The sequence below is a fragment of the Cervus canadensis genome, chromosome 14 (assembly GCF_019320065.1).
Source record: "Cervus canadensis isolate Bull #8, Minnesota chromosome 14, ASM1932006v1, whole genome shotgun sequence".
Lineage (NCBI taxonomy): Eukaryota > Metazoa > Chordata > Mammalia > Artiodactyla > Cervidae > Cervus > Cervus canadensis.
The window spans coordinates 53,814,231-54,390,946 of NC_057399.1; the positions used below are offsets into that span (position 1 = coordinate 53,814,231).

The 576,716-nt window shown below is 42.0% G+C and overlaps 6 protein-coding genes, 1 long non-coding RNA gene, 1 other non-coding gene and 1 pseudogene across 13 annotated transcripts; 3 read left to right on the forward strand and 6 right to left on the reverse strand.

Moving 5' to 3' along the window:
- The first annotated feature begins 12,633 nt into the window (after window positions 1-12,633).
- Window positions 12,634-117,527, forward strand: TEK (TEK receptor tyrosine kinase). Of its 2 annotated transcripts, none has more exons than XM_043486706.1 (23): window positions 12,634-13,205; window positions 60,097-60,408; window positions 67,093-67,203; window positions 68,314-68,466; window positions 73,356-73,487; window positions 74,138-74,278; window positions 76,051-76,179; window positions 78,322-78,473; window positions 80,208-80,352; window positions 87,029-87,190; window positions 89,352-89,486; window positions 93,696-93,983; window positions 95,977-96,276; window positions 98,735-98,889; window positions 100,268-100,478; window positions 103,018-103,128; window positions 105,306-105,496; window positions 106,044-106,157; window positions 110,600-110,670; window positions 111,955-111,995; window positions 113,513-113,609; window positions 115,218-115,317; window positions 116,532-117,527. In XM_043486706.1, the coding sequence occupies exons 1-23, from the start codon at window positions 13,154-13,156 to the stop codon at window positions 116,604-116,606; spliced, it is 3,378 nt and encodes a 1,125-aa protein (XP_043342641.1). In that variant the 5' UTR covers window positions 12,634-13,153; the 3' UTR covers window positions 116,607-117,527. The 2 variants fall into 2 exon arrangements, with proteins under 2 accessions (XP_043342641.1, XP_043342642.1); XM_043486707.1 differs by having other exon boundaries at window positions 12,635-13,205; window positions 98,735-98,886.
- A 3,605-nt stretch (window positions 117,528-121,132) lies between these two features.
- LOC122452907 lies at window positions 121,133-133,020 on the reverse strand. The gene is made up of 5 exons (XR_006272879.1): window positions 132,910-133,020; window positions 128,584-128,702; window positions 126,532-126,647; window positions 123,584-123,720; window positions 121,133-121,251 (listed from the first exon to the last, which is right to left on the reverse strand). It is a non-coding gene; the product is annotated as an uncharacterized LOC122452907 (long non-coding RNA).
- A 29,433-nt stretch (window positions 133,021-162,453) lies between these two features.
- On the reverse strand, window positions 162,454-238,950 carry EQTN (equatorin). Its single transcript, XM_043486435.1, has 8 exons — window positions 238,827-238,950; window positions 175,166-175,285; window positions 171,507-171,593; window positions 169,285-169,344; window positions 167,767-167,817; window positions 166,257-166,316; window positions 163,419-163,572; window positions 162,454-162,947 (listed from the first exon to the last, which is right to left on the reverse strand). Exons 2-8 carry the CDS (start codon window positions 175,275-175,277, stop codon window positions 162,674-162,676), a joined length of 798 nt encoding a protein of 265 aa, XP_043342370.1. The 5' UTR covers window positions 175,278-175,285; window positions 238,827-238,950; the 3' UTR covers window positions 162,454-162,673.
- On the reverse strand, window positions 168,346-168,521 carry LOC122453414 (annotated as a pseudogene).
- On the reverse strand, window positions 194,612-410,016 carry MOB3B (MOB kinase activator 3B). 4 transcript variants are annotated; one of them, XM_043486439.1, is made up of 4 exons: window positions 409,888-410,016; window positions 333,652-334,268; window positions 238,827-239,029; window positions 194,612-196,064 (listed from the first exon to the last, which is right to left on the reverse strand). In XM_043486439.1, the coding sequence occupies exons 2-4, from the start codon at window positions 334,067-334,069 to the stop codon at window positions 196,035-196,037; spliced, it is 651 nt and encodes a 216-aa protein (XP_043342374.1). In that variant the 5' UTR covers window positions 334,070-334,268; window positions 409,888-410,016; the 3' UTR covers window positions 194,612-196,034. The 4 variants fall into 4 exon arrangements, with proteins under 4 accessions (XP_043342374.1, XP_043342371.1, XP_043342373.1 ...); XM_043486436.1 differs by having other exon boundaries at window positions 409,875-410,006; XM_043486438.1 differs by lacking the exon at window positions 409,888-410,016 and adding an exon at window positions 409,157-409,813.
- IFNK (interferon kappa) lies at window positions 404,299-404,935 on the forward strand. The gene is given in 2 exon segments (XM_043486440.1): window positions 404,299-404,718; window positions 404,720-404,935. Coding segments are annotated over 2 exon segments (636 nt in total).
- Window positions 410,017-426,644: 16,628 nt separating the features above from the next.
- LOC122453436 lies at window positions 426,645-426,751 on the reverse strand. Its single transcript, XR_006273059.1, has one exon. It is a non-coding gene; the product is annotated as a U6 spliceosomal RNA (small nuclear RNA).
- Window positions 426,752-432,090: 5,339 nt separating this feature from the next.
- C9orf72 (C9orf72-SMCR8 complex subunit) lies at window positions 432,091-459,015 on the reverse strand. Of its 2 annotated transcripts, none has more exons than XM_043486978.1 (11): window positions 458,881-459,015; window positions 452,547-453,034; window positions 451,250-451,309; window positions 445,072-445,167; window positions 444,255-444,319; window positions 442,929-443,001; window positions 441,112-441,228; window positions 438,110-438,345; window positions 435,294-435,351; window positions 434,190-434,299; window positions 432,091-434,084 (listed from the first exon to the last, which is right to left on the reverse strand). In XM_043486978.1, the coding sequence occupies exons 2-11, from the start codon at window positions 452,988-452,990 to the stop codon at window positions 433,898-433,900; spliced, it is 1,446 nt and encodes a 481-aa protein (XP_043342913.1). In that variant the 5' UTR covers window positions 452,991-453,034; window positions 458,881-459,015; the 3' UTR covers window positions 432,091-433,897. The 2 variants fall into 2 exon arrangements, with proteins under 2 accessions (XP_043342913.1, XP_043342914.1); XM_043486979.1 differs by lacking the exon at window positions 458,881-459,015 and adding an exon at window positions 453,137-453,229.
- On the forward strand, window positions 439,348-439,998 carry LOC122453127 (GTP-binding nuclear protein Ran-like). The gene has a single exon (XM_043486980.1). It carries the CDS (start codon window positions 439,348-439,350, stop codon window positions 439,996-439,998), a length of 651 nt encoding a protein of 216 aa, XP_043342915.1.
- Window positions 459,016-576,716: the final 117,701 nt, after the last annotated feature.

Consider the following 576,716-nt stretch of genomic DNA (forward strand, 5'->3'; position numbering starts at 1 on the left):
CTCATGGCAATTACTAAAGGAAAATTTCAAAATGTTATCTAACATCTATTAGTGTTCTTCCTATCAATAGGAGCACTTTGATAAACTTACCAAGATTCAGTCGCTTAGCGGTAGCACTTCTGTGCCTGTTGTATTAGGTAACTCTAGCCCAACAAGTTTTCCAGCTTCTGAAACTTTGTGGTTTCTGCCTTCTCTCCAGTTTCTTTGGCAGGTTGGCTTTGCATCCTTAAAGAATTCATTGAGTCTATTTTAATGATTTTGAGAGGGAGGAGTAGTTACTGCATGTGACTATCCCACTGTCTCTAAACTGAAAGTCCAGTTTCAACTCTATTGATGTTTTTTGTTTAATATTTTGAGGAGAATGAGGTTACCCAACATTTCTTGTTTCTAAAAGAGGCAATCAAGGCATAAGCCACACTTGAGTAAACCATTACATTTGGGAATAAATGAAAACAGAAGTATACTTGAATTATTTATGATAGTTCCTTTTTCTTGTGATTACTTAAAATTATGTGCACAGTTCTTATATTATTTCATCTTTTAAATTAATCACTAAGATACATTATTTCGAGCTTCATACAAATGGCTATTAACTTCCTTTTTGAAGCTTTAACAATATTAACAGTAGTATTTATTTTGTACATACCCCGTCTCAGGCACCTTGCTAAGTATTGTATATACATTATCTCATATAGTCTTTATAACAACCTCATAAGGTAAGTACTTTCAAACTGCTATTACAGATAAAGAAGCAGAGCTTAAATATCCAGTGCAACATGCTAGGAAAAGGTGGGCTTAGGCCTTTATGCTTCTTTTTCTGATTTTGAGGTTTGTTCTCTTAGCAATATGCTATGCTGTACTGGGGAGAACCTTACCTGTTCAACTTGGAGACAGTCTTGTTTGGTTATATCCGCCATAGCATGAATTGTGTATGGGTCTGTAGGTATTATTAATATGTATCTGCATTTTCAATTAAATGTATATACATGATTAAGTGAATTTCTTTTTATTAAATAAACTTTTCCTGCTTATAGACTTTCTGTCCTTTAAGCCAGGTTAAAGTCTTGACAGATAACATCAATTAATATTATTAACTTAATGTGATGCTAGAATGCCAATTTCAGAAGTCATTTCAAATATGGACTTTCCAGTGTCAAGAAATTTATAGCACAGACAGACTCTGTGTCTCTGCCTTTTATAGAATATTTTGCCAAATGCAAGAGAAAAAAAACTCTCCTTACTGAAAAAAATAGTTTCTATTTTGAGTTGTTTTGTTAAATTCCTCTTTACAATTTTTTTTGTTTGTTTCTGTATCTAACAAGGACTATGATTGCTATCTCAGTGGATGGGTGTGGCTGAAGAGACGATACACAATCTAAGGTTAATTTGTTCTCTTTCTCCATCTCTTTGCCACTTCACTGAAGTGGTTAAGAGAAAGAGCTTTCAAGACAAAGGGAAAATTTATTATAAAGGCCCCTGGGGAGAATGGCTTACAGGGCTATGAGTTTAGAATGTTCCGGGAACAGTGAGGAGGCCATTGTGCCTGAGTGCAGAGGCCAAGGGGAGGCTCCGATAAAGCTGGAGAGGTTGGCAGGATGGTTCCTGCAGGGCAGTGCAGGCCACACCAGGAGTTCACAATACAGAACTGATGAGTGGCCATGACTCTCAGCGTCCAGAGCCCTTCATGGGGCCGGTGCCAGGCGCAAGAGAGTATCTCATAACCCCACCACCTCACCACCCTTACTGTAACCCTCAAGGAGGCAAAAGCAGAGATTTGGGCCTGAACCTCTAGCAGTTTTGCAGGCAGTTTTAGAAGTCAAAGAATTTACTGTTTAGTTATTTTACAGTGAGATGCCTGCATTCCTGACTGATCTGGTGGGGGGTAAATTCAGTTTCATGTATGGACACATACATGTTGTCATTATAAATATTATGTGCAAAAAGCTGCCTCTTCAGAAACCTTCTCCTGGACGCTTCACCCATCAGCACTAGCAGCACTGAATTGAATAAACTTTTGCTAATGTAGGAACCAGTTAAACTACCTTTACTTGATTTTCTAAGATCGAAATATAAAGTTCTCCAAACTGGAATGTCTCCTACATAGAGTTTAAAGGCTCTGTAAATTTCATGTTTCAACTCTATAAATCTTTGTAAAAATAGCTTCTGGAGATACGTATGACATGATTCGCAGTATAAGAGAAAGATGGGCAGACAATTTTGTACAAGGAAGCATGGTAGATTTATTTCCCAGTAGAGTCAATTCAGTTTTTTCTATAGTTGTCACAGGTTGTGGTGGTTGTTTTGAAACCTGTAAAAAGCATGAATTATATCTGATGATAATGATGATGATAAGAGCTGTCATCATTTTTAGCCATTATGCTGAATGCTTTACACAAATTAAACATTATTTCCAAAGAGAGTGCCCTTCCATCTTTACCCATTTAACAGATGGGGAAACTAAACTTCAAAGAATTGAGTTAGCCAGGGTGAAATAGCCAGTGTGTGGGGTCTGTGTAATTCTTAATTTGGCAATTCTGAAGCCCTGTACTTCTTGCTTTTCTGCCAGCTCCTTAAAAGCTGGTTTCTATAGTGTTTATCTGGACTGAATCAGAGACAATTTAGTAACTACTTTACTACCAACCATCTAAGGACATTTGCATTGGTTTTGTTTTGAATGATCAAGTTGTTCTCTAAAATGTGGGCCCTTCTGTATTCATTTACCGAAACTTGATTTAGTTATCTGTGAGTGAAGCCCTGTGCTAAATATTGGATATCCAGGGATGACTAAGACCTGGTCCTTGCTGCTGAAGAATTCATAGCCTAGAAGGGAAACAAGAATTGTAAGCCAGAGCGACAGTACTCTGTTAGAGTCATTGTAAAGAGCCCTCTTCCTGCCTCTCGGAGTCATGTCTTTCACACTCCTCTACTCACTCTTCTTCCCCCATTGACTCCTTACGGTCCAGGCTGCTCTGCATGCCAGGTTAGCTCTTCAGTCCCCGTGGCAATACTCAGATCCCTCTCATGAGTTTCATACCACTGTATCCACTCACAGCAAACTAAGCATCTATTTGGACTTGGCTATCCCATGCCCAATCCAAGCCAATGTATGTATAATAGAATTTCATATTGAATTTTTTTTATTTCCCCACAGAAGAGCTTCATGCCCTGAGGCCCTTTCATAGTGAGTTCTACCATGTCCATTCATCATACAAAGCAGCAACCTTGGATTTATCCTAGTCTCCTCCCTCTGTGTGAAACCTGGTCATTAAAAGTAATATTTCTAATCACTGTAACACTTGTCATTCTTTCTACCTCTGATGTGATTACAGCCTTAATTAAGACTTATGATCTTTAAATAACATATTACAATAGTCATCTATCATGAGTTTTCCTGACCTTAATCTCTACAAATGTAATATGTCTGTTGATCTCAGAGTGATCCTCCTAAACTGAAAATATCACTTAATCATGATATTCTTTGATTTAAAGCCTTTTCTTTCCCATTGTTATAGACCTTACTAGGGTATTTTAAACCTGGACCCAGTTTGTTTAATGCACATTGTCTCAGGCTAAGCCCTTTCTCACACTTATTTCAGCCTTGCTCATTACATTTACCGTAATGTAGTGAAGAAAGGCAATGCCAAAGCATGTTCAAACTACCATACAATTGTGCTCATTTCACATGCTAACAAGGTAATGCTCAAAATCCTTCAAGCCAGGCTTCAGCAGTATGTGAACCAAGAACTTCCAGATGTACAAGCTAGATTTAGAAAAGGCAGAAGAACCAGAGATCAAATTGCCAACATAAGTTGAATCATTAAAAAAAGAAGAGAATTCCAGAAAAAGTCTACTTCTGCTTTATTGACTATGCCAAAGCCTTTGACTGTGTGGATCACAACAAACTGTGGAAAATATTAAAGAGATGGGAATACCATATCACTTTACCTGCCTTATGAGAAACCTGTATGCAGGTCAAGAAGCAACAGTTAGGACCGAACATAGAACAACGGACTGGTTCCAAATTGGTAAAGGAGTATGTCAAGGCTATATATTGTCACCCTGCTTATTTAACTTATATGCAGAGTACATCATGTGAAATGCCCATGTGGTTGAGGCTCAAGCTGGAATCATGATTTCAGGGAGAAATCAGCAACCTCAGATATGCAGTTGACACCACCGTTATGGCAGAAGGCAGAGTATGAATAAAGAGCCTCTTGATGAAAATGAAAGAGGAGAGTGAAAAAAGCTGACTTAAAACTCAACATTCAAAAAATTAAGATCATGGCATCTGGTCCCATCACTCATGTCAAATATGTGGGGAAAAAATGGAAACAGTGACAGACTTTATTTTCTTGGGCTCCAAAATCACTGCAAATGGTGACTGCAGCCATGAAATTAAAAGACACTTGCTCCTTGTAAGAAAAGCTATGACAAACTTAGACAGCATATTAAGAAACAGAGACACAACTTTGCCAACAAAGATCTGTATGATCAAAGCAATGGTTTTTCCATTAGCCATTTATGGATATGAGTGTTAGACCATAAAGAAGGCCGAGCACTGAAGAATTGATGCTTTTGAAATGTGGTGCTGGAAAAGACTCTTGAGAGTCCCTTGGACAGCAAGGAGATCAAAGCAGTCAATCCTAAAGGAAAACAACCCTGAATATTCATTGGAAGGACTGATGTTGAAGCTGAAGCTCTAATACTTCGGCCACCTGATGTGAAGAACTGACTCATTGGAAAAGACCCTGATGCTGAGAAAGATTGAGGAGAAGGGGGCAACAGAGGATGTGATGATTGGATGGCATCATTGACTCAATGACATGAGTATGAGCAAACTCCAGAAGATAGTGAAAGACAGGGAAACCTGGTGTGCTATCATCCATGGGGTCGCAATAGCTGGATACAGCCTAGCAACTGAACAACAGCAACATGGTATACTATTTCACACCTCCATGTTTTAGCTCAGGCTACTGGCACATTTGTCAGAAATGCCTGTTTTGCCCTCCTCCCTGCCATTGTCATGGCTCACCTGGTGAACACTTTAGGTTTCAGTACATAATTCAAGATTTCCTTCTTCTCTATGGCCCTTTTGGGGTAGAGCTATGGGTAAATAAGTAACTGTGAAGAACAGAGAATAAGTCTGCTGTGATCATTTCAAAAGTTACCACAATATTAAAGAAGACTTCAGAACAAGAAATATTATCAGAGATACAGATATTAATTAAAGATAAGTGAGCCAATTTACAAAGACACATAACAATCTTAAATATGAATGAAACTAACAACCTTTAAAATATATGAAGAAAAATTGATGGAATTGAAAGCATAAATACAAATCGATAATTATAGTTGGAACCTTTAACCCTCTGCTTTTAGAAACTAGTGTAACAGGTAGAAAATAAATAAATGGGGATGGAGAGGACCTAAACAACACTATGAACCAACTGGACCTAAGTGTAGTTTTTGGAACACTCCAGCCACCAGTAGAATACATTTTCTTTTCAAGTGCACATTAAAAGAGCTGAGGCCCTGCCTAAAGGGCTTATAGTCTATCTACAAAGATGCCACGTGTGCCAAGGAAATATCAGGAGAAGGAAAAAAAAAGGCATGAGAATTAGTGCCTTGAGGGCTAAAGGATCCCAAACAGACTATGACAACTTTTACTGCCAGTACCACCCTTCGGTATTTAACCACACAATGTCTAATTTTTATTTAACTTTTCCTGTTTTGAGGCATTGTCACTATGCTGGGATTATGTAATTGTGAGCTTCAAAAGCAGAGACCACATCATCTATATCTGTGTCTCTTCCTACAACAATTAGCACAGTGCTTGCCATTTAGATGCTAAAAAAAAAAAAAAAGATTTAGAGTAAATGGGGTTCAGAGAGGGTCAGGTATTTTCCATGGCCATCAACTCTGCTCCAGACCAAAGTGGGTGTTGCCACTTTAACTGTGGTGTCTGGGCTGAAGACCAAGACTTAATTGTTGATGACCGTCCCTTTACTGCTAGCCACTGCTAGGTACAGTGGGTTCACAAAGAGAGTTCACAAAAGTCCTTAAGAAGCCAGATGTGATGGCTGTGGTGCTTCAGTGCCCACAGCCCTGCAAAAGGCAGAATGCCAGGGCTGCACTGCAGGAAGTTGACAGTCCACTCTGTTTGCTCACCTCCCACAGGCTGAAGTTCACCTGCATTCTGTTGCATATTTGCCAGTGGATGTTTTAAGGTACATCCTACTGCCCTGGGTCAACTGTCTCAAGGATTTTCCCCCAAATGTATTCATTTATGCATATAGATTCATTAGTTCTTTAAAGCTGAAAGTATAGAAAATTATAAAGAAAAGATCGGTTTTTCAATAATCCAGAAATAGTAACTTTTAAAATTTTGCTATGTGTTATATAGAGATCAAATTGCCAACATCCGCTGGATCATCAAAAAAGCAAGAGGGTTCCAGAAAAACATCTATTTCTGCTTTATTGACTATGCCAAAGCCTTTGACTGTGTGGATCAGAATGAACTGGAAAATTCTGAAAGAGATGGGCATACCAGATCACCTGACCTGCCTCTTGAGAAACCTATATGCAGGTCAGGAAGCAACAGTTAGAACTGGACATGGAACAACAGACTGGTTCCAAATAGGAAAAGGAGTACGTCAAGGCTGTATATTGTCACCCTGCTTATTTAACTTATATGCAGAGTACATCATGAGAAACGCTGGCTGGAAGAAGCACAAGCTGGAATCAACATTGCCAGGAGAAATATCAATAACCTCAGATATGCAGATGACACCACCCTTATGGCAGAAAGTGAAGAAGAACTAAAGAGCCTCTTGATGAAAGTGAAAGAGGAGAGTGAAAAAGTTGGCTTAAAGCTCAACATTCAGAAAACTAAGATCATGGCATCCGGTCCCATCACTTCATGGCAAATAGATGGGGAAACAGTGGAAACAGTGCTGACTTTATTTTTTCTGGGTTCCAAAATCACTGCAGATGGTGACTGCAGCCATGAAATTAAAAGAGCACACTCCTTGGAAGGAAAGTTATGACCAGAGACAGCATATTAAAAAGCAGAGACATTACTTTGCCAACAAAGGTCTGTCTAGTCAAGGCTGTGGTTTTTCCAGTGGTCATGTATGGATGTGAGAGTTGGACTGTGAAGAAAGCTGAGCGCCAAAAAATTGATGCTTTGAACTGTGGTATTGGAGAAGACTCTTGAGAGTCCCTTCGACTGCAAGGAGATCCAACCAGTCCATCCTAAAGGAGATCAGTCCTGGGTGTTCATTGGAAGGACTGATGTTGAAGCTCAAACTCCAATACTTTGGCCACCTGATGCAAAGAGTTGGCTCATTGGAAAAGACCCTGATGCTGGGAGGGATTGAGGGCAGGAGGAGAAGGGGACGACAGAGGATGAGATAGCTGGATGGCATCACCGACTCGATGGACATGAGTTTGGGTGAACTCTGGGAGTTGGTGATGAACAGGGAGGCCTGGCATGCTGCAGTCCATGGGGTCGCAAAGAGTCGGACACAACTGAGTGACTGAACTGAACTGATATAGGTGATAAATATACATGTATAGAGAGTGTATGCATGTGTGTAAATTTCATGCTGTCCGAACTGTTTTTTCTCCCAAACAAATACACCATGAAAGTTAAAGTTGCTCAGTTGTGTCCAATTCTCTACACCCCCATGGAATATACAGTCCATGGAATTCTCCAGGCCAGAATACTAGAGTGGGTAGCCTTTCCCTTCTCCAGGGGATCTTCCCAACCCAGGGATCAAACCCAGGTCTCCCACATTGCAGGCAGATTCTTTACCAGTTGAGCCATAAGGGAAGCCCATAATATACCATAAGTGTCCTTTAATCTTTCCATGTCAGTATGCTTCCATCATAACATTCTGACATTTGCCTGGTATTTCACTGCTTACCATAATTTATATTAAAAAATCCATTTTTTTGGCTGCTTAGAATGTTTCCCGGTTTTGATATTTTTAACAGTGTATTTATTTGTGGCTGCACTGGATCTTCGTTACTGTGTGTGGACTTTTTCTGTTGAGTGTGGGATATTCTCTAGTTGTATGTGGGCTTCTCATTGTGGTGGCTTCTCTTGTTGCAGAGCATGGGCTCTGGAGCGCGGGCTCAGTAGTTGTGGTACACAGGTTTAGTTGTTTCGCAGCATGTGGAATCTTCCCAGACCAGAGATCGAACCCATGTCCCCTGCATTGGCATGCAGCTTCTTAACCACTAGACCACCAAGGAAACTTCAGGTTTTGATTATTATCAACAATACTTCAGACATGAATGTTGGCGCACATATTTGCTTTGGGCTTGGGTTATATTGTAATTGGAGAAGGAAACGGCAACCCACTCCAGTACTCTTGCCTGGAAGAGCCCATGGATGGAGGAGCCTGGTAGGCTGCAGTCCATGGGGTCGCTACGAGTCGGACATGACTGAGCAACTTCACTTTCACTTTCACTTTATATTGTAAAAGTGGGCCAGAGACTATGCATCTAAGACTTTCGCTACATATTTATGATAGTGGCCTCTAGACAGGCAGTACTAACACAGTAGGAACATTGTGTAAGTTATTTTCCACGCCTCATCATGTTTTAAATTTATCCATTGCTACTTTTGTTAATCCATCTGAAAGAATTTTACTGTTTTCTGTAGATGTTTTTTCACATATTAAGTACAAAAAGGAGAGATGAGAAAATGAACCATAAGCCAAGTGCCTCATTTCTTTGCTTATTTTGTTTGCTTGTGTGTTGGTTTGGTTTTCTCTCTTGTTCTGCCATAACCGTGTCTGGAAAAATCACACATAGCCAGCTTGACTAGTGAGGAAGTCCCTTTCCCTTCCCTAGAGCATGGCAGTGGGGTGCCCACAGATTCTGATATTACTTCCTGCTAGTTTGGAAGCACAGTGATAAATGTCTACATTTGGGATTCCCTGGGGGCTCAGTGGTAAAGAATCTGCCTGCCAATGCAGGAGACATTGGTTTGATCCCTGATCTGGGAAGATCGCACATGCTGTGGAGCAACTAAGCCCATGCACCACAACTACTGAACCTGTGCTCTAGAGCGCCGGAGCCACAACTACTGAAGCCCAGCTTCCCTGGAGCCTCCGCTCTGCAATAAGAAAAGCCACCCCAATGAGAAGGCAGTGCTCTGCAACTAGAGAGTAGCCATTGCTCTCCACAACTATAGAAAAGCCTGCATGACAATGAAGACCCACAACAGCCAAAAATAAATAAATAAATTTTTTAAATGTCTGCATTTATCAGTGTCATCAAACTTTTCCATTACCTGTCAAATTTCAAATTCTTTCCTAAGGCCTGATTTCTTTCCTAAACACCTGGGTTGGTGTTTGTGATGTTGGCTACATTTCTCTTTATCTACTTTTTTGCACATTGTGGTCTACTGATGAACTGTGAAAAAAGAGAGCCATATATGAAACTTTGCGAAAAATTGGAAACCAAGAGACCAGGATTCTAACACTCCCTTTGCTAGTACTTCTAATACTCCCTGTGCGACCCACAGGTGCGCAGGTTACTTAGCCTTCGTTGGATCTTGCTCCCTCATTGCAAATAACTCTATTGCAGTCCAGGGGTGGTATCGTGGTTGTGGATGGAGAAGAAACCTATAGAAAGCCCTTATTAAATATGTACTTGTGCCAGATACTATGTATATGTTATCTCATGAATTAGACATTGTTTACTTCCATTTCAAAGATGAGGAATCTGAGGTTCAGAGATATGAGTTAAATTTGCAATCTAAGTTTGCCTGACTCCAAAGACTTTTCAAGGTATGAGTATATAAACAATGATGGGAGTCTTTTCATTCATGTGTTAGTTCATTAAGTATTTATTCAAGACCTACTATGACTTACCAGGCACTGTGTTTAGATCTAGGAATTCAGTGGTGAATCAATTAAATATGTTTCCTGCCTCATGAAGGTATCAGTCAGCTGAGGGGAAAAGAGACATTAAAAAGAAGAAGACACAAGTTATATGATTACCAATTGTGATTAGTACTGTGAAAAAAAAGGAGAGGATGGTAGGAAGGAATAGCAGGGGAGACGTGATTCAGATTGAACAAGTCCGGGAAGATCTTTCTGAAACTGAGACCCAGAATATAACTAGGTATTAATCAGTCAAGAATGGGAAGAGCATTCCAACGTTCCTGGGTGGGTGGAACTGCTGAGGACAGAGAGCTGACCCAGCTGGTCCCCAGCAAGGCTCCTTAGGGTATGGAGATGCCCTGATGATGGCTGCAGCCAGCTTTCAAGAGAAGGGTTGTGGCCATGTCCAAGTATGTGGTATTTCCTTAATACGTTATGTATTGGGGAAAGTCCTGTCCAGACATGGAAATGGCCTCTCCCTTCCCTTGGAAATTCTGGCATGCCATCCAGTTTTGCAACTTCCCAACCTGTTGCCAATCAGCTCTGCTGACCTATTGGCCCCACACTTGGTAGTGAAGCTCATACTGTTGTTCCTCAATTGGTTTGCCATGTTCTAAGACCAGTAAGGCAGAAAATGGGTCAGAGCACGTCTGGGAACTTTTGTTCACAAGTTACCTGCACTTTACACCTGGAATTTACACACCAAAGGTTCAGACGTCCCAGAGAAAAGTTGCTTCACCTTTTAACTAGCTGTATAATCATAGACTCAAGAAACCCAGCAGTGCTTATTATATGGAATCAATATTCTGGACAACGGGAAAAAGGATTACAGGGAATAATATTTCTGGATCCTGGAAGATGAAATTAAACTACATAGTTCTTTTGGATAATGAAAAAATAAACTGAGCAACATTTCTGGATAACAGAGAGAAGAGTGAAAATGAGTCACCCATTCCAGATAATGGAGGAAAGAACATGACTGACAGCTCTGGGTAGGAGGAGATCATTCTAGATGATGGGGAAGGATGAAGCTGGACAGAGGCAGGCAGCCCAGGTAAGGACGCAAGGTAGCAGCACCTTCAGCCTGCAAGAACCAGCAAACAGGAAGGAGAAAGAGCAATGACAGCTTCCTTGTGTGCCCATCAAGCACAAACAGGGGAAGCTGTGCCTGGGGAGGAAGGTGCGCTGGGACTTGTTTGTTTCCAAGGCCTTCCTTCCACTGCTGCTCCATATGGCTTGGGGCCAGTGGGGCTCACAAAGTCTCAGATACCATGTGCTTAAATAAAGCACTTTTGTGACCCTCCCACCCCTTAGGTTTTCACAGTGACAAAGATACACAGTTAGCATCTTCTTTGAACTGCCCAAATGAAAGGACCTAGGAATCAGCATGGGGATGCTGAGTGGGACAATTTAGTCATTGAGACTATGAGATGTTACCATCAGAAGGGAAATTAGTCATATCCAGTCTAAATCCTTCACTTACATGGTTGAGGAAACCGAGGCCTAGAGATGGGAAGTGAATGGTCCAAGGCCTCACAGGCAGATCATGGCAGACCTGGGACTAGTACCCAGTATCCCTGACTCCTAGACTGCTTCGTTAGGATGCCAGACTTGAAGCCATCTCAGAGAAATAGAGACTAGCCTTCTGGAGGAAGCTTTTAGAGAAAGAATGGAAAGATGAAAGGAAATGAATATGTTAACACAATTAACAAAAGTCTCCTATGAATTAGACACTGTGCCAGATGTTTCTATGTATTTTCAAGCCTCATTTAATCCTCTCAAAAATTCCCCTTGATGGAGATATTATTGCTATTTTACAGCTACTGAAACTGAGACTCAAAGTTTCAGTAACTTGCCTCAGGTTACACATGGCTGAGCCAGTGTTTGAACTCAGGTCTATTGAAAACACAGCCTGAGCTTCTCTACCTTAGCTGCCTGGAAACATCAATCGATTCTCAAGATCATCACTAAAGTGATAAAACCCAAGACACAAATCAGGCAAGACTACCAGCATCTGCCGTTTCCTGTGGTGAGTAGGAAAAAGAGCAGAGACCTCTTTCCTAGGGCATAAAGGCAAGGTGATGACTAAGGTACGGACTCTCTGTGCTAAATTCAGAATTTGTATTTTCGTGATATCGTCATCTGGATAAATTTAGGGTCTCTGATCTTGTAGATATTGTTACCCCAGTGGTTATTTTCTTTTTGGTCTATGTACTCTCTCTGCTTTTATAAATAATATTTTTATCCCCACCTAAATCTTAAACTATTTATCCCCACCTAAAACTTACACTATTTGGTTTTTACACAGGTTATTTTAAAAATCTTGGACATAACTTACTTCTGAAAGCAAGTTGGCCAGTAACCACGAAATCCCTCCTAGTTATTACTGAAATCCTTCTCTGCCAGTTCTTTAAGAAATTAGATCATCTCCAGATGAGTTGTTAATAAAAAAATAAATGCGGTAGCCAGTAGCATAGATATCTTTGGGCTCTTGGCCAAAAAAGAAGCCATCTGTATAAAGGAAAACAGGCTAACAATTTTGGACTCTGGTCTCTGTGGCCACATTGAGCGTTGACCTCACTGTTAATTAACCCACATTAATTGTTTTGGGCGGGGGGGTTGTGTTCTCTCATCACGAAAACGTCTTTCCCCCATTGAAACCACGTGGGGTTAAAGCAAGAAAACAAAAGCCAAAACTGCTCCCCACACCCAAAAGCCCCTTCTGTCAGGGCTCCCAAGTAGACCCGTGAGAGCTGTTAGAGGGCTGAGAAGGGCCGGTCGTCAGCACATACCATACATAGGTGGAGGGCTTGTTATTCTCAGTTTCCCGCCTCAGAGAGGATACCCCTATTGTTTCTGAAAGTGCTGACCAGGACCCACACTTCCAACTAAAATTCCTCTACCCCTGCGGCAGGAGCAGCAGCAGCAGCCGCCATAGATAAGTGTTTTGATGAATTGCAAGATGGACAGGGCTTACCATGCCCCCAGCCCTGCTGATACCAAACGCCTTTAAGATACAGCCTTTCCCATCCTAATCTACAAAGGAAACAGGAAAAAGGAACTTAAACCTCCCTGTGCTCAGACAGAAATGAGACTGTGACTGCCCGCTTCTATGCTGTTCCTTCTTGCCTCTGACTTGTAAACAAGACCTAGTGGGACAGGCGAATGGAAAGTCACAAACCTCTGGGTGTTTGAAAGGATCCTTGGGACCTCATGCATGTCCGCAGAAACTGGATGGAGAAATTTGGGGAAGCATGGATTCTTTAGCCGGCTTAGTTCTCTGCGGAGTCAGCTTGCTCCTTTCTGGTAAGGTTTGGCTTTATTATTTTTTTTAAAAAAAGTTTTTTTAACAGTTAGTGACTCTGGGCTCTCTCACCAACGCTTATTGCTGGTTAACAAGGGGCAGCTGTGACACGGACTGTTTCTCTGTGAGTCTCCATTCAATATATGGAAGGATTCACCTGGAAAGTCCTCGTGGTGTGAACTGATTTTTCTAGTTTCTCTTCTGGATTATTGCCCCTTGTGTCACCACAGACGCTGTGGGGACTGATTAGGTCACTTTATCTGAAGAGACATATTTGCTGTGGGACATTATTTTACTGCTCCTCATTCTAGCTTGTTTCTTTTCTATACAAAAAAAGAACAAACCTGGCTTTACCTGCGTCAGAGAAAATCTTCAGTCATTGGAAAAAAGTCAAATTTATGCTGAGAATGATGGGGACCCACTTAAGGCACTGTCCAGAGTGTCATTTTTAAAAATGAGAACAAAAATGCTTTTCTATAAAGGTTTCGTATTTGCATCCTATTTTAATCAAAGTGGTCAAATGCTAGGCTTTTTGGTTTGTTTGTTTTTTTTTTTTTTTTACTGTAGTTGGGGTCAGGGAGATAAGGGTTATATAATTTGTATTTTATTTTAAAAACTATTTGGCATATAGTGATTTGTAAAGTCTTCACTGGCCCAGTGAAATGAAAGTTTAGGCAATTACCCAGATCACTGGCCTCGGGAGGGTATTGAAACCTATTGTGGGTTTAAGGAATGGTTGGCCTGAGTATAGACTTAAGGTGTTTGTTGCTCAGATTCTCTAGATGGCGGCGTGGCTCGTCCTTTACTTACCCTATGGGATACCTATGAAAGTGATATCAAATCATGAAATACAGATCACAATGTAATGGCCATCAATCTCTCTCCTTCAGTTTGAAAGCATTAGAATTATTATAATGAAAATAGAATTGATATAGGAAATGAATTTGGGAAAATTTACTGAACTTAATGATGTAGGCTATGTTATATTAGGTATACTTGGATCAAATTCTACTAAGTATCAGCTATACTATTTTATATTTTTCATATGTTTTCAATATTATTAAATATTCAAAAATTAATCCAATAAGATAACAGAAGTGTGTGGAAAGTAGTTTGTTTATAGCTCTTCAGTTTGTTGTCAATAATCAATATATTGAGGATATAGTAATATTTTAAGACTGAGTAACACAAATTGCCAGGAAATGAAAGATTATCTGAGATAGTTTCAGTATTTATGTAGAAATTGTTTATATTCATGTAGAAATAATGTTGATTTCTCCAACAATATGCTCGTTTAAGCCAAATAATTGTCATAATTTCATTCTCGATTTGCTTTTTTTCTGTGTGACATCTATTAGTGACCTTGAAATCTGGAACTGCTTCTTTATCAGGGATTATAGTAATGCAAAGCTCAGGCATATACAGTGGCTCGGAAATACTTCTTTAGGTTAAATACTACACACACACACACACACACACACTCTCTGTTTTAATTCTTTTCCCCCCTTACTGACTATGTTATGGCACTTTGCGATACAGGCTTAGAAAAGCTGTCATAAAATCAAACAAAGAAACTAAGACAACAATGTAAAGCAACTATACCCCAGTTTTGTTTTAAAATACCTTTAAACAAACACACACATGCACAAAAGTTATGTGGCAAAAGTTACTCTGTGTCTGAACCTTAGTTTTCTTGAAAGTACAGTGCTAACCAGCAGGCTGAGACTCAAGGAGAGGGGTTTCATGCTCTTGCTGAAAATGAAGGTTAACATCAATAATGTGGGTTTCTGGAGTAGATCTGCTGTGCTAAATCCTAACTTACATTTTCCATCTAAGCCTTTGTGAATATCAATACTGAAGGCTTGAGAGTTGCAACAGCAAGAATCCAGTAAGATTATGTCTGCAGGCATAGGATCCCATTCTTCAAACCAAACTCCACTGGTGGACTACAGTAATGGAGCAAGGGGCTCTTGACTTACAGACTTATCTCTCTAGTTCAGTGGGTTGTTCCTCATTCCCTACTTCTGAACAAATAGAACTAAAAGAATGTCACATTTGCCTCAGTGAAGGTGACTCTGGGTGGTAGACACTAATGCATAAGAGGAAGTATGTAGCTTTTAGAAGACTGCTATCAAATCCACCTAGATTCTGGTAGATTTCCCTCCCAGTGGAGGATCATGGCCAATACCAGCATACAAACAAGTTCTCAGAAACATACTAAATTTCCCCTTCTCTCCCATTCTCACCAAACCAGGCTGCTCTCTCTAAAGCATTGTATAGAAAGAAAAACACTAAAACAAATCACTCTCTCTGCTTTATCATATCAACATGATCCAATGGAAAGTCTCTATAGCATGCCTTCTTGCCTCTTTCCTGTCTCATTTGGCATTTTGAGTAACAACCTGGGTTCAGAGATAGTGAGTATCTTGTCTGGAGTGGCAGAGGAGATTCAGTTCTAAGGTCAGGGAAGGGGTCACAGATGGAACCTCTTGATTAGGGTAGGTCTTAGAAGGCTAGTAGCAAGCCTGAGGAATCAAGGGTGGAGGTGTGGAAGCTAGGATCAGAGACACACCTGGGAATTATTCTCAGAGGGAGGAGCTTTGCCCTCTCCCCAGACTCTCTCCTAAACACTGTCTTTGGGAGGTCTCAGCCTCTCCCTTTCAGTCCTACCCTGGGAGAACTTCCTTCGAGAGTTTGGTTCTTTTAAACATCTCTCCTGCAGAGAAGGACTTGTCCAGTTCATCTCAGAAGACTATGCTATATATCCTCCAGGGATTCAGATGGGTGAGCTCCAGGTTTTTCTGACATTATCAATTCATCTCCTGGAACTTTATTCCTAAAAAAATGTGTGTGTGTGATTGTGTCACCAATTTATTCCCTGTAGATGGTTTGTTGGTTAGAGCGCAGAATCAGGATTCAGATAGATTTGTCTAGGCTGAAACAAAGCCAAAAGATACCACTTCAAAATAGATAAAAGTCAAGTTATGCATTGGTGTTCAATAAATAGCTATGTTCAGTATCAGAGAGATCTGGTGTTTTGAGAGTTCTATCGGTGACATCTAAGTTTTGGTGATACACAAAATTTACAGGAGCCAACACATGCTTTACTTGCTAAAATGGTAATATATAGCTGTAACTGTTTGCTTAGTAAAAATATAAAATCTGACTTAGAGATGGCAATTGCTTCAATCTACTGCTCAAAGCATACCCATTAAACACTGGTGACACTGAGAAATTTGACAGCAAACAGAGTAGACAGGCAGAAAGATACGTGCTTTAAACACTTTGTCATATGAGCACATTTAGTCAAGAGAGAAGAGATGAAGGAGCAGTATTTCTATGGGTTTCCATTTAGATGACACCATAGATTGATGCTGTGTTTCTCCAGGTCTGGGATGCAGGGGTTGAGGGAGCTGCACAAAGGATAGAGTTTGACTTTATTGATAGAAACTTTCTAAAAGCCGGATCACCATCCCCCCGAGGAGTAAGTTCCACTCTGAGGAGGGATCAGGTTGGATGATGGATAGGTTTTAGGAATGTGAAAAGAGGATCCTTTTCGTTTCACTATCTGTGGCTTCTCATTGACCACTTAGGTAGATAAGGGTTCCGAAGAGCCACAAGATCTTTGCCTATTGAAATCAAACTGGGTGTGTTTTCTGAATGTGGGCCCAGATACGCTCTCTTTACACTGAATTGTAACTCAATCAACTTGGCTTAGGAGAAGAAAAAGTACATGCCCTTGGGCTGTGATGAAGCCACTGCTCTGAGACTGAGGTGGAGCTCATCAAGAAGGCAGGAGAAGGAATACGGAGTACGGATTGTGAGGTTACACGCCTGGTTGTTGTTGTTTGGTCACTAAGTCGTGTCCAACTCTTTTGTGATCCCTTGGACTATAGCCCACCAGGCTCCTCTGTCCATGAGATTTCCCAGGCAAGAACACTGCAGTGGGTTGCCATTTCCTTCTCCAGCGGATCTTCCCAACCCAGAGATCGAGCCCAGATCTCCTGCATTAGCAGGCAGTTTATTTGCTGCTGAGCCAGCAGGGACTCTCTTACACAACTGGAGTTAAGCTCAAATTGGGTGACCATGGACCAGTTATTTGACTGCTCTAATACACAGTTTTCTCATCTTTTACATTTGAAAATGCTTTTGACCCCTAGAGTCATTATAAACATCAAGTGTGATAATGCATATGCATTAGTCAGCCAGTAAGAACTCTTAGCAAGTGAAGCTAGTATAATTGAAAGAGAAGTGTTGCTCTGAGGATCACTGTGCTTGTTTAAGACCAGTCTAATCTTTTCCAGGTGGAGGGGGGGGCGGGTCACTTACTACGCATAGAAACAGTCTCCTTCTAAAAGCCCTCAACATTAGCTGGTTCCTCAAATTTCGTACTGGTCTCTCCCCACTTGACGAGCCAGAACACTGGGCCTACTTTCCCGTGCTTTCTCTCACCTATCCCATTCATGGCTGTTCCACTTCAGCCACGTCCTTCTCCGTGATTGATGTATATTTTCCTCTTGGCTCTTGTTCATGCTGTTCTATCCATTTGGAAAAGACATCCCTCATACTCGCTCTGCAAACAAAATTCAACCCAATTTGCCTAGGCCAATTCTTCATGATGTTGTTCTCCTAATTCTGAGTTCCCTTACCACACAGGCTGTGTCTTTGAGCTCTGGGTACATGGATTTAGCCCAGTTAACCTCTAACATCTTTGAAAAAGGGTATTATTTCTTTACTATTCTCCGTAGTGCTTGGAGTTTAATATGCCACAGTAAGAAACTTTTGATATGCCACAGCAGACCTGAAAAAAAGAGAGAAAGCGTTTGTTGTTATACGAAGGGTTTTTAAACATTGAAATAATAAAACAGTAATAATCAATTTCATATATATATTGCAAGTAGTAATCAATTATATCTTAAAACATTGGCTTATGTTAAATATTTGATGTAAATAAGGTCAAAAGAAAATCCCTTCTCTCAGGTGTGAAACATGAAAGGTATACTCATGAAAGTGGGTTTAACAAGAGCTTTACCTAATACTATGTATTCTATGATTGTTGAATATCACTTTAAAGATATCATAGTTTTTATTCAATAGATATTTATTGAGTTATTGCCTGCCCATATTCATTCATTCACTCAACTATCATTTCAGTCTGAAGACATATTGAGGACTTACTTTGTACCAAGTATTGTGTTAGATACCAGCAATGCAAAAAAAGAATGAATCATTTTTTTCCCCTTGCTAAACTCACATTTTGGTAGGAAAGATAAATATAGGAGAATTAACTATAAGATGCTATGATAAATAATGTAATTATTGCTGTTGTTCAGTTGTTAAGTCGTGTCTGACTGTGACCCCATGAACTGCCACATGCCAGGCTTCCTTGTCCTTCACTGTCTCCTGAAGTTTGCCCATACTCATGTCCACTGAGTTGGTGATGCCATTCAACCATCTCACCCTCTGTCACTGCCTTCTCCTCCTGCCCTCAATCTTCCCTAATATCAGGGGTATATAAAAATCTAGCTTTTCAAGAGCTGTAAAAATACTTATTGGATTCAGTAATTTAAAAAATGGAAATTTAGAAAGATGGTAATGATAACCCTATATGCAAAACAGAAAAAGAGATACAGATGTACAGAACAGACTTTTGGACTCTGTGGGAGAAGGCGAGGGTGGGATGTTTCAAGAGAACAGCATCAAAACATGTATATTATCAAGGGTGAAACAGATCACCAGCCCAGGTTGGATGCATGAGACAAGTGCTTGGGGCTGGTGCACTGGGAAGACCCAGAGGGATCGGGTGGAGAGGGAGGTGGGAGGGGGGATCGGTATGGGGAACACATGTAAATCCATGGCTGATTCATGTCAGTGTATGGCAAAAACCACTACAATATTGTAATTAGCCTCAAACTAATAAAAATAAATGGAAAAAATAATAATAAAATAAAAATTAAAAAAAATTAAAAATACAATTCTAAAATCCAAATTAAACATAAGTGACTAAAAACATATAATGCTAACTTCATTAATTGCTAAATTTATATGAATATAATTTAGTATTGAAAATAATCTGTAGGTTAGATTTTCCTCACTTTCCCAGAACTCCTAAATAGTAATGAATAGTGCTCAAAATTATGGCTGATGTAGTTATGAGTTATTCATGGCCAAATGATTTTTAAACAAAGTAGATAAAAAGGAAAAGGGAAGAAAGGATTTCCCATCAGAAGGAGCATGGGGTGTGAAACAGCAGGGCAAGCTCAGGGAAGTTGAGTAAGACTGGAAAATAGGGAGGAGGTGGTGAATGAAGGTTGGGTTCAGATCAGGAAGGGCCTCACTGGCCATATTAAGTCATCTGTACCTCTTTCTGTATGTGTGGAGATTTAGTATGGTGTTTGTTCTATTGTATCTGATATATGTCTTGGAAAATTCACTCTGGTAAGAGTGTGGAGCATGTATTGACATGGCAGAGACTTAGGCCTGGACCAATTTGGCTTCCCAATTCTCCAGGCAGGAAGGCCCGGATGAAGAGGGGAATTGAAAGTGTTTAGGAGGTGACACTGTAGGGACTGGTGATGGGTTATTTATTGGAGGTTGTGGGAAGAGAAGGTGGTGAATAAACATTGCTCCAGGCTTCTGGTTTGAATGATGGTGCTGCCATTCACTGTGTTGGGACACATGACAGAAGGAACCTGGTTGATGACAAGCTGGCAAGAAACAAACAGTTATTTTGCACGTGTTGATTTTGAGTTTCCATGTTAATGGTGGGTATTTAGCAAAACTGGGCTCTCTGGGTCTGAAACTCAGAAGAGAACTGGGCAAGGGACTGAGACATAGGAATCTTTGTGTGTAGTAAGTAAGGTCCTGAACATGGACACATACTGAGATTTAAGTGAAGAGAAGAGAAAGAGGAGATAGCCAAGGGTTCCATGAAGAAGCAGTCCAGGAGCTGGCAGGAGAGGCAAACCCGGACAGATTCCTTTCCTGGGATTTCAGAGCATTGGTGTTGCTGTGGCTAAGAAGGAGAGAGTTTAAAGAAGGGGACAATAGGATGGGGGCCGCAAGGGGACAGCGTCCGGGCTTGGCCTGGGGGCACCAGACTGCAGGTGTGTGGTTTCACAGAGAGCCAGCTGCACTGACAGCCAGCTGAGCCAGAGCTGGAAGGGATGTCAGAGGATCAGCTGGCATCACTCCCAGCCTTCAGGAAGGGGAACGTCTAAAGTTGCCTCCCTTAGTTCTGGAATTGTAAACTGATAACCCAATTCCCACCAGTCAGACGGTTCCTTAATTCACATCACATTGCAGAATGCTTTTTTAGATCAAGACTTGCCTGCTTTCCTCTACATCCCTCCCCCGTTGCCTCCTTTTGTCACTCCAGGACTCTGATCACCCTTCTCCCTTGTTCCTTCCTAAAGGCCACAGAGGCAGGTGTGGTCACATGAACCTGCCAGACGGACAGAGAGAGTCCTGACCCTTTTTAACACAGCTGTTGATTAGAGGGTGTGCGTTCCCACTGCCTAGAGGTGCTATGTCTAACATGGTAGGCACACACTTAACAGACGGAGGGAGAAAAAACCTAAAGATGAGCCACGGGAGCCCATCAGGCAGCCAGCAGAGGGGCATGTGGGCAGCTGCTGTTTGTTCCCTGCTGGCCACAGCCCCCTGCCCAGGGCTTGACCAGTGAGGTGTGTGCGGTGGGCACACCCATCTCAGCAGATCTGTCAGCTTTCCCGCTTTTGTTAGAGGGTGATATCATGCTTCCTGGGGGGAGCACTAGAAGACAATGCCCGGCCACTTTCCTCCAGATACAATAGGCGGAGTCAGGAAGGCAGTATTGACATTGCTGGGGCCAGGGAGGCACTCGCTGCTCCGCGGCCGTCAGATGGTGAACCAGCTTAACCTTGGCACATGGAGCCTGGGTTGTACAAGGCGTCTGGCTCCAGAGCCAGAGGGGACTCCACCCCAGGGACAGAAGTCCTTTAGACATCTGGGAATCTGAGATGGGCCTCGAATTCCCATCCCCTTGTCAAAAAAACAACCATAAAACAATAACAGTACCAGGAATAACAAAAATGACTACCGTAGGCTGAATGTCACCAAGTGCCAAGTGTTTAATATGACTTTTAATATCTTACAATAATCTCGTACAATTGGTATTACTATTTGTTTGTTTAATATAGATGGTGAAACTGAGGCTCACAAAATGTTAGTGACTTCACTAAGGTTAAAATATTGTGGACATTCATTATCTGGGACTGCCTAGCATTCCTATTTTTCAAAAGCCACCAAGCTTTCCCTCCAGTGATGGGACTGCCAATCACTGATCCGTGTACTGTCAGTCTGATGACAGTGGTTGGTTCAGATGGAGGATGTATGACCCAACAGGGCCACATGGACTGTCCTCTGGGAATTTTTGAGCAAGATGTTCTCTTTCTTCAGTGAGGACACTGTTCACTTGGAGCCATCAGCTTCCTTGGGTGATTCAAGGCAAGAAAACTAAAGTGGGTTGCCATTTCCTCCTCCAGGGGATCTTCCTGACGCAGGGATCAAACCCATGTCTCTTACATCTCTTGCATTGACATGTGAGTTCTTTACCACTAGTGCCACTTATTCAGTATCAGTAATAGTTCAGTCACTCAGTTGTGTCTGACTCTTTGTGACCCCATGGACTGCAGCATGCCAGGCCTCCCTGTCCGTCACCTACTCCCAGAGTTCACCCAAACTCATGTCCATTGAGTCGGTGATGCCATCCAACCATCTCATCCTCTGTCATCCCTTTCTCCTCCTGCCTTCAATCTTTCTCAGCATCAGGGTCTTTTCAAATGAGTCAGCTCTTCGCATGAGGTGGCCAAAGTATTGGAGTTTCAGCTTCAACATCAGTCTTTCCAATGAATATTCAGGACTGATCTCCTTTAGGATGGACTGGTTGGATCTCCTTGCAGTCGAAGGGACTCTCAAGAGTCTTCTCCAACACCACAGTTCAAAAGCATCAATTCTTTAGCACTCACCTTTCTTTATAGTCCAACTCTCATATCCATACGTGACTACTAGAAAAACCATAGCCTTAACTAGAGGGACCTTTGTTGGCAAAGTAATGTCTCTGCCTTTTAATATGCTGTCTAGGTTGGTCATAACTTTTCTTCCAAGGAGTAAGCGTCTTTTAATCTCATGGCTACAATCACCATCTGCAGTGATTTTGGAGCCCCAAAAAATAAAGTCTGCCACTCTTTCTCCTCTATTTGCCGTGAAGTGATGAAACTGGTTGCCATGATCTTAGTTTTCTGAAAGTTGAGCTTTAAGCCAACTTTTTCACTCTCTTCTTTCACTTTCATCAAGAGGCTCTTTAGTTCTTCTTCACTTTCTGCCATAAGGGTGGTGTCACCTGCATATCTGACGTTATTGATATCTCTCCCAGCAATCTGGATTCCAGCTTGTGCTTCATCCAGCCCAGCGTTTCTCATGATGTACTCTGTATATAAGTTAAATAAGCAGGGTGACGATATACAGCCTTGATGTATTCCTTTTCCTATTTGGAACCAGTCTGTTGTTCCATGTCCAGTTCTAACTGTTGCTTCCTGACCTGCATACAGATTTCTCAGGAGGCAGGTCATGTGGTCTGGTATTCCCATCTCTTTAAGAATTTTCCAGAGTTTATTGTGACAACTTCGCATAGTTCAGGGGGAAGATTTTAAAAGATACGACTTTAAATGTACACTGTATGGTATGGGTACATAATGAGCACTCAGTAAAAATCTGATGTTCTTGTTTACTTATAAACAAAGCTAGAGGCTCTTATGTCACTTAATATCCATCTTTTTAAAGCACATCTCTATCCATGAGGGCAGGCAGTTCATTCTATGCCGGATGGAGCTCCCCACCTTTCCTTGAGGTAACTCCCTGTTGTTGAGTTATTACCCCACTGCCTCCTTTTTTCCTAAGCCTGGCCTTGTCTCAGAACGAGGGGAGAAAACCTTAGAGCTGTGTGTTCTTGGGCTCTGGCTGAAAATCTGGAGTGTCAGCTGGGGAGTTCCTTCCCATGGCCCTACCAGCTGGCAAGATGGGGCTCCCCGTTTTTTCTCCGGCCAGCCCCCAGCTTCCTCTTTCCTCAGATCCTGACCAAAAATTGGCTCCAGGATGCTTTGCTCTAGATTGTTCCCACCTCATTTATCCCAAACCTATTAATTCCTAGTTCTTGAAAATCTTATGTGGCATTGTCAGTTCCCAGTGCAGTGTGCCTCACTTCAGACTGAGCGCATTCCTGGTAGGTTATTTGGGAATTGATCCTAGGGAGCAAGAATGAGGGGCTAGGGGAATGGAAGCATACATGCATGTACTGTCATGCTGGCCACTGCCTCAAAAGCCTGGTGAAGTGAAGCGTTAGTTGCCCAGTTGAGTCTGACACTTTGCGACCCCGTGGACTATAGCCTGCCAGGCTTCTCTGTCCATGGAATTCTCCAGGAAAGAATACCGGAGTGGGTAGCCATGCCCTCCTCCAGAGGGTCTTCCTGACCAAGGGATCAAACCTGGGTCTCCTGCATTGCAGGCAGATACTTTACCGTTTGAGCCCCCAGGGAAGCCCTAAATACCTGGTGCTCTATACCTTCTAAGGAGCTTCATGAAATGTGGCTCTGGGCCTTCATACTTTGCTTTCCTTCCTTTTGTTCAAGGCTCATGTAGATGCAAGAAGCTGATTAGTTACTGGGGTCCTGCGCTGTTGTGCCATAGAAAGTCCCAGGGGAGGAAGTGCAATATCCTCCCACAGGCTCTGAGTGAGCTACTTTGAGGTTCCATCTGCTCAAAACTGATGGAGGCCGGCTTAGCAGTAATTGCAGAAGCATTTGGAGCTAAAGTGGGAATGGGGAAGATTTGCATTGGTGTCCAAGAGGTGTTGGATGCAGGCACCCTTGCGTTTGTCCCTGACATACAACTTAGAATATTAAATCACACTTTACAGTGTACTTGACAGGTTTCCCACTAGATTATGGGCTGAATGACACATTAGCATTCTCAGCACCAAATATAGTATCCTGGCTGGAAGAGAAACGCTTTAAAAATAGTTTTGCATTGGATTCAATGTTCTGACCTAGTACTTCCCTAAGTGTCCTATATACACTATTGCTGGCCTGAAAGATGATTTTATGAGATGCAATTTAAGAAGAGCATTTTTAATTATGAAATTAATATGTGTATATAGATATATGTCTGTATTGTTATTGTGTAGTTGCTAAGTTGTGTCTGACTCTTTGCGACCCTATAGACTGTAGCTTCTTCTGTCCGTGGGATTTCTTACACAAGAATACTGGAGTGGGTTGCCATTTCCTTCTCCAGGAGATCTTCCTGACCCAGGTTGAACCCAAGTCTCCTGCTTGGCAGGTGGATTCCTTACCACTGAGCCACCTGGGAAGTCCATATGTGTGTATATATCATAACAATCATGTAATTTCATGAGTATTTTGACATTATATGAGGCTAAGAAAAAAAGATGAGTTAGAGTGGTTAATAGAATAATTAATATACAAGTCTCATGTAGACTCAGCAAAAAATCATGAAAATAGTGTATAAATTAATGCAATTTGAGAGATACTGCTCTAAAAGAATGAGGGAACCAATACATTTTTAGAACTCTGTGTGTGTGTTCAAATTAAAAATAGAAAAGTAATTGGACACATAAATAATACTAATGGACTAAGCAGAAGAGAGTCTCTTGGTGATCAACCTGTCTCAGAGGACTGCCTTGGACTCTAATCTTGCTCCTCTCAGGAAACCTGGAAAGGGGACATTTATTAATAAATTACAGTTAAGACCTAGTTTACCCCTTGGGCACCCTGAGCATTCCTCAAAAAAGGCCCAACAGTCAGCATGCAAACTAGTGGGCAGTGGCCAAAGTGGAGGAACAAGTAGGTCAGTTATATGCGTTCATTCAAGCTAACATGTAGAGAGCCCTTTCTGTGTGTGGGGAATCTGCTGGGCATTCAAGTTTACAAACAAGGTTAAGAGAGGGATCTGACCTCAGATGGCTTTTAGTCTGGAAGCTGAGAAGCTCTGCTCTGTTAGAGGCCTGCAGTGCACCTTAGGAGTGTTGAGGCTGGAGGAGTCATTCTGGAAGAAAACATGGGTCTCACCAAGAAGGTGGTGTTTGAGAAGGATGAGCAGGATCATGCCTTGTGGGAAATCAGGAGTGGAAGTGGGGAGGAAAGGTGTTCTAGGCCAAGGAAGAAGCATGAAAAATGAGGGGTAAAAAGTTGAAGAAATGTTTGTGCAGTAGTTCTGTGTGGCTACCCTCTAGGGCACAAAGACCGAAGCTGGGGAGGTGGACTGGGGAGAAGGTAACTTGGCTTTTGAGGTTGGCTGAGTGGGCAGGGTCAGAGTCAGTTATGGGAGTTGTCAGGGTATGGGATAGAAGCCCTGTGAGGGGATGACATTGCCAAAAAGAGGAGAAAGGGTTTGTTTTGGGAACACCTGTGTCAAGGGGTGATGCAGGTAGAGGAAGAGGAAGCTGAAGGCATTCAAGGAGACAAGCCAGAGGAGGAGGGAGTTTCTCATCTACGTCAAGACGTACAAAGGCAGGAGCCAGGATTACGAGAGAGACTGGAGAATTTGGCAATTAGGTTTTGCTGCTAAGCATTTCCAGTGGATGGGCAGGGCCTGGGTTGAAGAGTAAGAGAGAGGTGAGGAAATGGAGTGAGTAAGCATAGATCCTCTCTGGGAGATGTCCCATGTCATGGCAGCTTCCTGTTTCTGTGTGCTTTTTGGTAAACTTGATTCTAGGGTGATCTGGTAGGGGAAGAGGTGAGGTCCCCTCTGCCATTGTTGGCTCAAGGTGCTAGGAGGATATGCTGAGGTTTGAAGGAAATAGAGAAAAACCTCTTCCATCACAGGTATTCTCCCCTTCCCATGGATGTTGTCCTAAATTGCCTGAATTAGATAATTATTTTAATTTCAAAAATGTTTGGTAATGGAGGTACACAGGGGAGCCACACACTGCTACCTGGAATAAGGAATATTAGAACCGACAAAGACTCAAAAGATTATCTAGTCCAGGGTTATTGAATTGTTTTTTCACACAATACTAATTCCAGGAGAATTGTTGAATTCTCCCCCCACCCACTTCTTTTTTTGAGTGTAATGTGGAGCTAATGTTTGATACCTTAAGTAATATGAGTTTGATTGAACCTGCTCATTTTACAGATACTGAGGCCCCAGGAGTTTAGCACTTTGCACAAGCTTACTCAGCTCATCAGAGGCTGTTTCTTCACTTTAGCAGAGAGTGTGGAAAGCAATATAAATTAGATGTATTGTTTGGTCAGACTGCCTGGGCTTGCATTCCATTTTTACCCTTGAATTGGTTAGCTATCGCTGTGTAACAAACTACTCCCAAAACCCAGTGACTAAACCAACATTTATCGTTTGTCACATGTCTCTGTGTGATTTGCGGTTCGCCTGATGTGTGCTGAGTGCAGCTCTGAGGTTCTGCTTCAGATCGCAGCAGCTGCTGCGGCTCTGCTTCTTGCTGCAGGTGCCGGGTGTCTGGATGACCTGCTCACACGCATCTCACCCTTCTTGGACCAGCCCAAGGGGGTGTTCTAATGGTGGTGTTAGAAACACAAGAGCGCTAAGTAGAAACAAATCAACAAGGGAGTCTTCTCAAGGCTTAGGCTGTGAACTAGCACACTGTCATTCCCTAAATCAAGGTCTGGGAACTACGTTCTGCCCATGGTGTGGCCAAAGCAAGGGAATGATGCAAAAGGGAGCTGAAGATTGGGGGTCAACAATTCGATCTACTACAGCTGCTACTAGCTTTGCACTGTGGTGCAAGTTACTTGTCTTCATCTGAAAAACAAGCATCATAATAGCACTTACATTTTGGGGCTTGGGGAGGGGGAATTAAATGAATTTGCTCATGTAAACCATTAAGAACAGCACTTTAACTTAGAAAACACTAAGTAAGTATTAAGATTGCTACTAATTTTACTGCCCCGCCCCCCATCACCATCCATGAGGATATCTGGGGTCTTTGCCACCAGAGTGGCTATGGAAGGTTTAGGGTTGACTTGATAAACTGGCTCAGCGTCGGCCATTTCCCACCAGCAAAAGAGCTCAAAGGAGTGACCTTCTGAAAATCCTCCAAACCACTCATGTATAAAGTCCTTTCTTTGTCTTATAAGTGACCATATGGCCTCTGGCAGCTTGGGCTGGCTTTGTGCTGCCCGGTTCTCCCAGCCTCCGCACCACACACACCCCTCCCCCGCAGTGTATCTCACACCCAGAGTCAGCAGAGATTTTCACACAAACCATCTGCCAAGAGGTGTGGAACTGGAGCCAGAAACACATAACAGCCGCAGAAGCTCAGCTGTATTCCGAGGCCTGTTGTAATCTCACAGTCCTGGACACAGCCCCCTGACCACTGACTGGCTCTAGAGCCCACAAGCCATCAGCGGAGTGTGATTCCAATGTGAGTAATGCACAAATTCTGCCAACTCCTTCTGGAATCAAACAAAAAACTGGTTTCTTTCTCTTTTTTTTGCCATTTGGGGGGAAATCGTTCATTGCATCACTGTCTTCCCTTTAAGTCTGGGGAGAGCCAGTGACTCAAGCTAACTTCTGCTAGAGGCTCTCTTCCTCTCCTCGAGGCCACTTCCTGATGAAACTCAGGGTTTAGGACACCCCCACCAAGCCCACCTTTCACCTTGTCAGGTGGTATTATGTGCCACAGGAATCTAGACTGGAGCCCTGTTCAGCAATGGGGTATCCGTAGGCAAGTCATTTCACCTTCCTGTAGAATGGGGATAGTAGTATTACCACACTAAAGAGTTGTGAGGATTATATGATACAGGTAGGTCAAATGCTTAGCCAACTGCATGTTCATAAAAAACACTCAGTAAGTATTAGCTATCATTATTTCTTCTGTCTCCCTATGCCACTAGCTATTACTCCTAGGAGCACTCTGTCTCCAAGCTATTGTATAAATGTTACTCTGTTCTATTCCATCCCACTATCTCCTTCCTTCCTAACCCATTCTAGTCTTTAGTATTATTTGAGCTCTTACTCTGTGCTTAACACTGGGCCAGCAAGTATAAAGATGAATGAAACAAAGTCTGTTGCTATGGAGGTTGCTGTTGGGATGTAAGTTGCAGATGGACGTACAGTATGTTCTTCTTACTCATGGTAGCTGTATTCTGTAACCATCAAAACTGAGTGAGATTTCTGCAAGTCCAAACATTTTAGTGACCTGATCAATGCATAACCCAGTTTTGCACTTGTGTGTTTTGTTTTGTCTTTGCCAAGAAAAAGCGCAAAAATGTGAAAAAGTGGCACCAAATAAACCCTCCAGAGGACATTGGTTGTCTGTTTGAGAGCCCAGTAGAACAATGCCTTGTTTCACCTCAGTCGGGAACAGATGTGTCTGATGACTCAGGGTTTTCCCTGCTCTGTGTGTGTGTTCAGGTGACTGGGAAGGCAACATGAGTATCAATTTTGAGGTTGTAAACTATAGGTAAATTCATAAATATAGAATCAACTAATGATGCATGCATGCGAACTTGGTCATGTCCAACTCTTTGCAACCCATGGACTGTAGCCCACCCAGCTCCTCTGTCCACGAGATTCTTCAGGCAAGAATACTGGAGTGGGTTGCCATTTCCTCTTCCAGGGGATCTTCCCCACCCAGGGATTGAGCCTATGTCTCTTGGATCTCCTGAATTGGCAGGCAGAGTCTTTACACTGAGCCACCTGGGAAGCCCAACTGTTGATGAGGATAGACTGTTCATACACGAATGCATAAATGACTCAGACTGCAGTAAAGTTTCCATAGAAGTACAGGGGAAGCACAGGAGAGAGAATAACGGATTCCGTCTGGGGCAATCAGGGTTCTTTGGTTGGAATCAGACTTTCAAACGCAAGAGGGCATTTCTTTCTTCTTTTTCTTTTTTTTTGAGATGAGCAATTTTATTTTTTGAATGTTTTTATTGGAGGATAATTGCTTTATAATGTGTTAGTTTCTGCTCTACAACAGAGTGAATCAGCTACATGTATACATTTATCCCCTCCCTCTTGAGTCTCCCTCCACCACTGCCCACCCCCATCCCATCCTTCTAGGTCATCACAGAGCACCAAGAGGGCATTTCTGACAGCAGGCAGTAGAGATGGAAGCATGTGGCTGGGTGCAGCCAAATCAGTCAGATTAGGGCTTGTGGGTGGCAGGATTTCTGTGTACTGTGTAGCCCAGATGTGACTGGATGGCTTGCAGCAGGCCTCTTCTAACCCACATCCAGTTAGAAGCAAGACTCAGCACTCTGAGATGCCAAACAAGGTAAAACGATCCAACTCTGTAGCATCAGCAAGTAAACAGAGCGCTTTCACTGGGTCAAAGGAGAAGACGATTGGTGTTGTCTAGTGTGTAAAATAAATTCATGAGTCGACAACTCCCCTTTCCTCTGGCTAAATTCCTCTCCAGCTCCAAGCCTCCTTGTTTCTCCTCCCTGCCTCCCACGGCCTCTACTCTTCCATGCAATTCCACTTTGCATATACCACTCTGCAATACAACAGCCAGCCTGGGGATCCAGCCCCTTCTCCTCTGGAATCTTAGCAGAGATCCTGTTCCTCAAGTTTGGCTTTCAGGAATTTTCTCTACCCTCCATTCCTCACTCCATGGGGATTATTCAAGTATTTGTCCAGTAAAATATTTCCTCCATATTTTGGCATAAGGGATAAAATACAAGGTCCCAGTGAGTTACCACTTCCCATCACTACCTCTGCTGGTCATTCCTGACAGATAAGTATTTTCTCATGGTAGACATATGTTTTTTTCAGGTTGATATAAATCTTTTTTTCCCCAGTTTTATTGAGATATAACTGACATTCAACATTGTATAGAGGTTTCTGCAGTTTTTAAAGAGCCTAGTCCAGGCCCTAACCACAGTAGATATTCAATAAATGAATAGGTTTCTGCTAATCTGATTTGGGGGAAAGTTACATTTTTGTCATATTTTCTTCTACAAAACAGATACATAATTTTAACTACTATAATTTTCTTATATATTTCTCAGAAAGGTTTTGTAATTTTGATCACATTCAGTTCTAAACATTTCTTCCTAATAATTCTCATCAAAAGATGTTGCTTTCTAGAATCTTTACAAGAGTAGCTATAACTGATTCACTTTGCTGTACAGCAGAAACTAGTCAACATCTTAAATTAACTATAGTCAAATAAAAATTGGAAAAAAATGGAGTCAGCATATACTGGTCCACCCTGAGTTTGAGGACTATATAGAATAATTTGTTAAAATACCTATAAATGATACCTACAATAAATACAAAGTAGCATTGGGGGAAAAATACTGTTTTTAAAAAATTAACAAAATAATTATGATTTTTTTTTTTGGGGGGGCCATGCCCTATGGCCAGGGATTTAACCCATGCCCCTGTATTGGGAGCATGGAGTCTTAACCACTGGACTGCCAGGGAAGTCCCAATAATTATGAATTTTATCATGAAGAATGAGCAGGAGTTCTAGGGGTACAAATTAGCAAAGTTCTAGGGGTAAAAAAGGAGACTAATGTCTTTGAAATACCTCTACTAGATCTTAAGGCAGAGTATCATAGTGTAATAACAGTGGGGTACAGTCCAAGAATATGAACACATAAGTCAACAGACTGGATTGACCAGAACAAAATCTGAATTTATATAAAATCTTAATGTCTTATAAAGGACACAAATCAGTAGGAAAAGGAATAATAGCTCTGGGAAAATTAGTTTGGATAAAAAAAGACTTGTTTAAAAAAATCCCACCTGTTACTATATACCAAAGTTATTTCCAAATGGATTAAAGAACAAATGGGTTAAAAAAAAAAAATCAAGCCATCAAAAGAAGAAGATGGAAGTGAATATTTATTGACTTATTATATGGAAGGGGCCTTTTTAAGTTTAAAAACAATGGGAGAAACCACAAAATCAATACCTTTAGCCATGTAAATACGTAAGCTGTTAGTCCAACAATAAGCAAAATTAAAAGGGAAAGAACAAAAGAAAAATGCTTAGAACAAGTATGGCATATAAGAGATTAAAGTATTTCCATAAAATAAGCTCATTGGAACTGATAGAAAAAATCAAAACATCAGTAGAAAAAAGAGAGGAACAAATAATTCACAAAAGGAGGAAATACAAATGGCTAACATGTGAGAAAGTCTACTCTCTAAATTACAATGAAATCAGAATAAAGATACTGGTTTTCTATATCAAATTAGCAAAGACTCAAAAAAAAAATGAGAATACAACTCCATGGCTGGAGTTGGTTAAATATTCACTCTCACGCACTATAGCTTTTTATATAGAAATATGGCACTATAAAGAAAAATGTTATGATAAGATTAAGTAAAATTCAGTATATGAAATTGTATTTGGTTTTTACCATAGGAAAAAATTACGTATATTGGTTTTTGCAGTTTCTCCTTATATATGTTCTGGGACAAAAGAAATGATGTAAATCAAAATGTTAACAAGACTAACAGTGTTCTTTTTTAACCATTTCTTCCTTCTCATTATGTTTAGATAGGCTTGATCTGGTGTTTGAAAAAGGATTTCATAATGAGGAGATATATTTTAAAATAATTTATAATCTGAATGGACTAAAAGGATCACTAAATATATTGTTTTTGTGGTTTTAGAGATACTCTTTGATTCTTATTATAATATTAAATTGTAACCACCTAACAGGATAAAGATAAATGTAAAAAGACCCATATTTATCAAGACTACTATCTATTTTGAGTGCATAAGATGTTCATAACCGTAAAGATATTAATTAATGCCAAGTTATTACAGAAGAGAGATTCCAGAAACATTTTTATTGGAACATGCAGATGGCTTATTGAAATAAGGCCAAGAAAGACAATGAGAAATGTTTCTTTCACAATATTCAGTTGATTTTTAAAGTCTGAGAATGAAAAACTACTATACTGAGTATAGCTCTGTGTAGTTATTCCAAATTATGGCATTTGGTTTAGCTTCCTTCAAAATGTATATTTTTCTGATCAGAAAAATAATTCATGTTCCTATGGAAAAATTTGGATACACAGGAAAACATTTTAAAAATCCAGCCACCAGAGTTAAATAGACATGCTTCTTAATGATATAAGACATATACCACCTCTCTGTGTATATATATGTTTGTGCATATGTGCATTTGTATATACACAGAGAGAGAGAGAGACAAGTTTGATTGTTTGGTTTTAACATCTGTTAATTATCATCTTTAAACATAAACCCAGTTGTGCAAGCTCCCTTCTGTCATGGGAACTGGAAAAGAAAAATAAAGATCTCAACCACAGGGTCATTGAACATAAGCCAGAAGAGACCCCGTGGAAAGTGAAGTCACCCAGCTCATCCAAGCCTTCTGGCGCTGCCACATTATAGTCAAGTCATGTCTGAAACAAAGAGGTTCCTCTTATCCCTGGACCTCCTCTTCTCACTCGGACTTAACCCTGAGGGATGGAGTGAGGATTCAAGGAAGTGTGAGGGGTGAGGGTTTAAGTATCAGAAAAGGGTTTAGAGTATCATACACACACTCTTTGTTAGCTGTTGTTTGTTAATAAAGAAGAGTCATGACTCATTTTTGTCATTGTTGTTTAGTCACTACGTTGTGTCTGACTCTTCCACAACCCTGTGAACTGTAGCCCACCAGGCTCCTCTGTCCATGGGATTTCCCAGGCAAGAAGACTGGAGTGGGTTGTCATTCCCTTCTCCATGGCATCTTCCCAACCCAAGGATCAAACCCATGTCTCCTGCTTGGCAGGAGAATTCTTTACCCCTGAGCCACCTGGGAAGGCCCAGCTTGTCTTTGGGGTCGCAAAATAATTGGAAATGTCCAAGAATGCCTGGTGTCAGGGGCCTCTTTCAACAGGGTGTGACTTCCTGTGTCTTTAGCTGCTCCACCACCATCTTCCTACTGAGACTGAATGAGGGGAGGGCTGCAGCCCACCACTGCCCTCTACAATCTTGCACCATGGCTGCTTCTGTTATGCTAGTGGCCATGTGACATGTCCAAACTCAAGAACCCATGTCCTCAGTTTATGGATGCTCTTTAGTATTTGTATGCAAACTAGTTATGTGAGTATGCCTAATTTTCTACAAAGCTCCTACCACGCTGTAGGCCAGTGGCTTTCATGCCTGTGTTATAGGACTCTGGGTGTTCCAAGGAGGTGCTGTGTGGCTGCCAGAGATGGTGAGGATGTGGACTCTGCCTGTCAATCCCTGGGCCCTGTCCTGCTGCGGCTGCTGCTGCTGTCGCTTCAGTTGTGTCTGACTCTGTGCGACCCCATAGACGGCAGCCCTCCAGCTTCACCCAGAGTAACTCTTTATTTCATGTATTATCTTCTGTATGATATTACATTTGTTAGAATTATGTCTTGGCTTAAACAAAAGCACATTAGAGAACCATTGACATAGTTGTAGAATTTGCTCTGGCAAAGACCCGGAGCTGGGAGTGATGGACGGGTATCCTGTATGAGGAATTATTGGCTAAGCAGGTAGTGGTTCAAAGTAGTTTTTGAAACTGAGTGAAGTATAAGCTGTGGAAAGCTGGTTTGTTTTTTTCTATTTGCTGTAGACTGGAAACCAGAAAGTCAGGTCTGAATGTAGAGGTTGGTAAAGTGTTGACTAGAGGTTTGAGAGACTCTTCTAGGAGGAAAGGAGCTGTGTCTTAAGTCATGATCTTTATACCACTGATTTTCGTCAGTGTTATAGTGAAGTTTGTTTGCTAGACTGCAGAGTTTTAAGTGGATGAAGTGTTACTGTATGGATATTAATATTATGTATACTTGAATTAGAGAGTTAGCATCATGTCATTTATTCTGAGATTTACTACCTATAAACCTGACGTTGGACAGGTGCTTGGGGAAGCTTGAATGTGCGGCTATTTCCTTCTTAGTTGACCATTGGAATGTTGCTCCCTTTCAAGTGTTAAAAGTTTGAAATTTGCTACACTGGCCTAAGCAATGAAATTCTAATTTCAAGTATGTACAACAGAGGAAATATTCTGGCTTCCGTTAAATACATTTCTACATTCTACAGTCTAAGAACTAAATCAATTTAACATAATTTTCAATTCTTTAGGAGCCAAAATGAAGAGGATCAAAAATTCTATTTGAAACCCAGGGCTTTGGTAGATTAGTCCCGTTTAAAATTCTGAATCCAGGGATTTTTGACTTCAGTTTGTAGAACACATGGTGTATCTATCTTGTTTTCCAGGGATGACTTTAGACCATAAGTGTGTGTCATTCTTAGATGGAGTCAGATTCGTCATTAAAGAAACCATAGATTGAAATTTTATGGCCCCTACTAGAAGTCAAGTCCATTTGAAGAGCTAACAAATTAAAGAGGATGGAAGCTTTAGCAATGCAGCCCAGAATGCCAGCACGTGGATGGAACCAAGTCCCAACTTTCCAGAGACAAATTAGGCTAACTGAGCTCATCTCTGGGCTTCCCAGGTGGCGTTAGTGGTAAAGAACCTGCCTGCCAATGCAGGAGATATAAAAGACATGGGTTCTATCCCTGGGTCGGGAAGATCCCCTGGAGGAAGTCATGGCAACCCACTCCAGTATTCTTGCCTGGAGAATTCCATGGAGCCTGGCAGGTATGGTCACAAAGAGTCAGGCACAACTGAAGTGACTTAGCACCCCCACACACACGACTTCATCTCTTGACCATGTTTGTGTTGCTTCTCTGGGGTATTATGACGTGGAAAAAGGGACCAAAGGGACATGAAATAAATTTCAAAAAGGACCCTTGTCCTACTCCACCGTTATTGTGCTAGCTAATCTTCATTAGCTCACTCTCTGGACCTTATTTCCTCTGGATATAAAATGAAAATGATACTAAAAACATTAGCTTTTTCCTGTGGTCAGCTCTGCAGGCAAGGTTGTCACCACAGGAAGGTATAGCTGTGACTACTTTGTAGGGGAGCAAACCCCATTTTTCTTTCCATCAGCCTCACAACTTCAGAGAATCATAAATCATCACCATTTATTGACTGCTGTATTTCCCACACACATTATTCATAAACCTCACAAGAGATTTTTTATATTGTGTACTTTTTTCCGTCCTCAGTGAAAGGCTTAGAGGTAAGTATCATCACCTCCATTTTGCAGATGACCAGCCTGGGACACAGAAGGCCATGTGCTTTGTGTTTTGTCCTGTATTACATAAGTAGTACTTTGCAGATCTGGGATTCACACCCAAGGTAGCTTGATCCCCTAGCCTCTGACCACACACTGCATCACTCTGTTGCTCAGCCAAGCTCAGCTTCCCAGCCTCCCCCTGCACTGTGAGCTGTTCCTGAGATAGATATAGCCTCGCACAGGGCACCTGGAAGCATGCAAGACAGTTCTGACACCTAACTATGATGAAAGACACCACTGTAAATCCAAGGCTTAATGTGTAGAGCCCAAGTCACTGGCTTTCCTTTCAAAAAATCCAATTTTTAAATTGTTTATCTTTTAATTTAGTGTGTACAATGTAACCACCATCCAGAGGTAGCCAGCATTAACATTTTCTAGATAAGATTGGATTTCATATCTCTCCCTGAGGAATCCAAATGCCCTCCCCCAGGTTTCTCCTGGAATTCTCAGTGCACTTACATTCCCATGGTTACCTCCTACACTGAGCTCTGGCTTTGGTTTTGATTTAAAGCATAGCATGCCCTGGCTCACTTCTGCACTTGTGGTCTCTGTTGAACTTGGTGTCAACCCTGGCATGTAGCTCAACGTTTCACTTCAATTAAAAATAAAAATGGCAACAATTTTCCTGCATAGAGACAGACACACAGGTACAGACAGACACATCGACACAATCACACAGACACACAGACAGATAATGCACTTGTGAGTAAACTGCACTTGACTCCTGAGTTGAGACAATGATGGGGTTTGTCTACGGCAATGCAAACCACTCTACCACAAGTATTAGACAAGCCGATCTGTTAAAGTCCTTTAGCTGACTGCTCTCGTAAATTTCACCCACACCACAGACCAGCTGTTGGAATTTTCACTTTTCTGTTTTTAAGTTGATTAATATTCTTCTTTAGCTTTATTTTTTCTTTCTCCCTGAATCTCTTAAGTCTTATTAGTCCTTCTTACAAATGTTTCCTGAGTACAGTTCTTGATTTTTTAAAATACTCATTTAACAAGAAAAGCTTTTAAAACTATAAATTTGTCTCCAAATTAATCTTTGGACCTGCTGTAGCAGTTTTGAAAGTTGGATTCATATCTTTTATTTTCTACAAATCATCTCTCTTTAGTTATGATTTTTTTGAGAATTAATAATTATTTAGAAGACTCTTAAGATGGTTCATCAGGCAAAGAATCTGCCTGTAATGCAGGAGACACAGGATATGCAGGTTCGATTCTTGGTCCAGAAAGACCCCCAGAGGAGGAAATGGCAACCCACTCCAGTATTCTTCTCTGGGAAATTCTATGGACAGAGGAGCCTGGTGGGCTGCAGTCCATGGGGTCACAAAGAGTTGGACACGACTTAGTGACTAAGCAAGGAAGGAAGATTTTTAGGAGATTGGTTTCTCTTTTTTTGTTCAATGATATGCTGTTACACTTGATTACTGTGTGTGGTGCGGGACTGTTTTGTTGTGATTGGGGATTCTTGCAAAGGCAGTTTCCCTCTGTTGGACTTAACTGAGCTGAGTGTGTCTGGGTGTGTCTGGGAGAGCATGTGTTATAGCAGGGCTGATAGCTTACTGTGTTGCACTGCTTCGTCTTACTGTCAGGACAGTGAACTAACTCTGTGCTATTTGTTTAATAGCTGCTGCTTGGGCTTCCTAAGTTCCCCTTGACCTGCTGCCTGGTTGTCTAGGTCCCTCCTTCAAGACCTCTAGACCTCCCAACAATGCAGCAACTAAAGGTTTCATGTCTGGCCCATCAACGGCTCTCAGAACCTTTTCTGGTGCTTGAATCAGTGTCCACTGGCCCAGGTTGCAAATATTTTGAATATCACCTCTGAGCCATGCCAAGATTAAGTTAAGCAGGTTCAACTCAAACTGCTTGGTCTAAAAGATCTACAAAAATATAAAACAGTACAGGTGATTTCGGGCTTCCCAGGTGGCCCAGTGGGTAAAGAACCTGCCTGCAAAGTAGGAGGTGTTGGAGACATGGGTTCGATTCCTGGGTCGGGAAGATCCCCTGGTGGAGGGCACAGAAATCCTCTCTAGTGTTCTTGCCCTGAGAGTCCCATGGACAGAGGTGCCTGGTGGGCTACATTCTAGGGAGTTGCAGATTCAGACACGACTAAGCAACTATGCACAGCACCTCACCTGAAGGACACATATGTAATTACATATATGTCTGATTATTACTAAATTGTATTTTGATTTTTAGTCAACTTCATCAGTCAAAATCTGAGAGAGGTAGGATACTATCTCCCCAGAACTATTGTGATTTCTTCACGTTCTTCTTGCTTTTACCAGTTGTATTTTCTTTATTTGATTCTATATGATTTAGAGCCCTATGATACATAACCACTATTCTTTCATTATGGAATTTACTTTCTATAAAGATACATGATAGAGTTTGTCCCATCCCATGCCTTCTGTTTTGAATTCCACTTATCCAAAACTAGTATTTGTAATCTTTGTTTTCTTCTCTTTCATCATTCTTTTTTTTCATTTCTTGATAAGTTATTGCCTCTATCTTTGTATTCAAGATTTTAAGCTTCATCTTTGAAGGTTTCATTTTTTTCTGTGATTATCTGTCATTCTGTAGGTGACTTTTAAATTTTTTAAAAAGGTTTTTTTTTAATGTGAACCATTATTTTTTATTAAAAAAATTTTTTTAATTTTATTTTTGGCTGTGCTGGGTCTACTGTTCTCTAGATGCAGTGAGCAGGGCTCCTCTCTAGTTGTGGTGCACGGGCTTCTGGTTGCAATAGGTTCTCTTGTTCCACAGCACAGGCTCTAGGCACACGGGCTTTGTTGTTGCCATGCATGGGCTCAGTACTTGCAGCTTGAGGACTCTAGCACGGGCTTAGTAGCTGTGGCACTTGGGCTTAGTTGCCCTGAGGCATGCGGGATCTTCCTGGACCAGGCATTGAACCTGTATCTCCTGCATTGAAAGGCCAATTCTTAACCACTGGACCATCAGAGAAGCCCCTCTCCAGGTAATTTTAGGCATTTATCTTTCAATCACAAATAATATATTTAATCTTAACTTCTGACATACTATTTTATACTTTGAATTTTTTTCTAATGTAAAAAAATTTTCCTGCTGTTTCCTTTTAGTCTTTTATTTTTTCCTGTCTTTTGCTTACTTGGTCTACATTTTGTTTACATTTACCTTTTTCTCTAGTCATTTTTGTTGTATACATCCTGTTTCTTATTTTGTTAGTGGTTACCCTTATGCTTTTCAAAAACGCTCTTTAACCTATGCCTCTCTGTTTATAATAATAAATAGTGAAACCATATTTTGAATTTCAGTGTATCAGCAAAGAACATAGCACATATTAACTTTCCCCCCTCCTTCCTGTTCCCTTCTAAGTCTTAGCTGCTTTAATATGGAATTGAAGATCCAAGTTACTTTTTACAGCATATATTTTTAATTTTAAGAGGAATTTTTGACATTAAAAATATTTTAGTATTGAAAATCCATGTTTTCAGTCCAATTCATTGACCTTTGTGATTACTGGATGCTGCCAATAGGTAGACTGACTATCTTGGTTAGCTCTGTATTTGCAGGTCTTCACTTTTTTCCCCGTGGCTTTAGGGGGAAGCTGAGAGAGGCTACATCAAAGGTGCTAGTAAGATGTCATTTTAAAGCTCATATCTGACTTCATTATTAAGATATACATTTCCATTTCAGGATGTTAATTAAATATCACCTCATGTTTGCTGTATCTTAAATTCCTTTGTTTTCTTCAATTCAGGAAACAAGCATAGTGGGTTTGAATCTTCAGCTGCCACAGTCTATAAATTTGAGCTTTACTTTTAGAATTGTGCAGCATAATAGAAGATAAATTCCTAGTACCACTGACATTTGAGCTGAATCTTGGAAGAGACTGGACCTGAACAGATAAATGTATGTAGGGAAGGGTATTCTCCGTGGGAAAAAATGATGTCATCAATGGCCAGGAAAGGAAAGCCTGTGGAGCATTTGGGGCGAAAGAGACAACGGCACCAAGATTGTGCAGGAGTTCAAGTGAGTGACTTTGAAGGTGAAGGTGTAAAAAGGAGTTGAATGTGAGAGATAAGACAGAACTAGGATGGGCAGAATGTGGTGATTGGATACAAACAGTGAGGGGGAGATAGATGTTGACAATAACTCAGAGTTTTCATCTGTGATTAGAAAGGTAGAGGTTTAAGAGATAAGGAGAGAGAGAGAAGGTGAAGAGAGAAGATTCTAGATGTATCACAGTTGAGACGCCTACATAGGTGAGCAGGAGGCCTTATTATAATACATTTAATAGCGGGAAAGAGGTTGGAACTAGAGATCTAGGTTTGGAACATGTGATAACTGACGCCCTAGGAGTTGGTGAGATCCCTGTGAAAACGGAAATGCAGTCTTCCGTAGCACGGGTCAGGCTATAATCTCTGGGCTGAGGCCATGGCCACTTGCTGAGTTTTGGCAAGGAGGATGAATGGGAAATTAGATCTAACAGAACACTGCTATTTAAGATGTGTAGACTTACATTTCTCTACTAAGGTACTAAGGCAAATGGATATGCAGTCAAAAAGTGCACATGAGGGACCTACTGTGCTAACCTGTCTGTCAGGGAAAAGGAAGTCATGAGTTCTAACACTGTCCCGGATGTTTTACATTTAAGATCTCCTTTAGTCATCACTGTTGTTTTGTCTAAGTCAGTTTCCTCATCTGTGACATGAGATATAAATGACTAATTCATAGTCATTGTGAAAATGAAGTAACACCATGGATTTAAAGTATCTGAAAGGTGAGAAGTAGTTAATAAACTATAGTTCTTATGTTAAAACTAATCATTTTAGGAATTGTCTGAACATAATTGACAAACTGCGATTGAGAAACAGCCAGCAAATACTTGATAGCAATGATTTGGAAACCTGTCTCCTGCCAAGACACGCGAAGCGTTGTTCACCCGATTTAGTTCTCAGACATCTGCACAAAATTTCATTTACATAAAGGGAATGACTGAAACGTGAGTGATGCTGGAAACAAGTGTAGACCTGAAGGTACGGGGGATGGACTGGTTCTTGGACCTACATAGTACAGTGGTGAAAGAAGACTCCCCACCAAGCTGTAGTCTGTGGATGGCTCAGTGGGGAGGGAGCTGGGAGAACACACACACTGACCATCCTCCCCTCTACCCCCCTGTCTTTTTCTGGAGCCCCTAGTGGCTGATGCCAATGGGACACAGGTAGCCCTCACAACCCCAGAGCTGAGCAGAGGGGGTTGGAGGGCCGCTGGCGAAGGGCACAAAAACCAAAGCCTCGCCTGGACTTAGAAAGTGAGACCCTGTGATACTTTACATTTTTGTATTAAATTTGACGAGAAAATGGACCCAGCCCATGCCCAGGGTATCCAACTCAAACACGTAATGAATTTGCCTCTTGGCTTTCATGTTTTTGAACTGCTTTCCCTCAAGTAACGGGCTCTGTCTCCTTGCTGCCAGAAGAGTCTAAGTAGATCTTAGATTGTCTGCATGGGAAGAAAAAGGAGGAGCTGTTTTCCTTAGTGATAAACTCCCAAGCAGCTGCGGTATGTAGGATCAGGGCCCTTCACACCACCACGCCTACTTGGAACCTCACCTATGCAGTCTCTGGGACACAGTCCCTGCCCTGGGCCATCTGGAAGGTTCCCCAGGGTGTGTGAGAGCCTGGGTCAAGCCTTGGAGCCTAAGCAAGTGTTCGCCAGGTGATGTGGAAAGAAAAGAATCATTGAAGGAAGGCTCATGCAAAGATTCCAAGGGTGATTCCTTGAGAAGAGCTCCCGACAGGTTTAGAAAGATGTCACTGTCACTGGCATAAATGTGGGGCCTGGCAGAGGCCCAAGGAGATGACACGGACTATGATACTCAAAAAGCCACTCTTAACGAAGACATATAGATTAGTACCTCTTGAGGTGTTCAGGCTTGCAGTTTAAGAGGGGAAAACCTGACATAAATTTTATATTTGGAATTCTACCTGACAAATGCATCTATAGTTTGGAAGTATGCAGGATTTTTTAATTTTTTTTTTTTTGATGGAGAAGAGGGAATATGACCACACAAGCTGATTCCCAAATAGGAGACTTCTAATCACAGGAATAACTCAGGTAATGCTAAAGGACAGTAAATTCGAGAATGGTAATAAAGTCCCTGAGCCCTCTTTCACTACTGAGTTAAGGTTGTGACCCCATCAGTGAGTCCACCGGGGCCGATACTTCAGAATGCAGAGCTACTGTCCTGCTCTAAAATGAAACAAAGTATAGGAACTGTACTTTTAATGGACTGTACATTCACTTTCACTTACACATACTCACTTTTAAAGATGAGGGGAAAAATGTCAGGGAGGGTTCTCTGGTCCAGGGATACAACAGGGAGGCTTTTGGGCAGGTCAGTGGTCTTCCCGAGGGTCAGCCGGCAGAGGCCCATGGAGCAACAGTTTGTGTCCACCCCTGAGTAGCACCCTGATCTCTCCAGGGCTCCCTCCACACCAGCAAGCTGGTTGTGGAACTGCTTTTCCAGAGTCATTTGCATGGGCAGAGATTTGGTTTCCTCTTAAGGTCAGTCCTGTAAGAAAGGGGACAAGAATCAAAGGATTTTGGAAGGAAACACAGGGAATCTTCCTTAGCTCATGATCGGCCTGTTTCCTGCTCATGTGAGTTTGAAGTGTGCGGGAGGGTGGTCACACAGCAGGACACAAAGCCATTAGCAGTTCTTCCTCCTGTGGGTGATTTAGCTCCAAGATGACTTAAAGGTTAAAAAAAATATCCCTTCCTCTGGGGCTAACACAGACTACTATAGTTTCATACAGATTCACTTGAACACACTGGTTTTGTGCCACACTAATACTAATTAATCCTTTACACAAAAGTCAATGATTTAGATGTTCTTTTCCCATTTTACAGATGATGGAAATGAGACAGAATTTCAAGACTTCAAGTCTTAACTCCACTATCTTGTTGATGGTGCCCTGCAATTAGCAATTCACAAAACTGTCACCTGGGTTTAAGATGTACCTCTTCGAATATATATAAAATAGCTAATAAGAACCTACTGTGTAACACAGAGAACTTGACTCAAAATTTAATGACTTACATGGGAAAAAATCCAAAGTTGATATACATATATGTATAACTCATATGTATATAGAGGAGTCTAATTAACTCAGTCGGGAAAGAATTTGCCTGCAATGCAGGAGACCCAGGTTTGATTCCTGGGTCAGAAAGATCCCCTGGAGAAGGATATGGCAACCCACTGAAGTATTCTTGTCTGGAGGCTACAGCCATGGGGTCACAAGAGTTGGACATGACTTGGTGATTAAACCACCACCATAAGCATATATATCATTCAGTTCAGTTCAGTTCAGTCACTCAGTCGTGTCTGACTCTTTGCGACCCCATGAATCGCAGCACACCAGGCCTCCCTGTCCATCACAAACTCCCGGAGTTTACTCAAACTCATGTTCATTGAGTCGGTGATGCCATCCAGCCATCTCATCCTCTGTCATCCCCTTCTCCTCCTGCTCCCAATCCCTCCCAGCATCAGGATCTTTTCCAGTGAGTCAACTCTTCACATGAGGTGGCCAAAGTATTGGAGTTTCAGCTTCAGCATCAGTTCTTCCAGTGAACACCCAGGAGTGATCTCCTTTAGGATGGACTGGTTGGATCTCCTTGCAGTCCAAGGGACTCTCAAGAGTCTTCTCCAACACCACAGTTCAAAAATATCAATTTTTCGGTGCTCAGCTTTCTTCACAGTCCAACTCTCACATCCATACATGACCACTGGAAAAACCATAGCCTTGACCAGACGGACCTTTGTTGGCAAAGTAATGTCTCTGCTTTTTAATATGTTATCTAGGTTGGTCATAACTTTCCTTCCAAGGAGTAAGCATCTTTTAATTTCATGGCTGCAGTCACCATCTGCAGTGATTTTGGAGCCCCAAAAAATAAAGTCTGACACTGTTTCCACTGTTTCCCCATCTATTTGCCATGAAGTGATGGGACCAGATGCCATGATCTTAGTTTTCTGAATGTTGAGCTTTAAGCCAACTTTTTCACTCTCCTCTTTCACTGTCATTGAGAGGCTTTTAGTTCTTCTTCACTTTCTGCCATAAAGGTGGTGTCATCTGCATATCTGAGGTTATTGATATTTCTCCCAGCAATCTTGATTCCAGCTTGTGCTTCTTCCAGCCCAGCATTTCTCATGATGTACTCTGCATATAAGTTCAATAAGCAGGTTGACAAGATACAGCCTTGACATACTCCTTTTCCTATACGGAACCAGTCTGTTGGTCCATGTCCAGTTCTAACTGTTGCTTCCTGACCTGCATACAGGCTTCTTAAGAGGCAGGTCAGGTGGTCTGGTATTCCCATCTCTTTCAGAATTTTCCACAGTTTATTGTGATCCACACAGTCAAAGGCTTTGGCATAGTCAATAAAGCAGAAATAGATGTTTTTCTGGAACTCTCTTGCTTTTTCAATGATCCAGTGGATGTTGGCAATTTGATCTCTGGTTCCTCTGACTTTCCTAAAACCAGCTTGAACATCTGGAAGTTCACAGTTCACGTATTGCTGAAGCCTGGCTTGGAGAATTTTGAGAATTACTTTACTAGCGTGTGAGATGAGTGCAATTGTGCGGTACTTTGAGCATTCTTTGGCATTGCCTTTCTTAGGTATTGGAATGAAAACTGACCTTTTCCAGTGCTGTGGCCACTGCTGAGTTTTCCAAATTTGCTGGCATATTGAGTGAAGCACTTTCACAGCATCATCTTTCAGGATTTGAAATAGCTCAACTGGAATTCCATCACCTCCACTAGCTTTGTTCTTAGTGATGCTTTCTAAGGCCCACTTTACTTTGCACGCCAGGATGTCTGGCCCTAGGTGAGTGATCACACCATCATGATTATCTGGGTCGTGATGATCTTTTTTGTACAGTTCTGTGTATTCTCTTGTGTATATATCATTACATATGTATAAACATATGTGTTTATACATATATATGTATATAAAATCACATATAGATATATGTATATGATGTATGTATGATTCACTTTTCTGTACGTTTGAAGCCAAGACAACACTGTAAATAAACTATACTCCAGTAAAAACTAATTTTTAAAAACTCAGTAAACAAAGATCTTTTCAAGAAAATTTATAACAAAACTTGATAAAAGGAGCATTCTTGGGCTTAAAATTATAAAAAGAAAAAAAAAGATGTACTACTTTTAATTACTATTGAATTCTTCAAATTCAACTTAAATATATTAAAAAGACACACATTCTGTCTAACACAGTGCTTGGTGCTGGGAACTGGAGAGAAACAAACAGAGGTCTTTTCTTCTGTGATCTCACCTTCTAAGGAAGGAGACAGGGTGTCAGTAATTAAATAGAACAGTGCCATTGGATTGGTTAGTTACGTGTTTTTGTTCTGAATAAAAATATTTACTTTAAAATTACAAAAGAAATGCAATGCTAAATATGTTAAACAATAAGTGGACGTCTGCTTTCCTCCTCACCCCACCCCTGATCCCTAAGCCTGGCAATTTCATTAGAAGTACCACTGTTATCAGATTAGTGTATGACTTCTAGAATTTTCTCAATATTTGTGCAAAAATGTTCTCCATCTTGTTTTCTTCACTTAATAGACCAAGGATATAATTCCATGCAAACTTATACTCTTCAATCAAATGAATCAATCATCATTTATTTAGCCGTGTTCCTGTGCATAATCTTTGTGTTTCCAGTTGGGGCTGCAGGAAATATCTTCCTCCTATTCTACATATTTGTTCTGGTAATTAAGAAGGTTTATCATAATTTTTAAATTAATATACAGTTTATTTTGGTGTGTGTGCAGCTTTATGAGTTTTTTGGAAATATTTATTTATTTGGCTGCTCCAGATCTTAGTTGTGGCACTCACAGTCTTTTTAGTTGTGGTAGGCAAACTCTTCCCTGGTGGCTCAGGAGGTAAAGAATCTGCCTGCAATGTGGGAAACCTGGGTTTGATCCCTGGGTTGGGAAGATCCCCTGGAGGAGGGCATGGCAACCTACTCCAGTATTCTTGCCTGGAGAATCCCCATGGACAGAGGAGCCTGGTGGGCTACATACAGTCCGTGGGGTTGCAAACAGTCAGACACGACTGAGCGACTAAGCACATGCAAACGCTTAGCTGTGGCATGTGAAATCCAGCTCTCTGACCAGGAATTGAACCAGGGCCCCCTGCACTGGGAGCTCAACATCTTAGCCACTGGACTACCAGGAAAGTTACAGCTTTATGAGTTTTAATGCATATATAGGTTCCTTCAACTGCTGGCACATTAGAATACAGAGAGAGCAATTCCATCACCCCCTGAAAGAGTTTCTGTGCCACCTCTTTGTGATCATAGCTGTCCCACTCCTAATCCCTGGCAATCACTCATCTGCTCTTTTTTTTTTTTTTTCATTTATTTTTATTAGTTGGAAGCTAATTACTTTACAATATTGTAGTGGTTTTTGCCATACATTGACATGAATCAGCCATGGATTTACATGTGTTCCCCATCCCAAGCCCCCCTCCCACCTCCCTCCACACCCCATCCCTCTGGGTCTTCCAAGTGCACCAGCCCTGGGCTGGTGATCTGTTTCACCCTTGATAGTACACTTGTTTCAATGCTATTCTCTCAGAACATCCTACCCTCACCTTCTCCCACAGAGTCCCAAAGTCTGTTCTGTACATCTGTGTCTCTTTTTCTGTTTTGCATATAGGGTTATCATTAACATCTTTTTAAATTCCATATATATGCATTAGTATACTGTATTGGTCTTTATCTTTCTGGCTTACTTCACTCTGTATAATGGGCTCCAGTTTCATCCATCTCATTAGAACTGATTCAAATGAATTCTTTTTAATGGCTGAGTAATATTCCATTGTGTATATGTACCATAGCTTCCTTATCCATTCGTGTGCTGATGGGCATCTAAGTTGCTTCCATGTCCTGGCTATTATAAACAGTGCTGCGATGAACATTGGGGTGCATAAGTCTCTTTCAAGTGGGATTGCTGGGTCATATGGCAGTTCTATTTCCAGTTTTTTAAGGAATCTCCACACTGTTCTCCATAGTGGCTGTACTAGTTTGCATTCCTACCAACAGTGGAGGAGGGTTCCCTTTTCTCCACACACTCTCCAGCATTTATTGCTTGTAGACTTTTGGATAGCAGCCATCCTGACTGACGTGTAATGGTACCTTGTTGTGGTTTTGATTTGCATTTCTCTGATAATGAGTGATGTTGAGCATCTTTTCATGTGTTTCTTAGCCATCTGTATGTCTTCTTTGGAGAAATGTCTGTTTAGTTCTTTGGCCCATTTTTTGATTGGGTCATTTATTTTTCTGGAATTGAGCTGCAGGAGTTGCTTGTATATTTTTGAGATTAACCCTTTGTCTGTTTCTTCATTTGCTGTTATTTTCTTCCATCCTGAAGGCTGTCTTTTCACCTTGCTTATAGTTTCCTTTGTTGTGCAAAAGCTTTTAAATTTCATTAGGTCCCATTTGTTTAGTTTTGCTTTTATTTCCAATATTCTGGGAGCTGGATCATAGATGATCCTGCTGTGATTCAAGTCGGAGAGTGTTTTGCCTATGTTCTCCTCTAGGAGTTTTATAGTTTCTGGTCTTACATTTAGATCTTTAATCCATTTTGAGTTTATTTTTGTGTGTGGTGTTAGAAAGTGTTCTAGTTTCATTCTTTTACAAGTGGTTGACCAGTTTTCCCAGCACCACTTGTTAAAGAGGTTGTCTTTTTTCCATTGTATATCCTTGCCTCTTTTGTCAAAGATAAGATGTCCATAGGTTCGTGGGTTTATCTCTGGGCTTTCTATTCTGTTCTGTTGATCTATATTTCTGTCTTTGTGCCAGTACCATACTGTCTTGATGACTGTGGCTTTGTAGTAGAGCCTGAAGTCAGGCAGGTTGATTCCTCCAGTTCCATTCTTCTTTCTCAAGATTGCTTTGGCTATTCGAGGGTTTTTGTATTTCCATACAAATTGTGAAATTATTTGTTCTAGTTCTGTGAAAAATACCGTTGGTAGCTTGATAGGGATTGCATTGAATCTATAGATTGCTTTGGGTTGTATAGTCATTTTGACAATATTGATTCTTCCAATCCATGAACACGGTATATTTCTCCATCTGTTTGTGTCCTCTTTGATTTCTTTCATCGGTGTTTTATGGTTTTCTATGTAGAGGTCTTTTGTTTCTTTAGGTAGATATACTCCTAAGTATTTTATTCTTTTTGTTGCAATGGTGAATGGTATTGTTTCCTTATCATCTGCTCTTTATCTTTATAGGCTCACTTGTTCCAGAAGGTTATGTAAATGCATCTATACAGCGTGTAACCTTTTTATATTGGTCTCTTTTGCTCAGCATAATGCCACGTTGTTGCAAGTATTAACCGTTTATCCCTTTTTATTACTGAGTATTATTTTCATTGTTTGGATGTACCACAGCTGTTCATGCTTTTGTCTATTGGAGGACATTTGGGTTTCTCAGTTTGGGGTGATTAGGAATAAATGGAGCTGCTATGACTTCCCTTGTGGCTCAGCTGGTAAAAAATCTGCTTGCAATGCAGGAGACCCTGGTTCAATTCCTGGGTTGGGAAGATCTGCTGGAGAAGGGATAGGCTACCCACTCCAGTATTCTTGGGCTTCCCTTGTGGCTAAGCTGCTAAAGAATCTGCCTGCAATGTGGGACACCTGGGTTCAATCCCTGGGTTGGGAAGATCCCCTGGAGAAAGGAAAGGCTACCCACTCCAGTGTTCTGGCTTGGAGAATTCCATGGACTATAGTCCTTGGGGTTGCAAAGTGTCAGACTCAACTGAGCGACTTTCACTTCACTTTACTTCATAAACATTCACTGTATGATCATCAGTTTTCTTTTTTTTTAATCAGTTTTCTGTAGGGTAAATATGTAGTAGTGGAATTGCTGGCTGATGTAGTAAATGTATACTGAACTTTATAAAAAATGATTAAGCCATTTTCCATAGTGACCGAACCATCCATTTTACATACCACAAGCAGTGATTGTTACAGTTGCTATACATTCTAGCTAGCACTTGATATTATCAGGATTTGTTTGTTCATTTGGGGGCTTATTTTTTTTAGCTTTTCTAATAGGTATGTAGTGGTATCTCACATTGTTTTGTTTAGCATTTCCCTAGTAGATAATGATATTGACCGTCTTTCTCGGTACTTATTTGCCATCCACATATCTTCTATGGTGAAGTGTCTCAGATCTTTTGCTCATTAAAAATATTGAATTGTTTTGAGAGCAATTGTTTTGCTGTTAGGTTTTGAGAGTTTTAAAATATATTTTGGATGTAAGTTGTTTGTCATATATGATTTGCAGATATTTTCTCCCAGTCTGTAGTTTGTATTTTGATATTAACAGTGTCTTTCACAAATCAAAGTTTGAAATGTTGATTAAGTCCAATTTATCCATTTTTTTCTTCATAGATCACACTTTTGGTGTCCTAGCTAACAGCTCGCCTCCTAGCCCCAACATCATGAAGATTTTTCTTTCATATTCCAAAAGTTTTATATCTTTCCACTTTCATTTAATTTTTGTATAAGGTAGGAGGTTTTAGTTTAGGGCTTTGTTGCATATGGATGTCCAATTGTTCCAACACTATCACTGAAGAAACTAAACCTTCTTCACTGAATTATTAGGAGATGGGTTTTTGATATGAACTGATGTAATATGAGTATAATTTAACTGTTAAAAGAGTGAGTTTTAAAATCAGTCTGCCTAAATTTGAATCTCTGTTCTACCATTGATTACCTGTGTGACAATGACCAAGTATTTAACTTCTTTTTGTCTTAGTCTCCTTTTCTGTAAAATAAAGATAATCATAGTACATATTCCATAAGATTCTATGAGAATTAAGTTATTACATATTATTGGTGTTGTTTGGTCACTGAGTCATATGCTACTGTTTGCGATCCCATGGACTTTAGCCCACCAGGATCCTCTGTCTTGCCAGGCAAGAACACTGGAGTTGCCGTTTCCTTTTCCAGTATTACACGTTACACACATGGAATAAGTGACATATAAGAAGTGATGAATTAGGGTTAGCTTTCCTGTAACTTTATAGATATTGTAAGCACGTCCCTCCCGTAAGTGCATTTCCAAGGAAATGTAAAATATTGTGACCATGTGGCTATTTGTGCTATTTGTGTTTTTTCCTCTCTGAATTGCTACTAATTTATTGACTTTTTCACTTGGTCTTTCACCCTCCAGTAGATTAGTCTGAACTTTATTTCATGGTGGTCTCAGGATCCCATAGAGAGGCAGAAAGCAGCAAGCCTAGGGGAAAAGCAGATTGAAAGCCTCTGTTTGTGTCTGTCACATTTGCTAATGTTTCATTGACCAAGCCTAGTCTCATGGCCAAGCCTAGAGTCAAAGGGGAGAGAAGTTAGACTTCATTTCTCAATGGGAAGAAATAGAAATTATTATGACCATTATTTTTCAGTCTACTGTAGTTGGCTGATCATTTTACAAAAGTTTTTGACATTTTCTTTATTGAAATCTTAGTGTTTTCCTTTATGGATTTGCATATAGTAGTGACTTTGGATGACCAGACTATAAGCTTCTTAAAGGCAGAAACCATATTTTGTTCTTTTCTTCACCCACTGAAAGCCCAGCCCATAATACTTATTAAGTAAATGCTTATTGAATAAATTTACTCACCAAAAGCCAGTCCAACTTATTCATTTATTTATCCATTTAGTCCTTCATCAGTGCTTATTGAATAGCTTGTTTATATCAGGGTACTGTGCTAATTGTTAGAGATACAATGGTGGACAATAGGCAAAATAGACTTTTCTCATGGTGCTTAGAGTGAAGCATCATGACTGGTAATGCAACTTAGATAGGGGTTCAAATTCTATCTTCCTACTTCACTGTCACTGGGCATGTTACAGAACATCTCAGTTTGTTTGTTTGTTTGTTTGTTTTTAACCTACAGAATGGAATGTAAATGCCTTCCTTCATGAATTCAAGTGCACAAAGTTTGTAAGGCACCTGGCACAGATTCTGTTACATGGTCTGTAATAAACAATGTTTGATTTCTTCCCAACATGTTATGAAGCCTGCTGAGAATGCTAGCCCTCTTTCTTTGCCAGTCTCTTCTTAGAAATGGTCATGATTCTGAACTTCTTCCATTATAGACTCATTTCTTTGCTTTGCTCTTCTGATAGTTCTCAGTGGGTCATCACTTTAAGCTGTTCTTGATTATTCTCTTTATTGTGCAAGCAAATCAACCCAAATTGCCTTCTTTATTGGAACATGGAGAACAGGACACTTAGGAGTTAAAGAGTTTGTTGAATTCTGTCTTGGACAATAGAAATAGTTGGCTGTGGAAGTGGGTTTGCACATTTATGCATATCTTTTGGCAGCAGAAGGGAAGAAGGGAACTTGGCAGGTGATTGAAGCAGAGGAAGAGCCCAGAAAGAGAAGGTGTCCTGGCTCCGAAGATGGATTCCTCTCACTCCCGATAAATTTTCTGGCAGTGGATAAATATGATTCAATTACAGAGCGTCCCTCCCTCAGGGTGAAATAACAGAAAAGAGTATAAAGCAGCACTGTAAGTTTTGGGGGAAGTTGTGCGGTGGGCAAACCTTACTTCTGGTAATTCCCACTCTGTCTGTCCTGTACCCTTCCCAGCATTTTGGTTGTCTCTTCTTGGTGTGTCTTTCCTCCCCTGGCCTAGGTTCTACTAAGTTTCACAATTCTTCAGGTGTCATCCTGTCAAATTAGTAAATATTCCAAATTCCCTCACATTAAGGATTTGTCCTTTTACCCCACTACCATAGGGTGACAGAAGGGGCCCTGGAGAGAAATTCACACTTGAGGGCTGGCTTTGCCATTAGCCTTTGAATGACTACCAATCTGTCTCTTTTCCAAGGGTCTCAGTTTACCCTTTATAACACGCGAGGCTTGCACCAGGCAATCTCTAAAGTCTTTTCCAGTTTAAACAATCCTAGGTTTGATGGTGCCATGCCTCCTCCAGCCCCACCTTTCAAATGGAATTTGCATGTAAGTGTGTGTTTTGTGAAGTTTCACTGTGCGGACGCTCTATTCCCTGTATAAAATAAAAACTTGCTTGCAAATTGGTGCAAATTCTAATGTTCTAACCAGAACTTATGATATTTATCCTGAATTGAAAATTCCTGGTGTTCACAGGTGGGGAGAGATGCCATTTCCTCCAGCAGGCACACAAGGACCCTCTCTGTCTCTGGGAGGCCGGGGTGGGAAACCGGCATGCCCTTTGGCAAAACTCCTGAGTGAGAACAGTTTGTTGTTAGACACAGCCTAGTCACATCAAGGATGTCCTTGTCTAACTCCCAACTGTGCAATTAAAAAGCTAGCAACTTCCTTTGGTTATGTCCAGCCTTGTGCATTTTGGTATCTTCTCATTAATTGCCCAGTATCTTCTTGGAAGGAAGCATGAGGATGAAGTTATTGCTCAGACTTACTACATACATGAAAGGATACTGGAAACAAAGAAAAAAGATTAATGTATTGGAAACATGCCTGGGAACTGGATTTCTTCAGGAGACACAAAAAGTCAGAGAAGATGTTAAAAATACTTTAACATTGAGTTGCCACATAGAAATGGTGCCAGAAGTTCTTGGAATTCAGGATAAAGAAATTAATGTCTTCTTTAGGGCTTCCCTGGTGGCTCAGATGGTGCAGAATTTGCCTGCAATGCCGGAGACTTGGGTTTGATGCTTGGGTCAGGAAGATACCCTGGAGAAGGGAATGGCAACCCACTACAGTATTCTTGCCTGAAGAATCCCATGGACAGAGAAGTTTGGCAGGCTACAGTCCACGGGGTCGCAAAGAGTTGGACACGACTGAGCCACTAACACTTTCATTTTCACTTAGGATAGATTTAAGAAAGAATATTCTAGTGGTGAGTCCTATTAAACATGTATCCATTCTTCAGAATCCTGCTCAGAAGTCTCCCTTTGGGGGAAAACTTTCTGACTGGTTTCTTGTATTCTTTTTTGCTTTGTCCTGGTAATTCCAACTCTCCATCAGGCCAGATGTCACTTCTTCAGGGAGCCTTAGCTGATTTATAAACCATTCCTCCACACCAGCCAAGTTTGACTAAGTTCACTATTATGCTGTCCCATAGTATAATAATATAATTCTCTCTCATGGTACCTGTCATGGTTCCAGTGTTACATTTATTTATGTGATTGGTTTGCCATGTCTGTCTTCCACATTTGTCTATTTACATATGAGTTAAGATCAGATCTGTTTTAGTAATTACTGTGTCTCTAGGGTCAAGTGCATTACCTTAGCACATGGGAAGTACTCAATAAATTAGTAATTGGATGAATAGATATATAAATAACCTAGAGTATTTTTTTATAGCTGAAGGAAAGTATCCTTTTCTGGACACCCTAAAAAATACCTAAACTAAAATCCAAACAATTCCACCAACTAATCCTGGATAGTTTTGAGGTTCTCTTTGCTTCTTTGGTTCATTGCCAGGGCCTTGAACTTTGGGCCAAGACCTTTTCATTCATTGCCAATTACCTGATTTCAAAAATACTTTGGCTAAGTTAGTGCTCCTTGCCATTTTAAATATTTAGAATTTTAATATATCTGCTACTTGGAAGGAGTTACAAAGGTGAGGCAACCAAGGAGACTCTGGAAAAAATTGAAGCATAGTGAATACCACACTTCCAAGAAATCATATAGACAGTTGTTCTGAAGACATGGTATCCTATTCCAAACACATGTTAGTGAGACTCCATCCAACACCACCGTTCTGAGGTAAAAAGAAGCACAAGGGCATAGCCTCACTATGCAATAACTTAATGTTCTTTTGCTCTTAGCTGGCAAGTGCTTCAAATACATGGGAACTGCATTAATCAAAAGTTGACTCTGCTGTGATGAACTTGTATGTGGGTTCACAAGTTGGAGTCTGCAACTTGTGAGGCAGAGAAATGTATTTTCATTGATATTCATGTTTAACCTTTCATCTTCTTCATCTATAATGTGATGACCTTTGAGGTTTTATACGTTTTATTTAAGAAAGTTCTTTTTTTCCCAAATGAAAACTTATATGGAGCTCAAATGTAAAACAGACAAAAGTTGAGCTGATCAGTGAACGTATACATGTGTGGGAGTGCCTGGAATGCACTCTCTTGATTTCCCCTCCACCCCTCTCAGAAAGTTCTGGAATGCCTTCCTTAGAAAATGAGAAATAACAACTCCTTGAAATACAGTTTGAAAAGCATGACTTTGTCGCTCATTTCTAGTTCAGTATAGTTCTTCAATATGGGTGTAGATTTAAGTCCACAACCCTATTTATGAATGTTTTTAAAGAAAGATATTTTCCACATCTTGGATAGTGGGTCCTTACTCAAAATGTCACCCTAAATTAGAAATCAGTCTCAGAAAAGAACCAAGGTCATTCTGAAGCAAACGGGCAGCTTTGTTCTTTGCAACCTCTGCAAACCAGGAGCACTGCAGAAGCTACAGCTGGGTGACTAGTAAGCAAGATGGACATCAGCCCTTGCAGTCCAGCCACAAGTTTCAGATGATTGGCTGTCATCCAAGCTTCTCATTAGGGGCTTTTCTAGGGAGGACCTTAGCAGAATCAGAAGTCCTTATAGGTTTCATTTTGTGGGTTTCCTAAGAAAGACTTATGAAAACCAGTTATGTTTTGACTGCCTAGATCCGTTTTATTTTTGTTTCCTGTCAGCCACACCTGGTCCATTTTCTAAGTTCTTTCTTAGGGGATTTCTCTTATTTTTACTTGTCCTTAAGTGATTCTATTTTATTTTTGCAAAAGCAGTACTGAATACAAGGAAATCTATACCCAGAAACAAAATTTAAGCAGCAGTTTGTGTGTACCACAGTGAGATTTAGTGAGAAAATTTTACTGCAGAAGGTTAGAGGTGTTCAGTACAGCACACAGAACATATAATGAGCAGAACAACATTCTAGGATACTGCTGGGCTGCAACTGTGATGAACAATATTTGTTAACTCAGCAGACACCCAGCATAGCAGCAAGTATTTCCTTACAAACATGACACACTTTTATGCAAATATTGAAAAGTATTTGCGAAATCTTTGCTGAGGGAAAACAGTATCAATTCCCAAAACATGTATGAAATTCCATACACACCTTACATATAGCAGACTCTTAGCCTTGATTTTTTTTGTCTTTATTTATTTTTATTTTGGCTGTGCCAGATCTCAGTTGTAGCATGAGGGATCTTCAATTTTTGTTGTTTCAGAACGAGAATGAGGAATCTTTTTTTTTGCAGCTTGTGGGATCTAGTTCCCTGACCAGGGATCAAACTTGGGCCCCCTGCATTGGGAGCACAGAGTCTTAGCCACTGGACCCCCAGAGAAGTCTCTTAGCCTTGATATTAGTAGAGTAAGTTGAACTAATGAATGAATTTGATCAGATGACTTCAGTTGATTCTGGTGGAACCAGCCAAAGCCAGTCTCCAAGTGGACTTGGAGAGGATAGTTTTGTAGAAGAAAAGGTGTTGGTGTGGGGACGAACATCCATGTGAGCCCAGGGGGGCTCTGTCTCTGGGCAGTTGTTCTCAGGAAAGTGCCAGTGGTAGTAGATTCTTGATGGCGCCAGTCATGCAGTGGCAGTTACACCTTTCACGGGGCCAGTGGCAGAACCCTTTCAAGAGGCCGCAGGCTACGACTGTCCTTGTGACAGTGGGGCCTCTGCTTCTCTCTGCTCTTTGAAAAGTGAGGTTTGGCCACTCTGTTCCTCCCTTTACTTAAATTTTATTTTAATCAATTTTTTTTCAGCACTATAGAATGACATCACATTTCCTCTCACCAGTCCGCAGTCAAGAGAGAAAGAAAATGCATTATTTGGATGTAATCCAAAAAGATTTGGCTGTGTGTACGCATAAATGATGAGAGACATATATATTTCTCTGGTTCTTGATTCCCTTCCAGATGCACCATTTTTAGGGAAGAGAAAAAACATTTACATTTTTACATTTATTTTTTTTTGCAAGTAAGTAATGTTCAAATGGTTCAAAAGTCAGTCTACATTAAGTGTACAGTGAAAAGTTTTCTTTGCATCATTGTCCCCCAGTGACCTCATTCTCCCCAATGGGTCACCCTTGTTCTTAGCTTCATGAACCACCTTCCCAAAATTCTCTGCTGCTGCTAAGTCGCGTCAGTCGTGTCCGACTCTGTGTGACCCCATAGACAGCAGCCCACCAGGCTCCCCTGTCCCTGGGATTCTCCAGGCAGGAATACTGGAGTGGGTTGCCATTTCCTTCTCCAGTGCATGAAACTGAAAAGTGAAAGTGAAGTCACTCAGTCATGTCTGACTCCTAGCGACCCCATGGACTGCTGCCTACCAGGCTCCTCCATCCATTGGATTTTCCAGGCAAGAGTACTGGAGTGGGGTGCCATTGCCTTCTCCGCCCGAAATTCTCTAGATCTATACAAACAAGAAAAAATATAGGCTTTTATTTTAAGAAAGACAAACATGATTTTTAAAATTCATTCCAGCAATCTGGTAGGTACTTCTTCCCATATCTAAAGCTCATATACAAAATTCTTTTGCTATTTTATGCTATTTCATGGCAGTACAAAGGACAGAGAACTCATAGGTGGAAGAGCGCTTCCTGTAACTGACATGCTAAAGAAGGGTAGCAACCTGTAGTCAAATCCAGACTCTGAGTGTATACAATTTCCCTTTCTTTCCCTGAAAGTAATGAGAGAGAGCCAGGAGGAGCAAAAGGAAAAAGAAACTAGACCCGTACCTAGAAACTATTTGCAGATGCAGTGTGGTTGCCTTTTCAAATCAGCTGCCTTTTCTATTATTTCCTAAAGTCATTAAATAAACCATGGCCAGTGCTGACCCAGTTTGGTGAGTTCAGAGCAGAGCCCTTGGTTTTGGCAAATCATTCAGCTGACCCTAGAAATGTGCCAGGATCTCATTGGAGCTGAAAGAATTACTGTGGAGCTGAAAGAATTACTGTGTTCCCTCTGGGAACATATCTGGACCGAGTGAGTGTGGAAGAAGAGGTGGCACTTGCTGGGAGGCAGGGCTGTGTGTGCGTGTGGAAGGGCAGCTGTTCTCTGGTGTTATTTTGGAGGCTGTAATTCCCCTGCTAGGTTTCCTAGCTCATCCTCTCTTGTGACACTTTTCTTATCCTAACCTCTGTTCCCTCTCTTGAAATCTTAAACCAACGAGGCTAGAAGCAACCTAGATGCTTGAGGGTCAGGCTTGGACAATCCATTCTAGTCAAGTTTTCTGCCCTCAGTGTGTTGAGTTAACCTTACAAGAAAAAAATTACAGCACCAACTCCTACTTAGGTTAAGACTTGACTTTGAAATTCTTCCTAGTGAGTCAGATTAAAATGTATCTCCTAGTAGGATCATCCTTAAAACATCACTGCATATATCAAACATTGGCAAATGCCATTGAAAATTATATGAGGACTTCATGGCAGGCACAGAGCTTGGCATGAGTAGGTCTTGTAGATGAATACCTACTCCAAATCCTCAGCAATGATTGACCACCTTTCTATGGAATTTTGTAAAAACATAACATCTGCTTCCCTACCCACATGAGCTCAGTAATTATCAAAACAGTCTTTTTTCTTTTTATCAAAACAGTCTTTTAAATATGGGCAAGGAGTCAATTTAGACTCAGAAAAGCACTTTCATTTTTTTAAAACAATTATTGAAACATGGTTGATTTACAGCATTGTGTTAATTTTTGCTGTATAGCAAAATGATTCAGTTATACATCTATATGTTCTTTTTTCATTTCTTTTCCATTATGGTTTATCATGAAGTATTGAATATAGTTCCCTGTGCTATGCCATAGGACCTTGTTGTTTATCCATCCTATATATATTAGTTTGCATCTGCTAACCTCAGTGTCCCAGTTCATTCCTTCCTCTCCCCCTCTCCCCCTTGGCAACCACAAGCCTGTTCTCTATATCTGTGAGTCTGTTTCTATTTCCGAGATAGCTTCATTTGTGTTATATTATAGATTCCACATATAAGTGGTATTGTGTGGTATTTGTCTTTCTGGCTTACTTCACTTAGGATGATAATCTCTAGGTCCACTGTTGTTGCTATAAATGGCATTATTTCATTTTTATGGTTAATTAATAGTTCATGGCATGTGTGTGTGTGTGTGTGTGTGTATATATATATATATGTATCACATCTTCTTTATCCATTCATCTGTCAATGGACATTTAGGTTATTTCCATATTTTGGCTATTATAAATAGAAGAAAACTTTCCTTTTTAAACTCATTTTTCTGAAAGTGGGAGCCAAATGAATTGGTGAGATTGAATAAGTCAGATCTGGTATAAAATTTGTCCATCTGTCCATTCATCCATTTATCCAACAGATGCTCATTAAGTCTTACCATCTAAGAAAAGAGAGATCAAGTAAAATAATCACAGATTTTGGTAATCTTTATGAAGGAAGCAAATAGAAGGCTGCCCTGAGGATAGTGGGATGAGAGTGTGTAGATATTATAGATAAGATACGTAAAGAAGACCTCCAAGAGATAGGCATTTAAGTTAAGACCCCAAAGGATGAGAAAAGTTAGCCTTGTGGAGAGTGAAAAAGAGCATTCCAGGCACAGGGGTCACCACATCCAAAGGCTTTGGGGTATGAAAGCCCACAGTACAGCTAAGGGATTGAAAGACCAGTGAGAACTGGAATTCTAGCTCTGAGTTAAAATAAGCTACTCAATCTTTTGCACCCTCATTTCTTTATATTTAAAAATGAGATAGTAGGCACATACCTCCTGGGGTTGTTTGGAGAATTTGATGACTATTAAATGAGGTAACACATAAGCTACTTGAATAACTTTCCACCTACACAAAGATCTCTGGGACTCCACTAGACCCTGTCAGCTGATGTGTTTGACCTGTCTAGTCTCCTGATCATTTTTTTATAGACTTGAGAATCAGTCATCACTGGAGCCAGAAAACATCCTCCATCCCGGGTGTTTCTGCATTCACCAAGAGGAGAGACTAGGCAAGATTCCATTGACTTATCTTAGAAACTTTGGAAATGAGAATAGAAAGGGAGAGGGAAAGAGGAAGATGGAGAGCGAGAAAGTGAAATGAGAGGGTTTTCTTTTTGTGAAAGTGCTTTATCACTATTTTGAAAGTCAGGTAGAATTTTGTTTTTACATTTGGGGAGATTTGAGGTTTGGGACTAGGTGTTCAGAAAACAGAATAAAAAGAAATGAAATAGTCATCATTGAGTACCCCATATATTACAGACACGGTTCTCAGAAGGTTATGTATTTTATTTCATTTAATCTTTACAAGAATCCTGCAAGACAGGTCTTTGTCATCGTTCTGTCACTCAGTCATGTCTGAATCTTTGTGACCCCATGGACTGCAGCATGCCAGGCTTCCCTGTCCTTCCATCTCTTGGAGCTTGCTCAAACTCATGTCCATCGAGTCAGTGATGCCATCCAACTATCTTGTCCTCTGCCATTCCATTCTCCTGCTTTCAATCTTTTCCAGCATCAGGTCTTTTCTAATGAGTTGGCTCTTTACATCAGGTGGCCAAAGTATTGGAGTTTCAGCTTTAACTTCCAATGAATGTTCAGGACTGATTTCCTTTAGGATGGACTGGTTGGATCTCCTTGCAGTCCAAGGGACTCTCAAGAGTCTTCTCTAACACCACAGTTCAAAAGCAGCAATTCTTTGGCACTCAGCCTTCTTTATGGTCCAACTCTCACATCCATACAAGACTACTGGAAAAACCATAGCTTTGACTATACAGACCTTTGTTGGCAAAGTGGTATCTCTGCTTTTCTTTTTTTTCTGCTTCTTAATACATTGTCTACGCTTGTCAAAGATGAGGCTCAGGGGGAAATGCAGAGTTCACTCCATTCCTCCCTCACCTTGTAGAATTTATTATGGAATCAGACAATACCTTGCTAATGATGAGAGTCTATAAAGTTAGCATATGGTGTATGTATTTGACATATTTCTTTAGAATACTTTATTATTGGGATGTGTGCTAAGTCTCTTCAGTCGTGTTTGACTCTTTTCAACCCCATGGACTATAGCCCTCCAGGCTCCTCTGTCCACAGGATTCTCCAGGCAAGAAAACTAGAGTGGGTTGCCATGCCCTCCTCCAGTGGATCTTCCCAACCCAAGGATTTAACCCTTGTCTCTTATGTCTCCTGCATTGGAAAGCAGGTTCTTTACCACTAGCACCACCTGGGAAGCCCCAGTTATTGGGATTGAACCACATTATCACTAATTGATTAATAATTATCATAAATAAGATAATAATAATTATAAATAGTGATAATTAATGATAGCTCATAATAAAAATAATAAAGCCATTATCATGAATTTGTCTCCACACTTGCTGAATACTTAACTATGTCTCAGGCACTGTAGTGGTAAAGATACCTTGTGCAAAGCTTGTTTGGGGAATGGAGAATGAGTGACAGTCCATTACAGTGCAGTGGGGTAAGAGTGGTTAGCAGGGCCTAGGTGACAAAGTCTTGATGCCATGGTAAAGAGTTTCAGATTTTGTCCAATGGAAGATAAGCACATGATCAGAGTAGCATTTTAGAAAGACTTGTTCACACAGTTATTCTTAGACAAAGCTTTGTGAAACTACCTTATTCTGTGGGGCCATGTTAATAACCTTCCTTATACATTATGTTCCCTCCTTCCTTTTAGCAACAGTGGATGGTGCCATGGACCTGATCCTGATCAATTCCCTACCTCTTGTGTCTGACGCTGAGACATCCCTCACCTGCATTGCCTCTGGATGGCGCCCCCATGAGCCCATCACTATCGGAAGGGACTTTGAAGCCTTAATGAACCAGCATCAGGATCCACTGGAAGTGACTCAAGATGCGACCAGAGAATGGGCTAAAAAAGTTGTTTGGAAGAGAGAAAAGGCCAGTAAAATCAATGGTGCTTATTTCTGTGAAGGGCGAGTTCGAGGACAGGCAATCAGGATACGGACCATGAAGATGCGCCAACAAGGTAACATGCCTCTTAGTTGTGAGCAGATGAGGTCTACTGAGACACATGCCTGCCTCTTGTCTTGGCAGCTGCTCACTCAGGCTGGGCATGAGCTACCTGAGTGTGGAGTTTGAAGACCTTGTCTGCCTCTTTCCAGGAGTTGCTATCTCTAGCGCACAGAGCATTAGTGATAAGAGATCATTCAGTCCAGCTCTCTCATATATACCCCTTTCACTAGACATTGTGCCTAGTTCATGAAATGAAATGAAAATATATACCACATGTTCTACTGAGGACTCCATGGTCCTGATGGAGATCTGGACATGTTACATGTATATAATGTGATTCACAGCAATGAAGACAGCTGTCCACTGCCAACTCAATTTAATTAGTTACTTGGTGTATTAGTTATCTTTTGACATGGTAATTATGTGTAACACACAACTGAAATCACAGAGGCATACTATAATCAACAGCCCAAGGTTGCGTGTCTAAGTCAGCTGGCTTGATGCGGTGGCTCTGCTGGTCTTGATTGGGTGGGTTTCTCAAGTGTATGGATGTTGGATGGCTGTAAGTTTATTAGTCTGGCGTTGCTTGGGCCTCCTTGGCTCTGTTCCAGCTGACTGTTAACCTGTTAGCAAACTAACCTAGGTATATTCTCATGGAGACGCCAAGGGTACAAGACAGCAAGTGGAAACACATAGGGTTTCTTGAAACCTAGCCTCAGTGTATGCCCTCATTTCTGCCTCATTTTTATTGCTCAAAACAAGTCAAAGAACCAAGCTAAAGTCCAGATGGGAGGGCACTACACAATTAAACAGCCAAGATTTTGGATACAAGGAGGGGTGAAGAATTGGGACCTTTTTATAGGCTGCCATTCTTGTTAGATCGTGGTTTAATTTTAGCAGTCGAGACGGAGGATGTCAAGAGCCTTCTTATGGCTGATCCATGTTGATGTTTGGCAGAAACCAACCACAATGCTGTAGAGCAATTATCCTTCAATTAAAAGTAAATGAATTTAATTATAGAAAAAAAGAAGAGTATTACTCCCTGCTATGCCTCACAAGGCAGTGATGTGATGGCAGTGGGTCACCCAAAGAAAAATAGAAGTAGGTACAAGTTGTATCTTTGGGCCAGTCCACCAAACTCATGGTAGTTGGAGGAGATGTCATTGTGAACATTGTTTAATGACTCTGCTCTGCCCTAAAGCAGCAAGATTTTAAGATCAAAGTGATAAAACCATTATTCATCAAAAATGAGGAAAACGGCTTTCTTCGCAAAACCCTGATATTCACCTTTAAGTGACACCAGGCGAGTGGGAAAAATGCACAACAGAAATTCCCAGGAATGCAGCTCTCCAGTGAGGGAAGAGAGGTTGAACAAAGGGATGTGAGGTGTGCCAAAGCTATCATGGCTGAAGTCGACTCTGTTATTTTTCAAATGTGGCATCTGGGATTTGACTTGTATTAAGAGTTATGTCCTTCCGCGGATATGTCCACATTCTGAACAAAGATGATCTGAGATTTGTGCCCCAGTGGCCTCACAGGAATGAAATGAGAAATGCCTTTTCTGGGCTGTCTTGGAAATGTATAAATAGGAAACCATAGAGCATATTAAACCAAAACATTGGGAGTCTAAAAACAATTATAATGATCCCTCCAAAGTGAGAGTCCTGGTCAGCACAGGTAAAGGATAGTTTAAATTCATTTAGTTAAATGAGGCTAAGGCAGGCATGGATAGTGACAAACAGTGGAAAGAAGGTGGTTTTTTAGACTTATATTCACCTGAGTTTAATTATTTTTCTACTACTTACCAGTTGTATGACCTTATTCAACTTCTGTTGGTCTCATTTTTAATCATCTGTGAAATGGGTATATCTTCAAAAGTGTCTTAGGTTTTAAATAAGAATAAGATGGTACATGCAAGAAGCCAGCTCCCATGAGTGTAAGATTTGATTTACACGGTAGCTATGTTCCTGAAAGCCCGTGTAAAGTGAGATATTGCAGAACAATTTACATAATAATAACAATAGCCATTTGTAAATGGTGGGAAAGGGATTTGATGCCAAGTAGTCTGGCTTCAGAGCCTGTATTGTGCTACCCTTTCCACTCGCACTTAAGGTTAACAACCCTCCCCCATTCTTGAGCACTTGTTTTGTAAAGTACAACAACTCTAATGGAAACCCCAGAAAGCAACCTAGAGCACAGAGACATGGGGGTGAAGGTCAGTCAGACGTGGGGGTGAAGGTCAGTCAGACATGGGTTTGAGCCCAGCTCTGTAACCGCTGGTCTAACCCAGCGCAAGTTACTTAACTGAAATCGTAGTTTGCTCATTTGAAAAATAAATGGTGATAGAGACTTTACCACATACGTTTGAGGATCAAATAAAAGCACCAGCATTATCTGGCTCACACTAGTTAAAGTTGCTCAGTTGTGTCCGACTCTTTGCAACCCCGTGGACTGTAGCCCACCAGGCTCCTCCGTCCATGGGGTTCTCCAGGCAAGAATACTGGAGTGGGTTGCCATTTCCTTCTCCAGGGGATCTTCCCAACCCAGTGATCGAACCCAGGTCTCCCTCACTGCAGGCAGACGCTTTAACCTCTGAGCCACCAGGCTCACACTAGATGTTCAATAATTATCATTATTTAGTGCCTTGGAATGAGCAGTAATTTAGTGGAACTGTCACTTTTCCCATTCAATTATGGAAAATTGTAATATCAGCTGTCGACATAATTGTGGAGGTTTAGACAAAATAGAAAAATAGGTAGTACGTTCTCTCCTATATTTGAATAGCATCATATCAGGCTGTTGAACTGATTTTCTTTGATTGACCATGCAGTGGCTAAAATATGGTGCAAAGAAAGTGATATCTTTTATGGTAAGTCAAGAAAACCTCCAACACTATGTCTTCATGACACTATTAATTCCCTACTAAAACTTCTTGGGAACTCAGGAGCGCCTGTCTAGGGACACAGCAGGATAGAATAAACACCACTATATTCCTGCTTGCTGCTGACTCGTGTATCTGGGGAGGAAGTGGAAAATCCATTTGAGATGTGGCAAAACACAGCTTAAACTGGCTCGCGTAGTCCAAATGGCCGAATGGCCGAAGGATTTTTTTTTGTTTTATCAATGGTATCATCCGAAAAAGTCAAAAGCAGTTTGTTCAAACCTCCTTGAAAATTGCGTTTGGGGGTAGGGAAGTATAAATGAAGTTTGAAACATTTTCACATCCAAATATCTGTTTCAGAGTATTCTATCAGAGGACAGCTATGTTATTTTTCTTCCTATTTTCATTTGAGAAATAGCTTTAAGAACATGCAGTTTCCCAAACATGATTTATGAAGTTGACAGATTTGCCATTTGTATCTGAATAACTCAAATGAGCATGTTAAAAATACAAAGTAAATAGAAAAATTAGAAATCAGATTCATTCATGTATTCTCTCCACAAGTATTCCTAAGCCTCTATTTCTGCCACACATGGGAGGTACATTGATGTTAACATTTCTTAAATACTTATTATGCGCCTGACATCTCCCTAGCAACTTTTTATACACATTGCTGTGTAATTGAATCATTAGCAAATGCATATCTGATGAGGACCATTATGATTTCCTATTAATAGATAAACATTATAACTATTGTAGCTTAGAAGCATTTACATACCTGGTTCCCCACGTTGGACCTGGGAAGGTGTACTGCAGCCAGATCCCAGAGCCAAGACCCTACCCGCCACCCGGTGCTGCCCTCCAAAACCGCCATGAGCCTGCCCTCCTGGAATGCCCAGTCCAGTAGGAGAGAGACACTTTGCGTGGAGCTGTAATTGGGAAGGGCAGAGCATACGGGAGGATAGTACTAGGGCAGTTAACCTGGACTCCTAGATGTGAGAGTTGGACTATAAAGAAAGCTGAGTGCCGAAGAATTGATACTTTTGAACTGTGGTATTGGAGAAGACTCTTGAGAGTCCCTTGGACAGCAAGGAGATCCAACCAGTCCATCCTAAAGCAGATCAGTCCTGGGTGTTCATTGGAAGGACTGGTGTTGAAGCTGAAACTCCAATACTTTGGCCATCTGATGCAAAGAGCTGACTCATTGGAAAAGACCCTGATGCTGGGAAAGATTGAAGGCAGGAGGAGAAGGGGATGACAGAGGATGAGATAGTTGGATGGCATCACCGACTCAATGGACATGGGTTTAGATAAACTCCAGGAGTTGGTGATGGACAGGGAGGCCTGGCGTGCTGCGGTTCATGGTGTCGCAAAGAGCCGGACACAACTGAGTGACTGAACTCAACTGAACCTGGATTCCAGGATTCTGGGAGGCCCCTGGAAAAAGTGATGTCTCAACGGAGACTGATGAATAAGTAGGACTTGGTGAGACACAGGGAAAGGGAAGAGAAGGGAGAAAGTGGATATGAGTGATCACATAGTCTGTTTGTGGCACTGAGCACAGTTCAGAATGGCTGGAAGTGAGAAGTAAGGACATGGGCCTAGGGGAGGATGATTCTGGAGTGCTGATGTCTGGAACAAGGGTGGAGGTCTTAAGTGTGTGTCTCAACTTTCACGCTTACTCATGGTCAGGAGGCCTTCAAGAAGGGACTTAGTCACCCTTAACTCCACTACCCACATGATAGACGTGGATATCTTGTCTTCATAGGGCTGTTAGGTAATTACTCGAAGTGATAATGGACATAAAATGAAACATGTTTCCCATAGATGAAAAATAATTGAGCTAAATTTCAGTTGTCTCCTTCAATTTAATGATAGATAAACACTTAAGAGTAATAATGTCATTTTGCTATCTTGTAGTTTCTTCTCTACTTCTTAAGGAATAAGTGAATTATATTCTCAGGTAAGGTCTGTGAGTTAATTAACCAATCCAAATTGTCTCAAGCAAGTCATCTTCTAACGTAGGCCTCAGTAATCTCATTTTAAAAATAAAATGTTGGGCACTTCCTTGGAGTTCAGTGGTTAAGACTCCACATTGCTAATGTAGGGGGCACAGATTAGATTCCTGGTCAGGGAACTAAGATCCCACATGCCATGCAGTGTGATCAAAAGATAAAGAAGAATTAAATACTTCTTTTTTTAAAAAAAAAAAAAAGGTTCTAGGAGAGGCCTCTGGAACCGAACTACCTGCTTCAAATCCTGGCTGTCCCGTGAACTTGCTGTGTGATCTTGAAGAGAATTCCTGACCTCTCTCTACCTTGATTTCCTTGTTTGTAAAATTAGGATAATTGTAGTACCTGTCTCCTGGAGATATTATGAAAATTAAATATGTGCAAGGTTCTTAGAACAATGCCTGGTTCATAGGAGCTTATTGTTTTCATGATCTGGTCAAGTCACACGATTATCTGACTATGTGTAAAGTTTGAGCCAGATTCTGGTGTCATCAGGAAGCCCAAGTTGCAAAGTTGACTTGTGGATGCCCCTCGTTAGTCCTCAGCAAACAGCAGTGAGCCTAGAGCCATGAAGGCAGGCTGGGTGGCAGAACACGGCCGTGTGACTGTGTTCAGATCCTCACAAATCAGGGAGCTTAAAAGGCACAAAGTCTGAAATAATAAAGAACCACAGAATGGGCAGAAAGAACAACCACGCTGGAGTTGAGCCGAAGGGGGAATCTCGGTTCCCTCTCAGAATACAATGCTGAGTGAGAAGTCCCACGGTCAGCTAAACAATCTTCACACAAAGGAGCAGAAAATATAAACAAACCACAGAGAAAGGAACAACAGCATGAACTGGTCACGAAAAATTCTCACAGGAGCCGAAGGGCATGTCGCAGAGAGTAAGAGCCACTTGGGTTAGGTTGCGAAATGGAGCCTCTAGTCAGGCGACAGGGAGCCCTGAAAAGTGGCCCCTGGGGTCCCCGTCTGCTTTCCCTACCACTCCCGGCCACACTGCACACGTCAGCACAGCAGCGTGGCCTCTGTTTATATCTGAGAAGGATCCTGACCTCTTCTAAGCACCCAGGGCTTTGGCATTCATCCTTTAATGTTCATGTTTGTTGTTGTTTAGTCGCTGTTTAGTGGCTTAGTCATGTCTGACTCTTTTGCAACCCCATGAACTGTAGCCCGCCAGGCTCCTCTGTTCATGGAATTTTCCAGACTAGAATACCGGAGTGGGTAGCCATTTCCTCCTCCAGGGGATCTTCCTAACTCAGGGATTGAACCCACATCTGCTGCATTGGCAGGCAGATTCTACCACTACGCCATCTTGGAAGCTCTTTAATGTTCCTAACAACTGTTTAAGGTAAATACTTTTACTTCCAAATTACAGATGAGGAAGCTGAGGTGTTCAGAGGTGAAGTAAGTGGGTCAAAGAGGTTCAGAAATTGGCAGAGGGTGACCTTAAGCCCAGGACTGTCTAATTCCAGTGCTCACAATGCTCTTTGATTTACACCATTCTCCCTCTGGGTCCACATTCATCACCTTCTGCCTCATAGCATCCCTGTGGGAGTCTTGCAGAGTGCCATGCCTGGGTTGGCAGGTACTAAGGAAAGCAAGCAGATGTACCTAAAGCCCAGGTGCTTTTGAACATGGTTCAGAGGCATCATGTGCCTTCACAGGGTAGCTCTCTAAGCTAACGTGAAAATCCCCTGACTCTTGCCAAGTCCTGGACCTCATCCTCTGATTCAAGTTTCAATTGTTCCTGGAGAAGCTATGTAACCTCATTTTCTCATTTGGTTTTTTCTCTCTCTTTTAATAGCTTCCTTTCTACCAGCTACTTTAACTATGACTGTGGACAGGGGAGATAATGTGAGCATATCTTTCAAAAAGGTATTGATTAAAGAAGAAGACGCAGTGATTTACAAAAATGGTGAGTCCATGTGTTTTGTTTCATTCCCGCACTGTTGTGCAAGACATCAGACAGCCAAGCAATACTGGGTCATTATCTCATTCCAGTCTGGCGGGCAGATGTTTGAAGTCAAGCTGCTAGGTGAAAGTGTTAGTTGCTCAGTCCTGTCCAACTCTTTGTGACCCCATGGACTATAGCCCACCAGGCTCCTCTGTCCGTGGAATTCTGTAGGCAAGAATACTGGAGTGAGTAGCTATTCCCTTCTCCAGGGGATCTTCCTGACCCAGGAAGGGATCGAACCCTGCTCTTCTGCACTGAAGGCAGATTCTTTATTGTCTGAGCCACCAGGAAAGCCCAACCAAATTCTATGATAGAAGCTATCTTAGGTAATACGTTTGGTTACTTAAGTAAATTAAAATGGAGATTTACATACATATATGAATGCACCTATAGTGTGTTGGGTTAGTCAAAAAGTTCATCTTTTCCATAAGATGTTATGGGAATATACAACATGAACTATGAATGTTCAACAAAATTCCATCATGATGTAATACGTGGGGTCTCAAATTCTGCCATGTGATATGTGACTGTTTGCAAGGCTAAGGGAAAGGCCAGGGTGAACCTGGAATGCCAGTTGGCGGTGATTCTGGGGGTCTAACTGTGCAATGCAAATCTCTCTGTGTTCAGCTACAGTTTGGCACCGTCTGGTGGCAATTGTCTCATGCAGCTGAGATATTGCTGGGGACTAGTCTGAGTTCTGTGGATGGGTGAGACTTACAGATGGGAGCAGTAATTCTAGGTGTCGCTTAAGTGATTAGTTGGCAAGGTTACCTGACATTTTCCCCAGGTTTGTCTGCTTGCCTCTCCCTGCAGAAGATAAGAACGTTAGGCTACCCTCATCTTCATGTTCAGTGGTGGCCCTCGTAGACTAACCTATCTGCTCCAACACCATCCTTTTCTCGAGTTTTGGGAGAACATTCAATAGCAACCTTTTCATTCTTCTCCCACATCTAATATTCTTGAGCACATTTTCTATATCAGGTCAGGGAAAGCTGATCAAGTGGTGGGGCCAGACAAGGGAACAGGAGTGTTTGAGGGTGACCCATGGTTCTCCACTCTTCTCCCTTACAGGTTCCTTCATCCACTCAGTGCCCCGGCACGAAGTCCCTGACATTTTGGAAGTGCATCTGCCTCACGTTCAGCCCCAGGATGCTGGCGTGTATTCGGCCAGGTACATAGGAGGAAACCTCTTCACCTCAGCCTTCACCAGGCTCATAGTCCGGAGTAAGTGACGGTGTAGCTGTTACAATTTTGAGTTGTGAGTAACCAAAACTGACTCTGGATACTTAAGCAAAAACTGGGATTACTTGGAAGTATACTGAAGACTCTTAAAAACTGATTTAAAGGCTGACAAGCAAGTTCCAGAAAATATCTTCCAGGGAAGATCTGCAGCTCAGCACTGCAGTGTGGGAGGGTGGACTTTCTCTCTAGGATGCTACCATTACCCTAACTCAGCTTCAGTGATGTTTCACTTACTTCTAAATGTTGCACTCTCAGGATAAAGAGTAAGATTGGTCTGACATTTGTCAGGTGTCTACTTGCCTAGACCAAGGAGTGATAGACGGGGGTGGAGCCACATTTTATAGCGAGGACACTTGGACCTCACACTTGAATAGCAGCAGTTTCCTCAGACAAAATGGGAATTACTGTGAGCTGGACAATCCCCCCAAAAGGTGTCTGCTACTGGGAGATGAGTTAGGCTTTCTGGGTTAGTCTAATATTTAGTTATACACTAAGTCCCCCATAAAATCACACAGTTTTGAGATCATTTAACTCCCAAATGTGTTTTCAGGTTTGAAAAATGCAAGTATTAGAACTAGTGAAAGTGTTTCCCCCTATTATAGCTATCAAGGTGGAGAGTAACTATCACCAGTCATTTATACCAAAAATTGATCTACAGAAAGCAAGAGATTTGCCCTGAATTTTCCCACTTGTGTTAGGTACTCATGATATTAAATGTTCAGGCCTTCGGGTCTCAGTGTTCTGACAGGGATGCTCTGTCATTCCTCTAGTGATTAGCACCCCTGATTCATGAAGACTACTTGTTTTGCTTTGCATTATATTAATGCATTCATTCATTCAGCAAATCTGTGTGGATTATAAGTCTCTGCCAGGCATTATGTTGGTGTTGAGAATACTAAGATAATAAGATGAATGACTGTCCCTCAGGTAATTCTCAAGGAGAGCAGGTACATACATAAATAGATAAAAAGGTATTGCAATATGACAATAGGCCTATGAAAAGTGTGGTTCATCTAGTTTGGGCAAGTAAAATCCCCTTTCATTCATCTCCTTTCTTTGAGAATCTGAACGCAAGGACCCAATTTGCATTCACTTCATTAAGATGGTCTCTCCACCTTTGATATTGAAACTCCAACTAAAAATCTTTAATTTATCTACTTAAATGATTGTAATATATAGTGGAACTATATATAACTTTGTTCTGTATTTTCCAAGTCTCATGTAAATGTGTTACCATACTTTCACAACTTAAAAAAAATTTTTTTAAATAAAAAGATGGTCTCTCCAGTGTGATATAGCACCACATTGCATGCTCAGAGTCAGGGATAACTTGGCAAATTTCCTAACAATATCAGAAACATCAGATGTTGATACATGGTAAAAGGTTTAAAGCTTTTCTTTTTTGTTAAACATCAGAGCAAATAAGGCTTAGCATAGTTTAGAATTTAAAATTCTCCTGAACTTTTAAGATAAAAGACTTCGAACACATTTTGATCTCCAACTTGTCTCCTTTTCAGACTGTCAGAAGCACATTTGTTTTTCTTTTGCTCTCATTTCAGTAAAGCTGTTGGAAAAGAACTGCTAGTATCTAAAATCATTCTAACAAAGTTTGAGCTAAGTCACAACAATCCCATTTAAAAGTCCTTTTCCCTACTTGGGGCTTCCTTGGTGGCTCAGATAGTAAAGAATCTGCCTGCAATGTAGGAGACCCAGATTCAATCCCTGGGTTGGGAAGATCCCCTGGAGAAGGAAATGGCGACTCACTCCAGAATTCTTGCCTAGAGAATTCCATGGACAGAGGAGCCTGGCAGGCTACAGTCCCTGGAATCTCAGAGAGTCTGACACGACTGAGTGACTAACAGTTTCCCTGCTTGATGTCTTTTATGTTTACCAAGAAATGAGCTACAGTTGAAGGCATTTGTCCATTTCTCATAACTAGTATCTTTTCAGGTAAATTTGAACTTTAGGAATCAGTTCAGTTCAGTTGCTCAGTCGTGTCTGACTCTTTGTGACCCCGTGGACTGCAGCACGCCAGGCTTCCCTGTCCATCACCAACTCCCGGAGCTTGCTCAAACTCATGTTCATTGAGTCGGTGATGCCATCCAACCATCTCATCCTCTGTCGTCCCCTTCTCCTCCTGCCTTCAATCTTTCCCAGCATCAGGGTCTTTTCAAATGATTCAGCTGTTCGCATGAGGTGGCCAAAGTACTGGAGTTTGAGCTTCAACATCAGTCCTTCCAATGAACATTCAGGACTGATCTCCTTTAGGATGGACTGGTTGGATCTCCTTGCTGTCCAAGGGACTCTCAAGAGTCTTCTCCAACACCACAGTTCAAAAGCATCAATTCCTTGATGCTTAGCTTGCTTTATAGTCCAACTCTCACATCCATATATGACAACTGGAAAAACCATAGCCTTGACTAGATGGAACTTTGTTAGCAAAGTAATGTCTCTACTTTTTAATATGCTGTCTAGGTTGGTCATAACTTTTCTTCCAAGGAGTAAGCATCTTTTAACTTCTTGGCTGCAGTCACCATCTGCAGTGATTTTGGAGCCCCCCAAAATAAAGTGTGTCACTGTTTCCACTGTTTCCCCATCTATTTGCCATGAAGTGATGGGACTGGATGCCATGATCTTTGTTTTCTGAATGTTGAGCTTAAAACCAACTTTTTAACTTTCTCCTTTCACTTTCATCAAGAGGCTCTTTAGTTCTTCACTTTCTGCCATAAGGGTGGTATTCTGTCATAAAGACTGAGTATTAAACATCAAACTGGTTATACTTACAGGGTTTCTTTTCAGCATAAATTCTCTCCAGGACAGTCTAGCAGATTCACTTTGCTGTACAGGAAACCAACACAACGCTGTCTAGCAACTATACTCCAATATAGTTTTTTTAAAAAGATTTTTTGAAAACATTAAGATTGTAAGATTTCTCTTTGGATACTATGGATCTATAGTTTCCTAAAATAAAAAACCTTTTCATGTTTTGAAGAAAATCACAGAGGCCTGACTGCATACTTGGAGAAGGAAATGGTAACCCACTCCAGTATTCCTGCCTGGGAAATCCCGTGAACAGAGGAGCCTGACAGGCTACAGTCCATGGGGTCACAAGAGTCGGACACGACTGAGTGACTAAACGACAATGAACTGCATACTTGTTGCTTATCAAGGAACTCTCTTCCTGCCTTCATCCCTGAGAGATCACCCCCATTTATGTCCTCAAGCTTAATCCTTTTCTCTTTCCCAGAATTAAGAGTGAAACTGTGACAGGTCTACAGACTGGTACGTAGGTTAATGTAACAGGAGACCCACTTTCATCCTGGGGTTCTGTCATCATTAGTTTTCAGCGTCTGAAGATAATCTGGGGTCTGGCTTTCAAGAAATCACTGACTGTGTAGGATTTCCCCCTTTATACATGAAGGCATGTAAACATTAGCTTTGAGACATTTTGTAGCTTTATCTGTTAGGTGGTTGCCTGTCAGACTGGGTCTGTGTTGACAGTCTTACTGATTATTTTAGAGAAAATACTGATAACCAGGAGTTCTTGCCAAAAATATTATAAGCCATTGGCACAGGTCCAATTTTACCACTGTGAGACTCATATTCGGGGACAAAGACATTAGTTCCTTTCATAAGAAAAATTAAACTAAATTCCTGACCACAAAAGGTCACCGCACCCCACTCCCCTTGAGTTTTCCTTATATTAGAAAGTATCCTTGGGTCTAATTAACAATCTCAAATCACCAAGCGCTGAAGTAGAGGAGCCAGGAAATATGAATCTAGGAAGTCTTTTACCATTCTTGTACTTCCGGTTTTGGATCTTGCTTCTTTTCTTACATGTTTTTACCTGAAAAATATTTGAGTGCTGCTAGCTGCTACTTCCCCATTTAGCTTGTCTCCCTTCTCCACATTCTTCATCTTTTAAAAATTTTTATTTAATATTGAAGTGTGGCTGATTTACTATGTTGTGTTAGTTCCATATGTAAAGTGATTCAGTTATACATATATCTATTCTTTTTCAAATTCTTTGCCCATTTAGATTTTTCTCCACATTCTTTAAACTGGATGTTCCCAAACTTTGGCATGCCTCAGAATTATCTAAAACACCTGTGAGGCATAGGTGACTAAGCTACCTCCAGAGTTTCTCATCCAGTAAGTCATGGATAGGAGTCTGGGGTTTTCATTTCTAACAGATTCCCAGATAATGGAGATGCTACTCATCAGGGGTCACACTTTGAAAACCACTGCTCTTGTCTCTAATTGTATCTGCAGCTCCTCAAACATACCATGTTTTCCTCCCAATCTAGCCTTTGCCCAGAACACACTCTCCAGAATTATCTTCTTTGTCACTTAGGAGGTCTTACAGATTCAACTCACATACCACCTCCTCTGGGAAGCCTTCCTTTATGCCCTATTCCAACCCTAATGCAGATTAGGTAGTTCTCACACTGCTATATTTAAAATGAATAACCAACAATAATCTACTGTATATATAGCACAAGGAATACTGCTCAATGTTATGTGGCAGCCTGTATGGGAGAGGAGTTTGAGAGAGAATGGGTACATGTGTATGTATGGCTGAGTCCCTTTGCTGACCACCTGGAATTATCACAATATTGTTAATCAGCTGTACTCCAATATAAAATGAAAAGTTAAAAAATAATTGGGTACTTCTGTCTTTGTCTTTATCATGTTCCATTACATGTCTGTTTCCCGCATTGGACTCTTAGCTTTTCGAGAGCAGAGGCTGTGTTTTATTTATCTTCATTCACCAGTGTCCACTCATGTGACTAACATGTAGCAGGTGCTCAGTAGAGCTTTGAGGAATGAATGTGCGCCACTCACCAGAGTTCTGTTTTCCTTAACCAAAGGATGTGAGGCTCAGAAGTGGGGACCTGAATGTAACCGCATCTGCACTGCTTGTATGAACAACGGGACCTGCCATGAAGATACTGGGGAATGCATTTGCCCTCCTGGGTTTATGGGGAGAACATGTGAGAAGGGTAAGTCAAGAGTGCTTGATGAGTACCTTGTGGATTTAAAATCCATCATTGCTGAATCTAAATTTTAGATCTGGACACAGTTGGGGATGGAAGCTAAATGGCCTCTGTGACACTATATGGTACCTTTGTGTGAATTCAAAAAAGGTGCCCTTTCCTGAAGGCTCTTTATTGTCAACCACTGGAAAGTTGTGAAAGTCACTCAGTCATGTCCGACTCTTTGCGACCCCATGGACTGTATAGTCCCTGGGATTTTCCAGGCCAGAATGCTGGAGTGGGTAGCTGTTCCCTTCTCCAGGGGATCTTCTTAACCCAGGTCTCCTGCATTACAGGTGGATTCTTTACCAGCTGAGCCACCAGGGGAAAGTTGTAACAGGTGTACAAATCTGTGATGTCATTGATGTGATCACCATTCTGTCAGTTTGTGCAATGCACGACCTGCATACCTGGGAGTAGTGGCTCCTATGTCCTGTCCAAAAGGCAGTTTCATTATCTGTAAGGTGGACCATAAGGGTTCTTTACCCTGACCATTCCATGGCTCAGACTGGACTATTTTCCATGTTCAATGGTCTAGGAGAGACCCTTGAAAAGAAGAATCATGCCTTTCAAAGGGTTGGGTATTTGCCTCTGAATCGTCTTTTTCTCTCCCATAGCGTGTGAACCACACACATTTGGCAGAACTTGTAAAGAAAGGTGCAGTGAACCAGAGGGATGCAAGTCCTTCGTGTTCTGTCTCCCAGACCCCTATGGGTGCTCCTGTGCCACAGGCTGGAAGGGTCTGCAGTGCAGTGAAGGTATGGACCAGTCACACCCTGAAGAGCCAAGGTTCTAGCAGGTATACCTAGGAGACCCAGCTTCCCACACATCGGTGTGTAGGACATACCTGGATTACTCAGTCAACTGTCTATGCTGAGCTATAGGGTTTTGAATCAAAGATACTTTCATCCAAAGTTAATTATGATTTTGTATTAAGACTCTGGACCACTTAGAATGTGCTGCTGATATACTTATTAGCATTGAATTTTATTAGATTTAAGAATCTTAGATTCAAGAGTCTTATTAGATTCTTATCTTATTAGAACACAGATTCTGCTCTATAGGTCTGGACTGAAGACTGAGGGTCTGCATTTCTAACAACCTCCCAGATGCTGCTGCTGGGTTTTAGACCACACTTTGGGCTGGAAAGGCAAAGATTTATTATTTTTTTTCACTACATCATAAATATCAGTACTTTTATGTTAGATCCAGACAAGATTTGGGATTTGAAAATCGAGGAAGTTAAGATCTTATCTTCTGTGGACCTTGCTCAAGCGATACTAGCTTCACCTACTCAAAGAAGCTCAGAGGTGTATGTTTCTCATCTACTTTCCAATAAGCTTTTCATATTGACTATCACACAGTAACTTAATGTGAATGCCTGCATGTTCAGTCATGTCCAACTCTTCGAGACCCCGTGGGCTATAACCCACCAGGCTCCTCTGTCCATGGGATTCTCCAGACAAGAACACTGGAGTGGGTTGCCATTTCCTCCTCCAGGGGATCTTCCTGACCCAGGGATTGAACCCACGTCTCCTGCATCTCCTGCACTGCAGGCGGATTCTTTACCACTGAGCCAAATGAGGAGCCCAACTTAACATGAATCTGTAGCCAAATATGCTAGACCCTCCCTAACAAATGCTAATGTGGTGAGTTAGCCAGAACTCAGACATGTCAGTATTTGCTCCCCAAAGTCAGTTTTTTTCCATATCTGGCACTGCTGGGAGATGGACTACATGGCACTATTCCATTTCTTCTTGTGTTGATTGTATTCTAAACATTGTGAAAGTTACAGTGGGAGACTCTGGAGTGTAGTCTATTCCTCTGAGGAGTGCTTCTTTTGTTTTGTTATGTCCTATAAGGCAGTCAGCTTGGGGCGACTCAAACAGCAAACTCTGACTCCCAGACATCAGCTCAGACTCAGTTCACTCCTTTTACCTTTAGCTGAGCTGTGTTGAGCCTGCATTTAAGATGTGTGGTTCAGGGAGCAGCCAGAAATTTGGGACGTCCTCCCTCTGGTTCTTCCTTTCTAGATTTTCCCTCTCAATTTCAAGTGGCTGCAGTTGCCCTGACTCTGTCCTCTAAGACTCCTCTACCAGTAAGGCTTCAGGTTTTCGCTGGAGTTCTAACATCCCCACATGGTGTCAGCTCTGCCAACCATGAGACTAAAAGCTGGAAAATGGGGAGCACACCATTCCCATATTCCAAGTTTTAACTCCCCTCAGAATTTTCCTGGTCCTTCCCATCCTCCCTCCCACCCCATCATTCTTCAATGCTTTCAGGTAATTATTTCTAAAGTAGTGCTGTGTGGTTATTTTTGGGAAGGGTAGCCTGGTAAGTGCTTATTCAACTTGCCTGGAATCAGAATTTCTCTCACCTTTAAATTCTTGGTAATACAGATATATCACTTACTACCTTTTATCACCAGCAAAGTTGATAGCTTGGAAAGAAGAATAAAACTAGTCACTTAGAGACTGAGTTTTCATCCTTCCCTCATGTTAACGCTAGTTGTTGGTGTCTTTGTTGACAGCTTGCCAGCCTGGCTATTACGGACCAGACTGTAAGCTGAGGTGCAGCTGCACCAACGGGGAGAAGTGTGATCGGTTCCAAGGATGCCTCTGCTCTCCAGGACGCCAAGGGCTCCAGTGTGAGAGAGAAGGTAAAGCAAGGTAACACTGTCACCAGGGCCGAGTTCGGCACGTCTGAACCCGGCTTTGCTGGCTAATTCTTGCCCCACTAGCCCGAGAGTCTTAAACTCCTGTTTCCAAGCAGAAGTAGGGAAGAATAGATCCTCTGTTCTAAAGGACAGCTTTCTGGACCTTCTTTATGGACTCTCACACTGGCCCTTCCCCTAAGGAATGAACCTCCTGCTCTCTGTAGCGCAGTAAGTGATAACCAGCCACTGAGAGCTCTGTCTACCTCTTTGTCTGTCTTTTCTAGGACCAGACTTTTCCCTGGATATGCACAGCAGGGAAAGAATTACTTTGAAGAATTACAAAATTAGATTTTTTTTGGCTGGCTTTCTTCATTTACCATACTGTTTTTGAGGTTTATCTATATTGTAGCACATATCAGTATGTTTCTTATTCCTTTTTATTGCCCTACCATCTGTTCTCATTTAAAAATCTTATTTGAACACAGCCATGCCCCTTTGTTTACCATATATCATGTGAAGCTGCTCTTACAACAAGGTTGAGTAGTTACCACCAAGAACATATGGCCTGCCAAGATGAAAATATTATCTAGTCCTCTAAGGAAAGTCTGCTAACCCCTGTCCTAGAATATACGTTTTAAAATCAAAAGAAGCATATTTTTAAAATTTAAAAATAATAAACGTATATTACTTTTTCAGTCAAACAAATATAAATAACATATGTCCAGTGAAATCTACATTCAGAGCAGTAAGACATTTATAGTCTTTTCTCTGTGAGTTTTAAATATCAGAACGAGTATGGAGAGAAATACCAACTGTTTTCTCAAAGGCGTCTCAGCTTTATACTTTCCGTTCTACCCCAGCATTTGGACATTGCTACAGGGTAGTAATCTGGGAGGGTGTAGGGAGGGGAGGAAAGACTGCGGCTGTCAGAGGACGGACTGAAAGTGGGCAACAAACAAGCTTAATGATTTGCCTTTTCTGTTCCACTTCGACCTTTCTGTACTAAGGCCGATGTTGCAAAAAAATGTGAGAATCTCAAACTTAGACCCAGATTCTGGGCTTTCAGGGGGCAGCCCCCTCTCCCCACACCCTCTACCTGTACCTCCAACCTCCCATCCAACTGCGGAAAACTGCAAGGGGACAGAGAAGGAAAGGCATGGATTGAAAGTGTTAGAGCACTTTGAAGAATTCCAACACCAATACCTAAGTGCGCTAAGTTTGGCACATTTTCTCATTACAGTCTCCCCAGGTCTGTAGATATATCAAAGAATACCTTTGTGGCTATTAGACCTTTTCCTTTCCTGCTCCATACACTTCACCTGTTTCATTCTAGGCTTGAGAGATAGGATATCAATATAAAATATCAATATTGATGCACTTACCTCGACCCCACCTCCTCTCACCACTGCTATGGAGCAGCTTGTAAATGACTGCTGTTCTTTTTTTCTGGAAAAGACTCAGCCACTTTTCCATTGTTTTAAGTGCATGTCCATCTCCTGCATTATTTACTGAATGTTGGACCATTTTCAGTTGTGTCCTACACGTGGTCCAAAACTCTCTAAGACCCCACACACAGTCCAGAATAAAGTTGTTAAATTTCAGGATTATTCATTCTCTACCCTGCAGATATTAAGTAAGGAATCCTGATGCCTTTCTTGATACCAGAGACATTTATTTTCCTTTCCATGTTGGCAGCAGTATTTTTTATTTGGCTACTGATGAGAAATTGGTTAGGGGAATTTTATTCCATTTCACTTCTTGGATGTAAATGTGAATATAATTAATCATTAGCCAGGTGCAGTCTTCCCGATCAAAGAGACATCTCTCAGATATCAAAACTAATGATCACATTGTTGATCAGAGAATCAGGGACTTGCAGAGTGGAAGAACTGGCTTTGGTTTTTGTTTTTGTAAAAATAAATTTCCTTAAAAAGCAAGAGAGGGCCTGGACAGTAAGATCTGCAGAGATGTGGTGATGGGAATTTAGAGCAACTGCCCCCCAAAATTTATTATGTAGTGATAAAACAATAAAATACTTGCCAATTTCTTGCCCAGTACATGACTTGCTAGATGGTAACTACTTTCATAATTTCTGCTTCTGCTGTGTTAAAGATTAGGTTTCATAGTGTTGTCTCCTTCATTCAGGTGTGCCAAGGATGACTCCAAAGATAGAGGATTTGCCAGATCGTATAGAAGTGAACAGTGGTAAATTTAACCCCGTCTGCAAAGCATCTGGCTGGCCGCGACCTGCTATTGAAGAAATGACCCTGGTGAAGCCAGATGGGACAGTGCTCCGTGTAAGAGTTATTCTCTCTCTTTTTCTCAGTAGAACAAAATTATAGCTTTTTAAAAAGTTGAAGCATAGTTGATTTACAGTGTTGTGTTATTTTCAGGTATACAGCAAAGTAATTCAGTTATATTTTTTAAGATTATTTTCCATTAAAAGTTATTACAAGATATTGAATATAGTTCCCTCTTTTATACACTAAATCCTTTTTGTTTATATAGTGGTTTGTATATTGCTAATCCCAAACTCCTAATTTGTCCCCCACTTCCCCTCTTTCTTTCCTCAGTGGTAACCATAAGTTTGTTTTCTGAACTATAAGTTTGTTTTCTATGTCTGTGAGTCTGTTTCTGTTTTGTAAATAAGTTCATTTGTGTCATATTTTAGATTTCACATATAACTGATATCATATGATATGTCTTTTTCTGTCTGATTTGCTTCACTTAGTATGATAATAAGTCCATCCATGTTGCTGCAAATGGCATCATTTTACTGTTTTATGGCTGAGTAGTATTCCATCATGTTTATGTATGTGTGTGTGTATGTGTATCACATCTCAGACAAGACTGGGTATTCATTTCTGGCACTTACCACTGGTTAGGGTGCTACCACAGCATTTTTCTTTGCTTGAAAGAAATAAGGACTAAACTAATTTTCCACGTTTCCCTTCCCTCTCCCAACAATGCCAAATGCAGCAGAGACAGGTACCAGATCAAATTTCTCTGTGTCACCAATGGTCTGCAGAAAATTGATTTATATTATTATCTATCTAAAGACTTTGAACTAGTTATTTTATTTTTCTCCCAAAGATGACCAAAAATCAACTTGACCAGAAGGTAGATCCAAGTGATGTCTTAGGGGCAGAATATGCAGAATATTCACACATCAGATGTTCCTGGTTCCACTTTAACAATTCACTAGGTGTAGTAGGAGCCAGTTGACAGCTTCTAAAATCTTTTTGGCCTGTCCTAGTCACAGCTACCTTCTAGTGAGGGCTGACCACACTACACACGCCTCACTTAACATTAGTTAGTTATTTTGCAGAAGTGGAAACTGGTTAGGTGAAGTTAAATAACTAAAGAAAGTGAGAATCACTCAGTCGTGTCCAACTCTTTGTGACCCCATGGATGGTAGCCCACCAGGCTCCTCTGTCCATGGAATTCTCCAGGCAAGAATGCTAGAGTAGGTTGCCATTCCCTTCTCCAGGGGATTGTCCTAAGCCTGGAATCAAACCTGGTCTCCTGCACTGCAGGCAGATTCTTTACTATCTGAGCCACCAGGGAAGCCCAAGGAATTGGCCAAAATTGGCAGAGCTGAGATGTGAGCTCAGGCCCATGTGTTTTCAGAGCCTTGACTTTTTCCATAATACCATACTCAGCAGCCTCTCAAACACTTCAGAAGCCATTTTGTCTTTTCACCCAGCCATCACTGCCTTGGACCAGAAAGGAACAAATGTTACCAGAAGCAGTTTAGAAGGAATTAGACTTTTTGCTTGGAAGTGTTTATCCCATACTCCCAAACACACAACTACAACAGCAGGATCTGCAAGGGCGTCAATCCAACATAAACTTGCAGGGTTACTACAATAGCTTTGGAAATAAGCCAATGCTTATACAAGCACTGGACTGATCTTCTTAATCTCTCCTAGAAAACTTATTTAACAATGAGATGGGGTCAGTGTTATGAACCTTTGTGTTTATACCTCTGCAGAAGCTTCTTTTTTATTTTTTGTATTTGACATTTCCAGCCAAAAGACTTTAACCACACGGGTCATCTCTCTGTGGCTACCTTCACCATCAACCGGATCCTGCCCCCTGACTCAGGAGTCTGGGTCTGCAGTGTGAACACAGTGGCCGGGATGGTGGAAAAGCCTTTCAACATTTCTGTTAAAGGTAAGCTCCATTTTCCAGGGGAAGAGATTGTATCCTTGATGGTTCTGCATTTATGTATTACTGGGTGCTGCCTTTAGATAGAAATGCCCTCTGACCACTAAAATGCCTTTTGGATGTTCTCCAGGATACTAAGCCTTAAGCAAAAAAAATTACGTGCGTTGAAATGGAAAGGAGGGATTAAGTTTATGACCTTTGGAATTACATAGCCCTGGGTTTGATTTTTATGGCTGACAGCTAGTAAACTTGGGTGTGGCTTTGAATGGCAAATGAATTTGACCTCTCTGTCCAGTTCAGTTCAGTCGCTCAGTTGTGTCCAACTCTTCGCGACCCCATGGACTGTAGCACGCCAGACCTTCCTGTCCATCGCCAACTCCCGGAGTTTCCTCAAACTCCTGTCCATTGAGGCGGTGATGCCATCCAACCATCTCATCCTCTGTCGTCCCCTTCTCCTCCCACCCTCAATCTTTCCCAGCAGCAGGGTCTTTTCAAATGAGTCAGCTCTTTGCATCAGGTGGCCAAAGTACTGGAGTTTCAGCTTCAGCATCAGTCCTTCCAGTGAATATTCTGGACTGATTCCCTTTAGGATGGACTGATTGGATCTCCTTGCAGTCCAAGGGACTCTCAAGAGTCTTCTCCAAAACCACAGTTCAAAGGCATCAATTCTTTGGTGCTCAGTTTTCTTTATAGTCCATTTCTCACATCCATGACTACTGGGAAAACCATAGATTTGACTATTTGGACCTTTGTTAGCAAAGTAATGTCTCTGCTTTTTAATATGCTGTCTAGGTTGGTCGTAACTTTTCTTCCAAGGAGTAAGCATCTTTTAATTTCATGGCTGCAGTCACCATCTGCAGTGATTTTGACCCCCATAAATAAAGTCTGTCACTGTTTCCATTGTTTCCCCATCTATTTGCCAGGAAGTGATGGGACCAGATGCCATGATCTTAGTTTTCTGAAAGCTGAGTTTTAAGCCAACTTTTTCACTCTCCTCTTTCATCAAGAGGCTCTTTAGCTCTTTAGTTCTGCTGCTGCTGCTGCTGCTAAGTCGCTTCAGTCGTGTCCGACTTTGTGCGATCCCATAGACGGCAGCCCACCAGACTCCTCTGTCCATGGGATTTTCCAGGCAAGAGTACTGGAGTGGGTTGCCATTGCCTTCTCCAGATGTACTCTGCATATAAGTTAAATAAGTAGGGTGACAATATACAGCCTTGACGTACTCCTTTTCCGATTTGGAACCAGTCTGTTGTTCCATGTCCACTTCTAACTGTTGCTTCTTGACCTGTATACAGATTTCTCAGGAGCAGGTCAGGTGGTCTGGTATTCCCATCTCTTGAAGAATTTTCCACAATTTGTTGTGACCCACACAGTCAAAGGCTTTGGCATAGTCAATAAAGCAGAAGTAGATGTTGTTCTGGAACTCTCTTGCTTTTTCAATGATCCAGCAGATGTTGGCAATTTGATCTCTGGTTCCTTTGCCTTTTCTAAATCCAGCTTGAACATCTGGAAGTTCACAGTTCACATACTGTTGAAGCCTAGCTTGGAGAATTTTGAGTATTAGTTTGCTAGCATGTGAGATGAGGACTATTGTGCGGCAGTTTGAGCGGTCTTTGGCATTGCCTTTCTTTGGGATTGGAATGAAAACTGACCTTTTCCAGTGCTGTGGCCACTGCTGAGTTTTCCAAATTTGCTGGCATATTGAATGCAGCACTTTCACAGCATCTTTTAGGATTTGAAAGAGCTCAACTGAAATTCCATCACCTCCACTAGCTTTGTTCATAGTGATGCTTCCTAAGGCCCACTTGACTTCACATTCTAGGATGTCTGGCTCTAGGTGACCTGTCTGAACCTTTCTTTATTTGTAAATAAAGCTTAGTTTATCTGCCACTCAGGGTGATTGTGAGATTGTTAAGTAGTGTAATTGCACCTGGCACAATTCTGGTAGTGATTCTATTTTTGTAGAAAGTTTAACTTCATCATTGTCTTGACTTCCGATTCACTACAGAGAAGTTAGAAAATCTTAATTTGCAGACTACTCACTTAATATGAAGCCCAGGCTATGCTATACAGTGAACATGAATGATTTTCTCATATATTCAGAGTTCTGAATATTCTTCCTACTATGAAATAGTATTTCAAAATTCAGAATTATTCCAAGTGGATTTGTGTACATTTGAGGCTTGATGGGAAGGAATAGAGTGGAAGTAAATCCAAGTTCCTTTGGTTGTTGTACAGAGATATAATACAAATTTTAAATTTGAAAGTTACTTTTGAATGTATTTATACAAAAGCACCTAATAACTCTGTGGTATGTATTCTAGAAAGGCATTGGACTAAATGCTTCATTCATCTTATTATTTTAAAAATATTCATTGTATTTATTTATTTGGCTTCGCCAGGTCTTAGTTGTGGCAGGCAGGATCTTTAGTTGTGGCGTGTGGGATCTAGTTCCCTGACCAAGGATTGATCCCAGGCCTCTTGCTTTGGGAGTGCAGAGTCATAGGCACTGGACACCAGGGAAGTCCTATCTTACTTCATTTTTATAAAGACCAGGCACAATAGTATTGTTATCCCCTCTTGATCAGTCCGGAACTAGGTTCAGAGGTTTAGGTGACTTGCCTAAGGTAGCCCATCTCGTGAACAGCCAATCTCAGTTTTGAACCTGGTCCAACCCTGCATCATCATTTCTAGATCATTTTGCTTTCTTAGTCTCTCCTGTTACAGATAAGGAAGCAAGATAACTGAAGGTGATGTGTATGTAACCTACTTCACTACTTGATTAGGAATCTTTGGGTGATCCTAGAGGTAATTTCTGTCAATGAAAGTAAATACCCAGAACATAATCTTGTTTTAAAAAAAGGTCAGTAACAATAGTAACATAAATAGAGCCTCATAGAGTTAGATTCTCTGCCCTGAGAACCCACAGAAACAACCTCAGAATCTTTAACATTTTTTTTTGATTACTGGAAAAGCCTGGATCTATTTTATTCAGTAGAACATTAACACAATCAAAATAATTTCTTACATCATACTTGTTCTTGGAAGAAAGGAAATGATATGCAGACAAGACAAATTATGTTATTTTTGGAATATTTGCTGTCCATGGAAAGTAAATAATAAGTTCAAAAACAAACCATGTTGCTAAGATTCAGAAGAGTCACTGATTCTAATTTTTATTTTTTAAATAAGACACAGCACGCAACATCAGTCCATTGAAATATCTCTAGTTCTAAGTCACTGATGCCTCTTCACTGTCATACTGACTGGTATCCTCAAAATGGAAAATTGCAAGTAGGTAAATTAAGCAATGTCTTTAATCATAATATTTAAAAAGATACAGAGATACAGATCTCTTTCAGTATTTGTAGGGGATTGGTTCTAGGACCTCTTTGGATACCAAACTCCACGGATGCTCAAGTCCCTTTTATAAAATGGTGTAGTATTTGCATACAACCTGCACACATCCTCCTTTACGCTTTAAATCATCTCTAGATTCCTTAAACAATAGCCACCCCCCAGCTGTGGTTTCACTTTCCATGGTTTCAGTTACCCATGGTCAACTGAAGCTCAAAACACTAAATGGAAAATTCCAGAAATAAACAATATGTAATTTTTAAATTGTGTACTGTTCTGAGTAGCGTGATGAAATCTCACACTGTTCCACTCCATCCTGCCTGGGATGTGTGTCTTCCCTTCATCCCATGTATCCCACTCATTAATCACTTAGTAGACATCTACATTATCATTTCCTCTGTCATGGTATCAAAACACTTATGTTCAAGTAACCTTTCTGGTATTTAACAATGTGATGCTAGCAATTTGAATATTCCCTTACTCTGCCTAATTTATACCTCTGGTATATGTGTATGGGAGAAAAACTGGTGTATATAGAATTTGGTACTGTCTGCAGTTTCAGGCATCCACTGGGGTCTTGGAAAGTATCCCCAGCAGATAAGGGGGATTATTCTAACACCTAATACAATGTAAATGCTATGTAAATAGTTGTAACTATAATATAAATATTTTGTAAATAGTTGCTGGCACATGGAAAATTTCAAGTTTTGCCTTTTAGAACTTTCTGGAGTTTTTTTTTTCTAGATGCAGAACCTGCATATAGAAGGTTGACTATACTAGACTTTCCTCCCAGAGTACAAATTAGAACAACCACTGGGAAACTGGCAATATATACTAAAGCTAAGCATACACCTACCCTGTGATGACATTCTACAGCTAAGTTTATGCTCAAAAGAAATCAGTGCATTTGTTAAACAATCTTCAAGAATGTTCTGAGGAGTTTTATTCCTAATAGTCCAAATATGCATCAGCATTAGGAAGAATAAGTAGATTGTGTTATATTCATATGTAATAGGTTTCTAGGGCTGCGGTAGCAAAGTACTCTAGACTGAGTGGCTTGAACAACAGAAATTAATTTTCTCAATGTTCTGGAGGCTAGGTGATCAGTGTAATCTTACATTGATCTGAGATCAATGTGTTGGCAGAGTTACTTACTTCTGAGGCTTTGCTTCTTGGCTTGTAGATAGCTATATTCTCCCTGTATTTTCTCAGGGTCTTTCCTTTGTGTGTGTGTGTGTGTGTGTGTGTGTGTGTGTGGTAATTTGATCTTCTTATGAGGGCCTTCCTGGCAGCCCAGATGGTAAAGAATCTGCCAGCAACTCAGGAGACCAGGGTTCAATCCCTGGGTCAGGAAGATCCCCTGGAGAAGGGTATGGCTACCCACTCCAGTATTCTTGCCTGGAGAATTCCATGGACAGAGAAGACTGACTGGCTATAGCCCATGAGGTCACAAAGAGTCGGACACGACTGAGTAACACAGTAATGAGGACAGCCGTCATATGGGATTAGCAATGACTGTAGCCCTCACTGTAACTGAATTACCTCTTTAAAGGCCCCCATCTCCAAATACTGCAACGCTCCCCTTATACAGCAAGGGTGATGTGCAGGGCTGGCTTCATAGGCTTATGACCTGTCCACACAGGGCCCTACACTTGGTTTAAGTTTCTGCTGTCTTCACCTTGAAATTTTATCTTTGAATTTCATAAGAGTAGTCCAGTGACACCGTGGAGCTTGTGCATGAGCAGAAGAGACAGATTCACAGTCTGCCTCCTTTCTTGGCCACCCCATTCCCAAACATGTTCTCTATGCCCCAGGAGTCTGGTGGACCTCTTAACTCACGAGAGTTCAGTAAGACTCAGTTGAGTAAGTTGAGCTACTTCTATAATTGAGTAAACAGAATACTGACAGCCTGACAAGACATCCTTACCTTTCAAACCAGAAGTTGCTTCACATGGTAAACATACTGTACATCTGTTTATATACCATGCCCCTCATGGGGGCTAAAAACTATTAAAATATCTAAGAATGTTTTCTTTCATCAAGAACCAATTTTTACCTTGTTGGGGGTACTATTTCAGTCCCATTGAGAATACATGATCTCTGGGACATCATTCTCGATTATATAGGTGTGCTCAGTTCCTTACTCATGACTGACTCTTTGGGACCTCATGGACTGTAGCCTGCCAGACTCCTCTGTCCATGGAATTCTCCAGGCAAGAATACAGGAGTGGGTAGGCATGCTCTTCTCCAGGGGAGCTTCCTGACCCAGCAATCAAACCTGGGTCTCCTGCATTGCCGTCAGGCAGATTCTTTACCATTTGAGCCACCTGATTATCTAGGTGGACCCATTCTAATCACAGGAGTCTTTAAAGACTGTCAGAAAGAGATATCACAACAGAAGAAAGGTCAGAGAGACATGAGTTTGTTGTCTTTGAAGATGGACGAAGGGACCATGAGTCAAGGAATACAGGTGTTTTTTAAGAAGCTGAAAAGAAGAAAACAAATTATCCCCTACAGCCCATAGAAAGGAACACAGCCCTGTTAACACCTTGATCTTAGCCCAGTGAGACTAACTACTGACCCCCAGAGACCTCTGATTTCTGACCTCCAGAGCTATAAGATAATAAATTTATGTTGCTTTAAGCAGAGAGAGAGAGAGAGACAGAACATAGCCTGGTGATCTAGTAGGATGATTGATATTAAATAATCAGGCAAAGAATAATGAATTCTGAAAATTACAGTGAAGGAGAAGATCTGTGGAAGTGTGTGGCAAGTGAGTCTAACCAAGGTTCGGGGATAGACACTGGGAGGAGGTCACATCAGAGCTGCGAGTTGAATGATGAGTAAGCGTTAACTGCAGAATTATGGGAGGTCTGGTGCATTCCTCGCAGGAGAATAGTATCAGCCAAGAATCTGAGACAGAAAGGAGCCTGGTGCATTGTTAGTTGAATGAACTGAAAGGTCACTGGGACTGGAGGGTATTGGCTGAGAGGATGAGGGAGCTAAAGAGGCGGCGAGGGCGCTATTGTGCAAGGCCTGGTAGGTCATGGTATGAATTTCAGATTTCATTCGAAATATAATGGGAATGCATGTAAAACTCTTGATCAGAGGAATGCTCATTCTTTAAGAAAGCACTCTGTGGATGGTAGGTTGGAGGGGTGAGAGCAAAACCAGATCACAGAGCAGGTAAGTGCATTGAATCTGATCAGAGAACTCGAAGAGGGCTTTGTTGGGAATGTAAAGGCACTTATCCACTACCCCATCTCAGAACAGCGGTAAAAACCCAAAATGTAAGGACTGATCTGATTCTTGACATTTTATTTAGTTCTTCCAAAGCCCTTGAATGCCCCAAACGTGATCGACACTGGACACAACTTTGCTGTCATCAACATCAGCTCTGAGCCTTACTTTGGGGATGGACCAATCAAATCCAAGAAGCTTCTGTACAAACCTGTTAATCACTATGAAGCTTGGCGGCATATTCAAGGTAAGGTTTGGCAAGGAAATGCTCCAGCGAGAGATGGGACACCAGGAAAAGAAATTTGTCCCCAAATGTAGATATCCTCTCTCTCAATCTCAACCCTCCACCCCAAGGTAGGGGCTGTGGCAGTGGATTCTACTTTGGAGTATTCTGGAGAGAGTGGCGGGATGATGGCCCCTCTGAGTTCTGGGTCTACCTTTCTGAAAGTCATGATGTAAAATGGGACACAGAACCAGCCTGTGTCAGGAGCTACTATCTTCATCAGTACTTCCTGTCCAGGTTTCTCTGGATCCAGTCCCACTTTTACTCTGTCTTGCTTGGTCATGGTGAAAGACACATGTTAATGCTATGAATATAGTAACAGGGAAGTGCAGGACCCACTGGAAAGGCAGAGACTTAATCTGCTTACATCTAAGGGGTGATTGTTGCTGCTGTTTTTGCTGTCCAGTCGCCAAGCTGTGTCCACCTCTTCACGACCCCATGGACGGCAGCACACCAGGCTTCCCTGCCCCTCACCACCTCCCAGAGTTTGCTCAAGTTCATGTCCATTGAATCAGTGATGCCATCCAACCATCTCATCTTTTGTCAACCCTCTTCTTCTGCCTTCAATCTTGACCAGCATCAGGGTCTTTTCCAATGAGTCAGCTGTTACTACTGAACCAAGATTTTTGTGTTTTTTGTTTTTTTTTTTTCTTATTTGAGTTTGCCCTGTCTGCAGTCTCCTAATTCACAGAAATTTGGGGAGGAATTTGGGCTGTGGCAGACTGAACTGGGATAAGGGGAGGTGGGGGTACAGGCCTGTCCCCAACTTTTGAAAGCAAAAGCCCCAAATGTAATAAACTGTCAAACGTTCATGAAAACAGTTACATTTATTTATTTTAAGTTAAATTTACTTTGAAACACAAATTGCAGTCCTGCTTGTTGCATGATGATGTAATAGCACTTTTTTTTTTTTTAAGGCTGGGCACCATCTATTGACCCAGCTGCTTAAATTGTGCCATCTTATCATGAGACATGCCACAGCCACACTTGTAGGGAACATACACACCTCCATCAATACTCTAGTCTCACTATGCCCATGAATTCCTAAAAGGGCCCTCTACCCGTGACTGCAATGAAGGAGACACCAGAGACACTAGTTCTATCCCTGGGTCTGGAAGATTCCCTGGAGATGGAAATGGCAACCTGCTCCAGTATTCTTGCCTGGGAAATCCCATGGACTGAGGAGCCTGACAGGCTACAGTCCAAAGGGTTGCAAAGAGTCGGACACAACTGAGCGACTAAGCTCATATAATCAAGGAAGTTACCAAAAAAGAAGAAAATGAAGGTTTGGGGCTTAATAATACTAGCTGTCCTGAATACGTTGAATAAGTCATGGTAGTATTACGGAACTCTTCACATTCTTTTCATCCAAAATTCAGAATCCCAAGAGCATAAGTCTGATTTGCTGGACTGTTGTTTCTATTGACAATGGCTAGGTCTTTTGAAAAAGCAACTTAAAAAAAAAAAAAAAGATATTGATAATCCATCATCTCTTTATGGACATCCACAAAGAGGTCTTCTAAAAACCCTTAAACACAGTCCAGTATTTTTCCTTACTGACTTTATCATGTGGTAAGGCAACAATCTACCTTTGCAATATTCATGCAGATAGCTCAGAAGAAAAGAAGCACATGTCATTTGTTTCTGGGAGGTATTTTCAAATACTTCAGAACCCTTTATTATGACATGACTATTACAAATTTGTTGTCTGATTAGTGTAAGCAAACCTACAAAGTCTTTTCTCTTGATAGCTTTATTAAAATCACTGTTTGCACTTGAAAACAGTAGACGTTAAGTTATTTTATATTATTCTAATTGAGTTTTTCCTCCTAAATCTGATTGATATTCCCTATAGTTAAGATGTGCTTGATTTTACTCTACAAATGAAAATACAGAAACACTGGAGCAGAAATGTATGAGTGGCACAGAGATACTTACACGAAAAAGCCTTGTTTTCTTTTATAGCAGGGACACTGAGACCCTGAAGATGGAATTGCCTCTCTGTTCCACTCAGACATTGTATTTTTAAAAACCAAATATTAGTTCCCATCACAATAACAGCATTCCAGTTTAAAGAATGTAAAAGATTGCCAACTTAAGTTTCCTGGACTTTCCCTCTTCTCAGTGACAAATGAGATTGTTACCCTCAACTATTTGGAACCTCGGACGGAATACGAGCTCTGCGTGCAGCTGGTCCGGCGTGGAGAGGGTGGAGAAGGCCATCCTGGCCCTGTGAGGAGGTTTACCACAGCTTCCATCGGTCAGCTGAAGCAAACAGGCATTTATTCAGGAGCTGGGTGGGTGGGGGAGGAAGGGGAAAGAGGAAGGAAGACCAGGAAGGGTGGTGGTGGGTGAGCGGGTGGGTGGGAAGGGTGGTGGAAGGGGTTTGCTTTTGAATGGGTGGGAAAGTGACAGGAAGGCTAGAGACTTGGAGCCAAGCCAGCCCTTTATTTGGGCTGCTCTCCTGATCTGTCTCCCTGGGGGAGGGGGCTAGAGTGATCCATGGGGACAGAGAAGGAAGCAGATGAGCCTTCAGGAAGGCAGGGACATCCCTGAGGACTTGGGATTTACTTTGTAGCAACTGTGTTCAGTCTTGGCTCCTGAATTTTACCACCAGCTTCCTGTTTCCATCTTAAGGGCCCAGGCCAGGCTCTTGCTGCATACATACTCCAGAAATCCTAGTGTGTTTATAATTTCTAGCTGTTCAAAGTCATTCACACACATGGTGAACACATCAAATAGATTGAAAGACTTTTCAATTAGTCCTATGCTCTATCCCTCCATTTCCCCATCCTATTTCCTTTATTCCTTGAGCCATATGATATATACCACCCTGTTTCTCTCATGTTATGGGCATGCAGGATCTTAGATCCCCTTACTTCCTGGACTAAGCATTGAACCCATGCCCCCTGCAGTGGAAGTGCTGGGTCCTAACCACTGGACCGCCAGGGAAGTCTCTACCTCTGTGTTTCTAAATCAATGGTTCTCAAACATTATTTTCCATCAGAATCATCTGCCCAGCTTATTAAAACAAATTTCTGGGCTTTGCCTCCATGGTTTCAGATTCAGAAGGTTTGGAGTGGGAATGGGGCTCAAGAATCTGCATTTCTAATAAGTTCTCCAGTGGTGTATGATGCTCTGGTCTTAAGTTTACACATTCTAAGTGTAGCACTATTTCTTGATGGATCAATGTCAGTCAATAGCTATCAGTCTTCTACTGTGTAAACTGAGGAGCCTCTGAATTTGTGAAATTTCCTTGATGCTAGCCTGAACTCCAGCTTTCTGCTACCCAGTTCCCCGCCTCTGATATGTCTGAGTGAGTCCTTGTAAACGTCCTCTTTAGTGTTTAATGTGCCTTGCGTGTAACTATTCTGTTACTACCTCTTGGTCAGTGCTCTACAGTTTCAGGTTCACATTTATTTAATTCTTAGAATTGTCATCTTTCCCATTTTATAGATTGAAAAGCAGAGTCCCAGAGTGGTTAATAACTTGGCTATGGTGATGTATCAGATTCTTCATCATCATACTAGATCTTCAGACCTGATCCCTTTCTATTTCTCCAGTTATTATTAACCTTTTTTTTTTTTTAACCTGGAGCCCAAAGGCACCAAATCCTTTCCCGATTGATGAGTTTTCCTAGTTTTCATCCATTTACTAAAGGCAGAAGGATATGGGATGCTTTAGTGAGAAACTAGGAAGAGCATCAAGCTCTTCTGCAAAGGTTGTGCATTCCTCATACACTCCTCCCTCACACCCCCCGCCTAGTATCCATCTGACCGGCAGCATCGTTAATGAACCAGATGAAACTCAGGAGCTGCTCTGATGCTTGTAGAAGCATTGTACAAGTAAGAGGTGGCTTCCCGGGAACCCACCAGGTAGAAACACCAAAAATAACGCTGGCAGGGACTTCCCTGGCAGTCCAGTGCTTAAGACTTTGCCTTCCAACACAGGGGGCGTGTGTTCGATCTCTGGTCAGGGAGGTAAAAATCCCCTTGCCTTGCAGCCAAGAAACCAACACATAAAACAGAACCAATATTGTAACAAATTCAATAAAGACTTTAAAAATGGCCCACATTAGAAAAAAAAAATCTTAAAAAGAAAATAACCCTGGAAACCACATATGATTTAGAGGATAAAAGGCACCTCCATGACTGTGATGCAAAGGGCCCCTGAAATGTCATCAGGTTGCTGCTACGAAGCAAACGGCAGCTTATTCTCTCCTAGGCCAGTGCTGATGAATCAAAAGGGGAAGGGCACAATCTGACTCAGATGGAAAGTATTTATGGAACAGAACATAAAACACTTAACAGACCCACAGTGTGCTGTCTTCAGCTCTCAGAATATGTTCCAGCCAGGATGTATTCAGAGGTCTCTTGGAATATTTCAAAGTAGTTCTCAGGGGTGGGTGGGAAGGGAATTCTTAAAGGTTCATCTTTTCCCATCATTTGAGTTTTGCTGATGTTTGTTTTTAAATTCATTTGGCAGTCACCCTATTTATAAGTGTGTTGACTGAGTGGCAAAGGCCGGGAAGGCCAGGAGGGGAGGGGACAGGACACACTCTGAACACAGGCAGAAAGAGGGCAGGTAGGGAAGGGTGACGGGTAAGCCATGCTCTCAAAGGGAGGGGAAAGAGGAAACGACCATTTATGGGGCTGCTCCTCTGTACGAGGCGCAGGCTTAGAAGGTTTGCATGTTTGCTCTACACCATCAGCCCTCTTTCCCTCTGTTGTGTTGTTATAAGCCTGCCTGGCCATTCCAGGTGGCTTATTTTGGAACTTTAGAGAAGAGCAAAGAGAGGTGATGGCACCTCGCAATTTGCAAAGGTTATGGAGAAAAGACCAACGAGACCTGTAGCATAGTGCCAAGCAGGTGGCAGACCTGATTGCTGGTTCTCCCTCGTCTATGGGTGGTCAAAGCTGTTAGTGAGGGTCCCTCTCCTGAGGAGTGGAAATAGACACTTCCTGTCACCTCTGACCAAGTTTCTCAGCCTTCCTACTTTATTTTTTTATTTTTATTTTTTCATTTTATTGGAGTATAGTTGATTTACAATGTGGTGTTAGTTCAGGGGTACAGCAAAGTGATTGTTATATATACATTCATTTGTTTTCACTTCTTTATATTATTTGTATTAATTATAACCCTCTAAAGAGCTTCTTAGATAGTTTTGTCCTTAAGACACCATCTCTGTTTTGTTTTGATGTCTCTTCTGCCTTGAATTTTAATACCATAAATTTGTTTATATATTGTGGTCCTTCATAAACCATCGTAATTATCTAAAATTTTCTCATACCCCAAGGACCAATTTTTGCCCCCTTAGGGGCAGTAATGTCCCCACTGAAAATGCATGAGGAGAGGATCCCTATTCTTATGTTTTGAAAATATTTTATATCTGGAGTTTAAAATATCAGTGTGCTGTTATTAGCTGAAAACTTGCAGATTCCTTCTCTGTCCATTGATACAACATAAGGTAGGAAGGAAGGGAGGGAGAAAATGTTGATGGAACCCCTAACACCTTCCAAGCATTTTCACCTCCATTGTCTCATTTCTTCTCGTGAGTCTGGAAGGTGAGTGTTTTTATTTCATGCTACATAAATTTTCCTAAGGTCATGGAACTAAAGGGGCATGCTTCTGCCTCTTTGATTTCACAACTCAAGTTGTTTCCATTCAGTTACCTCTCTGGTGATCCAGGTTCTTGGGGGTAATTATGGCCACACAGCCTGTGGTCAGAGCCAAACCTTGATGTGATCAGAGCCTGGCCCTGCCAGGCTGTGTTGTCACATGTGAAATTGTCCCTGCTAAGGGGATGTAACCCTGAAATTGCTTTAAAACATATTGTTCAAAATGGGAACAGAAACACTGAATGCTCACCTGCAACCCCACAACCTTGGCAAATCCAGTGTTTCCAACTTTTTCAGTTTCCTTCCTCTTTCACCAATGGTAGACATGACTTTTCCCAAGGGGAAATTAGAGTATTTCTCATGTGTTAAAAGTTTTGGAGGGGCTTCTCTACTTTTCATAATAATGCTTTAATCCCTTGGATGGCTATATCATAATTTATTAAAGCATTTCCCTACTTTGAGCATTTAGGTTTCTTATGATTGTTTGTTATTATAAATAATGTTGTAAGGGACATCTTCATGTCCTTAGCCTTTTTGCTTCCTTTGAGTTATTTCTTCAGGATAAATCCCTGGTAGTCAGATTATACAAAGTATATGATCATTTCTAAGGCTCTTGAAAAATATTCCCAAGTTGTCCTTCAGAGGGGTTGTATTTTTGTCTTACAGTTACTGAAACTACACATTAATATTTTAAAGCTTTTGCTATTTTGGTAGGAAAAAAAAGTATTTCATGGCTGCTAGCAGCTGTTTCTTTGCTAGCTTGTATATTATTCTAGAAGCCAAGGTTGTCCTTTGGGGCTGTTGTTAGCTTCACTTCATATAAAAACGATGATCCTTCTGGTTTCTCCTAGGTCTTCCTCCTCCAAGAGGTCTCAGTCTCCTACCGAAGAGTCAGACCACTCTAAATTTGACCTGGCAACCAATATTCCCAAGCTCAGAAGATGACTTTTATGTTGAAGTCGAGAGGAGATCTGTGCAAATGAATAGTGATCAGCAGAATATTAAAGTGCCAGGCAACTTGACTTCAGTGCTGCTTAACAACTTGCACCCCAGGGAGCAGTACATAGTCCGAGCCAGAGTCAACACCAAGGCCCAGGGGGAATGGAGCGAAGATCTCATCGCTTGGACCCTTAGCGACAGTAAGTAACTTATGCTGCCCCAGTCTTGCCTGAATGACGCATGGTGGCTGCCACTTAGATTTAGCTCCCATCACTTCAAGTCTGCTTCTTAGAAACCACGACAGGTAGTTAGTTGTAAGTGGAGGCCAATGAGTGCCCTCCCCTCAACACCTCAAATCATTTTAGTGACCCGCAATATCTATGAATGCTCCATATGTTGGGACTAACAATAATTCAGGCAGGACTGTCCTACGATTTACCTTTCCTTTTTTTAAAAAAAGTTTGTTTATTTTCGGCTCTACTGGGTCTTCATGGCTGTGCACAGGCTTTGTCTAGTTTCACTGAGCGGGGCTACCCTCTAGTTGCAGTGTGTGGGCTTCTTATTGTGAAGGCTTCTCTTGTTGACAGCAGGCTCTCTCAGGGCTTGCCGGCTTCAGTAGTTGTGGCATATGGACAGTAGTTGTGGCACACAGGCCTAGTTGCTCCACAGCATGTGGGATCTTCCCAGAGCAGGGATTGAACCTGTGTCCCCTGCATTGGCATGAGGATTCTTAACCTCTGGACCACTAGGGATCCCTACATTTCCTTTCAATGGAGTTATTTATTAAGCAGATGGTGATTCATTACAGAGAGATCTCTCCTAATCTTAAAAGCCAAGGAACTTTGCTTGAAAATCTGCAAAACAGATAATCCTTAGCATGACAGTATATATTTGAGAGTAATGAAACAACTTTTCTCTCAAACTGTTCTTCAGGCTCTTCTCAATTTCAGAGTGTCCATTAAAAATTAGTTGGAACTTCTAGGGTTCCTTTGTAGTCTTGAAAGCTTTTTCATCAGGAACCAGAGAGTTCTATTTGATTTGCTGCCATAGAACTGTCTGTGCACTTCAGAGTCCTTGCAAAGACCAGATGTTTCTGGTCACACCAACTATAGCTAACACTAGGATCCTGTGGTCTCTTGTCAACTGCCAGAGTCTGAGTTTCTCTTCTGCAGCTGAGTCTCCACTTCCCCAGTAACAGGTGTACAAACTGGCTCTGGGTTTCTCCAACCAATCTCTTCTTGTATCAATAACGTGGAAGTCTCAACCATTTTGTCAGTGTTTAGGCATGTCTTCTTCATCTTTAAAAAAATCCTGTGACAATTAGAAGTTATAGGCCAGTACAGAGAATAATACAAAAAAATCTACATTTCTACAACCCAGAATTAACAGCCGTTAACATCTTGCCATCTTTGCTTTCAGCCTTTTTTATGAAAGTAATTCCATGATACAGATATATCAAAATCCTCTTTGATCATCATCCCTACTCTAATTCTCTCCCTGTCTCCCCAGAGACAACCAAAATTCTGTTTGTTAAATCAAGATTATGTTTGATATATATCTTTCCATTCAATATTGTATAATTTTAATACATTAAGTATACCTGTAAGTGTGTAGATGCATGCATACGCTTCATCTTGCTTTTTGTACATGTCTACTAAGTGCTTAACATATTTTCTAACAAGTGCTTAACAAGGATAGTTCTTATGGGCTGGTGGCTAATTGCAAACTAATAGGAATCCTTATTTCTTCTAGTTGAATCTATTTCTTAAAAGCTGTGTGACCGTGGCCAAGTCACTTAATGTCTCCAGGCCTCAATTACGAACAGTAAGATTGTTATGTGGAGTCAATGAGTTACAATATGAAAGGGCCTATATAAGCTCTCATAATCTTTGTTTTCCTCAGCATCAAGAACAGTAAAATGGCAGTTTGTGGAGTAACAGAATTTCTGAGGTCTTAATTCAGTGTAAGGATGGCAAATATGTGATTTGTGTGTGTTGCCAGTTTCCCACATGTGGCCATGTTGTCAAGTCTGTGTTGAATCCACCACAAACTGATTGGAGTTACCATGAGATATAACACTTAGTAGCCATTCATGGTTTATGGGCTGACATTCACTCTCTCTCAAAAGCATAACAGTCAAAGAGATGGTAATGCATCTTAAGGAAAATATGTTTTTGTTTTTTTAATTTCTAGTTGTTCCTCCTCAACCAGAAAACATCAAGATTTCCAACATCACAGACTCTTCGGCTGTGATCTCTTGGACAATCCTGGATGGCTATTCTATTTCTGCTATTATCATCCGTTACAAGGTTCAGGGAAAGAATGAAGACCAACACATTGATGTGAAGATCAAGAATGCCACCATTACCCAGTATCAACTCAAGGGCCTTGAGCCCCAAACAGCTTACCAGGTGGACATCTTTGCAGAGAACAATATAGGCTCAAGCAATCCAACCTCTTCTCATGAACTGATGACTCTTTCTGAATCTCAAGGTTGGTAGAGTAGACAGGTATTTACATATTATTATTTCTGGGGAGTATCAGAAAAGCCCCACTGTTTTAAGATATTTACTCCATATTCACATCTTGTGATACAATATCACAATATTGTGATACAATAGGCTTGTCCTTAATAGAGATCACCATCTCTAAAGAGATCCTTAAGCTGAAAATTCCCCTTGGAGGGATACCCTGTTGATCCATTTTCTATTATTAAGCCTTAAATGAACTTAGCCCATCAGCACCCCCCATCTAGCAGTTGAGGGTCTGAGGAATCTGAATGTGATTCTGTGGAAAAAGAAGACTAAGGACCCAGCTTATTGGAGGAAGGCCTATGCAGTGCTTCGGTGGGAGGCTCCAGGAACCACACTCCGTTCTTTCTCAAAATGAACTCCTCTTTTAACTTGGGTGACACTATGCTATTCTGAGTTTTCTTTTACTTTTTAGATCCAGGTTATGATGGCTCTGTGTCCATCACTAACCCCTACCTCAGAGAGAATAAGCTCTTTGAGACAGAGATCCTTCAGTGCCAAGCACAAGAGGGCCAGTGTCTGATTTTTTTAAATTTGAAATACAGTTGATGTGCAATATTATGTCAGTTTTGAGGGCACTATGTAGGGATTTGACATTTGCATATATTATGAATGATCACCACAGTAAGGCTAGTAATTCTCTGTCTCCAAACAAAGTTATTATTGGCTATATTCTATACGCTGTATATTATATCCCTGTGGTTTCTTTATTTCATAACTGGACGGCTATACCTCTTAATCCTCTCCAGTGTTTGTGGCTGGTAAAACCTGTTGAATGTAATTAGTGAACAAGGACATCACAGGTGGGAAGGGTTGAAGCTTCTGGGAGACTTCCCTTTGAGATTAGTCTGAAATTGCATTTCCTCGCCCTCTGCACTGTACAGCTTGTTCAAGGGAATGTAGCTAGAGGGACTTTAGAGGGAAATGGTGATTTTTTGCAAATTTATAATTCAGACCAGCTTATTTTTACAGAAAGTATCATAGCACTAAAAACTTCTTGGTTCTTTTGAGGGCTACCTAGGGCTTAAGAAATTAAATCCAATAAGCTCTGTTTTCAGTGCTGATTTTTTAGAATATGTTTGAAATATCCAAGGAATGTTGAGTCTGTAAATTACAGAGAATCATAGTTTTCAGATGACACTCTTAATAGATGCATCATTTCTATAATTACTTGTGTTTTCATAAAACACATACAGGCCCTAAATCCAAGCTATAAATAAAATACAAAGAGAAAAATTTAAAAACAAGATGTAACAAAACTAAAAATCCTCACCATCCCATTTCAGACATCTCTTTATGTACACATGCATGGAAATAGAAGGAAAGATAGCTAATAAAAAGAATAATTGTTAGATGAGATCATGCTCTACATGCTGCTTTTTATAAAAATACATTGAATTTAATTGTATTTTAATTTAAGCAAGGAAAAGAAGTGGAAGAGTTAAACCGTAGTCTTTAATAGTCCATTTTGACCTAAGCCCTAAATTCAATAGTTTATCTGTTTTTTCTCTTCTTTGCTTCCTTCTTTGCTTCTCCCATTGGTATTCTCAGGTTATTTTCAGCTCTTTAAAACCAGAAAAACCCAAATCAAAATATCTTACAAATTCTGTGCTCTTAGCATCATAGAGCTTGCAAGCTTTTCTAGGTGGGGAAATTGTTCAGGGAGGTTTAGTCACTTTCCCAAAGTGATAGATGTATTTAGTCATTCTCACTATTATGAGATAATATTCATCTGCTTGGGCCTGTACTTGGAAATGAAAGTTGAACGAAGGGCAACAATTAGTGATTAACATCAGTTTAGTTCAGTCACTCAGTCATGTCCAACTCTTTGTGACCCTGAGGACTGTAGCAGGCCAGGCTTCCCTGTCCATCACCAACTCCTGGAGCTTGGTCAAACTCACATCCATCGAGTCAGTGATGCCATCCAACCATCTCATCCTCTGTCGTCCCCTTCTCCTCCTGCCTTCAATATTTTCCAGCATCAGGGTATCTTCAAATCTGGTGGCCAAAGTATTGGAGTTTCAGCTTCAGCATCAGTCCTTCCAATGAACTTTCAGGACTGATTTCCTTTAGGATTGACTGGTTGGATCTCTTTGCAGTCCAAGGGACTCTCAAGAGTCTTCTCCAACACCACAGTTCAAAAGCATCAATTCTTTGGCGCTTAGCAGCTTTGGTGATTAGCATGTTGACTTGTAAAAAGCCCTTTTGCACACTCCTTTGAACTTGTTAACAGCCCTGTGAGTCAGACTTGTCTCCAGTGAGTTCCAGAGAATAAATGAGTAGCACTAGGTCACCTAGCCATCAGGTGGCAGGACTCAGGCTGCCTTGATGTTCCCATTACACCATGACTTCTCCTGCAGATGGCCGTGGCCTATCTCTCCATCTAGACTAACCTGCTGCTTCTCCTGCGTTCTGCTCAGCACCAGCAGACCTCGGAGGCAGGAAGATGCTGCTTATCGCCATCCTCGGCTCAGCGGGAATGACCTGCCTGACGGTGCTGTTGGCCTTTCTGATCATGCTGCAGCTGAAGAGGGCAAACGTCCAAAGGAGAATGGCTCAAGCCTTCCAAAACGTGGTAGTGTCTCATCTTCCAAGCAGTATTTTAAAGATGTGGGTCAGAAAATTTACTTGTAAAGGAAGTTATTTCCCTTAGGCAAATTTCATCTTTTCTTTGTCTTCCATTATGAAATGGTAGATAACTAGCATGACTATATAAGTTCTTGTCCAATTCAGAACAATTCTGAGAGTGAAAAGGTTACTCTTAATAATTATGCAGAAAATTAAGCCTGAAGCAGGACTATGGCCCCATCAAAAAGAGAATAGAGTCATCCTAGTGATAAGTCACCAGTGAGAGTAATCTTGCAATATAAAGAACTGACCATTATTGTAATGACGGGCATGAGGGGAGCCACACCTCAGAGTGATAAGTCATGAATATTGATACTAGATCAGTTTTCTTCACTTTTGTTTTCAGTTTCCATTTTGTACTTCTAATAGTATCCCCCATATATATATATATGTATTATATCTACGTGTGTATCTCCATCCTTGTGTACCCTTCAGTCTGCAGTCAGGATTCATGGTACTTGGCACTACTTTTTTCTTTCATCTAGGAATTTTGACCAGTTGCAAAGGCTTACAAATCATACTTTTACCGACAGGCACCGCATTTGAATCCTTGAGATAGTATAGCCTGAACATTTCTCTGTGATTTCGAGTTCTGTAAAATTAATCTGTACCCAACTTTACTGATTCTATATATGAAGCACTAAATACAATTACATATTCCAAATGAGGTAAATCTTCCTGATACGAGTCCCTGAGATGCCCTTCAGTCTGTCACTAGAGAGGAAGGTCCAGCAGGAGGGTAGACAGTGCTGGAGCTCATCATGGTACTGATGCTTCGTCCTGATACTGCCAGCAGCCACCGAAACTCAGGAGAAAAGGAGATACTGTCTTGGGCTCGAGAGACTCTGAGCTTTAAGTCAAGTGGGAGAGAGTGAGTAAGAGGCAAGGAGACCAAGATGAAGCGAGGAAAAAAGCTCTCACAGAGGCATGTCCTGTGACTTCTCCAGATAGATCTCTGAGTTCTTTTCCAAACCAGAACTGAATAGCTGCTCATTCCACAGCAGGGTAGAAACTCAAGTGTGAATAACTCAAGTAACTCAAGTGTGTGTCATGACATACATGCTATTATCCTCCCCTCCCGCATCCCTGCAGACATAACTAATCGATTGTGGCATGCTTTCCCACTGAGGCCTATGATCATGCCCATGCAGCTCTACTGGCTGCCACTTCATCCAAGTGGGCCTATTAGATGAACCCTGTTTCCATCTTCATTCGAGAACTGGGTATACTGTTTCTTTTTTTCACCTAGTGTGGGCACAAAACAGAACGTATTATGTACCTTAAAAATTATGAAAAATCCTGACACAAAACCATTATTTTTGTAGAGGGAAGAACCAGCTGTGCAGTTCAACTCAGGAACTCTTGCCCTGAACAGGAAGGCCAAAAACAACCCAGATCCTACCATTTATCCAGTGCTTGACTGGAATGACATCAAATTTCAAGATGTGATTGGGGAGGGTAATTTTGGCCAGGTTCTTAAGGCTCGCATCAAGAAGGATGGGTTACGGATGGACGCTGCCATCAAGAGAATGAAAGGTCAGTGCATGCCCCGATCAAGTCAGCATTTTAATAGGGTGGGGGGACAGCTTGACTTCCTGTTGAATCTTTCCTCTAAGGTCTCATATTCTTTTAAACAAAAAATTGGCATGATGTTAGATGGAGCTGTTCTATGCAGCTGAAGGTGATATTTCCTTTGAGGGTCAGGATGTAAACTTGAAGGCATGAGCTGTTTAGAGCCACTGTCTGGATTCACTGGGATGTGAGAACACAGACTCTCTGTCCCACCCTGCTGACTTTCAGGAAGCATTACTGTTTCTCTTAATGCAGTGGTTCTCAACATTGATCACGCATCCAAATCACCCGGGAGACTTGTTAAAAAACAGACTCTTCAGCTCTACCCTATGGTTTCTGATTAAGCAGATCTGGCCCAGGACCAGAGGGCTTGCAGTTCTAACTAGTTCCCATGGGATGCTGAGTCTCAGAATTTGGAGACCACACTTGGCAAATCACTATCTTCATGGATTATCTACATCAGCATTCCTGGAAATAATTAGAAATGCATCTACTTGAGTTTTTCCTCCTCGTGGTTCTAATCTATTCAAATTTCTGGGATGATGCAGGGAAAAACTGGGGTCCCTAAACTTGCTCAGCGGCTCTTCTGTACACTCAAGCTTAGAAACCATTGATTTATGGTCACAAAACGAGATCTTTTCCAGTTGTGTTCAAGACTGCTTAGGGCCCACTTATTGAAGAAGATCTTCTGAGAAAGCAGATTGACATGTTCCCTGGCAACTCTAGCTGTCTTCTGTTGCGTGTGAAATGGCAGTTTACGGATGACTTGACTGGGAAGCTGCACTGTTGTTTTTACACACACAGGCTTGGCAAGTGATATATTAGAGCCAGCACTGTAATTGCCACTTGTGTTGGGCAGCTCCACAATAAGGACTTGCTAAGGTTGCTGATGGGTTTTCCTTCTTCTTAACTGCAACATTAAGCCTAGGATGACAATTAACCCTAAATCTTATTAAGTCATCACTGCTTTCTGCATTGCTAGAAAACACATGTCAGGAAATGAACAAAATAAACACAGTATTATTTATGCTTACAGACAGTAGTGTTTCAACACACACACACAGACGCACACCCAAACAAACCCTGCTAGAATCCAGAAATTCCTTTTCCTTTTCGAACTTTAGTCACAGGAGTTTTAGGAAGCAGTAAAAATGGTGAGAGGAGAGAGGGTGTAGAACTTTGTAGCATCAGTTTTTATGCTGATTGGGATCTGACCTGAGCTGATTGTCCATCTCATGTCCATGTAAAGAGGTAGTATAACTTAATAGTGCACCAGGGCAGAAAAGTTTTGCAGGAAAAGTCATGCATGCAAAGAGGGCACTTACTGGTGTGAAGCAACAACCTATTACAAGGAGCTTTGCTTCTAAAATGTTCCCGAGGCATTGACCCTTGGGCTCCGGTGGTATAAACAGGGTACTAGACTTAGAATTGTTACCTGCCAGCCTCGTGGGTCCCCTTAGCCCATATGAAACCTTCCCATAATTTCCAAGCATGGTCAGGCATGCACATGGCTACCAGCTCTCTATCACTCTTTCCCCCAATGTTATTTCCTCAAAAAGCAATCATAGCATACTGTCACCAACTCAAGGCTGACCAACCAGATGCACATCAGCCAAAGAGTTTTCTCTTCAGCCTGATTGGTGGTTCTGCCTCTGATCAAAGTGCTTATGGAGAGACGGAATGACAGGAACAGAAAGAAATGCAACTGTTTCCTGACTACGAAGCAACTTCTATAAAGGTGTCATTGAGATTTGAGTTTTTCCAGCAAGTCTGGCTTATGTGGGCTTCCCTGGTGACTCAGTTGGTAAAGAATCCAACTGAAATGCAGGAGACTAGGTTTGATCCCTTCATCAGCAAGATCCCCTGGAGAAGGAAATGGCAACCCACTCCAGTATTCTTGCCTGGAAAATCCCATGGACAGAGAAGCCTGGTGGGTTATAGTCCATGGGGTCACAAAGAGTTGAACACAACTGAGCACAGTATTCTATTCTGGTTTATGTAAAAAGCTAAGTAAAATTATTATAATAAAGTAAGGTGTATTCACTACTGGCAATGTTTCACTAAAATTTTGGTGTTATTCCTTAGTGTGTTTGTCTCTGGAGAGCCAGGGTCTGAGAATGGACGCAGCTCCATCTCAACCAGACCATTTCTCGGTATATTTGAGGGCTTCAACAGTGGTTCCCAAACAGAGATGATTTGGTTTCCAGGGGGGGCACTTGGTGATCTGGGTACATTTTTGGTTGGGCTACTGGTAACTAGTGGGTCAGGTCAGGGGGGCAGCTAAACATCCTCCTTGCCACAGGACAGCCCCCAACAACAAGAAGCATTGGCCCAAAATGTGGATAGGCCCAGCCCCTGTGTTAGAGTCGTCTCTTTGATTTCTCTAACGTTTTCCAGACCCAGTGACGGCTGAGTGTACCTGAAGGTGATGGGGATCAGAGGGTACAGTTGTTTCTGATGAGGCATCACAGAAAGGGGTCACAACTCTTGACTTTCTTCCCAGAATATGCTTCCAAAGATGACCACAGGGACTTCGCTGGGGAACTGGAGGTTCTTTGTAAACTTGGACACCACCCAAACATCATCAATCTCTTGGGAGCATGTGAACATCGTGGTAAGATGCTCTTTTCCTGTTTCTCCTGCCAGATTTGTTTTAAAAAAAGAAAGAAAATCAGGCACATTCCATATTGAAGTTAGGAAAGATAAGTCATCTAAGATTGCTACCTACTTTTTAAGTTGCAATTTCAGTCTGAATGTCTGGCCCCATGAATAGACTATGCTGAGATGTGGCATGTTTTTGAAGGGCGGTCCCAAGGGTGAGTCTTTTGGCTTCTGATGCAGTTCAATTAGTAATGCCCAAAGATACCCACAGCTTCTACATGCTCCCATCTTTGCTAATCCAGAGGTTTTCTCAAATCACTACTAGGTGGGTGGAGGCTGCACTCAGCACCAGGAAAAGTGAAGTACATTGCTTCTTCTTAGTTGACTTTTCATTTTCCCTCCAAACCCAAGTAACCAATACTCCAAATGTTAAATCTGTGAATGCCAATAACCTACTGTAATGTGAAAGGACTGATGATACTTAGGTTGAAAGAATAATAATAAGCCTATATCTAATAGTACTTTGTTTTTATCCAAAACAATGCCCTGTACAATTACATTGAAGTTTTACAACTATCCTATGTCACACATACTCTTAAGTTCAAATCATATTATTAATTCAAATGTTTATTGAGTATTTCCTATTGTAATGTGTGGAGTTAGCTGTGAATGAGTAGGTAATAAGAAATCTATGGGTTTACCTCTGCATGCTACCTGGGTTTGCAGTTCTAAATCCATGCTTACTCTTAATTTCTCATGGAAAAATTTACTCCAAGGAAAAAGCTCCACATGGTAATTATTTGCAAACTTTACAACCTCTTGTTGACTTTGCAGGACAAATACCAACAATGGAAAAGAGACTACTTCCTTTTCCTCAATTTATTAAACTAAAAATACTGGTACTTCAAACAATATATCATTCTGTGATCCAATAAGGGTGTAATTCTGAAAGTCAGATAATGTCTCTTAGGTTAAATAATGAAGTAATGACACTTATTTTTGAGCTATTTCCTGAGAACAGTAATCAGCATGGGACAGCAGTAAGTGAATGTTTAAAAAAAAAAAACTTATAGTGACAGAAGATTTTTTGCTCTATTGTCACATAATTGGTTGACTCTTAAAATTGTATAGTTCAGTAAACTGAGAAAATACATTCATACCAGAATTGAGGTATATCTTTCCTTATAGTACAACAGGATTCAGTGCTAGAAGCTTTTTTTTTTTTTAAGAATTTCACTTTCTTAGAATATCTTTGAAGTTTACATTCATTTTACATAAAAAGTATATGCCAAATAATTCACTTTTAAAAAATATTAAAACAGAGCACTATACTTTCATTGGCTTCAAAGATGAATAATTGTTATCAAAGCAGATTCAGTTCAGTTCAGTTCAGTTCAGTCGCTCAGTCGTGTCTGACTCTTTGCGACCCCAAGAATCACAGCACACCAGGCCTCCCTGTCCATCACCAACTCCCGGAGTTTACTCAAGATTACATTTCATTAAAAAAAGAAAAGGGAGAAAACAATTTGGAATAAAACTAAGACAATGAACCATACTTTCCTGTAGGAAATATTTTATTTTTTTCCTAAAAGTTTGACATTTCTGGTTTCTGTAAGCAAAATTGCAATCCCTGCCACTAGACTTTGCTGACCAGTGATGCACTCAACAATTGAATTGACTTAGTCTGGATTTTAGGAAGGAGAAGAAGTCAGGAGAGAGAGGAATTTACCTGGTGTGGGTCTTTCTGCTTTGGGTATTTAATCATTTGTTTGTTTTAAAAAATAACCTCAGGTGAAGCTGAATTCATACTGGAATAACATGTCCGGTTCATATTAGGTTCTCAGTCAATATTGAATGAAAAATAAAAGGTGGTGTGGACTAAGTCATCTGGAAGCAGATGTTTTGATTTCATTCTACTTGTGTTACCCAGTAGGTGAAGCATTCAGGAAGCCTGCTGTTTGGTAGGAGTGGAGAGGGGAACCCTAAGTGCAGGCATGGCCCCCTTTTGCAGGAATGATGTCACTTGTTTTCCTTCTGTCCCCAGCATTACCCATATCAGTACCACTAGATGTGTTATTTTAAGATAAAATGGAATTTTATAAGCAGTCCTCGAGGACCAAAGCACATCTCAGAAATATCACCAGGGTTTAGGGCTACTGATAAAGTGATGCTTCCTCCCTTGCCCCACAGGCTACCTGTACCTGGCCATTGAGTATGCCCCCCATGGCAACCTCCTGGACTTCCTACGAAAGAGCCGAGTGCTAGAGACGGACCCCGCGTTTGCCATCGCCAACAGCACCGCCTCCACACTCTCCTCCCAGCAGCTTCTCCATTTCGCAGCAGATGTGGCCCGGGGTATGGACTACCTGAGCCAAAAACAGGTTTGTTCTGGAAACCTTGCTTTGAGCATCTTTCTTCCAAAATTCTCCCTGATATCAGAGTTTAGATTTTTTTCCCCCCAGTTCACCTCTCTTCCTTAATTCCTTCTCAAACTCTCCCTAATTTTATTGCTTGTTAATATTCTATCTCTTTATATAGAAGTTCATGCTCCATGCTAACGGTATGTTTATCTAGTGAATCTCATCATATGTATTTGGTGAGGTGCCTTCACTGGTCTTAGCTTCACGTAACTCCACATAACACACACAGCAGAGACCTTTCATGGTAATTGGAATATTGCATAACCTGGTGCTTCTTCCTGAAATGCTCCTCCAAAGACCTGTGGGTCGTTCAGCAGAATCCACTCAGCATTTAGAAGAGGAACTAGAAGGGAACTGGATTCTGGTAGCTTTTTAAAAACACTTTTTCATACTATCCTCTAGATTTCCCAAAGCTCCTGCTCTTTGTGCAAACAAAATGAAGTGAAAAAACCAAATATGATGGTGAAAATACATGACTTGTTTTTTTTTTTTTTTTTTTTAATTTCAGTTTATTCACAGGGACCTAGCTGCCAGGAACATTTTAGTTGGTGAAAACTACGTAGCCAAGATAGCCGATTTTGGATTATCCCGAGGTCAAGAAGTGTATGTGAAAAAGACGATGGTAAGTTCAGATGTTGATAAGAGCCTTTCGGGGGCACCCCTCCCTCTCCTGAGGTTGCTTCTCTTAGAATTCCATCCTTCTGTGCTGACGGAGGCCTCTGACCATTTCTGCCATTTAATAAGTCCTCAGCCCAGCAAATGTCCTTTCTCAGTTTTGATTCCTAAAATGTCTGGTGTGGTTTAGTTGCTAAGTTGTGTCTGACTCTTTGCGACACCAGGGACTGTAGCCTGCCAGGCTCCTCCTCACATAACTGTGCCATGGGATTCTCCAGGCACAAATACTGGAGTGGGTTGCTATTTCCTTCTCCAGGGGATCTTCCCAACCCAGGAATCGAACCCGGGTCTCCTGCATTGCAGGTAGATTCTTTACCTACTGAGCTATGAGGGAAGCCCCTAAAATGTCTGGAGGGTCTGCATTTACCAGTGAAAAAGGCTCTGTAACATATGGTGAAGTCGTTGAACATGCAAGCCTCGTGCTGAAAGGGCTGGGGTCCATATCCAGCACAGACCCCCAAGTCGGGTTTCGCTCAGAATCTTCTGGGGAGCTCCCACCGTCGCCTTTTACACAGCAAACATAGAAGCGGGGGAAAGACGTTTAACCTACTTTCTAAAACATTAAGGAAGTGAATCAATGAGATTTCCTAAGTCACAAGGATGCTCTAGAAAGAAACTCATAAGTTGTAAATGCTTGTATGAGAGAGTTCCCTCTTTTCTGAATGTTCTCTGCTCATTTGTCAGTTCAGTCGCTCAGTTGTGTCTGACTCTTTGCAACCCCATGGATGGCAGCACACTAGGCCTCTCTGTCCATCACCAACTCCCAGAGCTTACTCAAACTCATGTCCATAGAGTCGGCGATGCCATCCAACCATCTCATCCTCTGTCATCCCCTTCTCCTCCTGCCCTCAATCTTTCCCAGCACCAGGGTCTTTTCAAGTGAGTCAGTTCTTCACAGCAAATGGCCAAAGTGTTGGAGTTTCAGCTTCAGCATCAGTCCTTCCAATGAATATTCAGGACTGATGTCTTGTAGGATGGACTGGTTGGACCTCCTTGCAGCCCAAGGGACTCTCAAGAGTCTTCTCCAACACCACTGTTCAAAAGCATCAATTTTTCAGCGCTGAGCTTTCTTTATAGTCCAACTCTCACATGCATACATGACTACTGGAAAAACCATAGTTTGCTCATTCGTCAAGCCCCCATCAAGTCCACTTTCACCTAATGATACCTAGCCTCCCAAGTAGCCAAATTTTACCTTCAAATAAAAGATCCCAGGGGAGCCTCACAGTGTTAGCAGAGAGAAGCTGGACTTGTTCTGCGCTTGTTGTCCACCTGGAGTCATGAAGCCCTGGAAATGCCACATTCCTGGACATTAGTGCTGGGCTTCCAACATGCCACCACCCTCTGCTTTCCCTACAGTTGGGCAGTGCAGAGTGTTGGGGCTGACACACCCTATATTCTTTGCACGTGTTGGGTAGGTCTCTCTAATGGCATGGCTCTCCCAGCATTACTTGGGCTCAGCTTTCTTGGGATGACTCCAGTTCTTGTAACATATAGAGAGAGTCCTTTTATAGATATCAAATTGCTTCCTAGCAAGGCTCAGGCTTCTGCATTTATCCTCAAACTCAGGTTTCCTTTCTTTTCAATATACTTATTTCAATTACTGACAAGATAACACAGAAACAATATTCAAGAATGCTTTCAAGAAGAAATGATCCACAGCTCACAACCTTGACACAATTTATTTTATTTTTACTCTTTTCCTTCCACAAGCATACAATCTTTCCCCCCCCCCCCCCCCCAATAGTTATGATCACAGTGAACTTAATCATTTTGGAGCTTTCCACTCCCTTTTTTGATGAGGGTTAGAAGTGGGCCTCCTTTGGTTCTTAAAGACTACCATGCCCCTGGTCCTTGATACTTTTTGGCATCAGCACCTCAGGAAGTCTCCAGTGACTCCCTGAAGGTTGGTTGCCAGACAACACTTTTTTCCCTTTTCAGATTTGCCCCACTCAAAGCAGACCTTTCTCTGGGAAGTGGCTGGGCTGGTCTTACAGAAGCAGGACCCACCACTCACCCATCTGCTCCAGCTCTCCCCAATCCTCCTGGGCCACATAGAACCCTCTTATTTCCACTACAGAATCTCTCTCCTTCCTTCACTCTGGCACTTTGGGGATGGGATGCCATGATGAGGGGGTGCCACATGCATGCTGAGTCACTTTAGTCGTGTCTAACGCTTTGTGACCCTATGGATTGTGGCCTGCCAGGCTCCTCTGTCCATGGGGTTTTCCAGGCAAGAGTATTGGAGTGAGCTGCCATTTCCTACTCCAGAAATATCCAGGGGATATTCCTAACCCAGGGATTGAACCCGTGTCTCTTATGGCTCTTGTGTTGGCAGGTGGGTTCGTTACTACTAGTTCCACCTGGGAAGCCCTGTGAGGATGAGAAGAAGAGGTTAACACAGTTTAGCCCCATAATCTACCCATTTAATTTGGTTACTTGCCTCAGTACCCCAAGGCGAAGGTTGGTTTGCTTGACATTTCATAAAGGACAGAGATTTCTGTATCTTATGGAGTTAGGGGAAATGCATACAGGGGCGGAGCACTGGTTAGGGTTCTAGTATATCCCCCGTGGAAGGGCAAAGTGTTCCGTAGCAGCATGGCTTCTGGGGAGGGAAAGGACACGGTGAAGGTAGGAGAAGAAAAGAGAAGGGATTGGAGAGAAGTAAGCTCCCAGCAAGAAGGGTGCAATGTAGCAAGTTACCAACAGAGGGCAGAATGGCTACTTTCTCTGGCCTATTATGGAAGTCAGAGATTGTCAATTCCTATTGCATCTAGATTGTCTGGGAAACTTTTAAAAAGACAGTTGCTAAGCCCTACCACTTAGATATTTTGATTCAGTTATTGTGTAGAGGGCATCCTGCATTAATTTTTTACTTCCAGGGAGATTCTAGTACTGGAAGTGTTGCAAAATAATGTACTTAAGTGATTTGGGGTTTTACTACCATTGATTAATCTATTGATTCCCTCAGCATGGATTTATTTATTACTACAATGTTTCACTCTTGTGCTGGGCTTGGGGATAATATTAAGACACGGTGTTCTCCCTCAAAGAGCTCAGAGACACATAACAAACAATTGTAACCATGGATAAGGCTGAGAAGGAGGAAAGTGCAGGTCCCTCGGGAGCTCAGAGGAAGCACAGTGAAGCTTTCCAGTAAATGTGACATAGATACTGGAGATTCGAGAATGAAATGGAGGACCTGGAGGATGTGGTATATATATAAGAACCAAGAGGCAGAAGAAAGCATGGGACTTAGGGGAATTAAGAAAGTCAATATGAAAAAAAAAGTCAATATGGCTAGAGGATGATGCAAAAAAGAGTTTTGGATGCCAGCTTTTGGGGATTCGGCTAAGGACTGGGGATGTTGTAACAAGAGTGATATTACAGAATTTTTAGGACAGGAACCACATGTTTGGATTTGCCATTTAGAGTGACTGTGATGCAAAGAATAGGTCATTAGGGAGCAGAACCAGAGGCGGGCAGATGAGCAGAGAGGTGGCTGTCAGCAGGCAGGTGGAGATGGCGGTGGCCTGAACCAAGGACAGCAGCAGGGACAGACAGATGTGGACAGATCAAAGCAGGTCACGTAAAGAATGGAATAGTGTGCATGGAAATGAATAATTAGGAAATATGGGGTCAGAGGTCAGCAAGGGGGAGTAAATGAGACAACAAACAGGAAATGCAGACAACTTTTCCCATCCCCTAGTGTGGAGGAGAAGAGAGAGTAACAGGTGGGAGATGGAGGCGAGGACACAGAAGGGAGCAGATGCTGAAGAGAACACAGCATGTAGACGTGAGGGACTTCCCTGGCCTGCACTGGTAGAGGTCATCACCTCCTCGCTGACGCACACGCACTCTCTGCCCTTTGGTCTGAAACGCTCTTTCCTCCCCCCACCCACCTGGTGGTATCTACACATCTTCTAGAACTGAACTCGTGTGTCCCCTCCCCTGGAAACCCTTCCAGCCTCTCCTCCAGGCATTTGGTCTCCTCCCACCACCTCAGCCTTTCCCACGTCATAGCCTACTCCTCGGTTCCTATGCCTGTCTCTTTTTTCAAACCTCTGAGCACCTCTGACAGCCACAAAGTGAATAACTGCATGACCACTGAAAGGTCACACACATCATTATTTTTCTTTACGTGACTCTGTGGTAGTGACCCCCTGAGGTAAGTGGGGTTTACATAATTCACAGGGCTTCGAACTTAAAAGCAGACTTGTGGTGCATGTGTGGTGGCACATGCAAAAATATCCCCCTACTCTGCCATGCCTTCTGTCTGGGGACCTCCCTGAGAACTGGGGTGAGCCCCCCCCAGCTTCAGGTCACCGGCGAGGCTTGGGAAGGGGCCCCTGTTGAGCCTAAGCAGCCTCTTAACATTGTATTCTCCAGGGAAGACTCCCCGTGCGCTGGATGGCGATCGAGTCACTAAATTACAGTGTGTATACGACCAACAGCGACGTGTGAGTAAGCCTCTCACTGCTGAGGGATTTTTTTTTTTTTTGACCCAGAAAAATATCCATTGACAAAGGTTTTGAAGAGGAGCAGGAATATTGCATCCCTCTGCAGAATAAAACTAATCACTAACTAAGCCCAGGAAATAAATTAACAGACTAAACAAAGCCACAGAGGAAATGGTTTCCCCTGACGGCAGGCTTTGGGTTTATTTCTGCACGTGGGGGAGTGACTTCAAGTGGTGAATTCTTTATTTCCAGAGGAGTCAGGGGCATCCTGGCCTTCCTGTGACTCCACTGACCAGACTGACCTCGGCACAAGGACCGAGATCCGAGGAGGTGGCTCAGAGTAGCTGCTGGGGGTCGGAGGTGGCAGGGACAGAAGGCAGTCACAAATGCTAAGCACTTCAGTCGTGTCCGCCTCTGTGCAACCCGATGGACTGTAGCCCGCCAGGCTGCTCTGTCCACAGGCTTCTCCAGGCAAGAGTACTGGAGTGGGCTGCCATGCCCTGCTCCAGGGGATCTTCCCGACCCAGGGATCAAACTCACAACTTTTATGTCTCCTGCACTGGCAGGCAGGTTCTTTACCACTAGGGCCACCTGGGAAGCCCCACAGAAGGCAGTCAGTGGGGTCCATCTCCGCTTGTAGCCTGTGCGACAAGTCTCAGGCTGGAGGCAGGGGAGGAGGGTTTGGGATTGAGACCTGAGCCCTCTTACCCACATTCCCTATTTTCAGGAGGAAGAACAGGCCCAGAGGGTTGAGTTGACTTATTTGGGGGATGGGGGGGGGGGGAGTCGGAGGAGAGTTGCTATGCCTGGGGATGGGGAGAGGTCGGGCGAAGACTATGTTCTCGCTGTGTGCCTTTATGTTATCTCATGTCATCTCTGCATAACTTTGAGGCAGAAATGGGTGTCCTCACTTTTGGAAGAATACAGTCAGAGGTCTCAGGAGTTCTAGTCACTTGTCCCATGTCACATGAGTACCCAGTGGCAGAGATGAGATCTGATGCAAATCTGTCTGGCCTAGAACCCCCTGCTTTCTATAGTATCAGCCTGCATTCTCTGCCTAAAGCAAGTGGGGGCTCTGCCCATGTTAACAGTGTTCCCCTGTTACAATCCTGCCATTGGCTGAAGGGGAGATAAACGCACGCTGTGTGCAAGACCCAATCCTAGGAAAAAGACATGGAACTTTCCCTCCTCTGACCTCGAGTCAGTGGCCCCAGCTTTGGGGGCAGAAAGTTGACTGGCCAATGCGTGTGCCGATTACTGTTTTCTCTTTCATCCCCTCTGCAGGTGGTCCTATGGCGTGTTACTATGGGAGATTGTTAGCTTAGGTGAGTATCCTTGTCCACCCACCAGGGGAAGCTCTGCGCAAAGGGAGCGGGCCCCTCCCGTGCTCCTTCACCATCTACTTTCATGGGTAACATTCGCATTTGGTGCCAACAGATGCCACTTGGGAAAAGAACATTACAGGTTTCCTGCCTGAGTGTGTTTATCCCCGTGGCTCTCTTTATGAAAGCCCAGTGTCTAATGTCACATTTAACACTGATGACCTGGTGGCCGAGAACTTCATTCTAAGTTGTCTCCAAGTGTGCACAGATGTCATAAAGCTGTTATAAGTTTTCTTCTGCAGCTTTAAGAGTATACTGTGCTGCTATGAAAAGTCACATTTTCAAAGGCCATTTATTTTTAAATTTTATTATAGTTGATTTAAAGTTAGTTATAGCTAATTTCTGCTGAACAGAGGTGACTCAGTTTTATATATGTGTGTGTATAATTTTCCATGTTTGTTTCCATTATGGTTTGTCACAAGATATTAAATATAGTTCCCAGTGCTATACAGTAGTGCTATAAGCAGAACCTTGTTTATCCACCCTATATGTAATAGTTTGTTTCTGCTAATTCTGAATTTCCATTTCTCTCCCTGACCACTTTTCCCCCCCTGGCAAGCACAAGTCTGCTCTCTATGAGTCTGCTTCTGTTTTGTAGATAAGTTCATTTGTCATATTTTAGATTGCACATAAGTAATGTGGCAATTGTCTTTCTCTTTTTTACTTACTTCACTTAGTATGATAATCTCTAAGTCCATCCATAGTGTCACAAATGGCATTATCTCATTCTTTTTGATGGCTGAGTAATATTCCTGTGTGTGTGCGTGTGTGTATACCACATCTTCTTTTACCCATTCATGGACATTTAGATTGTTTCTATGACTTGGCTATTGTAAATAGTGCTGCTATGAACAAAGAGATGCATGTATCTTTTTGAATTATGCTTTTGCCTGGATATATGTCAAAAGCCATTTAATACCATGTGAAAATGTACATGCCAAAAAGCATAAAAATTTCGCATATGCCATAATTCCAGTTTTATAAATATCATACATGAAAAAAAAAACTGGAAAGACTACACAGGATTTTTTCAAAGTAGTTTTTTCATTATTTTTTGTACTTTCCACAATACACATATATTGCTTTTATAGTTAACATTGGGACAGTAACTATGCTAGATAAAATAGGAATTGCATTATGTAAATACAGATTTCCTATTGGGAAAAAGATCCATGTCATTGGTACACTGGTGCTGTGTCAAGAGACATGCTGTGTGTAGACGGACCTGGGGACGAGCAAGGCGCCGTGATGAAGCGGCAGCCGCACGGGAGCGCAGTCTGGAGTCAAGTCCAGCTGTGGCGTGCGGGGGTTCGCCCCAGAGGACGACGACTCTGGGTGCTTATCGTCACTTGACTCAGCCCCCTCTTTCTCCCGGTCGCTTGGCTGCAGAGCCCCAGGGCAGGAGACAGTGCCTTCTGCTTCCGAGGGGGGCTCAGGGCGCACCGTCTCCTATCTTCCAGGCGGCACCCCTTACTGTGGGATGACGTGTGCAGAACTCTACGAGAAGCTGCCCCAGGGCTACAGGCTGGAGAAGCCGCTAAACTGTGACGACGAGGTGTAAGTCGGGCCTGCCCCAGGGCCATCCTACCCTAACCTCCCCTCTGTATGTTTCCTGAACTGACTGTAATGAAGCAGCTACCTGATACATACAAAGATGTATGTATGTGCACACACACAAATCCCAACCAGTCAGAAACAAGAGTCTGTGTGATGTGTCTAGGGGAGCATTTCCCTCAGGAAACTCAAACAAGATTTTTGAGTTCAAGATTTCAGAACCTTGAAACTAAGACTGTTAGGCAATGGGCAGGAAATAATGAGTTTTCCAGGCATAGAAATTCAGGAGGAATTTAAGGTGGTGATTCTTGGCTGAATCTTCAGGTTGAAATGAGAAAGGACAACAAATACAGAAAACATTTGTATGAATAATTTATGAATTAAATTAATTACAATTTATAAATACATACATTAATTCATGAAATTATCCATGAATAAATGTATGAAACCTTGAGACTAACTTTGAGGGTAGAGATTTCAGAGCAGTTACACTAAAGAAGATAAGCTTTTCTTTATAAAATCTTGCTTCTACAAGGCTTATTTTCCAGGAATAAATATTCTTATTCCTGGAAAGAATGATTCTCTAGTAATGTTGCCATTCCCAGAACCAGCTGATGTTGTTGCTGCCTAAATGACATAATATGAAGAGTGCAAGGCTCTAGACTGAACAAGGAATTTATTGCCCAAACCGAGCCACTTCTAAGAGTGGATGAGGGTGCTATTATGCTCTGGTACAAGAAATATAAACCTAGACCATCCTGGGAAAAACCTGAATGTACTCGAGCCATCACTGGACCACGTCCCTGAATCCCAACTTTCAGGAGTGATGTTTTTCACTCATGAAACTCTTCTAAAATCTCTACCACCCCAGTCTGATAGCTTGAGAGTCTTCCGTACACTGTGGTTCCCAGTGAGGAACCACCCTGTTAAGCATGTGAAATCTTGAGCCCCGCTCTCAGACACGATGACTGTAAATCTGGAGTGTGTCCCAGGAATCCATGTTTTAACAATACAGGTAGTTCTGGCCACACTGGAGAAAGACCTTAGACTAGCACTTTGTAAACTGTGTTTGTGGAATGTGTGAGACGTAAATAAATAACACAAGGGGAAAGAGTTCTGTGATCAGTTATGTTTGGGAAGCTTCTATGTTAAACCTCGTTTAAAAGGGTGTTGGTTTTTAATGGAATGACTTCAAGATTTCACGAAGTCAGTCACTAAGAGGGAGGCATGATAGGTAGCATTTTGCAAATTTATTTGCACACAGAGCCAGTTTTTAGAATTGAAACACTGACATTTTGAGAGATGTAATATTCTGAGGGAAAACCTACCCTAGACACACAACTCAGTTCTTTCCAGATGATCAGGATAGCTGAGACCAAGATCTCTTGGGAATGGTACCCAAAGTAGGCACTAGATCCCCTTAAGAAAGGAGACCTGGGTGGGGAGGTGGGAGGCCTCCTAGAACCTTCCTCACTGTAGTACTTCTGTCTTCGGCTGGCTAAGCGAGGTGACCATGCATTGTGTGGCTACATTCTCTTTTATTCTAAACCCTGCACCTGGCTGTGCCCAGGACTAAAGCACAGTTGGAGACTAAACCTTCTGTTTTCAAAGGTATGATCTCATGAGACAGTGCTGGCGGGAGAAGCCTTATGAAAGGCCCTCATTCGCCCAGATCCTGGTGTCCTTAAACAGGATGTTAGAAGAACGAAAGGTGAGTATGGAACTCAAAGCATGGGTTCTTTCATTGGAATTCCTCATTTGTCCATTGTGGTTAATAGTCGATACAGGTCAGCAGGTTCTTTTGCACCAACCTGAGGTGCTAAGTGATGAGGTGCTACAGGGACATACAAGATGTGGAGTCAACTTTGAGAAAGTTACAATTTTGGAGGAAACCAGATTCCTATATAAGATATAGTCAGATACTGTAGGACAATGTACAGAACTGGCTTATCTGAGCTAGAGGGAATCTTAAATCTGTCATACAGCCTGGCCCTTTCATTCTATAGATGAAGGAGCATACTTAGAAAGGAGAAAGTGACTTGCCCAAGGACAAACGGGAGAGTGACAAGAATGTGGTCTTCAGGTTACTACGGGGCGGGTCAGGAATTCTGTAAAAACTTGTAGTAGATAGATAATTGGCTACACAGATCTGAGGTTCAAAAGGCAAGTCTAGGTTAGGAAATCTGGAAGTTACGGAAGATGCTGGAAGTCATCAAAACCCAGTTGGTAATGAAACCAGAGATGTGAAGATGAGCAGCAGACAGAGGAAGGGGTCAGGGAAGGTGTGGTGCATGTCAGAAGGGACCTATGCGAGACCATGGGCTAGAGAAGTCAGGAGGCTGAAAAAAGTGAGAGGAAGCAATCTTACTTGCAGAACTCAAGGGATGCCTTTCAGGAAGAAAGTAGTTAAATACAACAGAGGGAATGAGGATAGAGAGATATCCCCCCCCAGTATTGGTATCTGCGGGCTTTTGGAGGAGGGCATGGCAGCCCACTCCAGTATTCTTGCCTGGACAATCCCATGGACAGAGGAGCCTGATGGGCTGCAGCCCATAGGGCTACAGAGAGTTGGACACAAATGAAGTGACTTAGCAGCAGCAGCAGGTGGCGCTAAAGAACCCACCTGCCAATAATACAGGAGGTGCAGGTTCAGTCCCTGGGTGGGGATTCCATCCCTGGGTGAGGAAAACTCCCCTAAAGTAGGAAATGGCAACCCACTCCAGTATTCTTGCCTGGAAAATCTCATGGTCAGAGGAGCCTGGTGGGCTACGGTCCATGGAGTCACAGAGAGTCAGACGTGACTGAGTGCACAGCATCTGTATTTGAGCTGAGACAAGCTAAGGAAACTGGGGTATGACAGTAACTGCCCCCAGCGGAGGCAGGACTGAGCCAGCTTGTGTCTCTGAACCACTCTTGTTCTCCTAGACCTATGTGAACACCACACTTTATGAGAAGTTCACCTACGCAGGAATTGACTGTTCTGCAGAAGAAGCAGCCTAGGACCGACCACTTTGATCTGTATATTCTGTTTCCCCTTCACCGGCGTGAGAGACCCTTCATACCCAGATGCTCAGCAAGCAAGCCTCTGCCGAGGGAGGTGACAGAAAATGGACATGTATATAGATTGTCGCGTGCCTGGGACTTTGACCGTAAGACCCATGTGTGAATCTGTAGCACCCTCTGTCTAGGACTGTATATACTATTTTGAGTAAGAATGTGCTGGAATCAGAATGCCTGTTTGTGGTTTCATATGCAATAATATATTTTTCTAAAAACATGGACTTTATGGGAAGGTGTGAGAGTACAATTACTGCAGTGTATAACTCATTATTGTCCTAGGTATTTTTTTTATATTTACCTATATATTGGATGCTCTAAGATGTTTCATTGTTACTATTAGTAAACCTGTCGGCCCAGGTGAGAAAAAGTAGGGGAAAGGTATGAGTTCTAACAGGACATGGATTTAGGTCTCTTAAATGTTAACTTAAGTGATGTAAGAGAGCTTCTTCTATCTCTGAATATTCCCCCTCATCTGTAGAAGCCATCCTGATTCCCTTGTTAATTCGACAACATTTTCATGTGTTTCCAGAACCAACAAGTCAGTCCTAAACGCAGACACTGAAATACCGACTTAAATCTCATTCCTTAGAAGCCTAAGAACTTTGGGAAGTGTAAGTCTAATAAGCTAATAGGTTTCAGTTTCTCAGATGACATCGATGTGTTTGTTAAGAAATTAAAACAGGAAGCTTGTAGTTATATTTGGGAGACATGTGACATGTATCATAGCAGATTAACATCCCTACCTGTCTTGCACATTGTAAAAAGTTCTAGTTTTGATCAGTTGTTGAGTTTACCATTTATATTGTAGGCACATGCTATACTGAGATCATATGGTAAGTGAATAAATGTCTTGCCTACCCACTTTTTGTCTAGGAATGTGTCTCATGAGTATTACCAACCGTCTCTATTATACTTTCAAGAAAACACTTTAAATTATCATCATCTAATGTGTTGGCAATACGCAGACAGCAATTGGTGAATATATTCAACCAGATGTATCACAAGATTAGAAACATCTCCCAGAAATATTCTACTGTTTTCCTGTACCTCTGGTTCCAATATGAACTGAGGGCTTAAAATTGGAATCTCTTTTAACTGTGTTGCAGTGTTGTACATACTGCGTGATGTTCCATATTCCTGCCATCTTCTCAACTTCATGCATCAGAAACAGTGACCAGGAAACTGCATTTTCCAAAAGCTCTTCATCCACAGCAGGATAGGCAGTGGAGACACAGCAAAAAGTAACCCTGCTGCCGCACCATTTATTCTTCAGTGGAGCAGGGGCTGGAATGAAGAGCCACTGAAAGTAGGTCCAAATATGTATATAACAGTTCCTTTTTGCTTTTTACCCAAATGTTGTGAAGATACTCCTGACAACTCTTGGTTTGTATGCACATGGAACCAAACAAGAACGGGGATGAATGTATCTCTGAAAAATGTAGATAATGTCTTCAAATTTTGCATGTGGCTTTGGAATACACAATAACAGCTACCTTCTCTATAACAGCTTCACCTTCTTGATGATATATATTTAAAATAAATTTACATCATTATGAATTTACTTCACATCAAGTAAAAGGGATGACTACAAAAGGACGGCGTCAAGAAAAAGGAATTCACTGATACTAAGATTTACTTAGTATTCAAAATACTGAAGCAGCAAGCCTAAGGTGTGCTAAGGACTGACACATCATCACAATGAACTGTGAGAAGGCCACGAATTCACTTCTGGCACAGCGGCCGTCCGGCCGACATCTCTGTGCCTCATCCATGCTGTTGACAAAGAAACCTTTACAGCTCTGTAGCATGTTAACAGACTAATACTAAAGATTCATACTTACTCAAAGGTCAGCAATCTGAATGAATTTGTGTTGTTTCCACGGGCCAGTTTGCATATTATCAAAAAGCAATGAAGGGAAGAACCAACCCCTTTAAGGAACTAGATGATTCCAAGTATTGGGAATATAGATTAGACTTCAGGGTACCAGAAGATCCCAGGATACTGCCTTAAAAAAAAGATCAACAAGTGGTTGACAGGAATCAAAATCAAGGAAGAGTCCACCAGTTAGAATGAAAACACCTCACACAACAGCCCAATGACCACACTGTGTTATGTTAACAGCACGCTGAAAGTTTACATTCATTCATACAAAGTATATTCTGTAAGGAAAATCTCTACATCTATTTCTATATCGGCGATCTAAAGAAAACTGTTATGATTTTGTTAGGAAAACATGTTTCTGACTCCTAGCAATATAATGGTTCCAGGTATTTAAAAAGAGGAAAAGAAATTTAAGTAATCTGAGAAATGAACTTTGTGAAAGTCCTGGACTCATTACTTCAACTTTAAAGCGTCTTCCATAGTCATTTGCACACAGACTATGAAGATAAGTCAAATTCCAAACAACTTAATTCCTTCCCCACCCCTCCCCAGACACAACTTTAGAAACTGCTGTGGAAATCCGACCTTTAAAATGTAGTACATAAACCTCGACAGGGCTTTCCTTTCTCCTCTTCTCTGAAAGTGTGGGGAAACCTCATGTTACTATAGATGAAACTTAGCTGCCATCAGTGGAGGCCAAAGAGTCACGGATGCAATGCAGAGGTTTAAGATATTCTTGGGCCAGGTGGTTCCTTTTTTCCTTTCAGGTCATCTTTTACCTTCCAGAGGACCAGTTCAATGCAGGCAGTTGCATTTTCACTGGAACTGAGACCTCCAAATAGAACAGGATAAAAAATAAAACGTTAGACATAGACAACTCCCTCTGAGGTTGCCCACAGATGGTCTCAAAACGGTCTTGAGTTTATAACACAATCAACGCTGGCCGCTTATCAACATATCACTAGTGGTTCACTAGAACCACCACTGGTTGCTTCCTCAGTCACATGGTCACTACGTTCCTATGATGGGATAGCACATCAGTACCTTCTCCATGAACCTCTTTTCCAGGGATATGCAACGAGAAAGTGACAGACACCAGTGAATGACAGATCTGACAAGAAGCCAGAAATAGAGATGTTAGAAAAAATATACCTCTCTAGACAGAGTGACCTTAGATATGACATGGGTTTAAAAAGTAGATGAAATCTACCCAAAATACCAAGCCTACAGTTCCTTTGAAAATAATAAGTGATGTCTGAGATTGAGAAAAATCATATGGGCTACACTTGTAAAATGGTGTATTATTTTTTGTTTCCTTGCATTATTCTGAGAGAACTGTGGTGTTCTTTAACTTTGCTTTATACAGGGCATTTTTTGTTGTTAAGATGAAATATTCTTGTGTCCATGGTCCCAGGCTGTCTTCAGCAGAACACATTATGAATTTTATAATAGCATTTTCTGGGTATTTGAGATATGAATATTTTAAACAAAGCAGATAATATAAAGATCCTGTGTAAGATGGTATTGGTTTAGTGTCTAATAGACATAGAATGAAATAAATACCACAAGATAAAATCTGAATTCTTGTACAATAAATGACATGATCAGAGGAGCATCTGTAGAAACATAGCATTATAACATTTTAACATTCAAAATTAACTTTCTTTTCTATCTTGTGCAATAGAGGGGCCTATATGGGTCTGCATGAAATGTACACAGTAACGAACCTCCATACCTCATGCTTATGGTACATGAAATGTACAGAGTAACTAACCTCCATACCTCGTGCTTATGGTAATGCCACTAGCAGGAGAGCTGGTGGGCTCTCCTGTTTAATGAGCCTGTTTAATGTTGGGCCTTTACATCAGAAATATCAGAAGTAAAAAACGTTCTAAGAGCAAGATCTACCAATCCATTACAAAGCAAGTGCATGCATGATGAATCTACTGAATTTGAGTTACACTTCCTTTTACAAAAAGCTCACTATTTACCCTGGGCGAGATAATCTGCGTGAGTGCTCAGTCACTTCAGTCGTGTCTGACTCTCTGCGACCCTGTGGACTGTAGCCATGGACAGGCTCCTCTGTCCATGGGATTCTCCAGGCAAGAACACTGGAGTGGGTTGCCATGCCCTCCTCCAGGGGAGCTTTCCAACCCAGGGATGGAACTCATGACTCTTACGTCTCCTGCATTGGCAGGTGGGTTCTTTACCACTAGTGCCACTGAGATAACTTGGACCCAATCAATTTTAGACTCTCATTAGGTTTAATGAAAATCACATTTGAAAAGAGGTACACAGCAACATTTAGGATGGAATTAGATCTCTACACCAACAAAAGTTTTCTGTATGAATTCCAAGGTCACCAGTCTGCCCCAGTTTTGATGCCTGTGCAACATCTAGGTCTATGCCAGGTGGTGGGCATGGAACACATTTTACTTAAACAGATACTTGGGGTTTCTCTATCCTAGGAGATAACCCACAGGGAAGTATTTCGAACAGGGGACCTTTACCATGAACCTCATGATGTATTCACTCCCGTCAGACTCAGGAGCTTGATGTTTATCATGAGCAAGCAGGCTCTTACCTTCATGCTGAATGACTCTGCAGGCAGTCAGCCACTAAGCCCTTCCGGGATCTTTTGTGAGGCAAGCCTAGCGGATGAGGGAACAGAACCATCGTGTCCACAACCGAAGTATGAATTAACTGTCAAATGAAAGAGGAAACCTCTTTAGAAATTCTTCCCAAAGAATAAGAAAACTGATGGCAGCAGCAGGAACTGTAGCAGCAGAAACACTACTACAAAACCAAGGAACGTGAGCAGTTATACGAGCTCAGTCGCCAAGCACTTTACCTGGCTTGTCTCACTACAAGTTGCAGACTAACCCAGCACGGTAGGTATTTCATTGTCCCCTTTCTACAGCCAGAGAAACTGAGGCCTGGGGAGGTTAAAGTTGCCTCAGCCAAGTGAGTACATTAGAAAGAAATCCAACCTCAGAGCCTGACTGCAGAGTCTCCTTTCCTACCAAGAGATCCCACTAGGAGGCAGCATGAGCTCAGAGGGGGTTCCAATAATTACTGGCTGGGCGGCGGCAGCCAGGGGGTAGTCAGGCTCCTCCCACCTGTGACTCAACTGAGGGGGGAACACCTCACTCCAGTGCAAGTCCCACTTCCGTGGTTTATTTGTCCATCTCTGGGGAGGGGGCATGGAAAAGGATTAGTCCCATCTAGGTTCAAATTCCCTGTGCTTTCACACGGAAGAAGGGAGTAAATTTTACAATAGGATGGATATGGGGGAGGGGGGTCAGATAACAGAGTCTAGACAGGTGCCATTTGGATTCCTCATTAGGAGAGCTGTAATTTTAAAAGGCGTAAAAGACGGTTAGCCTCAGGACAAGAGTCATTTAAAGACGGATCAAGAAGAAAAAGGTGGGAAATTTAATGTTTAGCACCTATGATGCCCTGTCCAGAAACACTTTATAGATTCTCACTTAATGTATCAGTCACGTCTTAGACACTGTTCCTGGCTGCAGAGGATGGAGCAAAAATATAAGGTGGTTGTGAAAACAGAAAATAAAAAAAGAGACATCTATGAGGAATCTGGAAGGAAGAAACAGATTGATTACAAGGAATAAGGAAACATGGTGGTTTGAAATTTCTGGTCTGGGAGGCAGATGAAACAACAGGTCCTAGAAAATGAGAAGCAGGAACGTCACGGTGAGAAGCTGTTTGAGAGGTGCTGTCGCTGAGGTGACACAGGGACATCTCTGTGAAGACCTTTCCGACAGAAAGCTTACGTCCCCACATCTCCCTGCCCACACGTGGGTGGGGTCTGGTGGGAGGACATTCCGTCTCCTCCGTCACATGCACACAACAGTGCTGTGGGCAACAACTATCTATTCTACTGTGCCCGCTGTGCAGAGAAAGAGGTGGACATTCACTCGGGAGAATTAAAGAAGCTGACTTGTATTCCTGCACTAAAGAACAACTTCTCTGCATGAAGGTTGAGTCCTAGGGATGGCTGAAACAAATAGTCAAGGTCCCCAAAGTTCCAGAGCTTCACTGTGCAATGTGGTAGCCACGAGCCACGTGCAACTATTGAAATTAAGTAAAGAAACTGAAAAAATCATTTTCTCAATCAGACATTTGTATCTGTGATGTCCAATATCCCCTGGAGGAGGACATGGCAACCCATTCCAGTATTCTTGCCTGGAGAATCCCATGGACAGAAGAGCCTGGAGGGCTACAGTCCCTAGGTTGCAAAGAATCAGACACAACTGATGTCCACCATCTTGGATAGTTAAAATAATGGAAAGTTATATCGCAGGGCACTGTTCTAGACCAGGGAAAGCCACCAAACTCTTCAAGTCCTAAATTATAGACAGCTTAGGTGTGCAGCCCACACCACCTCTGTTATAACTACTCAACAATGCCCTTGTGTGAAAACACAACAGAAAATATATCAATGAATGGGTGTGACGGTTATGTTCCAATAAAAATATTTCCAAAAATAGGTGGCTGACATGAGCCAGAGAGTGCAAACTCCTAGAACATGGAGCGAAAAAACAGACCATTTTAATCCAGAGTATATTAAAGGGGAGATCTTCAGGTTTATCATGCCAAGTAAAATAAGTATATCTTTGATGTTAAGCCTACCTATAAGGCGTACCTGACTTACATGAAAAAATGCTTTCCAGGATGTGACTATAACAACTTGTTAGAGCAACTTAGTCATACTTATTTGGATATTAAAGATAATGATCAAAGATCATGTCAAAAAAAAACCCAATGATTTTGGCTTTATCACAGTTGATGATGGACTGACTTTCTTTCTGATCTTGATTAGCCAAATGACTTGGCTATCTTACACTGCTTTTGGTTTACCATAAGTTCGACAGTGTTATTAGCACAGACAGTGATTCTTGTCTTCCTTGTCTCGTCAAAAAAGGGGAAATCAAGCATCAGTGATGACACAACGATAATGACTACCAGGTTAACACACAGAGTTTTGTAAGAAGATGAACCTGTAACTCTTTACCTTAAGCGCAGAGAGACTGTTCAAAGCTATGTCCAATTAGTATAGTGTCAGCACTGAAGAGGTTCAATAAGATAGTTTGCACATCACGGACTGAGGTCTTCATGTTCTTCAAGTCATCTTCAACCACACCAGAAAACCTGCCCCAATAAGATGCACAATGCATGTAAGAATGCAGCTCAGTAGATTTCATCAGTTACAGTTAGACTACATTACTGACTCAATAAGACAAACATTTGATGAACAGAACAAAGATCTTATGACTGTCAACTACCCCTTTATTAGGTTATACTGGTGTAACGGGAAAATTTATCATTTGGATCAATCATGTAAGGCTGGAGGAGACATTACTACAAGCTGATAAAGCTCCTTGTGAACTCTCATCTTTGTATAATCTGAGCTTTGTCAATTACAATTTAGTTAAGTTAGCCTGTCTCACATTAAGACAAAGCTAAAGATGAAACATGGGGAACATGGAGAAGCAAATGATGCCCTAAGCAGAGTCTAGAAAACTTAAGTTTGAACTATGCTATGTTTCTGTCATTTACTTATTATGTTTGATTTTTAACAAGTTACTTAACCTTCTGGTTTCAGTTTTCTCATCTGTAAAGTAGGATTAATTACCAATCTTAATGGCTTAGGATGAACTGAGAGACTGGCATTGACATATATACACTACTACTATGTGTATTGCTTCCCTGGTGGCTCAGAGGGTAAAGCGTCTGCCTGCAAGGCGGGAGACCCGGGTTCAATCCCTGGGTTGGGAAGATCCTCTGGAGAAGGAAATGGCAACACACTCCAGTACTCTTGCCTGGAAAATTCCATGGACTGAGGAGCCTGGTAGGCTACAGTCCATGGGGTCGCAAAGAGTCAGACACAACTGAGCGACTTCACTTTCACTTTTCAATGGCTTAAGAGAATCTAGTGAAAATATATGCATACAGTGAAAATACATGCATAAACCTGGCTATCCTAGTGGTTTTCATGAAGCACTTACTAAATAAGTGTTCAGAAACATGACTATTGCTGTGCCTTAGTGCAGATTAGGAGAAAAGAAAAATACTGCAAAGGTATTTTCAACTTAAGCTTTATGTTAATATTATTGTCTCCCATAAGGAAAAAAAAGACAGCTGGCTCCATCATCTGGCTTAATTAAGGAATGTGATTCATAATCAAATATTTGGATTAAGAGGAAATGATCATGGATAGAGTAGTTGGGTTTGTTTTAAAGCAGCTCTTAAAGAATGTCATGCATTGAATCCTTTCAACCTTTTAAGATTTGAAGGTTCTTTTGTTTTTAATGCGAGCCCTTCTCATTTTGCTGCTCTGACTATCAGTAATTATCAAAACATTTCCTGACTTGTTCCAAAAAGGAGTTAGAAAAGATTACATTAAACCCATGGAAGAACAAGAACCAGTAAGAGTACAATAACTTTAAATATAGTACAATTTTTCTGCCAATTATAGCTCAATAAAGTTTAAAAAAAGAATAAAATAGATGAGGCTATTAGGATATGGCCAAAATGAGTAGGGAAAAAACATCAAATGAGGTCAGGAGAGAGATTAGTAACAAAATGCATTTTCTGATAACAGGAACTTTTATTGAGTTTTTATGTATACAAACATTTTTATGAATGCGAGGGAATTTGCTAAAAACTGCTTATTAGCAGAATTCTCTGTAATTATTCTCAAAATTTATCACAACTTTTAATTCACTCCCATTTTGCCTTGTTGTGATCCAAAATGATGGATGTACACACATATAAATCATGTGTAATATATGTACTATAAATTATATATTACTTAGTGTGTATAATATATACATTGGCTTCCCCTGTGGCTCAGTGGTAAAGAATCTGTGTATATGTGTGTAAAGTCGTATCTGTTCACATACATGTACACACGTGTGTGCATTTATTTATATGTGCACATACAAACGTGTACACACACAGGCTGTGTTGTGCTGCGATTAGTTGCTGGGTTGTGTCTGACTCTTTGTGACCCCATGAGTGTAGCCCACCAGGCTCCTCTGTCCATGGGACTGTCCAGTCAAGAATACTGGAGTAGGTTGCCGTGCCCTCCTCCAGGGGATCTTCCCCACCCAGAGATCGACCCAGGTTTCCCGCATTGCAGGTGGATTCTTTACAGTCTGAGCCACCAGGGAAGCCCAAGAATACTGGAGTGGGTACACACACACATACAAGACATACTTAAGCACCACTGGAAAATTCGTTAAAGAAAATTGAATAAATACAATCATATCAGTAATTAACACTTCTAAATTTTCATTCTAGAATAAGATCAGTGTCTTCTATTTTACATTTAAATAAATATATGTGTTATGTCATATGGCTTATATGCCTTTAGGAAATTCAATTCAATTAATCATTGATATTATCGGGTGTTTTATATGAGGTTTTCAAAAATTAAAGGCATATCTTATACTATCTCCAGTTACCACTGAGTTTGGATCAGAAGCATGCCATTCTTTAATAAAATAGAATTTTCACTGAACCAGTGTTCTGCATGCTGTATAAAAGCTGTGTATACTCGATGACATGTCTACAGGATTACAGAAATCTTCATCTAATGGGAATAGCATAGCATGATATTTTCAGAAGAAACCTATTAATGGTTGAATGAATAAATGAATGAATAATTTATTCAATATTTTTGCCTACCTCTCTAGCCTCCTACCTACCACTCCAACATGTAAACACCATGAGGGTATGAGGCTGTATCTCTTATTTAAAGGGTTACCCAGGGCCTAATACAGTGCTGCATAATTCTAGCAAGGTATTCAACAGAACATGAATAATTTTGAATAAATAAATTAAAACAGTGTAACTCATGCCCTAAAGTTGACTCCAGTAAAGGTACCTAGGCTAAAACTTAAACTACATGTTGAATATTCTATCATTTGAAAAACAAACCCCTTATATAATGCATACCTAGTGTTACAGTCAATGACCTCTTCATCTGGTTTCACAAATGTATCACAGACCACCTGGAGGCTGGGATCCATCACTGTTACTTGAGTAAGTTCCAAACCTTTGGCTGCGTAGCACTATAAATTATAGGCATAGATATTAAATTTATATACCACATTGAATAAACCTATTTCAACATCTTAGATATAATAAAGGACTATTTCTAACTAGAATATACACTTTAATCCTGTCATTCAGTTTTGCCAACAAAAGCCAGTGAGTGGATCTGATAGTCATATCAAAGATGTCCCAAACTTTTAATTTTTTCCTCAATGTTAGTAATATTTCTGCTAATAAAATAATTTCATTTTCTTGGCTTAGGCTTTACAAGTATTTTCATTAGAGATCAATGCTATCCAATAGAAACCTCTGTGAAGATGAAATGTTCTATTTCTGTCCTGTCCAATAGGGTAGCCAGCAGCCACAAGGGGCTACAGAGTATTTGAAATATGGCTAGTATGACTGAAGAACTAAATTTTCAACTTAATTAAATTTTTTACTGACGTTAACATTGTTTTCTAACATCATGTAAATTTCATGTATACAACACTATACTTTGACTTCTATATACACTACAGTACGCTTCACCACCAAAAATTTTGTTTTCATCCTTCACCATACAGGGCTTCCCTGGTGGCTCAGAGGTTAAAGTGTCTGCCTCCAATGTGGGAGACCCGGGTTCGATCCCTGGGTTGGGAAGATCCCCTGGAGAAGGAAATGGTAACCCTCTCCAGTACTCTTGCCTGGAGAGTCCCATGGACGGAGGGGCCTGGTGGGCTACAGTCCACAGGGTCGCAAAGAGTCAGACACGACTGAGCGACTTCACTTCACTTTTCACCATACGGTTGACCGCCTTTACCCATTTTGCCCTTCGCTGCTTCCCTCTGGTAATGGCTACTCTGTTCACTACCTCGACATGTTTGTCTGCCAGTGGGTATCATACTGGATAACACAGTGAGTTATATACCTCGTTGAATGGGAAAAAAAAATCCAAACTATGGTTACATAAACATGGCACCATAGAGGACAACATGGTGATATTTGATTTCTAAGCCAGACGCAGCTTCAACCATCTCCAATTAAAAATATAAGTTTGAAACTGTATGCTGCTCTTCTATATTTATTATAATTATAGTCCACAAGCCTGCTTTCCAAATATGCCACAAGGAATAAAAATTTAATTTTATGTTTTGTTAAAGATGACTGTTCACAGGATGTTTGACACATACAAAGCACTCTGTCATATACCAGTGTATCTGATTTTCACCGTCACTGGGGGATTATCATTAACCTCGTAACTGACAGATCAGATCATCCAGGAGACTTGCCTGATAAGCCGTGGAGCTCCCCAGGTCTCATGATTCCAAGTTCTGCTTTCCCCCTACTATCTAGTACTGATTCGCATATAAAAAAAGATAAATCCCTATAAATATTTTACTGTCTCTATAAAAAATAGTTTGTTAAAAATTAAAGCTTTTATAATGATTTGGGGGATAACATCAGTGTTCATAACACTTTCCACTCATTTAATTTCAGCAATGTAATGAGCAGGACAAGCAGTGATTATGTATAAAAAGAATCAATAGGTAATAGAAAAAGGATCATCAGCCAACTCCTGACTCCATCGCTAAGTGCAGAAAGTAAAAGCGAAGTCACTCAGCTGTATCCGACTCTTTGTGACCTCATGGACTGCAGCCCGCCAGGCTCCTCTGTCCTTGGGATTTTCCAGGCAAGGGTACCGGAGTGGGTTGCCATTTCCTTCTCTAGGGGATCTTTCCGACCCAGGGATCAAACCCGGGTCTCCCATACAACCAGCAGGTGCTTTACCGTCTGAGACACCAGGGAAGCCCTAGTGCCTGGCCCTAAGGGCAGGGACCCGGCCAAGTCACTTAACTCTTTTTCAGCTACAGCTGCTTCACCCAAAATATGTGAACAGCATTGCAGAGCTATGTGGGATTGAGAGAGAAAGCCTGGGAAAGTTCCTTACACACACATACATAAGGTAAAACATACAAACAACGGGCCACCTCCCAGCTCACAGCAAACACACGGTGATTCCTGACGAGGGGTGGGAACACGACCGACGTCTTCACAAAGCCCCCTTGGTTTTCTCTTTGGTTGTGAACATGATGCTGAAACAAACATTGCCAAATAAGTTACCGTATATTTTGGCAAGAGGAATTAAGCTCATAAAAATTTCACTAACTGAAAATCAGTGAATTAATTAGACCGAATGTTCATCGATCCTCTAGGTCTGGCAGCAGACAACAACTCTGGTTCTGACACAAACAGAATTCTGGGCCAACAAGCCCTACCTTGGCGACCTGACACCCCGGGGGATCCAAGAACAGCTCTGTAACAGCTGTACCGCCTTTCTAGGCTGCCAAGGACTGCAAACCACACAAAGAAAAATCAAATGAGCAAGCTTGACAAGGCAGGGTGGCTAACTCTCAGAGCATCTTACCCTCAAAGACCATTAAGGCCTGACCATGCAAGTGATCTGATGTAAGGTCTAAAACTCTGTAGTTACTTTGTATAGTTACTTTCCTAGCTATTATGTAACCAACAGGAAACACTGACTCCTGGAAGCAGAATTCTCCAGGGTTGCTTTTTTTTGGCTGCACTGGGTCTTCCTTATAACACGTGGGGTCTTCCATGCATCGAGCGGGATCTTTTCCGCAGGGCGCACGGACTCGAGATGCAGCACACAGGCTCAGCGCTGTGTGCATGGGCCGAGGTCCCTGACGAGGATCAAACCCCAGCCCGTGCACTGAAAGGCAGATTCTTTACCACAGGGCCAACAGGGACATTGCCAGGGGTTGGACTCTGAAGGTGAGTTATAACTGCGCATGTCCTGAACGCCTTCTTCCCCTCCTGCCCTTCGCTCCCCTATCATCTGTCCTGATCCTCAGCTCCTCCCCTAGTGTCCCTTCTTCACCCTGCTTAACTCTGCCTCAGCCACCCTCTCTAAATATTCTACTCTCTCTCTTTGCTGGAGCCCTGTGGTGGCTCCACTCACCACCCTCTCCCTTTCTGTATCTGAGTAGTTGATCTGACCCAAGAAACATCACCCAGTTACATGGCTTGAGACCATAACACAGATGCTATCTTCAACCCTGGAGGAACCTCCAAAATCCCAACATTCTCTTCTTCCACTCCTTTGGCCAGATACTTTGCACATTTTCACAGCAATAATGCTAAGCCTTCATCTCTTTCTTCTCTCTCTCCAATCTTCCATATCACCTGTACCCTTATTCACCCCAAGCCCTTCTTCCCTCTGGCCCAAGGAAATGTTCCCCCAACTGTTCCCTATAACCCTCTCTGCCTACAGCGATTTCTGCACCAGTTTTTCTATAAAATGCGGTTAGATTAAATGTGCTGCTTCAAGCACATTCTCATTATACTACTTTCCTCAAATGCTTCATTTGTACATTAATGATCAAATGCAAATTTCTCATGCTGGCACTTCTGGCTTATCCAATTTTGACATCTCACAGCTTTATCTTATCTTCTGAGATGAGAAAGAGAGCCAAGAACCAGTGTTAACAGAGCACGGGTTGTAAGCCAGGACACGGGCACATCAGCTCACGAAACTGCCACGCAAACCCTCTTTTTATGAAGGTGGAAATGAAAGCTCAGAGAGCTTCAGAAACCTGCCCGAGGTCTCAGAGAAAGTAAGTGATAGAACAAACCTAAATCTCAGGTCCACCAGCTCCAAAGACCCCTCCTGTTCATGATGTCGTGTGATCCAGTGATTCCACCCGGTCCCAGTCTGCTACCCGTATTCCCTGGCAGTGTCTTCCTCTTTTTCCTCCCTTTTGGAATCTACAGTTCCCCCTACCCTCTAAAGCTAATCCCAAACACTCGGGTCAAATCTAAGTTTGCTTAATCTTTACTTTGCTGTTGGTCAGTTGCTAAGTCATGTCCGATTCTTGCAAACCCACTGTAGCCCGCCAGGCTCCTCTGTCCATGGGATTTCCCAGATAAGAATACTAGAACGGGTTGCCATTCCTTTCTCCAGGGGATCTGCCCAACCCAGGGATCGAACCCTCGTCTCCTACGTTGGCAGGTGGATTCTTTGCCACTAAGCCAGCTGGGAATCTTTACTACATTATTTATTCTTATATTTCTTCTGTTACAATCATATCCACTGTTCCTCTCTACTTCCTCTGCCCTACTTTATTTTATTCATACCACTTATTATGATAATAGCATTTCTATTGGTGCCCATATCTACATAAATGATCCATCTGTTCATCATCTATCCAAATAGCTACCTAAGGTCTGTATATATTAGGTACCAGGCTAAATGACAGCCTGATGATGGGGAGAAAAAAAGAGGGATGGACCCTCCAAAACCTTGCAGTCTTTCAGGCACAGCAGATAAATTACTAGTCATTACAAAATGCAGTCATATGCTACCAAAGCCACTGACAGCGTGTTGTGATAGAAGAGGAACAACCTGTTTATTTTTAACTTTTATTAGAGTACAGTTGCTTTACAACGTTGGGCTAGTATCTGCTGCAAAGCAAAGCGATCAGTTATCTGTATACATGTATCCCCTCTTTTTAGATTTCCTTCCCATTTAGGAGGGAGGGCCTATTTTAGATCATGGGGTTGGGAAAGAACCTTGAGGAGATCATATTTAAGCAGAGACCAAAGGAATGAGGTTTGTGGTGCTGGAGAAGACTCTTGAGAGTCCCTTGGACAGCAAGAAGATCAAACCAGTCCATCCTAAAGGAATTCAGCCCTGAATACTCATTGGAAGGTCTGGTGCTGAATCTGAAGCTCCAATACTTTGGCCACCTGATGCGAAGAGCCAACTCATTGGAAAAGACCCTGATGCTGGGAAAGACTGAGGGCAGGAGGAGGAGGGGTGACAGAGGATGAGATGGTTGGATGGCATCACCGACTTGATGGACGTGGGTTTTAACGAACTCCAGGAGATAGTAAAGAACAGGAAAGCCTGGAGTGCTGCTGTCCATGGGGTCGCAAAGATTTGGACACGACTCAGTGACTGATGAACAACAAAGGATGAGAGGAGACCAGCCGTGTGAAAGGGAGAGCAGATAACGCGTTAGAAGGCACCTTTCGCAGTGGCCAGTGTGGCATGAGGATGCCCATGGAAAGGCTACAAGATGGCAGGGGCAGAGGTCAACTCTGGCAGGGTTGACAAAGCTACTGAAGAAAGTTATGAAAGCAGAGGAGTGAGGTAAACAGAACTGTGATGGGAAAATTATTCTAGGGGTTGTTGGGTGAGAAATAGACTAGGGAGGGGCGGTGAAGCCAGGAAAAGGCATAGCAGATGGAGTGAGCCTGGAAGGCCGGCGCAGTAGTTCAGGGTGGAAATGAGGGTGGTGTGGCTCTGGGAGGCAGCAGAGGTGGAAAAGAGACACTCTGAGGTAGAACAAGCGGGATGTGGCCACTCTGAGATGAAAGGGCTCACCAGGGGATTCCCCGGTGGCCCAGGGGCTACGACTCAGGGCTTTCAGTGCTGTGGCCCCGGGGTTTAACCCCTGGTCAGAGAACTAAGATCCCACAGGCCATGTGGCACAGCCCAGGAAAAACCCTTGCATTCTAAACAGATGGATGAATAAATAAATAAAAATGTTAAAAGAAAGAGGGCACCAAAGGGAGATGATGATGACAGTACCCAGGGTTTTTGGTTCGAGTAGGGAAAAATCACCATCTAAGCGGGTTGTTGGGAGTTTACTGTGCTGCAGAAGAAAACGGGGGCCAGGACGGGGAATCAAGTGTTCGTTGGTTCTCTCTCAGGGTGGGGTAGGGGCAAGAAATTGAAGCTATTAGCAAAGAAATTGCTCTAATGCTGGCCTGTGAGAAGTAGGTAAAGTCAGCAGGTAACTGCTTGATATATATGGTAAGCTCAGCTGTGTCTGACTCTGTGACTCTATGGACTATAGCCCACCAGGCTCCTCTGTCCATGGGACTCTCCAAGCAAGAATACTGGAGTGGGCTGCCATTTCCCCTCCTCCAGGGGATCTTCCCAACCCAGGGATGGAACCCAAGTCTCTTATGTCTCCTTCATTGGCAGGAGGATTCTTTACCGCTAGCACCACCTGGGAAGCCCCAGCTGTTTGAACTGAGGTCCTAAAAAGGCACAAGAGTCATCACAGACATGCCTCTTGAGCCAGCGAGCTCCAACTAAGTTAAGAAGTGACGGTCAGAAGTAGGTGTTTGTAATGGAAACTTCATAATCAACAGTTTCTCTCTACCAGGTTGTATTTAACAAATACACATTGAACTGAATGTCCCACCTTTCTCTCTACTGATCTGGCACCGGCTCAGCTTGTCAAATAAACAGAACCACTAGATACTCACCTTTATGACTCAACACTCGGCCAAAGTGGTAGTGACATCCCTCTGTCCTGCTGTGTCTGCCTGTAGAAGTCACACCATAGATCTTCCCACATTGACAGCATGTCTTCTGAGAAGCTAAAACAGGAGAATTACTCCTGAAGAGATGGCAGGAAAAACGAGGACCTGAGTGCATTCTGCATTCGTGATCCTGACATGAGCACAGACTCAGTGTGATCACCAAGTACCAGGAACAGGAACGGGACTGTGTGAAGGCGTGCTTACAGGTGCTCCATCTCCTGCATCAGGAATGACATGACTTGAAACAGGCATTCTCCTGACCGACTCCAGAGTCAGCCCTCCATCAGGCAGTTGTGGTTTCAGCACCACAATCTGACTGTCACCAACTTGAATCGTCATCTACTCTAGTACATAGTTGGAGAAGGGAATGGCTTCCTACTCCAGTATTCCTGCCTCGGGAATTCTATGGACAAAGGGGCCTGGCAGGCTACAGTCCATGGGGACGCAAAGAGTCAGACATGACTGAGCGAGTTTCACTTTCACTAGTACATAGTAATGCCTGAATTAGGACCCATGCCCTCCTTTTAGACACAGAGATCTGTTCGTTTATTAAGTCACTAAGAGTATATCTGGGCTTTTTCACTAGACCCATTTCTGTTCTAATTTTTTTGCTCATGTTCATGTGACACGTGGGGCCTTAGATCCCCAACCAGGGACCGAACCCGAACACCCTGCACTGGACCACCACGGAAGTCCCTAGACCCATTTATGAATACTTGTTTTTTATTAATAACCCTCAAGCTGGTTCTGATGGTGAGGATGATGGTGACCACTCTTATTTGAGTGCCTTTTTTGAGATTATGAAGCAAGCACTGTGCCAAGCAGTGCAGCGGCATGGTTTTAACGACTCTCCTAAGAACCTGATGGGGGTAGCGACCACCATCTCATTATTCAGAGGCTGGGAGGGTCACTTGTGACTGATCCAACATCCCGGCCCAGATCTGCCTGACTTCCTCCTTCAGAGTCCAGGTTCTTAACTGTTAAGTGCACTGCCTTCCAATGAGAGGATTTAAAGAAGAGGTAAAACAAATGGTGAAAATAATCCCCAGACAGATGTTCTAAAGATGTAAAAGATGGAGATAAATATCTTCTAACCAATGAAAAACCTTTATATAAGTGCATTTCAAACTCTGATGGACCTAAGATTTGACAGTTGTGTTAATATTAAATACTCCCTTGCTCTCTCCTTTTTGCAAGGGGAGGAAATAGGTATAAATATATTAACTAACTATGCCCAGTATTTGGAGAAAATATAAAATAATAAGAGCACCTGTAAGTCTTTCTATAAGAATTCCTAGTGAAAGGGTACGCAGTGTACAGAACACAGCACTGCCTACGTATGTACGGGGTACATATGAAGCCGGAGCTTCAGACTCCTTGGGTTCAAATCCTGGTTCTACCACTTACTTTCTGAGTGACCTCTGGTAAATAATTTGACCTCCCTAACCCTTAGTTTCCTCACTGGTATAAACAGAGGTGGTAACAGTACTTACCTGAAATGGTTACTAAGAAGATTTAATAAAACTGATTAGGTACATAAAGCACTTAGAGACTAGGAACAAAATGAAACAGAAAGGGAAATCAAATGGAAGGCAGTCATGCTTTTACCTGTAGTTTAATGATGCTGGCCACAATTCTTGTTTCCATGGGAAAATATGAGAACATCGGGACTCTTATGGCGCCAGTCTCAGTACCCAGAAAGGATAGTTTTCAGATCCATATACTTATGATCATTTACACAAGTTTTTGTCATGCCTGGGTTTAAAAGAATACTTTCTGATTTTTCAGGGTTGGGCTGGGGGTAGTTATTTTCACGTACCTGTTCTTCAGTTAGAAGGTAGTCTTTAAGATGTCTGTAGAGCATAATTCCTGTGAGTCCTAAGAGACAAAGGAAAGCCATTCAATAAATACAATTGAAATAGCATTTTTTCCTTTTTTTAAGAGATGGTAAAGTTAGAGTCTATCAACCCTTTTGGATATGAAATACCAGAATTCTGATTAATGTTAAGTAAGATGATAGTCTCAAAGAGTCCAAGTCTTTGTATCCTTTAACAACAACAACAAATCAATATTGTTCCCTGGACCACATGATGTCCTGAGCTTTAGGTAACAGATGGGAAAGTAAGAATTACATCAGTAATAGCTGGTGCATATTAAACACACCAAAAAGGATATTGATTTAAACTTTAGAGACTTCCTTCATTGGTCCAGTGCTTAAGACTCTGCACTCTCAATTCAGTGGGTGTGGATTCAATCCCTGGTAGGGGAGACTAGGATCCTGCATGCCTGCCACGAAGCACAACCAAAAAATGAAAAAAAAAAGTTTTAAAAATAAAAAATGTGAAATCTAAATAAATAAACTTTATATTAACTCAGAATGGCAAGTGAACTGACTTCATTTTTATGGATGAGTTAAATGAGGTTCAGAAAAGTAACGACACATGACCAAGTCACACAGCACAGTTGATACACACACCTAGGTTTTCTGGTTTGAAATCTTACTTAACAATTCTTAATATTTACTCAGATAATAGCACAAAAGCTTATAAGCAGGTGATAGTGGGAAAAAATGATGACTCTCACAAGGGCAAAAGAGTTCAAGTTCAAAAAGAATCTCTTTCCAACATCAGTAACCCAGTCCCAGATTCCCTCACTCTAATGAACTCTCAAGGTTTCTCTAATTTATTTCTAAAAACTCTTAGCAGAATTTACTAGACACTCTTTAGCAAACTCTTTTGTAAAAGGAAAAATCCCTTTGTTATGAGAAGGATTGGGAGACTATAAAAGCATCGACATTGTTTCAATCCTTACATAGGAGACCTTTTTTAAAGAGAAGCACAGCCTTCTTGGTTTTAATAAAAACACAATCAAATTCAAATAATTTATTTTCTCTACCTTCTTATAAATTCAGAATTTGAGGCTGTACTCAGACCTACTGAATCAGAATCTTCATTTTTAACAAGATTTCCAGGTATTCCAATGCAGGTAGAATTTGAAAAATTTAAGTAGCACTACTTACTGACTAGACATACATTAACTACAAAAAAAAGTTGAGAATTCAACCCAAATATTATTTAAAAGTCTACTTTTCCATCCCCAATTTATACTAATTCTTAAAAAGGATATATATGTACAAAGTATGCAGTTGATCTTTTATAATAATTTAAAAGCTGTAGTAAACCAAATTTACTTTCCCTTTAAGGTCACAATTACAAAGGCATACCACTACCACAGTTGGCTTACCATTTTTCATTTCATTCTTTTTCAATCGGTTGTCTTATTATCGTTACTGCTTCCAGACATATCTAAAACACACAAGAACTTTTCTCCTGAGATGATGAATTACTTTTGTCTACTTCATAAAAATATACAGAACATAAAAATGTCTGTAGTGTAGTAAGATAATTCTTTTTATTTTAAAACATCCACCAACCTGTGGGAACAAACATCTTCAGAATCAATTCCAAACTGGGAAAAAGTTCAATCTACTCAACTACTAAAAAGGTCAGGGAATCACATTTGCTAAAATGAATACATTTTGACTCCTGGATAGAGTATGTTTAAATTTGAGCCATTTGAGTAACCAAATGCGTTGGCTGATCTGTATTATAGATTCCGTATAAGGGAATGGGTTTTACATCATCATTTACCACAACTGTAACAGCTTGCAAACCATTTCTATTTTCATTGGGAATATTTAAATTATGTATTTAGACCTGCATGGTCTATTTCTATGTGCTATATTTAACATGAGAAAAAGGGAGAAAAGCTAGAATACCATGAAAATATTAATCTAAGAGATCTTGTATATTTTAATACATGTATTTATGTCTACTTAAAGAATTGTACATTTAAAAAAATGCCATAAAGAAATGGTCACAGATGAACAGTTTTTATATTCTTGAGAATGGAATAGCCTTTCAAAGCATGAAACAAAAGCTAGAAGCCAGAAAGAAGGGATTTATTACATTTTGAAAATAACTTCTGTATTATAAAAAAACTTTATAAATAAGGCTGACACCCAAGTGACAACCTGAAGAGAATATCTGCAGCATGTTAAAAGAGAATACAGAAAAGGCTGTCCCGAGTGAGCAGGACAATGTAGAAAGTGGGAGTGGGGGCAGAAGGGTGCAAAGAGGAAATTTATAAAAAGAGAAATAAAGGTCTTCAACTTCATAGTAATGAAAAATATTAAGATAACTTTTTTTTTTTTTTTTTTTACTATATCTTCACACTTTGAAACAGGATAAATGAGAAAGTTTGGCAAGGTGTAAGGAAAATCATATACTTCATTATTGGTGGGGAAATTAAATGGGCAAACCCTTTCTGGGGTGGTTAACAATATTTACCAATTTTAAACATGCAGACAGACCTTCTCTGCTAGCTTCTCTGTGTATAGGAATCTATGCTAAGGATACACAAGCTCAGGTTTAAAGAGTTCACACATATTTATCACAGAGTTTATACTTGAAAAATGTGAGCAATCTAAATATCCCAAAGTGTTTGGTTGATCTATATTACAGATTCCATATAATGGAATATTTACAATATAGGTTCTATACAACAGAGTTTCATGCAGTCAATAAAAAGTATGACATAGATCTAAATATGAACATGGATTCTAGATTAACTGACTAAAGACTTTTAAGATACCTAAGAAAAGTGAGACATACTATACATAAAATGATTGTATTCATTAACATTATTCACATCTCTGTAATCATGTAAAGAAGGGTAGGTATGAGAGATCTGGAAGACAGCTGTCTTTGTTTTTCTTTTTTTTAAAAAGATGTTTTTCTGTATTATTTGAATTCATTGCCATGTATTCTCAATGGGTATCATACTATTTCCAAAGGAGTAAAATTGGCTCCTGAGGAATGAAAAAAATCTTAGCTATCACAATAGTATGTGGCTCTCCAAAACTCAACTGACAAAATATTATCACTCAGTACTTAATTTTACTGGGGGAGGTAGAAAAAATAGGTTTATTAGGGGGACAATAATGATTTTAAAAGTTGAGAACTACTGTTCCACATGGAGGTGAGTTATTTTTATATTCAGAAATCAAATATATCAGTGATAATCTCATCAGTGAGGTCATATTTACATGTCTAATTTCAAGTCTAACTGGTTATTTTCAATAACAACAAAAAAATGCCACCTGAACATTTTACTCCAGAGAATATTTAAAACATACACTTCATTGAATATCTGAAAACAACCCTGCTAATGAAGAAAATATGTTCAGTGTCAGGTGTTAATCACAAGTGTTCATCTTACTATTTAATTGAAATTATCTTGGTCTCTCAACTTCTTAAGAATATTTATTGCTACGTTCACATACATATTTTGACTGCTATAGTGTTCATAAATGACTTTTTCTTCTATTTTAGCCTAAATCACAAAGTGAATAATTAAATGAAAATATTAAACCCCAAATCTATGAAGAATAAATGTCATCTGCAACACATGAATAAATATGACAAAATACTTATCTGACTCAAGGGATGGAGGGAAATGGTGCCACAAATAAAAACAACTTATTTTACATTTTTGTGTTTATATTTTTTGAGAAGAAAAAATACTAAATTTAATCTCATGAATCTAATCCAAGAGCCAGGCACTTATCATCATAAATTAAAGACCACTGTATTTTTGTGGAGTTGTGCCTGGTGCAAAGCTTCTTCAAGCCTACAATGTCATGAACTCATTTGATTCTCAATGAACAGAGAATCTACCGTAACAGAGACACATACTGTTATACTGTTCTCATTTAAAAGGTGAGGAAACTAAGGCTCAAAGTGGCTAAATAACTTGCTTAAGATCACACAGCAAAGGAAAGACATGATCCTCTTTTCATTATCTTTCTTCTATAAGTTACTTTCCTAAACCCCTTAATTACTATTTTTATACCATAACTCAGTATGACAGGTCAGTAAGAAGGGATAAAATGAAAGAACCAAGTAAAGAGTAATAAATTGTACAGTATATTAATAATTTATTGTGTACCTAGTATGTACAGATTTGGTATAAATTTGTTAAATGTTTTCTCATTTAATCTTCATTGTGATTCTATGAGGGTCACCAATTTATATGAGGAAATGGAGGCTCAAGAAAAGTCCGTGTCTTGCCTACTACTGCAGAGCTGGAAATTGAATCTATGTGTGCCCAGGTGCCTAAGAAAAAGACTCTCCTCACTACAGTAAATCATCACAGAGATCACTACGGGGGTTTGGAGAGAGTACCTAAAGATAGGACAGAGATGCTGAAAAAGACAAAGCTGGAAGAACAGGGGTAACATTTCTCTTAGAGAGGCTCTTGTTTGGTTTCTCTTGGCCATTATTCTTTAACGTACACAGAATCCTAGAGGTGACAGACTTTTGCAATGGCAAGACAAGAACCTTCACAAACTGTCCCACAAAAACAATAAAAATACTGGCGAAATAACTAATCTAACCATTTCAAAACTCTGAAAATTAACCAAGTCCAGTTCAGACGCTCAGTCGTGTCCGACTCTTTGCAACCCCATGAACTGCAGCACACCAGGCCTCCCTGCCCATCACCAACTCCTGCAGTCCACCCAAACCCATGTCCATCGAGTTGGTGATGCCATCCAGTCATCTCATCCTCTGTCATCCCCTTCTCCTCCTGCCCTCAATCTTTGCCAGCATCAGGGTCTTTTCCAATGAGTCAGCTTTTCGCATCAGGTGGCCAAAGTACTGGAGTTTCAGCTTCAACATCAGTCCTTCCAATGAGCACCCAGGACTGATCTGCTTTAGGATGGACTGGTTGGATTTCCTTGCAGTCCAAGGGGCTCTCAAGAGTCTTCTCCAACACCACAGTTCAAAAGCATCAATTCTTCGGCACTCAGCTTTCTTTATAGTCCAACTCTCACATCCATACATGACCACTGGAAAAACCATAGCCTTGACTAGATGGACCTCTGTTGGCAAAGTAATGTCTCTGCTTTTTAACCAAAGCCACATGAAAGAAAATTGTCTAAAAGAAACTTCGAACCTCAGTAAGACAGTGTGGTCTCCACCATTTTAGCTTTAGGCTGTTCCCATTTTCCCCCGGCTTAGTGGCATCATAGTTGCAAAAAAGAAAAAAAAAGGGGGGGGAGGCTGGTAGCCAACAGAAAGGACAGACCTCTTTCAGAGCTACATTAAAAGCATCATCCCTAGAGCACAGTCAATATTTTGTATGAACAAGCAGCTCTCTGGAAAAATCTCTATTCTCAGGGGGCAGTCAGTATTTGATTTGACACAGAACTCAGCTTATTAGAGGAAAAATAAAAAACCTATCCCCCACCCCACTGAGATCAATGTTCAAACTACACACAATTGCACTCACTTCACATGCTAACAAGGTAATAATGCTCAAAATCCTTCAAGCTAAGTGTCAACAGTACACTAACCGAGAACTTCCAGATTTAAAAAAGGCAGAGGAACTAGAGATCAAACTGCAAACATCTGCTGGGTCATAGAAAAACCAAGGGAATTCCAGAAAAGCATCTACTTCACTTCATTGACTATGCTAAAGCGTTTGACTGTCTGGATCACAACAGACTGTGGAAAATTCTGAAAGAGATGAGAATATCAGACCACTTTACCTGCCTCCTGAAAAACCTGTATGCAGGTCAAGAAGCAATAGTTAGAACTGGACATGGAACAACAAACTGGTTCAAAATTGGGAAAGGAGTATGTATATTGTCACCCTGGTTATTTAACTTATGTGCAGAGTACATCATGCAAAATGCCAGACTGGATGAAGTTCAAACTGGAATCAAGATTGCTGGGAGAAATATCAATAACCTCAGATAGGCAGATGACACCACCTGCATATGGCAGAAAGTGAAGAGGCACTAAAAAGCGTTTTGATGAAAGTGAAAGAAGAGTGAAAAAGCTGGCTTAAAACTCAGCATTCAAAAAATTAAGATCATGGCATCCAGTCCCATCACTTCGTGGCAAATAGATAGGGAAGCAATGGAAACAGTGACAGACTATTTCCTTGGGCTCCAAAATCACTGCGGATGGTGACTACAGTCATGAAATTAAAAGACACTTGCTCCTTGGAAGAAAAGCTATGACCAACCTAGACAGCCTTTTAAAAGGCAGAGACATCACTTTGTTGACAAAAGTCCGTATGGTCAAAACCATGGTTTTTCATGTACGAGTGTGAGAGCTGGACCATAAAAAAGGCTGAGAGTCAAAGAATTGATGCTTTCGAACTGTGGTGTTGGAGAAGACTCTTCAAAGTCCCTTGGACTGCATGGAGATCAAACCAGTTAATCCTAAGGGAAATCAACCCTGAATATTCACTGGAATGACTCTTGTTGAAGCAGAAGCTCCAATTCTTTGGCCACCTGATGTGAAAAGCCGACTCACTGGAAAAGACCCTGATGCTGGGAAAGATTGAGGGCAAGAGGAGAAGGGGGCGACAGAGTATGAAATGGTTGGATGGCATCATCAACTGAATGGAAGTGAGTCTGAACAAAGAGAGAGAGTGAAGGACGAGGAAGCCTGGCGTGCTGCAGTCCATAGGGTCACAACGAATCGGACACAACTGAGTGACCCAACAGCAACTACGATCCCCTGGAGTATTCTCAGAGCAGGAGCACCTGGGGGGCAACGTGGCAGCTGCCTCAGGCTATGATTTCAGATGGGTAAACAAGAACCTGACTAGAAATTTAAAAGGAAATCTTGGGGAAACTAGAGGACCCCAAGAGACTTTGAAAAGCTCTGACGTATTTCTAGGGCACAAAAGGTGATACAAGAAAGATCTGGAAAAGAGAAGTTCCCACTAACTCATTAACAGCTGACCTTGAAACCCTGCACAAAATGGAAGTAAAAGCTAAGACTGTCTTATAAACAACAAGTTTGAAGGCATGCCTTCTCACATAGATCCCCTAGGCATTTAAGAAACTTTTCTAAGTCACTGGCTGAAAACTAAATTGTGTTGGTACAGGGTCACTCCTAAAATTAAAAGTGAAGTGAAAGTCACTCAGTCGTGTCCGACTCTTTACCACCCCATGGACTATACAGTCCACGGAATTCTCCAGGCCAGAATACTGGAGTGGGTAGCCTATCCCTTCTCCAGTGGATCTTCCTGACCCAGGAATTGAACCAGGGTCTACTGCATTGCAGGCAGATTCTTTACCAACTGAGCTATCAAGGGAAGCCCAGATTTTAAAATGCCACCAGAGAACTTAGAGGCCAAACACTGGAAACAATATAGAATCTACAAGATTATGTCAGGAAAAACAGTAAACAAGTAAGAAGCACAAAGAAAAAAATTAACAAAAACCTAGCAAAAAATAAATATCTATCTGATGTTTGATTTATTTCAATACATTATTTAACTGTATAATTTTCTACAAAAAGTCATGACACATGTAAATAAGCAGGAAAATATATCACAAACAGAGGGAAAAAGCAGCCAAGAGAAAATGTCCTTGAGAAAGCCCAGATTTGGGACTTAATAGACACAGACTTTTGGTCTTTTAAAGAGAAAAACAATAAAGGACAGAAATGGTAGAGACCTAGTAGAAGCTGAAAAGATCAAGAAGAGGTGGAAAGAATACACAGAAGAACTGTACAAAAAAAAAAAATCTTAATGAGCCAGACAACCACGATGGTGTGGTCAGTCACCCAGAGCCAGACATTCTGGAGTGTGAAGTGAGGTGGGCCTTAGGAAATCCACTGTCAATAAAGCAGGTGGATGCAAAGGAATTTCAGCAGAGCTATTCAAAACCCTAAAAGATGATGCTATCGACATGTTACACGCAATATGTCAGAAAATCTGGAAGACCCAGAACTGGCCACAGGACTGAAACCCTGGCCACAGGAAAAGGTCAATCCTCATCCCAGTTTCCAAGAAGGGCAGTACTAAAGAATGTTCAGACCAGTGGACAATTGCACTCATCTCCTCATGCTTAAAATCTTGCATGCTAGACTTCAGCATTATGCAAACCAAGAACTTCCAGACATCCAAGCAGGGTTTAGAAAAGGCAGAGGAACCAGAGATCAAATCGTCAACATTCACCGGATCATATAGAAAGCCAGGGAATTTCAGAAAAACATCTACCTCTGTTTCACAGACTATGCTAAAGCCTTTGACTGTGTGGATCATTACAAACTGTGGAAAGCTCTTACAGAGATGGGAATATCAGACCATCTTACCTGTCTTCTGAGAAACTTGTATGTAGGTCAAGAAGCAACAGTTAGAACCCCGTATGGAACAACTGATTGGTTCAGGGTTAAGAAAGGAGTAAGACAGGGCTGTCTGTTGTCACCCTGTTTATTTAACCTACATGCTGAGTACATCATGAGACATGCCAGGCTGCATGAGTTACGAGCTGGAATCAAGATTGCTGGGAGAAACATCAACAACCTCAGATATGTATGCAGATGATATCACTCTAATGGCAGAAAGTGAAGAGGAACTGAAGAGCCTCTTATGAGGGTGAAGGAGGAGAGTGAAAGAGCTGGCTGAAGACTGAATATTAAAAAAAAACTAAGATCATGGCATTCAGCCCCATTACTTCATGGCAAATAGAAGGGGGGAAGGTAGTAGTAGTGACAGATTTCCTCTTCTTGGGCTTTCAAATCACTGTGAATGGTGACTGTAGCCATGAAATCAGGAGATGATTGCTTCTCAGCAGGAAAGCTATGACAAATCTAGACAGTGTGTTGAAAAGCAGAGACATTACTCTGCTGACAAAGGTCTGTATGATAAAGGCTATGATCTTCCCAGTGGTCACATATGGTTATGAGAGCTGGACTGTAAAGAAGGCAGAGCACCTAAGAATTGATGCCTTTGAACTGTGGTGCTGGAGAAGACTCCGATGAGTCCCTTGGACAGTGAGATCCAACCAGTCAATCTTATAGGACATCAACCCTGAACATTCATTGGAAGGACTGATGCTGAAGCTGAAACTCCAGTATTTTGGTCACCTGATGCTAACAGGTAACTCACTGGAAAAGTCCCTGATGGTGGGAAAGATTGAGGGCAGAAGGAGAAGAGGGCATCAGAGGATGAGATGGCAGGATGGCATCACCAATGCAATGAACATGAATTTGGGCAAATTCCAGCATATGGTGAGGGACAGGGAGGCCTGGCGTGCTATGGTCCACGGGTTCACAAAGAACTGGACACCACTGGGTGACTGAACAACAAAAGACACATACTTAAAATCAGTTATTGTAAATATGTTTAAAAATTAATGGATGTCTAGAGAATTAAAAGAAAGTGTGAAAATGATGTTTCATCAAATAGTACCAATAAAGAGAAACAGAAAAATAATTGAAGTTCTGAAGTTAGAAGGTGCAAAAATTACATGAACAATTCACTGTAGGGGTTCAACTACAGATGTAAACTAGCAGAAGAAATAAACAGTGACCCTAAAGACGTATCAATACAGATTATTCAGTTTGTGGATAAGAAAAAAGAACAAAGAAAAATTAACAGCATGTCAGATGCCTATGGGACACCATCAAACAGACCTATATACACATAGTGTGAGTTGCGCAGAAAGAGAAAGGAGCAGAAAATACTAAAGAAATAATTGTCTTAAATTTCCTGAATATTATGTAAAATATTAATCCATACATCCATGATGCTCAACAAACTCCAAGCAGAATTTATTTACAGAGAGTTACACCTAGGCATGCCACAGTCAAACTGACCAAAGTCAAAGACAAAAAGAAAATCTTGAAAGTATTAACAGAAAAATGGCATCATGCTTAAAGAATCCTTAATAAGATAAAAGCTGATTTCTCATCAGAAACCATGAGAACAGTGAAATGACACCTCTAAGTGTTGAAAGAAAAAAACTATTAACCAAGAATTCTATATCCAGCTAAACTCTGCTTTACAATGTAGAGGAAATTAAGACATTCCTAGATAAATCCAGATGGCACTAGTGGTAAAGAAGCCACCTGCCAATGCAGGAGATGTAACAGACGTGGGCTCGATCCCTGGGTGGAGAAGATCCCCTGAAGGAGGACAAGGCAATCCACTTGAGTATTCTTGCCTGGGGAATCCCATGGACAGAGGAGCCTGCTGGGATACAGTCCATACGGTCACAAACAACTGCACACAACTGAAGTGAATTAGCATGCACAGATAAACTCTGATGGAATCTGTCACTAGCAGATCTATCTTGCAAGAAATGTTAAAGGGATTCTTTCAGTCTGAAAAGGACAGTAAAAGGTTATTTGAATCCACATGAAGAAATGAAGAACACTGGTAAATGTAATTCCACAGGAAAATACACAAAAGAATAAATATGTTTTTGTAATCTCTAAGAGATAATAAAATAAAGCAAGAATTATAAAATTGAATTATAGGTTTGTAATATATGATGCAATTTATACGACAGTAGTGGTAAAAACGGAGAAGGCAATGGCAACCCACTCCAGTGTTCTTGCCTGGAGAATCCCAGGGACAATGGAGCCGGGTGGGCTGCCATCTATGGGGTCGCACAGAGTCAGACACGACTGAAGCGACTTAGCAGCGGCAGCAGCAGCAGTGGTAAAAAGGAATGACAGAAAGGGAGATTTACAAGAGCAATTTCCTGAATACTACTGAAATTAAGTTAGTTTTAATTTGAACTAGATTGTCACAAATTAAAACGGTAACTGTAATCCTTACTATAAACAGTAAGAACACAATTCAAAGATATAATCAAAGAAATGACCTGGGCAATTAAACAGTAAACTAGAAAATATTTAACACAAAAGAAAGCAACAATTGTAGAGGAAATAAAAAGGCACAAGACATAAAAATCACACAGTAAAATCCTATTTATTAGTTATTAGTCACTGAATTAAATGTAAATAGATTAAACACTCTATTTATATTTGGAAGAATGGGGAAAAATACGAGTCAACTATATGCTGTCTACAAGACACACACTAAACTCAAAGACCAAAGAGGCTGAAAGCAAAAGGAAGCAAACTGAGATACTCTGTAAGCATCAACTCAGAGGTATTTGGAGCAGCTACACCAACATCAGACAATATAACCTTTAAAACAGAAGTTGTTACTAGAGACAAAGAAATATATTTTATAATGGTAAGAGGGTCAATCCATTAGGAAGACAAAATGATTATAAACAAACATGCATCTTATACCAAAAGACCAAAATGCACAAAGGAAAACTGACAGAATTGAGTAAACAATAATTCAACAATCAATTGGAGACTTCAATACCACACTTTCAATAATAGATGTAAGTCAGAAAACCAAGAAAAAGTGCAATACTTCAACTATGAAGTGATTATACCTCATAGACATCTATGGAATACTCCACACAGCAAGAAAATACATATACTTCTAAGAAAATGCATATACTTTTCAAGTACACATAGAATATTTTCTATGGCAGATCATAAAGTATTTTCGTAGAGCAGTAAGTCATAAAACAATCCTCAGTAAATTTAAAAGGACTAATATGATACAAAGAATGTTCTCTGACCACAATGGTACTATATTATAGACAGCAGAATATTTAAGAAATTCATAAATAAGTGGCAATTAAATTACACATTCCTAAATAACAAACAGATGGAAGAAGAAATAAAAAGGAAATGATTCTTTGAGATGAATGAAAATGGAAACATAACATACAACTTACAGGATGCACCTAAAATAGTGCTTAGAGGAAAAATAATATTGTAAACGGCTATATTAAAAGATTTCAAATCAGTTGCTTTGCCTTCCACCTTAAGAAACTAGAATTTTAATGGGAAACTAAACCCAAAGAAAGAAAAAGGAATCAAATAATAAACACCAGACTGGAAGTAAAATAAAGAATTAAAGGGGTGGGAGGTAGGAGAGAGGTTCAAGAGACAGGGGACATATGTATACCTATTGATTCAAGTTGATGTATGGCAGAAGTCAGTACAATATTATAAGCAACTATCATTCAATTAAAATTAAACTTAAAAAAATTAAACTTTAAAAAATAATTAAAAATAGAGACAATCAACAAAACTAAAAGTTGAATTCTTTGAAAAAAATCAACCAAATTGATAAAACTTTAGCTAGATTGACCAAAAAAAGGAAGACTCAAATTATTAAAATCAATAATGAAAGAAAACATCACTACAGAACTTGCAGAAATAAAGAGAGTCATAAAGGAATACTATAATGAAGAAAAACGGAAAGCTTTCCCCCCTAACATGAGGAACTTTAAAAAAGATTAAAACACATAGGAATCAACTTAACAAAGGCACTTCAAGACTTGTACTCTGAAAAAAAATACAAAAACTGTTGTAAGGAATTAAAGAAGATCTAAATAAATGTAAAGACATTTTATGCTCATGATTCTAAGACTGAATATTGTTAAATGGTAATACTCCACAAATTGATCTACTGATTCAAAACAACCTCTATCAAAATCCTAACTCAGTATTTTTGAGAAATACAAGCTGATCCTAAAAGTTACATGGATAGGCCAGGGACCAAAATGGTGTTGAAAAAGAACAACAAATTTAAAGACCTCACACTTTAAATTTCAATACTTACTACAAAGCTACAGTAATTAAAACTGTATAGCACTAGCATAAGAACAGAAATAGAGATCAATGGAATGGAATCATAGAAAAAAATTTATGGTCAGTTACACTTATATTTACAGCTACGTTTCAACAGAAGTGATAAGAAAATTAATTGAGGGAAAAAACAATCTTTTGAATAAGTGATGCTATGAAACTGGATATCCACATTCAAAAGAGTGAAGTTGGACCTCTACCTCACACATTATGCAAAAATCAATTCTAAATAATCATACACTTAAGTATAAAACTACAACTGTCAACCTTTTAGGAAAAAAAAATAACTGTGTGACTTAGTTATCTTATATAGGATACCAAGACCACAAGAAAGATAAATTAGAATACATCATGGTGAAAAATTTTGTGCTGCAATTGATAGCATCAAGAAAGTGAGAAGAAAACCCACAGACAGAACTTATGCTAATGTTTATCAAAGACAGCTGTATCCAGAATATGTAAAGCGGGCTTCCCTGGTGGCTCAGCTGGTAAAGAATCTGTCTGCATTGCAGGAGACTTGGATTCAATCCCTGGGTTGGGAAGATCCCCTGGAGAAGGGAAAGGCTACCCACTCCAATGTTCTGGCCTGGAGAATTCCATGGACTGTATAGTCTGTGGGATCGCAAAGAGTCGGACACGACTGAGTGACTTTCACGGCACTATCAGTTATAAAGGTCTTTTTCATATTGATCTGAAAGCTGCCTCTTCCTGCATTCACCCGTGGTGTGTTTTTCAATGTTACCTTCTTTCCTATGTGTCTTTTGGTTGTGCTGAGTCTTCACTGCTGAATGGACTCTGCCTTAGTTGCAGCGAGCAGGGGCTACCCTCTAGCTGTGGTACACGGGTTTCTCTTTGTGGGGGCTTCTCTTGTTGCAGGTTCAGGAATTGTGGCCCAGGCTTAGCTGCTCTGAGGCACGTGGGATCTTTCTGGATTAGGGACTGAACTCATGTCTCCTGCATTTGCAGGCGTCTTCTTTACCACTGGGCCACCAGGGAAGCTCACTCATGGTGTCTAGCGGGAGGTGCCATATGTACACGTGTAGCTGATTCATGTCGATGTATGGCAGAAACCATCACAATATTGTAAAGTAACTATCCTCCAATTAAAAATAAAATATAATTAAAATAAATAAATAACTAAAAATAACCTCCAGAGTCATCTGAATTTGCCTCAGCAGAAGGGCCACACAAAGCCCAAATCTAGTGCTCAGACATGTGTTTAACAGTGTTTTAAACAGAGATTTTTTTTTTTCATTTATTTTTATTAGTTGGAGGCTAATTACTTTACAATATTGTAGTGGGTTTTGTCATACATTGACATGAATCAGCCATGAATTTACATGTGTTCCCCATCCCGATCCCCCCTCCCACCTCCCCCTCTACCCGCTTCCTCTGGGTCTTCCCAATGCACCAGGCCCGAGCACTTGTCTCATGCATCCAACCTGGGCTGGTGATCTCAAACAGAGATTTTAAAATAGAAAGTATTGAAAGATGAGAAACCTGTAAATTCTGAACTTGAATTTCCAAACTGCAATAATCAGATGGAGCTGAGAAGTATCTGCTTGCCTTTAGATGGGACTCACTCTATCTAGAACGGGCTTCCCCGGTGGCTCAGTTGTAAAAAGTCCACCTGCCAAGCAGGAGACGTGGGTTCAATCCCTTGGTCTAGAAGATGCCCTCAAGAAGGAAAAGGCAACCCACTCCAGCATTCTTGCCTGGGAAATCCTCTGGACAGAGGAGCCTGGTGGGCTACAGTCCATGGGTAACAAAAAAGTCAGATGCAACTGAGCGACTAAACAACGACGACTCTATCTAGTAAGCCACAGCCCTCACCTCTCCACACTGCATTTTTTAAAAGTGCATAGGGTAGCAACTATAGCTATTGCCACTGATTTCAAAGGTTTCAATTTGGTTAAAAAAATTTTTTTTTTGAGTAGCAACTACAGAGAATTCCAGAAAAACATCTACTTCTGCTTTATTGATTACACCAAAGCCTGTGACTGTGGGAATCACAGCAAACTGTGGAAAATTCTTCAAGAGATGGGAATGCCTGACCACCTGACCTGCCTCCTGAGAAATCTGTATGCAGGACAAGAGTAACAGTTAGAAATGGACATAGAATAACAGATTGGCTCCAAATCGGGAAAGGAGTATGCCAAGGCTGTATATTGTCACCCTGTTTATTTAACTTATATGCAGAGTATATCATGTGAAATGCCGGGCTGGATGAAGCACAAGCTGGAATCAAGATTGCCGGGAGAAATATCAACAACCTCAGATATACAGATAACACCACCCTTATGGCAGAAAGTGAAGAAGAACTAAAGAGCCTCTTGATGAAAGTGAAAGAGGAGAGTGAAAAAGCTAGCTTAAAACTCAACATTCAAAAAACAAAGATCACGGCATCTGGTCCCGTCACTTCATGGCAAATAGATGGAGAAACAATGCAAAGAGTGACAGACTTTATCTTCTTGGACTCTAAAATCACTGCAAATGGTGACTGAAGTCATGAAATTAAAAGATATGTGCTCCATGGAAGAAAAGCTTTGGTCAATCTAGACAGTATATTAAAAAGCAGAGACATTACTTTGCTGACAAAGGTCTGTATAGTCAAAGCTATAGTTTTTCCAGTAGTCATGTATGGATGTGAAAGCTGGACTATAAAGAAAGTTGAGCACTGAAGAATTGATGCTTTTGAACTGTGGTGTTGGAGAAGACTCTTGAGAGTCCCTTGAACTGCGAGGAGATCAAATCAGTCAATCCTAAAGGAAATCAGTCTTGAATATTCATTGAAAGGACTGATGCTGAAGCTGAAGTGTCAGTACTTTGGCCACCTGATGTGAAAAGAGCTGACTCATTGGAAAAGACCTGATGCTGGGAAAAACTGAAGGCAGGAGGATAAGGGGATGACAGAGGATGAGATGGTCGGATGGCATCACCGACTCAATGGACATGAGTTTGGGTAAACTCCAGGAGTTGGTGATGGACAGGGAGGCCTGGCGTGCTGCAGTCTATGGGGTCGCAGAGAGTCGGACACGACTGAGCAACTGAAGGGAACTGATTGAACTATAAACACAGGTGCTCCAAGAAGCCAGACATGGCTTATCAATGAGCACAGCAGGTGTATGTAACAGGGAGCGGTGAAGACTGTGGCTCACAGACAGTATATAAAGTAGGGAGACACAACTCAAATTAATATACGACTGGCCTAGATAGGAATTCACAGGATGAAGATAGTTTTTATCAATAAAAGTTACCAGAGTACTTTTTACAACTCTCCCAGGTGGCACCAGTGGTAAAGAAGTTGCCTGCAATGCAGGAGACTTAAGGGACGCAGGTTCAATCCCTGGGTTGGGAATAGCCCCTGGAGGAGGAAGTGGCAATGCACTCCAGTCTTGCCTGGAGAAGCCCACGGACACAGAAGCCTGGTGGGCTATAGTCCATGGGATTGCAAGGGGTCAGACACGACTGAATTGACTTAGCACGCACACAAGACCAGAGAAGCCATTCAAGACAGAGGGAAAACCCAGGCCCACAGCCTGGCTTCAAAAAAGCAGTGGAGATAAACCGAATAAATTTCTCTGGTCATTGTGCCCCACGAGTTCTTCATTCAGTGCAATTGTTCCTGAGAGAGAGTGTGTGTGTTTTCAGATATATTATGTAGTTACTGACCTTCTTAAATGCCTCATCCTCCGTTTTATAAACTTTCAAATACTTCTCAAAAAAGAGGTTGACATAACATTGTCTTACTTCATCAGGAACTTTGGGTGCGGATTCTGATGCTCCTAAAGCCTGCTTCCGATGAGCCACTTTGTATTTCACCATCTTGAGAAATATAAAATTACTGATTAGAGGAAAAAAGAATTTGTGTGTTTTCTGTTTAACATTCCAACCATGTGTCTAGGGATAAAGCTATCTTAGGTGAGCTTTATGTCAAAATTAAATTTAAAAATTATTTCAAGTTTTAAATTCATTAGAAGTAGAATAAATGCAAGGTATAAATTATCTATACTCATAAAAGAGGAAATGAGATGGCTGCCTATACGGCCACCATTTTTTTTTTAACTTTTTATTTTGTATTGGCGTAGAGCCGATTATGGAGAATGGCAACCCACTCTGGTATTTTTGCCTGAGAAATCCTGTGGACAGAGGAGTCTGGCAGGCTATATAGTCCATGGGGTCGCAAAGAGTCAGGCATGACTGAACACAGCCGATGAACAACGTGATAGTTTCAGGTGTGTCCACCATTATTAAAGCTGATCTGATTACCCTTCTAATCCCTCTGCTGCTTCCACATCCAGATTAGGTCCTCAGATCAGCATGTAAGAAGGTGCGTAGTTTATCATTCTTAAAACAAATATATATCCTAATGCCTTTAAGTTACCATTGTGTTGGGAAAAAATGTTTGGACTTAAAATTTATGAAAGATCCATGCATGTTCAATATTAAAATGACCACAACTAGGGGCTTCCCTGGTGGCTCAGTGGTAAAGAATACACCTGCAATGCCAGAGACACAGGTTCGACCCCTGATCCAGGAAGATGCCACATGCTGCAGAGCAACTAAGCCTAGGCACCACAACCAGCTCTAAGCCCACACGCCACAAGTACCGAAGCCCGAGTTCTGCAACAAGAGGAGCCACTGCAATGGAGAGCCTGCCCGCCACAGCAGGAGAGAAGCCCCTGCTCACACAACTAGAGAAGAGCTCATGCAGCAACGAAGACCCAGCACAGTCAAAAATAAATAAATGAAAGTTCAAATGATCCCAGCCAGAAACAAGGTGAGCATTCCTTCTGAAGGACTTTATGAGACTGTGGGAATTCGAGGATGAGTTAATCTACCTCACTTTTAGGGAGGGGAAAAAAACCTTAAAACTGACAGTTTCCTGACAAAGAACACTTGGTAAAAAGAAAAAAAATCACTGCCACAAGTAAGGGAAAAATGACTAAAGAGGTAAGGCTGTACTATCTTATTACTTGTGGGCATTATTTTCTGAAGGTCTGTATCTCTCTGTCACATACCCCGGTATCTCTCTCAAATACTTACACATATACACCCCTCACTTCATGTGCCTTGAAAGGCACATTCCAATATCAATCTCTGCTCTGAAAAAAATCTGAGATGGCTTAAATCAATCATAGCTATAGATGCAGGGTGCTTCCCAGGTGGCTCCAAGGTAAAGAATCCACCTGCCAACGCAGGAGACTTGGGGGGCTCGATCCCTGGGTTGGGAAGATCCCCTGGAGCAGGAAATGGCAAGCCACTCCAGTATTCTTGCCTGGGAAATCCCATGGACAGAGGATCCTGAAGGGCTACAGTCTATAGTGTTGCAAAGAGTCAGACATGACTGAGCAACTGAGCACACACACAGGTCTGAAAAAAATATGCCTAACATTTCCAAGGACGCACGTGTGCACATTCAGCAGCTGTTATGTACGACTCTTTGCAATCCCATGGAATGTAGCCCACCAGGGAAAACCAAATTAACGAAAGTGACAAATAGGCATAAATAACTCTATTTAAGGGTCACCAAAAAAGGTTAAAATTTCTCTTCAGTAGTTTTGGCATTTATCTGAATTAGAGATCTTCAAGAGAGAAGAATACAGCCACCCTTTAAGGGGATCAATATGTGGGCAGAATAAGACAGTTTTTAGAGATAAACTTCTCGTCCTCAGACTGAGTTTATAGTACCTTAACAGGAAAAGAAGCAATAGTTTTCACAGCAATGTGTGATCTGTTTGGCTTTGCAATTGGATTTTCCTTTGAAGGAACTACATCCTCATGAAGGCTGCTTGATGTACATGAATTTTCTAAGAAGTTTAAAATGAATGAGAGAAAAAGGAAAACGTGTATTTTAATGTCATTAGTTGCACATGATTTGAGTTTATTTTAACCATCAACTCAGAATTTCACGATGCTTTGCTTATAGGCTTGAGGTATTAATATGTAATCTTCCCTTGAAGAAAACAAAATGCAAAAGGATTCCAAGTGACCAGATCCAGGATAACCTAGAAGAGCAAATTTATAAAGCAACTTGCTTCATGTAAGAATGCATGCAAAATATGACTATTTATTGCCTAACATATAAACATCATGCCAATAATATTATTTCATGTAAAGCTTTAGGTGATATAATTGGTAATATATGGACTTTATAGAAAATATTTTTTAAAATAAAGTAAAATTTAATTTATTAAATAATTGGCTAAAAAAAGATTTTCTCATACCTCCTAAGGCTTTCCTCCGGCTCTGAAAGGCTGGACATACAAAGGTATTTTTCTTCTGTTCTGAAGTGGCAGGATCAAAAGTCTGCCCATCCTTAATGGCAGTCATTGTCTGCACTACTCGTTCGGTCTGATAGATCCCAGTGTGACTAATTAGTGACAGGATTAGTCCCCTGAACAGTGATCTGTTTTCAGGTTGATATCTATAAACATCAACAAAATACAAAGAAAACTGATTTTAAAAATTGATAAGATGGATAATTTCAAGTTCCTCTTTGCACAAAAGCTCTTTGGAAATGCCTACATTTATGATACTACACGGGCTTCCCAGGTGGCTCAGTGGTAAAGAACATGGCCTGCCAATACAGGAGACACAGGTTCGATCCTTGGGTCAGGAAGATCCCCTAGAGAAGGGAATGGCAACCCACTCCAGTATTCTTGCCTGGGGAATTCCATGGACAGAGGAGCCTGGACAGAGCCCTGGGGTTGCAGAGTCAGACATGACTAAGTGAACATGCGTGCATCATACTACATGTGCTCTAACACACACAGAACTGGAGTAACCACAGAAATAAGTTGAAATAATAAAACTGAACAACTATTTAAGCATATGATAAATTTTTCTTGAAATAAGAAAGAAAATAAAATTTTATAAGAAAAAGACACTTTGTCTGCAGGTAGAAGTGTTAATAAGACATATTCTACTCAAGTTACTGGAATTCAAAGTTAAGAAGAGAATCCTCTAGATAGCCAGGCAAACTTATCAGGTGACCCACACTGGGGGTAATAGCAAGGTAGCATCAGACTTCTTCACAGCAACGTTCATTACTAGAAGGGAACATATCACAAAATGTTCAGCTTCACTAGTAATCAAAGAAATGTAATACAAAATAAGGAAATAAAATTTCACTCATATTTACAGGTTTAAAAAAAATAATATCCACTTTTTGTAAGGTTTGTGGGGAGGGGACTCTGAACACCGTAGGACTGTAAACTGTCACAACCCTTCTAGAAGGCAAAATGGCAATGTATTTTTTAAGCAATAAAAATATTTATCTTTTGTCCAGTTACTTCCATGTGTAAGAATTTATTTTTAAAAAATCACTGATAAAACCAGCAATCATTTAAATATAAGAATCTGGAGAGATACTATATGCACAGTAAAATGAAAACTATAAATATCACAGCATTTGCAATGAACAGGAAACAAGATTAGCCTCCAGGAAAGCTTTTTTCATAAGACAGAAGGGGAGAGAAACTAGTTTAGTAAATATCTGTAATATCTGGCTGTGGGATAGGCAAGCATTCACTACCTCCAGTTCATGGACATGGGAAATGAAAACACAGAGAAATTAAATAATTTGTTCAAAGACATTCAACTCTTCTGAGAAGAACTGGAATTCAAGCTGTTATCTGTGACTTGAAAGCATAAATTCTTCTTATGACATGCAAAAGATTCTACTGTGAGTATATACCAAGTACAGGTAACACAGAGATGAGTGCAGAGAAATACAGTTTGCATTAAATAACATTTTTACATCTCATAAAGGAACTTCAACATTTATAATTAAATTTATAAGAGGTTCAAATTACTTTTGAAAAAGTACAGTCAAGTCCCCTTACTCACTCTAGTTAAGTTCGATAGAGTCTCACAAACAAGGGATTAGAGAATACCAAACCACTGCTTCTAGCTGCAGGTATCTGTCACAACAGCTGCATCAGTCAATACATAACCTTGCGATATGTGTGTTTCTGTTTAAAAACACTTCATTTAGTAGGCTGCTGGTTAATACTGAATTTGTGGTCAGCAGCACTAATAACATGCCTGAACAAAGTTGTTTAACACACATTTTCTCTGTCAGGCACAGTGCAACCTTCTTGCTCCAAGAAACAGTAGAGAGGGCTCTACTTGGAGACCATTTTAAATGACAAAATCACCAACAAAGCACACGAAAATGCAGAAAACACGGCACTAAATAGACTCAGATAAGATTAACGGTATGACCACTGCACCAGATGGCCGTGTTGCAGTGTTTAGTCTTAGCTGGGAATGTGTATGCCAGGGAATTCAATTTTTTTCTTTTTTTTTTGCCACTGTGTGTGTCTACAGAGGACCACAAAAGCATGAGTATTGATTTTAAAGAGACAAATTCATTTTACTGCAGATGAATCTGCAAAAACAGAATCTGAAAATAATGAAGATTGACCATATTAATTTATACTTCAAAGGTTATACAAAAACAATATACCTGCTTTTAATGAAAATGTTAGATAATGGGGAAAAATGAAGGTTTTGAAAAATGCTTACAAGTAGGCAATGTATTTATTGACTGCCCGCTTGTGCCCCCTAGTGGATAAAAGGTAACAAGTACTAGAATATACTTAAAGCTTGAAATGACAAAGTGTGTAACTTTATATTAAGTGCTACGAGAAAGCCAGATGCTTCCAGAAAGCCAGAGGCAGGGAGGGAGTGAGGGGGGAGAGAAAGAGAAACAGAATGACTCACATCAACCTTGGCAGTGTGTGCAATTCTCCTTTTTGGTCCAGAAATGTTTTGGTAATACAGCATATCTAATTCCATTTGCTTTCCTGAAGCCTAGTGGCAAACGATAAGAGTTATCCAATTTCAGTGTAGTAAAAGCAGATTTATCATGTTTCCTGAAGAGCCACAGAAATCCAAAATACAAAACACTGGGCAAATTATTAAAAAACAATTCACAAAAAAATAACTTATTTTGGATAATTTGACATAAATAGATATTCCTATAAAAGATTCCTCTAATTTGACAGATCAACTCTCAGTTACTGTACATAATACCATGGCCTCTGGAAACTGTCAGGCTTGCAAGATGTAATGCCTGGCCACTTACCAAGGTTTAGCCTTGTCATTCTAATACATTATTAATTATAATATTATATTTCATTATTTTAATAAATAAATGTTATTTAAATAAAAAATTTATTTTTATTATAGTATCTTAATATATAATAGATGGTATATATATTTTATAAAGTTTAGAATATAGAGAATGTGTATTTAAGAGAAACACTTTTAGGAAAAGGATTAAAAGAGTAAGTGACAACCTGTTTAGTAGTCTCTCCCTCATGATCATGGCTTTGTGTGAACTCACTGAAAATTCGAAGATATTCCTTCATAGTGTCATCAGAATCAGAGGGAGTGTCATCCCCAGTATATTCCTTATCTAAACCAAATTCAACTGCCGTCTTCAAAAATAGTCAAGTCTTGACTATCATCTGGTGCTGTCAGAACTCTTTCAAATGATCGTCTAAATAAGAGAACTGGAGTTGGCTTGGTGAAGACAGCGTTCGGTCTCTTCTTGTTGCGTATCATCAGTTGTCTTTACATGTCTTGCCCTCTTTGGATACCTTTCACTATGACTTCCTGTCTGGATTTCTTTGTCCCTGGGAGGGGCATAAGACATATTTTCTCCTGAAATGCAGACATGCATCTTCTCATCACCAAAGCTTCCCATCTTAGAAATGTGGTTCTGAACACCACACATGTTTATCTTAGTTTTAATATCTCGTGAGGTTTTCATGAGTGATCTTGATGGTTCTGGCTTCTTACTGTCATCTTCTCTGTGTGTGGTTAGTTGGGTTTCACCTATTTTTTTCCTCTTCTATGCCACTGATCTGAAGATTTCTTTCCTCCATTGGCACTAGCTGTACCCTCTCCTCCATATTCTGATATTTAAAGCCTCTGAAATTAATGTAGTTTTATTGTTGAGCTTTAAAGCATTTAGATTTCCTAGAAACAGGAATGATTGGAGGTACATCCATTACAAGGTCATCTTCATTAGAATCTTGAAGATTTATTTTAATTCTTATGGGCGAAACATAAGGTCTTTGACTCTCCAGGGACTTGCAGCAATTTTTATCCACAGATTTTTTCCAGAAGGACTGACTGTCAGTCTCACCCTGCCTTCCTTTAGATGCTCCAAGCAGTGCTACCGAGTAATTGAGCAAGGGATCATATTCAAGGTCAGTTGCCGGACATGTGTGGTCCATCAGGTACTTTGTAGGCTGACTCTCTTTGATTTTTGATGGTTCCTTCCACTTGTGGGAAGAGGCTGTTTTCTGGAAAACCTTGTTTCACATTTGTCACTCAAGGAGGCCATGGGGCTTTGCGATAGCTCTTCAAGTGCTGAAGTAAACCTGGGGAGCATCTTCTGCTTTTCTTCAACTTCAGTCTTGACTGAGTTGATTTCTTTGTTGATTCTTTCCAATTGTTCCATAGTCGTGCCTAGAGTTGTTAATGGGAGATAAGTTTATCTTTAAACATCACTCAAGATGAAGTGCAGACCCCAAAATATCCTGGACAAAGAGCTTTCCTATCACAGGGACAGTAACTTTCCCAAACCCAGCCTTAAACATAGGAACTGTTGACGAACAGGTCAGTTCTTGGAATAAGGACAACGAATATCACTGATTAAGCCTTTCAAATGTCTAGCTCATTCCTATGACTGATTAAAATATTCACGTCTTATTACCAGCATAGCTACTTATCTGTGTGACAGATGTCATGCCTATACATATTAAACTGTGTCAAATATGACATGATTTGGATATACACTATTCACCTTATTATTTACCAGGCAGTGACAATTTGGCAACGTTCAAAGAGCCGAATGCTGCTTACACGGAACTGTACAGTCTCACCAATACATCTCCACCATCGTAAGAAAAAGTTTTTTTTTTAAAGCATGAGTCTTTTAATTCGGTGGTTCTCAACATTCTCACTAAGGTCCTAAGGTCCCTTCTGTCCTACAGAATGCGTCAAACACAAAATGAAGCAAAACACACCGTTCCACAACCAACCATTAAAAAAATCTTAAAAAAAAAAAATTAACAAATAAAACTCGAAAGCAGCTGGATCCACACTCCTGAGGAAACCCAGAACAGTGCCAAGAGATAAGGCTGCCAGCCATGGCCCTTCACAATACCTGGCAGGTCCTTCCTGACTTTTTAAATAAGGAAATTACCATCTCTTCCCTCTTTCCAAGATACACTTTCCAATGTCAATTACGGCATAATTTACACACTTCTCCCTTCTTGAAAACAAGAGATTTCAGATATGAGATATCGTCCAAATTACACTTTTTAAACCTCTTAATTTATTTTAGATAACTTACACCTTTTGATAACACACACGTGCTTCCTCTTTACACAATGAGCTTTCCTTTGGCTCAGGAGCCTTTCACTTTACCATTCTCTATTAAGAAATTAACTCTATTGAAAGGCAAAGCAAAGCGTGTGACAAAGGTGTGGGGCATTTTGATGGAGAAGGAAAAAGGCGAAGAGCAGGCATAAGCATGAGAATTAACCTACGATTCAAATGTAACTATTTCTAATTTTTCTTGAAAGAAACTTGTAAGGGGAAGTAAACTCTGGGTAACCAGCCAGAACTGCATTTTGGCATAAGCTGGGTTTTATTTGGTTGCCAAGATTCAGGAAAGGACGTTTAAGCAGTGCGTTGGGGTGCTATGGGAGCTGGGTGGGAGGGGGGAAAGAATATTATTTCCCTCCATGTCAGAATTTAAAATGATTCTGCTCCACCAGAAGCTAGACTTGGAGGGCAAATTTTGAAGTCAGAGGCAGACTTACCACCTTTGCTCAGGCTAGAGGCGATTGGGAAGAGCTTCTTCTGATTTGTAACTACCCCTTGCCACAAGCCGGGTTCCACCCCACCCACCACCTTTTACCAGAGCTCAGGAAACTCCTTAGATAAGTCCACACTGGGGACGGGCGGCAGAGAGCGAGGATAAACCCACAGAACACGGCGCACGTGCACCTTGCAACCAGCAAACCAGGATCCCGCGTATGCGGAGCAGGAAACTAACTGCACGCCTGCCCACGCGCTCCTCGCCCCGCCCCCAGCCACGTGACCTTGGCCCCGCCCCTTGGCCGGAGCAGTGGGCGGGGCCACCTCGTAGGGCTGAGCGCTCCAGGTGAGCGCTCGGTTAGGCGGGCAGAGTTTCTCTCCGGATGGCCAGCCCAGTCTACCATCTTCCCAAATGTCCCTGGATGTCCCCACCTCCCGGTTTCAGGAACTGTGGGGCCACCCAAAAGGCTCTCAGGAAAACACCCTCAAACAGCATCTCCATGGCATTCTCATACTCGGTATGTCTCGATCTCCAACATACTTTAAGTGGGAGGGACAAGTGAGAGGGATTGGGGACTAGGTCTTATTCTCCGGATCCTAGAGTGCGATGCTGGGAAATTTTACTCATGGAGATTCTTAACTACTTGGTTCCTCGTCCCAAGGCAAAGTCCTTGTTTCCCAGAACAGCCGCTCTATAGGAATTGCCCTTAAGTAGCTATGTGGTGGTAAACAGCCCTCTTGGAGAGCTGGGGAAGGGGCAGGTTAAGAGCATCAGAGAAGGGAAACGCAGGGCTGTTTCTGAATAGGGGGAGAAACAAGTTTTAAAGGAACTGGTATTACTATGTCCTTTAAGAGGAAACAAACAGATCAGAGGTCTAGACAACCTGTATAGGAATTCCAGGTTTAATAGTGGCTTGGAGGGTCAGCAGGGGGCAAATGAGAAGACATGCCCCCTCCCAACACACATACACATCAGTCTGGGCTATAGGACTCTCTCCTCACATCTAGACTGGGGGAGAGGGGAGAAGAAAGTGACATCAGTAAGGACCATCAGACATTCTTCAGGCCCACTGCCCCAGTACATTGACTGCATTTTAAAATGATACCTACAAAGGTATCCACAAGTTATGTCAACGGAGGATGAGGAACCAATTTTGTTTTTTTGTTTTTTTTGGGGGGTGGGTGCATTTTAGCCATGAAAAGTGAAATTCACTCAGTCGTGTTAGACTCTTTGCAACTCCATGGACTGTAACACACCAGACTCCTGTATCCATGGAATTTCCCAGGCAACAATACTTGAGTGGGTTGCGATTCCCTTCTCCCAGGGATCTTCCCCGACCCAGGGATGGACCAGGTCTCCTGCATCACAGGCAGATTCTTTACCATAGTAAATTTACCATACTATGTTAGGCATAGTAATGCTATATTGATTCACTTTCTCAAGCTGCAGTACTTTAGTACTGAAGACAAAAGTAACCCTTACACCTATTTCCAATCAAGAAAACTCCCGGGTTCTTCCAAGGGTTGGTGGAGGGAGAAGGTGGGAACGGTTGGTAGCCAACCCTTCCCCAAACCCACGTGACCTTCTTCCCACGAGCCCTTTCTCACCTATGAATTCACCATGGCTCCCGTGCATCCCGAGCACCTCCAAGCTGTTGCAGCTACCTGCCTCACTCAATTCCCACCGCATTTCCTGGTGCCTCAACCGGCAGTACAAACCCTGGCACCAACCCCTGGGCCTGGCAAAAGTAACCCACGGAGCGTAGCATGGGCTACTGCTCGAGGTTCACCTCACCTGGCTCCGAAAACCCGCCTGCACTGCTGCGGCGACAGGACCGGGAAAAGGCGAACACCCGGCCTGCTACTACTTCTCCCGCCAGAGTACAGCCTTATATAGTCTGTGGCTGCTTGGAGGCGGTGCTTCGTAGCTTTTCCAGCCAATGGGCAGGCTAGAGCTGACGTCAGGGGAGGAAATGGGGGAGAGAAGGATGATTCTGAGAATGGATGGTAGGGTAGTGGCAGGTGAGTGTAGTGTGTGTGTGTGTGCGTCTGTCTTCTATAGGGAAGGAGGTTCATAGAGACCTAACCTACATTTAGGGAAAACAATCTCCCAAGAGCTGAAAGGACATTTGGGTTAAGGAATCTCCTGCCTTGTGGATGCCTACCTTGCTTCTAAACACCCTTTGACTTTTACTACAAGTCTTACTGTTAACCTTCATAGATCAGGGAGAGAACCTCAGTGTCAAAGCACATCTAAACTTTGCCTCTTTCTAGCAGGTGGTCTTAGGCAAGGTATCCAACTTAACCCAAGTTCTCCTTTCTTGGTCAGTCAAATAAACTTGTCTTGCATAGGGTGGTAGAACTCTATGTGATATAATGTATCAAAGTGTGTAGCATAAAGTAGGTGAGAATTTAGGAGGACAATGACACCACCCCAGTTCTTTCCCTCCCCATCATCCACACATATCCACAAAGGATCTGATAACATGTCTCTAAAATCCTTCCAGTTGAAACACTCCTAAAAGGGAAACAGTATCCCTATTCCATTGGTCTTCTCTGTAAACTGAAATACTACTAGGATAGATAGTTTCATAAGTCACTGATAACATAAATTAGTCTTTGAAATGCTTTCCCTGCCCCCAATACCACATACCAAGCATGGGTGCTTGGTGGGGAGAGAAAAGGAAGAGGCCTTAGCCCTAAAGTATTCAGGACCCATAAATCCCCCTCTAGGAAATTAGATGCTGGAATCCCTCCTTCCTTTCTCTTCTTCTGGAAAACAATGATATCTCAAATGGTTATGGATACTTTAAAAATGGAAAAAATATTTTCCCCTAAATCTTACAGTCCCATGAGAGCACCCTGATTTTGAAACAATTGAAGAATGCCAGGAGTCTCTAATACTAGTTTTGTCTCTTGATACGGCACACCTGTTTTGCCAGTAAGCACCAATGGGTATGTTCTTTTTGCTTTCGTGGTGGGGAGGGGCATAGAAGTGTTTGCCCCAAAATTCCCTAAAATGCCCACAGGTAAGTAAAAAAATGAAATACTCATATTTTAAAAAGAGCCAGCCTAGAATGAATACTTTGCATAAGTCACTTTCCAGGATCAATTTTTACTTGATGAATTTTTTCATCCTTATTTCCTTATATTTTTTCCATTAAATAGTTTTTAATAGCTGAGAGAATTTTATTGAATATGCCCTCCTTTGAAGACACTGGAAAATTTGGTCTCAGCAGAGTTTCCAAATTATACTATGAACATCACAAAGATATTTTTTATGACAAAAATATGACAGTTGTCTAATCATCTGTGGGCTCCTCGCTGGGCTCCTCACTCTGAATCATGTCTGACTCCTCATTCTCCTCTGAGGCCGTGGAAGTCATGTCTGTCATCCTAGATTTTGACCTTGTGTCTGATTTCTTTAATTCTGAAGAAGTGGTGCCCCAAAACGTGCTGCTCTCAGCACTCTTAGAAAACGATGTGTCTGATACGCCTTCTGATGGATGAAAGTAAGATAGGGTGGCCAGTTCTGGGTTGACGGAGTATTCACCAGTCTGACATGCTTGTTTATATCTGAAAACAGAAGCATACATCAAGAACTGTTTTTGTGTGTGTTTGCAGCTTGACTTAGAAAAGCATCTTAAAATAATATATGAATTCTGTCCAATATATTGTCTGTTTATTATTACACTAGATAAATGAATGAAAAATGTTAGACCCTACACAGATGTACTATTTAGAACAGAGTTCATAATCCCTTTTGTTTCAAGGCTATTGAAAAAGAATGCATTAGCTTCTCTATCACCTTCCCAATTGACTAGGGTTGTTTCTATCTCTAGATGATTATATAAAATATTGAGGACAAGTTCAAGTGGGATACTCCCTGAGAGACAGCTCCATGGTTCGTTCCAAATAGAGGCAAGGGAGCCAAACTGAATACCTTATACACTTGGGAGTCATGTTTGCCCAGCCCTCTACTGAGGAAAGGAGAGTGGGAGTTTCCTGTCGTGTTTTAAAGGCTCCGGAGGTCTGTGTTAGACTTACTTCATCATCTTCATTTTGTATAGCATGGCACTACAGATCGCCAAGAGGACCACAAAGAGGAAGAGGGTCATCAGTGAGATGCCCAGCATTAGTTTTAACTTGGCTTCCTGTATTCTTGCCGTGTTGTCTTCCCCTGTGGCGTTCACATCGGAGTCTGAGAGGAAAGAAAGAAAACGCAGTGGGAAAGAGTGACTGTGTTCAGCAAGCTTTTCTGGAGGAATAAGGATCACAATGCAACTGAAGAGATCACTGCATACTTCCCTCTACCTTCCTGCGATGCAAAGGACAAGGCTATCGGCGCTTCCTATGGACAAAGACTCTCAACTTTTTTTTTTTTTTACCTTTCCCCTTCACAGCAATCTTGGAGGAGCTGACCCTCACTCCATTTTCCAGGATCACAGAAGTTTACGGGTTTGCCCTCGGCACACAGCTAGTAAGTGGCAAAATCTGGTATCAAATCCAGGGGACCAGATGTTAAAACATGTATCAGCCTTCCTCCTTGTATAATTAAAAACCAATCCAAGACTCGGAAGAGATTACTATTAAAAATGTGATGAAATTACACACATGGGATCAGTCCTTCAGGAGAGAAATATGCATTTCTCTTGTTGGCAGGAGTTGATTTTTCTTTTAAGTTAAAAGGATGATGTACTACAGTGCTTCCTCCACAAGGCTTAAGAACTAAATTTGTCTTTTTATTACTGTGATCAAATCTAGTGTATTTGATGTGAAAGAAATGGAAACTTAGCTAACTTTCTAAAATATATAATTAAAATCACATCTGGATCCAGAAACATCAAGTGTCTTTTTACTAAAGAATAAATATATATATTTACTGCCAAATTTTATATCTTCCTGAATATATGTCTGACTTAATAGGCATGTAATGGTGACTTTAAATGATCATGTTGCTATTTGTCCCCTCTCCCCCAACATCTTTTCACCCAAAAGTTCCAATGATTTTTCATGACTTTTTTCAGGTAATGATGTTTTGGTACTAAGCAATGACAAATTCCTATGTGTGTACTCTCTTATATTAAAAAAATTAAAATTGTCCATGTGCAATCCTAGGCCAAGGGGAGAGAAATGTATATAGTTGTGAATGACTGATACCTTGACTTTGAGGCAGATTATTTTGGAAATAAATTATATTAAAATGGGCTGTGCTCCTGAATTAAAAGGGTTTTTGTGAAGAGGTGTGCTTATAGTACATTTGTTTATCAAGATGATGGTCAAAACTAAAGAAGGGTTTGAAATTCCTAACCATTGGAAATTATAGAAAAGCTAATTACAAGTTGGGACAGTTTTTTTTCCCCCTCTAAGCCACAGTTTCCTCATCTGTAAAATGGAGATAATACCAGCTTTCATGGAATTGCTCTGAGGATTGACATAATAACATATGTAAAGTGTAGTACGTGCTCAATACGCAATAGAAAATCGATCATGCTCACTTTCATTACTTGAAAAGACAAAATATTTCTAGAACATTGTCATTACTGGTTATCACTTTTCTAAATAAAGAAGACTGATGCCATTTTCTTGACTCACTGAAAAGCAAGTGGCATTAAGTGTCAAATAACCCAGCACAGAATTAAGGTGGTAGGCCCTACGTGTATCACCAGATGCTATTTCTTTTTCAATGTATTTACATAGGACAGAGGTTTGGGGAAAATTAATATGATGCTTGTTATGAAATTTTCCATCAAAGTCAGGAGTTCTTTTATTCATATAAATAAAATCAATCCATTAATGAAAACTACATTCAGAACCAGGAATTCTCTCATTTGTTGGTGGTGGGAATATAGAATGGTACAGCCACTTTGGAAGACCATTTGGTAGTTTCTTACAAATCTGCATATAGTCTTACCCCATGATTCAGCAATCACAATCCTTGGTATTTACCCGAATGAGCTGAAAACTTATGACCACACAAAAACCTACACATGAATGTTTATAGCAGCTTTATTCATTATTGCCAAAACTTGGAAACAGTCAAGATGTCCTGCAATAGGTGAATGGATAAACATACCAGTACATCCATATACTGGAATATTATTCAGTGATGAAAAGTAGTAAACTATCTAGTCACAAAAAGACACAGAAGAAACCTAAATGCAGAGTACTAAGCCAAAGAAGCCACTCTGAAAAGAATACATGTATGTTTCCAACTATTTGACCTTCTGGAAAAGGCCAAACCATAGAGACAACAGAAAGATCAGGGTTGGGGAAGGGGAAAATGGCTAGGTAGATCATAGGAAATTTAGGGCGATGGAGCTACTCTGTATGGTTGTAATGGTGGACACAAGATCCTGTAGAATTGTACAACTGAAAGAATGAACTCTAATGTAAACTGTGAAGTTTAGTTAATAACAATGTATCAATATTGGTTCATCAATTATTAAAAAAAATGCACCATACCAATGGAAGATGTTAATAACAAGGAAAACTAAGTGGGTAGAATATATGAGAACTCTTTACTTTCTACTCAATTTTTCTGTAACCTAAAACTGCTCTAAAAAAGTCTGTCAATTAAAAAATACTGCATCCTATGTATTGTTCATTTGCCTACAACTCCATGTAGTTTACTGTTTCTATTTACTTCCAGGACTAGAAGTTACCCAACAGGAAGATGGAAATATTTGCAATTTGTCATTGAGAACACTGTTTAGAAACCATAACTTTCCTAAAACTGTAAATGTCCTCTCTAGTATAACGTCAGTCACCATACTAATCTCTTACATATACCACACCTTACTGAGGAAAACAGTACCACCAGGTAGACACTAAAATGTGTGCAAGTATTTATGTATCCATTTAATTGAAGTATTTTGCTCTTACTTGGAATTGGGTGAAAAAATTGATCTCGTTGGTTGTCCTCACTGGTGGTTGCATTTATAGCTGTTAAAACAATAAATTGGTGTTACGGTAAACAAAATTCACTTACTAAAATTATTGTGTGTGTAGATGTGTGTGTATACTATATACAGTTCATTCTCATTTTTCATGGTAGTCATGGTAGTTAAGTCATGTAAGCACTGAATTAAGTGAATACTGAACCATCATCATTCCTAAGGGAAATACAGGGTTAGGTTCTTATGAGCCTCTGGTCATATAACCTTGTTTTTGACCCAGTAACCTTGTTTTATGTATGTTTCTGTTTAGAGACACTTTATTTAGTATATATGACTAATTGATTATACTTCCCTGAGGCTCAGGAGGTAAAGAATCCACCTGCAATGAGGGAGACCCAGATTCCATCCCTGGGGTGGGAAGATCTTCTGGAGAAGGGAATGGAAACCCACTCCAGTATTCTTGCCTGGGAAATCCCATAGACAGAGCAGCCTGGTAGGTTACAGTCTGATTCATTAACACTGAGCTCACAATCAATAGCATTATAACTCACACCTGTATGAAGCTTATATAACACACACATTTTTCTTCCTTAGGTACGTAACAGCTTTCTCGTGTTTAGGAACCAAACAGCATTGTAATACTATACTTGGAGGGCATCTGAAATAGCAAAATTGCCAGCTGAAAGCACAAAAATGCAAAACACCTTACACTAAACAGACCACAAGAAAAGATATTTTTGTTTATAGCATGAGAGCTAAAAAAAGAAGGCCTTTGTTATACTTCAGCTGGGAACAAGAGCTTCAGGCAATTAAATTTTTTTTTGCTACTCTCTGTGTGTCCATCAGTGACTGTGAAAGATCTGCAAGTATTGATTTGAAGAGTTCCAAAGAAATTTTAAATGTAGGTAAATTTACAAATACAGAATCTGCAAATGAGGATCCATCAAATATGGCATATAATTCACATAATGCATGCACATATGTATGTGATTCATGAATTATGCATGTATGCATTTATTGATAATATACATGTTATGTGTATACATGCATACATACAAATGCTATGTGTGTGATCTATATATGCAGGCATGTACATTTATGATTTACATGTTACTTCTGTGCATGCATATATTTTGATATATACTTTGCATTCATTCATGCATCCCCATGTGCTTATACACATACTGCTCCAAATACAAAGAGGGATACTATTGAGCAAGAGCCTTATTTAAAATTTTTAATCATAATAAAGAAATTAAATGGCTAGATTGTAACATTTGTAGAAGAACGAAACTTGGTGAGAGGATCAGAAAATGTGTGACACTTGATCAACTTTCTGGGTCTGTGTTGCATTTGCTATTACACGTGATGATGGCAGCAAAATGTTGACTTATTAATTCTTAGTATTAGAAAAATTTACACTGATCTTGGCTTTCTTACAGAAGACTTTAGAAAACCAAAACATTTTCCCAGCTACCTAACTACTATGAGTTTACCTTTAGCTAACATTGTCCAAAATGCAGGCTCATTTGGACTCTGGGTTCCTTCTGTTTAAAAAACAAAATAGAATAGGATAACAAAATAAGGCAATTTGACGTTAGTAAAATTTTGACAGACTGTTCATTTTTTTATGTTAGTCTAGTCATGTAACAGTTACACCTTGAGTTCCTGTCATTGCCAGACCCTGTGGGTGGCATTAAAGTTACAGAAATGAACAAGATACAGGTCTTATGTTTAAGGAGCACACTCTTACTTTGAGAGGCAGACAGACAAGAATCACTGTTCATCACATTGCAGGAGGATGAGGGCTTTCATAGCAACGCACAGGTGGTATGCACAGAAGGATCTAAATCACTTTCAAAAGCCGGAAACACTTCGCAAGGGACGCCAAGCTCTCATAAAGGCTCCGAGGACTAGGAATTGTTTGCCAGATAAACTATGTGAGAGAGAGGTCCATCCACTGTGAGCAAACGCAGGTGTTATGAGCAGGTTCAGGTAGTCTGGTGTGGAGAACATGGGTGGGGAATGTGACCAGAAACGAGACTGGCAAGTTCTTCAATGGTCAGATCACTTCAGACTTGAATGCCTGGTTAAGAATTTAGAATATGACCCCAAACCTAGCAGTAAGTTACTGATGGTATTTAAGGGGCATACCAGGATGATAAAATAAATTTCTACTTTTTTTTTTAATTAGCAATAATTGTGCCTCAGATAAACCTCATTGGCTACGATACTGCCACTGTGCAAAGCTAAATTTCTACTTTTAAATATTACTCTAATATGGTTATTCAAGAAAGTGAATAACCATATTAAAGGAATCATGAGAAATAGACTTGGATTGTATGAACTGGAGAATATAACGACAAGTAACATCGTGTAACAACATGTCATGTAACGACAGTTCACTGTCTTCAATTAGACCACTCCTCTTTCAAGACCTTAGAGAAAAGCCGTCTGAGTTGTTATGATTTCACAAGTATGTTATAAGAAACAATACTGTCAGTAAAGTAAAATGATAATTTTGATTTTGTAAACTCTCACACTGAACTCTCCACTAATATTCTTAGGAAATGCTAAAAATCAACTCTAAGCAGAGTTAAGTTTATCAAGTATGTGATTGTTAAAATTATTACTACAATTTAAAAAATTATATTAAAACGTATTAAATATATTTATATAAATGTATATCTATACACACATGATATTTTGTTTAAATATATTTAATATAAATATAACTAATACATTTTACTACAACCCAGGTTGTATTTTGAAAAGAGTTCATTTCCTGTCTTTGTCAGGTAAATCTGAAAATTGATCCCCAGATTTTTACCATTTAAAAGATTTTAGAGTGATTTTAAATTGTAGTAGTATGAATTCCTTAAGTATGTTATCACTTTATGAAATACTCAGAGTAATGAAAGTTAAATTTTTAAGTCATATAATGACATGCTCCAGGTCTGACTACAATGCTGTAAGTTTAATACTGTGAGTAGTTTTTCCAAAAGGTTCTTTACTTTCTTCATGGCTGACTACTTCAGGAGGTGGCACCGTAGTTGTTTCATTGAAGAGTTTATCTAGGAAAAGGCATAATGGATTATCAGCATATAAAAATATTGACTCAACATTTGTAATTAGGTATTTTTTTTTAATTAGGTATTTTTTAAGCTAAAAAATAGAACAAAGAAAAGGAGAGAGAAAAACAACAATAACAACAACAACAAAACCAAAGAGAAAGATGGTGACATTTTCCTGAGATACCTTAAAGGAGGGAAAAGCAGCAGCCGTTGAAGAATGACGTTTGTCTAAGAGGCTGCCTGAGGTGGGATTAATATGCCTATAATTTGTGAGAAAGGAAAGACTGGGAGCATGGGGCTACAGGCTTCCTCTGGCACTCAGGAAGCTCTGTTGGGTGAGGTACACTGACTTCACGTGGTTTCCTGCACAGGCTTTGAAGAAATACTATCAACCTAGGACAACTTGGCTGCTGGTTCAGTGTGATGACATGAAAGAGGGAGGTAACAGCAGTGGCCTGGTAAGCTGGAAACATATGCATGTTAACCACTCAAATCAGTTTGGGCAGTTAAAACTTGGGGTTACAGATCAAGGATTTCCAGGCCTGATTAAGGCTATATCTCAGTCTATAATGCGTCCATCTGGAGGTATGTAAGAGTCAATTTGGGAGAAGTTGTGACTGTAGGGCTTCCCTGGTAGCTCAGCTGGTAAAGAATCTGCCTGCAATGCAGGAGACTCCAGTTCGATTCCTGGGTCAGGAAGATGACCTGGAGAAGGGAAAGGCTTCCCACTTCAGTATTCTGGCATGGAGAATTCCATGGACTGTATAGTCCCTGGGGTCACAAAGAGTCAGACATGACTGAGCGGCTTTCACTTTTACTTTTCACTTTGTGACTGGAGGACCATTTTTTTCCCTATGAAGTTGGCAATTTCAGTTAACTTTGCTGCAGACAGGAATGGATGAAGTGCCATATGAATTACAGGCAATCCCACCCTAGGGAGATTTCTACTGAGCCTACCGACAACATTATTATAGGTAACTTGTTGGAAAGAAAGGATGGAAAAAATTAATCCATTAGCAGAGTTGACATGGACCCAGGCAGGGCTGGAATGACTGGGATGTGATCCTTAAATTCTGCTTTGCAACCCCCACTTGATTTGGGAGAAACATGTATGGATTGCCTCACTACTGCCGTGTTCTCATCATTTTAGGGACTAGAAGAATAATTAGTCAAAATTATTCTGGAGATTCCCATCTCCTTGGGGAGCGTGCTCCTCCAGAATGTCCCCACCACTCAACAACTCTCTGTTAGAGCCCCAGTGAAAATGGCAAAAATTTCTTATCCCAACCCAACCTTGACAATCCTCTGGGCACCTGAATTGTGGGAAGAGAAGTTAGGGTTTTGAAATCTCTTCCATGGGTCATGTGGTCATTGATAATCCATCTCCTAAAGGGAATTTTAGGTACCTGGCCTGTTGAAGAAACAGTTCAAGATGTTGTCTGCTATATGCAAACAAAATTCCCATGAGAGATCTGTCTAAATTAATGTGTGCCCTTGAAATGTCCCTATGTCATATTTATGTTTCAAGTTTTGGAATTGCTCAAAATGTTCCATTATTGTCAAGAAGTTTTATTAATTATTAGGCATTGCTGAGTCTGGTTTTTCCTAATATTAAATATTGTCATAATCAGAAACATTCTCTCTTGCCCTATTTACTTTCATCCTCTTTCCCTTGTCTTCTTGGGTTTCATAGATATGAGCTGTTGACGCTTTAAGGTGAGGGATGTGGTATGTAGACTTTAGAGAGTTTTAATTGCCTCCAAAGTGACATGCTGACAACATTTCGTCATTTCCTCTATCCATAGTTATACTTGGTAAAAAGATGCAAAAAAGAAATAATATTTGAAGCAGAAAGCACAAAGTAGAAAGAAGTAAAAATGTGGGTTTAAGAAAAAAACAATTTTCTGGAGTCCTAAATTTTGTTATTTTCTTTTTCTTTCTACTCAAACCAAAAATATGAGACTAAGAAATGTAAAAACATTTCTGCTTTCTGAATTTACCAGTGCAATGGCTATGGTGGAGTCTCCTTCTTTCACGAATTAAGGCTCCCTGATGATATTAGCTCCACCAAGACCTTTTTCCTACCCAACAGTCTGCAGGGCTACTTTGAAGTCTTGCTTTAAGCGTTTTTCCTATTTGCAGTGCTGCCTTTCAGTACTTACAGTTTCTCAGAGAAAAATTCAGATCGGTTGTTGCTCTCACGGATATTTCAGACTGTGTGCCATTTGGATTTTGTGTTGTGAAGACATCTGAAAACATAAGATCAAAACTTTTCAGCAGCTAGGTAAGTCACTTCTTGTTCCTTTCACATTTTTCCTCATCTGAATTTTTTCCTAAAACATATACACTAATTTAAAAAAAAGAATAATAAAGTATTTGAGACATTCTTCAGCTATGAAATAACAAGTGGGGCAAGGGTCAAAAATAAAATTCATGGGGGAAAAAACCAAACTAGCATCCTTATGCTAAATGATTCTTTCTGAAAAGAAACTATTAAGGAAATTACAAAAAATATATACAAGTGCATGATGGGTGCTGAAGGAGGTTTGTAGTTGTGTAAGATGGCTGGATGGCATCACCGACTCGATGGGCATGAGTTTGAGTAAACTCCGGGAGTTTGTGATGGACAGGGAGGCCTGGCGTGCTGCGGTTCATGGGGTCGCAAAGAGTCTGTCACCACTGAGCAACTGAACTGAACTGAACTGAACTGAATATCATTACTGTTTGCATTAACATTGTTAAATTTTAGCCAAGTAAGAAGCATTCACTTGCCCTTGAACCTTCTGCTAGACTGTAATAGTTCAGCTTAAAAAGCACATATTTCAATAACAATCACGATCTCTCAAATGGATTCACATTTACATATGCGCATAATGAATCCTGCTCTGAAAGAGTTGTCAGTGAGGCTGGTTGTAATTTAAAATTAATGGATGTATCTATCCAATTAGAGTCAAAGTAAAATGGATCAAGATGCCAGACTGAACATACATACACAGATCTCCTCTTTCCAAAATCTCATGAAATGACAGAAAATTTTACACACGTGAATGTGTATGTGTGTTTAGTATATACATATATATTCATTTCCCCCAACACACAGACACACACACACACAGTCACTAATTTTGAAAAATTTCTGAGGTAGATCAATGGAGAAATAGAAGAAAATCATAGGAGGTCAATATTTAATGCTGTGAGTTATTAGAGTATAAAAACTAAAACATTGTGGACCTTTGCAGGGAATGACAGATCAAGGAAACAATGAAAAGGTATTAATAACAATTGACCCAATTTCAAGTGGAATTTAGATTATATTAAATGTGAGTTTCATATCAGTAGGGAATTAGTGTTAGACAACTGGCAATCCTCTTCAAAAAATGTAAAGTTTTATGACTATTTTATACCATATACAAAAATAATTGAATTTAAGACCTAAGAGTTTTAATAAAAATATGAAGTTATTCAAAAAATTGGAAAATAATTTAATATATTGGATTGGATAAGGCTTACCTAAATAAGATACAATATGAAGAAGTTGTAAAGAAATTGATTAATCAAGAATAGATCTTAGAAAATTTTAAATTTTCTCTGTGATTGGAATACTTAAACAGGTTTAAAGGTGAGTGACAGCCTGGGAGAAAATACTTGTTACTTTTACCATAGAGAAAAGATTGAATATACTAAATATAAAAAAGAGCCCCTACAAATAAATGAAAATACAATCTAATAGAAAAAATGGGCCAAGGATATGAACAGGAAAATCACAAAAGTAGAAATAAAAATGCCCAACAAATATAAAGAAACATTCTCAGCTTCACAAGTAATCAGAGTGCAAATTAAAACAGTAATGAAAATTCTCACTTATTCACAAAACATGATTAACGTTATTCAGTATATGTGACATTGTGGAGCATTCTTGATAGATGTGTTTTAGAGTACAATTTGGTATTACTTATCAATATTTTAAAAGATTTATCCTTGATTCAGAAATTTCAGTACTTGGTATCTATCCAAAGAGAGATACACTCAAGTATACATGAGAACAATGTATAAGAGAAAAAACTGCATATAATCTAATTCTTTAATAAGACAGTGGATTAATTATGGTAAATCATTTCATGGAATACTATAAATCCATTAAAAATAATTGAGGTATACATGAAAAAAACTCCAGAGTTCTTAAATGAGAAAAAGCATGTCATAATACAATTCTTTAGTCCCATTTATGTTATGAGTGTCTGTGTGTGTGTGTGAGAAAGATTTTTTAATCAAAGTAATCATCAGGCTCTTGGTTTATTTAATCTCTGGGAATTAAAAATAGAGAGACATCCTGAAAAGGAAACAACTGCATCACTTTGCAATCTATGCATAGTAGACACAGCCTGTGTTGGATAGATTAGACACCACTCCCGACACTGCTTCTTTGTAGCTATGAAACCTGGCGATTGACCTCTCTGAGCATCAGGGATTTTTTTCACCTACAAAAGAGGATAGTGATTCATCAAAGAAAGAATAGAAATACAACTTATATACTAATTATAGTTTTCAAAGTACTTGAATATATGTATATATGTATATCTTCATTGTATTTCTATTTTTTCTTTGGCTAATATTATTAAAAATTCCAGTATAGTTAGATTTAATCTTAATTATTTTTAATTTTTAACAGGAGTTTTTTACGAACTTTTCACATTTTAAAATGGTGGACCTTATAAGGACATGGAAAGCTTGTATGAAGAAAGGTGAATAAGTTGCAGTTTAGCAGACCTTCCAAACATCTCAAAGTCATCTTGTTAAGGGTTGAATTTTGTTTGCCCCAAAAAGCTATGTTGAAGTCTTCACCTTGCAGCACTGCAGAATGTGACCTAATTTGAAAATTTGAGTCATTGACAATTTAACTAGTTAAGATGAAGTCACATGGGAGTAGGTGAGCTCCTAAACAAAAACAGTGTCCTTATTGAGAAGAGGGAAACTTGGACATGGAGACACAGGAAGAACTTGTGCAGACAGAGGCAGAGACTGGACTTCTGCTGCTCCAAGCCAAGGAGTTCCTGGGGCTACCGGAAGCTGGGAGGTGCGGGGGAAGATAGTCTTCTAGAGTCCGGGCCACGTCCCTGGCTTGTTAGGAACTGGGCAGCACAGCAGGACGTGAGTGGCAGGTGAGTGATCAAGCAAATCTTCATCTGTATTTACAGCCGCAGCCCATGGCTCACATTACTGCCTGAGCTCTCTCCTATTGGATCAGAGGAGGCATAATAAATGTAATGTGCTTGAGTCATTCAGAAACCATCCCCCTCCACACCATCCATGGAAATATTGTCTACCATGAAACTGGTCCTTAGTGCCAAAAAGTTTCGGGACCACCGCCCTAGAGGCTTTGGAGAAAGTATGGTTTGACTAAAAATTTGATTTTGGATCTCTGGCTTCTGTGAGAACTGTGAGAGAATAAATTTCTTTTGCTTTGAGTCCCCTAGTTCATGGTACTTTATTTCAAGAAGCCCTAGGAAACTGACACACATCTCCAAATAAATTTTGCTTATCTCACCACAGAATTAGTTCAATTGTTACTAATGTGAATAAATAACCACACTGCTATGATAAATCCTATATGAATTATAGACAGTTACCAAATCTTATTAAACTTCATATTTCATGGAAAAAGTTGAAGAAAATAAGAATGCCATTTCATACATCAAAATGTCTATAAGGTAAATTAAAATTTAAATAGGAGATAAAATGATTATAGAAATTTTAGAGCTTATAAATCAAATCAGTCTAATCATCTTTTGCATATGTATTGCCATGAACTTGGAAAACTTACACTCTTTTACATCTTTATAAGAATCACCAGTTTTCTCAGGAGTATGCTCTTTATTTTCTTCTTCCATTGTATGGGGATTTTCAGCCATAGGCAGCTCAGGTATGGGCGTCATCTCATGCTCTGAAAAAAAGCATGACCAGAGATCAGAAATGTGTTGCTCTCTTTCACTACTTTTTTTAAACTGCATTTTCTTCACAAAGGATATGAGACAGAGATTTAAAATCTAAGTTATAGTTCCAACAATGCACTTTATATCACCCTGAAGAAAATTGCCATGGGCTGTTGGAGAGGGTATGGAGAAAAGTGGACTCTCCTATACCATTGGTGGGGATGGAAATTGATACAGCCACCACGGAGGGCGGAATGGAAGTTCCTCAAAAAACTAAAAATAGAGTTGCCATATGATCCAGCAATCCCACTTCTGGGCATATACCAAGAGGAAACTTTTCATTCAAAAAGATACATGGACTCTATGCTCATAGCGCACTACTTACAGTAGCCAAGACATGGAAACGACCTAAATGTGGTTTGAGAGATGAATAAAGAAGATATGGTGTGTGTATATATACACATACAATGAAATACTAACTAGCCGTAAAAAAGAAGGAAATAATGCCATTTGCAGCAACACGGATGAACCTAGAGATTGTAATAGTAAAGAATAAGACAAATACCGTATGATATCAATTGTATGTGGAATCTAAAATACGACACAAATGAACATGTCTATGAAACAGACACAGAGAACAGATCTGTGGTTGCCAAGGGGCCGGGGTGGAGGGGGAAGGACTGGGAGTTTCAAATTAGCAGATGTGAACTATTATATACAGGAGGAATAAACAACAAGCTCCCTCTGTAGAGCACAGGGAACCATATTCAACATCCTATAATAAACCATCATGGAAAACAATATGAAAAAGAATATATTTGTATAACTGAGTCACTTTGCTGTGGAGCAGAAATGAACACAGCATTGTAAATCAATTATACTTCAATTAAATTTTTTAAAAAATTGCCATGGACCAATTTTCTAGGCTAATGGATCAAGTTTCTTATCTGCTGTTTGAGTGAAAGTTTTAAATGCTTACTCACCTTCATAAGGGGGCTCTATACCACTAATCTCTGGGGTGAAAACCCCAGATAAAAAAATAAACAATATAAAATTCATTGGGAAAACAACGTGATTTATCCAGTGATCTACTCTGTCTCAGAGTTTCCCTTCTGCTGCCCAGCAGGTCCTGTAACTAGCGAGGACATTATGATGTCACTGCCAGATGGAGGTCAGAATGCTGGAGAAGAATTTCCAAAAGCTTCGTGACTTAGTCTCATGACCTTACTGTAGGTCATGTGATGGTTTTTAGGACTTTTTTTTTTTTTAATAAACCATTATAAGATTTTCTTTGAATAATAAGAGGTATGCTCTCATGAAATGATGTAAATCATTGGTCCATGGATTTTAAAGAACCATTAATATTGTTGATAGTAAGACAACAATAGACCTTTTTGGCTTTCAGAGCTTTTACAATACTGTATGTTCTTTTGAATAACCATACAACATCTGTTAAAAAAAAAAAAAAAACTAATAAGATGCCAAGATTCAATCCTAATGCCCTGCAAACTCTGGTTCTTGGGCTATCTTAACTATAATTCTTTAGGAGGGAGTTTTTTTGAAACATTTTTTGGGGAGATTTTAAGACCTATGTTATTTATAAAATATATTTGTTTTGTTAAAAACACTTTTAAAAATGAAACCCATCTTTTACCTCACATACAGACTGAGAAAATGATCAGTCAGATGAGTATTTAGGCTTAGATAACATTAGCATATATTTCTCTTATAATAACTCCGATAATCAATAATGGCAAGAAATCAAATGGACAATACCACCAATATTGCTCTTCATACTAAAGGATCAACTAACGTCCCCTCCCTCAATTCTAATTATTATTAATGGATAGCCTCTCAGCTCTAGAGAATATCCACAACTAAAAAGACACAAGCATTAGGAGAAAGGGGGCATGAGTTTAAAAAGGCTTGAAAGTTTTTTCAGTATAATGAAGGCTCACTAATGAGGTTCAGCCAGTGTGATCTTGACTGGGCATTTCTGAGGAACAAAAGAGTGAATTCGTTAGGAGTCTAAATAGTTTAAGAGAGTGAGGGGAAGCAGAGAGGAATTATCCTAAAGGAAAAGATGGTCAGGTTCAGTCTTGGTGAACTAAAGGGAAACGGTTCTGTGTATAGCACTCATTTTCTTTAAGCCCTCCAGCCCATTCTTCCATGGGTGAAGGGAGGTGGAAAAGGGATGAGAGTAAAGAGCTGTCAGGTCATTAGTTAAGATGAAGTCATACTAGAGCAGTGTGTTTCCCTAATACGGCATGATTGGTACTGTTACTTATTTTTTTTTAAAGGGGTGGGGTGGGGAATTGGTGGACTCTGTGGTTAGGACTCTGGGCTTCCATTGCTGGGGACACAGGCTCAATAGCAGGTCAGGAGACTAAGATCCTGCATGCCACTGGCACAACCCCAAAATAATAATAATAGAAATTTTATTTATTTATTTATTTTTTCATTTATTTTTATTAGTTGGAGGCTAATTACTTTACAATATTGTAGTGGGTTTTGTCATACATTGACATGAATCAGCCATGGGGGAGATGAACACAGACACGGACATCCACACACACGGAAAATGCGGTGTGAAGATGAAGGCAGAGATGGGGATGATGCAGCAGAAATCAAGGAACACCAAAGACTGCCAGGAAACCCCCAAAAGCTAGGAGAGAGAAGGAGCCAGCTCTACTAACACCTTGATCTCAGACATCTAGACCCAAGAACCGTGAGTTCAAAAGAACATACAGTATTGCAAATGCTTCAAAAGCCAAAAAGGTCTTTTCTCTTCTTACCATCAATGACATTAATGGTTCTTTAAACTCCAAGGACCAATCATTCTCATTATTTCATGAAAACAGATCTCAACAAATCTCTTGGTGTTTAAGCAACTCAGTTTCTGGTACTTCATTATAGCAGCTCTAGCAAATTAATACTAGATAAACTCTTTGAGTTCTTGGGACAAGATTAGGGAAACAGTGAATTTGTCCTCACTGGATATCATCATTTTAGGCCATAGTTAGCCTTTCCAATATTTTATCACTCAATTAGAGTAGAGACTTCTTTTTTAAAAAAAAGTGTATATTTATTTTTTACCTATTAAACTATATTTTAAGTCTTTGAAGAATGCCCTAAGGAGGATCCATTGCTAATACCAAAGATGCCATTAGATATACTTTCTAATCTATGGTTTTACTTTGTTTTTTGTTTCTTGATCATGTCTGCAATATAAGTCCCTCTTCCACTTCTGTGTCTTCTCCTACAGGAGCACTGGGCCAGGAGAAAGGAGGAATATATTCGGGTCATCACTCCATCCCTTCCTACCTATGTGATCATGAGCAAATCATCTCTCCAACCCTGAATTTGATCATCTGGAAAATGAGCAAATTATATATCACATCAGGTAGATAATCGAGTCATTTACTGGGTTGAATGTATTTCCTGAATTTATTTACTTCATAAAGAATTTATTTACTTTCTCTACAGATAATTTTTCTTCACGCCTAAAAGGATTAGTACTGGTGAGATTTTCATATATACAGCTTTTTAAGAGGCACAACAAACAAGGAAATATAAATAGAACAAGTAATAAAGTAAAAGACACACAAACATTAAGAAATGAGGCGATCTTGTAAAATGACCCAAAGCAGTTGTATTTTAAAGAACATCAACTGAGTCACCCTAATCTTCAAGAGAATCCATTAAATGCATATAGTTCCACAAGGCACTGGAGAAGGCAATGGCACCCCACTCCAGTACCCTTGCCTGGACAATTCCATGGATGGAGGAGCCTGGTGGGCTGCAGTCCATGGGGTCACGAAGGGTCAGACACAACTCAGCGACTTCACTTTCATGCATTGGAGAGGGCAACGGCAACCCACTCCAGTGTTCTTGCCTGGAGAATCCCAGGGACGGGGGAGCCTGGCGGGCTGCCGTCTATGGGGTCACACGGAGTCGGACACGACTGACGCGACTTAGCAGCAGCAGCAGCCACAAGGCACGCATTAGTTGTTGCAATCCATGAACAGAAGCCTCAAACCTTGCTTTGAATATTATTTTCCTTAAATCTGAAGAGCAAGTTTACACACAACATCAAATAAACAAATGATCAGTTATATCGCTGTAATTTTGAAAACCCAGGAACAATGCTTTATCAGAACGGTCAGAGAACTAAGGTTCTTTAACCTCTTTAACAGGCTTTCTCAAACTAAACAGAAGTTATCATTTCAGGACTATTAATTTTCAAAGAACTAAGATCTTTCAAAATACAAGAAAGTTCTTTTGAACAGAATGTAACCTCTTTCCTCTCTTTGTGGGACTGTCAAGAATTTATAGGGCCTTCTGGGTTAAGTGAGAACCTTGACTGCCAACGTGTGCTTTCCTGTATCATTTTGAGTATCCAAGCTTTTTTTTTTCAAGTCCAAATCCTTTTTATTTATATTCTTTTATTTTATTTTGTATTAAGCTAAAGTGTTTTTTTAGCTTCTAGATAAATAGAAACGTTGAAGTAAGAGCATTTTACTAACATGATGATTCATGTAATAAAAGAGAACTGTTTGTTGATGTTCAAACCTTGAGTTAAAAACCAGATCTTTCATTCACAACTTAACAGAAGAGGAAGATTGCATGGGATCTGGCTAGGCTGAGGATGTTTAATGAGGTTGCTATTCAAAAACTGCCACTTAACCTAAGTCTTAGGAGGTTGCTAATTACTAGCTATCCAAAGATTCAGAATAACAGGATGGATGCATTAGGACAGAGGGATAAGAAAACTGAAGTTGCTAAGTAAAGAGCAGAAAAACTGTTTTATGGTGGAGTCTGGAAGTTTAACATTTCAAAGCTGATCAGTACTGTGTAATAATGAGGTCCAAAGGGCCTGGCATCAAATTGCTAAATTGGAGTAGAAGGGAAGAACAACCCTGGCTCTGGGATGTAAAGTAAGTAAAATGAGAGACCATGATGCACTGTCTGTGTGTCCAGAGATGCTCCCTAGGACATGTGAGACTTGGCAATGAGAGGAACTGTGGGAACTGGTGCCCTGGTTTTCCATGAATGAGGGGGAGTGTTGCTGTTTAGTTGCTAAATTGACTCTTTTGCGACCCCATGGATGGTGTCCCGACTGGCTCTTCTATCCATGGGATTTCCCAGGCAAGAATCCTGGCCTAGGTTGCCATTTCCTTCTCCAGGGGATCTTCCCGACCCAGGGATCAAACCCACATCTCCTGCTCTGGCAGGTGGATTCTTTACCACTGAGTCACCCAGGAAGCCCAGAGGGCAGGTGTAGAGAATGACAAAAAGATGACCGTGGTAGGTGGGGGGGTAGAGAGTTGTTTGGCTAAATGGTGTAAACCTAGGAGGGTAGATGGTTTTTGAGAGCAGAAAAGTCAAGATATTTAAATAGCAAGAATCTAACCACAATTCAAGGCATTGATGTATACTTGGGTCCATGAGATGTAGCAGAAAGGGTTCTAGAAAGTTGCAAGGAAGAGCCAGACCTGGGTGAGATGTTTCACTCATTCTGAATCCAGATGCTCCATTTATAATTTAACATTATAATATAAGCATTCCTATATACTTAATTTTATTGTCTGTATAACATCCAATTCAGTGAATATTCATTACTATTTTGTGTCACTTACCTTATTCTTAGTTAGGTTTCCAATTTTGCTTATTACACACAATAAAGTAATGAGCATATTTATGGCTAAAATTTTTTCAGCATTTATAGTGATTTCATTTAGGATAGTTTCCTAAAAAAAGAATTTCTACCTTAAAGCTTATGAACATTTCCCAGGCTCTTGATATTCACTGTTCCACACCCATCTTGGATTTTCCCAGCCCCGGCTAAGGAAGCAACCATTACCTCTAAGAATTCCTGGTTCCTTTCAGCAGAGAATTGTATCCACATGCCAAGAGCCAGACGCTAGATGTGTTCATTGAATCAGAACACCACTGGGGTCAGGTCCTCTCGGTGGTCAGAGACAGGAATGCAGTGTGTGGTGCAAAAGTGTACTCTGTGTGTAATATATGCATGCATGTGTGTGTGTGTGTGCACACGCATGTGCTAAGTCACTTCAGTTGTATCTGACTCTTTGCCACCCTTTGGATGGCATTACAGGTCCAAAAGGCCCTATTGGCGTGCAAAGAGGTAACCTCAGACACTAATATGTCAGCAAGACTACTTCATCTATCAACAGGCTTTCAGTGAGCTGGGAGCTGGATCCCCAATTCAGTGAGAGGGCATGACAAGTAGGTGCATGCATGCTGAGTCGCTTCAGTTGTGTCCAACTCTTTGTGACCCTATGGACCATAGCCCGCCAAGCTCCTCTGTCCATGGGATTCTCCTGGCAAGAATACTGGAATGGCAGTGCCTTCCTGGAATACTGTGCCCTCCTCCAGGGGATCTTCCCAGCCCAGGGATCAAACCCAAGTCTCTCATGTCTACTGCATTGGCAGGGGTTCTTTAGCACTAGCGACACCTAGGAAGCCCCATATATGTATATATACACACACATATTTACATCTAGGTTTATTTCTATAGCTATCTATATCAAAAACATGGGTTCAAATAGTTACCTTTGATTTTAGGCCAGCCAGTTTACATATTTATAACCCCCTTCTTTGGTGGTGAGAAACCTCACTTCCATTATACTTAATGGAGTATATTTACTTGCTGGATTAACCTCCCCCGTCCCCACCATACTGTAGAATCAGCCTTCCGTTGCTGCTGCCTCTCTCTCCCTGCAGAGATGCCCTTTGCAACCCCCTCAGGCTCTGACACCCTCTGCCAGGCTGCCCTCTCAGATAGATGACCTCCTCACCCCACGGGCCTCTGCCACCTCCTGGTAGGCAGCCCTCCTACACAGATGCCTGCCTCATTTCACCTGGGCTCCAGTAACCCGTGCCAGGCCACCCCTCTCCCACCCTCCTGACCCTGGTTCAGTTCCAACATTCTGCACCGAGCATTCCTTTTCCTACTTGGAGGCCCTTCTCATTCCTGCTTGAGCTCTGACACCCCACCCTGGGCCACATGGCTCCCTCCACCCAACCCTAGCACAGATCCTACTGTGAGCGACCCTACCTAAGGCTTTGGGATAGGAATTTTCAGGAAGATAAAGGGGGAGGTGACAATGTAGTCACTTTCGAATTTAGTGGCCTCGGAAACATTCAGAACTTCTGAACAGTGTGGTCTCGTTCTTTCTTCTCAATGATCACCCTTGCCCCAAATCCTGCTCTGATACCTTTCTCTCCCAGCTCATATCTTCTCATTCAACTCAAAGTGACGATCCACGTTCACATCTTCTTAAGATGTGAACATACACACAAGTAGAAACATACACAAGCAGAAGCCCAAAGACACCAGAATGAATGAAACTTGAGGCCTCTAAACACACACTGAAGTTAAATGTCATTTTTTTGAGTAGGGATAAACTAACTTAAACAAGAAATGACATTTAATGTCAATGTATGTTTAGAGGCCTCTAAGTTTCATTCATTCTGGTGTCTTTGGTCTTTGGTCTTACACTTAAATCTATGCTGTAAGCTTCCCTGGTAGCTCAACTGGTAAAGAATCTGCCTGCAATGCAGGAGACCCCGGTTTGATTCCTGGGTTGGGAAGATCCCCTGGAGAAGGGATAGACTACCTACGCCAGTATTCTTGGGCTTCTCTGGTGGCTAAGCTGGTAAAGAATACACCTGCAATGAAGGACACCTGGGTTTGATCCCTGGGTTGGGAAGATCCCCTGGAGAAGGGAATGGCCACCTACTCTTGTATTGTGACTTGGAGAATTCCATGGACTGTATAGCCCATGGGGTTGCAAAGAGTCAACACAACTGAGCGACTTTCACCCACTATGGTGTAAAGTATAGATTAGTAAATATTCTATAAGGACCAAATGGTAAATATTTAGGTGCTTTTACTGTACATGTAGCACCTGTAGGTGCTATTTAGTGCTATAAGGCAAGAAAATGAAATAGAAGATGTAATGATTGGAAGGGAAGAAACAAAATTGTTATTATTTACAAATGGCATGATGGTCTTTTACTCAGAAAATTTAAAAATCTATGAAGTATTAGAACTGGGCTTCCCTGGTGGCTCAGATGGTAAAGAATCTGCCTACAGTGCTGGAGACCTGGGTTCGATCCCTGGGTCAGGAAGATCCCCTGGAGAAGAGAATGGCAGTATTCTTGCCTGGAGAATCCCATGGACAGAGGAACCTGGTGGGCTACAGTCCATGGGGTCACAAAGAGTTGGACACAACTCAGCGACTTTCCCTCTTCACTTTTCCAGACTCAGACGCTGGCTAGCATGCAGACGATCTTTGGTGCTGCCTGCCTCCCACCTGAGACCGCCTAGGAGTGGGGGCAGGTGGCAGAGGAGGCTCCTTAGCCAAAGAGGAGGCTTGAGGATTCTAGTTCTCTGTCCGCAGATCAGGATTGGACTAGTGGCAGAGAAAGGAGAGAAGGGAGGATGATCTCTCATCTCTAGGGGCGGCCACGGCAGTTCTGTCTTCAGGTCACCCAGAGGCGGTGGCAGCCGCTAGAGTAGGCTGCGTGCTTGTTCCCCTAGGCTGTCCTGGAGCGCAGGCTCCCTGCCCCCCCTCTTACAGATGGTCAGGCAAGCGGGATCACAGGAAGAGTGACCAGACATTGAGGAGCTGTGCTGCCCAAGCAATCGAGTGTCTCTTGGCGGTCAGGACTTGCCAGGAAAACCCGCCACCACCAGCACCAAAGCAACTCACAAAAACATCACATGGCTGTGTCAAACACCTGCCTGACATCCCAAGGTCATCAGTCGGCGTGCGCCTGCAGGTGTAGACGCTTTCACTACTCTAGGGAAACCCAGAGGATGGGCTTGTATCCCAAGAGCTACTCTTTCTATTCTTTTGTTGTTGAAATGTCCTTTCTTCTATGAAATAAAGGTGAGGAGAGATGATGATGACATCATCCATAGATCACTGTCTGTTGTTTAATTTTAAAGTTTCCAGGTCATGAGATCCAAACACCTGAGGATGAGTGCAAGGGCTGTTGGGCTTTCTTTATAACTCATGAGAAAGCTGTGAGAAGCCTGTCTCAGGGCCTGGCTAAAGAGTCTGGGTCCTGCTGTGGGGGTGGGCTGTCAGGCAAGGTGGTCTGGGGGATGGGGAGAGGGGCGCAGGTCTGGGGTTTAGAGAAAGCAGCCCGGCTTCAGCTTGTGAGAAGTGGGAGGGGAGAGTGGATCTGGAGGCAGGGACAGTCGTTGCCTGGCTTTTGTAGAGTGTCAGACATGAGGAAGGGGAGCCTGGGGACAGGCAGAGGCTGTGGCAGTGGAGGCAGAGGGGCCTCTGTGACTCCGAGGTTAATTTTCTCATAAGAGCTTGGGGGAATCTTTCCCCGAAGATTGAACTGAATTGTTGAATCTTATCTGCTCTCTCATCTTTCCACAATCTCATTAAAATAAGTCTGCCTGGGACTTGCCTGGTGGTCCAGTGGCTAAGACTCTGTGCTCTCAATGCAGGGAGACTGGGTTTGATCCCTGGTCAGGGAACTAAATCCCACATGCCACAATTAAGACCTGGCACAGCCAAATAAATAAATAAGTTAATAAATTTTTATTTTAAAGTCTGCCCTTTAGGACCATCTTTCTACGAATGGTAAAGAAAAGGGTTCACTTTCTTTCCCAGTTTTTCTGAATGAAACCTTTTTTCTTTTCTGCTCGCCCAGTGGCCCAGTCTGTTTTAGCAAGCTTTCCATGGGAAGTATCTTCTTTCTCCATTCCACATTCATGGATCAGCTGTGTTTGAACTCTACTAGTTAATGTCCAGTTAATGCCCTGTCATACTTAACCCTGGTATTGTCTTCACAATCTCAGGAAGCTCATGCTAAGGCTGGAAATGTGTTAAAAATTCTTCCTGGAAGTGTGAAATGAGGCTCGACTTTTGGATGAATTTTCTTTAATTTCCATGGTTTAGTAGTTGCTGAATCTAATGATTTACTATTAAAAAATACTCCCACTATCCACTCCTCTCATGACAAATGCTTCTTCTGTGTTTGGTAGTTGAATCATTTCATGGATAATATCCATGGAGCCCTAGGAACAGGAGGGTGAAAGTCATTCATCACAGCATCCGGCCTTCAAACACAGGCCAGCATTGAGTGAGTGCTCAGCCATGTCTGACTGTTTGCGACTCCACGGACTGTAGCCTGCCAAGCTCCTCTGTCCCTGGGATTCTCTGGCAAAAAACTGGAGTGGGTTGCCGTTTCCTTCTCCAGGGGATCTTCCTGACCCAGGGGTTGAATCTGAATCTCCTGCAGTGCAGGCAGACTCTTTACCGCTGAACCACTGGGGAAGCGCAGGCCAGCATTATATCCTGACACGTTCAAGATCTCTGGATAGAACCAGAAACCAGTAAACATTTATGGTATGTCAAAGGAAATGGCAGAAGTCAAGTGGATGGAGTGGACGTTGCTTTTCTGTTTCCCATTCATTTCTAAATTAGCCCAGGGAACACATGCACACATAAATCCCTCAGCCACTCCTTCTTCTAGCCTCTCGGCTACATATTTCTAATGTAACCATATATTTTATATTGTGGCTGAAGAATTAATGCATTAATGTTTTTCACAGAGAAGAAAAATTAGCAAAAATTAACTGTGATAGATTCTCAAATTTCTTAATGTCTAAGTTCATCTTCTGCTTTGGGTATTTCTGTTTAAAAAGTCTGCTTGTTTTCCTCTAGGGAGTGAAATGGCATGCCTTCTCCCCACCTCCCCATTTCACAGCAGGAAGCAAAACCTAGAAGTTTCTTTCTTTTTCCTTTTTTGGCTGTGCTGGGTCCCCATTGCTATGTGTGGGCTCTCTCTAGTTGCAGCGAGCAGGGACTGCTCTCTAGTTGCGGTGCTTGAGCTTCATAATGCAGTGACTTCTCTTGTTGTGGAGCACCGGCTCTAGAGCGCCTGGGCTTCAGTAGTTGCCACATGTGGGCTCAGTAGTAGCAGCTCCCAGGCTCTGGAGTACAGGCTCGATAGTTGTAGCACTTGGGCTTAGTTGCTCCTTGACATTTGGGATCTTCCCAGACCAGGGATCGAAGCCATGTCCCCTGTATGGAATCAACCCCATGTCCCAGCAGATTCTTAACCACTGGACCACCAGGGAAGTCCTCGAAGTTTCTTATGTACCATTTCAATTGATCATAGGAACACCCTACCCCACGCTGGGTGATTCCTTCTGGATTTGTGTCTCCTGCCTACTCAGGGTACTCTTGCCTGGAAAATCCCGTGGACGGAGGAGCCTGGTAGGCTGCAGTCCATAGGATCTCGAAGAGTTGGACACGACTGAGCAACTTCACTTTCACTTTTCACTTTTATGCACTGGAGAAGGAAATGGCAACCCACTCCAGTGTTCTTGCCTGGAGAATCCCAGGGACAGGGGAGCCTGGTGGGCTGCCGTCTATGCGGTCACACAGAGTCGGACACGGCTGAAGTGACTTAGCAGCAGCAGCAGCAGCCTCCTCAGGGACTCATGTTTTGGCCTCCAGTCTTGGCCTGAGGGCCAAGACTTGGATTGGGGGTAGGAGGAGAAGGGGACGACAGAGGATGAGATGGCTGGATGGCATCACCGACTTGATGGGCATGAGTTTGAGTAAACTCCGGGAGTTGGTGATGGACAGGGAGGCCTGGTGTGCTGCGATTCATGGGGTTGCAGAGTCGGACACGACTGAGCAACTGAATTGAGTTGAACTTGGCCTGACACCACTCAACACTCTGTGGACTAGTTATTCTGACCTTCTGGTGTCCCTGTTAGATCTGTTGTCTGACCTGACCTCTGACTAAGGGTCTACTTTGTCATTGTGAATGAATACCTTGTGCCTGGAAATACTCTCTGACCTCAGATGGACTGGTCATAGACTCACTGCTGCAATCACATTAACAAATGACCAAGAAAGGAACTGAAGGCTGAACTGCAAAACTCCATGGACCCGGGATCTACAGAGAAGACACTTTGAGGAGAGCCTGATGCCTTGTGGGTGGGGGTGACTCCTATGGTTCAGAGTGGGGCTCTAGAGACACCTGTGTGACATCACTTTCTTGCTTGTAATCTCAGGCAGATTACTTAAGTAACTTTGACTTTAAAATGGGGATAAACATAGATAACCAACCTCATGGGGTTGTTTAACTGAGATTATTCACCTAAAAGGCTTAGGGTGTGCTTAGACACTTAAATATATACTTTTGGTGTTAGTATCACCAACTGAATATTATCATTATTGTACCTCGCTTTTAATTAATCTCTCTCTGATAGCAGATCTTAATTAGGCACTTGTCTGCCATGTGAATTCATTCATCCATTCATTTATTCATCAAAGGTCTAATGAATATCTCCTTTGTGCCAGACACTCAATAAACAAAATAGAGATCCCTGAAGGCATGGAATTTATATTCAGCTGGAGGAGACAGACAATACACAATAAACCTAACAAATAAATTACATAAAAAAGGGCTTCCCTGATGGCTCAAGAGGTAAAGAATCCACTGGCAATGCAAGAGACACAGGAGAGGCAGGTTCAATCCCTGGATAAATAAATTATATCATGCAGATTATATGGGGAAAAGAAAATCAGAGCAGAGAAAGGAGGGCTGTGAGTCCTATGGGTGGATGTGACCAGCAGAGATCAATGAGAAGGTGACATTCAAGCAAAGACTTGAGGGGGAAGGAGTTGGACATGAGGCTGCCTGGGGCAGATTATCCAGGCAGGGGGACGGCAGTGAGGCTCTAAATGTGACTGTGCCCAGCGTGTGTGAGGCCAGCAAGAAATAGAGGGAGCCGAGGCTTTTAATCTGAGATTCTGAGCAAAGAAAGAACTCTGTTCTCATCCACAGCCCAGGCAGGGATCCCTCAGGTCCAGCCAATGTTAACTTCTCCCACCAAACTTCATCCTGTCTAAACACCCTCAGCATTTTTACCAAGGTTTTTGCCTTAACCACAGACTTTGTGTAGACCAAATGTCTCCCTTGTACCTTCATGTGATTATACTTCTGATTAAGACAAGCCCAACTGAAATAATTAGCCTTCAGATAAATAAACAACTCATAGTATATGACTTTTCTAAATGTTGCTGCCTCTTTTGGAAGTCCGCATGTTGTTGTTCAGTCACTAAGCAGTGTCTGACTCTTTGTAACCCCATGGGCTGCAGCCCACCAGGCTCTTCTGTCCTCCGCTATCTCCTGAAGCATGTAGTTCTTAGCAACATTAAATACATCATTGTTGAGATAGATATATGCATGGCTATGGAGAAACAGTTATTCACAATATTATGTGCTCAGTCACTAAGACATGTCCAACTCTTTGCCACCCCATGGACTGCAGCCCGTCAGGCTTCTCTGTCCGTGGGATTTCCCAGGCAAGAATACTGGAATGAGTTGGCATTTCCTCCTCCAGGGGATCTTCCTGACCCAGGGATTGAACCCACGTCTCCTGCATTGCAGGCAGACTCTCTACCACTGTGCCACCTGAGAAGCCCCATGATACTATCTCTGGGTTAATAAACATAGGATTCTTTTGATACCTTTCCCCCCTATGTTCTATGTATTTCTTTCTTAAAATTTTTTAATTGAAGGATAACTGCTTTACAGAATTTTATGTTCTATTTATTTCCTGAAAATGCTTAGTCTTATCCTCTGCTGATTTGGTTATAGGTGAGGTCATGTCTCAATTACATGATATGATTTCCTCTGGAGCAGATATTCAACTTACTTTAGTATGCAGTAATACATTTTACAAGCTCAATCAAAGTTTAATTACATTAATTAGAGGTCCTCATTTAGATTTTAATTTATTAAGTACTGGGAATTTTTGTTTTTTGTCTTCATGAAACCCAGTTAGTTGATGAATGCTGCATTAAAACAAGAAGTTTCCATTAAAAATAATGTGTTCTGTTAATATTTACTTAATAATGAACTAGAAGAAAAGTCAGATAAAATATGTAATTGTTACAGATGATACTACAATTACTTCCCAATGACAGTTCTTTATCATTTTGGTTAATGTAGCAATGAAGTCTGCTTGGAAGCAGAGTTGAAATTTAAGAATTTAGGATATTGAAAGAGTGGATTGATTTAATGATCAGCTTAGCTTTCCTGGGAAGTAAGCTTCTTATGGGAGTATCAATTTTTGCTGTTGTTGGGTGGAAAGACTAAAGGCATCTGGTTTGAATTTATTGTCTTTAAGACAGTTTTCCATTTATTATCATTAATACAGTATAGGTTTCTAGAGAGAATCTAATAATACAGCAAATATTCAATGTGTATGGGGATACATTTGAAAATTAAAATAGCGGTCTCCTCAGTGGTCCCTCTGGACACAGTAGAGCTGGGGCTGTGACCTGAAATGCCTTCAGGGAAGTGGCGAGAAATGTACAGAGTGAAGCATGCTAGTGTCAGAGGACAGTGGTAACTGACAAGCTGCCGCGTCTGGGCAGCATCAGGGAGTGGTGCAGACGGCAGTAAACTGGAGAGACAACCCTGTCTAAATGGGTCAGCCACCTCTCAGCCAATTCTTGCCACAAGAAAACAAAAGCCTAGTGTGGCCAGATCTTCTGATGTAGTTGGAGAAGCCAGAAATTCTGATTTTTGGATCAAGTTTTCCAGTTTTAAAAGGTTGGCAGCTAGCTAAACAACAGCAGTCTATGTAGATTCAACAAATCATGCCTTCAGGACAAAATCAGTCCACAGCCTGCCTCTTGGTCACATTGTGGTGTACATTTCAGACAGTGAACCTGAGAAGCAGAGGAAGGCTTCATAGGTGAGACTGCATTTCAGAAGTCTCATTCCTCTCTGCTGTGTCTAGAAATCACCTCGTCCCAAACAGCTTTTTTCAGACATAGTATTCTATTGCTGTTAGGAACAGGGGATGTTACTGGAGCCATGTACGATTATTATATAGTGACTGTAAATGTACTAATAATAGGTAAGTATACAAAATTTATGGCTTCTCTGGTAGCTCAGCTGGTAAAGAATCCACCTGTAATGCAGGAGACCTGGGTTTGATCTCTGGGTTGGGAAGATCTCCTGGAGGAGGGCATGGCAATCCACTTCAGTATCCTTGCCTGGAGAAGCCCCATGGACAGAGGAGCCTGGCGGGCTACAGTCCATGGGGTCACAGAGAGTCAGACACGACCAAGCACAGCACACAGCACGTACAGAATTGATGTATTTCTGCTTTTCTGAGTACGCTTATATTTTAATCTTGTTGTTGTTCAGTCGCTAAGTCATATCTGACTCTGTGACCCCATGGACTGCAGCACGCCAGGCCTCCTTGTCCCTCACCATCTCCTGGAGTTCGCCCAAGTTCATGTCCATTGGTTGGTGATGGACATAATGGACGTTTAATCTTATATTATTATCCCCCCAGATTATAAGCTACATAGGAACAAATCTATAAGCCCAGTTGTAGTTTTGAATTCTTAGGGACAGATATACTACCCAGTGTCACACAAATAAGGTAGGGGCAAGCCTGAGATTCTACTTCAGGTTTATTTACTCTGACTGATGCGCTTTTTCTACAATCTAGACTTCTTATCTTTGTATTCCAAGTCATGACCAAACTCAATACCGAATCCTACTGCAAGAAAAAAGCAGTACAACATTAATCTATTGAGAAGCTACACAATACACATGATACCCTCCTGGGAAAACTTGTCATAGAACAAAGGAACTTCTGCTAAAATGCATATATGTGCACGGGTTCTAAAATAAATTCTGAATTCATTTTTTTTTTTTTTTGTAAAATTAACCTTGCTTTTCATTTATCTGTTCCAAGATCATTGCAAGATGAAGAAAATATTTGTTAAAGAAATAAGTCAAACACATAAAAAAGACAAAATAGATCATGGCTGTGTCTTTTATTTGTGACATTTGAATTCTTAAACTCACAAAGAACTAATTTCATAAATATTCTTTAGTTTTATTTTCCATTTTTAATTGTTTTTTATTGTTAGTTTGTTCTTATTAACCAAACCCTTAATTTAATCACAAATGGAACTAAAATTATGCTAAATCTTTTTTCCTGATGCAATTAGAAAAGATACTGAAAAACTTCGAAATTAGAACACTCAAAGCTAGTAAAACAGCTTAATTGTCAGATTAGAAATGCACTCTTCCCTCTAAAAGTTACAGAAATCCTTATTTATTCTTTGAAAAAGTCTTGTCCAGAATTAATAATTCCCAGAGGGAATAGCTTGTTATAAAATATTTTTGTTGATGTAATTTTAAAGCAGAGGAAAAAAACCATTATTTCCCAAACATGCTTTGTTTGGCTAATTCTAGGAGAGAATCATCTATTTCATCAAGAATCACCTATTTCACCAATAAGTAAAAAGACCAAAGGACAACAGTATTATCCAAGTGACACATCAGACTCCGTTCAGTGATTTTTCCTTTGGACGCGTTTCTTGTACTTTTCCTATGATATTTCTTTTATTCACAGTGTGATACCCATGGGATGTGGAAGTGATATAAGGGTAGAGACCATAGGAAGTGATGCTTCCAGCAATGACCAGAATGACATAATCACCACAAATGATGAGAGAAATTATCCATGTCCCCTAATACTTCGCCAGTGAAAAAGGGAATTAAAACAACTCAGTGTAATCTTACAAAGAATGCTAACAGTAGGACTTTCAAGAAGATCGGTCAAAATGGTGTTGCCAAATATAAATAAGGATTTAGTATGGGCAAATATAATAGAAAATTTATGAACGTATGAAATCAAATCCGGAGTTAGCAAAGGCACAGTACAGTGTGGAGAAAGCATGCAGTGATTTCTGACATGGTCACTGCTGGTTATATCTATGACGCACAGTGTCATAGACAGCTTCGGGAAGGCTTCAGATTGAAGTCTAGAAATGTTAGCCGTGGCATAACACGACTTCCGAGATAATTCAGCCAATGCGAGATGATAAACAAGGAAGGCTGAAGGACAACTGGTAAGAGTCTTCAAATACTTAGTGGATGTGCAAACAAAGCTCACATTTAGTATGTTTTTACTTATGTTTTACTTTTTAAAGTTTTTGGATCTTTCTTAATGTGGGACACTAGAAAAGGTGAGCTGAAACTCAGAGACAGTGTAATAGTTAACGCCAGTCGAATGGAAAGGTTTCACACGGAATATGATCCAGGGGTTACACCAGAGGATGCTGCAGGATTTCTGTGCCCGAAGACTGTTGAGAGGAGAATTGGTATTTCACCTGGAACGTTACTGATATGATTTGGAAGGTTGTAGAAGGAATAGCTAAAAAAAAGTCTCTCAAAGTCACTTCCACTTATCCTGGCCCTCAGAAATGAGCAAACACCCCAGGAAGAGAAAATGAACAATTTCAGAAGCAGAAACTGACCCCAGATGAGTATTTCTCAATCTAGTTTTTTCACTATCATCTTCCTAAAGAGCCCTTTTAGACATTCTATTCCTAATCATTCCCCATCCCCATGAAATTTTAATGCCAAATACATACTTTATATCTGTGCACATACTGTGCTTCCTTGGGAGGGCCATGACTCAGTGTAATATCAAAGATTTCTTCCCTACCTAAATCAGTTTTTGCACTCTTGGGCAATCACCTTTCATGAAAATACGTGCTCTCTAAAATAAACCATCAGCCTCAATGGGAGGACACTGAGGATTTGCAGAAAAAAGCTATATATATTTTAACTATGGCTCCAGGGACCACAACAAATTCTCACTATCCAGCATACTCATGCATTACCTGCAGAAGGAAACTTTTAGCTTCTCCTTCCCTCTGTGACACAGGAAGAGAAGAATTCTTTGTCACTGCAACAACATCTAACTGCAATGGCTGTAATCTTTTGGAACTTCTGGACCTCTTTGGCATATTAAGAAAGGAAAGCAGTCTCACACTATAAAATATATGAATATTGAATTTCAGAGGTTTATGATGAATTATGGAACTTAATAATGAATGCATCAGGCAGATGACACCTCAACCCACTGATCAAGCTTAGTAAAAGAGACAACTGAACATTACATGCTTCCTGGTGTGATGCAGAATGAAAGAAATAACACCACTTATGTCGTGTTCTGGCTAAAAATGTTTAACAGAATCTAATAATGAGGAAACAATCAGAAAAAAATTACAGATTGTAGGACATTCTGGAGCTCAAAGCAGCTTGAGCTCTTTAATAATGTCAGCGCCATGAAAGACCCACATACTTGCACACACACACACACACCCCAAACATAGATAAAAGAAGGACTCTAATCCATTAACTGAAGAGATGGACAACTATGGGTATATGGATGTCACTGCAATCTTTTCCTTTTGAAGTTCCCACTTTGACATCTCTCAAAAAAAAAAAAAAAATCATAGATGCATGTATTACTCAACTTTAAAATAAGGGAAATGAGGGGGAGCCAGCCAGATTAGAAGGAAGAAGCCAGGTGTCAACTGCAGATCCAGAAAGCAGGAGATGCCTGAAGGGCCACAGGACCTCAGATCTGCATTTGCCAGGAGATGTTCTCAGGATGTAGTCAAGCCAAAGACAAAAAAAAATCACCTGTAGTGATTTTCTTCACAATTTGCCAAACAAAGTTCTGTGGGAATAGGAACCGTCTATAATTAAAAAATAAGAGTGGCTTGCCAGCACTTTTCCTGGAAGTGCTGATTAACGCAGTGAACAATATAACCATGAGGAAATTGTTCCAAGAAGTTTAAAAAAAAAATCCAGATTTTTTTTAATTGAGTGGAAATTTCATATGCACAGTTAATAGAAAATAAATTTCAAAAGAATTCATAACAAAAGTCTTCAGAGTCCAGCATCCTACTTGATTAGGCACTATCGAAATGTCAGTTTTTTCAAGCAAAACTCCTGTGGTTTTTCATGGTGCCAAGCTTCAGAGTTCCTTCCAGGGACTGGGCTTCCTGCTGTCATTTTTCTGTTCCACTGCTCAACACTCCCGTGTAGCACTTACTGCATAGCGCATAGGTCAGGAAGACGTACTCATTTGTCTGTTCTCTGGATCCGTTAAACCAGAAATGATGCTGAGAAAATCTCTATCTTGTCCTCTCAAAGTTACTTAGGAAGCAAACCAAAACCAAAAAATGGCATGTTTGTTGTTGATCAGGACACAACAATATGAAGAGAGGTAGCAGCATTTGAATTCCATGAGACGGCTTTTGACAAAATACAAAGCAAGGGTTGGTTTACTGGGTTGGGTCAACACAGAATGCCACAGTGCCCAGAGAGTCAGTCCTTTCTTAGTCTGGACCAAAGAAAGATTTCATGCCTTTCCAGGCTCTTGTGGTAGCCCCAGACGGCTTTCACACGTCACATGTAATGAGACAAAGTCAGAATTGTTAAGTTATTCTTTAATCAGTATTACATTAAAATTCACTAATACATTCTCATCTACTTCCCTCCACCAACTGCTATTTTGTCAAAATCAAATGATCACCGGAAGTATCATCACCCCCTAGTTACAGACTCTTGGGACCACCACAGTTTTGCGAATGAATCCGGGAAGGCAACATTACTTCAGCGAAAAGTCAGGTAGCTTTCAAAAGGCAGGATGCAGCACAGAATGAGTCTGTCTGCTGGGATCCAAACATTGGCAAGGATGGAAGAAGGAAGACGGCTCCAGCTTGCCTGTTACCTTGGCAACCATGGCAGGAGCATCACCCTGGCAGAAATTAACTTTGTTTTGTAACGTCAAATGTAATGGGTGGAGGAGGTGGGGATTGCGGAGGAACAGGAAGAAAACATAGGCTGGATCTAGAAGCTCAGAGGGCCTGTTGGGAAGATAAGTCAATGGGCTGGGTGTCTGAGATACAGGCGTCAAATCACCCATTGTACTTTCCCCCCTCCCCACTGAAATCTCAGTATTACGTAGAGACAGCCACCACACCCTTTAATAACGAACAAACACTGCGCTAATCTGGCTCAGTGCTTCTGCTGATCATTCTTGGTCATTTATAACTTCCTTTATTTCTCTCTTCGGAGAAACAGGAAAAAAAAAATCTTGACCGGAAGAGACAAGGAATGGCGTGGTTTAAAAAAAAAAAAAAAAGATACTCTGTTCAGGGTGAACTGGTAACTAGCCAGCCTTAGGCTGGAGACCAGTCTGTTTCCTGCAGTGAGAGTGTGCAGACCCTGTTTGGGGCAGAGACAAGCCGCCCCGTGGAATGGTCCCTGATAAAACTGCTTGAGGGGCGGAAACTGCGCGGATGCTGTGAGCGGGCGGGCGTCAGATCTCCCAGCCGAGACCAAGCATCAAGGGCCGAAGTCTGCCGAGACCGCACAGGAAGGCTTGTTAGAGAAAAATTGGTTGTGCATCCAGAGTTCCAAAATTCACTGGGTACTTAGAACACACGTTACAGAAAAGGCAGACGGCTGACGAGACAGGTAAGTGGAGAAGTAGGGATAAGGACCTTGGGCGCAAAACCTGAATTTCAGCAAAGCTTAGGTGGCAGGTCACCGGCAGAACTGCACAACTGCGCAGTGCGTGTTAAGTGCAGGGGCATCCTTCCTCCAGGATGGGCGAGGGGCGGTCCTTCCCTCCCGGCGGGTCCACAGGTCACGCCAGCAGCACTCAGAGGGTTGACAGACACGAGGTGAGCGGGAACCGCTCTCCAGAGTCACCGCTGGTCTCCAGCTGGGCCTGTTCCTGGCAGTAGGCGCGCCTCTCCAGCCGGGGAAGTCTCCCTCCTGCCCGCCTGGGACGCCAGGAGGAAAACAGCTTTCCTCTTTCTTCCGGAGGGTAAGATGGGGCCGTTAGTGACACATCCTGCTCGTCATCTCTTTCTGGAAAGCAGGGGGAGAAGGATGGTTAGGAGTAACTATAGGCAGAGCAATGACTTGTTGAAGGATTCTGAAAATGCCCTGGCAACCTCTGGAGCCTTTAAACAGGAGGGTACAATCATGGCCCCGGAATAAGGTTCAGTATACAGACATGTGCCTGTTGGCTGGGCTTTTTGTTTCTTCCTTTTTCTTTTTTTTTTTTAATATATCAGAGCAATGTTTAAAAAACTTAGCCAACTTGCCAAAAATCCAGGTTGCACTGTGTTTCAGGAAAAACTGCAAGATCTAGAGCCACTGGATAGCTGGAGTCAAGAATGGCTGTCCTCTGTCAATGGGAAATACTCTCTCTGGTTTGCCCCAGTCTCCACCACTCCCAGCTGTCTGCCCATCAGGAGTCTAAGTATCACTGACTGATTGATATGGTTAATTGGATTTTTCTTAGAGGAGAGCACAATTTCTCTTTCCCTGAGATTCGATCAAAGATGGAAGAACAAAAGCTAGCTTCAGTGCGTACAAGTCAAGAAAAGTGGGAGGAAGGACATCTCTTAATAGAAATGAGGAATAGCCCGGTGTGTCTGCTGGGCAACCATATCAGCTGCCTGGTTCTCGCGGGCATTTACCGATCTCACATGTGCCATCGGTTCTCTTTCTCGGGGCCTCTGCACAGGCGAGACTCTTGCTCGTGGTCTGCTCTTACCAGGCCCTGTCCTCCTTACTCGGCTAATTGCCATTCATGTTCCCACTTCCAGCAAGATGACTCTGACCCGCCTGGGAAGCCTTCCCGCCCCACCCACTGGGGATTGGCCACAACTCCTGCCTTTGCCCACCTGGAGTCATGCGCTCAAGGAGCCGGTTTGTACATCGTGTGTGTGCGTGCACGTGTGGACGGTGGGCATCTGTCTGCTCTACAAAACTGTGAGCTCCAAAGTGTCAGGAAGAAGAAATCCTCACTGAACCCCTCATGTCTAGCCACGCATCTGGCACAGGCTAACGGCTCTTCTTTCATCCCCAAGAATGGCCTGGATTGCAGGCTGGGAAGGCGCCTTGTGCCTTGTGGCATTTAGGACACGTTTCATGTCATTTTAATTAGTCGAAGGAGCTGCTTCTGAGTTCCCCCTGCTGCAGAGCTGATGCAGCTGCTGCCTCTCTTGTGCACTCTGACCCCGGATCCCCCTCCAGCCAACACTCCCTTCCCCACAGGAAACATCTAAGGAAGCAGGGCTTCCCTGGTGGGAATCTGCCTGCGATGCAGGAGACCCAGGTTTGATCCCTAAGAGGACCTTGCAAACAGGCATGCCAGGTGCTCAGAGACTGTAAGAAAACCATACCAGTGTGCTGGTTAAAGAAACAGCCTCGTACACACAGCAGATCGAGGTAAATACTTTTGCACTTGTAATACTAAATAAGGCAATTGCTTCAAGATACATATACTGAAAAATTAAGTGGCCATTTAGTTATGCTCAGTACTTGTACTATGGGCCAGGTACCTGGGAGGTGAGGTCACTCTTCTCAAGGAGGTATACAGTTTATCAGGGAGAAAAAGATATAAAATACAATGATATAAACGTAAGGCTTTAGAGGAGGGGATGATGCATAGTAGAACCCAATCTACCCACATTTAGATCTCACTCTGTCCTCACTGGGCTTTCCTGATGGCTCAGTGGTAAAGAAGCTGCCTTCCAACGCAGGAGTCTCAGGTTCCATCCCTTGGTCAGGAAGATCCGTGGAGAAGGAGATGGCAACTCCAGTACTCTTGCCTGGGAAATCCCACGGACAGAGGAGCCGAGTGGGCTGCAGTCCATGGGGTCGCTAAGAGTCGGACACGACTGAGCGACTGAGCACACAGTCTGACTTTGCCAGCACCCTGAGTGACCTCCCTGCGCCTTTGGGTTTTAGCTCGAGTGGCCCTTTTCCAGGGTTACCTTCCCAAACCTCCTCTCCTGCTCTTTCATGGCACCCTTCTTCACAATTGGAATAGTCCATTATCTGTTGCATTCCTGCTTCCTGGATTCATCCCTTGTAAGATCTTGTAAGATCCATGGAGAAAGGGGCTGCGCCTGCCGTCTGCTGTTTTCCCAATGTTGGCAAGTGATGATGGAGAAAGGTTTGTCTAATCCAGCAGTGAATGGGCCCACAGTGTCCTCATCTGTGAGACGGACCAGTGATGCCTACTTGAGGTGAGTGGGAAGCTTGAAAGTACTGATATGCACGGGCTCAGTACACGTTCCCACAAAGAGTCGGACAGACTGAGTGACTAAGCACACTTGCTGGAGGGAAGCCCGGCCGAAGCGGAGCCTGCAAGCGTGCTTCTGCGGCCGGAGCAGAGGGGCTGGGGCAGGAGGGGGGCCACAGGGCTGGGGAGACAGGTAACCACGCAACGGTGTGAGTAAGAACCCAGGCACTTGGTGTGGGGATGGAGATGATGACAACCTGAAAAGGGATTTGCTGTTCCTCTGTTAGGCTTCCAAAGGTTCTTGTGTTTTTGGTTAACTTTTTAAGAGAGAAAATGAGGTGGGAATGCAAAGTGTGTGCGCGTGTGTGTCTATGTGTGGAAGAAAGAGACAGCGAGGAAGTGAAGGAAAGATCATGGCATCAAGACAATTTTGGTTTTATAACTAATTCTTGTAATTGTTTGCAACAGGTCAGTGTTACAGAAAGAAAAGATGTTTTGGGTGGTTATATCACTGTCTCTGGGTAAAACTTTGACTGAAGAGGAATCCGGGCCTCAGAGCAGAAGTGATGTGCTCAAGGTGAGCTGGTGGGCTGAACAGGTAAGATGAATGGTAAGCTGCAGAGCCTAAATGCTAAGGGTTACTTCCATCAAGTGAAGTCTGCTGTCCACCAGTCTCGGTTTCCCTCATGGCTCCACAGTTATCACTTCGTGTAACCCTAACTCTGATTCCGTGAAGTAAGGTTTGCCATCCCCATTGGCCTGATCAGGAAGCCGGCACAGAAACGGAGAATAATTTATCAAAGTCACTCAGAAAGTGGCAGAAGTGAGATTTAAACTCAGGTCTATCTGGGTGCAAAAGCTGGCTCTTTCCACTAAACTGTGTGATCATGGTTAAAAGTCTCTGAAACATTCTTTTTTTTTTTTTGAAACATTCTTATGACTATGCATTTGGGTGCCAGTGACTTAGTAATTAAAATGTATTAATTACAGATGGTTGCAATCATTCCTGAATGTTCAAAATGCCAAAGAGTTATTGTTTCTTTACCCAGACCGATGCCACTTCGAATTTCAAGTACAGTGGGTAAATACTAAAACAATTATGTCCCTAAATACGAAACAATTATGCCACAATTATAGACACTGGAAATATGGAAGGCTTTTGGAAAGTTTGAGAGGATATGGAACTTCAGCAAAGGTACAGTGAGTCTGTGAAAAGCCAGGACCAGTGCTTACCCCACCACACCATGCAGCCTCACACACAAGAGAAAGACTGTTTACGAGGAAGCTTCTTAACATTCTTACAGGGAATGAATGGTTGAACTAGATCTGAAACTTGAGGAAGGCTCAGTTGGATCCACCCTTCAAAAGCCTATAAGCTGAATGGATAAGGAAGTTCTGGTCCATATACACAAGGGAATATTACTCGGCTATAAAAATGAACGCATTTGAGTCAGTTCTAATGAGGTGGGTGAACCTAGAGCCTATGATACAGAGTGAAGTGAGTCAGAAAGAGAAAGACAAATACCATATATTAACACATATATATGGAATCTAGAAAGAGGGTACCAACAATCCTATGTGCAGGGCAGCAAAGGAGACAGAGACGTAACGGACTCAGTGGGAGGAGAGGGTGGGATGACTTGAGAGAACAGCACTGAAGCATGTACATTACCATATGTAAAAGAGGTAACCAGCGCAAGTTTGATGTATGTATCAAGCAGGGTACCCAAAGCCGGTGTTCTCTGACAACCTGGAGGGACAGGGTGGGGAGGAAGTGCGAGAGGGGTGAGGGGTTCAGGATGGAGGGGACACCTGTATACCTACGGTCGGTTCATGCTGATGTATGGAAAAAACCGTCACAATATTGGAAAGTAATTATCCTCCAATTAAAATAAAAAAAATTTTTAATAAATAAAAAATTTTAAAGCCTATAGGCTTTCACTACTGTATTCTAGTGATTCCCCACTGGGTGGCGCCAATGGGGCGGCTTAAAACAAACAAACAAACCTGGTTCTGAGAAAAAAACCTCAAACTAAAAAAACCGAGCTAATATTGGGTTCCATGGGTTTCCTCTCCATCAGAGCCCTCCTGCAGGCATCTAGCAGGGCCAAACACATTCTTTCTTACAGGAAAAGTGGCCTGAACAACAACTATGCAGTTGGCTCTTTAGGGATGAATTTGCTATTGCAGGAGTTACCTGAAGCCACCATGTCATATTAAGTCCACTATCGAACTCCAGCCTGGAGGAGGGCATGGCAACCCACTCCAGTATTCTTGCCTGGAGAATCTCATGGACAGAGGAGCCTGGCGGGCTACAGTCCATGGCATCGCAAACAGTCAGACACAACTGAAGTGAGGGCATGCCCGTTCGCAAAGAACAAGTGCTTAAGAGGTTTCTGCAAAGGTGGTGCGAATTTTCTGAGAAATGTTCCTAAACTCTGTATTTGGCTTGTATAAAAAGACTTCAAGCACCTGGATTTTAAGAAATCCACACTCCAGTATTCTCGCCTGGAGAATCCCATTGACGGAGGAGCCTGGCGGGCTACAGTCCATGGGGTTGCAAAGAGTCGGACACGATTGACTTAGCGACAAATTCTTAAGAAGACGATCAGGATTTGGCTGTGCTCCCTCCGTGCCACTACTTTACATAAGGCAGTAATTGATTCTGTAAAGAACCCCATTCCCTACTCAGCAGAACAAATTCCACACTTTGCAGCCGGGCAAACCAAGCTCTTCGTAGCCCCACCCACCAACCCTGCTCACCTCCGGTTGAAGCCCCGCCCACTCACCACACCTGCCAGGCAAACTAGAATCTTCCCCGTCTCCAACAGCCCAGTTCTATAAGGCTTCTAGTGGCTTCTCACCGACTGTTTCTTCTACCTAAGAAATGCCTTTTGCCCTTCTATGCCTGGCAAACTTTGACATCCTTCAAGATCCAACCATCAAAATATTCTGATTTAGGCACTTGGAAGACAAAGGAAGGGGAATGGTTACAATTAATAATTAAGAACCAAATTCCAGTTTCCAATAGTATATAGGCTATATTAAACAATTGAAGGTGAATGGATGAACTCTTAACAGAAAGGTGTGTTTGTGTGTGTATGTGTGTGTGTATTTATATTGTGATTGTATATATATAGTTATAAAGTTGTAAAGTGTTAGTTGCTCAGCCATGTCCGACTCTTTGCAACCCCACGGACTGTAGCCTGCCAGACTCCTCTGTCCAAGGGATTCTCCAAGCAAAAATACTGGAGTAGGTTACCATGCCCTCCTCCAGGGGATCTTCCCCATCCAGAGATGGAAACTGTGTATCTTTACATCTCCTGCATTGGCAGGGGGTTCTTTATCACTACTGCCACCTGGGAAGCCCAAAAGTATGTACGGTTTGATCCAGTTACTTTAGGAAAAAAATATAAATTATGAGTTCAGCATGATAAGTTCACCTCTGGGTGAATGAAATAATATATGTTATCTATTTCTGGTATTTGCCTTTTACATATTTGCTAGATTTTTTTTTAATACACATGTAATTTTTCCTAAAAAACAAGCTCCAGTCATTTAAAAAACAAAACCAGAAGTAGGCAAAATCTCCAAATTGAAATCATATTTAGTTCTGGAAATAAAGTTAAAATGATGTTGCCTAATCTTTCTGAGGAAAGGTGGTGATAGATGAAACCAGCATATCTTTTGCCTAAGATACTCTACCACTTCTGTTCTGATCTAAACATTTTAAAATTAAATGAGAGATCTGTGCCAGCCTTTGAAAGAAGTTTTTTTTTTTTTTTTTTAATATACATGGAACAAACTTTCATAAATTCTCGGAATCAAAGCTTATTCTTATCTCTTAGTGTGTCCATTTGTAGAACTGGCCATGGAGGGAATAAATGGTCCAAAGAAGTAAAATGATTTATTCCAGGTCATACAAATAATTTCTTACACGACCAAGACTGAAGAAACCAACTGACTTAAGCTTACTACACCCTACACACCATCATACATTTTAGGAACTGAATTTTCACATGGAATAAAGAAATGTGATATTCATTAAGTGTCAGTCATCATGCTACCATAGCCATATGAATAAGTTAATATTAGGAATTATAAAAACAAGCTCCAAAAAACAGTGACAGAAATCACAGAATCACAGGCTGCTGTTCAACACTGTCGTTCCAGAGATGTGACGATCTCTTGAGAGGGAGGGAGTGACGTGCTGAAGGTCGAAGGCTGGTAATGGCAGCAGCAGGGCTCCTGACCTGTGGACTCTGCACTCCGTGTTGATCTCTGAGAGGCAATTCGTGCAAACGAGGATTTCTCAGAGTCAGCTCAGCATGCCTCAGGTAAAATTCCTCTCGCATTGTTGGCTCTCCTTCACCTAAACCTTAAACCTAAATGTTTCTCACAGCATTCACACCAGTTCCCAGCTACAGCAGCTAGCACTGGTCTGGACTCCCCAGCCACTCAGCTGTCGCTCTCCAGCTCCACTTCTTAAACCCCGGGCAATGCCCATATATATGTTTTCCTTTGCTCCTCTCTTCCTAAAGCACCTCTCCTCCCAACTCCAGCCTCCTTCAAGGCTCTTGATCAGTGTCCCTGCTCAGGGACACCCTTCCCATCTCAGCCCCATGAAGTCTCAGGCGCTCCTCTTTTGGTTTCCCTCCGTGCCCAGAGCATCTCTCACATTGTTCTATGATAGTTTATTATTTCCTGGTTCTGGCAAGACATTGTTCTTGAAGAGATGAACCATGACTTGTTCCTGTTCGGACCCTGGTGCACAAGACCTGGCACATTTAAGGTGCTTTAAAAATACTTGTTAATTAGACTAAAATCCAATGAAGAGGAACAATTAATTAGGTCATAAAGTCCCTGTAAAATGAGAGCTGGAAAGAGATACAAACTGAACACCTCACTATGGGGGGGTGCAGTTATGTTTATTATGTGTGCATGTCTGATTCTTTGAAACCTCATGGACTTGTTGCCCACCAGGCTCCTCTGTCCATGGAATTTACTTCTTGTTTAAAACTCTGTGAAGTAGGCAGTGCTTTTTCTAATTTACAGATGAGGAAACAGAGGCTCAGAGGATTGAAGTAACTTGCCCAAGTTCCCATAGCTAGCAAGTGGGAAGGATAAAGGTTTGAGTCCAGATTTGGTTGACTCAGAAACAAAAATAATTAAACAAACAAATCCTGTTTCCATTACTCCACTGGGAGGGGAAATAAAAGAAAAGGAGTAAAAAAAAAAAAAAAAAGAAAAGGAGTGAGGTTCTTTGTTTTTCTAGTGCTTTAACATATATTGGACCATAAAGAAGGCTGAGAGTTGAAGAATCGATGCTTTTGAACTGTGGTGCTGGAGGGGACTCTTGAGGGTCCCTTTCACAGCAAGGAGACCAAAGCAGTCAACCCTAAAGGAAATCAACCCTGAATATTCATTGGAAGGACTGATATTGAAGCTGAAGCTCCAATAGTTTGGCCACCTGATGTGAAGAGTCAACTCATTGGAAAAGACTCCGATGCTGGGAAAGATTGAGGGCAGGAGGAGAAGGGGGTGACAGAGGATGAGATGGTTGGATGGCATCACTGACTTAGTAGACATGAGTTTGAGCAAACTCCAGGAGATAGTGGAGGACAGGGAAGCCTGGAGTGCTGCAGTCCATGGGGTCACAAAAAGTTGGACACGATTGAGCGACCGAACAACAACAAAACATATATTCGGTTTAGAAATCCTACAGCAACAGCATTTTAAAGCCAATTTCCTGTTTTCAATTCACCAATTTCCTGCTAATTCTGAGAAACAAGAAGGAGAAAGGGGGAGGAAGAAATATTGGAAATAAAGTCATGATTGAGGAAGAACAGGACACAAAGAGATGAAAGAAAGGTGGGTGTGGAAGGCGTAGCAGTGTGGTAAGAATGAGAAGACTGTGCCCAAAGCTTGGTGAAAAAGACCTTTGTGTAAACGGGCCCCTCCCCACACCAGCCACCACTACAATGAGGTAGTTTGAAGTACACAGAATATCTTTAACTGCGGCACTAAGACAGAAGTAAATTCCTTCTCAGCTCAGAGCACACGTACACACACATACACACATGTGTGCACACAAGCATATGGCTCTTTCCTTCTCTGATAATGGAGCTTCACCAACACGTTAAAGGCAATATGTCAAGGTTATAGTCGCAGAAGAGGCAAAAGAAAACCGGTGACTCCACCCCAAAGGGCCCAGGGTGGGGGTGGGGAAGTGCTCCTTTTCTAAAATGCTTCCTTGAGACCAATCAGCGGCACAGCCTCGGGACCCCAGCTCCTCGAAGCCCCCTAACGTGGAGCACGGCCAGGCCTCACCTGTCAACAATCTCCTCTCAGATAAAGACAGATTTGGGACAGTGGGTGTGAACTGCAGCGTGAAATACAGAGACCACATTCCTGGCCAGCCTGGGGGGACAGGATGTGAGTAAAACACCATAACTGGGAAGACTTTTTCATTCCTGACAGCACAGTTACTGCCCCCCTCCACCCAGGGTGGGGGCAGTAGCCAGTCAAAGATGACTTTCTGTTTGCCCTCCACCCTACAAATCCCATTTCTTAAAGACTTCAAAACCTCCAAGTTGTATCCATATTATCCCTTTCTTTCTTTTGCTGTTGGCTATTTTCCCCTCCCTTAACAAGTGTGTGGGTTGACAATGGTGACCATTTCAAAAATTTCATTTCTCAAGGGTCTGCTAACCACGCCCCCCTCTATCCTCCCCCATCCATTCCGGACACTGTGCTGCTTGCTGATGCCTGGGCTAGGACCTCACCAGAATCACCCCTAATCCACCCGCCCCTCAGGGTCCTCAGATCCTGTCAATACCCGTTTCCCTCTGGCCCTGTTTCTACACTGGAGGTCAAGCAGGTATTTTGCTATTTCAGTATCATCTCAGTATCTAACCCACTGGGAGCAAAACAAGTCCCTCCGGAACTGGCAGTTTTCCTGGAGAAGCAGAGAGGATAAGAACCAAAAGGAAAGTTAGCTGGCATCAGCAAGGATGCTGTGATTGTTAGCTAAAACGCGTGGGGCAACATGGGGTAACATGGGGTGATTTCTGAGTGTGGACAGGGACAAGGGTTCAATGAGGACTCTTCTAGCATTATGATGCTATGAGAAGCATGCCACACTGGTGTCAAAACAACTACAGGGGTAGAATTCCCTGGTGGTTCAGTGGTAAAGAATTCACCTGCAAGCCAGGAGACCTGAGTTCGATCCCTGGGTTGGGAAGACCTCCTGGAAAAGGACACGGCAACCCATTCCAGTATTCTTGCCTGAAGAATCCCATGGATGGAGCAGCCTGGTGGGCTATAGTCCATGGGGTCACAAAGAGTCCAACACAACCGAGTGACTAACGTTTTCAATTTCCACTTTCCATTTCTCATCTCACACGCTAGCAAAGTAATACTCAAAATTCTCCAAGCCAGGCTTCAACAGTACATGAACTGTGAACTTCCAGATGTTCAAGCTGGATTTAGAAAAGGCAGAGGAACCACAGATCAAATTGCCAACATCCGTTGGATCATCGAAAAAGCACGAGAGTTCTAGAAAAACATCTGCTTTATTGACTACACCAAAGCCTTCGACTGTGTGGATCACAACAAACTATGAAAAATTTTTAAAGAGATGGGAATACCAGCCCACCTTACCTGCATTCTGAGAAATCTGTATGCAGGTCAAGAAGCAACAGTTAGAACTGGACATAGAACAACAGACTGGTTCCAAATCCGGAAAGGAGAACATCAAGGTTGTATATTGTCACCCTATTTATTTAACTTATATGCAAAGTACATCATGCAAAATGCCAGGCTGGATGAAGCACAAGCTGGAATCAAGATTGCCAGGAGAAATATCAATAACCTCAGATACACAGATGACACCACCCTTATGGCAGAAAGTGAAGAACTAAAGAGCCTCTTGAAAGTGAAAGCTTGAAAAAAGCTGGCTTAAAACTCAACATTCAGAAAACTAAGATCATGGCATCCAGTCCCATCACTTCACGGCAAATAGATGGGGAAACAGTGTCAGACTTTATTTTTCTGGGCTCCAGAATCACTGCAGATGGTGACTGCAGCCATGAAATTAAAAGACACTTGCTCCTTGGAAGGAAAGTTATGACCAACCTAGACAGCATATTAAAAAGTAGAGACATTACTTTACCAATAAAGGTCCATATAGTCAAAGCTATGGTTTTTCCAGTAGTCATGTATGGATGTGAGAGTTGGACTATAAAGAAAGCTGAGCACTGAAAAATTGATGCTTTTAAACTGTGGTGTTGGAGAAGACTCTTGAGAGTCCTTTGGACTGCAAGGAGATCCAACCAGCCAATCCTAAAGGAAATCAGTCCTGAATATTCATTGGAATGACTGATGCTGAAGCTGAAACTCCAATACTCTGGCCACCTGATGCGAAGAGCTGAAAAAGTCCCCGATGCTGGGAAAGACTGAAGCCAGGAGGAGAAGGGGATGACAGAGGATGAGATGGTTGGATGGCATCACCGACTTGATGGACATGAGTTTGAGTAAGCTCCAGGAGTTGGTGATGGACAGGGAAGCCTGGTGTGCTGCAGTCCATGGGGTCACAATGAGTTGGACACGACTGAGCGACTGAACTGAACTGAACTGATTTCTCTTCATCCCCTACCAGATAGTCTCAGCAAGTTCAAGTGACTGCAGAATTTCAGGGCCTGCCCCGCTCATCTCTCCAGCCTGGCACACACCTTGCTTCTGTTTGTTTCTGCAAGGAGAGCCCCATTTCCTGAGCCAGTCACCTGTTCTTCCGTTCAAGCCCTGCCTAAGTGTCTCCAGATGGGAGACAGAGCTTTTAGGGAAAGTGAACAGGGCTCCAGGGGTGAGGGGAGAGAGAAGGAGGATTGGGCGGGCCCCAGAGCTGGCTTCTAACAATGTGCTCTGGCAGCCACCACTCCCTCAGACAGTACTCCCTCAGCTCTGAAGGGCAGTGTTTCATTTCAAGGGGGAACCCAGGAAAATATCAGGCTGCAGGGAAATCCCTGGAATGAGAGAGAGGAGGAGAAAATAAAAGCAAATAAGAAAATACAAAACACCCTCAGCCACTTCTGGCCTGTCCCTGTGGGGACAGCTGGTCTTCAGAAGGTGGAAACAAGGGCGGGGGCAGCTCCCTCCACCTCCAGACACAGGGCGGCTGCGCAGCTCAGGGGCAGAGCGACCCGGCCCTCCCCGCCAGGGGGTCTCTCCTCTTGGTTTCTAGAATCCAGATAGCATGTGTGGCAGGAAATGACAATGACCTTGACAGTTCTGGGGGGGCTCGGTAAGAAGCCTCTGTTCCGCCCAAGGTGCAGGACCGAACCACTGAGGATGACTCGGCCTTCGCTGCAACAGGGCCTCTCAACGCGCTCGCCAGTGCGACCTATTGGGTCTCCTGGGTGATCTGGATCTGCAGGCGGGCTGAGCACTGGGAGCCGCCCCCTGGGTCTCTGTGGCCCCGCCCCCTGGGCTAAGCGCGCTTTCTTCTGCACTGAGGGCCTTGAAGCCCTGAGGATGCCCCGCCTCCCAGTGGTCCTGTGGGCGGGGTTTCTGGGCCGGAAGTTTCTGTCCCTTAGGGCAAACTTAACCACAATGTAAAGAGCAGGTGCCTTGGGCCAGACTCAAGCTCCAGGCCTGAACACTTCTTAAAAGCTATTCCCCCCCACCTCCCCCGCCCCCCCCGCTTTTTTTTCTTCTTTGAACTTTTTATTTTGTATAGGGGTATAGCCTATTAAAAATGTTGTGACCGTGGCCGGTGAACAGTGAAGGGACTCAGCCATACATATACATCAATTCATTCTCCACACTCCCCTCCCATCCAGGCTGTCCTACATCATTGAGCAGAGTTCTGTGTGGTATACAGTATGTCCTTGTTGGTTATTCATTTTAAATATAGAAGTGTGTGCATGTCTGTCCCAAACTCCCTAACTATCCCTTCCTACCAGCAAGCATCAGTTTGTTCTCTAAGTCTGTGAGTGTCTTTCTGTTTTGTAAGTTCATCTGCATCGTTTCATTTTAGATTCCACACATAAGGGACGTCATATGATACTTTTCCTTCTCTGTCTTATTTCACTCACTATGACACTCTCTAGGACCATCCATGTTGCTACAAATGGCATTGATTCATTCTTTTTAATGGCTGAGTAATATTCCACTGTATTCTTACTGTCACTGTGCCTGTAAAGATATAGAAAGAATACCAGGGGGAAACTGATGCACCAGTCACCTTAAATGATTTTTGGAACAAAGCTTTATACATATTAATAACTTGATGAATGAATGAATGAAGTAGTGCCAGATCACAAAATATGGAGCGAGCAAGATAAGCAGTAGTCTCTGAGCCTTAATTAATCAATAGAGGTGTATTGTGTTGCTGAAGAGTAGTGTCCACACTTCCGGCCCTTCTCTCTTTGAGCCATATTGTGCTCAATGCTTTGCCCTCATCACTTCGTTCAGTCCTTATAGCAGTCTTCTGGGGTGAGTGATTTTAACCTCATTTTACAGATGGCAGAACTGGTTACAGGTTACATATCTTGGTAGAAGTCACACAGTTCATTAGGATAGCCAGGGTTGAAACTTGACAATCTGTCTTCCTAACTAGTCCACCTTAGCGCAAAGCATTGCTCTGAACAGATCACTCACATCTGTATGTGCCTTCTACTGAGTCTTTGAGACGGTGGCCATAGAAAACCAGCGGTGGCCACGGAGGGGAGGGGGTTGGGAACCAGGCCATGAAGGGCGGAGTCAGGCATGGGAGGCCCGCAGTGGGGTGGCGTGGGGGGGCTGCAGGCTTTCCTGGCTAGCATCCTCAAGTCTGAAGTCCTGTAGGGCAGATAGGGCAGCCAGACTACAAACACCTAAAAAAATTCTCCCAACTTTAAGTATACTTGTGAGCCAACCATCACACAAGAATTTAAAATGTTCTTTCTGCATTCTTTTCAGAACGTGGATGGCAAATAAGCCAAAAGAAATAAAAATAGAAACATGGCAAGCCAGACCTTCCTACACAGGAAAGAACAACATTTATTTGATTAATAAGGTTCCTAAACAGCAGTCCACATCACGGGCACACAGGGCGGTCCCCCTGGGTGTGTGTGTGTGTGTGAATATGTGCACATATATGCACAACCCCAAGTACATGCATACACATGTTTGCACAGATAAACACACTGACCTGCCACCCACAGAGAGTGTTTATTCATACTCATATGAGAATCAAACTGCTCTCCTTTCCCCTAATCCTGCAAACATTAAAAGTAAGCCACTTTGCGTAAACACATTCAGTCTCTTGATTTACACCAGTTCTTACGAGGGCAGAGTTGCACATTTTTGAAGCTCTCTCCTTTAACCACAGGAGACGGGTTAGAGAGGCATGGCTGGCTGCCTCATCGCGTATCATTAAAGTAAGGGCGTTAATCAAAGACGCTTGGTCCTCAGGACTTCCCTGCTGGTCCGGGGGTGAAGAATCTGCCTGGCAGTGCAGGGGACGCAGGTTAGATTCCCTGATCGGGAAACTAAGATCCCACATGCTGCTGAGTAACTAAGCCCACGAGACTGCAAATACTGAAGCCCTCGTATGTACTCCGGAGCCTATGCACCACAACCAGAGAGTAGGCAGCTTCAAGAAAAATCCCACATGACGCAACTAAGACACATCAAAGTCAAATAAATATTTTTGTTGTTGTTGTTTAAAAAAACTCTTGCAAAAGGAGATAGATTGAACTCAACTCCTCTAAAACAAAGGCAGGAAAATTTAAAAACAGAAACAAAAAGTTTCATCATCACTGCATTTCTCAAGACCTTTTCAGCAGACCCCTGTAGGCCCCCATGCTTTTTGCCATTCTGACTCACTCTGCAGATCTGCTGACATGCCCTCCCCACTGCCATCCTTCTGACTGGGGCACTGTTCTTTAGCACTTGACCGTGACAGGGCATGCATGCATGCTAAGTCGCTTCAGTCGTGGCCCATTCTTCGTGACCCCATGGACCACAGCCTGCCAGGCTCCTCTGTCCAAGGGATTCTCCAGGCAAGAATGTGGTGTGGGTTGCCATGTCCTTCTCTAGAGGATCTTCTTCTTGATCCAGGGATTGAACCTGCATCTCTTAACATCTCCTGCATTGGCAGGGGGGTTCTTTACCATTAGCGCCACCTGGGAAGCCCCTGACAGTGCATGGATCCAGCCTAATTTCTGCTCAAAGCAATCCTACCTATAACCCAACAAGGCACAGTCTGTCTCTCTGGCGGTTGGCTGCCTCCCTGTCTTCCTTCCCTTCTCGGCCTGCCCCACCTCCTCCACACCCAGTATGAGGTCCACACAGTTATAAGGGTTCTGACTCCTGGCCTCCCGCACCCTGAGTGGGGCAGCACTACTGGAGTCGTTTACAGCAGATGCTCCTTAAGCCCCTTGTTTTGAGATGAGCTGAGGGTGATGGAGAGTTCCAGAAAAATATCTACTTCTGCTTCATTGACTATGCCAAAACCTTTGACTGTGTGAATCACAACAAACTCTGGAAAATTCTTAAAGAGATGGGAATACCAGACCACCTGACCTGCATCCTGAGAAATCTGTATGCAGGTCAAGAAGCAATAGTTAGAACCAGACATGGAACAACAGACTGGTTCCAAATAGGAAAAGGAGTATGTCAAGGCTGTATATTGTCACCCTGCTTATTTAACTTATATGCAGAGTACATCATGAGAAACGCTGGACTGGAAGAAGCACAAGCTGGAATCAAGATTGCCAGGGAGAAATATCAATAACCTCAGATATGCAGATGACACCACCCTTATGGCAGAAAGTGAAGAAGAACTAAAGAGCTTCTTGATGAAAGTGAAAGAGGAGAGTGAAAAAGTTGGCTTAAAACTTAGCATTCAAAAAACTAAGATCATGGCATCCAATCTCATCACTCCATGGCAAACAGATGGGGAAACAACAGAAACATTGACAGACTTAATTTTCTTGGGCTCCAAAATCATTACAGATGGTGACTGCAGCAATGAAATTAAAAGACGCTTGCTCCTTAGAAGAAAAGCTATGACCAACCTAGACAGCATATTAAAAAGCAGAGACATTACTTTGCTGACAAAGGTTGGTCTAGTCAAAGCTATGATTTTTCCAGTAGTCATGAATGGATGTGAGAATTGGACCATAAAGAAAGCTGAGCACTGAAAAATTGATGCTTTTGAACTGTGGTGTTGGAGAAGACTCTTGAGAGTCCCTTGGACTGCAAGGAGATCAAGTCAGTCAATCCTAAAGGAAATCAGTCCTGAATATTCGTTGGAAGGACTGATGGTGAAGCTGAAGTTCCAATACTTTGGCTACCTGATATAAAGAACTGACTCATTGGAAAAGACCCTGATGCTGGAAAAGATTGAAGGCAGGAGGAGAAGAGGATGACAGAGGATGAGATGGTTGGATGGCATCACTGACTCAATGGACGTGAGTTTGAGCAAGCTCTGGGAGTTGGTGATGGACAGGGAAGCCTGGCGTGCTGCCATCCATGAGGTCGCAAAGAGTCAGACATGACTGAGCAATTGAACTGAACTGAACTGAGGGTGACTGAATGCACACATGCCCTCCGAGGGATGAAACAGATTTTAGTGTGGCCCGGTACCCACCTGTTGGGTTGCCCAGCTCTTTGAGGACTGTATATGGGAGGGCAGGTAAGGAATTCTCCCCCATTTGCTCCTGTCACTGGCCTTTTCATGTGGATGGGGTGGAGAGGGAAAAGTACAGAGGGAAAGCATTCCCAGTGTAGGTTAGGCTGCAGACTCAGACTTTTATTCATCCTGTGAAATGAGACAATATTAATGGATCTAGCTCTTGATGACATTCAAAAATTCCTGAAGAAGCATGATTTGTCATTCTGGGTGTGACCTGAACTTCAAGGGCATGGGTCCCTGGAGGAAGAATTTACCTCCCCAGGAGAAAACAAAGGACTCCATAGAAGAGGGTCAGCCTGGCTGAATTCAGCACAGGACACAGCTTGTCATCATGTAATAAGACCTCTATCGTGTGTCTGATGAAAACTCTGATGAAAGAGTTTCTTCCTCAGTCGGCCTGTAATTGAGGAAGTTTGTAGTTTCTTAGCAATCTCATTCTTTTGGTGGACACAAAGTATTATGTTGATAGGGTAAATAAACATGAAACAAACTGAATTTTCATTTTAATAAAATAAGACCTATTGCTAGGAATTTACCACCAACTGAAACATGTTCTCAAGCTCCCAAAAAGAGAAAAGTAGCCCTCCCAGAGTTTAGGGCCTGATCACCATTCCCACTTTGTAACTTTCATCTGTATGAGGGTGGGGGGTCATGGTGCCTCCCCTATGGAGAACTGAATTTGAGGAAGGTTACATGGATTACATGATTAATACCTGGCAGAGTGCCCAAGGTTATATGGTTAATGCCCAACGAAGCAAGAATTTGAACCAGGATCCGTCATGTGCATCTTGTCCACAGCCCTTGAAATCCTATTTTTGCAGCTCTTGGCCCAAGTTGAAGCCCACCTATTTTGTTTCCAGGTGGTGCTAGTGTTAAAGAACCTGCCTGCCAATGCAAGAGTCATAAGGGTTCAATCTCTGGGTCAGGAAGATCCCCTGGAGGAAGGCATGGCAACCCACTCCAATATTCTTGCCTGGAGAATCCCATGGACAGAGGAGCCTGGTGGGCTAGAGTTCAGACTGTCGTAGAGTCAGGCACGCCTGAAGTGACTTAGCATGGCACACAGCACATAAGCTAAGAATGATTTTTAAACAGTTGAAAAAAATCAAAAGAAGAACATTTCCTGATGCAAAAACATGACATTTAAATTTCAACCCCCAGCCAATAAAGGGGAAATTGGAACCCAGTCATATCTTTTGTTTTTGTGTCATCTCAGATTGCTTTCCCGTGTTCAGTAGTTGTGATGGCGACCATTTACATCCCAACAAGCCAAAACACTCAATATCTGGACCTTTTCAGAAAAAGTTTGCTGGCACTGTTCTGCACCCTATTGGTACCTCCAGCAGTGGGACTCTATGGTTTTAAAGTCCACGTGATTATAAATGGTCCCCTTTCCAAAATTAAACCTAGCTAAAAAAGTCCAATATCTCTATCTTGAGAAACAGTAATGCTACATGAGGAAGAAAACACATGTGAAATAAAAACGGAGTAAACTCTGTACATTCTTGCCTCCCTGATAGCTAAACTTTGATGACTTTTGGAGTACATCACTTTGCCGACAAACGTCCCTATAGTCAGGGCTATGGTTTTTGCAGTAGTTGTAGATGGATGTGAAAGTTCAACCAAAAGGAAGGCTGAGCATCAAAGAATTGATGCTTTCGAATTGTAGTGCTGGAGAAGACTCTTAAGAGTCCCTTGGACAGCAGGGAGATCCAAACCAGTCAATCCTAAAAGAAATCAACTCTGAATATTCACTGGAAGGACTGATGCTGAAGCTCCAATACTTTGGCCACCTGACATGAAGAGCCAACTCATTGGAAAAGACCCTGATGCTGGGAAAGATTGAGGGCAAGAGGAGAAGGGTGGGTACAGAGGATGAGATGGTTGGATGGCATCACTGACTCAGTGGACATGAGTTTGAACAAACTCCAGGACATAGTGAAGGAGGGAGGCCTGGCATGCTACAGTCCTTGGGGTTGCAAAGAGTCGGGCATTACAGAGTGATTGAACAAGGGTACAAGAGGAGGCAAAGACTTTTTTCTTATTCTTGGATTCCCAATTAATGAACCATGAAAACAAGATGAATTTTACATAAAGGAATGTACTTTATAGGACTAAAGTAATTTTTACTCGTTAGGGCTCCTTCTTCACTTGTTCTTTGATATTTTATTATGAAGGTGCAATTCTAACCTTTTTAGCAACAGAGGTCATTGTTCTCAGTATAAGAGGGAAATCACCCAATGTATTAAAAGGTGGTGGCCACACTGCTTCAGCTAAGGGGAAATGAAAGGAGATACCATCCTCCTTTGCATACTTTTTGTTCTCCTTTCTGACCTCTATTGCACATTCTAAAGACCTGGCTCACATGTGAAACAAAATTTAAAACTATACCTATCACAATGAAGAGTTCTGGAGATGGATGATGGTGATGGTTGCACAACAACGTGGGCTACTTAGGGCCCATGAACTGTACCCTTGAAGACAGTTACAATGGTTAACTTTATATTATCTGTATTTTAACATAATTTAAGGGCTTCCCTGGTGGCTCAGCAGTAAAGAATCTGCCTGCTAAGCAGGAGACTCAGGTTCAATCTCTGGGTCAAAAAGATCCTCTGGAAGAGGAAATGGCAACCCACTCCAGTATTCTTTCCAGGATAATCCCATGGACAGAGGAGACTGGCGGTCCATGGAGTTGCAAAGAGTTGGACACGACTGAGTGACTAAAACGACAACACACCATAATTTAAAGTGAAACCAACCAAACAATAACAACAAAAGACCCCAAAGGTATTGGTTTGGGGAAAAAACAATTTCAAAAGCTGTGAGGAAGGTTTTTATATGTAGTTCCATTAATGGACTTCCCTGGTGGCTCAGTTGGTAAAGAATCTGCCTGCACTGCTGGAAACCCAGGTTTGATTCCTGAGTTGAGAATATCCCCTGGAGAAGGGAATGGCAACCCACAGCGGTATTCCTGCCTAGAGAATGCCATGGACAGAGGAGCCTGGTGGGCTATATTGTCCATGGAGTCACGAAGAGTCAGACACAACTGAGTGACTAACACACACACCATTAGGAAAATGGAAAATAAAAATTCCAGGGAAGGGCTTTTGAAAGAGCTGAAGCTTTTTCAGAAACAAACAAATAAACAAACAAATGACCATCAGTGTGTGTTTGTGTGTGTGCTTGGGCACGTGTGCATGTGTGCTTTCAAGAAAACATTCATGTCAAAAGATGATCATGAATAATTATTAGAAAAAGGCAAATTAGAGGTGCCACTTTACACCAGTCATAATGGCTGTCATTAAAAAGTCTACAAATAACAAATGCTGGAGTTGGTATGGAGAAAGGGGAAGCCTTCTGCATTGTTGGTGGGAATATACATTGTTGCAGCCACTATGGAAAAAAATATAACGGTTCCCCCAAAAAACAAAAACAGGACTTCCCTGTTGGTACAGTGGATAAGAATCCACCGGCCAATGCAGGGGACACAGGTTCGATCCCTGGTCTGGGCAGATCCCATAGGCTGCATAACAACTAAGCCCACGAGCCAAAACTACTGAGCCTGCATGCCATACCTACTAAAGCCTGAGCGCCCTAGAGCCTGTGCTCTGCAACAAGAGAGACCACCACAATGAGAAGCCTCTGTACCACCACTAGGGAAAGTCTGCATGCAGTAATGAAGACCCAGTGCAACCAAAAAAAAAAATAGGCTGCCAGCAACCCAACTCTTAGGGCATATACATGGAGAAAACTATTATTTGAATGGATATAGGTACCCTAGTGTTCACGGCAGCACTATTTACAATTGTGAAGACAGGGAAGCAAACTAAGTGCTCATCAGCAGATAAATGAATAAAGAAGCTATGGCATATATATAATGGAATACCACTCAGCCATAAGGATGAATGAAGTAATGCCATTTACAGCAACATGGATGGACCCAGAGATTATCCCACTAAGTGAAGTCAGCTAGACAGAGAAAGACAAATACCATACGATATCACCTCTATGTGGGATCTAGAATATGACACAAAAGAACTTATTTATGAAACAGAAACAGACTCACAAATATAGAAAAGAAAACTATGGTTCCCAAAGAGGAAAGAGGGGGAGGGATAAATTAGGAGTTTGGGATTGGCAGATACAAACTACTATATATAAAATAGATAAACAACAAGGTCCCACTGTAGAGCACAGGTAACTATATTTTCCCCGGTGGTAAAAAAGAATATATATAAATATATAAATAACTGAATCATTTTGCGGTATACCAGAAACTAACACAACAATGTAAATCATCTATACTTCAATAAAAGATAAATTAAAAAGAGAAAACAATTTATGTCCAATTAATTATATTCCCTCTGTTACTACCATCAATACTATAAATTAAAGTGTTTACAACAGTCCTTCTATATAGAATAATCTCAATCTGTCAATGCAAAATACCAAGCACAACAACAGAAATCAAAGTAAGTGCTAACTATGTCTGGAAACCTCTTAGAACTCTAACATCTTTCAGCAACTACACCAAAAGTAAAAAACCACACCCAGTGAACACCTGTTAGGATTCCTCTGTAGCATCTATTTGGAGGAGAGCATGGCAACCCCCTCCAGTATTCTTGCCTGGAAAATTCCACAGATAGAGGAGCCTGGAGAGCTATAGTCTGTCTGTACAGAAGTTGTTGTGACTGCCTGGGAAAGAGTGAGCACCAAAAAAAAAAAAAAAGAGCAAACCACACGGAAACCTTATCCTAAAAGTGGAATAGAGATCTGAGCAGGAGTGCCAACCTTAATAAAAAGTCTTCCTCTTCAATCATTAGGTCGTAAAACTAAAACCAGCCCACGTTAGATGTGGGCAAACATCGTAGTTGACTTCTGTTCATTTGCCAATGTTTTTCAAAGATGAATACGATAAAGTCCCTTGAGGGAGTGCTGGGGGGCTTTGCACCAGCTCCCCGAGCAGAGCGGGTGCATGGTGAGCCTTCTGAAGGCTCCACTGTTTGGAGTGAGCGTATATAACACAATAACAACAGCTGCTCGTGGCCAGGGCCTGGCCGCGATGGAGTCAACTAGCTAAACGACAACTGGAGATGACACTGGGCGTTGTCGAGTGAAGCCAGCAGCAAAGGAACAGAGGTGCTCTGTGCATGGCCTGCAGCGACGCAGTCACGGCAGACCAGCCTGGCGATGGAGCTCGGGGGCGGCACGGTGTGACGCGGACACCGACTCATTCAATGCCCACTGTCTTGTCTGCTTCAGAAAAACCCTGTACACACCCTCCCAACACACACACACACACACACACGCACACATGCAACATACACACACAGACTGATGTTTTGCTTCCTATGCTTGGAGGCACTGGGTTTTCGAGATAAGTGCATGCTCAGTTGCACAGGTATGTCTGACTCTTTTTGACCCTGTGGACTGTAGTTCTCCAGGCTCCTCTGTCATGGGATTCTCCAGGCAAGATACTGGAGTGGGTTGCCATTCCCTCCTTCAGGGGATCTTCCTGACCCAGAGATCAGACCTGCATCTCCTGCATTGATAGGCAGATTCTTTACCACTGTGCCACCTTGGAAGCTCTAAAAATGCTGTAAGTACCGACACTGTAGATGCATCGCAGGTTGTGATGGGCCCCCTCCTGCCCACTGCTGCCTCTACACAAGGCAGGAATGCAGCACAGTGGGCCCTAGGCAAATGGCACCCCTAGAAATAGTTAGGTCTGTTGATATAAAAATACATAAAATAAAAGACAAGAACTGTTCTAATCAGTTGTCACCTTTGAAAATCCTGGCAAGTTCACATAAAATGCTGGGGCTCCAGTTTCCTTTGATTTGAAGACCCAGGCTCCCTCCTCCCTCCAGGAAACCATTAGCTTGCATTGCAAGCTCCCAAAACTTGCTTTTTCCCACTACCTGCTTACTAACTCATATTTGCTACCTGCCTGGCCTTTGTAGGGTCTGAGTTCAGGTCACCTATAGATACTCATTCAAATTTAGGGTGGCACTAGTGGTAAAGAACCCACCTACAATGCAGGAGACATAAGAGACTTGGGTTCGATCCCTGGGTTGGGAAGATCCCCTGGAGGAAGAAATGGCAACCCACTCCAGTATTCTTGCCTGAAGGATCCCATGGACAGAGGAGCCTGGCGGGCTGCTGTCCATGGGGTCGCAAAGAGTTGGACATGACTGTAGCAACATAGCACGACACGTGCGTAGATGAAGCTTGGGAATCATTCACCTGCTGTAGATCCTCAGAACCCATCTGAGTTAGTAAGTCCTTCAGCAAAGTCCACCTCACATGGCTTTCCTCGGGACAGGCTGTGTCTGGGGTTGGGAGTCAGACTGCATGTGTTCAAGCCCTGCCTCCACAGAGCTGTGTGACCCTGGACAAGCTGTTTCACCTTTCACCTGTCTAACGTTCTTTCTCTCTCAAGTGGAGATGAAAACAGTATTTATCTCAGAGGTCTGTGTGCAGATTAAATGAAGTAATACATAAACATATCTCCTATAGCACCTTTACTCAAAATATTTCCTTGTTGTTATATCCTTGGAAGTTGAACATACCAAAATTTAAAAGTATATAGTTATTACAGGCCATTTACAGCATTCTTCTAAGCTGAAATACTTTCATAAGTTGTTGTTCTGTCGCCAAGTCATGTCCAACTCTTTGCAACCCCCATGGACTTGCATAAGACGTAGACATAAATCACTACCATAAATCTCTGTTTGAAATAATTATACTATTAGAAAGATATGAAGTAGAAGGAAAGGCAGTGACAATCTATGCCGTTCTGGATCCACAAGCTGCCAGAACTGGAAGGAAAGCTAAGCCTTCCCTAATCCAGTGGATTTAACAACTTATTTTAGCAGCAGAAACCATTTCTTTGAATGGAGTCTTACACAGAAGCCATGAACGAGAGCAATGTGGCAGCTTTGGCTGAAGAGGAGGTGAGGTCCCAGAACTGGGCTCTGGCTTCATCCAGCATGTTCTCAGAAGCTGTTGCTAAGCTTGATCTTGGCTAAGCTCTCTCTTTTGACAGTGGGAAAAATTAAGACCATCCACATCTCTACAAGGATAAAAAGGTTCATGTCAAGGACTAAGACTGAACTGTCGCTGTATCCGCAGCACCCAGTCATGTGCCCTTAGCTCAGGACCCTAGCAGCTCTAAGGTTTGTGTGATGGTAGCTCTAACACAGGAGAGGTGCCAGGCTGCAGAGGTGAAGTCTGAGGGGATGGGCTTCTAGGGTATGGTGATGACTGTTGTCAATATGGGAGAGAAAAATGCCATTACGGTCTAGATATGGTCCTGGGTATGGGGTTGATTCTTGGGGAAGTGATGGGGTGAGGATAAGGAAGCCTGAATTAAGCAAACAAAAATATTGCTATTAGGGCTGGATACCATCTAAAAACTGGAGAAGGAAATGGCACCCCACTCCAGTACTCTTGCCTGGAAAATACCATGGATGGAGGAGCCTGGCAGGCTACAGTCCATGGGGTTGCAAAGAGTCAGATATAACTGAGTGGCTTCACTGTCACTTTCACCATCTAAAAATATCAAGATGAAGGAGCCACTTTTCAGCCCAGGCATTCTGTTGAACTCCAATTCTGCCCAGAAATTTGGGAAAGGATAATTAGTTTAGTTTCAAAGTGTGGTGCCTGGACCACTTACATCAGAACTACCAGGGAGCTTACTGCGAATGCAAATTCATGAGCCCCACTCCAGAATTATTCAGTCAGAATCTCCAGTAGTAGAATTCATGCATTGACATTCTCCACGAGCTTCCCAGATGTTCTTGTGCAAAAAAAAGTTTTGAGATGCACCATATTTCATCTCCCTGGGGCTCAACCATGATGTCACCAAGAGCCATCTGGAGAGCTTTACTTTGCTTGGGCCCTACCCTTAGAGATTCTGATTTAACAGGTCTAGGGTGGGACCTGAGAACTGAGATGCTTTCCAAAATCTCCCCCAGTGTTGTAGGACAGAATGGTTTACACTCATTCATAACTCACTGCCAGAGGGGAAGGGGAGTCTCCAATCTCATGAATTACTTCTATTATAACCAATTGAAAATGCAGATATTCTAATTGGCCCTTAGAGATAAGCTGCTACTTTTCCTTTTGGTTTGTCTCTAGCCACCTAGGCAGTAGAAAGACAAAAGTTTTCCAGCAAAGGCTTGTCAAAACATTGCTTTTGTGAATACTGAAGTTGCTTTTTAAATGGGTTGGATGCACAAGAACCTATTGTATACAGCACAGGGAACTCTGCTCAATATTATGTAACAGCCTCAATGAGAAAAGAATTTGAAAAAGGATACGTCTATATGTATAACTGAATCACTTTGCTGTGTACCTGGAATTATCACAAATTATTAATCAACTGTAATCCAGTATAAAATAAAAAATTAAAAAAAATATGTTGGATACCTTTATGAAGCATACTTTAAAATAAAGTTGATTGAGGTATACTTGGTTTTTAACAAAATGCTTCTCTTTAAATGCACAGTTTGGGCTTCCCTGGTGATTCAGTGGTAAAAAATCTGCCTGCCAATGCAGGAGACATGGGTTCCATTCCTGATCTGGGAAGATCCCACATGCTGCAGGGCAACTAAGCCTGTGTGCCACAACCACTGAGCCAGTGCTCCAGAGCCTGTGTGCCCTAACTACTGAGCCTGCCTGCTGCAACTCCTGAAGCCCATGCATTCTAGAGTGTGCTCTGCAACTAGAGTAGCCCCTGCTGGCCACAACTAGAGAAAAGCCCAAGCAGAAGTGAAGACCCCGCACCAGCAAAAATAAATAAATAAAAACATTAAAAAATAAATGCACAGTTTGATGAGTTTTGATGGATATATGCTCCCAGGTAACCACCACAATTAAGATACATAATATTTCTATCACATCTGAGAAAATTCCCTCTTTACTCCTTTGCAGTCAATCCCCTACCCCTACCCTTGGCCCAGGCAACCACTGATCTGCTTTCTGACACAGTGGATTAGTTTAGACTGTTCTAGAATTTGATATAACTGGGATCAAACATGAACTTTCTATATCTGATTTCTTTTGCTCAGCACAATGTTTTTAAGAATTAATTATGAATTACTAGTGAATTATACTGTTATGTTTCTTCTCTGTTTCAAAAGCAAGTGTACAGGCCTTCCGAGTACCACTTCCAGAGAAAAGAGCTGGTTTCTGGAACGAATTGAAAGGGAAGTGAGAAAGTAAGACAATTGGCTAGATGGCCTTCTTCAAAGAACTTGGCCAGCAAGGCGAGAAGGAAGTGACCAAACTGAGGTAAGGGGAGTTTTCACTGAGGCAGGTTATTTCTGTGGGAAGGAGCACGCTGGGGAGATGGCAGAGCTGAGCTTAGGATGTGGCAAGTAAGAGAAGAAAGGGAAGCAAATACAGGGGCCAAAGACAAACATCACCAGTTTAAAAAATGGTCTCTGTCATGGTCTAAAAAAATGTCTAAAAATTCTTAGCTACTCCTCTTCTCGAGAGAGAGAGAAAGCTTAGTTCTCTTCCCCTTCAGAGTTGGCTGGACGTGGTGACTCACTGCTGATGAATGAAAGTGGCGGGAGGGTGGCTGGTCACTTCTGATGCTAGTCATTGGAGATGCTGTGGCTTTCGTTGTGATTACCCTCTTTGGGGTCAGGGGGCTCTGGGAGCCTCTGGCGGGGACCTAACATGGTGGAGAGTGAAGAGACCTTGTCTCTGAGGGAGACTTGCAGGATGAGCAAGACACAGGAGATGTGAAGGCCAAGGGACTCGCATGTACTTATGGCCTGGAGCTGAGGGGACATGGCTCATTCAAGGAACTCTAGGAAGTTCCCTTTGGAAGCCATCTGCATCTGTCTTTCTTCATCCAGATCTACCAGTATGCATTTATTCTAAATTACTGGTCCAGTTACACTCAGATTCACAACGTCATAGGAATCTCATGAAATTCATAGTGATTACTATCATGTTCTAGTACGACATTATGGCTTAACTGGCCTTGTTGATGGCCTGGATAGCTGACCTTTATCCACAAAATTACTTCATGGTAGGGACTTCCCTGGCAGTCCAGTGGTTAGGACTCTGAGCTTCTACTGAAGGGGGTCCAGGTTCCATCCCTGGTCGGGGAACTCACCACAGGGTGAGGCCAAAAAAACCCAAATTTAATTCAAGGTGGGAGGTGTCCCAGAGACCAGACAGGGACCACACAAGCCCCTAGGATAAGAACTGTTTATAATCTTATCCTCATGCTTTTATTGTGGTCAGACAGGTGAGTGGTGAGAGAAGATATATTGTTATATTTCAATAAGTAAAAGCTTCCTGCATTCAAATCCCAAGCTAATTCATCTGACAAAGAATCTACTCTTGTCTGCTGGGAAATTTGAACTAGTCTAGACCACACATAGCAGACAAAAATTTGGCAGGCTTATATTGAATATATGGGCATCAAGCCACAGTGACTATTCACACACTTTCATACAAATGCTCATGAAGATGAATTAATTTCTGCTGTGACTGACATTCTGCAGCGATTTCCAAAAATGCAGACACAGTAAAGGATAATTACTATTTGTAATCAATTTGTAATTTATGAGCCTTCCTGAGGAAATAAGCAGCTCCCTGGGATGGAGATTCTGACATGAGACCTAGAGAGAAGCAGTGAGCAGATGGTTTTGAGTTCTATCCATTCTTCATCTGCAAGCTGGGGGAGAAGTGTCCAGCAAAGAGAAGCAGACCACAGTAGCTGTTCAAAGAGATAAACGGCAATGCCTCATTGAGGCAGCATGGGGACAGTTTTGAACACATCTGGCATCCACTGGCGATTGGACAGGGTGTTAATATTGTAGGAATGCTTGAGGCTAGACTCTCTTAATTAGTAGTAGTGTTCAAAAGAACATTCCATGATGATGGAGATGCTCACTATCCAACACAATACCCACTAGACATATGATATGTGGCTTCTGAGCACTTGAAATGTGGCTAGTAAGATTAAGAAATTAATTTTAATTTTTATTTAATTTTAATTAATTTAAATGTAAATAGCCACAAGTGGCCAGTGGCTAGTGTATTGGACAGTGCAATTCTAATTAATGTGGGTTAAAAGATATGATTCTTTAAAACCATGAGCTCCTTAAAGAATGGAGATGTGTCTTTGATGGTCACTCTGGCACTCAGCACAGTCTCTGACAGGTTTTCAATAAATGTTTATTAACAGACCCTCAGCATCCAGAAGAGGACTGGCTTTGTAATATGAAAGGTGACTGTATAGTTAGAATTTCCCAAAGGGTATTTCAAAGCCTTAGATCCACAAAGTACTCTGGAGAGAAAGAATTCCCTGGTCACATATATCTGTATGTTCTATATCTTGCTTGGGGAATTAGGATCCATATTAGGGTATTAATGAAACCAGAATAGTTTTATTAATTCACTGTTTCCCATAGTTATTGGACCATGGAACCCCCCCTTTTCACATAATACCTCTGACATCTCTTAGAACTAGTAGATTCTGAGAGAAATACTTTGGAGGATGTCAAAATAATGACAGGGTAGGAGGAAGACTTCCAGTGAATTCCTTGAAAAGTAGCGACCCCAATTCCTAGTACCTAGTACATGGTCAGAAGGTAATAAATATCTATTGAATGGTCTAGAAATGATGGGCTTCCCAGGTGGTGCAGTAGTAAAGAATTTGCCAATGCAGGAGACGCGGGTTTGATCCCTGGGTCAGGAAGATCCCCTGGAGAAGGAAATGGCAACCCACGCAAGTATTCTTGCCTGGGAAATCCCATGCACAGTTGAGCCTGGTGGACTATAGTCCATGGGGTCACAAGAGTCAGACAACTGAGCATGCATATGCACTAGAAATGACTCTCTTTCAATCAAAATCAGAAGCGATCTACAAACCATTCCCACTCAGCAAAGGTAAAGAAAGAAGGCAGAGTGCGGCTGGGAAGTCTTGGTATTCTTCAGCTGCCTGTCTTGGGTATACCTGCTGAACTAGAAGAGGATCTGACATATGAATTAGACAGAAGTATGTAATAGCAAATTGGAACAGAAATAATATGAGTTATTAATATATGCTAATGCTTCAAGATTCTGTACTTAAAAAATTTAAAGCAGGCAGGTAATTGTTGAATGATTAGAATATCAACCCACTTACAAAGGAGTGATGAATCCAGAGATACAGATGGCGTGAACAAGGATGAAACATGGGTCCTGGATCATTGAAAAAGAGAGTTCCAGAAAAACATCTATTTCTGCTTTATTGACTATGCCAAAGCCTTTGACTGTGTAGATCACAATAAACATATAAACTGTGGAAAATTCTGAAAGAGATGGGAATACCAGACCACCTGACCTGCCTCTCTTAAGAAATCTGTATGCAGGTCAGGAAGCAACAGTTAGAACTGGACATGGAACAACAGACTGGTTCCAAATAGAAAAAGAAATACGTCAGGGCTATATATTATCACCCTGCTTATTTAACTTACATGCAGAGTACATCATGAGAAATGCTGGGCTGGAGGAAACACAAGCTGGAATCAAGATTGTTGGGAGAAATATCAATAACCTCAGATATGCAGATGACACCACCCTTATGGCAGAAAGTGAAGAACAACTAAAGAGCCTCTTGATGAAAGTGCAAGAGGAGAGTGAAAAAGCTGGCTTAAAACTCAACATTCAGAAAACTAAGATCATGGCATCCGGTCCCATCACTTCACAGCAAATAGAGTTGGACTATAAAGAAAGCTGAGCACTGAAGAATTGATGCTTTTGAACTGTGGTGTTGGAGAAGACTCTTGAGAGTCCCTTGGACTGCAAGGAGATACAACCAGTCCATCCTAAAGGAAATCAGTCCTGAATGTTCACTGGAAGGACTGATGTTGAAGCTGAAACTCCAATACTTTGGCCACCTGATGCAGAGAACTGACTCACTGGTAAAGACCCTGATGCTGGGAAAGATTGATGGCAGGAGGAGAAGGGGATGACAGAGGATGAGATGGTTGGATGGCATCACCGACTCAATGGACATGAGTTTGAGTGAACCCAGGAGTTGGTCACGGACAGAGAGGCCTGGCATTCTGCAGTCCATGGGGTCACAAAGAGTTGGACATGACTGAGTGACTGAACTGAACTGAACTGAGAGACAGGAAAAGAGAAGGGTCCTCTCTGAGAAGAAAAATGTGCACAAAACAAGAACCTGATTGAGACCAGGATAGTCACTTCTGGTCTTGAGTTTTGTTAATGCCTTAGTAAGAAAAGATTGGAATTAACTCTAGACCCACAACATAGTTTCAGCTAAAATTTATTTGTAGTTATTGTAAATACATACACTATGCTTACACTTACTAATCTACATATAGACCACTCCACAGTATGGAGTGCAACAAATCTCTTTTGAAACTTGAACTTAGAAAGAAACAAAAATCTCTTAGATCTAGTTAAGCAGAGGAATTTGGATGGGAGAAATTCCAATCAAAACCAACAGTCATGGTACCCTCTGCAGTGAGGTGCCCAGATAAAGCCTGTCCCTGCAGGGCTGAACACGTTACATGTGGGTGATCTGTAGATTTCATCATGTGCTTTAGATCTTCTCACTTAGGAAAGGGGCTTTGACGTGAAACGTGTATGCCTACTCTAACCATGGGGGTTCCCAGGTGGCACTAACGGTAAAGAACCTGCCTGCCAATACTGGTGCGCAGGTATGATCCCTGGGTTGGGAAGAGCCCCTGGAGGAGGGCATGGCAAAGAACTCAAGTATTCTTGCCTGGAGAATCCCAGGGACAGAGGAGTCTGGTGGGCTATAGTCCATGGGGTCACAAAGAGTCGGACAAGACTTAAGTGATTAAGCACGCATGCACTATAGAGATATCATCTCAGTGTTCCCAAAGATGGCTGAGTTCCCTTCTCCAGGAGGGACCACCCCATATCCTGGGAAATTCTTTAGTCCTCGTGACTGTGTACACCCCCCTCCAACTGCATACAGAAAGGGCGTGTACCACCACTGGCCACTCCTCTCAGCATCTGTCACCTGCAGACCACCTTGCCTCTCTGAATGTCTCCATCGCCGCGTGTCTGAGAAGGGGGTGCAGAGGGCATGGCCAGAGACAGGAGAGAGCTCACTCAGAGCCCTTGGTCCTGGGTCCACAGCCTACTTGTCATGTTCAGGTTTGGTCTTTGCTGGTCAGGCTTTTTAAAGCATAATGTTTGATTTTTCTGCTTACTATAAAAGTGATACATGTTTGTGATAGAAAACTTGAAAAGTTCAAATGGCATGTATTTGCCATATTTCCTTTCTCATCTATGATTAGATGGCTCTACTTGACACCCTAGTAGATATACATATGATTAGAGGGATTTTCCAATACCGTTTTGAATTTTGATTTTATTACTTAATATTATGTGCTGAGATTTTCCCATGGGCATCGTATTCAACTCTAACTGATCATATTATAGGCCCTGAAATAAAGCGAACCATATCTCACCCCGAGCCAGTTAAAAAACAAAAACAAAACAAAAAACCCCAAACCAACCAATTTTCCATCCCACAAACCAGAAGCAAAAGCTTACTGGACATCAGCAAAGGATGAAGAAATGGGACTGACAAAGACATGTGGCAGATTTTGCCCCACTGTGCCCACTAACTCGGCACAATGCAGTTCATTGAAAATAATCCCACATTCCTGTGCTATTTCTCAAATTGACACTTTAGAACATGTCTGCCAAAGCTCCTAAAACAGTCTCTGGCAGGCTCTTCCCCTCGGCTGTGGGCATTTGGGTTGCCCTGAACAACCACCCCCAGCTGATGCCATGCTGGACACACAGACACACACACTCCATCTAAACTGATAAAGTCCCACAAATGCAAAACTCCAGCTCCTCTCCATGCCAGGTATACCCACTCAGCTGGCATGCTGGGCTTTAATTCATGAAGACTTCATTAAGCAAAAAGGAAAGGTCACCTTGGACCAGAGACAATAAGGCTGGTGACGCACTGTGTCAAAGATGATACTCTCCGAAAATCAAGCTGGGGGAACTCTTGGTATGATCTCGTTCACATACGGACGACAGCCCCAGAGATGTTAAATGCCTTGCTCAGCATCGGACAACGAATGCGGTAACATCGTAGTGGAAGCATGCTTGTCAAGGCCAAACCGCCAGACTCGCCGGCCGAGGCGCTTTCTTCTCCAATGCCTGTGTCCATGCTGGAACCATTTGGCTGGAAGCGAAAGAACCCGCCTGACAAGAAGCAACCCTCAGGCCTCTGCACAGATGATGCTTCCAAACAAAAGGTCCTTTCAGAAGCCTCACAATGGCTCTTCCTTGCTGGCTATTTGAGGTAGTGGCTCTGGCTCATGTGAGAGGCTTTGCTTCTTTTCACAGTCCTGACCTGATCTTGCCATTTCAGGCCAGCCTTGGCTACTGCACTCATCAGTGTCCCCCAGGCGTGCATGGGCATGCCCTGGCCACCGCTTAGGGGAACACAAGGTCATCGCGTGTCTGGGCTGAGATAAGCCGTGCTGGGTCTGTATGAGACAAGGCTTTCCAAGTCTTTGGTCTGCAAACTGCTGTTCTTCCATCTGGTCCTAAAGCAGCCATTTTTCAAGCAGCAGTTTTGGTGGCTGAAGCCTAAAATCACTTGGGGCATGAACCTCAATCGTTAGCCAAGAGTCACTGCCTACAAACTGGGGGAGCTGGGGAAGCTGGGGGGTGATAAGATGGCAGTAAGGAGAGTAATGAGGGATGGAGAGGAACATGGGTTGGATGTTGAGAAACTGCCCACCACGCCTGTTTGAACTAAAGGTAACAAGTATAGGAAGCAGAAGAAATAACACATGTCAAGAGTATAATGAAACATGCGGAATTCAAGAAATGGAGCTGTTGTTTATTTCTCGAAAATGCGTGAGTGCCACGCACATGGTGAATGATGGGGTGTCAACCGAATGATGGGGTGTCACACAGTGAAGTGGGGGGGTTGAGGAGTGAGAATGGATGAGGCTGAGTCACTTTTTTTCCCTGCGGCCCTCCTGTATGAGGACTTTTATTTACTTCCCATCTCCCTCTCTAAGTCTTCTTTCTTCCTCACCCCATCAGCAGTGGTGGGGGTGGGCGTGGGGCCAGGGTGGAGGCAAGGAGGGAACACTCAAAATCTGGAAACACATCACAAAGGGACAGGGGTGCCCCCAGTTTGTTCCTTGGGTCACGATCTCCATGAGATGTTAATGAGTAATAACAAAAAATTTCTAGGACTTCCCTGGTGGTCCAGTGGTTAAGAATCTGCCTTGCAAAAAAAAAAGAAGAAAAAAAAAAAAAAAGAATCTGCCTTGCAATGCAGGGGATGTGGGTTCAATCCCTGGTCTGGGAACTAAGATCGCCCATGCTGTGGAGCAACTGAGCCCACGCGCCAGAACTACTGAGCCCACGCGCCCCAGAGCATACTGCGGCTAGAGAGAGTCCTGTGTGCCACGACGAGAGATCCCACGTGACACAGTGAGGCTCCTCAGTGCTGCAACTAAGACCTGATGCAGCCAAATAAATAAATATTAGGGGAAAAAAAAAAAGATTTCAGCAGCCAAATGCAACTAAATTGGGAGTGGGGATGGCGCTACAGAAAACCGAACCAGTTTCTCCACTGGATGACTTCGCAAGGCCTTTGCTCTGTAAATCTTGGGTCTTCAAAGGGTGGGGGTGATACAGCGTTTTGTAAACTCATTTGATCAAGAAAAGAAAGCCCGTTTTTCACTGATCAGTTCTGAGGAATGTTCTTGGCCAAAATGTATCCTTAGATTTTTCTTCTTGGCTTGACTTTCCCACCTCACTGAGCTAGCCACCCCTACCCTCGAGGAGAAGAAGAGATGATGTGCTAACAAGAGAAAATTTCTAATTTGAGAGTAATTATCATGTAGAGTCTTGCCCCCCTCAGAGGAGCACTGAGGTCCCCTGAGGGCAAAATGAACTGAGCGTTTATCAGGGGTATAGAATCAGAATCTACACGGTGGTGAGATGCCCAGTAGATTCATGTGCACATTGTATTTGAGAGGGAGGAGCTTCCCAGGGGTTCCAGTGGCTAAGACCCTCAAGCTCCCAGTGCAGGGGACCCGGGTTTGATCCCTGCTCAGGGAACTAGATCCCACATGCTACAGCTAAGACTTTGCATGCTGCAACTAAAGATTCCATGTGCAGCAACTAAGGCCCAGCACAGCCACATAAATACTTGTCTATCTATTTTTAAAAAGTTTGTGATGGAGACCTAGGGTGCTTGGTCCTAGGCAGTAACCTCAATAATTCTGATTTGGTGTATCTGGGGTGAGGCTTGGGTAAGTATATTTTAAAATATCACCTCGAAGAAATTCTGATGCAGCTGTGTGTGGACTCCTATTGAGAAACACTGACTTAATTTAAAAGCTTCTAAGGCCCATGGACAGAGGAGCCTGGCAGGCTGTTGTCCATAAGGTTGCACAGAGTCAGACACAACTGAAGTGACTTGGCACGCGTGTACACTCATGGCCCAAGTGTTCTCAGGCACTCAGTCATGTCTGACTCTTCGCAGTCCCATGGACTGTAGCCCGCCAGGCTCCTCTGTCCATGGGATTTCCCAGGCAAGAATACTGGAGTGGGTTGTTATTTCCTACTCCAGGGGATCCTTCCGACCCAGGGATCAATGCATCTCTTGTGTCTCCTGCACTGGCAGGCAGATTCTTTACCATTAGCCTCACCTGGGAAGCTCTGCTATAAAGTAACAGAAGAGCCCAGTGCTAACACTTGGTTTCATGGCAGCACCTCTACAAGGTAGGTGACGGTATAATCATTCTTAGGAATAAGGCAATGGAACCCTGGAGAAAGATGGTGACAGTGCTGGACCAAGGTCACCCAGGGGTGAGCAGGTCATCAGGATGAACAAGAACCCTCCTGTCTTTCCTGCCTGCCTTGCCAACCTCTCTCCTCCTCCTCCCTCCTCTGTTCTTTATTCACCAGCTTCTGCATGGCTAACAGCCCTCTCTGAGTCTGCTTTTGTCTTTAGTGAAAAGCTAACAAAACACTGTTGCTCCCCGTGCTGGCTAATGACAGCGCCCGATTAGCGCCATTCTGTCAGCTGACTCCCAGGCAGCCGGGCCAGCCAGCAGCCTGCTTATTCAATCAGGGCCTGGCCCATTTGCTAATTACCAGCATCATTTGGGCTCGTTTCCTCCGACTGTGAACTTGAGTTCAAATCGTCTTCAGCTGTTGCCTTTACAGGAGAACAGAATCATTTGTCACATCTGTCAGTGCTCCAGCCTCCCCCTCCCTGCTGGAGACGGAATGAAATCCCGTGTGTCCCCGGTTCCCAGGCTGCTGCTGACCGGCGGGTCCCAACGGGAGCCGTGAGGCAGACCCTGCAGAGACGGACGAGCTGGGCTTCCTCACTGGGCTGCCAGGGTGACCTCGTCCTTGCTTCTGAATCCCAATTGTGTTCCCACTCGGAGGCCTGATAGAGTGACCTACTGTCCCCCCTCACCAGGGATGGAGGGTTTTCCCAGGACAAGGGATTTTCTGTGATAAATCCAGGAGACTGCATCACCGTAGACCTGGCCCACCAGGACACACAGTATGAGAGTGTTTGACAGCCTCCCAGGAGCTATAATTGGGGTCTAGATCAGAGAACTGACTGGGAGTTGGGGTTCCATTGTTCTCTGACAGACCTGATACTAAGGATTCACATCTATCTCTTCACTGCTCTACACTTCATTTGGCTTTTGATCTTGACTACTAATTCGATAGGATGAAGCTTGATGTCCAACAGTGGATAAGTGGGGGTCTGCAGGCATGTTCTGAGGTGAGGGTGGCACCAGAGAAGGAATGATGGTGTGTAACCCCTTTGAACAGAGGTGCCTCATCCTCCAAGGACTCTTCCTGATTCAAAACCACATAAAAAAAAAAAAACTACATAAAGCATCTTCAGTGGCTAAGTCAAAGATCTCTCTTGGAAAATGTCACTTGAAAATAAATGGGTTATTTTCAAATATCTTTTGATATTGATTTCTAACATGTTAATAATTCCACCATGATAAGTGAACAGACTCTGTATGATTTCAGTACTTCTGTTTTTGTTGTTGTTCAGTCAGTAAGTTGAGTCTGAATCTTTGCAACCTCATGAACTGCAGCACACCAGGCTTCACTGTCCTTCAGTATCTCCTGGAGTTTGCTCAAACTCATGTCCATTGAGTTGGTGATGCCACCCAACCATCTCATCCTCTGTCGCTCCCTTCTTCTCTTGCCCTCAGTCTTTCTCAGCATCAGGGTCTTTTCTAATGAGTTGGCTCTTGGCATCAGGTGACCAAAGTGCTGGAGCTTCAGCAACAATCCTTTCAATGAATATTCAGGGTTGATTTCCTTTAGGATGGACTGGTTTGCTCTCCTTGCTGTCCAAGGGACTCTCGAGTCTTCTCCAGGACCACAGTTCAAAAGCATTAATTCTTTGGCACTTAGCCTTCTTTATGGTCCAACTCTCATATTGGGACCTGACTACTGGAAAAACCATAGCTTTGACACTATGGACCTTTGTTGGCAAAGTGATGTCTCTGCTTTTCAACACCACTAGACTATGAAATTTTTGCACCTTGTTTTATGTACCTGGATATGTTCCAGTGTGTCCAAGTTTACAGCCTATGGGAACTTGAATAGAATTTGTATCCTATTGTTGTGTGAAAATTGTATAAATCTTAATTATGTTGAAATGGTTCATGGTGTTTTTCAGGTCTACTATATCCTTCTACTTCACTGTATATTCATTCTATTAATTTTCAAGAGTTTGATATTAAAACTCCACCTAAAAATCTTAATTTATCTACTTAAAAAAATAATTGTAATATTTAGTGGAAATAAATGTAACCTTGTTCTGTATTTTCCAAGTCTCCTATAAATGTGTTATTGTAGTATCATAATTTAAAAAATAAAAAAGAAAGAGAAAAAAAACCACATTAAACACCTGTTATGTACTTGGCAACATCAACAACATCATCTCAAAGAGCTGACAACCCATGGAAGACACTGATACAAATACAATGAACTATATCTGTTACAAGGCTACCGAGGAGATCCCGAGGATAGCAAAAGGCCATGTGAGCCGGGGAAGGCAGAATCAGGGTACCTCTGCTTACTATATATGCATATCACTGTACATTGATTATCTCATTCAACAGCCAATATTTCTTAAGCACCTATCAAGTTTCTTAAGCACCTAACCTGTTCAAATTTTGAAAGTGTTGTCGTTCAGTCATGTCCAACTCTTTTCAACCACATGCACTGTAGCCCGCCAGGCTCCTCCATCCATGGAATTTTCCAGGCAAGACTACTGTACTGGGTTGCCATTTCCTTCCCCAGGGCATCTTCTGAACCCAGGCATCAAACTGGGGTCTCCCACATTGCAGGCAGATTCTTTACCATCTGAATCAGCAATTCTATTAATATTATACCTATTTTTCAAATGAGTAAAATAAGGTTTTGAAAAGCCTTGCTCAAGATTGCATGTTGGTGAATGAATGGTTCAGGGCTTGAACCCAGAGAGTCTGAACCTCGTCTTTAAGCAGTCTGAGACTGAACCTCCTCCCACTGTGGGATGCTGGGCCCTCCACACAACCCGTGCAGGGCAGTTGGCCCCCAGCAGACAAAAGCAACACAGTGCGCTCTGGGTGCAGAGGAGTGTGGCTGTACGTGGTGGGAACCTGGCAGAAAGAAACAAGAGGTGGGGTTTCTGTGTTCTCCATTGTGGAATTGACATTAGGAATGTCCCACTGGAGGTGTGGGAGCTCTGGGACTGCTGATATTCAAAAGGAAACTGGCCGGACAAGTGCTGCCCTTCTGGCCTCTAGCTGCATTCGATTCTAAAGAATGTACTAGAACAGGAAGCCAAATGCCTGACTCCTTCAAGGGCCAAAAAACGAGTACGATTCATTATATTTTTTAGACTGCATTTGTCAATTCTCAAAACTCATCTTTTTTATACAGTGAGAACATCTGGGTAACTTGCTTTGCCTATCTAGGGTAATTGATATATGCAAATCAGATAAAATGTGTTCATTTGATATAATATGACTGATTTTAATATGTGCCTGGCAACAGTAGAATTGGAAGTTCATTGTTCAAGCACTGTCAATTATTGAAAGTGCTCATTTCAATAATAACAGTCCACAAGTGCAGTATTCTTAATGGATACTGAATTGTGCTAAGTATCCAGACTGAAAATATATAATGACTGTCTTTAGAAACACCCTCAATATCTTTTTCTGTTACTTTATAGGTTTTGGTTTGTGGGAAATGAATACCTAATTTCAGACAGTTAAGCATTAAAAGCACTTGTTATCAATATGTACAAGCATTGCAATTAATCTCTCTGTAATTAAGATTAATAAAATAGGTAAGAAGGCTACTGTTTCAAGCAGAATTTAAAGAACTATAAACTTCTGGGAAGAAAACTGATGTTCCTTCTTGCAAACAACCACTGTTAATAATTCCTGGTCAATCCAATCACTCTTTGTTCCCCATGCCCCCAAAGAGTCTCTTCTCTAGAACACTGGGTTGTCCCAGGCCTTTCTGTGACTCAGATTTCAAGCCAGCACCTGGCACTGCTGGTGTTCGAATCCCTGGGGCCCTTCTTCAGTTGTAGAAAATACAGGTTGACCCTTGAACAATGTGAGGGTAAGGGGACCCAACCCTTTGTGCTGTTGAAAATCTGAGTCTCATGTATAGTTAGGCCCTCCATGACCAAGTTTCCTCTGTATCTATGGGTCTGCATTCACAGATCCAACCAACCTTGAACGGTGCACTAATACAGTATATCAGGTATAGTTAGTGTTAGTTTCTCAGCCATGTCCGACTCTTTGTGACCCCATGGACTGTAGCCCACCAGGCCCCCCTGTCCAAGGAATTCTCCAGGCAAGAATACTAGAGTGGGTTGCCATTCCCTTCTCCAGGGGATCTTCCCAAGCCAGGGATCGAACCCAGGTCTCCCACATTGCAAGCAGATTCTTTAACATCTGGGCCACCAGGAAAGCCTGCAAATAAGTGGACTTTATGTGCAGTTTGAACTCGTGTTGTTCGAGGCTCTGCTGTAACTGAGAGTGTTCTGATGCAAAGGAAAGCTTTCTTTACTTGGCTTTTTTTTTTTTTTTGGTTTATTTCTGGGGAGCAAAGTTCTTGACATACTTTTACTTATGACCTCATTCATCTGCTAACTTGCTTTTTATATTGGCTGCTTTACAAAATTGTTGTTTCTTGCATTACAATATGTGTAACTGAGCCTCTGATATAATGATGATATATAGTTCTATATGAGATCAATGATTGTACTAGTGTAACTCTAGATATGGGAAGACGCAATATGAGGAAATATTTTCCTGGACCATAAGAGACTAGTAAGGCAGGTGGTTCAGAGACTTTGGGCACTGTTAATGAAACAATAGAATGGGAACGACTAAAGACCTCTTCAAGAAACCTAGAGATACCAAGGGAACATTACATGCACAATAAAGAACAGAAATGGTATGGACCTAACAGAAGCAGAAGATATTAAAAAGAGGTGTCAAGAATACACAGAAGAACTATACGAAAAAGATCTTCATGACCCAGATAACCATGATGGTACGATCACTCACCTAGAGCCAGACATCCTGGAATGTGAAGTCAAGTGGACCTTAGGAAACATCACTACGAACAAAGCTAGTGGAGGTGATGGAATTCCAGTTGAGCTATTTCAAATCCTGAAAGATGATGCTGTGAAAGTGCTGCACTCAATATGCCAGCAAATTTGGAAAACTCAGCAGTGGCCACGGGACTAGAAAAGGTCAGTTTTCATTCCAATCCCAAAGAAAGGCAATGCCAAAGAATGCTCAAACTACCACACAATTGCACTTATCTCACACACTAGTAAAGTAATGCTCAAAATTCTCCAAGCCAGGCTTCAGCAATATGTGAACTGAGAACTTCCAGATGTTCAAGCTGGATTTAGAAAAGGCAGAGGAACCAGAGATCAAATATCCCAGAAAAAAATCTATTTTTGCTTTCTTGAGTATGCGTGGATCTCAACAAACTGTGGAAAATTCTTAAAGAGATGTGACTACCAGACCACCTGACCTGCCTCCTGAGAAATCTGTATGCAGGTCAAGAATTCACAGTTAGAACTGAACATGGAACAACGGGCTGGTTCCAAATTGGGAAAGGAGTCTGTCAAAGATGTATATTGTCACCCTGCTTATTTAACTTATATGCAGAGTACATCATGCAAAATGCCAGGCTGGATGAAGCACAAGCTGGAGTCAAGATTGCAGGGAGAAATATCAATAACCTCAGATACGCAGATGACACCACCCTTATGTCAGAAAGCAAAGAGGAACTAAAGAGCCTCTTGAGGAAACTGAAAGAGGAAGTGAAAAAGCTGGCTTAAAACTCGACATTCAAAAAACTAAGATCACAGCATTCGGTCCCATCACTTCATGGCAAATAGATGGGGAAACAATGGAAACAGTGAGAGACTTTATTTTCTTAGGCTCCAAAATCACCGCAGATGGTGACTGCAGCAATGAAATTAAAAGGTGCTTGCTCCTTGGAAGAAAAGCTATGACCAACCTAGACAGCATGTTAAAAAGCAGAGACATTATTTTGCTGACAAAGGTACATCTGGTCAAAGCAATGGTTTTTCTAGTAGTCATGTATGGATGTGAGAGTTGAACTATAAGAAAGCTGAGCATTCAAGAACTGATGCTTTTGAACTGTGGTGTTGGAGAAGACTCTTGAGAGTCCCTTGGACTGCAAGGAGATCAAACCAGTCCATCCTAAAGGAAATCAGTGTTGAATAGTCATTGGAAGGACTGATGCTGAAGCTAAAACTCCAATACTTTGGCCACCTGATGTGAAGAACTGACTCATTGGAAAAGACCCTGATGCTGGGAAAGATTGAAGGCAGGAGGAGAAGGAGACGACAGAGGATGAGATGGTTGGGTAGCATCACTGACTTAATGGACATGAGTTTGAGCAAGCTCCTGGAGTTGGTGAAGGACAGGAAAGCCAGGCATGCTGCAGTTCATGGGGTCACAAAAAGACACAACTGATTAACTGTACTGAACTGAATGAGGCTGGGTTCAATAACAGCATGTTGGGTGGCCTGTTCCTTGCACCTGAGCAGGAAGTGAAGCTGAGCCCTGGCCGTGAAATCACCAGGTCCTAACCGCTGAACTGTCAGGTCTAATTCCCTCTACTTCTTAGCTTACACTCAACTCTGTCCTACAATGACCTTCATATTTCCATACGTAAAGAAGAAATTAACATTCTCCTCTCTCCAAACAGTGTTTCTGCTCCTTTAGCTCAGAGAAACTCAAACATGGGTGTTGGGAAGAATCTCGTCCTCTAAGAGGATCTTTAGGGAAAGTGTCCCCCTCCACCTGAACATATCAACAGAACAAAGGTGATCCAAACTCCCGGAAGCAGACCTATGTTCTGGAGATGAGAGTGCTTGCCCTTGTTCACCCACCCCTGTCCATTCTGTCCTAGACATTTCCTGAAACTAGCTTTATCAATTCCTTCCAGGCTTTTAACTCCCTTTGCTATTTGCACAACCTTTTCTGTTTACTCAAAATAGCCTTTCTACAAATGAGCTAAACTCCATCATATGTGTTAGCTTCTTTCCACACCACATGTCCAACTGAATTCAGAGACAATTTAGTTCCTGCCAAGGGCTTTCTAGAAAGTGGTTGTGAAAGAAAATGAAGAAAGTGAATGCTTTAGCCAGTGATATAACACAAGACCCAGCAAGTCTTGCTTTGTTCCAGAACTCGAGCGATGCACAGAAAACATGCTTTCTGCCATGTATTCCAAAGCATAATATTAATAATAGATTTCAAGTTGAGAAACTCTACAAATGATGTATAAAACATCTGTTCATTCCCCAATGTCTTCTTTGCCAGATACAGGAACTCTAAACATGCATTAAACATGTCTTCTGGTTTTTGTATTTTGATTCTTTAATATCCAGGGCCTTGTGAAAAATGGAGGGACGGCCTTGATCAGGACTCACCAATTTCTAGAGATAGTAACCAACTCATCCTTGAGCTCCTTACTCACCAGTCAATACAAACCAACCAATCCAGGGTCCACTGCCCCAAGCACCTCCTCTAAGGCTGCTCACACTTAGGGCTAAAATTCCTTTTCTCCCACCCCCCTCGGGCCAGGAGAACAGCTTGGGGCAGCCCCTCTGCCCCAGAACCTTCTGAAACGATTCAAATTAGCCCATGTTTAGCCTCGTTACCCTGTCTCGCCCATTCCTTCCCAGGGAAACCACGACAGAGGTGCCACGTTTTCCCGTCCAATCTGTGTCTTCCCTGTGTGGCTCTCCTGCCGTGGCGTGCCCCCTTCTTTGGGGATCTGTGAGTAAAACAAACTATCTTTTTAATGGCATCATCTCTGGATCTGTTGGCCTTACCAGACATAAATTATAGCCTATATTTTAAGAACATGTGAGACGTCCCTGGTGGTCCAATGGTTAAGAATCCACCTGCTGAGGCAGGGGACATGGGTTCAATCCCTGCTCCAGGAAGGGCCCACATGCTGGGGAGCAACTGAGTCCATGCTCTAGAGTCTGGGAGCCGCAGCTACTGAGCCCATGTGCCACAACTACTGAAGCTCGCATGCCTGGAGTCTGTAGTCTGCAACATGAGAAGCCCAGGCACCACAACTAGACTGTAGCCCTCCCTTGTCATAGCTAGAGAAAACCCAAGTGCAGCAATGGAGATCCAGCACAGCCCCAAAATTAGATCAATCAATCAATCAATCTTTGAGAAAACAACAAAAAAAAAATGTACATAAAGAAAAAGGAAGACAGGCTAGCAAATGACTGGTCTGGCCCCTGCACTCTGGCCATTGTTCAAGTGGACTTGGATCAAAGTTAGTTACTCTGTCAGTTATGTTTACCAAAAACTGCCACTTTAAACTGTTTTAGAGACAAAGCATGATTCTTCCATAAAGCACTGTGTTATACTGGCTAAGACAGCACTCAAAAGAGCTGTTAGAGATAGCTCTGATGAGGGTATCCATCGTATGATGCATGTTACAAAAGATGCAGGGTTTTTTAGGGGCCCTTGACTTCTAAAGCACAGTTTGAGTCCAGCTGTAAAGATAGCTTAGAAAGAAAATAAAAGAACTCCTCATTCACCTAAACAATAAGAGCAAAGTGTTCTTAACCAAGTGTTCTGAACTCTCACATATTCCATTAAAACTGCACTGCCAGGGGTTCAGTATGAAAAGTCAAGTCCCCATGACGCTGTATTCTCATCTCGGGCTCACCTCTCTTTCTCCCTGGAATAAAAGCTACTCAAAGACAGCTTAACTTAACTTTGTGTTTCTCGAAGCTGCCACCCAGTAGGTGCTAAATATTTATTCACCAACTGAATAAATGTTTATTACCTTCTTTGGAAACCACCGTAGCAGATGACATAGAACTCAAAGATCCCCATTTATGGCGTTAAGTAAATAGGTGAGAACTAAAGCTACTCCTGGGACTTCCCTGGTGGTCCAGTGGTTAAGAATCCATTCTAATGCATGGGATGAGAGTTCGATCCCTGGTCAGGGAACTAAGATTCCACATCCATGGGCAACTAAGCCTGCATGCTGCAACTAAAACCAGACGTAGTCAAATAAATATTCAAAAGGAAAAAGTTTTTTTTTTTTTTAAAGCTACTCCCTCTGGCCCAAACCGTGACAATCTCAGTCCTTGAATGCTGTGCACATCTTGGCATATCCTGACCTTTACCTGACCCCTAAATCCTGCCCAATTCTGCAATCTTCCAGTCAGCAGCCGGCCATCAGTGCAGGGGCATGGCAGTGTTCTGTGACAAATGGTCAACCTCCTGGGGTGACCTGGGTGTAGCCAGTACACAGTGACACTTACCAAGGGCTCCAGCTCCTTGCGGTCTATGAGGTTCATCTCCGTGACGAAGTAATAGAAGTGTTTGTAGCAGGTGTTGACGTGGGCCTCGGCACCCATCACAATGACCCGGTCGAAGTGGTGGATGTAGACGTGGACGAAGACCCGGAAGAGGCGGCACAGGATCTTCTTGCAGATCTGCAGGAAGTTCTTTGGGAAGGGAACACCTGGAGAAGGGAAAAGGGAACAAAACCATGATGGGGATGCTCTGGCGGGCCCCGAGCACATGCTTCAGCCTGGAGACCAGCCCAGGACAAGTCTCCCGGGCCAGCCTGCAGATGCCTGGCTCTGTGTGGGCAACTCCACTGGACACGGCCTGAAAAGGTGGCCGAAATGGTGTTAAATTCAAACGCCAACAACCAGGAAAAAGACTGAAAAAATGAAGGAAGAGGGTCAGGCTTCCTTCTTTGGTGGTATCTTTTTTTGTACACATAGACATGCAGAAATAATGATTTTTAGTTTGAAATATGCATTCTTTTTTACTTTTCCCACTCATAGAGCCCAAGAAAGTTCTTTTTCTTCTTATCTTTAATATAGGAAAACTGGTAGGAGGAGGGTGATGCTCCAGGGAGACTGGCACTCCTGACACAAAGAATCAAGGAGGGGTGGGGGCTGCAGAAATCCGAAAGCCCCTTCTCATCAAAGGAAGCAGTCAATGCACAACTCAGCCAGTGGTGGCCATGTGGGGACAGAGGCCCGGGGCTGCTAGATCTTCTGGTTCTTCAAGATGATTCAGAAATCCGGGGTTCTATGTGAATTATCTGGAGTTCTGTTTTTAAAATGATATCGAGACCTTCCTGGCAATCCAGGGGTTAAGATTCTGAGCTTCCACTGCAAGGGTTGCAGGTTCATTCCTTGGTCGACCCACATGCCTTGCAGCCAAAAGGGACAATAATAATAATAATCATAGTAAAATGATAGCAATTAACCTGAAGTTAAAAAAATATACCACAGGTCAAGACAAAACATCTTTCCAGGGATAACTTGTCCTGAAAACTACCAGTTTGCAAATTCTGGTCTAAACTTTCCCTGAGATCCACTGTTTCTGGGGTGTGAAAATGCAACAAAACCTCATGGAAACTTTGCCTGACAGTTACTGTCACCTCCTCTTCTTGAGGAAGGTGAGAGTTGGGGGGGCGTTGTTCACAACACAGACTGGGTGGGTGGTCAGAGGAATTACACAGGTTTCCCGTCTGATGACCACCACTCCCAGCTTGGTCAGAGCAACAGATAGCAGCATCCCAAGCCCACACTCTTTCTCCATCTCAAACACTGCTTAAGCTATCGTTATTTACACTGTCCTTAGGTAGTGACATCATAGATTCCGAAGTCAGATAGCCTTTAAATTCCTATACTGATCCTTTTCCAGCTGTTCGACTACAGGCAAGTTATTTAACTTCTCTGAGCTTCCGTTTTTCCGTAGGTAGGGTGAAAATACCAACTGTTGTAGGACTAGAAGTGATACCCAGAAAATAGAGACTTTCTTAAACGGCCAGGAGAGTGTCAACATGTCTAAAATCCTACAGTGCCTGGTACATGGGAAGAGCTTGCTAAATGGGAATGACAACCCCCACCCCCCGAATCTCTCTGTTTTGTAAAATCCGGACCATCTAGCTGTTGTTATAAGGGAGCCCTTATCAGGAAAAGGTAGACATGACCACCTGCCTTTCAGCAGAGTTGCAGAGCAGTGCTCAGGGCATGGCCCTGGTCCCCAGGAAGCCTGGAGTTTTGCTGTCTGTGCCTCTGCTGAGTCCTAATCACAGCTGTCTGGTGAGAGACGTCGGTAACGGGATCGCCTGGGACCCCTGGGGCAGGATGCGAGATGAAACACACCTGGCAGTTGGCAGAGGCAGGGTCTGCCTCCCCATTACCCAGCACTGATACTGGCTTTTTTCCCTAGAACAAAATGGCAACATATCAAATGAACCACAGGGAGAGACTGGGGCACAGCTTGGCAGCTGACTGTCTGGGCAACAGATGCTGGGGTTTGGGGGTGGGGTGAGGCAGAGCTGGGACAAGGTGGAGGGCAGCCCCTCCCAGAGCTGATAGATGGTTTCCACTGATGAAAAGGGGCTGGTGAAGACCACTGTTGCCAGGCTCGGGGAGGCTCTGGAGCCTTCAAAGAGGCCCAAGACCTAGAGATGATGGAATCTCCCTTCATCCACATTCAAGAATATTCCCATCAGAAGGGGAGTCCTTTAACAACACTGAGACAGTATCAGGGGTTGACATGGGTTACCTTGGCAACCTGTCTGTGATGTAGGGTTTACTAGTCCTGCATCACCAGTGAATAACACCAAACACAGATGAACTTGCTCCAGGCCACTTAGGTAAACAGTGGCAGCGCTGGGATTTGGACCAAGTCAGTCTGATTCTAAAATATAACCAACCTAGGACTTGCCGAGTGGGTCCAGTGGTTAAGAATCCACCTTGCAATACAGGGGAATGCAGTTTCGATCCCTGGTCTGGGAAGATCCCACATGCCCCAGAGCAACTAAGCCCATGAGCCATAGCTAGAGAGTCTATGTGCCACAATGAAGATCCTGCATGCTGCAACAAAGACCCACGCAACCAAATAAATAAATAAAATCTAACAGATCTGGTTATGTTTGGCATGTGACTCTCTGCCAAGGATAAAAGCACAGCTTAAAGGCTAAATGTAACAAGGCATCTCAAGGTTACTTTTTGGTGGTGCAGAAATATAATTTTTTAAAAAGGAAAGGGGTGAGGAGAGAAGGGTGAAAAAAGTCCACACCATCTGGAGCCACAGCTCTGAGTACTAAGAGGTCAGCTAATACTCTGCTGCCCTGAGAGAGATGTTTCCTTGGCCGGTGCCTTAGACCATGGATCTGGGACTGAGAGTAAAAGCCAACATTTACTGAGCACTGAAGTCTTGGGCTTCCCTGATGGCTCAGACCATAAAGAGTCTGCCTGCAGTGCAGGAGATGCAGGTTTGATCCCTGAGTCGGGAAGATCCCCTGGAGAAGGAAATGGCAACCCACTCCAGTATTCTTGCCTGGAGAATCCCATGGACAGAGGAGCCCGGCAGGCTACAGTCCGTGGGTTCACAAAGAGTTGGACACAACGGAGCGACGAACACTTAACAAGTCCAGGTACTGATATTGTTACCATCTCACATATGAGGAACCCGACTTGGAAAATTAAGTGGCTGCCCCGGGTCACACAGCTGGCAAAGAATGGAGGGCTTTGGACCCAGGATTGTCTAACTCCACAGCCCATGAGGACCCAGCACCCTGAAATCTGGAGTTGTTGCTCTGGAGTTCTGCACACACCTCCAGCTCCCAAGCCCTTCCTTCCTGAGTAGCCTGAATATCCTCAGGTGCACTTATCTTTCCTGTTACCAGCTGCTAGGGCACATGGCAGGGAGTGGGATTTCCCAGGCAAAAATACTAGAGTGGGTTGCCATTTCCTCTGCCAGGGGATCTTCCCAACCTGGGGATCGAACCAATGTCTCCTGCATTGCAGGTGGACTCTTTACCGCTGAGCCACCAGGAAACCCCAGTTCCCATGAAACAGCCACAGAAAACTGAACTCTGAGAGAGTCTTGATATGTGTATGTGTGTTGTGACGTATTCCCAGTGAAATGCTGGGCAGCGATATTTCAGTGTTTTGTTTGTTTGTTTAACGTAACTGTGGCTTAGCTCAGTTAAAGTGTTTGCCTGGCCCAGGAGGTAGAGGAGTGGTTTGGCTCTGAACAAGACTCAGGCTCTTTCTTTGGCATCCGGCTACTACAGCTCCATGGCATAGGCAGCCTCACTGTTGAGATGATCATTGTTTGACCTCCACTTAGCTCAGTACCTGGGTTGTAGAAGGAGCTCAAAAAATGTTTGCTTGCTTTAAATGAATGCAACCTGGCAGTAGGAAGAACGAAAGGCTAACGAACCATCTCAAATGGACACTGGGCTTGTTACCATGGCAGCCAGAAGCTGAGGAGGCCATGCAAGGCTCAGGGCAGAGGGCAGCCTGTGTGTTCCATGGGGCATCACTGACTCACTCAACACTGTATCCAACCGCCTCCTTTTGTTCCTTCAGCTTCTCTTTGTACATAAGATACTGGGAACCCTCCACTTTTGTGTTTCCCAAGGTCTGTCTTAAAAAAGACTAATTCTGGGAGATCCTTGGTTAAAAGCTATACTTGACCTTATATTTATTAAAAATGCTTTTTATAAAACTTTGCAATATACCTAACCATAGTAAAGAATCTGAGAATGCCTGTAGTCAAAAGTTCTATTTAACTCTGGAACTTCCTTTTACCTATAATAGCAACTGGTTTAAAAGTCTCTAATCAGACTTCCTAGGTTTCATTTCCAGCTCTATTATCTAGTAACAAGATAGTGACACCCAAACAACTTAGTATGTCTAACCCACAGTTTCCCCATCGTGAAAGAAACAGGGATGTGAATATTATCTGTAGCTCAGGTGATTGTGAGGATTAAATTCCACACACGTAAAAGCCTTTGCTAATATTCTGCAGACAAGAAACACTCTCGTGAACTGTTAAGTTTTAATATTGCATGGACCAAACAGCCTTTGTAACATACTTTTGGATTAAATTCTTCCTGCACATGTATTTTCAGGAGGGCAGTCTTGGTATTAATGCATCATTTTGCAAAGAACTAGAGTAGTAGGCACTTGATTAAGCCCTGGATTATATTCAGCCTTGCATTATTTTCTACATATTTCTCATATTTATGTCTTGTATTACTGTAAGTTCCCTGAACAAAGGGGCTGTCTTATACTTTTATTCCATCTTTTAAAGCACCTGGCACAGGGCTAGATAGGGAATACTCATCAATCAAAACTGAGCCATAAGACTGCAGTGGTCTTACTTAGTTGAGATGTGAATCCATCGTCTCCTATTTGGAGGAGGTAAAAAGCCTACAGCAGAAATGATAGCTTTCTCCCAGAGACCTGATCGGGTCCTGGCATGGAAGGCTGCACAATGATCTTCTGGGGAGGAGGGCTCTGAGATGAAGAACATTTTGATCTAGCCTAGAGGGTGGGAAGAAAAACTCCGAAACCCCTCCTTTTATCATGAAAACCTCCCGTCTTTACCTTTCCATATAGTTGTTTCAGGGGAGGGGGGTGATTGATAGTTAAATTTCAGTCACTGTACTCAATTAGAAAGTTAATACCAGACAATATTAACCAGCAGTCTCAGCCAGAATAGACTGCATAGATTTGGAGTTAAAGTTTGACTAGTCTTATAATAACCCAGACAAACCTTCCGACAATAATCTTGGACAGGTGCACATGGATCATGGAAAACAACGTTTGACCCAAAGGTCTCTAAATGATTTGTAAGCACGGACTAATCTCGGCACCTCCCCTGAGTCTCAGATTCAAGCTGGAAAATGTCAGATTCCTAGAAGCTGGCTAGATGCGTTCAGATGAGTTCTGCAAAAAGGTGATAGATATCTAGCTGTCTAGGAAGGACGAGGATGGCCTCGGGGCAAGTGGTGTGGCTTAGGCCTCTATGTGAGCCTAAACATAGAACCCGGAAAAGGTAATGACACCCCATTCCAGTACTCTTGCCTGGAAAATCCCATGGATGGAGGAGCCTGGTAGGCTGCAGTCCATGGAGTCGCTACGAGTCAGACATGACTGAGCGACTTCACTTTCACTTTTCACTTTCATGCATTGGAGGAGGAAATGGCAACCTACTCCAGTGTTCCAGCCTAGAGAATCCCAGGGACAGGGGAGCCTGGAGGGCTGCCGTCTATGCAGTCACACAGAATCTGACACGACTGAAGTGACTCAGCAGCAGCAGCAAGACAGAACCAAGCTGAGCTTGGATTCCAGAGTGAGCCCAGGCAGGATGCCTGGGTGGAAATCAGAATCCCAAACCGATCACTCACATGTGGTTCCAGCAGGAATTTGCTCAACTACTAGACTCAAAGCAAGATAAGAGTTTGCTGAGTGATCAGGCAACGGAGGAGGCTGGCCAGAGAGTTGGCATGAAGGCAGAGGGTGCGGTGAGCCCGGGGGCTGGGAGCCCCTCTTGAAGGTCTGACTAGGCAGCCTCACATTCTGCTTCTAATGCTGCTGGGGACCTGGTACTCGGCCGGGACCCAGCATCTGACAGAGCCCTACAGAGTTTATGAATGTGTCTAACCGCAGACCTTCTGATCTCCAAGCCACATTGAGCTCAAGAGCTAAATCGAGCATGGAATACAATAATTTCTCTGGGGCTCTACTCAGATTTGCCTTTCATCTCTGACTCAGTAAATCTCCTTTCTCCCAAACAAAATTGAATAAAAATTCCAGTAATTTTTGAGCTTTAATCCATTTTCTCCCTTCCTCATCCCCTTCTCTCCCCTCCCTTTTGTTAAGCCACCAAATGTCCCACTCAATCCATCCTCTTCAGGCACCACCTCTAGGGGTGGGGGGGGGGGGGGGAAGCAAGTTGTTTAAATGACTTGTGTCTTTTTTCTTTTATCCTGTTATGGAAGCTGCAAAAAGAGAAAGTCCCTCAGGGAATGCAGAGATGCTATGACAAGGCCACAGAGGGGAGACTGTGGTCCCAGAGTCAGACAAGACCTAGGAGGCAATTTCTGAGCTAGATGCTACCCATTCTAGCTTTCACGGTTTTTCTGCTCTTTCCTTCTGGAGAGAAAGCCAGATGCTTGGGGCTGAGACCCCTGGTCTGTGACAGCGCTCGGTTGATCCTGGGCGGTGGAGGGCTGGAGAGTCAGGGTTCAAAGGGACATGAGAGAATGTCCCCACACATCCCAGGTTCCACAAGCAGCTGGCAGATATCCCAGCCCGTCCTTAATGCTGCTCCCTTCTTTAGAGTTCAGCTCAAAGCCTTCTGTCACCCCCAGACTCAGCTTCCCTGGCATCTTCCATCTGCTCCTGATACACTCCTGAGTGCTGACATTGTTTTTCAGTCACTCAGTCGTGTCTGACTCTTTGTGACCGCATGGACTACAGCACGCCAGGCTTCTCTGTCCATCACCATCTCCCAGAGCTTGCTCAGACTCATGTCCATTGAGCCAGTGATGCCATCCAACCATCTGAGCATGGTCCCCAGATGCTAATTCCACACTGAGGTGCGTGCATCCTGACTCGTGTCTGCGGGCCCCTCCAGACTCTAGGCTCCCGGAGGAGCTTGTCACAGATGGATCCCCCGTGCCACTGTGGAGCCCGGAGCGGGTGGGTGTGTGATACATCCTTGCCGGCTGCTGGCTGGAGGGCTGAGCTCTTATGCCATCTGCTTACAGCAGAATCAGAGGTCAGAAAGGCATGAGGACTGACTGGCTTGAGGTTGAGAGCTAGTCTGAGATGAAAAGGGGTCTGAATTCAAGTCTGTCTGACTCCAGAGCCTGTTAGGCTCTTTCCACTCTGCCGGGAAAGTGGATGGGATTCTTACGGTTTGTTTCATCTCATGCCAACCCAACTGGCAGAGTCAAAGGAGCCAGATTTGTTAAAAAATGAAGGTGGAAAAGGGCGTATTGGCTCTTACTTCCCCAGAGGCATGTGTCATTCGTGGTTGACGGTTCTGGTTAAGCGTCTGGCTCTGGCGTCAAGCTCTGGTTTCAGAGTCCAGCTGTGGAACTTCCCTGCCACTTGCCCAAGGGCTAGTTCGCTAACTCCTAACAGGCTCGGTTTCCTTATCTGTGGAATGAGCATAATCACACCTAGTATTTTGTGAGACTGTGAGGATAAAACAGGAAGCACAGGGCCAGCAGGCTCTCAGAGGCATTCGGCAAAAGGCCGCTGATGTTACTACCACTGGGAGGCTGGCTCTTCCTTGTCAAAGTCCAGGGTCGGGGAAGGCACATGAAGCTGCACGGATAGAACTCCCTATTCTCCAAAGGACTAGCTCTGCCTGGAAAGTAGATCTGGACCCGAGGTGATCCGTGGAAACACCATGCGAACCGTCCAAGGAGCTTCCACATGACCCAGGATGAAGCCTAATGCATTGGCCAATCCTTGGGGGACCCCAGTGGCTTCCTAGGTGGCACTAGTTAGTAAAGAATTTGCCTTTTATTGCAGGAGACTTAAGAGACCCGGGTTGGATCCTGGGTCAGGAAGATTCCCTGGAGGAGGAAATGGCAATCCACTCCAGTATTCTTGCCTGGAAAATCCCATGGACGGAGGAGCCTGGGGGCTACAGTTCATGGGGTCACAGAGCAGACAGGACTGAAGCGACTTGGAACAGCACACACAGTGGCATGTCAGTTGTTGTTTAGTTGCTAAGTCCCATCAGGCTCTTCTGCGACCCCATGGACTGTAGCCTGCCAAGCTCCTCTCTCCATGGGATTTCCCAGGCAAGAATACTGGAGTGGGTTGCCATTTCCTTCTCCAGGGGATCTTCCTGATCCATGTCTTGAACTGAACCCATGTCTCCTGCAGGCAGGTTCTTTACCACTGAGCCACCAGGGAAGCCCTGCATGTCAGTAACAACGACCAAAAATGCCAGCTTTGTTCCCTCACACTGTCTCTCCTGTTGAGAGCATCTCTGCTGTCCTTTGGGTCTTTGGGGGCCAGGACCGGGAGCGCACATGTGAAAATCCCTCTCCAAGTCATAAAAACTACTCATTCTCAATAGCTCGTGGATAAAAACAACATCCCACACACGTGGGTAAAGAAAACAAGCCTCTGGCAGCATGGCTGAGAACATACCATTTCCAAAATACTTGCAAAACAAAACGCGATTGGATCACAAGGAGGAAAGAAAGAAAGAAAGAAAAGCGACCCTAACAACATAAATCTATTTCTTAAAAATTTCCCCCTAATACTCTATTCTCCTGCCCATTCCATCCACATTCTCCTGCCTCCTGCAAAATGTATATATATTTATCTGAAGAAGCCTCCTGATCTTGCTTATGAAAATTCAACTCTGGAAGGCCGATTCCTCTAAGCAGATGTTTTGTGTTATCTCAGTGCGTTCCTCAAGAAAGTGTCTCTACACTGTGCCAAGGAAAACAAACCCATGTAGCAAGACTTTGTTCCTCTGCCTGAGAAAAAAAAAAAAAGGCCCCAAACAAGCTGACAGCTGCAAATGGTTAGAAATAAACTGGCTACTACTCTCTTCCCCGACTCCCTCTGCCTGATCCCAGCCTCCCCCTACTCCTACCCTGAGTTACTCTGGTACCTATTATCACAGTGGCTGGAACAGAGAAAGGAAAATAGAAGAGCAAGTGATCATACGTCCTAAACAGATTGTTAGTTCTTTCAGACGTGCCATTTGCCGGGCAGAGGAAGTGCTGTTTCAGCCACAGCCAAAGGTGCCTGCCTGTCACCCCCACCCCCGCCGCCCCCCGCCTCCTCCAGCACCACGTCTCTGTTGCTGGAAGATCTTTATCCACATCCCCATCTCTAGACTGGCGGGTGGCTTCATCCGCTTTGTCTGTGTAGAGGTGGAAGTAGACCAAGATAGACCCAAGAGGAACTCAGAAAGGCGTTCGTTCACTATGGACTGGCAATAAAAGCCATCAAAGGCAAATTCTTACAAGTTCAGACCTGCCGAAAATCAAATGGCCTGAATGAGAGAGTGAACTGAGAACATGATGTTAATGAGCCTCATTAGAACTGGAAAGTTAGACAGAAGCACCAATACTTTTATCATGAGCCCCAGTCAGAAACTGAAAATGACTTCTGTTTTCAAAATACAACCTCTCTTTATTCACCAGCAGAATCCTTCTTCCATTACATGCAGGGCGATGAATACCCAGTCTTGTCTGATCTATATCTATCTATCTACCTACCTATCTATCTATCTATCTATCTATCTATCTATCTATCTATCTATCTATCTATCTATCTATCTATCTATCTATCTATCAGTTTCCCAGGTGGCACAGTGGTAAAGAATCTGCCTGCCAATGCAGGAGACACAGGTTCAATTCAAGACACAGGTCAGGAAGATCCCCTGGAGAAGGGAATGGCTACCCACTCCAGTATTCTTGCCTAGAAAATTCCATGGACAGAGGAGCCTGGTGGCTACAGTCCATGGGGTTGCAAAGAGTTGGCTACAACTGAGAGACAAGCATGTACACACACATGCACATGCACACACATATACACACACAATGGAATACTACTCAGCCAGTAAAAATGAATGAAGTAGTGCACCAGCAAAACCCTACAACAGCTTCTGACTGCTTCAGCTCCTTCAAGATAGAAGAACTGTGTACAACTTAGCAACTAATAAAACAAACAAACAAAAAAAGTGCTACAAGGTAAAATCAGAGCTATTTAACAGGGCAGGCAAGACACTCTCTGGTTTTATAAGCCTGCATGTCTCCATTATTACCTCTGGATCCTCCCAACTTGCATCTAATACCCAGCCCTCCAGAGCTAAGATCCATTCCCTCACTTCTGGGCCTTGGCACATACCGTAGAGTTGGTAGATGGAAACCCTCCTCCTCGGCTTCGCCTTTTTGTGTGGATAACTCTCATTTGTTATTCAAGACTCAAGTAAGTTATCACTTTCTTTGGGCTGTTCTCCTCACCCTTAGTTCTAGTTAGGCAAACTATAACACCCTGAACTTTTCCCAGGATTACACTTACTATTGTCTTTTAACTGTCCCTTTTTTGGTCTCCCATTAGAATGAAAATTTTGAAATGTCAAGGAATATCACTTCCTGTTCACAGTTACATCCCTGGCATCAAATACACGCCAGAAAACGGGGGTTCTCTCGAACTTGTGGTTTCCAGAGGGGATCAAGGGAGGTAGGGATAGTTAGGGAGTTTGGGATGGACATGTACACACGGCTACAGTTAAAGTGGATAACCAGCAAGGACCTACTGAATAGCACAGGGAACTCTGCTCAATGTTATGTGGCGGCCTGGATGGGAGAATTCAGGGGAGAATGGATACATGTATATATATGGCTGGGTCCCTTCGCTGCTCACCTGAAGTTACCACTGTTAATTGGCTATACCCTAATATAAAATAAAAAGTCAAAAAAAAAAAAAAAGAATATGGGGGTTTTCTGTGAGTATTTGTTGAGTGAATAAGTGAACAAATGACCATAGCATGTAGAGGTGGAGCTTTGTCTGCTTGGGTTCCACTTCTTCTCCCATTCTGAGGCAATAGCCCTTGAGTCACAGTCTGAAAACCATTGTTCTATGGGAAGATTCCCCAGGGAAGTGCTATACGCCCATGTTTAACCTTGACGCGTCCAAGGCCATAAGGCTGCAGTGAAAATTAATACCTATTTAACTCTTCACACCTGGCAGACCTCTGATGCATCTTTCTACTAACTTCTCACTCATCCCGGGAAAGAAGCATCTCCTCAAATTGTATTTAATATTTATATTGAAAAGCTTATTTTCATATAAATAGAAAACTATCAGGTCATTTTCCAGAGTTACTAAAATTTGAAATAAGCCAGGATTGATCGATAAACAAAATATCCTGAGACACATGATTGAAGGAGGCAGAGAGAGAGAGAAGATAACAAAAGCAATTCATTCTAGATTTCCCTGGTGGTACAGTATGAAATCAACCCTGAATATTCATTGGAAGGACTGATGCTGATGCTGGAACTCCAACACTTTGGCCACCTGATGCAAAGAACTGACTCATTGGAAAAGACCCTGATGCTGGGAAAGACTGAGGGCAGAAGAACAGGGTGACAGAGGGTGAGATGGTTGGATGGCATCACCAACTCAATGGACGTGATTTTGAGCAAACTCTGGGAGATACTGAAGGACAGGGAAGCCTGATGTGCTGCAGTCCATGGGGTCACAAAGAGACACAACTGAGCGACTTAACAACAACAAAATATATATCAAAACATATTGGGAATAGAAGGTCCTACGGCAACAGCATTTTTAAAGCCAATTTCTTGTTTTTAATTCACCAATTTTCTGCTAATTCTGAGAAACAAAAAGGAGAAAGGGGGAGAAAGAACTATTGGAAATAAATTCCAGCCCCTGCCAGCCCTAATTCACTCCCTGACCCAGAACCACACCTGGAGAACCATATGCCTCTTTGGGAATTATATGACTGGGCAGGAATTATAAGCCTGATCATAAAGTGATAAGGGAAACTGAGGTCTTAATGATGTCTGGAGGCCAGAAGAAAATTGGAAACATCATATTTAAATACTGAAAACCTGTCATTTGGGAAACGAAAGGGGGAAGAAAACAGCAAACCACTCACCCTGGGCCACAAAGCTTACAGGTGTGGGAGAAGAATTCAAGAATTTCTTTCTGACTTCAAAGTCTGTTCTCTTTCCACCACTTTATGCTATCTCTTTCTGTGGCTGGAGGCAGTTCGTTCCTTCTTTAGATCAATGGGAGGGCAAATCGTTGTGTTGTCAGAGATGTCCGAAAGTGGGATTCATGGTCCAGGGTGGTGGTGAGTTCCCCATGCAGGGAGATGTTCAAGTAGAGGCCACTTGCTAGTGTTAGAGAGAGGACCCAGGTAAGAGAAGGTGGTTTCCACCACTGGCTGCATATGACAGTCACCTGCATTTGTTAACAGGACAGACTCCCAGTCCCCTTTCTGACTCTCTGGGTCTCGCAGGCATCTCAGGACTAGCTAATTTTTAAAAGTACCTTTGGAGATTCTAATGCAGCTTTTGGGAATTGCTGGGTTGTCCAAATCTGAGATCCTATGACCATAGCAACTGCATTGTAAGAAAGGGCCAGCTGTGGGATGTCAGTGCTGGTGTTAACAGTGACGACGATACCAGCTATCATTTGCTGGGTTTACTGGGTTTATCATTTAAGGGTTTACTACGATCCACAGCTAGTGCATTATCTCACGAACTACCCCACGAGGCAGGCGCCACCACCATGCCCATTTCACAGATGGGGAAGATTAAGTTCCCTGTCCACAGTCATGCCACAAGGAGGTGAAGGAGCTGGGCCGTGAATCTAGGCAGGCTGGCTGTAGACCTTTACTCCTCATCAGGAGAAGGAACCAAACGTGACCTGATTCAAAGCCATCCAGTCCTAGGCAGGTTCTGAATAAAACCCACCAGCAGTTGATCTCCCAAGTCACAAAAATTCCACAGCACAGAACTCACCAAGAAGTGAAGTAAGGACTTCCCCGCTGGTCCAGTGGTTAAGAGTCCACCTTGTAATGCAGGAGATTCGGGTTTGATCCCTGGTAGGGGAACTAAGATCCCACATGCTACAGAGCAACTGCCGGTGCACCATGACTGGAGAGCCTGAATGTCACAACTAAGACCCAACAGTCAAAAAAATACAAAGCTTAACGACAACAACAACAACAAAGTGAAATAGATTCTCAGGCCACGAAATGACTACGAGGACTAAAAGTATCGCAAAACTCTCATGGTATAAAGTCTAGATTTCTTTGGCCCACATGTATTATATTCGGTTTTTAAAATTTGAAGTTTTTTCAACACAGCACGAATTCACCCCGGTAATTCCTACTGCCATTCCTTCATTCAAAACCAAACCAAAACAAACCATGCTCATTAAAAACGGTTTTACTGGGTCATGGAATGTTCAAACAAAATGACATTAAGTATATTGACACTCAGTTAAAACATTAACCCCAGTGAAACTCCTGATGTGCTAATTCAACCAAGCCCACCCACACCTTTCTGGGAAAAGCCGGGTCACATGCTCTACCTTGTCCAGATCCTCACCCACCACGTAGTTGGGAGGCCAGCTTCAGCACCAGGAGTGCCACGTTAGTGCAGACGCTTGCTCAATCATGTATGTTCTATTTCCTCCCTCTGGGTCACCTCAGCCTTAGCATGTGGGATCTTTGCATTCTGTGTGCCAAACTCCAAGAGGACTTTCCCGGGTAAGCGCTCTACTAAGGCTAACCCTCTTATTAAGGCTGACTCTGGGCAAAACATCTAGAGTGGAGGTGGTCTTCTAAGCACCCCGGTACCCCCAGAATAATCACTCTTGTTCTTGCTTCCAGTCCAAGGTCCTTAAGCTCTTCTTACTTTTTAATGATCCTTTCTCTCAAAGTTCCTAACCCTTTGTTAGGAAAACTGGCTAAAAAAGTCCCAGAAAGGGACTTCCCTGGTGGTGCCGTGGTTAAAAACCCGCCTGCTAAGGCAGGAGACACAGGTTCGATTCTTAGTCCAGGAAGATTCCACATGCTCTGGGGCAGCTAACCCTGTGTGCGGCAACTACTGAGCTCATGTGCATGCTCTAGGACCCACACTTCTCAGCAAGGGAAGCCATCGCAATAAGAAGCCGAGATCTGCAACTAGAGAGGAGCCCCTGCTCACCGAAACTGGAGAATGTCTGTGTACAGCAACGAAGAGAAATGAAAGAATAAGATAAATAAAACTCTTAAAAATAGATAAATAAAAATCACAGGAAAGAGTTGCAACAGCTTGAATGAGGTCAACCAGTAGAGATGTCTGGGGCTTTTCCCTCTGCCTTAAGGAAGCTCAATTCAAACTGGGGTTGGGAAGAGGCGGAGCCAATGTCAACGTCATAAACCCAGAAATCACCTGGGAAACCAGGACACAACCTCTCACCAGGTCACAATCAATCAGGGTGAACTTCGGAGAAGCCTGATGAACTTGTGGAGGTTTCAGGCTCCCCAGTGAACACCCACGAGGTGTAGCTGAGATTAGAGTGTCTCAGACTCCTCATGGCAAGGGCTGAGGCGCCGCTGGGCTAGTGGGAGGAATCAGAGATCTCCTCTCCCATCTCTCCATCCATTTCACTTGCCAAAACTGGGCGACTTTGAAGTTCCTTTCCAGATGTAACATTCTATTGTTCTGAGACGCTCTTTCCCAGTGAAATAGATGGCTGTCTCCTCTTAGGGTTGCTTCCCCAACCCACGCTGATCCGAGGGCTGCTAACGGGCTGACACCTCTTCCCCAGAGGCCTGGGACTCTAAGATTGTCCCTGCTGAGTGACTGGGAAGCTGCCTCATTCTCTGCACATCCTGGCATGAGACGGGTCCCTCGCTGTCCCCACCAAGTGCCTCTGCAAACCGAGCCAGATGCAGACAGCTGGCGTCTGGGCAGAACAGCCACTTCAAGCAGCAGAACCCAGGCTGTCCCCTCGTGGTTTGTGATGGAATTAAAGATGTTTGCCTTTCAGCTATGGCCCCAGAATGTTCCAGGTTCATGAGAAGATCATGTGAAACTGGTGAGGGTTGGACATAACCTGACAGGAGTTGGTGTTCTCGAGTCTGAAGCCTTGGGGTCAGAAAGCCCTGGGTTCATACTTTTGATGCCCTTTGTTCCAACCCCGAGGCCTTGATCCCATGACTTCATCTTTCTGAACCTCAACTTTTTCATAGGTTAATTGGGCAATCTGATAGTTTGGTGGAGTGACTGGCACTCTAAATGTTCTTATTTGTTATTACTGCTCCCACTTTGTATTAATACCACATCAATGCCTGGCCTGCCTTAAAATGTGATGAATAAAATAAGCCAAAAAAGTTGAGGGACTCGAAGTTACCTAGCTGTGTGGTTGGATACCCACTGCTTAAGATAGCAAATCAAGGGACTTCCCTGGTGGTCCAGAGGTTAAGAATCTGCTTTGCAATGTAGGGGATGCAGGTTCGATCTCTGGTCAGGGAACAAAGATCCCACATGCTGTGGGGCAACTAAGCCTGCGGGCCACAACTACTGAGTCCTTGCACTCTGGAGTGCATGAGTCAAACTGGAGACTCCGAGTACTGCAGTGAAAGATCCTGCATGCCGCAACTAACATCCAATGCAGCCAAATAAATAAAAGGATAGCAAATCAATTCTCTATCTACAAGGGCTTCTCTGCTTAAATTCCTAGGCTCCCCGTAACACATGGCACAGATTCAAATGCTATTCCCAGTGCCCTGGTTTCCTCTCTGCACCTGGAAGCTGGGAGGCCTGTATGTTGTTCAGAAGATCAAGGCCAGCCATTCCCCGAGCCCCCAACCCTCCTCTGTCCAAGTCCCACAGACAGAGGAACCTGGCCCATTAAGAGTTCCTTCAAGCTGATTCCCTCGCAGAGCTCCTTGGCTCCTACCTGAGCTGAGAAAAGAAAAGATCAAGAATTCCCTGGACCCTGCCCTCCCAGGACATAATGCAAACCTGACATGTGCGAACCTGTAGTGATCTGTGGTTCTCCAAAGTGCCATGGGAGATGAAGGGATATCAGGGGTCACTTTTTTTTTCCAACAAAAATTTTCTTTATTGTTGGGAGATATTTCTTTGGACCAACACCTTCCTATTGTCCACAGAAACAATGGAATCCCAGAAATCTCTGAAAACAGTCCTCTCAGTTCAATTAATGGCAACTTTATTTTCCCCAGTGGCTCAAATCCTGAATCCAGGCACCATATGCAGGGCCCACTTATAATGTTATTCACTACAGAGCAGAATTGGCAGAAACAGGGTGCTTCCTGCAGTTCCCCAGGGATTTGACATGATCAGTGACCCCCCAATTATGCACCCCCCCAATCCTATTCAGAGCTCCACAACAATATCATGAACTTCCAGAACTTGGTGCCCTGTGGTCTTTACGTGTTAAGCATACTATTAAACGAGTAAAACTTTATTATGCAAGGTCCAGGGGGAGGGGAGAAAACACTGATTAATATGGTAAGAGGTAACAGTTGAGCAGATGAAAGGCATGTGGAGGGAGAAGAAAGCGGGCATCAATTTCACCCACCATGTGTCAGGCACCACTCAGGTCCTTCACAGGAAAGCACAGGAAGGAGATACAGCAAGAGCCTGGATCTAGAACCCAGCAGGCCCACATTCACGTCCGCCCGCACAGGGCACGCGGACGAGTTACGTGACCTCGTGGTGCCCTGGAGGTATTTAGAGAACCTCCCCCACAGGACTCCACAAGGATGAAAGACATTCGTATACGCTGGTGCTTTCACTACAAAGCCTGGTGCCGAAGCTCTCTCATTGCATCTCTCCGTCTCATTCTGATCTTTATGATGTGGGTGGAGTCCAAGTTTTACCGTTGGAGAAACTGCAACACCGATAATGTATCTAGGGTCACAGGGGCAGGAAGTGGAGGTCTGGGGATTCAAACTCGGGCTCCGATGATTCCAAGTCATTAAACAACAGTGACTGATAGAGGTTGCCTGAGAGAAGTGAGATAGCCTTTCAAAGGGGTGGACAGGACAGGCCGTGGAGCCCCCAGAGTCACGTCCAGGAGGGTGAGCAGGTTGTTCATATGTGGGTATGGGTGTAGAAGGACACCTAACCGTGGAAGTTGATTATTTTCCTTTTTAATCAGGACAGAGTGCTTCTGAAACCTAGTACACTAGCTGGTACCTTTAATGAGTATCTGGGGATGTCTGTGTGCCACAACTACTAAAGCCCGAACAAGAGAAGCCTATCCGCCACAGCGAGACAAAGCCCGTGTGCAACAACAAAGACCCACCACAGCCCTAAATAAATAAATGTATTTCTTAAAAAGAGTGTGCTTTAAAAAATGAAGAGTATCTGGGAAATAGGCGCATATATACATCTCTTGCTCACGTGCTGGCAGATTGCATTCTTGATTTGTTACTTATACTGTGTGTGCTAAGTTGCTTCAGTCTTTTCTGACTCTTTGCAACCATACGGGCTGTAGCCTGCCAGGTTCCTCTGTCCATGGGATTCTCCAGGCAAGAGTACTGGAGTGGGTTGCCATTTCCTCCTCCAGGGGATCTTCCCGACCCAGGGATCAAACCTGGGTCTCTTACATCTCCTGCTTTGGCAGGTGGGTTCTTTACCACTAGTGCCACCTACTCTACCCAAAACATAGTGGGCACCCAATAAATGGTTACAATTACTCATACTTTTTACCATATACTGGCCTGAGCTTAAATTTACATATATTATCCAGTGTGCCCTAAAGTTTGTCCTCATATAGTTAGAAGTTCCTTAAAATAATTTAAAGGGTGCCAGAGTTAAAGAAAATGTTGTTCACTCCATTCCTTTACAGGAAAATTTCTGATGTACATAAGCATTATAAAGGCTCTGAGAAATTCAACACTAAAGAAACCTGCTATTTTTAATTCAGGGCTTCCTAAACCTAATTGGCCACAGAACCCTTTCCTATATAATAGAAGCTTTGGGGAATATTGAAAATGCTCAATTAAAATTTGACTTGCCTGCAAGCAGGGGATAATTATTCCCACTTTCCCGATGAGAAAATAGAAACTCACCTGGTGGGTGGCAGGATCACCAACAGAAGCCCAAGTCTGTTTCCAAAATAAGAACACTCAAATTTCCAAAACACTGCTCTGGAAAAGCTACCATCCCAGACACTATGTTTTTTTTGCTTTTCATTTCCTAAGTCTATGCACTGTGCTGGCTTAGTCTCTCAGTCCTGTCTGACTCTTTTTGACCCATGAGCTGTAGCTTGCCAGGCTCTTCTGTCCATGGGGATTCCCTAAGCAAGAATACTGGACTGGGTTTCCATGCCCTCCTCCAAGTAACCTTCCCAATCCAGAGATCGAACCCCGGTCTCCCACACTGCAGACAGATTCTTTACTGTCTGAGCCACAAGGGAAGTCCAAGAATACTGGAGTGGGTAGCCTACCCCTTTTCCAGGGGATCTTCCAGACCCAGGAGTCAAAGTGTGTCTTCTGCATTGCCGACAGATTCTTTACCAGCTAAGCTACCAGGGAAACCCAAATATTAGAAATCAGTGACTTGGCCAAAACCACAGAGCTGGTTAGGAGTGGAAAAGAGACTAGGTCTAATTTCAGTAACTTTTAAAAAACCTATAAAGATAGAAACAAGCCGTATCATTTGTCATGGATGTTCAGGGTGCACCCTGCCTGAGCTAAGACATGGATCAGTAGCTGACATGCCGACACTAAGGGTTAGTTCCAGGAACGAACTGGGAGATCCTGTTCTTTCAGAGCTCAACAACCCGAGCAATCTCAGTCCATTCATCTTGGCAACTAGCTGCTCACACCTCACTGGACTGATGAAAAAAAAAAACAAAAAACAAAAAACCTGGTCACTTGGCAATAAAATCACTCCCACTGAAACAACTGCTCTGCATTCTTCCATAGGAAAAAACAGTGAAGGCCAACGTGTTTTAGGACAGGAACTCACTCACAGCCACGCTCTCTCCATCAACACCTCCCTCCAGCACTACCCTGGCACATCTGAGCGTGGACGGAAGCTTTCCCCAGGCTTGCCAAGATCCCCCTAGTGCAGCCCCCACACTGTCCTGGCAGTAGCGTCTGAAGCCGAGGTGCGTCCTGGCCACATGCCACAAGCCTGTTCCTGGGTGTGTGCCTTCATGACACAGCCTGTTCCTTCACTAGGGGAAGGAGAGAGGCTGAGCCTGGTTCTCAGCCAGCAGCCCCTGCTTCCAGCCCCTCGGTGAGATCGCGTCTCACAGGACACGAAGGTTGATCAGGCAGCCCTCGTCGAGAGCAAGCAGGATGAGGATCTGTAGACTGCTAAGAACGAAGACAGGCATCTTGCCCTAGAAATAAGCATCAAGCCAAGACAGTCTGGGGGCTTCCCTGGAGGCTCAGACGGTAAAGAATCTGCCTGCAATCCGGGAGACCTGGGTTTGATCCCTGGGTTTGATCCCTGGGTTGGGAAGATCCCTTGGAGAAGGGAATGGCAACCCACTCCAGTATTCTTGTCTGGAGAATCCCATGGACAAAGGAGTCTGGCAAGCTACAGGCTATAGGGTTGCAAAGAGTCAGACACGACTGACCGACTTTTACTTTCATTTTCAAGATGGTTTAATTACTGTTGAGGAGACCTGCTGCAGGGCAAGTGAGCGGGACACAAAGAGGAGGAAAAGGGAGAAAATGAAGGCAGAATATATTTCCCTAAAGGTGTTTTCCAGTGGCGTTTCCTCCATAGGATTTACCACACTCTCCTGACTTCTTATATTCACGTAACATTTTTAAAAGCAAACTAGGAGATTCAAAAGAACAGTGACATCTTCTCCCCTGATTCATGTTAACTCAATAAAAAATGTATTCACCAAGTCCAGCGTGTCAAGCTGTGTGCTAGGCACCGTGAGACAGTGTCAGTATGGAGTTAATAAGATCAAGGAAGTAGGATGGGACTGAGGGTGGTTTTGAAACTGTATCCTGTAGGTGTTACAATGGTGCCCGAGGGGCTGCAATGGGGTGTGCAGCGGTGACAGGCTGAGAAATGGGGTTCTGTCTGGCTCAGCCGCCCTCTCCTTCGTTCATCCCCTCCCTGCCAAATCAGGTAACTCTACTTTGATCTGTTCTTTATGTTTCTTGGCAGGGAGAGCTGTTGGGAGACTTCGTTTCCTGATGTTGACAAACCCTTGGGAGGCCACGAAGGTCTTTTCTGCAGGACTGGTCCAGGAACCCAACTCCTACTAAGCATGCAAAGACAGATGCCAATATTGATGGCCCTAATGGGTTCTGGCAGAGGAGATGCACTTATGGTTCATTGTTTGCTGAGAGCTCTAAGTCAGCTCAAGCTCTGACTGGCCAGGCCTGTGCCTCAAGCACCTACTTGTTCCGTAGACAGTTTGCTGCTGCGGCTGTCAGAATTAGCCCCAGGGCACCTTGACGTTTGGTTGCTTCTGGTGCCAATCATTTGGGGAAGGTGCCTCCGGGCCTAGAAAGGTTTTCAACCTTGCAAGCTCCAGACACCTAACTACTGTACAGATGGGCCCAAGACAAACACGGACAGTCCATCCAGCTGCTGCATTTCCTTAGGCACATGATGGTCCTGTGTGGGAGGCAGCACAAAGCAGGCGCTGGGTGTCCAAGAATGTACTTGAAGTTCAAGTCCTGGGCCTACTGCTGCCTCATCTGTGATTTGGGGCAGGTGACTTCTCGCTTTAAGCCTGTATTTTCTCAACTATAAATCAGGGGGCAGTGACTGTTCCCATCTCATGGGACTGAGGCGTTGAAGTATCCATATAAAGTGATAACACAGTAACTAAGTACCCAGTAGGGCTTCCTACATGGCGCTAGTGGTAAAATACCCACCTGCCAATGAAGGAGACATAAGAGACTCGGATCTGATACCTGGGTGGGGAAGATCCCCTGGAGGAGGGCATGGCAACCCACTCCAGTATTCTTGCCTAGAGAATCCCATGGACAGAGGAGCCTGGCGGGCTACACATTCCATGGGGTGCAAAGAATTGGGCACAACTGAAGTGACTTAGCATGCAAGTGCCTGATACTTCTTGGCCATTTTTAGTGTTATTATCAATATTAGTGACACCTCTGAGAGGTGTCCAAAGCCCAAGGAAATGTCCCTTCACCACCAGAACTGGATGGACTGGATCTGGAACCAAAACTCATCAAAATGAACACAAGAGCAGGCTAAAGCAACTATTGTGCTGATGGCAATTTTCTATTTTCATAAGAACAGCATGAATTTTTTTTTTTTTGGATCATAGGATGCATCAATGCAAGAAACTTCTCTCCTTGGAGAAATTCACCAGATGGAAGCTCTTTCCCAAGGAATTTCAGAATCTATCAATGTAGCACAAATGGGGTCAGGTATAACCCTGTATCAACTGTCATCACATTCTTGACAGCCCTGAAGGCCCAGTCAGCCTGCATTTCACTGATGTTTCATTAGCTACAGGAATTGCATTTCAGAACATGTTTGAAGGGAAATGTCATGAGCTTATCTCCCCAGGGGCCAAGGCAGCATCGAATGAATCAGTTCGTTGTGTCTCATGGTCCATCCTTCATCTAAGCACAGTTCCCTCTGCAACTGATCCGCTCCTGGAGGAGTTTGTGGACAGATTATGAGCATTCCACCCTCCTAAATCACAAAAACTCAGCACACCTGTAATTTCACAGCTGCCTGCAGTTGCCACAGTGATGGAAACGTTTGCATTGGCTTCTCTACACAACTTGGAAATAGCAACAAAAAGTGGCAGGGTTGCTTCTGGGTACCAGAAATAGTTACAAGTCTGTGAAAATGAATCCCTGGGACTGAATGAAATTTGTGGCCTGAAAGTGCGCTTGTTAAGAACACTGAAGTTAGACGCCTCCTTTAAACAGAATGAGAGGGGGTAAATGGATGAATAAATCAATGATTGTTTATTTGATTTATTTATTATTTACAATGATTTATCATGAGTGGAAATCACAATTTCTCAAATATCTTAAACTTGTGGGAATTTTCTACTGAATGGATTTTATAAATTTAGACATATAATTAATTCTGAAGATTAAAGGTGATGCATCTTAGCAGGCAGAGCAGAGAATTCCCACCATATTCTCTCCCATAATTATGAGGCTGGACATAATTATGTCCAGGGGGGTGGGGGGAGGGGTGGGTGGTTAGAGTTCCTGGATCTGAATCCAGCTGTTACTTAACTACTGTGTGATTTTGTCTAAGTCTCTACACCACAGTTCCCTCATCTGTATAATGGGAATGATAATAATGCTACCAAAGTCACAATGCTGCTATGAGGATTAAATGAGTTAATATTTTTGAAGTATTTAGATCTATGTCTATGGCACATATATGTTAGCAGCAGCTATTACCATTAGATTTATCATTATCATAATTTTCATCAGACTTTCCCATTCTTCCTCCTACAGGCTGCCCATCAACAACATTAATAGGGACACTTTAAGCCTGCGATCATTCTCCAGAAGATGATTATAGCATCTGGTTTAATCAATGACCATATTAACATTTCAGATTGACTGAAAGTCACCTTGAAAGACAGTGAGTTCTGAGAGGCTGGGATAGAAAAAGGTATTGTCAGTGGGGAATACGGGCTTCCCAGGTGGTACTAGTGGTAAAAAACAAACAAACAAACAAAAAAAACACCTGCCAAGGCAGGAGATGTAAGAGACACAGGTTTGATCCCTGGGCCAGGAAGATCCCCTGGAGAACGGCATGGCAACCCACTCCAGTATTCTTGCCTGAAAAATTCCATGGACAGAGGAGCTGGGGCATTATAGTTCCATGGGGTCACAAAGAGTTAGACACAACTGAAGCGACCTAGCAATGGGGAATACAGTTGGTCCTGTGGCAAGAGGTACCACAGTGGGGTTAATATGTTGAAGAATATGCCCTCTAAGGGCAGTGCTTCTTAACTGGAGGTGATTTTTCACCTCACGGGACATCTGGCAATGTCTGGAGGCATTTTGGGTTGTCATCATTGGGGGAGGTCAGAGACCATAGAGTTTTCATTTTAGCACTGACCAGAAGGCTGTTACCTTCAGTACTTTTAGTTCAAGCACCGAAGCACCTGCACATGCTAGGTTCTGAGCCTTTGGAGCTGTTCTTTTTCAAATTTAACATGTCTAAAGCATGTCCAATGAACTTCTTTCTTCTCCTTCCAAACATGTTCCTGCCCCGATCTTACCCATTTCAGTAAATGTCTTGACTGGCCAGAAACCCAAGCCACACTCACCACTTCTCCTTCCCTCACTCATCTGCTGCCACCTCTACAAAGATCCTTTTAATTTCTAATCTTTTTTTTTTTTTTTTTGGCCGTGAATCATTTTTAAGTCTTTATTGAATCTGTTACAATAGTGCTTCCATTTCATGTTTTGGTTTTTTGGCTTCGAGGCATGCTGGATCCTACCTCCCTGACCAGTGATCAAACTTGCAGCCCCTGCTCTGGAAGGTGAAGCCTTAACCACTGGGCCCCCAGGGAAGTCCCCCTAGACAGATCTTGAGTGCCTCCTCCCCTCTTGACTGCCACTGACCTTGCCTGACCCCTGTGAATAACTGTCTCCATGGCCTCCTCATTTTTCATTTTTGACAATTTCTAATTAATCCTCCATACAATGGTCTGAGTAATCATTAAAAAAATAATAATTAAAGCTTAAGACTCTTGACAACCTTTGATAGCTTACCACTAATGCTTCAAATAAAATTCAAAACGCTGACCATGGCCTGAAGAAGCCTTATAGGAGGGGTTCTCAAAGAGCGGTCCCCAGACCAGCAGCATCGGCACCTGGAACTTGCTCAGAAATGCACATTCCCAGGTGCCACCCCAGACCTACTGGATGAGAAACTCTGGGGGTGGGACCCTGAAATCAGAGTTTTAACAAGCTCTCTGGGCAACTGAAGTTTGAGAACCAGTGCCCTGTGTGATCGGCTCCTGCCTACCTCTCCCACCTCAACTTGTTCACTTTACTTCCTGATTATACTCCATCAAGCATCTTATCAATTCCTTGACAGTGTCAAGATCTTTCCTACTTCAGGTTCTGCTCCTGCTGCCTGGAACACATGTCCCATCCCTCTTTTCATAACTCTTTTGCAGACATTTCCTCTGACCACTCTTTCTAACGAAGATTTCTGTTTCCACCTTTAATTCTCTGTAGCTAGGATCTGAAGGTTTTCTTCCCAGCATTCTCTACCACTGGTTGTTTTTTACCTTTATTTTCTGGTTTACTTGTTTTTAATCTGGTTCCTCCACTAGTCTGAAGCCTCCCAGGGCATGTCTGTGTTCGCTTGTTAATGTATACACAATGGACACTGCAGGGCTTGATACATAGGAGACGATCAATACATGAAGGACTTGAATGCATTATCACCCTTAAGGTCCTTCTGGTCTCTAGTCTGTCCTCCTTATACCTGGATGTGGCCTCAGAATTTTTTATGACCCTTACTCCTTGGAAGGAAAGTTATGACCAACCTGCTGCTGCTGCTAAGTCGCTTCAGTCATGTCCGACTCTGTGTGACCCCATGGACTGCAGCCCACCAGGCTGCTCCGTCCATGGGATTTTCCAGGCAAGAACACTGGAGTGGGTTGCCATTGCCTTCTCCAATGACCAACATAGACAGCCTAGACAGCACATTAAAAAGCAGAGTATTACTTTGTCAACAAAGGTCAATCTAGTCAAGGCTATGGTTTTTCCAGTGGTCATGTATGGATGTGAGAGTTGGACTATAAAGAAAGCTGAGCACCGAAGAATTGATGCTTTTGAGCTGTGGTGTTGGGGAAGACTCTTGAGAGTCCCTTGGACTGCAAGGAGATCCAAACAGTCATCCTAAAGGAAATCAGTCCTGGGTGTTCATTGGAAGGACTGATGCTGAAGCTGAAACTCCAATACTTTGGCCACCTGATGCAAAGAGTTGGCTCATTGGAAAAGACCCTGATGCTGGGAAAGATTGAGGGCAGGAGAAGGGGATGACAGAGGATGAGATGGCTGGATGGCATCACCGACTCGATGGACTTGAGTTTGAGTAAACTCCAGGAGCTGGTGACGGACAGGGAGGGCTGGTGTGCTGCGGTTCATGGGATTGCAGAGTCGGACGCGACTGAGCGACTGAACTGACTGACTCACTCTAAGCACCCACTAAGGGAAAAAAATCAAAGTTGTTATGTGCAGTGGAAGTGGAAAAGAAAAGTGTATCACTTCTCTAAATAATATTTTAAATAATTTAATCACTGGTACTATTTATGTGCCAGACACTGTGATATTTCACAAGCATTATCTAAATCACATGAACACTATGTAGAATAATTATCATTCTCACTTACAGATGCTAAAATTGAGTTGCAAGATAATGTCTCATGCCCAGGTTCCCACAGTAGGTGGTAAAGAGGGGCTTTAAACTCAGGACAGTCTGATTGTCACGCCTGGGCTCATTGCTGGATCCCGTCACTGTTGCTGTTTAGTCGCTAGGTCGAGTCCGACTCTGTGACCCCATGGACTGTAGCCCGCCAGGCTCCTCTGTCCATGGAATTCTCCAGGCAAGAAGACTGGAGTGGGAGCATAATACATGGTTCAGGGCGTGATACACCATACAGAACTGAGGGCAAGCACTGCACCCGGGTTAAGATAAAGGTGTCAAAGGGAGTCCAGGAGGAGTTCTGAGGCACGAGTGAGTCAAAGGCTCCACTTTGTAGAAAACAAAGAAGCAGAGAAGCAGAGACGCGCCCTGTCTGTATTCACACCTACTTCCTTCCTAGAAAAGGTCTGAACTGGGAGGAAGAGAGCTCCGGGGACATGTGCTCAGGTCACAGCATGACAAGGGGCTGAGCGTGTTCTCTTCTGAGCCCCGCTGCGATCTGCTCTCATCTCAGCCGATTCTTCAACAGCGATCTTTCTCAGCTCTTGACAGGACCTGTGCTCTCTATGAAAGCCTATTTGAATGCATATATGCTGGGGTATGGTGGGTAGCGCTAATAACTTCTCCTGGGGAAGGGAGCAGGGCTTTTTTAGCTACAGTCGAGCCCCAGCTCATCTGACTCATCTCTCCTGGGCCAGTAATCCCTTCATGTAAAGAACTACGTTATTGTTGGAAGCAGGCTGTTCATATGAAAACAGGGATGGCAGAAAAACATTTGGAAACCATAAATTATTAAAGTGTTTTAATAAAAGTAAGTTTATACTAAGTATCCTCTCTGAGTATAATCCAAAAAAAAAAAAGAGTTTCTCAACTGATTTGCACAGAAGAAAAATCTGTTGAGAAGTGGAATTTAAAGCCTTTAGTTCCATGGTAAGTGACGGATGTCACATACAGGATGGAGACTTTCCATCGGGCCCAGGATTCGACTTGGATGTATCATATGTTTAGTTAGGCATAAAAGTGATTTCAAATTTAGGAAATGAGTCTCTTAAAAAAAAAAAGATTAATTTCATTTAAATTGATTTTGGAAGGAAGTGCTTGAAGCAAATCAGATGGTTCTTCTCCAATACTGTAATCAGAAATGAATGTAGAAATCTTCTATAACTCACAAAATTGAGCTTGACATGATGCCATATCTCGATGGAAAGAACAAAGAATTCTCAGTGCAGAGAACAGATAATTTCATATGATCCAGTGCCTTTCTATGAGAGTTCCTGAAAGTATTATTCCCAGATGAGCAGAGTTAGCATCCTCTCAAAGGCTGCTAAAAACTCAAATTTGGGGCCTGGCCAGCACTACTGATCAATCTCTCAGGGCTGGGCTCTGAAATCAGAAATTTTGTTTCCCAAAGAATTCTTAATAGAAACCATTTTTGATAGAATCTGAACAAACAGGAAATATTCCTTTATCATATCTGGAGCAGGTAATCCTTGAACATCATCACAGCTTGATGAGCTACATAGGCCAGAACCACATATGGCTTAAAGACCCACAGACTATAAGGAGTATCACAGGGCGCAAACAGAGGCGTTTAAAACACTTGCATGTTTTACTTTAAGGGAGCAAAATAGTGTAGCAAAACTTCTGGGTTTCAAAAGTCCAGCAAAAATCTAAAAACTAGGCAAGGGGAATCCACATCAATGGTCTCCTTTATTTTATCAAGAAGGCAAATTTAAAAAGCCTCACCAGGACGTCCCTGGTGGTCCAGTGGTTAACAATCCACCTGCCAATGCAGGGGACATGGGTTCGATCCCTGGTCTGGGAAGATCCCACATGCCATGAAGCAGCTGAGGCCAAGTGCCACAACTACTGAACCCAAGCACTCTAGAGCCCCTGCTCCACAACAAGAGAAGCCACCACCACACCACCGCGCATCACAACGAAGAATAGCCCCCGCTCGCCGAAACTAGAGATGCATGCATCAACAAAGACAGCGCAGCCAAAAATAAATCATTAAAAATAAAGAATAAATAAAAAGCTTCACCAATGCAACAATTTCATAAAAGGCATTTTTTTTTCATTTATTTTTATTAGTTGGAGGCTAATTACTTCACAACATTGCAGTGGGTTTTGTCATACATTGACATGAATCAGCCATAGAGTTACACGTATTCCTCATCCCGATCCCCCCTCCCACCTCCCTCTCCACCCGATTCCTCTGGGTCTTCCCAGTGCACCAGGCCCGAGCACTTGTCTCATGCATCCCACCTGGGCTGGTGATCTGTTTCACCATAGATAGTATACATGCTGTTCTTTTGAAACATCCCACCCTCACCTTCTCCACAGAGTTCAAAAGTCTGTTCTGTACATCTGTGTCTCTTTTCTGTTTTGCATATAGGGTTATCATTACCATCTTTCTAAATTCCATATATATGTGTTAGTATGCTGTAATGTTCTTTATCTTTCTGGCTTACTTCACTCTGTATAATGGGCTCCAGTTTCATCCATCTCATTAGGACTGATTCAAATGAATTCTTTTTAATGGCTGAGTAATATTCCATGGTGTATATGTACCACAGCTTCCTTATCCATTCATCTGCTGATGGGCATCTAGGTTGCTTCCATGTCCTGGCTATTATAAACAGTGCTGCGATGAACATTGGGGTGCACGTGTCTCTTTCAGATCTGGTTTCCTCAGTGTGTATGCCCAGAAGTGGGATTGCTGGGTCATATGGCAGTTCTATTTCCAGTTTTTTAAGGAATCTCCACACTGTTTCCATAGTGGCTGTACTAGTTTGCATTCCCACCAACAGTGTAAGAGGGTTCCCTTTTCTCCACACCCTCTCCAGCATTTATTGCTTGTAGACTTTTGGATAGCAGCCATCCTGACTGGCGTGTAATGGTACCTCATTGTGGTTTTGATTTGCATTTCTCTGATAATGAGTGATGTTGAGCATCTTTCATGTGTTTGTTAGCCATCTGTATGTCTTCTTTGGAGAAATGTCTGTTTAGTTCTTTGGCCCATTTTTTGATTGGGTCATTTATTTTTCTGGAATTGAGCTTCAGGGGTTGCTTGTATATTTTTGAGATTAATCCTTTGTCTGTTGCTTCATTTGCTATTATTTTCTCCCAATCTGAGGGCTGTCTTTTCACCTTACTTATAGTTTCCTTTGTTGTGCAAAAGCTTTTAAGTTTCACTACAAATGGGACCTAATGAAACTTAAAAAGGCATTTTTTAAAAAAATTGTTTACTTATGTACTTATTTTTGGTTGTACTGGGTCTTCATTGCTGCACACGAGCTTTCTCTTTTTGCAGCGAGGTGGGGCTACTCTCCTGTTACCTTGCGAGGTCTTCTGATTTCAGTGGCTTCTCTTGCTGCAGTGCACCGACTTAGTTGTTCCGTGACATGTGGGATCTTCCCAGACCAGGGATCCAACCCATGTGATTAAGCAGGTTGCATTCTTAACCACTGGACCACCAGGGAAGTCCCAGAAAAGGCATTTTTAACAGCAAAAAAGGAAATAAGCAGGAAAGGCAGAATCTCAGAACAGTCCTTTACATAGAATACATTTAGGAGTAAGGATGAGGCATTTGGTGTGATGTCTTTATTTTCCTCATTCTCCTTTTGTCACAGGAGCAATGATACTGGCAAAGACATTTGGGAAGTTCTCAAGTAGTGGAGATACCAGAGTTTCATAAAGACAAATATCAGTTCTAAGTTCTGCCCCTTGCTAGCTGTGTGATTTGGGTGTCACTTGCATGACCAGTTTGTTTTAATCTGTAAAACAGGGATAAACATCACTGTGATCATTACTGACCTAATCAGCTGTCGCACGGAAGGGACTCAAAGCTGTCCTCTTTCCTTGGCTTTCTCTTCTTATGGCTTTGCCAGCTACCAAGGATTTTGTTGGATGTGAGATAAAAAGACTTGAGATAAAGACTTGCTCGAGATAAAAAGAAGGAAGAAGGGCTGCTTCACTAATTGTTCCCAGCTTTTATGTCCCATTTTTCTTTTTTAGCTTCTCTTGCTTTCGATTCTGATAGAAGTTCACTTTAGACAGATCCTCGGTACTTGACGGTTACCAATGATCTGAAATCGCAGTTCTCTGCCTAGTTTGTCACAAAATGCAAATAAATCCCTGCCAAACATCTTTGGATTGTCTTCTTGCTTTTTTCTGTTATGCCTGCTTAGGAGTTAATTATTTCCCCAAAGCAAATATAGGCTATGTAACTGTAAAACGTGCAGAGATGTGTGTGTACAAGTTTGTGTGTGTGTGTGTGTGTGTGTGTGAGAGAGAGAGACAGAGACAGAGACAGAGACAGAGAGACAGACAGACAGAGAGAGAGAAAGAAGTGGGAGGTGAGAAGGAGGGCTGCTATGTTGCATGACTCCAGGGTCCCAGTATCCTATATAAATGATGTCCATTGTCAATCATATCCCAAGAGGTTGTGCAAAATGACGGACCCGGACTGGGGGAGACACAAATATTGTTCCATCAACAGCTCAACAGCTCTCCAAAGAATTTAATAAAATAGTTTCATAGCTAACACTCTTGGAGCACTTACCTGTCAAGCATGGTGCTAAGCACTTGATCTGCATCGTCACATTTTATCCCTCATGAGAACTCTACAATTATGACCTCCACCTTCTCTGTGAGGAAACTAAGTCTTAAGTGGTCTCTGGCCCACAATCACCCATTTAGCTAGCTCAATGGCAGAGGAAGACTTGGAGTTTATGTCTGTGGAAATCCAGAGCCTAAAAACTCCAGGTCACTTTGCTAAACCACCTCTCCAGGTAGGAGAAAACAGAGAATGGAGATCTTGCTCTACACTTATAAATCTGAAAAGAGGGTTGCTTTCTCTTCTTTCTTTCCTCTTAAAAGGAAGTTGGAATCTAGAAAAATGGTACAGATGAACCTATTTTCAGGACAGGACTAGAGCTACAGATGTAGAGAACAGACACGTGGACACAGTGGGGGAGAGAGGGTGGGACGAATTGGGAGATTAGCACTGACATATACACACGACCACGTGTCAAATAGCGGATGGGAAGTTGCTGTTTAACACGGGAGCTGCTCTGTGATGATCTAGATGGGTGGGCTGGGGGCGGGGTGGGAGGGAGGCTCGGGAGGTAGGGGATACTTGCATACTTATGGCTGGTCCACTTTGTCATACAGCCGAAACTAACGCAACAGGGTAAAGCAATTATCCTTCAATTAAAATTAAAAACAAAAAAGAGAGCTGACCAGCTTTGGCTTATGGCTTACCTCTGTGACACCAGAACACAAAAGCCTTTTGGAATAGCTCAATCCTCAAAGCAGTGATGTCTCTGTTTTCCATGCAAGGGGGCTCCCATAACTTGAGCCTCTTGCAGAATAAGTTGGTCCCTGTATTTCCTAAAGGGATGACCTCTTTTTCTTTGAGAAGTAATCACTTCTGCCCTGCTGAACTGGACAGGGGGTGGTACCCAATCTCCTGCGGTCTGGCCTCCTCCCGTCCATGCTGGTGCAGGTCGTTTTGGAGGCGGCTCTCATCTGTCCCAGTGCACAGCTCTGCTGGGACTCACTTTATGAGCTACCACCAAGAGCTAATAAAACATGTCAGGAAGTCTCTGGAAGCTGTAAAAACATCTCCAAAGGTCACCGCCGACACTCCGGACTTCAATGACTTATGAAAGGAAAAGAAAACAGAGGCAGAGGTCTAGAGTTCCAAGAGACGCAACGATCAACAGAAGTGGCCCCAAGTGGACTGTAAAGGCCGATACCTCCAAGCTACACCAGCCACTGAATAAACTCTGGCCAGAAAGCGTCTCAATGAAAAGGTTCAAAGGCCACAAAAGGGCAGTGGGGATAATGACAAGGAAAGGAAGCGTGATATCCCAAGCTTCATCTCAAATGAGAGGGCTTTCTTTCTCTTGGTTATTTAGATTCAGAATAGTCACATTTATATTTTCAGCACCTCCAATAAAATCCTTTATAAGGAATGGTACAGGTGGCAGAAAAGTGATGAATTTTAGATTAACCCTAGCATAGCAATGGATATGAGTTTGAGTAAACTCCGGGAGTTGGTGATGGATAGGGAGGCCTGGCGTGCTGCAGTCCATGGGGTTACAAAGAGTTAGACACGACTGAGCGACTGAACTGAACTGAACTAGCATATCAGGCATTTTTCTTAAAAAATGGATTTTTTCTATTGTAAAACTAAACATTCTTTTAAAGGAAAAACAGTATAAATAAATAAAGGGGAAAGAGTCATGTCACCTTAAGTTTCATGTTTCATGTTTTGGGGGCCACGCTTTGACACTTGGGGTGATCAAGAGTCAGTGGTTTCCCTAGACTAAAAATATAAATATTATTGAGCATTCCATTCACTGCTGATAAACAGAGGCAACCCAGCAGAGACAATCCCATTTTTATCCTGGCTTAGGAAATTTTAGACTTGAAATCTGAAGTTGGTTTGGGGGGAAAGGTCATCTGTGGACTTAGTAAGTCAGGATGTCATCTTGTGGAAACTCGGCACAGAAAGGCTGCTGGCTGCTTGGTCTGCCCCAGAGCCATCCCGGCTCCGGAACGGCAGCCAGCCGGCTCCTGCGCAGGGACTGTGCGTGGCTGTCCTTAATAACTGATGGTGGGCTTCAATAGTAAGCGAACCTGAGTCGATTTCCTAAACATTACAACAGCTCAGTACACTAGTTAATAACCAGAGATACCCAAGGGTGGAGCTGATCATCCCCTTTTGTCTTACTCTGTCTTCTTTCTCCTCTTCTATTTGCTAAGATAGGTAACACAGACTCAGAAAAGTCTTTTCCGAGGCCTTTTAGGCAAACTGGGCAAAGCTGGGCAAAGCTCTGTCCTGCCTGCTCCCGAACTTCATTCAGGCTGGTCCACTTACTCGTCTTAGGGGTGTCTACACAATGGAGGTAACAATAGGACTTGCTTCAAAGAGCACTTGGAGGATTTTTTTTATATATTTAATGTTTAATACTTGATGAGTTTGGAGATAAATATATTATGAATATACTACAAAACTATCACTATAATTAAGGCCATAAATTTATCCATCACTTACAAAAATAACCTCCTGCCCCTGCTATTTATTTTTTCACTTAAAATTTTTTTCCTTTGTGGTAAGATCACTAGGGTTAATATCTACCTTCTTAGCAAAATTTTAAGTATACAATACCGTGTTGTTAAGTATAGGGCCTGTGTTGTCCAGAACTTACTTATCATGCATAACTGAAACTTTGTAGGTGGTACCATGTCTTAGATAAAACATAAATGCATGTAGTAAATAACACAGTGCTTTGCACATATAGTTGCTCAATAAATGATGACCATTATAATTCAAGATAAGGAAATCACAATTTGACACTGAGCTTAATTATAGGGAATATTTATATGAAATGGAAATTTTTTTCTTTAAAATAACTATTTTACTGTCTAATTTTCTTACACGATTTCCATGTTTCTTCATGGTATTCCCATATAATAATGATGATGATGATAAACATTTTTTTAGGGTTTTTTAATGTATCAGGCACTGAATGAAGTACTTTATGTGCAACATGTCACTAATCTTTACATGCACAGACACTGTTATTATACCCATTTCACAGATGAGGAAATTGCCTAAAGTTACATAGATTGTAAGTGGCAGAGCCAGGTTCAAAGCAGGCATTCTGATGCCAGAGTCTGCACACTTCACTGATACTCTGAGAGAGAAGGCAAAATAATGTGAGTGTATTGCAATAACCTGCAATTCTTCAAAGAGCATGTGGAGAATTAAAGGAGCTATGCCTTTAAAGCTCTCATCAAGAAGCTTGGCAGCCAGTGAGCAATCAATAAATGAGGGATTCATCTCACTGCATCGCTGGACTGGGAGTTCTTTTAGGACTGGTGCCTGGGCATCCAAGGTTGTGGGGAGGGGCCTAAAGAGGCTCAAGCAGAAATTAATTTGGTTAGATTTATTTCATTTTCATTTCCTGGTATACTCTCCTTATTTTTTTTTTCTTCTCCAAAATAGTGAACCATGTTTTCCCTTGATTCAAATCGATGTATCACTGATAGCTGGTTGAAGTGTGCAATTCTCTCTTTTTTTATTTGTTCTAGAAATATTTATTTTTCTTATACTATTTTTGAGAATCAGCATTCCTTTCTCTCCTCCTCTTTCCCTAGCTTTCCTCCCTGGAAGAACTGCTCTCCCCTCAGTTACTGGGGTTCTGGTGAGTCTGTCAATCTGTTATCCCCCCCCCCAACTCCATCCCTACCCACCCCAACCAACATACCTACAGAATCATCATTTGACACTAATGTCTCTTGTTTTAATAAATCCTTTTTCCTGCTCTGGTTTGTCAGAGTCAGTTTCTCTTGATTGATTGTGCAGCATGTGGCATCTATTTCCCTGACCAGGGATCAAACCCAGGCCCCCACATTGGGAGCGCAGAGTCTTAGCCACTGGACCACCAGGGAAGTCACCAGTCAGCTTCTGTTGCTTGCAACTAAAGGGCCCTTGCTGTTCAGTCACTCAGTAGTGTCCGACTCTTTGCAACCCCATGGACTGCAGCACGCCAGTCTTCCCTGTGCTTCACCATCTCCCGGAGCTTGCTCAGACTCATGTCCATTGAGTCAGTGATGTCCTAACTGATAGCTATCTTGTTTTTTCTACCTTTCTACTCAGGTATCCCTTCTACTTCATGGATGGTTTCCCATATGTCTCCTTGTCTATCTACCACCAAACTTATCCCCTTCTGCACTGAACATGTCAGCATTTAATCCATTCTGTGCATTTAATCCATTCTGTGAAAGGATAGCATCACCCCTCCTCTAAGTCCAGCCTTCCTCTTAACTAGCATAGTGTCTCCATGAAATTCAGTTACCCTCAAGCAAACCTGATTTTTTTTTTTTTTTTGGCTTAAGATATTAATGTTAGCATCCTAAGTGCCCTAAGACTCACTTGTCATCATCTTAGAATGGTAAGGCGTGAGGAGAAGTAGCTGCCATCTGCTCTATTCACTTTACATAGTAGGGAAAGAAGGAGGAGAGACTTTTAATGACTTGTGCAAGACCAAACTGCCAGATCGAGGAAAGGTTAGAACGCAGTCTCCCGATACTTGGTAAGGGATTGTTGTCATCTCATTGGGCAACTTATAAAGAAATACTATTTTGGGTCCAATCCAAACAAATTTTCTTTGTGAAGTAGAAAAGGCTTTTGTCACAGGGCAATGATATCTACAAGAGAGTCTTATAATAAGGACATCTAAGAGCGGTTCAAAATAGAAGGAAGCTGGGGAAGAGAGGAATGCAGGAAGAAGGGCGAGGGGGTGTTAAAGAAAAACGCCTGATACGATGTCTTCCACTGGGAGGTGTTCAGTTCAGTTCAGTTCAATCGCTTAGTCGTGTCTGACTCTTTGCGTCCCCATGAATCGCAGCACGCCAGGCCTCCCTGTCCATCACAAACTCCCAGAGTTTACTCAAACTCATGCCCATCAAGTCGGTGATGCCATCCAGCCATCTCATCCTCTGTCATCCCCTTCTCCTCCTGCCCCCAATCCCTCCCAGCATCAGGGTCTTTTCCAGTGAGGGTGTAGGACCCTCCAAAAAGGAGTCATTGCAAGTTGCCTGCCAGCCCACACATTATGAACTTTTATGTGCAGTGAGCTGTTTTAAATCTGAGGGTTCTTCACACACACAAAAATAAGCATTGCATAATGGGCCCAAAGCAATGAAACAATAAGAGTTGTTTATGTCAAATTAATATACAAAACTATTTAATTTTCTTTTATATCCATGGAACAAATAATCAGAGTCTCCTAAAACTCCCTGGATGATCAAGTGAAGGATATGGGAAGGGGTATGGGATATACACAGGCTTTAGAAATGCTTTGCATACATGCATAGTTGTCCAAAATTTTTGTTAGATAACACTACGGAAAAGTCCTTGTATGAACACTGAAGTATGAACACTGAGGGCACATGGAAATAATACATATCTTTAAATTTCTATGATCTAAAAATTTGCTCTGTTGCAGATATCTTCCAGACAGAAGTTTGGTCACCATAGCATCTAGAGTGTTCATTAGCCTAAAAATGAATGAAATTAGATCTTCACCCTTGACTTCAACCACAACATTAAATGTATAAGACAGTTGTAAGAGACAAAAGGTAGGGCGGATATAACTTTCTGAATTTTTTATCATAGGATCTAACTCAGAGAACTTTTACATTCAGGGCTCTGAGAGATTATGATTAACTGTTAAACACATAAATCAAGGCTGGCTGTCAAAGACACGCTTCACATGTCACCAAGCTCCCATGAGGCTTCCAAAAGCAAACAGCACCAACTGACCACAGTGCTCATTTCCACCTAGGCCAGAGTCCCAGAATCTTCTCAGCACAGAGGAGCAAACAGCCACAGCCAACAGGTAAACACAAAGAATCCCACTTAACCATTTCTCCACGAAATTATCCTGGTACTCAAGCCTGCTTATTCAATAGCTGGAATTTCCATAGTCCTGTTATTTAGTAAGTTCATTAACTTACTAAATTTATTATGCAGTAAATTTATAATAAATAAAATTTACTAACTTTATAATAAATATACCACATTTATAATAAATTTACTAAATTTATAACATGAAATTTATATTAAATCTGCATCAGTTACAAATGGTCTTAAAAATGTGCAAAATGCCTGGCGCATTCATTTCCTCTGATTCTCAAGAATATACAGCTGGGTTCTGAGGATCCCCAAACACTTCAGTATCTACCCAAGCACTTTCCATAACATCCTACTCAACTCCACCTATTCAACTGAAGTAAGAATATCATCAAATAAGAGAGAGTAATCTTTTTTCACATTTTCCAGCTTAGAGATGGATTTCTTTTCCTCTGTTCAAGACATAGTCCCTGACCTCTTCGATTTCATATCCTTCCCAAAGTGAAAATAAAATGCTGGGCCGGGTGAAGCACAAGCTGGAATCAAGATTGCCAGGAGAAATATCAATAACCTCAGATATGCAGATGACACCACCCTTAGGGCAGAAAGTGAAGAGGAACTGAAGAGCCTCTTGATGAAAGTGAAAGAGGAGAGTGAAAAAGCTGGCTTAAAGCTCAACATTCACATAAGGAGAAGAGGGTGAGATGTATAGAAAGAGTAACATGGAAACTTACATTACCATATGTAAAATAGACAGCCAAGGGGAACTTGCTGTCTGGCTCAGGAAACTCAAACAGGGGCTCTGGGTCAGCCTGGAGGGGTGGGGTGGGGAGGGAGGTGGGAGGGAGGTTCAAAAGGGAGGGGACATATGTATACCTGTGGCTGATTCATGTTGAGGTTTGACAGAAAACAGCAAAATTCTGTAAAGCAATTATCCTTCAATAAAAAATACATTAAAAAAAAAAAGACGTTAAAGGAAAACACTCAAAGACAAAAACGAAAACAAACCTCAACATTCCAAAAACTAAGATCATGGCATCCGGTCCCATCATTTCATGGCAAATAGATGGGGAAACAATGGAAACAGTGACAGACTTTATTTTCTTTGGCTCCAAAATCACATTCTGGTGACTGCAGCCTTGAAATTAAAAGACACTTGGTCCTTGGAAGAAAAGCTATGACCAACCTAGACAGCATATTAAATAGCAGAGACATTACTTTGATAACAAAGGTCCATCTAGTCAAAGCTATGACTTTTCCAGTAGTCATGTATGGATATCAGAGTTGGACTAAAAAGCTGAGCGCCAAAGAATTGATGCTTTTGAATTGTGGTGTTGGAGAAGACTCTTGAGAGTCACTTGGGCTGCATGGAGATCCAACTAGTCCATCCAAAAGGAAATCAGTCCTGAATATTCATTGGAAGGACTGATGGGGAAACTGAAATTCCAATACTCTGGCCACCTGAGGCAAAGAAACGACTCACTGGAAAAGACCCTGATGCTGGGAAAGATTGAAGGCAGCATGTGAAGGGGACGACAGAGAATGAGATGGTTGGATGGCATCACCAACTCAATGGACATGAGTTTGGGCAAGTTCCAGGAGTTGGTGATGGACAGGGAAGCCTGGCATGCTGCAGTTCATGAGGTCACAAAGAGTTAGACATAACTGAATGAATGAACTGAACTGAGGCCTAGGATGAGACACTATGATTACAAGCTTTATAGAATTACCCAGTTCCCCTCCACACCAAAAAGGAGGTAAAGATTAATATATTAACAATCTCATTTAATTCAAGGCTTTTCTTCCATCGAGCCATGGGACAATTAGATGCAATATACACATAGAAAGCAATAATCAAATAAATGAAAATCAATAAGGTTTTCACTGATTATTATGTAAGGCAATACATTCAGCTCAGTTCAGTCACTCAGTCGTGTCTGACTCTTTGCGACCCCATAAATCACAACATGCCAGGCCTCCCTGTCCACCAGCAATATATTACCAAGGAATAAACCAATAACATCTCAATATTTTGAATTTTCACTAATTCTGAGTATTACCTCCCCTCCTTACTCTGATGAGTGTAAGTCTGTGTAAATTGACTACATCTTTTTTTATTAAAATAGATTTTTTAAAAAGTTCATAGAACCCTCAGAAGAAAATAATAATAATAATAGTAATAACAGAAGTCCCTCCTGAGACTTGTTTTTATGACCAGATCTTTTGTAATTTATAATTCACAGTAATTCTCTCTGAGCAGGTAAGGACTTCCAAAACACATGACAGTTAATAAGATCAACTTGCTCTTTTAGAGCAGATGAGACTTTTTCCCAGAAGGTACATTTTATACCAGAGTTTCTAGAACTCAGCGCCACTCACATTTAGGGCTGGATAACTGTAGCAATAAGCTGTTGCATGCATTGTGTAGGCTGCTTAAGTGGAGTCCATTCACTAAACGCCAGGAACAGTTCCCCAGATGTGACTAGACAGTGCTAACTGTCCCCTGGGGTTCAGAATCACTCCCACATGAGAACTCCTGCTTTAGGCTATTCCTCTATTGCTTCCCTGGAGGCTCAGATGGTAAAGTGTCTGCCTGCAATGAGGGAGACCCAGGTTCGATCCCTGGGTCTGGAAGATCCCCTGGAGAAGGAAATGGCAACCCACTCCAGTACTCTTGCCCAGAAAATTCCATGGACAGAGAAGCCTAGTTGGCTACAGTCCATGGGGTCGCAAAGAGTCGGACACAACTGAGCAACTTCACTTTCTTTCTATTGCTTACTAACCTCTCTGCCTTTTTTTGATAGATGATCCAAGGATAAATTTTATGGCATCCCTCCTCTCGACTTGAAGATTACCCTTCTGGGTTATCTGAGTACAAACCAAAGCAATTTTATATCTAATCACAAAGCATCCCTGAGAGGAGTTGATGTGTTATCTTCAATTCACTGTTGAGAAACAGGATCCAAAGTCATACAATGAGACAGGGACATGAAGTGTCTCCTGCAATGTATATCCTCCCTCCTAACATGGGCAGAGGGATCATCACCTCACCTATTGCCTCTTCTCCTTGGGGAAGTAAAAATTGTACTGGAGAGTTTAATAGCACAAAGCAAGAGCTAACAACAGAATCAAGTCCTAGGTAATTTGGGGCAAGTTATCTAAGTTCTTGGGCTTCCCCGGTGGCTCAGATAGTAAAGAATCTTCCCTCAATGCAGGAGACTCAGGTTTGATCCCTGGGTCAGGAAGATTCCCTGGAGACAGTAATGGCAACCCACTCCAGTATTCTTGCCTGGAGAATCCCATGGACAGAGGAGCCTGGTGGGCTACAGTCCATGGGGTCACAAAGAGTTGGACATTACTGAGTGACTATCACATATGATAGCTAAGTTCTTAGAACCTCACTTTTTCCGCTCCTAGATAGCATGAACAAAGATAGTAATTCCTACTTCTCAAGGCTGTTGCCCAGAATGGAAGAAAATAGCCTACATAAAGCATTTAGGACAGACTCTAGTACATAGCCATTGTGCATAACAAATGCTAGCTCTTTCATTCCCTCTTATGGGAAATGTCAAATCAAGGCCACCACATGGTCCAATTCGGAAGCCATGATGGAGGCTAGAGGAGTCGGGCACAAGGCCACACGTGGGCCTCCCCTCCCCATGGATTCGGGTGCTCGAGGAAGCTCAACATGTCTGAGGGGCAGAAGACATCTTTGAAGCCAAAATACTCAGAGCCAAGCCTTTCTACAAATAAATTATTACATGTCACGAAATACTTTGATGGCTTTTAAAGTCCCTGCGATCTAAATTAAGGAAAAGAGACATCTGTGACTGTTCGGGCAAATGACTCTAAAAGCATATAAAATTTCTCATATTTTCACTTCATCCTCCCCATACCTTGACCCTTGTAGCTTGAACCATATGGAAATTGCTGATACTCGACTATTTTCTATCTGCAAATGGCACTTTCTTAGGAATCAGTGTAAATTTGGGGAGAAGGGGAGATAGACTCTTTCAAATACCTAAAAGGAGAGTCAAAGAATTCATTCTTGGTTATGCTTAGAAAATTCTAAAGAAGCCAAGCCCACATGAGATGTACTACTATTATGGGTGAAATTTCTATTCTTCCTTCACTTCCTTTCATAAACCCAAGAGACTAATTCAGAGAACTTCTGAAGGAGTCTTCAGCAAAAGGGGCAGGTGCTTATTCCCAAATCCCAGCAGGGCTCTGAATTACTTGGAGGGAGCAGGGAGAACTCATCTGAAACTGCTACTAGGCTATGGCATGTAAGAGAAGGCAGGACAAGGGACAGTGTCGCAGCACAAAATGGTAGATGGAGATGCCGTTCAGACCACTATGTGTTTGGGGTTAGTGCACCTCTCACCCCCAGCTCACCCCCACTGGGTTGCCCACAAAGGAGGAGAAAGTGATGGAAAGTAGGATTAGGGCTCCAGGGAGATGGCTGAGGGAGGCAAGTCACTTGATGGCCGTTTCAGAGTATTGGATATGCCAATGGTACCTTGACAGATGTGGCCTGAAGACCCTCCCATTATTACAAATCTTGAGAACTGTCTGGACTCTTCCCCCAGTCAGAAGGACAGAGTGATAGAAACTCAAATCTATATATCTATTCCATCCGAATCCCTTTCCCACGCCTCAGATTTCCTCATCTGCCCACAGGTCTTCACCTGATTTTGATCTCGTATCAGGATCTGAAATTGAACATGTCCTTAGATGAAATCATGTCCTCTTGCCCATTCCTGCTCCTGTATCATCATCTATCTTGATTAGTGCTGTCACTACTGACTCCACCTCTAAAGATGAAAACTTGCAAATCCAGCTTCAGGTTCTTTTTCCTTCTCCCCATTGTTGTTCAGTTGCTAAGCTGTGTCCAGCTCTTTGATACCCCATGGATTGCAGCACACTGGGCTTCCCTGTCTTTCACTATCTCCTGGAGTTTTCTCAAAGTCCTGTCCATTGAGTTGGTGATGCTATCTAACCATCTCATCCTCTGCTGCCCCTTTCTTCTCCTGCCCTCAATTTTTCCCAGCATCAGGGTCTTTTCCAATGAGTCGGTTCTTCATATCGGGTGGCCAAAGTATTGGAGCTTCAGCTTTAGCATCAGTCCTTCCAGTGAGTATTCAGGGTTGATTTCCTTTAGGATTGACTGGTTTGATCTTGCATTCTAAGGGACCCTCAGAAGTCTTCTCCAGCATCACAATTCGAAAGCATCAATTCTCCCCACATATTTAAAAACTGTTGCCTCCATTAAAAAATTTGCTCCAGCTGAGCGCAGGCTCAGCTGCTCCTCCGGATCCCATAGCCACCATCTTGGATCAGGCATTTACTTCTCACCTGGACAACTACAGCTACCCTCCTGCCCACCCTACTGGTTCTTCATATTCCGTCACATCAGCCCCTCTTCCAAATTGCCTTGAGTCCTCTCCTCCAAAAATGAGCCTTAAAAACTTTACAATGGTTGGACATTGTCCACAACACGTTTCCTTGGCTTTTAACTAAATGAGAATAATACATATAAATGACTGACTTTGTCTCTGGTAGAAAATAAATGAACATGTGTTACATGTGCTCAGTCGCTCCATCATGTCCAACTCTTTGCAGCTGCATGGACTGTAGCCCTCCAGGCTCCTCTGCCCATGAGATTCTCCAGGAAAGAATACTGGAGTGGGTTGCATTTCCTCCTCCAGGGGATCTTCCTGACCCAAGGATTGAACCTGAGTCTCTTATGCCTCCTGCACTGGCAGGAAGATTCTTTACCACTAGTGCCACCCAGGAAGCTCTGAATAAATGACTAACACTTAGAATAATTATTAATTACATCAAGGGTCCCCAGTCTCTGGTATCTAATGCCTGATGCTCTGAGATGAAGTTGATGTAATAATAATAGAAATAAAGTGCACAATAAATATAATGTGCTTGAATCATCCCAAAACCAACCCCAACCCCTTGTGCTCCCAGTCTATGGAAAAACTACCTTCCATGAAGCTGGTCCCTGGTACCAAAAAGGTTGGGGACCACTGAATTACCTTGTTCATTATAGACACAGATATCCAAAATCTTCCCCCAACCTAACCTGATTCCTGCTGCTCATCCAAAACATTCATTTTCCCAACTGTGCAGACTTCTCCTAGTTCCATGAACTCAACAGACCATTTTTCCACTCCCTGACTTTGCACATTCTGTTCCCACAGCCCAGAATGCCTGACTACCCCCCTCCTGCCTTCCTGAAATGCCAGACAAATAGTTACTCATCTTTCAAGACTCAGTTCAAAATTCACCTCCTAGATGAAACCTTCTCCAAAATCCTCACGTGAAATCAGTCATTCCCTTTTCAGAGGAAGACCTTTATGTCTCCGCTATAGTAGCCCCCACACTGTGTGATGATGTATCTGCTTGCTGTTCTCTCCATTGCATAGTGAACATGGTAAGAATGGGTGCTGAGTTATTCAGCTTCATCTACCCAGGATCTGGCATGGAGCCTGACTTTGCAAAAGTCCATGGGAAGGGAGGGCCAGTGGCGTGAGCATAATGATGGTTCTTCTAGTGGCACATTAAACATACTTAAAGGGGGCAGTTCTTCTTCTACACTTTCTATTCCCTCTTTCAGTGTTTCTTTAAGGATAGAATAACATGGAATATCTAGCTTAGCCTTCTGAAGACAGGGCAGATGTATCTGAGACCTAGAAGTCAGACTTCATGGGGGTCCTCTGTTCCCCTTAGCTGTGGAACAAATCATTTTACCTGCTTTGAGAACTTCTGGAGGTTTTCTTTCTGTTTTTTGTTGTTGTTGTTTGTTTTGGCCATACCCCATAGCATGTGGGATTTTAGCTCTCAGCCAGGGATCAAAACTGTGCCCCCTGCATAGGAAGCATAGAGTCTTAACCACTGGACCACCAGAGAAGTCCCTGAGAACATGTGTTTTTGATCTGACTGCTACAAGGAACAACCTACCCAAGTCAACAACAACCTACCCAAGTCAGTGAGGGATTTACCGTGTTACAGCATGATGCCCAGTAATAGAAGGGCAGGGGCTGGGTGCCCTTCTCTCATGGGCCATGTGGTCTCACTTCTCTGCCTCACTGTAGTCCCTGGAGTCGTTTTCTTTCTAGTCTCTTATGAGACTTGACTCCATCTTCATTTGACATGCACATGAGCCCAAAATGGCCACTTTAGGCTGACCTCCCTGAGTTTTCAACTCAAGGACTCTGACTAATGGCTTTCCTCAGTGCTATTAAATTAATTAAACAAGGGGCCATTGGACTGAGGCGGCTATAACGACTCAGTAGCCTATGTAAGCAAACCAAAACCTAACCCTGAAATGCCTTAAGGTAAAGAAATCAAAACCTAAGGACGACCAGCCACAAAGAGCCAACAAGCTTTCCCAAATAAGATAACCACTAAGCTAGAGCCAATCAAAGCACTGCCTTGCTTTGAGTATGCCTTTTCTTTCCCCCCGGCTCCTACTGGGGGAGTGCTTTTAGCCACTTTCAGCTTCGCATGGTCTGACTAGAATGATTTTTGGTCAAATAAACTCTTCCAATTTCTAGTACCTTGGTTTACCTTTTAAGAGCATGAAGTCATGACAGAGAGTTCTAGCTGGCCCAGCTCTCCTTTTGGGGGGCACACAAGTCACACAGGCCAGCCTATTGGTGAACCTGGCTCAGGTCAGGTGTCCTTCCAGCTCCAATCCCCTGTGTCAAAGAGGGACGGGAATCACATGGGCAGATACCTTCTCATCTGGGGCGGTGAACAGGGATGAATGATCTGAGAAGGGTCACAGGCATTGCAACCACCTCCAAAGGTAGATATCCCCTGCCCCCTCTTGCTCTGCACCTTTCTGTCTCATCGATCATCTCCGGTGCCTCTGTCAGCTCATTGCTCTACTTGCATTCACAGTGCCAGACAGAGACGATCTTGGTGCCAAACGCTAAATCCTCCTAACACGATAATGAGGAATTAAAACCATTAAAGTAACATCAAAGCAAGGAAAGAAAAACACACTGGTAAGCCAAAAGTTAAAAACACGTGGTGAATTTAGCACGCTATCTCATATCTGATAGCAGATTTTGAAACACAGCAACCACAATGATTGCTAAACTTTACTCCATCCATTATTCCACGTAACAGGTGGGCATTATGCTCTACCAACCCTTCCAATGGCCTGGTACATGATGTATAGATATTTCTGTACCGTAAAGAACAGAGCACAAAAACTAGAATCAGACAGAGTTCTCTTGCTTAGCATTTGTGACCAAGAAAAAATCATCTAACCTCTGGGGTCAGTATCCCCATCTGTAAAATGGATATAATAAAATCTACTTTGCAGGTTTCTTTTGAACATTAATTTTCATGCCTATAAAGTACATCTTCCTATGCTTGATATATGGGCAACAATCAATAAACAGTATTATGTTGAATCATATGATGCTGACATTTTGGTAGATCAAATCGATATTATATGCTTCCTCTATTGAGGGCTTCCCTGGTGGCTCAGATGGCAAAGAATCAGCCTGCAATGCAGAAGACCTGGGTTAGATCACTGGGTCAGGAAGATGCCCTGAAAAAGGGAACGGACTTATCACTTTTCATAATTATTTTGCACTGGTATGTTTCCAACATTAAACTATGAGTTCCTCGAGAGTGTGGACTCTGCCCATCTTGCTTCCCACAAAAGAACTTGCCAGACAATAGGTGTTTTACCTTCTTTTTCATATGAGTGAATACTGATAATGATGGGAAGGAAGACAATATTGAAGATATAGCTCTTCTGGGCTGCCTCTATCTGGGACTACACAGTCCTTTATTCCATTGCCTGGCATACAGTAGGAACACAATAAGTGTCTATTAAAGCAATGAATGAGTGAATCAGCAAATGAATTTCAGGTTTAAACACAGAAAGTCCAAAGAGACAATCAATTAAATCTGCAATGAAGCAGAGTATTGGTTGTTGTCATGACAAAACATCGAGCGGTTAGCTTCGTTTTCACCTTTCCAGCAGGCTCTTTGGAATGTGGACATCGTCAGCATTCACTTGGCCTCATGGGCCTCCCAGGAAGTGAGAGAGAGGCAAAATGCTGAGCCGCAGTCTGACAAACCAGGAAAATTTAGGATTGTCATGCGTAGCTTCCAGAAGCCTGCTGGCTTTAGCCTGCCCAGAGTCAGCTGACAGTTCACAACTGCGCGATAAGCCATTGTGAATACTGGAAGACCCCTGCGGCACACCCCCCACCCCCCAAGGCACTCTATACCTCTCATGCTATTTAATGCCGTTTTGGTCCAAAGAACATGCTTAGTTGATTCCCTGAACCTCTCATCAAACATTTAATTTTCTGCAGAGGAGAACAAATTAGGAGAATAGTCTGGAAGAAAAAATAAAGATCTGGTATCTGGGCTTAATGACAATCAGAAGAGTAAGAAAGAGCCTGAACTGATCAAAAAGAAAGAAAGGTAGATAGGGAGGGAGGGAGGGAGGGAGAAAAGGAAGGAAGGGAAAAGAAAGGAAAAACTAGCTACAGTGAAAAAAAAGACTTTACCCAGACATACATCTGCCTTTAAAATGTCAAGTTACGTCTCTGGATTTTAGAACGAAGTCACTTTTAGAAGAGGGGAGTGCTCTTTCTGGTTTGACAACAAATAAAGGAGGAAAAAAAAAACATAAAAGGTAGAATGTAGTTACTATACATTTGGAAGAAAATCAGTCACTTTCAATTATTTAACCTTCAGGAAATCACAAATATGCAGGCATGGGGAGAAGGGAAGAAGGAAACAGTGGTCCAGGTCTGCAAAGACAAGTATACCCACGTTATCTCGACAGTTCTCCAACATTCTCTTACTGCCTGGCCCCGCGCTTCGTGTCGTCTGGCAGGTTGGGGAAAGACTGAGTGCCTGGCATTTTACCATCCGAGTTGAGAAAACAGCCTAGAGCATCCGGGAACCCTGCCCAGAGAAGGCTGAGGGCTGCTGCCATTTCTCACGATTCAGGAGCTGGTCTTTTCAGCTCAAGCTACTGTTTACAGAAGCATTACCACAGGTTTATAATGATGGGTTTTGTTTGGTTATAGAGAGGGTCTGAGTCGTCCATCAAAGGAAGAGGAAACAACTCCCTGAGAGGTGTGGAGTGACTCTCACACTCCCTGCTCACTGGCATTCCAGTGGTCCCTGGGCGCGGGCCAAGCCAGGGCCCGGGAGGCCTGGAGAGCTCTGAGCTCCTGGAGGGCGGGAAGGCCGGTGTTCTGCCCTGCCTTTCCCCCTTCTTGGAGAAGTGCTGGGGGTGGAGGAGCTGAGGAATTCTTCTGCTCCTCCTGGGCCAGCTCTCCCCCTTGGCAGACTTCCTGCCTCTCCAGGTCACTCTCCCCTCTTTCACAGAGCCTGAAACCAGAAGTGCTCAAGGGCCTGGCCCAGGAACCGACGTGGCAACAGGAATGTGGGGAAAGGCCTCAGAGACTCAAGACACTGGGATTTCGGGGATGTTTATTTGCTCCCAATACTGCTTGCTCTCAATTTCTTTCCTTGTCTTTTTCTCGCATTATTTGGCTCTGATTCTGAAACCCGAGCTCTATATTCTTTGACAACCAGTCATACCTATCTCTGGCTCCGGGGCTCCAAGCCCTGGTCCTACCTGCCCTGGTTGGTGTCATTGCTGAATCCTCATAGGCCTCCCAATGTCTACAGGCTTTGCTTTCTTTTAAATCTTTTTATTTTGTATTGGAGTATAGCCAATTAACAATGTTGTGAGAATTTCAGGTGGACAGCAAAGGAACCCAGCCATACATTTACTCTAAAAGCAGCTTCTGGGCACTGAGCTAGAGGCCTTAAACTCTGACAGTTCACCAGGGCCCCAGGGCATCCAGGCCATCTCCCGTTAGGGTTTACACAGCAGGCTTGGGTCTGAGCTTCTGAGAGAATGTGGGATGCACAGAGTAGGGCCTGGTGGCCATCTACCCCAGAGAGCTGTTCAGAATAACACAGAGGTGACTCAGCCGCTGGCGTTAATGTTTGCACCACCTGTGAAACATCCCAGCAGGCTCAAAGTTGGTAAGACAGACAAACCATGCTGGGGGTGGGGGAGGGGGTAAGGCAAAAGTTATCCTTTTCCTAAGAGAAATACTACCCAGCATCCATTCATTAGAGAGGTAACAGAATAAACAGGAGGCAGAAAGCCTGCCTGAATTCCCAGGAATCTACATTTTACACCCAGATGGGAGATGCATTTTCTATCAACACCTGAGCAAAAGGGGAAATACCCAGCTTTCCCCTCCTTCAGTCTTACTTCCTCATGGACCTGGGACGGTAGGATTCCATTAGCATTTGGTTGCATGAAGCTACACTTCCCAATGTGTTATTATGCATCTTGAAAGAATGTGGGAGCTGTAGCTACAAGACCCACCATCAATCACTGGCCATTAATCCCCACTGAGTGCTCCTTCGCTGTAACCTCACTGAGCTTGCTCTGGCTTACAGTCCTGCTAGATGGACCCACAGACAGGATACCTCCCGGTTCTTCTCCCTCTGTCTGGCCCCACCGGCATCATTGCCAGGTGACACATTTGCTCTGGGGAGCTCTGGCTTTAATGGATTTTTGCAAGCACTTCCCTTCCTTCCTGCTATAAAGCCCTGGCTTAGCATGAAAGCTATCCAAATCTCTGAGCTCAGGGCACCATACTTGCCTCTCCAAACTCACCATCATGCTGCAAAGAGCGCTCAGCACTGGGCTATGTGTGAAGCCCCCTGCATAATCATAACAATCTACTACTATTTACAGGGTACCTACTATGTGCAGGCAATGTGCAAGTGTCCTCTGGGCATTGCTGCACTTAACCCTCACACAGCCCTAGCAGAGGGCACTATCTTTCTTCCCACATTATCGTTGACAAAACAGATTCCAGTTATTGCCTTCAGTCAGGTCACCTAGCTAGTAAGTGATGGAGGTAGAATTCATCCATTCGACAGATAATGTTAAGCTCTTATTATGTGCTATTCTAGAGACTGGGGATACATTAGCAAACAAAACAGCCCCAAATTCCTTTCCTCGTGGAGTTTATGCTCAAAGCTGTTTGACCGCAGAGCTGGAGTCAGAGGTTAAATTATATGACACCAGTTCAGAGATGGTCACAACCACACAGAAAAATGAGCTTTAAAAGGTTTGATCATAACCATGATGAGATATCCATTAGGGTACCATCACACCCATTAAGAGGCTATCATCAAAAACAAGGGGGACGACAACAAGTATTGGTGAGGATGGAGGGAAATTGGAACCCTTGTGCACCGCTAGTGGAAATAGAACATGGTGCAGTCACTGTGGAAGAGTTTGGTAGTTCTCAAAAGTTAGACAGAATTATGACATGGTCGAGCAATTCCAAAGGATTGAAAGCAAGGACTTGGACAGATACTTGCATACCAGATGCCCACACATGTGCTCAGTCATGTCTGACTTTTTGCGACCCCTTGGACTGTAGCCCACCAGGCTTCTCTATCCATGGGATACTCCAGGCAAGAATACTGGAGTGAGTTGCCATGTCTTTCTTCGGGGGAATCTTCCCAATCCAGGGGTCAAACCTGCATCTCCTGCCTTGGCTGGTGGATTCTTCACCACTGAGCCACCTAGGAAGCCCATGTGAGGTACCTAGAATTGGTCACTTCATAGAGACAGAAAGTAGAATAGGAGAAGTTGCCAGTGGTTGAGGGCAGGGAGGAATGGAAAGTCAGTGTTTAATGGGTTAACACAGTTTATGTTTAGGGTGATAAAACGTTCTGGAAATGGACAGTGGTGATGGTTGAACTACTCTGTGAATGCACAACACAGTGAATACACTTATTTTTATATGTATAAGTAGTGAAAATGGTAAATTTTATGTTATTTTACACAACAAAAGAAACATAATTTTTTACAAAATCTAATCATAAAGGAAATCTGCCCAAGAACAAGAATTCAGCAGCCAGTTATTAGGGGTTGTCAGGGTCTGGCGCATGTGCTTCTTCATTTTGTCATTTGATTTCAAAGTGAACAAACACTTCTATCCCAAGACATTTAGGGAAGAAAAGATGTCAGCTTCCAACAAGGCCTTACCTTTATTCCAATGGGAGTCATTTATCCCTAAGTGTACAGGCAATATATTGCAAATGTAATAAATACAGTTTGGTGAAAATGACAAGACAGGAATACTAGAAACTGGGAAATTCAAGTCATCCAGTTCAAAAGAGTTTCTAGGGACTTCCCTGGCAGTCCAGCAGTTAAAACTCTGCCTTCTAATGCAGGGGGTGTGGGTTTGATCCCTGGTCAGGGAGCTAAAATCCCACATGCATGTCCTCAGTTGCTCAGTCGTGTCCAGCTCTTTGTGACCCCATGGGCTGTAGCCCACCAGGCTCCTCTGTCCACAGGATTTCCCAGGCAAGAGTACTGGAGTGGGTTGCCATGCCCTCCTCCTGGGGATCTCCTCAACCCAGGGATTGAACTCATGTCTTCTTGCGTCTCCTGCATCAGCAGGTGGACTCTTTACCACTAGCACCACCTGGGAAACCCAAGATCCCACACGCCTCATGACCAAAGAGCCAAAATGTAAAACAGAAACAATACTGTAACAAATTCAATATCGACTTTAAAAATGGTCCACGTTTAAAAAAGAAAGAAAGAAAGGGGTTAGAGGCACCTGGCTAGGCTATTGCTTAGGAAAGATTTCTGCCTTGAATTTCTGGAAATTCTTTCTTTTTTAAAGAGAACATTTGTCCTTGCGGTAAATCATATATTGCCTCTTTCTGGAAATAAGCACAGGCAATTTGACCACTCAGGGGTTAACACTCTGACCCCAGCTTTGCACCTCCGTGGTTGCTTGGTAGGCACATCTAGAAATAACACACAAATGTTTTCAAATTTTCTAAGATGAGCATCACTAATTTGTAACCAGGAAAAAAAACAAAACCCATAATAGCTTATTTTAAAGAAAGCCTTCAGCTTGGAGGGCTGCTGTTGCACCAGAGAAATTCAGCTCTTTCTTGGTCCAGAGAAGGTTCAGACTTTCTAGGAAAGAGCATTTAAGTGGTGAGTCAGTGCTCTCTTAATTTTTCTAGCAAAGTGCTTGCAGATTTGAACTAACCTTAAGGGATTACAATGTGGAGACCAGAAGCCGGGATGAGGCCTTGAAGGGGCAGGGGAGCCTGGGGGAGCAGGAAAAGCCATCCTCAGAATACACACTGTACCTATTTTTAGACTTTTCTATTGTCTGTGTGGATTTCCTTGCTCATCACCCTGAGGATCTGGCAGAGTCTTTTAAAAGTCTGAAGTAATGCCAGTTGCATTAAATGAACCCAGAGGAGGGGTCTTGCTCACTTTTGAGGTGTGACAACTGTTAAGTCAGTCAGTACACAAGGAAAAGAGGGGTGAAAAGCCAGAGTACAAGGGAGTTTCAGGGCAGTGAGACTCTTCTACTTGCTACAGTAATGCTAGACACATGGCCTCATGCCTTGTCAAAACCCACAGAACCACAGCACAGTGAACCCCAGCGTAAACTAGGGACTTTCATGAACAATAATGAATCAGTTTTTAAAATTACTTATTTTATTCTAAAATTTTCTTTAAAATTATTTGGCTGCTCCAGGTCTTAGTTCTGGCATGTGGACTCTTAGTGGTAGCATGTGAGATCTAGTTCCCTGACCAGGGAGCAAAACTCAGGACCCCTGCATTGGGAGCGCAGAGCCTCAACCACTGGACTACCACGAAAGTCCCAATAACAGAACAATTGTGGTTCATCAGTTGTAACAAACATACCATGCTAATGCCAAATATTAACAGCTGAAGAAATTGTGAGGGGTGGGGAAAGGGGCAGACCTGAATGCTCTGTATTAATCTGCTTAATTTTCTGTGAGCCTAAAACTGCTCTGGAATATACAGTCTTATTAATTAAGGGGTAAAAGGCTGCTTGTTGGTCCTACCTAATTTATCATTTGTGTTTTTTTTTAATGCAATCTAGCAAAGTGAAATGAAACAATTCAAACCGTATGTGGCAGGATGGCATGGAGTAAAGATTATAAAAAAGGTTAGCTTTGCTTTAAAATCCTCCCTTTTGATGAAAAATAAATAAAAACAATAGCATACAACCAAACAGGAGCGGCACACCTATCCATGTCCAATAACTAACTCAGAATCCTACAGAGCACAGATGGGCTGCTTGGGCAAGGATCCCACATGCCACAACTAAGGCCCAGTGCAGCCAAGTAAATAAATAAATAAATAATTTATTTTTTTTTTATCTATAATGAATAAATTTATTGTCTTACAAAAATCATTGTCTAGAAATATGGGAATACAAGAAAAGATATTTGCAGTCAGGTGTCTGGTGGTCAACAGCCAGTACAATTCATAAAGGGGGAAAAATCAAAGATTCCAAACCCACATGACAAATTCTTCCCCTTGCATCTTCCCATACACAGAAAAGAACTCAATCATTTGTTGAGATATCTATTACTCGTGACTAGCAGTAACTTTTAATGAGATGCATTGACTGCACGCATTCCCTAGTCAAAGATGTTACATATGCTGGCTTCAGACTACCTCTTTGGAGCAATTCTCTCAGAAGCTACTGAGGGGCTGTTTCCGGGACTATAGTCCTCAGTGAGGTCTCTGAATAAAACTGAAACCTGCAGCTTTTAGGCTGTGCATTGTTCTTTTCGTTGACAACCATGAGTGGACCAAGAAGGACCATCCATTCAGGTGGTTTCTCCTGTGAAAGACTTCACTTTAAAGAGCTAGTTTTATCTATTTGTAGAGCTAAAGAGCAAGAGCCTACAGCCACATAAGTGCCAACATAGCTATCCCATCTCCTGCTCTCTCCTTATGCTTTGAAATAGCAGTCAGTAGTGGGAGATCAAACCAGTTAATCCTAAAGAAAATCAACCCTGAATATTCATTGGAAGGACTGATGCTGAAGTTGAAGCTACAATACTTTGGCCACCTGATGCAAAGAACTGACACATTGGAAAAGACCCTGATGTTGGGAAAGATTGAAGGCAGGAGGAGAAGGGGATGACAGAGGATGAGATGGTTGGATGGTGTCACTGACTCGATGGATATGAGTTTGAGCAAGCTCCAGGACTTGGTGATGGACAGGGAAGCCTGGTGTGCTGCAGTCCATGGGGTCACAAAGAGTCGGACAAGACTTAGAGACTGGACAACAACAACAACAGTAAGAAAAGAAGGAAATCCTGAGCCATGAGTGGAATCCTGCCATATCTCTATTGATCCACTCCCCAGAGGCAAACAGCCCAAATCTTAGCCAGAGAGGTGAGGGCACAGCTAGGGGCAAGAGTCTTATCTTTGAATGTTATGCTTATCTTGAGCTCATTCTCATTACAGAATTGGGACATTTTTTGCATGCTCTAAACTGATGTAAAATTGTTATCACCTAAGAGAGACAGAAAGAATTTTATCAGGGAACAATGGGAGGATCACTACACTGAATTCATTTTTTTTAAAGGGGCAGTCAGAGAGAAAGAATAAAGTTACATCTGGGTTGAAGCACTAGTTACACCCACTAATGAATGACCCAGTTATGTACATGGCTTGACTTGTTTTAAAAGCTTACACTTGGATATAAAAGAATGGATTTGAGAGATGGCAAGAGTGAAGTTTGTTGTTCAGCTGCTAAGTCATGTCTGATTCTTTGAGACCCCAGGAACTGCAGCACACCAGGCTCCTCTGTCCTCTACTATCTCCCGGAATTTGCTCAAATTCATGTCCATTGAGTCAGTGATGCTATCTTACCATCTCATCCTCTGCTACCCGCTTCTTCTTTTGCCTTCAAACTTTCCCAGCATGAGGGTCTTTTCCAGTGAGTCAGCTCTTCACATCAGGTGGTCAAAGTATTGGAGTTGCAACTCCAATCAGTCCTCCCAAAGAATATTAGGGTTGATTTCCTTTAGGATTGATGGGTTTGATTTCCTTGCAATCCAAGGGACTCTCCAAAGTCTTCTCCAACATCAAAATTGGAAGCGAAGTGGGAGACTTAAAATTGGAGGCACTGCAGTATTCCAGTTGAGAAATGATTATAGAAATGGCAATGAAAAGAAATAAAGAAACCCAACATGCATCAGAAGGTACAAACAGTATGATTTGAGGATAGATTGAAAGCAGGAGCAAAGAAATGGAGGCATCAAGAATTTGTCGAGGTTTCTGAGCAGCTAGGAAGAAGATCTTGGCTGAACTGTGAGCTGGAGAACCCTGCAGGAGAAGCAGGCTTGGCACAGAGAGGAGAGGGGGTCCCCCCTAACAAATCCAAACTTTGGCAAGTTGCCGAAGCGATTTAGAACAATCGTCAAAAGAGCTTTGGTTTCTTTGAGGTGTCTCAATGAACAGAAGGCCAATGCTGGAAGCTGAGATGTACTTTCAGAACTGACACATGTCTTGGCTAGAGTCAAGCTTTCATTTAGCTGGGGAGCCAGAGTACACTGTGACATCTCTGTACCCTCCCCTCACTCTATAAGTCTGGAATGGGTTCTGATGGAGAAATACATACTATCTCTCTTGCTGCTGCTTCCCAAGGGAAGGCTTTGCTTTTCAAAGCATCAGATGTCAGTCTTCTCTTGTCAACAGACGCCAACTTCTACAGGTACCACTTAATGGCTTCAGAGGACCTCAGAGTGTGGCTGGGAATAACCATCATTCCTGGCAGCAGGCAGTGAAACTGTTCATTCACTTCCCAGTGTTCAGAGCAGAAACATCTGTGTAAAGCTACAAAATCTTGGTGGATGCAAGTGGCTGGGAGCCCGTGGGGCTCATTCATCTTAACACCAGATTGTTACAGATGTTTGCAGCTGCTGAGGGTCCAGTCCAAAACTGGCCTCGTGGCCTCCATTCATCTAGGTCTGGGCAGTGGGATGACCCTGAGGAATCCTCACATGAGGCAAGACCCACCTCCTGACCCAGTAAAACTAACATGAGGATTAGGTTAAAAATGCCCGAGTCTTGAACTAAGGGCAGTTTTTCTTGGCTTCAGCTACTGAGGTTATACTCCCTATGGCCTTGGATTTGGTGACAAAAAACCAACTACACATGGTGTAATTTTCAAAGTGCTGCCTCACTACTTAAATCAGCAACATAAACATGAGAAGACTCGGTCATAAGTATTTTTTTTTCCTCCTCAATAAGTCAAATGCATGTAAGCCTTCCAAGTAGCTGTTTGTGGGAACTGTTGTTCAGAAATTTAAAAATCCTCAACCAAAATGAGGGAAAAAACCTGCAGGAGATCTTGACTGAACAGCCCTCTAATTTGTTTTTTTTTTTAAGTCCTTTAGAATGAAGGCATTTTTATAAGACTGCTTTATGTGTGTGTACAATCTGGAAAGACAAAATACCAATTCCTTCTCAAACCTAGGCAAAGAGTGAAATTTTACCATTTGCTTTCAGAAAAACTATTAAAAATTATGACCTCAGTAACATCAATTTGCTTGGTTTGAAAACTGCTCTAAGGTTATGTAATAAGTCAGCGTTAGGAGAAGCTGGATGAATGGCAACATGGAAACACTACTTACTACGTTTGCAACTTATCTGTAAATCTAAAATAATTTCAAATTAGAAAACAAAATTTTTAAAATTAGGACTCGTTTCTGTGGTCTCTTTTTGTTTGTTGTTTTGTTTCTAATTTTATTTATTATTTACTTTTGGCTGTGCTGTGTCCTTGTTGTTGCAAGTGGGCTTTCTCTAGTTGTGGCGAGCAGGGGCTACTCTAGTTTCAATGCGCAGGCTTCTCTTGGTGGTGGCGTCTCTTGTCGTGGAGGGCAGGCTCCAGGGTGTGCGAGCTCAGTAGTTTTGACTCACGGGCTTAGCTGCTCCACAGCACGTGGGATCTTCCCAGACCAGGAATTGAACCCTAGCCCTCTGCATTGGAGGCAGTTTCTTATCCACTGTACCACCAGGGAAGTCCAGTTCTGTGGTCTCTGAATTTTTCCATCCATGACTTTTCTCTAAAAGTGTTCCATTCCATTGATAAATATAGATTTATATATGACCAGCTTTGGATGGATCATGAAAAAAAATAAATGAGGTGGGCATGTACATTTTATGTCATCTGAAGTTTGCAATAATTGACCCAACATGCTAGCTGAGCACCATCAGCTAACTGTGTTAAGAAAGAACCTCATTTTTCACTTGGAAAAATGGAAAAGGTCCTGGCTGATTCAAATGGATTTGGCTTTAGATCTGAAAACCACTGCATTCTCCGGGGACAACCAAACAGATGTGTGTCTGCTTCACTGAAGTGCTGCCTTGCTGAAAAAAATACAGTTTCATCACATGTGGTTCTAAATTGCAAGATGAGTAGATTCTATCACTCAAACAGACTTTTAATCTTTGGTTTAATGCACTTATTTAGCTAGCTCATGATGCAAATATAGGATTAGATTTACTTTTCACATACTGTAACCACTGAGTTATCTATATTTAAACTTGGTTGATATTTGGACTTGCAATATGTTTTAATCCTTTAATTATATGAAAAAACTGTATTTTGAATTAATACACTATTCTGATTGATAAAACTATTATGTAGAATATACAAGTACTATTGAATTCTGAAAAATTAACTTTAATAAACGATACTCATAGAAAGAGGCTTCTCTAATAGCTCAGTTGGTAAAGAAGCCGCCTGGAAAGCAGGAGACCCCGGTTCGATCCCTGGGTTGGGAAGGTCCGCTGGAGGAGGGATAGGCCATCCGCTCTGGTATTCTTGGGCTTCCCTTGTTGCTCAGCTGGTGAAAAATCTGCCTGCAATGTGGGAGACCTGGGTTTGATCCCTGGGTTGGGAATATCTCCTGGAGAAGGGAATAGCTACTGTCTCCAGTATTCTGGCCTGGAGAATTCCATGGACTGTATAGTCCATGGGGCTGCAAAGGGTTGGACACGACTAAACAACTTTCACTTTCACTCATAGAAAAACAATCAAGAATTTCTATTAAGCATAAAGATTTCCCTTCATGATCTTGAAAGATCTCAAGACTTACTCCAGGTATGGTTAAGGATTAGTTAATAAAAGGAATTCAGTAGGTGGCATATTAGAGAAAAAAGCTTTTCTTGGACTTGAATAGGAGCAAATTGTGGAAAATTCTTAAAGAGATGGGAATACCAGACCATCTGACTTGTCTCTTGAGAAACCTGTATGCAGGTCAGGGAGCAACAGTTAGAACTGGACATGGAACAACAGACTGGTTCCAAATAGGAAAAGGAGTATGTCAAGGCTGTATATTGTCACCCTGCTTATTTAACTTATATGCAGAGTACATCATGAGAAACGCTGGGCTGGAAGAAGCAAAAGCTGGAATCAAGATTGCCGGGAGAAATATCAATAACCTCAGATATGCAGACGACACCACTCTTATGGCAGAAAGTGAAGAGGAACTAAAAAGCCTCTTGATGAAAGTGAAAGAGGAGAGTGAAAAAGTTGGCTTAAAGCTCAACATTCAAAAAAAAAAAAAGCTCAACATTCAGAAAACTAAGATCATGGCATCTGGTCCCATCACTTCATGGGAAAGAGATAGGGGAACAGTGGAAACGGTGTCAGACTTTATTTTTTGGGGCTCCAAAATCACTGCAGATGGTGATTGCAGCCATGAAATTAAAAGACGCTTACTCCTTGGAAGGAAAGTTATGACCAACCTAGATAGCATATTTAAAAGCAGAGACATTACTTTGCCAACAAAGGTCTGTCTAGTCAAGGCTATGGTTTTTCCAGTAGTCATGTATGGATGTGAGAGTTGGACTATAAAGAAAGCTGAGTGGTGAAGAATTGATGCTTTTGAACTGTGGTGTTGGAGAAGACTCTTGAGAGTCCCTTGGATTGCAAGGAGATCCAACCCATCCATCCTAAAGGAGATCAGTCCTGAATGTTCATTGGAAGGACTGATGTTGAAGCTGAAACTCCAATACTTTGGCCACCTGAGGTGAAGAGCTGACTCACTGGAAAAGACCCTGATGCTGAGAAAGATTGAGGGCAGGAGGAGAGGGGGACGACAGAGGATGAGATGACTGGATGGCATCACCGACTCGCTGGACATGGGTTTGGGTAGACTTCGGGAGTTGGTGATGGACAGGGAGGCCTGGCGTGCTACGATTCATGGGGTCACAAGGAGTCAGACACGATTGAGCGACTGAACTGAACTGAACTGAATTGAAATTTAGTGAAATGGCAACAATAGAGGGGCCTCAGAGAACATCTGGTTTAATTCCCATGTTTGGGTGGCTCAGTGGGTAAAGAACCTGCCTGCAATGAAGGAGACACGGGAGACACGGGTTCAATCCCTGGGTCGGGAAGATCCCTGGAGGAGGGCCTGACAACCCACTCTAGTATTCTTGCCTGGAGAATCTCATGGATAGAGGAGCCTGGTGGGCTACAATCCATGGGCTCACAAAGAGTCGGACACGACTGAGCACATAAACGCATAAATTCCATGTTTGGGGATTTTAGGTAACTTAAACAACTAATGCTTAAAATTTGGGGTTGGGGTAGGGCTCCAGACTCCTTTGACAATCTGATAAAGCTATAGGTATTCTACCTAGAAAGTGCATTTTTAAACACTTTTAATATAATTTGGAGGGCTCTGTGGAAACTGTGGAATCTCTTTTTTCTTTATTTTTGCAAAACAAAAGACAAACACCACCATAAATCTATAACTGTGCTTATGATTTAACAGGCAAGGGAAAACTAAAGAAACATATACACTGAACTGTTATCTTTAGTTACATCTGGAGTTTAGGACTGGGGTGGGGTGGAGCGTGAAAAACAATTATAGTGGGACTTTAGACACTGGTATTACTTAAATTATTAGTACCAGGATATATTACTTTTGAAACACAAAAGCAGGAAATGAAGGAGGGAAACAGGGAAGGAGGGGTGAAGGGAGAGAGAGAGACCCTCTTGGAAATGAAATAGAAGGTTTGAGTGATTGATTGCAGCTCGTCTGCTCAGAGCCTTCTACTCCAGGCTCCAGGAATCAACAGCTCTTTACCCTGCAAGTTTACAAAACACCCCTAAGCCTCTAAACCCCTGCTCATGGTCCCCAAGGAGAAAGAAGCCAGTACTTTGGACTCCAATAGTAAAGAGATGGTGAAGGGCGAATGTGTACTGATCTCCAGCCAGCACTGCACATATATGATCTCCTGCGCTCTTTGCGCTGACCCTCTGGGGTGAGAAAATAGGAAAGTGAACAACATACACAACTGACCCAGAGTTCAACAACAATAACAGTCTCATCTGTCCTGGGAGGCCTTTATCATACACAGGGGTAACCTTCCCCTCACAGGGACTAGAGGTATTCTCAGCTCCATTTCACAAGGGAGGAGTTCAGCTTGCAAAGGACTAGTTGAAAGAGGCAGGAACCATGCAAAGAAAGCTTTTTGCTCACACCCACTGCTCCTCTCAAAACACACTCTTCCCCCCACAGCAGCTGGAGCAGTTCTTTTAAAAGGCAAGGGAGATTACATCACATCTCTGCTTAAAACCCTTTGTGTGTGTATTAGTTGCTTAGTTGTGGCCAACTCTTTGCGACCCCATGGACTGTAGCCTGCCAGGCTCCTCTGTTCATGGGATTCTCCAGGCAAGAATACTGGAGTGGGTTGCCCGGCCCTCCCCCAGGGGATCGTCCCAACCCAGGGACTGAACCCCTGTCTCCTGTGTCTCCTGCATTGCAGGCAGATTCTTTACCGCTGAGCTACAGGAGAAGTCCCTACAAATGGAAAATGGTGGGGACTAAATATTCAATTCAGCTGACAAATCAAGGGCTGAGCCTACTCTCCAAAGAGATGGCTGGCTGAGCAATTTACACTTAGCTTTCATTTCCCAGCATTTCCTGAATTCATTCATTTAATCTCTGCATTAAAATAAATCAAGTGCCCGCCATTTCACACGTAAAGTAAGTTCAGTCCCACTCTACTACTTACTTACAGAGGAGCCTTTTACAACAGAGGTATTTGGTAAGTGTGAAATATGCTGCACGCCTATCTTGGTGTCATTTCTCTAATTCTGCTGATGTAGTCTGACCCAGGTTACAATTAGGCACCCTGAGAAGTTAAGGATATTGCTGGAATAGAATCAAGGTATCATATCTAAACAAGACAGCTGAAGACAGACTTTTATCTCTCTGTTTTCAGGCTTTTGCAATACGTAGTTTTATATTTTGCAAAAAAAAAAAAAAAATTCAGGGGGAATGATGCATTTCTTAAGCTTTTTGTATGACAGTCCTTGTAAGATCAGCCTCTGATGAATATTAATGGCTTTGAAAAGATTGGATCTGGAAGAAGTAATCCTAGAACAGGCTGAAGCATGTATACCACTAATTCCACTTTGTCTGTAAATTGCAGCTACAGAAACAATTTGTCAAGAAACATTGTACATGATTTTTTAAAATATTAAATGTACTTACAAAATTTTCAACAATGTGCCTTGAAAACTAGCTTTCTAAGTCTTGAATCTCTAGATAGAAAAAATATAGAGGTGTATAGATATAGCTCTTGGGTGTTAATAGGGTCAAGAAGACAGCTCTGTTCAATTACCATCTGCAAAGAAGAGTATAAATAAGCCTAATAATATGCAATAAGCACAAAATCTGAAAATATGACATGGTTGAGGTTTTGCTTGTGTTCTGTGTAGAGAACCAGAGAGAATACTACACAGGAAGTCAGATGTCTGGATGCTTTTCAATCCAACAAGTATTACCAGAGCGAACATGTGTCAGGCACCAGCCCTGCCTGTGACTGGGGGGATCAGTCATTTTACTGTTTTGGGCAGTGTCCTCATGTGTAAATTGGGCACAAATCCTACCCTACTGACTTTACATCATAGCTGTGAGAATCAAAAGTGAAGGATGAACTGCTACGCATGAAAGATCTTCTGGTTGTTACTATTATCACAAACAAATACAATAATTTCACCTGTTCTGTAGATAAATTTAGCTCCCATGCATAAGCTAGTAAGGGCAATAACTTTTTTTTCCAGTTTATCCAAAACTGAAATCACTTCATGTTCCAAGAAAGCAACAATTGGTCTGACTATTGCTTAAGGACACTCATCTCTATTTATGTCCTCATCTTTGCAGAATATATGAAGTATTTAGTATGCAGATTTAAAGAGAAAAGACAATAAAGTTGGATTTATTATTATCTGATTTCCAGTCATCCTTTTAGAAAGCATAACGCTTGGGTCATAATACTCATCACATGTGTAAGATCTTATTTAATGTCTGTCTTCACCATAAGACTAGAAGGTACACGAATTGTTCACCAGCTCAAACATGATGCTTTCACATGGTAGACACAGGATACATATTTGTTTAATGAATGAATAAGAATCTAACTCAGACTCTGCGGTTATAAAAGGAAAGTATCAAATATTAATCTAGAACTTATAACATGCTACCTACTTTCTAAGCATCTTTGCATATATTGGCTCATTTAATCCTTGCAACAAATACATAAAGTAGGTACCAGGATGCCTTCCTTACACGTAAAGAAATGAGGACCCATGGAAGTTAAGGAACTCTCCGAGGGTCCTATAGCTAGTAAGTGAATAAACTAGGACATGAATCTAGAAGGCTGGTTCCAGAGTCTGTATGCTTCAATCACTGCACTGACTCAGGGTGAAGGTCTGTGGATACTGTGTTTGTGTCTCAAAGCTCCAGCTTCCTGATACGTGATCTCACCCACAGCGAATCAGCCTCCTGAATTCTCTGTGCCTATGTATGAAGGTCCTATTAGATAAGAGAAGGAAAACAAGAATAGAACATTTAGAGAGGTTCCTGTGACTTATTAAAGACACTAAGACCAGAACTTCCCTGGTGGCCCCATGGTTAAGACTCCCTACTCCTAATGCGGGGGGCCCGGGTTTGAACCCTGGTCAGCGAACTAGATCCCTCATGCCACAACTAAAGATTTCACATACTGCAACGATGATCAAAGATCTTGAGTGCTGCAACTGAGACCTGGAGCAGCCAAATAAGTAAGTAAACAAAGATTAAAAAAAGAGAGAGAGACACTAAGATTAAAGACAACGCATTTAGAAGGAAAATGTTAGACTGATTTAGAGATTCATCCCAAACAATCATGACTAAGTAAAGCCAGGTTCTAGGGTGTGAGGGCCAGGGAAAGAGAACTAATGTGGGCTGAGCTTAAACTGAAGGTCCAGAAAAATACACAGGAACATGTTAAGTCCTGAGTGGGTTCTTTTTGCCATCCTTCTCCCATGTTGCTTCATTTCTCATAGATTCTTCTGTGAATCAAATCCCACAGTTCTAGGTAAGATCAAAAGATAAATGATTTTTGCCATTGCCAAACCTATAGAAGGAACCACAAAGGGACTGGTCACAAACTGCTTTGGGCTCCAGGACTGTGGCTCAGAAGCCTGGGAGCAGAGCAGAGCCTTCGAAGGTCATCATACAGAAATCTACAAAGTCAAATTCTGTTGATGGGCTGAGTATGAAGGTACCCTTTGTGTTGGCCACCAAGCAAGGACTGTGTCAGACTGGAAAGCCAATCTGTGAACTGATGCGTACATATGAAGTTCCTACCACTTTCCACAGACTGGGCCTCCAGGGTTATAACTGGTGTGTCCATGGCAACCACCCATGTTCATGCCCTTAAGAACCGGAACTTGGGAGAGGGCATCGGAGGCCTCCCAGGCCTGCTTTTAGTCCCTTCTCACTACAGCTTCCCCGAGCCTCTGCTTAATAGTAGTAGTGAAAGTTGTTCAGTTGTGTCCTACTCTTTGCAACCCCTTGGACTGTAGCCCGCCAGGCTCCTCTGTCCATAGGGATTCTTCAGGCAAGAATACTGGAGTGGGTTGCCATTACCTTCTCCAGGGGATCTTCCCAACCCAGGGATCGAACCTGCATCTCCCACATTCATTGCATACCATCTGAGCCACCAGGGAAGCCCAAACTTCTGCTTAAAAGCCTTGAAACAAATTTCTCCCTCACCACCTCGAATTTATTGTTTGTTGGCTTAATCTACTTCAGGTTAGTTTTTTGTTGTTGTTGTTGTTACCAAAAAAAAAGTCCTATTTAAAGTCACTGGAGACAGATTTGGTTTTAGAGGTCAAAAGTTTTTAGAATTTAGAATGGTAACACAGGATATAACACCCCCCTCCCCGGCAGGCCCAGGAACAGCATTCTGGAATCAAACACATTAATATCTTCTCAGTGAAACATAAGAATGTTCATACTAAGTTAAACAAGTAAAGAATATAAATAGCCTCCTGCCAGATGAAAACACATGTGGTTTTCAGACCTTTTCTGGATTCCAGAATGGAATCAGACCCATATTTATAACCCAAAGTCCTCACACAGTGGGTTTTATAAAGCTGGGTGGGTAGAAGATAAAGTTCAGTATGTCCACCAGAAAGCCTGCGGGCTTTTTCATCAGTCCTCTCCTCACTTCATTTCTTTCCTCGCGTCCTCTCCCCCAAGGTATTCTCAAACTTAATGGATTCCGAGCATACATCTTACCATCTCTTCATCAATCAAACCACAGAGAGCTCAGTATGTGGGACCAGGAAAGGTACAGTGTGAGTAAGGAAGACACGGGACACTGACATGTCCACTAGACAGGCAGATGATAGATGCATCAGCAGGAGGAAAGGGCTGATCTGTTACTTTTAGAACATTTTTAAGAAGTCTGATATTTACACAGCGCTTACTGTAGTAAAGGACCGTGCTAACCCCTTAAAGTCTCATTTCATCCTCTCAGTTAACTTTAGGGGGTAGGTGCTATTATTACCCTCGTTTGATCTACAAGGACACAGCAACTCAGTAAGGTTAAGTAACTTGCCTATAAGTGGCAGGACGGGGATTCCAACCTAGACTGTGTGGACACCAGAGCCCACACTCATCGTTTATCTAACTTGGTATAAATAACGCCAGCTACACTGAAGAAATGAAGCTACACTGAGCTACGCTCAGTCCAACTCTTTGCAACCCCTTGGACTGTAACCCACCAGGCTCCTCTGTCCATGGAATTCTCCAGGCAAGAATACTGGAGTGGGTAACCATGCCCTCCTCCAGGGGATCTTCCTGACCACAGATCGAACCCAGGTCTCCTGCACTGCAGCCAGACTCAAACCCCTTTTCCTCAGTTACAAGCATCATTAGGAAGGAAAGAAGGGCCTTATGCTTTGTTGTTGTTGTTTTTTGTTTCATTTTCATTTTTGCTTGGTAAGGTTTGTGCATATTGATAGGTGGGGAGGAATCTTGGGGAGGAATACAGTTTTTCAAACCCTCATGGCTGAGATACCACATACATTGGCAAAGCTTGTGTGCAGAGATTCAGGCAGATGACCAGGCTGCTGTGAAACGAATCTCTCAATGGAACATGTAATTCCACTCCTCCGGGGGCTTTGTGAAGCTGACTTGAGAACATCAATGCTCCTGTCTGTCACGGACCTCTAGTTCATGTCTAGGCAGCAGCAGCAGCAGCTGCTACTTCAAAAGAAATCCAGGCTCAGCTGAATTCTGATCTCAGAATAATACATGACACTTTCTGCCCCCAACTTAGAATCCAAGGGGGAAATGAGTTGCTCTAGGATACCCAAGACTCTCTTCCCCGCCTGCACTATGTATTTCCTCTTCCGCAGCCTCCTACACCCAGAAGGGAGGACTGACTTCAACTGGAAGAGCCTCCCCTCCCCCACAGGTGCTCTGGAAGCCAGCTCTCCAAGTTCATTGTAAGCTCAGAGAGGTGGAGGGGAATGGGCAGGGACTCTTGATTTTTCTTGCAGAATCCCATGCCTGTGTAGGCAAGATGGAATTTGCAAGCACGTGCGGGATTATCCCAGGTGCCAACTTCAGCAGAGGGCATCCAAGTTTGCCACAGGCAAGGGCAGAATGGGTGCCACATGCTCCCCAAAAAAGCAGATCTGGGCATTCCAGGGCAGGGAGCGCAAACAGCGTCCAGGGCTTGATTTCTTGCCCATCCGTGGTGGAGTTCGAGGTTCCTTGTTGCAGTCTTGAGACATTGCTGCTTTCTCTTCTTTTTCCTCTACCCTGGATCCAATGCTAAGCCTCTTTGGTACAATCCATAGAGTTTAGGGGCTTCCCTCACAGGTCAGTCGGTAAAGAATCCACCTACAATGCAGGACTCCACCTGAGATGCAGGAGACCCAGGTTCAATTCCTGGGTCCAGAAGATCTCCTGGAGAAGGAAATGGAAACCCACTTGCCTGGAAAATCCCTTGGACAGAGGAGCCTGGCAGGCTACAGTCCATGGGGTCATAAGAGTCAGACATGACTTAGCAACTAAGCCACCACAGAGCTTATGTCCCCAAAAAGGAGAAATCTCAGTAACTGATAAGGAACCAATGTGCCAGAGTCCCCAGAGAGCACCTGAATTATCTCCTAGGAAAAAAGAGAACGCCAGTCAGAGCAAACACGTCGCCTGCCAGACAATTCCCAAGTGGCCAACATCAGACATTCCCTCAGAGTGACTGATCTGAAGAGAGGTGTCTACACAGCCAAGCACTCTCCATTCATAGGCAGCTGCCTCTCTGCCCTAGCTCCCCAAACGGTTCCTTCGTGTCAGTCTGGGGGTCATGTCTTTGCCATTATTAGGTGTGTAAAAGTCACTACTAAAATCTCAGCTTTTCTAACAACGTTGAGAGATGAATCGAATCCATCTGTTGGCTCTTATCCCCCTACCCTCAAGTTCAAATGGGTAAAAGGAAAGCAAAGAACAATAAAGATTCTGTTCATATTTTTTGCCTTGTCTTTGATCTAGTTGAGAGTCTGTGTTCCAGCATTGGGTGGGAAATGAATGCCGCTGGAATTTCAATCTACCTGTCCAAACCTATTTCCCATCGTGCCCTTCAGGAACACTCACAGAAGCTGCCCCACCCATTCTTCTGCTTCATTAAGGAAAAAAAGTGAGACACTCAGTTGTGTCCAACTCTATGTGACCCCGTGGACTGTAGCCTACCAGGCTACTCTGTCCATGGAATTCTCCAGGCAAGAATACTGGAGTGGGTTGCCATTTCCTCCTCCAGGGGATCTTCCCACCCAGGGATTGAACCCAGGTCTCCCACATTGCAGGCAGACTTTTTACTAAGCCGCCAGGGAAATCAGTCTTTGTCCTCCCACCTGCGTCAGACTCCCCCAAGTGGGCTCTCTAACCTAGCCCACCTGGCCTATGAAGCTGGTTATTACATCTGTGGGCCTGGCCACCCAGCCGGCTCCACCAAGTCATGACCCAACCACCTCCATCTCCAGCTTAGTCAAGCTCAGAAGCTCCACGTCACACTTTTGGTACAATCCATCCTTTAACAGCAGCCACCGCAAACTGAAGGCTTGATCTCTCTGCTTCTTAAGGGCTATCCATGCCTTCAGCAGCTATTTATTGAGGGGCTGCCATGGAGTAGGCACCCCGAAAGGGGACGTAGTGATGAAAAGACAATTTCCTTGTGGTCCAGTAGGTCTGTGCCTCTCACCCTTTGACTTGCCCATGAGCCATGCGGGATGTTGTGAAAATAAAGATTCTATTCTAGTAATCTGCCATGGGATGGGGTGTAAGATGCTGCATTTTAAACAGTTTCCCACCTGATGTCAAAGCAAATCATACTTGGGATACAAGATAACAGAAGAGTGAATGGGCAGGCAGAGAAGGTGCCCACATGGAACCCTTTAACATGGCCAGTGATACTGCAGCTGAGACCCAGAGGATAGTAGGAGATGGCCAAAAATAGATGGGTTTGGTCCACATGGGGAAGTGAGAGGGTGGCAGAGGCAAAAGATGAAGTAAAAATGTTCAATTTCCATTCACTGTAGTCCCAAAGCCTGAACAGAAAGCTCTCAAGATGGTTTATTGATATGACTTATTGCCAAAGGAAATGATAACCTATCAAAGGTGATGGCTTCAGGGCATATCTAAAATGACTGGATGGGAGGTACCAGAGTTCTGGACCCTGACAAGGATTCCTGTGCCCCAAGACTGACATAAATGCAACACCCTGGAGGCACCACATGGGTTGGAACAACAGGCATCTCAGTGGTAGGCAGTGTAGACAAAGGACTGGCTGGGCTGGTTTGGGCACTGAGTCAAATCCTGGAAACTCTGTCAAACTCTAAGGAAGGACAGCAAACCTCGAGAATGCCTAAGGGTGGGTTTCCCACCACGTGATAGAACATGGACTGCACTTAGATAAAATTAAAGGAAAATTGACACGACATTCCACTGATATTCCATTCACACTCAAGTGTGTGTTGCTGATTCATGCACACTTCAGAAGTTTAAGGAGTTCAAAATGGTTTAATGTGTGGGTGACACCAGAAGCCTTCAGGAGACACTGGGGATCCCAGGGCACAAAGGAAAATATGAACAAAGTAACATTCTGTGTGCTTTGCATCCACCCAAACAACACCTTTGCTACACTGACCTCAACTAACAGGTCTTGGTTGAATTTAGGACTTCAGAAAAATGATCTAAAAGGAAGCACTTGGAAAGCCCAGTTTGAGACAGTGGTCAATAAACCAATGACTGCAGGGGCCTGCAATGAGATGTGTGATCTTTAGAAATATCCCCTGGGAAGAGGTGATATGACCAGTAGTCATTCTGTTCACTGCAGACATCAGCTGAAACCTGGTCTCTGAAGTCATAAGAATGGAAAATAAGGGGGGAAAACTCTTGTTTTCTAACATTCTAGGCCCACTCAGAGCAATTCAGGATGGGATCTAGTATGAGAAAAAAATACATTTTAAAACAATGAAAATAATCATAAAAAATACTCTTGGAAGACAGGACAGGATCCACTATCTCAGTTTTCTGTGGCAGTTGGTTTTTGTTTGTCTTTTCTTTAAACAAGTCTGTTTATTGAAAGGATCTGAAAATAGTAATAAGACTTTCAACATTTAACAAATTTTCAAAATGTTAACAACGTGAAACATTAGGAATGTACTTCAAAAACCCAAGCTTCCTAGGTCGTTCTCTGTCAGGCTTTAGGACATGGTCTACACCTGCTCTGTTGTCTGAACGAGTGACCTGAGTTCTGAACGCCACTCTCTTTTAGACCTAAAGCTGGGCGTATCACCCCCTCATCCCTATCCCGGGGGAGGCCAGGCAGGCCATCTGCTGTATCTGAGCCCACCTTCCTGCTGCGGCAGTCTGTTAATGGCAGGAGGAGGCTGAGCTGGGCATCACAGTTAGGAATCTGGGGAAAGGAACATCAGATGGATGCAGACTGTTGCACAGATGCAAGGCTAAGCAGCTCAGCAATGGTGCAGGTGGAAGGTTACCCAGTTTCAAGTTCACTGCTCAAGGTCACAGGGCTTCCCAGATGGCACAGTGGTAAAGAATCCACCTGCCAATGCAGGAGACGCAAGAGATGCATGTTCATTTCCTACATCAGGAAGATCCCCTAGAGAAGGAAATGGCACCCAGCTCCAATATTCTTGCCTAAAAAATACCATGGACAGAGGAGCCTGGTGGGCTACAGTCTATGGAGCCACAAAGAGTTGGACATACTGAGTGAACACACACACACTTATATTCAAGGTCATGAGTGTGAAGTTTCGTGAGCATGAGTGTCTTTTTTTAAATAGTAAGCAATTTTTATTACTCTTTCCCCCTCTTATTTGTTTATTTTAAATTATTTGTTTGTTTTTGGCTGTGGTAAGTGGGTCTTCGTTGCTGTGGGAGGGCTTTCTCTACTTGCAGCGAGTGGGGGCTACTCTCTAGCTGCAGTGCATGGGCTTCTCACTGCAGGGGCTGCTCTCGTGGAGCACGGGCCCGGCTGCCCCGCGGCACGTGGAATCTTCCCAGACCAGGGACTGAAGCCTTGGCCCCTGCCCTGGCAGGTGGGTTCTTAACCACTGGACCACCAAGGAAGCCTGAGCGTGAGTCTCAAGGTTACCACTGGAGGAATAAGCACCATCTCCAGGCAAAAGCAGAGATGAGGGTTTTAAGAGTTACTGTCAAACCAGGCTAACAGGGAAGAGTAGGGTGTGTTGAGGGCTAGGAGATTTAAGATGACTACTGAGGCAGCAAAATCAGTGCTTGAATCTCAGAAGTGAAGGCAAGAAAGCTCTTGGGAGCCCTTTTGCTGCAACAGAATTCCCTGATGAGCCACAAGAGTGGCATCTGGCTTGTAGGAGCCCCACAGACCTGTTCCTTACACCACCCCACCTGATCAACCTTCCTGGATGTGGGGAGGCAGCCTTGCTCCCTGGTTCGCACCATCCTCATCTTCAGCCAGGCGCCCCTCCTCCGGGTAGATCACAGGATGTGGTGAACATGCTGAGACCACAAGATCTTGAGAAGCTGGATCTGAGCCCCCCAGTCTCTTCTCTCCCTCTCAGGCAGCCTCATTTGGTCTGTGACTACTTTCTGTGACTCCCTCCTGACTCCCCAGAAACAAGAAGGAAAGCAGACCTCAGGGGAAATGACAGGTGACAAATGTCTAGGGAGCATTTCAAAGCTTCAAGGTGCCACTTCATGACTGAGGGAAGCTACTTCGTCTTGGAGGAGTGGGGTTGACTCTGAGCCTTCCCCCTACCACTGCAGCCAGTGCAGATCTGATTTTACGTCATTTCATTCAAGGTTTCAAGCCTTTGGTTGGTTGGTTGGTTGGTTTGAAAAATATAAAACAGTCTGAAGCAAAAAGAAAGTGTGTCTGTATCAATAACATTAGGACTTCTGTGGTGGTACAGTGGATAGGAATCTGCCTGCCAATGCAGGGGACAGGGGTTCAGTCCGTGGTCCAGGAAGATCCCACATGTCTTGGAGCAACTAAGCCCATGCATTGCAACTACTGAAGTCTGTGTGCCTGGAATCTGTGCTCTGCAACAAGAGAAGCCACCTTAACGAGAAGCCCATGTACCTCAACTAGAGAAAGCCCCAGTGATGAAGACCCAGGGCAACCAAAAATAAGTAAATAATAGAAAAATAACATCACACAGTATTTTCTGTAGTTCAAACAACTAAAAGGTTGAAGCCAAGATAAAAGCCAAGTGGGTCCAGGTGGAATTCAAAGGAGATGGAAAATTCCTACAAGAGGTCATCAGGAAATAGAAAAGCTCGTTGGGCCACTTATTTTGCCTATTAAGAGAGGGGTTCTGCAGTAGCTGTTTTTAAGTATTTCATGTGAAAGTAGACACAATGACTCCTGGTTCTTGCCACGATAATGTTAACTTTCTGAACCATCCCCCTCTTCAGAACATTAATCACATGGATTCTATTCCACAGTTTGTTAAGCTGTAGTCCTGCCTGCCAGGTCAAAAAAAAAAAAAAAAAAAAAATCCCAAAGATCAGATTTCCTCTGAGACTCTTAAGCCCCAAGAATTTGGCCACTGATAATTCAACAGCCATTCTTTCAACAGGTTTCTCCACTTGTAAGTGGCCTGGATTTTGTGCATGGATAGAAAAACTGACTTCCGGGATGAGGGGGAAACTCAACATTTTTTTTTAAAGACAGAAATCTTCATTTTTTTAAAATGATTTTTCCACCCTGGAAAGGACATTATATTCCCAAAGGAGGAGATGCTGGATCACTCTACGATGAAAAAATAAACAAATGCCAGGAATTACATCCAAAGAATCAAAAGTCAAACAAACAACATTATTTCCCTCACTTAACGAGAGATGTGTGGTTTTATTTTCGTTGTTAAATCAAGACTCCTGATCTCCTTAGAGATCTAAGTGATTATATCACGGTATTTGAAAGGAGATTCCAGAAAGAAAATGGAGACAGGGAAGGGAACAGATTAATCTTCCTGGTTGCTCCTTCTTCAGTCTTCACAGAATTCCAAAGGAGTCCAACCTGATAAAGAGGAAAGAATTTTCTAGAAAGACAAGACCTCCCTTTGGAAGAAGAGCTTGACCTCAAGAGGCAGCAGGAGCATGGGGAGAACATGAGGACTATTTGATGTAAATCTTCCTTGCGAACCAACATGTAATAATACGTTGTGTAATACAACACAAATGATGGACAGCCACACAAGCCCCGGGTCTGCCCTTCCCACCTCCATCTTCCCTCAGGCCTGCTTTTAAAGTTGTGGGGTTGGTGGAGGTGACTGGGGAGGTGTGAAGCTGGGAATACAGTGATTTTGAAATGCAAAACCTCTGGAAGCAGCCCCAGAGGAAGAGAAAAAAACATTCTTTTCCAAATGACACCAAGCAGCCTGAAGTCAATTTATTTGCTCGGAAAAGGTCAGTAAAGTCATGCTTTTCCCATTAAAAACTGTACACAGCTGATCAACATGAGAGATAAACACGGCTCCATGTACCCAGAGACCCAAAACATGCAAAAAATTCTTCCAAGTTTTCTAGGGTACGAGGCTTATATGTCATACGCACAGAATAGATGAGTTGAGTTTTTAGGTATCACAGTGCAGGGCAGTTTAAAGCCAAGCTAAATCAATTTTTTAGGGCTGGAATAAATGAGCCCTAGTCTGGGGGGAAAAAAAAAGGTAACATTAGGAGCAGTCCAACATCCATTAGGTAATATGCTTCACAAAAGCAAAAAACATCAGGCAATCAGCTGCCATTTTCAGAAAAATAATGCTGGGACTGGCACAGCTAAGAGAGAAATTAATTAAAGGGAGGAAGATAGTCTATTCATAAAAAGGTCACCAAAAAAAGCAGTGTTTTACTCCCAGTTATTTCTGTAAAACTGATTTTAATCATTCAGCCAGATAGGAGCCCTCCTTCTTTAGCAATTCTATAAGATTTCTTCCTTTCTGGGAACTGATTTTTTTCCCCCTGTAGAGATAGGGTGTTAGTCACTTCACTCGTGTCCTAACTCTTTTCGATCTCACGAACTGTAGCCTGCCAGGCTCCTCCGTCCATGGGGTTCTCCAGGCAAGAATATTGGTTGGACTGCCATTCCCTTCTCCAGGTAGAGATAGTAGTAATTGGATTATTGCTTCATGATGTATTAGAATAATCATAACAATATTGTAATAATCATGATGTATTAGAATATAGAACTGGAAAGTTCTATATAGTATTGTCACATTGGTAAAGCTTTTATTTATTTTTTATTGTTCTTTAAAGATTTTTTATATATGAGCCATTTTTAAAGTCTCCATTGAATCCAGAATGGGGATGCAAAAAGTCTGTCAGAAAAACCAACCTCAAGCCTTCTGCTTTAAAAAAGAGAATTATTCTTCTCACTTCATCATACAGCCAAGGATAACAAAAATGAGCCTGTAAAGCCCCATCTCCGCCCTTCCAGTTAATCAGGTCTGAAAAAATTCCTGGAAGCAGAACAACTAACGGAGGTTGCACTATGAATTGTCAAGGACTTTAGAATTCCTGTGATTTACAGGAGAGAATGAGGCTGTTCCGTGCATATTGAAGGTGCACGGGATTCTTAATTTATAGTTTAGGAGTTGCAGGTTGTCCTGCAGCCATAAACCAGCTAAGCTACTGAATCACTGCCAAGGGTGACCTCTAATGCAGCCTGCAGAGGTCAAGCAGTCTTTCTTCTGTGAGTCAAAGATTCCGTGGCTTACCCAAGGCTCTTCTAGTTGAACACAAAAGAAAACCACCTGAATGAGCATCAGCTAAGGCAGGAGATTGGATGGAAGGAAACAAGGGCAGGAAATGTGGTCCAGCATCATGAGTGGATGGCCATGGAACTGGCATGTCAAGGCCCACAGCACTGGTCCACTCTCTCTGAAGATGTATGGCAGCCTCTTGTCTGCTCGATCCTTCTCCTTCTGCACACAGATGATGATATAAAAATTCCTATGCTAAGGCAAGTCAAGGAAAAGGTAAACATAAAGATGTTTCTCTACCCTCTGGCCATCCCTCTCCTCTTTACTGTGTAATGTGTTCCCCAGGCAGAAATACCTGCTCAACCACACAGAGCAACATTCTCCTTCCACCACCAAGATAACACCTTAGGCGATAACCTTCTTCTATAATCTTGTAATGACCCATGACCCACTACCCGCTTTGTACACACAGATCTGGATTGTGCAAACTATCTATGTCACTGAAACACAGCCCTCTGGCTCAAGTGGGCTTCCTTGGTGGCTCAGAGGTAAAGAATTCACCTGCCAATGCAGGAGACGCCAGTTTGATCCTTGGGTTGGGAAGATCCATTGGAGGAGTAACTAGCAACCCACTCCAGTATTCTTACCTGGGATATCCCATGGACAGAGAAGCCTGGCAGTCTACAGTCCATGGGACCACAAAGCTTAAGTTTAGTTGCTCAAACACAACTGAGCAAATAAAAAACCACCACCTCTATCTTAAAAACCTATATAACTAACTGTGCTTTGACCTCTAACAGGCGGAAGAGTCTTCAGGACTTTCTGAGAAGCTGTTCCTGGGTTATAATCTCTCACTTGATTCCAATACAATTTTCTATTTCTTTCTTAGATGGGCTGATTACATTTCTCATTGATGCCGACCTTCTCTGCTTTGGGAAGTAGGACTCATGGGGCAGGCTGGGCTCTGCCAGGCACTGATGTGGATCAATGTCTCCGGGAGGACAGAGCTGCCTCGTAAAGGTTTCTGCCTCCCCCGGCCTGTTGCCTGCGCCTCTCACCACGCTGACCTACCAAGTACTTGTCTTTCCTGCGCTCCTTCACTTGGCCTTTCAACACCCTGCTCTTTGCAGCCCTCTCTTCCCTCTGTTCCAGCAACACCACTCTCTCCCGATTTCCCTCCTAAGCTGACTTCTCCTCATGCTCCTTTACCCATGCCCCACTCTGCCCCACCCTGGAGGGTGGGGTCCCTCAGGGCTGTGTCCTAGATCTTTGCCCTTTAAGACTCCTTCCCAAAGTGGCCTCAGCCACACCTATGGCTTCAGTGCCCTTTACCTGTTTCACCTCTTTCCTGAGCCCCAGACCTGTATACGCACCTGCCCAGTCCGTATTCCTATTTGGATGTCTCAGAGGCACCTCAAAATCAACTGAGCCAAACTTCCCAGCCCCTCAAAACTGCTCAGCCAACGGACTTCCCTGGTTGCCCAGTGGTTAAGGATCTGCCTTGCAGTTGGGGGGACGTGGGTTCCATCACTGGTTGAAGAACTAGATCCTACATGACGCAGGGCAGCTAAGTCCTCATGCCTCAATGAAAGATCTAGCATGATGCAGTGAAGATCCGACATGCCATAACTAAGACCCGATGCAGCCAAATAAATAAATATTTTAAAAAAGCAAAAACAAAAATCCTCCTCATCCAATATTCTCAGCTCAGTAAATGGCTCTATTTAGTTGCTCAAGTCAGAAACCTAGGAGTTACCTTCTCCTGTTTCCTGCTTCACCCTCATAGATTCCATCACCTAGTCTCTCTCTTAAACGTCTGGAATTCATGATTCCACACTTGTGTCTAAGCTCTCACCATCTCTTATCTGGTCTACTGCAATGGGCTCTGAGCTGGTCCCTCTGCATCCATTCCGCCCCTCCCTGTTCTGTGGCCAGAGCACCACTTTGAACACTCGAGTCTTACCACATCACTCGCTGCCTTCAGAGGCTATTTACAAAAGAAAGAAAGTGAAGTCGCTCAGTTGTGTCTGACTCTTTGTGACCCATGGACTGACTGTAGTCCACCAGGCTCCTCCGTCCATGGGATTTTCCAGGTAAGAATACTGGAGTGGGTTGCCATTTCCTTCTCCAGGAGATCTTCCCGGCCCAGGGATTGAACCCGGGTCTCCCTCATTGTAGGCAGATGCTTTACCGTCTGAGCCACCAGGGAAGGCAAGTGGGATGAAACTCAGAGTTCTTCCCAGGACCTCCCTGATTTCTTGCAAGGTCTCCAGGACCCTGCTACCTCCGTGAGCTCATCGGGTGTCACTCCTATCTCACTCACTAGGCAGCCCTCACAACTGCCTTCTTTTCGTTCTCCAGAGATGCCAGACCTCTCTCACCTCGGAGCCTTAGTACACGCTCTCTCCTCCTACCCACACCACTGCCCTACCTGCCCTTCCCACCTTGTGAGTCCTACTCACCCTTCCAGTCTCATCTTAAACACCCCCTCCCTCCCCCTGACGTTGTGTGTATGTTTGAGAGTATTTGTATTTTGTGTATCTGGCTGGAGTCCAGTGCATTTCCCTCGGCCAAACTTCACACTTGTAATGATTAATTTCACTGTTTGTTTGTCACCCCCTGATTGTGCCAGGCACTGCTGTAGACACTGGGATTGCAGCATCGGAAGGGAGACATCCCTGCGCTCAGGAAGATTTCATCCTTTGTAACATTTCTCTCCCTCCGCTATTTGATTTCAGTTCCTCAAGGAGAAGGTCATGCTTGTTTTGCTGGCCACTGTGTTCAGCACACTAGCATGTTGTCATGGGAATATTCAGTAAACATTTATTTGCTGGCTGTCTGACTGGCCTCCTGAAGTTACTATTGTACTGGACACATAGTAAGTAGAAGCATGCTGAATTACACAGAATCATTCAGGCAACTGTGTCCTTAGAAAAAGGTGATGTTTCAGATTTAGCACGATGGTTTTCAATGTACCATTTGATTTTTAGTGAGGAATTATTCTCTTATGCCTGTTAACCAATATAAATGAATAGATGAAAAAGACAAATGATTTCAGGATGAAAATAATATTAAGAAAATTGAATGGGATGGTCTGATAAACACAAACCAAAGGAACCTGTGTCACATTATATTGAATGATTAGAAAACTCTTTGCCAAGAAAGGGGAAATTTAAGCAGAGACCTGAATAACAGGAAAGAGACAGTTGTGCAAAAATCCAGGGCGGAGGGTTCCAGACACAGAAAGTGCAAAGGCTTGGCGGTAGGAGTGGGGGGAAGAACTAGCAGGAAGGGGGCTGTTGAGAAGCACAGAGAAGGCTAGGATGGCTGGAGTCCAGGGGGCAGGGGAAATGAGGCAAGAGGAGGCGGCCAGGGGCTTGCTCACCAAGTGGGCAATAGGCCCAGGCAAGGGTTTAGGACTCTTTTGTGGTTTCAGTGGGGAGATATTGGGGTTTTTAAAGCAGAGAATAAATGTGATCTGATTTATGGTTTTTAAGAAAATGACCATCTGCTATGAGAAGAATAGACTAAATAATTTTGACCCTCTTGGCATTAAGACCTCTTAGAAGACCAAAGACTGCTATAGGAAAAAATAAAATCGTTTTGCTGTTCAAAAATCTGACTTCATTTGGGGTTATTACATAATTTAATATGAAATATGTTGACTTTAACCCTTTCTGGTGAGTTTTAAGTCCTCGCCACCAGTAAGGGGACAAGTGACCCGTTTCCTTTAGGGGCCAAAACTCTTATCAAATTTATTTATTAACATGAGGCCTGTTTTTTATATTTACTGATCACTGATGAATATGATCCATTTGATGGACATGGGAAAAAAAAAAAACTAGTAGGCTCATCTCTGATAAACATCTCCCTTTGACCACTACAAAGTGCGTAACATTGTCACCAGAGCCCTTCTTTCGAAATTCACCGATGCATCTCACATTTGTCACACTCATTATTTGTGAGCAGTGAGCTATGCAACAGAACTGAGACTCATTCTTAGGGACACATCAGCCTGTCTTATATTTGAAACCTCTTCTCTCCAAGGAAAAAAGAAGACTTTCTTCTCTCATCATGTCATTTAAAAAATGTATTGAGGTGTCTCTGGTCTGGAGCCTACTTAAAGCATGGGATAATGACTTTGCTAAATCCTACTGGAAATAAAAACACATCTAGAAGCTATGGACTAACAGAAGCCACACTGTGCGCCTGCTTAGTCACTCAGGCACGTCTGACTCTTTACGACCCTATGGATTGTAGCCCACCAGGCTGCTCTGTCCATGGAATCTTCCAGGCAAGAATACTGGAGTGGGTTGCCATTCCCCTCTCCATGGGATCTTCCCAACCCAGAGATTGAACTCAGGTGGATACTTTACTGCCTGAGCCACCAGGAAAGCCCAGAAGGCCACGTTACTATCTCTTAAATTAAGGAGACAGCCTGCTGGACCAGATGAATAGGGGCCCTTGATAAGACATAAAATATACCAACTGCATTCTCCTTTTTCTTATTTAGTGGCAACACCGTTAAGACATTGTGATGCAAGCCAGCTTACCTTTTAGAAGCCACATCCACAGACAGCAGTAACGGTGCACATAGCCAAGAGCACTGAGAATTCTTTTAAGGAAGGGGCTACTCTTAGTCTCTCGGTCTTCTGACACCGCTTCTGCTTGGGCGAAGGAGCAGAGCGCTAACTTTAGAAAAAGCCTAAGTGGAAGGTTCAGGGCATTAGCGGCTAGAAGGACAGTTGATTCAGAGCCCCATTTGTGCCGGAGTCTGGGAGCCCTCACTTGCAGCTGAAAGCCTCCTGGGCCGAGCTTACGCCTCCAGAATTCATGCTGCTGAGCTGGTGGGAGGAGGCCCACTTCAGTGGGAGGAGCCGAGGACCCCTGATAGACCCACGGGGATAAGGCAGGTGCCTGGGGCAAACTCAGTAGGAGGCAACCCGGGGAGCCCTGGAGGATGGCAGAGTGCTGGGCAAGAGGCGGACTGGAAGAGGAGTTAGGGGCTGCCAACGGTCTGCGTGGTGCGGTCTGATCAAACAGTGGGACCCTGACACTGTCTGAACACACTAAGCATGACTCTGATACGGCACACCCAGGCAGCCAAGGCGGAGCACCAGCAGACGGTGACCGGGGTTCCAGGTAGAGCCCTAGGCAAGAATCCGCTTCCCAGTCTTGGAATCTGGGGTGTGGGGTTGGCCCAGTAAGTAATACTGGGAGAGTCCACCTTGTTACTAAAACCTGAGAAGAGCTCAGAGCCTCCTGGCGGGTTGGAGCCTAAGGACAGAGTTACATGCTCCAGCTGTGGGCACAGGGCACTCTGAGGGAGACCCCCAGGGGTGTGGCAGGGACCAGGCCGACCAGCAGACCACCCCCTAACACAATACTTGGACTAAGCAGGTGCTTCATAAATAGTTGTTGCGGGACTTCCCTGGTGCTCACTAGCCTGCCAATGCAGGGGACACGGCTGGGATCACTCATCTGGGAAGACCCCACATGCTGCGGGCTAACGAAGCCCATGCCCCACAACTGCTGAGCCTGTGCTCCGCAACAAGAGAAGCCACCGTGATATTGTAAAGTAATTAGCCTCCATTAAAATAAATAAATTTATATTAAAAAATAGTAAATGCATGTTTCCAGTGTCAAAAAAATAAAAAGAGAAGCCAGCACAATGGGAAGCCCAAGCACTGCAACTAGAGAGTAGCCTCCGCTCGCTGCAACCAGAGAAAAGCCCGCAGAGCAACGAAGACCCAGCACAGCCATGGCTAAATCAATTAATTAAACAGCTGTTTAATTATAACCCCAAACTTAACTGAAGCACAGCTTTTTCAAGGAACCAATCCTTATGCCTCTATTTATTTGGGTCATCTAAAAGGTTCCCTTTGATTGCATCCCCTTTTCAAACTGTCCTGGAAAAAGCAACACCATTTTACCGGAAAAACTTGAGCTCCGAGTCTGGCTGTCTTTGTCCTGAGCTGAGTGTGCCCCGGGCCTTCCTCAAAGGCCGGCTGCGGGAGAGCACGGCGGAGAGGAGGCAAAAATGGCCGCCTGTGGCACCTGAAGCAACACTGAGCCCGGTCAGCCCCACGAGCCACCGCAGACTGACAGAGGCAGCCAGATCCCATGGCCATTGGAAGAGTCAAAATGTTTCAGGGCTGAAAAAAACAGTTCCTGGGCCCCACGGTGTTCACTGTCTGAGGGGCGGCAGCGAGGCCACGGCTGAAAAGTCCAGCCTGGCAGGGCGTCCAGAAGCCTGCCCCTGCCTGTCGAGGCCTCTCATGGGCCTCCAGGGCCCTAATTTCTGGAAGCCTCCACCACTGCTATGTGCAGCTTCTCACACTGGAGAAAAACGTAGCAAGTACTACGCAGAAATACAGTACTGACAATACTGTTAGTGATCATGTGAGCTGATAGATATCAGATATTTTTGACCTGCCAAGCCCCATGTGTTATCTTATTAAGTCCTCACAGCAACATTACGACCTCGGTCTCCTAGTGTTATGAGAAATAGGGTTCATAGCAGAGAAACAGGGTTAACAGATCAAGGAGTCAAAAGGAAAGGCAGTAAAAAGAATCAGAGGGACTTTGCATACTGCAGTGAAAGATAAAAACTCAATTATTTTAGTCTGCTCATTTCCTCAATGCGGAACCAAACGGCACTGTAGGTAGCTAGCTGGCATATCCTCATATTCTTTTGTTTTTTCTTTCTTTTCTTCCTAACCAGTGATATTTTTACCTTGAAAAGACACACACACACACACACACACAACCAGGCCTTATTATACACATGAAAATTATTGAACCACCTCATGTGTCTCACCCTATTAATGGGAGGGTTTGTCCCACTAGCCACTCTCCCTACTTTCAACAGACCATGAGTCAAATCCACGTATCTAAGACACAGTGAGAAAGGAACAAAGCTGTGACTTGAAACATCTTATTTCATCCAGGCAGGATTTCTTCTGCAAAGGTCTCATGCTTTGGCGTCATGGAGAAGCCAAACTTCTTCCTTCTTCCAATTTATCCTTTCGTTTTTCTCCTCTCTCATTCAGCCTTTGAATACATTTCTGTCTTTGTGTTTACGCAAAGACATGCATGCACACGCCTGGACTATGTGTATCTCAGAGGTCCCTGGTGCAGGGAAAAACACAGAGCAGTAAGAGAGAACTGTTACAGGTCTTTACAAGCTGTGTAACCTGGGCCTCTGACTCAGTTTCCTCATTTGGAAAAGAGGCAAAACACAGCTTAATAAAGCTGTTGTAAATCACCTAACCGACTATGTGCTCAGTCACTCTGTTGTATCGGACTCTTTGCAACCCCATGGACTGAAGCTGGCCAGGTTCCTCCATCCATGGGATTTCCCAGGCAAGAATAACGGAGTGGGTTGCCATTTCCTTCTCCAGGGGATCTTCCCCACCCAGGGATCGAACCCATGTCTCCAGTGTCTCCTACAATGCAGGTAGATTCTTTACCTGCTGAGCCATCAGGAAAACCCACCTAACCTACTATAGACACTGTATATGGTAGACGTCATTATTACATCAACTGCATAACATCAAAGCAAGATACAATGTAATCTGCTCGGAAAAGAAGTGTGAGATTTGCCTCTGACAACAGCACTAAACGTACATTTCATTTGGCCTAAAATGTTGTATATACCCCATTTGAAAACTAGTTGGTCCACAAAGGGTTACTCAAATCTGCCTATTGGGGGTTGAAGCGATGCGGTCATGCCCATCCAAAGCTGACCAGTGCTCATCCCCATCATACTGTCCCTTGTCAGGGCTTTCAATTAATGCTGAATTCAATGATCTGTGTTCACAGAAAGAGCAGGATCACAGATAATCCAAAGGAGCAAATAAGTGTCTAAATCATTCATTTGATTTGTTTTTCATAACAGCTACTTTACTGTATTACTTAGATCTTGGCTACGGTCAGCATTCTATAAGAATGAATAGTAGTTGATGGTGAGAAAAATCTCACAACCTCTCTCACCCAGATAGAAAGTTATATTGAAGACTGTTGCAGAAAATTTTCAAGGTGTGTCACTGGTGATGGTTTACCACTCCCTATTGTATAGCACATTGCTGCAATTGTATCATAAAAAGTCCATTTAAATTTTAAAATACTTCCTACGGGGCCTCCCTGGTGATTCGGTGGTTAAGAGTCCCCCTTGCAATGCAGGGGACATTGGTCTGATCCCTGGTTCAGGAAGATCCCACGTACAGAGGAGCAACAAAGCCTGTGTGCCGCAACTACTGAACCCAAGCTCTAGACCCCACACGCCATAACTAGCGAAGCCCACGCACCCTAGAGCCTGTGCTCCACAACGAGACAATTCAGTGCAGTGGGAAGCCGGTGTGATGAAGCCAGAGTAGCCCCCATTCTCTGCAACGAGAGAAAGCCCTCGTACAGCAAAGAAGACCCAGCACAGCCATAAATGCATAAATAAATACTTCCTACGTACACACCGGGGGCTCCCTGGCAGCTCAGGGGTAAATAATCCATCTGCTATATAGGAGACACGGGTTCAATCCCTGGGTCGGGAAGATCCCCTGGAGAGGAAAATGGCAACCCACTCCAGCATTCTTGCCTAGGAACTCCCATGGACAGTCTGGTGGGCTGTAGTCCATGGGGTCTCAAAAGAGTCCAACACCCCCTGGCAACTAAACCACAACAACAACATGGACACACCTAGCACCACCAGTGAACGAATCTCCTTTGAACTAGCTCATTATGCTAGTGTGAACACAGTGTTAAGGAAATCAGAGGGCGTCTTTTTTAATTTAATGTTTATTGGAGTGTAGTTGATTTACAATGTTGCGCTAGTTTTAGGGGTACAGCAAGGTGACTCAGTTATACATACACATATATCCACTCTTCTTTAGATTCTTTTCCCATATGGGTCATTACAGAGTACTGAATAGAGTTCCCGTGCTATACAGTGGGTCCTTGTTAGTTATCTATTTGTATGGAGAGAGTGTATATTCAGAGACTAGACTAATTAGCATCCTTCTTTTGGTGGTCCTACTAAAGTCTGTGACAGGGAACCTGCATGACTCAACACTAAGGTAAAAAGCCATCAGGATTGCTGGGTAAACACCACAAAGCATGTGTCCTGCAGATCAGTGGCTCCTAAGAATCTTGTCTAACTGGTTTATACTATCACCATGTCACCAATGTCACCATTTATCACAAGAGACACTGTGAAACCCTCAATGCAATCTTAATTTATGTTCATTCAACCAAAATCACCAAGTGCCTACGAGGTGCAAAGGACTGGCTTCCGCATTGCTTTATCTATAGCAGGGCCTCTCAAAGGGTTGTATGGATGGATCCCCGGGGTTCCTTTCACAGGCACACAAAGTTCTCCCCTTTCCAACCACATATCCCTGCAAAGCTGGACTTGAACTACAGATTGGAATGCAGAAGCAGATAAGAGAGTCCAGTTGTTTTCTATGAAACCAGACATTAAAGAGATTTGCAAAAAAAAAACAATGCCACTCTTCTTACTAACTTTTTGGGGGGTTTGGGTAATGCAGCTATTTTTCATTAAAATGTTATTTACATTAATATGTGATGCATTTGTTATTGTTATTGTTCAATGAATTAATAAATAAATATTAAAAATTTTTCTGTTTTAATTTCTAATATGATAACAATTGATAGTTGTTCAAATGAAAGAATTTTAGGACTCTCAATAATTTTTAAGAGTCTGAAGGAGTTCCAAGACCAAAAAAGTTTGAGGCCACTGTTCTACTATACATCTATATTATCCATCTACATCCATGTATATCCATAATATACATCTATATTATCTATATATAGCCCACCAGGCTCTTCCAGTTCATGGAATTCTCCAGGCAAGAATACTGGAGTTGGTAGCCATTCCCTTTTCGAGAGATCTTCCCGACTCAGGGATCGAACCCACGTCTCCTGCATTGCAGGCAGATTTTTTTTTTTATCGTCTGAGCCACCAAGGAAGCTGAAATCTTACAGCATCCCAATTCCCTTTGCAAACTTTGTCTCTACAGAACTCATCACTATCACTACCTAAAATTATCTCACGTTTGTTATTTATCTGTTTTCTCTGTATGCCAGTCTTTTGCTTATTTGCTCGCAGATATACTCCCTACGTATGCTTCCCAGATCCCTTTACCCAAGACCATGGGCGGCCCCGGCAGGGGACTGGAGGAGGGACACAGGAGCCCACATTTCTCGCGAGTTCTCCTCGGCCTCCAGCAGTGCGGCATCCTCTCGTTGGCTCCAGTTCTACAGAAAGGGCAATGCTCCCAGCTCATGCGGAGCAGCCTTGGCTCCCAGGCGCTAGCCATCCCCTCTCCTTGACTGTTCCGTCCAATCCTAGGGTGTAGGAGCTTACGGCTCTTGTGATTACCTGAGTGCTTCACCACCCCAGTTTGACATTTCAACTCTCCCCACACTTTGGGGAAAGAAACTTATCTCAGGTTCTTCATTTGAGAATAGGGATAAGGATAATGGCAACTGGGGCTGCTTTGAGGATAGAGGGGGGAAGAAAAAATACACACAGGGAATTCCCTGGTGGTCCCATGGCTAAGACTCCGGGGTTTCACTGCACGAGCCTGCTGTGCAATCCCTGGTCGGGAAACTAAGATCTCCCAAGTCATGCATGGAGGCCAAAAGAAAAACAAACAAACACATAAAGAACCTCTCATGCCGCTGGACCCAGAACAGGTAATAAATGTTAACTAATGTTATTATTTCTGTACTTTAAACGTTGGAATTACTACCTGACAAAAAAAATGGAATCTACTGATTTCAGCCGTGTATTCGTGTCTGGATTATTTAACTGGTATTCTAATGGATGTGAAAAATTACTCTTTTTCCAAGATAAACTTATATACAAAAGTTTATGTAGGAAAAACTATTGTAATTATATCATGATCAATAGCCTTTCTCAATTTTTATTTCTGAAGGAAAAGAAACGTACATCAAATACTGTAAGAGAAATTCTCCTATATAATCAAGCATTACAAACTACAATAAATCACTGGTCTTTCCTTTTTATACTACCATGAAAAGAAATAAAGCCTAGATGTATTCAGCACTTAGTTCTCTACCAGGAACTTTATAAGAGCCTAATATGCAGCCTTATATGCATATAAGAGCCTTATATGCAGTTTGACACTGAATTCTCATAAGCTTATGAAGTGGGTATAATTATTAATATTAATACCCCTTAATATCCCTACTTTCCAGATGAGGAGACAGGCTCAGAGGGGGTCAGGGCTTGTCAAGGTCACAAAGCCCATGAGAAGAAATATATTTGAACCTGGACTGATGGTGAAACCTTACTGTTTTTGGAAAACAAAATAAAGCCATCATAACACAACCCATGTGTTTTGACAATTACTGCCCACAGATAATTTCCTAGGGGACTTAGTACATATCATTAACATATCTGCTCACAATTCAAAGACACAGAAAGACAGATGCCCTCAGCTCTAGGCTTTTCCTTCCCCATTTTGGGATGGTGAAATATGAATAGTTCATCTGAAGGCTGAAATGGGTAAATCCCCAGTATTCAACAGGTTTCTTCACTCCACTCCTGGAGGCCATAGTAGGATTGCCTGGCTGGGCTAGGCAACCAAGTAATTGAAGGAAATTACCCACAAGTAATTCTTGGTGGTCCTCAGATGCTGAGGTTCCATTTCGGTGCCACCCCAGGCATTAGGGCTCCTCACTTCAGCTAGCCCAGAAGCCAGGCAGGAGCCAGCTGTTGTAGGCTGAATCCCAGGCATAGACAACAGAATGAACACCTGACTATTGGCTAGAGCTGCTCCCTTAATTCATCACTGCCCTCCAGCCCTGGTATCCTGGGCTAGACATGTAGAAACACTGAAAACCTAATGCTTATTTGAAGAATGTTTCCTTTTCCTGAGAGAGAACTAAAAACTCCAGGTTGTCTCTCCATGAAGACAAACATTTTAACTTCCAAAGGATCAATCAGACACGTCACTAAGGATGTATTCACACACTAAAAGGATTCTTTGCCAAGCTTTCTTAAAATGCTAAATGCTCTCTGAGAAATGAAAATATCAGCCAAGTGATAAAAATTCAACTGCCTCTGAATTTTCAGGAATTTCCTATTCTGTAATATGAACTCTATGGCATGAGTCAATCAATTTACATTTAGTAGTAATTAGTTCACCATGTGTCTACTTCATGCAGACACATGTGGCTTTACTTCCTGTAAAGCTGGGTGCAGTGGTGTGAAGCAGAAACAAGAAGGTAAGATTGGCTTTGTGAGGCCTCACATGCTATTCAAGTTCCTCTGGGGCGCAACCTGGTCTGGCTATCAATGCCAAGCTAACCATCCTGCAGATGCTTACCTTTTCTTCCAAAGGATCCATAAGATAGAGCAGAAGATGAAGAAAATGTGGGATCAACTCCACAGCCAAATGAGAGAATTACTGATTCATTTTACCTTCTCTCTTTCCTTATCTGAGTTCACCTGAGAAGTCTAATTCTTCACACTGATACTGTGTGATATTGAGATAGCATTGAAAGCCTACCCAGTCGAATGTCTCAACACTGTGCTAAGTGTTTTACATGTAGCACGTCATTTAATAATCTCAACAGTCCTATGAAGTAGATACTTTTAAATGCAATTATGAGGAAACGAGCTCAGAGAGTGAAAATTTTCTAATAGAAGTTGATACGTGGGATTAAACCTCAGGTCTAACAGAGACTAATGCTTTTGTTCCTTTTGGCCACCACCCCCACCTTCCCAAACTGGCTCATCTTTCCAGAGCATCCACTTTACCAGAAGACTTAACAGAAAGACATGACTTGTGAGAAGGAAAACAAGGATAGAATTAGCTTTTAGAATATACATTTGGCATGAGTTTTTAAAGATGAAACACCAGAAAGTTCTTACATGCAGAGGCCTTAATAGACACTACATGTCCTGAAACCTACAAAGGTCTTTTGAAGGAAATGCTTGAGACTCACTCTCCACAAATGAGATCTAGGGCAGGACAATAAGTCGTTCTCCCTTCAAAATGACACTGAGCAAGGATACCTTCTTCATCTAGAGGGGAGGCGGAGGCCTGTGAGGAGGGCACGGAGAGAAAGATTCTGGTGCCAGGGCCCTGCTGATACGTACCACTCAGATAAACAAAACCCTGTGCTCATTAGCAGTCAGCTGGCTCATCAGTGGTAATCCAGTAAGCTATGGGGATCTCGTCCTCACTTCACGCGGCTTATACAGCTGCTCCTTCCAATTCTATCTTTGTTCTGGATTAGAATTCTGGTTAACTGGTTTTCCTCCATCCCGTTGCATTTCCACATCCCTTAAGGCTTGGTGCTGGGACTTCGGCTGGCGGTCCAGTGCCTAAGACTCCGTGCTCCCAATGCAGGGGACCTGAGTTTGATCCCTGCTTGGATCCCTGGATGTTAGATCCCATAAACCTCAACTAAGAGTTTGCATGCTGCAACTAAAGATCCTGCATGCCACAACGAAGACACAGTGCAGCCAAATAAATAAATTTAAATTAAAAAAAAAAGAAAAAAATGGCTTGGTGCTGAGTTGATCTGTGTCTCCAAGCAGCACTGACCTCCACAAGGCAGTCTTTACTGACTAAGGAGGGATGCCATGTCTATAACCACGAACAAGTAAAAGCAGCAGGTTACTGTTGTTTAGGCGCTAAATCGTGGTCAACTCCATTGTGACCCCATGGACTGTAGCCCTCCAGGCTCCTTCTGTCCGTGGGATTTTCCAGGCAAGAATACTGGAGCAGGTTCCCATTTCCTTCTCTAGGGGATCTTCCCCACCCAGGGATTGGACCCACATCTCCTGCAGTGGCAGGCAGGTGGATTTTTTACCTCTGAGTCACTAGGGAAGCCCCTAAAAACAGCAGATACCACCACCCCAATTGCAGCCTTTATTTTTCATCTTTGTTTTCCACTGAGTATCACATAGCCCGGAGCCCTTCCCAGCTGATGCTGAGATGTAATGACTTGTCATTTGAGATATGGCTCATTAAAATTACACAGCATGGGTAAGGGAAAACTCAGTGCAGGTGGGGACAGCAGGTAATTAGCATTAACTTACAGGGCAACTGCTAGGCCCTCTGGGCTCCCCTCTCTACGCCCTTCCCCCACTCCGCTTCTTAGCACACTGGTGGTCCTCACCATTTTTCAGAGGTATCTCTTGGGGTTTGTTGAGTAGGGGTGGTTATTTACCATTGTTCTCAAGAACTCAGTCACAGAATCACTGCTGTGACACAGAGTCCAGTTGCCGTAACAAGTGGGAGCAGGGAACCGGGTCCATCCACAAAAGACCATCAATTCGCCCGCAGCCAGTGGGGGTGAGGAAGACTGGATTCAGCTGTCTCTGCATGGTTTCCATGAATAGATGACTAGATGACTGAATGAATAGATGAATAGATGACTGAATAAACTAGGGGCAGTCAAAATCTAGAGAAGGCAAGTTCTCACCAGGAGCAGAACTTTAAGAGTTATCATCAGCAAGGACCCAGTATGATCTGCACTGGATGCAGGGCCCTTTCTGTTTTCACATCCTTCCCTGTAAATGTGGACTTACGTCAGGACACTTCCTAGGGAGGATTTAACATGTGATGCCACAGGGAGGGCTAAAACAAGAGTGATGCTGTTTCTGGGGTGAGAACACCACAGACATGAGATGTTGGATTAGCTGAAAGCATGGGCTATAGAGCTGAGCTGCTTTGGGTTTGGATCCTAGGTCTGTCCATGCGACCCTGGGCAAGCGATTTAATCTTTTTCATCTGTGACATGGACCTTATGCTACCTGCCTTATGGGGTCATTTTACAGATTAAATGACATGATGCAGGTGAAGTGTTCAGAAAATTGCAGCTTTGTTATGATGCATTCCCAGTGAGTAAACTCTTGGAGCACCAAACAGTTTGTGTGTGTTAGTTGCTCAGTTGTGTCCGACTCTTTGCGACCCCATGGACTGTAGCCCGCCAGGCTCCTCTGTTCACGGAATTCTCCAAGCAAGAATCCTGGAGTGGACTGCCATTTCCTTCTCCAGGGGATCTTCCCAACCCAGAGATCGAACCCGGGTCTCCTGCATTGCAGGCAGATTCTTTACCATCTGAGTCACCAGGGGTGCCCTGCCAAATAGTTTTTCAGATCCCAAAGGGAAAACATGTTTGCAGAGCCTTAGGAAAAACTTGCCAGTTCACAAGGCTAGCTTGGAGGCTCCATTCCTGGTGCTGAAAACCCCTTTCCCTTCCTCTTGAGAGATCAAATCCAGGGCAGCTGATTTTAGTGAATGGCTTGTTCCAGACGTGACTATCTCCCCTCTTTCCCAGCTAACCTACACCCAGTCTGTGCTGAGGTCTGCTGGATTGAAATGAACACGGGCAGGCTCTGTACTCAGTCTTTTTTCTTTTTTGATTTATTTTTTGGCTGCACTGGGTCTTTGCGGCTGTGCACAGGCATTCTTCTAGTTGCAGGGAGCGGGGGCCACTCTCTCATTGAGGTGCACCGGGGGCTTCTGCTGCTGCCGAGCACAGACTCTAGGCGCACCAGCTTCAGGAGTTGCAGTGCATGGGTTCAGTGGCCCTTCAGCACGTGATCTTCCTGGAACAGGGATCGAACCTGTGTCCCCTTACTTTGGCAGGCAATTCTCACCCACTGGACCTCCAAGGAAGTCCCCAACACTCAGTCTTCTAAAAACCAAGAGAGATGATCCTTCCCAGTCGATTTCCCTCTATAGAGGTAAGTGCCCAGCCCCGACAACAGGAGTTGGTCTGACTCCCAAACATTGAAATTTCCCAACGTCCTTGAGGATATTTATGAGCCCCTGCATCGGGCTTCCCTGGTGGCTCGGACGGTAAAGAATCTGCCTGCAGTGCCAGAGACCCGGGTTCGATCCCTGGGTCGGGAAGATCCCCTGGAGAAGGGAATGGCTACCCACTCCATTATTCTTGCCTGGATAATTCCATGGACAGAGAAGCCTGGTGTGCTACAGACCCATGGGGTCACAAAGAGTCGGATACCACTGAGAAACTGACACTCTCACTTCACTTTCACATGGCCCCACACCACAGAGCAATCCAGCAAAAAGGACGGCTGAGTCTTTAAAACACACGTGGAGGCTCTTACAGCATGTTTTGCTTTCATCTGGGGCTGCTGTTCAGAAATCACCACGTGGGCTCCAAGAGTCTTGGTTGACAGTTATGTAGAAACGTATGCAGAGAGAGAGGCAGCTGCCATCCATTTGTTTTTTAGCACCTCTTATGAGGGCCTAGGTGGCTCTCGTGGTAAAGAACCTGCCTGCTAATGTAGCAGACGTAAAAGATGCAGGTTCGATCCCTGGGTTGGGAAGATCCCCTGGAGGAGGGCATGGCAACCCACTCCAGTATTCTTGCCTGGAGAAGCCCCATGGACAGAGGAGCCTGGAGGGCTACAGTCCACAGGGTCACACACAGTCGGATGCAACTGAAGTGAGTTAGCACTTAGCACGGGGACTTATGGCTCTGGGGTGGGTGTGTTCACGCACCCTGCTTCCTTCTTTGCAACAGCCCTGTGCAAGGGGAATCTTCACACAGAGTAATGTAAGCCCAGAGGTTCCGTGTTTACCAATAGCACCCAGCATATAGTGTTTACTATAGCCACTGTAGCGTTTTATAACGGCAGAGCTGGTCTCCGTCCACAAGCCCAGTGCTAGCCCTGCCATATTGTATATTTTGATGACATACACACTGTCTTACCAGCATTATCTAGATTTATATCAAAATTTAAAAACCACAAGGGAAACAATAGAAAATAAAAGTTAAAATTTAAAGGTTAGTTCTAAACTCAGTTCCCCAACATCCCATGTTTGAAAAGTTCATCCCTATGGATATTTTTATAGCCTTATGTTTCCTGCCACAATATTTTGAGAGAAGATGAGACTCGGCTGTAGTCTCACGAGAGAGGTTGCCAAAGGGAGGCAACCAATTCCACAATGCACTTGTCCACTGAGCAAAGTACTCATTTTGGAAAAATGTGCAGATTAATTTGGAGCATCTTGACATTCTAGGCATTATGGAAACTGCTCAAGGACATGAACTGTCTGCTTCACTCCTTCTTGGTGCCTAAAATAGGACCCGCTTCTGAACAGGCATTCCACAAGCATTTACTGAGTGAGTGAATGACCAAATGCTGTAACAGGTAGTCATGGCCCAGGAAGCATCTTCCGAAGGCTGTCACCCTCTGCTCAGTCCTGAGACATGGGAACAGATATAGTGTCTGACATACTGCTCAGGCATTTTAGGGGTGATTTTTGAAAACAGGAGCAAACAAAAACAAAACAAAATAAAACAGAAACAAAAAAACAAAATCATTTCTTTAAAACTTATACCCCATATCAGCTTTTCTGAAAAACTGTTCCCTCCTAGGTAACCTCCTGGAGAAGGCAATGGCACCCCACTCCAGTACTCTTGCCTCGAAAATCCCATGGACGGAGGAGCCTGGTGGGCTGCAGTCCATGGGGTCGCAAAGAGTCAGACATGACTAAGTGACTTCACTTTCACTTTTCACTTTCATGCCTTGGAGAAGGAAATGGCAACCCACTCCAGTGTTCTTGCCTGGAGAATCCCAGGGACGGGGGAGCCTGGTGGGCTGCCGTCTATGGGGTCGCACAGAGTCGGACACGACTGAAGCGACTTAGCAGCAGCAGCAGGTAACCTCCTAAAACCATGATTGAGAAGTCTTTCACCATGTGAAGGAAATCTGCAAAATAACAATTCATGCTATAATATAAATGGTAGTGAGTGACAAGAGCAGAGATTTTGGGCCAGACACTCTTGAGCTCAAACCCTAACTTCTAAATGACTGATTAACTCTACAGCCTTAGGAAGGCCCCTTGGCTTGTTTCAATGTCAGCTTCCTCATTGGTAAAATGGGCATATTTAATTCATTCAGTTATTATAAGTATTAAGAAAGATTAATGTTCCAGGTCTAGTGCTTGATGCTTAGCAAACTCAATATATGCACATTCCCTGACTTTCCTTGCTCTTTCCTTCTCTGACACCCATTTATTCTAAAACCGTAAAGGTAGGTGAGATCATGTCATTACTTTTTAAATGTTCTTATTCCTCCTGCTCAAAGACATTTTAAAAACATGAGTTGGAGTAGCGCTAAGTTTTCAACTCCCTTTTTTTCTAAGTGTCAGATCTGAGATTTAAGTCCTATTATATAACAGAAAAACAGGGAAGCTGGGGGCTAGAACAGAAAAATTATTGTGATTAGCCAGGCAATGGAATTTAAAAAGTGGGTGGCTCTGGCTTTCTATTTTTCTTTCGTTACCTCTAAAAGTGGTTAAAAAAAAAGATACAATCAAAGAGGAGGTGGCCCTTGCTTCTGAAATTACTGATGTTTTAGGAGTTTTTGCAGGAACATCTGTTGGCTTTTTAACAAAGGAGACTGGGGAGGATCAAGAGAGAGTGGAGGAGACTCTGGTTTGCAAGGGAGCCACATCTGTTTGGTATTCTCCCAACCGAGAAGGCTCAACTTCTGAAATAGCCCGGGTATCCTAGTTAAATCAGGATCCAGAAACAGATGAGAGTTTTTCTTTATGTTTCAGCAGTAGAGATCAACAGCTGTTTATATCCTTTAATACCTAACTGAGGCTGAAACCGTCACATCTGTCTGTATTTTTCCGGTTCTGGTTCCTCAAATCACAGTGGGGAGGAGGGGAAGTTTGAATTCCTCCCAATTCCCAGACAAGACGACAAGAAATATGCCCAGGATTCAAAGCTGTAAAGCTAAGCAGAACTCCCAAATTTCTCATCTGCCCAGGGTCTGCTGTTGGCTGGAAATTCCTCTTTCACTGTATCCTGACAGACATCTTGATCATTTTCATGATAATGACTCATGGCAGCTCCAAGATCAAAAAGAAGGAAAGTAGGCTGGAATCAGGGGGAGGAAGAAGCAGAAGAAATGAATTCTCATAGAGAAAGTGGCTCCAAAGAGACAAGTTTTTGCAAAGACAGCAACAGTGTTATCCGAGGGCAAACAGCAGAGGTGAGCAGGATACCAATGAAGACCATCAGGGTGGTGGTGGCTGGTGGTGGTTTTTACTAACCCCTATCATTTTAACCCCCTTCATGGATCACAGCCTTGTCTCGTGGCAAAGGGGCTTGCATAACTTAATAAAGCTATCAGCCATGCCATGCAGGCCCACCCAAGATGGTAGAGAGTTCTGACAAAATGTGGTCCGCTAGAGGAGAGAATGGTAAACCATGGCAGTATTCTTGCTGCAAGAACGCCAAGAACAGTTCGGAAAGGCAAAAAGATATTACATCAGAAGATGAGGCTCCCAGGTCAGAAGGTGTCCAATATGCTACTGGGGAAGAGGGAAGGGCAATTAATAATACTAATAGCTCCAGAAAGAATGAAGCAGCTGGGCCAAAGCAGAAATCCCAGATGCAAAGAGCCAACTCATTGGGAAAGACCCTGGTGCTGGGAAAGATTAAGGGCAAGAGAAAGGGGTGATGGAGGATGAGATGGTTGGATGTCATTATCGACTCAATGAACAGGAACTTGAGCAAACTCAGGGAGATACTTAAGGACAGAGGAGCCTGGTGTGCTGCAGTCCATGGGGTTGCAAAGAGTCTGACACAGCTTAGCAACTGAACAACAAATGTTTTAACCTTGGAAAAGTTAAACAGAGAAAATTAAGCTCCACGGAAGGCAAAGTGGAGGAAATACCCAGGAATGGTGATAATGGGTTTCAGAGACATTTGTTTACTTTGATCACGAACACCATACCATACACATGCTGGAACTTTATAAGGACTATTTTTCTATCCATCCATCCATCCAACAACTTGTAAAGCACCAGGACTGGACTTAGTGCTCAAATAGTCAACTGAATAAGACATATTCCATAACTTTAAGGGGTTTATATTCTGAAAGATGACAGTCTTCACAGAGGAGATGGTATAAAGGATGCATGAGAATTCACTAGACAGAAATGTTAGGGGACTCCAAAGGAGAGAATGACATGGATAAAACCAGAGAGAAAAGAAACAAAACTATTCCTGGGGAAGGGACGAAAAGCATTCTGGGTGTTTACAATAAATAAGAAGAGTGGGAGGAGCTTACTAAAAGTAGAGATACTTAGGCTTCACCTAAGAGATTCTGATTTAGTTGTTGAGGGAAAAAACCAAGGAATTTAAATTTTGAAAAGAAGACCCAAGTAATTCTGATACATACAAAAGTTTGACAACTCTAATGTATACAGATGAACATTTCCCGAAAGATGCTAACAGTATTCCATTAAGAAAAAAGGTACCAGGTTCAAATTAGGATACACTGAAAGTGAAAGTGTTAGTCGCTCAGTGGTGTCCAACTCTATGCAACCCCATGGACTGTAGCCCACCAGGCTCCTCTGTCCATGGAATTCTCCAGGCAAGAATCCTGGAGTGGGTAGCCATTCCCTTCTCCAGGGCATTTTCCTGACCCAGCGATCAAACCCACATGTCCTGCATTAGCAGGCAGATTCTTTTACCATCTGAGCCACCAGGGAAGCCCCTACATACTACCATATTACTTTCTTGGATATTTGAGTTCAGTTTGGTCGCTCAGTCATGTCCGACTCTTTGCGACCCCGTGGACTGCAGCAGGCCAGCCCTCCCTGTCCCTCACCAACTCCCGGAGTTTACTCAAACTCATGTCCATTGCATTGGTGATGCCATTCAACCATCTGATCCTCTGTCGTCTCCTTCTCCTCCTGCCTTCAATCTTTCCCAGCAACATGGTCTTTTCAAATGAGTCAGTTCTTAACATCACGTGGCCAAATATTGGAGTTTCAGCTTCAACATCAGTCCTTCCAATGAACACCCAGGACTGATCTCTTTTAGGATGGACTGGTTGGATCTCCTTGCATTCCAAGGGACTCTCAAGAGTCTTCTCCAACACCACAGTTCAAAAGTTTCAATTCTTCGGCGTTCAGCTTTCTTTATAGTCCAACTCTCACATCCATACATGAATACTGGAAAAACCATAGCGTTGACTAGACAGACCTTTGTTGGCAAAGTATGTCTCTGTTCTTTAATATGCTGTCTGGGTTGGTCATAACTTTCCTTCCAAGGAGTAAGCATCTTTTAATTTCATGGCTGCAGTCATCATCTGCAGTGATTTTGGAGCCCAGAAAAATAAAGTCAGTCACTGTTTCCACTGTTTCCCCATCTATTTCCCATGAAGTGATGGGACCAAATGCCATGATCTTAGTTTTCTGAATGTTGAGCTTTAAGCCAACTTTTTCACTCTCCTCTCTCGCTTTCATCAAAAGGCTCTTTAGTTCTTCTTCACTTTCTGCCATAAGGGTGGTGTCATCTGCATATCTGAGGTTATTGATACTTCTCCCGGCAATCTTGATTCCAGCTTGCACTTCACCCAGCCCAGCATTTCTCATAATGTACTCTGCATATAAGTTAAATAAGCAGGGTGACAATATACAGCCTTGACATACTCCTTTTCCTATTTGGAACCAGTGTGTTGTTCCATGTCCAGGTCTAACTGTTGCTTCCTGACCTTCATACAGATTTCTCAAGGGATTTCTTGGAGATTTAATGCACATTAATATAAAGTCCTTCAGTAAAGAAATCAGTTTCACTCAGCATTTCCCAAACCTACTTTTCCATGGGGACAAAAAAAAAAGACAAAACATATGCACCTATTAAGATCTTTCAGAACACTTTCATACTGTGAAGTCCATATTGGGAAGAGCTGAAACAGAGGATTCTGATCAAGTGAGCATGCCCCAAGCATAGTGAATGGCTAAGGAAACCATTTAGAAAAAGAAAGCAAAGTCAATTACTCTGAGAGATGCAGCAGCATCCACTGATTTCCTCCAAAGTCTAAAATCACCTCTGATGTCCTATTTTCCAAGGAGACCGCCAGAAGCTTCCTCGCCCTTAAGTAACACACCAGGTTCCGTGATGTTATTTCTGGTCAGCAACTTTGTGTGGTAACCACAGCTGCCAGAGAGAACAGAAGTGCCCAGAGTTCAAAGCATCAAAGAACAGAAACAGAAGGGGAAGGACAATGAGGAGGGATCCTTGCCCAGATTTATTTATCTTTATTGCTATCACATGTTCTGCACAGAGCCTTGGCAGTGGCCTATAATGCTTTCGGAAAAGACAAATTCCTCCCAGCTCCAAAAGAAGCCTCCGACAGTCAATGAAAATGCAAGACATGAGCCAAGGAAATTTCTACTCCTCCAAGGCACCAGTTATGCAGCTAGGGGAGTTTCTGAAAACTGCCTTCTTCCTCCTATGCTGGTGAGTCAACCAAGGGGAACTGTGTTATCATGCATCCCGTCTCGTGCCCTACAAGAGCCAGCAGAGAGAAAGTGCAAGAGGAAATCAGGCAAGGCCAGGCAACAAGAGGAATCCGAGCAAATTGGTTTGTGTGCTGAATATTTCAAAATGGACATACTACCTTAGTCAAGTTATATATGTTTTTTTTTTATATAAGCAATTACTTCCGTACACCCCACCTCAACTTCCCACATCCCACATGCAGACACATGCCCCATATAAAGGTGATTTCAGCAATGTGTTTCAAATGCTTTTTTTTTTAATACCCCAACCTTCTCAGATCTTTTCAATAATATTTTGCAGCAGCATAAGTACTTTTTTCAGTCATTCTACAAATAGTTCCTCAGGGCCTAAAAGGTTCCAGGGCACCATGCTGGGCATCAGAGATACAACAAGGCAAAGAGGACAGTGTTCATCTCTATTGACCCAAAGGCCCTAAAACTGAATTGTAAATTCATCCGGCTAGGCAGGCAGACCCAATGATCAGCAGCATAACGAAATAAAAGACATGGAAAAGGTCTGGTCCTTCCCCTTGAAGAGTTTCATGGCTTTTAGTACAAAGCAGACGAAAGCATTTGCATTCCAAGTGTCTGGGTTGGTCTAGCCACTCCACAACGGTCCAGAGTTAATAGAACAGCCAGGAATTAATACCTATGATCAGGGAAGAAGAGAATGCCAGGATCTTGTTTCTCCAAAATGCCAACCACCTGTTTGTTCAACTCCCAAACAAATCCATGGATTTTCATACCGGGAATTCTCATCCTGAGAGATGACTACTAATCATTGTACTAGAGTTAGTGTAACTACCTAGTTAATTAGCTCCAAATTAAAAATTTCACTAGGAACTCTGGGTGGGTTTGGAGGCTAATCCTAAGGATGTCAATAAGATCACATTTAACTTTTCATCAAGCCAGTGTTCCCCAATACGGAGGACCACAGAATAATTATAAGTGGTCCACACATGATTGTTTTTTCCATAAGGTCCTTAGATACGGAAAAAGAAACTGCAGATACGTGAATGATGGGATTTAGGGAAACAGTGACATGGATGCTATCCCGCATTCAAAGGCAGGCCGCTTCAGAAGAAGCCTCTGCAACTTTCCAAGCTGGGGTGGGATGTGACAAAACAACCAGGCAGCTGGTCACGGACTTACCCACACACGTTGGAAAGATGTCTTCATTGTTGATCTGGACCTCGATCCAATCCATGAGAAGGTTCATGTACTGGGGGGCCGGCAGGGCAGTCGGCTTCTTGTACTTGAGGTCATCCTGCCACCGGTATTCGTATTTGGGGCCCCCTGACATCACAGGGCAGGTCCGTTCGGTGCAGAATTCACAGATGGTACCGTAGATGAGGTTGATGCGATTGAAGAAGTCCACCACGTGCACCGCCACCCAGTCGTTCTGGTCCTCCCCGCTCGGCAGCTGCACGGCCGCCTTCAGGTCCACGCCCGAGTTGAGGGAGGCCTGAGCCCGTTTGTGGAGCTCGAACCTCTGCGTGCCAGGTTCAAATTTCCTCTTGGGCCGGAAGGTCTTGTCCTTGTTGAACACCTGCTTCAAGGCTATGGACATGGTCTGCTCCTTCTCTCCCTTCCTTTGGCAGGAAGTAAAAAGGCAACTGGGACTTTTCAGTGAGAGATCGCAACCCAACAGGGTTTTCCACTGCCAGCCCTCTGGCCCCAGTCTTGTGGTCTGCGGCTCTCAAGTCTCTTTTAGATAGCCCTTTCCATCTTCCTCTTGAATAATTTCCAGGGGAACTTCATGTTTCTTCCTAAAGGTAGGAGAGGAAAAGGGTCTCATTAATGTCCCATTTGCATTTAAGAAATGACAAAAGCTTGGACCCGATTTCCACCTTGCTTCTGACTGTGCCCACTTATATCCAGGTATAATAATGTAGAAGTCAAGCCAAACCTTTGAGAATCTGTATTGGTGATCTAATCATATAACCAAAGGTGAAAAGGTATCACAGCCTTTTTCTTTATGGCTTTAGTCAAATCTCTGACAACTTTTCACTAAGTGGTCATAGTTTCAATGGGCCGCTCCAAGGTGTTAAGGATGAACATGATAGTCAATAACATCCCCATATGCTCCTTTTTAGAGTATCTGCCCCACCCTTCACTATCCTTGAGTAAGCATGAGGACACAACCCCCATCCTCTTGGACACACCTGATTGGAGCAGGGGTGGTCCTCACACCAAATTTCCCTGGACATTTGGCATCAGGATCCAGGCTTTGTATTATCCCTGAGAAGTGATGAAAACTGGGTCTGCTTGACACTATTTATAATAGCTAAGACATGAGAACAAAAGACTGGTTCCAAATCGGGAAAGGAGTACATCAGGCTGTGTATTGTCACCCTGCTTATTTAACTTATATGCAGAGTACATCATGAGAAACGCTGGACTGGATGAAGCACGAGCTGGAATCAAGATTGCCGGGAGAAATATCAATAAACTCTGGTATGCAGATAACACCACCTTTATGGCAGAAAGCAAAGGGGAACTAAAGAGCTTCTTGATGAAAGTGAAAGAGCAGAGTGAAAAAGCTGGCTTAAAACTCAACATTCAGAAAACTAAGATCATGGCATCCTGTCCCATCACGTCATGGCAAATAGATGGGGAAACAGTGGAAACAGTAAGAGACTTTATTTTCTTGGGCTCCAAAATCACTGCAGATGGTGATTGCAGCCATGAAATTAAAAGACACTTGCTCCTTGGAAGGAAAGCTATGACCAACCTAGACAGCATATTAAAAAGCAGAGACATTACTTTGCCAACAAAGGTCCATCTAGTCAAAGTTATGGTTTTCCCAGTAGTCATGTATGGATATGAGAGTTGGACCATAAAGAAAGCTGAACGCCAAAGAATTGATGCTTTTGAGTGTGGTGTTGAAGAAGGCTCTTGAGAGTCCCTAGGACTGCAAGGAGATCCAACCAGTCAATCCTAAAGGAAATCAGTCCTGAATATTCATTGGAAGGACTGATGCTGAAGCTGAAACTCCAATATTTGGCCACCTAATGCAAAGAACTGAATCATTTGAAAAGACCCTGATGCTGGGAAAGATTGAAGGCAGGAGGAGAAGGGGATGATAGAAGATGAGATGGTTGGATGGCATCATCGACTCAATGGACATGAATTTGAGCAAGCTCCAGGAGTTGGTGACGGACAGGGAAGCCTGGCATGCTGCCATCCTTGGGGTTGCAAAGAATCGGACATGACTGAGCAACTGAACTGAAGACCTAAGACATGGAAACAACGTAAATGTTCATTGACAGATGAATGGATAAAGAAGATGTAGTTATATATACACAATGGAATATTACTCAGCCATAAGAAGAATTAAATAATGCCATTTGCAGCAACATGGATGGACCTGCAGATTACCATACTAAATGAAGTAAGTCAGGCAGAGAAAGACAAATACTATATGGTATCACTTATATGTGGAATCTAAAATTTGACACAAATTAAATTATTTACAAAATAGAAACAGACTCACAGACATAGAGAGCAGGTGGTTGTCAAGGAGGAGGGTTGGGGGAGGATTGGTGTTTGGGAGTAGCAGATGCAAACTATTATATACATGTATAACTGAATCACTTTGCTGTACCTTGGAAACCAACACAGCACTGTAAATCAATGATACTGCAATAAAGCAAGTTTTAAGAACTGAATTCTTTGGAGCCCTCTTTGGACCATGAGTAGTACAGTTGAGAAAACTGGACTTGCAGAGAGAGGAGAGAGGAGAAGGAAAGGGGTAGAGAAAGAAGAAAAGGAAGAAGTGAAGGAGGAGGAGAGGAAAGAAGATGCCATAGACAGAGAAAAAGAGACAAAAACACAAGTGGCCACAGGGAGAGAACAGCAAGAGGAAGAGGGAGAGGCAATGGGGAGAGAGTAGCTTCTTTTGTTTTCAACGTTTTATTTTGTATTGGGGTATAGCCTATTAAAAATACAACCGTTTTAGGTAAACATCAAAGGCACTCAGCCATACTTCTTTTGTTCTCGATAGTCTTTCAGAAACTGGTTCCAATTCCTCTTGAAGTCTGGCTGTATCTCCAATCCTTGGGATCGATTTCCCTTAGGAAAAGGGCTGTTTTTCTTTAGGATTGACTGGTTTGATCTCCTTGCTGTCCAAGGGACTCTCAAGAGATCCTTTGGGGCACATGTGTTTTTCTTGAAATTAGTCAAACAAATATCTCATTTTACTCCAGCCAACTTGGGTGCGTTTTGTTTCTTTCTAAGAACCCCTAACTGTGACAGTATTTATCACCCCTAAACATGCCATCCTTCACATCTTTAATATCACACCCTAGATAGTGCTTTCAGGCAGAGCTGCCCATAAAACTTTCTGTGATAATGCAAATGTCCTATGTCTTTATTGCCCAATATGGTATCCACTAGCCACAAGTGTCTACTGGGCACTAAAAAGGTGGCTAGTATGACTCAGAAACTAAAATTTTCATTTTATTTAATTTTAATTAATTTTTTAAAAATTGATTGATTTAATTAAATAATAATCCCAAAAGCCACATGTGGCTAGTGGTTGTCATATTGGACATCACAGCTTTGAAGTCTTCAATGTTCTCTTCTCCGGCACCTCATTTCACCCTTTCAAAATTCTGGTGTGGTTTAGAGTAGATTTTGAGCAGGTGTAGTAGATTTGTAGTAGGTATCATTATCCCTGGGTCTCCAAGACCTGCTTCCCTAGTAGCTCAGACAGTAAAGCACCTGCCTGCAATGCAAGAGACCCGGGTTCTGAACCCTGGGTCGGGAAGATCCCCTGGAGATGGAAATGGCAACCCACTCCAGTATTCTTGCCTGGAGAATTTCATGGACAGTTCATGGGACCGCAAAGAGTCGGACACAACTGAGTGACTAACACACACACAAAGCAACCACCGTATCCAAGAGATAAAAGTAGTTGTAAACAAGGCCCCATGCCGAGTAGGGGCATGGTTAGGATTGAGATTCAGTTTTTGACTCCCAGCAAATGCTCTTTCCACATAGTCTTACATTCTAAAAAGTGATCCTCCTCAATCTGTCTTTCCTACTGGTTCATTCATAAAGCCTCTTTACCTAGCCCTTCCGTGCACATATTCCCCTAAAAACACAAGTATTGACTGGCTGGAAGTGAAGACTGTGTCCTGTGGCCTGAAAACAGAGAGGAGATAGTTGATCTGCCCACGGGTCAAGCCCTCGCAAAATTAACCCACAACTGTGGCCAGAGCCACAGTGGCATCTGTTGAGATGGACGTGAGGCACAACCCCACTGATCTGCCATTTTCCTGCCAAGCAGGGGTTCCGGTAGGCCACACTCCAACAGGGTTTGGTGATGCATTCAAACTTAAGTTATTCAGGCAAAACAAAAAAGAACCCAAGACCATCTAAGACACCCCGATTCCCTCTCATAGACTCTCTCATAGATTCTGGTCTTGGTTCAGAAGCGTTGATTATTCAGTTAAAGACCTCTGGCAACTCACTGAAGCCTCAGTCTGCTTACTTCCTCCTCTAAATCCTATCCTCTTCCTATTAGGTTTTCACTGCCAGACTGTGTATCAGTGAGGTATTTTTTTCCGTCATCACTTGGCCTTGAGTATACACACCCCCCACAAGGAGACCTGTGTGGAAAAGTGGGTCACGTGACACCCTGCCTTTGGCTGTCTGGGAAATCACATTTCCGGTCACTTCAGAACATCACCAGGAAGGTTATCAGCACAGAAACTCTGCAAACTCTAGGGAAAGAAAGGGGCAATCTTCTCTGCAAAAAAAAAAACTTCCCAAAGGCTGAATCTGCCTGAAAAGAAACAAGAAAACCAAAGGCCTTCAAAGAGCATTTCCAAAATAAAACCAGGAGCTAGAGGTTGGGATAGATAGAGAGAGGAGGAGGAGGGCTTTTATTTCCTCTTAAAAGAGACAATAGTCCTTCTGTATTGCAAATGCTTAATTGCTGACAGTAAAGCAGCAAGAACCCAACAGCCGCCCCCTCACGTCTCCAGTAAATAAGACTTGCTGTTCTGTTATTCTGATAATGAGGGGACCATCCATTCCCACGGTCCGCAAAGCAATCTTCCTTCTATCATCACCTTACATGACCCTCGTCATCATTAATTCGGCTGTTTCCCCATGCCCTGGAGTGTCCGTGCACGGACGCCAGCGTGGAGGACTACCTTCGTACCAGGCTGTCGTGGACACCATCACGTCCCTCTGGTGCCTCTGCTGAGAGCGAGGGAATGTACAGAATAATCACAGCAAATCCTCCATATCACAAAGCCCTCTAGTGCATGGTACTCACTAAGGTTTAAATAAACATTAAACCCTTGCTTGAGGTTGGGCATTTTTCTTCCACAGATACTCACATAACTAACTGCAAGATGTTAATCTCTTGAACCAGATCAACGTTTATGCAAACCTTTGTATTAATCTCTCAGTTGTGTCTTGACTCTTTGCTACCTGGTGGATGTAGCCTGCCAGGCTCGTCTGTCCATGGGGATTCTCCAGGCGAGAATACTGGAGTGAGTAGCCAGGCCCTCCTCCAGGGGATCTTCCCAACCCAGGGATCGAACCCAGGTCTCCTGCATTACAGGTGTATTCTTTACCACTCAGCCACCAGGGAAGCCCCATTCAAACCCTTAGCTTCGTTTTTTTTCTTGCCCCAGTGTTACAGGCTTAATTGAGGGAAAAATCATCTTTGGAGGATTATTTCTCAACCAAGTAATTTAATGCGCTGCTCTTGGCTACCATTTATTAAACTCTACTATGCACCAGATTTTTACGTATATTATTCACATTTTAACCCTCACCTCCATGACGGGGACTTCCCAGGTGGCACTAACGGTAAAGAACCCACCAGCCAACTCAGGAGACATGAGAGACACGGGTTCGATTCCTGGGTCAGAAAGATCCCCTGGAGGAGGACATGGCAACCCGCTCCAGTATTCTTTCCTGGAGAATCCCACGGACAGAGGAGCCTGGTGGGCTATAGTCCATAAGGTCACAGAGAGTTGGACAGGACTGAAGCCACCTAGCACACGAGCACTGCATGATAGATGGTTTTATGATCATCTTGTAAAAAAAGAAACTGAGACTCAACCACATGAAATAATTTTGCAGAAATCACAAAATTAGTAGATAGTAACGAAAAGTTGACTCATTGGAAAAGACCCTGATGCTGGGAGGGATTGGGGGCAGGAGGAGAAGGGGACGACAGAAGATGAGATGGCTGGATGGCATCACTGACTCGATGGACATGGGTTTGAGTAAACTCCGGGAGTTTGTGATGGACAGGGAGGCCTGGCATGCTGCGATTCATGGGGTTGCAAAGAGTCGGACACGACTGAGCGACTGAACTGAACTGAACTGAACTGAAAAGTTAAATTTTGAATCCAGACCTCTCTGATACTGAAATGCATATGACTTTTTTCCTTACTAAAGTTGTTTTTAAATCTCATGACCATCTTTATGTTTTCAAAGCCCCTTCAGATATAGATTTCCCAGCTCCTCACAACATGACTATAAAGGAAGCTAGCACTGGTGGTATTCTTATTGCCATTTTACAGATGAAGAAACAAAAACTCTGACCTCTAGTGTTGTTTCAAACATGTTCATCATTCTGACATCATTCAGATGTAAGGATGTCTCTTACGGTCAAACTTTTTTTTTTTTTTTTTCAATATTTATTTATTTGGCTGTGCCAGGCCTTAGTTGTGGCATGTGAGATCTTTAGCTGTGGCACATGGGATCTAGTTCCCTGACCAGGGATCGAACCCAGGCCCTACATTTGGGAGCACAGGGTCTTAGCCCTTGGACTACCAGGGAAGTCCTCCAGTCAAACATTTTTGTCTAAAGTTTTCTGGAACAGGGATAGGTTGGTCAGTGGGCCCCCATGTTTAAAGACAAGGGCACTCCAAGAAAGATAAAAACAAATTCATCATGCCACTGAACGAACAAAGAGGCACCTGTCCGTGTCTTTATCTGAGGATCAGATGCTCTACTGAGGCAAGTACCCAAAAGTTTTGAAATTAAAAAGCACCAAGAAATTCATCCAACCTGACTTTTAACACAGAGCCCCATTAGGGATCCTTACCCACAATGGACACTGTAGGCTTATGAAATGGTTAGAGCAGCATCTCTTGAATATGAACATGGGATCTTGTTAAAAATGCAGCTTCTGGTCCAGTAGGTCTGGACTGGCACCTAACAATTTATGTTTCTAGCAAGTTCCCAGGTAATGCCAAATCTCTAAGTCCATGGATGACACTTCAGTTAAGGTCTGATCTAACTAAGAGAGCTTGGTAGAAATGCAGACTCTCAGGCCTTTCCCAAGACCTAGTAGATCTAAGCCTGCATTTTAACAAAATCTCCAAAGTACATGCTTTGAAGAGTACTGGGTGAGCGAGCTGGGAAAAGGGAGAACTAATACTCTTCCATGTTTTATTTGGTCAAGAGTTTGCTTCATAAACCTAGTTTTCATTTTTTCCCCACTAACTCTTAACTTCAATTTACTCTTTGATTTATAAACTGTACATATCTGAATATCACACTTCCAGTATTTTTTCACCAAGAGAAATCACATCTATTTTCATAACACATTACAGACATTGTATGTATTTAAACATACTAGGTTTTCTTGTTTGTTTGCTTTTAAGGCCATTTTGCTTAAAGCAACTAGACTCCAATTAAAAAAACAAACCTCTTTTCAGCTGAGTGTGTGTCTGTCTGAGAAAAAGAACAAGGAGAGACTCAGTGTTTTGAATACAATTGCCTTGACAGATGGTAACAATGACCAGGTCTTTTGATCTGGCTTGCCTCGGACAGCACAGCCCCTGAATCCAGGAGGTTCCCTGTGAATACCTTCTCGTAAATGCCAGATGGACTGTGGCTCTCCTTCTGCTCCCACGGCCTCATGCAGGAAAGCTGCTTTGGCTAAACAATGTGGCAGAAGCAACAAGACAGTCATTTTTCTCTGTCTTTGTCCGGTCTCCAGAAAGAAAAGCTCAAGTCACCAGTTTTGCCCCCTGGCTAAAACTATAGCAAATTCTATGTTATGAATAAGACCCATTACAATGCTGGTACTTAAGACATGTCTGAAGCCAACTGCTCATGCCACCAATAAACCTTTTCTAAAGGACTAGACATCAAGGAAATAGAGCTAATTAAAATCCAGGCCCTGCCTTTGAAAAGTCCACAGTTTGTTGTCTAATTTTAAGGTCAGTTCTTCGACTTTTGCCTTTTCAGCTACAGAGTTAAATGCCCCCACATGGATTATGATGGGATTCCTGTACAGTATTACTCAGGTCAGGAATGAAAAGGACAATGAAGAGAAAAATGGAAATCCAAATAAACAGCACGGAATTGACAGGAGCGCCATGTGTTCTCCATATTTTCTGCTAAATAGATCAATATAGCAATAAAATATGTGCGCTATAAAAATATGCAGAGAACATTCAGCTGGGCGGCAAGGAAATGTTGTCGAGGTAACTAAGCAACACTGGCAAGGGAAGTTCTTATTTTTCTTTTCCTCTTGATGTCTTCTAACTTATTAGTTGAAAAATCAGAGTCCTCGCCAAGAAGAAGGGAGAAATGAAACAACTCTCCCACCTACTCCAGAGAGACACATCCTCTTTAGCATCTCTAGAAATTGGTGGTACAGAGGCTGGGCGGGGCAGAAAGCAGAGGGACCACAACGACGTTAGCCAGGGGAAGGAGCTTACTGTCTTCTCTGTAGGATGAAGACCTCCTTCTGGCCGGACCAGCTGGCAGGGCAGTGCACTACAGGAAGGACTTAGGAACATGGGAGCCCCAGAAGGACTTCACATGGAATTTCTGCACCATCTTCTTTGTGGGGCCCCCCAGGAGCTAGGATGATGCCTGGAACAGAGCCAACTTGACCAAGTGTTTTGTTGAATGAATGAATAAATGACAGTGAATGAAGAACCCGTTGCATCAAAGTGAAACGACAAAAATGAAACCAAACCGGTTTTTCTCCTATCTTTCATTATTTCTCCTATCTTTCATTATTTGGGGATTTGACCTGAAGCTGCAAGTTCACTGCCAGCACACTGAGGTCAGATTTTACCAACAGCTGGGCTGTTCTGAGGCATGCTCTCCTGAGAGGTCAAGATATGTGTCCAACTTCTCTCTCAAAGCGGCTGCTGCTTTCCCATGGGCTACCTAAAATTGCAGCTCTTTGAAATTAAAGAATGACTCATCTGATTTCTTACCTTTCCACTATATTTTTTCTCTTTGGAGGGCTAGAAGAGTCCATGGAACCCTCCTCTAACACCTCAAATATTGAATAAAAGTAGATTAGGTTTTTATTTTAGAGAAATGTATGTATGTATGTGTATGTGTGTGTGTGTGTGTGCACACGCATGGGTGTGTGCACAAATAATTTCTACATCATCTGACCTTCTTAGGCTCCAATAAATGGGTTGTACCTTAAAATGTGACTCTATCGATCTTTATGGAATGTTTTACTCCTGCCTAATCATTAGGTGCTATCTTTGCTCACAAAACAGTCCCCAGATTGGAGAGATTCCTGCCTAAGAAGCAATCTTGCTTTTTTTTTTTTTTTGATGATCTATCTCCTCATCTTTGAGCCGCCATATTGTTGCATTTTAGACTAGTTGGGAAAAACAGTGTTGCCTCAATTTCATCTTCAAAGGCATGTATGATTTCAGAGCTTTAAAATGCCCAGATTATTTCTGAACACAGATCAAGTCGGTACAAACAGGTGCAGCCCTACAGAAGTCTGTCACGTGACCCATTAATTTCTAGCTCTTCGGTGTCCATTCAAGTTGTTTTCTCATTGCTTATTTGCATATTTAATTCACCAGTGTGGGCAGTCTAGCATTAAGAATGTGAGTATGTCCTCCAAAGATAAAAACGTTGCATGCAAGCTTGTACGTTGCAGCGGCACAACAGCAGTGATAGGTCAACGCACAGGTTTTATAGCAGAGACCCGTAAGAATCCTCCACAGGCTCGGAAACATCACTATTCAGAAGAGGACACTTAGTGGTAAGAAAGACTGAAAAGAATAGAACGACAGACAGTGTGGGAGTTATTTGGTGTGGTTTAATTTACCATATGGGCTTCCCAGGTGGTGCTAGTGGTAAAGAAGCAACCTGTCGTATCCCGGCCTGGAGAATCCCATGGACAGAGGAGCCTGGCGGCTACAGTCCATAGGGTCACAAGAGTTGGACACAACTGAACAACTTGGCTTGCAGATGCGCAATTTACCATATACTCACACTGCGCTGAAGAAAAGACAGACTTTTAAAAATATTTTTTCTTCAACAGGATAAAGTTCTCTTAAATAAAGGCCTTCCTGAGCCCAGTAGAGACTGGTTCAGATTCCCACTAATGAGGGAGATGGCAAATCTTTGGTTCCACCTTGCACAGGGTTGATCCAATCTTATCATAGTTTCAAAAATAAACAATGAAAGTAAAATTATTGTAAGATAAATATGCAGTTGACACATTTAATATTTATGAAATGCAACCTAATTTTTTTAATAATTTTTAAAGGAAAAAACCTCTCCAAGTTAGCAATCCACTTGCTCTCTATTCCCAAATCTTTCACCGAGCTAAAAAATATTTTTGTAGTTAAAAATCAAATCATGATTTGTTGGGACCACAATACGTAGGCAAATAGAGAAATGGAGGATGAGGTGGTAACTACAGATAGAGCTAATTTAACAGGTGAAACAAAAAATTATGACAAATAAAAAATGCTTTTTTACTTCTCAAAGCACAGGTGTATACTAGCTGGTACGATGCCAGCGAGAACCTCCATCGGATACTGGGATAAAGGTCATTGTCAATTACCATTTCCTTCTTTCTCTTTGAGACAGGATATGCCAATTCTTTCTTGGAAAAGTCTTGCTTTAAAGGAAAAATGTTCAAATTCAAGGAAGTTGGTTTCTGTAACTATTAACAGACTTACTTACTTTTAGCCACTCTAAGTGAATTTGAGTCTCAGTGTCTGGAAAATTTTTACCCCTGGCACAATGGGAATTTATGCATGACGTCTGGAAGCACTGCAAGAGACCTTTGAAGGCGGCAGAGAACAAATAGTGGGCTAGACGACTGGAAATTGGAAAATACATTTCAAATTTTCCAACGGGTGCTATTTTAAGCTGGGGGGGACGGATGGGTAGAATTGACAGCAATGGTAGGCAAAATTTGGAGGTAATATAGCCCAGTGGCTAAGAACACAGCCATCTGTAGGGTTGCTGTGGGAATTCCAGAGGGTATATTTGTTCAATGTTTGGAACACAGAAGGCAGTGAATAACATGGTTGCCGCTATCATCATCACCATCCTTTGAATCATATTATGATGCTAAGTCTCTTTTATTCCAATTTTATTGAGGTATAATTGACAGACAGCATGTGTAAGTTTAAGGTAAGCAATGTAATGATTTGACTTATATACATTATGAAATAATTACCACAATAAGTTTACTGAACATCCATCCCCTCAGATACAAAATAAAAGAAAAATATATATTTTGTTGTGATAAGAACTCAGTATTTACTCTTTTAATTTTCACACGTAACACACAGCTGTGTTAATTGTATTTATCAGCTTGTATATTATATGCTTTATTTTATAACTGAAAGTTTGTGCCATTTTTAAATTTTTTTTTTTTTGGAGTATAATTGCTTTACAATGTTCTGTTCATTTCTGCTGCACAACAACATGAATCAGCGATAAGTAGCCCCTCCTTCTTGAGCCTCCCTCCTGATACAAGTTTTAATAGCAAGTCAGATTCTTCAGAAAGCAAATAGCCAATTGGAATATTAGAATGGTTAAAATTCTACTCAATCTCATATAATAGTCAAATAACTAACATTTTACTATTTATTTAAGTAGAAAATTATGAACTGGGTATTGCTATCCCCAGGTTATACTTAGAGAAACTGGAGACACAGTGAGATTAAAACTTGTCCCAGGTCACGGGAACAGTAAGTAGCCAAGCTGACTCCAAAACCCTTAATCCTAATTAAGAAGACCTAGGGCAGGAGGAGAAGGGGATGACAGAGGATGAGATGGCTGGATGGCATCACCGACCCAATGGGCATGAGTGTGGGTAAACTCCAGAAGTTGATGATGGACAGGGATGGACAGGGACAGGTGATTCATGGGGTCGCAAAGAGTCGGACACGACTGAACAACTGAACTGAACAGAATTGAACTGGGAGCCCATGCTCCGCAGCAAGAGAAGCTGTCATAAAGAGAAGCCCGTGCACCACGGCTAGCGAGCAGCCCCCCGTCGCTGCAGCTATTGAAAAGCCATGCGCAGTGACAAAGACCCAGCACAGCCAAAAGGAAATGAATAAATAAGTTACTAAATTAAAAAAACAATGAAAAAGACTGCCTCTTAAACAGTTAAGTAGTTCACCAAAAAAAGACCAGAGGAACTTCTAGAGTCATCTCAGGGGGTTATGGAAGAGGATGGGAGAAACACAGACCCAGCGCTATGCACACAGTCACGTGCCACCCCCAGGGACACGTATTTCTTGAACCTTTGCTGTGTGCAGTCAGGACCTGGCATGACTCTGATGGCTATATCTTTGCACAAGGCACCCTTTATGCGCCTCAGTTCTGTTTTCTTTAAAAAATAATGGTGCTTACCTCTCAAGATTTTCGCTATTGCTTTGCTGTGAGAATCAAAAGCGATAGCTCACATGTAAGCACTTCTTCCATGGAAAATCATTACATTGTTATTGACAGGGTGTGTGCGTGCCTGCTTCAGTCATGTTCAACTCTTTGCGACCCGATGGACTGCAGCCCGCCAGGCTCCTCTGTCCATGGGATTTTCCAGACGAGAATACTGGAGTGGGTTGCCATGCCCTCCTCCAGGGGATGTCTCCTGCGGCTCCTGCACTCCAGGCAGATTCTTTACCGCTGGGTCACCGGGGAAGCCCTATTTACACGGTGACTGGTGACAAACGGAACTACGAATTCCGACGTTAACACCAATAAATGATATGAGTAATGGAAAATGATTCAGTAAAGCTAAGTGGGCTATAAATATTGGGGAATACTGGCTCACTATCAAACACTTAGATTGTGTGTGTTTATGAGTAAGGGGAAGGGGTGGCAATGGGAGGATGAAAGTAAGAAATCAAATGCTTCCTTCTGGCTTCATTTGAATGGACTTGTAATTCTCAGACAAAAGGAAATAATATTAATCTAAATGATCTGACAATGAGTCAAGATTCCCCAATATTTATAACCCACTTAATATTGTGAAGGAGTTCCAGTATTTTTGCATGTAATAAAACCTAGTGCAATATTATTTCATGCATTTTGATATAACAGGACACATTACATGTCCCACGCCCTCCCATTAATCTCTCAAACACTTTTTTGGAAGGAAATATAAAATTCCTCATTTAAAAATTTTAAATGCTTTACATTTAATACAACACATTAGGATTTAACTCAGCTATGATCTCTGTGCGCTGATAACAGAATAACTTTCTCAACCGATTAGGAAGTTACCCCTCTTATCAAACACAGGGGTCCCACTGGAGGGTTTAGGCTGCATCCCCAGAAACTCTCAAAAGAGAGAAAACAAACATCCACCAGCGAGCTTCTGAGTAGATGAAACTGACTCATTGGAAAAGACCCTGATGCTGGGAAAGACGGAGGGCAGGAGGAGAGGGGGCGACAGAGGGTGAGATGGCTGGATGGCACCAGCAACTCAATGGCTATGAGTTTGAGCAAACTCCAAGAGATGGTGAAGGACAGGGAAGCCTGGTGTGCTGCAGTCCATGGGGTGGCAAGGAGTCAGACACGACTGAGGGACTGAACAACACAGGTGAAACAGATGGACAGGAGGATAACTCCACGGTGCTTGAGAGGTAAGCACCCCATCATTTACATGATGCTATCCTCTCTGTGTTCTTGAACACATCCACAACAACTAAAAGAGAGGCTTGAAATAAAACTGAATCAAACAAGCAATTGTAAACAATGTGGTCACCTGGAAAACTGGACAGGGATCTGCTTTCAGAGCCAGAAAGACACAGGCTTCAGTCTAGACTCTGCCCCTTAACTAGTTCCTCCCCTGGGCTACACACTATGTCTTTGTACTAACACCAATATCATCAAAATCACTGCAGATGGTGACTGCAGCCATGAAATTAAGACACTTACTCCTTGGAAGAAAAGTTATGAGAAACCTAGACAGCATATTAAAAAGCAGAGACGTTACTTTGCCAACAAAGGTCCATCTAGTCAAGGCTATGGTTTTTCCAGTGGTCATGTATGGATGTGAGAGTTGGACTATAAAGAAAGCAGAGCGCCAAAGAATTGATGCTTTTGAACTGTGGTGTTGGAGAAGACTCTTGAGAGTCCCTTGGACTGCAAGGAGATCCAACCAGTCCATCCTAAAGGAAATCAGTCCTGAATATTCATTGGAAGGACTGATGCTGAAGCTGAAACTCCAATACTCTGGCCACCTGATGCGAAGAGCTGAGTCATCTGAAAAGACCTTGATGTTGGGGAAGATTGAAGATTGAAGAAGGAGACGACAGATGATGAGATGGTTGGATGGCATCACTGACTCGATGGACATGAGTTTGAGTAAATTCCGGGAGCTGGTGATGAATAGGGAGGCCTGGCGTGCTGCAGTCCATGGGGTCGCAGAGTCGGACAGGACTGAGCGACTGAACTGACCTGAATAGCACCACGTGTTTGAGAGATAAGTGAGACAGTGTGAGCAAAGAGAGACAGATTTCAAATGTTACATTTATTAACCCAGATTTCTCATAGTATCCAGTTTCAAATGGCTTCCTGACCAACAGGGGTCCTAAGCATAACCAGGCTGTCCTTTGACATCCTCTCCATAAGACCTGAACTTCAAAATGTATAAAATCTTGGAGTCTGAAGGACAGCTTCATGTCCCCATTCCTGGGTTTTATTAGGAAGAATTTTCCCTAAGGAAACACCTGGGCTTTCTCTGTCCTTTTACTAATGTTACCCCAGGGGAAGTGGAGGGATTGACTTTTGTCACTGGTAAATATGAGGAGAATCAACTGGGCATGCTCAGCTGGCTCAGTCTGCCTCCAGAGAGGTGCCTGCCCTCAGCGAGTATGCTATTTGCTGCTTCAGCTTTCTGAATGGAGGAAGCCCATGTCTCCAGCACTGCCTGGGAAAAGGTGGGTAAACTTAGGGTCTAGATTTAACAAGCAAATTTCACTAACAGACCTAGAGCTACGTCCTCCAGTCTGGCTTCTATAAAGAATAAGGCTGATCTGTTGTTGTTTCTATCAATTTTTTCAGAAACCATTTAGAGAAGACTGATATTATTTGTTTCAGGGGGGGCCTCCTGGAGATGCTAATATCAGGTTTTGCACACAAGCTTGCCTATGTAAACGTAGCTGTTTTCTAGCAGAGCTTTGGTATTATCAATCCAAGGATAGCCCTGCTTAAGACAACATAACTTACTTATCTGCAGAAGCTCTGTGTCTCCACACCAGGCATGCATAGTCTCCTTAAGGGTCGACTCAGACGGCAGAGACCGTCGAGGGGAGCATCTCTCCCGGTTATTGTGCTGCCCCGGGCACAGAGAGGGAGGCACCCTTCGTCCGTGAGGCGTCTCTGGACATTCCACAACAGTCTGTGAGCTCAAGGCTTGACAGTCCCAGGTTGCAGGTGGCTGCTGTCCAGGATTCCCTGGTGGCTCAGACGGTAAAGTGTCTGCCCACAATGCAGGAGACCTGGGTTCGATCCCTGGGTCAGGAAGATCCCCTGGAGAAGGGAATGGCGACCCACTCCAGTACTCTTGCCTGGAAAATCCCATGGACGGAGGAGGCTGATGGGCTACAGTCCATGGGGTCGCAAAGAGTCGGACAGGACTGGGCGACTTCACTTTCACTTTCTTTTCACTGTCCAGGAACAGGGTATGGCCAGCAGCCTTCTGGCCATAGAATCTAAACATGGAATCTAAACCATGATAAGATAAGGCCTCTGAGCCACCCAGGTAAGGCCTCTCCCTTGCCCAGCCTCGTAGCCTCAAGGGTCTCTCGGGGTTAACTTCAACCTCTGGTAAAGGACAGAGAGCAAGGTAGAGGAAAGAAAAAGAGGTAGAGAAAAGAGGAAGGAAAAGAGCAGGATGGCTCACCATCTTTGTCCAGTGACACCTGCATCTTGTACCCACCTCTCTCATACTCATGCAGTAACCACACGCTGTGTTGCATCTCTGTGCTCACATGTCTGGCCCATCCCCCCTGCCCCCAGAACCCTGGGATCCCACCCTAGCCTGCATCGCAGCACGGGGACCAGTGCTGACCCAGCACGAACAGGAAGCTGTGTGGCTCAATGGCACATCTAGATCATTTCTAATCAAATGCTGCACAGATACAACAGTCCCTTCTCCAGCTGAGAGGGCCACACTCCCAGAATCACGAGGAAAGGATGATCAACAACAAAAAAACCTTTTCAGTAACCAGAGAATCATTAGCGGCCACTAGACCTGTGGTTCCCCAGGCCAATCTAAACAGCGTCCACGTTTTCATTTTCCAGCATCCACCGAAAAGTCAGCTCCTTTGGAAGGATGGCCGGCCTTAAAAGAATGTTTCACAACTCACGGTAGATCTTTGTAGCCATCTTTGCATGATGCTACAGAGGCCTCTAACCCTAACTTCTGTATTTTGTTTAAAAAATAAGTTTAATGCCCAGGAATTGTTTTTCTCCAAAGCAGATGTGATGCAAAAACAACTGGATTACATGATGATCTTTTATCAAGTTTGTTACCCTTTTTCAATTTCATAAGCAGTGCTCCCATTTCACTTAGTTTGTTTTCCAATTCCTCTGTCTCTTTTATCATTGTTCTTTCTCAAGCCTTTATCAAGTGTAATAGAAAAGCTTTGTACACATATATAAATAAATAGTATGTATAATATAACATATTTTAGAAAAGTTATAAATTTTTGCTTAGCTAAAGAATTTATGACATTTTGCTTCCACTTGCTAGATTTCTAATCTATAGTCACTCAAAACTTTGATATAGTTCCATCTGTTCTGGCATCTAGTATTACTGAAATAATTTCTTGATTTTAATTAAGCTGTGAGATCCACAAGAGCATGAAGTCTATTCATTTTCATTTTACAGTTAGAGCTCTAACTTTTAGCATTGTGTCCAAACCAAAAAGACACTCAAATATATATTAAATAAATGTATGAATGAAGAAAGTAGGTTTAAAAAATATACCTCAAAGGAAAAATAATGGGGAAGAGAAGAGGGAAATCAGCTTGGAGAATTTTTTTTTAATATGTATATAAGAAGAAATCATATCACATCACCTTGTTTAGTGCAAACTTTATTTCTGTGACATTGGTGCCCATGTCCAGCTTCCACCTCTGCCAGATCCACCCTTCATACCCTTCACAGTGAGACATGGCAGCAGGCATCCTGGCCCCTAACCTGTCTCCTTATGTCATCCTGAACACCTTAAGCCCACTCTCCTCAAGCCAAGATCCTACCACCCATGCACTATGGATAGGCTGGATGGGCCTGGGAGCAAGATCATTGTGGGGCGGGTTTCACAGTAGGAAGAGCCTGAGAAAATCACTTAATTCATCCTCTTGATGTACTCAACACAAAACCAGAAACAAACACACCTAATCCCAGAAAAATGAGGTGAGGCCCACACTTAGGACAAATTGGAGCTGAAACAAACAAAGTCTGAACCTTGGAGCCAGTGCTCTTTCCACTAAGCCACAAATCTGTTACATGTTTACCCAAATGTGAAACCTAGCTGCCCTTCAAAACTGCCTCCAACTTCAGTATAAGGCTGTCTTTCAACACTTCAACTGAAGCTATATACATCTATACTGGGGCTCCCTGGTGTCTCAGCAGTAAAGAATCCACCTGCCAATGCAGGAGACGGGTCACTGGTCCTAACTTAGCAGTGTGCGCGTGTGTTAAGTTGCTTCAGCTGTGTCCGACTCTTTGTGACCTTATGGCCTATAGCCCACCAGGCTCCGCTGTCCATTGGATTCTCTAGGCAAGAATACTGGAGTGTGTTGCTATTTTCTTCTCCAGGGGATCTTCCTGACCCAGGGGATTGAACTTCTGTCTCTTATGTCTCCTGGAAAGCCTATATATATATATATATATATATATATATATACACACACACACACATATATATACACACACACATATATACATATATATATATACACACACATATATAAGGAAGCCTATATATAAATATCTATACATATATATGTATATATGCATATATGCATATATATAAGGAAGTTTATATATATATATTTATACATTCTTTTTCTATTTATATAATATAAATGTATATAATCTATAATCTATAATATAATATAATATATATGTGTGTGTATATGTATGTATGTATATACTGGGGCTTCCCTGGTGGCTCAGAGGTAAAGAATCCAGCTGCCAATGCAGGAGACACAGATTTGATCCCTGGGTTGGGAAGATCCCCCGGAAAAGGAAATGGCAACAGACTCCAGTATTCTTGCCTTGGAAATCCCATGGACAGAGGAGCCTGGCAGGCTATAGTCCCTGGGGTCTCAAAAGAGTCAGACATGACTTAATGACTAAACAACAAACAACAATATATATATACACACATGCATATGTTTTATGTATATATCATATATATATACATGTATATTATATATTACAATTTTTCTTTAATTCCCCTGTGGTTATTAAGTCTTTTTTTTTTTTTCTTTAAAGCAACATAGTCTTTTTCCCCTAAATGATGTCTTATGCAGGACCAAATTATAGAAAAATATAAAAAAGTGATGGAATAAGACAAGAGATGAGAAGAGGTTCACAGTGGGTCTGGCACACAAGTAGGCGCTCAGTAAGGCGGTTCTTCGAGAGTCTGACCCACCTTGGCCAGTCCTGGGAGTGAGGAACAGCAGGGAATTTCTGGTCAAGTCTGGTGCTCTGACTCCTCCCTCCAGCCGCCTTTCAGGAGGGCAATAGCCCAGTTTAGGAGGCTTCTTCAGAGAAGCCAGCCAGGAAGCCTGTGTTGATTGGACATTTATGCCTACTATCTTATGACAGGAAATCAAGTTCTCTCAGGGCAGTGCCAGAAAAACTCATCCTGAGTCCAGAGGTGCTGTTTTAATACCAAAATCTTAATTTTTATTTTCTTATGTAAGCACAATGGGTAGACTTGCCAATAATGTTAAAAACAGAAGACAACCCCCCCAAAAAAAAATCAAAAGAAAAAAAAAAAAAATCTTCCTGTAGTTTCTAAACCAATTTGCATGGAAAGAGCTACTCCACAAAAGGGTGATGGGTGTAAATTTTTTCATTCATTTAGGGGAGTGGTTTTTGTTTTTCCTGTTTTATTCTTTGGGTCGGTTTATTTATTTTTCCCACACTATTCTTTAATGATAAATGAGGGTGACACCACTTTTCTCGAAAACAATGAAACAAGGTTGGTGGGAGGCCCTTAAAAATCTCCAAAGGCTAGGGAATTTTTGCCTGGAGAAGTGTGCTGCTGAAGCAAACTGGTGGAAAACAACAGCCTGGTGCCAAACGCCTGCGGTGAGGGCTCGCTTTATTTCTGGTCCAAGCATAGAGGCCAAGAAGCCACATCCACTGACTTCTTTTTCATTTAAGATTCTACATTCATCAATATGTCTTGCTGAGAAAGTCTCCATTAGAGATTTCCTCTATTTATTCGAAGAAAAAGAGGAAAAACAGAAACACAGTCACCACTCCTAGGAAAACAGCAACCACCTACCACTCAAGAGACCAAAGCAGGTGTTTAATACTATCTAAACTGCACTTTATTTTCTTTAAACTATGTTTTATTCTTAAGGAGAAAAAAAAAAAGCCAAAAGCAACCACGTGAGTTTAAACAGTTTAAATGACTCAAATTTCTTTTGGAAGAAAATGATACAGGAATCTATAAAAACTCCGATGAGCATAACCACAAACATTTCTCCCACCGACTGTCAGTCAATTAAAAAAAAAAACAAAACGAATGCTTTAACACAGTTGACGACTGAAAAAACAAAGTTCCAAAGATAGAAGACTGGCCCATTAAAAAAGGAAACACATCTAACAGCCACCTCGGCATATCTTAAACACAGATTTTTGCATAACCGATCAAGACAGAAACCGTTTGCAAATATTTATATTTGAAATCACAAGATGGCTGGCCCCACATCCTAGAAGTTGAGGGTGATTATGCAATGAGCTGGGCCTTATTTCCTCTCCCTGAAGTTGGCCTAACTCGGCGTGGTTTCTAGAAAAAGACAAAACCTGACAGAGCGGGGCAAGGATGGCCAAGGAGCCCTCCTTTATTTCCGTTTGAAAGGTCACTGCTCTCAGGGTCTCCTTTCTGCAGGGACTGCAATCCACATGGCTGGGCTCACCGTACGGATGCAAGCACATGTTTTTCTCATCTAGCAGCATCATCTTGTGAAATGTGAGCACAACCTGCGCAGGCCCCTGGGTGAGAGCCGATGGGGGAGGGCCGGGGGGGAGGGGTGCGGGGGGCCCGGTCCTGCTGGCCAGTGAAGCCGCTCCAGGCTGGCTCCTGCAGTGCCGGGCTCACGCGAGGGCCCAGACGGTAAGGAGGCCTGGTCTTGGCCCTGAGATGCCCAGTTCAAGAAGTTTTCCAAGCTGGCATCACAAGCAGAGACGGAACTGCTGCGCTGAGAGCTAGCACGCCAAACTGATCTACATTCAAGGAGGGCCCCGGGGCTTGTGGGGGCCACGCAGGGGCCTGAAAGTGGAAAGTCGGGACAGAGCATGGGGCATTCCAGTCCCTCCTCCACCCAAGGGGCTGGCCACAAACAGGAACCCCAGTAATATGTTCCCTCAGCACCATCAGGGGTCACGCACTCTCCCCAGCTCCGCAGCCCTGTCCACCTTGCTCCCAGGAGGAAGTGGCCTCGGCGTGCATTTTCCCTTAGGAAGGGACCTAAGCTGCAGAGAGAGCCTAAGCTTTCCCCTGGGCCACCCGACCTGAGGGCAGCCATATAATTGGAACACGCTTGCTTCGTCTTTATAACAATCTAGGTTTAGGATGTATGGATAATCTTATAAAACCACCAAAAAAGTGTGTGGGAAGGAGATAAAGCAATTCTCATTTCCTCCAACCCTATGCAAGTAAACAGGAGGGTCCTTTTAAGTAAAGATTCTTTCTGACTAATGAAGAAATAAACGTACACCTCCTCATTCCTCCACCAGAAACTTCTGAGGATGGAGGATTTAGAAGTGATTCAAGTGGTGTTTCCTAGTTCTCATCCACCCCATCTACCCTCCCCATGTATTGCTTTTTCATCTCTCTCACCAAAGCTGGCTGCAAAAAGCTCACTCAAGCCAGCAAACAAGTAAAGGCAATGACATTTCTCAGTGGCACAACCCAGGTCAGCGTAGCCTAGACTAGTAGCCACGATGACGGAATGGCATGTACCTGCTGGTTAGAACCTTCCTGTCATTTCTATTGCAAGATGCACAGCTATTTCCAGTTCTGGGAAATTTTGGAGGGGCAAGAGGGAAGACAGGAGGGGAAGAGAGACTCCTGACAAAATCTGGCAAAGGCTCTTTGAGGATTTACAACCTCTCCCTCTCAGGTAATAGCAAATAGTCCCATCAAGATGAACTTTGAAAACTGCAGTAACACTTTTGAGAAGAAATCTTATAGTATTATACTTGAAACTTAATTTTATTTACTTATACTTTGTTTTGGCCGTTGCTGTGCAGCTTGCAAGATCTCAGGTCCCTGACCAGGAATTGAACCGGAGCCACAGCAGTGAAAGCCCAGAATCCTAACCACTAGGCCACCAGGGAACTCCCTTTCTTGAACTTGTTAAATATGCACACCTTTTCCTTTAGCAAGGGGGTTCCCTGGTGGTTCAGACGGTAACAGAATCTGCCTGCCAGGAGGCAGGAGACCCAGGTTCAATCCCTGGGTCAAGAAGATCCCCTGGAGAAGGGAATGGCTACCCACTTCAGTATTCTTTCCTGGAGAATCCGCATGGACAGAGGAGCCTGGCAGGCTCCAGTCCATGGGGTTGCAAAGAGTTGGACACAACTCAGAGACTAATGCTTTCCTTCAGCAAATCCACCTTTAATAATCTATCAAAAGACAACTATAAAAAAAAAAAAAAGACAACTATACAGGGCTATAGTGATAGGCAGACTTCCATGATGGGCTTCAATGATCTCAGTCTCCTGCCCTCCTCCAGGGGATCTTCCTGACTCAGGGATCGAACCCGCATCTCATGCTCCTGCATTGGCAGGCAGCTTCTTTACCACTGGGGCTACCTGGGAAGCCCTCAGGTATCCATGGCACTTGAGTAATCCTCTCTGCCTGAGTGAGGGACCTAGTGATTGACTTCTAGTGAACAGAATACAGCAAAAGGAATGGGGCGTGTTTCTGAGATTTTAAAGATGGTGATTTTTGTCGTGCTTACACATTCTTCCACTCTCTCATCTGTCCACTTTGATGAAGTCAGCTGCCATGCTGTGAGTTCTCCCTCTGAGAGTCAATAGCCAGTGAGGATGAAGGCCCTCGGGCCAACACTCCATCAGCAACTGAATCCAGCCCAGAACCACTGAGTCAACTCAGAAGCAGATTCCTCCACACTGTATCCCCAGCCTGCACCTTGGTTTCAGCCTGGAGAGAGATCTCAAACTGGAGAGCTCAGCTAGACTATGCTCTGACCCCTAACCCAGAGATACTGAGACATATTACATGTTGTTTTTAAGCCACTAAGTTTTGGGCTATCTTGTTACATGGCAAGGTATAAATAATATCATTGTTAAGCATCATGGTTTACAATCACACACACACAAAAATGGAAATAACCCAAAAGTCCATCCTGAGGGAGCTAGTTCAGTCAAGAATGACACATCCAGACAAGAAATACTGGGCAGCCCTCAAAATATAATGAGGCAATATATCTGTATCGAAATGGAAAGAAGCCCACAAAAACGAAAAAGCAAGTTGCAAAATGACGTGAGACTTCTAAAACACAGCAGAGGTCTACAATAGATTTTCATTTCTGTAATCTACAGATAAGCTCCTCACACAGTGTTCCCATCTCATGACCCAGCAATCCCACTTCTGGGCATACACACTGAGGAAACCAGATCTGAAAGAGACACGTGCACCCCAATGTTCATCGCAGCACTGTTTGTAATAGCTAGGACATGGAAGCAACCTAGATGCCCATCAGCAGACGAATGGATAAGGAAGCTGTGGTACATATACACCATGGAATATTACTCAGCCATTAAAAAGAATTCATTTGAATCAGTTCTAATGAGATGGATGAAACTGGAGCCCATTATACAGAGTGAAGTAAGCCAGAAAGATAAAGACCAATACAGTATACTAACACATATATATGGAATTTAGAAAGATGGTAATGATAAGCCTATATGCAAAACAGAAAAAGAGACACAGAAGTACAGAACAGACTTTTGAACTCTGTGGGAGAATGTGAGGGTGGGATATTTCAAAAGAACAGCATGTATACTATCTATGGTGAAACAGGTCACCAGCCCAGGTGGGATGCATGAGACAAGTGCTTGGGCCTGGTGCACTGGGAAGACCCAGAGGAATCGGGTGGAGAGGGAGGTGGGAGGGGGGATCGGGATGGGGAATACGTGTAAATCTATGGCTGATTCATATCAATGTATGACAAAACCCACTGAAGTGTTGTGAAGTAATTAGCCTCCAACTAATAAAAAAAAAAAAAAGAAAATAACAACGGTAGTTATCTAGTTGCTATAGGCAAACAGACAAAAAAGAGAGAAAAGAAAGATCATTCTTGACTCTCCTCTTTTCCTCTAACTGCTCACCTAATCCATCAGTAAATTTGAAGTTTACCTTCAAATTACCACATCCCCCCCTTCTCACCACCTCCACAGTGACTACTCCCAGCCAAGCCACCATCCCCTCTTTCTTGGGGAGTTACAATGGACCTAATTTGTTACCCTGCTTCCACTGCTGTTCTTCTGCAATCTATTTCCAGACCATAGCCAGAGTGATGCTTAAAAAATACGGGGACTTCCCTAGTGGGTCCAGTGGTTAAGAATCTGCGTTCCAATGCAGGGGACACAGGTCTGATCCCTGGTCAAGGAACTAAGATCCCACATGCCACAGGGCAACTAAACCTGCACACTACAACTACTGAGCCCATGCACTCTAGCGCCTGTGTTCCACACTAGAGAAGCCTGCATGCTGCAACTAGAAAAGCTGCATGCTGCAACCAGAGAAAGCCCATGTGCCACACAAAGGCCCATAACTGACTGGGAGTCATGGATACTGTGCTCTGAAATCCATCCCTGCATGTGTGATAAAGTCACACCCTCCATAAGCTACTCCTCGTCAGTGACATCAGTGGGGCAAGATGACCAAGACAAGCCTATTCCTGGGAGATGAAAAATTCACCTAACAGGGGCCTTCGGCTCAAGGGCTTTTCAACAACTTGGCCAAACTCTCCTAGAGCAGCGTAGAATTCCAGGATGCTTCCCCTCAGCCTCTGCCCTCCCCTCTCCTCTTCACCTGGGCTCAGACTCCCGTCACAGTCTCTCCCAGGCTCCAACCAGCTCTGTCCCTGTTTTCCTTCCTGGTCAGAGCACCCAGAAAAGGCCCTGCACTTGACTGAAGGCTTTGCTGGACCTGACTTGAAATCTATAACGTGTCATTTTTGCTAAAGGAGACCCACACCTGCCCTTTGTACTGGACACTTGTCTTGTTCACAGGCGTTGCCTTAATACATCTCTTGTGTGGCTAATCCTGCATTGGTGTCTGCTGCTTAGAGGACCCAGAGTGACACCCCAGATGTCAGCATCGCTCTGCATCAGTTCATGTGAACGTCAGCTCAAACATCACCTCCTCAGAGAGGCTTCCTTTGCTGTCCTAAATATAGTACACCCTACCAACCCAGTCTCTCTCTCGTTAGCCTGCTTTGACTTTCCACATAGCTCCCTCTGACATTACACTTTTATTTATTCTTTGTTTTGTCTTCCTCTTGAGAATGTAAACTGGACAGAGACAAAGACCTTGTTTTGTTTAGTATTGTACCCCAGCACCAGGGGAAGAAGAGGGAAGGACATACTGAGAGAGTAGCATCGAAACATATACATTATCTCATGTAAAACAGATAGTTACTGCATAGCGCAGGGAGGTCAGCCCAGTACCCTGGGACAACCGAGCGGGGTGGGATGGGGTAGGAAGTGGGAGGAAGGTTCAAGAGGGAGGGGACATGTGTACACTTACGGCTGATCCACGTTGTTGTGCAGCAGAAGCCAACACAACGATTGCAAAGCAATTATCCTCTAATTAAAAAAAAAGAAAACAGGCCCATAACAGGTATCCAATAAAAAGTTTGTAAGTAAATTAATATATTATATTTTAAAACATCACATAAAAATCACCTAGATCTTCTCTCAGCTCCAAACATAAAATACAACCTAATGTGATCATCTTGAGAATATACCTCACAGACTTATAAAATGTTACTTTTTAAAAACACAGGCCACAGATGAAGAGAGAAAGCCCAAAGCAGGAGGCATGAGAGCAAATGCTACAAAACCCCCCAGAGCGGGGCTGAATCTGGATTCAGCTGCAGGGGGCCTAGGGCTGGGATGTTAACGTCCAGGTGAGGGCAGGTGATGTAGCCTAGACCCAGGCAAGGTAGGGGACTGGAACCGACATAACTGCATACAGTCAAAATTCTTGAAAACCTCCCTCCACGTGAGTGTAGGACCAGACAAACTAGTACCACCTGCTAGTAACTCAGAGTGTATTTTGCCCTAGTCTCAGGGTGAAAAAAAAATATATATCTCATGAAAAAACAAAACATCAAGCCTGTGACATGTACAAGTATGTGACCCAAATTTACACTGTTTAAATTGTGCAAGAATCTAGAGCTGATAAATTACCATAAAAATATAGCCAGGACCAAAATGCCCCGGAGAAATATTTTCATAGCCCAGGCTCATATAAGGCTCTCTCAGAATAAACAAGTCCTGCTGAACAAACCAGACAAAGAAACAAAACAGTCAGAGAGGCCACATGCATAGGAAGCAGAAGAATCAGCACCTCAAGAACTGATGGTAATAGAATAAGATGATGGACCACAAGCAAGAGTAGCCCCTTGCTTGCCACAACTAGAGAAAGTTTGCCCAAAGCAATGAAGACCCAGCACAGCAAAAATTAAAATTAAAAAAAAGAGAGAGAATAATCTGATGGAACTATAAACTAAGTATGTTTAAAGGTATTTTAAATGTAAAAGAAAGAATAAAAACTATAATAAAAGAACAAGCCTCTATGAAAAAAGAAATGACAGTTTTGGGGGAAAAAAAGAACTAAGTAGAAATTTTAAAACGAAAAATACAGTGTTACATTAAATATTAGATATAGCTAAAAAGAGAATCCGTATCATGGAAGATGGAAAGAAAGTACTCATAACATAGTAAAGAGAGAAAAAAAGAAATAGAAAAATGTCAAAGAGAGGTTACAAGATATGGAGAGTGTGTTGACAAAATAAAATATACTTTTAATTGGAGTTCAGGAGAAAGATGTAGAAGAGGAAACATTAGAAAAACAATTACTGAGAATTTGACAGAATTAAAGTGCTACCTGTGATGTTCATTTCAATCATCACAAGTTCTAAGCAGGATTCAAAAGAACAACACACACCCAAAGGCCAAAGGGAAAATCATGAAGCAATCAGATAGAAAAAGAGGTTACCAACCTAAAAAGGGCAATTAGATCAGGACCAGAATTATCATCAATGACAGAAGCAAGAAGATAATGGAATAACACACTCAAGGGGTAAAAAAATAAATGTGTCAAACTCATATTCTATATCTAACTAAATTATTTCTCAGAAATGTGGGTGGGGGCTTCCCTGGTGGCTCAGTGGTAAAGAATCTGCCTGTCGATGCAGAAGACGTGAGTTCGACCCTGATCCGGGAAGATCCGACACGCTGTGGAGCAACTAGGCCCACGTCCCACAGCTACTGAGCCTGCGCTCTAGAGTCCGGGAGCCGCAAGTACTGAAGCCCACGCACCCTAGAGCCTGTGCTCCAAAACAAGAAAAGTCACCGCCATGAGCAGCCCATGCACTGCAACTAGAGTGGCCCTCACTCTCCACAACTAGAGAAAAGTCCACGCAGCAAAGAAGACCCAGCACAGTCAAAGATAAATAAAATTATTTTAAAATGGGGGTAAAATATAGACATATCTATACAAAGAAAAGAATACCCAATTCAAGGCTCCCTGAAAGAAAATGTTAAATAACAATAATATATTTCATTTTAAAGTAAATTAAACATAGAAAAAAGGAAGATAATGATGAGCAAAGAAGATAATAGAGATGATAGTCAATTTGTAAATAACCATGCTGTGTAAGATTAATGGAGGGGAGACATTATAAATGACTTGGAACTAAAATATTAGATAGCAATAATATGGAAGTATGATTATCTTAAAGTATTTTAATGTCCTTGTGTTGTTTGGCAGAATATCTATTTTGAAGAATTTCTAAAGAGATTTTAGGGGCTTCCTTGGTGGTCCACTGGTTAAGAATCTGCCCTGCAATGCAGAGGACATTGGTTCTATCCCTGGTTTAGGAAGATCCCACGTACTTTAGGGCAACTAAGCCTGTGCAACACAACTACCGATCCCACAGGCAGCAACTACTGAAGCCTGTGAGGCCTAGAATCCAAGCTCCGCAACAAGAGAAGCCACCACAACAAGAAGCCCACACACCGCAACCAGAGAGTAGCCTCCACTCTCTGCAATTAGAGAAAGCCTGCATGCAGCAACGAGCACCCAGTGCAATAAACAATAAATAAACAGATTTTTTTAAAAAGTTTTTTAAAGCTAAGCATGCAGATTATAATTTTAATTATAACTTTAAGGGAAATAAGTGTGGGGATGGGAAGAAGAAATGTAATGTATACTTTCCAAAGTAAAAGCAGGGAGGAGAAAGAAGAAAGAGTGCTCAGATGAGAGGTGAAAATATAAATAAAATCAGAAAATCACCATGGGCAGATATTCATTAAAGGAAATTTAAAGACTATAGTTCAAGTCAAGGAAATTGATCAGAGATATAAGACATATAAAAGGAGCTAGAAGAAGGAACTGCGAGGATACAAGAAGATAAAAGATACAAAATCCCAAACTATAAGAATGAAGAAGACAGAAAAAGGTGAATATTTTCTGAAAATGGTAAATCAGTACAAGCACTGACTCTACAGAAGCATAAAAGAAGTAATGCTTCAAAAGATTCTAAAAGAAAAGAAATATATAGACTTAAAATATATAGGACAATTAAAATACAAGTTGGGGCGGGGCAGAAAAGGGAAAGGTGTTGTTCAGAATAAAGATATTGAGCACTTTAGAATTCGGTAAGTTAAAGTGACAATTTAAAGTGAAAGTCACAATTACTAGGTTAACCACTAAAGTTTTTAAAGTATAAAAAACTGATCGTTAACCACGATCAGTTTTTTAGACTGATTAAAAAAACAGTATAATTTTCAAAGTGGTACAGGAAGAAAAAAGTGAAGTGAGACAGCAAACTCAATCAACCCAAAAGAAGACAAGAAAGGAGAGAAGAAACTGATGTTGTGGGACAAAGAAACAGCACAAAAGACTCTGGCAGACATGAATTAAAATATATCAGTAATGATAACAACTGTAAGTCCACTTAATTTTCCAGTTAAGAAATGGTAACAAGTTTAAATACCTCCTGGGGCTGGCAAAGTCATACACATGAGTAAACAGCAGATATAGGAAAGCAATAGCTCAAACGAAAGGATAACTGATGCTTCCAGAGAGTAGGAGAGACAATAGAGCAGAGTGGGGCCTGGGGTAAACTGGTAAGAGAATAACTATCTAAAGAAGGCAGTTCTCATGGACTTTTGCCATGGGAATACTGTCCAGGGTCCTGTGTGTCAACTTTCAAATAAAGCTGGGAATTCTGAGTTTTACGAAAAATCTGAATTTTAAACATAGGCTACCACTTTTCTAAAAAAACAATCACTGGGGGAAAAAAAGAATTTCCTATCAACTCCATGGATGGAAGAAAGGAGACAAAAATGAAACCTGCAAGCAAAGAAAAAGCATGATAAATAAAATTCAGAGGAAAAAAACCCCATAAAACAAAAGGAAAAAAGAGCCACCTCTGGGAGACCTTGCAGCACAAATGGAAGTGATGGCTTCTACTAAACACCCACTGTGATCCACACCCTGTAATTTCCACCCTGTTCAACCTTATCATTTGGCTGAAGAGACCTAACATTAAAGGATGGGAAAAACACTGAATAATCCAAACATAAAGTACATGGAGCACCAGTGGTCACTGAAAACTCCAAATAATGTCTGGTGCTTATTCCATCAGTTCTGCTTACACCAAGTCTTCTCTGGGGCTTACTGGGTACCTGCACTCATCTACCTATTAATAAAAATAGTGATGTTAAAGACACTTGAGCTCCTACCAAGAAGCCCCTTCTCGGGACTTGCCTGGTGGCCCAGTGGTTAGTACTCCACACTTCCATCACAGGGGCATGGGTTCCATGCCTGGTTGGGGAGCTAAGATCCTGCAGGCAGCCTGGCATGGGGGTGGGGTGCGGAGAAGTCCCTTTCCAACTGACCTCAAGGAAAACTTTTCCTGGTCAATTGTCGAGTCAAGCCAGCCACTCATCTCACTCTCTTTCTAGCCTTGCTGACTCCTTCCCATGACAAAAAGGCCCTTTTCTGCCTGACCTTTCAAAAACTTGCAGATCTTACAAATGGAGCACTCTTCATAATGCTCTCCCCTCCCAATAGTGCAATAAGCCCCTTCCCTGAATTGCAGTAATCCTTTTGAATAAAGTCTCTCCTTACCAAAAAAAATGGCTGAAAGGATGGAAGGGAGGAATCTGAGAAAAGAAGAAATAAGGATGTTCACCCTATGTGACTCTCAGTCTGTTAGCTGAGCCAGTTCCTGGAATGTCACTTCTTCCCCATGACCTGTGCAGTAAGGTCCCAAGTGTTCAGCATGGCTTCCACGGCGGTCAGACCTGGCTCACTGCAGTCCCTGCCTCCACACCTCTGCCCAGGCTACTGCCCCTGCCAGGATGCCCGTAGTCTCCTCTCCACACTTGAAACCAAGCCCACCCCCAAGTGGAATGTTCTCTAAAGGCTGCTTAAGGTGCATGATGAAATCCCTGTAGGAGGAATGCACTTCACGGCTATTTTAAAACTTAGTTGGGATCGCCTGGAGGAAGGCATGGCAACCCACTCCAGTATTCTTGCCTGGAGAATCCCACAGACAGAGGAGCCTGATAGGCTATGGTTCACAGGCTCACAAAGAGTTGGACATGACTGAAGCAACTTAGCACGCATGGACATGACTGAAGCGACTTAGCATGCACGCATGGGCTCTGCAAAAACATGTGTAATGAGACAAACATAATTGTGTTCATCATCATTCCAGAAGACATAAGGGTAAATGGATCCGCCTGATGGGGCTGCTCCTGGCAAGGGATAAGCCATGGTTGGGACTGGATTTTATTCCCAAAGGTTCTTGCTTGTAGACATGCCTCCTGCCAAAGCTGTCTCATCCACCGGAAAGCATAGCTATAATGCCTATCGTAGTTAAATACTCTAAGACTTACATTTCTGTACCTAAATACTCTAAGGTTTAAAATTAACAAATGTATAAGTAAATGTTTATAAATATATAATGCTGACTTGATAACTTTCAAATCTTATATTCAAAGATGTGCTCACTCGGTCATGTCCAACTGTTTGCAACACTATGGATTACAGCCTGCCAGGCTCCTCTGTCCATTGAATTTTCCAGGCAAGAATACTGAGGCAGGTTGCCATTTCCTCCTCCAGGGGATCTTTGGCAGGCAGATTCTTTTTACCAATGAACCACCTGGGAAGCCCAATATTCAAAGATACTTTATTCTATATGGTAAATTATTAATACATTGTCTCACTTTTCAGAAACAGGTGAATGAATAACTCCTAGGAAATCAGAGCAATCATGAATTGAATAAGCTACTTATAGTCAACCTCAAAAGCGAAATTATAAGAACGCTTTTCATTCCTTGCAGCAGAAACTACATTTAATGTGGGGTGTGGGCACACGTTGACATGCTCGGCATGTGTGTGGGCAGAAGAGGACCAAGGGCCTTGGAAAGTCACGCAGACCTCATCCCGTGCACAGCAGGAGGTGGGGGGCAGGACACAGGGCTGGTGGGACATGAAGAGGTACTGAGGGCATGGCAGAGGGCCGGTTATGGCTGAAGTGGCCCCTGCTCTGCCCGCCACCTCTAGCAAAATCATTAATAAAACTAGAGGCCCAGGAAAATGCTGATTTCCACTGGATTTCTTGTAAAAATGGAACAAGGACAAGACTCAGGGTCCAGGTTGGATTTTGAATAAAAGTGAGGAGGCTGCATGATTCAGCAGCAGGGAGAAGGAGAAGGGGGCCAAAGCAAGAGGGGCAGAGAAGGTGCAGGGGTGAGGGGGGCAGGGGGCCAGAGCAGGGGTGAGGGGGGCAGGGGGCCAGAGCAGGGGTGAGGGGGGCAGAGGAGAAGGGGGCCAGAGCAGGGGTGAGGGGGGCAGAGGAGAAGGGGGCCAGAGCAGGGGTGAGGGGGGCAGAGGAGAAGGGGGCCAGAGCAGGGGTGAGGGGGGCAGAGGAGAAGGGGGCCAGAGCAGGGGTGAGGGGGGCAGAGGAGAAGGGGGTTGGAGCAGGGGTGAGCGGCCATGTTGAACTCACAGTGTCAGGAATTGGGTTTGAGGTCAAGTTCTCCCTAAGCCTTTGTGGGGCAGGAGAGCCCTCAATGAGACTTGCTACCTGCCTTTCATGACGGATGTTCTTCTGAAAAAGGGCAACTTGTCAAGATCATCTGGTGCTAAGGACAGGTTGAAAATAGAAGTGACTGGGTGTTCTATGGGCTCCCCTTCAGAGACTCAAGTTAATGAGGAGAGAAGGGCGAGGGGTGAGTCAAGTGCTGTCACAGAAGCCCTTGATCGCACAAGGTCTCCCAGGTTTCCCACGGCCCCTGCTGCCTACCAGGTGGGGGGTGAGGAGGCGAGCTCCATGCTTCCAGTTAGAATGGACCAATAACAGGCCCAGAACGGAACAAAACAAAAACGTGGGTGGGGCAGGAAACCATAGGAAGTTCACGTTTCTGCCTGTGCAAATCTGATGGGTGGGAAGCAGAAAACAGAGTAAAGACCATTATTGTGAGCTTATTTTTACTTTAAATAAAAAACATAAAGAACTTGAAAACCATTTGCTGTTAGCCTCCAATCTGGAAGTCACTCTAACCCAGGAGTCCCCAACCTCTTTTGGCACCAGGGGCCAGTTCCACGGAAGACAATTTTCCCAGGGACCAAGAAGCGGTGGGGGGGTGGATGGTCTGGGGATGATTCAAGCGCATGACATTTATTGTGCACTTTATTTCTATTATTATTACATTGTGATATATAATGAAATAATTATACCACCATAATGCAGAAGCAGTGGGAGCCCTAAGCTTGTTGTCCTGAGCTTGGATGGTAATATAAGTCATGGGGAGATACCGTAAATACAGATGAAGCTTCGCTCACTTGCCTGCCACTCACCTCCTGCTGTGTAGTCTGGCTCCTAACAGGTCACGGACCAGCGCCGTAACCCGGGGACCCCTGCCCTAACCCATCCACATGAGAGAGCCGCCCTGAAGGCTCCCCGGATGGCACTACTGATAAAGAACCCACCTGCTAATGCCAGAAATATAGGAGACATGTGTTCAATCCCTGGGTCAGGAAGATCCCCTGGAGGAGGGCATGGCAACCAAACCCAGTATTCTTCCCTGGAGAATCCCATGGACAGAGGAGCCTGGTGGGCTACAGTCTATAAGAGTTGGACACAACAGTTAGAACCGGACATGGAACAACAGACTGGCTCCAAATTGGGAAAGGAGTACGTCAAGGCTGTATATTGTCACCCTGCTTATTTAACTTATATGCAGAGTACATCAAGCGAAATGCCAGGCTGGATGAAGCACAAGCTGGAATCAAGATTTCGGGAGAGGGACTTCACTGTTGGTCCAGTGGTTAGGATTCTGAGCTCCCAATGCAGAGGGCCTGAGTTCAATCTCTGGTTGGGGAGCTAGATCCCACATGCTGCAACCAAGCGTTCGCATGCTGCAACCAGAGTTCATATGCCACAACTAGGACCTGGCACAGCCAAATAAATAAATATTTAAAAACAAAAAAGACTGCCAAGAGAAATATCAATAACCTCAGATACAAAGATGACACCACCCTTATGGCAGAAAGTGCAGAGGAACTAAAGAGCCTCTTGATGAAAGTGAAAGAGGAGAGTGAAAAAGTTGGCTTAAAGCTCAACATTCAAAAAACAAAGATCATGGCATCTGGTTCCGTCACTTCATGGCAAATAGATGGGGAAACAACGGAAATGGTGACAGACTTTATTTTCTTGGGCTCCAAAATCACTGCAGATGGTGACTGCAGCCATGAAATTAAAAGACGCTTGCTCCTTGGAAGAAAAGCTATGACCAACCTAGACAGCATACTAAAAAGCAGAGACATTACCTTGCCAGCAAAGGTCTATCTAGTCAAAGCTGTTTTTTCCAGTATTCGTGTATGGATGTGAGTTGGACCATAAAGAAAGCTGAGCACCAAAGAACTGATGCTTTTGAACTGTGGTGTTAGAGAAGACTCTTGAGAGTCTCTTGGACTGCAAGGAGATCTATCCAGTCCATCCTAAAGGAAATCAGTCCTGAATATTCATTGGAAGGACCGATGCTGGAGCTGAAACTCCAATACTTTGACCACCTGATGCGAAGAACTGACTCATTGGAAAAGACCCTGATGTTGGGAAAGATTGAAGGCAGAAGGGGACAACAGAGGATGAGATGGTTGGATGGCATCACCGACTCAATGGACAGGAGTTGGTGATGGACAGGGAAGCCTGGTGTGCTGCAGTCCATAGGGCTACAAAGAGTTGGACACGACTGAGCAACTGAACAGACTGACTGAAGCAACCTAACGTGCATGCAAAGGCTCCCCTGCAGGAATTCCAGGAGGGTTGTTCTTGCTACATTTCAGGCCTGCCCACCTGCTGAGCCCTGTCCCTGCCCTGTGGGCCTGATGCCTGCACAAATCAACCCCTCCGCTCCCTCCAAACACATCCCCTCACTTTCAGAACTCAGGGTCCCACACCTGGGGCTTTGTCTGCAGGCACTCACATCCAGGCATTGGGCTCACCAGGGGTCCAGCCAGTATAAGCTACATCCACATCTTAGCGAGGGGCTAGCCTGGGACTCTGAGACATACAATGACAGGAACCATACACCTCAGTTCATGAAAACTTAACTCAGCCTTTAACAACACATGAACCACCCTGGAAAATTGACCCTACCGCTGTTTTTGAACAGACCACTCATCCAAGCTCCAGGTCAGCATTTTTCCATTGCCAGGTGGACAGTTTCTGTGGGATTTCTCATTGGCATCTGCAGGGGTTAACAGTCAGCCGCCTGTTGCTCTGGCTAAGCCATGAGAAAATCACCATGGGAAAAGAATAAAAGCAAAATATAGCAATACAGCATAACCCAAATAAAAGTACATCGAGTTGATTAGTTGGGATCGGCATACCCTGCTAAGTTAAGGAAAAACATAGTGTGGACCTTGGAACGCCGGGTCAGCGCAAGTTCAGAACACTGCTTGTGCACACACTGAGATGTTTTCCCAAGGCATATGCGGATCTAGGACCTCCAGCTAGGTGATAGCCTTCGTACAAGAAAATAACAAAGATAGCTTAGTAATTAGTAAAATGGGAGACGTGACCAGGGATACAGGAGGCTGACTTCATTGTAAATAGAAGTGATGTGACTCTGAGGAACAGGGCTCTTGATCCAAGAGGTCTTGAGTCCCCCGGCCCCATCTTTAAAACTTTAGCTCTGTCTCTAGTTTCTTTTTCCCAAACTGTGCGTCGACCACTTTCGATCCCTACCTGCTGTGCTGGCCGCAGCAGGCGTCCTGTCCACACACTGATCACATATTAATAACTATAAAGACCACAGTCAATCCTTCTACATACTATTTACTCTATGGTAGATGGACTTTTCTGATTCAGACGGTAAAGAATCTGCCTGCAATGCAGGAGACCTGAGTTCTATCCCTGGGTCAGGAAAATCCCCTGGAGAAGGGAATGGCTACCCACTCCAGTATTCTTGCCTGGAAAATGTCATGGGCAGAGGAGCCTGGCTGACTTCAGTCCATGTGGTCACCAAGAGTCGGAAACAACAGAGTGACTAACACTTTAATCTATATTATTAATACTAACTATTGTTAGCCATAAAAGTACAAACTCCTTGAGATGTTATTCAAGCCTCTACAATAAGAGTCCAAAACATATATTTAATTTGTCCAATCAATATTTCTTAAGCACCTGCTAGGTCAGGCTAGGTTTGCTGTGGTGAACAAAACAGACATAATTCTTAATGAGTGGAGCTTATAGTCTGGTAAGGGAAAAGTCATTAAACGCACATATACACACAATACACAATGACAAATTGTGCTGTGTGCTAAGAATGCCAGAGCAAGGGTCACAAGAGAGGAGAGAGGGACAAGGGCTAGTTTAGATGCTGGTCCCAGAACTCTGGTTTCCAAGTCAATGCTCCACTAAGTATCCCGGAGGCAATGAATAGAAATAATTTCCCATATCTTGGGTAGTCATGCCCCAAACGAACAGAAGCATAACTGAACCAAGTATAATGGTACTTGCCCAAGCATAACTGGTCAAGTACCATGGCAGGAGACATAAAGAGACATGGGTTCGACCCCCAGGTTGGGAAGATCTCCTGGAGGAGGGCATGGCAACCCAGTCCAGTATTCTTATCTGGAGAATCCCTTGGACAGCGGAGCCTACCGTCCACAGAGTTGCAAAGAGTGAGACTTGACAGAAGCAACGCAGCACGCACACACCTGGCATCCAAGTATCAGGGTTTCATGTTTGATTATAACTTTCACCTGGCATTCAAGTCCCCACATTCCGATCACAGCCTAGTTTTACAGTTTTGTGCCCACTCCGCAGCTTTAAAGTAAGTAGGAGAAAGCCATCCAGGCGAGTGGAAGGGGAAAGTAGTGCTTTTAAGAACGTAACAGCAGTAAGAAAAATACGCAGGACTTGCTCTGTGCTCTGTTTAAATCGGAATGAGAGTCAAAGGAGCCTGAGAGTCCTCAGTGTGGGGAGATAATTTGCCATGTTGTTTCTGCAAGTCTGATTCCCAAACTGTCTTTTCTGGAAAGTTTCCTTTAACAAACAGCATAGGAAGCAAGAGACAGTATCCCCCTCCAGAGGGCACATTTGATTCCTGATTAGCACAGTAAAGACAGGGAACAACTCCAACCCAGAGAAGATCTGTCTACACTCCAGGGTAATAAAGATAGTGGGGCTGTCTGGAAGGGAGGATGGGCGGGTCCTCCTGTAAGATGTTGGGGTGGGGGTGGTGGAGTGTATCTAAGCTCTATGTTGCTGAGCTGGGAACAGGCCCCTGTGCTCAGCACCCACCCGGGCCCACATCCACAACACCCCCAAGGGACTTGAGAGGAAAGCGGGGACTGATGTGAACAGGATGTTCATGCTGTCTGCTGAACCGTGAGTACCTAAGTTCTTATGATCTGGTAGGTTCCCTCTCCCTCTAGGTTGCTACTTAGGGACTGCTTGACCCTTCCAAGCACGAGTTGGAAGATTCCACTCTTGCATTTTCCATGAATAACTCAACTATGTCCACAGGTTCTTCATGTGCATCTTTCACACCTCGATGCTATACATCTTTTCCCTGCCTTATCTTGCCCAATCATGTTTCTGCCATCTCAAACTCGGTTTACTTACAGCCTTTTAGGCGTACCCTTTCAGTTTTCACTGCTGTCTGATAATCTTCACTCCCAATATCAAATTTCTGAGAAAGATAGTCTATTGTGACAACCTGTCTCTGATGGGATAGAGATTTATTTTCAAACCAGGCAAGTGCATAGGTCTGTTAGCTTGCAGACTGGCTCCCCTTGAGCCAGGAGATGATTATTGATCTGCTGTCTCTCCCCTCACACCTGCCCTCCTACTCTCTGCTCCATGTTGCCCCTGGGGCTGGAAGCCTGCAAACGACTTTCCCAAACTCCCTTACCAACTGGTCTCCTATGATGTTGTAAAAATGGGAGGCAGAGGAAGGAGAGCATCAGGTGGAACTAAGACAAAATCTTCCTGTAAGAACGTAGCTCTTAGAGAGAGGCAGTGGTAACAGCCACGAGAGCAGGGTGATTCAGAACTCTAACCATCCCACTGAACTCAGCTCAGCATTTAGCCCAGCCAATATTGTTAGGGGAAGCACACTGACTGAAACCGCCCATCCTGGCCAGGCACCATGGAAACCATGTGCATGAGCTGTTTTATGACAGGAGGTCCTGGTAAGGAACAGGGGACTAATAAGCCTCCACCAACCAGAAGAGTTCTGGAAAGTTCAAAAGGAGATACCACCTGTCTGACCACCTCCCAGAATCCTTCTCTCTGGTATCCATCTTGGCTGAACAAGGCGTGCTACCAGGAAGGACTCTGAGTCAGAATGATTGGCTAAGGACAACCCGGAAACTAATCCCATCACCATAAAACCCAAGACTGCAAGCCATGTGGCAGAGCTGTTCTCCTGGGTTCCCTTACCCTTCTGCTCTACACCCGGATGCCCTTTCCCAATAAAATCTCTTGCTTTGTCAGCACATGTGTCTCCTTGGACAATTCATTTCCGAGTGTTAGACAAGAGCCCAGTTTCGGGCCCTGGAAGGGGTCCCCCTTCCTGCAAAAATATCAGGGTATGTCACACCTACAGAGGGTTCATGTATAGACTTAACCACACAGGGTGCTCTTCGCATACCCGACAGAACTGCATGGCATCATGATGAGCGCACAGAGTCTGGCTTCCAGAAGGTACATCTCAGGGCTGCCTGTGTCTGCTTATCCCATGCCAGGGTTAGGAGAAGGACTGGCCTAGGGTTACAACCATCCCATGGCAGGGACTCAATCATTCCTACTTATTCTGGGGGGGTGGGGGGGGGGATGGTAACCTGCACAGACTAAAAGGCGAACCATGATGTTTCAACTGTCTTGTGGGGTTTTAGATAATTTTGATTCCCACCTTCCTTTTCAAAGATCTAGATGCTGCCACCCGGTTTCTCGGCCATTTTGGGCAAGTTTTTCAGTTTTCCTCTGCTGTTTCATACTCACATGTATCTTTTCGCCCTGGCACAGCCTTTTGTCAACAGTATTCCCTTTGACTGTTCCTGGTCTGTCCTCCTCTTTCACTTGCGGTTTTCTTCCCTTGTCATTTACGCTTTCTCAGCTATGCACAGAAATCTAACAGAGGCCTTTTGTGTAGGGGATTCTCTCCCTCCCAGGCAGTTCTGAAAGCAGCAGGTGCCCCAGCAAAGCCTTGGTTTGGACCTTAGACCTACACCCAGCAGCTGCTAATCCTGAGCTCTCACTCTTTTTTAAAAAGCAGTAAAATGGACTTACATGAAAACCAAGTGTGCTGGGGGTTAATTCTCTTATCTTGAGCTCAAGCCACTCTGGCCTAGAAACTTTCCAAAATCACCACACTTCTCTCACCAGGGGAAGAGAGAGCAACTATGTTGCTGGTACAGACCTCTGCTTATGTTGGAGATGCCTAGGCATGGATTTCCCTAATCAGCAGAAAAATGCAAACTGTGTGTGTGGGTGTGTGTGTGGGGGGGGCTTGTTTGCAGGATACCAGAGTTACAAGTAAAAGCACAGATTTCCCTAGCTGGGAACAGGCCCTGGAAAGGGAACCACCCCACATCAGATAAGGAAAAATGTATTTCATATAGTCAGCCCCTGTTATATTTAGATAATATAAAGAATATTTGGGCAGAGGAAAATGATAATAATAGTAATAATACCTGCAACAAATATTCCTTGTACTTTACACTTATAAAATCTTCATATATATATATATATTATTTCATCACAAGAATAAGATAATTTTACAGCATGGACAAGATTAACATGTGGGCCATAATTTAAAAACTAAGATATACTATTTATAACTGTTCATTTGAGGCTGTCGCTGCCGTCAAATATATAAAACAGATGCCTTCAGGCTGAGAGATTTGGTGCCAACTCTAATCCAGAAAGTTAGAAAAACTGAAAATAAAAGTGCATTTATGCTGTTTACCAAGGAAAAGAATGTTTTCTTCTCAAATGATGAAGCTGTGCAAGAGAGCACAGCAACAGGCTCAGAAAAACGATAGCAGCATCCTTTTAGGACATTTTAGATCCCATATAATTCTGCTGGAATAAGACATATTTTCTTCTAAAAATAGTCACTGTCCATCAAGCTGCTTAGTTTTTTTGGGGGGGAAGACATATCTCGAGATCAACCATTCTTTTTCTTTATGCCAGCTTAGGAAGGTAATTCCTTAAAGATCAAGATAAGCATTTTTATACTTTATAAGTACCTTTGATTTTGCATGACCACCTTTATAGGCATATATTCTTGAACTCTTGAGATACCTAAGCTGAAAACAGCCTTCTCTTCGCCTTGCCCACCACTGGCCCAGCTCAAATTGAGAACCCTTGTAGGGAAGAAAAAAAAAGAGCTTTGCAAAGGAGATAGAGGGTAGAAGAAGAGAAGCCCATGAGGGCAAAAGCAAATTGTAGGCTACTTTCATGTAAAACCGAAAATCTGGTATATGCACTTATCCGTCTGTATACATTTGCATGAGGAAGAAGAAAGGTGCAGAACAATTCAGGCCAGTCCACGGAGGAAACGGGAGGAAGGCAGTGGGAAAGAAAATTAGGAGAGAGATTGTTAACTTTTCTTCTTGCATCCTCATAATGCTTACGCTTGTTACCATGATCATAAATGTCACACTTTTCTTTTAATTGAATAGAACAAACTGGAAAGAAAAATAGATCCTATTAATTAAAAAAAAAAACATCTTTTAACAGTTGATTCAATAAGCATTCTTTGAGTAAAATGTATCCCATAGCAAATAGTCTCTTAAGGCCCTGGTATCTGACAAGTAATTTACCCCAAATACCACGTAAATGATCCCCAAGGTGGAGTCTACCAGAAGATTTTCAGAGAAATAATTCAACTACTTTCCAGCCCCATAAATAAGCAACCACTGATCCAAACTACCTTTGGGAACCGGCAGCCACCAGGCACCAGACTAGCAAGTTTAGATAAATTATTCACTGTATTTGGGATAGAAGATTATTATCGCCAGTTTTAGACTGTTTGGGTTAAGCGTACCAAATTTCTAAAATGAAACTGAACTGACGGATTGAAAAAGCTAAGTGTAAAGCAAACTCGGAGGGAGGTGTCTACAGTACTGAGGAGTCTGTGTGGGTCCCGGTGGGGAAGGAACAAGCCTTTGGAGCCAAGCAGTCCTGGGTTTATCTGCTGGTTCAGCTATTACTTGCTGCGTGGCCTTGGACACATCCCTTAACCTCAGTGAACATCTGTTTACTAATGTGCAAAATGGGGTAAGTATCCCTTTCTCGTAGGTTGTAGAAAGAAGTGAGTGTGTCTGTGTTAGTTGCTCAGTCATGCCCGACTCTTTGTGAACCTATGGATTGTAGCCTGCCAGGTTCCTCTGTCCGTGGAGTTCTCCAGGCAAGAACACTGGAGGATCTTCCTGACCCAGGGATCGAATCTGGGTCTCCTGCATAGAAGGCAGATTCTTTACCATCTGAGCCACCAGGGAAGCCCCAGAGAGAAATGAGTAAGACTGTATATTTAAGTCACTTAATGGTCACACTGGTAAGCCAAGGATACACAAGAGAGGGAGCTACAGTACTAAATTATTTCATCACTCATTGAAAATTGATCAAGAGTGGGCTCTCTCAGCTGAATCCTTTAGGAACATATGTTTGTAAAGGTGCCCCTTCCCTAGCCACATAAGAGTTTAAGTCATGTGACAAGATTTGGCTCCTGGAGATCTTGTTCAAATGTAAAATACTATTCAGTAGGTCTGGACGGGGTCTGAGATGCCACATTTCTAACAAACTGCGAGTGATGCAAATGCTGCTGGTCTGGGTGCCACAACCGGAGCAGCAAGGTCCAGGGTAAAGCTGTTATAACTAAACTAAGATAAATTAAGCCCGGGCAGTGTCAGCTACTTTCAACATGTGCTTGCACACACGGAACACACTTCCACAGTAACACTGAACACAGTATTGGAATTCTTCTGTCCGCTCTGTCAGCTAAGAGCTCCCATCCTTATACACCAAGTGCTGCTGAACTCAACTCAGATACTCAGTTCAGTTATGAGTCAATAAGCGAATGGATCCATGAATGTGGTGAATGAATGAAATTCAAGGAAATCACAGTTGGTTAATACATAAAAGTCTAAATGAATTCGAAGTTCATACTTCTCAACTGCTAGGCTAACATTATTAATGTTGTGGAAATTAAATCCTTTATCTAGCTTGATAGTCAGGCAAAAGGACCATCAGGAAAGATTAATCCTGGACATTCACTCTAGAAATGTAATGTTGAAAGAGTAAAAAGGGGAAGAGTCCAGAACTCTTCTCTCTCAAGGGAGGCCTTCTGTCCTCAGAGAACAGGAACTATAATTCCAGGTACCTCAATGGAACAATAGTATCTCTCCAAAACAATCAGGCTGGCAACACATTATTATAATGAACATAGATTCTCTTTCAAGGCATGTAATAGCTCTGAACTACGGTGTTGGAGAAGACTCTTGAGAGTCCCTTGGACTGCAAGGAGATCCAACCAGTCCATCCTAAAGGAGATAAGTCCTGGCTGTTCATTGGAAGGACTGATGCTGAAGCTGAAACTCCAATACTTTGGCCACCTCATGCGAAGAGTTGACTCATTGGAAAAGACCCTGATGCTGGGAGGGATTGGGGGCAGCAGGAGAAGGGGCGACAGAGGATGAGATGGCTGGATGGCAGCACCAACTCGATGGGCATGAGTTTGAGTAAACTCCGGAAGTTTGTGATGGACAGGGAGGCCTGGCGTGCTGCGATTCATGGGGTCGCAAAGAGTCGGCCACGACTGAGAGACGGAACTGAACTGAAAAGCAAAAAAAACCCTTGCATTGCTTTGCTTACAAAATATAAGTCTTCCAACTGGGGCTTCGTATCAGCATCAGCTTGTACAGTCAAGTCATGCAGTCTTTGCATGGATTATTTTACTGCATGGACAATTAGAGGTTAGATTTGCCAAGGAAGCTACTATAGCAAAATCTGGTTTTCTTGCTAGGAGTTAGAAACCTCATTAAACCAGAAGGACAACTGAAAATTTAAGCTTCATTAGACAATACTAGGAAGCACTTGTTCAAATTTGATGTATTTATATAACATGGCTTTTTTTCTTTTGATCAGAGCCTCAAATTCTAATTCAATTGGTCAGCTCAGGCCTGTCTTCTTATGATTCACTGGCTGCAAAACCAGGACACTGTGCCTATATCAATATATATATAATAGTCAGGACAATATCTACTTCTAAACTTTTACAGATATGTTTAAAATTTTAGTTCTACAACCTAAATATTCAAACAATTGGGTGTGGTGAGCTGTGATTCATCTTCTCGATTCCAATAAATATGGCACATTGCATTTACAATAGGGAAAGCTGTAATTAGGTGTGTTTTTATGATTTAGCTCTGATTTAATCAACTCACCCCAGGTAGTCAGACATATTTTCTGACTGACATATGTCAGAAACTGACATAGTTTCTGTCAGTACAGGAATCCACATATTCTGAACCGAATCTTTCTCCTGCAGAGGCTACAGCACACCTCTCTGTAAGCTTCTGGAGAACTTTTAAATCATTCTTTAATTAATGCTTTCAGCATCCCTGTGACCTCATTATGCTGTTGTTATTAAGCACTTTATTTTCTTGGTCCCAAGAGCTCCTCAGAGCAAATACATGTTTCCCAGCAGACATTTGTATTTTCCGACAGAAGAGTTGGCTTCCCATGCATGATATAAAGCAAATGTTAATTAGGATGATGGTTAAGATGGCCCAGACTCTTTCCAAACATTTTCACAGTTGGCAGTATTCCACTTTCCTCTTCCTGTAAGCCGAGAAACCTAAGTGGTTATTTTTCTTCTTGGGGTAGAAATATCTAGGTAAAAGCAGTGAACGAATATTCAGAGTGGCTTAGCCAAAAGATATCCTGAGAAAAGCTCCCTATTTAGGGCTCTCATAGAATGCCATGAGGAGGGCTTCCCTGGTGGTCCAGTGGTTAAGAATCTGCCTGCCAATGCAGGGGACATGGGTTCCATCCCTGGCCTGGGAAGATCCCACGTGCCTCGGGGCAACTAAGGCTGTGGGCCACAACTATTAAGCCTGTGCTCTAGAGCCCATGAGCCACGACTACTGAGCCCCCACACATAGAGCCAGCCGCTGCTCCCCAACAAGCAAAGTCAGGGCAGTAAGAAGCCTGAACACACAACTAAGAGTAGCCCGTGCTGGCGGCAATCAGAGAAACCTGCCCGCAGGAACAAAGACCCAGCGCAGTCAAAAATAAATTAATACATCTTTAGGAAAAAAATACCAAGAGGAGGTTCAATTCCTACAACATTTCTGGAGGTCACAATTAGTCCAGCTATACTCTTTGACTCACAAGTCACTTCTGGGTAATTTTCCAAAGAAAAAATTATAGATGTGCAGACAGTTTGGATGTGAAAGCTTATGAATGTTGGTATCATAGCACTGTTTACCAATAGTGTCAAATCTGGGAAAAACCTATCTTTTTAAAAATAGATCATAGGATATCCATACAGTGGAATTCTATAAAGACTTTTTAAAAGCTTTAATATATGACGTGAAAAATATGTATGATTTAGTATTACACATAAACAAGCAGATAATGAAACAGCATGTCTAGAGTTATCTCGTTTTCTTAATATACATACATGTGTGACTGAAAATAAATCCAAAAGTTAATAATAATTAGACAGTGGGACAGAGTGATTTTAAATTTTTTTGTATTTTCATGACTTTTTTTTGTAGTTTAACATTTATACTAAATAAATATTACTTTTGTAATTAGAATATAAAACATTTTCCTCATTTGTTCTCTCATCATACGTATGGAATAAATTACTAATACATATGGAATAAATTAATCACTAGGAGGAAACAAAGAGAAATAAAAGTCAGTGAACATACAGTGTATTATACTATAGATTTGGCCTTCAATTCTTACATTTAAATAAATTTCTCCCAGTAGATTCTCTATGAACTAACTCCAATTTTTCATAGCTCATCCTTTATCTGAAGCAGTTCAATGATTCTTCGTAAATTCAAATGAAAATCCAAGACGATCAAGGAAATAAAATGTGCAAAGGAAGCTGGCCTTGGCAGCATGCAGAGGGTTGGAAGCCATGAGAGGAGTGGAAATCATGAATATGAATGGATGGAGCTTTAGGACAACAGGCTAATGGGAGGAGGGAGAAGCTATTCAGATGACAGCTGCCAGCCCCCTCTCCCCGCTAGTCACTCCCCTGCTGCCTGCCCTCTACTCCCAGTCTTGATTCTCAGCCCAAGCAAGCCGCGGTGCATGTAGCCTCCATGGCGTTCTCACACTCCAAAAGCACAGAGGATAAAAGGCCACTGTGTTGAACGCTTGTGCTTCATAGAGCAACAATACTGCTAAAAGTGTTTAAGAATACCTTGCTACTTTTCATATCAATCACAGCATTTGCCAAGCTACTCCCCAACCTACTGGGAGGTACAAGGGTGAGCCCTGTTTAATTAGCTTCGGGAATCTTAAGAGCTTTGCTAGACCATTAATTAGGGTTGTTGGAAGAAGTGTGTGATGTGTGCATTGGGGAGGGGAGGGCTGGTTCGGCCACGGTCTTGGGAAACCATTTGCAAGTGCACCTTGGGACAAACTTAAGAGAAAGTGTGAAGTTAGGAGAATTCACTTCTTGCTAAAAAAACAAACAAACAAACAACTCAAGTTTTTTTTTTAAACCCTAAGTAGGACTCTAAGTTTTTGTTCTGGTACCCAATCTCTTTGAATACAAATACTACTTAATACGCTTAAAATTCTTTATATTCTCAATGCTAGAAAATTTTCCATCAAGGCCAACAGAAAAAAGTGTGATTTGTAGAATCAGGGTCTCATACTCAAATGCTTTTAGCCAATGGGTAGATCAAGGACACAAAGTGTCAGGACACGGGCAACGTTTATAAAGGGCCAGGGACTCCTCTCCATCAGTAGTGGCTAATGTGGGGAGAAAGACCTAGAAATGCTGGATCTTCTGACTTTCTAAGAGTAGCTGAAAATTCTAAATTTTATGTGAAATCTGTGTATTTTGTTACAGATTGACAACTAAAAAGAAAAACCAATGCTTTCTACGCACAAAGAAAACATCTCTGAGGACCAAAACAGGCCTGTGGACTGCCAGCTTGCAACCTCTGATTCCAAAGAACAAGATCTTAAAATAGGATTTTTAAGGTGCACATTTACTAAATTCCTCTGTATATGCATAAGTGATCAGTCAACGAACAGACTAGAAAAGAATCATGAATTTAAAGTCTAAACTGCTGGACCAACTTACCCTAATCAAGTTCCTAAATTCCTCTGGGGTCTGTTTTCCTCCTTTTATTAAAAGTGGAATAATGTACTAGGGTTTCACAGTATTTTACCTGAGAACATAGGAGAGCAAATGCATTTATTTTTATACCTCAGAGTTACTAATGACTTCTTTCTTTAAGGTGTTGGGGAAAAAAAAAAAGGATGGCAGTCCAGGTGTTAAGACTGCCTTCCGATGAAGGGGCAGAGTTTGATCCCTGGTTAGCAAACTAAGACCCCACATGTTGTGTGGTATGGCCATTTTTTTCCCAAATGGAGGGGAGAAAAAAATCACATAGAAATGAAGGGATAAGACTGGAGTCCGGTCTCCTCACAATTCAGCAATCAATTCAGAACCTTCTCTAAAGGGGCAAGTAAGAAAGCCAGGCTACAAACCCTCTAGGTTCATGAAGCAAGTTGTCACGTCAACAAATTACTCTTCTAATTGTCCTGGCAAGACAAACTCAGGTCCTCACTGAAAACACATGGAAAGGAAATGTGCCAGGTTAAGACATCTTTATCTGCTTTTAATAACTGGAATATTAATCATATCTAATCCAAAGTGAGTATTAAGATGAGTAACTCAAACACTGCCTAATTTAATAAACATCCTCAGCTTCCTAGGACAAACACTTAAATATTTAGAAATTTGCTTTCCACTCATGCCATTTCTCGTTAGAAAGGCGACGTCCGGCCTGTGAGGGAAATGAGTCATCCTGGGCCACCATCCCGCCTTCGGAGGGACAAGCTGAAGCAGGAAACGATTGGCTCTTTGTGTGTGTGTTGGTGTCAGTACAGGAAAACTGTGTAGCCTAATACTGAACGATTTCAACGTGGGGGCTTCCGTTTTTATTAAATACTGTTTGCAACTTGCAGAACCTTGTTAGCTCGGAAAGAATTATCATTTTGCCATTAAGCTTGCCGTTGAAATGATTTATAACATGATGAATTTTTCATTGGAAATCAAGCTTTTAAGACAGTCTCATGTTGGATTTCTGCTTTCTTACACCTAACTTAACTTCATCTTGTTCTGAATTGCTGTGGCATATTGACCTGACCTCAGTATTGTGGAGAACTTCCAATGATTGAAAAATCACCCTTGTAGTGAGTATACCGGAAGTCCAGAAGTGAGGTGCCAGTTCCCTTTAATTGAGTCTGATTCACCGTCTCTAGTTTCTTCCATTCTGTGTCTCAAATTCCCTGCACTGGGAGCAAAATTGTGACTCTTTACCCATAAGGTATCTTGCAAGGCAAGCCAAGTTCCTTTGCAAAGCTACCTTTTTATGCAATCCAAGTAACAGAAAGTGCAAACAGGTGTCTTACTGACACTTTAAAAAGAGTCCTCATTTAAAACTCCTATTAAAAATACACTATTATGAAAAGAGGACTCCACGTTGAGCAAAGTAATGTACTTCCAGCAAGGGAAAGTGTCAGAGAATTGACTATTTTAGGACAGCCTTTTTTTTTTTTTTTTTGATAAAAAGAGATGTTGCCAGACAAAAGGAAATTGTAAAACTTAGTTCAAGTTTTACCTTTAGTCCCTACGGCTCTTTCAGGAAAAACACACCCTCAACCAAAAGGACAAAGTCTGGCATCTAACCCTGTTTGGCTTCCACTCTTCTGCCATCAGTTCAGCTCTCTTATTTCTTCCAAACACACACCCTCCCTCCCCACCAAGTCTGGAGATTTCTGGTTTCCCATCATCCTTTGCTAAGCATTGTGTTGTAAGCTCTCCTTTCATACTTCACTAACTTGCCATCAGGTCAAATGAGGTAATGAGAGAATTCACCACTTTAAACCCCAATCAACCTTTTATCAGCAGGTCTAGCCACATAGGACCCAGACCTATCTCAGTGGAGTTACTGGTCTGTGTCTCCTACACAATACCAAAACAGAAGAATATTTACATATTCTACTTCCACCATCTCTTTGCCGTTCAAGAATATGCTCGTATGGGAATTTAACTGTCCTCCACTTTTCCCCCAAAGTCTAGACAATGGCCTCTTTAACTTATCATGTGACATTCAGCATTTCACCTCTGAATAACTAAAACACTAGAGTACATCCCACTGGATTAAAAGTAACTGTTGAGTATCATTAAAAACAAAAAACAAGCAGAATAACCACTCTTCAGCCAACCGAGGACACTGTTGGTGGAAACTAGTCCAGAGATGGCCAAACACACACCTCCCCAGGTGCAGAGCCAGGGCAGCCATCAGCCAATCAGACAGAGGCTCTTTCAGAATCTTCTCTTAACTCAGCATCTCCAGACCACCACTCCTAATGGCTTAGACTTGGTTCTCCAGATGAAAAGCCTTAGTCAGGGGGCCATGGAATCCCTCAGTCTACTGGAATGCAAAAACTAAATTCTTATTCCAGGTAAGGACATCTTCAGTCTTTCTAAAGAAAACATCACAAGGAGGTAGACACAAATAGTTTTTTAAAATCTAGTACTTAAGCCTAAGCATCAAGATCAGCAACTGGGAAACGTGCTGACAGCGCTTTGTGACAAAGTCCTCTATTATCCTGCTCATCTCTCTGCTGGTTTCTTAGCAGCCTCCCTCAGAGATCTGATGACTTTTTTTTTTTTTTGAAGGGGGAGGGTCTCAAAGCCATAAGTGTGAGCTGATCATTTATTTCAGAGAATGAGAGATGTTGACCCCATTGTTTCCTAATCCAAGGAAGAGCCAGACTCCAGGCATCCAATTGTTTAAGAATAAAGAGTTAGGGGTGACTAAATAGGAGAGACAAAATGATGTCTATGTAGGGCCTAAGAATCAAAAGGAAAAAGGAGGGGAGGGGAGTGTGGGAGGGGGGTGGGGGGGCAGGGAGTAGAACAAATTTCATCTTTTCTTTACAAGGTACCTATATTTTACTAGAGGAAAAACTGACCACAAAATGTCAGACCTACCAACTTTTTATTTCATGTTTTTGTCATTTTCTCCATCTGCTCCAATTCTAGGTCCAAGTGCCCTAACAAGGCCAAAACAAGACTAAGTAACAAGACCTTCAATGTCTCTCAAATTAGCAAGTTACCATAAATGAAAATGCTAGTGGAGGCAATTCAGGCCCTGCCAGCTCTGGGAGAGGGGTTTCTAGCTTAGAAGGGGCCCAGCCCTCTCTCTCCAGTGGTCCGGACCTAGATTTAGCATCATGAGAGCTCTCTCATACTTTGGTCTCTTCCTCCTGACTACTGTGCCCCTGATTTTTATCTCAGCATGGCCAAAACTAGTGATCAGACTCCTTCAAAGTTTGGCTGTCCAGCCACACCAGAATCACAGGCTAATCATTTAGTGGACTCGCTAATGCGCTGCCCACATCCCCTTAGGGCTGGAGCAGTTATTCCGCGGTGGCAGGTTGTGATGGAGGCTGCCAGCTCTCAGCCTCTTCTTACAAAGCCTCCTGTGATTACCTTGGGCCCATCCTGATAATCCAGGATAATGCCCTTTCTCATTATCTTTAATTTAACCACATGTGCAAAGACCCTTTTCGCATGTAAAGTAACATATTCACTGGCTCTAGAGATTAGAATATGGATGTTCTTAGTGGACCATTATTTGGCCTACCACACCCCACCAGGCTTTTCCAAATGATGGATGCTCTCCTGATCAGTGACCCCCATTTGGCTGCTGGAAAGGCAAACTGTTAGTCGCTCAGTCGTGTCTGACTCTTTGCAATCCCATGGGCTGTAGCCCACCAGGCTCCTCTGTCCATGGAATTCTCCAGGCAAGAATACTGGAGTGGGTTGACATGCCCTCCTCCAGGGCATCTTCCCAATCCAGGGATCGAACCGGGGTCTCCCACACTGCAGGCAGATTCTTTACCATCTGAGCCACCAGCTGCCTGCAAACTTCTGTGTCTGGAGCTGGACCCCCTGGGAGAGGGGAAGAACAAAGAAATGACTTAGCCTGGTGTTTTGGTCCTGAATCAGCTTTGCTCAAAGAGCTGCTCGAGACACTAGTCCCTAGGTATCACTTTCTAGAGAGTCTGGAATGAACTACATTCACATTTCTCCCTCCTAGGATGCTCACAGTTCTCACTGGCATAATCAGAGGTCTTGAGAAGCCCAGAAACAAGTTTAACTTGTTTTAACCACGAGTTTTATCCATTTATTTTTTACATAACACTGCATGGAACACTGTGGGAATGACACACTAGATTGTCCTCTGGCCCCGACAATGCCACAGAAACAGCTCTGCAGGGAGTCTGCCCTTCTCTCCAGCTCCCCTTTGGAACCTCACTCTGAAGCCCTCCGGCTGGGACAGGAAGTGGAGGAGAGGCTCTTCTCTTGCTGAAGCCCTCAGGTGCTTGTGGGCAAGCCCAGAACCTGTCTACTGACTCAACACACAACCCATGTGATTGGACACATTCTCTAGTTCTGCCTAGAGACTCATTTCCTGGAGAGCTGAGTGGGTTTTTGTTTTTTTTTTTTATTTGTTTATTTTGTTGTTTTTTCTCTTTCCACTGTCCTTGACTTTGGCTCTTAAAACTAAAGGGAAAAGATAAGTATGATATTTTTCTCTTTCTGACTTACTTCACTCTGTATGACAGACTCCTCTCTACAAATGACCCAATTTCATTCCTTTTAATGGCTGAGTAGTTAAATAATAATAATAAACCAGTGGTTCTCGAGGCCATCTATATTTTAAAAAAAAAAGGAAAAAAAGGATCAGGAAATAACATTTCACCAAATACACTCATGGTCTTTGCTTTCCTCTCTTACTTGTCAAATCAAAGACTTGGTCAGATGGCCACATGAAAACTAAAACATTTCCTCCTTTTGGCAAATGGGTTGTCATCATGGAAGCAGACAAAAGGGTGGTCATTGCCTTAGTATTGGTGTATTCTAGGCTGTGGTTCTGGAGCTCTGCTGCCTGGGCTGTCTGAGTCACTGTAGTGTTTCTTAGGAATCACTGGAAATTTTGGAGGAACCACAGGAGAATCAGACAGAAACTTGAGACCACTAGTTTGATTTTCTCCTAGAATCTTGGAATCTTATTTCAATAGCTCTAATTAAGACACTCTTCATTTAAATTTCACACATTTTATAACCATCATCTACCTTTCAACTGTTACTCACCTGAACAAATCATCTGTCCAAGAGGACTGGGACACATGCCAAGCCCAGGCCAGGCTACATGCCTCCTCCATGTCCCTGCGATCTCTTCTCATCTATTACGTTTTCCATAATAACAATAGTAAAAAATTATTGCATGTCTGCTACATGGTAGGCACTGTACTAGGTCATCCTATTTCATCTTGACCATTGAGTTTTGTAGTTCTCATCCCAAGCCTAGTGTCAACATATATTGGCTACAGGCAGGCAGGCAGGAAGGAAGGAAGGAAGGGAGGATGTATTTCCAGTTCCCCCAATTTAAAGACACATCAAATAAAATTATTAGCCTGATAAATATATGAAACATCTTTTGTACAATATGTACTTTACTAATATCTTTATCTTCCTTTCAGGGGAATTTCAACATATCTTCTGAAAAGAATAAACATGACAATTTCAAGTGACTTGATGGCAGCAAGAAGCTTCTGTGGTATTGGAAAAAGAAAAAGGAGAAGAAAACAAAACAAAAAAACAGAGGAGCAAAAGGCATTTTACAATATAAAAGGTGTGAGTTTTTCACATTGCTCTTCTGTTTAAAACCAAAGAAAACACTGCGGTTATAATTCCGTCACTGTCACAGCCTATGTTGCCCTAATAAAAGGGTAATTTCATAATCCTCCACTGACATGAAGTTGCACTGATATTTGGGCCTTAGGTTTATGTATTTTCTAATGTTATCTTCTTTTATTTATAAAATTATTTTAATTAATTATTAATCAAACTTATTAATAACTTATGCTAATTTATAATGATTGATAATAAGTGGTTACTATTTTAATTATTTTAAAAATAACTTTATTTGGCTGTGCTGGGTCTTAGCTGTGGCATGCGAGCTCTCTGATCTTTGTTGTGGCATGGGTTGGGGTGAGTCTTTAGTTGCATTTTATGCCCCATTTAGACCAGTTTTTCACAAAGGCTCTGACTCCTCATTCCCCTAAACACTGGCTCCTCAGGATATTCGTAAGTGTGATTTTTTTAAAAAAGTATATGGTCGGACTTCCCTGGTGGCCCAGTGGTTGAGAATCACCAATAAAATAAATAAATAAATAAATTTAAAGTACATAGTCAAATAAACTTGTCATATCATGGTTTAAACAAGCTTAACAGGTGTCTTGCTGTAAGCTTTTAGAGGTTTATAATATGCTAATACACACCGTTGAGTCTACACTGAACATATAAAGTTTTCTAAATTTCTTGAATCACAAAAAGCTTTTTTCATGGAACTTCTTGCAAAATTAGTGTTTCAAGAAACCAACTTAGGGAAGACAGATCTGAGTACTTTCTGCACCTGAAGATGCTGTTCTGACATTGCCCCATTTCTAACTGCAGGATGCTCTGGTCCAACACACAGCCCATCTCTGCATCAGGATCCCCCAGGCTGACCTGAACTAGCTCACGTGGAGTAGCCCTGAGATGCTCTGGGGCAGAGGCCCTGGCAGGCCCCAGCTCTCGCCCCTTCTCACAGGGCCAGCAGTGCTTTGCCTCCCTCTGCCACAGAAGCCAGAAATGAACTTCAGCCACACCCTGGAATCTGTCTGGTCCCTATGTCTGTCTGGTCCTCCATGTTTGGCTCCCATATCTGTCTGGTCCCCCATGTCCAGTCAAAGCTGGACATAAACAGCTTCCAGCATCTAACCTGACCACAGGGAGAGAGAAATTGTCTTGCTCTTCAGACAGAAAAAAGGACCCAAGTGCGTTCAGCCTATTCTATGAGAAGTCAGGCTTCTGAGAAGTTATGGCTATGATGTTATTAGGTGACAGATTTTCTTCCCCATTTGAAAAAAAGAAAGAAGGAAAAACATGATATACTCAAGACACTTATTTTCACTTAAGTACAGTTTAAGAGAAAATCAGGCAGACCTTAGTTTTGTGCAGCCTTTGCCAATTATGTAACTTTTTGCAGCCTTGGTTCCTCAAAACTATAAAATCGGATCTTGCCAGATTTTTTTGGTGTTAAAGTGAACTAATGTTTGCAAACTTGGTCATACTATGCTTGATGAATGGTTAACACCCAAAGCAGTATTAGCTGTGGATGGTACTGAAGGATTGTCTTCTCCATGTTGGTCCCCCTGGGAAATAAGGTCCATGGGTTCTGTTTTTGTTTGTTTGTTTTAAAAAAGTAAATGACAGTATCTTTCCACAAAAATAGATTTTTTTGCAAGGAAAACATGTCTTTTTTTAAAAAAAGACACAAATTAATCATTTCTCTTATTTGTATTGCCCTTGAAGAAAAAAAATGAGAAGCTTCTATTTCAACAATACCTCTTGTTCTACTCTTCAGAAAATAAATAAGTAACCCTACTAGAAAGCTACCTGTGGGTGACAACTCCAATTCTCTTCAAGTGTATTTAAAAAAAACTTTATTGGGGTCTCTCCAACATGTCCCCTCATGCCAGCCCAATCCCCAAGCCAACTCAAACCAGTGCCAACACATCCTGGTGGCTAGACTTTCTCCAAATGGATCAGAAGCATGGCAGAACGGGCTAGCTGTTCATCAAGGCAGTCCCTCAACTTCCTGGGCACATGGCCGGATTGAATTTCCTGGCGGCCCTCACTCTTAGCTCTGACTATATGCCTAAGTCCCTGCCAATGGAATGTGACTAGAAGTGATGTGTGCCCCTTCAAGCCTAACCTGTACAATGCTCCCATGCACATCCCTCCAGCTCTTGCCATTTGCCCCAGCTTGATAAAGATAAGCTCAGAAACCTTGGAAGCCACAAGGGAGATAGCAGAACCACAAGATGGAAAATGTCTGATGCCTGATCACTTCTTGAGGAAAAAGGCCAACCACAGCACATGAGTATTTCTCACTCAAGTATAGTTTGAAACTATCTTTCCGCAAAAATAGATTTCTTGCAAGTTCCAAACTACGTATGAGTGAGAAACACTCCAATCAGGTTCGAGCCATTCTATGTTTTTGGATGTGCTTATTAAATTAGCTAGCCTAGGAACGTCCCTAGTGGTCCAGGGGTTAAGAAGCCACCTGCCAGTTCAGGGGGCACATGTTCGATCCCTGGTCCAGGAAGATTCCACATGCTAGGTGGCAACTAAGCTTGTGCACCACAACTGCTGATCCCACACACCTCACCTATTGAACCCCAAGCACCCTAGAGCCCAAGCTCTGCAACAAGAGAAGCCAGCGCAGAGAGATGCCCGAGCACTGCCATTAGAGAGTAGCCCCCACTTGCTGTAACCAGAGAAAGCCTTTGTGCAGCAATGAAGACCTAGTGCAGACAAAAATCCAAAAGTTAATTAATTATTTTAAAAGTAGCTGGTAATCTAGAACTAAGATAACATTGCAGCCTAGCTTCTACTCCAGGTAAACCATCAGAAGTGCCAAAAGTTTAAGAAAAATGTTCCTGGGAACTTTGAAATGCAAAATAATCATTTCATTTAAAAATGTTTCTGTAACACAAGAAAAGTCTGTCATTGCTTGACTTTAGTGACAAGAACATCTTGACCCAGCCTGTCAAATACCTTTGTTTCATGGTAGTATAGTTTGTGTCAAGAGTACAGACTGACACTTCTGACAATTAGACATTTCTGAGACTTTTTAGAAAAACCAAACTGGAGAAAATTGGAGTTAGCTATATACAGGCTTTCATCTATATTTTGTAATTAACAGATTAGAATCTCTTCCTTAACTTCAGAATTGTATGATTATAGTCATTATATACTCCATTATGATTTGACTATAGATAGTAATCCATGATTTAAATTGATCATGAGACACATGGTTTTATCTAAAAAGGCTGAAGCATACAGGGATATGCATTATTTCTGTGTATTAGGGGACACTCAGAAACTTAAGCCTCAAGCTAAACCTAGGAAATTCAAGCTTCAATCCCAACCCAGGTCTAATGAAGTAAATTATTTATTTTGTTGTCTGAAGTATAAGGGACCTACCCTAGTTTAAGGCCATCCAGTTAAAGATGTAATGCCAAATGAGATTACTTACTGGTTATCAAAAAATGACCATGTTATTTCAGTAAAGACCTTATAATCAAATGGATATCTATGGTGTTTGTGGAACACTGCCTTTGGTGATCACAGGTATTAGCCTGAACCCAAATATATCATAAACAGCTTTTCTCAAATCATCTTATTCCCTCCATCCCACTGCTTCCACCTTTATCTAGGCCTCCATAACTGTAACCTGAAATATCCACTGAAGTATCTGCTCTCATCCTAGGCTCCCTGCTTCCATTCTTTCCCCTGCTCCAAACAGCTCCCAGCAAGGAGTCCCCAAAGTGATCTCTTCAAAGCACGAGTCACATGATGCCATTCTCTTGTTTAAAATTCTTTCATGTATCTACACTAATCCTTAGAATAAAATTGGAACTCTGTCACACCCTGCCATGCCCTATCCAATCCCAGCCTATCCTAGAACCAATTACCCCACTCCCTTCACTCCAACACAACCAATCTCCTTTGTGTTTCTTAAATATTCCAAGCTCTTTCCCATGACAGTTTTTGAACCTACTGCTCTCGTTGCCTGAAATGCCCAGCCTCCAGATCTTAACACTGTGGATTTTTCCTCATCCTTCAAGTCTCAATTCAGCCATCACTTCTGCAATTACCCTCTTGTCCTGTTAATTTCCTTTATAACACCTGTAATACCCTGTATTCTTTCAGTTCAGTTCAGTCGCTCAGTCGTGTCTGACTCTTTGCGACCCCATGGACTGTAGCACGCCAGGCTTCCCTGTCCATCACCAACTCCAAGAGTTTACTCAAACTTACGTCCACTGAGTCAGTGATGCCATCCAAACATCTCATCGTCTATCGTCCACTTCTCCTACTGCCTTCAATCTTTCCCAGTATCAGGGTCTTTTCAAATGAGTCAGTTCTTCACATCAGGTGGACAAAGTATTGGAGTTTCAGCTTCAGCATCAGTCCTTCCAATGAATATTTGGGACTGATTTCCTTTAGGATTGACTGGTTTGATCTCCTTGCAGTCCAAGGGACTCTCAAGAGTCGTCTCCAACACCACACTTCAAAAGCATCAATTCCTTGGTGCTCAGCTTTCTTTATAGTCCAACTCTAGCATCCACACATGACTACTGGAAAAACTATAGCTTTGACTATACGGAGCTTTGTCTGCAAAATAATGTCTCTGCTTTTTAATATGCTGTCAAGGTTGGCCATAGCTTTTCTTCCAAGGAGCAAGTGTCTTTTAATTTCATGGCTGCAGTCACCACCTGCAGTGATTTTGAAGCCCAAGAAAAATAGTCTGTCACTGTTTCCATTGTCTCCCCATCTATTTGCCATGAAGCAATGGAACCGGATGCCATGATCTTAGTTTTCTGAATGTCGAGTTTTAAGCCAACTTTTTCACTCTCCTCTTTCATTTTCAAGAGGCTTTTTAGTTCCTCTTTGTTTTCTCTCATAAGGGTGGTGTCATCTGCGTATCTGAGGTTGTTGATATTTCTCCCGGCAATCATGATTCCAGCTTATGCTTTATCCAATAAAGCATTTCGTATAATGTACTCTGCATAGAAGTTAAATAAGCAGGGTGACAATATACGTCCTTGACATACTCCTTTCCCGATTTGGAACCAGTCTGTTGGTCCATGGCCAGTTCTAACAATTGCTTCTTGACCCACATACAGATTTCTCAGGAGGCAGGTCAGGTGGTATGTTATTCTCATCTCTTTAAGACTTTTCCACAGTTTGTTGTGATCCACACAGTCAGAGGCTTTGGCAGAGTCAGTAAAGCAGAAGTAGATGTTTTTCTGGAACTCTCTTGCTTTTTCGATGATCCAACAGATGTTGGCAATTTGATCTCTAGTACCTCTGCCTTTTCTAAAACCAGTTTGAACATCTGGAAGTTCACGGTTCACATACTGTTGAAGCCTGGCTTGGAGAATTTGAGCATTACTTTACTAGCGTGTGAGATGAGTGCAATTGTGTGGTAGTTTGAACATTCTTTGGCATTGCCTTTCTTTGGGATTAGAAAGAAAACTGACCTTTTCCAGTCCTGTGGCCACTGCTGACTTTTCCAAAGTTGCTGGCATATTGAGTACAGCACTTTCACAGCATCATCTTTGAGGATTTGAAATAGCTGAATTGGAATTCCACTACCTCCACTAGCTTTGTTCATTGTGATGCTTCCTAAGGCCTACTTGACTTCACATTCCAGGATGTCTGGCTCTAGGTGAGTGATCACACCATCATGATTATCTGGGTCATGAAGATCTTTTTGTATTGTTCTTCTGTGTATTCTTGCCACTCTTCTTAATATCTTCTGCTTCTGTTAGGTCCATACCATTTCTGTTCTTTATTGTGCTCATCTTTGCATGAAATATTCCCTTGGTATCTCTAATTTTCTTGAAGAGATCTCAAGTCTTTCCCATTCTATGTTTTCCTCTATTTCTTTGCACTGATCACTGAGGAAGGCTTTCTTATCTCTCCTTGCTATTCTTTGGAACTCTGCATTTAGATGGGTATATCTTTCCTTTTCTCCTTTGCCTTTTGTTTCTCTTCCTTTCCTCAGCTATTTGTAAGGCCTCCTCAGACAACCATTTTGCCTTTTTGCATTTCTTTTTCTTGGGGATGGTCTTGATCACTGCCTCCTGTACAATGTTTACAAACTTCCGTCCATAGTTCTTCAGGCACTGTTATCAAGATCTATCCTTGAATCTATTTCTCACTTCCTCTGTATAATCATAAGGGACTTGATTTAGATAATACCTGAATGATCTAAGTGGTTTCCCCTATTTTCTTCAATTTAAGTCTGAATTTGGCAATAAGGAGTTCATGATCTGAGCCACAGTCAGCTCCCAGTCTTGTTTTTGCTGACTGTATAGAGCTTCTCCATCTTCAGCTGCAAAGAATATAATCAATCTGATTTCGGTGTTGATCATCTGGTGATGTCCATGTGTAGAGTCTTCTCTTGTGTTGTTGGAAGAGGTTGTTTGCTATGACCAGTGCATTCTCCTGGAAAAACTCTGTTAGACTTTGCCCTCCTTTGTTTTGTACTCGAAGACCAAATTTGCCTCTTACTCCAGGTGTTTCTTGACTTCCTACTTTTGCATCCCAGTCCCCTATAATGAAAAGAACATTTTTGGGGTGTTAGTTCTAGAAGGTCTTGTACGTCCTCATAGAATCGTTCAATGTCAGCTTCTTCAGCATTACTGGTCAGGGCATAGACTTGGATTACTGTGATACTGAATGGTTGCCTTGGAAACAAACAGAGATCATTCTGTCATTTTTGAGACTGCATCCAAGTACTGCATTTCAGACTCTTTTGTTGACTATGATGGCTACTCCATTTCTTCTAAGGGACTGTTGTCCACAGCAGTAGATATGATGGTCATCTGAGTTAAATTCACCCATTCCTGTCCATTTGAGTTCACTGATTCCTAAAATGTCAAGGTTCACTCTTGCTATCTCCTGTTTGTCCACTTCCAATTTGCCTTGATTCATGGACGTAACATTCCAAGTTCCTATGCAATATTGCTCTTTACAGCATTGGACTTTACTTCCATCACCAGTCACATCCACAACTGGGTGTTGTTTTTGTTTTGGCTCCATCTCTTCATTCTTTCTGGAGTTAGTTCTCCACTGATCTCCAGTAGCATATTGGGCACCTACCGACCTGGGGAGTTCATCTTTCAGTGTCCTGTCTCTTTGGCTTTTCTTACTGTTCATGGGGTTCTCAAGGCAAGAATACTGAAATGGTTTGCCATTCCCTTCTCATGTTTGTCAGAACTTTTCACCATGACCTGTCAGTCTTGGGTAGCCCTACATGGCATGGCTCATGGTTTCATTGAGTTAGATAAGGCTGTGGTCCACGTGATCAGTTTGGTTAGTTTTCTGTGATTATGGTTTTCATTCTCTCTGCCCTTTGATGGTTATGGAAACTTCCTGATGGAAGAGACTGACTGAAGGGGAAACTGAGTCTTGTTCTGATGGGCAAGGCCATGTTCAGTAAATCTTTAATCCAAGAGTCTCTGGCAGATGCGTGGGTCAGCAGTGGCCTGCTGCAGGGTCGGGGGCACTGAGTGTAGCAATGCATGCATGGGACCTTTTGAAGGGGGTCCCCATTATCTTCATTACGTCCACCATAGTTTGGCCTCAGGTCAAACAACAGGGAGGGAACACAGCCCCGCCCATCAACAAAAAATTGGATGAAAGATTTACTGAAATTGTATTCTTTACTGTCTGAAAATCTGGACACTCTATGAAGACATGAACCTCTTCACCTCTTTATCTTTTACACTATCTTGTTTCAGGCATCATATCCTCAAAGATGAATGGATGGATGGATGGATGAAATTTTAGGGAACAGATAATTTTAGCACTCATTGTCCCATGGATCTTCCATGAGAAACAGTCTTATCACATTTAACAATGAGCATTACTACCATTCACCATTGCAACAAAAAGAATAAAATACTTAGGAATATATCTACCTAAAGAAACAAAAGACCTATACATAGAAAACTATAAAACACTGATGAAAGAAATCAAAGAGGACACAAACAGATGGAGAAACATATCATGCTCATGGATTGGAAGAATCAATATTGTCAAAATGGCTATTCTACCCAAAGCAATCTATAGATTCAATGCAATCCCTATCAAGCTACCAACGGTATTTTTCACAGAACTAGAACAAATAATTTCACAATTTGTATGGAAATACAAAAAACCTCGAATAGCAAAGTAATCTTGAGAAAGAAGAATGGAACTGGAGGAATCAACCTGCCTGACTTCAGACTCTACTACAAAGCCACAGTCATCAAGACAGTATGGTACTGGCACAAAGACAGAAATATAGATCAATGGAACAGAATAGAAAGCCCAGAGATAAATCCACGAACTTATGGACACCTTATCTTGACAAAGGAGGCAAGGATATACAATGGAAAAAAGACAACCTCTTTAACAAGTGGTGCTGGGAAAACTGGTCAACCACTTGTAAAAGAATGAAACTAGAACACTTTCTAACACCATACACAAAAATAAACTCAAAATGGATTAAAGATCTAAATGTAAGACCAGAAACTATAAAACTCCTAGAGGAGAACATAGGCAAAACACTCTCCGACATAAATCACAGCAAGATCCTCTATGAACCACCTCCCAGAATATTGGAAATAAAAGCAAAACTAAACAAATGGGACCTAATGAAACTTAAAAGCTTTTGCACAACAAAGGAAACTATAAGGTCACAGCCCTCAGATTGGGAGAAAATAATAGCAAATGAAGCAACAGACAAAGGATTAATCTCAAAAATATACAAGCAACTCCTGCAGCTCAATTCCAGAAAAATAAATGACCCAATCAAAAAATGGGCCAAAGAACTAAACAGACATTTCTCCAAAGAAGACATACAGATGGCTAACAAACACATGAAAAAGATGCTCAACATCACTCATTATTCAGAGAAATGCAAATCAAACCACAATGAGGTACCATTACACGCCAGTCAGGATGGCTGCTATCCAAAAGTCTACAAGCAATAAATGCTGGAGAGGGTGTGGAGAAAAGGGAACCCTCTTACACTGTTGGTGGGAATGCAAACTAGTACAGCCGCTATGGAAAACAGTGTGGAGATTTCTTAAAAAACTGGAAATAGAACTGCCATATGACCCAGCAATCCCACTTCTGGGCATACACACTGAGGAAACCAGATCTGAAAGAGACACGTGCACCCCAATGTTCATCGCAGCACTGTTTATAATAGCCAGGACATGGAAGCAACCTAGATGCCCATCAGCAGATGAATGGATAAGGAAGCTGTGGTACATATACACCATGGAATATTACTCAGCCATTAAAAAGAATTCATTTGAATCAGTTCTAATGAGATGGATGAAACTGGAGCCCATTATACAGAGTGAAGTAAGCCAGAAAGATAAAGACCAATACAGTATACTAACATATATATGGAATTTAGAAAGATGGTAACGATAACCCTATATGCAAAACAGAAAAAGAGACACAGAAGTACAGAACAGACTTTTGGACTCTGTGGGAGAAGGTGAGGGTGGGATGTTGTGAAAGAACAGCATGTATATTATTATGGTGAAACAGGTCACCAGCCCAGGTGGGATGCATGAGACAAGTGGCTCGAGCCTGGTGCATGGGAAGACCCGAGGAATCGGGTGAGAGGAGGGAGGTGGGAGGGGGATCGGGATGGGGAATACGTGTAAATCTATTGCTGATTCATGTCAATGTATGACAAAACCCACTGAAAAAATAAATAAATTAATTAATTAAAAAAAAAAAAAACAATGAGTATTACTGCCCTCTCCCAGTGGGGATGATTATAGGATAATGCCAATTTCCGCTCCCTTAAGTGCACAATTCCTGGAAATGTAAAGTTTTAGCATTGAGACCATCCATGTATCGGTTTTATTCTTATGTAAAAAATGTTTGAGTTTACAAAATTAAGAGTTCCAAGAGGATGTCTTAACATTTAATTATTTACAATATTTGGGGGCATGAGGCTATCTTCACTCTGAATTTTAAGCTCTTCAACTTACAAAGAAGCTTTCTCAGAAGAGAAAAAAAGTCCCCTCGATGCAGAGTGAAACCACAGGCTGCCTGCTTGAGTTCCCACATCCAGAACTATCACCCTTAGGAGAGTGTGGCAAAGCAAGCCCACAACTGCATGGAAGTCCAACACACACTTCCCTCTTGCTGATGGCACTGGGTCAATATGACAAAATAGTTTGTGTTTCCAGTTCTGACTAAATGGAAGAGAGTCATGCCTACAAACAGTTTTCCCCAAAGTTCCTCTGTACATATAATAGGAAACACAGAACTGGATCTGGGCAGGGACTCTGGAAATGTCAGGGCAGTTTCTCCACACTGAGTGTCCTGGGAATGCCAACATGTGTGACTATACTTTTCCACATTTGGAGCCCTGATGAAGAAACACTGTCCCAATCCAGAACTCATGAACTCCGTTCTGCAGCTCGACAGGAGAAAAATCAACAAGCTGCTGCAGAAAGCCTGCAAGAAACTTTGCACTGGCCATGCAACATCCACCTGCACCGAGGGAGGTTACACGATTCAGCCTTGGGACTTCCCTGGTGGTCCAGTGGTTAAGAATCCGCCTGACAATGCAGGGGACATGGGTTAGATCCCTGGTCCAGGAAGATTCTACATGCCACGGGGCAACTAAGCCTGTGCATCACAACTCCTGAGTCTGTGCTCCAGTACAAGAGAAGCCATAGCAAGGAGAAACCCGAGTACCAAAACTACAAAGTAGCCCTGGCTCGCTGTAACTAAAGAAAGCCCACGCACAGCAACGAAGACCCAGCACCGCCAAAACTAATTAATTATTAATTCTTGGAAAAAAAAAATTCAGCCTTGCAATACATGTGGTAGTGATGGTGGTGACAGTTAACTCCTCTAAGAAAGTTGCTGGGGTCTTTGTCCAGAAAATCCTACAGCACTCTCTTTCAGAAAGACTGCAGGAGAAACTCCCCCCAGAACTCAGCACCAAGAAGAGCTTTGCTTGGGACTTTCGTAGGTAGTCCAGCCGTTAAGATTACAAACTCCCAATGCAGGGGGTGCAGGTTTGATCCCTAGTCGGGGAACTAAGACGCCACATGCCAGGTGATATGGCCACATACACAAAAGAGAAAAAAAAAGAAGAGCTTTGCCTCTACTGAGGATTTAGCTTTGCTGCTAGGTTGTTTTATCTCTTGGATACTGTGGTTACTTCGTGTGTGTGTGTTAGTCAGTGAGTCGTGTCCAACTCTTTGTAACCCCACAGAGCCTGCCAGACTCCTCTGTCCTTGAAATTCTCCAGGCAAGAATACTGGAGTGGGTTGCCATTTCCAGGGAATCTTCCTGACCCAGGGTTCAAACTTGGGTCTCCTACATTGCAGGCAGATGCTTTACCATCTGAGATACTAGGGAAGCAGGGCATAGTTCCGCCTCGCTTCTAGAAAGTCTAGGGACAGATATGCAGTCTCCCTTCCATAACGACACTAGACATTATGACAAGCACGCTTATGTTCAGACTGCACCTGACGTCACCTTGTTTTCTTGCTCTTGTTTTCTCTCAACTCTAAGTCCTTTAACTGTTTTTATTCTCCTGTGTTATACATGTTTATGTGTGTGCTCAGTGGCTCGGTTGCATCTGACTCTTGTGACCCCATGGACCGTAGTGTGCCAGGCTCCTGTGTCCATGGGATTTCCCAGGCAAGAATACTCGAGCGGGTTGCCATCTCCTCCTCCAGGGGATCTTCCCAACCCAAGGATGGAACACACACTCCTGCACTGGCAGGCAGATTCTTTACCGCTGAGCTACCTGAGAAGCCCATATCTATATTTATAAGTGTCTTCAAATCCTTTTGGGAATGAAATACACACACAGTGAATTTTATGCCAAACCTTTAGAACCCTTACATCTTGCAAATATACAACTTGGGCTCAGACAGACCTGGGTTTGAAACCTAATTCTGTGGATTTCCGTGATATCAGGCAAGTCACTTAATACTTCCAAGTTTCCATTTCCTTCTCTTTAAACTGAGGGTAATAACATCTATTAACCATGACCAACCTAGACAGCATATTAGAAAGCAGAGACATTACTTTGCCGACAAAGGTCCGTATAATCAAAGCTATGGTTTTTCCAGTAGTCATGTATGGATGTGAGAGTTGGACCATAAAGAAAGCCAAGAACCAAAGAATTGATGCTTTTGAACTGTGGTGTTGGAGAATACTCTTCAGAGTCCCTTGGACTGCAAGGAGATCCAATCAGTCCATCCTAAAGGAAATCAGTCCTGAATATTCATTGGAAGGACTGATGCTGAAGCTGAAACCGCAATTCTTTGGCCACCTGATGCGAAGAACTGACTCATTGCAAAAGACCCTAATGCTGGGAAAGATTGAAGGCAGGAGGAGAAGGGGACGACAGAGGATGAGATGGTTGGACGGCATCACTGACTTGATGGACATGAGTTTGAGCAAGCTCTGGGAGTTGGTGATGGACAGGGAGGCCTGGCCTGCTGCAGTCCATGGGTTTGCAAAGAGTCAGACATGACTGAGCAATTGAACTGAATTGAATAACATCTATTAATACATTGTGTAGTGGCTATGAGAATTAAAGGTAATTTACATAAAGAGTTGATACTTAGTATCTACTACATAAATAGTGTCTTTACTGTACTTAGTAACTATGCAGATTGTTACCAGAGAATACCAAAGGCAATGTATGGAAGACATGGGGGCATGCAAAAACATGGACAACTTCATCTGACTATGGAAGCAGAGGCTGGAGTGATATGTCTACAGGCAAGGGACACCGAGGATTTCCAGTAATAACCAGAAGCTAGAAGAGGCAAGAGTTTCCCCTTGAAGGTTTGGTGGGAACATGGCCCTGATGACACTTTAATTTTGGACTTCTAGCCTCCAGAACTATTAGGGAATAAATTTCTATTGTTGTAAGCCACACTGTTCATGGAAATTTACTACAGCAGTCCTGGGAAACTATCAATACTACAGTCTCCAACACATGTAGCCCCAACTGGCAGAAGTGAAATAACCAAGCCAATTTTCAGTCCCATTAACATCTGCCAAGAACTCACGGATACATCTGGCATGTTTCATGAGGGGCATATGCTGGAAGATCACAAAGGAGGGAAAAGAGAAGGGGGAGGCTTTAATTTTAGGCTTAAATGAATTAATTGCCCTCTCTGACTTTACCCCTAAGTACCACTGTGACCCTGGGCAAGCCACTTTATCCCTCTAACCCCAAGTCTACCTCTCAGTGTCCTTCCAACCCTAAATTCTAGGATTTAGAATCTGTACTTCACAGGTTAGCTAGAGGCAGGAGAGTTGTCAGGAAGAAAAAAGCCCCCTCCGCATGGCACCCTATGGCTCTACTAGATTATTCTAGACACCATCCCCAAAACCAGGCATTGCTCAGATACTTAAAAAAAAAAAAAAAAAAGCCTAATATTTGAAACATGTGAATTTTCTGTCAAAGAAAAGTCTACTTAAATTTTTCCATAATAATGCCTTTCTTTGTTATTCATAAATGTTAGGAAATCTTATGACCACATGCAAACTGATAGGAATTTTAAAAAGACACTACCCTTCTTCCTGCCATGGCAATTCCCTTTAAAATTTTTATCCAAGACAAGAAGACATCTCTGTCCATCTCTCACTCCACTCTCACTGATTTTCCAAACTACAGGCGTATTCAGATACAGTCTGGGAAGAAATAAATCCACATCTATTCAGTGGGTAAAAGAGAGGGTTATTCTGGGAGGTGACCTCTTCTCATCTGAAATGCTTACCACCATCTCAAAAGTGAAAGTCCCATTAGTGTTCAAATGAACCAAGAGCAACCAAGAGTGGAACAAGGATTCGGGTGGAAGCTGTTCTGATGAACCCCAAACCGAGGGAAGGTTTTTACCGATGGTGCATGTTTACGTACATCCTTATTTCACCAGATGAAGTCTCTTTTCATCAGGGGTCCTTTTCTAAAAGCTCCAATCAAAAAAATAAATAAATAAATAAAATAAAAGCTCCAATCAGCCCTGTGGAGGAAGTTACTGTATGCATCACTTGAAGCTGGGCTGTGAAAGACAGCCAGCGGGAAGACTGTCCACTCAGCCTCCCTAAGGGTGATGTGATAAAGTGACAATTCTTGGAAGCACATGATACAGAGAAGCGGCAACAATCAGGGGAGGGGGGAAGTCACGATTTTGGAACCACTCAGCAATTTTTTCAGCACAAGTTAACACCCAAATTTAAGAAGCAGAAAAAAGTCACCTGGCGGGCTTTTATTCAACAAACACTGATGTCTTTATTGAAGAGGTACCATGCCTACAAAACTGAGTAAGATATATGTCTTGTCTGGAGGCAAAGATGTATGAATCAACCAAATAACGCAGAACTATGTGATACTACCAGCATGGAGGTATGTTGGTGTTCATGACCTAACCAGCCCCGGGGAATCCCAAAGACAAAGCAACGGAGGGAGGAGGGGATGCTGAGTGAATGCTTCGGCTGCCATCTACCATTCTGTGAACTTCTCAAATCTCCCCAGCACCTGACTTTGCCCACCCCGTGTCTCTACACCAGAACTAAAACCACCAAATAACTTCCCTGTCACTGAGAGACACGGCTTCATTATCTTCCCTCAGTCATCCAACAAATAATTACTGAGTACTTAGTATGCGCAGGGTGCTGTGAAAGGCACTGGACCCGTCTGATCCAGGTCTGGTGAGCCATTTCACCCTGGGCTTCATATTCACTAAGGATTTATAATAACACAGATTAAAAAAATCATATCATATCCAAATGATATCATAGATACAGTCACAGAGATACAAGTTCCAGGCTTGAATTTCATGGCATATCACAATCTTTATAATCCTGTTTTGGTAATTTTCAAAACATAAGTGCAAATCTCCCCACTCCCATGCTATAGATCAGCAAGGAAGAGGTCCAGGGGTCTCTCCATGTCTGTGGGCCCTGCGGGCATTCAAGAATGAGCAGCGGACAAGCCAGTTGTTAGATGTATGCTTGCAGAACTTAGTGTTTGGTGGGGAGACAGATCTCAAGCAAGGACCTACCACGCTGATAACTGTGGTTACTGCAAGGGAGAGAGACACGATGGGGGGCGGAGCTGGCAAGCCAGCCTTCACTTTATCTGAAGTGTTTAAATTTTTATAATGTGAACACATCCACCTATTACTTGTGTAGTCACTGTAAGGTTCTATATCAGGTACACCATCAAGAGAAGAACAACCAAGAAAGGACCAGGGGAGAGGCAGACCCCAATGTGGGAGGCAGTGGAAATGGGAGAAACACCAAGTTGTCACAGCGTCAGGGTTGGTCTGGGCTAAAACAGTTCCACGTGACTTTGTGGTGGCCATGGTCTGCACGCCACGTGGAAAGCAGTCCTACGCATGGATACAACAAGGCTTCCCATCTTTGAGCTCCCTACTCGGCTCCATCACCTAGTGACCCCACAAACGCAATGACTAACTTACATGCACTGAGTAATGTAACATGTATGATCAACATGTTAGGCTCACTCTGGTTCAAAACTTGCCTCTTCCTGGAGCGCTATAAATCTTACCGCACAATGCCAAATGCACATGAGTGAGTCATGGCTATCTCGTCTAGACCGGGATATCTCATCTTCACTTTGTCAAACAAATTGTGTCTCACCCATTACCAGTAACCATGTCATCCCCATGTCAAATTCACACAATTCCACTGACAACAGGGCAGCCCTGGTAATCACCTTTCCCCCGATCTAGAGAAAGGGGAGCAGATATCATGGAACGATGCGTGCTAAGTCACTTCAGTTCTGTCCAACTCTTTGAGACCCCATGGACTGCAGTCTGCCAGCCTCCTCTCTCCAAACAAGAATGCTGGAGTGGATTGCCATGCCCTCCTCCAACGGATCTTCCCCACCCAGGAATCAAACATGCATTTCTTATGTCTCCTGCATTGACAGGTGGATTCTGTACCACTAGCTCCAAACTAGGAAGCCCTATGGAACAATGTTAGCATGTCACACATAGCCCACAGTGACAGACTGGGCAGTTGTCACACACAAATTCTGGAATAAAAACATTTCCTTCCACTGTCATTCTTTTTTACTTTCTCATTGTATTTTGAGATGGAGTAAGATGGCATGGCTTTTATAGAAGAGAGGCATGACCAACACTGATCATCCAAAAATGCTTCTGACCATGACAATTACGTGTGACTGTATGTGTGTGTGGACTATTTTGTCTTCGCATGGCAGGTACCCTCTTCGGAGTGGGCACAGTTGTCAGGGAGGTGCACACAAGTAAAACCAGCACAGAGAAGCACAATCGAATGCCCCTGTGCATGAGGGGGACAGCTAACAGAGGAAGAGTTTCCTGCAGAGGCCTTCATGACTGAGTTGGGTTTCTCTGGTGGCTCAGATAATAAAGAGATTGCCTGCAGGGCGGGAGACCCTCATTCGACCCCTGGGTCAGGAAGATTCCCTGGAGAAATGGCAACCAACTCCAGGATTCTTGCCTGCAAAATACCAAGGACAGAGGAGCCTGGCAGGCTACAGTCCATGGGGTCGCAAAGATTTGGACACGACTGAGCCACTTCACTTCACTTCTGCTCTAAGAGGTCAGTGGAGCTGGCATGGTGTATAGGCTTGCCAGGTAAAATATAGGACACCCAGTTAAATTTAAATTTTAGATAAATAATGAAGGATTTTTAGTACAGGTACATCCCAAATATTGCATGGGTCTTCTGTACTTTTATTTGTTAAATCAGGCAATTCTAATGGTGGAAGAGGTAGACAACATGCATGTCAATCATCTTTCCTTTCTTGTCATGAATATTGTCAACATCATCGCACATGAGGAATGAGGTACATGCTATAACAAAGACCTAGGAATTACTCCTGTACCCAAAACACTCAGAACATGCTTGCTTCTTCAACCATGGACTCCTTGAGATCATGGACTTATCTTACCCCTCCTTCTTCAAGGACTAGCCCAGTGACTGGCATGTAGTAGATGCTAAAAATAAGGTTTTGAATAAATGAGGATAAAATGTGAAATGACAATAAAGGGAGGAAATTTGAGGTAAAAGGGGGGGTAAGGTGACAAAACTGTACCTGACAGAAAATACAGGGACCTTCAAGGTGGTGGACAACAGCCAAATTTCCAGCCACCTCCATCACCCACTGGCAGAACCTATCAGCATAGAAGTTCAACTGAACAAACTCTTAGCTTGGATAGTACAACGAAACTGTCTCAAAGCAGTAGGAATTATGCTAAGTGCCCTGAGTGGGTAGAGGTGGGGGCACACAAAATTGGGAGTTCAGCACTTATACAATTATTTACCTTATTTTTTTTTTTTTTTCTTTTTCTTTATTTCCAGGCTCCTCCATCCATGGGATTCTCCAGGCAAAAATACTGGAGTGGGTTGCCATTTCCTTCTCCAAAATTATTTACTTTAAAAAGCCAAAATTAAGGAGGACAAAGCACTGTAAAAGCCCAAAAGAGGAACAAGCCGTTCTACTGAGACAATTCAAGAAGCTTTAGGAATAAGAAGTAGTGTGAGGGATGGAAGGAGGTCTGGCCTTCAGAAGACATTGGCATTTTATAAACATATATTTATTGTTATGCATACATACACACAGAGTTTATAAATGCATAGTTCATACTTCTTAATTATTTTTCTTAATGTTTGTAGCATATATACTTCTAGATTTTTTTCTGTACATATATGCATATGTTTATATTTAACAGACTCTGTATACTACCGTGTAAACTTGCTTTTAAGCTGCAAAGCTTGTCCATCCAAGTAACCAAGTATATTCCCACAGCATAATTTTGAATGCTTGCACAGACATTTTCTACTGATGATTTACTTAACCAAGTACCTACTGCTAATCGTTTTAATTGTTTTCAGTTTTTTGCTGTGATGAACTTCCTGACAGGTAAGTCCTTAGAGACATCCATCATTATTTCTTGGAGATAAATGCCTAGAGGGAGAATTGCTGAGTCAAAGATCATGTACGTTTTTAAGGCTTTTGATATATATCACCATTTTGCTCTCCAAGAAGTCTGTGTCAGTGTATAATCCTATATAAAAGGTTTCATTTTCCCAATTATTTTTCTAAGTTAGTCATCCCACAAAATACCTCTGCAAAATCAGAGAGCATATAAAGTAACATATGTAGTAGGTTTTCTTCTCAAAATAAATCAGTCCAAAAAGCCAGGATTTTAAGAAATCTCACTTGTCTACAATTAGTCCTTGGTGCAGCCAATTAATTTAGACATGAACATTTTAAGCCAAATTTCCAGTCAAAGTCTGCCATGCTTGAGGAACTGTGGTTGCCCACCATTCTAAAATGACTTTATTAAAAATTAATGCATTTCTCTTTTTTTAAGGTGGTAATTAAAACTAGCCTTCTTTAATGGCATCCCATTTCAGGTTCCTGGAGGAAAAAAATCCATTTCCTTTGACCATACCAGAAGAAGCTTAGCTGGTCAAAGAAAGTGAAAATCATAAATGGTGGATAGCCCTCATTACCACAGGAATATTGGTCCAGGTGTGAATTAGTTTGGCTAACGTGGGTGATCACCTACTCACATACCTCTTCAAAAACAAATCAGAACAAAAAATCTTTACAGCACACAGAACTTCTCAGCAAGAAAGAAAGTTAAGCTAAAGTTTTAAAATACTGCTAAACCACATCTAAAAGTTTAGATACTACAAGAGAGAAGTTAATGAGGCAGAAAAATATTCCCCAGTATATAAGCCCCCAGAGGATTTCTAAGAATGAGATCAGAGGCATACAAAATGCTAGGTGGGGATGGTAAGTGCTGGTTCAAGCTTCACTATGGGAAAGGACAGCTGAAGAGTGCCAACATTTTCTAGTGGCAATACAAAACTAAGCTGCTCTAGTCTTCTATGTGACAAGTGCCATGCTCAATGATGCACTCTGGTTTTCATCTTTCTTGAGACACAAAAAACTCAAATAAAAGAGAAAATATGCAAATACAGAAGTTTAACAAGACGGGAAAAAACCTCAACCATGTTATGTTCTAGTGGCCTTGCAATCAAATAATCACATTCATTTGGTCAACATCTATGATTAACTCCATGAGAGAAGAGGTTTGGTTATAGGGCCAGGTACAAAAATATATTCTCTTGGAGGATTGCTATCTCTTATGTAACAGTGTTGGGTGAGCAAGTGTATAGAATCGTAGCTTTCAGGGCTTTCTGAATCAGTCTGCATCTCTCTTGTGCTGATACTTGTATAGTACTGGGATGGATCATCCAGCCATCGATGGTAACACAATCATAATGCTCTGCTCACTTTTCTCAAAAAAAAAAAAAAAGCACTTCCAAAGTCAGCATAGTCACCTCAAATCAAAAAAGCCTCAGAGGCAAAGAAGCTGAAACGCTGAGTACCATAAAATGATGAATGCAAAAACTCCTCCCCACTGAAGATACCCAGGTGGATAAAAGGCACACGAAGGGATACTTCAGACCTAAAACCTCACTGTCAACCTCTGAGTCTTGTGGATTTTCCACCTCCATGGGCGAGGGAGAAAAAAATGAGCAGCAAGCCTGATGGGATTTGAAAATATGTGTGGCTGGCACGCCTCATGGGTCTGTTCATCACTGGCATCCTCTCTCTGGACTGTAACTTACTGAATGTTCGCCTGAGGAGAGTCACCTGGCAGAATCTGAGACTTCTGAGGAGGATGAGCAATTCATTTCCTATAGAGTGTCTACAAGAAAGCAAAGCTTTCAAGTTGCCCCAAGAGATCCTTCCACACAGCCAGCCTCTGAAGAGGAACATCAAGGAGGCCTTCTATGAAATGGCCAGACAAGCCTTCCACATCTTCACTCAAGACACGTTCAAACCCACTTGGGAAGAGAAACACCTGAGCCAAGTCCAGATCGGACTTGATCACCAGCTGCAGTACCTGGAGCAATGCTTGGAAGAAGAGGAGGACGGAAATGAAGACACAGGAGAGAGGGAAACGCCTCTCTCAGCCGGAGAGGAGACCCTCAGGAGCTCCGGTCCTCCAGCCGGGCAACCTAGAACTGAGGAGATATTTCAACAGGATAGACAGGTTCCTCAAAGATAAGAAACGCAGTCCCTGTGCCTGGGAGATTGTCTGAATGGAAATTAGAAGGTGCTTCTACTTCTTTCAGAAACTCACAGCACTACTCAGGAGGAGATAAGGTATTAATGTATTCTAAGAATTAAAATTCTGTTTCTCTCCAAAATCGTCTTTTCCTTCTCTTCCTCCTTCATCTTCTTTTTAAGGCTTGTTGTGCTGTCCCGTGGCTCCCCTTGGCTGGATTATTGGTGGTTTGGGTAATGGTCATTTTTTTCCTGAAGTTTGGCCTTGCAACATCGGCCACATTCACCTCTCCAAACAAGGTGATGCCTACCACCCCCTGGGTGATCAAGAGTCTTGTTAGGAAGTCCTGAAGACAGTTTTAGAGGAGGACTCGCCCTCCCATCTTCTATTCTCTGTTCTTCTTTCCTTTTGCTCTTGCTTTGCTCTGTTGCTTTGAACTCCCTCAAACCCATGGCCAGAGGACACGGCTCAGAGAATCCTGCAAAATCTAACACCTCAATGACTTAACTCTCTTGCTGCCAAGATTGTTTATTCTAGGAAAGTTCAGCATGTTAAAAGAGCCTGTACAAGGTCCCATAGACTTAAAACCATTCCTGTCTCCCTACTCTAAAAAAAAGAAAATAGAAATTTTGGACCCATTTGCTTCTCAGCCTGGTTTGGTTAAAATGATAGAAAGTTTGTGGGTTGGTATTTTATTACTGTAAGAGAGTGAAGATCCATCATGATATTAGATGGTTGAATGAGATGACCATTAAAGTCTCATTCAACCTTTAAGAGCTTATGATTCTAATACAAAGAGCATTGTTCATTCCCAATACATATTATGCGATTTTGACACTTAAAAGCATGAAAAATACTGCAGAAAAGTTTAATATCTGTCTTTTTTTGTTTGTTTTCTACCTGAAATGAAATACCTATGGTTAGACTATGGAAGAATTTCACACTGGATTTTTCCCAACTAGAAGGCCACTTTCTTCTTGTTAAATAAACTAATCTTCTTACTAATACATGACACTTTAATATACTTTATCTTTTTGAAAGTTATTTTGTGCGTAGATTACCCAGATTATTTACTTAAATTTTCTTGCATGGCCCTTCATCTGTATTAATTCACCTTATAGTTGAAATGAATTTTCTCTACCTTTCTCTCTCCCTTCTACCCCATTTCAGAATCATCTATCTTCAAGCAAGAAGATTAACAGACAGATTGTGACTACCCAAATGCATCACAGAGGTATCCAGTTCAACTCTTGGAAGGCCTTTATTTGCTATTATTTTCATAGCATGATGCTAAACGGTTTAGACTCAAGATTCATCCATAGTTGAATAGTTGGATAGTTAAACTCCAATATAGTTATACTGAGAAAGTATTAAAATAAAACTCAGTTCAAAAGTTAGAAGAAATGTTTAAAAGAACAAGAACTAGTTGTGGATCACAGTATACTGGTTACCAGTAGAAGGATCAGACAATAAAACAACTTTATATCATCCATTTAGTAACAGTAACTCATCAGTAAGTGTTGTAAATTTTTAAAAAGCATTACAAGCTATAAAGGAATTGGGACATGCAAGCTACAAAGCAGAAGGTATACATTTGATATTTTCCATGAATTTCTCTAGTAATGCCTTTGCATGATCTCCTTAATGATTCTCCTGGGACCATGTCAGTTACTTTAGCAATTGATGGTTGCAGTCTTGCCAAATGTTTGCAATAATGCAGAAGGAAAGAAAATCAGCACTTCTAATCAATAAAGCTTGTCTGATTGTACCAGCAGGGGCAGAAGTCACAATGGGATGCTTTTATTAAGAGCACCACTAGTCAGAAAAAGGAGAATATTCTCACTGAAAAATAGGTAAGGACACAAACTGGTAACATCACAAGAAATACTAACAGACAATATGAAAAATGTTTACTCTCATTTGTGATTAGAGAAATGTAAAAGAAGGTAATAAGATACTCCCCTCTCATCAGTCTGGTAGATATTAAAAAAAAAAAAAAAAGAGTGATAATGTAGAGTATCAGTACAGAAGAAAAAAATCCTGTGTATTGATAGGTAACTGGCACAAGTTTCCTACAGGACAATATAGCAATCTTAAATGTCATAAAAAAAAAAGTACATTCACCCCTTAGACCTAGTTATCCTATCTCCAGAAATTTATTCCATGTAAACAATTGGATAAGATTGTTCAGTCGAGCCTTATTTATAACATCCCTCCTCCTTCTGTTTTAATTTTCACCTCTCTGTATTTTTTATTTTTTCTTCAATGCTGGGGAGGGTTTTCTTCTAACTCTAAAATTAAAGAAGTCGTAGAAGTTTATCTTTCACTATAACTACCCTGTTTTCCTTACTGGAGTAGACTGGGACAGACATTGCCCTTTCACTTCGTTAATGATGCTTTTAGACCCTTCTTGAGCAAGCCAGGCGCTTCCTGCTTTTCTAGTGCTGCTGCTGCTAAATTTCAAAGGAATCCTTCCTTGGGGATTATTTTCATAATGAAGTATTTGTAAAGTGCCTTCTGGCGCTTCTAAGATTTTGCTTTCTTTCTTCTGTGGGTCCCACTGGTAACATCCAGAAATTACTGGAGAATGTGTTCTATGTGTCCTCTCTGCTGACTTCGTCTCCTTTGTTTTTCTTTATTAAATGGAAGCTCAAAAGTTCCAACTCTGGAAGAGCAAACTCCTGACACTGTGCAGAGGCACAGTCTCTACTTAAAACCTTCCAGTGGGTACAAGATCATAGGTGGTCATACAGAAGCTTCCTCCCTGCCCTGGCTTGGGGCACAGATCAAAAAGCGAAGGATAAAAAAAACAAGAGCCTCCCTGAGCTTTCTTGGGAGAGGCACTGACTGTATGTCGGACAGAAAAAGCTAACATTAGTATATGTAAGGCTATGTGCAGGTATACATTCCAACAGGTGTATACACACAGTCTCCCCTCACCAGCTAAGCAACTCTGGGGGCACCATCTGGGGACCCTGCCTCTGAGAGTGGCTACTATGTTTTTGCCCAAGTTCTATCCACTCCCCACCCCCCACCCCCCGCCTCCGAGGCATAGTTGATTTACAATATTATATTAGTTTCAGGTGTAAGTCCCAGTTCTTTAATAACCCTCGGTCATTAGGAATAAGCACCACGTGTAAGCACACAACTTGATAGGAAAGGCAGAGTAATAACAGGGTCGTTATAATCGCACCGGCGCGCTCACAGGGGAATTCGGTCCCCAGACACAGCTTCGCAGGGACGGGAAACGTCTGCACAGTCAGTCCTGGGTCCTCCAGGTCTGCTCTTACCAAACGTTGAGAGGGTACCCGGGCTTTAAACTTGGAGCGCTGTGCGAAGTCAGGACCCCAGGTTCATTCTGGAGGGAGCCACTTCACTCCTATTTATAAGCAAAGTCTCCAGGCTTCCCAGGTTATTTCTACATCTCCACTAGTGGCTCGGCGGTATAGAATCCGCCTGCAATGCAGGAGACTCAGGAGACCCGGGTTCCAGAAGGGGACCCTTCCCGACATGGGCCGGGCAAATCCTCTGGAGAAGGAAATGAAAACCCACTCCAGTGTCCTTGCCTGGGAAATTCCATGGACAGAGGAGCCTGGCGGTCTACAGTCCACGGGGTCGCAAAAGAGTCGGACACGGCTGAGCCCAGCTCTGCACACACATCCTCCTTAAGGAGGGCGGCTCGCCTGCCCTTCGGCCCTTGGACACTCACAGCCTCAGTCTCAGAGCCTTAGACGTAGCTGTTTGCCTACCGGACCTGCCCTGATCCCGTCCCACCGCCTGGCAACCGGCCAACCACACGCCTTTAGGCGGAGATTGGAATCCACTGGAACTCACAGGAAAAAGGCACCCGGGACTCGGGCAGCACCTCGCTTCCACTCTCCCGCGAGCGGCACCTTCTGGATCTGCGCTCCAAAGCGCGCTAGGGATAAGATCTGAGAAATGCGCCCGGGGCCACAGGCAGCAGAGGAGGCGGGGAAGGAACAACTTTCCCTCCGCCCTCTCACCGCAAGGCCCGGGTGGGGCGGCCCCGCGGGGGTCGGGCTCCTCGCCTTCCCCAGGCAGGCTCCCGGGCGCAAGCCGGCGGGGAGGCTGGCGTAGCGGGGCGGGGGAGGAGGGCAAGAGGGGCTTCCTTGTCTCCCGAGCCCCGCCAGATGTTAGAAAGGCGAACAATAGAGGAAACGCCGAGAAACAAAAGGCCATTCGCCTCGCTCTCCATCGGCTCTGTCGCGTGGTCCCTGCGGGGCGGACGTCTGGGAGGGGTCGGGGAGGTGGGTGAGGGGGGATCTTGAGAAGTCTGGGGTGTCGGTCTGGTACTTACTTGCCAGGCGCCGGGGGTCGGCCCTGTACCCTTCCAAAGGGGTCCAAAGGCAGGGAGGAGCAATCAGAGGAAAGTTGAAGGTTTTCACCTTCTTCCTGAGTGCAGGGCAAGGGAGGGGCTGGGATTCCAGATGTTTGACAGTTGTTGGCCCAGGGGTTCCGAAGGATTTGTACGCCCTTTACACACCCTCTCCCGGGGCGACCCGGCCGACGCATTGGAGTTTCCCCTTCGCAGCCCCGAGCCGAGCCTCCGCCTTCAATACCAAGACGCCCTAAACGTGGTCCCCCTGCCCAGGCGCACTTTGATAAAAGTTTGTCTTCCCGCCACCCACAGTCCAGCATGCACTCTGCAATCATCTGCGATCCGGGATGGATTCGGGGACAGAGTCGTGCCCGCCCCCTCCTCCCCGAGAGAAGAACGAGTCCATTGATAGATCTTGAAAAATCAAGGCCCCGGAGCCCGAGGAGGACTCTCGTTCCAACCCGGGAAGGGAACGGGAGGAGGCTGCCAGAAGCCAAGACGCGGGCAAGGGTCTGAGGCGGATTCCAGCCCCGGAAGCAGGCGGAGGGCGGGCGGGGAAACGGGGTCCGCCGCCTCCCGCCCTCCTGTTGCACTCGCCCCAGGTGCGCCCCGCACCTCTAAACCGCCCGGGCGCGACCCGGCGCGAGCGGCTGCGAGCTGCGCCACCTCCCCTCGCTCGGAGCGAGCTCTCACTCACCGTGGGGTTTTACCTTCAGCCCCGGGGCCCTGTCGGCTCTCCGCGCCGGGGCAGCTGCAGGCGGCGCGAGAGGAAGAGGGTGAGCTTGAGGCAGGAGGGGCGACGCTCGCGGATCCAGCGAGGGGCTCCCGGGCCAGCGCGCGCGGTTTCAGCAAGCGCGCGGGCGAGCGAGCACCGGGCTCCAGGCTGCCGCCGCCGCCGCCGCCGCTCCAGAGCAGCCCCCCACCGGCAACCGGAGCGCGGCTCTCTTGCGAGGGCGCAAGCGGAGCGGGGACCCCCTGGCGGCCGCCTTCGGAATGGCAGCTCCCTTGGGAAGGGACGTCAGGTCGCCTTCGGGTCATCGTCCCTCCGGAAAGAGGTGGGGAATGGACAGTCTGAACGGGGCTCCCAGCCTTGTGGAAAAGACATTGACTCTCGGGCCAGGGCGGGGAGGAAGCTATCAGATCAGAAAGGATGCGTTCTGGACCCAGCATGGTCACATCCAACGCACCTAGAGAGAGAGGGAAATTGCTTACCTTCTCCAAGATTTCTCCAAGATTTTTTGACTTGTTGAAAATTGCTATGGACTGCCGGACAAAGAATAGCAGTAATCATTGGAAAATACTTCGAGATTCTAGCAAATTCACTAGAATAAGCTGAGAGTAATGAAATGAGCATGGACCTTGAATCCCAACCTACAGCCTGCCCCTTTCTCTTTGTGTGATCTTGGTCTGTGACCTCTAAACCTCAATAGTCTCCGTAAGTTTGGAAGAGCAGTGTCTACCTGCAAGGGTGGTGCTAAAGGATAAACTAAACACAGAAAGTATTCTTTGTTCATAGTGGAGTCATTATATATAAGTCTCCCGAGGCAGAAAAAAAATGGATCTTCCATATCTTTTTATTCCTTGTATAATAGCATCTTCATCCACATTGACTGCAAAGTATACCAAATGACGAGGTATTGCATTTTATAATTCTCAGTACACACTTTAAAGAAGTTTAGAAATATATTAAGTAGAAACTAGACTACATAGAGAAATATCCCTCCCCCAAAAGTGGTTTCCACAACTACCAAGTGAGAACCTCTAAGCCCACACTTTGTGTTTTGTTTTGTTTTTAATAATTTAATTTTTGCTGCACGCAGGCTTTCTTTAGTTGTGGCAAGTGGGGGGCTACTTTTCGTTATGGTGCACAGACTTCTTATTTGGTGGTATCTCTTGTTGCAGAATGCAGGCCTAAGGCTCCAGACTTCAGTAGTTATGGCACATGGGCTCAGCAGTTGCAACTCCCAGGCTCTAGAGCACAGGTTCAGTAGTTGTGGTACATGCTCTGAGGCATGTGGAATCTTTCTGGAACAGGAATTGAACCTATGTCTCTTATAGTGGCAGGCAGATTCTTATCCACTGAATCACCATGGAAATCCTCTCAGGCCTCTTTGATAAGGGCACTAATTCTATTCACAAAGGTCCCTGCCCTTGTGACCTAATCACCTCCTAAAGGCCCCACCTCTCAACACCATCATCTTGTGGATTGGAGTTCAAACATATGACTTGTGTTTGGGGGCGACGCAAGCATTCACTCTAGAGCATCTTGGGTTACATCTCTTCTCCAATCCAGGTTTTGTCAGAACCCTGTATTGTACAGAAAACCAATCCCATCATGAATTGAAGTAGATATTGTTTCCCACTGACTGTTTATTATTCCTTATGCATATGTGTCTTAGGTTGTTTGGAAAAGTATTCTAAATGCAAAGAATGGGGGGGGGGGGAGTGGGAAGGATTCAGATATCCAAAGTTCACCCACACTGATTGGATCCTGTCCATCAGACTCACTCACACTGCTGTCTTCCCCATCTCTGGGAAGGGCCGCTCCAACCTGTCAGTTGCTTAAGGCCCCTGTGGAATCATCTTTGACTTTTCTCCTTTTCTATTCCACCTCTACACTATCAGAAAATCTCACTGATTTTATCTTCAAGAGATACCCAGAAGCAGATCTCAGTCCACCACCTCCCCAGTTACCACCATGGTCCAGCCACAGATACAGGCATCCCGGAATACTGCAATAGCATGCGACCTGGTTCCTCTGCTTACTGCCTGCCCTGCGTCGGCTTTACTGTCAATATGGCACTAGTGTCGTTCCTTTAAAATACACATTGCATTTTGTCACTCTGCTGCTCAAAAATCCTCCTGGGCCTTCCTGTCTTAGTCAGAGTAAACCCAACACAAATAAGCATTCCTTTATCTCTGATTTTGTCTCCTCTTACTTTCCCCATCACAAATTCCGCTCCATCCACACTGCCCTCTTTGATTCCCCCAAATACCAGGTAAGCTTCTACCTCGACACTTGCTGCGTCCTCTGCCAGGAACACCCTTCACGCAGATCCTTCATGGCTAACTACTTCAGTTCCTTCAGCACTTACTCAAAAGTCACTAGCGCTCTCTCTTTCAAGTCTGTTTAAAATTACAATCAACTCCCACCCCCCCCTCCAATTTTCTCCATTGGATTTATTGCCATGTGATATACATTATATGTCATGGTCTGGGAGCAAGTTGGAAAACAATTTCCAGACATGAGACAAAATGAAAGGGAAATAAAGTTTATTAGAGTGGGAGACACTGTTAGAACAGTGGGCCAGCTCAAGGGAGAACGGATGTTGAACTGGGGTCCTTAGTCCACTTTTATACCCAGGGTACAAGGAGTGGGATAGGGGTCTTGCAGGTCATTTGCTGCTTGGATGAGGCACGTATACTGGTGGGGGGATGGGGGAGAGAGTAAGGTAATTTCTTCTCCCTCTGGGGTAGGAGGGGAGACAGGTTATACTGCTCAGGAGGATCTGAAATCTGTTAATAGTTACAACATGGGGGAAGGAAGGACGATAAGGGTGTGGTTTTTCTGTTCCTGCATTCCAAGATGTTCCTTGGTTTTATCTGCTCTTTTGCCCTTGGGTCACCACATTCCTCCTTCTCTTTATTTTTGGGGCCAGCTTTTGGCCCCTTTTGATACCCTGCTTACATCTAACTATCTACCCATTTCCCTTCTCAGCCATTCGGGAACCCATTCTCTGAGGAAAAGGGGCGCTGACCACTCTGGCTTCTTCAGGCTGTACAGGGGCGTCGTGAGGCTCTGGGTTCCCTTTGCCTGCTCTCTGTCAGGGTGCATTTACGATTTACAGAGGGAGATGGGAATCCATGGAATGATAAGGCGGTTTGTTTCAACATTGGGTGTTGGCCAGGGAATATTCTTGTCGTACTATCACTTAGAGATTTGTTGTATTCTAGAAGAAACAAACTTGACGAGAAAGTTAAAAGCACGTGGCCCAAAGATGAACAGAACTAGAAAAGCTTCTGAGGAGCTAGCCAGGAGAACCAGGGCGAGACATCGGTTCGTGTCATTAGTGTTTCTCTAGGCATGAGAAGATGCAAGAATTTGGGCTCATAAAATCTTTACCTGAAAACATCTGACTATCTGAAGGCCGGTTCTTCTGGGTTTTTCCCAGAGCACAGAGTGCCTTATTTCTGATCTCCACCGTGAATTCCTTTCAGAGGGTGCTGAAGATCAGCAGCTTGCAGTGGTTATAATGTAATCTTTGTAGAGGCAGCTGGCAAGTGCCACCTTCCAGTCAGCAGGGTCCCTTCATAGCCACATATTGGGACGACAGAGGATGAGATAGCTGGATGGCATCACCGACTTGATGACATGACTTTGAGTAAACTCCGGGAGTTGGTGATGGACAGGGAGGCCTGGCATGCTGCGATTCATGGGGTCGCAAAGTCAGACACGACTGAGCCACTGAACTGAACTGAACTTGGGGCATTTCATGGCCACTGTGTCCTGCGGTCCTGGGAAGGCTCATTCCCAGGTCTAGGGAAGATTCCATTGACAGGCCACTCAGTGTGCTGTTATTGGACCAGGCCTTGCGAGTCGCAAAAATCTCTGGACCATACCTGTCTTACTAATCTCTTGGTCCAGGAAAATATTCCCTCTTGTTGCTTCTTCCCGTATCTAGAGTTACATTATTACAATCCTTGATCTCATATGAAACTGCATATCAGCATTTTATCACAGGCTCAGTCACACATTTAGTAACATAAGAAACAATATTCTGAAACAAATGACATAGAAAATAATATAGTTGTAGCTAGCAGTTATTAGTAAGGTCATAAGTAAGAACTATAAGTCAAGAACTTTCATTAGGTAGAGCCCAGTATACCGCAGGTCATCTGACTTCATTTGTTAAATGATTATAGCCCGGTGTTAATCTCCTGGTTGTACATCATGGAGCATCTGATCTTTATCTGAAGATTGGTTATTGAGATAAGCTTTAGAAACAAACTTAGAGTGTCCTTTTTAATAACTTTATTAAATCTTTTAGCAATATAACGTAAGAACAAGGAACTATCTCAGAAGTGAGTCTTAGTAAACTCTAGACCTTAATTAACGAAAATAGAAACTCAGTTTAGCAATTAACAAAAGTTAATATTCAGTGAAACGTGATTTTTTTCAGTATGAGGGCATTAACCCTGTAGCCAGGGAAGGCTTTAACCCATCAAATAACAATGAGTTCTGTCAGGGAGCCAGGAAAAGCCAAGTGGCCATCTTGGATTTCTCATGGCCCTGAGTCTTTGATTTACAGCTATTGTTCACCCATTTTTAATTCCCTGATTTAGGAGTAGACTGTTGCCATGTTTGTAAGGACACCAGGATAGCAAAAGTCTAACCATGAAGGATGATTATTATTTTTTTGTAATTTCTAGGATATCTGTATAAGTGACATCAACCATACAACCTGAGAAGATTCATCACTCCTCCAACACTTCCCATGTAATTTAACATGTCAAATGGACTCAGATAGTTTAACATCTCTCTTTGGGAAGTTTCAGGAGCCCTCTGAAGCATCCTAAAGTTAGCTAGAAGTCAAATGATTTAGGAAGTGTTTTCAATAAATATCAAAAGGTATGTTTATAACACTCAGTCAGATAGGATCATATAAGTCATTGTGAAACAATAGTTATTCACTTAGCCAAAGTTAACAAAAAATTTCAAAGGTAAACATAGAACAGATCACTTCAGAGGTAAAGAAACTTAAAATCCATTATCAAAGGCAGTTCAACATCTCAAGAAAACTTGTATTTATGCACAAAACTCTTCTCTTGGAGTCCACTTTCCATAAAACCTTCTTATCACTTTCTGTACCCATTACTTTGTTCTCCCATCCTGAAACAGCCATCTGTAAGTCAGACCAACTTCCTTTTCCTTCATAAAGCATGATTTCATTCCTAATACCTTCTTTACTGAAAACACACATCATACTTTCCTTAAGCAACCAAGAAATGACCTTTATATTAGCATTCTATAGATTGGTGAACATAAATACCAGCAACAACTTCTTTAAAAAAAATTCTAGGGAACATCTCAGGATGGCATCAAACATTATTCATTAATAGTCCAAAATCTCTAGTTTCTCTGTAAGAGGAAGTTAGTGTTCAGTAATGAAAGTTTCAGAATCTTATTTTATTTGGAAATGACCTAGCTATTCAATAGACTTCCATCACTTAGTTTAGCACAACACTGGAAATTCAGGTTACCAAAATCTGGAGAGACTGTTTTAGACAGACATTTCTAAATTATAATTATTCTTAATAGAGTTTGTCTAAAAGCTCATCTCTCATTTACGTTTTTTTTGAAGTTTCTTCACTCGAGGTACTTTCCTTGCTGACAAACTTGTAACAGATATAACAATATTTAATTTATAATAAACCTAGGCACAATGAAAATATTATGCTTAATGTTAATGAAGCTTAGACATGTCTGTATTAGATTAGCAAACAAACATTAACACTAGATACATAATATTGAAAATTTCCCAGTTCACGTGAATCTGAAATTTATTTAGGTTAATTTCTCTTGTATTTAGAATTGTCTGATTTGTAAATGCTTACTTTCTTGAGGCCAATTAAATTAGAACTCATTTACAACTTCAGCAATATTATTTAAAAAAAAAAAAAAAAAGATACACACTGAGACATAGATAAATCCAGACAGACGGACGGAGATCTCATAGTTTTCTGCTTGAGATTTAAAATGTCTTTTTGACACCCCCCTTTTTTCTTTTTTTTGTGGTTGAAATTCTAATTTGCCCAAGGCTGAGGTCTCAGGCAAAGTAGGCTGTGTATTTCAAGGACATGGAAAGGGTTAATTTCAAGCTTTTCCCTAGGCAGGCCTTTTAAAGAGCTAGTTGTTTGTAATTGCATATGCAAAAAGAAATGGTTTTGCCATTTCCAAGAAAAAAAAAAAATTTCATTTTGATCAGTTTTCCCTGGAGTCTAAAGAATATCATGGCCATCCTGTGTCAAAAAGTAATCTTCCTTTGGTAGTCATAGTTTTATAGCTAAAATATAGAGCAAATAGTGCTCAAATTGACTCTGATATCAGGGGCAGATAAAAATCTTGGATTGTCCCTCTGGTGGGAAGTGAGGTCTTTGTTCCATCAGAAGAATCTGAAGGGTTAAGGGGATTTGCAGGAGTGGGGAAAGCTTGGTCTTTCTACACCCTGAGAAACAGGAGTAGTTAGAAGGGAATTCTTTAGAATGTTAGGAGAGTTTTTGATGCCTCAGGCTTTTGAAAATAGGAGAAAGACCTGAATTAAGGAACCTCAGAATTCTTTCCTAGAGCTCATGTGGATATGAAAGGTCAAGCAGGGGTCATCTAGGAAGTCTGATGGAGAGAGACAGAGGGGGACAGGAGATAGGGGGGCTCTTGGGATGGCTCAGAGGCAACACCTAGGCTCCTGTAAATCAATCTGGACCAAAAGGGAAAGAAGTGAAAGTGACAGGGAAGAAGGCTGAGGAATCTGCCTTACGATCCTATTGGGGAGGCGGTGGCCAGGGGACAATGCTCTCTGCTTTGCTTCAACCACTATGTGCCTGACACAGGGCACAGAAGTTGTCTTGCTGGGGGTGGATGCCCTTGTGGCCTGATTCGTTCTGTGTCCACCTTGTCTTCACATGGGAGTCTTCGTGTGGCAGGCGCCATAATGGTTTTTAAGGGCCTGACCTGTGCCCACACAACATTGGTTGGCCTAGTCCTCAGGAAAGAAGAAGAAGGAGAGACCCTCACCTGTTCGGGTGGCAGCTACTGGGGCGCAGAGAGCAGTGGGGCCCTGGGAACCCATCAGAGGGTAACCCCGGCCAGAGTTCCTCAGTGGCTTCCACAGCACTTGCCTGTTCGCAGAGGATCCCTGTGAGAAAGGAGAAGCGCGGAGGTGGGGGAAGAGACCCTAAGTTTCCCACATGGGCCACCAAAAATGTCGTGGTCCAGGCGCAGGTTGGAAAAGAATTTCCAGACATGAGACAAAATGAAAGGGAAATAAAGTTTGTTAGTGTGGGAGACACTGTTAGAACAGTGGGCCAGCTCAAGGGAGAACCGACGTTGAACAGGGGTCCTTGGTCCACTTTTATACCCAGGGTACAAGGAGTGGGATAGGGGTCTTGCAGGTCATTTGTTGCTTGGATGAGGCACATATACTGGTGGAGGGATGGGGGAGAGAGTAAGGTAAATATCTTCTCCCTCTGGGGTAGGAGGGGAGACAGGTTATACTGCTCAGGAGGACCTGAAATCTGTTAATAGTTACAACATGGGGGAAGGAAGGATGATAAGGGTGTGGTTTTTCCGTTGTTCCTGCATTCCAAAACCCTCCTTGGCTTTATCTGCTCTTTTGTGTTTGGGTCACCTCATTATATATACTGCCTGTAAAACTTCCCTGGTGGCTCAGAAGTAAAGAATTTGCCTACAATGCAGGAGACCTGGGTTCGATCCATGGGCCAGAAAGATCCCACTCCAGTATTCTGGCAACCCACTCCAGTATTCTTGCCTGGAGAATTTCATGGAAAGTGGAGCCTGGCAGGCTACAGTCCATGGGGTCGCAAAGAGTTGGACATGACTGAAGCAATTTAGCACAGAATAGCACGTGTCTAACACCTATATTCATTCTCTATGGATGCTATAACAAATGACCCAAAACTTAGTGGCTTAAAGTGATACCAAATTATTATCTTATGGTTCTGGTAGCTTAGATGTCCTACACAAGTTTCACTGGGCTAAAATCAAGATGTCAGCAGGGCTGCATTCCTGTTTTAAATTAATAGGGGAAAATCAGTTTCCTTGTTTTTACTGGCTTCTGGAGGCCACCCACATTCCTTGGCTCATAGTCCCCTTTCTCCATCTTCAAAATCAGCATGGGTAGGTCAAATCTTTCTCATATTGCATCACTCTGGCCTTTCCTGCTTCCCTCTTCTATTTATGGGGAACATAACATTGAAGCCAACCAGATAATCCAGGATTATCTCTTTATGTTAAAGTCAGCTAATTAGCAATGCTAATCCATCTGCAATCTAATCCACTTTGTAGTGCAACATATTCACAGGTTAGGGAGATAAGGATGTGGATGCCTAGAGAAGCAGTTATTTCATCTACACACTGCCTAGTTACTCTTCCCGCTAGGGTATAACTCCATGAGACAAGGATTTTTATCTGTTTGGTTTATTGCTGTCCCTAGACCAGTTCAATATAAGTATGGAAAATGTGTAGATACTTGCTATGGACTGAATTTTTGTTCCCTACTCCATGCCCCCTTGCCTGCTGCAGTTCACATATTGAAACCCTAGTCCACAATGTGGTACTACTTGAAGATGTGGCCTTTGGGATGTAATTAATGTTAGATAAACTGAACCGGCATGGGAGGTGGGGAGGCTTGCCTGGTGGCTCAGTGGGTAAAGAACCCACCAGCCAATGCAGGAAACGTAAGAGATGAGGGTTCGATCCCTGGGTCAGGAGGATCTCCTGGAGGAGGGCATGGCAACCCCTCCAGTATTCTTGCCTGGAGAATTCCATGGGCAGAGGAGCCTGGTGGACTGTAGTCCATGTACTTTACAGGAAGTATCCCATTTAATTCTCAGAAGATCCCTATGTGGTAGGTACAGGTGAGGACATTATAGACTAGAAAGTTGAATTAACTTGCCTGAGGTCATGCAGCTAGGAACATCATGTAGGTGGGTTATAGACTGGACAGTATGAATGAAACCCATGGCCTTAACCCTCACACTCCACTGCCCCTATCGCATGGCAATGGGAAAACCTGGATCTTGCCCTCAAGTTTCTTCCAATCTAGTAAAAATGACAAGAGAAACACAAGCAATAACACACACACACAAAGACTATGGAGTGTAATGTAGAAGAGGCCAGCATGTTTTTGTGGAGCATAGAGACAGGATAGATTAATTCTGGTTGGAGCTGATTGTAGGCAACTGTAGGGAGGATGTGGCATTTGGGCTGCCCTTAAGGTGGTGGACATTGGTGGAGTCGGATGGGAAGGCTGTTTCAGACAGAAGGAGCCACAGGAGTAAGGATACCCGAAAGGAGAAAAGTGCTAGATGTGTTCCAGAAACCAAGATTCATCTTGTTGGTATGGGGACTATGCTTGCAGTTAGAGGATAAGGGCTGGGATCCCAAAAGCTAGGCTAGAGATCAGGGGGATTTAATGATTTTGTTAACAGTTCTTAATGGAGAAAAATCACCTCAAGGAGCTTCCAAAATAATGTCAAAGCTGTAACTCAAAAGGCAACAAGCAGTAGAGAAAAATGAAAATCTTGTTGAATAAATTGTGTTTGGAAACTGCTGTTTGCAGGGCAATCCTAGACCTACAAATCTGAGTTCAGGGCACAGCCTCAAATATAAGAGGCTCAAAAATTTCTAAAAGAGGGCAAAAATGGACAATGAGAACAACTGGCCAACTCCCAACCTTCGGACAAGTATGGTTCTCACCACTTCCATTTCATAGATAAAGGAACTAAGGCTGGAAGGATTAAGTGTTTCACCCAAGATGACACAACTACTAAAATTGAGACACTGAATCTGGATCTCATGACCATCAGTGTTCCGTGTATCCTGATGCGTAAGTGGAAAAGGCCACAGGGTGTATTAGTCCCAGATGGGGAGGTTGTCAGCTTTTAGGCTGTTTCACATCCCAGGTTCCTATGGGATAAGTCTAGGAATTTGGATGTGGCCACTCATGAATCTCACTTCCAAGCTCTTCTAGGGAAAAGAGAGAAGCCAGAATTATCTGAAAGATGAAGTATAGAGAGACAAGGTTCATAGTAATTAAGAGAATGGGCTTCGAAGTCTGAAAGATCGAGATTAACTGTGTCTAGTCTCTCTGAGTCAGCTTACTTCGTTTTATAAAATGAGGTAAAGGACACATGTAATTGTATGGGCACAATGTAGGGCTGCATGGAACGTGCTTAGCAGAGGACCTGTCACTTCAAGTGCTGACAGGTAAGTTCTCAAAAACTTACGTCCTTTTCCTTCCAATCATTCTCACACCACCCTCACACGGCCCCTCCCCCAGGAGAGTAAGCTGTCCCAGCACTCAGGGCGTGTTACATTCCACACTGAATCCAGAAGACCCACTGTCCCTTAGGGTGACATCTCCTGGGATTGGGAGCAAAAAGGGAATGTTTCTGGTGAGGTCAATACAGAATGAATAACACTCACATTTCTTGTCAAGTCAGTGCAGATTATTTTTCATCATTTTCAGTTCATGCTTTATACATACATTTCCTGGAAGAGGAAAGTCATGCTGGTCTGCACTGGTGTATGGGAAAAGTCCCAGAAAGATTCTGTGGCCAGATCACTTCATTACAGATTCCTCTGAGAGGGCACCAAAAGAGCAAAGAGATGTCAGAAGGGTATCACCATAGCAACGTCATAACAGTCAGATTGCAATAGAGTAAAAGTGGAAAGAGTGCGTATGCTTTGTCATTGATGAACATAGGCTCACAGTTATGTTGCCCTGGAGAGCAGGGCTCAGAGTTCAAGGACCACTCCAGTTCGGTTTGGTGAGAGGTGAGATTTGGTGAAAATTCTGTTCATTTTGGCCGAGTTATTGTGCACTAACCTGATTACTACAGGCGGCTTGCTAACAAACAGTAGGTGTTCTAGAGTCTCTCCTTTGATCCCAAGCAATGATGATTTGCAAGCCTAAGTGCCTATATAACAAATCAAAAGTAAGGACTTACCCACTTTGATTTTGTTTTCAAAATTCTTACTAGTCAGAAGTTTGGAGGGATTGTCTCAGTGCTTTATGAGCTCTGTGATACTAGCATTTATGTTAGCGAATTCTGGGTTCTGGAAATAAATGTACGTATTTCCCCCTAAGCACTGAAATAATGGCAATTCAAAGAAAAGTGTATATGTGTGTGTGTGTGTGTGTGGATAATGAAGCAATTTCAAACCAGGACAAAACTCTATGTTATCCATGTTGTTTTCAAAATGACACTGGATGTCCATAGTCATTTCCGCTGAAATGATACTCTATGATACTGTTCAAAGTTCTAGCAGCAGCTTAAAAAAATAAAGTGCAATTTAGAATCACAATGGATAATTACCTGCCTTCAATTCTATAGGCATAGAATGAATATTCTTTCCTAAGTCATTTATTGAAAGGAGACTGTGAGCCTTCTTTCTGTTTTTAAGATCTGTTTGCACTTTTCATAGTGACCCACTGGTCTTCCAGTTCTTCCCTACTAGACTGGATTTAGGGTTTCTCATGTAATTTGAATCTTTAACAAGTGACTCTTCTTCTCATCAGAAGATAAGCCTGATGTTTTTGCTTGGGCCTGACACAAGCTGAGTGTGGTACACTTGTGGTTGGCCTCAGCACTTGAATAATGGAGAGAAACTGTCTCACCATTAAACAGATCAACTTAGATATGATCCAAGGAGGGATAGTTACCAGGAGAACCAGAAACTAACATAGTCTTCTTTAAAGACCCAGTAGTCTAGTCCCCCCAAATCAATTTAAGAGTGAGTCTTGAGCACCTCTCTCAAGTGGGAAAACGAGACCATCGTATGCTCAATGGATTTGGGAAGTCATGCTCTCAGAGTAGTTCATACAGAAGGGTATAGAAGGATAGAGAAGAGGCTGGTGTGTCACGGATGCTTCAGACTTGCTTACAGTCCCTTCCTTCTTCCAAATAAGAACATAACGTGGGTATCAGAAAGACTTTCTCTTGAAGAGGAGAAAACACTGCCATACCTTTGTGATCAGTGCCTACCCACTGGGTGGCCAATAAGTCAGTCATGAGCCCCTGACTACTTTGTAGGGCCAACCAGGAAGTTGTGCAGATATAGTTCTTGAATATCTTTGCAAAGAAACAAAAGAAACTACTGTCAGACTCAAGGTGCCATGGAAGAACTTCTTCCAAGCAACCCCTGCCTTCCCAGCATAAAAATAAACAAGGTTTTCCTTTTCCTATCATAATTAAGGCAAGACACAAAAGCAAGCACATGACTCACCCTGTCCTACATTAGCCCCCAGCTGTTTCACCTACTCGGGACCCTCTTTCCTCAAGATTCCAATTAGATTTGATACACTGCTCAATATTAATTTCCTCCTAAGAAGCTACATCACCATTTGGAAAGCCCCTTGGGTTGAATAATTATTGAATTTCTGAATGGCCTCCAGCCAACCTCAAATGTGATATTGTTTCATGTCCAGTAATATGAAAAAGACTTTGCCCTGGGCATTGAATAGCCCTGATGATGCTTTTCTGAAGAAGCACAGCTCTCCGAAAGGGTTTCAGGGAAGTTTCATTTTAAACTGTCCCTGAGTCTTACGGTCTGCTCAGCAGAGTCCCCATTGGATTATTTCCTTCCTTCTTTCTTTTATTTATTCTCTCCTCTTCCCTCCCTTTACCCCTCTCTCTTCCCTTCCTCCTTTCTTTCACTCCCTTCCTTCCTTTGTTACTTTGTTCCAAAGAAGATTTATGACAGGAAGGTCCCTCATCAAGATTTCCACCCAGCATTCCAGAAGAAGAAATCTCTTTTTTATAAAAATGGAATTACACTTCCATTCCCTTTCCATGGCTTTTTGCTTCCCTGGGTTCTTTTTTGTTTGTCTCAGCAGATGCTAAATCAGGTTTTCACTTGAAGTGGTTTCTCATTGCTACTGAAGTTGGGGCAGAGTCTTCACCAGAAACCCAAAAGAAAGCACAGGTGAAGAGTTGGAAGGACGTTAGAGTTGATTTGCTTCAGCGTCTAGTACAGCTCCAGAATTTTACAGGCGATGGAGGGCAGGGGCTTCATATTTACTGAGTGCCTGGTATGTGCTAGGAGCTGTGTTGGGCATTTTCACTTCTATTAGCACCTCTTATCCTCACAGTGACCTTGGAGGGTAGGTATGCTTCATCCTCATAGTGGCTTTTCCTCTTTTTTCTTTCAGTCAGCCTGCTCTCTAACTCCAGCTTCTTATAGTTACCTCCCAAATAAACTCACTGTCCTGGAGTCCTTATCTTAGGCTCTGATTTGAGGGGAATCCAAACCAAGATCCTTGGGTTCCTGCTGGACTGGAAATGAAAACCGTCTTGCATGCTGATTAGTAAGGGAGAAGGTTATTGTCGTGAGGTCTCCAAGAAAATAGACTAACCCAGAGAGAAACCCTGAAGCAGAGGAAACAATTCCAAGCCAGGAACTCTGTTAAGAAAATTCCCCTTAAGTAGAGCTTTCTTTGAGAAAATATATGCAAAGTGTTCATTCAACATGTGTGGGAGACAGTACATCCCGTCACCGTTTTTCTCTTCTGAATAAATCTTCAATAGAAGTTCCCCTGGTCATCCTCACTTCTCTTTATCTGTCAGTCTTTCTTTTTTTAAAAAGCATTTCTTGGGCTGCGCTGGGTCTTCGTTACTGCTCTCAGGCTTTTTTCTCTAGTTGTGGCGAGTAGGGGCTTCTCATGTGGTGGAGCGCAGGCTCTGCGGTATTCGGGCTTCGGTAGTTGCGGCCGGATAGACTTCGGGAGCTGCGGCTCCTGGGCGCTAGTGCGCAGGCGCAATAGCTGTGGCGCATGCGCTTAGCCGTTCTACTGCATGTGGGATCCTCCTGCACCAGGGGATCAAACCCGCGTCTCCTGCGTTGGTGAGCAGAGTTTTTACCACTGAGCCACCAAGGAAGAAACCCTGTGCATCAGTCTTAACTGCACCCTGGGGAATCTCAGTTCCTGCCGTTGGACATAATGACCTTTCCCCCTGCTCCTCACTCAAGGTACAAGACACAGCCATCCTTCTCTACCTGGAAGGCAGCGTAGAGTGTTAGCTGAAATAAGTTGTGGGCCATAGAGGCAGGCCAGGTTCTGGTCAGCTGGGTGACTAAGTCTAACAGGTTTTGCTGCAGAAACAATCTCCCAGATTCAGCGGCCGAAAACCCCAAGGCCAATGTCTTGCTCACATGATGTGCTTGGGTTTGGTGGATGGGGTTGGGGGAGGTTGTGCTCCCGCGGCTCCCGCAACAGAACCGAGGCGGCGGGGCAGCCGCTTTCCAGAATGCTGATGGTCGCTGTGACAGAGTGAAAAAGAGGCAGAGCTCACACTGATTTTGATCATTCTATCTGAAAGTGACCCATGTCACTTGCTCAAGGTGCAGGTAAAGTACTATCCAACTTTTAGGTAAGAGAAAAGAGAGAGAGAGAAAAGCAAATTACTTGTGAAAAATGTCTATTTGGACCATCTTTCCACCTACGTTTCAGCGTCTTTGTGGTGTACCATGGGGATATTCAATTTCTGAGGCTGTTGTGAGGGTTAAATGAGAAATGGCACATAGCCATTATTCTATAAATGTGGCTTATTTGTATGCCTGAAATATAGTATTAAGGCTTACTATAAATAATAGCAAGCTCTTCAACCTTTTTCTATAAATTGCACTGTCTAGTCTTTAAAAATGATTCCTGTGCGCTTTCTCTGAATTTCTCCAAGTTCTGTCTGTTCTGAGATGTGGATTCTAGCAGTGTTCTCAGTCTAGAAAGGACCTCACTACTACTAAGAGATGAGAGAGTACTCTATTTTTTTGGGGGGGGAGGGGAAGGGGAACTATTCAAATATAGAATGATGATCGTGATACTTAGTATTTATAGCAAGTATTGTTCTGGTATAGAGATGAAACACTGCAGAAGTTCATCAGAACAGTATGGGCCTCATTAGAAAGAATGCATTACTATGATGCTCAGAAAACTCAGGCTGGGTATGAAGTTACTAGAACAGCATGGGCTTGTTTGGCTGAGTGTGTTATTATAATTTCAGTGGAACCATTATCCTGTCAAGAAAACACATGGTAAAACCTGCAGGGGCTCCCTGTGACTGCATGAGAGAGAGTGGATGCTGGCTTTCCCTAGGGAAGGCAGAAGCCTGGTGGGGTCTGAGCAAGGGCCTGAGGCATAGCCTGTACCCACCGCCTGCCTCCTAGTACCTCATCATGCTAGCTTTTGGTTCAGAAAGCTAGCATTTTGAGTGTCTAGTCAGGAGACTTTCTCATTTTCCTTGGGTTGAGCCCTACCCCTCCTCCCCCCTTCCCATCATCTTTTCACATGATGGCCATCAACTCCTAGTTTTATAAGGTGTTCTTTATTCTGGCAGAATTTAGGCCAGGGACTTTGTGTTCAGCAAATGGCTTGGCTCACGTGGACCCTGGGGTTGTTTACGTGTTTTAGGACTTGCTATTGCGAAACCCTAGTTTATTTTACGTAGTGGGACTGCTTTTGCCAGAATGAATTCATTTGCTTAAGTTATTTTTAAAATGTGCTTTTTCTTAGCTTTTTGGAGAAGCTCTAGTCTCTTGTTTGTGTGGGTCTAGGCCAGAAAAAAAAAAACAAAACACCAAAAAAAAAAAAACCATGCCAAGTCTATTGTTGGAAGCCAGGAAAAACGTCTAGCCAATGTGGATCAAAGGAGGTTCTCAGCTTTGAACAGAAAAGTCTCTCCTCCCTGAGTGCTGACTTAACACACTAGTGGTGCTAGTCCCAGGGCTGAAATCCTTGATGCTCCCAGAACCAAGAAGGCCCTGCAAATGCGTCTCAGGCTTTTCCTTCAGGTTTGCTGGAGGAGGCTTTCAGGATAGTCACTGGGAAAAAAGCATCTGCAGCCACTTGGCCCCTCCACAGTCCAGCAAGGAGACCACTGGAGACTGTGGGATTGTCGGGCCACACACCCACTACCTCATCCGGGCCAAAGGGGCTGATTCACCAAACTACCTTGCAAACAAATTTCTTTTGTGGGTGTGCTTTTACTTCCTTTTATAAAAAATATTTTATTGAAATATAATTGATTTAGTGTTGCATTAATTTCTGCTCTACAGCAAAGTGATACATATATTCTTTTTCATGTTCTTTTCCATCTTGGTTTATCACAGGGTATTGACTATATTTCCCTGTGCTATACAGTAAGACCTTGTTGTTTATCCATCTTATATATAATCGTTTGCATCTGCTAATCCCAAACTCCCATCCCTCCCCCTTGGCACCCTCAAGTCTGATCTGTGTCTGTGAGTCTATTTCTCTTTTGTAGTTAAGTTTGTTTGTGGCATTTTTAGATCCCACATATAAGTGACATCATAAGGTGCTTGTCTTTCTCTCTCTGACTTCTTTCACTTAGTATGATAATCTCTAGGTCCATTCATGTTGCTGCAAATGGCATTATGTCATTCTCTTTTTATGGCTGAGTAGTATTCCATTGAATATAAGTACCACATCTTCTTTATCCATGCGTCTGTTGGTGGACATTTAGATGGTTTCCATGTCTTGGCTGTTGTGGCTGGTGCTGCTGTGGACATAGGGGTGCATATATCTTTTTTTTTTTTCCCCATCCCAATCCCTCACGCCTCCCTCTCCATCCCATCCCTCTGGGTCTTCCCAGTGCACCAGCCCTGAGCACTTGTCTCATGCATCCAACCTGGGCTGGTGATCTGTTTCACAAAAATAGGGAACGCTTCACGAATTTGATTGTCATCCTTGCACAGGGGCCATGCTAATCTTCTCTGTATCGTTCCAATTTTAGTATATGTGCTGCTGAAGCGAGCATTATATCTTTTTAAAGTATAGTTTTGTCCAGATATATGGCCAGTAGTGGGATTGCAGGATCATATGTCAACTCTATTTTTAGATTTTTAAGGAACCTTCACACTGTTCTCCATTGTGGCTGCACCAATTTACATTCCTACCAAGTGTTGAAGAGTTCCCTTCTCACCACACTCTCTCCATCATTTGCTATTTGTAGACTTTTTAAAGATGGTGATTCTAACTGGTGAGAGGTAGTACATCCATAGTAGTTTTGATTCCTTGCAAACATTTTATTTCACAACTGGTTTTTAAATATAACTCTTTAGGACCTAGATTCTTACCTTTGGGGGAATCAGAAACCCCTCTGAGAATCGGATGAAAGCTATGGCTCCACCACTCAGAAAAGTATATGTACATACAAACATTTGTCAGTGGTATCATTGGGATAACATCCAAGAACTCCCAAGGTGGGGGTAGGGGGCATAAATCCCATTGCTTCAGAATTGGGGGAAACTTCAAAACTGAGATTAGTGGTATGTGGATACTATTCATTCTTTTGGAACTTGCTGAGTTCCTGTTTCATGGCAGAAACTATGCTGGAAGATGGGGACACAGTGATGCATAAGACAAGGATCCAGCCTCATGTGCGAAGGCTGCAATTTAATGGAGACAAATCTAGAATAATTGTGATTATAATGAGTTAAATGTTATGCTAGGCCTGTAAGTATGGAAACCTCCAAGAACTCTGAATGGAGGGTAATTAATTCAATACATATTTGATAAAACATATTATGTGCCAGACAATTAGGTATAAGCTAGTGCACAGTGTCCTTGCCTCAAGGAGCTTAAAGTTTGGATGCTCTAAATCCAAAGTTGAGGGAGGGGACTGGAAGAGCAGGATATCAGCCACAGGTAGATCCTGATGACAAGTAAGTCCATCCAGGTGAAGGGGTGAGTATCCCAGGCAGTGAGGAGAGCAAGGTGGGTGGGGAAGCACAAACAGTCCGTCTCTACATGGGGATGAGTGGCGAGAGCAGAGTGGAGAGGTTTGCTGGGTCGGATCCCACGGGTCCCTCTGCTTCACCCAAGGATGGTGGGTTTTATACTGTGTCAAAGGTTGTCACTGAGGGTGTGTGTGTGTTTTGTTTTTTTTTAAGTAAGTGAGTGAAGTTAAAGAGGAGATGATACTAGAAAGATTGCTCTGCTTTCTGTAGAGAAAATGGATTGGGGTGGGGGAGGGGCCTGGTGCCTAGTAGGTGAAAAGACGGGAGGGGGAATCTGTTGAGTTACTGCGGGTGAGCGATGATGAAGCCCTAGCAATGACCGTGGAGCTGGAGCGGAGAGATTTGAAAACCAGGGTGAAGCCTCTGGATAGTACCTCTCAGGTTGTGATAGATTCACACTAATAAAACAGCCTTGCTACTGAGGTGGTGTCCCCTAGAATCATGGCTGCAGAATTTCTGTGGCCTAATAATCAGATGTGGAAACTCTACATTCAGTTGCTTGATGATGCTAATGACACCGATACCATTGTCAACAGTGGAAACTGAATCTTATTGTTCACTTACTCTGTGCCCTTACCCTTTCACGTGTTCTGCATGTATCAACCTACTCCAAAAAAAAAAAAAAAAAAAAGACTTTATGATGTAAGTTCCATTATTCCTGTGGAATAGATAAGGATATTGAGGTAGCACAGAGAAATTCAATACCTTGTCCAAGCTCACACAGCCAAGAAGTAGAAAAACAGATTTGAAGTCTCGTTCCAAGACTCACACTCCTATCAAAACTACTCTTTTCCTACAATGACAGATATAGTGTCTTTTCCTGTAAAATTCAGTTTGATCATTAAAGTGGGGGTTTTCAATTTGTTCTGAACATTGTAATCACAATAAAAAAGTTTCCATGTCACTCACATCCTCCAGAAACGTAGTTAAGTGAGGTGCTAAGTTGCTTCAGTTGTGTCTGACTCATTGCAACCCCATGGACTGTAGCCCACCAGGCTCTTCTGTCCATGGGATTCTCCAGGCAAGAATACTGGAGCGGGGTGCCAGGCCTCCTCCAAATAAGTGAGGTACATGAGGCAAAATGCTGGGCATGAGTGTTTTTGCAGATTCAGTTTCCAAAAAACAGAAAAGCAGAAAAAACAAACAATGGTGTTTTCGAACAATGAATGCTGTTTTCCTTTAGCCATAAGGGAGTTTTAAAGCTTGATACATCTATTTAGCTTTCAAAGCATTCCACATTCCCCACCCACAAGCAAATGCCAGAAGGTGCCAGTTTGAGCCAATTCTGAGCTCAGGAATAATTTTCTCAATACTAGATCAGATTTCTTCAATGTCTATGCTCCACAAACAGATGCTTACCATTGTTCTAATGGGTCTGATGAAAACTGCTTAGCAGCTTATCAAGCTACTAATGTAAAAAGAACATTTCAGCAAGAGATGAGGTAGTGAGACACAAATGCAGAAACAGAAAATGACGGGCCTTACTACTTTAAAGGGACTGAAAATCACTGCCTTACGATCTTTGAAATTTTAGAGTTAGGCTGTGTATAGGCTCAGTTTAATGGACTTTCTTGGGGGAAAAATGCTTCCAATTACATAAAGAAAGTAATTTCCTTATTTTGCAGGAACTAATTTTTTTGGAGAGGATAAAGAAAATAATGTTTAATAAACTCATTCACTGAACTAACCTTTTTGAAAGCATGCCCTTTGCCTGACACCATGCTAGACACAGATACAAAAATGAAAAAGGCATGTATCTTGTCCAGACTTTAGTAGTAGAGAAAGAAAGTAGTAGTAGAGAAAGAAAAACAAAGAAATGGTGTAACAACAAAAGAATGTACAGGAAATTAGAAGTGAGACAGTGAGAAGTGAGGGTAGGGGGAGGAACAGGAACTGTGTCTCAAGATTTTGGGCTTAAATTTGGGAGTGATGCAGAGCCATTAAACAGAGGTGATGATCAGAGTTAATTTTAGAAGGATCGTGCTGTTGTCAGTGTGAAGGTTGGGTTGCAGTGGGGAGATCAAAGGCAGGATCAGCTCCAATCTTCATAAAAAGCATTCCAGAGCATTCTGATACCTCCCTGGCTGTTCTCTACTTCACTTCCTCTTGTCCCCCAGACTTAAGATTTATAATCTTTAAAATGCTATTTACTTTCCACGTACTTTAGGTTTTCCCAGATATCTGTTATTGACTTCTAATTTATTTCCATTTACTTTGTATGACTTGAATCCTTTTATTGTTATGGAGACTTGCTTTTTGGCCCAGAATGTGGTCGTCTTAGTACATGTTCCACGTGCTCTTGAGAAGAATGTGTATTCTACCATGGATGGGTATCGCTGTGTTCTATGTCACGTTCATCAAATTGGTTGATAGTTTTTGTTCTAGTCTTCTATATCCTTACTGTTTAGATTTTTTTTTTCTCTTAAGTCATTCATTAAAATTGAGCCTATGCATAATCTAGCTCTAAAATTTGTGTCTTCTTGTTCTAACATTGAAAGAAGTTTTCAAATCTCCAATTATAATTACAGATTTGTTAATTTCTCCTTATAGTTTTATCAGTTTTTACTTCAAGAATTTTGAAGCTGTTATGTAAACAAGTGTTTAGGATTTTTGTGTCTTTTTGCTGAATTGACCCTTTATTTGGCATTATGCAATATTCTTTATCTTTGGTAATAGTCTTCGCTGGGAAACCTACTTTGTCTGATATTAATATAGCCACTCCTGCTTTCCTTTGATTAGTGTTAGTATGGTGTATCTTTTTCTACCTTTTTAATCTGTTTGCCCTTTATTTTCAACATATACTTTTTGTTGGTAGCATATAGTTGGATCTTGTTTTTTTATCCAATCTAGACAATCTCTTCCTTTTAGTTGGGGTATTTAGAATATTTAACTCTTTTCAAAAGATAATTGGCTGTTTAAGCAAAAATTGACTGTTTAAGCTTATACTAATGCAGAAGTAAAACATGAGGCCACAACAGCACAAAGGCAAGAAGAAACAAATGAAAGTTTTTCATTGTAAGCTTCTTAAACCATATGTCAAGTACTGTATCACTTGAATGTAGACAGGTATGTTAAAGATGTACATAGTATAACCCTAAAGTAATTACTGAAATAAAACAGAGTTGTAACTAATAAACCAACAAAAGAGATAAAATGTAATCATAAAAAATACTCAATCCAAAAGAAAGCAGAAAAGGAAGAAAAAGAGAACAAAGAAAAAATGGAAACAGCAAGATGATATATTTAACATAAACATATCAACAATCACATTAAATGCAAAAGCTCCAAACACCCTGATTAAAAGGTAATGATTGTCAGATTGGGTAAAAGCAGGTATAAAACCACTCATCAGGTACTGAGCTAAGTACCTTACACAGTCTCATGAAATCCTCCTTAACAATCATGATGTTATCATCATGCCCTCATTTCAAATATTTAAAAAACGAGCCTCAGGGAAGTTAATGACTTCTCCAAGTAGCAGAGCAGGGCACTGCAGAGCGCTAAAAAGCATATAATACTTGCTTCATTCCCCTCCCTCCATTTCCACGGCACTGAATACCTGTTTCATGGAGCTGTGCCACATGACAACTTCTGTAACTGCTTGAGATGAAATCCAGTTTAACCATCCGAGTGACCATGGTCTGTGTACTGCATACACTTACTTGATCCCTAGTTTCCTCATCTGTAAAATGGAACTAAGAATACCTGCCTCATAGTGTTGTTGTGATGATAGATTCAGAAAGTCCAGTGGATAGTGTGTGTTAAATGGGGGTGGTTAACTGTTTTTGTTACTTTTAGCTGTACCCTGAAGATCACACAAGAAATATCAATTTGTACAATTCCGTGTCAATACCGTACAATTCCATGTCAATACCGAACAGTGTTAAGAGAAATGTGATGTTCACTGTCTTCTTCTTTGACTTGCAGCATTACAGAAACAGATCATAGTGGTTACTGTCTCATTTCTAATTTTCAGCATTATATGAAGTTCAGGTTTCCTCTTTGAGAATTTAGCGATGCAATGAATCAATCTTCTTCTAAAACCTTTCAACTAAACTGTTTTATTTATGAATTAATTTTTTTCCTTGGAGTAAAAATGTCACTCTTATTTGTCTTCTAGATTGAAGGGTTTAGATTTCTTACACTTTCATATTGTATACCTATACTGGCGACCTGGAAGGAATAACTTCAGCTTAGGTTGTATTATTATAGTAGTAACTAAGAAAAAAGAATTCGCCCAAGCATTATCTTATATCTGCTATTTTAATATATAAATTAAAAAATCAGAATACAATCTTGGGAGTTAATAGACAAAACCAAACAAACGAACAAAAAAACACACCATATGATTCCAGCATCATATAGAACCTTTTAATATATTTTCTTTCAAAAGAGAATATCAGTAAAATAAAGGTTGTTTAGATACACCATGATTGTCAGCTAAGAAGGAAGTCAATCAGACGTTCAATATAGCACTGCTTTTCTGAGCAAATAACTGAGAGAGACAAAATTTCAGACATTTTATTCAAAATTCTCCATCTAGGAGGAAAGACATATAACAATGTGCACACATGCTTCAATAACTTATTTCACTGTACAACTTGCATCCCAAACAACAGTACAATAAATGAGCAAAAGAAAATAATTAGCACTTAAATATTCTAGCAAGTAAACAGCACTGAATACGGGGTTCAACAAGGTGGTATCTGTACACGGTTTCATGACTGAGCCATAGTGTCCCTCATCAGGTTCAGTGTGTCTAAAACTTGAGTGTGTGTCTAAAACTTCTACACCTTTCCTGTTAGTGATGGGAAAGGTTGGTAGGACCTATGTTGGTTCTGGTGAAATTCGGTGGGCAAGGGTGGAGGGGCTCTATCACTTTTCTCCCTTTCTTATACATATCTTTCCCTTTTATGTTATTTCCACAGTTTTAAATAAAACTATATTTTATGCTTGTGTATATTGTTTTGTCAATACTGTTTTAGCACAGAATTAGGTTAATTGGGTATTTTATAGCTAGCACAATGGTCCAAACACAGGAAGGAAACAAAAGAAATTGACCACTTAGTTCTGCCAAAGTAGCACCTAGTAAAAACAGCAGGTCAGTAAAGTTTCTCCTGCTAGTCCTTGTATGATGAAGGCAAAGAGACATGGCAACAACTCCAAAAACATGGGCAGAAATTTAAGGAAGACAATATTATTCTCGTTCTTGAAAAGAAATCTTACTAGTGAGTATTTTTCTATTCCATTTAATAATCTGAGTTATAATGATTACTAAATCAGAGCAAGACTATACAAGAGGAAAACAAGATAAAAATGAGTGACTAGGGAAATCTGAACTTCTTCCAAGTGATTACATTTTCCAAGGGGAAAAAAAAAGGCACAGGAGGTACACATTTCAGTTTGGCTCAAAAATAATGAAAAGTAACTGGAAAAGTTGGCAATAACTATGGAAACATTAAAATCCAATTCTCTGTATTTTCTGTGACAGAGCTCAACAAACAAACAGAAAAAAACACGCTGACTGTGGTTCACCATCATCGGGACTATACATAGTGCCTGACGTTTCTACCCAGACTGAATGCCGAGGAGTACGTCTGCAAAGTAGGATCTTAAAATTGATTTCAGTAACATGTATGCTTGAGCAATATTTTCTTTCTAAAACTTAATCTATGTTCAAGCTACCTTCCTTCTGTGGAGCTGAAAGAATCTAAATACTCTGGTTTGTAGCTGATTGTAAAAGTACTACAGTAATCCCACATACCAAGGAACATCAAGAAATGGAAAGTCAACTAGTCTTATGCCTGTGAAAGCTAACTCAGATATCACTCTGATGCTTGTAAACCATGAATTGTTAAGTTTCAAAAAACAGCAGTTGTGGTCAAGTTTATATCCTACATCTTTCAAAGACAGCAATACTATTTACTATAATTGTAAACATAATAAGTGTGTCTCCTAAGACAGCACATCCAGGAAAAGGTGCATTTATTTTAACTGTACCCCTGACATCCCTTACAAACTTTTTTGACAACTGTAGTGTAACTAACTGCCATTGCTAAGTAGGGCTCTAGAGCATGACCCGAGGGAGTCACCTTTCCCAGCATCACCGACCTACTTTAGCAGCAATTATGATTGTGACGAAACATTCTTAACAGCTTACACATTTAAAACGTCATTAGAACATCTCGTTCTTGGACACTGGTATAGAAAGGTCTTCCAAAGATAAAGGAGTGGAGGCCTGGCTTAATTTTCTCAGCCAGAGCCATTATTATGTTAAGATCGCCCTCTGCTGTTAAATCAAGGTCTATCTTCAGGTTCCGAAGCGATTTAAAGGGCTTTTTCCCCTTCTGCCTACAAATAATGATATAAGAGAAATTATAAGATAGAAAAGGTCCAAAGGGGACAAAATGAAAGCAATTAATGAAGGTTCTTCTTCCATGGAGGAAACTGACTTACGTATCATCTTCTATATATTTTATTAGCGTCAAGGCTTTTCTGTGAAGGACGAGCAGAAATTGCGCAAGGAAAGTACTCCTGAGAGAGAGACCGGGTTTCAAATGAAAGACCTGCAGGAAAATGAAGCATGCTCATAAATATTTTGCTCCCGTTCTGCTTATCCACAGCATGGTTCTGCTGGTAGTGCCTGGCAGGTAACCCACGTTTGAGCAGCTCTCCCCAATCATCCATAGATGGACATACTGGAGCGGTCTGACAGTTCTGCTTCCTCTTAAAGAATGGACTCAAAATTGTCCTTCTACTTTAGACTACAACCATATTTATTTTTATTAAAAATCATGATATAGGTTACTTCTGGTTGTGTTACTTTGGCTTTTCTCTGCCCACATCTTCAAATAAAACTGGAGCTCCTAGAGGTTGGGCTGTGCTTACACTATGGTTTTGAGATATTCATATTTTTCTATTTTGAGGGGTGGGGGTGCATGGGTAGTGGTAGAACAATTTTATTTCTGCTTGGGAAGCATGGAATTACATGACTTTGAATTATCCCTGAACTTTGCAAATATGTCACAGATCACACAGACCTGGATCCAAAATTTCTAGTTAACAAGGATTATATTATTTCAAAGCTACATCTATGACAACTGTTTCCTGGCCTGATCCTTAGAGTGATATCATAACAAAGTCCCTCTATTTTAAGACATAAGACCCATATAATCTAAAATTTTCTTTAAAACATAGATCTTTTACAAAGAAACGAGACAGTAAGGATGCTATCATTTAAGTAAGTCTTAAAAACATTTTTTGCTTAATTAAGGCAAATACACAACATTTGTACAAAACGTCCCTTCACTAAAAGAAAACATCCTTGGGTTATAAATTAGTGCTTAGAAGTTATTATTTAAACTGGGGGATGCTGCATCTTCAATTGTTAACATACAAACTACTTTCCACAAATAATTCAGCAGAAAAATAATTTTGACACTTTAGAAAAATCAAGAGATAAAACTGCAAAAGGAGCTAATTCTATAGGCATTGTGGGATATATTGAAACAGAACACATGTCATATCATTCACTCTGACAATCTCAGGTTTAACACTTACCTGATCCAGGAAGGCTTTCACAAGAGTGTCTCTATGTAAGACATCTTGAAAAATATTCCTACGAAGAAAACAGACCAAATGTTGACATGGCTATACAAAGCTGTTTTCCACAACCTCTCACACCAACCAAACTAAATTATTCGAAATGGGATTATAAACATATTTATAAGAATTACATAAATAAATACAATAAAATACAACAAATAGATTTGGAAATACAATAAAATAGATTAATACACTCATTTTAACTCAAGGATACATTTATCTATCTATTACTGGAGTCTGTCAGGCCACAATGTAATTATTTTCTTTTTAATATTGTAAGCAGTCCCAGGAAGGGTATGTACGTATCTATCAATGTATTGTAATACCTCACCTTATAAAAAAATATTGAGAGCCTTAGGCAATTGGTAAATGCAACTACCAATTCCTGCCATCTCGAAAACATAAAACAGCAACAAAAATAAATATACACCAATACCATTAAAAACCAAAACAACATAAAAGGTTAACTTCATGTACTAATAACTCCTAATAAGCAGTTTCGGAAGAAAAAAAGTAAGAGGATGAATGTTAGGAAACATTCAAGTGGGAATAAGGAACACACACAGATGATTATCTCCAACATCTTGCCCACTGGGTTTGCATCCACCAGCCCATCATCTGGTGAGGAACATCAATCAGCTACCTAAGAAAATGTTAGCTACGTCGGCAATGAGCAGAGTCAGAAATTAAGTTCCAGTTCACACCTGAGATAATGTTCATCTACCATACAACTTAGGATATTGTAGGCACTTTAAAAAGACTATCTATTTCCCAGGTCCCAACCCCCTTTGATCTTTCTCTTCTTCCTTCCCTTTTCCTGCCTTCTACTTCGCTAAGGACTTTACTGGGATACTAGGCTATACTCAAGTCAGAGGGGTAAAACAACATTTACTAAGGTAAGCAATTTTTAACTGAAAAGAAACAAAATAGTAGGGATCATCATATACCTGATAGAAATAGCAAGAAAGAGATGTGTGTGCAGATGTAAATAGCAAAGTACCTAAAACTTCCTAGTTTTAGAGAATTGGGTGTTCCCTACTACAGAAGAAGGAAACTCAGAAAAGGGGAAAGAAAAATCAGCATTTCACAATTACTGGCTGTTCAACTGGTGGCCAGTGTGGATACTGACAGCACCCATTTTCTGGCTTTGGAGAGAGAATTTAGCTATTTAAGTCTAGTGTTCTGAACACTTTATAATTTGATTGTCTTGGTCAAAAGGGAATTAGATGAAGCAAAGTGTCATAAAAAGAGTATATTCAGTGACTGATTTTTCATGTTTAGGCAGTGAGTGAAATTATTTTTAAGAGTTAAAATTTAAAACATCTTAAAATTAAGTAATATTGCTTAAAATAAACTGAAAAGTAAAATATGTCCATAAAACATAAAAGTGAATAATACATCGATCTAGAGTTTGAAAATATTATTTTTTGGATAATTTTATGTTTAGAAAATTAACAGCTGAGAACAATTTTTCAAAGTTCATGACATTCTTTGTTATGATCAGCAAACAAGAACAGGTGGCTCATCAAAGTTTGTCAAATCAGCGAAGCCAACACAACTGGCTAAAATGAGTAAGAAATATTAAAACCATACATGTATCTCCTCTAAAAAAAAAATTCCAGAACTTCAGATAAAGTTCACCAAATTCCCCTGAAAGAGCTCTCCAGCAACCTACCAAAAAAACAGAAAAAATGGACAGCCAGGAAGAGCTGGTTCCTGATGAAGCCATCTTTCTGAACCTAGAGACACATGAGACGGGATTCCTAGGACACGGTGTTCCTTTGCTATGCTTGTGGGCAGCACCTGATCTCTGACTACTGGCGCTTCCCAAGTCTGTTGCCTCAGCTCAAAATTCTTCTGTAAGACACAGGATAGGGTTGCTTGCTCCAATTTTACTGCTGCCCTATCCACTCACACCTGGATTATTTACTAGTCAGTATTTACCGAGCACATTCTATATGCCGGGTATAGAGAACCATGATTGTATACAACAATTTATTTCCCTGATTTCAGTGTTTTTTTCAGTTATTTAAGTGTTTTACAGTTCAGATTTCTTTTTTATTTTTTCCTTAATTGGGTCCACATTCAACATTTTATTATCATTACTTTCTCTGTTAATTTACCGATCAGACCTTATGGTAAGAAATGAATAACACAATACAAGAGAATATAAAAGAATGCTCTATTAATGTATTTTCACAGTTTTGCTGTATTTTATATTTATATATATCAAGGGAAAGAAAGACTTAGCAATACCTCCTTGGTTTAGTCAATACATAAGCTTCTTAATGACCTTTATACACTAGTCTATAAGCAATGGAAGGACCTGGGTCTGGGGCTGTCTGGGTGGCCACCATTAACCACAACATCACTGATTCAATGGACATGGACTTGGGTGAACTCCAGGAGCTGGTGAGGGACAGGGGAGGCCTGGCGTGCTGCAGTCCGTGGGGTGGCAAAGAGTCGGACAGGACTCGGCGACTGAACAACAACAAACCTTAGCACCTTGTAACTAGGGGCTCAGTGGATATCTGTTAATTAAGTACTTAAGTACTTATTTTTAAGGACTAATCTAACTTAGCTTATGGCAAACACAATCATACTAAGAAAAATAGACATTGAAGAAAAAAATGCTTGATTCACCAAAGATTTCTTCGAGCATAATTAATATATGCCTTCCCTTTTAAACACTGGATTGTGTGTTTCTACTCATGAAAGACAGTTTGCTAATACTGCTCAATGACAACATCGGAAAGCAGGGCATGACGTACAAGTCGGGGGTAAAGCTTTCATCTGTGTAGATGAAGGTGTCCTGAGCCACGTCTTCTTCTGAAGTGGCTCGCCAGAACGCTGCCAGCTCTGAGCGCATGTATCTACGCTGATTGTAAATGTGCTCGTGACAGGGCGGCATCTGCTTGACGGCGTTGACGTCCACATCGATGTGTGTGCTGGGGTAAGGCGCGTACATGACTTGCCGGAAGGGAAGCACAAAGCTTCCGGTCGAATCCTGTCAGGATGAAGAGAAAACTGTCTTTTACACCAAAAGATAGGAAGATTATCTTTTAATTTAAAAAACTGGCTTTCACTTAGCAAGTTCAGCTCTAGAAATTTATCCCAGAAGATGAATCATGGTTGTGTGTCAAGTTTGAGTGACGTGTGTGTTATAGCACTGGATTAAATAGTAAAACATCAGAAGCAACTTGAGCACCCAAAAAGGGAAATAAGTATTTATTCATTTGAATAAAATGAATAAAATAAAATAAAAGTAATTGAATAAAATAAAAGTAATTTATTGTTTAGCTGCTAAAAATTAAGTTGCCAATGTTTATGTGTTGATACTGAAAGATGTTCATACTATATTGTGAAAAAAGGAGCTTAAAACATGAAGAGTATAATCTAATTTTCTGGCGGGGAAAGGGGAAGATATGAAAAAAATACAGAAGAAGAAAAAGACCAGAAAGATATATGCCAAATATTAATAGGGGTTATTCAATGGATTATGAGATTACAAGTGACTTTTTATATTCTTGGTTATTCATATGTTAAGTATCAGTTGAAAATGCATTTTTTATAGTAAGTATACTTCTTTGCAGGTATAGTCAGTTGGGTAGTCAGTTGCCAAATAACAAGTACCTACTGTTATAATATCAAAGTATGCTCTAAACGGCTATACAATTTAAACTTGCATGGAAAATTCTTAACAAACATGTTTTCATTAAATTGTAGTTTCAAATTCTCTGCTATGCATTTGGTATAGGTCCCTTTAATGGATAAGATTATACAATAAGTGAGAAGATGCTGAGGAAATAAAAGTACCAAGTACCTCATTATGCCTTTGATAGGATAAGTTCTAATTTTCAGATCTGTACATATCAAATAAAAAATGAGTTTCCCTTAAGTAGTTTCTATATTTAAACAATATTATTCTGAGCTCAGAGCAAGCATACTATTGAAAATGTAAAAGCTGGAGTCAGATGGGCGCGGAGACGCTTCTGGAAGTAACATTGCGATGGCTGCCCAAGGAGAGCCCCAAGCTCAGTTCAAACTTGTTTTGGTTGGTGATGGTGGTACTGGAAAAACTACATTCGTGAAGCGTCATCTGACTGGTGAATTTGAGAAGAAGTATGTAACTACCTTGGGTGTGGAGGTCCATCCTCTTGTGTTCCATACCAACAGAGGACCTATTAAGTTCAATGTATGGGATACAGCTGGTCAGGAGAAATTTGGTGGACTGAGAGATGACTATTATATACAAGCTCAGCGTGCCATTATAATGTTTGACGTAACATCAAGAGTTACTTATAAGAATGTGCCTAACTGGCATAGAGATCTGGTACGAGTGTGTGAGAACATCCCAACTGTGTTGTGTGGCAACAAAGTGGATATTAGGGACAGAAAGGTTAAGGCAAAGTCAATTGTCTTCCACCGAAAGAAGAATCTTCAGTGCTATGACATTTCTGCCAAAAGTAACTACAACTTTGAAAAGCCCTTCTTTTGGCTTGCTAGAAAATTGATTGGAGACTCTAACTTGGAGTCTGTCGCCATGCCTGCTCTTGCCCCGCCAGAGGTGGTCATGGACCCAGCCTTGGCCGCACAGTATGAGCACGATTTAGAGGTTGCACAGACAACTGCTCTCTCGGATGAAGATGATGACTTGTGAGAAAGTGAAGCTGGGGCCCAGCGTCAGAAGTCTAGTTTTATAGGCAACTGTCCTGTGATGTCCATGGTGCAGCGTGTTTGCCACTTTATTATATAGCTAAGCAGAACATGTGCTTAATCTTTGGATGCTGAAGGAGATGGATGGGCTTTGGAGTGAATGTGGCACTTAAAAAAAAAAATACCTTCATTTTTTGGACCTGCATATTTAGGTGTTTTGGAACACAGTTGTTTCCTCCTTGAGTTTCAAATATAAGACTGATGTAGTCACATGACAATATTGAGAGGTGGAATCTTGTTTGTTACTGTCATTCCCATTCCTTTTCATTTAGAATCAGAATAAAGTTGTATTTCAAATATCAAAAAAAAAAAAGAAAATGTAAAAGCTGAATATAATTTTTACTTGCAACAATTTTTAGTATTTTTTCTTTCATTTTACCATGCCTATATCCTCAAGAAAGCAATCACTCTGAGAGACTCACATAATCATTAGGAAATCTACTTCTTCATATCTCTGATGATAATTGAAACATCAATAATAGATTCAATAAAGCGAGTAAGGATTTCCCATAATTATTGAAAATAATTATTAATTTATATTTATCTGTTTTGCTCCTTGAAAATCAGACTCAATAAAGAAAAAATATAAAATAAATTTTTTCTTATATATACATACACACTGATATACAGAAACCACTCAAATCCTATACACTTTTTTAAGATAGGAAGCAGCTTAACATTTTCTTTTCAGTAAATGAATGTGCTACATAAAACATAAAATGGTAACACAAAAATTCAAATCTGTTCAGTAAATAAGAAATGTTCCCATTTTAGTTGTGTAAACTGATTCAAGCACATTAAAAAAAAAAAAAAATCCTGAGACCAGACAGGTATGGGAAACCAAATAGAAACACAAAGCTATTCTGTGATGTTTTACTGACACAAACTATAAATTTATAAGATATACACTCCATGCTCAGACCTGTGAAAAGCATATCATCTCCTTACCATACAAACACAAGACACATTAAATGCTAATGTTCAACATATATTTATAAAGAATCTCAAACATGATTTTAAAAGAGTTGGTTTCACTTGTGATAAATGGAAACTGTACCTTTAGTAGGCCTTGTACAAAGAGCCCTGACTCGTATTTAAATGATGATTCTGCTTCACACAATCTGGAGCATTTTCTCTCTGCTGGAGTCAGAAAAAGGCATAATGTTCTTACTATCTGTAAAATGAAAATATTTTAGCATTAAAATATGGATAAAAAGGCCACTAGTTTGCTTAGGAAAGAGACCTGAATAGAAATTTCAGGTGTTGCTTTCAATAAAACCTATTCTGAGAAATAAGTATTTCTCAGTAACCTGGAATAGTTTATGGGATATAACAGCTGTTGCTTAACTAATAACAAATAAGCTTGGAAAATGTTAGTAAAGTTAACTGTATGGTATCTCAAAACCATTACTATTTGAATACACACTGTGACTCTCTAGGTAACTGATACAAGATGCAGACTTTCTCAAACTTATTTTACCATGGAAACCTTATTCCTAATCTTCTATGAGGAAATAATGACCTAATATAATTATTGATTACATAGCCACCCAGCAATAATTTGGATGAGAAAACTAAATGCAGTTAAATTAGGCAGAATTATATCTTCTGTTTAAAAGTTCCATATGTGAAATCTCATCACAATGAATATCAAAGAGTTTCTAAATCCTTGAATAGAGTAAGAATTAATTCTATCAAATTTAATTTGAAATAAGCAATCCATTTGGTTGGGGTTTAGAAACCTATCATTCTGACAAGATTTGATCATAGATCTATTAGGAAAAAATAAAAAGCCATGTAACTATCTCAGAATTCAGATTATATTCAAAGTTTTTACATTAAAATAGTGGTTTTTAAACTAGTGATTTTTCCCCCTCAAATTAAAAAGATAAAAGAGAAGCTATTAAGCTAAAAGAGGATGGTAGATAAGAAAAATGTTTGTAAAATATAGAACCCCAACCATAGAGGCTTTTTCTTCCCAAGAAGCAACTGGGAAGGGTAATGGAACCTGAAAGCTTTGTAGGACACGAACTGAAAGCCACCTTCTTGGGGCAGCAGAGATAATAATAAACCACTAGATATAATATAATAACAGGTAAGTTAATCTGTCATAAATGGTTATATCAGAAATATAATTTTGGTAAATCAAGGGTTGGGTAAGTCTACAGGGAAGCTTATCACAGAAAAAAAAAATTTTGAAATTATTTGTCAAGCAAATAATCATTCCTAACATACTTCTTGTGTAAAACCTGAAAAATTAGGTTTGCTTAAATTGATAAGCTACATACACTTATCTCTTTCCAATTACTGATCAGTGAAGAAAAGTACAAAAACCCCTTAGTTTACTACCTAATGTTTGGAAAGGTTCATGGATTCTCATACAGCACTAAAGGAGGTGGTCACAAATGTTGCCATAAAACCTCCAATGACCACTTACTAGCAATAGTTCCCTAAAAGGAAAAGACTTAGAGGGAAAAGCAAGGTAATGAAATCAAGATGAATGATGAGATACCATTTCTTTGGAATTAGTACCAAAAGAACATGGCTATCTTCATATACATTAAAGATAACATCAGGAAATAGAAGATAAATATTTTTAAAAACATCTGATTTTAAAATATTCTCAAAACCATTTATACAATACTGAGACTAGTATTTATAAATTTTCATGATGAAATTGATAAATGACTTCCTTTTCAGATAGTTTACTTTAAACTTATTTTTGCCATAGGGTGTCCCAGTAATTTGGTCAGATTACATTGCTTCCTAATATTATAAGATCATCTTGATTGCAACCTAACCTTTAAATAACAATCCACATACATTAGCAGTATTAAAAAATCAGATCATTTGCTGGATTACAAAATAAATTACCTTATTTACTTTCTCTGCACTGCTACCTACTACAACAGAGCAGCCACAAGTTTGCAAGTGTGAGCTGATAGCACTGTGAATTGAAAAAAAAAAAAAGGATTAAAAAAGTGTTGACTGTAAAATAATTTCACAAACTAAAAAAAAAAAAGACAAGTGAACTTCAAAAAACTTTGAATAGCTTTAAATGATGGACACCAAAGTTTTGATCATAATGCCATCTTTTATTTCTATAGTACTCTGCATTTTCCACCACATGCCTTTCACAGATTCTATCTGAACCTTAAAACAATGCAGTTAGTAAAATATCACTGTTTTATAGTGGAAGAAACTGCGGTATAAAGAGGTTAAAGTGGTTTGTTTAAAGTTAAATGTTAAAAAATAACATCATTTTAACATGATGTTAAAAATAACATCATGAGTGGCTGACACTGAGCAGAATCAGGACTAAAGCGCTTCTGATTCCAGCCATGTAAGGCTTTGAGGTTAAACACAGGCCTTTAAGACCCCATCATGAGCCTACAGGAGAAGACTGCAGACATAAAAGCAAGGACTTTATCCTTTCATTCCTCATTTTTTAAAACAAAATTTCATGATAATCTGTAATTGTAAAGAAACACTCAAGCAGAAGATGAGATTATAAACGCAGGCAGAGCACTTAGGGGACTAACATGCAAGCATTCAATAAATACTGGCCATTATCATTGTTATCATTTTTCTTAGAATAAATAAACAGAAAGTGTTAGCTATTTGCTATTATTATGTGCCCATATGTGCCATGCACTTTTAAATGCCCAATACGATTCATCTCACTCAATCTTACAACATTCCTATGAAGTAGGTAATATTGTCCCATTTTATAGATGAGGAAAAGCTCACGTAGCTTGCTCAGGGATACACAGCAGCAAGCCAGGATGCCTGATTTTAGAGCTCACACTCTAAAATCTACTGTGACAAGGAAAGGATCGGTACAAATAGGAGAATTTTCTTTTCTAGGCCTAAGTATAACAACTTAATTAGAAAGCGTTCTTTAATGAGAAGAAAAACAAGAAACCAGAACCAGACAAGGGTCCAAGAATTCTCATCTAGACACTTGGGAAACTCAGCTTCCTTAAATATTAAAAAGAGTCGCATCAAATGCATCATAGGTATGTAATAAGTAAAGAAGCAACGCAAAGCTAAGCAATAACTCAATCGTGCCTTGCTGACCCTAGAATAATCTAGTTAGGCATTCTCTTATTATTCCCTTCCTTCCCAATCTTGTCACAGGCGAGCATAAGATCTGCACCTGCTTCATCCAGCTTTTATGAAAAGAAACAACATTCTTACTTGAGAAGAAAGCCTTCATGGCAACTGTCACCAATGTCATCATCATTGAGAACCGTATCAGCTATCTAAAATGCACCAAAAGGAAAAAAAAGAATATTCTGGCTGTTAACAAAACGCTGAAATGAAATTTTAATACATAAGTTTTCTGAAGTCTAGGTTTAATATGACACATTGCCCTCATTTCTGAGCATCACAAATCCCCACAAAACAATCTGTGTCACCGATGGAAACCTGCAGAACAAATGACGCGCGAGCTGGTGAGACAGGTTAAGCAGCCGTTTTTACAAGAACTACTTCCTCTTCTGAGCTGCCACAATCAGGAAACAAATCTTAATTACAAAGTCAGGAAGCGGCTAAATTAGTTGCCTAAAGATTTCTCTTCACGTCTATAGTGTGTAATTCTTAATGTCCTCAACAAATGAGCGATTAAGGAAATCACACTAGTGAAGATAAGGGAACTTCCATTAGCAGCTAGTGATCTGTACACTGCTTTCTTACAAAAAGTACTGCACTAAACACTGATTGACTCTCTAAGGTCTGAAATTCTCATACTTCTAGGAAATATAAAAGTGGACAATTTAACTAAATAAATTTATCGTAACTACTATTACTAACCAAAAAGTCTCTGCTTGGCCATTAAATTCAGGATTTTAAATGTGTTTGTTAAAGTGGCTCATAATTCATCTGAATGATATGTATGATAAAAACGTGTACTACTAAAATTAGAACATTACTAATATATGTAATAGTAATATAACTTAGGGGAATTAATAAATGGTACCATTGCTCCGATTTAACATGACAACTGAGGACTTACATCTATTTCTTCAGGAACACTGTGTGATTTCATAGATGAAAGCAGTTCCATTACAGGAATGACTTCTCCAGTAAGCATTGGAATAATACTCTGACCCTGCACAAAAAAGTAAAATGAAGTGAAGAAAATCACACAATATAGGAGGAAGTTGGCAATAACAAATCAAAAACGGAAAGCAAAGAATAACACCCTTTAACAGAAATACTTGATAACTCATTCAAACACCTGGAGGAGGAAATGGCAACCCACTCCAGTATTCCTGCCTGGAAAATCCCATGGACAGAGGAGCCTGGTGGGCTACAGTCCATGGGGTCGCTAAGAGTCAAGACACGACTGAGCACCTGAGGACATACATTCAAACACAGCCTCAAACAGTGTCTACTCCCAAACCTTTCTATTTCTAAAAGTCTTATGTGCTATTTAAAACTCCTTTTCATTCTTCCAGGAATAATTTTTTTTAGTCAGAATGGAATCATTGGTTTATCATTTACATGCAATAATTAAATCAGCACACCAAATTTAGAAAGAATCTCCTTTGCAATTTTATTGTGAGATATAAGAACTGTTGTTAATCAAAGATCATCGACGCATTTTATATTAAAAATGGGGAAAGACAAGCGTAAAAAGGCTTTAAAATTCTCAGTAGACAACTCAGTAGTAAAGTTTGAGTCAATACTCAATCTCTATATTCATAATAAGGTATAATCTACCCAAATCAAAGTCATAGCATGTATTTTTAAGAATCAGTAAAGAAGACAAGTTTCCTTTAGTGTTCTTTCAAGGTTATACTATGACTGCTTACATCTCAAAAATGTAATTTTAAAATCTGCAGTTTATAGAATGAAGTTGAAAACTCAATAGAGAACACCGCATGTGTGAAGTGCCTCAACTACGGGTGGCTCCCGCACGTATTCATTGCCACCGTTACTCCTGCAAAATGTTTTGCCCATCTTGAAATCACAAACTTTTACAGAGGCAGATGAAATTGTCATATGTCTATAAGTTTTTAGCTAAACATGTTTTTAAAATCACATAATTAAGATCAATCTAAGAACAAAGCTTATCCCCTCATTCACATTTCATGAAATGATTATATTTAAACTCCTTACATTAAATTGAAGAAAGTAGGGAAAACCACTAGACTATTCAGATATGACCTAAATCAAATTCCTTATGATTATACAGTGGAAGTAACAAACAGATTCAAGGGATTAGATCTGATAGACAGAGTGCCTGAAGAACTATGGATGGAGGTTTGTGACATTGTATAGGAGGCAGTGATCAAGACCATCCCCAAGAAAAAGAAATGCAAAAAGGCAAAATGGTTGTCTGACAGGGCCTTACAAATAGCTGAGATAAGAAGAGAAGCTAAAGGCAAAGGAGAAAAGGAAAGATATACCCATCTGAATGCAGCGTTCCAAAGAAGAGCAAGGAGAGAGAAGACTTTCCTAAGTGATCAATGCAAAGAAATAGAGGAAAACAACAGAATGGGAAAGACTAGATACCTCTTCAAGAAAATTAGAGATACCAAGGGAATATTTCATGCAAAGATGGCCACAATAAACAGAAATAGTATGGACCTAACAGAAGCAGAAGATATTAAGAAGAGGTGGCAAGAATACACAGAGTACAAGAGAGATCTTTACGACTCAGAAAATCATGATGGTGAGATCACTCACCTAGAGCCAGACATCCTGGAATTCAAAGTCAAGTGGGCTTTAGGAAGCATCACTACGAACAAAGCTAGTGGAGGTGATGGAATTCCAGTTGAGGTATTTCAAATCTTAAAAGATGATGATGTGAAAGTGCTGCACTCAATATGCCAGCAACTTCGGAAAACTCAGCAGTGGCCACAGGACTGGAAAAGGTCAGTTTTCATACTAATCCCAAAGAAAGGCAATGCCAAAGAATGTTCAAACTATTGCACAATTATGCATCTCACACACTAGCAAAGTAATACTCAACATCCTCCAAGCCAGGCTTCAACAGTACATGAACGGTGAACTTCCAGATGTTCAAGCTGGTTTTAGAAAAGGCAGAGGAACCAGAGACCAAATGGCCAACATCTGTTGAATCAGAGAAAAAGCAAGAGAATTCCAGAAAAACATCTATTTTTGCTTTACTGACTCTGCCAAAGCCTTTGACTGTGTGGATCACAACAAACTGTGGAAAAGTCTTAAAGAGATGAGAGTAACAGACCACCTGACCTGCCTCCTGAGAAATCTGTATGCGGGTCAAGAAGCAACAGTTAGAACTGGTCATGGAACAACAGACTGGTTCCAAATCGGGAAAGGAGTATGTCAAGGACGTATATTGTCACCCTGCTTATTTAACTTATATGCAGAGTATATCATGCAAAATGACGGGCTGGACCAAGCACAAGCTGGAATCCAGATTTCTGGGAGAAATATCAATAACCTCAGATATGCAGATGACACCACCCTTATGGCAGAAAGTGAAGAAGAACGAAAGAGCCTCTTGATGAAAGTGAAAGAGGACAGTGAAAAAGTTGGCTTAAAACTCAACATTAAGAAAACTAAGATCATGGCATCCGGTCCCATCACTTCATGGCAAACAGATGGGGAAACAATGGAAATAGTGAGAGACTTTATTTTTCTGGGCTCCCAAATCACTGCAGATGGTGATTGCAGCCATGAAATTAAAAGATGCTTGTTCCTTGAAAGAAAAGTTATGACCAACCTAGAGAGCATATTAAAAAGCAGAGACATTACTTTGCAGACAAAGGTCAGTCTAGTCAAAGCTATCATTTTTCCAGTAGTCATGTACGAATGTGAGAGTTAGACTATAAAGAAAGATGAGTGCCAAAGAACTGATGCTTTTGAACTGTGATGTAGGAGGAGACTCTTGAGAGTCCCTTGGACTGCAAGGAGATCCAACCAGTCAATCCTAAAGGAAATCAGTCCTGAATATTCATTGGAAGGACTGATGCTGAAGCAGAAACTCCAATACTTTGGCCACCTGATGTGAAGAACTGACTCACTGGAAAAGATCCAGATGCTGGGAAAGATTGAAGGCAGGAGGAGACAGGGACGACAGAGGATCAGATGGTTGGATGGCATCATTGACTTGACGGACATGAGTTTGAGCAAGCTCTGGGAGTTGGTGATGGACAGGGAGGCCTGGCATGCTGCAGTCCATGGGGTCGCAAAGAGTCAGATACGACTGAGCGACTGAACTGAACTGAGGCTCCTTACACGCATATTTAAAGTAGAAACTCTGCATTCCTACGACCAGTCCTTTTTTTGAGTGACTTAACCTAGTTTTCAAGGCCCCATATCATGTTAAGTTGCTTTAGAATTTAAATATGATGTTGCCTCTGGATACGGTATCCTGTCATAGGCCCCCTTGTATCACTCAGGATGTTTTATTATAAAAAAAATTCCATCCTGTAGTAACCTATGAATATAAAACCTTCATTGCTTTTTCTTTTTAAAGTTATTTTTTAAATCTCAAGTTTATAATTCCAACAATCAACACATGTAATTCAAAAAGACTAATGATTGACCTTGTGTTAAATTTGCTTTCTTGTAAAATAATTTTATCATTATGACAGCTACAAGCATCTAAAACTAGCATGATTAAACTTGTTTTAGACTAGATATCATCATCAAATAGTATTTACTGCTCAAAATAAAGTCACTGTAACCACATGATGTGAGATTTGCAAGAACTCAATTATCAGGTGACTCCTTTTCAGAAAGGATAATTATGGGAGAATACCGTCCCTTTGGGGCTTCCCTGGTAGCTGAGCTGGTAGAGAATCCACGTGCAATGCAGGAGACCCTGGTTCGATTCCTGGGTTGGGAAGATGCCCTGGAGAAGGGATGGGCCACCCAGTCTAGTCTTCTTGGGCTTCCTTTGTGGCTCAGACGGTAAGTATTCGCCTGCAGTGGGGGAGGCCTGGGTTTGATCCTGGGTTGGGAAGATCTCCTGCAGGAGGGCAAGGCAACCCACTCCAGTATTCTTGCCTGGAGCATCCCCATGGACAGAGGAGCCTGGTGGGTTACAGTCCATGGGGTCGCAAAGAGTGGGACACGACTGAGCGACTGAGCACATACCTTCCCTTTCAGCTCAGTCCAGTCGCTCAGTGGTGTCCGACTCTTTTCGACCCCATGGTGTAGGCATATATACTATTTATACACAGCATCTCAGACATTTATCATCATAAGCAAACGGAGATCCTCACTGAAGCTTAACAACAGCAAATACTAGATGGCTGAACACAGAAGAGGCTCTAAAATGTCTTGAATTTCTCAGCAGCAAAGTTCCCCTTTAAAAACCTCCTGTTTGTTCAACTATGTGTGTGGTTGGTCGCTCAGTCATGTCTGACTCTTTGTGACCCCATGGACTGTATGTAGCCCACCAGGCTCCTCTGTGGGCTTCTCCAGGCAAGAATACTGGAGTGGGTTGCCATGCCCTCCTCCAGGGGATCTTCCCAACCCAGGGGTCGAACCCAGTTCTCCCGCATTGCAGGCAGATTCTTTACCATCTGTGCCACCAAGGAAGCCCAAGTATAATTTCCTCCTGACACAGAAAGGGGAGGATGACATTTTTAAGAGGGCTTAGAAGAGAAATAACCTTAACGTTAATAGCTGTCAACTTTATAAGCACAGATTTCTGGTTTGAAAAAAATCCCAGAAAACGTAGAATTTTACTGGGTTCTAAATTTCATCATGTTGACATAACTCTACTAGTTCCTCCGTAAGTAGAAGGTACATCCAGAGGCTGGTGAAAGTCACCGCCTTCCTGGGCACACTTCTTACTGCCTGCAAGGAAAGCCAGGCTTCTCTGAATGAAGGGAAACATTTTCTTGTTAAGTCTTAGAACTTTCCCCATATCTGCCTCCTTCTGACTTTTGTAAATGTTACAAAAGTATAAACATATAAATTTTGTAAAGAAGGTCATTTTATAGCATTTTGTATTTGCCTTGTTTATGTTCCTATATCCTGACAAATTTGTAGAAAAAGTTATTGTTTAAAATACCATTTGCCTCAGGCACCCCAAAGAGAACCAGAGAGGCGGCTTGTTTACACTGGAGTTTTCAGAGGAGCAACGAGGGTGGCCAGAGGCGATGAGAGTAAAAGCAGAGAACCCTTTCCCTGGGGGAAGATCTCCCTTCAGAAAATCTCTGCCCTGGGTTGAAATGCTTTGTAATTAATTTCCATGACGGAAGCTATACCCTTGCAATCACGCTTCTCAAACCCTGGTGCCTGCTCCCTAAGGATATTCAAAGCCATGGGATAAACATGAGATGTTTTCCTGGAGACTTGATACCACCAGAAGCCAGAATAGTAAGAAGGTAAGGAATACTAATGGCAAACCGTAATAGTAAAACAAATAGATATATCACGGAATAAAATGTAAACTGCATGAGGTTTAGATTGAGAAAGGAGCATTGACACAGACACACACTATCATGTGTAAAATCGATAGGTAGTGGGAAGCTGGTGTGTAACACAGGGAGCCTTCCCTGGTGCTGTTAGAAGGGTGCAGTGGGGCGGGGAGGGAGGCTTAAGAGGGATGGGATGTATACAAATTCAAACTTATGCCTGGTTCATGTACAGCAGAGACTGCCACAAGACTGTAAAGCAATTATCCTCCAATTAAAAAACATTGCAAGAGTTTTAAAGATACAATTGAGACTTCAAAGAAGTATTATGCCTAGACCTGTGTGTGTACTCCCAGATATCTTAGGGGTACTCACTCTCCTGCTACAACTACTTCTGTGGAAATACTTAAGAAGCAACACCTTTAAAAAATAATCTAATACATAGCACTTAAAATTTTTACTATGCGCAACTTGTCCAAAACTTATCCTATGCAAATGGAAAAAAGGTAGCAAAATATTAATTTGTAGATGCAGCTCTTATTATCCTTTATTTATTTAACTCTTCAGGTCTAAGATACGGAAGTTTTCATCCAGGTTATTCCATTTATCTCCATAAAGATTCTGTTCGCATTTAGGCTTGCTCTGTCAAACTAATAATGTCTGCAGGGAATCTTCTCAACCCAGGGATTGAACCCAGGTCTCCTGCATTGCAGGTAGACTCTTTACCATCTGAGACACCAGGGAAGTTTAACAGAAGCACCCGTTAGCTTTATACAGCCCTCAGTGGTGGGTCTGGCTGTGTCCGGGGATGAGAAATCTGCACCTTACCTGATCTTCCATTCTCTCTGTGCCTTCCAAGACGATTTTCTGGACATTTTCTTGCCTCTCCTGAGCAAGAGAAAATTCATTAAAATTAATAAACCACAACCTTTAAATACTTGTTTATTTTCCACAATACAGTTAAATGGCAGACATCTTCCTGGGTAATTTAATTCATGGGAAAAATACTTTCCACTTTAGGGTCAAAAAAAGAGGGGTGGGTGGGAAGCACCCAACAAATCCATGCTCTCATAGACAATACGAAATAAAATAACACCCTTTTCGTCTGCAGTTAAAAATGTAATTTGACAGAAAAACAGTCAATGTAACATCTGCAAAGTTTCACAAAAGAAAGTAGTGATTTGTACTCTTCAAACTGGATAAGATGAAGATGAATCTAGGGAATACAGAGCTAGATTTTAAATTATTTTTATATACGTGAGAATTAAGGAGGTACACCTTGAAACATAGTTGGATTTCCATATTAGTATCAAACTGCAAAGCAGAAAGAATGAAATTTGTTCTTCTCATGTGTCAGAATTACAGTATATGGAAATATAAATATCACTATATATTAAACTATAGGATTTAGGTGATAACAATAATTTCCTCTAGCTCAAGTCACAATATCGAAAGGAATATCTTCTGAATACCATTTGGTCCAACTTTTTAATTTTAAAAATTTGGGAACTTGGCAAAGAACTTAAAGGGACCAAAGGTTATATGGGCAAAGGCTTATGAAACAATTGTCCTAAACTGCTTACACTATACACAGTGAGTGAAAGACAGGGTCATGCAATGCAAAAACAAGCTTTCAGAGTCAAACATGTTGCAAGACAAATCCAGACTCGGAAGCTTATGTTTCTTAATTTCTCTAAGCTTTGGTTTTCTGTTTACAATGTGGAGCCATCATCTCCTACCTTCCAGGGTTAGAAACGACAAATATAAGCCTAGATTGATTTGTACCTAATATGGTAGAAGCTAATAATAGCTCCTGTTTGAAGTTAACTGTATACAATTTCTAAAAATTACATATAAATGTGCTTGCATGCCTACTCAGTTGTGTCTGATTCTTTGTGACCTCATGGACTGTAGCCTGAGAGGCTCCTCTGACCATGGAATTACTAGAGTGGGATGCCATTTCCTTCTCCAGGAGATCTTCCCCACCCAGGGATTGAATCCAGTCTCTTGCATTGGCAGGCGGGCTCTTACCACTGAGCCACCTAAGAAGCCAGAAATAAATGTATTGGAAGGTAAACTTTCAGTGGCTAGGTTAGCATGCTTAATAAGTTCCAAACCCACTCACCTTATGCATCCATATCCTTCCTTTCCGGATAATGTGAGTTAATCTATCCACACACACTCTGTGAAGTGGGAGGTAGAAGCTCAGCTCTGTCTGGGGAAGTATAATCGATAGTCCATAGGTGCTCCTATCCCCATTCCAGTTTCCGTCGAAGATTAACGAAACAATAATTACTCCTTTCTCAGATAAGACAAAGAACTTCACGTCTATTGCCCCACTCTCTGCATTTCGAAGGATTTCTCCGTTGAGGGTATGGTTGGCAAGAAAAGTTATTTCTCCGTCGCTGAGAAGTACCTGTTCTGTCTTTGGAGCCCAGATGTGCCTTACTCTGGGACCAAGAATATTGTCCCAGTAAGCGAAGGTCGCTGCCAATAAAGGGGATTCACCACTTAAAGCAATCTCTGTCTTGGCAACAGCTGGAGATGGTGGTGGGCAGAGGGTCGACATCACTGCATCCCAACTGTCACATTATCTGAAAGCTCCAGGGATACCTGGACAATGACATACAAGACCAGTGATCAAGTTCAGCGATTTTAAAAGTCATCCATCAAAAACACAACTGTTGGTATTGATATATACACGTGTGTGCATACTGTCATGTCCGTCTGTTTGTGATCCCGTGGACTGCAGCCCGCCAGGCTCCTCTGTCCATGGGATTCTCCAGGGAAGAATACTGGAGCAGGTTGCCATTTCCTCCTCCAGGGGATCTTCCCAACCCAGGGATCAAACTCACATCTCCTGCGTTGGTAGGCAGAGTCTTTACCATTGAGCCACCTGGGAAGCCCACTGATATATACACACTACTCTGTTTAAAATGGATAACTAATAAGGACCTGCTGCGTAACACGGGAAACTCTTCTCGATACTCTGCAATGACCTATCTGGGAAAATAACCTAAAGAGTGGATATATCCATGTGCTGTACACACTGTATAACACTGTAAACCAACTATACTTCAATTAAAAAAAAAAAGTGCACTCTAAGGTTAAAAAAAAAAAAAACTTAAATGATTTAGATATATGTGGTTTTCTCCTCTCCAGTCAAAAAGATGTGAAAGCATGTCTTCTACTATGCATGACAGGTGCACATTAAGTGTTTGCTGATGTGATGATAATTTCATGATACACAGTAGTAAATTAACACTTATAATCAGGATACACACTTAGAAATCTGAAATAATGACCTTAAAAAAAGCCTTTGAACATTACTATGAAATATTATATACTAAAGCTCATTGTATAGATCCTCACTGTTTCTGGGTAGCCAGCCTATTTGCAATTCTAATATGATTGGCTATTTGGTTCCTGACCCATAGGAATTAAAGAGAAGCCAACTGGGAAAGGGAAGGCTCACCAAGAGACCATGGCACCTGCCGTGGGCTGGACTGTCCTACCCCCTGTGAGCTTACTTAGAAACAAGTGTAATCAAGTTAGGATGAGGTGGTATTGGATCAGGGTGGTCCTAATACAATGGCTGGTGTCCTGACAAGGAGAGAAAGCTTTGGAGACGTGCAGACAGAAACAGGGCCATGTGAAGATGAAAATAAACTGGGGTGATGTGGCTGCAAGCTAAGGTGTGTGTGCTGGTAACTACCAGAAGCTACAAAGAGGCAAAGATTCTTTTCTGGAGTCTTCAGAGGAGCATGCCTCTGCCAACCACTCATTTTGGGCTTCTAGCTTTCAGAATTGAGACAGGATACAGTTTTATCATATTTACATCACCCAGTTTGTGGTACTTTGTTACGGCAGTCCATACCTGGCAGTAGAAAACCTTAAAAGCTGCTAAGGGCCGGGGGGGCAGAGAGAAAAGAAAGACAAAAGATTATAAGACCACAACAATCTGGAACCATACGAGAAAACGAGGAAACACAACACACATGATTATTCTCAACATACTCTTTGGCCATCAAGGGTACTAAAGCCAAACACAGGTGTTTAAAGTGAGGTAAGTATATTTAATATGCTGTTCAAGAAATAAGAAATATATTTAATATGCTATTCAAGAAAGCAGTATGGCATTTTATCATTACAAAGAAGCTTCTACACTAAATGGCTGAAGTAAAAAAAAGCTTTAATTATTTAAAACACGTAGAGGACTAACTAAATGGTTGGATGGGCCCTTTCAATCTACTGAGAAAATAGAGAAGAGTGAACTGCCCAAGGTCACTGAACCACACTAGAATCCAGGTCTCTTCGGCATCTTGCTGCTGCTGCTAAGTCACTTCAGTCGTGTCCGACTCTGGGCGACCCCACAGACGGCAGACCACCAGGCTCCCCTGTCCCTGGGATTCTCCAGGCAAGAACACTGGAGTGGGTTGCCATTTTGACATCTTAACCCATTCCAATGAATCACTCTAACACTGTACATTCAATGAGGTATGAATGCAAAATGAATCATTCCTGTCTAATATTAAAATTGAATATGCACTGAATGCATATTCAGTGCCAATTTTATTTAGGCAAGTCTAAAATTGTGGAATCTATTCATTATAATGGTAAAAGTGAAAGTGAAGTCACTCAGTCGTGTCCGACTCTTTGAGACCCCCATGGACTGCAGTACGCCAGGCTCCTTTGTCCATCCATGGGATTTTCCAGGCAAGAGTACTGGAGTGGGTTGCCATTTCCTTCTCCAGGGGATCTCCCCGACCCAGGGATCAAACCCAGGTCTCCTGCATTGCAGGCAGACGCTTTAACCGTCTGAGCCACCAGGGAAGTCTTACCTAATAGTAAAGGATAGTAGTTAATAGGTGAGCTATGATATATCTATCTTTGCCTGTATGATTGCTTTAGAAATAAGATTTGATCTATAACTAAATTCATGTCAAAGTAAACCATTTTACTTCAAATAAAGAACTTTTTCTACACCTTGTCAGGAGAGCTCAGAGACTGATGAAAAGCAAAAAATAAAATACTCTAATTTTAGAGTGTTGTATGAGCACTTTTATCATGATGTCAAGAATAGATATACAGCGTTTGGCAAAATGCCTTACTCTAAGTATGTGCAGAAATGGTTTAACGCAAAGACAGTTCTTGTGTATTTTTTATTTTAGAAATTCATTTAGGAAATATTCACATTTTTAAATGTGCTGTATCAATTTAATAGACTTTAGAATTACACTCAGTATAAGTTGTATAGCTTGCTTAAAATATCCACTGTTGGGACTTCCCTGGTGGTCCAGTGATTAGGACACCATGCTCCCAATGCAGGGAGCGTGGGTTCAATCCCTGGTCAGGGAACTAAGATCCTGTAGGCCACATGACTCAGTTAGGAAAAAAAAAAAAAAATACACTGTTACAGATACCATTTAAATACTTTACAATGACAGAATATAGGAATATAATTTGAATAGAAACTGTAATGATGCTAAGGTAATTAATAACAGCAAACTTTAGAGGCCAAGGAGATGCATTAAGTAAACACAGACCCATACAAGTATACTGTAACATATTCTTTTGTTCTTCCTTTTTGGATAAAAAAGGTGAATAATCATAAAGGCAATACTGCCACTCAAACATTTCATCATTGTATTGAAAATAAAAAACACTTCCTTAAGTGGAATTGAGCCCTGGAACAAAATCTGGTTAGATTACAGCACAACCTTTTACCTAATTGTGAAAACTGTTCTATTATAGGCCACTAACTACGTTCAATCTTACTGCTAGTATCATCAGAAAGAAAATAAAGGATGAAGATTATGCTGAATTGTTTAGCTTTAAATCCTACTAGCAGAAATAACTTAAGAAATTAAAGTCACAGAGAAGTATAGTTAAAGAGCAGTAAAATGAATTTACTAACAGTTAAAGTCATCATCTTTGGTAAAGAAAATCCATATATACAGAAATCGCTTGAAATCAAGAGTCTTTCATCAATATATCTTTTTACATGTACTGCTGGCTACACCAGACAGTTATGAAACAAAAGTTTTGAGGTAAGCCAGGATCCAAATTGGGTGACACAGTGGCTTGCCACACTCCTGTAAACAAAGAACAGGTTCATGAGGGTGTACGTAATATACTTGCTGAAAATAATCCAACACATGCAGACATAAAGATTAATTACCACATGTTAAAATTGTTAGCCCAGGGGTAGTTTTAAAGTTTTGCTTTTTTTAAACCTCTGCTAAAAATCAGCCATCTCTTCTCTGATTGATATTTAGAAAGTTGGTTGGCCCTTACTGCTGTTGTAAAGAAGAACTCAACCATCATTAGGCCCACACTTCTCATAATCATGCTGTCTGTTTATTACCTCCCAATCCCAAGAGAGGGTAAAGTGTCTGCCTGCAATGCTGGAGACCTGGGTTTGATCCCTGGGTTGGGAAGATCCCCTGGAGAAGGAAATGGCAACCCACTCCAGTACCCTTGCCAGGAAAATCCCATGGATGAAGCAGCCTAGTAGGCTACAGTCCATGGGGTCACAAAGAGTCGGACACGACCGAGAGACTTCACAATCCTAAGAGAGGGCTTCCTAGATGGCGCGGTGGTAAAGAAGCTGTCTGGCAATGCAGGAGACTCAAGAGACTTGGGTTCAATCCCTGGGGTGGGAAGACCCCCTGGATGGAGAAATGGCAACCCACCCCCGTATTCTAGTCTGGTAAATTCCATGGAGAGAGGAGCCTGGGGCTACAGTCCACGGGGTCATAGTGTCAGACACAGCTGAGTGACTGAGCACGCACATGCACACACACAACACAACCCTAAGAGAAGCAGGGTCCTAATAAAATAGCCCGCCTTCCAAAATAGGACCTGCCCAGACAGATTTTATTGACACTGAACTCCTTGTAATGCCAGATAAAAAAGAGTTTGCAACACTTTCCAAGACTCAGAGGTGTAGTTCACCATAGCCCTATCTGACCATCTCTCAACAGCTCCAGTTTCTCAAACAGGCGGGCTAACCTACTACTCCTTAGAATTACTTAATTAAAACAGAGCCCCAGGGCAGTCTTGAAAGATAGAAGTCTTTGGTTTTTTCTTTCTCTGAAAATTAATTTGGATTGCTAACAGAGCCAGTAGAAAAACAACAACAAAAAAACGACACTATTTTATCAACTTTATAAGGTGGGGGGAAAAAACCCTTTAGCTCCTATGTAATTGTTCCCTGGGGCAGGTTACTACCGGCCTAGTGCACAATCTATCACGTCTCTTGTTTTTGTTTCACAGAGTACATTCATCATGTTAGTTTCCAACTGATTCAGGGCTTTCCTAGACTGACAAGGTGCCGACAATACTATCTGTGTCACATAACACCATCGTATTTCAAGTATTCTGACTCCAGGCTATTAATTTCCCATATATTATATTCCTGCTTCTGTGACGTTCACATCAATTTAAAAGTTTTCCAACGTCTAAGATCATCAGTTAAGATATAACAGTATTTTCCAATCTCTTTGTACAAATTTAAATGCCAGATGGATTGACCCCCCCCCCCTCCCCCCGCCTGCTTTGGATCACAAGAAAGATGAGAACAGTCTGAATCGGAATTTATCCACTGGCCACAGTCAGACTCTTCTCACTAAAGCCTAACAATCTCCATTGTTTCGGAAAGGGCCACCTCTCTCGGGCAAGTGCATGACCTCCCAGTCTCCTGAATACAGAAGCTTGATGGAGAGCACCAGGGCCAGTCAGACCCTGTGTGGTCAAAGCAGACGCGTAATCAGGGCACTTCTTTCTGCAACTGATACCATCAGTCAACGGATGCCCAAATCATAATGGTCACTTCCTTTAAGTCTGTGCAATCTCGGAGAAGAGAAGTAAACAGGTCACGAACCACAGAACGGGAGCAAAAAACCCAGTCTAGAACTACCGCCCCAAATTCCAGGACATCAGCAATCCTTAGAAACCTCGAAACCGAGACAATTCTGTAGGCCAGTAGTTTTATCCCAGCCCACCCCATCCCGCTTCACCCTCTCTCGGACCCCGACTCGGTCCGGAGCAGCCGCGCGCCTCCAGCCCTCTGGCCTTCCCCGGGCCAGGCCTCTTGGTGCCCGAGGATCCTTCCCCTCGAGCCCGCTGCACAGGGATCCGACGGATCGATCTCTTCGGATCTCACGCCAGGACCCCGGGAAGGAGCCAGCTCGGGGACTGCGGGCGGGAAAGCAGAAAAGGGGACGGAACCCTAAGCCCCTATCTCTGCACCGCCGCTGCCGGGAAGTCCGGGCCCGGATGCAGGCAACTGCACTAGTCGCCGGGCTGGAGAACCCGACGCCCGCTTTCGGTCATGGGAGAAGGGAGTAAAAAGAACACCCGCGGAGCCAAGCCCTGGGAGAGCCTCCACCGCCGCCGTCGCCCGATCCCCGCCACCGAAGCCCAAACAGCCACCTACACGCCGGCTTCTCACTCACCTACTCGCCACCGCCTGCTGCTTCGCCGCCGCCGCCGCGGGCAAATGGACCGCAACCGCAGCCCCGCCCCCGCGGCTCTGGCCCCGCCCCCGGCCCCGCCCACGTGCGCGTCGCGTCCCCGAACTGGTTTCACGCCACGGTCATTTCTCGCCTTGTGCTCTTCTCCTGGTTAAATTTTTTCCGATCTTTCCTCGCTCACCCCCCGCGAATATAGTGAGAGCAAAGGAAAGGAGAGAAAGGGCGGGAAAAACAAAACCACACACTCCCTAAGAACCCGTCCTCTCTAGGCCCCGCCCCCGTAAGGAAGGAACCGGGCAGCGGGGATGGTTGACGCATCAAGCGCCATCTTTCACGCGGGCGGAACAAGTTGCAGCTCCACCGTTTCCTCGTGGGACACCGTAGGTACGTCTTGGCGTTTTCGAAATACGATTACGTAAACGCACGAGGCCGGCGAGAGGAGGGGCGGGGCCTTCTTGCTCTATCCCTTTGCTCAAAGACGGGCTCCGTAAACTTAGCGTGAGAAGTTAGAAGCGAAGATTCTATAGTTTACCTGGAGGGCTGCCGGGCCCCTAGAAAGTAAAGTCGAATTGGTGGCTGTTAATTGTTTTGTGTTTGGCAGGTAGCGGGCGTTCAACAAATAGTTGATGAATGAGTGGATTTTTTTTTATTTATAACACAATTCAGTGTACTGTAACTTCACCCCAAGTGTCCTTAGGCAATTTCCTTTCCCACAATGTATAGTTACCGCAATTTTGTCTTCTTTACATGTAAGCATTTTCTCAGGCGTGATTTTCACATCTTTAAAGATCCTATTAGCTAGTTGCACAGTGTGAATGAGTTGCGTTTTTACTAACCTTTGAACATATATTTTGTTATTCTCTGATGTGTTGTAAGTTGTTTTTTCTTTTTTAAAACCTCGAGTTAAATCAGCCTTTTGGTCTGCACATGTGTATATTCAGGTTATTTGCTGCAGATGAGTAGCACTTAACATTTTAAATCTTTATAAATATAGAATAGCATATCTTTATCATTCAGAGGAAGAAATACACAAAATGATTCTCTCATACCTATACTCTCTGCGGAAATAGACCCCTTTGTGTTTTATGCTTTTATCAAACACCAGAAAAGCTATCATTTCTCCAGTCCCTACTGTGTCTTTGGTGGTGTGCTTCTCAGCCTACATAAGGAATCACGCCCAATCCTCCTAACATATTTAGGATATAGATATCGTCATCCTTGTTTTACGGAGGATTTGACTAATGTTCAGACAGATTACCCAAAACCAGCCAGCCAGCGGATTCAGGCCAGTTTCGTGCAATTGTAAGCGCCCACTGAGTTCTGAGGATACCAGGCTGATACTGAGTTGATGACAGTCTTTCTCAGATAACACCTAGGGGGGATAATACCAACACTTGCAGTGTAGAGTAAGATTGGGACTTAGAGTAAGGGCTTGAGAGAGGAATACAGTGCCAAGGGCAGTTTTTCCTACTTCAACATTCTGCCTTGGGACAAGATAACTTCCCTTGTCTCCAATTCCTCTTGGAGACAAGGGAAATTGTTTCTGGCTTTGTGCAACATCAACCCTAGAACAGCCATGCTTCCTGTGAGAGAGATAATCAAACACCAAGGCCTAGATTCTGCATGGCCATGAGAAAGAAGATACATAATGAAAGTGGCTTTGTATGCAGGATGCTTTATAGTTAGTAAATGTGAGTTTTTCCTTTCACATCTAATTGAACAATTTCTGTAGGTGTTGTGCAGCAGTAGCTTATATGTCTTTCAGTGAATCAGAACAAAAAAAAATCCAGTCAGAGGAACAAAAACAGTTGTGACAGTACTGTGGTTCATGGTATTTGCATGCTCCAAGGTGTAAAATAGGAAGACAGGTATCCTCACTCATATCGATTCTTCAGCAAACCAAAGAGAAAATGGAGTTAAGTATGTAGTGAAAGTGTTAGTTGATAGTTTGTGTCCGACTCTTTGTGACCCCGTGGACTGTAGCCTGCCAGGCTCCTCTGTCCATGGGATTCTCCAGGCAAGAATACTGCAGTGGGTTACCATGCCCTTCCCCAGTAATGTGATCCATATTAGCAGCTGGAAAGGATGGCTTGGGAGGACTTTTAACTCTTAATCCCTCTAAGTTCTGTTAACCCAAATAAACCACCTCAAATATTAATAACTATACTGTTTAAGGGCAAGTAGGTTTTGCTATTGAAACATATCTTCAAGCAAGAGCCCTAGTTCCTCATTTCCAACCAGAATGATAGCCCTAAAATCTTATTTAGAAATGCGTGAGCTCACCACCAGTCCACATATAATTAATGAGCAATTATACAAAAAGGCTTTGTGACTAAAGGAGCCATGAAGCACCTGGCTAAGAGCTTGGGCTCTGGCATCAGAGTTGGTGTATTGTCTCTGCCTTTGGCTCATTATTAGATTTTGAACAATACTTCACTTTCTTGCCTCAGTTTCTCAGCTGCAAAATAGCAAGCAGAGTAAGTTCTCAAAGGGTCCTGTGAAGCTTGCCCAGGATCAAGCAAACTAAGAATTTAGAATAGAACACTCAAGAGATGGGAGCTCTCATCTCAGTAACTGTGCAGGGGTAACAGAAGCAATAACAAATGACTTATCAATCTCTTCAACAATGTACATATTTATAATTCCAATAAATAGGAGATCAGAACCCAGGGGACCTTCCTGCTGCATCACAAATGTCAGTTATGGTCAGGGAACCTTTCCCCCATCTTCTCTTTATTACTGTATTTCAGAAACGAGTTATGTGCTGCTTTTGGGCTGGAGCTGAGGACTTGTTGACTACCTCCCATTTACCAAGATTACAGCAAATTAGATTCAGCTGTGACTGACATGGGTGCTCCAGTGTTGGACATGGATGAGGAATATTGCTGAATAAACCACAGTGAGTTTAATTTCTTTTAAGTAAAAAGATTTTATGTGGTTGCCTTAACCATTGCAGACTTAACAATAGGTAGTTTAGTTTACTGTTTGGTAGGAATAGGAATGAGCCAACCCCCAAATGAGGTACTTGTAGTTGGAATCTTGATTCCTGGATATATCAAGTTAATTCTGTGAGTTAGTGTGGTATGTACGTGGTTGAGAAAGCTCTAGTAGGTCCATGTTTGGAGCTCACAGTCTGGAGTTCTAATGATGCTCAATATAGGCAGTGACCCTGCAAGAGAACATCATTAGGATCCAATATATATTTCTTTCTGGGTCCTCCTTGGGACTCATCATTCCATAGGCAAGTCAGTAAGCCTCTAGTGGGAGGAATCACACCGTTGGCCAGATATTAACCTCTGTTCCTTCCATATTGGTGATCTGAAAGCAAGTTGTGAATGATCTAAGGCTCCACATGAAAGAGTCTCCGAGGGAAAACTCTCAGTTCACTGCAGTCTCATGTAACCCACAGAAGGAAGGGCAGAAAGAAGTGGGATGATAGGCAAACCCTTTTCTTGCTCTTCTTTGTTTTTGGCTTGCTGTGTGGCATGTGAGATCCTAGTTCCCTGACCAGGGACTGAACCCATGCCCCCTGCATTTGGAGTGTGGAGTCTTAACCAGTGGACCACCAGGGAAGCCCCCCCATTTTCTAAATTCTTAGACAAGATCATTAATTAATGTCTTACAGAAGACAGATTATGAAGTTTTAGCTTGAAAAGTTTATCCTACTTTGATGGAATTTAGGTGCAGTCAGCAGTGCACAGTGATGGGTTTGGTGCTGCCCTGATGGATGTCTGGGTCTCAGTGGACCAGAAACAGATGAAGGGCAGCAAGCTCAATGGCAGTGACTCCCTTACTAGCCCTCTGCTTTCCGGACCCACCTCCCTGAGCATATCTGCCCACGGTTACCCCTCTGCTTGCAACTCTCAGCACTTTTTGTGTTTATACTTGTACTTTATTGTACTTACTAGGATGTTGCTTTGTAAGTAGGTTCCATATTTCCTGTGTGTCTTCTGCCTCTTAACTTTGTCCCAGGCTATTTGAGACCCAGGGCAGAGTACTTACAGTTTTGTCTTCTGACTCCTTTGTTTGGATCGGCAAATGTCAGGTGGATGATTGAACTATTTCACTCCAACGATTATTATCCTTAGGCCAGACACCTGTGGTGTAAGTGCTTCTTTTGAAAATAGTTCTTGTCTTTCTTTAAGAGCCGGGGTTGCTCTGTTTGAGTATCAGGGTCCCTCTGATTTAAAGTGGATGAGGAGCTGTGAAGGAGACCATCTCTTTTTGTCATCCATGTCATCTTTTCTATCTCCCTTCTTCACACTGTTTCTTTAACCCAACAAAGAAATATAAAAGCACAACTAAAGACTCTGGATCAATCTTGGGTCACTTAAAAAACATTTTTTTTAAAAGAATAGTATCCTTCTTTAAAAAAAAAAATAAGTTACAGGTATACAGTGTAGTGATTCACAGTTTTTAAAGCTTATAATTCATTTGTAGTTATTCCAGGGGCTTCCCAGGTGGCACAGTGGTAAAGAATCTGCCTGCCAATGCAGTAGGTGCAAGACACTCTCTGGGCCTGGCAGATCCCCAGGAGGAGGAAATGGCAACCTGCTCCAGTGTTCCTGCCTGGAAAATTCCATGGACAGAGGAGCCTGGCGAGCTACAGTACGTGGGGTTGCAAAGAGTCGGACACGACTGAGCATGCACATCATGTCATCATAGTTATTATAAAATATGAGCTGCATTCTCGTGTTGTACCATATATCCTTGTAGCTTATTTTATACATCATGGTTTATACCTCATAATCCTCTATGCCTATCATGCCCCTTCCCTCTTCACTCTCCCTCCTGGTAACCACTAGTTTATTCTCTGTATCTGCCTCTTTCAGGTCACTTAGTTTTAAAGTGTTTTAACACCTGGGGAGTTTTGACATCTCCTTTTCTTCTTCAAAATCATCTTGACCAACTTGGCCCTTTTTCTTCTGTGAACATGAGGACTAACTGGCCTGTGAACTTCCACAAATAACCCTTTTAGATTTTTATTGGTAAGGTGTTGAATTTATAGATCAGCTTCTTGTCTTTCCATTTATGAGCATGGTCTGTCTCTCTACTTAACAACTTCTCTTGTACTGATTAATCAGATTTTATAGTTTTCTCATAAAAGACACTTGCCATCTTTTGGGAGTTTTTCCTGAGTTATGTTTTAATTAGGTTGCCATTGAAATTATTTCTTCTAAAAACGACATTTTAAATGATTTGTTGCTAGTATTCAGTTATACTCGTTTTGTATGTTCATCTTCTTTTTTGACATAAACAATTAAAGCAACAAAACAAAGAAAGAAGCTGCAGACAAGAAGGTACTAATTATTTTACTTTCATATCCCTTAACTTTCAGTAGCTGCTTATGTCTTTTATAGTGTCCAGGGTCCTTAGAATGGCTCTCAAGGCTCTCCCCAATCTGCTTCCAGTTGACTTTTCAAGACTTCATTCTTCTTGCCTTTTCCCCTGTTGCTTTCTGACCCACCAGCGTTCCCCGCTCTGTAACCATTCTCTTATCTCAGCCTGGAACGCCCTTACCTTCTGGTTCTGTGTGAAGAAATCTTATTAACTGCAGCCACGTGGTGTCATCTGCAGGAAGGAATTAATGTGTCTTGTGCACCCTTCATCTCCACTATCAATATAAAAGCCAAACTCTTTGTCATTTATACTTTATATTTTTAGGGCAAATAATGGCCTTATTTTAATAATATTGAGTTTGGAATCTTTTGGAGATGGTTGCGTGTGTGCTCAGTCGCTCAGTTGTGTCCGACTCTTTGTGACCCTGTGGACCTGCCGGTCTCCTCTGTCCAGGGGATTCTCCAGGCAAGAATACTGCAGTGGGTTGTCATTTCTTCTTCCAGGGGATCTTCCAAGCCAGGGATCGAACCCATGTTTCTTGAGTCTTCTGCTTTGCCAGGCTGATTCTTGACCACTTACGACCTGCGAAGCCTTTGGAAATCGTTGCAGGAACACTGTGTAGGGTTTAAAGGCATCAGCTTTTAGACTTGAATCAACTGAGGCTTGAATCCTGGCCCAACCACTCTGTAACGTTGTTGGGTAGGTTATGTAACATCTTTTTTTTTTTACTTTTGTTTTTTGATAAAGGGTTTCAGAAAGAGCTTACATACTAAGAATTGGAAAAAGAGATTGCCTTTTCATTCCACGTCACAAAAAAAAACATCTTTTCCTGACATAATGAATTTGGCCCTGTCCCAGGAAACATCAAACTGGCCAAAGTTAAACAGGCAAGGAGGACTTTCTACAGCTACTGTGATAGGGAAGAGAGACAGAAAACTCCATTGAAATAATAGTTGGAAAAGTTTTTAAGAGCTAAGATCTTTAAGCCCTGAGGGGGAATCTTAGGTTATCTATATTTGTTAATTGCCAAAAGGATAAGCTCAAAATTCTCCAAGCCAGGCTTCAACAATACATGAACTGTGAACTTCCAGATGTTCAAGCTGGTTTTACAAAAGGCAGAGGAACCAGAGCTCAAATTGCCGATGTCCGCTGGATCATTGAAAAAGCAAGAGAATTCAGAAAAACATCTATTTCTGCTTTATTGACTATGCCAAAGCCTTTGTGTGGATCACAATAAACTGTGGAAAATCCTGAAAGAGATGGGAATACCAGACAACCTCACCTGCCTCTTGAGAAATCTGTATACAGGTCAGGAAGCCACAGTTAGAACTGGACATGGAACAACAGACTGGTTCCAAATAGGAAAAGGAGTACGTCAAGGCTGTATATTGTCACCCTGCTTGTTTAACTTATATGCAGAGTACATCATGAGAAATGCTGGGCTGGATGAAGCACAAGCTGGAATCAAGATTGCTGGGGGAAATATCAATAACCTCAGATATGCAGATGACACTACCCTTATGGCTGGAAGTGAAGAAGACCTAAAGAGCCTCTTGATGAAAGTGAAAGAGGAGAGTGAAAAAGTTGGCTTAAAACTCAACATTCAGAAAAGTAAGATTATGGCATCTTGTCCCATCACATAATGGCAAATAGATGGAGAAACAGTGGAAACAGTGACTGACTTTATTTTTTTGGGCTCCAAAGTCAGTGCAGATGGTGACTGCAGCCGTGAAATTAAAAGATGCTTGCTCCTTGGAAGGAAAGTTATGACCACCTAGACAGCATATTAAAAAGTAGAGACATTACTTTGCCAACAAAGGTCTGTCTAATCAAGGCTATGGTTTTTCCAGTGGTCATGTATGGATGTGAGAGTTGGACTGTAAAGAAAGCTGAGCGCCGAAGAATTGATGCTTTTGAACTGTGGTGTTGAAGAAGACTCTTCAGAGTCCCTTGGACAGCAAGGAGATCCAACCAGTCCATCCTAAAGGAAATCAGTCCTGGGTGTTCATTGGAAGGACTGATGCTGAAGCTGAAACTCCAATACTTTGGCCACCTGATGCGAAGAGCTGACTCATTTAAAAAGACCCTGATGCTAGGAAAGATTGAGGACAAGAGGAGAAGGGGACGACAGAGGATGAGATGGTTGGATGGCATCGCTGACTCAATGGACATGAGTTTGGGTAAACTCCGGGAGTTGGTGATGGACAGGGAAGCCTGGCATTCTGTGGTCCATGGGGTCGCAAAGAGTCGTACACGACTGAGTGACTGAACTGAACTGAACTGAAAAGAGTAAGCGGTCTTTCCCTTGTCTTCACAATAGGAGATAGTATTACAACCTGGAGCAAGACTGTCTGCATACTGAAGGTAGGCTCCTTCTCTCCCATGGAGATTTGGGGAGGGGTTACTCTCCTCCTTGATGCATATATTTCAAAGGTATGGCCCCAGGTCCTCAAGAAAGACATCCCTGGGTTGTAAAACTTGCAAGAGGCTTTTAAAAATTTTACATCTCAGCAGGGAAGATTAAGAGTTTACCTTGACAAGTTTTCTAAGGTAAAATTTCTAAAGCAGGAATGATTAGGGACTAAAGTCAGAGAGAAGCCGGTCTGAAGTTTAGACAAGCTGAGGGGAACATGAACACCATCTGCCCATCTTGATCAACTCATAACTGCATTACCACTTTGAGGTAGTGTGAGAGAGACAGAATCCAGTTATGTTCCCACAAAATAGACAGTTTCTAAGTATAGGGCTGTGTGTCTGTGCGTGTGACAGAGAGAAGAGAGAGAGAGGGAGACTGGGAGAAATGATGAGGTGGAAAGAGAATTATTTTTGAGAAAATAGGACATTTTGAGATAATGAGTTGGATGGCATCCCCTACTCAATGGACATGAGTTTGAGGAAGTGCCAGGAGATGGTGAAGGACAGGGAAGCCCAGCATGCTGCAGTCCATGGGGTCGCAAAGAGTTGGACTGAGCGACTGAACAACAACAAATAAATATAAATCAGTATGTTGGTAAATATCAGCAAACTGAAAAGAAGGACCATTAAAATGATTAGAATTCTTGAGATCCAGAAAGACTTAAGTAAAATTTCCATTATATTTACTAGATCTTATTAAGTTACTAAATAAAATATTATTGTTTTGTCAGTGGGTATAGGTTTTTCCAATAATGTTTCAAAAAAATTACAATTTCTTTTTTTAGTCTATCTCCTAAAGCAATGGTATGCCATCCAATCTTTTTTTTAAAAAGAATTTATAGCTTATTTTTTTGTTTGTTTTTAAAATTCTGGCTGTTCTGGGTCTTTGTTGTGGCATGTGGGCTTTCTCTTATTGAGGCAATCGGATTCTCTTGTGTGGTGTATGGGTTTAATTGCCCCATGACATATCATGGCTTTGTCAGCAGGCACAGGGTTTTTGGGAACATTTTTGGAAAAACCAATACCTATTGTCAAAGCCATATCTCTTAATTGCCCTGTAATGTGTGGGATCTTAGTTCCCTGACCAGGGATCGAACCCAAGTCCCTGAGTTCCTGCATTGGAAGGTGAATTCTTAACCACTGGACCACCAGGCAAGTCCTACCATCCAACCTTAATATATGTAGTACTGACTATACCACAGTGAAGCAAGTAAATTCAGTGACATTCTTCCCTTCCCTTCTGTGGAAATGTGTGAAATATTTCAACATAATGTTTAGTTTGACAAAGATGCATTTTCATTGTTAAGTGATGAGATGGTTAGGTAGCATCAGTGACTCAATGGACGTGAGTTTGAGCAAACTCTGGGAGATGAGCCAACTGCCCCGGGCTGTGCTGCAGTCCATGGGGTTGCAAAGAGTCGGACAGGTCTTAGTGACTGAACAACAAAGACAAGAAAATTTTAAGTGATGGTAATTTTTTGTATGTTTGGAGAAGAGTGGGTTGCTCAGGTTGTAAAAGTGGAACTTGATGCTAGAACAAGGATAATGACGTTATCCTTTCTACAGCCCTCTCCAGTTTATATAGCAACACACACACAAATTGCTTGTTTACTTGTTATAGGAGATGGTAACAGATTACTAGGTAATATAGTACAATGTTTTCTGATGTTTGTTAGTAATGCACTGTATTTATTTAAATTATTTTTAACCTTTGATCCACTTCACCCATTTCTCCCACCCTCCACCACTCACTACCTCTGGCAACCACAAATCTGTTCTCTATATCTACATGAACTTGTTTGTTTTTTCCCAGATTTCACATGTAAGAGAAATCACACAGTATTTGTCTCTGTCTTATTGTTCAGTCACTCACACGTGTCTGACTCTCTGTGACCCCATGGACTGCCGCACACCAAGCTTCCCTGTCCTTCACCATCTCCTGGAGTTTGCTCAGACTCAATGTCCATTGAGTCAGTGATGCCATCCAACCATCTCATCCTCTGTTGTCCCCTTCTCCTCCTGCCTTCAATCTTTCCCAGCATCAGGGTCTTTTCCAATGAATCGGCTCTGTCTGTCTCATTTCATTTAGTGTAATTCCCTCAAAGACCATCTGTGCGTGTGTGCATGCTAAGTTGCTTCAGTCGTGTCCGACTTTTTGCAACCCTATGGACTGCACCCTGCTAGACTCCTCTGTCCATGGGATTTCCCAGGCAAGAATACTGGAGTGGGTTGCCATGTCCTCCTCCAGGGGATCTTCCTGACCCAGAGATTGAATCCGAATCTCCTGTGGCTCCTGATTGGAGGCGGATTCTTTACCGCTGAGCTGCCAGGGAAGCCCCAAAGTCCATCCATGTTGTTGCAAATGGCAAGATTTCCTCTTTTTTATGGTTAAATTATTTCATTGTATAGAGCCACAATTTCTTTGTCCATTCATCCACTGATGGACACAGGTTATTTCCATACTTTGGCTATTATAAATGATACTGCAGTGAACATGGGAGTACAGATGTCCTTTAGTATTTTTATTTTTTTGGATGAATACCTAGAAGTGGCATTATTGGATCATGTGATGATTCTATTTTGGATTTTTTGAGGAACCTTCATACTGTTTTCCATAGTGGCTGCATCAGTTAACATCCGCCAACAGCATAGGAGGGTACATTTTCTCCATATCCTCACCAACATTTATTTCATGTCTTTTTTGATAACAGCCATTCAAAACAGTTGTGAGGTGGTATCCCACTGTGGTTTTGATTTGCATTTCCTGATGATTAATGACTCTGAGCATCTTTTCATCTACCTGTTGGCCATCTGTATATGTTATTTGAAAAAATGTCTATTCAGATCTTCTGCCCATTTTTTAAAATTAGATTTTTTGTTTTGCTGTTGAGTTATATGAGTTCTTTATATATTTTGAATGTTAGCCCCTTTTAAGATGTATGATTTACAAATATTTTTTTCTATTCATTAGATTGCCTTTTCTGTTCATGGTTTCCTTTGCTATGCAGAGGCTTTTTACTATAATGTGATTCCACATACTTATTTTTGCTTTTGTTGCTTTTGCTCTTTTGGTGTCTGATTAAAAAAAAAATCATCACCAAGACTTGTGTCAAGGAGCTTACCACTTGTGTTTCCTTGTAGGAATTTTATGGTTTTAGCTCCTGTGATCAAGTCTTTAAAGCATTTTGAGTTAATTTTGGTGTATGGTATAAGATAGTGGTCACGTTTCATTCTTTTTCAGTTTTCCCAACACCATTTATTAGAGAGACTGTTCTTTACCCATTGTGTTTTCTTGGCTCCTTTGTTGTAAATTAAATGACCATATATGTGTGGGTTTATTTCTGAGCTCTGTTCTGTTCAGTTGTTCTGTGTGTCTGTTTTTAGGTCAGTATCATACTGTTTTAGTTACTGTAGTTTGGTAATAGTTTGAAATCAGAGAGCATGATAACTCCAGGTTTGTTCTTCTTTATCCAAACTACTTTGGCTATTTAGGCCTTTTTTTTTTTTGTGACTCCACACACATTTTAAGATTATTTGTTCTGTTTGTTTGAAAAATGCCATTAGAATTTTGATAGGGTTTACACTGAATCTGTAACTTTCTTTGGTAGCATGGACATTGAACAATATTGGTTATTCTGATTCATGAGCACAGAATATCTTTCTATTTATTTATGTCTTGAATTTCCTTCATTAATATCTTGTAGTTTTCAGTATACAGGTTTTTCACCTTTTTGGTTAAATTTATTCCTAGATATTTTATTCTTTGTAATGCAGTTATAAATGAAATTGTTTTCTTTATTCTCTTTATGATAGTTTGTTATTGGTGTATAGAAATGCAGCAGATTTTGGGGTATTGATTTAGTATCCTGCAGCTTTACTGAATTTATTAGTTATAATAAATACTAATAAGAGACAAAGCTGACATTACATGATGATAAAGGGCTCAATCCAAAAAGAGGATGTAATATTTTACAATTTTTATACACTGAACATGGGAGCACCTAAATATTTAAAGCAGATGTTAACAGACTAAAAGGGAGAAATTGGTACCAACACAATTATAGCAGCGGATTGTAATACCCCATTTACGTCAGCAGAGAGATCATCAGACAGAAAATCAATAAGGAAACATTAGCCTTAAATGGCATGTTAGAAACAAATATGTACAGAACATTCTGCACCTTTGTGTGCTAACAACGAGGTGTGAGCTCTTTCAGCATTATCAGCTTCAGGTGAACGTAAGTTTATCTCCTCACTAGACTATGCTTTCTGAGAACAGGGAGCTTCTCTGATTCACCTTTGTCTGCCCCTTGCCTCTAAGCCCAGTGTCTTGCCCAGGTAAGAGTCTCAATAAATGGTGAATGCAATTTAACCTAAGAAAATTCCACCAGGAATGAGGATAAATTAAGAACATTTTTCCAATCAGTGCATAGATTTGACTTTGGAGAATTTTGCTTAGCTCCAAATATACTGATCCTAATAAAGAAAAGCTTAACTTGAAATATTATTGCATTTTTAGGTGACACGAACAGGCCACTTGCATCAAGATTTCTAGATAAACATTTCATACACTCCTAAGTGAAAAGGATGAGAAATTCCGGCATGTTATTTTTAACAGGCAATTGTACCCGTGGTGTTAATCATCAGTTTAAACTTCTGTTATGAAAGATAAGAAAGAATTGCTTTTATGAAAGTAATGGAATTTGACAAGTTGTTATCATGAAGGTTAATTTGGACTCTTTGTGAGAGCAAGTAACTGAGTCACAGGCAGTAAGTCTGTTTTAAAAAACATGAAAAGGAATGAGTTATCATGTCATTGTTTTTCATCTTAAAAAATGTAGAGATATAATCATCTTTTAAGTAGCTTGCCTGGAAATTACAGAATGTCTTTTTTTTGCTGTAATTAAGATTTTGCAACTTTTTATATAAATTATAAACATACAGACATGTGTAAATCATTTGGTATAGAACAATAAACTCGATGGATAGATGAGAGGTAAGTCATTACTGTGAAATCAAGTATTAGTTCTCTCTAGATTTATTTTCCTGCTCAGAAATGACTCATTATTTGCTTGCCCATATTCCATGTGCAGTGACTAAAAAGAGAAATAGTGCTCAAACATTGCTCATCACATCTCAAGACTATCACCTGCTTTTACAATAGTGCCTTAAAAAAAGAATGAAAATGCTGCACGGGAAATGGCGTAAGGATCTAATTCTAAAGCACTTTTTCCTCTAATGAACTATACATTATAAGTCAGGCGATGTGCACATTTCTTTTCTGAACACAGGGGAAAAAGAAAAGAAAAACAAGTGGCCCTTTTGATGAATAGCAAATACCTAATATCCTTCTAGTTTTGCTACAGCAAGATCCAATTATCTCCCACATTTCTTAACAGTTTTTACAAACTGCTTATGTATTCAAGTACATGAAAAAAATCCCAGTGAAGAAGAAAAGAACAAAGTAAAGTTGCAGTCCAGATGATTTTTAAATGCCTAAATAATGTCATTGTGGAAAAAAACACCATAAAAAGTGCACTTCGAATTCATAGTTGGTCTAGGGCAGCTTGTCTACAGGCCAGCTCAGGCTGCCAAGAGCTTGTTAAAATTAATTATCATACAGCGGCTTCCTCGCTCTAAGTGGAACTCACAGAAAATGTGCTTGGACTGGGGAAATGCAAATTGGGTGATGAGGTAATTTTATACTCTAGGGACAGATTTTCTTTTTCTTTTTCTTTTTTCTCATTTTACATTAGTTCTCGTTGGAAAAGCTTCATTATTATTTATAAAGCAGAACAAGCCCCAAAGCCAATCCATTTCCAACCTCATTGTCACTTTTCTGCATTCCAAACACCACTAAATTCCCAAATGAGTAGGCTAATTCTTTCCTTACAGAGCCATAAAACTTGCTTGGGGTATTACTGACTTAGGTGACAGCACTTTATTCAAAATAATTCTTATTCTCTGGGAAAAACTTTCCAAACACCTAATTTCTAGGTGGCCCTAACTCTAGTGGAAGCTAAGTAGGCTTGTCTCCTGTTTTGTCACTATTGAATTTTGTTGCTTTGAGCACCTGGGTCCTACAGTGATAGGGGCTCCTCCGATGCTTCAGAGTGCATGCTTAGAAGACGGTTAGCATTCTACTTGTTATTTTACATGTTTAAGATGCACTCCCGAAAAATGTTATTTTTCAGGTGAATTTGGTCCATTAGAGGACTAAATGGTACATTGAATATAGTATGCTTCTATTTTGCAGTTAATCTAAACACTTTTCAATGCAGGGAGCCTGGGTTCCATCTGTGGTCAGTAACTAAGAGTGTGCATCACACAGCTAAAGATCCTGCGTGCCACAACTAAGACTTAGCACTGTCAAGTAAATAAATAAATAAATGTTAAAAAAAAGAATCCAAAACCAGCAAAAACATTCATTCTCTTTCCCCTTCCCACTCCTGCATCCTGACTCCAAAGTAACGAAAGAGAGCAATTCTAGTGTGATCAGTTTAACTCATGTGAGATGAATTTGCCTTGTCTGCAGATTTGTGGTTAGCATCAGAACCAGGGGCTTGAAGGTAAGAGATTTTCCATCTCAACCTAAGAGCTTGCATCCAGATGATGGTAGTAGTGAGTTCCCATCACAGGAAGTATTCAAAGGTGCCCCGCCCCTGTGCCAAGGAGGCCATTCAGGTATTAGGTGGGCAGTTCCAATCCTGAGCATCAGGGCAAATGACTCCTTCCAGGGTGTGTTCCCTCTTTCCATTGCTATAGCCCTATTGTGTGTGTTCAGTTGCTCAGTCCTGTCCAACTCTTTGCTCCCCTGTCCATGGAGTTTTCCAGGCAAGAATACTAGAGTGGGTAGACATTTCCTTCTCCAGAGTATCTTCCTGACCCAGAGATCAAACCCGTGTCTGTTGCGTATCCTGCATTGGCATAAGCACTTACAAAGCGAAATCTCTTTGTAAGTGTAGGACAGGAACAGAAACTTGCTGTTCCTCTCCTGATTTTGGCCAACCCATGAAGAGGAACGAACTGTCTATGAAAGCTGACAAAGAGAAAACTTCCTGAGGTGATGTGAAATTTTAAGTGAGAGAGCAATAAAGTAGAGTGGTATAACTTTTTGAATTGTTTCAGTCCAGACTCTGATTTCTGTGTACTGTTTTTATGGAAGGACTGAGATGACCAGGAAAAACTAATTTTGTGACATTATTCACTTTTTGATAATTGAGTAGAAAGGATGGAGCATCTCCTTCCTGCCTTCCCATTACATCCCCTTACCCTTAACCCCCATTCAGAAAAATCAGCATAATCAAGGTGGTTCTGGGGAAAAAAAAAGCATTTGTACAGAAAAAGTTCACTTTTTTCCTGTGGAAGAACTTTTTGTGAAAAAGGTTTAGTTTGCATGGTACCCAAGACTGAGCTCAAGTTTTACCTTCTCTGAAGCCTTTCTGGATGAGTTCAGCAGTAGGACTTTTCTCTCTTCTGATCTAGAAGTATATTTCCTTCCATATTTATTTAGCTCTGTTGTGCACCATTGATAGGTATCTTTTTATCCAGGTACGTCTTGTCTCCTCTAAGATCGTATTCATGCTGGGCCCTGAGGCAGGGAAGTATATAAGTCAAAGATGGAAATCTTCCTCCAATATGACTTATACACCATTAGTTCCCTTCCTCCCTCAACCCCCATCAACCAACTCAGACACCGTGTCAAGCACACTGATGCACATAAGTAATCACTGTAGCTGGTTTCAGAGTGTTACTATAGTACTGAACACAGGGCTTTCTACCTAGCAGGTAAACAATAAGTACATCTTAAGTATAGTTTTATGAATAGATAACACTGTCACCTGTTAAAAAATCAAAATGGTCTTAAAATGAATACACTAGGAAATCTAGTCCCCACCCTCATCCTTATTCACTCTATTTTTCCTACCTTTGTAGGAAACCACTTTATTCCGGTTTTGTGTCTAGCACCTCTTTATGTGAATGCAAGCAAATATAAGTATCTGTTCATTTTACCTTCCTTTCTTTGATTAAAACGTCTCCGACTCTGTGGCCAGTTTTATACTTTTTTCATTCAGCCATCTGCACACACACACACACACACACACACACACACAGAAGGCTTCCTCGTTCTTTTTCTGGGCTACAGAATTTTCCATTTTGTGGCTCAATCATACTTAGAGAATTGGTTCTCTTTTGATGGATATGTGAGTTGCTTCCAGGTTATTGCTATTACAAAGAATTCTGTGATGAATAACCAGTAATAAATATATGTTATTTTCTAAGTGTGTAGGTATATCTTTAAGACAACCCCCCAGAAATAGACTTGCTAATATAAAAGCACTTATAATTAAACAGTTGTTACTGAATTTACTTTCATTGGTGTTAAATGATTTTCACTGCTTCCAATAGTGCATGAAGAGTCCATATTTCTTCACAACTTTGCCAACCAAATGTTTAATCAAACTTTTAGATGTTTGCAAATTTGACAGGTGGGAAATTGCAAGTTAGTATAGTATTTTTTTTTGCATTACTTTTACTGTGACTGTAATTGAAATCTTTTCATATATTTAAGAATCATTCATACATGCCAATTTTTTCTGTTGGGTTGTTGGTCTGTGTTTGTTATTTCCAGCAATTTACTATGTATTATAGAGATAAGCCCTTTGTAGCATGTGTTGAAATCAAATTTCTAGTGTTTTATTGTCTTGAGTTTGTCACAGAATTTTATTTTAGTATTTTTCTGTAATGAATCAGTTCATCTTTTTTTTGTTTTATGACATCTGAATTATAAGTCATAGTTGGAGTTACCTTCCTTTCTCCAAGATTATTAAAAAAATTATTATATTTCCATTTCTTATAGTTCTTTATGTTTCATGTACAGTCTTTGATTCATTTGGAATTTATCCATGTATACAGTGTGACGTGGGGAAGTAGCTTCCTCTTTCCTTCCCAGAAAATCACCCAGTAGTAATCCAGAAATAGAGATTGATTATAAACGGCTGTGACCTATTTATAGTCAAACCAGTGTATTGATTTGCTTAATTCAGAGAAACAACTGATCAGATTAGCAAAACCAGAAGCAAACCAAGGAACAAACATATAACAAAAACCAAATCAGCAGATTTCTTTGTGTTTCCCTTAACCTGCATTTGATCTTCATGAGACGGTTTAAAAAGAGTTCTGTTAAACCTAGTTCCTAACAGTGAGATGCCTGGCACTGTGCTAGGTACTGCACGTGCCACCTCTGATCTGTTTACCTCTGATCCATCCAGCTTCATGTCAGGTGGTTTTTATTATCCTCTTCGTGCCCATGAGAACTGAGCCTCAGAGAAGTGAAGCGATTAGCTCAAGAAAAATTAATTTCGTTTATGCAGAAAAGTAGAGAGAAAACCATTTAACCTTGTCACATCTTTTGGGCTTTCCACTCTGCTTTTAGGTCAGATTAGTTGATTATGATTGCCTCTATTAAAACTGAAGATCTAACCTATGCAGAAGTGAAATAAATTTTCTGTTAGGAATGGGTGACCCAAGTGACACTGACTTGAGGGTGAATATAAAAAGTAAAATAATGTTAATACTGACCAGATAACTTACGTTATGCTTGAAGTGCAAAGATGTATGAAAGAAATTATATGTAAAATTCTCATTATATAAAATATGGCTTGCCGAAATTTAAGTTCAAAGAATGGCGTTGATTGGAATTTTGTTGTGGAGTTTCTTAACATGAGAGGCTCAAATTTTCAGCTTTGTGTCCCAGTTTCAGGGTTTTGTTTGATTCTTTCTTTGAAAATTGAATTGTTCATGTATTTCCATGATGCAGAAGGTTATGTTTTAGCATAAGCCTAAAAATCAAACCGTATATTTTCACGATGATCTGTTAATCCCCTAAGTCTCTGGGGCACACCTCTTAGGCTGCAGTAGGCCAGGAATTGGGGCACCTGTGGAGTGAGCGCTCAGACAGGAGCATCGTGGGGCTCGCTGCTGAATCTGTGACAAGGTGTCTGCTCTGACTGTGTCGGTCAGGCCAGGAGGTGACGTCCGAACTGGGAGGAGGGCTAGGGTCTCAGCCAGGCCGAATGAGAGAGGCATCCAGTGAAAACAAAAAGAGGACTTTGAAGTGTAAGACACTGCTCACCAAAACAGCAGGCAGATTATTTCCAGTGTTTTAGCAAGTTGAATCTGAGACCGGCATGCTTTAGCAGAGTCTAGCTTATAAATGTGGACACACTCACTTCTGCTTGAAGCTGCTGTGGGATTGTATGCCTTTAAAATTGAAATTATGATTAGTAGCATTTTTTTTTTTGTAATTTGCTTTTTTCCCCCTCTCAAGATATATTTTTGAGATATGTCAGAAGAGTACGTATTGTTTGGGGATAGAGAGAAGGAAAGTGAAAGGAGAATAAAGCATGACCCAGGTACATACCTGCTATGGGAGATGGAGGGGAAAGGAAGGCGGAGGGTGGGAGAGGAGCTTTCAGTCTGGGTAAGTGGTTGTTTTAGTCTCTGCACTTTCCTATATATTTTATATCTTTTGAAATTTTTACTTTTAATTGTGGTAAAATACACATAATATAAAATTTACCATCTTAACCATGAAATGTACAGTTTGGTATGAAGTATGTCCACATTGTTGTGCACCCCATGTCCAGAACTTTTTCATCTTGCAAAAATGAAACTGTGTACCCATTAACCCACAAGTTTCCGTTCCCTTCCCAGGCTCCTGGCAACCACCATTCTGCTATCTATTTCTATTAATTTTTTTTCCAGTTTTATTGAGGCATTATTAATATACAGCACTGTATAGGCTTAACGCGTACAGTGTAATGATGTGATTTACATACATCCTGAAACGCTTATCATAGTAAGTTTAGCGAGCATCCATCATCTCATTTAGATACAAAATTAAAGAAATGGAAAAGGAGAAACAAATTTTTTTTGTGGTAAGAACTCTTAGGATTTACTGTCTTAATTTTTACATGTAACACGCTAGGTCACTTTAGTCTGACTCTTTGTGATCCCCTGTCAGGCTCCTCTGTCCATAGTAGTGTTAATTTATCAAGTTGTACATTACATCCCTAGTACTTACTTATCTTATAGCTGGTAGTTTGTGTCTTTTGACTGCCTTCATCCAATTCCCCTTCCTCCCACTCCCCTACTCTGTAACTGCAAACCTGATCTCTTTTTCTTTGAGTTTGTTTGTAGGGTCTTTTGTTTTTTTTAATTAAAAAAAAAATTTCACTGTGGCATGAGGCATGCAGGATCTTAGTTCCCTGACCAGGGATCAAACCCATGCCGCCTGCAGTGAAAGTTCAGAGCCTTACAAATGGACCGCCAGGGAAGTCCCTGTTTGTTTTTGAAGTATGTCTGACTTACAACAATATGCTAATTACTGTTTATTCAACATAGTGATTTTTTTCTGTACATTTCAAAATGATAACTGCAATGTTTAGTTATGATATATCACAAAGATATTACTTATTTATTGATGAGATTCCCCACACTTGGTATATTTTATACTCATGACTCATTTATTTTGCAGCTGGAGGTTTGTACCTCTTAATCGTCCTCACCTATTTCCTTCTGGTAACCACCTGTTTGTTCTCTGTATCTCTAACTTTGTTTCTGTTTTGTTATGTTTGCTCATTTATTTTATTTTTTAGATTCCACATAGAATTGAAATCATACAGCATTTATCTTTTTCTGTCTGACATTTCACTTAGCATAATGCCCTCTAGGTCCATCCATGTTGTTGCAAATAGCAAGATTCCATTCTTTTTTATGGCTATGGAGAAGGCAATGGCACCCACTCCACTACTTTTGCCTGGAAAATCCCATGGACGGAGGAGCCTGGTAGGCTGCAGTCCATGGGGTCGCTAAGAGGCGGACACGATTGAGTGACTTCACTTTCACTTTTCACTTTCATGCATTGGAGAAGGAAATGGCAACCCACTCCAGTGTTCTTGCCTGGAGAATCCCAGGGATGGGGGAGCCTGGTGGGCTGCCGTCTATGGGGTCGCACAGAGTCGGACACGACTGAAGTGACTTAGCAGCAGTATTCCATTGTATGTGTGTACTACATCTTCCTTATCCATTCATCTGTTGATAGGCACTTAGGTTGTTTCCATATCTTGGCTATTGCAGATGATGATGCAATGAACATTGTGGTGCATATATCTTTTCTAATTAGTGTTTTTGTTTTCTTTAGATAAATATCCAAGACTGGAATTGCTGGATCATATGGTAGTTTTAATTTTTTGAGGAATCTCCATACCATTTTCCATAGTGGCTGCACCAATTTGTAGTCTCACTAATAGTGCAGGAGGGTTCCCTTTTCTCCACATCCATGCCAACGTTTGTTATTTTTTGTCTTTTTGATAATAGCCATTCTGTCAGGAGTGAGGTGATATCTCCCTGAGGTTTTGATTTGCATTTCCCTAGTGATTAGTGATGGCGAGCATCTTTTCATGTGCCTGTTGGCTAGTTCTTCATCTTTGGAAAAATGTCTGTTCAGATCCTCTGCCCATTTTTAAATCAGGTTCTCTATGTTTCTGATGTTGCATTGTATGACTTCCTTGTATATCTTGGATATTGACCCTTTATCAGAAATATTGTTTGCAGATGTTAATATCTTCTCCATTCAGTAAATGGCCTTTTCATTTTGCTAATAGTTTCCTTTGCTGTGCAAAAGCTTTTTAATTTGATGTGGTCTCATTTGTTTATTTTTGCTCTTGTTTCCCTTGCCTGAGGACATATTTCCAAATTTTGCTTTTGTTTCTCTTGCCTGAAGGAGATATTTCCAAACAAGATTACTAAGATGATGTCAAAGAGAGTACTGCCTGTGTTTTCCTCTAGAATTTTCATGGTTTTGGGTCTTACATTTAAATCCTTAACCCATTTTGAGTTTATTTTTGTGCATGGTATGAGAAAGTAGTCCATACTGATTCATCTGCATGTAGTTATCCAGTTTTTCCAACATCATTTATTGAAGACATCTTCTCATTGTATATTCTTCCCTGCCATGTTGTAGATTAATTGCACGTGCAAGTGTGAATTGTTTTTACTAATCTGTTTGCTCTATACACCTCATATAGATGGAGTCATACAGTACTTGTCTTTTTATAACTGACTTGTTTCACTTAACACAGTGCGTGCAAGGTTCACGCCTGTTGTTGCATGTGTCAGAGTTGCCTTTCTTTTTAAGGCTGAGTAGTATTCCGTCGTATGTATAAATCACATTTTGTTTGTCCATCCGTCCATTGACAGACACTTGGGTTGCTTTAACATTTCGGCTATTACAAAAACGCTCTTAAGAGAATAGGTGTACTAAGTGTCTATTTGAGGCCTCGCTTTCAGCACCAAAAAGTGTAGTTGCTGGATCCTATCGTAATTCTGTTTTCAGTCTTTCTGAGGGAATGCCATACTGTTTCCCACAGTGGTGGCATCATTTTATATCCCCACATATAGAGCACAACACTTTCAATTTCTCCACATCTTCACCAGCGTGTCTTATTTTCTGTCTTGCTTTGTGTTGTTTGAATAGTAGCCATCCTAATGGGTGTGAGGTGATGTCTCACTGTGTTTTTGGTGTTTTCCTGACGATCAGGTATGTTCTTTCAAAAGCCTCTATGTTGTGATCTAGGGTAAGGGAGATGAGTGGGTCTCAGCCGGTGCTGAAGAAGGGGTGGAAGAGACAAGGGCCCAGTTGGGCCGGGAGAGGGGAGAGAGAAAGGCTGAAGTGTTCCATGTCCCCAGCAGATGCAGGGTACAGACAGGAGTACAGAGCCTTTGGGGGGGATAATAGCCCTTACCCACTGACATAAATGTACTTGCTCTGAGAATGGGGAGAACTGGAGGGTCCTGTGTGCCTTTGTTTGAGTCTTTAACAGACATCACCTAAAGTCTGTGGTGGTACAAGCAAGTTTAACACCTGAGTCAGGTCAGCGTCCCGCACACATGCTGATGGGTGCTGGAATTTCAAGCAGATGTCGTCAGTGCTCCCATGTGGACTGGTCCCAGGGACACGGGTCCTCTTCCTCTGTATCCCTTTCTCATCACCTGTGCCCAAGCCCTACCCACTGGCCATATGCTCCCTGTTCTGTGGGGAGCACAGCAAGAGTGTCAGACTGGTCCTTTCCTGGTCCCCAGTACCCTGGGTGAGCTGAGACAGAGGACCCCAGCGTCCATGCCCCTGCTCTGTCCTGTTGGAACCTGATTACTGAGGAAAGTCATTCCCAGTTGTGGCTGTCTTCTAAGCCATGCCAGGGCCAGTTATGTGTGTTAGGACAGCATGTATATGATTTTACAGAAATTATTGCCCATGAGTAGAAATATCATTATACAAGATCAGTATTTCTGATTTTCAGGCTTAGTGATATTCTTTGAGAATGACCAGAAATTGTCGTTTATATACAACTGTGTTCTGTTTGGATAATGCTAGAGAACAGAGAATGAGCTGGAAGAACATCAAGGTTCAGGTTCTAGGGTCAATATTTACCCCTCTGTAGTCAATGTAATGTTAAAGCCACTAGTACAGTTTACATGAAGGGAGAACCAATTCCCACCCCCCGCCCCATTTTTTTTTTTTGTTAGCAAATAATATAGGAAGTCCTGTGTCTTTTGAGTTTATTTTGTAAAGTTCTTTTTAAAAGGAAGAATGTAACGTATATTCAGAAATATGCATAGTTCATAGGTGCATGGCTCAGTGAATTATCACAAAGTAAACATACCTATGTAGTCACCACCGGGTCAAGGAAAAGAATATTACCAGCCTCCACTACCCCAGGAGGGACTTGTGAGCTTATTCTCTGTTACTAGCCCCCTCCCTCCACCTTCTGCAGTGACTGCTAACAGGATTAGTTTTGCCTGCTTTGGAATTTTACGTTGCATATATCCTTGAAACCTTTTTAAATCGAAGCGTCTGGAAACCGTTCCTTCCATGATAGGCCATCTCAGAGGTAGAATAATTGTTTCTTTGTAGGTAGCTCTGTCGGGAAGATGAATAGCTAACTCCATAAATCATCATCAGAAAGATGTATTTGTAATTTTCATGAGAAGTCAGCATGAAGAATAACATCACAACTTTGTGATCTAACACGTGAACACAAATGGAATTATTAAAAACAAAGATAAATGAGCACCAAAATTTTCCATTTGTGAATTAGCTGGTTCTCCTTGCTCTAGACTTTCTATCTTGATAGTAAGGTGACTCTCACTTTAGGGACATAGTAAGCATCCTTTAGATCATTTACATTTTTTTTCTTTCTACCAACTTTGTTCAAATGAATTTTCCATAACAAAATGTCTTAATATTTAATAGTTTAAAAAAGAAATGACTTCAAAGCCAATAATATGGTGCCATCCTGGTGGTCCACTGGCTAAGACTCCACATTTCCAGTGCATGGGGCCTGCGTTCAATCCCTGGTCAGGGAACTAGATCCCACATGTCACAACTAAAAGTTAGCATGCTGCAACTGAAAGATCCCAAATGCTGTGATGAAGATTGAAGATCTCAAGTGCTGCAACTACGACTTGGCACAGCCAAATAAATATTTTTGAAAAACCCAATAATATGTAGAGAGGTTTCTATTTGGTGACATACTTCTGAAATGAAGACTGACCCTAATTCCTGGGAACCCATGTGAACATTCTGTTTACTCAATTGCAAGGGAAAATCAGGTGTGAGGTGCAATGAAGGAAAAAGAGTGGCCACATGGAATGTACCGGTCGGGGAGAAGGTATCATTCAGTGTCAGCAGTGCTGAAGCGTGTGTGTGTTGGTGGGAAAAGTGCATCTTGGAATTCAGGAATCATAGTAGTGCCATCTGCCGATGCTGTCAGCAGGTGATACTGGCCAGAGGTGGTTTGACGTTGGTAGGGTTTTCTCTAAAAAATCAAAACAGTGGGGAAAAAAAAAGTCGAGGTCACTCTAGAAATTTATATTGCTGCCCATCAGCGGCCACTGAGGGTAGGGATGAGTCACCATTTAGATGTAATGGGGACGTTTGTGCAAAGTGCCATTCCAGGATTTCTATAGAGACACTATGCGTGCATGCTCAGTTGCTAAGTCATGTCCGATCCTTTGTGACCCCATGGGCTGTGGGCCACCAGGTTCCCCTGTCCACAGGATTCTCCAGGCAAGAATACTGGATTGGGTTGCCATTTCCTCCTCCAGGAGATCTTCCTGACCCAGGGATAGTACCTGCGTCTCTTGTGGCTCCTTCATTGGCAGGTGGATTCTTTACCACTAACGCCACCTGGAAAGCCCCATAGAAACACCGCTTGCCCTCAGACATTTGTCTTGTCTCCCCTGCCTTCCTGCCACCTTAAGAACCACCCACGTTTTGAGAATGTCTTGAGTAAGTTTCTGTAAGATGTCTGGGAAGGGAAATGGGCTGCTGGGTTTCTCCCGTAGCTTTCTGTAAGTTCATTTGCACAACATAATTTTATGTGTTAGCTAACTGTCACTGTTAATGGCACAGATCCTGACCTGGAAGGGAATGAAGTGCAGCATAGACACCTCTTAATTTCCTGACTGCAGTCTTCAGTTTTCTGAGAATAGAAAACTCCCTCCAAGGCCTGTGCATGCTCGATTAACGTAGAGGGAGTTTTGAAGAGCACAGAAGAGGAAACCACAGGCCCAGTTAGTTGTTCCCCTGCATCTAAGTTTGAGTACTACCTCTTTTTCATGAGCTTTGAGGAGTAGTCAGTACAAATCACTTATTTCAAGCTGTTTCACTTTGACTTACTTAATAGTTGTCATTTGCTGTACTCTCGTAAATATCCAGACTATTACTCTCTTAATATTTTTCTTCAAATCAGTGTTAGTTTTTGAGAGATAATTTGTTTTCAAGGAAGATTTTATTTCACTTCAATAAATAGAAAAACACTACACTTCTCACAAATGAAAGTCACATATAAAAATAAAGGCATATCTTTAAAACCATCTCCCGCTTTTAGAAATGGCTTAGAAGAGTGAATTTGGGATTTGGGAATCAAAGGACCTTGGCTTGGTTACTTACAAGTTCTTTGGTTTAGGAAAAATCGCTTAACTTCTTTGAGCACCAGTCTCCTCAAAAGGTAAAAAAAAAAGCAGGGGAAATGATACTAATGTCCACTGCAAGAGTTATGAGGATTAGAAATGACACATAATAATTGGCACATTTTAAGTGTAGGGACCCGGAAGTTGACAACTAGTTTTATAATTATGTCCTTAGTATTAGTCTATGAACTTGTTCATCCTGGCTTTCTTCTGAAACTTTGCCTTCTTTCTCTAAGCAACAGTGTCTAAATCAAGCTACAGAGGAAAACAGGTGACTTATTTTTAAGCCTGAATTCAAGCAAGTTGGCAGATGGAATTCTTCTCAAGTGCAAATGCCTTTTCATAGGCAGTGGTGCCTGGATCACTTTTTGGAAAAGGGTTGTGATAACAGGCTGTGATTGAGTAAGGCTGGCTGTCTGCTCCAAGCATGGGACGCGAGAGGCTGATACTGCCTATTTGACAGCCCTTACCTCCTGCCTGCTCCACACAAACCCTCACAGCCTGCCAGAATCTTCATCTTGCAGGATACCTCTATTTCAGCCTTAACTGCTTCCTTGAAAGAGGCCCCAAGGTTCCTTCGAGTAAATCATACTCATTAAGTCTATTTCCCACCCTAAAAGTAAAAGTGTTAGTTGTTCAGTCGTGTCCTACTCTTTGTGATCCCATGGACTGTAGCCCACCAGGCTCCTCTGTCCGTGGGATTCTCCAGGCAAGAATACTGGAGTGGGTTGCCATGCCCTTCTCTCTGGGATCTTTCCCACCCAGGGATTGAACCTGGGTCTCCTGCACTGCAGACAGATTCTTTACTCTCTGAGCCACCAGGGAAGCCCTTCCCTCCTGAGAGGGTCTGCTTGAGCAAAGCCCTCTTGCGTTCTTCAGATTCTGTCTCCTCTTTCCCCCAAAGAACTCACCCTCCAGGCCAGCTGATTCTTCTTGTTGAGAGAGAAAAGAGCTGCTGGTGAAACTGTGATTGTGCTATCACTTTCCTCGATCTGTGATGTACGGTAAAGATTTAGCAGGTACTTGCAGGGGCTCCTTGCTGGGGTAAAGGGGATGTGTGTACAGCCTGGGCCCCAGTTAGTGCTGGGGTCTCCTCAGCAGCTTGCCCAGTGGGCCCCTCAAATAGTTTTGGCAGAGGGCAGCACTACCAGGAGTGACACAGTGGAAAATCATGAGACATAAAAGACTCCGTAGGACACTTCCCCTTCTGCTGGCTCGCCCTCTGAAATGAACCAGGAAACAAATCATGAAAACAAGAGCAAAGTTATTCTGGGATTGAAGGGCTTCGTCCTAGTAGGAAAAGAGTACTGGAGAAAGAAGCTTGATGAAGAATACTTAGAAGAACTGAACTTTCAAATGACGTTTGGATGCTGACAGATTCTCAGAGCTGACATAGACATTTCTAATACTTGTCCATTACCGTTTAGTACGATAGGTTAAGTGTTCCTTCGGGGAGCTTGGACTGTTCACTACCAATAAGTGAAAAGACGCTCGTTATTTTTCTGATTACTTCTCTTTAGAATTTGCATTGCTCTTACATCCACAAACTGCTCCCTGGTAATTTTTCTTACTAGCAAACCCATAACCCGATTGGCTTTTCCTGAAATAGAGGGTGTTGTGAAGTCACTCAGGATACAGCTATGGTGCTGATGGGATCAATTAATGTGAGTCATAGCCCGGGGGAAGGTGTTTTGTGGAGTGTTACAATGTGACAAAGATGAGTTTAGAAATAATAGCTTGTTTTATGACCACATTTCACAATCTTGTTCACCCAGATATTTGTGACAGTCACTTTCTGGGGAAAATGTAAAGGGTGAGATAGAGGAAGACAAACGGGTGAACTTTATGATTTAAAAGGAATCGATGTTTATCGACGAGCACTTTATCATTTCAGAGGACTTTAAGAAAAGGCATCTCATTTTATAGACAATGAAAAGGGACTGTTAGTTCAGATGGCATCACCCGAAAGCTCTGCAGGCCCCCTGCTTACTTTACTTTCTATTTTCATTTTCTCCTCCTTGTTAGAAATCACAGCACCTCTGTGCGATTGCATTTGAAAATGACCAAAGAAACTTTGATTAAAGGCCAAGGTTTGGAGAAGGAAATGGCAGTCCACTCCAGTATTCTTGCCTGGAGAATCCCATGGACAGAGGAGCCTGACAGAGGGCTATGGTTCATGGGGTCACAAAGAGTTGGACGTGACCGAGTGACTAAGCACCCCACAAAGGCCAAGGTTAAGTGGATGTGTGAGAATCTGCTGTTATTTTTTTTTAATTGAATTTTGTGGCTGAGCTTTTTATAGTTTTGTGGCATTATTTGGGAATCTGAATTTGATGATTATGTCAGAATTTTCTAATATGATGAGAGGTTTGAGTAACTCGATGTTGGAATTTTCTTCCTTAATTTCAATTTTCATCCACAGTCTTCTTTACTTTAACTCTTTCAAGGGGCTGCCTTATTTCTGAGGCACGCAAAACCTCTGCCTGGATTTAAAGACTGAATCTCTTTGTATCCCCTCTGTCTTCCTCCTCCTCCATCCTCATCAGGCTTTCTCTGTCATCTCTTCCAAACTACATCCTCTCCTCCTCCTGTTCCCTTTCTTCCTTCTCTCTAAACTTTCCCTCCATAAATCCATTTCCCAGACTTGACTTTCCATTTTACTCTCTCTGCCTCTCCAAATTCAGCAAGCCTCATTCAGGTCCATTTCTGCCAAGGGTGTCAGATTAGTCCATTCTCTTGTAAGTTCTCATTCCTCCATAGTAGTTTTTAAAGCCGTGTTATCTACTAGAAATGAAACACAGACCGTATATGTAATTTTATACTTTCTGGAAATAACTAAAATGAATTTTAATGATATATTTTATTTAATGTAATACTTCCAAAATATTTTCATTTCTGTCTGTAATTAATTTAAGATTAATGAGATGGCTTCATTTTTTCCTAAGTCTTACAAATCTGATTTATGTTTTATTCTTCTAGCACATTTCAGTTTGGACTGCTACATTTCAGGTGCTCATTGTGGTGAGCGACTGCTGTGTTGAACCGGGCAGGTTAAGAGTTGGTATCAGATTCTCCAGGTGGCGCAGGTGGTAAAGAGCCCATGTGCCTCTGCAGGAGACGTAAGAGATGTGGGTTTGATCCCTGGGTTAGGAAGATCTCCTGGAGGAGGGAATGGCAGCCCTCTCCAGTGTTCTTGTCTGAAGACTCCCATGGACAGAGGAGTTGCAAAGAGTCGGACATGACTGAAATGACTTAGCACTCACGCATCACATTCTCCAGCTCTCAAACGTGCTCTTTCTTATTTCATATCTTTTCACCCAGTCCAAACTGCAAACCAATCCTTAGAATTGGAGGCCATATTTTAAACTTCCACTGTCTTCATATTTCATTCCTGAGTGGACTGTAAGCTGTTAATAATTGCCTGTTGATGGATTGGTAATATCATTCTTATCTGTGACCCCCATTTAAGTAAAACTTACTTCCACTATAGCGTCCTCATGCTTGAAATTTCCCTCCTCTTTCCTGTACATCTAGTATGATTTAATTACCGTATCACCTCTGTTTTGTGAGAGCTGAGACTTATGGGGTATGTCGGATGGGATTATAAGAAATAGATATGCATTATTTGCAGTTGCATTGCACTAGAGAGCAGCATTTTCACAGAATCCTCATCATCCCAACAACTCAGGCAAAATAGAATTTATAGCTGAAATCAGTGGAATAATTGTCCCTATTGTTTTTTTACTTTCCTAGCGGAGACTGGCCAAAGACTCACAAGAGTCTCCTGATCACAAGACCCAGCCGTGACTCAGAGGCTCTCCAGTTTGGTTCCATAATGGCAAGGATACAGTTTTACATCTGAAACCAAATCACTGGCATGGAAATAGCTTGTAAAACTGCAGGGAGGGAAGATTGTGGGGAAGAGAAGGAAGCCCTAGAGAGGACCAGGGAGCGGATGGGGTCCTGAAGTAGAGGACAGGATGGGGATGCTTCCAGACTGTGACAGGGGTGCTCAGATGGGGGGAAGCAGGAGCAGATGACACCCCTTAACCTGTTCCACAGTGTCATGAACAATGTACAGTTGTGTGTTATTTCTAGCCCTCTCATCAATTTAATTGAAGGCAAAGGTCTCAAAGAGAGAATGCTGGAGTTAAAACTCTAGAATTGTGCTAATAAGCAGTAAGTCAAAGTCCATGATTTTTCTCATCACATAAAATTGTCACATTGAAGTTACAGATGTTATCTCCATGCAGCCTAATGCTGAGCGCATCTTACAGTCTTTATTAAGAATCTGTCAGTGGGTTCCTAAATGACCCACTTGTTTAACTCTAAAGTCTTGTTTCTGTTCCTTATTGGTAAGATCAATCTTAGTTCCCTGTTTACTTTTTCTCCCCACATGATGGCAAATATATCTGCTACTGAGCAGAATTGCTTAGCTGGGCTTAAGTTTACATTTTTTAAAATGTCCACATTCCAAACCTTTGGTACCTTCACAGGTGAGTAGAATTTTGACAGTAAGGCCTTAGTGAAGTGAAAGTGAAAGTCAATCATGTCCAGCTCTTTGAGGCCCCATGGACTATACAGTCCATCGAATTCTCCAGGCCAGAATACTGGAGTGGGTAGCCGTTCCCTTCTCCAGTAGATCTTCCCAACCCAGGGATATAACCCAGGTCTCCTGCATCGCAGGTGGATTCTTTACCAGCTGAGCAATCAGGGAAGCCCAAGAGGACTGGAGTGGGTAGCCTATTCCTTCTCCAGCAGATCTTCCCAACCTGGGAATTGAACCAGGGTCTCTATTGCAGGCGGATTCTTTACCAGCTGAGCTACTAGGGAAGCCCCAAGTAGCTACAAGTAAGCCCCAAGGTCTTAGTATCACAACTAATTCAGTGGAAGCAACGGTACAAGTCAGGACCCACATGGCTTCAGATGCAGGGCTTGGGAGCTTGCTGTGACCAGAGTGTGGAAATTCTGTCAAGCTTCTGCTGCTGACTTTTTTTCTCTCAGGATAGTGCATGCCGTCCATGGCCTGGCCCACGCTCTGATCCAGAGCACAGGCCTGGACATGTGCATGCTGACTCTGAGGGGCCCGGAAAACACCCCGGTTTCAAAGCACATATACTGGCCAACTGATGCCTGGCACTCTGAGTCAAGGGCAGCCCTCCTTTCATTCATATCTTTTGTCGATGGCGGTGGACGTGCCTGCAGGTGAAAGATCTTGCTTCTTTATGCTGGTGTCTGGTGAAGCATAGTGTGCAGATGAGCCCTGTGATGATCTTTTCCTGCATTATGTATGCCTTGATTTGGTTACTTGAAATGTAATTTTAAGTTTCTTAAAGCTAATAATAAAAAAAAATTAGGATTTGTATTTTGTATGTCTTTGATCATTAAATTTCATTTTCTAGTAATTTGTTTTTATTGTGTTTTACGAAAGTACTGGTCTTCAGTGGGTCCTTTGTCATAAATATTTGAGAAGCACTAATTTTATTCATTAGCATATAGAGGTGGCATGAGATTTTTTTTTTTCCCCCGCTGAGAGTAGATTTTAATATGGGCAGGAAAAAGGAACCACAGAGCCCTGGAGACCATAAGGAATAAAGGAGATAGGATAATTGTTTTGGTGAAAAAATGGTACCCTCATTATTTTGCCTGAGACTTGCCCCTGAATCTATTAGTAGATCTACCGTTCTACAAGCTCTTATTGAACGTGTAATGTTTTCTGTATTGAAAGCATTGTCTTTGGTGCTGCCTTTTCCTCTTGCTAAAGCTCCAGGCCAGTGGTTCCTCCTAACTTGGTGTCTATACATCAGAATCGCATGGGAAGCTTTATAAAGACTGTTAAGTTCCAGGGCTCCATCTGAAAACCCACTGAGTCTGCATCTCAGTGGGTGACATCTCTGAAGCTGTATCTTCAAAAGGTGATTTTGGTGCTTGGCTTGGGTGGGGTAGCTTTAGCCCTTGGTCATCCATTGAAATGATGTCAAGTGGAATTAGCAACTACTGGAATGTGAAAAATGTAACAAACTCAAAACGCATTTATTCAGTATTTTATTCTCTCACCTGGTGGATACAAAGAAGTTGTACTAACCAGGAAAATTAACGTTAAATTCTATAACCAGAACATGCACATCTCAATGGCTCATTATAAAAGAACTTTATTTTTTGCTCTTACAGCGTCCTGTGCAGACGTTCCTGGTCAGGCTGTTCTCCTGGTGAGTACTTCTCAATATGGTGAATCAGAAATGCAGGCTTTTTAAAGTTGGTACCCAGCCATCCTTACCACATGGCCTCTAGCTTGCTCATGAAGGGGAAAAAGAGGAGAATCATGCCTGAGGGAGTGTTTTTTTTTTTTTTTTTTTTTTTAAGCCAGGCTTGCAAGTGGCATGGATTCCTTCTGCTCACGTCGCCTGTCTAGATGTTGTCATAACGTCTCCATTAAATGAAGGGGAGCAGGGAAATTAGATCTTCATAAGTATCCAGGCAGGATAGAAGACATTTTGGCGAATATGTAAGTATTGTCTGTGCCGCAGAAGTATGAAGTGTAGTCTTTGTTAATATTTTAAGCAATTTTATTTCCTCCAAGGTAGTAGGAAATAAGACCATTGAAGAGATCTAGTTTAAGCAGATACAAACAGTAGTAGTTTCTATGAAGAGACCTACAAAGAGTGTTCTGCTCTTAATTTGACCTTCCAAATAGTAAATGCTAAGAGAGGCATTTGATTTTTTTTTTTAAACTTTGTTTTTGGCCTTGCTGAGTCTTTGTTGCTCTATGTGGGCTTCTCATTATGGAGGCTTCTCTTGTTGCGGAGCACCGGCTCTAAGGTGTGTGAGTTTCAGTAGTTGGAGCATGTGGGCTCGGTAATTGTGGCTCATGGGCTCCAGCGCATGGGCTCAGCAGTTGTGGAACACAGGCTTTGTTGCCCCTCAGTGTGGGGGATCTTAGCTCCCTGAGTAGGGATCGAATCCATGTCCCTTGCATTGGCAGGTGGGTTCTTAACCAATGGACCGCCAGCAAAGCCCCAAGACATTTGATTTTGTATTGTAAATTACAGCATCAGTACCTTTAGTAATAGGTGTGTATTGGCCACCTCCTGTGGGGTTTTCAAACTCTGATATTGCCATTCTACAGTCTAGATATTTTGAAGTCAAGTTCGCTTTTGGTCTCCCTCATACGGTCTTTGATAGAGAAAGATTCCTTGATATACAAAGAGATAAGCAGTACTGTTATAGAAATCAGGGAGTCTAACTCTGTAAAATCTGATTAAGTCAGATAAGAATAAAATACGCAAACTTGAATTCATGAATTTGCAGTATCTTTGGGAGATGAGTCATCATACTTGAAATAATAAGTATATCATATTGTAGATGATAAATACTAGCATGATAGATGGAAGAGCTTACAATCCCAGGATAGCATATCGAAGACAGAGGTCAGTCAGGCTTGAATGGTCTTGGAAGGTTTTATTGACTTTTATGATGGCTGGTGACAGTCCAGGAGCAAGCTAGATCTTAAGTCTCACTTTCCAGGTGATCTCACACATTATCTTCCCCAGTCTATTCAAGGTCTATCCTTTCTCATTGTCATTACATTCCGTCTCCTATAGTAAGGGCCTCAGGAAAGTTTGGCTGGGGGAGGGTAGGAATGTTTATTTTTATGTTATATTCCATAATGAACCGTACTGCCAGTATTTTCATTTGGATTTGAATATCTTCAATTGTGGGGCTTCCCAGGTGGTTCAGTTATAAAGAATCTGCCTGCCAAACAGGAGATGCAGATTTGATCTCTGGCTTGGGAAGATCCCCTGGACCAGGAAATGGCAATCCACTCCAGTATTCTTGCCTGGGAAATTCCAGGGACAGAGGAACCTGGTGGGCTACAGTCCACGGGGTTGCAAAGAGTAGGACACACCTTAGTGACTAAACCACCAACTTCAATTATTCTTGTTTTCCAGGTACCCCATATTTTAGAAAGTTTTAATTTATTTATTATTTATTTATTTGTTTATTTCCTGGCCGTGCTGGGTCTCTGTTGCTGTGTGTGGGCTTTCTCTATTTGCTTCGAGTAGGAGCTATTCTCTAGTTGCAGTGCACCGCCTTTGTGTTTGTGGTGGCTTCTCTTGTGGAACAGAGGCTCTAGAGCCTGGCTTGCGTAGTTGTGGCACGTGGGCTTAGTCAGCCCACAGCATGTGTAATCTTCCTGGACCAGGGATTGAACGCGTGTCAGTTGGCAGGCAGACTCTAAATCACTGGACTGCCAGGGAAGTCTCACTTCTTATTTTAAGATTAACATGGAACCTTGTAGGCCTAGCACCAAAAAAGGCGAAGAGGCCAGGACCAGGACCTGGTGCCTTGCCTTATAGTACAATGCCCTTGAGTTGATATAAATATTGGTTTCCTGTAAGGATTCTCTAATATTCATTTTCCTCAGACTTGTGAAATGTGAGTTCTCACAAATACTTTCTCATTTTTTCTTAATTATTCTGATTGTTATTTACTTCGGGGCCGAAAATCTGAATTCTAGCTGCATCTTACTGAAGGGTGCTTTCCTGAGCCCATTTGCTCCCAGCTGAGAAGTCTAGAAGGTTAACCCCTACCAGGGCCATCGTCTCCTTTACAGATGCTGACTGTTAACTGAGTCCTTATTTGAGCAGACACCAGGTATTTGGGTGGAAATATATTCTTTCAGTAACCCTTTTTCCCCATTATCCCTCTTGTCTAGTGCGAGATGACCCTGGTCTTTCAATGGCTCTCCCAGCATACGTTGTACATACATTGTACTTCCATCGGCCCATCAAGGTTGGTCTCCGGTCACTGCATACATGGGGACACTTGTGAGTTCACTTTTCTAGTGTGTTGATTGGTATCTGAGTCTGAAGAACTGGCACTCACAACCCAGTCTTGTCCAATACAAAGGAGCGTAAAGCTCAGTGAAACTAGGTGACTGAAGCAGTCACTTAGCTAGTTAAAAGGTTAGGTGCAGTTAGAACCACCAAGTGGTGTCTAAATCCAAATGTAAGCATCTTATTGGGTTAAGAAGATTGGCCACTTAAAATCGTTTTCTCTTATTAGGATTGTGTATGAGTAATAATTACCCTTCTGAGTAATTACCTTTTGAAGTAATTACACTCCTGGGATGTATCCCTTGGAGATATAATTTGACAGAAAAAAAGTTACACGTACAGCATTGTTCATTGAGCCATTATTCAAAATGGCAACACTTTTTAAATGACCCAGTGTCCAAAAAGAGATGAATGGTTAATTGATGATATACTCAAATGATCGATTATAATATAATTGTTGAAAAGATAATTGATGACTATAGCAACTTGAAGTAAAGTCTGTAACATGATGTGAGATTAAAATATCAGGACACAAAGATGTGGGTCTTCTCACCTAGTAAACCAAAATTTACTAGGAAAGGGAGGAACCATGGGAAGCAATCAGACAATGATGAGGTAAAACATAAAATCTCTTATATCTGTGAAGCTTGAAATATGGGCAAATGAAAGGCAAGAGAGACTGGAAAGGTTGCAATGTTATCCATTTATCAACTTCAGTGCACCCACATTGTTGTAGATACCATGAGGAAATAAAGAGAGAGATGGTTTTAAAATTGTTCCTCCATGGATACTTGTCTATACAGGGTCATGATTTCTTTGGGAACTCTTTGTATACTTGGGAGCATTTCAGTTATTAATATTCAGTTGATACTTGAAATATTCAGTTGATATTTGAAATTCCTCAACAAGGTGAAATTTATCTTTTAAAAATGATGGCCTTTTCTAAAACACACATGCTGCACATACAGTTACCAAATATTTGAATTTTAATAGTTCTTAGAACTAATTTCTGCCCTTGAATTGAGTTTTGCTTAAAATAGTCTGAATCTGTCTACTCTAATAGCAAAGCTGAGGCTAAGCATACCCCAAGGACTCATTATTTTGCCACTAAGCAAGTTGCAGAAATAATATTTATTAAGCTCCTGGGAGCATGTATTAAGAACAAAACAAGTTACTCCAAAGATGTTGTGGTTTTGCAAGAAGCATACCCTGACTTTGGAAATGTACTGCAAGGTTGTAGCACAGAAGCAAAAGGCCAAAGGGGACTCAAGAAATCATATTTCCCATTATCTTCTTTCATGCAGAACCTTAGCTAACTCATCCTAGAAAAATAAGACCCTGGTTTTTAATGACATCCAGGGAGGCATATTGTAATCATGTTGAGGGATGGCTTCGTGAATGGACAATCAATATGTCTGCATGTTGGTGTTACTACATTTGAAAAAATGTTGCTCAGTTATTGCAAAAGCCTCAAGGATTAAAAATGCCTATGTTAGGCACTGGCTCTGGGGTGGCAGTTTATTTTTCAGGATTTCTGTGGTCTGTGTTCAGGGAAGCAAAACAGCCTCATACCACAAATTGAGTACTCTGATAACACACACAGATGCTTATTATCTTAATAAAAATAAAGCTACAACTGTTTCTGCACAGGACTCCATAATTAAGTGTAGTTTTATCATCAGATAATGTGTTAAACATCTTCAGAACTGCCTAGAAAACCTAGTAATCTCATTTGCTTATTTAATAAATATCTATGGAAGATAGCCAGCAGGAAGCTGCCGTATAGCCCAGGGAGCCTAACTCAGGGCTCTGTGATGACCTGGAGGGGTGGGATGTGGCGGGGGGTGGGGGAGAGGTCCAAGAAAGAGGGGATTTATGTATACACAGAGCTGATTCACTTCATTTTGCAGCAGAAACTAACACAGCATTGTGAAGTAATTACACTCCAATTAAAAAAAACCCTACCAAGCATCATATACATATCATGCTATTAATACACAAAAAGTACCATCTTAGGTACTTTAAACCTTATGTACCACAAAAATGGGGTCCTTCCCTCAAACCAACTCGAGGTTGGAGAGGAAACACAGATAACATGAACCAAGAAGTGTATGATAGAGGACTGAAAGGAGAAGCAGCTGATGTTATTAGGGGCCGTGAGCTTGGCCTTCTGTGTCAGATATTCCCCTGGTAAGGACATTCATTCTCTCAACTTAATACTTATTCAATGACATGTGCCAGGCCCTGCGTTGGTAATGAGTGTTTAATGGTGAAGACTGATTTGGTCCATTACTTTTCACACTCACAGTGTGAAGAGGAGTTAGGCCCGAAACAAATGATCACCAAGTAAAGCCCCCCCAAAAGTTATCTCAGCAGAGCTCGGCTGATTCTGAGAGTGAGAACCCACTTCTTATTGCCAGTGGAGCAGAGACTGCATCAGTTGTTCTCCCTGAAGGCTGGTGGGGAGGTAGGGCGTTTGTGAGATAAATTTTAATTGGGTGATGATACTTTAAGAGAGCCTCATAAGCACTAGCTTTCTGCCAAAAGTGACTATTCAGGCAGTTCTGCTTCAGAGAAAAGGGGAGAAAAAGGCCTTCAAGGTTCACCTTTGTTATTACTGTACTTTGATCGTTTTATCACCGGAACCTGTCCTTTGTTTGACATTGTGGCTGATTATGTAAGTCTGGAAAACATTCAATAATTCTCATTTCTCTAGTATATTATACAGTGTGTTATTGGTCTCTCCCCGTGAATGATAATATGTGAACGTCTATGCCATTATCTATAGTGTCCCATTTAATCCCATTATCTGTAGCATCTACTTCCTATTATAGCACCACTTCAGGTTCCTGGATGCTGATTTATGGATGCACTGCAAAGAAACTGTATTTAAAAATAATGATCAAAGCCAGGAGCGATACACTTCAGTGCTTCACTTCTCAGAATACCTGAGGCTCTTCCCTTTCAAGATGCTTCATTAGTGGGTATTTATTCCCAATTACACAGCTCACAGCGATAATGTATTAGTTTTTGATCCAAGTAATTTGCTGCAGAAGTTTATCTCATCAAGGAATTTGAGGCTATCCCCAATGTAAACTTAAACAGTTAACTCTGGATTTCTGTATTTATGAGTGATGGGATATCATGAATAAGTCAAATCCAGAGAAAATATACAAATGTAACTCTGAATCAATGATTCTCAAACTCGGCACCAGTCCTGAGAACCGTTTTGAAGCACGATATTGTGCATTAGCATGATGAAAGGGGAGATGCTTTGCTTAAAATGAGGTTGGAAGCTGGATATACCTACTTCTCTAGGCTGCAGGGAACCTCCAAGGAGACTCAAGTCTTCTCAGAGTTCTGAAGCCTCCATCACAGACCAGGGGTCCTCAAAGTGTGTGATCCATAGGCTCCTGTGGGCCATAGGCTTCCTCCTGGTGGGCTGTGAAGTGATCGTTTTCATAAGAACATGATACACATTTCTGTATATTTTCTTCTCTGTATGATGCTGGTGCGTGTGTGCTCAGTCATGTCCAACTCTTTGCGATCCCATGGACTGTAGCCTGCCAGGCTCCTCTGTCCATGGGATGTCCCAGGCAAGAATACTGGAGTGGGTTGTCATTTCCTAGTTCAGGGGATCTTCCTGACCCAGGGATCAAATCTGTGTCTCCTGAACTGACAGGTGGATTCTTTACCACTAGTGCCACCAGTATGTGGCTAAAAGCTACTTAATCATGATCTATCCCAGTTATTATAGGATACAAAAATTGATACTGTGTACCCTCTTCATTGTTTTTGCCTTTTTTTGTTTTTAAATTAAATTATTTAAAAAAAACCCCAAAACAAAAACTGAGTTCTTTTCCTGTTGAAAAGTGGAAGCCCAAATTGTAGGTGGGTCTTAGGTCTCTTAGTTTACCCAAATGAGCCACAAGGAAAAAAATGTTTGAAAATCTTTCCCATAAAAATACATTCAATTTCTTTCCTGTCTACTTTTGGCAGCTAGTACTTGTCTATACAAGTAGACAAATGAGCATGTTTTCATTCCAGTACATTTTATTTCCTCTATGGCCACCTTCTGATGGAGGTATGAAAAACCAAATGTGGATAGCTGGAGGGAAAAGTAGAAATAGCGAAGGGCCCTATTAATGGAAGTGGTGATATGTGAAAGAGCTTCTAGATGCTGGGAACACAGATACTATGTAGCAGTTTATTGCTTTGTTTTGTGCAAATTCAAAATCAGCAGGATGTCACTGCCCAGTTCCCGCCCATGTCCCAGCCTCATTAGTCCTACCCTTTGCACAACCTAAGCCTCCTGACTCCCAGACGCAGGATCAGCTCCCCGCTCATCTTAGAAAGCCATCCTGAATATAGCCAGGAGGGACATAAGTGGCTGCTACATACCCTGACATCTGCATTGCTTTACTCTTCAAATTCTTAACCCGTTTTGTCACTCATCCGAAAAGTGGAGCTTCTCTGTGCCTAGTAATACAAACCTTCTGGAATGGTTCAGGGCTTCCCTGGTGGCTCAGATGCTAAGGAATCCACCTGTAATGCAAGAGACACGGGGCCTGTCCTTGGCTCTGGAAGATACCCTGGAGGAGGAAACAGCAACTCACTCCAGTACCCTTGCCTGGAGAATCCCAGGGACAGAGGAGCCAGGTGGACTGCAGTCCATGGGGTCGCAAGTCGGACAGGACTGAGCAACTAACACTTAGAATGGTTCAGGGACCAGTCGTGTCAGCATCAGCTGGGATTTTGTTGGGAAATGTAAAATCTTAAAGTACCTCCCTTAGACCCACTGAATCAAAACCTGCATTTTGGCAAGATTTCCAGGTGACTCCTATATATATTAATGGTAGAGAAGCACTTGTGTAAATGCATTTCCCTCTCATTCTATCCTAGTGGCTGCCTGTAGCCTTAAACCCCTCCATGGGGTACAGACCCCGCTCATGGTGGCTGCCAGTTCACAGCTTGTCTGTTCTTAGGACTACCTACTCACAAATTGGCCATCACCATATTGGGCTCAGCTCTTTCGGTATTTTGCCACGTTGTCTCAGATAGTGTTTCCCCTAGTTTGCCTTCAGTTATCTGCTTTGATGACTTTCAGGAACTACTAATATATCCAGCTGGAATCTCTTCCAGCATGTGGAGCTCTGCATTCACCCAGAGCCTGTCCACCCAGTCCACTGTTCCTGAATAATGTTAACCACCTCATTCTCTTAACCCAGGAAACATCTTTAAACTAGAAATTAACCTGAAGAATTCTTTTAAAATGATTCTTTTTCTGACTTCGCCACACAACTTGCATGATCTTAGTTTCCCAACCAGGATCGAATGTGGATCCTTAGCAGTAAAAGCACAGACTTCTAACCACTGGACCACCAGGGAATTCCTGAAAAGTGATTTTTTTGAGATTCTCTAGTGATTAAGTATCACCTAAAAAGGATTAAACAGAATCCTATATACTGTCTAAAAGAGACTCACTTCAGATCTAAGGCTGTGAGCACAAAGACTGAGAGTGAGGGGATGGAAAAGATATTTAATGAAAACAGAAGCAACAAGAAAATGGGGGCAGCAATACTCACATCAGACAGAAAAGACTTTAAACCAAAGGCTATGACAAAAGACAGAGACATTATACAACAATAAAGGGATCAATGCAAAAAGAGGATATTGTACCTGTTAGCATATATGTACCCAGTGTAGGAGCACCTAAATATATAAAGCAAATATTAACAGACATAAAAGGAGAAATTGACAGTAATACACTAATACTAGGAGTTTTAACACCCCTAGTGTGTACATCAATGGGTAGATCATCTAGACAGAAAATAAAAAAGGCAGCAGTGCTTTTAAAAGACAGAATAGATCAATGGGCCTTAATAGATATCTACAGGACATTCCATCCCAAAACAGCAGAATATTCATTCTTTTCAAGTGCATATAGAATGTTTTCCAGGATAGATCATGTGGTGGGCCTCTCAACATATTTAAAAGGATAGAAATTACATGAAGTATTTTTTCTGACAACTAGAAACTAGTGGTATAAAACTAGAAATCAGTTATAGGAAGAAAAATGGGAAAAGAACAAACGTGGAGAATAAGTTACATGTTACTGAAAAACCGATGGATCAATGAAGAAATTAAAGAGGAAATCATAATATACCTTAAGACAAGTGAAAATGGAAACATGGCATTCCAAAATCTATGGGCTGTGGCCAAAGCAGTCTAAGAGGGAAGTTTATAGCAATACAACCCTTCTTTAAGGCAAAAACCACTACAATATTGTAAAGTAATTAGCCTCCAACTAATTAAAAAAAAAAAGAAAAAAAAAAGAAAAATCTTAAACAGTCTAATCTACCACATAAAAAATTAGAAACAGAAAAATAAATGATGCCCAAAGTCAGCAGAAGAGAGGAAATAAACAGACACAAAAACAGTAGAAAAGATCAATGAAACCAAGAGCTGTTTTTTTAAAAGATTAAAAAAAAATTGATAAACCTTTAGCCTGGCTCACCAAGAAGAGAAGAGAGACTCAAATAAAACACGAAATTAAAGAGGAGAAATAACAACCAATACTACAGAGTTACAAAAAAGAGAATTCTATGAACAGTTACATGCCAACAAATTGAACAATCTAGAAGAATTGGACACATTTCTAGAAACATACAGCCTGCCAAGACTGAATAAGAAATAATCTGTTTTGTAATAAACAGATCATCATGAATTTGTGATTAAAAGTCTCCTAGAAGAGAACATTGGCAGAACATTCTGACATAAATTGTAGCAACATTTTTTGGATCTGTCTCCTCAGGCAAAAGAAATATAAGCAAAAATAAACAAATGGGACATAATTATACTTAAAAGCTTTTGCACAGCAAAGGAAATCATTGAAAAAATGACAACCTACTGAATGGAAGGAAATATTTTCAAATGATATAACCAATAGGGGCTAATGTCCAAAATACATAAACTGTTGATATAACTCAATATTGAAAACACCCTCAAACAAAGAAACTAATCAAAAAATGGGAAGAAGAACTGAATAGACATTTCTCCAGAGAAAGACAGATGGCCATTAGGCACATGAAAAGAATCTCAACATTGTGAATCATCAGAGAAATACAAATCAAAACAACGAGATACCACCTAACACCTATCAGAATGGTATCGTCCAAAAGACTAAATAAAAAAATGTTGGCAAGGATGTGGAGAAAAGGAAATCTTTATACACTGCTTATAGCAGCCACTGTGGAAAAATAATTTACAAGATAAAATTCCACAGCCACTGTGGAAAACAGTATAGAGGTTCCTCAGAAAACTAAAAATAGAACTATGACATGTTCCAGCAATTCCTCTCCTGGGTGTATATCTGAAGAAAACAGAAACACTAATTCAAAAAGATACATGCATGTCAGTGTTTATAGCAGCATTATTCTCCACAGCCAAGATACAGAGGAAACTTGTGTCCAGCAACAGATTAATGGTTAAAGAAGTGACAGTTACACATGCAGTGGAATATTACTCAGCCATAAAAAAGAATGAAAATTTTGCTGTTTGCAACAACATGGATAAACTTGGAGGATATTATGCACGGTGAAATAAGTCAGACAGAGAAAGATAAATATTTTATGTTATCACTTATATATGGAATCGAAAATAATACAACAAATTTATGAATATAACAAAACAGAAACAGATTCACGGGTATAGAGAACTAACTAGCAGTTACCAGGGGAGAGAGGGAAGGGTGGAGAAGAGACAACATACAGATAGGGGGTTAAGAGGTAAAGACTACTGTGTATTAAATAAATAAGCTACAAGTACATATTGTATAGCATGGGAAATACAGCCAATATTTTATAAGTTTAAATGTAGTATAATCTATAAAAATATTGAATCACTATGTTGCACACCTGAAATTAATATATTATAAATCATTTCTACTTCAGTAAAAGAATATTGCTCATAACCAGCAAGGAAAAAGAAGCAGTAAAATAGGCTGTTACACTGCTGATGTGAATGTAAACTGTTACAGCCTTTGTATAAGTTATTAAATTAAAACTGTACACATAAATATACAAATATTAAAATCATTTGACCTCTTTGCAGTTGAACTTCTTGGAACCCGTACTAAAAAAATATCATATATATTGTGCAAAGATGCACAAAGATGTATGTATGTTAGTTGAAGTATACTTTTTAATTATGAAAAATTAGAATAAGCCTAAATGCATGTGAATAGGGGAATAAGTAAATAAATTATGGCCCATCCATGTTTTCAGTTAAAAGTTTCTGCAACTTTTAAAAAGAATGAATTTATATATACATAGAGAAGAAGATGTACTCGAGATTATAGACATGTTCCTCCTTAGGCATCATTTTATATACTCATGTATATATTTATATTTTTCTCCAAGACATGTAATTTGATTAAAAAAGCAAGTCATAGAATAATATTTATAGTGAAATTCAGTTCACTTCAGTTCAGTCAGTCAGTCGTGTCCGACTCTTTGCAACCCCATGAACCGCAGCACGCCAGGCCTCCCTGTCCATCACCAACTCCTGGAGTTTACTCAAACTCATATCCATCGAGTCGGTGATGGCATCCAACCATCTCATCCTCTGTTGTCCCCTTCTCCTCCTGCCCTCAATCTTTCCCAGCATCAGGGTCTTTTCTAATGAGTCAGCTCTTTGCATCAGGTGGCCAAAGTATTGGAGTTTCAGCTTCAGCATCAGTCCTTCCAGTGAATATTCAGGACCGATCTCCTTTAGGATGGACTGGTTGGATCTCCTTGCAGTCCAATGGACTCTCAAGAGTCTTCTCCAACACCACAGTTCAAAAGCATCAATTCTTTGGTCTCAGCTTTCTTTATAGTCCAACTCTCACATCCATATATGACCACTGGAAAAACCATAGACTTGATTAGACAGACCTTTGTTGGCAAAGTAATGTCTCTGCTTTTTAATGTGCTCTCTAGGTTGCTCATAACTTTCCTTCCAAGGAGTAAGCGTCTTTTAATATCATGGCTGCAATCACCATCTGCAGTGATTTTGGAGCTTGAAAAAATAAAGTCAGCCACCATTTCCACTGCTTCCCCGTCTATTTGCCATGAAGTGATGGAACTGGATGTTATGATCTTAGTTTTCCGAATGTTGATCTTTTTTTTTCTTTCTTTTTTAAAAATTTATTTATTTATTTATTTATTTTTTATTAGTTGGAGGCTAATTACTTCACAACATTTCAGTGGGTTTTGTCATACATTGACATGAATCAGCCATAGATTTACACGTATTCCCCATCCCGATCCCCTCTCCCACCTCCCACTCCTCCCGATTCCTCTGGGTCTTCCCAGTGCACCAGGCCCGAGCACTTGTCTCATGCATCCCACCTGGGCTGGTGATCTGTTTCACCATAGATAATATACATGCTGTTCTTTCGAAACATCCCACCCTCACCTTCTCCCACAGGGTTCAAAAGTCTGTTCTGTACTTCTGTGTCTCTTTTTCTGTTTGCATATAGGGTTATCGTTACCATCTTTCTAAATTCCATATATATGTGTTAGTATGGTGTAATGTTCTTTATCTTTCTGGCTTACTTCACTCTGTATAATGGGCTCCAGTTTCATCCATCTCATTAGAACTGGTTCAAATGAATTCTTTTTAACGGCTGAGTAATATTCCATGGTGTATATGTACCACAGCTTCCTTATCCATTCATCTGCTGATGGGCATCTAGGTTGCTTCCATGTCCTGGCTATTATAAACAGTGCTGCAATGCGAATGTTGATCTTTAAGCCGACTCTTTCCCTCTTCTCTTTCACTTTCATCACGAGGCTCTTTAGGTCTTCTTCACTTTCTGCCATAAGGGTGGTGTCATCTGCATATCTGAGGTTATTGATATTTCTCCCAGTGATCTTGATTCCAGCTTGCTCTTCTTCCAGTCCAGCATTTCTCATGATGTACTCTGCATGTAAGTTAAATAAGCAGAGTGACAATATACAGCCTTGACGTACTCCTTTTCCTATTTGGAACCAGTCTGTTGTTCCATGTCCAGTTCTAACTGTTGCTTCCTGACTTGCATTCAGGTCTCTCAAGAGGCAGGTGAGGTGGTCTGGTATTCCCATCTCTTTCAGAATTTTCCACAGTTTATTGTGATCCACACAGTCAAAGGCTTTGACATAGTCAATAAAGCAGAAATAGATGTTTTTCTGGAACTCTCTTGCTTTTTCGATGATCCAGAGGTTGTTGGTAATTTGATCGCTGGTTCCTCTGCTTTTTCTAAAACCAGCCGGCACATTTGGCAGTTCACAGTTCATGTATTGTTGAAGCCTGGCTTGTAGAATGTTGAGCATTACTTTACTAGTGTGTGAGATAGTGAGTGCAATTGTGCAGTAGTTTGAGCATTCTTTGGCATTGCCTTTCTTAGGGATTGGAATGAAAACTGACAAAAAGATAGGACACTGAAGGATGAACTCCCCAGGTCGGTAGGTGCCCAGTATACTACTGGAGATCAATGGAGAAATAACTCCAGAAAGAATGAAGGGATGGAGCCAAGGCAAAAGCAACACCCAGTTGTGGATGTGACTGATGATAGAAGCAAGGTCCAATGCTTTAAAGAGCAATATTGTATAGGAACCTGTAATGTTAGGTCCATGAATCAAGGCAAATTGGAAGTGGTCAAACAGGAGATGGCAAGGGTGAATGTCGACATTCTAGGAATCAGCGAACTAAAATGGACTGGAATGGGTGAATTTAACTCAGATGACCATTATCTCTACTACTGTGGACAGGAATCCCTTAGAAGAAATGGAATAGCTATCATAGTCAACAAAAGAGTCCGAAATGCACTACTTGGATGCAATCTCAGAAACGACAGAATAATCTCTGTTCGTTTCCACGGCAAACTATTCAATATCATGGTAATCCAAGCCTATGCCCCAACCAGTAGCGCTGAAGAAGCTGACGTTGAATGGTTCTATGAAGACCTACAAGACCTTTTAGAACTAACACCCGAAAAAGATGTCCTTTCCATTATGGGGGACTGGAGTGCAATAGTAGGAAGTCAAGAAACACGTGGAGTAACAGGCAAATTTGTCCTTGGAGTACAGAATGAAGCAGGGCAAAGGCTATTAGTGTTTTGCCAAGAGAATACACTGGTCATAGCAAACACCCTCTTCCAACAACACAAGAGAAGACTCTACACATGGACATCACCAGATGGCCAGCACTGAAATCAGATTGATTATATTCTTTGTAGCCAAAGAAGGAGAAGCTCTATACAGTCAGCAAAAACAAAACTGGGAGCTGACTGTGCCTCAGATCATGAACTCCTTATTGCCAAATTCAGACTTAAATTGAAGAAAGTAGGGCAAACCACTAGACCATTCAGGTATGTTCTAAATCAAATCATTTTCGATTATACAGTGGAAGTGAGAAATACATTTAAGGGACTAGATCTGACAGATAGAATGCCTGATGAACTATGGATAGAGGTTTGTGACATTTTACAGGAGACAGGGATCAAGACCACCCCCAAAAAAAAGAAATGCAAAAAAGCAAAATGGCTGTTTGTTGAGGCCTTACAAATAGCTGTGAAAAGAATTGAAAAGCAAAGGAGAAAAGGAAATATATACCCATCTGAATGCAGAGTTCCAAAGAGTAGCAAGGAGAGATAAGAAAGCTTTTCTCAGTGATCCATGCAAAGAAATAGAGGAAAACAATAGAATGGGAAAGACTAGAGATCTCTTCAAGTAAATGAGAGATACCAAGGGAACATTTCATGCAAAGATGAGCTCAATAAAAGACAGAAATGGTATGGACCTAACAGAAGCAGAATATTAAGAAGAGGTGGCAAGAATACACAGAAGAACTGTACAAAAAAGATCTTCATGACCCAGATAACCACGATGGTGTGATCCCTCACCTAGAGCCAGACATCTTGGAATGTGTAGTCAAGTGGGCCTTAGGAAGCATCACTATGAACAGAATTAGTGGAGGTGATGGAGTTCCAGTTGAGCTATTTCAAATCCTAAAAGATGATGCAGTGAAAGTGCTGCACTCAATATGCCAGCAACTTTGGAAAAGTCAGCAGTGGCCACAGGACTGGAATAAGTCAGTTTTCATTCCAATCCCAAAGAAAGGCAATGCCAAAGAATATTCAAACTACCGCACAATTGCACTCATCTCACATGCTAGTAAAGTAATGCTCAACATTCTACAAGCCAGGCTTCAGCAATATGTGAACCTTGAACTTCCAGATGTTCAAGCTGGTTTTAGAAAAGGCAGAGGAACCAGAGACCAAATTGCCAACATCTGCTGGATCATCGAAAAAGCAAGAGAGTTCCAGAAAAACATCTATTTCTGCTCTATTGACTATACCAAAGCCTTTGACTGTGTGGATCACAATAAACTGTAGAAAATTCTGAAAGAGATGGGCATACCAGACCACCTGACCTGCCTCTTGAGAAACCTGTATGCAGGTCAGCAAGCAACAGTTAGAATTGGATGTGGAACAACAGACTGGTTCTAAATAGGAAAAGGAGTATGTCAAGGCTGTATATTGTCACCCTGCTTATTTAACTTGTATGCAGAGTACATCATGAGAAATGTTGGACTGGAAGAAGAGCAAGCTGGAATCAAGATCACTGGGAGAAATATCAATAACCTCAGATATGCAGATGACACCACCCTTATGGCAGAAAGTGAAGAAGACCTAAAGAGCCTCGTGATGAAAGTGAAAGAGGAGAGTGAAAAAGTTGCCTTAAAGCTCAACATTCAGAAAACTAAGATCATAACATCCAGTTCCATCACTTCATGGCAAATAGACGGGGAAGCAGTGGAAATGGTGGCTGGCTTTATTATTTCTGGGCTCCAAAATCACTGCAGATGGTGACTGCAGCCATGAAATTAAAAGATGCTTGCTCCTTGGAAGGAAAGTTATGAGCAACCTAGAGAGCATATTAAAAAGCAGAGACATTACTTTGCCAACAAAGGTCCATCTAGTCAAGGCTATGGTTTTTCCATTAGTCGTGTATGGATGTGAGAGTTGGACTATAAAGAAAGCTGAGACCAAAGAATTGATGCTTTTGAACTGTGGTGTTGGAGAAGACTCTTGAGAGTCTATTGGACTGCAAGGAGATCCAACCAGTCCATCCTAAAGGAGATCGGTCCTGAATATTCACTGGAAGGACTGATGCTGAAGCTGAAACTCCAATACTTTGGCCACCTGATGCAAAGAGCTGACTCATTAGAAAAGACCCTGATGCTGGGAAAGATTGAGGGCAGGAGGAGAAGGGGACAACAGAGGATGAGATGGTTGGATGGCATCACCGACTCAATGGACATGGGTTTGGGTAAACCCTGGGAGTTGGTGATAGACAAGGAGGCCTGGTGTGCTGCGGTTCATGGGGTCGCAAACAGTCGGTCATGACTGACTGACTGAACTGAATGATCTGAAAAGATGGTCCTGTGAAAATGATCCCCCAGTATGCCAGCAAATTTGGAAAACTCAGCAGTGGCTAGAGGTCTCGAAAAGGTCAGTTTTCATTCCAATCCCTAAGAGAGGCCATGCCAAATAATGCTCTAAATGCCAAACAGTTGCACTCATCTCACACGCTAGTATAGTGAAATTCAGTTTACAGTAAAAATCACATGTCTGTCTGTCTATCTATATGTATTAATACATGCATGCATATAGGTAAAAACATTGAAAAATGGTAGAACATTTATCAAATTAAAATGTGTATTATTCTATTAAGGAGACAGCAGTTGGATAGGGTTAGGATAAAGGGAGACTTTCATGATTTATTCTATTATCTTTGTATTTTTTAAATCTTTACAATGAGAAAATACATAATATATATCATGTATATTATATGTATATATGTGTGAATATATGTATGTGTGAATAAACATATATGTGAATATATGTATGTAGAATTTTATAAGGTGTATTAGTTGCTCAGTTATGTCCGACTTTTGTGACCCCATGGACTGTAGCCCACCAGGCTCCTCTGTCCATGGGATTCTGCAGGCAAGAATACTGGAGTGGGTTGGCATTCTCTTCTCCAGTGTGTCTTCCTGACCCAGGGATCAAACCCAGGTCTCCCACGTTGCAGGCAGATTCTTTACCATTTATGCCACCTCCAGAAAACAATAAAAGGGGAAAATTGCCTGTAGTAGAAATGATAATTAGGGTCATGATTATGATACCAAGGTGATTGCCATAGGAAAGCTCCAAGAGGAAAAAGACAAGTTCCTCCTTGAGCCACATTTTCCTCATCTCAAAGTTCCTCAGGGTGGAGAGATCGTGAGGGGATAAAATATATTTTTTCCTAAGATTTTTCCAACTCAAAATTCCATGTCAGTGTAGCTGCTTTCAAAATGTTTTCCAAAGTGGTAATGTCATTTTGCGTTTTCACCATCACTGTGTGGGAACTTCAGTAGCCCTTCCTCCTTGTCAGCATTTGGTATGGTCAGGGTTCTTTTTTTGTTTTGTTTGTTAGTTTTAGTGTATAGTGGTATTTCCTTGTGATTTTGATAAGTGTTTTCCTATGCCTGATGATGATGAAGACATATTTTTATGAGCTAATTTTCCATCTGAAATGGATCAGAGACCTAAAATCAAAATCTAAAAGCTTAAAATTGCTAGAAGTAAATATAAGAATCTTTTTGATCAGTTTGCTTAGCTTTGAGCTGAGCTAATACACAAAGCTAAGTAAAGATTTCTTGGGATAAAAATCCCCTACAAAGCCATGAAAGAAAAAAATTGTTAGATTGGACTTCATAAGAGTTACAGACTTGCTCTGTGAAAGAGAGCATCGAGAAAACGAAAAGATAAGTCATAGACTTAGAGAAAAATACTTGCAAAAATGCTTATCTGATAAAGGCTTTGTATTCAGAATGCATGTTGCTACATCCGTTTGATCATGTCTGACTCTGGCACCTCACTGAGCGTGGCCCGCCAGGCTCCTCTGTCCATGGGATTCTCCAGGTAAGAATATTGGAGTGGACTGCCATTTCCTACTCCAGGGGATCTTCCCAATCCAGGGCTAGAACCCAGGTCTCCTACATCTTCTGCGTTGGCAGGCAGGTTCTTTACCACTAATGCCACCTGGGAAACCCCTTGCATTCAGATTGTATAAAGAGTTTTCACAACTCAACAAAAAGAAAACAACTGAATAGAAAATGGTCTAAATATTTGAAAAGGCACTTCATCTGCTTCTTTTAATGTTGATGAAAATAAAAGATGAACTGTCCTTTTCTGGGCATTGATTAGTCAGTAGCTGGTGATTAGAGTTCCAGTGCAGATGTAGCTACTTTTGTGATACTGTCCTTTTATGATTCTTATTTAAAATTTGTAGTAAGTGATTTGCCTGAGAATGGCTCATTTTTCACTACAAGTATATAATTATCAGAATTCATAAACACTATGTTTAAAAGTATAACTGAATAGACCCATGCTATATGAAGTGTGAGCTAACTTTGTCATTCATCCCTTGACAAGGACTTGGTCACCATTCTGTGGACAAGGATGATTAGCGCATCATCTCAGCTCTTTGCTTAGATTTCCTCTTCCCTATGTTTAATAAAGTAGCAAATTTATAGTATAAACTCATCATTTCTCCTTTTGTTTTGGAGCAGGAGGTCGTACAGTCTAAAACAAAGTGGCTTTGCCATTCATTGGTTAGGCACCTGTGTGGAATCAGAGAGAATGATCTAGAGGACTTTGAGTGAGATTTCTTAACCAACCCAGAATCCAGAGTAGCATCGATTTGGGTGTGGATTCTCTGGTCTCTTTAGCTTGTTCCTGACTCTCAGGGACAACAGAGCCTCTGGTAGTAAGAGCAGAATTATCCTCAATACCCTCTCTCTTGCATCCTCTTTTTTTGTCTCCCTATCAGCTCCTTTTTCAACTGTTTGCTCCCTCCTCTAGGTTTTGTGTTCCTCAGATCCAGTTCTGATGAGGCCCCGGACCTGTGGGTGCAGCAGAGGAGAGGTATGGGCTGGTACTCTGTGGTCTCAGGGTGAAGCCCCTATCCCTGGTATGTTTAGATTCCAGGCAGACGTGGAAATGGGGACTCCCGTACAGTCTCATTGTTTGGATTGATAATTAGTCTTCATTTAGTTAAGAATGTGAAGTTGTTGGAATTTTGCCTGACCTTTTCATGCTATGAATTTAATGTGAATAATTCACTTGCTTGTTTTTATTGTTTTGATCAGTAAGTAACTCTCCATTATAAAAAAAATTTTATTTTCACAAATATTAAGTGTTTCATGCTCAACAGATGTCTGTTCACTCCCATTGTTTTCAGTTTTTAAGAGGATAAGCAGGTGTCTCTTTCAAGAGTTCCAGTTTCCTCTTCACCTGTTTTCTTTTTGAGTTTCATGATCATGTATTCTATTGCTATTCTAGTCACGTACTCATTTGCAGTGACTGCAGTAGGTAGAATGATTATCTCGTTAAGATCTCCGTGTGTAAACCTTGGACCCTTTGTCATGGCAGAAAGCTGTGCTGTGAGGACTCGATCTGCATTTTATCTTGGCTGTCCTGGGTCGTCGTTGCTGCCCGGGCTTTTCTGTAGTTGCAGTGATTAGGGAGTGGTCTCTAGTTGCGGAGCACGGCTTCTTCCTGCGGTGGCTTCTCTTGTGGTGCATGGACTCTAGAGCACGTGGGTTTGTGGCGCATGGTCTTAGTTGTTCTGTGGCACGTGGGACCTTCCCAGATCAGGGATCAAGCCACCGTGTTGAATTTCTGGCCTATATTAAATCTGTATTGTTTCAAATCACTGAACTGTGGTAATTTGTTATAGGAGCAATAGAAAACGAATGCTCAAGGATCAAACACTCAATCACAGTTAACTTCATTTGAAGTGTACAAAATTTAGAAACATTTTCATCTAAAAGTTAAATTGAAATAAATGTAAAATTTTTAAAATTTTACTTTTAAAAACCTTTCTAGTAATATTTATTAAATATTTGATAATACTATCAAAATTTTACAATATAATTAAAAGCAAACTATAATGTAAAAATTTTAAATAAAATTATTTAACATTTTGACTTATTTTAGTTTAATTTTTATAAATTTGATCAAATCTTAAGTATTTTCATAATCATAAAAGTTTTTGCACTTCTAAAGTTCAATTTCCCTCTAATTGCTAATACTTAAACCTCATTACATCTAAGCCTATGTATACACAGATTTAAGGCTGCTATAAAATATTCAATATTGCAAAATGTTCCTAAGCAACCATGTTTAATTTTCAAAAACTAATCTAGTTCATAAGTACTTCTTGAACTGTGAACTGAAACATGAAGAGAAGCAAAAAAGATAGATGCATGACAGTGGGAAGCTATATTGCATTATGCAGTAATCTATTGCGTTCACTTTATCTGAGAGGAAGGAGTTGACAAGATAATTAATTTGTCTTTTCTCTTACCTAAGTGCTTCTGCCATTCAGATATTCCCTCATCTAAATCGGTATTTGTATCTAATTTCCACCCACAAAATTCACAGAATTCATGTGCATTTGCCTTTGGTTTTGAAGTCACAGGGCCAGATATGTGGAGAATCATCTCCCTGGGGCTTGAAGGGTGTGAGTTGTGAAAACAGATTTTGTGGTTGTTGGTCATGCTGTGCCAGTGCTGATCATCGGGTCCCAAGTGGCAGAGGCACATGTATGCTTTTGATAAGTTTATTTGTTCGTCTGCTATCTGCCAGGCTGTGTAAAGCACAGAGCATGCAGGAGTGACACCTCTTGTGGGCTTTAGGGCAATACTGAAATATCTAACACACCACCAGTTCTCTAGACCATGAAGAGTAATCTCCAGCTCATTGTGCTAATGGAGTGTTTTCTTCAGGGTTGAGTTATATTACAAACGGTCCCCACTTAATTCTGTTAGTAACAGAGGTGCTGGGTTCCAGAAAGAGTGAGAGGAGGCATTTAAGGAAACCCATTTCCTCATACTAGTGAATATGACTCACTTATTACTTATCTCCAGTATTTTATTACTTGGGCCTTGCCCCATTGGCTCCAAATCCTTATGATTGAATTTGTCCCCTGACTTTCATAATACACTCATTCTTCGTTCTCCGTAGTTTCTCTCTCCTACCACTCTCTCGCTGACTGCACACCAGGCATTTGCAGTGGGCCTTGGCATCTCTGCTGTCCTGACTTTCCCCAGGACACCTCCTTGTGCTCTGGGCTGCCCTCATTCCATGCCAGCTGGCTCCCACCTCACTGCATTCACTTCCTTATTCTGTTGTCCTTGTTTTTATTGCATTGAAAATCAAGGGAGTCCCAAGAAGATCCTGGCAATCTAAGTGTTCGTCTGAGAATTCTTCGCAGTGATGGGATGAAGGTGGATGTTGTAATTTTGGAGAGCCGAAGAGAAAGGGAGGTATTGTCCATATGCAAGTGTCCACCTGAAAGCTCTAGTGTAAGCAGTCCAGCGGGGCTGATGACCAGCCCTGTTCCTTGAACACCGGTGAGCCTAATAGTGAGTGCCTATCACTCATTATTAAGTCATACTTCATTATTTAACATTTATTTCAACAGGACTTAGTGACATTATAACAGAAATGAGGACTGTTCAGATATTGTAGGACAGATATCAATGTGGCTGCAGCTCAGCCATTAGTAAGCATCACTAATGCTAAAGGCCCTCTTGGTACCATCTGTGTCTACACTCTGTTTGAATTCTCTGAGTGCACATGCCCTTTGCACAGTCAGAGGGATGTTTTATGCTTATAGAACCTTTTTGGGAAGATCAGGCCCAGTAAGCCAAGAAAGGCCTTTCTCTCGACCAGTGGGTACCCAACCTTTTTGGCACCAGGCTGTGGTTTTGTGGAGGAACAATTCCTCCACAGACTGGGGTTGAGGCGATGGTTTCAGGATGATTTAAGTGCATTCCATTTATTGTGTACTTTATGTCTATTATTATTACATCAGTTCCACCTTGTATCATCAGGCATTAGGTCTTGAAGGTTGGGTATCCCCGCTCTAGAATACTTCTAGGTTCTCTTGCAGAAGAGCTTGCAGAAGCAGAGGCTTGCCTGCCTTGGAACTCCAGGGCAGGGCAGCAGGCTGATCTGTAACTCTTTACTGCCCACTCTGCATAGGATTTAGGAAAGGCAAGCATGGTACTGTTTTCAGATACTTGAAGGGCCTCCACAAAGGTCCTCCCTCTAATTGCTGATGTTCCCAAGCGATAACTGGCAATCTCAAAAGATAGCATAATATTAATAGAAAGCTTTTAAAGAGTGAAAAAGGAACCAGCAAATGAAAACTTCCTTTTTTTCTTTAATGAAAGAGAAGTTAAAAAAAAAAAAAAAAACAACTCAGGAGTTCTGCAATTTGTCAATTCTTTTTTTCTGTTCCTTTTTTTGTCTTGCAAACTTATTAATATAATCATAGCATAAAATTCTAAAACTGCTAAAAAAATGAAGTTAAACACATTAAACTGGAGAGAGTGAATAAGATCTACCAAGCCTAGTCACCTTAGCTTTTCTACAGTTGAAGAGATTACATCCACCTCTGTAGACTGAGGCCTGAGCCCTGCCCATGTTTTAACAGTGATCCTTTTAAATATGGTATTCATTCCCCTCCAAGAAGAGTCTGGCTCAGTGGTTCTCAGCCTTAGTTGCTTGTGAAAAACAGGTAAAAATCTTTTATAAAATACTAGTGCCTAAGCTCCAGACTTCCCAGGTAGTGCAGTGGTAAAGAATCCTCCTGCCAGTGTATGAGACGCAGGAAACTAGGCTTCAGTTCCTGGGTCAGGAAGGTCCCCTGGAGGAGGAAATGGCAATTGGCTCTAGTGTTTATGCTTGGAAATCCCATGGACAGAGGAACCCGGCAGGCTCCAGTCCATGGAGTCACAGAGTCAGGAACCACTGAGCCCCCGAGCACACACAGGGACTTCTCTAGTGGTCCGGTGGTTGAAAATCCGCTTTGCAATGCAGGGGAAGTGGGTTCGATCCCTGGTCAGGGAACCAAGATCCGACATGACACAGAGCAACTAATCTCATGAAGTGCAACTGCTGAGCCTGTGCCCTGAACAGAAGATTCCTGTGTGCTGCAACTAAGACCCAGTGCAGTCAAATAAATAAACAAAAGACTCAGGTTCTGTTCCACCAGGGTTCCATCAGTTCAGTTCAGTTCAGTTCAGTCACTAAGTTGTGTCCGACTCTTTGCAACCCCATGGACTGCAGCACGCCAGGCCTCCCTGTCCATCACCAACTCCCAGAGTTTACCCAAACTCATGTCCATTGAGTTGGTGATGCCATCCAGCCATCTCATCCTCTGTCGTCCCCTTCTCCTCCCGCCTTCAATCTTTCCCAGCATCAGGGTCTTTTCCAATGAGTCACCTCTTCACATCAGGTGGCCAAAATATCGGAGTTTCAGCTTCAACATCAGTCCTTCCAATGAACACTCAGGACTGATCTCCTTTAGGATGGACTGGTTGGATCTCCTTGCAGTCCAATGGACTCTCAAGAATCTTCTCCAACACCACAGTTCAAAAGCATCAATTCTTCAGTGCTCAGCTTTCTTGATAGTCCAACTCTCACATCCATACATGACTACTGGAAAAGCCATAGCCTTGACTAGATGGACCTTTGTTGGCAAAGTAATGTCTCTGTTTTTAAATATGCTGTCTAGGTTGGTCATAACTTTTCTTTTTTAAAAATTAATTTATTTTAATTGGAGGCTAATTACTTTACAATACTGTAGTGGTTTTTGCCAAACATTGACATGAATCAGCCAAAGGTGTATATGTGCTCCCCATCCAGAATCCCCCTCCCACCTCCCTCCCCATCCCATCCCCCAGGGTCAAGCTACCAACGGTATTTTTCAGAGAACTAGAACAAATAATTTCACAATTCGTATGGAAATACAAAAACCTCGAATGGTCATAACTTTTCTTGCAGGGAGTAAGCGTCTTTTAATTTCATGACTGCAGTCACCATCTGCCGTGATTTTGGGTTCCATCAGTGGCTATCAGTTAAGGGCGACTTTTGCCCTCCGGGAACTCTTGGCAGCGTCTGGAGACATTTTTTGGTTGTTACAGCTGGGAGGTCACTACTGGCATCCGGTGAATAGGAGTCAGGACTGCTGCTAAGTACTTTGTAGTGCACAAGACTTCCCCAGTGTGGTAAAGAATCTGCCTCCAGTGCAGGAGACACAAGAGACAAGGGTACAATCCCCAGATTGGGAAGATCCCCTGGAGGAGGAAATGGCAAACCACTCCCGTGTTCTTGCCTGGAAAATTCCACGGATAGAGGAGCCTGGCAGAGAACTGTCCATGGGGTGGCAAAGGGTTTGACGTGACTGAGCACATGAGTCACAACGCATAGGACAGCTCTCCACATCTATGATCTGGCTCCAAATGTCAAAAATGCCAAGGTTTAGAATCTCTGATCGATTTCATAAAACAAGGGAGATAGACCTGATTCAAAATACATCTGTGTTAAGTGAGCGACTTTCTCTAGGATAGATAGAGGTGAAGTTGAAAGGACTCTTGTAATTTAAGGGTTATGGTTCTGCCTATTTTGTGTGATCCTAGAGTTTCTGCCCATGAAGCATTTTTCTGAGACAGGAACTTGAGCCATAAGTACTGCAAGGCTTGTGGGTAAAAGCATGCAGCTGGTGAATAAACCTAGCTGATGCCTCAGCATCTAAATACTGATATTGCTGTGTTCATTCATTCATCAGGCAGCAGACTAGTCTTGGAGATTTGGAGATTAAGAGAACTTGCCCTCACAGAAGAGACAGATAATAAACAAGTAAATAAAGAAATGGGCTTCCCAGGTGGCGCTACTGGTTAAGAACCTGCCTGCCAACGCAGGACACAGAGCAACGTGAGAGATGCGGGTTCAGTCCCTGGGTCGGGAAGATTGCCTGGAGGAGTGCATGGCAATCTACTCCACTCTTGCCTGGAGAATCCAATGGACAGAGGAGCCTGGCAGGCTACAGTCCATAGGGTCTCACAGAGTCAGACACGACTGAAGCGACTTAGCATGCATGCTGTGATAAGTACCATTAAGAAAAATAAAGTGGGGCGAGGGATAATTGTACATTATGCTGGGAAAGTTGTTGTTCAGTTGCTGAGTCGCGTCTGATTCTTTGTGATCCCATGGACTGCAGCACGCCAGGCTTCCCTGTCCTTCACTATCTCCCAGAGCTTGCTCAAACTCATGTCCATTGAGTCTATGATGCCATCCAACCCATTCTTTGTCACCCTCTTCTCATTCTGTACTCAATCTTTCCCAGCCAAAAAAAAAAAAAGGGAAAGAGGGCACATTTTTAACATAATGCTCAAAGAGGAGTTCTCTAAGGATGTGGCATTTGATGGAAGCCATACTGATGGAAGGAAGTAAGCCATGTTGCTGCCTAGGGGAACATAAACAGAGAGAATAGGAAGGGCAGAAACTTGAACTCAAGAAGCAGCAAGAAGGGTGTTAAGGATGGGAGCACAGTGATGAAGGAGAATGGTAAGGGGTGAGCCAGAGAGGTGAGCAGGGCCAGCTCACGAGGAGGTGTAGTTCGTGTGAAGGAATGCCGAGGGCAGCCAATGGAGATTTTGAGCGGGGGCTTGACAGGATCTGAGTTAAATTTCACTCTGGCTACCGTGTAGAGAATTGACGTGCCGGTGCGGGCTGGGAGGGTGTTATAGAGCAAGTGTGAATAAGGAGAACAGTTAGGAGTCTATTGAAACAGAACAGGCAATAGATACTGTTCTTGGCCCAAGCAACTGGGAAAATAAAAATGTTATTTGTTGAGATAGAAAAGAGTAGGTAGGAACAGGTTTTTTGGTTTGTTTTTGAAATACTTTTTTTTTTTTTTTTAACAGTCTTCAGTTTACAAAATTGTTGTGAATATAAGTAACTTATTCTCCTGAACCATTTGTTGCCAATTTAATGCCCCATCATCACCTTTGAATATTTTGTATACTTTAGTGTCCAGAGTATTTATAATCAAAGTATTCAGATATTTATACTCCATGTGTTTGTTTATTATTAGTATTTCTACTGACAAGGATAGTCTCCTAAATAACTGTAAAACCTTCATCAAAATTAGGACAATAACATTGATATACTTCTACCATCCAATTCTCAAACCACATTCAAGTCTTTCCAGTTGTTTCAGTAATGCCCAGAAGGATCCAGTTCATAATCTTGCATTACATTTGGTTCTTATATTTCTTTTGTCTCCTTTAGTCTGTAAGAGTTTCTCAGTCTTTTATTGACTTTAATGACTGTCCTTGTTTTCTGTGCTGCATAAAGAAATTAACATAAATTTAGCAACTTTAATCAGTGCACATTTATTATCTCAGTTTCTGGAAGTCGGGAGTCCAGACAGGACTTAGCTTCAGGGTTTCAGCAGGCTGCAGTTCACGTGTTAGCCAGTGCTCTGGTCTCATCGGAGGCTTGAATGCGGAAAGGTCTACTTCATAACTCCTTCAGATTGCTGGAAGGATTCATTTCCTTGCTGCTGCAGGACTTCTGTTTTGTTGCCAAAGACTACATTAGCTCCTGCAGTTTCTTACCATGTGGGTTTTTTCCAGCATGACCACTTCATGGCAGAATCCTCCTTCAAGGACAGGAGCTGAGACTCTGTTGGTGTGATGGAGCCTTCTACATACTGTAATGTAGTCATGATAGGGACATCCCATCAACCTTTGCTGTATCCTCTTGGTTCTGCCCAAACTCAAGAGATGGGATTGCACAAAGGCATTAACACCAAGAAGCCGAGATTATTGTTCATTTTAGGGTCTGTCTGGCACAATGACCTTGATGTTTTTAAGGATTTCTTTGTAGACTACTCCTCAGTTTGGGTTTGATATTCCAGCATGTTTATAATCCAGTTCATCTTTTTCCAGAATGTTACAGATGATTTTGAATTGTTCTCATTGTGTCTGGTGGCTCATGATTTCAGTTTGCCTTTTTATTTATGTTCACTTTGTGGCTCAGCTGGTAAAGAACCCGCCTGTAATGCAGGAGACCTGGGTTCAATCCCTGGGTTGGGAAGATCCCCTGGAGGAGGGAAAGGCTATCCACTCCAGTATTCTGGCCTGGAGAATTCCATGGACTGTATAGTCCATGGAGTCACAAAGATTCGGACACAACTGAGCGACTTTTTTTTTTTTTTTTGATCATTTGGGTTAAATGTGTACTAGAGCTTCTCCACTGTAAGGTTACTCTTTTCCCTTTTGAAATTAATAAGTGTTTTATGGAGAGTTACTTTAAAACCATTTAACTCTCCCATTTCTCTTCTCACTTAAAATCACTCAATCAACTTATTTAGTATGGACTTGCGGGTTTTGATTAAATTCAATGAGTTATAATTCACTACTATAATTATTTATTTTGATGCTCAAATTTCCTCATATTTAGTCATTGACAATCCCTTCAGAATGGCTTTTGTCTTCTCATATGTCTATCATTCTTTGAGTGCTTCCTTACTTTTGGAAACAGTGAGTTTATGTGGCTCATGTACTTTTATTGCCCCAATGCTGAAATCACCAATTACTCCAAGGAGCCCTGTACTAACAGAGAAATATATATAAAAGCTGAATTCTGCAACCTAGTTGTTCTCATTGATAATGAAGCATTGTTGTTCTGAGGCCCGCTGAGTGGTCGGAGTTAGGGAATATTTACCTTTCTAGCTATCTGTCCTCATAAGTATATCTGCATTTCCATATCTGTATCAAAGTCATGACTTTTCACCTACACCTCCAGTTTCAATCCACTACCACAAAGTATATTCTAGTTTTTTTTTCCCATTACATACTTGTAACTCCTTTCTTCAACAGTGAGAAACTTGGCTCCCATTAGCCTTCTGTATTGTCTGATCAGTTATCCTATGTGTGACCAATCTCACATTGTTGCTACACTAGCACACGAAGATACCCATCTTACCCAACACAGGCTTTGACATCCCTAGTGGGGCTGCTGTTATCCACCTCAGCCCTTGCCCTCCCAATCCGTGGGCACCCCCATCAACTTGCCCATGCTTCAACAATCCAGCCTGAGTCACACCTGACTGTCCTCACTCAGCTTGGGCTCTGACACCTCAAATTAAGTGTTTGTTTTAATCAAGCTTTTGTTCCAAGGATCATAAGAGGCTACTACAAGCAACTATATGCCAATAAAATGGATAACCTGGAAGAAATGGGCAAATCCTTATAAAGATATAGTCTTCCAAGACTGAGCCAGGAAGAAATAGAAAATATGAACAGAGCAAACACAAGTAATGAAACTGAAACTGTGATTAAAAATCTTCAGCAAACAAAAGTCCAGGACCAGATGGCTTCACAGGTGAATTCTATCAAACATTTAGAGACGAGTTAGCAGCTATCCTTTGGAAATGCTTTCAAAAAACTGTGGAGGAAGAAACACCGTCAAACTTGTTCTATGAGGCCACCATCATCCTGATACCAAAACCAGACCAGTTTATCACAACAAAAAAAATTACAGGCCAGTATCACTGATAAACGTGAACACAAAGATCCTCAACAAAATACTAGCAAACTGAATCTAACAATACATTAAAAGGATCATAAACCATGATCTAGTTTTTATCTAGAATTTATCCCAGGGGTAATAAGGATTTTTCAATATCTGAAAATCAGTCAGTGTGATACGCCACATCAATAAACTGTAGAATTAAAAAAAAAAACAAAACACAACAGGTGGATTCTTTTCTGGCTGAGTCACAGGGAAGCCCAAGAATACTGGAGTGGGTAGCCTATCCTTTCTCCGGGGGATCTTCCCGAGCCAGGAATCGAAACAGTGATGTCCTGCAGGAGGATTCTTTACCAACTGAGCTATTAGGGAAGCCCAATTGAAGAATGAAAACTATATAATCTCAATAGATGCATAAAAAGCTTTTGACAAAATTCAACACCCATTTATGATAAAAACTCTGCAGAAAATGGGCAGAGAGGGAATTTACCTCAGCATAATAAAGGCCACAACAAACCCACAGTAAACATCATTCTTAATGGTGAAAAATGGAAAGCATTTCCTCTAAGATCAGGAATAAGATGAGATGTCCACTCTCACCACTATTATTCAACAGTTTTGGAAATCCTAGCCATGGCAGTTGGCAAAGAAAAAGAAATAAAAGGAATACAAGTTGGTTAAGAAGTGAAATTGTCACTGTTTGCAGAGGACATCATAAAAAATCTACAAACAGTAAATGTTGGAGAGGGTGTGAAGAAAATGTTGATGGGAATGTAAATTGGTATAGCCATTATGGAGAACAATAAATGGAGGTTCCTTAAAAATCTAAAAATAAAACTACCATATGATCCAGTAATCCCATTCCTGGGCATAGACATGGAGAAAACCATAATTAAAAGAGACACATGCACCCCAATTTTCACTGCACCACGCTTTAGAGGCTATGAAAGCAACCTAAATGCATATGAATATGAATGAAATGAATATGAATGAAATGAATATGAAAACCAGGATATGAGAGCAACCTAAATGAATATGATTATGAAATGAATATGAATGAAGTGAATATGAAAGCCAGGATATGAAAGCAACCTGCCCATCAGGAAAGGAATGGATAAAGAAGATGTGGTATGTACATACAATGGAATATTACTCAGCCATAAAAAGGAAAGTAATGCCGTTTGCAGCAACATGGATGGACCTAGGGATTGTCATACTGAGTGGAGTAAGTCAGACACAGAAAGACAGGTTTATGATACCGCTTATATGTGGAATCTAAGAAAAAGGATACAAATGAACTTATTTACAGAACACAAGTAGAGTCACAGATGTAGAAAACAAATTTATGCTTACCAGGGGATAAGGAAAGAGTAGGGATAAATTGGGAGATTGGGATTGACATATATACACTACTATATATTAAATAGATAACTAATAGGAACCTGCTATATAGCACAGGGAATGCTCCTCAATACTCTAGTGGCCTATATGGGAAAATACTCTTTAAAAAAAGTGGATATATGTATGTGTGTAACTGAATCACTTTGCTCTACACCTGCAACTAACACAACTTTGTAAATCAGCTCTACTCCAATAAAAAGGAAAAAAAAAATGAAAAAAGGACACTGCCTGGAGGAGGAGGGAAGCTTTTGTTTCTATTAACTGTTACAATTCTCTAACACAAAGTGACAGCTTTTTTTCTTTATGAAAGCAGCAACCAATATTATTATAGCATCCCTTGAATATTAAAGGAGATCAGTCCTGGGTGTTCATTGGAAGGACTGATGCTGAAGCTGAAAATCCAATACTTTGGCCACCTCATGCGAAGAGTTGACTCATTGGAAAAGACCCTGATACTGGGAGGGATTGGGGATAGGAGGAGAAGGGGACGACAGAGGATGAGATGGCTGGATGGCATCACCGACTCGATGACATGAGTTTAAGTAAACTCCGGGAGTTGGTGATGGACAGGGAGGCCTGGTGTGCTGCGACTCATGGGGTCACAAAGTCTGGCACGACTGAGCAACTGAACTGAACTGAACTGAACTGAATATTAAGGGTCCGCTATGTTTATTTGTTGATTAATTGTGTAAATAAAGTGTATGCAACAAGAGAAGTCATGACAGACGCCTATTTTATGACTCTAATGAGTTGTGCATTCCAAGGCTTGCTTTTGCTTCCTGACGTCGTGTTACTAATCCCTCTTGAAAATATCTAGTGAAGAGAGCAGAATTTAGGAAAGACAAAGAATCTTTTTCTTAGAGCAGCTGCCTTCCAGAAAGAAAGGATGCAAGAAACAATACGCTGACATAAAGTTTGGATTGAAATTCTTTGTTTGTGAATTGGTAATACACTTTTTACTAGAAAATGGTGAAACTTTTTAAGAGCATTAGTAATTGGGAATCTTTACATCTCCAGAAGTGTAAGGGCTGATACTTGAGGGTGATGAATCCTGTGGAACTCATTGTGGGTTGTGATGCCAATTTCTTCAAGAGATACTGCAGCTGAGTAAGATAAATTGTTTTTCCTTTTTTTCTTTTTTTACCAAATAGCCCAGGGGGAAGATATATTTGAGATTCAGGGTGCATCTTTCATTGAAAAGTGCAAAACAAAATAAAGAAACAAGGCACATTTGATTGTTAGCCATTTTTATGATTCTGCTAATCTTTGTAGCCAAATTTCAACAGCAGAAATATGAGCAAAGCAGGCTCTGCATTTGATTGGATTCAAAGCCCAAAGCCATTTTAGTGGATTCCAGTGCACATTAAAGATGGTTTTGGAAAGGTACTTCCAGTTTTTACAAGATCATTTTCTTTTTGTTTTCCTCCAGTATTTCTAACATGCACAAAATATACTTTTGAAATCAGAAATCCTTTCCCTTTCTTGTCAAAACTGTATAAAAACAGTTCCAGAAACAGACATTTGGGCTTAGGTCCAGGATGCATCTGGTGTTGTGCCCATTATATACCTCCCGCAACACTGGGCCAAGGGTACCGGAGCAGCCACAGCTGGAAAATGAAACTGTTCAGACCAGCAGTTCTCTAATCGTGTGTCAGTATCACCTGGAAATTCAGAAATGAAAGTACTCTTAACCTCACCCTCAGACTTTCAAAATCAGGAACTCCAGGGATGGGGGCCAGAAGTCACATCTGGTTTTTAAACCACTGGGTTAGATTAAGCTACAGTTGACAAATGTTGAATTCAGTAGATTGTCTCTGCCCCTCCACATTTTCTTTTCAGAACATGAGTGGTTTCTGTAACTCTTAACACCGTGAAAAGTAGTGAAAGTGTTAATCACTCAGTCGTGTCCGACTCTGCAACCCTGTGGACTGTGGCCACCAGGCTCCTCTGTCCATGAAATTCTCCAGGCAAGAATACTGGAGTGGGTTGCCATTCCCTTCTGCAGGGGATCTTCCTGACCCAGGGAAGGAACCTGGGTCTCCTGCACTGCAGGCAGATTCTTTACCGTCTGAGCCACCAAGGAAGCCCCCTTCACACCATAGAGGCTACTAAGTTTTGAAACCATGACTTTTTCTTGTGTGTTTAAACAAATCCTTTACACACTCTTTTCTCATACATGGCCTGTATGCTGCTTAATACAAGAACTGGTGGGTAGTAAGGACAGTAAATACTAGTTCTTCTTTTCTTGTCTCTCAGATATTGGCCTGCTATTCATTAACCAAAAGAGATGGAGAAAAGATACTGGTACTTCTAAATGATCTAACGGTAATTTCAGTGAGTAAATGGATAATTATTCTTTATATAAATTGTACTCTTCAATTCAGTGTGTCAAATATGGCAATTCTAAGAGCAAAGCAAAGCAAATTAAACATAGCATATTCTTTATCTTCCTGAACCAACCAATGTCTTTACATCAATAGAGTAAATTTAAAGTTAGGATTAAACATACATCTCATTTTTTTCTGTAATTTCTATATTTTCCCCTTAAAAGCAAAAATTAAATACCTGTTGTCTTTATCATTCTTTCAGAAATTTCTAACACTTTCATTTTCACACATGTGCAAGTATCCATGTGAAAACTGGATGTCCAGACAGTATTCCTCATGGTCTCCATTATTGTAGGCCCTGCATCCTTTGAGAACCCACATTTCAGATAAATGTCAGTACTGCTGCTATGGCACATATCTATTCAAGGGAAAAACCTGCAGGATATATGAAAATACCCATATTTTGCATATGAACAAACCTAAATTATACTAGTGTTTACCTTAGCCTACCTAACGATGGTTCTCAGTACTAGATCTATGCAAAATCATCTCATGCTCTTGTTTGAAAATTCAGAATCTGTTCATCTCTTCAGATTATTGATTTAGCGTTTGGGGACTGAAATCTAGAGGAAGAATATATATCATCAATAAGCATGAAGGTGTGCTTTGCGATCTTGGTGAGGTAGCAGTGAGCAGCGGTGTGAAGAAAGATCTTTATTTCCTGCCTGGGAATTGGACCTGGGTAACTTGGATGAGATCCAGAAATCCTTGTCACCAGACCAGCAAGGGCTAGAGGCTAGAAGCTATTATCCCTGGAAATTTGCCCCCAGTGAAAAATGTGTTTAACATGGAGGCAGAAACTGTGAATGCAGGTACAACGTTTGTTATTAGAGACACAGCAGAACAACAAGTGGGAGAGCGTACAGAGAAATGGTTTGTTTAGTTAAGATAGAAGCAAGGCAGAGATGCACACCCGGAGAGAAAGGGGTGTGCTTCTAGTGAGGAGGAGCGCAGTAAAGAGGTGGTTAAGTCATTTATACAGGGCAGTTCTTCCGGGTCTTTGTCTTCCTTCAGGTCAATTATCTGGCTTCTTTTTCCACACCTGACCTACCTTCGGACCCTCTGAGTGCACACACACCCCTCAGCCAAGATGGATCTTGAAGTGAAGGCTTCTGGAAGAAGCAGGACTCATTATGGCCTCGTGTTATCCCTTGACTTTTGACCTCCAAAGAGCCTTTTATGCATGTGTAGTGTCTCCCTTGTCCCAAAAAAGCTGGGAGCAGAGATGCTTTAATCCTTTACTCAATTAGAGTTTTGGCCCTCTTTGTCCTAGCCACAACTATCACCTTGACTGCTGCTGTGATTACTACCTTAAGGTATTTACAAGAGACAAACACTGGCTATTACCCTGTTTCTGCTGTTAGTTCCATTTCAGAGGGCAAACGGGAGGCTGATTGTAAATGCCTTAACTTGAGCCCATCTATCTTTTGTCTCAGGAAATGCTAACAGTTTTAAGTATCCAGCCTGAAGCTCACTTCTTCATGTCCTGTGAAAGGCAAACAGGCGGCCAGTTGTAAATGTCTAACCTGGAGCCCATCTATCTCCTTGCATCATTTGCAGGTCTTCAGGGGCCAGACCCTGAGAAGAACAGTCTGGGGGTCTCTCTTGATTCTGTGCCTATTAACATTCATATTGGTATCAGAGGACTTGTTGCTAAATGCAGAAACCCTCGTTCCTGCCACCATTCAGACATCACCCTGGGTGGTGGTGGGTGGAAGGGTTAGGAGAATCTTGTGAATGGATGGCACCTTTCCAGGATCAGGCTCCTTGAACTGGTTTTGAAACACTCTGAATGAAGGTAGTAATGTCAGGAGCTCACTTCATGAGATTCTGAGCACAGTGAGCCCTGATAATTCAGCGACCACATCTACCACCAGTGAGGAAGACAGCAGCCTCTTCTGCACTCTGGACTTCTTTCATAGGAACCTCTGGGAATATCCAGAGACAAGATCATTTGTGTGGACAGTGCTGTTCTCAGGATGACTAACGTGAGTGGTCAGCTTTTTCTGGCTGACTCTGGAAACGTGATATGGGTGATGGGGAATGGACCAGGAAAAGGAGAGTCTGGGCTCTGAGCAGGGACTGTCCTAACTTGGAACACATTTGAAGGACTTCTTCTGTATCTCAGATATAATAATGGGACAGCTTGAGGGCCAGGCTAAGTTCTTCACATTATTTTAGCTGGGTCTATTAAGGCAGAAGATACTTGGGCCTTGTATTTTATGAACCCCGGTATGCATTTTTTTATCCATCTTAGCGGAAGTCATCATACTGAAGGAGCACCGAGTGCACCGATGTTGTTACATGGATGCTGTTGGATGTTCACTCAGGACAATTAAAATCTGTTGGGTACCATATAAAACAGAGCAGTGTTATTTCACTGCAGGAGCCTTTTTCATACCTGGACTCTTGAGGAGGTGCGTGAGTGACTGATGCTGCAATCCCTGGCCCATTGGTGAATTCAGCCATTCAGAAGCCAGCAGTGTCCTGGCTGTGGGTGGTCCACAGGAACTCTTTATTCCAGTCACAAAAATTCAGTAATTATACTTGTGTTCCTGAAGTATTTTATTAACATCAGTTCAGTCACTCAGTTGTGTCTGACTCTTTGTGACCCCATGGACTGCAGCACACCAGGCTTCCCTGTCCATCACCAACTCCTGGAGCTTACTCAAACTCACGTCCATTGAGCTGGTGATGCCATCCAACTGTCTCATCTTCTGTTGTCCCCTTCTCCTCCTACCTTCAGTCTTGCCCAGCATCAGGGGCTTTTCCAGTGAGTCAGTTCTTCGCATCAGGTGGCCAAAGGATTAGCGTTTCAGCTTCAACATCAGTCCTTCCAATGAATATTCAGGACTGATTTCCTTTAGGATGGACTGGCTGGATCTCTTTGCAGTCCAAGGGACTCTCAAGAGTCTTCTCCAACACCACAGTTCAAAAGCATCAATTCTTTGGTGCTCAGTTTTCTTTATAGTCCAACTCTCACATCCATACATGACTACTGGAGAAACCATAGCTTTGACTAGACAGACTTTGTTGGCAAAGTAATTATTAACATCAGTTGAGACAATTACCTGGGGGTGATGACAAATAACATACTTATAAGATACAGAGAAAAATCCTTGTGCTATAAGAGAGATCATGAGAAGGACAGAAAGTTTGCATCAGAATAGAAAGGACCCAAAGTTTTTGACTTTGGGAGAATGCAGCTTTTTGACACAAATAAGAGCTTCTTTCATAGGAGCCACCATTTTGTCCTAGTGGATTCACTAATATATTAGGTGGTGTGGATGGTCGGGTTGGGCATCCATAGATGAATCATTGAGCCATCATGGTTTCTTGGCGGTTTCCTGGAGGCCAGGAGGAGATTCTTGTAATGGAATGTGGGATTGCTTCCACTATTATGTACATCAGTGATTTTTTATCTGGTAGAGAGAATGGACTGATGGGGCCTCAAGGGCATTTTTTTACATGTTGAAAATGAGTCATTGGCTTTCAAGTAGAGATAACTAAGCACCCAAAAAGGCTAAATTATAAATAATAAAATATATCTAAAGTGTGTGTGTACACCTATGAAACGCTTAATAGTTTAAATTAGAGAAGAAAAATAGCAAGCAAGTTATGCCTCCCCCCCACCCCCCCTCGAGGATCTCTCAAACTCTTATCCTTCTTGCTTGATAACTGTAAAAGTGATCAATCTTAGATGGGAAATGTTTTCCTAATACAACTAACTATGATATATGAGTATAATAAATTACTGGAATTTATTAAATGATGACTAAGTGAATTCAGGTAGCTGCATGAAAAATCTATGTTAAATAATATTAAATAAAAAATAATTTGAACATTTAGGTAAGTAGTGATTTCACTGAATCCCAATGATGTCTCTCTAATGATAAGGATTAGAGGGGGCTCAGCTTTATGATAAACTTATTGCTTTAAAATTAACATTCAGTTCAGTTCAGTTTAGTCGCTCAGTCGTGTCTGACTCTTTGCGACCCCATGAATCGCAGTATGCCAGGCCTCCCTGTCCATCACCAACTCCCAGAGTTTACTCAAACCCATGTCCATCGGGTCGGTGATGCCATCCAACCATCTCATCCTCTGTCGTCCACTTCTCCTCCTGCCCCCAATCCCTCCCAGCATCAGGGTCTTTTCCAATGAGTCAACTCTTCGCATGAGGTGGCCAAAGTATTGGATTTTCAGCTTCAGCATCAGTCCTTCCAATGAACACTCAGGACTGATCTCCTTTAGGATGGACTGGTTGGATCTCCTTGCAGTTCAAGGGACTCTCAAGAGTCTTCTCCAACACCACAGTTCAAAAGCATCAATTGTTCGGTGCTCAGCTTTCTTTATAGTCCAGCTCTCACATCCATACATGACCACTGGAAAAACCAAAGCCTTGACTAGATGGACCTTTGTTGGCAAAGTAATGTCTCTACTTTTCAATATGCTCTCTAGGTTGGTCATCACTTTCCTTCCAAGGAGTAAGCGTCTTTTAATTTCATGGCTGCAATCACCATCTGCAGTGATTTTGGAGCCCAAAAAGATAAAGTCTGACACTGTTGCCACTGTTTCCCCATCTATTTGCCATGAAGTGATGGGACCAGATGCCATGGTCTTAGTTTTCTGAATGTTGAGCTTTAAGCCGACTTTTCACTCTCCTCTTTCACTTTCATCAAGAGGCTTTTTAGTTCCTCTTCACTCTCTGCCATAAGGTTGGTGTCATCTGCATATCTGAGGTTATTGATATTTCTCCCAGCTATCTTGATTACAGCTTGTGCTTCCTCCAGCCCAGCGTTTCTTGTGGTGTACTCTGCATATAAGTTAAATAAGCAGGGTGACAATATACAGACTTGACATACTCCTTTTCCTATTTGGAACCAGTCTGTTGTTCCATGTCCAGTTCTTTTTCTTCCTGACCTGCATATAGGTTTCTCATGAGGCAGGTGAGGTGGTCTGGTATTCCCATCTCTTGAAGAATTTCCACGGTTTATTGTGATCCTCATAGTCAAAGGTTTTGGCATAGTCAATAAAGCAGAAATAGATGCTTTTCTGGAACTCACTTGCTTTTTTGATGATCCAGCGGATGTTGGCAGTTTGATCTCTGGTTCCTCTGCCTTTTCTAAAACCAGCTTGAACATCTGGAAGTTCACGGCTCATGAGTTGCAGTATAATTAATATGCAATTAAACGGACCAGTTTTAAAAGTGTTCAGTTCAATGACCTTTTGCAAATGTACACAGCTGCATGTCCGCCATCTCAATAAAGACCTTCTCATTATTCCAAGAAGCTACCTCATGTAGTCAGCTCTCGCTACTACCCCTGTCTCTAGTCTCAGTCAACTACTCATCTGCTTTCTGTTACTGTAGATTAGTTTTGCTTTTCTAGAATTTCATACAGGATGAATCTTACAATCTCTTTTGTGTCTGGCTTCTTTCTTCAGCATGATAATATTGATGTTCATTTGTTGTTACACAGATGAGAACTTCATTCCTTTTCACTGCTTGAGTATTACCTATTGTGTGGTTATGCCATAGTTTGTTTCTATGTTATGGATGGAATTCTGGGTTGTTTCCAGTTTTTGGCTATCATGGATAAAGCTTTCATGACCGTTTCTGTGAGTCATTGTACAGACATGTGTTTTTATTTCTTTTGAATAAATATATGGAGTTTAACATTTATATGGCTAAACATTTCTTTTTAAAATTTCTTTATTTATTTTTCTTGCATCTTTTGTGATTTGGTCTATTTTAGCTTCCAATAGGAGAAGGCAATGGCACCCCACTCCAGTACTCTTGCCTGGAAAATACCATGGACGGAGGAATCTGGTGGGCTGCAGTCCATGGGGTCTCTAGGAGTTGGGCACGGCTGAGCAACTTCACTTTCACTTTTCACTTTCATGCATAAGGAGAAGGAAATGGCAACCCACTCCAGTGTTCTTGGCTGGAGAATCCCAGGGACAGAGGAGCCTGGTGGGCTGCCATCTTTGGGGTAGCACAGGGTCAGACACGACTGAAGCGACTTAGCAGCAGCAGCAGCCTCCAATAAATACCTCCTTGTTTGTAATACAATCATTTGATCAAAGTCATTCTGATAGAAAAGAGCCGTTGTCTACTTTTCTTTTTAGTTGATGTTTAACTTGTTGGGCTCTGGAAGTAGTCCAGATCCACTGCAATTTCTTTTGTAGTGTTGCCTCTATTTCAGGAAACTGAAAGCGTGTCTTAGTTTATAAGGGGAAAAGCAGAAATACTCTCTGTGGTAAAATGTAGACAGACAAGAACTAGAGACAGAGGGACAGTTGAGTGTCACAATCATAAGCAAATGAATTGGGTGAAGAGTCTTGGTTGGCAAAAGGAGTAAGATGAGCACAGAGGCAGGAGACTTCAGTCTCTTGAATAAATACCAAAGTGTAAATGCTGAGCACAGAACAGACTTCATAGTCATGCATCTTCAAGACCTTTCCATCTTTCAAATATGGACAAAAGACCCACATGTCACTTTCCCCTGGGTTCTTTAGAAATTCTCCAAGATGATAACTTTTAGGTATAATACTTTCTCATGAAAACAAAGCAGACATGGGGTCTTTCTTTCTTTCTTACTGGCTGTCCTGGGTCTTCATTGCTATGTGCAGGCTTTCTCTAGTTGCAGCAATCAGGGGGCTACTCTCTACTTGTGGTACGCAGGCTTCTCACTGCGTTGTCTTCTCTTGTTGCAGCGCATGGGCTCTGGAGCCTGGGCTTCTGTAGTTGTGGTGTACAGGCTTAGTTGCTCCAGGGTGTATGGGATCTTCCCAGACCAGGGATTGAACCCATGTTCCCTACAACTGGGAGGCAGATTCTTTACCACTGGGCTGCCGGGGAAGTTGCAGTACATTTGTTTCTTAAAAGCACATTATGTTGGATGTTAGAGAATCCTGCCACGTCAGAAGGATTGTTTTTGTTTCTACAAAACAGATTTTTTTTTCCTTCTGTTAAATCCAGATATAAACTAGTTCATCTACTGCTTGAAAGCATCTTTTAACATGGTTTTGTAATCAGCATTTGTTTGCCTAAAAGGCATAGTTACTCATACCAGTTCAAGCAGAAATGTACATGGAAGAAATATAAGGCAGTGTCACTAAACTAAGGGTAGGAAGTATGGCCAGTTTTCATGGGCACTGGGCCAGGAGGGGGAAAGCCAGTGGGAACTCAGGAGTTCTGTCTCTGACGCTGCCATTCTCTGAATCTTACTGTGTCTATGTCTCCTTCACTGTGTCTCTATTATAGTACAGTCTGTTTCTTTCAGCTCTCATTCCCAGCAAGTCTCCTCCATTCTCTCCTCTCCTGGATGGTTTGATCTGCTGATCCATAGCCTCTACTCCTTTTTTTTTCTTTTTAATATTTTTTGATGTGGACCATTTTTAAAGGCTTTATTGAACTTATTACAATATTGCTCTGTTCTGGGTTTTTGGTGGTGAGGCATGTGGAATCTTAACTCCCTGGCCAGGGGTCAAACCTACACCCCCTGGACTGGAAGGCAATGTTTTAGCCACTGGACCACCAGTAAACTCCCCTCTACTCCTTATTAATGAGGCTTTCTTTGATACCAATTCTGATTTCAACTCTACATAGTCTTTCAGCTTTTCCTGACAATAATCCATGTGTCTAAGAGTTTAAATTCTCAAGAGAGAGAGAGAATCCTATTGGTAACAGAGAGACCAACAGGTTAACAGGCATAGAGAAAACTCTCCATCTTTTGTCCAATACTATGGCTATAATAGCTCATGGAGTTCTAAGCTGGTCACTTAGCCCTTCCCCTTTAAATAGCGACCAGGATTTGGGGAACTTAAGACTTGGGCATGGCTGGCACAACAGAATGATATGTCCAGTGTGAACAAGCATTTACTTACTGAAAGTGGTAGAAAACTTGTCATAGTAGGCAGTAGTCCTCTAATGCTTCTAGTAGGTAGAAAAGCAGCAGGCCGGTAGACCAGCAGTGTCAGACTATACAGTTAGTCATGCTGCAGACTTTGTAGTTATTTTGAAAGAACATTCTTTCCTCAAGTCTAATTAAAATTGGCTAGATTGCCAATGGCCTGCTAACTGATTTGACTTAAAACAGCTACCATTAATGCATACTGGATAAAGCATAAAGAGTAAGCACAGAGGTGAGTCAATTTAAGGGATAGTGTCTCAGAATCTGCATAGTATTGAAGAAAATATCTGAGTTTGGCCATGTCTGCTACATTGCCATCATCCCATCCGGCATTTTAGGATCCAAGCCATGAACCTGGAGCCTGTATTTTGACTAGTCTAATGTGTCGTAATACTTGGATTTAATGGAAGCCAGCTATCAGCTTTGGCTTACTTTGTCTCTAACTCATCAGGGTGTAAATGGGCTTCAAGGTAATTTTTTAATCTATATGTAAATTAGCTGTTTCTATAACAGCCATAGTGTGAATTTGAGTATTTGCAGACAAGAATAATTGGATGCAAGCAATATTTTGAAAATAATGTCAAGAAATAGGCTGTACAAATGATACATGGCATTCAGTGAATTTGAATATAGGTTATATTAAGACACTTTCAATGAAATTATAGCCACTGAAAATTTTCTGGAGCTGATAATGCATGAAGTATCAGTGTAGAACAGAAAGTGAAAATAAGATTTTATTGGAGGTTGTCAAATGATGCTAAAGGTCACACAGTAAAGAGCTTCCATTTGGCAGATTTTTATATAAAATTTGATTGTATTTTACTGAATTAATTTTTTACTTAAATAGTAAAGTGCCTTAAATTTAAAGTGATTAAAACTCTTTGGTTTTTTGATATGAAAATGACATGCTTTATCTATTATTTAAAGCTAAGTTTATTAGCCAATAAGCTTGTCTTGTATATCTCTCTGTAGGCAGATGAAAAAATCCTGAAATCTCTATTTTTTTCTTAATTTTGATCAGTGTGAAAGCTGCGTTAGTATTTGACCTCCTAAATCTTCTAATCAATTATTTCTTTTTTAGAGAACAGAGTAGCACAGGGAGATGTTCTGAAGGATGTTAATGAAAGTTGTTTATTTAGTCATTAAGTCGTGTCTTTGGGACCCCCTGGACCATAGGCCACCAGGCTCCTCTCTCCACGGGATTTCCCAGGCAAGAATACTGGAATGGGTTGGCATTTCCTTCTATAGGGGATCTTCCTGATCCAGGGATTGAACCCAGATCTCCTGCATTGCAGGCAGATCCTTTACCTCTGAGCCACTGGTAATAAAAGTTACAGATGTTCAAAATTCATTTAAAAGTTCAGTGAGTATTAGTTTGAAAAGCACAAGGAACACAATAGAAAGCATGAAAAGTACAGAGGGACTTATCATAGCTACCATTTTCCTCTCTCTAACAATTTAGTTAAATGGAAGGTGGACTATTGTCAGAGGCAGTGTCTATACCAAAGTTAACTAGTAACTTCAGACCATACAACTTGAGCTTTTTTAGTTGCAACTGGTTTTAATTCAGTATGCTTTGAATTCGTTTCCAAAGTGAGATAAATACATTTGTTAATAACTAGACCATTCAGGTATGACCTAAATCATAATCCTTTATGATTATACAGTGGCAGTGAGAAATAGATACAAGGGACTAGATGTGATAGACAGAGTGCCTGATGAACTATGGACAGAGGTTCATGACATTGTACAGGAGACAGGGATCAAGACCATCCCCAAGAAAAAGAAATGCAAAAAAGCAAAATGATTGTCTGAAGAGGCCCTACAAATAGCTGTGGAAAGAAGAGAAGCGAAAAGCAAAGGAGAAAAGGAAAGATATACCCACCTGAATGCAGAGTTCCAAAGAGTAGCAAGGAGAGATAAATAACCCTTCCTCAGAGATCAATGCAAAGAAATAGAGGAAAGCAACAGAATGGGAAAGACTAGAGATCTCTTCAAGTAAATGAGAGATACCAAGGGAACATTTCATGCAAAGATGGGCTCAATAAAAGACAGAAGTGGTATGGACCTAACAGAAGCAGAAGATATTAAGAAGAGGTGGCAAGAATACACAGAAGAACTGTACAAAAAAGATCTTCACGATCCAGATAATCACGATGGTGTGATCCCTCACCGAGAGCCAGACATCTTGGAATGTGAAGTCAAGTGGGCCTTAGGAAGCATCACTACGAACAAAGCTAGTGGAGGTGATGGAGTTCCAGTTGAGCTATTTCAAATCCTAAAAGATGATGCAGTGAAAGTGCTGCACTCAATATGCCAGCAACTTTGGAAAAGTCAGCAGTGGCCACAGGACTGGAATAAGTCAGTTTTCATTCCAATCCCAAAGAAAGGCAATGCCAAAGAATATTCAAACTACCACACAATTGCACTCATCTCACACACTAGTAAAGCAATGCTCAAAATTCTCTAAGCCAGGCTTCAGCAATATGTGAACCATGAACTTCCAGATGTTCAAGCTGGTTTTAGAAAAGGCAGGGGAGCCAGAGATCAAATTGCCAACATCTGCTGGATCATCGAAAAAGCAAGAGAATTCCAGAAAAACATCTATTTCAGCTTTATTGACTATGTCAAAGCCTTTGACTGTGTGGATCACAATAAACTGTGGAAAATTCTGAAAGAGATGGGAATACCAGACCACCTCACCTGCCTCTTGAGAAACCTGTATGCAGGTCAGGAAGCAACAGTTAGAACTGGACATGGAACAACAGACTGGTTCCAAATCGGGAAAGGAGTACATCAAGGCTGTATATTGTCACCCTGCTTATTTAACTTGTATGCAGAGTACATCATGAGAAACACTGGGCTGGACGAAGCACAAGCTGTAATCAAGATTGCTGGGAGAAATATCAGTAATCTCAGATAATGCAAATGACACCACCCTTATGACAGAAAGTGAAGAAGACCTAAAAAGCCTCTTGAAGAAAGTGAAAGACGAGAGTGAAAAAGTCGGCTTAAAGCTCAACATTCAGAAAAGTAAGATCATGGCATCTGGTCCCATCACTTCATGGCAAATAGATGGAGAAACAGTGGCAACAGTAGCTGACTTTATTTTTTTGGGCTCCAAAATCACTGCAGATGGTGACTGCAGCCATGAAATTAAAAGATGCCTACTACTTGGAAGGAAAGTTATGACCAACCTAGATAGAATATTAAAAAGCAGAGATATTACTTTGCCAACGAAGGTCCGTCTGGTCAAGGCTATGGTTTTTCCAGTGGTCATGTATGGATGTGAGAGTTGGACTGTGAAGAAAGCTGAGCACCGAAGAATTGATGCTTTTGAACTCTGGTGCTGGAGAAGACTCTTGAGAGCCCCTTGGACTGCAAGGAGATCCAACCAGTCCATCCTAAAGGAGATCAGTCCTGGGTGTTCATTGGAAGGACTGATGCTGAAGCTGAAACTCCAATACTTTGGCCACCTCATGCAAAGAGTTGACTCATTGGAAAAGACCCTAATTCTGGGAAGGATTGGGGGCAGGAGGAGAAGGGGACGACAGAGGATGAGATGGCTGGATGGAGTTACCGACTCGATGGAAATGGGTTTGGGTAAACTCCGGGAGTTGGTGATGGACAGGGAGACCTGGTGTGCTGCAGTTCATGGGGTCGCAAAGAGTTGGACAGGACTGAGCGACTGAACTGACTGACTGTACCTATCAAATTACTGTTTAGATTGTCCAGAGATGTTAAACACCCTTGTTCTTAAAATATCAACTCAAAGGATTTTAAACATTCTTACTTTATTTGTATTTGTATAACCCCCTGGCGTTTAACTACCATGCTGGATGATCCTCACTGTGAAGCAACTCTCATGAAATTGTATTCTTGCTGGGAAATGATTTTATTGCCTAAGAAAATGAATGTGCAGAGACCAGTGAGCTGTGTCCACTGATGGACTGTAATTTGCAGACTGTGATGTCAAAGCAGATTTGAGATTTGTGACCACAGTTGGGGATTGCACTGGTCTACCCTTCTGTGGCAGCAATGAACCATGCAGTTTCATTCCACGTTTTGCACACATAAGTTTAGTTTACATAGTCATATATGGAGAGCTTTCATGAGCACAGGAAATATTAACAAGGATTAATGTGTTGGCTCTGCATGTTTCATTACAGTCCTGTTGGCACTGAAATGTTTTTATCCGCTGTCCAGAAGGAGCAATTGTATCCCATTCCATCAAAAGACTGATAAAGGGGATGTTTACTACTGCCCAAAACTGTTTACTACTGGGTACAAAACAGTAGCTATTATTATTACTGAACCTACTGTCAATATTTTTTTGATGACTTTGCCTTAAAAATAGAATGTGTTTTTTGTTGACTTGTGCACTATGAAGTTCTCTGTCTTTGACAGTTCAAAACAGTTGGATGTAAACCAAATTGATTTGGTTACCTTCTGAGGAAAGAGGCATTGCTGCATAGGTTTTTTTTTTGTTTTTTTTTTTTTTTTTCGCTCATAGTTTGGAAGATAGCCTGCTGGTTTTGGAAGCTACATTCTTTCCCGAACCTTTGTGAGCCCAGGTCCCCCAGGAAACACCAATGCTGATGGAAGGCAGAATTTTGCCCTTGCCCTCCTGTGAACCCTACCCTCTGATGGCCTGCTCTGGGTTATGTTATATTAAATGGCAAAAGGGGCTTTGCTGATGTAGTTCAAGTTAAGATCTTAAGATAGGAAAGTGAAAGTGAAGTTGCTCAGTTGCGTCCGACTCTTTGCGACCCCATGGACTGTAGTCTGTAGACTGTAACCAGGCTCCTCCGTCCATGGGATTTCCCAGGCAAGAACACTGGAGTGGGTTGCCATTTCTTCTCCAGGAGATCTTCCCGACCCAGGGATTGAACCGGGTCTCCCGCATTGTAGGCAGACCCTTTACAGTCTGAGCCACCAGGGGAGTTCCTTGACCCTAAGATGGGAAGGTTATCCTCAATTATCCAGGCAGGTTCAATCTAATCCAGCAAGGCTTGAAAAGTAGAAAACTTTCTGGAAAACTTGCTGGAGTCAGAGAGATAGGTGGCATAAGAAGAGATCTGACCTGCTTAAAGCATCACGAGGACTACTGCCTTTGCTGGAGGAGACCACATGGAGAGCTAGAGGAAGGATGGCAGCTCTTAGGGCAGAAGCTATCCTCCTTACTTGTGTCCCCAGGATGACACTAGCAAAGAAATGTGAACGTCAGTTCTGCAACTGCGAGAAACTGAATCTGGCCAACAATGTGAGTGTGCTTGGCAGCAGATTCTTTCCCGGCACCTTGACTAAGGAGTGGCCCTTAGTACCAAAAACACATTGATTTTGGTACTGTGAGACCCTCAGGAGAGGATCCAGCCCAGTCCACCTAGATCTTTGACCTTTAGAAACTGTACAGTAATATATTTTCATTGTTTTAAGTCATTAAGTTTGTGATAAATTGTTACTGCCTCAACAGGAAACTAATACAATGTCCATCCCTAAGATCCCCAGATATAGGTCTGGTATTTCTGTTGCAGGGAAAAGCCAGTTCTGACTCCACGTTGAAGCTGTTTCTTTGACTTGCTTTCTGTTACTTTTGTTATTATAGTCATAGGTAATGATCTGCTTCAGAGAACCCTGCCCCTCTGCCTGACTGTTAAAGTAAAGTGCCTTTGTTCAGGGCGCTGTCTACCTGTGGAGGACAGGAGGGAAGAACTTAACACATCCCCTGCCCATAGCTTGTGGTTCTAGGAGATATTTGCAAGATTAATGGCCTTTTTATAATACTTTGTTTCCTCACTCCCTCCATTTCTGTTCTATCAAAGAACCTGGCATCCAGACCTTGATAAGTTGGTTATTTTGAGACATTAGTCAGCCATCTTTTCTGTTAACTGGATTCTGAATAAAGTCATATTCCTTTCTTCAACACCTCGTCTCTCAGATTTATTGGCCTGAAGTGAGGCAAGCAGAGTGAGGTTGGACTCGGGAACATTTCCACTGGTCAGATTTCATCTATTAATACTTCTCTGGTGGTGTATTCCTTGCCATTTAAATTCAATTCGTGTAACTCCTGGTCCATCCTGTGATTTGATATAACATCTGTTAGTTAGTATCCTGTAACTTCTAGGATACATACAAGATTCCTGTAACACCTGTAATAGCCTATACCTTCTTTGGTACACACAAAATGAGTCTACACAGGTAGAAAGTGTGGTTGGGGAAACCACCTATCTAATCCAAGTAACCTGTATCTCTAGAAAATGATGAAATTATATCAAAATCTATTTTTAAAACATGCTAAGTATCTCCTTCCTACCTTCATACTTTCTGCTGACAGCCTCCTTCCCTCTGAGCAATTGATTTTTAGTTGTATGCAGTTTAGATTTAGAAAACTGAAATTTGTCATATGAGACCATAATGTTAGGCTACTTCAAGGTTGTCATTAACAAACTCAAACACTACTTACTCGACAGAGAATTGCCTCTCCTTGGTCCACTCTAGCTCAGAGAGCAAATTAACTCATTTGTTTTCTCAGAAATTTGCTTCTGAAGTTAGATGGGAAGAATATGAGTTTACAGCTGAGTTAACTACAGCTATGAGAGCCCTTTCCATTAATTGCTGGCTCTTGCAGGAAGTGTGTTATAGCTATTACTTCATTTCCTTTGCCAATTTTTGAAAACACCCAGAGGTTTAATAAGTGAAATGTGCCTTTGCATTCTGAAATAAATAAGCAGGACAGCCAATTAAGGATACATGCATATGAATCAAATTTTTCTTCAACATTTGTGCTTGCAGGAAGAAAAATGATGTAGAGGGCACTTGTATAATTTCCCACAAAATGGGTAGGGTCGGGAGGTTCACTGGATTAAGACTGACTACTCATTTTCCACTCCGGTGTTCTTGCCTGGAGAATCCCATGGACAAAGGAGCCTGGTGGGCTGCAGTCCATGGGGTCGCAAAGAGTCAGACACGAGTGAGCAACTAATGCACACACACACATACACACACACACACACACACACACTCTCATTTCCTTAGCTTTGAAGTCACAGAGCTGGGCTTGAATCCCAGTTCCATCATTTACTGACTTTGCAAGGTTGAGTGACTTACTTAGCTTCTCTGATCTTCAGTTTTCTCATCTTCGCCATGGAAATAATATTACATACCTTTGAATCTTTAAAGTACTTGGCACAGTTCTCCCAAATGACCCTCAATAGTGGTGCTTTCAATCAAGACAATTCAAAGTTCTTTTCTAGTTCTCTGCACACAGCACGTTCTATGTAAAATTTTAAGCAGGTAGAAATCTCAGTTCATTTCTCCCCCTAAGCATGGTTAAGCACGGTTAAAGGTTTTCTATACCTCTCAAAAAGAAAAAGGATGACAAAATAAAATAGACAAGAGAGAAAGGATGTACGGAAGGAAAGGAGCATGACAAGGACAGGTTGTACATAGAAACTATCCTGTATAAGCTCTCGGAACTTATATCACTGACGTTTAAATATCACTGACATTTAAATATCACTGTCGTTTGTCCCCTAGAGCCAAATTATTTTGAAAAGTCTTTAAATATATTTTTTAAATGTTTTTTTTTCCAGGCACTGTCTATTGACATGTTAACATCATATCTTTCAAGTCAAATGTCAGTCTTGAATCTGAAGTTATTCCTTGTGCATCTGAGAATAGAAATTGAACTTCTAATGTGCTATGTTTATGGTGGTAGCAGGGCATGTCAAGACAGGTCTGAACATAAAAGAAATTATCGTTTCACCTTTTGTGAGAATCTCAGAGAACTGTCTTAAATAGAGTGCTAATCTTTTCCTTATGGTAGAAAGTTACATTATAAAAAAAATTCCGTATATTAAAACCTACCTTCCTTCTCTGCTTAGATATCCATCCAGCCAGCAGCCCTGTGGGCATTTATTCTGTATCTTAGTGGAGGGTGTTATGCTGATCATTTTAGGTGAAGAAGAAAACAAAGACACTGTCTTTTAAACAATAGTTTGTCAGAAAAAAGTATTTTTTCTCTTTAAAAATAACTTAAAATATGAATCTCAGGTGAGTTTTTCTTAGCTGGCAGAGAGGATATGTTAAGCTGTTTGCAATAAATAAAAGACATTCTTTAATATAAGGTGGAAAGCCTTTCCATGTCAGAAGTACTGACCCTAGAGTCACAAGTCGTAAAAACCCAGAGTGAAAGTCATTCCGTTGTGTCCGAGTCTCTGTGACCCCATGGACTGTAGCCCGCTAGGTTCTTCTGTCCTTGGAGATTGTCCAGGCAAGGATGCCAGATGGAATGCCATGCCCCCACTCAGGGGATCTTCCCAACCCACAGACAGAACCCAGGTCTCCTGCGTTGCAGCAGATTCTTTATTGTCTGAGCCACCAGGGAAGACCTTAAAAACCCAGAATCCACCCTCAGTCCCCTGTCTCACTCACCCCACACACTCAGCATCGTTGACTTCTACGTCTTCTTCCTCTCTGTTCAGTCTTTTTCATTCTGCAGCTCCGCGTCCTCCGTTTCCTCCTGCCTAGACTTTGCAGGTCTTCTAATTTGGTTTCCCTGTTTCCAGTATTACCGCTGCCCCTCCTGCCGCCACCGCAGTTCACCTCTGCAGACCTGTGAATGTGATCTATCTGAAACCAATCAGATCAGGCTACTCGCCTACTTGACTACTGACCAATTTCTATTGCTTAGAGAATGAAGACCAAACTTATTGCTTTGCTGTGTCAGGAGCTCATGGTCTGGCCTTTGGCCATTTCTCTTTTTTTGACCCCATCCTCAAGCCCTGCACCCCAGCTCCAACTTGCTATTTCCAGCATCTATCTGACTGTTTCATTCTCTGTATCTTGGCTCTATCTGTTTTGATTAATCCCCCACACCCCGATTTTCCTTATAAACCTGCATCCTTTAGACTGAGCTCAGTACTAACTCTCTGACTCTCCCTGCCCCACCCACATAGACCTGACTTCCCCTCACCTCAAGTCTCCTCTATATTCTGTAGAGACCTCTGGCCACAGTGCCCACCATATGTTTTTGCATTTGTTTCGAGTGACTGTTTCCCAGTTCTGGGCTTAATCTAATTGAGATTGAAACTGCATCTTATCTGGCAAGTAGTAATGTGCTTGGCATCTGGCGTGCACTTACTACATGTTTGTGGAAAGGAGGAAGGAGTGGAAAGATCTGGATGGAGCTCTGTGCTTGCCAGCTATAAGAATTCTGAGAAGGCATGTAATGTCTCTGAGTTTAGTTTTACTCACCTGTAAAGTGACAGTAATGTTGTCACCCCTTTCACTGAACTTAAAACCCTTCATACATCACCTGTTAGTCCCAGCTTTAAACACCATCTGCGCTCTGCTTTCCTCTGTGACCTCATTTCAGACCTCTATCTGCTTCTTTCCCAGTTTTTTTTCAGAGGAATTTACCTTCTGCAAGTTTCCGGAGTATGCCAAGCTCTTTGTCCACCCTGCACAACCCCCTCGCACACATCACCTTTATTCTTGCTGATTTCTCTGAATGCCAGGTGCTGCCCCAGCCTCTCCTGGGCTGTCTTTCTCATCAAACAGCAACTACTCAGAGGGGCCTTGACTCATCCCCTCTCTAGAGTAGGGCTTTCTGTGTATGTCTGCTTATTTGCTTCACTTTATAGTATTCTTGTTTTTTTCTTTATCTGGTACTCTGTACTTACCATAAGGTCTTTGTTTACTCTTTTTCCCTCTTTTTTTGGTTGTATTTCCTTCCCACTGTAATTTCAACTTCAGGTGGAAGGCAACGATCTTTTGTCCTGTTTGCCATTTCTTTCCTAGGGCCTGACACAGAGCCGGTTCCTTAAGTACTGATATACGAACCAATCTCCAAGGGTGATTTTCGAAGATCAGGTACAGTATGTGAGTCAAGTTTATAAAGCAGAAGCTCTATACAAATGTGAAGCATGGTTGTTATCACAACTGGAACAGACATAGGGGAACCTGGGAACATACCTGCCACCTTTCATTGTCCTAGGAAATGAACACGCAGCTTGACAACCAGTAATGACTCATTTTCCAAGTGTAGACTAGCCCAGCAAGAGAAGGTTCCTCCAGGCCAAGGGCAGATATTTTTTTCTTAACATATTTTCTTCCATAAGTTGACTAGAATACGGGTGATAAAGAGGGGATGCTAGTATTTTCTTTTCTTCCTTTTAAAAAGATACTTAGATATGTTTTAAACTTTAAATTCACTATACACAAATTTCTTTGCTACTGAAAATTGAAATATGGTCGTGGTTTAGCCACTAAGTTGTTTCCGACTCTTGCAACCCCATGGACTGTGGCCTGCCTGACTTCTCTGTCCATGGGATTCTCCAGGCAAGAATACTAGAGTGGGTTGCCATTTCCCTCTCCAGGGGACCTTTCCGACCCAGGAATCAAACCCAGGTTTCCTGCATTGCAGGCAGATTCTTTACTGACTGAGCTATGAGGGAAGCCCAACTGAAAATTGAAATAGCACATCAAAAATTTTACTACAGTTCAGATTTTTGAAAACCAGAGAAAGTGGTTAATGTGTGCTATTCTAATTATGCTCTGGTCAAGCTACCCATTGTTTTCTTTACATTCCTTCTACACAAGTTAATTAGCTTCAAATTCTTGATATTGAGTTTCATCTTCCTGACCTCAAGCTTCTAAAACAGGCAGTCCTTGAGACCTGTTGGGCTTCTTTTGGTCGAATCAAAGAATGGAACTAAAGTGTATTCAAGTCATTCAAATCCATACTACATACATTCTTAATGAGTTACCTGTATCAAGGTAGAAAAGACATCTTAGAACTTACAGGTTATCAAAATTTTAGAATACAGTCTGTCCTAGCGTAGAGTAGCTTTCCCAAGCTGCCTTATAATGATGCTAAAGTTACTAGCAAGAAACAGCAGTACAAGAATTACAAGAATAAGGATTATGGCTAAACTGACTCTCTGTCATGACTATTCTTCACATTAGTATCCTCGGCGAGATCTCTGTGATACAGGCGGTGATGACAGCTACATCTAAATCTTTGCATTCTTGATTCAGCCTCAGCTTCCTGCCATGGTTCTCTTTGAAGCGGAGGAAGCTGGTATTCAATAATGCATCATCTTTTCCACCCTTTCTTTCCGGGCAGTTAATAGTATCCTCACTTCTCTCTTCCTGTGGGGTATGTCTCCACCAAACCTTTGTAAGTTCTTTTCTCTGTCCTGTCCACCCTGTTGGGGTGGATATCCCTCATACTTTCATCTGCAAGTATTAGCATTCATCTGTGGCTCTTACCTACAACAATTTGAGTGACTTTTTATTTCCTCATTCCTCCCCGCATTTATGAATTGGAATTCATCTGAAAAAAAGAGTTATCTCTTCTCTTCCATTTGCTTATTTATTCAAGCAGGTATTTATGTCAGTACAGATCCATGTATATTAAGTTACTTTATTCTGTGGGTCATAATACAATGCTATCATTATTTTCTTGCTCATGTTGTTTCATTTTTTGGCCATTGTGAGCTCTTTCGGGTCGGCTCCCGTGTTCTTTCCACATCCCCAGTCCCCATCCTTTCTTGAGCACTTGTTTACTTTTATGAATTAAAAGATGCTTCAGACTCATCCAGTATTTTTCCTGCCTCAGCCTTGGAATCCACCACTTCTTCAAAGAAACCCTCTGGCTTCTTTCATTAGAGAATGGCCTTTAGAAACTAAAATGTTGGTAATGAATGTGCTCATTGCTACTAGGGTATCATTTTCTTCCTTTCCTCCTTATTTGTAACTTCTTTTCTGAACATGAGAAACTTGGTCCTTATTATCTACGATGTAGTCACTTATTTTGTTCAACTCTAGTAGAAGATAAAGTAATTTCAGAATTGATAGCTCATATCTCTGAGAAACAAATTTACTGACTAGAGTACAGTATTAGTTCACAATTTGAAAAAGCCATAATACATTTTGTGTTAAATCAGTATCTGAATTGTGATCACTGCTACTATATTTTAGCTTTTATTTTTTTTCCAAGGGAGGAAAACTTGCAAAAAGTATTCCCACACAAACTAGAGGGTGCTTCACCTTCTTTATTACATTTCCTCAAAACTTCAAAAATACTCTTTTTATCCAGTAAGTTTGTTTGGAAGTTAAGTTTGGAAAGATTGTATTTAATAAATAGTTTAAATAGTTTTTTTGTGTGTATGTTCATACTTTACTGTTTTAGAAAGTTTATGTTAGTTTTAATTTAAAAGTTGAGGTTGTCACATAATTCCTTTAGGTATATTTGTTGTTGGTGGTGGTTCTTTTTTTTTTTTTTTTTTCTTAGTCAGGAATAACATCCTTCCCAGTATGTGAAGCTGTAAACTTGCCCTAGGGAAGCATGACAACTGTACTGAAGATTCAGGGGCCCAAGATGAACAGACTGGGTAACTAGCAGCTCTAACAGAATGAAGGCAGTTTCTCTTTGCGGGTGGCAAGCCTATGTGTCCACTCAAATGTACATATGTGCAGGCACACACGTGTGCACTTACAGACATGTGGGCACACATGTAGTCCAGGCCAACAGCTTATTTTGCAAATCAGTTTCTGCATCTCTTTAATGGGAGAAATTTGTTTTTACAATTTGTTCGGTGTTTTAAATATCTACACATTCTGAGGAACCTTTACATGTGTGTGTATAGTTACCTGAAATGTTTTGGAATTCTCTTTTGCCCTTGTGTTCATAAACAGCTTACAAGTTACTCAAGGTAATAAGCTACTTCATAGTCATATCTTATATGTTGATAGTAAATGGCATTATCCAGTCTGACCCTTCGCTTTACTTATCATCCGTGGCTCTGAATAAGTTTTGGTTATTTCAAGTATTCTTTTAAAGATAAAAAATTTCCACCCCTGACAAAATAAACCTTCAGGGATGTTAAGAATGATGATAATCCCAAAGAGGACTCCCCTGGCCCCAGACTGCCCCTCTCCTCTAACACAAGATTTGAAGTGGTTGCAGCTTTGTTAAAATCACTAGTCCTTAAAAGCTCATCCTTTCTCCTGTGATACACATTCACTGATGGTTTTGTTTTTCTGAGTCACACCTTAGATGTAGAAGAAATCTCAAGAGGATGCGGCGTGCTAAAGATGCTTGACCACATTTTTTTGAGTTGATTGGAGATCCTCTATTTTTGTTCAGTTTCACATTTAGAGAAATGGGATGCCCCAGAAGAAGAACGCCATATGCCTCTGACAGCAAGCCGGTGTCTGGCCATTGTGCATCACCAAGGAGCCTGCCACTGCTCCTCTGTCTCCATCTAACGCTCAGAGACTTGTTGACAAGCTTGTGATCCATGGGATCGGTACTAGGTCAGAATCAGAAGACCTGGTTAGGAAACTGGTTGTTGATCTAACGATGGGGTGCCTTTCAAAGCACTTAGGTAATATTTGGTACCCAGTTGGTCCTCAGATGTTGATTTACAAATCTGAAATTTAAATGCTATAAAAGTCAAAACTTACTATATTTTATATACACAATTTCATAGTGGGATAAAAATACACTGTAAGAGGTCAGGCTTTTAATAATGCAATACAGTGGATCTCTTAATCCTTAATTTAAAAAGTGTGAAAAGATGAATGAATCTAGTCTATAATTACCCTGCCAGGTTATGAGGTATAAGGAAGTAATTTTAGAATATTCTATAATTGTACTTGAAACCCTAGATTGTGTTAAGTCAGAGTAGTAATTTTTCAGGTCTCCTATAGCAGGGTTTATTTTCTCAATGTAGAAATGTTTAATTTATCATGCAAAAATTTGTGTGTATGTTAGACCTTTTCTCCATGCCGCCAGTGTTCCTTGCTTCCATCTCCCTGTGTTCATCCATAGCATACATGCAGTGCACTTGTGCATGCCTGTTCATACACATGTGCGTGCATGTGGGTACACACACACACACAAGTATGTGCAAACTAAACCTAAAATGTTGGTTGCTCCATCATGTCTGACTCTTTGCAACCCCATGGACTGTAGCCCACCAGGCTCCTTTGTCCATGGAATTCTCCAGGCAAGAATACTGGAGTGGGTTGCCTTTTCCTTCTCCAGGGGATTTTCCTGACCCAGGGATCAAACTCCGATCTCCCGAATTGCAGGCGGATTCTTTACCGACTGAGCCACCAAGGAAGCCCTAGACTAAAGGCAAGCAGGCATGATTGGTCACCTTTTACCTTATGATTTGGATTTTTAAAAAAAACCCTCTCTCTTCTATTTTTCTCCTTTTGAGAAAACTAAAGAGAAACGAATTAACATCCTCAAATTTACTGGCCTCATGCATTCTCTTTCTTCCCTCTTCTGTAAACCTTGTAATCTTGCCAAGGTTTTCTGCTATCCGCTTGTCAGATGCAGATTACAAGCCCCCAGGGGCTGGATTCACACTGGCCTCTTGGCTTTTTTACAGAACCTTACACAGCCTTGTCACTGGCTTGATGTTCAAGCAAATAACACTAGCATCCTTAGTAAGGCCTTTGCACTGAAAACCGAGGAAATTCAACCACAGTGAACATGCTGAGAATAAAATCAGGCACTGTTATAATTATTAGGTCAGAGGCAGTTAAGCGCAATTATTTCTGTACTGGACAAAGACAGGTGGGGGTGTGGCTGGCTTTCCCATGAGAGGGCAAATGGGTGAGGCCTGGGGATACTCAGTCGATAAAGCCCACACGCGTCCAACACCCACATGCTGCCTCCTGTGTATTTTTCCCATCTATGCTTATTCTTTCTCTTTGTTTTTAAAAGCAGTCCTAAATTGCTTAGCACTTTTTTCTGCTCTTTACACTCTTTTCTGTGCTTGCAGGCAAGGATAGTAAATTAAGCATATCTAAAGACTAAATGCTCAAAATTGGCTTAAGGGGTTGGAACATACTTTTCCCTCCATTTCTAATCCTCATACTACGTCTCCTCTGAGGGTACACCTGTCAGTAGTTGAGGGAGCTTTCTTGGGTAAGTGAGCTGTTGCTTGGGACGTTATAAATCATATTTGAAATCAAGTTTATTTTCAAGCTGCTTTTAAAGTCTCAGTGCTGCACTAACCGAATAGAAAATGCTAAATGTTTGAGGGAGCAGCTCAAACAGTGCTAAAGGCATGAGCTGGACTTCAGGAAACAAATGGAATTTGTACCCTTGGAGAAAAGAACACATCTCTGATCAGAAAAGCATGAGGGTTTGGCAAGGGCCTTCGGAAGGAAACTGCTTGAGTTCCTGCTGGGTGCTGAGCGTGGTGTCCTAAGAGTCCCTGATGGTGCCTGAGTTGATCTTCACAGCTGACTCACCCAGCATTCGACCACCGTTGTACAGACCAAGCAACTGAGGCTCAGAAATGTTGCTAACATCCCCAGTGCACGCGGTGAGCAGCTGACACGCTTGAAGTTAGAATCGGTTGGAGTGTGAAGTGCTTGCCCTTCTCACTCCACACTCAGTCAGACGTACTCTGTGATAGGGTCTTCAGTCAGTGGCATCCTGATACTTTGCACGTTTGGCTTTGAGACTAAGGCCAGTGGCCCCCGTCCCCAAGGCTAACAGCTCTCTCAGCTCTGCTTCAACCAGTGCAGGTCTACTTTGATCTATTTTATTAGTTTTTAATTGAAGTATAGTTGATTTACACTGTTTCAGGTATACTGCAAAGTCATTCATATATATATATATAAATTATATATATAATTTTTAAGATTCTATTATAGAAATATTATTATTCTATTATAGAAATAGAATGGTATCCCACCTGCCAGTGCAGGAGACCTAAGAGACATGGGTTCAATCCCTGGGTTGGTAAGATCCCCTGGAGGAGGGCACGGCAACCCACTCCAGTATTCTTGCCTGGAGAATCCCACAGACAGAGGAACCCTAGTGGGCTCCAGTCCATGGGTTGCAAAAGAGCTGGACAGAACTGAAGTGGATGCCGATTACAAGCTCCCAGGGGCTGGATTCACACTGGCCTTAGTACATAAGATGTTAAGTATAGTTCCCTATGCTATACAGTAGGTCCTTGTTGGTTATATAAGTTTATGTAATAGTAGTGTGTATCTGTTAAACCCAAATTCCTAATTTACCCTGCACTCTGCCTTTCACCTTTGGTCACTGTAAGTTTGTTTTCCATGTCTGTGAGTCTATTTCTGTTTTGTAAATAAGTTCATCTGTATCGTTTTTTTAACCACATAAAAGTGATATCGTATTTGTCTTTCTCTGACTTATTTGCTTAGTATGATCATCTTGCAGTCCATCCATGTTACTGCAAAAGACCTTATTTAATTCTTTTTACGGCCGAGTAATATTCCATTTTATATATGTACCACATCTTCTTTATCCATTCATCTGTAAATAGATATTTAGGTTATTTCCATGCCTTTGCTGTTGTGAATTGTGCTGCTGTGAACATAGGCTTATGTATAAGTTTTCAAATTAGTTTTGTCCAGATACATGCCCAGGAGTGGGATTGCTGGATCATATGGTGGCTCTGTTTTTAGTTTTTCAAGGAAACTGCAGACTGTTCTACACAGTGGCTGCACCAATTTACATTCCCATCAACAGTGTAGGAGGGTTCCCTTTTCTCCACATCCTCTCACACTTTTATTTGTTTGGTATAGAGAGCTTTGGCATGACATTTATCAACATTTTCACCGTTAACTTTCAGTTATTCACAGTTTTGGCTTCTGGTGTTTTTTAAACTTTCTAGTGAAGAGGTCCAACGTGAATCACTCTGCCTTTTGTCCTCCTTCCTAATTGTCGGGACAAGTCTGTGCTACATTTGAAAGGACGAAATGATTGATTTGAGACCAAAACTACCATCTGACTCCACCTGACTCCAACTACCATCCATCTCCATCTGAGATGAAGAGGACTTGCCTCCTGCATGTCTGTTTGCTTGTCTGTCTTCCTTCTTTCCCCTCCCTTCCTCCTAGTTTTCTTCCCTCCTTTCCAGCAAACATTTATTAGACACCAGCTATGCATGCTAAGTCGCTTTAGCCGTGTCTGGCTGCTTGTGACCCGGTGGACGGTAGCCTGCCAAGCTCCTTTGTCCATGGGATCCTCCAGGCAAGAATACCGGAGTGGCTTGTCATGCCCTCCCCCAGGGGATCTCCCTAACCCAGGGATCAAACCCGCATCTCCTGCATTGCAGGCAGCTTCTTTACTGCTGATCTACCGGGGAAGCCCAGGTACCAGCTACATGCAACCTGAATAGAAGATAGTCTCTGCTCCAAAGGCATTCAGTCCATCATCTAAACAAATACCCAGTTCACTGCGGTCAGTACTGTGCGGGTCTGCCTTCTGCTTACGACACTGTTGCACACGGCCGAAGAGCCTGGAGCACAGGACGTCCTCTGTGCCTGCTGGGACTGGACAGGATTTCTTGGGAAATGCTTAGTTATTGACAGAGTGGGTGATTTCCTCCCCACATTTCTTCACTTCTTTGTTTCTAATTACTCTCGAACCCACTTGAAACCTACTCACTGTCTCAGGCCTTGTCAGTATACATGGATGTTCCTCTGATAAAATCCTGAGACCTTTATTTCCTGTTCCCTTGGTTATCCCAGATACATCTCTCCTTTGACCTCACAAAGACCTCCAATCTGTAGGCCCCTACTTCCCTGATTCTCCTTCCCTTCTTCCTCTGTGCCTTCTTGCTGTTCCCACTCTTATCCTTTTAACTCTTTCTCACTCCCTCTCTCTTCCTGTCTTGCCTTTGAGAAATTAGGGACCAGATGGTTAGATTGGTTATGATAGGAGACCTGGGGAGAATGAGTGGAGATACTTGAGAGGAAAAACAAAATTGAGAACCAATAGTTTAATATTTTAATCTTCTCACTCTTCACTGAATCCTCTTCAGATTTTCTGTAACATTCTCAACTTTGATTTTCAATTATTTTGGCCTAGAGAAGAAGCAAATTGTTTCTAAGTACCACCTGTGGGAGCAAGCTCTTTTCGCAGACAAGATGGCCATTGATAGAGCTTGTCTGGGTTGTATAATTAATGTCACATGGCACGACCAGACCTGTCTCAGAAGGATACTGGTTTTTGAAGGTGGTCTGTGTTTCTGCAGTTTTAGGACAATACTGCCAACAAGCACTTCTGACAGCAGACGCCAGATCTGCAGCATACTTCAGTCTAAGGGTTTGTTTGCTATGAATTAAAATGAGAATTAAATTACAGAGAAAGAGTGAAATAAATGAAAATTGCATGAGCCTACTTGATCCAGCTCTGTACTTAATCATATCCACTTGTCCCTGTAGGGCTGTTTTTCTTTCTTGAATGCAGGTGGCGGGCCCATGCTGTCTTGGCAGGTCTGGGTCAGGGGGAAGAAGTCCTCAGGGCTCAGGGAGGTCTGTTAGCATTCCGTAGATGTGTACAAAGCACAGTACCTTTGGAGCCAGACTGCCTTGGTTCCAGTCTCGGTTCCATCACTTTCTGTAGGTGAGCTTGGACAAGTGACTAATCTCTCTAAACCTCTTTTTCTTTGATTTTTTAAATTATAAGGCTTTAGTTATATAATCATTAGTTATAAGACTTGGAATCACATGAATCACAGAAAAGGTAGGGAAAATTGGGAGTATAGAATGTATGTTTTCACACGGTTGAATGTCTAAACCTCTTTTTAAAAAATTTTTTGTAAAATGGACAAATAAAATGATCCTTGTCCCAGAGTTGTATGAGCATTAAATGAGATAGCTCGGTATCTGTTATACCATGATAATGATAATATCTGGCATTTATTGTAGGTATTAAACTTTCTACAGAAAAAATGAGCTGTAGGAAAGTAGGCTCTTCCTCATTCACCTGAAGTTAGGTGTTTGTCCAGGTAAATTTATGTCATCCCTGTTAGTGTTTATTTTTCTTGGAATACCACCAGATAGTCGTACTAGCTAAGAGTCAGATGCCGAGATGACTGTTTTAACTTTAATAACTCATTTGATTCTTCTCCTAATTCTTCAAGGAAGGTGAAAGTATTCCCAGTGCAAAGATAAGACTAGTGAGGCTTGAAAATGTTAGGTAATTTGTCTAAGGATTCACACCTAGGTCTTTCTGCCACTAAAATCTACATTTACCTCCCATACTTTTGATCAGGTAGCTCATCTTTTCTGAAATCACCTGCCACTTCCATACTGGACATAGAAATGTTCCCTTTTCTACCTCCTTAGGCAGTTACTCAAAATTCAGGCAGTTCATTTATTCCTGTGTCTTCTGTGAATTCAGGGATCCATATCCTTCTGGCTGTTTGCCTGTAGGAAATGCCGTTTGCAGATCTAAAGCTATTCTTTCTCTAAGGTTAGGCTCAGAACCAAGACACATCTTCTCTAAGAAATAGGTTCCATTGGTTAAGATGAATACTGTATCTAGTGTCACATGGCTCTCTGCTTTTATGAATTCTTATTTGTGCATTATAAACAGTATAACATTGAATAGCACTTAGTCATATTTTAAACTGAAATAGTAATCATCACCTCATTTATTGAACACTTGCTTGTGCTAAATTGTTTATAAGCATTATCTCAGTTTATCTCATGAGATCCCTACTAGTTAGGTTCATCTGTTATGGTCCCCATTTTACAGGGGAAGAAGCTGAGATGTAGCGAGGTTAAGTGACATGCCTGAAACTACAAAGATGATGGCTCCAGGATTCAAATATTCTCACTCTGGAGCCCAATCTCTTACTCACTGCATTTGCCACCTGCCTCAGTCTTGTGCTCTCAAATGCAATGTGAGGTGGTCCCTAGCATGAATCCCGTAGGACCCAGCACTTAACAAAGGGAGTTTGAATGATTGGTTTGTCAGTGGATGTTTTGAGTATATATTGTGCTTGGCATTGAGGATGATTCAAAGGCCAATTCTAACCCTCACCTGGCTATCTTCCTAGGAGCATATCATACCACATAATCCATAGGAAGTGCTTCAAAGTCCCTCAGGCCTGCGGAATGAGGGATGGGGAGATATTGACTTGTAATTAAAGACAGGGAACAAATCAATGGATGGGTGTCCAGTAGCTTGAATTGATGAAACTAAGTTTCCACTACTCCATTTCTGATGGTCATTTGGATCCACTGATCATGTTTACCTTCATGGCTTTTGGGAGAAAGCATTTCAGTTTCTTCCATGTCTGAGGAGAAATGCATGCAGCTATTTTCTTGAAAAGATGAAGTTGTGCACGAATGAGGAGATCATTAACAAGGAGGTTAAGGAAACAAAGGAAATTGCAATCAATGTAATCTGGTTCTCTGCATGTAAAATCAACATAATCACAGCAGTCGCTTGAGTGTTTACTATATGTCAGGCACAGCTCTAAATACCTTTCATGTATTTCGCTTATGGAAATGGCAACCCACTCCAGTATCTTGCCTGGGAAATGCCTTGGACAGAGGAGCCTGGAGAACTACAGTCCATGGGGTCGCAAAGAGTTGGATATGACTGAGCAACTAACACTTTCACTTCTTTTAATCCTCACAACAACTCCATAGGGTAGGAATAGTTTTCTTTGGATTATTATAGTTTTATAAATGGTCTCAGAGAGATTAAAGAATGTGTACAAGTTCACACAAGGCCAAACATTATCAGTTAGTTGGCCTGACACCAGTGAACAAATTCTAACCTCTTACTGTCTCTGGTAGACTGGAGAAGATGGAGGGTAACTTCTGCTTGTGGGTTTTAGTGGGGAGGGGATAGGAAAGTGAACAGAAGGAGAAAGGACATGCCTAAGATGTGGCTTCCCTGGTAGCTCAGATGGTAAAGAGTCTGCCTGCAATGCAGGAGACCCTGGGGTTTGATTCCTGGGTCGGGAAGATCCCCCAGAGAAGGGATAGGCTACCCACTCCAGTATTCTTGGGCTTCCCTTGTGGCTCAGCTAGTAAAGAATCTGCCTGCAATGTGGGAGACCTGGGTTCGATCCCTGGGTTGGGAAAATCCCCTGGAGAAGGAAAAGACTACCCACTCCAGTATTCTGGCCTGGAGAATTCCATGGACTGTATAGTCCCTGGGGTCACAAAGAGTCGGACATGACTGAGCAACTTTCACTTTCACTTTCACTCTCAACAGGTGTTGATCTCCCAGTATCATGAAGGCATTTTGTATACCTAAAGCTCCTTAAGGTAAGTATTATTTCTTTGCTTTACAGATGAGGAAACCAGATTGTAGATTATAAGCAGTTTTTTCAATGTCACTCTGTTGGCAAGTGTGGAACTTGGCTTTGGATCAGCCTGTCCTCCTCCTTCCACCTTGGAAGGTTTAAATAGGAGACCCTTTTTGTTCCATAAGATTTCTGTGATCCATGGCAACATATAAATTCTATGCTCATTTCCTTTTGATAAATAGCTTATGTCTTGGAACTGTATTTCAGTAACAAAGTGTATTTGCTGCAAAAAAATGGTTTAATAAAATTTGAGTGGTATGGTGGAACAAAAGGTCACCCGCTGGATCAAGGTTGAAATGTAGTGTTTTTCAGGATTCTGTATCCTATCCTTAACTGTTTCATCAGCTAGTTATTTGGGGGGGGTCCTAACATTACTGTCTCTCCCTGGGGTTTACTTTCTACAATGGAAGAGCTGCATGAGATGGTCTTCATGTCCTTTACAGTCGTAGAATTTGGTGATGGTTTCAAGGCCAAACTGCATAGAGTTCAGACTTTGGAAATGCCCTTGAGTGCCCCAGTTTCATCTCCCATACCCAACGCAGGCCCTCACGTTGCTTGGATTCTTACCCCAGTCTCTTGGTTTTCTTTAGATTTCCAGTCTTGCTTCCACACTCCTAACAAGTATCTTGTTTGAGACATTCTTGTATTATACAAGACTAAAGAACCCATTAAAAAAATGTTGAATTATTATGAAGCTCTTCACTCACTTGGAGGAGATACGGAACTATCACAAGTATGGAATATAAGACCACCAGCTCTCATCTCAAACGTTTGAGTAATGACATGTCTTCATCTAAAGCACAGATCTGACCAGGTCACCTATCTGTTTCCAGTCCTTTAATGGCTTTGTCCAAAGGATCACATCGAAGTTCTTTTCTCCCTCTCTACTTTGCCTTGTCCTTTGCACCCAGCACTCCTTGGACACACCGTCCTCCTCCTCACTTGTGTCCATACCGTCTGCCCAGCTTGCCTGGCCACCTGGCTTGTTCCTCTTCATCCATGATGTCTCAGCTCTAGTGCCATCTTCATCAGGCCCCGTCTTTCAGGCTGAAGAGTAGACCTGCCTTGTTCTCCAGGCAATGCTATTGCCTCTGTTTATCTTGCAACTACACGTTTTTTGGGTTGCTCCCTCTAAACAACAAGGTCTGTGTCTTCCTCATTTTGTATTCCCAGTACCTTGCATGGTCTCTGGTGTGCAGTACATGCTAAATAAATGTTTGCTGAATAAAGGAATAGATTGACCTTTCATTGATAAGGACATATCAGCTTTTAATCACTAAGACATTCTTCTTTTTAACCACCTGAAAGTTCTTTGTCTCTTGGCCTAAATTTTGACCCCTGGAATTATTCAGAATAATTCCTTTTCTTCCACAACAGTACAATTTTTTCAGTATTTGAATTTGGCTAAACCATCTGTTCTTTAGGCTAAATATCCTTAGTTCTTCCTTCTGAGCTGAATATGATTAGTTCTTTCATACGTCTATCTGTGCCTAGTTTTCACATTTCCTTACCACCCTACCTGGCCTCCCTCTTAACATGAGATGCCCAGATCAGAACTGAAGATTCCAGGAATTATTCCAAGTGGCAACCAATCCCAGAGTAGCAATCCCCTCTTCTGCCTTGTACACTAAACTTAAAAGTTACTGAGAAGTTGCATAAAGTAGCAACTGACTTTACCAATGCAATACATAAAATAAAACATACATGTAGCAACATGTATTACCATATTTTCAATGTAATAAAAGTATAGCAGAAATACCACCAGGGTCCTGGTGTTCACCTTGTGAGTTACTTAGAGTAACCCTGGAGTGGGGGTAGGTACTGCTGTTGTTATCAGCCCTGACAGATGAGGAAACTCAGAGTGAAGAGAGGGTGGTGCTACTTTTCGAAAGGGAGTGGTGGGGACAGACTTGAATCCTGGACTGGCTTTGGACTCGTGCAGAGAAAGTCCCACGTTCTAAAGCACCAACGCCCTGTGGGCTTTCTGTGAGCTGCTTGACTCAGTGCAAAGTGCACCTGTTTCCAAGCTGAGGCACTTAATTTTTATCATGCCCTCAAAGGAATCCTTGATTCCAAAGAAGTTATGAACCATTGTGGTAAATAAAGGTAGACTGACAGGGAGCTTTTGGCCCATCCCAACACCAAGTTTATTTTCCTAGGCTATATACCACTCTTAAAGGGGCTTCCTTGGTAGCTCAGCTGGTAAAGAATCCCCCTGCAGTGCAGGAGACCCCGGTTCTGTTCCTGGGTCGGGAAGATCCCCTGGAGGAGGGATAGGCTACCCACTCCAGTATTTTTAGGCTTCCCTGGTGACTCAGATGGTAAAGAATCCACCTGCTATGCAGGAGACCTGGGTTCGATCCCTGGGTTGGGAAGATCCCCTGGAGGAGGTCATGGCAACCCACTCCAGTATTCTTGCCTGGAGGATCCCCATAGGTGGAGGAGCCTGGCAGTTCTTGGGGTTGCAAAGAGTCAGGCATGGCTGAGCGACTAAGCACATAGCACTCTTAGTTTTCTGCCCTTAACTTGTGTAACCAGTTTCCTGGGTTTACCTTTAGCATTATTTGCTTATCTCTGCTGAATTCCCTCTTAGTAGTTCCATCTGTCACAAGGCCATTTCTTTTCATTAGCGCACCCGTGTTAACATATTTGATATTTAAAAAGAATGATCTATTGAGCACTGTCTCTTTATCTTTATTGAAATCATTGCTGAAGTGAGGGCTGACTCAGGGGAGGGTTAATGGCTATGAAAATCTTTTGCATTTATTTTTCTCCTCAGATTGCTCCCTGGGAGTTCAAGAGTTAGTCTAGATATTCAAGAGTTAGTTCTCAACAAGTGGCAGCCTTACTGTGTCTCTAATTCTAGATTTCTTTTTTTTTTTCCCGATTATTTTTATTAGTTGGAGGCTAATTACTTTACAATATTGTAGTGGTTTTTGCCATACATTGACATGAATCAGCCATGGATTTACATGTGTTCCCCATCCCAATCCCCCCTCCTGCCTGCCTCTAACAGTGTTATATTCATGATATTTAGGTTTTATTTTATCCCATTTTTCAAAGTGATCTTTTCCTATCAAAAGGCTGATTGAGTCTGATTCTCTCATTGCATTTCCTCTCCTCTACCTTTTCTAATAGCATTTTGAGCCATTTATTCCCCCCACTTTGATATGAATTGTGTTAAGTTTTTGTCACTACTCAGAAAACATGTAAGTGTTGGTTCATGATTGCCTTTAACTTTTAATAGCTTTCAGCATCACCCCTACCTTCACAAGCAAGTAAGTGAGTAAGTGCCTCCATAGCAATCACCACTTTGCTTACCCTTTTCTAAACTGGGAGACACTTGACTCTTTGGCCTTTATTCTGGAGTCTTATGGCGAAGACGTTTTCAATGTAATTGTTTCAAGGCTTACTTTTCAAAAGTCTTCATTATATATTGGGGAGAAAAAAAAACTAGACTTGAGTTTGAGTCTCAGCTGGCTCACTCACTAGCCTTGTTCCACTGGACACCTCACTTTTCTTCTTCAGTCCTTCAGGATGGCCCTGCATTTGAAATGGAGTAGCAATGCCCACCGCACATTGCATAGGGACTATTGATAGGATCAGTTGAGAAAAACAATGTGAAACACTGTTAATTACACAGCCCTCTGTAACACTTCCCTCATAGCTCAGCTGGTAAAGAATCCACCTGCAATGCAGGAGATTCCAGTTTGATTCCTGGGTTGGGAAGATCCCCCGGAGAAGGGAAAGGCTACCCACTCCAGTATTCTGGCCTGGAGAATTCCATGGACTGTATAGTCCACGGGGTTGCAAAGAGTCAGACACGACTGAGTGACTTTTACTTTCACTCTCTGTAACATTGCCGGTACTGTCTTTGCAGGCAAAATAGTGCTAGGAATTACTGTGCATACTCTGGCCATTCTCAATCATGCTTAATATGTCTTGTAATTTCTAAATATGATTATAGGATTTTGAGTTCCTGTTTCTCCCCATACGTCTCTGTGCCATTTCTGCTCCCCGGTCTTTCTTGTTGAGGACTCAGGGCCTGGCCCTCACCTTTCTTTCTCAGTTAACTCATCTTTATTTTTGTTTAAAAAGAAAAAACTCTTACTGGAGTATAATTGCTTTACAGTGTTGTGTTAGCTTTTACTGTGCAGCAAAGTGAATCAGCTATACCTCCACACATACACCCTCCTTTTTGAATTTCTTTCCCATTTAGGTTCCGCAGAGCACTGAGTATAGAGTTCGCTGTGCCCTACAGCAGATTCTCCTTACTCCTCGATTTTATACATAGTATCAATACCGTATATATGTCAATCCCTTTCTCCCAATTCATCTCCCCTTTCCCCCCCTGGTATCCATATGTGTGTTCTTAGATCTGTGTCTCTGTTTCTGCTTTGTAGATAAAATCATCTATACCAGTTTTTTCTGGATTCCACGTGTAGGCCTTGATATACAATACTTGCTTTTCTTTTTCTGACCTGGCCCCCATTTTAAGTTCATTCATCATTTTTCTAGTGCCCAGGCCAGTGAGTTCTTCAGCCCTGCCCAGGCATGCTCGATAGACAGAATCCTAGACGTGGTACATAGCGCGCCTTGACTTTGATCTTTCATGTCTCCTTACGTCCAGGTGTAGTCTTGTGACTTGCTTTGGCCTATAGAATATGAGCAGATATGATGGACGCAGAGCCTTGAAAACTGTGTTGATGACTATGCTGCTAATGCTGTGTGAACATGCCCAGGTTAGCCTGCAGATCCTAGGAGGAGAGGGGGTGACATGTGGGCTAGAGTGGAATGTTCCAGTCACCCCAGTTGAGGCCAACCCATATCAGACAATAACCAGCTGACCCCAGATATGTAAACTCTCTCTGCTGAGATCACTCGAGCGATGCCCAGCTGGCCCTCGAGAATGTGAGCAAAACATTTATTGTTTTATGGCCCTGAAGTTTTGTGGCTGCTGCACATTTTAATTGTAGCAGTAGAACATGGATACAGTAGTTGTCATAACCACCTGACTTTAAACCCTGCCTAGTCTCAGAGCTTGTGATCCTGAAATGTATCATTATAGGCAAAACTTAGGGCTTCCCAGGTAGCACTAGTGGCAAAGAACCCACCTGCCAATGCACATAGACTTAAAGAGACATGGGTTCGATCCCTGGGTGAAGGAGGGCTTGCAACCCACTCTAGTATTCTTGCCTGGAGAATCCATGGACAGAGGAGCCTGGTGAGCTACAGTTCATGGGGTCAGAGAGAGTCAGATACTACTGAAGCGACTTGGCACACGAGGTAAAACTGAAGTTTCATAAATAATAGAGGTCTAGGGAAGTCATGACTAAAATGCTATTAAATATATTTTTAAATGCACGGGTTCTTCAGCCTGAAGAGCCTTCTCTGGGGTGGGGGGGCGGGTAACCCATCTCTTGAACCACCTTCATTAGTTAAGGAGAAGTGACTTTGGCATTGTGATTTACTGAAGCAGAGCCTCATACACATTAGGCTGTTCAGAATGTGTCACTTTTAAGAGTTTTGTGTGGAGCTTCTTAGTCTGAAATTGAATGTATTTTTACTCCTATTTCCCCTCTTTTCAAATGTCAAATTTCTGACTGTTAAAGTTACAAGTCTTAAATCATCTTTCTATAGTTTCCCTTAATCTCTCCTTCCTGTCCTCACTCCTTCACTGGATAAAGAAACTCCTAACTGAAGGAAGAAGGTTGGAAGCTCATAAAGAGAGATAGACATTAATTTTAGGGCTGAACGCCCTGTATGAGCCAAGTCCCTCTTCATGAGCTAAATAGTGGGCAAGGAGACTATAAAACACCAACTAAGTGTAAACGCAGAGGGGACCAGGACTGCAGAAAACGCTGCTACACTGCACTAAGGTTTGGGCCCACTGTTCTTCTAGGCATGTGGGGCATTGCATTTCTCCTCTACGGCTTCCCAGATGGCTCAGTAGCAAAGAGTCTGCCTGCCAATGCAGGAATTGCAAGAGACGCAAGTTTGATCCCTGGGTTGGGAAGATACCCTGGAGAAGGAAGTGGCAACCCTTTCCAGTATTCTTGCCTGGGAAATCCCATGGAGAGAGGATCCTTGGTGGGCTGCAGTCCATGGGGTTGCAAAAGAGTTGGACATGACTTAGCAATTAAATGACAAAAATCTACTCTCTGCTTTGTAGCTAGACATGACCTTGTGACTTGCTTTGGCCAATACATTGTTCCTGGAAATGACATGGGTCACTTCTGTGTTGAAGCATCCAATTATTGGTGCTAGACTTTCCAACTTCTTCTCTTTGTAATCCGGAAGGCTGAGCCAATGTGCCAAAGACAGCTGTCAGGGAGAGTATTCTGGACTCAATGGATTTTGAGTGAAGAATGACATTTTATTGATCTTTTGGGCATTTTTACTACAGCATAACCTGCCCTACCTTGAGTAGAGTAAGTGTTGTGTTTCCCGTCTGGATGACTGAATTCACAAAGATTCTCATGTCATTCAGCATGGGTGTGAGAGGTAGAGAGAGCTTGGGAACAGATCCTAATTATCCCGTTGCCCTGGGGAGATGTGGGGTAACAAGTGAACCTTCCTCAGTTCTGGAATAAAAATGTCTCTTTTAGTGGAGAGAGAAATCCAGGTATCCAGAGAGGTCTCAAGGTCATGACAAGGGGATGCAACTATCAGTGGCGACAGGGGCCATGCAATCTGGGACCAACTGGGTGGAAGCCTCTATGGAGGTTGGCAACACAGAGAACCAGACAGGATTATATGTACATCACGAATGTCACTGCGTGACCACAGAGACACGCTCTCATAGATATTACGTTACTGTGTAAACAGTGAAGTTACAGTCAGCCTCAGGGAGAAGAAAAAAGGAGGCAATCCCTAATGTGATTGAATCTAAAACAGATATAACTAAGAAATTACTGAAGTGGTTGAGGTTACTTAGAAGTGCCCAGATTCAATTTTCTATCAGGAAACATGCAGAGTTTGTGGTAGAAACTACTTCAATTATAAAGAAAAATCTCAGGACTTCCCTGGTGGCCCAGTGGTTGCAAATCCCCCTTCCAGTACAGGGGACATGGGTTCAATCCCTGGCCTGCGGACTAAGATTCCACATGCCGCAAAGCCCAGGCACCTCAGCTACTGAGCCCACGCTCTAGAGTCCATGAGCTGGACCTAAGACCTGAGGCAGCCAAATAAAAATGTAAAGAAAAAAAAAAAAAAAGAGAAAATTGTGAAAAAGTATTTCATGGTATGAATAAATGACTTTAAAGAGAAATCTATAATATTTGTAGATCTGAGCTTGTGGCTATGAAAATCAGGCGCACCTCATATTTTTATAAAAGGACTGAACTAAACAAAACTTTCAAAGAGTGGGATTTAATGATTTTACAGGGAAACACAAAGCCATGTTATTTTACAACATGGTTGTGGTTGCTGCTGAGGAATTATTGTGGTCCCTCACCCCGCCTCGCCTCTTGAGAACCTGGGCCGTTGGATGTTGGGCTATACCTACCCAGCTATCCTGTGTGGTCAGCCTCTGTGGCTTAGGCATTTAGCCCCTGTATTTCTGCGGTAGGTGGGTCACTAGCCACGTGCTGGCTTCCTTAGGGATAAAGCCATGAGATCAGGCTGCTTTGTCAAATGATCAGCCTGCCCACTGCCACTTGCTGTTCAGTGGCCCATAACATTTGGGCTCCAATGTTGGATGTATCAGGTTGTTTTGTTGGTTAACACTTCTTTGTTGATGTAGAGGCCTTGCAAAAAACATTTAAAAAAACCTAGACCTGAGATTAAGATACAAAAGTATAGAACAATGCCATAATTTTTATTATGCTACACATTTGACAGGTATTCAGAAAAATAAAATTAAGTTGCAAATGGCCTTAGCTTAACAGGTTAAAATAATCTTTCAAATGCCGAGAATGTGGCAAAGAAGAAAAATAGCATGCCTGGAATGATGTAAAAAAATCTCAAAAGAAGTTGAAACATGAGAACAAATTGTTTCATTACCATATTATTATATTAAATCTATGTAACAAAAATTCATGGGGACAATTTATGTGGATGGATGAGAAAACTAGATGCAGAAAATAACTTGTGTAACCAGTAAATTAGGAGACCTGTTTTTTGTTTTGTTTCTAACCATCAGATCTCAGCTCCTTCTAATTTAGTTCCTTTCTGTGTGGATTTCATAGCATCTGGTTTGGTGGTTTGGAGACTGTCCTTATGCTGTCGGTGTTTCCTGATGGGTGTTGGTGGTGTTCAGTCGCTCAGTCGTGTCTGACTCTCTGAGACCCCGTGGACTGCAACATTCCAGGCTTCTCTGTCTTTCAGTATCTCCTGGAGTTTGCTCAGACTCATGTCCATTGAGTTGGTGATGGCATCCAACATCTCACCTTTCTTGGTCCCTTTTCCTTCCACCTTCAATCTTCCCCAGCCTCAGGGTCTTTTCCAATGAGTCAACTCTTCACATCCGGTGGCCAAAGTATTGGAGCTTCAGCATCGGTCCTTCCCAGGAATATTCAGAGTTGATTTCCTTTAGGATTGACTGGTTTGATCTCTTTGCAGTCCAAGGGACTCTCAAAGGTCTTGATAGGTGAGATTGCTTTAGACAGACTTGGACAAACACTATCAAAGTTTTCATTTATTGGTATTTTTTCTTGGATGGACTGTGGTATGGGAAGGCAGCTTCAGATGCTGAATAAGGGAAACAAAATCCCCACATAAGTTTGTCTACATCAGTGTTTCTTCATCTTGGCTGTGCACTAGATTCACCTGGGAAGGTTTTTTAAACCTTTCTGATACCTGGGACCCACTTTAGTCCAGTTAAATTGCAATCCCTGGGGATAGAACCTGGGCATTTAAAAAGGATCTTTGGTGATTCTCATGTGAAGTCAGGCCTGAGAACCACTGGCTTAGGTTAACATTTCAACACACTGAAAATCAGATTCTAACAGGATAAAGCAATTAGCACAGGTGCTAAGTCAAGCCTCTAAACAATCTGTGGTATCACAACAAGTAATCAGCTGTAGGAGGTAAAGAAAAGAACTCTAATCAGTCATTAAGGAGGACCGCTGGGATCGGCACCTCAGGATGTTATTCCGGAACTTGAGAAATGCTTGAGCTCTCAATTTCAGGGTTGGCATGGAAATGTCTTGCCAGTTCAGATTTTTGAAAGTGAGAAGGGGGAAAATAAATGAGGAAACTCACTGGGGACTGATGCTTTGGAATCTTCTCAAGCTTTCAAGTTTGTGAAGCAGTGTCTGGTCAGGAATGGCATGTCTGCAGATTCATAGAACCATGATCAGAAAGGAAGCCTTGTGCACCAGGCGCATGCCCAGGGCTGGGGACACAGTGAAGCCCATCCCTGCCAGAGACGAGTTTTACAGTCTATCTAGAAAGACTGGATCTGTATCAGGAGTGACCTAAAAGTGAGGGGACGGAACCCTCCAAATACTGCATTTAAAACCCAACTCCTCGTTTAAAGTCATATCTTATGGTTAAAAGGGTGTCACATTTAATTATAGTAAGATATCCTAAGGACTTCCCAGGTGGTGCTAGTGATAAAGAACCTGCCTGCCAGTGTAGGAGACATAAGAGATGCGGGTTCCATCCCTGAGTCAGGAAGATCCCCCGGAAAAGGGAATGGCAACCCACTCCAGTATTCTTGCCTGGAGAATCCCATGGACAGAGGAGCCTGGCAGTTTACAGTCTATGGGGTCCCAAAGAGTTGGACACAACTGAAGTGATTTAGCATGCATGCACGCGCAGGACATCCTAAATGTTAAATGAGATTTCACACCTCAATCATATCATATTGTGAAAAAAATTAACTACCATCACCTGTTTCCCTTATCCATGCTTCCATTGAATACCAGCTTGTTAATTTTACCTTTTGAAAAATTTTGAAGTCAAGATGAGTTAAATGTTTTATTAGTTTTAGGTGTACAGTGTAATATGTGACATTTTTATATCAATAGCTTATACTCCATATAAGGTTATTATAAAATATTGGTTATTTACCTTTGCAAATGACTCAACTCATCTTCTTCTCTTTATGTTTAGTGTCTTCAGTTTGGCTATTTCTTACCTGGACCATAGGGAGAGTCTTATACCTGCTTGTAGCTTTTTTGAATTCTAGTCACTCTCAGGCTAGAGAAGCCACAGGGTGGCTCCCAACTGTCTGCAGGAAAAGGTTTAACATCTAAAGTGTGGTGGGCATATGACCCTGTGGACTGTAGCCCGCCAGGCTCCTATGTCCATGGGATTCTCCAGGCAAGAATACTGGAGTGGGTTGCCATTTCCTCCTCCAGGGGGTCTTCCCCATCCAGGGATTGAACCCGTGTGAAGTTAGTCATGTCCTAAGTCTCCTGCATTGTAGGTGAATTCTTTACCACTGAGCCACCAGGGAAGCCCAAAGTGTGGCACCCAGCCTTAATTATTCACGCCTTGACTAGCCACGTTTGCCTCATTTGGCAGCTAGTTAGAAATGCAGAATCCCCAAGGCTCTATTTCATACCACATCAACCAGAACCTGCATTTTAACAAGACCCCTGGATAACTGGTGCATGTAATAAAGTTTGGGAAGCACTTGTGTGTCATAGGGCTGTTAAAATCTGTCTTCAGTCTACTTTACTTTCTTTCTCCTTCTAGCCATTGTGTGTTCCAGAAACACCAAACATATCTCACAGGGACCATCCTTCTCAATAGTGTCCTCTTGGCAAATACCAGCGGTTCTGTAAAGATCTTTCTCTGGAGCAATTTCCTTTCTCAAGTGTTCCCTGCCATTTTCTAGAGAGTCAGTCCTACCCTCTCCTAATGACTCTGATTGCGTATGGAAGACTCTAGAGTTGAGATTGCTTCTGTACCTGTTGCTTTCACATGTCGGGTGGTTATTACCTAAAACGTGAGCGTTATATGTTTCTCATCTCAGGATCTCTGGTCTGTAGTACAGTAGGGCACAGGACACCGAGCATTTCAGATCCATTGCTCAGAAGTTGATCTTATAAAAGCTGCAGATGTAGTTCTGCTTCAGGTTCTAGGGCGGTCAAGCCTGAAGAGGGTCTATTAAGCTATCTTAGTCCTTGTAAGTTAAAGATTAGTTTTAATTTTCTTCAGTAAACACCGGTGGGTATCCGTATTTTCCCAGTTTAATAGCTTTCCTCTTTATCCATGGTGTCTTCATTTTGGGCCAACCTTCTGCATTGGGCTTTTAGGTTGTATCTTAGTTTTATAACTTGGAGTTGTAACATAGCTCCGACATCAACTGGAGAGTAGGAAACAGCTGGTCAAGGGTCGTCTGTCCTCATTGCCCACAGGGCTGGCAGCCCCTGCGCTTTCCTTGCTACCCTTGGACCCTGGAGTCTTTTGCCAGGCTGCATATGCTTTTTAAACGGGAGAGAAGGGGATGGGGCGCAGCCTTTAAAAGACTGACATGGTCTAGGACGTGGAAGAAACTGGTTAGAACCGCTTGGTCCAAGATGGTGGAAGAGTTGACTTCCAGTAGACGCTGAGCCTCATCGCACACTCGTTGTGATACACTAGCCTGCTAAGTGATACAACCACTAGTGCCTTATCAGTTCCAAGGCCAGCTGTCTGAGACCAAAATGTGGGCCCAATTCCTGGAAATCTTTGCCCCTTCCCTAAAATAATAGAGATGATCCTCCCACTCATTAGTCAAAGAAATTACCTAGCCCATACTCTTACCATGCCATATTTTGAGGCTCTCTCACCCTCTGAGATGGCCCACGTTCTGTCTGTGTTTCTCTCTACAGAAATCCACTTCTTACTGATCATTTCATCTCCGAATTCTTTTGTGATGAAGAAAGAACCTGAATTCACCTGCCTAGACCCTCTCCCTCCTGCTTTTTCTAAGATACTCTGCCTGTTATGTGAATTTTCTTACCTTTTATTTCCTCCATAAACTATCCGAGTTTTCCCAAGGAGAGGGTTGACAGGTTTAGCAATTAAAAGGATACCCAGCTAAATTTGAACTTCAGATAAACTATGAATAATTTAAAATATAAATATGTTTCAGATTTTGCATGGGATATACTTATAGTAAAAATGGGTTTACCATTTATCTGAATTTAAATATAACACAGTACTGGTGTTTTTTCCTGCAACTCTTCAAAGGGTTGTTTGGGAATCTTTGAGAAACTCACACCCTTTATCTTCCTGAAGTGAGGAAGTAGAATTGTCACCAATATGAAAGAGAAAGGGGAAAATCTGGGGGGAAACAGTCACGTGTTAAGATTTCATGATGTTATCCAGTTGAAATAACTATACTGACTGTATCTAATGTACTCATTTCCAAGCAAAAGAGAAATCTTTAGTGGTATACAGAAACTTTGGAAATATTTCATAGGTACTTTGCATTTTCAGTGAAACTGGTTTCAGTAAAGTTGGGAGGCAGCAGAGAGTGTTAGTAAAGGGTGTGTGTTATGGACTCAACCCCCCATATTCTAATCCTGACTCTGTGTATGTGCATGCTAAGTCACTTCGGTCATGTCTGACCCTTTCCAACCATATGGACTGTAGCCCACCAGGCTCCTCAGTCCATGGGATTTTCTAGGCAGGAATACTGGGGTGGGTTGCCATGCCCTCCTTCAGGAGATCTTCCCCACTCAGGGATCGAACCAGCATTGCTTACGTCTCCTGCGTTGGCAGGAAGGTTCTTTACCACTAGCACCACCTGGGAAGCCCAATCCTGACTCCACCACTTACTAATTGTGTAACCTTGGCCAAGGTCATGTCTTCTGGGCCTCAGTTTCCCTCATCTGTAAATGGAGATAACAATTGTATCTGCCAAACAGGTTTTTTTTTTTTTTTTTGAGGATTAAATGAGTTAATCCATTTTCTGTGGCACAGGGTAAATACTCAATAAAAGGATACCCGTCAATATTCCTCTTGCTACTCTATGATTCTCCCTAGCCAGTGTGCTAAGCAGGTTTCTAGGAAGACTTTTATGTTCATATCCCAGTACATCTGAGAAGAATAATAGGTGGGAACAGGACTTCAGACACAAGTATGGAGTGAAGTTTGCCCCAGGTGATTCAGATAAAATGCCTATGGTCTCCCCCGGCCTAGCTGACTACCAGTGACTTGAGGGGCTACGTAAAACAAAGTTGCACAGAATGTCTTATACTCTTGAGCTCTAAGTGAATAGACTCTTTTCACATATAGCCAGCGTCTTTATAAAAGTGTAATGTTTTGAGGTGGTTTTTGCTTTCTAAGAAGTATACTGAGCACAGGGTGGAGGAAACAGTAAATGAGGTTCTGTTTTGGTTGTTTTAACCTTATTTTCCAAATAAATTAAGAGAAAGACAGATGCACTTACAAAGGAGTATTTTATTAATTTTAAATGCATGCTCATCTCCCGACTGCCCACTCCAGTATTCTTGCCTGGAGAATCCCAGGGACAGAGGAGCCTGGTGGGTTGCTGTCTATGGAGTCGCATAGAGTCACGACTGACGTGACTTAGCAGCAGCAGCAGCAGCATCTCCCAACTATAGTGTAAAATAGGTAGGTAGTGGGAACCTGCTATAAAGCACAGGGAACTCAGCTTGGTGCTCTGTGATGACCTAAAGGGATGGGGTGGAGAGTGGAAGGGAGATCCAAGAGGGAGGGGATGTATGTATATATATGGCTGATTCACTTCACTGTACAGCAGAAACTAACATAGCATTGTAAAACAACTATGTTATTGCTTAGTCACTAAGTTGTGTCCTATTCTTTTGCAATCCCATGGACTGTAGCCCACCAGGCTCCTCTGTTTGTGGGATTTCACAGGCAAGAATACTGACGTGGGTTACCATGCCCTCCTCCAGGGGATCTTCATGACCAAGGGATCAAACCCACATCTCCTGCATTAGCAGGTGGATTGTTTACCACTGTGCCATATCCACCCACCAATGTCGAGAGGTGGGTTTGATACCTGGGTTGGGAAGATCCCCTGGAGAAGGAATGGCAGCCTGCTCCTGTATTTTTGCCGGGGAAATGCCATGGACAGAGGAGCCTAGCAGGCTACAGTCCATGGGGTCGCAAAAGAGTTGGACATGAGTTAGCAACTGGGCATGCATGCACATACACCAGGAGAGCTATACCCTATAAAATACTATACCCTAATAAAAAATTTAAAAAAAAATGCATGCTAAAATGTGTTCCTTTGAACAATTTTAAAATTAAATTAATATATGCTTCTTATTTAGGATTTTTGAAATTTAAATATATAAGTAATCCTTGGTAGTTATAGGAGAAAAGTCAGTGAAGATAAATAAAATAGGAAAAAGCCTCAAAGATGAGATGGAGATAAGCCCTGTAAATATTTTATTGTAGGCATGTGATGTTTTGAATATAACTAGAATATCTGTACAGTATATGTGTGTGTTAGTTGTGTCCGACTCTTTGTGACCCCATGGACGATAACCCACCAGGCTTCTCTGTCCATGGGATTCTCCAGGCAAGAAGACTGTAGTGGGTTGCCAGTTCCTTCTCCAGGGGATCTTCCCCACCCAGGGATCGAACCTGGGTCTCCCACATTGCAGGCAGATCCTTTACCATCTGAGCCACCATAAACATGTGTGTGTGTGTGTGTATATATATATATAAAAAACCAGTGAGTTATCTTATATGATTTTTTATTTGATTTTATCACTAAGTCTTGTAAACATGTTTTTTTTAAATATATAAGTGGTATTAATGCAAAAGATTTGAATAGTTTTAAGATAGTCTGAAGAATTCTGAAATGAATAGCAATTACATGGGTGAATTTGATTATGATGTTCCAAATGATCTGCCTGATATTTTAGCAAGTAAGAAAACCACTAGAATTTTCACAGTATTCAAAGTGTCATAATTTTGTAGTGCTAAAATAATTAAAGCAGTTATAATTATTTAATGCTTCTGTTAAATGCTAATACCCTAACTCATTCACTTGTTTATTTATTCTTTTATTCAATTGTTCAGTCATTTAAATATCATTGAGGACATTATAGCCACTAGATCTGTTGTTATTTAGTCGCTCAGTCATGTCTGATTCTTTCCTGGAGCACACCAGGTTTCCCTGTTTTTCACTGCCTCCCAGTTTGCTCAAACTCATATCCATTGAGTCGATGATACCATCTAACCATCTCATCCTCTGTTACCCGCTTCTCCTCCTCCTCCACTGGGTATGTAGTGGTTAATGAAATGGACATGGTGCATACCCTCCCAGAGCTTAAAATCTAATTGACAGTAGGTAATAAAGAAGTATACAAACAAATTAATGTATAATTGAAAAATTTGATAAGTAAATTAGTGTGTTTTGGTTACAGATAATCTAGAGTTTAGTGATTAGAGCAGGCTTAGATATAGTACAGTCAGTAAAGAATCTGCCTGCAGTACAGGAGACCTGGGCTTGATTCCTGGGTTGGGAAGATCCCCTGGAGAAGGAAATGGCAACACACTCCAGTATTCTTGCCTGGGAAATTCCATGGACAGAGGAGCCTGGCAGGCTGTAGTCCATGGGGTCGTAGGAGTTGGACCCGACTTAGCAACTAAACCACCAGATATAGTACAAAGGTAAGGACTGTTGTACTTGTGGCTCAGTATTCTAATTCTCATCAGAAACCAGTGAGGAAAGTTTTATTATATGCCTTTTACAGATAGAGAATGTGAGACTCAGAGAAGTTCACATAAACAGGAAGTTATGCTGCCGTAAAATCTAACCATGGTGTGAGAGAACATTCTGAAGTGCACGTTTCCATTTTTACTGCTTACCCACTAGGCCATTCCTGTTAATAGGGCTTTTTGTAATGCCAGAGTAGCCTGGAGTGATCCCTGGAGGTTAAAGTCACCGGATGTGCAGAATTAGTAGTGACAGGTTCCATTCAATATTCCTTTCCCATCTTTTATTTATTAGGGAACAACTCTGAATTGCATTTTAATGAGAGAAAAAACGATGGACTTTTGGACAAATTTTGGAATATTTGGAGCAATGGATACATGAATATATTTTAGCATCTTTACAAACATGAATTTGGGTAGCTGAGATTTGGGGATGAATGGGAGAGCATGATTCAGGGTCATCAGAACTACTAAGCCCCTGGGTTATGGTGACCACTATGGAGGACAGATTCCCATGCTTGGACAGTGCGTGGTGCAGCAGACAGAATAAAAATCCTGTAGAAAATAAAAGCTCCTCCCTTCTAAAACAGGAATCTAAGATTTGCACTTGAATGGGTGCTCACATCCCATAGGTTTAAAAGCTGGCCTCAGAGCATCTATGATCAGGACTAGAATCTTCTTCAGAAAATGGCCCTTGTGTGCTTTAACACAGAAGTTTGACTAGATAATGGAGTCCCAGTGTTTTGCTGTGTATCATGGGCATGATCACAGTGTGTTTATCTTATGTAATTTCCCATATAAGTATTTCGATTTTTCTTCCATGATTACAAGCAAGAAGAAAACCCAATCAATAAGGTGTCTAATTGAATAGTATATCATGTTGAATCTGGAGGAAACAGAATAATTAGCTTTTGGCTGTAAACTGTCTGAATGTTGGAGAATATTTTTTCCACCTGGAGAGACTTTGGAAAGGGTGGCTGTGGATTACACCAGAAAACTGCATCCTCCTCCCTTTTTATAGTTGAAGAAATTGAGAAGGGGCTGCTGATACTCACTTTGGCCAGGAGTTCCCCCCATGGAGAAGCCCTCTCCATAGTAGAGGGCCACTATCCTATTGCCATTGTGAGGAACTTCACAACTATTTATTAGCCATCAGACCCACTGCATTGGCTTATATGCGACTGAGATCTTCGTCTTAACTCTGAAATGGGTAACTAAATCCATAGGGCTTGGGGTGTGTCTTAGATACCCTCTAAACCTTCTTGGGTTTGGGTGAACTCCGGGAGTTGGTGATGGACAGGGAGGCCTGGCGTGCTGCGGTTCATGGGGTCGCAAAGAGTTGGACATGACTGAGCAACTGAACTGAACTGAAACCTTCTTGATAGTCAAGGACAGAGGCAATGGGATTTTAACTGGATCTGGCCTTGAGACCTGAAAGACCATTTATTGGTACGGTCTGTAAGACAGTTTAAGATTAACTGGTTGAATTCCCTGTGTCACAGTTGAGAAGTTAGATGTTAAAAAAAAAAGCAAATTCCATGTCAGGTCACCTTTAAGTAGATATTATGAAACTTTAAATACAAGTTACTTTTCTTCTTAGTGGGAGGCTGCTGAAGATTGCTAAGGTGACTCCCATTTATAAGGAACTGGAGTAAAAGATCTTGGCAGCTACTGTTCCTGGTAATCAGTTCTTTCTCTCCTATCCTGAAATTACTTCCAAGGTAGTTCATAAACAGGTTTACACTTACTTTATGGCTCTCTGTTTAATAGTACCTCTCCAGTCTGAATTTTGCTCAAGATATTTTACCATCAGGGCTTAATTTATTGGCTCTATTAGATGTGGATACCAAGTTAGAGAAAGCTTTGAAGTAAGTGTTTTTTTTTTTTTTTTTTTTAATTGCACTAAGAAGATCTGCTGGATTTTTAAGCTCACATCTGTTATCTTGCATTTGGCAAGAACTAAGTCTATTATTTTCCTTGAGAAAGAATAAAATGTGATACAATTCTAGTACCTCTCCAAGTACCTCGTATGTAGTAGACACCCAGTGAACAATGAGCGTTTGTTTATTGACAATTTATTTAAAAATGTATTGGTCATTTACTCCAACCAGACACCATGTCTTACACATAAAGTCAGTATAATACCTCCCCATACTTCTATGGATGAATGAATGACTCTACTGAAGGTTATTATTATCTAGGAGGAAGCATCTATATAAATAATAGAAGGAGTAGGTGGAATAAGATGAATGTTTGATGGCTAAAAATAAAAGTACAGTTAAAACATTAGGGAGAGAAAGATTGCATCTGTCTTAAGGTAATAATGATAAACTTCATAAAGGAAATTCTCTCTGTGCCCCAACAAGGTATGTATGTCACCAACTTTAGAGTGTAAATGACGTCTGTCACCTCAATGTGCCACTTGGGCTAAAGGAAACATTTAATGTTGGAGTTATCCATGTTTCTGTAGAAGGAAATGGCAACCCAGTCCAGTATTCTTGCCTGAAAAATCCCATGGACAGAGAAGCCTGGCAGGCTACAGTCCATGGAGTCATGAAGAGTTAGGTATGACTGAGCAACTTCACTTTATCCATGTGTATTTCCTCAACATCATGAAAGGTTGGAAAGATTTGGTGTTTTTAAATCACAGAGCTCATTAGTCTTGAGCCCAAGCTTCAGTGAGTCTGTCCCAGATGCTCACAACAGTGGTTGCTTTCTCTACAGAATAACGTGAGTTGTTGAGAGAGAGGAAAGTGAAGGAGAGGGAGAGAAAACCCTCTTTGTAGTGACTTTTTAGGAGTTATCTAAATAGACAGCAGCAATAGAACATTATGCAGGACTTGAAAAAATGATCCAAATGAAGGTTAGGTAGACAGAGTCAATCACTTCTGATCCAATCTTAAGTGAGATAAAACCAGATCTAAAAATACACATGAGAAGCAATGACTATGGTAAATACATACAACAGAGTATGCAGTAACATACTCCTGAGAAATACAGAAATGCATTATAATGATTGCTTTAGGATGGAGAAACCATTTTTTAAAAAATTCCAACAATGATCATATTTTAACTATGAAAACAGAAACTTAATTTTTTAAAATTAATTTTCATTGGAGTAATAGCTTTAAAACTTTACTTTTTAAAGAGAGACTTGACGTTTAGGAGAAAAGCCTTGCAGGGAAATGAATCCCCTTCAAGATCATACCAAGGAGGTGGGAGAAGATCTCTTTACTTAGCTTTAGACGTTTTGTCATAAAGGATGGAGAAATGCTTTAGCTCTTTATCTTGCTGCAGTGCTGCTTGCATTCGATGTGTGCTCATAATACCAAAGTATTACTTTCTGAAAGCGTTCTGAAACCATGCTAGTCTTAGTGGGTTCAAGGTCACACAGTTGATCCTGGGATACATGGCTCATTGGAGGCAGGTTAAGGAGTCCACACAGAGCTGACTGCTCTTGGACACGCCCTGTTATTGAGGTTCAGAGAGAGCTCAGTCACCACTGTGATGGCTGATGTGAACTAGCAGAAAAGGTAGCTAGGAACAGACTTCTACTAAAGTATCCCCTAGCATTAGAAATCCTCAGAGATACAAGTCTCCCTTAAATCAGTCAGTAACACTTTCCAAGTGTCAAAAAGATGCTGTGTTGGGATCTCATCTCACCTCTTTCCAGGATATGGCTGACGCCGTGTTAGGATAAAACAATAGCACCTACATTCTCTTTTTTCTAATACTCTTTCCAGAAGAGCACGTGTGAATGTGCTAAGTCTCTTCTGTCATGTCCGACTCTTTATGACCCCATGCAATTAGTCTGCCAGACTGCTCCGTCCATGGGAATTTCCAGCCAAGAATACTGGAGTGGATTGCCATTTCCTTCTCCAGGGGATCTTCCCGACCCAGGGATTGAATCTGTGTCTCTTTTTTCTCTTGCACTGGCAGGCAGGTTCTTGACCATTAGTGCCACCTGATACCAACAGCTAAAACTTCTTATGAATAGCTTCAACTTATAATGCATAGTAGATTTATAATATAGATTATTTGTATAGTAATGAGGATGAGGGCCCGACTAAGTTCTTAGAGAAATGGTATATTTATTAAACTTTCCCTTTGTGATTTCAGATCTAAATTATCCCTTTTATGTTACATGGCACAAAATTCTAGAATCTCAACTTCTTTCTTGCCAGAAGATTCCGAATTCTCTCCTTGAGCAGATCTTTGACCTTAATTTTGATCCCTCTGAGACACAGTTATACCTGGAAGCATTAATCTTGTTGGTCCCAACAAGGCTGGCTTGTATTAAGATTTCTGTATGTGTTTGTTACATGATGTAAATAAGCCCTGTTTTCTTTCTGCCTGTTTTCATAGCGTCTGTGAGTTATGCGCCTCCATTGAGTTGTGTCTGCTTGGGGGCTTGGGGGCTTGACCAAGGCCGGGGTGACTGTCATGTCCCCTTTAGGCTCCCTTTCTCTTAGGGATGTCAGCCTTCAGTTTTTGCTCATCCTTCTCACTCTGTGTTCCCGACCCTTCTCTTTACATTGGATTCTTTTTGCTGCATGGTCTTCAGATATGACACTCTAGTGTGTCTCTGTGGTTCAAGCACCTGCCACCCTGCTGTCCCTGAAGGGGACTTTGGAGGAAATGTCAGCCCAATTTCATTTCTGAAGCAACTGGCATCTCAAATTCTGCCTTAAGTCACCTTAACCCAATTTAAAACTTTCTTGTCCTCACAGCTTTTATAGATCAGCAGCATATGTCTTGCCTAGCCATCAACTCTAATAAGAGCAGACAGACTCGTCTCTCTGAAGGTTCCTGTGGAATCGGCCTGCGTCCATGTATCATCCAACACAGAACCTTTTGTCAGGTTGGGGAAGTGAAATTTATCAGTTTGAAAATAGAGGACATCCTCAGTGGAGTTGCAGCCGTGCCAGAGTTACACTTTCTTCCAGAAGGGAATACACAAACACGGCCAGGCTGGCAGGGGCAACCTGGGACGTGTTGTTGACTCCCTTAGAGGTGGAGGCTAAGACCCCTGGGCCATCTGGCACTGACAGCGGGTCCCGACCACCCATTAGCACATTTCCTGGGCTGAGCATTGCCCTCTGGCTGAACCCTCTAAACACAGTCTAAAGCTGCTGTTGCCTTAGACCCAAGAGTGTCTTATCAGCACTTTCTGTTTTTATTGTAATGGCCTCCTTTGGTTCAGATGCCACGGTGCTATGCCAGGAAGAGAAAAATAAGAAGAATAAGCGAAAATAAATTAAAAGCAGGCTGGAGATAATTATGTGTAGCATAATCACTATTAGGTTAAAAAAAAAAAGTACTGTGTTAGAAGGTTGTATCACTTCTTGAGCTGACTCTGAATTAGGATAGAGCAAAAACAATAGCTCTTAAATTCTGTTCTCTAATATGTTCACCAGAAGAACATACCGGCAGTTAATAAGTTAATAAGTTCAGCTTGTAATACATAGTGAAAGTGAAAAGTGTTAGTTGCTACGTTGTGTCTGACTCTTTGCGGCCCCATGGACTGTAGTTCGCCAGGCTCATTTGTCCGTGGGATTGTCTAGGCAACAATATTGGAGTGGGTTACCATGCCTTCCTCCAGGGGATCTTCCCGACCTGGATGTGGAACCTGGTTCTCCTGCATTGCAGGCAGATTCTTTACCGTCTAAGCCATGAGGGAAGCCTATCATATAGGCTCGTTTGAATAATAATAGTGATGATGAGGATAAAGGTATTTACAAGGTTATAAGCTAAGGATTTTGCATATAACTACTCCTTCAATAATCTGTTGCCTCTATTTGATATTACATCATAAACAAATGTTTTTTTTTTTCATTTATTTTTATTAGTTGGAGGCTAATTACTTTACAATATTGTAGTGGTTTTTGTCATACATTGACATGAATCAGCCATGGATTTACATGTAAAAAAAAATTAAAAAAATTAATACAAAAAAATAGTTACCTATGCAAAAAAAAAAAAAAAAAGAATCCATCTGCTAATGCAGGGGACATGGGTTGGGTCCTTGCCCTGGGAAGATCCCACATGCCACTGAGCAACTAAGCCTATGCCACAACTACTAAAGCCCATGTGCCTCGAGTCCATGCTCAGCAACATGAGAAGCCACTGCAGTGAGAGGCCTGCACGCCAAAGAGCAGCCCTCACTTGATGCAAGTATAAGTCCTCCAGCAGCTCACCCATAAAATATAAATAAATAAACAAAATGTACAATAAATTTTAAAATGAATAGACATTTTAAATACAATTTAAAAATTAACATAAATAAAATTTAATATTAAAAAAACAAAAAACAAATGGACTTCCCAGGTGGCTCAGACGGTAAAGAATCCTCCTACAATGCGGGAGACCTGTTTTTGATCTCTGGGTTGGGAAGATCCCCTGGAGGCGGGCATGGCAACCCACTCCAGTATTCTTGCCTGGAGAATCCCCATGGACAGAGGAGCCTGTTGGGCCACGGTCCATGGGGGTCGCAGTTGGACACGACTGAGCGACTAACCAGAGTAGACTCCTTTGATACTCTGAAGAGGCCCATAAGGAGGGAATTATCATCCCCATTTTACAGATGACTGAACTGAAGCTAGAAAGTGACTTTCTTGAGGTCACTCAGCTAGTCATTGCAGGAAACATAGTTTAATTGCAGGCTCTTTATGTATCAGTTAGTGTCTTATCAGGGAAGCAGAGTAGCTGTAAGTGACATGGAATAAATCATTCACTAAAGGGATTCAGTCTTTCTCATTTATGGGAGCTGGTGAAATCTAAGGAAGGCCCTTGGCCTGCATCTCCAGTGGTAGGTTTGAAGTCACTGTTGCTAAGTCTTGAGAATTTGTTGTAAGGATACAGAGGGTTTTTTTTTTTTTTTTAATTTTTTTAGTGGAACTATGGGCCCCAATAAGTGCCTGCAATTAGCAGCTGGCAAGGCATCAGGAACTGAGGTGCTAATTAATTCTCTTGTCAGTCTGTTCCTATCTCTTCTTCTCTCTCTTGGCACAGACTTTTGTCTCCATTTCTCTCTGAGATTTACTGCATCTTCTCTTTGCAAAGTGGTCAACAAAGAATGACTTGGTGCTGTGAATCCTCATGGAGATTCCAGGATACAGAATCTCGGTGACCCTGCCTGGATCAAGGGTCCAATCAACTCGGGAGGAGTAGAGTGAAGACAAGGAGGGTCATGGGTGGGCAGCTTCCTCCAAAAGTATGATGTAACTGCGATGGTTCTAGAGCTCTATGAAGAGTGAATTGCAGGAAGTGGTGATGGAAATGGGAGAGCCATGAAGACCCTCTTACATCTACTCATTTCTGTAACTTGGGCCAGTGTAATAGTGTTGGAGGTGGATGGATGTGGTCAGACTTTGGGCATTTCTGAAAGTTGACAGGCTTTGCTGATTGTTTCTGAGATAGAGTCCCCTGAAACTGATGAGACAATGGGATTGAAATCTTTTTTTGGTCTTTTTAAAATAAATTTTATTTTTTCAGAGAATTTTTCATTTTCAAAGCAAAATTGAGCAGAAAGTATAGAATTTCATGTATTCCTTGCTCCCACACGTGTACAGCTTCCCCCACTGTGAATGTGCTGTACATGGTGGTACATTTGTTACAAATGATGAGTTTTGACTCTTAGTGTACATTCCGTGAGTTTTGACACATGTTTATTGACATGTATCCACCACTGTAGCATTAAACATAATAATTTCACTGCCCTAAAAATCCTCTGTGCTCTGCCTATTCATCCTTCTTTCTTTCTTGGCAAATACTTATATTTTAACTGTTTCTATAGTTTTTACCTTTCTAGAAAGTAATATATTTGGAATCAGACAGTGTGAAGTCTTTTCAGATTGGCTTCTTTTACTTAGTAATATGGATTTAGGATTTCTCTGTGTCTTTTCATTGCTTGATAGTTCTGAGATTTTACTTTTTAAGTCAACGTATTTGTTTCCAGGGCTTCCCTGGTGGCTCAGAAGTAAAGAATCCTCCTACTGATGCAGGAGACATGTGTTTGATCCCTGGATTGGGAAGATCCCTTGGAGAAGGAAATGATAGCTCACTCCAGTGTTCTTGTCTGGAAAGTCCCATGGACAGAGGAGCCTGGCCGGCTACAATCCATGGGGTCACAAACAGTCAGACACGATTTAGGGACCAAACAACAACAACAACACAAAATTTGTTTCCAAGTGTATATAAAAATGAAGACTACCTTGGAAGGATTACATTCTGTCTGGATTTTCATGGTTTTCAGATAATTGTAGAATCACTATAAAGATGTAACCCCATCTCCACTTCTTGAATTCATGAAAACAGAAGAACAGAGATTACAAAATCTTTTAAATTTAATTATATTTTAACCAAAACCCCTCCTCCAGATTGCACAGATCCTTTTGGAATGTGCGTAGAAAAGAAACTCAATGACCAGAACTCCCATTTGACAGATTGGGTTAATCTTTAGTTTTTCAAATGAATTGGGGGTAAGCTGAATAATTCTCACTATACTTGAGAATAACTACCCTCCATCCCCAGAAGAACATACATTTAAGTTGACAGTCTCTTGGTTCTGAATCTGCAGATGTCTGTATTTTGAACATACTGTGATAGTACTTACCACCTGTGCTGAAATTCTTGCAGACACAGGGGATTTGAGACCAAATGTCAGCTCCAAGTCTGATATTTATTGGCTTCAGTGACTCTTTCCTCATAACCTTCACCCAACCTTTAAATAGTTTGAGATTATTATATTTATCTGAGTGTTAGTAAAAAAGTCATTATGCTGTGGTGGTGAACAGTATTTGAGTAACTGTGATGATTTGTTTCAATTCTAGAATATTATACTTTTGTCATTTTGGGGCTTTCTGAGCCACTAACTCTTCTCCTTAATATATTGTAATAAATATATTTTTGTATTTTATTTTCATTTTTATAATTTCATCATCTTAAGTGAATTTAAAGTCATTTAAAAAAGGGAAAAGGGTAAAAGACTCTCCTTAGGCTGCAACACATTTAACTTCTAGTACTGAAATACTGTTATGCTGTTCTTATTTTATTGCACCTATTAATATTTATGTATAGTTAAATTCCTTTATAATATTTTTCAAGAGACCAAGGTTTAATATTATAGGCAAAACAATGTGACATGTATAATATAGTGAATGTTGAGACAATTTACAATAGTTTGCCTGCAGGTAAGACACTTCTTAGCATAATATATCAGAAAAACTATATATCTTGTCTTACTCCACAGACTTGAAATGGCCACTATAGCCAAGCAGGTTTGAAAAGAAATGGTAACAAGCTTTATAGGAAAGGGTGGAATAGAATGAATAGAATAATCAAGGGCTGAGATAGACTACATTGACTTAATGCTTATGGACTGATTTTGGTCAGATGTTCAGTTCAGTTCAGTTCAGTTCAGTCACTCAGTCGTGTCCGGCTCTTTGCGATCCCACGGACTGCAGCACGTTAGGCTTCTCTGTCCATCACCAACTCCTGGAGCTTACTCAGTTAAAGCTTTTTGTATCTGATCAAAGGGGTACATCTAGATACATTTCAATTAATTGATTTTTTTGCTCTTCTTTTATAAACGTTGAATATGAGTCGTAGGCATGTTAAGCAGCTTGTCCAAAGTCATTTAGCAGTGAACCACTAAAAGAACTAATGTAAAGAACAAAACATTACATCTTAATTCTTAGATTTGCCATTCTGTGCTTGTCCTACTGTAGGCAAAGGACTTATACAAACTTGGCCCATACTAGATACTAAGTAAACACTTGTTGATTGACTGAAACACTAAGCCTCAGTTTTCTCATCTCTAAAATGGGTGTAATGAATTCTACCCATAGAATGGAGAAAATTTATGATTTACGTGAAGATCCCTGAAAAAGTTTATTGAGAAGGCAAAAACTAGAGTCTTGTAAGGATTTAGAGATTCTGGCTCTAGAGCTCACTTGTCATATTATTGTAAAACAGAATGTAAAACCAGAGGAGACATGTCTCCTTGTGGTTAGTCAGCATGTGGTTATAAAAGGAGAATATTGAAAGCATCATAAAAATTATGGAGCAGGAAGAGAGGCCACGCAAAGTTAACCTTGGGAAGAACAGAGGGTGACAGGAGCTAAGGGTGACCAAATGCAAGGCCCCTGTCCTTTTCTGCACCGGGCATCAGAGGATAATGTCACCCCTTTGCTTTTGAATTCTCTAGTGCTCTGCTTCCATTTCTGCTTTTAACTTGCTCCCCCCTTTTTTCTAAAGCAAGCCATCATGTCATCCCAGTGAGGCTGTGGGTTCACTGG

What these genes read in the sequence shown, in the direction of transcription:
- TEK (XM_043486706.1), top strand. Translation starts at nt 13,154, where the DNA reads ATGGATTCTTTAGCCGGCTTAGTTCTCTGCGGAGTCAGCTTGCTCCTT. An exon ending in TTTCAACATTTCTGTTAAAG is followed by an intron (nt 80,353 to 87,028) that starts GTAAGCTCCATT and finishes CATTTTATTTAG; the next exon opens with TTCTTCCAAAGCCCTTGAAT. An exon ending in TGTATGTGAAAAAGACGATG is followed by an intron (nt 106,158 to 110,599) that starts GTAAGTTCAGAT and finishes TGTATTCTCCAG; the next exon opens with GGAAGACTCCCCGTGCGCTG.
- C9orf72 (XM_043486978.1), bottom strand. Translation starts at nt 452,990, where the DNA reads ATGTCGACCCTCTGCCCACCACCATCTCCAGCTGTTGCCAAGACAGAG. An exon ending in GTGTTCCTGAAGAAATAGAT is followed by an intron (nt 444,320 to 445,071) that starts GTAAGTCCTCAG and finishes GGTGCATTTTAG; the next exon opens with ATAGCTGATACGGTTCTCAA. An exon ending in TGAAAGCCTTCCTGGATCAG is followed by an intron (nt 434,300 to 435,293) that starts GTAAGTGTTAAA and finishes ATTTTCCTGCAG; the next exon opens with GTCTTTCATTTGAAACCCGG.
- MOB3B (XM_043486439.1), bottom strand. Translation starts at nt 334,069, where the DNA reads ATGTCCATAGCCTTGAAGCAGGTGTTCAACAAGGACAAGACCTTCCGG. An exon ending in CATCTTTCCAACGTGTGTGG is followed by an intron (nt 239,030 to 333,651) that starts GTAAGTCCGTGA and finishes TCCCTTCTCCAG; the next exon opens with GTGTTCCCTTCCCAAAGAAC. An exon ending in GCAAGGAGCTGGAGCCCTTG is followed by an intron (nt 196,065 to 238,826) that starts GTAAGTGTCACT and finishes CCTGCTTTCCAG; the next exon opens with AAAGAGATGACGAGCAGGAT.
- EQTN (XM_043486435.1), bottom strand. Translation starts at nt 175,277, where the DNA reads ATGACGCCCATACCTGAGCTGCCTATGGCTGAAAATCCCCATACAATG. An exon ending in TTATAAAGATGTAAAAGAGT is followed by an intron (nt 171,594 to 175,165) that starts GTAAGTTTTCCA and finishes TTATGTTTTCAG; the next exon opens with ATGTCTTCACAACACAAAAT. An exon ending in AGTAGTCAGCCATGAAGAAA is followed by an intron (nt 167,818 to 169,284) that starts GTAAAGAACCTT and finishes TTTTTTAAACAG; the next exon opens with AAGGAACCCAGAGTCCAAAT.
- LOC122453127 (XM_043486980.1), top strand. Translation starts at nt 439,348, where the DNA reads ATGGCTGCCCAAGGAGAGCCCCAAGCTCAGTTCAAACTTGTTTTGGTT.